This window comes from Rhea pennata, chromosome 8, assembly GCF_028389875.1.
Source record: "Rhea pennata isolate bPtePen1 chromosome 8, bPtePen1.pri, whole genome shotgun sequence".
Lineage (NCBI taxonomy): Eukaryota > Metazoa > Chordata > Aves > Rheiformes > Rheidae > Rhea > Rhea pennata.
Window position 1 is genome coordinate 6,185,602 of NC_084670.1, and position 528,809 is coordinate 6,714,410.

Here is a 528,809-nt window from a genome sequence, read left to right on the forward strand (position 1 = left end):
CGTCTGCGTCTCCAGCCGCCCCGGCTCCGGGCCGTCCGGTGGGGTTCGGCGTCTGCAGACGCTGTCTGGAGCGGTTCCTTGCAGCGAGTTCATTGAAATGCTGTCCATGCAGAGCGTTCTCCAGTGCCACTGAGGTGTGGAAATCTCGCAGAACCAAGAGTGTGTTTTCTTCCTGGTAGCTGGTCTTGGGGAGAAAAAAAATCCTTATTAGGAGTAATGGAAATTTTAAGACGCCCAGTGTTAGATCCTAGGTAACAATGCAAAATGCATCCCCTCCCTGCAACACCAGCAGCGAAAGCATCTGTATATTTTGCAGTCTAGCAGTACTGCAAAATGAAGTTGTTTCCCAGAGGTCGAGGAGGGATGAGGACGGATGAAGCCAAGCAGCACTTTGCAAGAGGGAAACTGCTGCTGTTCAAGCATGCCCCTGACACCGTGGGGAAGGGAGGTTTGGGAGCTGCTGGAGGAATGGGAAGTGTCTGAAGTCCGTGGGCCCGTGAGCAGAGCCCTCTCCTTCCTCCACACCAGCTTCCTCAGCATCACCAGGTCCTCAGGTTTAAGCGAGTGCCCCCAAAGTCCCAACGCGCTGCACAGCACTTCGTAACGCTGCCTGATCTGGGCAAGGTCGTCCACCCGGTTGTCCGTCCCACCGTGTGTGTTGATTTCCGCAAGTGCAGTTCAATTACTTTTGTTCATCCTTCCAACGCAGGGGGAAGCTGACGATGAACCAGAACTGAGCACGAGAGGAAGCAATCGGCAGAAAGTGATCTGAGGACACGTTGTCCTGTATAAAGTCAAGTCTGCAGAGTAAAGAAGCTGCAAAGTTTTGGTACAACAAGGGAAAGCATGAGGGAAAAAGGTTTCAAATGCTCATTACACTGTGGGGTTTGGTGTGGTGAAGCAACAGCTTTTGGAAAAGGAACAAAAGAGTTGCGACAATCTGGGGAGGAAAAAACTTAAAAATATCTGTAGTGTGCTCAAAATTAACTAGAGCTTGTAGCAAAGCAAGATCCTCCTACAGGAGAGCTGCCAGCAGCAATAGCAGGTGTTTGGCAGGAGGAAGATCCCCAAGAAGAGGTGAGTGATTCAAGCTGCCTTACAGAAATTAAGGCTACATGATTTTCTGTCTCGTTTACCTGGCTGTAAAGTCAGCAGTACAGACCCGCTGCAACACGAAGCCCCACAGGCACCCAGCTACACCTGAGGACCGTGTCACTGCAGGAGCTTTCAGGGGTTTGTTTGTACCCAGGTGGTTTCCATCTTCCCGCCAAGCCACTTTTCGGACAGGCAGCTCGGACCCCAGCGGCTGCCCCATGGCTGCTGAGCCCTCTGGTGATGCTGCCCCACGCTCCCCTCCATGAGCTGGCTCTCCTACAGCTGCTTCCAACAGCGTTAAGCCTGAAGAGGTGACCTTAAGGCAAAATGCGTACCTGGGCTGGTAAAACTTGACAGAATCGCAGAACGGGTAAGGTTGGAAGGGGCCTCTGGAGATACCTAATCCGACCTCCCTGCTCAAGCAGGGTCACCTGGACACTAGCTATTAAATAGACCCAAACATACTGGTAAAAGCAAGGCAAAGCTAAGATGCATTTTTTTAATTGTTATTCCAGCAGAATATCCCTGTCACTCGGAAGCACAGACCGATCCCCGGGGATTGGCACATTGGCCAGTTACGGCTCCCTCTTGGCTGGGTCCTGCGGAAGAGCGGAGCTGCCGGCCAGCACCCCGCAGCTGCTCAGCGTCCCCGTGTTTGGGAGCGAGGAGGGACACGCTGGAAGGAGGGTGAGAAAAGGGAAGCCTTGGTCGAAAGGGTCGAGGTGTGGGGTCCCCGAGGTGCTTTCTCGCCCTCGCTGCAGCCCGTAAAGAGCCCGGGCTCGCTCAGGCGAGCGAAGCAGCTCCTCGGCGATGCTACGCGGCCGCAAGCTCCAGCGGCAAGCGCCAAGGGGCTGGTTTCTGTTCACGCCTAACAGGGCATCCGGGCAGGAGTCTGGCATCGCCAAGGGATATCACTAGTCCGAGCTGCCGGCAATAAAATGCCTTGAATGATGCAGCAAAACAGACTGGAATCGCATGTCGAAATAAATCATCCATGGAAGCAGTGCACAGAGGGGGTGGTTTACTGCTATCTCTGCCTGCCTTTCAGATAAACCCTCATTTTCCTCCTGCCTCCCTGCATCCAACAAACCTTCAAAAATCTCAGACGGATGGTGAGAGGTAAGGAGGTCCCTCCTTTGGCCCTAGCAGCAGCTCCCTGGTATCCCCAGGAGCCCGGTGCGCTCCTCGAAGGATGCCCCAGTGTCCCTGCTCTCCTAGGAGCTCGTTTTCCCGTCTCCTCCCATCTCCCTTGGTTTCACCTTGTAGCATTTAATGCACAGAACTGCCAGGAGTGATAAAATGGCTGTCCCCCAAAATTTATGGAGTTTATCTGTGAATAACTCTTGGAGGTGAAGTGTCCGTTGAGCTGGGGAGGAAGAGCTGTTTATTTAGATACAAACTCCGTGGCGCAGGCAGGAGCGTGGCCCGGATGGCTCTTGCGGCACGGCCGGGTGCCCTGCGTGCAAGCGTGGGCATCCCAGCAGGAGCAGCGCTGGGTCGATGCTCACCCCGACCCGCTGCCCGTGTGCTGAGCGACGCTGCCTTTCTACCCAGAGCCTCATTTCACATCCACAGCGTGTTTATTAGGAGCGAAGTCGTGAGGACGCTTTGGCACATCTCAGTCACTCCTGCAGAGCGTGTTTAGCACTACGGATATTACTGCTTTATCGAAGGATGGCGCTTCTCTGTACGTGTGCATCTGGGGTTTCCGCTGCGTTGTGCCTTGCTCTTCAGCCCCCATCCCCTTGCTCCGGTAACATCCATCATAAGTTTCTGAGACTCTTCTAATTTTGGAGGCCTTTAGCAAATCAGACACGGCTGCAGCCAAACAGGACTGCCAATGTTTCCTTCCAAAGCTGGTTTCACTCTGAAGGACTTTTCTCTGTGGTTTTCTTTTAGTAGCGTGCTGCAAGGGTGTTACACCTAGCTTGTGTCCAGGGGAGTCCTTGTTGTTGCAAGGATTGCGTGATGCATCGAGGGCGGTAAGACAGGCCAGCTCCGAGTGCAATTCCCGCAGGAGCAGAGCCACGCAGCAAGGAAAGCAGCCACAGACTCCTGCTGAGTCTCCACCACCTGCCACGGCTGTGCCACGGAGCAATGCTGCAGCAAGCCCCAGGTTACACTAGGAAAAGGCACGTGTGCTTCAGATGAAGACCAGGATGACATAATTTCCAAGCATCCTGGCACAGCTGCCGTGCACACCCGGGGCTTGGTGAACGTGGGACACGGGGATCTCCTCGGAGACAGTGCTGAGGACTGGCCCTCGGAGCAGTCCCCACCGCGCCGCTCCGGCTCCCCATTATGTCGCTTTTCCCTCTGCCCTCCCTTCCCTCTTCCCCAGTCTTCTGGATATTTCATCCCCATAAATCACAAGCACTTCAGGGCAGGGACTGTCTGCAGCTCGGCACCATTCAGGAGCCAGCACAAGGGGCCCCATTCTTCATCGAGCCCTAGGCGCTACGGTAAAATATGGATGGTAATTGGCACTGATGCTGGGGGGGGAGGCAGCAGGGGGTTACTGCCAAAAGGTGTGTTTTACAGCAAGACGTGGATAAATTTAGGCAAGTTATTTCATAAAAAGATTGCAGCCAAAACAAGGCACGGAACCAAGTATTTTAGTATTTTGCTGAAGTATTACGCTTTCGTCTGCGCTAAGCTGGTGGCCTCTGACAGTCACGGGGATGCGGGGCCGCCTCGCACAGCGTGCTCTGCCCCAGCCGGCCGGCCCTCTTCGGCAGACCAGGGAGCCCCGAGACATGCTGCTGCGCACGCCGTGTGTCCATGGCTTTGCGAGGCTGATGCCCACTTCGGTGTCCCTGGGCCCCCCTTTGCTGTCACCCTTTCCTGATGAAACCCCCCAGGCGGAATCTGTGCCTGAAACAAGCAGTGAGGTCCCAGTTTCCAATAAATAAATAAATAAATAAATAAGCCCAGCACTTGGAGCAGCTGCAAAGATAGCTTTTTCTGGCCAAAATGCAGAAGGGAATCCCACGTGCAAGGCGTTAACTTCCACCACCGTGGGAAACAGAGTGTCCCCGGGGTGCACGGAAGGGTAGGCTGTGCTTGGGGCTGGGCTCTGCTGCTTTGCACCCTGCTTGCCCAGGCTAGCAGGAAGGGACAGATGGCCCCTCCGCTGTGTGCCTGTGCTGGCTGCCCGCTCCGTGGCAAATGCCCCGGCCGGGGCGCGCAGGCATGGCCGTGACCCTTCCCGGCCTGCCACCCGCGTCGGGGAGACGCCTCCAGGCTCTCTGTGCCCCCCGCCGGCGTGTTTCCCTGCTATGAAACGCTCGGACCCGTGCCCCAGGGGCTGCAGACAGCCCGGCAACTGGCTCGCATGCGTGCCCCGAGATGGACCCCGTGAGCAAACCGCATCAGCACGTGCCAGGGATGTGCCAGCGTTAGCACAGAGGGGAGCCGGTCCCAAGCTCAGAGCTTTTCCCACATCCGCCTCTGTTGTCCCATGGAGGAGTGGTTGGGGTCAGAGTGCGGGCTGATTGCATGCCAGAAGGTGGCTCATAACCTAGAGCAGAATCTGCTGTCCTCCACCCTTGGGCCTCAGAGACAGCCTCTAAGCCAGAGGCTCCTCTCAAGTGCAGCCTATCACAGACCCCAACGTGAGCTCACTCCCTCTAAGCAAGAACCCGTCGTGATGTCATCCAGCCAAGCAGTGGCCAGACATCGCAGTGGTTTCTATTCCCAGGCTTCAAAATCCACCTTATCAGCAGGGAAGCTGGCAGGAGAAAGCGCTTCACACAAGAAATGAGCTCTTCTGAAAGCTGAACCCCCATCTGCCGTAGGAGGCAGTTTGCTGCATTGGCGGTATCACGCCCCAAAGGCTGGCTGACTCTTCCAGCTCCTTCAGCCAACCTGGCTCGACCCAGGTACCGTGACAGCCCGCTGAGAGACCTTCAGTGAAACGTCCAAGCCTCTCCCTTCCCTCCCAAGCTCTCCTGGCATGCTCACAAGTCAGCACGGTGTCCATGATGCATGAGTCAACATGTTGTTCATGACTCATAAGCCAATACGTTGTCCACGACTTGCAAGTCAACATGTTGTCCCTAATCTTGGTTACAGAGACCCTATCTGAGGGATAATCTCCGCTTAACGTCAGCATGTTTCCTGTTGTTCCCAGTTCAGGCCAGAAAAGCCCCTGACTCCCCGCCAGAGGTGAAGGCAGGAGTGGTCCCATGTCCCTCTCCTTCCAGAGGGCTCGGGAGATGCTGCTCAGAGGACACCACGCCGTAGGAAAAGAGCAGACGGGGCTGCGAACAGGCTGTACGGAGGTGATTGCCGGTGTGTCGTTAGTGCCGGTGTCAGAGCCGGCCAGCGGCAGGGGCTTTCCCCGTCCCCCTGCCCTACGCTCTCGGCACCAAGGCCACCACTGCCTGGGGACCCTGCGCGAACCACCTCTCGCAGGCTGTTGGCAGCGCCTTTCGGTGCATCACTAAATCTGTATTTCCCTCCCTTCCCACGCCAGCCTCTCCCTTTCTGTTGTCAGGGAATCTTTAATGCAGCGGATCTGGCTGGATTTAGCCTGTAATTGTTATAATAGCTCTTCGGAGAAGAAAAAGACAGACGAGTCTGTGGAAAAACCAGAGCTGCCGAGGTCAGAGCACTGGTAGGTGTTAGTGCTTTGAAAAACCCAATTGCTTCTTCAGTTAACCAGATTCAGGAAAATAAAGCTGAAGTGTGAAAAATGAAAGTGAAAAGATAGGAACCAACCCACGGCTATTTATTCTAAAAATACTGACCTAAATACTTAAGCGCATATATAAAAGTAGTTGTCTTTTCTTATTTCCTTTATGAAAATCTCGTTTTGGCTATTATTTTGCTTAGAAACCAAAAGACGAGGTCTCTCAAAGACACCAAGCCCGTCTCCTAGCCTGGTACTTGCAAAGAGTTTTTAAACAGACATTGCTACAGGCCCCAAAGTCATTCGAAAGCCTGTAAAACAGCACAGCTTTAAGATTCATTCATTAACACAACCGGTCCGCGTGGTTAGCAGCAGATGTCTCGGGCGCTCAAAGACGCGAGCTGCTCCGGCTGGGCGCTCGGGCGGTGGCTTCGCTGCTTCTCGCGGGGATGGGCGCAACGTGGGCACGGCGCCCCGGTGCCGGGAAGGGGCCCGGAGCAGCGCAGGGGCCCCCCGAGCCGCCCCGTCCAGCTTGGGGGTCGGCCTCGTCCACGACACGGAGGAAACGCCCAGCCCTGGGCCCCTTTAGCCTCCCTTTGCTCTGGACTTTCCACTTTCTTGGCTGCAGATTTTCCGGGCTCGGTTTCTGTCTGAAGGTGACTTCTCTTTTTGCTCGGAGCAGCAGGGCTGGGCTGGGGGTGGGTGGAGGAGCGCAGAGCAGGGGGAGGGGGCAGCCGGGCAGGGCCTTGCAAGCAGCCCCACGGGAGGAAAAGAAAAAGGGAGGGTAGGTAGAAATCTGCCCCGCCAAGGCGCCAGCGCCCCGACGGGGCGCGCGAGGAGGTTTGCAAAGCCAGCGCCCGCCGTGGGTGGAGGAGGCCGGCGAGCCGCAGCGGCGCGGGGGCCACCCGCACCCGGCACGCGCGCTCCCCCCCCCCGGTAAAAGCGCCTCCCGCGCGGCGGCAGGACGGGTCAGCAGCTCGCGCGGGCGCCGAGCCCCGCGGCGGGGAGGGACGAAGCGTGGGGAAGCGCGGCTGCCCGCTGCGAGGGGCAGCGAAGGCGTCGCGGCGAAGGCCGGGCGCGCCGCGAGAAAACGCGGGTTTCAGCTCACTGAGCGCATCAGCCGGGACCCCCTTCCGCCAAGCACCCGCCCCGCGCGGCACGTCGGGGCTCCCGCGGCCGCTCCCCCTGCGAAACGAGCCCCTTCCTCGGCCAAAGCAGCCGGGTCGGCCCCGTCCCAGCCTCCTCCGGCACGCGGAGCGCCGAAAACGCGGCCGGCCTCGCGCCTGCCGCGTCCTCCTCGGTGGCACGGCTCGGAGGACGAGGGAAGACACGCCGGGGACCGGGAAGCACCCGCTGCTTGCGGCAACTCCTCGTCTAAAATAAAGCTCGAGGAGGACAAGGGTCGCCCGGAGCAGCAGGGCCTTGCGGAGGCGCACGCGGCCGGCCGGGGAGAGCGGGCCTTCTCCCTCAGAAGAGGCTCCTTCCCGCCGCGGGGGCCCGGGGCGGGCGGCGATCGCAGGCGGCAGGGCCCGGCGAGGCGGGCGGCGATCGCAGGCGGCAGGGCCCGGCGAGGCGGGCGGGCGGACGGGGAGCGGCGCGGCCCCGCACAGCCGCGACGGCGAGCCGGCCCGGGCGGCCCGGGCGAGCGGCGGGGGCGCCGGGGAAACGCCTACGACTGAATTTCTGCCCGGTTTCCGAGCTCCGCCGCGGCGGGAGGGCTGCGACGCCGGGCCGGGGAACCGCCGAGGCAGGCGCAGGCCGCGGGCCACCGCCCGGGCCGCGGGGCCTCGCGCCGGCACCGTCTCTGTACGGTTTCTGCTTCATTTTCACGATCGCTGAGGGAGAACCGCGGCGCTCCCGCGCAGGGAGGCCTGAGGCAGCGCGGGAAGGGCGGCGGGCTGGAGGAGACGGGCGGAGGGAAGCGGAGCCAGCCGCGGGGCGCGAGCAGGGCTGCTTCAGCTCCCGCGGCAGGATTCAACGGGCGAGCTCGAGGGGCGCCGCGGGTGCGGGCGCGAAGCGGCGGCGCGCGGCCCGGCGCCTCGCGAGGCGCGCCGGCAAGCCGCGCGGGAGTCCTGTTTTAGTCTTTTATTAAAAAAAATTAAAAAAAAAAAAAATAAAGAAACTCGGAGGTGCGAGGAAGCAGAGCCGCGCTGGGTGGGCGGCGGCCGCGAGGCCGCGCTTCGCCGGCCCCACGCGCGGAGCGGCCCCGCGCGCGGAGCGGCCCCGCGCGCGCGCACGCGCACACCGCGCGCTCCGCTCCGCTCCGCACCGCTCCGCACACCCGCATGCAGCCGCCCTGGCGGGCGGTTTCAAGGCCCCCCCCCCCCGCCTCCCCGCCCCCTTTCCCGGGCTGTGCGCGCGGCGGCGGCCAATCCGCGCGCGCGCCCGGCCCCGCCGGCTCGGCGCGCTTAAAGGGCCAGCGCCGCGCGTGGAAAGGGGAGGGGGCGCCGCGCCCCGCCCAGACCCCCGCGGCCGCGGGGCGGGGGGAGAGGGGAGAGGCAGGGGCGGGGCGAGGCGGCGGGGCGGGGCGGGGCGGGGGGCGCCCGGGGCAGCAGGGCAGCGCCCGCAGGCGGCGGCGGCGCGGGGCCCCTTTAAGGGTGGGCGTGGCCGCGCGCGGCGCCGCCCCCGCGCGGCGGCGGTTGGCCGGGGCGCGCGCCCGTCGCGGCGCGGCGCCGCCCGCCGCGCTCGGTGCCCAGTGCAGCCACGTTCGGTTGAGCGGGGAGCGGCGGCGGCGGCGGCGGAGCGCGAGCGGCGGGAGCGCGAGCGGGAGCCGGGGCGGGCGGCGGCGGCGGCCATGGGGGCGCGGCGGGGCCCGGCGCTCTGACAGCCCCCGGCGCGGCGAGCGGCGCGGCGCGGCGCGGCGGGCGGGCGGCGGCGCCCGCGGGACCCGGCGGCACCGGGCAGCGCGCGGCAGCGGCGGCGGCGGAGCAGCGGCAGCAGCGTCCTGCGAGCGGCGGCGGCGGCGGCGCCCCCCCGGCGCGGACCATGTTCGCCAAAGGCAAAGGCTCGGCCGTGCCCTCGGACGGGCAGGCGCGGGAGAAGTAAGCGCGGGCGGCGCGGCGGGGCGGGCGGCGGCGCGGCGCGGCGCGGTGGGGGCCCGGGGCCCGGCGCGGCCCGCCGCCCCCCGCCCGCAGCGCGCCCCTCGCTCTTGCAGGCTGGCGCTGTACGTCTACGAGTACCTGCTGCACGTCGGCGCCCAGAAGTCGGCGCAGACCTTCCTGTCGGAGGTGAGCCCTGCCCCGCCGCCCCCCGCGCCCTTTGTGCTCCCGCCGCCGCGCCTCCATCTTGTGCGGGCGCCGGCGGGGGTCGCGCGTGGGGCCGCCGCCCACTCGTGCCCTCTGTCGCCCGCAGATCCGGTGGGAGAAGAACATCACGCTGGGCGAGCCCCCGGGCTTCCTGCACTCCTGGTGGTGGTAAGTGGGCTCCCGCCGCGGAGCCGCCCCGCCGCCCCTCGGCCCCCGCGGGAGCGCCGTCGGGGAGCGGGGGCTTGCGGCGCGCCGGGGCGGGCGGCGCGGGCCGCTCGTGTCCCCTCCGGGAGTTCGCGGGGGAGCGGGACCGGCCCGGTTTGCGTGCCGGGCTCGACGCCCCGGTCCGGCCGCGCTCATGCCGCCGTGCGGTGCCGGTCCGGCCCGCCGCGGTGCCGCCGTCCTCGCTCGCGCCTGCCCGGCGCTGCCCGCGCGGACGCGGCGCCTGGAGGCTCGGCTGGCGGCGAGCGGCTTCATGCCGCCGTGCAACTGGTGCTCGTGCGGGAAAAAAAGCGAGGAACCCACGGGAAACAGTGAGTCAGCACCCACGCGCGCCGTGGGGCTCGGCGCCCCGCGCCGCGGCCGGGGAAGAGCGCGGGGCCGCGGGGCGGGAGCCGGCGCGGGGCGTCTCGGGCCCCCTCGCCGCGGGGGAGCGTCGGCCCCGTTGGTGCTGCTTGCAGTCCCGCTCCGGAGGAGCGTCGAGGTGAAACCTCCGCGGCGGAGTTGCCGCTGACCCTGTGGGAATACTTGAGAAGCGGGAGGGAAGTTGCGGGAGGGAAGGACCTGGTAGTCGGAGGCTAGCGCGTTCCCCGTGTGATCGGCCTTACGGACGGTTTCCAAAACTTTGAGCCTTCAGGAAGGAGAAAGATTTGAGTCTGTCCTTTGCCAGGAAGCTGGAGTAGGTGACTGAAGAAACCGACTTTGGGTTGGCTCATTTGCATGCTTGGGAACCTTAGGGAGAAGACATCATAAGATGTCAGTGTTGGTGTGTGCTTATATTAAGGTTTCAGAAGTTTCTGAATCGCTGTTCTCTGGTTCGCGTTGCCAGCTCGCTGTAATTGTTGCCCAACCATTAAATGCTAGTTTTAGCTTTTAGAATGCTCAACATCACCTGTCTCGAAATGCCTTTATTGGCGCTGCCGCCAGAAGGTCTGAGTGGAAACAAAATTGAATGCGCAGTCCTGACAGACTTTTAGATTTCCTCCTCAAACACAGGCCAAATGAGGTGGAAAGTTGCTCACCTTTAATGAACCGGTAGAGTAGTTTGAACTCTGCTATTGTATGCTGTGCTGTTAAGTATGCAAGTAATAATTAGTAACTGGATCCTGTTTTACTTTTTCTGCCATGCAGCGTATTTTGGGACCTTTACTGTGCAGCTCCTGAAAGGCGAGATACTTGTGAACATTCAAGTGAAGCGAAAGCCTTTCATGACTATGTGAGTAACAAGTTTTTAATCCTTACCATAATTATGGAGTTGGGTAGCTCAGACTTTTTCAGTGCACCAAGAACAAATGTAACCAACTGGCAAAAGTGTTTTTTTTTTTTAACCAACAGTGTTCTGATTTGGCTGAATAGTATTTCATAATGTTGCAATTATGTAAACTAGTTCAGATACTTATCTTAAGTACTTAAAGGCATTTGGACTACTGGTAGAAATAAGCAGTTTTGTATAGCAGTGGACAGCAAAGCATTTACTATGACTGCTGTAGAGGATCAATGGTGATATATTTCCTGCTGAGAACATCTCACTGACAAATGCTGTTGTTGTTGGACAGCCGTGGAGTAGAATGGGGAGGAAGGAGGAATTCCCCAAAATGTAATTTCTTTAGCCTCTGAAAACCTTGCTGTTCTTAGTAAGGCTTGGGGCTTCTTCGGTTGTCTGAGAATCTTCTCTCAAAAAACTCTACGAAGGTATTAATTAAACAAAGATGATGTTGCAGACCTCCACTGCTCCCCCCTTGGCTGACGGTGTGTCTCTCGTCCATCAGTGTTGCGGGCTTTTTGTCTGTGTGCAAAATGGAGCAAAATGCTTTGAGGTCCCATGAGATGAGAAGTCACAGCTGTGGTGTCGCTTGACCTGTTTTGCGATGACCTGAACGTCAGTGGGGACACTGCCCCCAGCCCTTGCACAAGGCTACCGGCGTGGCACGAGTGTGAGCAAACCTAGAAGTGCCGCAGCCTGCTGGGCTCTGGCACGGTTGCTCCATGGACCTTGCTCTGCCAGCAGGTCTGAGCATGCAGGTCCTCAAGTGTCTGATCAAAGCAGACTGCGGGTTTTCTTTGGTGGATGTGTTAGGGTAACCCAAAAGGTGCTCCCTCCTTGGGTAGGACAGCTGAGCCTGTGGGGCTGAGGTGCTGTCGTCCTCTTGGCAGGCAAGACTTTCTAGAAGGAGTCCTCTTCAGTAAGTACCACTTCTCTAGTGGGTATGAGACTTGATGGCACCAGATGTGGTGGGAGAGGGGGGAACTGCTCGCCCCTGTCCTGCTGAAGTCACTCAGATCTGTATCGAGAGGAATTTGAATCGAAGGATTAGTCACCTGGCTGTGGGTTTGGCCTGTAGTCAAGTAAGTTAAACTGTGTAGCAGGAGCTGTTTTTGTCTGTTCCTGGAAGCCTACGGTGTGGAAACCATTTTTCCTCTCTTCCCAAGTTACTAGTTGCCTCAACATGCCTGCATTTAGCTGCTCAGAAGATGTGTGAGTGTTTGTCTGAAAGCAACGCTGCGTGAGCGTCTTGGAGACCTCCAAGATGCTCGAGCTCGCTGCTTGCATGTTGCTGGGAGAGCAAAATGAGTGTGCACCTGGGATATCAACAGTGAAGAGCTGTTTGAAAGTCTTTGCTGTGGACATGTAAACACAGGTGTCTCTGCTGAGCCAACCTGTGTTTTCTACATGTACTGAAAAGAGGCATCGTTTTTGAGAAGGTGTTTGGGGTGTAGAGGTGTAGCTACTTCCATGTTGAGATACTGCAGTAGAAAGCTGCCTGGTTGTCCCTTATGCAAACACCCAGGGGAGAGGCTTGCTCTGGTTTGTTGGATCTGCACCTTTCCAGGTTGGATGTCCCTTCCTCATGGCTGTTCTGCGTTGTTCAGTTTCCATCTCCGTTGTAAATCTTTTGTGTAGCTTTTTGGAGTATGTCAAATTAAAATTTTGAATTCCTGAGCCAAGGGTTAGAGAGAGCTGGCAGCTGACAGTTTGCCAGCAAATCTGTTGATGCCGAGACTTGCAGTTCCAACCTCTGCTCAAGACAGACTGCCGCTCTGTCCTGGTCGCTCCTCAAGCATTACTTAAGTAATCCTGGCTTTATTTGAGGCTGATTGGGACAGAAGGCCCAGTGGGAGCAGGGAAAAGGCAGATCTTAGGGCAGCAAAGCCACAGGTAAAGATGACATTAGCAGCCAAGACATAGTAATATGCTACGTTCACAGCAGCCTTCTAATAATGTCTGAGGATTTAGTGTATTTAGAGAAATTAATCTTTTTTAGCTTGGTAATAATTCTAACAATAGGCATGAGTGCATTAGATGATTCGCATAAACTTCTTTAATATACGTTGCTTTAAGCTTACAGTAAATAGGCACAATCCTGATTGTTTTTAATTCTCAGTGTAATACAGTTTTGTAACAGCCCTAAGTGTTTTACCTTTTCAGTTTTATTACAAAGACTTGTAAGAAGATTCTCATTCCTCCCGTGCCTCCTCCCCCTGCTTCATTACTCCGGTTTTATGTCTATAGGCCTGTTGTTGGCCTTAAAATGGTTGGTTATGTTTCTTCTCCATGGCGTGGCTGATTGCAGATGCTTACAGCTCCTTTCCTCTTTGAGAATCGGTGTTTTCTCAGCAAGGAGTATGAAGTGTACTTTACAGGGCGAGGGAACTACCTGTATAAAACTTAAATATTGACCAAAGACAGGAACCAAATGATAAACTTTTTGTGTGAATAGCGCCCTGTTTCTCTTGCACGCAGGTACGCAGTTTGTGGTTCCTGCGTGTGCCTTGGAAACGCAAGCACGTGCGGTGCGCTTGGGTGGGTGGCTGCGGGGGACTGCTGAGGACGTCGGGCTCTTCCCAGATCGCAGGGCTGAAGCAGCCTCATGTTGACGCGCGTGTGTTTTCCGTTGGCGCCGTGCTCTGGCATGATGCAAGCTCCAGTCTTCGTGCCGAGACTGGGGAGAGAAGCTGGCGAGCTGGTATCGGCGTGCGCGGCGGTGAGCACGGCGCTCGGCTGTCAGCGTTACCGACAGGCACTGAAGCCTAAATGCAGGTTTTTATCGCCTTTCTGATCTTTTAAATAATGATTCCAAGGCAGAGCGTCTGGCCCTGAAGTGGGAGAGGGAGGTGGAAGTGCAGAGAAGCGTCTATAAATCTTGCTGCTCGGTGGCCTGAGGCGGGAGCTCTGTTCTTTGTCTCTCGGGTGGGAAGAGGCCGGGAGGTACCATCGTGGCCCTGCTGGAAGAGGAGCCCTCTTCGGTCCTCGAGCAGAAGACGGGAATTCATTTGAGCATGGGCTTCCCGAGCAGGAAAGAGGCTCCTTGGGTTACAATTGGGAATTGCATAGGGTGGGGCTTAAAGGGGGATTTGGGGAAGAATGTGCCAGATGGGGGTGGGGGAAGAAGCATATTAACAACTGCTGTTCCTGTGCTGCACAAGCCAAACCCCAAAACACAGCAACAAAAACATGCAACAGCTAAAACTAATGTGAGGCCTCCTGCAAACCCTGAACTGGGTGGACCAGTGAGTAATTTCATATGTTGGTTGTGGTTAAAAACATCCCGATATAGGCCTTGCCCCAGATTGTAGAGCATCATATTTAAACTTCACCAATTATAGAACAGGCTGTGCAGAGGTTGCCTGTGTTTGCCTAAAATACGGTGTTTATTTACCATTAGACTGTGTATTTACTGTGCCACTCTGAGCACAAAATAGCGGCATACTGTAATTCTCTAGCTGCATATAACAGAGTCTTGTAAAATGGGCAGCCCGGGATGCGCCTGGGAGCGAGCGCGGGGATCGCGGGTGAGTCGGGAGAGGCTTGGCGAGCCGCCTCTCCGCGCCGCTCTCCCATCGCCGACGCTGGAGGTGCGCTCGCTCGGGTGTGCGAGGAGATGCATCTCTGAGATCAGCCGGCTTAAGGAACACATGCTTTGGAGTAAGAGCGGTGTGCTTCATTAGCAGAGTGTTAACTGTGGGATTTGCATGCTGTGTAATTTCCATTTCATTTCCCAGTATAACTATATGAAAACTATTAGGAGCAGCAGGACAAATTACCAATTTCCCTCTCCAGTTTTTAATTTTTAACTCTTTGCCAAAAAAAAAAAAATCACACTTTTTGGGGGACTACTTAACTGGCACGGACCCTTGCATGGTAGAGGCATATAGCTTTTTCTTCTCTCATCTGAGGTTTTTCTCTGAAGCTGGGACAAAAGCTGCTGGGATTCTGTATAAACGAACATTTGGGGAGAGTCATATAGAAAGCAGGGACTTTATTTTGTACGACCTGGAGAAAGGCTCTGCTTTTTTCTCTTTTGCCAGTGTGTATGCAAATCTGGCTCTTACTGCAACTGAACAAATCATGTGCTGGTTTGTAGTTTCATTAGTCAGCCTTTTCCACCACCTGTGCGAGAAGAGTTTATCCAGAAGTTAAAAGCACTGTTACATGCATTTAAAGACAAACATATTGATCTCCAGTTGACTTCTTAAACTTGACCCACCTGACAAACTTTGTGCTTGAGCCATAGCGATTGATTTGGGTTTTTCTGCTTTATTTGGAACCTCATCCAGCTGGATGGGTTTCTGTTTTGGTCTTCAGTCATTTGAGATCGTGAAAATACCCAGGCTGTTGGGGAGAGGAGAAAGGGAACACCCCCGGGTCTGCCTCTTTCCGCTCGCCCTGTCTCTGCTAGAGAGCGTTGCCTCTCCGGAGCCGGCGGCCGTTGGCACGGCCGCCTGCGCCTCTCGAAGCCCCTCGGCGAGCGCGCTCGTGGTGCGGTGCGGTGCGGTGCCAGACGCTCCTGTCGCGGGTTTCGTTGCGTCTCCTCTGAGCCGGTGAGCTACAAAGGGATTGTACGGCATGACAGGGAATTTCAACCGCCGCGTTATCTCAGAATTGGCCGATTGATGGTTGCAGTTCAGCATTTCAACATTGTGAAAGCCAATACAATTTGAGTTAGCGGTGATGACTGCCAGTTTAAATACCGCAGTGAATTTCTGTCAAATAGCTAATACACAGAAAGGGGAATTGCAGAAAACTTGATCACCAGAACCACTTCGGTCGATTTTGGCCTCGAGCTACAGAAAATGAACTTAAATCTAGTTGACTGTTGCTACATACTTTTTGTGGTATTGCTCTGCCTGCATGGCCAACTTAGAGCGTAACTTGAAGGAGAGAAAAATCAGAATGGTGTTTGGCTGCCTGAGACTTTTACTTCCTCCTTTCCCTCCTCTGCTCCACCCAACCCCCCAAGAAAAACTCAGACTTACAAGCATTTGAAGCAGTGTTTTCCGTGCAGTGGAGTATACAGAGTAGCAGCTTAAACTCACTGTTAAGCGTACTCTGTTTGTTAGAGAGAAAATCAGTGCATCACTCTAACTTCAGAAAAATGATCTAGTTCGTCCTGTTTAACTTCTCCTGTCTGGAAGGATGCTCAGCTGAAACAGGTGGTTGCTGCTAGAAAGATTGCGATTAGCTGCAGGAAGATGGTGCGGTTGGTGCTTGTGCCTGCTACTCGTGTTTGGTTGGGGGAGAACCGGAGTTCCTTTTTTCCTCAACACCTAAAACTTTTCCTTGGATTCAGCTCTGAACAAGTGGATTTCTAAATCCACTAAATTTCTAAAGTCACTGAAGCTAGATGAAAATAGCAGCTGTGGTCTGTTTCTCTGAACGCAGGGATTGCTGGCATTTGTGCTCATGACTCTGCTCCGTGGGGAACGAGGTGTAAGCCACAGTGGGAAGACGACCAACAAGGCTGGAAGGATTTTGCTCTGTTGGTTGTACAGACTGGAGATATCGTCTAGACACCGGGTTATGAACCCTAAAACCTGCTATTTCCCCAGTTGTAAACTCTCTGCTGTGTCAGATTTTGCCTTTCTGTGCAGACTGTGGAGGCAGAATGTAGGAAATTGTCTTTTTCTCACAAGAAAGCAGTTGTTCGCAAACCCATCCCTGCCCTTCGCACCCTCGTGTCATTAGTTTCCCACCAAGGAGGAGAGCCCAGCCAGCCGAGGAACAAGCGCCTGTCGTTCCCGTGGCCGTGCATTAGCATCCTCGACCTGTAGGAAAAGATCTTACTGTTGTAGAAGGCTCTTGTGTTTCATGTACTGGACAACTCAATTATCGCAGGCGTGAACTCGTGGTGGTGAGCAGCGCAAAGCTGCGATCCGTGCAGCTTCGATGCGACGCGGCACACCGCTGGCGGGTGAGGCGGCCGGCTGCAAGCGTTGGGCAGGACTCCTCGCGGGGGCTGATGCCCCTCATAAACGAGGGGTGAGTGGTTCAGTGTGACTGCTGCCTCTCCCAGGGCAGGGTGCCTCGTCGTTCCAGGACCGCCGCAGGCTGCAAGGCCGTCGCTCCAAGCGCCTGTGGGTTCTTGGTTGTGCGGGGTCGGGCGTTGGACCAGCACGTGTGATGCTGGTCCCTGAGTATTTCTGCTCCGCTGGGAAGCGGTCAACCGCGAGCTTTTTGGAGCCGCTTTACTATAAATGGGGTGACTTTGAGAGCTGGCTCTGGGCTCCTGATTTGGGGCAACGTGGGAACATCTGCTGGGAGCCGCTTTGTGCAGAAGCACGATCCCCGGGGGCCGTGGCTGTGCCCGTGGGTGCTGCTGGCACTGCACTGCCTGAGCACCTCCGTGCTGGGAGCTGGCCCTGGCCTGCTTCCGCGGCGTCCGTGGGGCTTGGCTAGTGCCACGCGTGCTCACGTGCCTGCTGTTTTCTGCCTTGAGACCGAGGTCTGTCTGAGCCGTGTCCAGATCTGCTGCGTGGGGACAGAGTTCCCCGACAGGTACGCGGGGAGAGGAAATTCCCTTCGCGAGTGGCAGGTTGCCAGGAACAACTGCAGAACTCCCTGTTAAAGAAGAGGAAAAGTAATAATAATTAAAAACCCCAACCCCCCAGAAATTCCATTGCCTGGCAGCACAGTGGCTTCCGCCTTTGCTCGTTGTCGAGGGTCGGTTACACGGTGGATGGAAGAAGGATCTTTCCTAGCAGGAGACAGCTCTGCGTGCCGCGGAGGTCACCAACATACCCTGTCCTTCCGAAACTTTCTTGGGTTTCCTGCCAAGCCCGACTATAACCACCGAGGTTCACTTTCAGTAAGCTGCAGTTGGTAGGTGACCGGTGTTGGGGCTGGTTTGTCCGTGCTGCGTGGAAGCAAAAGTGTCCCTTTAAAACGCCACTTCTACTCGAGCTCTGTGCAAAGTTGGCTTTTTTTTTTAGTAGTGTTGGCTGTTGTTGTGGAGAAACCTCCACTTTTGCAATTTCACTGTTTCCAAGTACTAATGCGTTCGAATAGAGGGCTGTTCAGCAGCAAAGGAGCCGCAAAATTCTGCGGTTTTAGTGATACCTTTCTGTAGTTGATATTGATGGAAAAGCCAACTGTGCTAAACTTGAGGTCAGAGCACGGAGCTTATGTCTTAGTCTTTGACTGGGGAGCCTAAATATTTATCCTGTTCTGTCCCTAATGAAAACAAATTGTCAACAGTTGTTCAGTAACTGACTAAATTAAAATCTGTAATTAGTCAATTAGATTAAAGAGTTGGCACAACCTGATTGTATCATGCTGGTTAGGTTATTAAGAGAAAGGGTGTGATTTTTAATTACTGAATGCTAATTTTGACAGTTTCAAATGGAAACAGACGTTTCCCCCCCTCTATTCTGAGTGCCTCTGTAAAAGTAAGGCACTGGAATGTATTTTATGTCAACAAATGGTGTGAAGATGCAAAGTTTCTCTGGTTTGAATCCACAAGGGGTTTCTACTGAAAAGTGGGGGTGGAATGGGAGGAGAGGAAGTTGCCTTAAAGAGCGTATTTTCTTATAATTCTGTCTGACAATGGGAGGATAAATGGATTTTGTAGTGCGACTGGCAGACGAGGGAGGCTCTGGAAGCGGCCCCTGCGACGCGCAGGGGATCCTGCCGCTCGCCACTCTCCCCCGCGCGCGCACGCACGCCTTCGGGAGCCAGCTGCTCCGCGGCGTCTGCCTCGGGTTAGCACCGCGCGTCCTCTCCGCGGAGCGGGACGAGCCCGCCCCGTCGGGGGGCCGCGGCGGGAGGGGAGCGGGAAGCGGCTGCGCTCGCCGCCCTGCGCGTCGCCGCGGCCGGGGTGCTTCGGCGCGGCGCGTCCCGCGCCGGCGGCGCCCGGCCGGAGGGCTCGGGCTCTCCCGTGCCGTCGCTCGCCGAGGCGGTGCGTCATCCGTGTCGGCTTTGCACGGGGCGGTCGTACCGTTCTTTATCTCCGGCTCCGCTTAAGGGCTGCCGGAGCCGGCCTGGAGCTAGCGACGAGCAGGGACGGAGAAGCGGCCGGCTCGCGGCTCGGGGAGGAGGAGGAGGAGGCAGGGCAGGGGGAGGCAGGCCGGCGGCTCCCGCCGCGCTTGTGCCGAGGAATCCCATTGTTTGCCCCGGAGACACGGCCACGTGCGGCTGCTCCGCTCTGGAGGCCTCCTCTCGCGCGCCCCCGGCCCCGCGAAGCCCTCCCCGCCGGTCGGGGCCGGGGGGGGCGGGCGCAGGCGAGGAGAAGCCGGAGACCCTGACAGATTTGTAGCTCTGGGTAAACACAGAGCTTGTAAACCTTCATTCATTTCCTTTCTGGGGTCCTTTCAGAGGAACAAAGAAAATGAAGGCGAGGGTGCGTGTGCGATTCGCGGGTGAAGCCGAGGGACCTGGCCGATGCTGAGGAGCTCGAGCGGCTTGGACGGCTCTTCAAAGCGTGTTGCGGGCCAGCGAGCGTGCGGGGAGGGGGCCCTGCCGCTCCTGGGGAGCGGGGCTGGGAGAAAAGCCTCCCCATCTCTGTTCTGGTTGGCAATTGGAAGATTTGTTAGGTCAGTACAACATGTATTGGGTATGAGTGAGGCTTTCCTGTTCTCCTGATCATTTCCTTCCTTACCTTGGAAACTTGGATTTTCTCCTACCTTTTGTTCCATATTTTCTCTTTTAAAGCAGTCTCTGAATCTATTGAAAACAGCTGCAAAAGCCAGTCCTCGGAAACTAAAGGAATACTCTGACTTCTTTTTTTTTTTTCCTTTTTAATACTGCACATGCATGTGTTCACTGACTCTAGAAATGGCCCGTAAGGCAGAATCAAAAGTAACCTTGCAACAGAGGCCAAATTAAATGGCAACTGACTGCATGAAATTCTTGCTTATGTGGGGGGATGGTTTAGAAGAGAACTGGGAGAGTTTCTGTAGCAATGTTTTGTAATTTTTTTTATTATTTTTAAGACCATTATAACTAGAGGAGATTACAGATGGAGGAAAGACTCCTGCCCGAACGAGCTCACCTAACCCAGCTTTTTGGGGACAGACAACCTACCTCCATGTCTCACCGCCTTGTGCAACTAGCCAGCGTTGATGGCCGCTCCTGGCGTGCCGGCTGGCAAGCGGCGTCTGCCGTGCCGTGCCGCACCGCCGGCTGCCTCGCCGGGCTGCATCCCCGGAGAGCAGCAGCACCAGGTTCATTTTGCTCTAACGTTTCCTGCTGCTTGCAGGGACGTGGCAGCAGCGTGTGGTTTTTTTGTTTTTTGTTTTTTTTTTCCCCCCTTTGAGCTTCAGCTGTGGACACCTCTCCGGTGTGTGTTATTTTATTGACCATTTACGGTAGATTTGAGTGTGACTCAAATGCCAAACAGAGGGAGGGGAATTAGCAGTTTGTTAGCGGTTTGTCAGGAAAGCACATTACTGACTCTCTTCCTCTTCTGTGCTCCAAACTACTGGTGCGAGAGCGCAGGAAGATGAACGCTGCTGAGGCCGGGCGTCCGCCCGTCCAGGTTGCGCGCTCCCCAGGGCACGCGCGATCCGGTTATGAGTGGCAGCCCGGCCCCGTGGCTGAAACTCCAGCCCGAGGCTGAGACCTGTTCTCAGCTCTGACCTTGAGCCAGTCCCCGTATTTCTCAGCCTGTTCTCCCTCTGACTCGTTCTCACGTGTTACTTTGCAGATCCCCGGCTTGGAAACCCTTCAGCTCGAGCTGGGCCTGGCGGTCCAGCTGGAGGGCCGCCGGGTGCCACCGAGACAATAAAAAAACCCCGTCTGTAACAAAGGAGGGAGGGAAGGGGTTGTCTCGGCGCTCGCGCCGAGCGTATGCGAGATGCACATGGTGCACAGTCTCCTTGGAACAAAAACGCTCGGTGGGGAGAAGAGACTGCGCCGTCGGTGGGAGACACGGTGCCCTCGGAGAGTCTGGCTTCTAAAAAAAAAAACCCAATCAGCAAACCCTGAAGAGACGGTGCTAATTGGATTTCGTGTTTCCAGGACATGCGGAAGGGAGAGGAGTTGGTGAATTGTCTCCTGCTATTTATCTGGAGCCCAGGCTTTGACCCGTGCCTGCCGGGCGGCGTGCCCCGCCGCGGAGGGTTTTCCCTGGCCGTGCAGGTGGGCTCCTGGGCATCACCGCTGGCCTCCCACGCGTGGCTGCCGCGCCGTCCCGGCTCAGGCAGGGTTCGGATCGACCCTCCCGCCAGCTTTCCCGCAGCCTTTTGGCAGAGCCGGCACGGAAACCTGCTAGCCAGGATCTGCACCGACAGGCACGGCGTGGGGCCGCGGGGCTTTGTGCAGGGCGGCCGCCTCGGCTGCAGAAATAGCCCGTCCCAGCCCCAAAATGATTTTGGAGCTCGTCTGCTCGCTCCCCCCCACCCCAGCAGCGCGCACGTCTGCTCCCTCCCCCCCCCAGGGCCGCTTTTGCCAGCGTCTCATAACGAAAGGCTTGCGAGAGGCAGGGTTGGGGGCGGAAGGGGAGATAAGGAAATAGCAGCGCGAGCTGGCGGAGCAGAGCCCCGTGGCCCCAGCCCAAGGGGAGCAGGCGCTCTTCTGTCTTTAAACTGCAAATGCTGTCGGTTTGGCTGCTCGCCGTGGGGGAAGGGAGCCGTGTCTGTACCCTGGTGACTTGACGAGAGGGAGGTTAGCAGCAGCTTCCAGTTTGAGCCCTGACACAGCGGGATGGGAGGAGCGAGGAGTAGCCGCGGCTCGGCGGAGCCGGCGCGCTCGCTCGCTCGGCGGCTCGCGGGTGCTTCCTGGGCTTTGTTGGACGCCTGCCCGGGGCTTGCCCCCCGCGCCGGGCCTGCCGTGGGGAGGAGGTGTGGGGCTGGCGGCCCGGCTGCCCGGCCTCGGGGGCTCCTGGGAGGCCGAAACGGCTCTTTCCTCTGCCCCATCTGCAGAGAGCAGCCCCTTCTCTCCCTCTCTGGCTTGGAGAGAAAATGTCTCTCCTGCAAGTAAACAAATACCCTGTGTTTGGTGGGGATTTTTTTCTTCCTTATTTTTTTCTCTCTAAATGCCTGCTTACGGCCCCAAGTGTTGGTAATCGATCCGTCCGCGAAGGAATCGGTGCCAGGAGCTGGTTTTGGAGATGCAGCTGCATTGTCAGGGGTGCCAAAGCGCAGGGGGGGTTTGCATGTGGGTTCAGAGGCAGTGCCCCGTTGCGGGGTCACATCCAGCAGCAGGGACCGAGCTGGGCAGGCCGAGCGGGACGAGTGCCCGCCGCAGCCATGCCGACCACGGGAAGCAGGTGCTGCCCGGTCCTGCCGCCTCGTTGCAGAGGCCGGCTGTGGGACATCCCACTTAGCTGTGCAGGTGCCCTTTGGGGCATGGTGATGGCCAGGGCGATGCCAGCTGGAGCAGATCCGGCACCCTGCAGCCCACGGAGGGGAGTAAGGGCGTCTGGGGGTGTTTATGCCACAATTTGGCCATAAAAGGGTACAGCTCCCCCAAGGGAACGCCAGGTTTTCTCCGAGGCTCTTTTGTCTTTGGGTCTACGCGCGTAAAGATGACTTTTTGGAAGAAAGAAGACGATACATATGTGCTCTCCTGCCCAAGTTAGATGCTGCGTGCACGGAGGCTGCCGACGTCAGGATTGAGCAGTGTTTCCCCCCCCCCCATCTCAGGGCAGAAGTTGGCTCGCTGCGTGGGGGCGGTGGGGATGGAGCGAGGTGGGCGGCGTGACAGAGTAATGCTTTGCACGGAGACATCAAACGCTCTCCCGACCCGCAGGACTGCCTGCCTTCGTTACTCTTCCTAATTCATGGAAATTGCCATGAAAAGACAGATGGTTTTTAAAAGTTGATTTCTGTCTCCACTTTTATCTGCCTGGGATTCGCTTCTCTTTAGAGAGCAGAGACTGCCTTGGCTGGGAGAGGCAGGGCTGGAAGCTGTAGTACAAATTGAGGTTATTGACACTATAAGTCTTTGGTTTTTATATCTGTAGATTTCTCTTTGGCATATTGATGATTCGGGCTGCACACGGGTTAAGGCATCTCCATCTGTATACTGTTTGCTTAAGGAGAAATACTCAAGCGAGCAGCGGTCTGTCATGGGCTCCTTGGCTCTTGCCAGTGTGGGTCTGAGCCTTTGTATTTGCATGTCCGTTTGTGAGTAGTACTTGTGTGGTTTTAAAAGCACAACACCTCCTCTCCTGGGAGAAGGAATCTTAAGTGCCCAATGTAGATCCCCCCCCCCCCAGCCCCATACATTTTCTGTGTGTTACGTTTCTGACAAGCTCAGTCACAACACCAGTCTGGATGTTTTGACTTAATTTTTTGAAATCAGAACACTAAAAATGACAACACTTTGTGCACCCTGGGAAAATGCAAAAGTTGGGAGGTGAGCGGCTGGGTTTGAACCGTGCTTATTTAAAGATCCCTTTGCCCAGGATCCTCAATTGTTCCAGCCTTCTCTGAGCCTGAAGGCTGCAATTAAAAAAAGCTGGTTGAGCAGCCTTTTTACAACTGCTGTCCTTCTGCATGCCAAGCACCGTAAACAAGGGGCCGCAGTGGCTAGTGCTCCTCGTGCCTGGGGAGTCACTTGGCCCCAGGCGGTGGCCCAGCGGCTCCGACTTTGGAAAGCAGAGGAGGTTATAAAAGTGGGAGCATTTTTGCTGCAATCCTCGTAGGCGACCCCCTTGCACGGTGCTTGGTCCTCTGTTCGAACCAAGGATCCCTCCTTCGTTGGACTTCCCTCTTGGCTTCCTCGTGCGTGCTCCACGGTTGCTTGCGTTTGCACGTGCATTCGTCCCCACTACTTTGTCAGAACCCCAACTTCAATCATCGGGGGCATTTTTCCCCCCCCTTTTTTTTTTACTTTCCCTGCTGCAAATCGCGCGCAGGCCCCTGCGCGGGGGCCGAACAAAGGGCGGGCGGCGCGGCGGGCCGCGCGCCCCCGGACCCCGGCAGATGCGGAGCAGCCAGCCGCCGTGGGGGAGGGCTGCGGATTTGCATAACTGATTGTTGCCCTAGGGATTAAGGGGGGAGGAAGGGAAAGGAGGCCCTGGGAGCACAAAGACGACCGCGGAGGATGCACGGTTTGTCCGGCCCTGCCGCCGTTCCTGCGGGCCGGGCCTGGCCGGTGGCACGCGTCCTGCCCGATGCCGCGCCGGCGTCCGGGTTGGTGTCACGAAGCGGGTCGGAGAGGGCTGCCGGCAACCCGTCTGGCTGCCGAGGGAGTGGGGTTTTAACAGCCCTGATGTCTCATGTGAAAGGCAGTGACTCTGCAGCCTGTCATGTCAAGATAAAGTCCAAAGGAAGACCTCTGGCTGTGTCTTAAGCTAACATTTTTTTGAATTTTTTTTAATGTTTCTGTGTAAACCCTTAAATATTTGATCTTGAATGTCTCTCCTCCCAGGGTGCAGCAGCTTTCTGTAGTGAAAATGAGCTTTTGCTGCCCATCCTGGCTGCCTGTAACAGGTTCTGGGTTTTTCCTCTCCTTTTCCCCGAGTCAGAGTTGACTTCATACAACTTCACAGGGCTGAGCTTGCACCTCTGATTATTATTTTTTTAGATACAAATAAGCTTTCAAAGCAGAGGATGTATTACAGCCCCAGCTCTGTCTTACTGGAGAGCTTGCAAGCGAAATGTGCCTTGCAGCAGGACGTGTGAGCAGCACCATCCTGCCCCTGTGCAAAGCCAGGCGGAGGTAACGTCTTGCGTATGCACAGCGTGCAAGGGTGGGCTGCTGGTTTCCCGTCGCTCCTACGGCCGTGCACGGCGTTCTCAGCGGACACACGAGCTGAGAGCAGGTCCCTGTTACGTGAGGTTTTTTTTTTTTTTCCATTTCATACCAAAAATGAAACAAAGAAAAAAAACTCTGGATTGAAATTCCTGTTTAGCTGTGCTGTGGGTTCAGCAGGGAGAGCAGGCGCAGGCTGAACTCAGCGTGGCCTGGAAGCAGGGAGCAGGAGTCGTGCGCCCTGGGCTGCCGAGGCCGAGCGCGCTGCACGGGGAGCCAGGCGTTTACCAGCTCTCGCCCCGCTCCTGCATGTGCCGTGGCAGCCGCTGAGCCCCTCTCCTGCCCCAGAGCAAGGGCTTCCCTTCTCCCAAGGCACCAGGGTTTGTGCAGCTGCCACTGCGCCCTCGAGGCACCGAGCCCAGCAGAGACAGCCCATTACCAAGTGAGATGGCCATTTGGCCATACAGATGCCTTTCTCTCCAAGCTGGCTTGCTATGAGGGTGTCTGAAGGGCTAGGCTTTATTTTTATTTTTTTTTTCTTTTCTATGAACTAGAAGGTGAAAAAGCCTCTATGATCTGAGTACGTGGAGACGCGGTCACGAGAGATTGAGCCGCCGCAGCGTAGCAGGTTGGTGCTGGTCGGCTGGGCTGAGGCGACTCTGTGTGTACTTTGAGAATACAAACCAAAGACCTCCTGGCTTAAACAGGCAGAGGAGGAGGTGAGGAACATGGATGCAGTCGGTTAGCACAGCCCAACTTGCAAGAAATAAGAGAGTTGTTTGCATTGCCTCCACGCTCTGCTATCAGCTAGCAGTGCTCTGAGCTCTCTTACCCTACGGGAGAGGGGGAGTTGCTGTTTAGTTTCTATCATTAGCTTTATTTTGCAACTCAGTTTCTGGGCAGTCGATCAGTCTGAAGAAGAGTTGGGAGGTCATTTTAGTGAAGAAAAAAAATGTCAATGTGTGCAGGGGAAGGGGGGAGGGTGCTTCCTTGCAGAAAACTCTCCAGCCAATCTCTCTTGGGGTTAGCAGATAAGCCTGCAGCTTTCTGCCTCTGCTCCCTGTGTGAGACAGGGCACATCTAAAGCGTAGGCGGCTGCAGAGCCTCGCTTGATCCCAAGGCAAAGCTGCTGTCTCTCCTGAAGGCCAGGAGTACAGCTGTGCATCTCCGAGCGCTTCTGCGAGCCCCTTTCCTCGGGCTGACGAAGGAATGATACCGAGAGCGCGGGGGGGGGGGGGGGGAGCCGCTCGAAACCTCCTGGCGCCTTTCGTGGAGGAGAGCGGCTGGACTTTGCTCACCCCTCGGTCTACGGGAGAGAACATCCTCCTTCCCCAGCCCAAGTCAGTTCCTGTTTGACTCCAAGTGGGCCATCCACCCCTTGTTGTTTGGTTACCTCCTGTTAACGTAACCCTGGAGCTGGTGGTCTGTGTCATGTGAGGGCAGCGCCAGCCACTTCTCATGGCAGAGAAGCTGACCAGATCTTTCAGACAGCAGCACGTTGGGCCTCCAGCCTTTGACCAGCACCATGTGGGGTCTCCAACACGGGCGGCCGGTGACTCTGCTCCGGTTGCGTTATCAGCGTTCGCGTTATCAGCATTTGCCAGCAAGGCCCCATGCCGCTGATGGGACTCGGCGGAGCAGCAGTGTGAGTCTCGTCCCCCCCACACACACACTCCAAGCCATACTGGTGGTGTTGGCTGCTGCGGGCACGATTAGCGTGACTCCCTTTGCAGGACTGGTGTGTCCCGTGCTCGTCACTGGAGGGCAGGGGAGGGGGTGTGGAAGTGATTCATATGTTCCCGGTGCGTGTCTTCATGCCTGAAAGTAAAACTTGTCATTGTGGCTCCCCTCCTCCCAGCGAGGAGGAGGGAGCGATGCTCGCTCTCCCTCCCCCTCGGCTCCTTTCTCTGGAAGAGCTGTGCAGCTGGTGTCGGTGTGTAAATCACACCCTGCCTCCCTCTCCTGGAATTGCTGCCCATCTGGCTGCGGGATCAGGAGGTGAAGCCAGGATGTCTTCATCGCCCAGGCTGAGCGGTGACGGAGGGCTAACCCCGGTGTGGTTTTTACACACCCGCGTGCACGCACGATAAAGCATGTTGAAAGGCCAGCTTTGTTCCAGCGGGTACGTCCCGCAGTCGCCAGCCCCGCTGACCTGCTCTCCGGTTTAGCAGTTTGATGTGGCCGTAGCCAGTTGGGGGTCACCTGCAGGAGGGGAGCCCCTGTTGTGGAAGCCTCCTCTGACCCTGGATATGTAATGTGTAGGCTTACCCTTGTCGCAGCCTGCCGGGGCTGAGCTAGGTTAATGGCTCGCCTCCAAGGAGCAGTGTAAGCTCTTCGTGGTTTAGGCAGAGCTGATCTCCAGCCACCCCCAGGGTGGGAAGGTTGGGGTAAAGGTGGAAGTACAGCCTGTGTCTCCATGCGGGAGCCTGGAGTCCTCCAGCATAGGCAGACTTGCCATCAGATGGCTCATGGCTTCAAAGCTTTACGTTTTTATGTTTTTTCTTTTTTCTTTTGCCCAGTGATGTTCTTGGGTGTTTCAGGGCTGCTGAAGTTTGCCAGCTATGCGTCGGCCAGAGGTGCATCCTTGTGCTCTCAGGGCTGTTAGCAGCAACTTTAGTCAAACTTTCTATAACAACTTGCAGCGTGTTCTGCCCTCTTTGCTCACAGCTGCCCTGGGAGAGTGGGGAGAGCTATGGCTCGTTGGCATCCAGGGGTCCCCCTCTGTCAGGTGCCGGGCCCGTGTCCCTCTTGGCCACGTAGGTGAATTTCTAACTGGCTTTAGGATAGCTCCACTGTTTTTGTTGTCTCACTACTGCAAAGTATATTTAAGAGAGGAAAGTGGCAGCTTTGAGCACGTGAACTTGATCCTGAGGGAGCCAAACCTAGGCTTCCTGCTCTGTCTGTTGCTTGTGTCACTTGTCTATGTCTCAGGGCCATCAAGACTCTGCCTGTTGGAGACTTTCTGCCACCTCTGGATGTAGTAGGCTCAAAGGCATTAACTGGAAGGCATATTTGGTTTTGTAAGATCTTGTTGAGTTGGGACTAGTAGTGCAGTTTGAAAGGAGGGCCTTGCTTCAGTGTATTTGATCATCTTTCACATCAGGGTGGTTTTCAGAAGATCTGTGTTTGGGTAGGACACAGCTGGGTCAAGAGTCAGGCTTGGAAGGAAACAAATGATGGTCCATATTGCACATGGGCACCTTCACCTGAATTCAAAGCCAATTTTCCACAAAGAAATATTTGCTCTCTGATCTGTTTGGTTTATCCCAGGCATTACATTGCTAATACTGCTCAGGTGCTTCAGGCCTTCACTGGTCTTTGAGAGGAAGTTCAGGCTGGAGCTTCTAGGGCTCTTTTCATTATTAAAAACATATTTACTTGGATGTCTTGGAGCCTTTCTGGGTGTCATGGCATGTCCTGACAACTTGTCTGTCCTTACCTGTAGTCATCAAGGAGTTTTCAACATGACTTATATAAAGCCGTTGTACTTGGATTGCTCCACCATGCTGCACAATGGATTCTTTGTCATCATGCCAGCTAATTAATTTTAACTTTTGCTGTTGCTTCATTTTGGTGCACTGTCCGCCTGGTTCATTTGAAGCTTTTTTTCCCCCCTCCTTGAATATTTTCTAGCTCTCATAGCAGTTTGACTTGTTGCTGAAAATGAACAAAACAAGCTGGCACTGCTCTTGCTCGTCTTCTGGAGAAGGAACTTCCCTTGCACGCTGCTGTCGTTGAGTTACAAATGCATTGATTGGGGGTCGGAGGGTTGGGGGTGAGGAAAGCTATTAGAAGGCTGTACTGAAAGTAAGGTTTCTCCAGTGACTGATTTCTCCTGTTTGGCAGCTGAAGGTCCCTATGCATAACATCCTCTGATGAAAATAATAGGGTTTCGTTGCTTGGCCAGTGATTGGCATTGTGTGCATCTTGCAGCAAAGGCCTGGAGAGGTGAAAGTGTTGGTTGGATCTTGAAGACAAAAGCCCCTGTTCATCACTCCGTCAAGGAACTCGTGCTTGGGAATGTAAATGCAATTGCATTTAATGTTGATTATTTCTTGAGGCCTGGGATCTGTTTGTTTGCTCTCTGAAAAACAGGTGTTTTTCCATTGCCTCTTGCGTCCTGTGAGCAAACATCTGCTCCCCCTTTGCTGACACAGAGCGGGCTCTGGGTAATGCTCTGGTGGCTAGGGGGACTTCACATTCCTCCCATGGCCCTCTTTTCAGCTGGCCTGGCGCTCCATCGGGCTCTTGGGCGTACTGTGCAGGCACTTCCCAAATCCCAGGCAGTGGGGCCGGCTGAACCTGTGCCCAGCACTGGGGACAGCCACGAGCAGGATGGGGCTCTTGAGGGGGAACCCTCAGGGCTTCACTAGCAGATCTGGTGGGATCATCTCCTGCTGCAGCTGGTGAGCAGAGAATGCCAACAGCAGCCCAGGCCTGGCATGGCTCTGCCGGGGGAGAGCCGGCTCCTGGAAAGAAAGGTCAGGGTGAGAGGATCCTGGGGTGTGAGGATGCTCTTGCATCTGGACAGGGGTGCACGTAGTGTCCTGGGAGGGGTGGAGCGGCACTGATGGAGGAGGCCTGCACCCCTGAGTTGGTGATGGTGTGGGGAGAGGGAAGATGTAGTGGCTGCAGCGTGGGTCACCAGACTGGAGTGATGCAGTGATGGCACTGGGACCGTGGCAGCGGTGGATTGCAAGGCTCTCATGGCCTACAGAAAGGGGCAAGCAGGCAACCCCCATACCTGTCTCGCAGGAATTCTGCACCCTTCTGTCCCCACATTGAGACCTTCCTGTGCTAGCATGCAAGGCTTGGCAGGCTTGGGTTGCAGGAGGGCTTGTGCAGAGCAGCGAGCTGCAGCTTTGCATGTGGCTTGTTTCCGTAGCCGTGGATGGACTGTGGGCACCTGCAGGTCCCTCGCTCGCTTTCCCTTCTGCAGCTCCAGTGTGTAAAGGACTGAGCCACTGGCAGCCATCTGATCCGTAGGTCCTCCTCCTTCCTTCTCTTTGCACCTGGCTGTAGCACACCTCTTGGTGCTGTCTTTCTGTGCACGGAGGAGGCTCAGGAGTGAGGAACGCAGCAGTCGGGGTGCCTGGACTCATCCTGTCGTGCGTGAGTGGCGTCACACGACGAGAGGTGCTGGGAGGCAGGCGCACAGCCCGCGCGCGTGTCCGTCAGGAGCTCCGCCGCCAGCGAGTGGCGAGTGACCCCGGGGAGAGCTGGGTATTGTCTGCACTGCTGCGCGGGGTGGGGAAGGGAGGAGGGTCGAAATCTTCGCATGCATAAACATGAACTTAATTTGAACTGATGGGTTTTGTCTGAATGTCGCCTGGCTTGCCTGGGAGTAAAGGCTGTGACAGAAGGGAGCTCCCCACCAGTTCAGGATGGAAACGGTAGCAGGTCAAGGAATATGAAATTGATGCCTTTGTGTTTAATCTGGTTATAAGGACAGCTATTAGAGATAATGAATTTTGCCTGTCCCCATCATTGTAATACAAGAACCTAAATGTCTTTCAACATAGAGAAGGTCACTCCTCTTTATTTCTGGTTGTAAATTTTGCTGGTTACAGATGTTTAGTGTTGATATACATAGCTAATTAAGTTCTTCCTTAAGCCAGTTGGCAAAGGTGGAGGGGTGCCTGTGTGTGAGGGGAAAGTTGGAAGGAGGGATGTGTAGCTAACCCTTGCAGTGCGCAGCCTTGCGATGCGCTGGCAGCAAGGAGACCTTTGCGAGGGTTGTCGGGCTGTCAAGCCATCTCGGCACAGCACTGGAACAAAACTGGTTGTTCTTGCTTGGCCCCTAGCAGCTCTTCTTTCTGTTGAGCAGGCTGGTAGGAAGAAGGTGACTATGGAAGCAAATTTTCATCTTGTCGTCCCAGTGTGGGGAATGTGGAGTTGCTGTAAGCAAAGCAGGTGCCTCCAGGCGGGAGCTGGAGGAGGGTACGTGGGAGCTGGAGCCTTCTCCAGTGCGTGTCCTGGGAGCTGTGCACCAGCATGCGAGGGAGGAGGTGCTGGCTCAGGGCATAAGGCACTGAACCAGCTGCTCTTGTGATCCCATGTGGAAGAAGTGATTTGGCAGCTGCTGCTGTGGTCCCTGCTCTTTGGATTTGCAAGTTAAGCTGTGCCACAAAAACTTCCTTTGCTACCAGGCAGTTGCGAAACTCCATTCCCGTTTGCTCCCCGATGGGCGCTTGCAGGGCTCCAGGCTGGTGAACACTGCTCTTGCAGCAGCAGGACAGGGCTCCACACAGTCACGCTGGGCTTTACAGCCTGGCGAGGTGTGGACTTGGATACCTAGGAGCCCATGGGCTTAAAACACAGTGTCTGGCCTCACACTGTCAGGCGAAGAGAGCTGGGCCTGGTTCGCATGTTCGCTCGGAGGTGGAGGGGACTGGGCTCAAAGGGGCTCAGCGCGCAAGCGTATGCACCCTCCGGGTTGTGGTGGTGCGACGTTCAAAGCAGCCCTCTGCAACCACAGAGCAGCCTGTAGCAGCAGAATAGAAACTGTGGGAGGGTTTAGCTCAGCCATTTCCAAAGACATCTTCTAGCTCACCTTTAGCAAAGGTATGGGCAAGATGCCCAGTTCCAGCCTCGCTCCCGAACTTTACTGTGCTGCCTGGCTCCTGTCTGATTTGGGACAGGAAGCGCAGCCAGCTTCACGCTGGTGTATGTCCTTCTGCTTCTTGCCCTGAATCCAGGTGTTTTCCTCCCAGCTAAGCCTCTGGGTGGGCCAAATGCTGCGGGAGCCCGGCAGAAGCTTGCCGGGTGGTTTTCTGCTGTGGTTGGGTGCCCAAAGCCTGTGCAGCCCTGCTCATTCCAAGCTGTAATTTGAAGGGAATTCAGCAGGAATTGTAGCATTCGATTTGTCCCTGCTTTGACCTGAGGGCGGTAAAGGGTGATGAAAAAGGATGGATGCTGTAATGTTATACTGTGTTGCTGCACTGGTCAGTGTAAAGAGTTAGTTACAGTCTCATGTTCTCATCTTATGCAGGACACCCTACTGAGAGCCAGAAAAATATGTGACATTGGCTGTTAAAACAGCTCTCCCAGTGCCCTGTGGTATGCGCTGGGTATGTAGCCTGGCAATTACACGGTTAATTCTTCCGCTGACCATCTTTCTGTACTGTTGCCAGTTGAGGCTTTTTCTTTTCTAAAGAGATTTTGACTCTGGGAATGACAGAGTATTAAATTGCTTTGACTGCAGACCAAATACTCCACAACACCAGTGTCGAATTAGCACTCAGAGTAGGTGGGTATCTGCCTTCTAGCCAGGGCATCACGTGAAGCTGTTTTGTGTTGTTTGTGTGTGTCTGCAGCCCTTAAACGTGTGTGGAGCCCAACTCTGGGGTTGGATCGGGACGAGGCCGTGCTGCTACCAGAGCTGACGTGCCGGGAGCTGGTCCCTTTTAGAGTCCGTTGGGCAACGTCTCAAGCGCTCCATATCTGTATCCCTTACATAATACGTGCTGGCAGATGCCCAGATTCAGGTTAAGTGTGCAGCCTAGTGATAAACTCTCCAAACAGTGGCTGCAATGGCAAGTCTGAACCCTCCTGCCATTATATCTTTATCCCGGCATCTCCCGCCGCCCCAGACAGGCTGGTCTTTTATTTCGCTCCGTGCAAACACCCTAACAATGTCGCTCTCCCTCAGCAATGCTTAAATGCTGGTAATTGCTGACCAAAGGCAATCCCTGACGTTTCCCTCAGACATTTTGTGCCAGCCGCTGGAAGGTGGCTGAGCTGGGAGGTGTGGAGCGGGGAAGGCACCGTCCTTCGTGCCCGGGGCAGGGAAGGACGGGGAGAGGGAACTGAGCTGCATTCAACCGTCCTTGTCTTGTATTTAAAACTCGGCATGTGCTTTTCTTGCTTTCTGTCTGGCCCTGCTTTCTTCCCTCTCTGGATTCCAGGCACTTCTCTCTCCCTTCACTCCTGATTTATGCCACTCTACATTTTCTCCTCGTTTCCATGCATTTTTCTCCCCTCCCTTTTTTTTTTTTTTTTTTTTGTGCTGCTCATGCATTGCCTTGCTCCTTTTTGTTTACAAGCTTTTCTGCTTTCCCAGAAAGGTGTAAACACTTCCTGTTTTTGCACATTTTTAAACAGATTTTTATTATCCCCCTTCTCTTCCACTCCTTCCTCCAAAACAAAGCTGATTATTCATCACCCCTTTCCCAGCCCCCGAGGCCCTGACAGGTAGTCATCACCTTGCCAGCTTTGGCTGCTGCCTCCCAGCTTGCTGTTTTTTTGGTTGTTTAGGAGGGGTCCCTGGAGGGTGAAGCTGCCTCTTGGGGTGCGCTCGGCCGGGGCCATCCCAGTCCTCGATAGGTGACGGCATCCTGCTGTGCATCGCTGGTGCTGGGGCGCGGGCAGCGCCTTCCAGCGCGGCCCTCCGCGTTGCCGTGCCCTGCAGCGCTTTCCTGCGCGCGCTTGCTCCGCTCCTCTCCCTGGTTCCTGCCGTTTGGCTTCCTCCCCGGTTATGCCGCACGGATGAGGCTGCGCTCCCGTCGCCCTGCCAGGATGTGGTCCCCGCTTGGCCGGAGGGAGCGTGGAAGCAGCCGCTCGAGGGTGGGGGACCCATGTCGGTTGTTCGGTCCTGCAGCTCCCACCGAAATGTGAAATACTCTGGGACGTCTCAACTTGGTTCCTCTTGCACAGCAAGAAGATGACTTGAAAGCCCCCCCCATGACCCTTCATACCATTAATGTGCAGATAAATAGCTCTTTCCTGGAGCCGCGACGCATTCCTAGAAAGCCTCCCCTGTTCTGTGGCTGCTGCTAAAATTACAGAGTTGACAAAAGCACATGGCAGGATTGGCCCTCTTGCCTGACTGTGGCTTCTTTTTTTTTTTTTTTTTTTTGTATCGTCGTGAACTGCAAATTGTACGTTCACGTGGAAAACGTGTGCGCGGTCCTCGGAGGCTGCAGACTCGCCCTGCGAGACAGGGGCGTGCGAGGAGCCGGGTGGCTTAATTATAATGCTTTGGGGCATTTCTGCCGGGAGCTAGCGTGTGCGCGCAGGGGAAGGGGGCCGCTGTTGTTTGGCAGCGCGAGTGCAGCATTGACCATCTGTCCTCTTTAGTACGGCGTCGGGCTGCTGTCTGTTTACCGCAGAAGGACTTGCCCATATTCTGTAATACAAGACCACTAATTCCGACCACGAGGGGTAGTAAAAGTTCCATTTTGCTTTGTTTGTTCCCATTTCATATGCGCAACTTGACTTTTTCATTGCCTTGCCAGGCACATAGAAAGTTTGCTAGGTTTTTGTGTGCGTGTGCATATATTGAATAATTTTATTAGCTGCCGGGAGAAAAAAGCCCAAGCAACGGGCGTCGAGTAGGGAGGTTTCTTGGGTGCATTTTATTATTTCTTTCTCAACGAAACCCCCGTCTCCAGCGAGCCTCGTGCGGGTTCTGCAGCCGGCATTACCCTTCTGTGCTACTTAAAGGGTTAAAAATTATGGGGAAGTTCAGCTAGCACTTGCAAGATATGGTTGCCTTAGCAACAGGCCTTCTAATCTGGTAGGTGACCTGAGAGACTGTGGAAGATGCAGGGGTTGGTTTGGCATTTCATTATTTCATGAGGCTGCGGCTCTCCAGCTGGTTCGTTTCTCAGCGCGGAGCTGCTGCTCCTGCCGCCGCAGCCGCTGGCATTCCTAAACAAAGCCCCGGCGCGGGGGCCCGCCGGCGGCCCCGGGGGCGCGGGGGGCAGAGCGAGCCCGCCGGAGGCACGGCCGAGCGCTCGCCCTCGCCGCCGCGGCGGGGTTCCCCTCCAAACGAGAGCGGTGCGGGAGGCCGCCAGCCAGGCGAGCGTTGGGCGAGTTGCGCCTCGCCAAGGCGGTCTCCTGGCCTGCCCGCCTCCCTTCCCTCCAAAGGGTTCACCTTAGCTTAGCAAAGTGATGCCCCCTCGCTCCCCTTCCTGAGCTGAAAGTGTTTCCGTAGGTACTTTTGAAACCCTGAAAAAACAAATTCCGTTTTTTATGTGTTGATCTGTAAGGGGTAAATCCCAAAAATAGACTTTCTGCACGAGAAGCTGGGGCTTGAGCAAGAAAAAAAAAAAACAGTAGGGTACAAAGAGGTTAATGCAAGTCCGCAGCGGGTAAGGACAAGGAGAGGAAAGACGATATAAAAGGTTATGAAGATAAGATGTACCGGTCCAGCAATGACTTGCAAATGTTTTTGTGAAGACCGCTGGGTTTTGGAGGAGCACGGAGCGGGGTGGTGGTGTTGCGGCTGCTTTGGGCTACCCAGGACGAGGCGGTCGTCGTCTTGGTTTTGCTTGAGCCTTTGGCGGCTCAGCCCCCTTTGTGCTGGGTTCTCGATAAACTGGTTGGGCTTAAAAAGCAGAGGAAAGCAGGGCTGGTATTTGTGTACAGCGGCTGGAGCGCTACGGCGGTAGCCCCAGCCGAGGCAGGGACGGTTATTTCTCTCCTGCACTGGTTTCCAAGGGGGTTTATGAACTTTTCACGCCTACCTCAAATTGGGCTTTGCGGCTGTCCCGCTTCATAAAATGCCAGATCTCTCCTGGGCCATGCGAGCGTGCACGACACGAGCGTGCGTGAACCGCGGCTGAGACCTGGGTGTTCAACGCCGGAGCGGAGCTTTTCTTGCTTTCGCCTTGGAGATGTGTTGGAAGCTGGCTTTGCTCCGCTTCCCTGCGCTGTTGTGACCCCTCCGTGTAAAGCAGAGGCTATTGCGAGGGCTTGTCGTTGGTTCCTAGCGGTGGGACTGTCTAAATTAAGGAGCCACATCAGAAATTTCCTTGCCAAATGTTTGACCTCACTGAGTCTTTGGGGTTGGCAAATGGTGAAGTAGGACGTGTGATCTAACTTTTCGGTACGTGCAGTGGTCGGTGCTGCGTGGGATTTGGATGAGCGTTTGTATCAAACCTGACAGCGCCCTGGCAAAACTTTGCACCTATTTGCTACAGTTCTGTCAAAAACATCTTTTGTTGCTTGCTCTTTCCCAGGATGGCCAAGTAGCTCTCTATGCCTGAAACGAGTAAACTTTCATACTTGCTGTGCAATGCTAAGTAGTTACCTCGTTAGCTAATACTGTTAAGGTCCAGCCTCTTTGCATGCCACAAAAGCTGTTGCAAGCTGGATCCCACCGAACACGGGAACAGAACCTGCCATGGGGAAGGAGCCTTCCCAAGGTGGCAGTGCAGAGCTTTCTGTATGGCGCTGGGTAAGAGGGGCAGGTATTAAACGTAAAAGGCAACTGGTTTATAGGGGGGCAGATTCTGGCTCCGTCCTCCCGTGTGCACGCATGTGCATGCCTTGTGTACCTGTGCACATGCACACACACACCTCCTTTCCGCGTGCCTTTAAAGCGCAAGTGTCATCAGTTCTTAGTCATGACACAACAGCACTTTGGGCCTTTTTACTGTTTTGTACTGTCTACCTGTCTGATTTTTCTGGCCTCTGAGGTGTGACTTGCAGGAGCTTTCAGTATGAACAGCATTAAGTGACGTTTGAGCTTTCTTGAAGGCTCAGGAGCCAAAGTTGCTTCTGAAGTAGGGCTTAGGTATTTCTGGAAGTTAAGCTTGTGGATCCTATCCTTTAGGGCACAGCTGTTGTGCTGTTGTGATCAGTGCACGTGGATAACAGGCGGGAGCTGAGCACGGGGAGCTTCTGATTCCCGTTGATCCCATTGACTGAGGCCATGCAGATCTCTCTTGTTTTTCATGTCCTAATATTGCACAGTTGCTCTGGCGGCTGCTTGTGAACACCAGGAGAGAGCTGCCTGTTTATCTGTGTCTTGAGCAGAAAGAGTACAGGGTTGGTCGTGGATCGAGGTGCTGATCTGTCATCTTCCAGGTTTTATTCATCCCCAGACAAGAAGCCAGCAGCACAAAGCACGTACTTTCGTTACTTAAAACTGAGCTCTGTACAGAATGCAACTGCTGAAAGCAATCTGGTGTCTGAGATGCCCAGATTTATGGTTTCTGAGCGTAATTCTAGGTGTTGGCTTCCACTGGAAAGTAAAAACCTGGGCTGAGCTGTAGCTGTAGGAAATCGTATCTCTGCAAGCAGGCTGTAACACCACAGGAACTGCTGGCGGTGCATGACCTGGTGGTACATGGTCAGAAGGGCGATGCTGCAAGTCACAGCCTTGGGGCCCGGGCCCTCGGCTGTGAAACGTGCTTTCCTCTCCCTTCCCTTCTGTTTTCTAGAGCCTGAACTTGCTGATCTAGAGAGTGCCCTGCTTCGGGGCTCTGCTACTGCGTGCGTAGGCGATGTGGGGAGTGAGTCAGTAAGGGCAGTGGAGCTTCTGGCATTGCATAAGACAGTTAAGGGTGGTATTACTAATGGTTTACTGGGAAGAGACGCTAGGTGATAGAACAGTATGTTCTATTAATGTGGTGTTTCTGGAGGATAGCTAGAGACAGTTAGGTCACCTGGGTAAATAAACTCGAAATTTAGAGGGCAGGAGTGGAAAGGGCTGGACTTTTTCCTGTTCCTTTGATGTCACCTTTGTTGGAGGCGCTGGGAAGTGGGCGAGTTATGAATTGGCTTGTGAAGGAGAGGAATTGAGGACAAAAGCTGATGGGGAGACCTGAAGATGAGACTCCTTTGCTGCAGAGCCAGGCTCAGGGCAGAGTGGCGGAGACCTGCAGTAGACAGGACGCTGGGTGGGCCCCACGTCCTCTGGAAGGCAGCAGTGCTTCCAGTTTCCATCCGGGTTAGCTGGAAGCTGGTTTGAGTGGCAAGGCTGAGGGGCCATGCCCCGTTACAGATGACAGCCCTGGTGGGTTGGGGCTGGGCACTTCGTCAGTGTGTAGTCCCCGTTATGCACCCGCATCAGCACCCGAGGTGCCCAGGGTGGGACCTGTCTGGTGCCTCCTTCCTGTTAGTTGAGAGGTGTTTTAATCCCAGGGCACTGACTTCGTCCTTCAGGTTGGATGTTGTGGGGAATTACCGCTTCCAGATCTTCAGCCGCAAGCGGAGCTGGGCAGCCCTGCGATCTGCTTAAAGAGCTCCTGTAGTTCCACCTCGAGATAAGAAAGCAAAAGCATTTAACAGTGACCCCAGAGAGAGCATTTCCTGCAAACGTTATCATTCAGATCAACGGAGGCCCATTACTGCTCTGTTGCTGCTGTGCCTGGTCTGAGAGGCATGGCGTGGTATCCATGACCGCTTGCTGTGTGGGGCCGGACACAAGCAGGTTTCGTCCCCTGATTTCCCCCAAACACGCTGGTTGACTACAGCGCTGATGAATCAATTAGAAAAATAACTTGCATCAGGGACCCCTCGCCAAAATGCTGGGAAAAGTCTCCCTGGAGAACAAGTGGGAGACTGTGTGCTCAATAAATCTGCTGTGCCTTGGCTCTCCCTCTCCAGTAAATCTTGCTGCTGAAGATCTCGTTATGTTTGGCAGGCGGGAGGGACGCAAAGGTCCTCTCGGAGACCGCGGACAAAAGCCACCCCGTCTCTTAGCGAAGTCGTGCCCTGATACCCGTGGGATGGGGAAAGCGGGGATTTCTATAGGGGACGAAGACGGTCGCATCTGGGGAGGGCGGGTGTCGTCCTCCCTGCTCCTGAGGTCGCGGTGTGGAGCGGCTCGCTGGGCTAGAGCAGAGCTGCGGTGTCTCGGGGGCTCTGGCGACCGCGCCTCTCGAGGGTCCCTTGGGCTGACGCCCCTGCGAGGGGCCGGAGGCGTGCGTGCGTGCGTGGCGCTGTTCGCTGTCGCGCGCGTTAAAACGCGGCGAGCAAAACCTCAGCGCGGTCGCCTTTGGCGGTTGTGCTTTGGCTCCCTCGCGCAGGCTCAGCCGGTGAACGGCTACGCCGTGCCTGCTCCCAAAGGCGCGTCCCTACCGCGGCGCCGGAGCGCCTCCCGCTACAGGAGCGCTGTAGCCTACAGCGGGTTAACTCGCTCTGGTTTGACTTGCTCGGTGCTTTTCATCTTCCCCGGCAGCGATGTTTTAGCCCGGTGGAGAAAGGAGGACTGGTTCCGCTGGCAGGAGTTAGGCAGCCGCGGGAAGCGGCCATCGGCGTCCGTGGCTCGGCGCTGAACGCCCTGAGAGGGGCCAGTCCTGTGCGGCACCGGCCGCGCACCCTGGCACTGCCCCGTCCATGGGCTCCCCTCTTTTCTGTGGGGTGAGCAGCTCCCTGAGGGCTGTAATAGACGAAACATGCCCTGAGCGGTTTGGTACAGCGGATGTCAACGTGCTGGAGGAATCCGTTACTGGAAGGGCTTGACCTCAGCCCGGCCAGGTGGGGCTCAGGAAGGTGATACCCCACGGAAGAGGACAGGACTTGCTGCACCAGAAGGTCCCCTCTTTCCCTCGGCTTTCGGGGATTTATCCCTCCTGATAGGGAGTTTGCAGAGGTCGACTAGCTCTCCAGACGTTTAATTGTAGGCCACTGAGTGTGAAGAAGCAGACTGTGGATCAGTTGGCGAAACACGCTTCGTTTGCAGAGCAGTTGCATTCTTCCTCTTAGGGACTCTCAAGTTTTAAAAACAGAATAATATGTTTTTTAAATTAAAATTCTCAGGGAAACAAAATGTTGGTCGTCTTCCCCTCCCCACTCCTTTTCAGAAATTGCTCTGTGATGGCAGCTGGAAAGTGAAATTCTAAGTGTTGTGCATGCCATCTGCTTTGCTTGGATCTAGGAAATGGCTGGAGTCTGTACAGCCTCTCAAGTGTTTTAAACACTTGCTGGGGGAAAAATTGTGCCCTTTTCTGTCTTTCCCAGTAAGACCCACGGAGGCTTGATTGTCCTGTAGGTGAATGTGAAGTTGAGGCCAGAACGCTTGTTCCATAATCACACCTTGATGCTGTGGTTCAAAGCAATCTGCTTGCGTCGGCTGATGGCTACTTGTGAGCGTGTCCTGCCCAGGAGGCAGTGGGCTTTGCACTGAGCTGCCTTCTCGTGAAAATGTGCGGGTGAAAGCGGGCAGGGAGGAAGCAGAGGACGCGACTCCTGGTGAGGATCTACTCAGCGGTAGCAGCCTGGCTTTTTGCGTCCTGGAGGAACAGGTAGCAGAGTCTGCTCCAAGGCAGGAATTGGATCTGGACAATTCTGGGGTGGAGCTTGTCCACGTGGAAGGGCACAAACAACTTTTAGATACTGAAAGCTTGTTTTCTTGAAGTGTTTCCAACTTTATTGACTGTCTAACTTTGAGTTGAGAGGAAGCGTTAGTTCACAGATCGATGTGCTGCAGCATGGGGGTATACTTCACAGGCACCCACTGTCCTGCCCAGGCTGCAGTGAGAGCAGGGACAGCTGGGCATGATGTCTCTAGTCTTCCCAAAGTAAATAAGGAAGGAAAACTCTCTCTCCAGCAAAGGAGAAAACATACTGTCTCTAAAATAAATATATCTATTTGTGGACTTGCTATGGGTTCTCTCTGAGTTTCCATGCAGCTTCTTTGATAGCTGAGCTCCTGTTAGCTCCTTGATTGGAGGACACCAGAACAGTTAGGTTTCCCTTTAGTTTATTAAATTTTCACAAAGCTGTGTAAGGGCTTGATACTTTTTGAGACCTCTGCGTGCCAATGAGCCTAGTTAAATTTAGCCATCTGTTTCAGAAGCTAGGTGAAGAGGAAGCGAGCAGCATAGGAGGGCTGGGACGTGGAGGTGACATGTTACATTGGCACCCTCCTTCTGGAAGGCTTGTGGGGACTCTGGTCCCATTCCCACAAACCATTTCCAAATCCCAAGGGAGCCTTCTTGTAGCTGCTCACCCAGGCAGATTTGTGCTGCCACCTCTGGACCTCAGGCTGATCATTCTTCTCCTTGCTTTTGCCTTTCTGAAGAACATAGTGGCCATTTTTAGAAAGATCGCTTGGTGTCCTCGGCAGCTGGGGTTGCCAGCCATCCTGCAGCCCCATGCACCCTGCCTTGGAGATCTAGGAGGGCATTTCACTGGCCTCCCCAGGGAGGTTGGACTTGGCTGTCCAACCGTCAAGGTTGTCACAAGGGAAACACCCCCAAAATGTGTGTTTTGGGGGAAAGAGACAGATACTCCAAACCAAGAGGTCAATTTTAACACTAAATGTGATTATTCTGTAGTGTGCAGCCCTGAAATGGCACTTGGCTTGACTCCACTGTGAAAGTTTATGGGCATATATGTGTACATAATCTGTTTTTTAAGTTGTGAAAGAGATTTAAAGTTACGGGATTCAGAGTACGCTCTTGGAGTTTTTTCTCTCTTAGCTTGTACCTGCTGCCGGTTTTAGAAACTCCCAGCTTTTGGGAGCTGTGTCTCTGCTATCTGGCTAAATGAACAACTTTACTAAGGATGTGCTTTATTTTAAATTGGTTTCTTGAGATTCCTTATGTCAAACAGAGTTACCTTTCTTTACTTGGCTTCATTAGTGATATAAAAGGCAGCGGAGACATGGGTGGATTGTGCAGAGGGAAAAGGAAGCAATTTCCAAACAAATCCAAAGGGCTCTTAAGGAGAAATGAGAAACTGAAGTTTGACTTAGTCTGCTCAAGAACCTTTGCAAGCAAATGGCCAACTCTCCCATGCTCTATTTCAAAATATCTGGTTCTGCATTGGGCTGAAGAAGGCTTTTGGTATCCTTGCTATACTTCAGGACAGGGCTGAAGGGACCCAAGTCAGCATTTCCTGATGTGTTTTCAGCCTGAAAGATATTTTATATTTTGAAGAAGTTTATGATCTGAAGTTTATGAAATTTCTGGCATGTTACAGGCTACAATGAAACCTAGTTAACCAAGTGTTTTATTTGGGAATAAGTTTGTGGGGGCCTCTGCAAAGTCCCAGTTTAACTCCATGGATCTGTCTTTAGGTTAGCTTTGTAAGACAAGTTCATTTCATTTAAACTTAGCATCTGGGAGCCACCTCTGTATTCAGACAGTGTACTTGGCACGCTTTCCTGCGTGGAGCCAGTTCTCCAAGATACCATCTCCAAGGGCAGCCCACAACCATTAGATATCCAGAGTCCCGTGTGGCCGTGTAGTGGGGTCGTCCTGCTGCAGGGTGCTAATTGGGTGCAGCTCAAGGTGCAGAGAGGTCTGGTGGGTACTCCTGAGCAGAGAGTTCAGAAATTCAGTAATTGGGCTGGAACAATTATTTTTGGCTTTTGCTGAGGGAAACGCTATAAATATCAGCCTGCAAGCTTGTGCAGTGACTTTGCAGTGTGCGTCGGATTTTTTGCTCTTGTCCAGCTTGCTTTTTATTGGCAACTGAGAGTGTGACACTTATCTCCAGAAAATGCAATTTGAATTGATTAAAGAAACTCTTGCCATTGGTCAGAGTAACCAAAGCCAAACTTTCAGCAGAAATGATTACGTTTTCTTAGAAACTGCCAAGGCAGTGAGGATCTGCAGCACTGTAGCCAGTATCTGGAGGAGGGAATATTTCTCCCCAGGCTTGAAACTCTGGTTGTCCCTTGCAGCACTGGTTTCTTGCAAGATATTTTGTGGCTCAGGGAAGCCAAGGCAGAAGCTAGAGGTCCCTCAGGGAGACACCCCACACTGCAGCCTGCTGGGTACCTTGACTTTGACCTGCCGGATACCTTTGGCACTTTCTGGGCGCCTCCAACCAGCACTGTTTGTGGGCGGGCTCCATAATCCCAGCACAGGCTTGTTGCGGAGACACAGACTTTGGTAGGTGGTAACATCTCAGTGCTGCTGTTGCAGATAAGTGACCTGTGACGTTTTGGCCTGTCTGTGGGTCCCGTGAGTGTCCGTCTTTTGCACAGGCTGTGCCTGAAAGCGAGCAGAAATTGCAAGTGCACTGAATGTTTTGGTGAGATTAATAAGATCTAAATAAAACTCTTGTCAGGCAATTTCTACGATATACTTCATACCTCCTTGTAATCAAAGCCATTGCAAATGAAAGGTTTTATGCTCATTACCAGCACCACTTGTTTATGAAATACTTAGAACTGTGGAGGGTTTTCAGCTGAGTCCTGTAGTAAAGTGTAGCTCCTCTTTAAGTAGCACCTTTCATTCAGAGAGATTTTGGAGCATTTCATCTCTCCAGAAGCCCACCCCAGGCTGGAAGGGGAGGTGATCTGAGAGTTGCTGCATAGTCAGAGAGACTGGGGAGAAGAACTAAGATTTGCCAAGCCTGGTGAAGGCAACTGAAGGAAAACAAAGCAGAACAACAAAAGATGCTGATCTAAGCAGCACCGAGGAGGACTCTGTGCCAAAGAAGTGCCAATTGATAAAAAGTGCTGGTCTAGTCGTGTGCTTTTAGATTTTACTCATCTGATGATCTCCTTCCTCCGATAGACACTGGATTGGTGCTTTCTTGGACACGGCTCTCTCTGAGGCAGTTATAAATAACCTTGGTGTAGCAGCACCTGGAAAGAAGGAATTTTTTGATTACCCTTGGAACTGTGAAATCACCTTTTTTTCTTGTGTCTAGCTCCGAGCCTCACCAAAACCAGAATGAGGAGCTCTACCCCAGGGCGGGAGGTGGAGGCAGCGGGCTTGGGTTGCCTGGCAGATGGGCGCATGCAAGAGGAGGTGATTGTGGAGAGATGGAGGGCGCAGAGCAGAGCTTCTAGGAAGAAAAGTGGTAGGTTTTGTTCTTCACGCAAACCTCAATTAGGGAGGAACCTGTTACGCCAGAGAAGGATGCAAATGCTACAGAACTAGATGAAACTCATCCGTCTGTCCTCTGCAGCTTTAGTTATGTGGCATGTGCGTTGGTAAATAAGTAGTCCCCCTATCTCTGCATAGGGTCCAGCATTTGGTAAACACTCTCTGCTCTGGAGAAGGCCCATGGATGATGCTTTAAGTGTCTGTTACCAAAATAGCATGTCCGTAAGTCTTGTTGGCTGTTCCCCAGCTGTTTGGTGGGTGCAAAGCTTGGGAAAACGCTCGGTGTAGCGGGTCTCAGCCCTTTGCTTCCCAGCCGCCGCAAACAACTCGGGGCTTGGGGGGGCGGTCTGCCCCATCGCCGTCGGGGCGGCGCGGAGGTGGCGGTCCCTGCGTGCTCCCCGTGGCGGCCCGGTGCAGACCCGGAGGCGAGGGCCGCTGTCGCGGCAGCGTGGTTCCGGATGCACTTCCGTGGTTGCCCTTCTGAGAGACGCCTGACAACTTGAGCAGCCTTCAGCCTGTAAAGACTCAGTCATTATTGAGCCGGGCTGGATTTCAACCAGAGGCTGACCCAGAGGTGAAAGTCTCTGTATCCCATTACCAATCCCATGAGCTACCCAGTCACCCATCCTAATACGGTCTAATACACTTGGGAGCCAAATCACAATAGTGTTAGCAGAAAAAAAACAGCATATAGTGCACCTTCTTTTGTAAGCCCTCTGTCGCATCTAAAATAAATTTGCATCTAAATTGACAGGCTGTTTTTAATGTCTTCTGGCTATATAATGCTTAAAGGCCCAGGCTGCCTTTGTAGGTGAGTGTGGAGCATAATCCCTGTTTATTTAAAGGGAGTGGAAGTTGCCCAGCGCTCAGACGTAACCTGCTATTTTCAGATCACAGCTTCGTGGACCAGTCCCAGAGGTGGAAACGGGAGAGGGGGGTGGAACAGCGTCGTCCAGCTGCTAAGGTGAAATTAAAGCCTAGTTTTCCTTTGTTTGTAAAAAGTACCTGTTTTTAAGCTGATTGAAACTTCCTGACAGGCTCGTGGCTGGTGGCTGAACGTGTCAGTCTGACACGGGAATTGCCTGCGCTGGGCCCCTGCGTGCGGCTGTGCTCGGATCTGTGCCGCAGAGCTGGTCTCTTTGCGACCTGTTTGGGTTGCTCCGACCAAGGTCGGAGGAATGTGCGTCGCCCCAGCACTCTTGCAGCACACTGCTTTTGTTGCATTAGCCTGTCTCAGATCTCTCCCCTTGCCCGCCAACGATTAAAACAAGTTCCTGCAGTACGTAAGCGATGCTAAAGACAGTGGAAAACGTTGGGTAGACCAGCTCCAGATATGGAGGCCGTATGTAAGGTGAACTTTATTTCCTTCAGTAACTTCTTCCAGAAAACCATATCTAGATGCTTTCCACGAATCTAATCAGACCTGGAGACCCTTAATTGACTAGTGATTTATCTGCTGGTGCCCAGATGCTTTTTGCTGGAGCTTTGCTCCATGCGAGTTAGCATGCAATTTGCTGTCGACTTTGTTTTAAAGGCGTCTCTGGCAGTGGGAGACGGGTGCGAACGCGTGTCTGTAGCGTCGTCTCCGTGGTGGTGGTGTGCTTGTCTGCCTTAATCTCGCACTTGAAAAATGCTTAACCAGAAAGAACTTCCCTTTAAATTGAATTAATCCTTCAAGTGCTCTAGGATATTCAACATAGCTCCTGTTAAAAGGCACTTGCACAGCCCTCAGGACACTCTATATTTTCCCTATTTCCAGCTGAAGAAATAGGAATTAAGATGTCTTTAAGAGGTGTGGCGCGCAGGCTTTGCCTGAGGTTGGAGGGAGCAGCATGGGAGGAGCGGTGAGCGGGGATGTCAGAGCAATTACCCTGCACGAGTAATGGGGGAGGCTGTGGGGAAGATGCTGCTGGATATTGTAGAGACAGTAAATCTCGTGCTGCAAAGAGACTGCTTCAAGTTCTGCTGCCTGCAAAGGAGACTGGTTTAGAAAAATATTACAGCAGTGATATGAAATGCTGTTATATGAGTCTATGCATGAAGGAATCCAAGTTGAATATTTAGAAAACTTCCACTGCTTAGCAAACTGAATTTAATTTTGCTGCCCTTTAATAAATGCTGGTTATGAAATTACGGCATCGCTGAAGCTCCTGCAGTGCCTTGCTTCCTAAAGTACTAATCATGGCAGCCCGTCAAAATGGTGGCAGTGAGAGAAACGCCTCTCCAAAACCTTTAAAACACGACCTGCCTATTTACGTAGCGAGCGCAGCGAGAGAGGTCCTTCCGCGTGGCGGCGTGCAGCGCCCAGGCCGTGGGCACCCGGCCCCGACCCGGGCGCCTGCCGCGGCCCTGCCGCCTCCGTGTGCGCGCGTCCCTGTCCAGAGACGCCGTTCTGCAGCGTTTGTGAGCGGCCGACGCCGGAAAAACAGCACAGGCCGGAGCTGGGGGAGAAGGGGAACGGGCTGAAAAATATTTCCGTGGGATTTATTGAGGTCAGCAGGTTCTGCTTGGAGCTACTCTAGCGGCCGCCGCCGCCGCCAGCCCGAGCAATCTCTGAGCCATTAGAGAGCCTCTTTAAGACCCTTTGGAGGACAGGGAATATCCCTGGGGACTGGGCACAGGCGAGCAGGCTATATATAAAAAGGAAGGATCCAGGGAACTGTACACCTGCCAGCTCCCTTCTGATACCCGGAAAGAAGAAATCTGTAGTCATTTTGTTCCGATCAGTTTGTAAGCACCTCCAGGATAACAGAAAATAAAAATAAACGATAGCCAGGAAATTCAGAATTGCCAGGAAACAGTCAGCTTGAACTAGTCCGTCTGCGTGGGGAGAGGGGAGCTCTGGGTGGGGGAGATATCGGCGTGAATTTGGGTTTGCTCCTTCGCGGGCCGTTCTGATCGGAGAATTACAGATATCTCCCCAAAAGGCTGCCAGCCTGCAAGGCTCGGAGGGGAGGGAGGGCTTGTCACCGGCCCGGTGCCGCTCGGTGGGATTTTATTTTTCATTGCTCGAACGCAGAAAGCAGGCGTGCTTGCGGATCGGGGTGATGCTGGCCGGGGGGGAGGGCTGCGCCGGGCTGCGCGGCCCTCGCCGCGGGGCCGACCGCTCCAGCCTCGCCGCCGTGCCGAGTGCCGCCTGCGCTCGCCGGCGCCCGCCTTCTCCGAGACGAGAGAGATCGGGTGTGCAAACCAAAAGCAGGATTAGGGATTGCTGCCAGCGCTGGGTTACTACAGGATCTTTGGGTTACAGCAGGCCACAAAACGAGTGAGTCAGCAGCACGTCGGTGCTGGAGGCGAGCGTCGGTGCGTGATGTGTTAGCAGGAGTGCTGCCTGCAGAGCGCAGGAGGCAGGGCTGTTCTCGCTGGAGCTGGGCGAGGCGGTGGCTGGAGTAGCGTGTCCGGTCCCCGGCTGGGCCAGGGCTGCAGCCAGAGCCCGAGGGCTGAGCTAGCGCGGCAGAAAGCTCCGGAGGAGCTGCGGGGTCTGTTCCGAGTCCAAAGTGCAGTGACAGCTGGACAAACCTCTTTTGGGGATGTGGGGAGGGTTCACAGGCTAGGTGCGTCCGTGCAAAAGCTGGTGGAGGGTGGTGCTTGGTGCTCCTTCAGGCTGGTCTTCCCCGGTCCCTTCTAGGCCCAGAGTGCGAAGGCAGTTGAGCCGGTGTTTGGGTTTGCAGCCCAGTGCTGCACCCACAGGGACGTCATTTATGGCGGAGGTGGCTCTGCCTGCGCGGCGGTGCCCCGAGCCGAGCCGGGCTTCCCCGGCCTTCGCCCGTCTCGGCGCGGTTTGGGCCGCCGGCGCGCGGAGGGGCCGTGGCGCAGGCGACCTGGCACGGCCGGGGGAGGTTTCAGCGGGGGCTTGGGTGCAGGCGGCGCGCGCGGACCTTGCGGAGGAGCTGAGGCAGCACGGAAATGAGTTTCTGATAAATGAGCCGCGAGGTTGGGAGCCCGGGCAGGGAGGAGGAGGAGGAGGAGGAAGGGCCGGGAGGCTGGACGCGGGGGGTCCGTGAAGCGTTTTAAGGTGGTACCAAGCAGTGTAAATTTGCTGCAGTGTCAGAGAGGAACCTGAGGAAGGGCTCGGAGAGGGCTGGCAGCTTGTGCCCCGTGAGGGGTGGAGGGGACACCCTGGGGCACCTGGGGGAGAGCGGGAGTGCCCCAGGCCCTATGGGGCCAGACCCTCTGCGTGTGTCCCCAGCCCCGATGTCCCGGACTGTGGCCTGGCTGCCCTGTGAAAGGATAGGGCTTTCAGGGGAGGGAGAGCGCGATGGCTTGGCCGTGGTCTCTTAAGGCTGACGGAGAGAGGCAGGGTTGGCCAGAAAACGGTGGGTTTTTTTTGGAGAGAGATTTGAGAGTTCAGACAGCTGATTCCTCTCCAGCTACTGCCTCATTTCTCCTTCTCTGAACTCAGAATGAGCTGAAACCATCCAGAGACGGTGCACAAACCGAGAAGAGTAAAGGGGACATGAGGACAAAGTCCGGAGGAAAACTCCTCTGAGGCCAGGAGTGAAAAGAGGACACGGAGCCGGTGGCGTGCCGGCGCCTGCGGTGGGAGGGGAGCACGGTGCAGCGGGGACATTGCAGGTCAGGAGCAGCAGAGATGAACAAGGTGAAGGCAGGAGGTTTGCCCAGGAAAAGCTTGCTGAGACCTTCCCCCTGTGGCTGAAGTCAAATGAGAGACACTCGGGTTAGAGATGTTGGCAAGCTGGTCATGAGCTGTCCATCGGGTGGCTGGGCTGGCAGGTGGGCTCAAGGATTTGGGGGGATTAGGGTGAGGGAGACGGAAACACTAAAGACGTCACGAGCAGGAGGGATGTTCAAGTCGGCTGAACAAGGAGGTAGGAAAAGTCATTAGTGGGTGGGGTGCGAGAACACCAGCTAGCGAGAAGGCGTTCAGGAAGAAGGGCGAAGGCAGGAGAAGAAAGCAGCAGGAGGGGAAGGAGTCTTGTGAGCTGCTCGCTTTCTTCCCCTGGAAACTCTGGAGAAGTTTGTGCCGGGCGGAGGGGGCGAGCAGGACCGGAGCGCCTGCGCGAGCGAAGGGGGCTGCGGATGCGGGGCTCCGCGGGGTTCGCCGCCGCTCGCTTCGGCAGGCTTCGCGCAGACACGAATAGACGCGCGCGCGCTGTGCCAACCCATCACTGCACGTCGGACGGGCCCCGTCATACTCTTTCCTGCGCTGTCTGTCTGGAAGGAGTGGGCGGGGGAACTTGCAAAGACGTCTCTGATAGACAGTTCACATCTTTCTTATTTTCTTGGCAGCCGTAATGTGTCAGAGCTAGCTGAGCAGATAGGGCTATCTCTGATCCCCGGTGATGGAGTCCTTTGTGTTTGTTGGAGGGTTGCGCGTTCTGCAAAAGAGCCTCTATTTCCTTCCATCTCAAAGTGTTCAACCCCACTACGATTTAGGAGGCACTGCTGGAGGTACTGCCTTCAGCTGCTGGGCAGGCGGTGGAAGTCCCTCGGGTACGCTGGGTCGCTGCCTTCTGCTCTACAGGAATATTTACTGCCTGTGTGATGTGCTGCTGAGGGCAGGCAGTACCTTATCTCGCCGTGCAGTTAGTGCATGTTGTGGTCAGGCGGTGAAGTGTCGCGGATGGTGACGTCCAGGACTTCAGACCGATAAGTCACTCTCCTGATGTCCTCAAATATGTCATTTTGGCTCATATGCTTCTTATTGGTCAGGATTTAGGGAATGTCTTTAAGGCTGCAGTCGGTCCCCGTTTGAGGTGCTGTGAAAATGAAGCTATTGGGAAAGGCTGCAGAGAGCAGAGCGTCTCCTGAGGGCTGAGCAGTCTCACCGTGGCAGCTTTCCTTCATCATCCATTATTTATTTGATTCTCTACAAACCAAATTCATTCGTGTGCACTAATTCTGATGACGATGCTCATTTTACAAAAGAGGTAAAATGAGCTATTTTTATTCCTGATCTAGGATCCTTTAATGAAAAGGAGCATTTTTCTGTTCCTCTTTTGCAACCTGTTTCGATGTCAATGAGATAAATCTGCAGGTTTTTAAGGTGGCTGACTGAGTATTTAAACAGCCTCAAACACTATAAAATGTTGAACACTGCTCTTCCTAGTTTTTGATGCTGTTGATCTCAATCTTCCTGGAAGCACACGAGAACAGTTGCTATACATCTGAGTGACCAAAATATTTGACTTGACTCATAATTTAGAGCTGAAGCTTTTTCAAGGGAATAGTTATATGTATTTGTGCAAATAAAAAGGCTTTTGTAAGATGCATTTTTCTTCCAGCGCATGCTGTTGATTTGGGAGGGCAGCACCACTTTACAGGTATACAAATAAATGCATATTTTGGCTTTGAGTTCATGTGGGTGGACAGTTCTGCTTTTGTTGCGTTATCAGAGCTATCCTCATTGAAGCAAGTGGTCGTGGCCTGTTAAACTTCATTCCAAAGGCGTGTGCGCACCTTAAAACTTCTCACTTGCCAGGCAGATGAGAAACATCAGTGCCTATAAACAAGGGCAGTTCAAAAGCTTTGTGTTGGTAACAGAAACCCTCGAAGTGGGCTGGCTGGAGCATCGGGTACGCGGTGTTGGAACAGGCCTGGACGCAGGGTTCGTGCCAAAGTCAGAGCCGTGCGGCAGAGGTGGGTCGTGTGCCCAGCCCCGCGCGGGGAACCAAGGACGCCTGCGACTCCTGATCCTGAGGGCAAGTGGAGCCGAGGATGGGCCTGAAAGGGAAGCAAGGCCAAAGTGTCGGTAAGGCTGGATTAGCAAAGGCGACTAGTCTGTGGAGATACGTGTGCTTGATACATGCTATGTTTTTTTGAGCATCAGTGAATGGAGAGGGAGGAAGCTGGAAAGGGCTGCCCAGGGCTGCCTTCCCCCAGCGCAGCAATGCTGCAAAGGAGCTGCTCTTTTCTTCAAATACTTAGGCGGGGGGGTTGCGTCTTGCTTTTCTGTGGAGTATTCCGCAGAAAAGACGACGAACGCTCGTTGAGAACAAAATTACGCAGGCACTTATCCTCGGCGTTTAAAAATAAACAGCGCCGTACGGAGCCGGAGCGGTGTGAAGAGCGCTCGCGTTCGTGCGTGGCTGAGCGGCGTGCCTCTGCGTTCGAGGGGCCGGGGAAGTTTGGAAGCCAAGTCGCGTGTCGGGAGCAGGGCGGGCGAGGTAGGAGACGGGCGAGTCGGAGCCGTGTTTGTCAGAATGGAAATAACTGTCGATCCCATTCAATCTGTCGCCTTGTTCCCGGGGGACAATTGCAAAACAGGATTACTGGTACTTAAAAATTCATAGAAAACGTTTCTTATCACAACGTCATAATTGTTATGACTCAGAAGAGTAGAATTGCCATTTTCCTGTGCCTTTTTTCCCCTTCACTTTTGTTGCGTACAGAGTCCCTTGCTGCAGCTGCAGAATCATAAAAACAGGGCAATGCTTTATTTTATGCTAACTGCTGCATTTGACTTGAAAATTATGTCCCAGTGGGTCTTGTGGTCAGCATATTATTGCTTGATTGATGGCTGTCAGAATGGCAGTCTCTGGCAGATTGCGATGGGTGGAGGAGAACAGATGCCCGTTGACTTTAGGGGCTTAGCAGAGCCCAGGATTGAAGAACACATTTGAAAACAAAAGCAGATGGGAGGGCTCTGGTTAAGCTAACTATTCTTCTTTGACCGAGTGTCAGGGAGGAAAACTCCTGAGGTGGCTGTGTCACTTCTGTGCTGTTCTTATATGGTGAACTTTCCTGCCTGAAGAAAACAGGGGTGAACCCCACCTGACGTGAGAACTGCGCTTGAACGTATGTGTGCTCAGCCATCCAGAAGGCAGCCAGTTTATGAAAACCATTAATGCAGATATCTAAAGGGCAGCCTTTTTCCCTGGCCCCCCAAAAGAACGGCTTGTCTTTATTGAGTTCGTGCTCCTTTTGATGATTCCCGTTAACCCTTAGCCTAGTGATGCATCCAAGACAAGATCTCAGCAGGCTCCTGTGGCCACCTCCTCGGTGTGCGGCCAGTCTATTTTGCAGCAAATGCTGCACAGCTGCTGCAAGGACAGAAGGGCTGAAGGCCACAGGAGGCTCAAAATCTAAAGGCAACTCAGTCATGTTGGTCATGGTTTTGTTCTTGTCCCTGTCCTTTCTCTAGTGGATGGATTGCAGGTGGAGGGAGCTAGCATGGAGCATTGCTCCATGGAGCTGGGGAGCGTCGGCGGTCTGCGGAGGGAGGCAGGCAGCTGCAGGGAGTAGTGCAAGGTACATACAATATTTTGTGCTCTGTAACGTATTTTTTTTTTTGAGTTGTACAGGGTCGCATCAATTTGAGCTATGTCAGTGCAAAGGAGATGGAACAAGGAAAGTCTGAGTTCATTCTATTCCACAAAAATGTTTTGAATGAAAGTTTGTGGATACTATTCTGTAATTCCGTAGTCTGGTATCTATCATATTTTTCCCTCTAACTTTCCTACACTTATGTTCCTGCAAAGGGATTAGAAAAAAACTAGTGCAGTCTCATGTTTCCGTTCCTTCCTGTTCCTCAGATCACATCTGTATCTCCTTGTCTTTCCTTCCTTTGCTATTCTTTCTTCCCATCCTTCAGCACCAACCAAACTTATACAGGTTGCTGCTGTCTTCTCAGCTTGTTGTTGTTGGGGATTGCAGGGTTAATAGAGAAATTAAATTTCACTGCTGTTTTTAAATTAATTGAATCATCAGTGTGGGTAACGGGAAACAGTGGTATCATAATGTATTTGATATGGGTCTTTAAGTCAGCATTTGCTACAAAATCTAGAGTGCTAGATCTTGGGGTAAGTGATCACTAACTGATATATTGCAGTTATGTCCGCAATACAAAGGCTTCTGCTACCTCTTAAAATGTTCAGGTCATAAAGTTGAGTTGTTTTATGGTACGGTCATTTTCTGTGTATACTTCCCACAGTGCTCCTAGATCATACACTGAAAAAAAAATTGCAGGCGGAGCTAGCAGTAGCCCATGATCTCTCCAGCCCGTGTCTCTAAAGAAGTACACAAACACGTGCTCTTCCTGGTGGAGAGGAATGTTTTTTATGATTCTGGGAGCAGAGACCTGTTGAAGGTTTCAGGCTCAGAAGTTCCTGAGACGTTCCTTAAATGCTCTTGTGTTGTTTGGGGGTTTTTGTTTGTGGGTTTCTCTCTCTCTCTCTCTCTCTCTCTCTCTCTCTCTTTTTTTTTTAATCTCTTCTGAGACTCTGATAGTGCAAAACCGTCTTCTTTTTTTTCCTTTTTTTTTTCTCCCCCCTTTTAACCATTCTCCCAATACTCTGTTAGGCTGCTGAAGGAATTGTCTCCTGTTCTCTTTAAATGGCCCTTAATTTGGTGTCAGAAGCTCAGCTGGTATAAGCAAGCCTTACCTTCCCTTTCCCTAAACTTAGTGGAAGAGAAGCTACTGCCGTGCTTTGCAGCGGCATGCTTGCGCTCCTGCCAGCGAAATCCTTGCTCTCCTTGCGCTTGCAGAGTGGCGTTGGGACCTCTCTCTGCTTGCTGCAGACGGAGAAAGCCAGTCTGCTGCTCTGCTGGAGGGAAGTCTGTCTCGTGCGTAAGCACCACTCCAGTATACTTGCTGATAAGTTTGAGAATCGGCAAACTTCTCCCCGTGCCAGGCTCTTCTGCATTGGACTAAACTGGTGATAAAACTTGGCATGGTTTCAGGTAATCCATCTTAAAAATAGCCCTCAAGAAACCTCGTTGTTTAGCAGATTTACTGACATATTGAAGACATAAGTTCTGAGGTGCTGAAGGTGCTAAATCACTGCAAATCCACTGGACTTCATCTTTTCAGTGCAGAACTTTTCAAACTATGAAGCAGGATATATTGATACTATGTTAATTTCTTATCATTAATCTGTCCCTAAAACTGGAGTTTTCCCAAAGGAGTGGAGACAACTAAAGCCAACTCAGTCCATAAATCTTGTGTGACCAACAGCTGTGGTCTCCGCCTGTCCTCCTTTACTGCACGTGACTTGTGAAACATGGAGTTTGCCATCAGATCTCCGTGCACTGATGGTACAATTCATCTGAGGATGATGAACGATCGGGTTTGGAGCTGCTACTGCTGTTGGTGGCAGCAGCAGACCAAGTGCTGCTGGGTTTTGATAGAAGAGTAGCGGGCAAGATTTTCCCTTTCCTCAAAAGAAAACTGCAGAAAGACTTTTATTGATTTGTGGCAACATCTGGGCTTTTCATACTCGATAGCTCTGAAATGGCTTCAGGACCTGCCTTAGAGAGAACAAACTATTCAGAATAAGCCTGAACATCTTTACACAGTGTTCCAGCCGTATGGGGGAACAGAGCTCCATTGTCAGACCTCTGCTGCGTTTGGTACGCAGAAATGGGCTCTCCTCGGAGGACAGCCTGAGCTGCGATGCTTTATGTGCTTAGGACAGCTGTGTTCTTGCAGACAGCTTCTTCTCGCTCGTTTTAGAAATGGCTTTAACTTGTTCGCTGCTGCAGGACTGTTCCTTATTGTATTCCCTCTTGACTCGCTGGTGAATTCTTGTTCCTCCGTTTTCTGTGTAGCTTCACGGGCAAATCCCGTTCCTGATGATGGGTGCTCTACTTCATGGGATTAGTTCAATGCTTGCAAAGTGCTCTGAAATCTTTGGCTGAAGAGGCTATGCAATCCGATCTCTCTAATCTGAAATTAAGGCACATCTTCGTGGATCTGGGGCGCATCAGAGCTGTAGGTTTCTTAGGATGCGAACATCTGCGTGAGATAGGTAGTGGATTTGCCTTGTTTTTGCTGTGAAGCTGGCATAAAACGAGTCTTGAATCACAGCCCTAAAGCTAATTTTCTGTTCTCCTGGACAGTAGCACACTTACGAGTTCCCTCTTCTACAACATAGGGTTAACAGAGGTCTGGTTTTAATTGAAAAGGAAAAAAAAAAACTTTTAGTTTTATTCTGTGTAGAGCTGCTTCCAGGTTTTCACCCAAGCTCAATTTCTTTATGCTACCCTACTAACCTGATATTCTCTCTCAATGGCTCTTTACTCCAGAGAGCACAATTCTATAAATTACTTTTAGAGTGCATCTGGACAGTGTACTACCATATCTGCATTACTGCATTTCAAGGCAAAAAATCTCAAGGCTACTTAACCAACTAAAACCTATTAGAAGCTGTCTCAATATGAATATTGATCTTAACATTTAACTCTGTTTTGCCCAGTTTTCCTAAGATGCAAAATTTATGAGCCAGTACAAGAAAGGCATTTTGGAAGTCAGGTTTCACTTCCCTGTTCTGGAATGAGCACAGTCCAGGACTAGTGCCAGTAGCTTCTGATTTGGGCATAGTGTTTTGGGGGACAGGAGGTGGAAAAAGCTTAGTAGTTGCGGAGACTCACAGATCAGTGCTGAAGAGGTGGTTCCTAGTGCATTATTTCAGATTTTCTGTTTTGAAGATCAAGGATTGTTTTTAAAAGTGGCTCATGGTGGAAGAGAAACCAAACTTGCTTATAATTTCTGCTAGTTATCTCTCTAATTACATGAGATTTGCCGTATGCCTTCCATAGGGAGAGGGTGCTGTGGGTGGAGAGGGAATTGGGGGAGAGTTCTGTGGGTAGATGCTATGGGGAAGAGGATGAAATACTCGTTAGACACTTTGAGCCAACATGCCAGTTGGTCTGAGAATCATTTTGGTTTTCATTCAACCTAGTCCCTTTTCCACTTTGCTCCCTCTGTCCTCCTCACCGTTTTCATCTTATTAAGAAATCAGATCTCCTCCGTTCCGTTCTGAGCATCTCTGCTCTGCGTGCGTGTTGGTCAGCATCGACGAGGACACGTGCCAGAGGAACACCTCCTTTCTCAAGGCACAGCTAGTACGTGTCTGCAGCCTTGGCTGGATTGCGCTCGGGTTTAGTCGCATATCCTACGTGGTGCGTGCTTCGCTGCCTTGCCACCGTAGCAGTCAAAGCCTTTAATCGCCGCGAAGCGCGCTCAGACCGTGTGAGCGCTGGCTACCACGCGCGTTGCGTGCGTGTCGTGCACGTGGGCTGGGCTGCTCCGCTCCCAGTGGGATTTCCGTCGCCGAGGCGGGTTGGCAGGTACCGTTCCCATGCAACACCAGAAAGCCATCGCGCCGCAGCGACAGCTACTGCTTTTCGTGCAACTGCTTGCTCTGCGATGGTTAGTGTGTTACTGCATACTCCAGCTTCTGGCAATGTTTCGCTACCATTTTCTTCCTTACCTTCTCCTGTCCCCAGTAAGCTTTTGCTGAAAAACTATGTTTTTTTGGCTTGGTCCAGCCTCACAGCTCATGTGTTTGTGGTGGCTCTGCACTTCTTAGCAGGAAAAACAGCTTTAGTCCCTTTCTGGCTGGCTAGCTGGCTGCTTGGAGCAGAAGTTTGAAACTGAACTGTATCACAGTAAAGAAATACTTATTGGCAAGTCCTGAACTTAATTTGAACAGGGCTCTGCTGTTTAAACAATTGTTTGAGCCATAAACCAGAAGCCCTTAATTATGGTTAATTATTTTCCGTGGTGAATCTGTATACAAGCTCATCAGCATGAGATCTCCTCTGAAACGCACTAGTTGCGTGTTCAGGCATCATCCAGCCCGAATGTCCCTAATAAAATCAAATGCAGACATGTTCCCAGTGGCCTGGCCGGCTGATCAGGCGGGAGCCTGCTCGCCCAGGACAGTCTCGTCTTCGCTTTCCCTCGGCTACATCAGGCTGTGCCCTATCCATGCGTCTTCTCCAGCTGTTTCAAACTCTTCCGTCTCCTCTGCTATCAGCAGCGTTTGCAAAAGAAGGACACATCTCCTGTGCTTCCCTCTGAGGAGCACGATACCCAGGGAGTGCTGGGTACGGTGACGGGCCCCGGGGAGGCAGTCGCTCTCCTGCAGAACCTGAGAGCGTGAGGCTGCAGGCGGCACGCGAGGTTTAAATGTCTGATTGCTCGGCTCGTTTCTTTTGAGACTACAAGTGCTGATTTAGTCGGTTGCCAGGAATTTCTTTACAATCTCGGGATTCAAATGGAGAGGCAGGAGTCTGTCGGTAGCTTCTTGGAGAGACTGGCTTGGCTGCAAAGAGCTGAGCACCAACCACCTTGTGCCTCCTCCTGGCTGGCCCCAGCTCTGCCTGCATTTTGGGGTCACCAGGCAGGTTTGGGGGGACATGGGGATTTGAAGTAAATGGGAGCTGAGAGTAACATCAGAGCTATTTGAGACATGGACTCTAAGGTCCCTGTTTTGTTTAAAGAATAAATAGTAAATAATAGTAATAATAATAATAAATAGCAAGTATTTGTGAAGAGGTTATAATCAAAGTGAATCTTGCAGTAAGCGGTGAGACGTGAGCGACCCAACAAGGGGCAGTTCTCCGTTGCTTTCTGCACTCGCTGCCTGGATCCCCTGTGCTAATCTCTGGCCTCTCGTAAACCTCGCGCTCTCTGGCGTCCCTCCCTTTGTGAAATGTGGTGCTGGCACAAATGGACTGCTGAAGCACTGAAGCTGCCCGCAGCCTGCTGTCGAGCGTGTGGGATAAAACCACAGAACACAAATCTGTCTTGTGAACTTAAGTCCAGGCATCTGAGGTGGTGCACGTAGTGATGGGAGAGGCGATGAGAGCTCCCCAAGCAGCATGCAGGTAGTCAGCATCCTCAAACAGCCCTTGTTTCCCTAAGAACTGGAGCAGAAACATCTCAAGGGACAGACATCTGAGGCACACATCCCCATATAAAAGATACGAAGAGCAAGTTTGGAGGTGGCCTTGTTAGCCAGACCTGGAGCTTCTGCCCCATAAGTGGAGGAGGTCACTTTGGGAGGATGACTTACCAAAATTTCTCTTCACCCTCTAGAAAGAGTAGCACGGTGCCTGCGTGGTAAGCATGCTAGGAGGCAATGTCTGGGTCCCAGCAGTTTGAAAGCAGACCCCCTTCCTCCTCTGTCAGCCTTGTCGCGCCGGGTACGATGCTGTCAGCTGCAGGGCACGTTGTAGCCGCAAACTGACCTCCACGTGCCTTACTGAGCTCAGGTACCTGCACCAACGGCAGCGTGCTGCAGCGCAGCTCGTACACTCCCACTGGGCACCCCAGTACGTGCTCGGGTTGGTAGGACCTGTTGGCATGGTGCTGGGGCCTGATACTTCAGCTGGCTCGGGTGAGAGCGGCGTTGAAAAGCTAGTGCAGATAAAAGGATCCGTAGTGCTTCTGCAATTCCCAGTGGCACCCACGCCTACCATCTCCTGGATTATTGCACCTTGCTTGGGAAGAACAGTCCAAGCTAGAGCCCTGCATGGTATATAACAGCTGTCATCGCTGCTGCCTGGAATCAGGCGGCCGTATCATTTTCCTTGTGGCACAGATGGTTTTAACACTTTCCTGTTCCTTTTTTCTATAATTAACTCGTGTTTGCAAGTGGGAAGACACTTTTTTTCTTTCTGGCAGAACCATCAAAATCTCCTCGACTCTATACTTTTTTTAAAACCGTCATGTGTCTATCCCCAGCCGCACTCTGTTGTTTTAACCAGTCTCTTTTATGGCCCCAGTGAAGCGCTGTGAGCCGTCCCCCCCCCACCCCCCCCCGCCTCCTTTTGCTGTTGCCTCGAGGTGAAATCCGCAGTAATTCCACGCGAAGGAGGCCCAGCTTAGAGATGAGAGTTAACGAATCCGGTCAGGGCTGTTGCGGTAAAGGCAGTACAAAAGCCGAGGCCTGGGGGAAGATGGAAGAGGCCCTTCCCTGCCATAAGAGCCTTTCGAATCCACCTCCCGCTTTGTGCGGCTTAGCGGGGTGCTGCGCTCGTAAAAAGCGCTCGGCCTCTGATGTCACTTCCTTGCAGTATCTGGAAAAAGTTTTCCCAGGATGGGAATTGCCTGGCTCCTAGCTCGAGTAATCTCACCCGGTCGCACGTTGAAGTATTGAAGGGGTCGTTTTTCTTCCCGCGGCTGCTCTGGTTCGTGCCCCGAACCCTCCGCCGCGCCGGACGGAGCGGCAGGCGGCGGGTTTGGGTCAGCGAAAGGTGCCTTGGTGCCGCGTGGTTTGCTGGGCTGGAGCTCGGGGCTTGGGCTCGGGGCGCCGTGCGCCTGCGGGGTCCTGCCCGCCTCAGGCGGGGTTACCCCCGCCCCGCCGAGCTAGGCAGCCCGGCAAATGAAACCAGGTCTCGTGCAAGGAGCCGCGCCGAAGGCTCGCGGCCCTCGGCCGGAGGAGCCCGGCTCCGTTCCTGACCTCCTTAAGGGCCTTTCGGGATGTAGAGGCTTGAACGTAACGAATTTAAGGCTTTTTATTTTATTTTGTTTTATTTTCCTCGAGTGTGTTGTATGTAGTGCTGAGACAGACAGCGTTCGGGAGTCGCCGTGGATGTGTCCGTGTGGACGCGTGCCTTCTCTGTGTCCTTCCAGCAACGGGCTCCCGTCGCGCCGGGACGCGGAGCAGAGAAAAATCCAGGAGACTTGAGACTCACCGTTGCAGAAGCTGAAAGCTAGTTGTAGGAGCCAAGCGTTACACAAGCCTCCTGGATGATACCTCTCCTCCTAGCAGTCTGCCAGCTTTTCTCCCTGGCCCTGTTCTGCGCTCCAGTCCCCAAACTGCAGAATTGCAGACTCAAAGGTCTTCGGCTGCGCAAGGTCAGACGCAGGCCCGAGCTGGTCCGGGACACGGTGCTGGCGGCGGGTTTTGAAGGCCGCGGGGCTCTCCGGCCGCAGCAGACAGGCCGGCTGACCGGAGGAGCCTCCCTGCGACGCGCGCGTCGGGGTGACTTGAGCGCGAGCGTGGCTTTGCAGATGGTGACCTAAAAAGCCCCGGTGCCTGCAGCGCCGCGCCGGCGGGGCGCGCGCGGTGCCCGTCTCCGGGACGCGGCCCCTTGCCGGGGTCCCCCCGCGGGAGGTGAGCCCCCTCGGCAGAGCAGGCCCCGGCTCCAAACGCCGAGAGCTGAGCGGCGCCTTCTATTTATGGATGTCGGGCGGCGGGTTGAAAAAACAGAAAAACAGAAAAGCAACCCCCAAGCAGGAAGTTTCCATCAGCAGTTCATGGCCGCAAGGGCTCCCGCTGCTTGCTCATGGGTGTAGTTCAGAATTGAGCCAGCACGGTTTGAACATCCTTGCTGCTCGGTGCACCGCAGCCCGGGCAGCTCGTACGGTCGTGCTTATCCCCTCCCTCGTCTAATCATTTTCTATTAATCTGTTGGACTCTTTGCCCCCCGTTCTGTAACCAGGTTTTCTTTAATGCTGTCAGTCTAAACAAGACCTTGCAGTGATTCTTGGTGCTTTCACATCCCCCCCCCCACCTTCTCCTACTGTCTGAAAGCTTACGCTAATTTTTTTCCCCTTTCAAGACTAGTTTTCCTGCCTCACGTAACAGTTTATCGTTGGGTCAAGGGGCAGGGGTTTGCATGCTGGTTTTATAGGGTACCTTGAGAGTGTGCTTCAAAAAGCTGCCAGTTCATAAACGTGACGTTTGTATTAACATTCTTCTGATAGGGAGAATTTCTCTTAGAAGTGCAATAATTGCATTTTGTAGACCTTAAGCAAAGCATAGCTTGAACTTTACTCTAACTGGACTGACTGTGCTTTAGGAGCAGCAGGCAGAAAAGTGATTAATACGATGCTGAGCTGCTTGTATCAGAAATCTTCCCGTAGCGTTGCGTGCGGAGCCACAAGGCCCCGTGCACACAGACAAGGCCCTTTGCTAGCCAGGTTGTGACCGCGCTTAAGTTACCAAATACGCCAGGGACTTTTCGCCAGGAAAGCCCCGCAACCTGGCTGCGTCTGGAACGGGCGGCGTAAAACGTCTCCCAGCAGGGCTGGAGCAATTTAGAAAACACGTGTTAAGGTAAATAAAACTTTGGGCCTCTTTAGAGCGGCGTTTCCTATTTCATGGAAAGGTTAGGCGAAAAAAAAAAGGCATTGCCTTTAGCCTTTCTGAAGCTGTCTGTTTGCTGCTGTTTGCTCGGAGCGTGAAGGGCACCTCGGCCGAAAAGCCGAGTGACGAGTTAGCGCCGTGTCTAGTGCTGCAGATGGCTTGTTGGGGTGGGAACTTGGCTGGTGCTGGCAAAGTCTTGAAGACTGCAAGATCTTTCTTTTTTTTCTTCTTCTTCTTCTTCTTCTTTTTTTTTTTCTCCCTTCCCTCTAAAGGGAAAACAAGACGTCCTTGGCTAACAGTAGCTAGGAAAAAAATGTAATTATTTGTCCTCGGTATCCTTGGCATTGCGCGTTTTCAGTACATAGATGGGGTTGTGCCGACTCTTTCCTTTCACAGGGTTGTACGATGAATTCCCTCTCCCTTCCACAGAGACGCACCTTTTATTCTCCTTTGGAACATACTTTAATAGTTAAAATGCTCTGGAAATTAAACTATTTTGATGCCCCCCCCTCCTCCTCCTCCTCCTGAAAAATCCCGTCCTACCAGTAGCTGAAAAACTGAGCAGCCTCCAAGCTAGATTAGCCCCTGGCTTTTCCCGACTGTGAAGAAAGCCACCAGTTATTGCGAATACTGCTGAATTACACGGTAGCTTACGTCAGATTTACTCCTCCTGTCCTTCGCTCTAGCTGCTCTATTAATTTTCCAATGCCTCAAGCAATTATTGGACCTGGTAAACAGTATTTTCGGGGCAGCACCCACAAATAACTGTGATAAACAAAATGGTCTATTTTGGGGAGGGGAAGGGGGAAGAATGAGCAGCTACACTTGTCTTGGTTTAAAGAGTATTTTTAGTCCCAACTTCCAGCAGGCTGGTGACCAAGGGAGGTCCTCTCCCAGGCCGCTGAGGCCTCGGCCGCAGCCAGGCGCCGGGCTGGAGGAGCACTTCCCGGGGAGCTGCGGGCGGCATCTCCCAGCGTGGGCGCCTGCGAGGTGCCGCCGCTGGCCGCGCTCTGTTTTCGGGAGGCCGGTTTGGGATGCGCGTGGTTCAAGCTCCATATGGCTCCGAGGGATTTAGCCGGTGCTGGTTCGGAGGATTAGACGCGTGTGGGGAGAAAGGAGGAGGAGAAAGTTGCTGAGCTGGCGGGGGAAACCGAGGGGAGACGAGGAGCCTTGGTGCAGGGGCAGGATTAAAACGCTGCGTGAAGGCGTAAGGCGAAGGGTCTCCCAGGGAATTTGCTGGCTGGAGCAGCTCACCGCCTTACTCCTGGTTTTGATGCCCTCACCATTCTCCACTCTCAAAGGTGGTTGCAAGTGGGGTGCAAAGTCTGTTCTTTGCTCCCTGAAAGATAGGAGCTTCAGCTGCCTTTAATTGCAGATAGATCAGGCTGATTTAAACTCCCCGTGACCTTCTTGTAAAGCAGAGAGCATGCGGTGTGCCAAGGAGCTGGATTGACGCCCCGGCCCATGGGAGCTGGCTTGCCCAGCCCTGCGGGAAAGCCACGGGGCTCCTGCAGACTGTTAGAGTCTGATTTTATTTTACTTTTTTTATTATTTTTTTTTCACCCTGTGAAAAATGCTTGTCATCAGACCCCTTGTAGCTGGGCAGATGCGCAGGAATGATTTATGGGAACGATTAATACTGGCTTGTTTCTGGGCAGCCCCCACTGAGCTGCCACCCAACTTGAAGCAGAGAGGGGAGGGCTGCGACCTTGCAAGCCTCTGACTCCACATCCTGCCCGGAGCATGGGTTTGAGTTTCGGAGGAGCCGGCTGCCAGCAGTGCCACGTGAGCAACGCCCACCCAGCAGGATGTGCTGCGCGGGGCGGGGGGTCCAAACCGGCACATGATGAGCCCAGAGCCGGACTAGCCCCCGAGGGTGACGCTTGTGGGGAAAACCACAAAGAGCATGAAAGGTCCCTTGCTGGGGTGCAGAGGGTTCCTGCCCACCTCTGCCTTCCCCCTGCGGTTTTGTCTTCGGTTCTCTAAGCAGCCTGGAAAGCATTAGCTCAGGTAGCGGCAGCGGGGCTGGGAGGAGGGAGCTGGGTGCAAGTCAGATAGGCCAGGAGATATGTTTCCACAGGGCTTTGACAGATGCACTCTGGCAGGTTTCGCCGCAGCAGTTTAAGATCTTACTGCTCCCAGCCATCTGCTTTGCCCCTCTGCAACAGGTTATAGTCCCCGTGGCAGAGGGGAGCATGTGCCTGCTCTCGGCTCCCCGTCCGCAAAACCCGGTGCCTCACCTTGAGCTTGCTTTGATGGCTCGTTTCAGCTGAGCTGCCAGGTTGCAAAGCAAAGCAGCTGTGGAAGAGGGTACACGTTGCCTGCCGCCGGCTGGTGCAAGGGCAGTAGCCCTGCACGCCGAGGGTGGGCGAACGGGCCGGCGGGGGAGGAGACGCGCTGCTGCATCTCTTTGCAGCAGTTGTTGGAGGCTGTTAGCTGGGCTTGCAGGCGAGGACTGGGAACCCATGGATTTTCTTGCTGATACTGGATCTCTGCAGCCTCATATGCGCGTGTTCACGTGTTGCATCTTTGCTTGAGTTTGACGCGTTTCAGAACTGATCTGTTTGCTTGCGTTTAAGCACTGTCGGCACTGAGAGCTTTGCTAGTGAAGAAGCCCTGGTTTGCTGTCCCGGTAAAGCTCTGCTGCGTACTGTTCAAATAAAACCCCTCTCCCCGAGGGATGAAACAAGCTACAGCGTTACAGGTGTGAGATACGGCACTTAGGAGGTCACGCGTCTCGCATTAGAGCGTGACCGAAGCGACGTGCCTGCCAGTTCTCGTGTAACTGGCAGACGCGGGGAGTTTTAGGAGAGCCGGTGTTGCTTTTGCAGGAGACAGATGCAGGATGGTTGGCACCTTCAAACTTGTGCAGCGTTCAAGTGTGGTGAAATGCTGTGTGCAGGACAAAACTTTTATTTTATTTATTTATTTATTTTTGCCAGTTTTAAAACTGCACCTTGGAACTTGTAGAAATAAATATCCCAAAGGTTGGTTTGAAACAAGGCAGTCCCCTCTTGCTGGCCTTTTGAGGCATATTCTTGTAAGTCCTGAGCTAATGTGGTCTATCTTGAATAGCTCTGGCTTCATCCTGAGGCAGGATGACTTTTTGCTGTGCACATTAGTGAGTGCATGGCTGGATTGAAAAGTCCTGCCAGTTCTTCACTTGGACACGCCAGCATTTCTAATCAGCCTGTCTGAGGCTGCTCTCAACCAGTCACTGAGAGACCACGAACAAGACACGGGCTCTCCTGCCCGGAAGAGAGGTCCCCACGGAGCCGGGGGTCGCAGAAACCTTCAGGCACCGTGCGGGGGATTGTTTGGGTTTCCGTTGTGGTTGATGTGCCCAGTGATTCACAGCTGAGTAAGAAAACAAGATTCCCTGCCTGGAAGCGCCGGTCAGATCGGGATCTTGCGTGTGATGGTAGATGTCTGCTGTGTGGACTGGCCCTGCCTTAGAAGAGGGACTCTGCGACCCTCTCTGCCTCCATTGCACGTGTTGCGATGCTTCCCTGCTCCCCGTCTTGTAGCAATAAAAAGTATTTTTATTTTCTCAGTGGCAGCACTGAAAACCTCCTAAGAGGATGCTGAGGTACAGGTGTGCCGTTTGATCTCAGCCTGTTGTCCTGAGCAGGTACTGCTAAATCCTTTTGTAACATGGTTTCAAAATTGGAAAAGAAGGTTTCAGGAATCCTTTAAGCTCACCTTTCATAGAAAGCTTGGGATTTCGTGAGCCTCCTCAAGCTCCTTCAACGAAGGCTTTCCTCCTACGGCCCCGCGGTCAATGTTGCGTCTCTCCTGAAGGCTTGCCGAGGGCCAGCCACGGCCGGCCAGCTCTTGGAGGACAACCGTGGTGTTGCAAAGGATTTTCAAGCCAACCTTTGAGACACTGAGGACTCACCACTGGATCTCTTGCAGAAGCCTTCAGCACGTTCATGTTGCATTTGTAACGCAGGAGACCTCCGACGGGTCTGGACGCGGTGCGGAACAGGGCCCCCGTCAGACTCGCGCCCCGTTTTGCGGCTCCCCTTTGCTGGCCCTCGTCCCCGAGGCCGCACCGCTGCCTGGCCGCCTGCACCGAGCCTCGCCGCCGGCTCGGCGGAGCCGAGCGCCCGGCGGCTCTGGGGCCCGCGCGGGGGCAAGCGTGGCGGCCGGCGCGACCGCGCTCCGCGGCCTCGGGCTTCGCCTCGCGGGCGAGAGCTAGCCCCGGAGCGTCGCGTCCCTGCCCGCCCGCCCGGCGGGCTGCGTCCCGGCGTGAGACGCCAGCGTGAGCTCGGCCGGCGCGTCCTGGCGGGCCCGTTCCGTCGGCACGTGCCGGCGTTCGGGCGCCGGGGAGGCAAAGAGCGCGCGGCGGGAGTTCGCTGCCGATTTCGGCCGGCTTCAGCAACGCGCAGCGAGCCGGTCGCTCGCGGGTGATTGCGGGGCCGCGGCAGACGCCGGTTTTTTGTCGTCTTTAGGCAAGGCAAAGCCTTTTCTGTTGTGTTTTGTTTTAGGTCAGCTGCCATCTCTGCCTCGATTTAAGGCATGTCTTTCCCTCCGTTGGCATATTTAATACTTATCAGTAACACTGCATAGAACACGCTACAAAGCCGCTTGCTGAAAATGGTAATTTTTTGTTAACCTGCCGCTTTGTTACGAGAGGAGAGGGATTTGGGTTTTTTTTCCTTTTTTTCCCTTTTTTTTTTTTTTTAATTTAAAGGGCCCTTTTGTGCAAAACGTACTCTTCACAGACCAGTAGGCAAGTCGCTTACGGGCACGGTGGCACGGCGGCGCGGCGGCCCGCGCGAGGAGGCGGCCGGCGGCGCGGCGCGGCACGGCACGGCACGGCGCGGCGGAGAAGCGCTGCCCCTTCCGCAGGCGCACAAAGGCCGTTCGAATATCCGCGGGAGGCTGCGGCGGCGCTCGAAGAGGCTCGCGTCCCGCCGAGCCGGCGGCGTTTTCGTCCGAGCGAAACGGGCGCCGGGCAGATGGCGTTCACCTGCTCCGGACGAACTCGCTCGCCGTCGCCTCCGCGGCGGCCGAGTAACGACAGGCAGCTGCCGGCAGGAAAATAGGCTTAAGCAAATGCGGTATTTTGGCGTTCAGACGCTTGGAAGCGTGCGACGAGGGTGGGGGAGACGAGTCCCGGCACGGGGCGGGCGCCCGGGCGCCGTGCCGGCCTGCCGGGCTGCTCCGGCCCGCGGCTCCCGCGCGGAGCGGTGGCCCGTTCTGCGCGGTCCGTCGATGTTTGCTTGAGATACCGTTGCAAACAGTGACTGCGATTTTATTGATAAGGGCAGCTAGCTGAAATGGGAAATTGTAAAAAAAAAAAAAAAAAAAAAAAATTAAAAAAAAAAAGTATAACAAAGCATTTCTCATACGCGCCCGTTCTTAACGTGGAATCACGCCTGTGTTTCGGACGCCTTGGAGGCACGGTGGGGTGTGCTGTCTGGCCCACGTGATTGGCACTATCCTCATTAGTAGTTGGTAAATCCTTTGAACAAGCAAAAACTATGTTTTTTAAAAGCATGTAGTGCGATGGTGTAGTGTTTTTAAAAAGCCGTGGATTTTTTTTTTTTCCTTTTAAATTAGATTACCAATTTAAATCTAGCTTTTCTTATAACCCCTTCCAAAATTTACTTGGCAATTTCAAACTATAACAAGGCAGAAAAAAAAAACAGAAGCAGTGACTTGTATAGGCGCTGCGAAACAGGAGTCTGCCTGCCAAAGCCAACAGCTTCCTGATTAAAAAAAAAAAAAAAAAGAAAAAGAAAAAGAAAAAAGGAAAAGGGGAAAAAAAGGGAATTAAAGCTGTATTGCATGCTTTCAGTTTGTTAATGTTTACATTGCATCAGAGCTGCACGGCACTTAACAAACAAGATACGGTCCCTGTCTTGAAGGGCTTACAGTCAAAAACGTGCGTTTGAAGTAACCTGTCCCAAAGTCTTATTCTTTGCCCCAAATAATTCTGCAAATTGTGACTGATTGCAGAGGGAGCATTTCTCTGCTTTCACGTTTTTTTCACTTTTTTTTTGTTGTTTGTTTGTTTTAATAAAACAGAAGCCTTTAGCGGAGGAGCCGTTTCGTGTGGCTGGCTTGGAGGACTGGGTGAGCTTGGCCGGGGGCTGGTGGCGGGCGGAGGCGGCCGCCGTTCGGGGTGCGCTGGGGCTCGCCGGCGCGCCCGCAGCCGGGGGTCCGGCCTCGACTGCCCCCCCTTGAGGCACCTCCCGCTGGCTCCCCTTCTGCCCCTGCTCCCCGTAACCCTCCTCCCGCCGCCGCTCCCCCACGTGCCGCCTCCCCGCACCGCCCCAGCAAAGCTTTAATTCATTTATTGTATTTTTTTGGAGAGGTGGTGTTTTTCCTTAATTTGGGCTTTTCAAAGGTAGGTAAATGAGAGAACTTGGTTTGGAGAGCTCCTCGCTCAACTGCGGCTTTCAAGGGGAACATGAAAGGAGATGAAATGCGAGTACATGTGTGTGTCCAGACGGGAAGTGCGCTGACGAGCATGTGGCTCAGTGACCCCTCGTAATTATAACACGACGGTAGCGGCGCATGAAGTGAGAAGCGTTGCGGGGAGTAAACGCCCATCTGCTTCAACTCGCACAACTTTGCAGAAAACTCTGGCAAATTACCTCTCCTGGTGGCTTCGCTCGGTGGATTTTTTTTTTTCTTTTTGTTTTTTGGGTTTTTTTTTTTTTAATAATCTGAAACCGATCCGTGAGCTCTCTGTACAGCTTGTGTACGTACATGAGAAACAAATCCAGAGGGAACCGCTAAGTGTCTGGTATAAGGGAAGGAAAACAAATTGCTTCCTCCTTTTCGCACCGCGCGCGCGGGCAGGGTGCGGAAGGACAAGCGGGGCTGTCTTGGTGGTCGTGCGACGGGGAAGCCGGTAACACCGAGCGTCACGTGGTGATAGATGAACGGTAGATTAATAGTTCTAAGCAATTGCATTATCTAATGAAAATTTTATATAATTATTTTATATAACTTTTTTGGCAGGTGGACCCTTAAATGGAGAGTATTGATTGCTGGAAAAGAGCCTGGCATGTCTGCTGCTGGGATTATTAGAGGAGAATTTATAGTAATTAATACCTATGTATTTACATCATTTTCCGGGCTGCTAATTGCGTGAAATCCATTTGAGCTGTTTTGGCAGTGCTGGAGAGTTCATAAACTTTTTTTCATGTTTAGATTGGAAGTTGATTTTGTGCTGAGGCGTTGGGACTTTCTGCAAAGGCCGCTGTAACTCCCGAGCGGGCGGCAGCGCTGCCGCGCAGCCCCGGCGAGGCTGGCCGGCGGCTCCCGAAGCGGCTTCGGGCGAGCGTCCCCCGGTTTCTCTGCGGTTCAGCTCGCGGGTGACTTCTGGCGCTCTCCGGCTGCGCCTCGGTCCTGCGCGGCCCCGATGAGCAGCCGGGCCGGAGCGGCCTCAGGACCGCCGGGATGCTCCGCCAAACCCGCGGGCTCCGTAAATAGCTTCCCTGCTTGCAGCATAGGATGAGAGACCTGGAGGGCTTGCAGGTCTTTCGGTCCGTGGGACGGGGCAGCTTCAAGTTGCAAGCGTGTTTGCAAGCAGCCTGTCGTGCCGGCTTTCTGCCTTAGCCCCAGACTGCCGTGGGGAACGCTAATGTTTACTCCCAGAGTTTTGGAGGAAAAGCCTGCGCGCAGGGATTGAAACAAGGAGTTGCTGTGAAGCCTCTCAATAAGGACATTGAAAATGCCTTCTTTCACCACCTTTCTGGCACGTACCAAATCCAGAATTGCAGGAGACCAAAGCAGCTTAACCCTTGCGCTGGATTTTCCGGTTGACCAGCCGTCGCACCAGCGGGGTCGGCGCCCGCGTGTGCGTGCGTGAACGCGCGGTGTGGCTTTCTCCAGTTTAACATCCCGTCCTCTGCCGGATAGCTCTCGTCTCTAAGCAGCTCTCGGAGTTGGAGGAAATGCTAGCTTTTCAAGCACTTAGTTGTCAATAATTACTAGTAAGCCTTACTTAACTTCCAAGAAGCTCTCCTGTGCAACCCTTCGGTATACACACTTGTATGCAAAAGCAAGCCTGTTCTTGTTTAGTCTGTCTTACACCTTTCATTTTTATCCTGCCCCCCTACACACACTTTTTTTTTTCCCTTTAATTTGGTTGCTGTGAAATTTTGCAGCACTGCCAAGTTATTTCCTTGGGATATATTTAGATAAAGCAAGATCAGCAGAGAGTGATGTGTGTTTGCGTAAGGATGTTTGTAAATGTTAGCAGTAACACTGTCAGGATTGTGGAGCAGATGTCCGTGAGATGCTACCAAGATCCTTATTTACAAACTTGTAAATGACTGAAGGGGTTTCCTTCCCGGGGATAAGGGGGCTGCCTACTTAAGAGATTAAAATCCTATTGTTTTGTGACTGAAGCTGCTCTGGTCGAGCTGCTGTCTCAGATTATCCTTTACAAGGGGAAAAAGCTCTGTATTAGCTTGAAACACCGTTGAATTGTTTTGCCTTTTTTAAAAAAAAAAAAGAGAAATGTTCAGACTTCAAATGTGAAAATAATGGCATTGGGTTTTGTTTCCATCTTTTTTTGAGGGAGTCGGAGAGAAGTCACCCGATGTGCTCGTTCCTGGCTGAGCCATAAACTGCTGTTTTTGTTTCCCAAAAGGGGGTTTCCTTGCTGTGTGGCTCTCAGTGCATTTTAAGCAATGACAAAGTCTTGTATATATTACAAGTATAATTAAGTTAAACTTGTATTCACCAAAAAGCATCCCTCACAGCAAAAATTCAGTGTCCCAAGAGAGTGATATTAATGGCATTTGTATAGAGTGTATGATTATACTGCAACAATCTCTTCTGAATCTGTTTTTTCTTCTTCTACCAATGCACAAAGCTTTATCCCAGGCTATTTTTTACCTTCTATCATCGTAAAATAAAGGAAAACCAATCTGTCCCTGGAACCTCAAGCCCGGTGGCTTGCAGTGTAGAAAACTTCAGTTCTGTGCTGAGGTTGTTCTGCAGATTATCCCAGCTCCCTCTTCTTCTGGAGTTTGGTGGCTGTAGGTATGATGCACTCTGAAAATAACATTACTGCCCTGCTCTTAGCAAATGGTTATGATTTGTTTGGAGTTAAGGCAGCAAGCCTGTTTTGGGAAGAAGTTCTTCTACTATTTTTTCTCCCATCTTTGCTCTTTGTTGAGTTGAAGACTTGGTCTTGAAGGCATTCAGATCAATGCAATGCCAAATAGGAAGGGAGGTTTGTTTTCAAATTGTCAGAAATTAGCTGAAGCTGTATAGGACAGGCAGTAGTGACCTACATGCACTGTTGGAGTTGCAAATCTCGTACACATTCTTTTAATCTGAGAACGTAACTGCAATCTGCATAGGCTGATAGGGTGAGAGTCAAACTAGCTGTATTTAAAGCTTGCATGGAAATTGGCTGCAGTTATGTGACAGAAGGCATGTGCTGGTGCGCACACGCAAACGGCCCCTGGGCTGGAAGATCCTTTCGTAACTGAGAAGTTTCCTTCTGAAGGTAAAGATGGCTTCAGCCTGGAGGGTTATTGATGTGGAAATAGAAAGTTGCGAGCAAATTGTGTAATGTTTGTTTTTACTGTCGTTTGCAGCTGAATTTTTAAGTGTTCTTTCAAGGAGGCGGCAACCGATCGTGAGTCGTTACAGTCACAAGGTGTTAGCGCTACTTAAGGAACAGCAGAACAGCTTTACGGTCTCATACGGAGACTCTGCCCGGGGAGACTGGTGCTTCGTTCACAACGGGCTCTTCGTCGTTCTCCTGTTGCTTCTCACACCTCCTCCCTGTAGCGACTTTTGAAGGTGTCGGCACGATGTGGCTATGAAAAACAGCAGAGAAAGCTTTCAAATAACGTGATTTTCAAACATCAGGCAGGCTGCAAGGTGCTGCAGCGGGTGATCAGCACCTGCTGGGAGTAGCGCTCCTGCCCCGTGCACGTGTGGACGTGGGGCAGAGCTGCTGTGAGCGAGCTACAGTGCTTAACATAACTAGCCGTGGCACCTTCAGACTGGCGAGTATATGCTGTCATGTGTGGTGGCCTTAAATATTTTTCTTTTTTAATTTTTCTTTTTTTTTTTCCCCTTGCTTTGATGCAACACAGATGCTACCACCAACCCAAAGACGGGACTAATGCAGAAAATCATCTGATGTTTAGATCTGTATGAAATGGTCAACATACTGTCATCCTCTGACATTAATCAGATTACTGTGAGGTGTGGGAGTGTTCTATTATTAAATTTAAAACCTCGCTGTATAAGATGAAGGCAGCTTTAATGAGATGAAAAGGCTTAACTGGAGTCCAATTAAATTCAGTATTACCTGTTTATGCAGGCTGCTTAAGTCCTGACCCGTGCGCTGATTTCTTTCTCGTGCTCCAAAGTCTGTGCTGTAGGCAAAGAGAATAAAATAGATGATCACCAGTGTGTCCTGAGCATCTCTGAACTGGATGCTGGAGACGTGAACTTGTGCTGGGTGGCCCAAGGCCAGGTTTTAAAAAAGGCACGTCAAAACTCTGTTTGTAAAGTGACTACAAACTTGTCAGATGCTGGTTTCTCATTTGGAGTAACTGTTGGGTAGTGGGAGCTGAGGCAGCGGCCGTCCTCCAGCGCCCCGTGCTGCTCCCGCGCCCCTCTGGGGCTGCGCGGTGGGAGACGCGGATGAAGTCCTCTGCTCTGCGCTCCCAGCCCTCGTGTGAAAGTGTTGCAGAGCGTGAATTTTAGGGCAGATGACTGCTGGGTGTCTCCAGTGTGAATTAGGCAGGCAAGCCTGGCTCCCCCCATTTCGCAGAGCGTGCCGGCAGCGGGGGTCCCCAGGGGAAGCAGGAGCAGCCGGGAGGGGAGTCCAGCAGCCCTCCTCTAATAGCCAGGCTGGTTTCCGTGATGAAATGCATTAACTTCGTTAAACTCCCTTCACGGTCCGTGGGACACGGAGACGCTAGGTCGGGAAGGAAAGGAGAGGAAGGGAAACTGCCGCGGTTTGAGAGAGCCTTTCCCGTTGCAAGAAGAGGAGAAGGAATCGGAGTGAGAGGAAGGTGAGTTTGCACCCTTTGGGGCCCCAGCAGGCACCGGTGGGCTAAGATCCTTGCTCCTCCCTGTCTCGTTCCCCCAGCCCATCTGCCAGGTTGTGCAGTGAGGCCGGGGCCGCCTGTTCCCAGGATGCTTCCTACAATGGGGAAGCGGTCTGGCAAGGGGCGAGGACCAGTTGGCTACTGGGCTTCGCATCCTGTCGCTGGGATCAACTACCCCGAGGGAATTTGGGTCCAGTTTCTGCAGAAACGGGCCGGAGAGGCAAGGACTCTGCTCCCAAGAGCCTCCCATGGTGGTGGGACTCATCCATAGAGGAGTAGCCAGGGCTCTGGGGGTTTTGTGCTCCTCTGCTGGCTGCCAACATCTTGTCACCAGTGTTTTGAGATTTTTTAAGAAAAATGTGTGTGTTTTCAGTGAAAACAGCCCCTGGGTGTCAGGGTAAGTTCTGCACGCACCAAAGTGAGTCGGCTGTTTGCACAACCCAAAACTGCAGCACCCGGAGTGCACGGTGGTGGCATTGGCTCGAATATAACATAGAATAAATATTGCTGATACAAACCGGGGCCTGTTGGACCTGTCTCCTGCTGGGAGGGGGGAGCATGCGGGATATCGGCAAGGCAGCCTGGCCTGGCGGGAGCCTTGCGGGTCTGTGCGGGGATTGAGAGTAGATGGTGAGGAGCTGATTGCTCTTGCTCAAAGGAGATGTATCCTCCAGGGAGCTCTTGGGTCTGCAGCACTCAGGCCACCTTTGCACTAGTCTTCGGTAAGCTGGCTCTGCAGGATGACCCTAAATTCGTCCAGGTGAGAGCTGGAGGTGATGAAAATGGGGAATCAGCGTGTTATCCAGAGGGTGAGCAGTGGCTTGCATTGAAACTGTGCTTCAGGAGAGTCTTTGCTCACCAGCTTTCCAGCTTTGGCTGTTGAGTGCCTTCTCAGGGATGGCTTCTTTTTGGCAGCTATTTATTTTCTCTATGAAATAACCAATTACCGAAGTGACACGACACTGATGTGGGCTGGGCTGAGACTTGCTGGGGCTATCTTAAGCTACCTAAACACCGGGAGGCTCATCTCCGGGGCTGTCAGAAAGCACAATAGACCCTTCGGCAGATACAAGTCGAGGTGTGCGGAGGCTGAACTACTTAACCGAAGGTTACGAGACGAGTGGTGAGCGGGGACCCGCGCGGCTCGGCTGAGCCAGCGTCCTTGCCCCTGGGCTGGCCGTCCCGTCCGCGGTGTGTCCAGGTGTGGCCGTGCGGCCCTGGCTGCCGCGCACCGAGCTGTTCCCGGGGGCCGCCAGGCACGGCTGGACAAATTCCTGCCGTGCTCCGTGTAGCTGGGTCCCTGGGTGTGTTTCGGGGGCGATTGGCTCGGGAGGGAGCCCTGGCGCTCTGAAGTCGAGAGCTTTGGCAACTTGTGCGTCCTGCTTGGGGGTGGTACTGTGGCAAAGTAACAAAACAAACAAAACCCCCCAAACCACCAAAAAAAGCCAGTTTTTCAACAGCTGCTACCTGTGTGCATCTGCGTCGCTGCTGGCTCCAGAGACGTAGCTGCACCTTTCCTCCTGGGGACTGCGCAGGCAGCAGCCGCCGCTTGGGCCGGAGACGCGGGCCGGGCGAAGAGCCTGCCTGGCCGCGGCTCGCCGCGGGTCCTGCTCCCAGCCCGGCGGACGGCGTCGCGGGCAGGTGGGATCACTGGTTTTTGGCAGCGGTGATGACTTGAATGGCTTCCTCGCGCGCGGGAAGGCTGGTGCTTAGTACCGAAGCTTTCCCTGCTGATATGCTGTTCCAGTTAGCAGGGTTTCTGGCAGCACAGCCAAACGGCACATCTTTTTCCTGACTTTTTTTTTTCTTTTTTTTTTCTCCCTTTAACCTAATGTCAGTGGGCCTGCAGGAGTGGACTCCTACAGATAATTTAAGTATCCGGCTCCTAGCTGTGTTGTTTTGTCCAATTTCTATTGCATTCTGACCTACATCATTCTTTATTTGCAAAGCTATACTTGCAGACAGCAGTAATAAATCAATTAATGACTCTGATGAATCGTTTAATGGCTGACAAAATAACACTACAGTCAACAGCTTGGATCTCTACAGCAGTACCAGAAGATGCTGGTTGACTCAGGGTAGGGAGACGAAACAGAGACTGTTAGCTCAATTAGTGCAATTAGTGTGCGATTTAAAGGCTTAGACGGCATCTGCTGGCATACGAAGTTGGTGTGTTAACTGAGTGTCTACGTTTGGAAGCGAAATGCAGCGATCCAGATTGTCATAATTCTACTTGCTTTCTTCCACTAAAAAAAGAAAAAAAAATCCAACGTATGTGGGAAAGCTATATATATTTCCCACATATATACATATATATATATATATATGTCCCAAGAATTGCATTTTGTTTCCAACACAGAACAAATTTACCGTCTAATAAAATGCAAATGAACATGCATACTGGCTGTGCAATAGCTGTCTCAAACCTAGCCCCCCTGTAAGGAGGTGAATTATCTAATTCCCACTCAAGTTGAATGCCAGTAATAAACCCAGCCCGGGAGCACGGAGGGATTTGAACAATCCCAGGAATCGCTGAACGATTTTAGGAACCGGATCCGTGACCTTTTCTCTTATTCATCAAGGTACCGTTTCTGGAAACCGCTCGATGTGCTGTCATCTGGCATGGGTTCCGTGTTGTCACTGGAGCAGAAATGAATTTTGCATGGCAGTCAGGAGCCTCGTTTCGCTAAACAAGCAGGTGACTCCCTCCCTCCCCGTTCTTGCCCCGCCGCCGTGGCGGGTAGCGGTGGGAGCGCTGCGCGCCCGGCCTGGAGGCTCCCGAGCCCGTGCCCTCGGCACGCGCCGGCTCCGCTCTCGCCTCCCGGGGGTTTCGGCACCGGCAGCCGATGCGAGTGGGTTACTGCGGCCAGCGAGGTTTTACCACCCAGAAGTGACTGTCAACAACGTGCGTGTAACAAGATGTGATTTGCCTAATACTGCATGTTTATTGGGGTTGGCAAAGAGCTTTTAACATAACTAGACAAATAAAAACAGCATGTGATTATAATGCGATAATGAACACGGTGGCACAAAAGACTTTCCGGTCTTGTACTGTGCAAACACTGCTGGGTTACCTGCTGTCCCCCTGGCACCACCTCCGCCTGGCTCGTCTGTCCTGCGTCCTGCTGCAGCTGATATTTTCCTGTATTGCAAGAGGGTAAGGAAGCGCCTTCCGGGGGGCTGCTTTTTCAGACCGAGCAAAGCCTAAAACGCCGCTGAGCTGTCGGGCGTTAATTCCCGTCGTCTTTGGCTCTGCCCGCCCGTGCCAAGCGCGTCCCCTGAAAGCAGGACAGGCGCCGCTTCCCGCGGTGCGTCCCTGCTTGGCGGAGCAGGGGTGGGCCCGGGAGGGCTCTGCGTTCTCTCGCGCTACCAAAAACTAAAATAAATCTGTGTAAATAGCCGGGGGAGGGGGTGCCAGGCGAGCGAGGGGCACCGTCAATGCTGCAGCGGGGGCCTGAGGTCTGCCAGGCCCCGCGGCCGGCACCGTCTCTGCCGAGGGCTGGTGGGACTGCGGAGAAACGCCACTGCCGCCGGCTGCCCGGCGTTTATTTTTAGGCTCTTAAATATTTGCCCTGCCTTTTAGCATGTTGGCAGCCGTTAAAGCTGCTTGACAAATCGCCTCTGGTGGCAGAATATACCCCTTGATCCTGAAAAATCCCGTTCCAGTGGTTTCTGCCCCGGGAGCCCGGCCCGTGTCCCACCGTCGCGTGGGGCTGCGCCGCGTGCACCCGCGCTTCGCATCTCCTCCGTGGGGGTCCTCCCCCGAGCGCCCAGCACCAACAGCTTTCCCGGCACGTTTTTTTCCAAGTCATAGCTTCTCTCCTCCCAAGCAGCTCTTCAGTCTGCTCTCTGCTTTCCCCACCGCTCCTGGAAGCCTCCCTCGAGCTCGGAGAAGTTCGTGGCAAGAAGTTCCTCCTCGAAAGAGCCGGCAGTCAAAGTAAACCCAGGGGGTGCAGCTGGCAGAGGGAACGTGCCCTATTTTTCTGGGAATTTGCTGGAAGGCTCTCCGGGTTGGGCACCATCCTCGTCCTCATCCCGCAGGCCTCCCAGACAGGAGCCTCGGGGGAAGGCAGCACCTGGACGGAGGAGCCTGACCCTGGCCGAGCGGCCCTTGGCCGTCGCGCGGGGCCCAGTGCGCGGAAGGGCCCGGCGGTCCGAGTTTGCTGCCGATACGCACCCGGCGTCGCTTCGGCGCCTCCTTCACTGAGCGTCTGCCCGTACGAAGCGGTTTTGTCGAACCGCAGCGGCGCATCTGCCTTTTCTCCAAGGTAAAAGGTACCTTGGCGTTTACCTTAGCAGTGGCGATGGGGAGGAGAGTAAAATGAAATAAAATGTCGTTTTGCAGCCTTGTAAATCATTCATCGAGGACTGACCAATTTGGCTGCCGTCCTACAGTATGCTCAGGGCACTCGTGGGTTTTTAATTATTGAATTCTGCCAAGTGCCACATGTGCAAGGAGCTTTAAATATGCGTTTACACTGCAAGAGCATAGATGAGATTGGGGGTATTTATCGTGGAAAAAATATTCTGTGGTTTTGTGGAAAAATGTGCATTTGCTTAAAGATTTTCTTTGGCTGCCTTGCTCTCCTTCCCCTCCTTCCTGCTGCCGAGGGAAGGTGGTGTGCAACGTACTTTGGTTCAATACGAAGGCTTAAAAGCTGTATCTGTACATCAGACTTAGGCTCTTTTTGCACCCAAAGTGGGGTGAGCTAGTGCGTGCTTTTAGGCTGCTGTACGGGGCAGTTTTGTTGCTGTGTGTGCTGAACACACCATGCCAATGCTGGTCTGAATTTTGAGTTACCTTCCTTGCGCAGCGTCAAACCCATGTTTATAACACCTTTGCTAATCGCAGTGCAGTTCTCCCACAGCGTATTTGGGCCCTGGAATACCTAGATATGCGAATGGCATTATTCCAAGCTGGTTTGGGATCTGTTTCGCTTTGGGAGATTCCCCAGCAAGGAATTATGGTGTGCTGGAAATCTCTTGAAACCATAAAATATCACCTTGGCAGCTTTATTGCAATGCTTGCCTTCTTTGGAGGGAAGCATTTTGCGTGATAGAGGGTTTAATAAAGGAAATTCTAAATGGACTTGCTGCAGTTTGGGGCTTGGTCTTATATATTTTTGCATTAAGAACATTCATCTGCTTTGCAGAGAAACTGCAATATGTTCATGGCCTTGGATTAAGATTTGGTTTTACTTTTATAGCTGACCCACTTGGGGGTATGGAGGGAGGGGGAGAACTGGGTTCACTCCCTCTTCTTTCTATTTTTGCTGCTGTCTGATGTATAAAAAGAGCCTGGAATGGGTAGGCTTATTTTTGCTGCCAGGACTTTTTTTATTAACTGTAAAAACACTCAGATCTGGTCTTGGCTGTTTATCTGGAGAACTCTGCTTCTGCTGCCTCGCTCTCGCAGCCCCTCGGTGGGCCGCGGCGGGCGCAGGAAAGCCGCCGCAAGCCGAGCTCCTCGCTGGCGGGGCGGGCGCGGGAGGGCAGGCTCCTTGCCCCCAGGAGGGGGGTGCACGGGCGGCTGGAGAGCTCGGGGACGGAGCGGGAGCAGTGCAGGAGCCCTTGACGCCTGCTCCACACCCGGCTGGAGCTTAGGCTGCCCTGAGCGAGAAATACCCTTCTTTGAGCGTATTGCATCAACGGGCTCATCTTCCAGCCCTTTTTGGAGAGCTTGCGTCCTGAACCCCCCACGCCGGTGCCCTCCCTGCCGAAAAGCACAGCGGAGGGAAAACCGCACTGCGTAACCCCGAGGGAGGCGTGCGGCAGCACTTAGCATAGCCCAGACCTCGGCTCGTAGCGCTTCTTGGTCTAGAAGAGCAAGATTCCCAACCAAATCTTGGGATCCCTTCTTGGCAAAGCTTAGGAAAATAATCCTTCGTTTTCCGGGCTGGACAAGACTTGACGTACGGGTTCGTCGTGCCTGCTCGCACCTCGCTCCCTTTCGGTGCCGCCCTGTAAGTTAGGGCGGATGGCTGGGCTCGGGGTGAACGGCCCAGCCGCCCTCCCCAGCGGGCATCGCCCAGGCGCAGCTTTTCCGGGCGCTCGGGATACCCCAGGCTTCGGGGCTAAAACCACGTCCGAAGCCGAACCGCGCCAAGCCAGCACGCTGGCGGGATTGCTTTGGTGGAGGTCGTAGGATACGAGTCGAGGAAGAGGGCGCCGCGTCCGCGCCGCGGCTTCGGGTGCCCGGGTCCGCCGCAGCGCGCCCGGCCGAGGCCGGGAGCCGTCGCTCGGCGGTGGGTCTGGCTCCAGCCCAGCTGACGTTACTAAGGCTCTCGCTCTACTGCCCTGGAAACGCCGGCTCGGCTGTCTATAGGTAAACACAAGTGCCACTCTTTGGAGCTTTTGGGTGTTTTTGTTGTATTGCTTCAAGAGCAGAAATGTCGTTCCCAGCCCCGCAGGGACGTTTCGTCAGCAGTAGTGTTAGGGAAGAATTCCCCCCGCCCCACGCCGGGTCGGAGACTTGCGTAACGCTGCTCCTTTCCCAGGGCGGCAACTGCGAGTTTACGCGCGGGAGCGAGCTGGAGGCGCGCGCGCCGCTCTCCCGTGGACGCTAGCACAATCTGCCAGGTTTAAATCAAGCTCCGAAGTTCCCTCGCGCGGGCGAAGGGCCGGAGCGGAACGGCTCGGCGGCCGGGAGCGCGCGCCCCTGGGCCCGCCGGCGCGGCTGCTGGCGTTCGCCGCCCGTAGCCGTCGAGCCGGTCGGCTCGCCCCGCGCGGCCGAGAGGGTGCCCTGCGTCCGCGGCCGGCTCGCGCTGCCAGCAAAATCGCCTTTGCCCGCCGGCGCGTGCTGCGCGGGGGAAGTAAATATTAATACAGGTGCTAAGCGGGCGCGAGCGCGCCGTCCCGGTAGCCGGCGTCCGCTGCTGCCTCCGTTTCGCGGACGGACCGACGGAGGCCGCGGGCTTTCCGCGGGAATGGGAGGCTGCTAAACAACGCGCGGCGCGCCGAGGCCGGCGAGGGGCCCGGAGCGCCGCGGCGCTGCGCGGAGCTGATACTTGGCGGCCGTCGCAGGACGCTGTTTGGAAAATAGTAATAAAAGCTTGGCGTGCTTGTAAAGCAGGGGAAGCGTCTTTTCAGAGGGCAGAACCAAGCCGCGTTGAAACGGCAAGTGCAGGGGGGCAGGGAACCGAGAGAAGCGTTTAAAAAGCCTTAAAATAGCTCATGCCTCAAATGACATGTTAGATGAGAGACTCGCATGCGTTAACAAGACCGAACGTCTGTTGAAATAAATAAATACACCCCAGAACGATCCCCAGTTTTTGCACGGCCATCTTCTCCCGGGGCGAGCTGCAATTCGAGCTCGGCCTGTTAATGGCTAACGCGAGCTGCGTTCCCGGGAGCGCTGCTGGGTGAGCAAGCGAGCATGTGCGCTAGGTCACTCGGAAACCCGGGAGCGAGCGTCAAACGAGCTCTGGCGAGCAAGAAAAATGGGAAAAGAGGCGCGCGAGCTTCGGCTGCAGCCCGGGCCGGGCGAACGAGAGGGGAGGCTGGTGCCCCGGCAGCGCCGAGCATCCTTCGCCCGCTGCCGCGCTCACGCTTTGGGCCAGCTGCTAATCGACTCAGCGTGGTGCGACGAGGAGAGACGGCGTTTTTCTTCACTCCGCCTCAAAGCCAACATGTTTGTCCTGGTTTTGTTCCCCGCAGAGCGCAGCTGCCGCCCCGAGTCCCGTGCTTGGAAACATTCCCCCGAACGACGGGATGCCCGGGGGCCCCATCCCGCCGGGTTTCTTCCAGGTAGGCTGCCGCTTTTCCTGATGCCGCCGGTGCCGGGGCACACGTGTTCGCTCGCGCGCTCTGTGTCAGCACTGCAATTTTCCAAGGGGATCCTAGCATAGTACTGTGCCAGCATAGATGACCTGTGTATAAATAACCAATGCTCTGCTGTTTTTCCACATTTATTTTCTATTTTTTGTGGTCTTAAAGCAAGTTTATTTGTTGTTTGAAGAGGTTATTTTGTATTTACAATTGATATTTTTCCAGAGCTGCTTGTTTTTTGTTTGGGTTGAGATTGTATTTGTTCTTTGGTCATAACAGACATGCATAATTGAAAACATTCTGGATTTTGATTCCTGAAACTTTTTCCCCCTCTGGTTAACCACTTGATTTTTTCCAAATGCGATCACTGAAAGCATTAACAAATGCTGGCTTAAGCTACAGCTACAGGCAGAAGCGGATTCAATGCAAACCCAAATCGCTGAACGCCATCGAGGCACCTTGTAAGAAAATACCTAGCAAAATTCCTGAAGTTGCTTTTTATTCATTCGTTCTCCCACTTTAAGCTCTGATTAAAGATGAGGTAAAGTATGTTTTGAATGATGCTCATGAATGATGCTCATTTTAGCAAGCACTTGGAAAAGAAGTTTTCCTTTTTTTTTTATTTCTTTTTGTACGTCAGGATGTCATTAGTTTGTAGCAACGTAAACTGTTGGTGCATTAAAATCTCATTTCTTGAGGACTTGTTCACATAACAAATGAACGTTCAATGTAACAGTTGAAAGAAATATTTGCTCTGGCAAGCTGCTTTTTTTATCTGGACTTGTGATTTGTATATGGGAGAAATTCTTGGGCTGTAGACAGGCGAAGTTGATAAACTGCTTGTGATTTATTATGGCGATATCTTAGTGCGGTATCACAATTTGTGTGTGTATGGGAGTTAGGGAAGAGGGGAGGAGGGTTTTTTTTCCCCTTTTTTTAAGAGATCCCATTTCCTGAACATGCTTATGACAAAATAAGAATATCCAATATTGATTGGTAACCCTAAAAGGGGCTAATCTTGTAGCAGTGCTCTGCGACATGGGATGAAGTCAACAGTAGAGATGCTATCTCGCAGGTCATAGCTGCTGCCAGCAATTCAAGTGCCAAGTTGTTACTTCCAGCGAGCTTGTTTCCAAAGTCCTGATCTCATCCTGTTGCAGATGGGACTGTCCTTCCAGGCATCCCCGCAGGTCTATGAGAATCAAGAACTAGAAAAAAGTTAGGGGTAGATTTCAAAATTACAGGTTGGATTTAATGAAAGGGTAAAGATGAGGGAGAGGAATGGCATTTGTGAGCACGGCCAGCCGTGCCCCACACACGCGATGGGTGCTTGATGCTTCCCATTGGCAGGCTGCAAGGTTGCCCCTTCTCCTTTCTGGCTTTTCTTAGTGTTTTTGTTATGCTGGGGCTCTGATTTGGGAACAGAGAGCCCATCCCAGCTTTCCACCTTGTGTGCAGCCGGGCTGCAAGCTGGGTTTGCCCGGCCATGACTTGGGCTGCAGGAAGGCGGGCTCAAAAGCAGCCCCTGTTTCTTATGAGCTTTGGTGTGGGCTGCCTGAAACCTCAGCAGAAACAAGGGACCGTGCACGCGTCGTGCACCCAGTCCTTGCGGCTCTGATAGTGCTGAGTGGAGGTGCTGCCTCTTCGGAGCTGGAGAAGGGTGCTCGCCCGGCCGCAGCTTGGCCAAGAAAGAGGGAAGGGTGCCCATGCATGTGGGCAGGGGGCATGTGGCTTGCACGTGTCGTCTCAAGAGATTGCCTTTCCTGAAAGCCCTCCAACATCTGGTTTTCCCTTCCCTGCTTGGGGATAGAGGGGAGGAGGGGAGAAGCAAAGTCCCACCTTTTACACAGTCTGAACATCACCGCCAGATTTATTGTGGATACTCAGCTCATTCCAGCTTCAGGACAAGCTCGAGATGAGCTCTGGCTGAGGTGTGCTGGACGCTCTGCGCTGAGCCGTTTGCAGCTCGGGGTTAATTTCTTATCTCTGTAGGAAATTAAAGCGCTGAACTTAAGAGGGCAAAACCAAAAAGGTCACAGGAAATGCAAAGGATTGAAACAGTTATGGTTCTTCTCCCTGAAGACCCTTTATGTGCCAGCCGTGGGATGAGGTTTCCAGCCGTAACAGGAATGCGGCATGACCCAGTTCAGTTGGCCTCCCGCGCCGGGAGACCAGAGGGTGGAGAGAGGATTGGGAGTTTGTGTCTCACTCTGGCAATGCCATGCTGACAGGTCAGATCTAAAACAGACCCAGGCATTGAGGCATGAGCACATCATTTTAGAGAAGGCTTTGGAATTGGAAAAGGGCTGATACCTGGGGGCAGAGCCTGTCCTGCATTGTGCTAGCAGTGTAGGGGAGCATCAGACCAGGACCTGTGAAGGGAGTAGGCCAGGACAGCTGGTGCCGCCCCCCCTCCCCAAAAAAAAAAAAAAAAAAAGGCAAGAAATTGGTTGGAAGAGAAGTGGCTTACTGGGAAGGGAAGGGAATAGAAGAGGGAGAGCGGAGTCCGTAGTGCCCCGTCTGCAGGCTGTTGGCTTGCGTGGAGAAACTGTTCCTTCTCTTGGAGTTCAGTAGCAACCTTCAGGCTCAGGGCCAGAGGGAAATGCAGGCCTCAGAGGCTCTCCGAAAACCTTGTGCCTGATAGGAAAGGACAGGCCCTGGGCACCCTTCAGTTGTTTGGCACTACATGGTGCCATCAAACTGCCACGGCTGGCATGAGACCGTTCTCCAGATAAAAGGTTGCCCTGTTCACAGCTAGCCTGAGTAGATGCTTTTATTTAAATCTTTCTTTGTTCCTTTAAAATGAGCAAACAAACCCGTTGCTCATCCTCCTAAAGGTCATCAAAGTCGTTTCTGCTTTTGTTTCGAGAGCCAGATTGATGCCCGTTTGCAGACACCTCAAATGGATCTCTTCTGCTCCAGCAGTGGGGATGGGGGGTTACCAGGGAAATGTAGGTTATTTTACAGAAGGTAAAATAAAAGCTATTAATAGAAGCATAAGACCTTCCTAATACCAAATAAATGGGGCGTAGGAGGTGGAGGAATGAGTGTGCGCACACCCAGTAATCAGCCCCCCTCCGTGGCTGTGCCTCTTCTCCCAAATGTGAACTCGCTGCGTAGCTCTGTAACACTCTCTCTGATGAAATGGAAAGTTGAACATAAATCAATGTCTGTGGCTGTGTTAGCTATGCATCAGCAGTTAGTGCGCGAGATGCACCAAAACAAAGCGCCGGCTGGTCGGCGTTCCTACACTGCCCCCTAATGCAGAGAGGCCTCGGGAGCTGGGGAGGACGGTGGGATTTGGGGGGGGGGGGGTTCCCGTTTGCCTCTGTGCCGTTCAGAAGAAACACGTCCGTTTACTAGGTCACAGTTGCCCTCTGGGCGAGAGGGAAGCGGAGCCAGCGGAGGGAGGCCACCGCGCGGCTTTGCTCTCCCACCGTGGTTTCCAGGCTCCCGTTTTAGCGTCTGTTGGTCACGCCATGGATGTCTTGTAGTGCTCCTTGAGCCGTTGAAGTGACTTCTTTCTTCGTTGTGCAGTGCATTTTCCAACGAGGAACGCTAGTAAACAGAGCCGGTGCAGGTGTTTTACCCCTGGTTTTATCTCACGTGAGGATTAGACGTCTGTCCTGAGTCCGTAATGAGCTGAGCGCTGCCCTCCGTTGCTCATGGGCTCCCCGGCGGGGATAGCCAGGCTGCCGTCGCCCCTCGGTGCCGCCGCCGCCAAGGTCTCGTCCAAGGGTGCTGCGCTCGCCGGCCGCAGCGCTCCGGCGGCCTGCCTCGCGGGGAGGAGCGGCCCTGGCGGACCGGCGCGCTTGCCCTCACGCGCCGCGCTGGCTTCTCAGCGTTGGCCGGCCCTTCACCCAGCCTGCCGCCGTCTCCCGTCCTGTCTGCCAGCCTCGTCCAGTCCCTTCTGCTGCTTCTGCGAGCCGGTTTCTGGGAGACGGCACAAGAACGGCAAGACAAACTTCCCTTTCTCTGAGCCAAAGGGAACTTCACGAAAAATCCCGGGAAGCAAATGTAAATGCCAAGATGTATCCCGTTCGCTGCCCGTGTCGCAAATACAATGGATGGCTTCCCAGGGCCCGCTGGAACAGGCAGGATGCGTTCGAGCTGCGGAGACTGCCGAAGCAAGGCACACAGTTCAGATCTCTAATGGTTCCTCTTGGGGATACCTTGATTTGAAATTCTCTCAAGTAATCTCTTCAGCCGTCGTTCAGCCAGCTTCCTGAGGAGTGTCCCCCATCATGAGATGTGCTCTTTCCTCCAGCCGTTTCCACGTTTCCCCTCCCTGGGAAGGGTAATGTAACTCTTCTCTAGGGAGCGCTGGACTAAAAGATCAGAGTCTGCATTACTTCCCAGCTGTTCACGACGAAAGCTGGCTTTGCGAGGAAAGGAGCGCGTTGTCCATCTCCGTTTCATCTGGGAATAGTGCTCTCGACATAGCTTCCAGGGAAGGGATTTGCTACTAGAGAAAAGATTTATGAAACGGAAAGGTACGGTTTAGAGCTTTTCGTAGCTGCTTCTCTTCCTCTGGAGACAGAGGTTCGAGGTTTACAGGGTCCTCTTCTGGCTGTGAGTAGTCCCATTTTTAAAGTTGGACCCTTCAGCTCCTGAAAACGAGGTCCCTTCTCTGGCCACGAAGGCATTTGAACAGCGTCGCTGTTGACAGCTCTCTGTTGACAGCTCTTTGTCTGTTCTAGGAAATGAAAAGCAACAGAAGCATGCAGAGAGCTCAGTGCTGCAGGCCAGCACATTTCCCTTCTCTCGTGACACCTGAAGCTGTTTTTTTTTTTTCCAGCTGTGGCACATCCAACAGTACGCAGGAGATGGCCAAAGGCAAAGCGCACTCACCAAGTAAAAGTGCTGGCAAGGAAAGCAGCCAGGAGAGCTGCAAACCACTGTGTGCACAGCGTTAGGCAGTGTCAGTGAATCCAGCAGCTCTTCAGTGTTTACACCAAACCAGCCAACCCTGGGGAATGATAGTCTAGCTGCTTTGGAGAGAGATGAGTCACCTTCTACTGAACGGGGCAGAAAATCATTACTTTGACCCGAGCGAGTGATGTAGCGGAAGAGCATGATTTGCTCTAGGACAGGCTGCTGGCTTTTCCTGGGGGAGTGAGCGTTGTGCGCATTTGGAAGTGGACTGCAGATTAATAGTGTGGATGAACCTGCGGTGCCTGCTCTCAGGGATCAGGCAGGACCAACCAGCTTTGTCCCTCAATGCGCTTGTATTGGAGCAGGTCTGTGAGCTTTGTATTTCTCCTGTAGCACAAATGCTGTAAGAGTTGGTGGAAGCTAGAGCCAGACTGGTCTTAAAGGGCTGGCTGCACCACTACTAATGCTATAAGCTTTTCTAGTCCTGCTGGGTTTTTGTTGTAGTGCGAGTCATGTGCTCTACAGTTTTTGAAGGAACATGGCTTATAAAAGAGATGAAGGCTGAAGGAAAGAAAAAGCAAGCGTCAGAGGAAGTTTCTCTGGAAGTTTAGTAGGGTGCCCATAGCTTTTGTAACGAGTGTCTAGAGCATATGGTGGGATTTGCAGTCAACTTTTTCTCGGGCGCTCCATCCAGATGGAGGTGACTGTTTTTGGCTTCAGCTGACATGGGTTTGTTTCCTGAAGAGCTGTGTTTAACATATTCCTTAAAATCAGAATTCTGCACTTGGAAGCCCCAGATGCAAGAGAGGCAGATCTCCTGCCCACGTCTCCCTTAGTAGGTCTTCTGGGGAATTTGGCCAGCGTTAACATTTCATTGCTCTCTCTGAGCAAAATGCAGTTGGGTCTTCACCCGGCACCTTCTGCCTTCCTGGCATTGCTGGCCTCCCTCGCAGTCAGCGTGCCCACCAGCCACTTGATTCGCTGCGGAGAGTCACAGCACGCGGCACGGCCTGGGAAGGCTGGGACAGGGTGGGCTTTCCTGCTGTCATCCCTTCCAAAGGCCAAGTCTGTTATAATCAGAAGATGACCCTTCCTCTGTGCTCTTCTGCCAGCCCTGTTCTGGTGGGGTTCTAGGCAGTGCCTGTTGCATAATGAAACTGAAACCTTATCTGGTACAGAAACAAATTTTTGGCTTTGGTGGTAGGCATGGATGCATTGCAGCAGCTCAAAGAGGCTCTGGGGGTTGGACTTTAGGAAAGGCTGCTCTGTGGGGCAGCGAATTTCTTCTAGGAAAGTGAAACTCATAGTCTGTGAACCAAAACCTGGCAGAAGTCTGCAAGTGGTGTCCTCCAGCAAGCTCAGAGCCATCTGGGTTCAGGTTATTAACCTGGGCTCACGGCAGTTGGTTATAGAGCTCTTCAGGCTCTAAGTGCCCGTTAAGTTTCTTACAGGATCCTCAAACTGTTGTGGGCTGGTGATTTCTAGCAGGCGTTGTTGCGAGGCTACCAGAAAGCAAGGGCATTAGCTGGCGGCTACCGGGTTGCTTGTGCCATGCGAGGTGTGAGCAGCCGTGCCAGGATCTCCCCACGCGTCCCCGCTTTGAGCAGCGTGGAGGCTGCGTGTGACACGTGGAGCCGATGCTGCGTTGTTGTTCTCTAAGCTCACGGAGCGTACAAGCCGCAGCTCCGAGACCGGTACCGACGGCTGGAGGTGGAGGAGCCAGGCAGGGCTCCGCTTAAGCTGGGAGGGGGATCGCACGGGGAGATGCAGCCCGGCCGCCGGCCGCGGCCACCTGAGCACGCGAGGCGGACGGCCTCGTCTGTACTGCCGACCTCGCGGTGCGCAGGGAGCGTTTTTTAAAAGACCTGATGCAGTCCCGTTAAGGAGAGTTTTGTCACAGTGATGCTGTGAAGGGTTCTTTAAAATGGGTTTTCTTGTGTCCGTTAGTGACCACGGGTAGAATTTTCCAAAGAGATGTTGAGGACCCAAGTCACATTTTCAGAAGTGACTTAGAGGATGATTTAGTAGTAGGTGAGAAGCATGTTAAACGCACCAGCCCTGCCGCCTTTTTAGAGGATTAGTGCCTTGCTTTTGCTCTTAAATCAGCCGAGGTGCCCCAGCCAGGCACCCCGCAGAGGACACGTGCCCCCTTTACTCTCTGAGGGCCATTAAATTAAAAATTAATTAATCTCTAATTAATGTTCACTTAATTTATCTTGGTGTGTTCTAATGTTGAAACCGGTAGGCAGAGAGAAACAGATTTTAAAATGCAAGACACTTCCCTGCTGCAAACTCTGAATAGTTGGTGTCTTGTTGCACTGATGCTTTGCCTCCATATACCATTCTTCTTCGTTCTGCCACCCCCAGAGGTACCTGAAAATGTTTTTAAATATCAAAACTCTATCATTAGCTGGAAGTATGTAGCCCATAAAACATGATCCATTTGTGGTGAATTACTCTTGAAACATAAATTGACACATGCAGAACTATGATCGCTAGTGCAATTTTCCATGTTCAGTATTTTACAAGAACTTTGAGAAGCTGAGCTCATGAAAGACAGAGTGGAAATAATCTGATCACATGGAAAGTCTGGTTGTAAAGCAGCAGCAGCAAACTTCTGTCATCTAATAGTCCAGATTTGTCTTTTAAAGTCCGTGTAGTAAAGAGGGGGAAAAAATTGAATAGAGATGAGGTTGACAGGTGGGCTGGAAAACCTACAGCTAGCTGAAGTGATTTTCTTCTAATGCTGTTTTAGATGCTTTTGTTTTGAGTTTTTTTTTTTTTTTTTTTTTTTTTTTTTGAGGTAGCTAAAAAAAGGTAAAGAATAACCTTCGGTGTAACACATTAAACCAAAGCTTGCCAAGGTGCAGGAAAAGCTGATGCGAACAGACATCTCCAACGTTTCCTTAGCACCGCATCTCCGCTGAAGGCGTTTGGTTGACGTGGTCCGAGGAACCGAGGAGTTAGCGTCAACGCATACTGGGCTGTCTGCTCGAGTCTGCAAAGAGCCTGAAACCACAGCTCCAGCCCGTAAATTTGCCTCTTACGATAAACGCTGAAGCATTCAAGCGGGCAGGCGGTCTCGGCCGAAAGGCAGCTCTCGATGGTGCAACATCTGCAAGCATTTGCAGAGGCCGCAGCATCCAGAGGTCCTGCCCGGCTGACCGAGGAGCGCGTCGCGCGTCTGAAGCGGGGCCGCGACGGCAGATTGCATCCCCGCACCGTGGCTTTAGCGGCCCCGGGGTAGCGGGCAGGAAGTCGTGAACGTTTCAGCTGCTGGTTGTTGCTGCTATTTGGAGAGAGAAAGAGAAGAGCAGCACCACTGCAGCTCCTCCCCTGCTGCGTTCCGACCGGAGGGAGCGCGCGGCGTTCGCCCGGGCGTTTGCACAAGCTGTACATCCGCAGTTACGTTAGCCAGAAGTAGCTGTCGGGAGCATTACTACGGCGGGGTAACGCGACCGTGAGGAGCCTGTTTACTGCCCTGTGCTGCTTGCCAACGAAATGCTTCACAAAGTCTTGAATTTCCTGGGAGCGCGTTGCGATTTCTCGCGTGCTCGCAGCTTGCACAAGGCCGTTACTGCCTGCGCTGTCGGGGAAGTCGAGAGGATGGGGGCGGCCTGGAGTTTTCTTGGCCGGGAATCAATCAGCCACTGCTGCTCTTTGCACCCCGCTGTATTTTGGCAAACTGCGAACAGCCGGGGGATTAAGCGCGTCGCACGAGGGGAGCGAGCGAGGGTGTGCTTGGAAGCGCGCGGGGAGGGTGCGATCCAAGACCGCTTTCCCTCCTCCACTCCCCTCCCCGTGAAGGAACTGGGAGACCTGAAGTCCCCCGCAAGCCATGCGGGACGAGCAAGCCGCAGCGAGCCATGAAGCACTTGCTGATCAGTTTTAGATGCTCAAATTGATCTCCTCCTGCCTTTAATTGATGCTGGCAGCTTAGGGAAGGAAGTTCTGCGTGCTCCCGGCGAGGACGGGGATCTGCCCCGCTCGGCGTGCAGGAGGCGAGAGGGCAGGAACGTGTCCCCCCGTAATGCGTTTCGGGAGCACAAAGGTCTGACGCTCTCAAGATCTGACGGCTGTCTGCTAGGGTATTTTCTCCTCTGGTGAGAATGCTGGTGTTTCCTTTATGGACACTTATATTCCAATTTCTCTAAAATAAGCAAATGCTGCTTGCTTTGAAGGCTTTACCTGCAGCTCCAATATCCCACCTCCCTGTCCGACCAAGGGGCACGCGGCTGGGGACATCTCAGCGCCTGCAACGCGTGCTCACCCACGGGCACGTGGAGCCCAGCTCTCCTCCAAAACCCAAGCCGTGGCTCCGGCGCAGAGGGAGGACGTCGGCGATCCCGCGTGACTCATGCTTCAACACGCGTGCTACGAACCGCAGCAACACGTGCGCTAACCAGAGAGGGGCTTCTTGAAATTTAAATTTAAAGTTGCCGCCCGCCTGGGTTTATTTGTTTAACTCCCCCAAGGACGTGCTCAGTTTGAGAGGGAGGCTGCTGGGTTTCCTGCGGGGAATTACCTAACGGCGTATTTGGAAAAAGTTGCCTTTGCTCCCTGTTATCCCTGCCGCTGTTGCAAGCAGCACCGCGCTGCGCTTCGGCGGCGCAGTCGGGACCTCTCTAAGTGAGGGGCAGCGACTGTAGCAAGGACCCGCTGCCTTGCCCTCGACCAGCGGGTGCACCGAGTTTGGCCGTTCACGGGGGCACGTGTCTGTGTCCAGGCGCAGGGAAGAATGACCTCGTGCAGAGAAAATTTCGGGGCTCAAAGCGTCTGTTTTGTGGGATCCTTTGCGCTGCGGGTCGGTGGCACTGGAGGACCCTCGGAGAGCCCTGGCTTGTCCGTCCCGCCTTGTTGTGCTGCTCGTTCGTCCTTGCTCATCCTTCCCCACGTCCCGAGGCTGCAGCGCGCAGAGAGGACCTTGCTCGTGGTCAGAGCCTCGTTCGCCCCTTCGGGGCTCAGCGCTTCCCTCGCCTATAAAGGCGGCAGGACGTGGGCTCTGATTTTCTCTCTCGGCACGAGCAGCGGGCGACGGTTGCCGCTGGCTGACGAGGCAGAGGCGTCAGAAGCCAAACGGGTCGGGTGTCCGGCACGAGGTCTGGGGCGCCCCGCCGGCCCCCCATCCCGCGGATCCGCTCTGGCACGTGCCGGGAGGGAGGAGAGGGGTCGGACTGGCAAAGACGCCAGCAGGAGAGTGCTCCCGAGACTTAAATAGAGGCGTTTGCAGCCCCTTCCCCGGGCTGCGCGGGGGCCGCGGAGACGCCGCGGTCTCACTGCGGAGGGGCGCGGGCTGCTCCCGTCCGCCTCTTCGGAAAAGGGGCGGCAGAGCAAGTTGCGTAAGTGGCGTGACTTCCTTCCCGTGACCGCTTACACCGTATCTGGAAGGCTGGCAGGAGGCTGTTTGTTTAAATCTGTTTGGCTACATCACTCTGCGTAACAGTTCAGGAGGAGAAAAAAAAAATCCTCTTACTTTATTTACATTGCACTCAAGTTTCTGTAGTACAAAAGATTTGCAGGTGCAAATATGTCCTGCCTTCATTAACTTCCCCTCCCTTTTTAATTTATGTGATTTCAATTTTCCTTCCCTGTACTGTTAATTAGGGGACCCTCTAATCAGTACCATTATCACAGTGGTATTCATGTTTAGGAAAGCTGCTAAACAAATGCTTGCAAAATTGCTAAATGGCTAATTAATGTCTGTTAATTAAGAAAATTGCTCATGGTAACAAACCATGCCATTGCTGGCAGCAGCTAGAAGGCGAACACTTGTTGAAATTAGTAACGAGGCAGGTATAGAACATCTGCTCCCGAGCCTTTTCCTGGAGCGTGCCATTGCTTCGCATAACGTACTTACAAAGCTTATTTGCTTTCTGTACCAATTACACATTCTTTGACTCAAAAACACTTTTTTTTCCTTATGTTAACATGCACCAGTATATTCTTGCACCAAGCTCGTGTTTTTTCCAAGCAAACTTTCATTTTATGCTTTAAAGGGGTGGGGGGTGGGGGGGAGTGGGCGTTCAACCCCAAAATGTCAGAAACTACTGCATTGCAGTGTTCAAAACCTACATGCACTAATCTTTCTTTTTTCCCCCAGACATCTTTAGTATCGCTTTACTCAAAAGAAATTTTACTTGCATCATTAGGTAATTCATCTTGAGGAAGGCTATTGCATCCTTAAAGGGTAACGGTACAGCCCTGCATGTACAAGTGGTTGGGTTGTGCCGTCCGTGTCTCGGAGCCAGCCTAGGCTTCAGGTTCAAAACGCCCGGCACGAACGTGGGACCTGCTTCTAATCGCATTTGCAGCCTCTGCCCTAGCTTTGCGGTCTTGAATAAGCCGGAGACCCTCAGGTCAAAAAGGAAGCCCTGGAAGGTGTTTGCTACCTTCAGGAAAACGTGGGCGAAGAGAGGAAAAAATATATATATTTTTGGTTTGGGGATTTTTCTGTTTTCCCCAGCCTGTGTGATCCTCTCCTGCGAATTTTTCTTCCTCGCTGCACGCCCTTGCAAAGTGTATCCCGGTGTGTTTATCATTGCAGACTTGGTTGAATTACTGAACCGTTTACTGTAATGTGGCTGCTGTACTTTGACAGATGTTCTGATTTTTTTATATATTTTTTGCATATATCATTATTCACTGTTCAGTTACAAAACGAGCAAAAACTCAACAAAAAAGAAGGGGGAAAACAAAACAAAACTAAACGAAACCTTGAGAACTGGCCTCCCAACAAAACAGGCCCACCACCAGCGAATCCTTTATTTTTATTTATTTATTTATTTATTTTAAAGCTCTTTCTGCGCTTTCATGTGCTGATCTATAACCTCCTTCTGCTGTCTGACCTCACAGGGACCGCCTGGCTCACAGCCCTCGCCACACGCACAGCCTCCACCTCACAACCCTAACAGCATGATGGGACCCCACAGTCAGGTAACGACCCGAGCGGTGCGCAGGGCTGTGCAGCGCTCGGTTCCGCTCTCCTCTCTCTATATATATACTCACATTTTTTTTTTTTTTTTTCTCGCATTGTCACCCCAGCTCTGATATGAAATGTTGGTTTCTTCCCAGTTTTTATATGTGCAGTTGACAGTGGACTCAATCGTGGGTTTCAGACAATTTTACCTTCCCAAGGTAGCCTGCAAAGTTTACCTTGATTTGGGTTTTTTAAGCTTCTGTTAGGAGCAGCAATTGTAAAAAGCAACTTAAGTGTTTCTTTTTTGGTACTTAGCACTAGGGATTTTTTTTTTTTTTGTGCGTGTCTGTATGTGCTTATTTGCCACATTTTTTAATTTATTAAAACTTGGAGAGTATCTAACATTCAGGGTTTCATGTACACTAATTTTAACAGCCTTGTGCAGTATTGTCAAAGTATGTCACACGGTCTCTCAAACAGTAACAAATCTTCAGAAAACGTTAAAAAAAAAAAGGGGGGACTCCAAACACTTTTTTTTTTTCCTTTCCTTTAAACTTACTCTTTTAAAAAGGAATTTCTCCAGACGAATGTGCAAAGCCTAACCGGCCTTTGCTGAAGCGCGCTGTCTCCTTGCAGCCTGTTGCTGAACTTAACTTTGTGTAATTGCAGCCTTTCATGTCGCCGCGCTACGCAGGAGGTCCCCGGCCCCCCATCAGAATGGGAAACCAGGTATTGCGCTCCCTTGCCCTCTTACCGGCGGTCTGACGCGGGGCCTGTTTGGAGTTTCCTCCCACTCGGAGGGGGAGAAGCGGGCAGAGAACGAGGCAGCCGAGGGAGCCCTGGGAACGCTTCCCGCGTTTGCTCGAGAGGCGTCACTCGCTTCCCCGAGACGCCGTCCTTTCTGGTCGGGGGAGGTGGGGGGAGCGTTAAGGGTCACGTACCCGTTTTTGGGGGATCCAACCGCGCGCGGGGAGGAAACGTCGGTCCGGCACGTGCCACGTTGTCTTCTCGCTGCCGGCGGTTTCTCGCGCGTTGAGCCTGCGGCGCGGGCGGCGTGGGATCGCCTCCGCGCGCGGTCTCCTGCAGCGCCGCGCTGCCCGGGCTCGGTCCCGGTCCCGGTCCCGCGCGCGTCCCGGGGCTCCAGCTGCGGCAGGGCACGGTGGCTGCGTGGCCGCTCGCCGCGTGCGTTTTCCCCGGGACCGTAGGAAATGAAGGAGATGGAGATAATCCTGCTGCTGGGCTCACCCAGCGCTTGGATCAGCCGCAGGGTCAAGTGTGGCAGGTCGCTTCTGAATTTTGGGGGTTAGGTTTATCCTCTTATCCCAGCTCAGACAATAACAGTTTGTTGGTGCCGCTCTGAACCCGGAGCGCCACCCCGTACGCTGAGACCGTCGTGTTGAGTTCAGTCGTTTATCAGGTTCAAAACCGCGCTGTGCAGATCTGGGTGGTAACAACTTAATCGCAGGTTTCCTCTAATTTCTTTTGAACGAAAAGTAACATCGAATGCATTTTAGAGTCTCGGGAAGGATTACCTTGAGAGCTTGTTTTCGGCTGATGCTTCTTGCGAGTAAAGCTGTTATTCCTACGTAACTCTTGTCACCGAGGCAGCGCCGGTAAGGCAGCGGCACGCTCAGCGGACGTGATCGAGCAGCTTTCTCGACGTCACCGCGCGCCGGGTTTGAGACAGAAGTCACTGGGGTTTGCAGGACGTGCAGCCGGGGGTGACGTGTAGGCAGCTGAGGCGTAACTGCCTCACCGTAAGGAGAGCTCGGGGAAATCTCCCGTACGTCCGAGCGGCCGCCCCGAGTCGGTCGGGGCGGGAGGGCTCCCTGCCCGGGGCGCGGGGTTGCTGGAAACGCGAGCGTGGTGGGGGGCCGGCCGTGCCCCCGCGGGCATCCCCGGCGGCTCCGCGGCTTGCAGAGCTCTGCCGGAGGCGCGGGGGCCGGCGCTGAGCGAGGTCGGCTTCGGGCAGCCGCGGGGGACGGGCGGCCGGGGCTGCTGCTCGCAGCTCCGCCGTGCCGCCGGCCGCGCGTGCCCCGGGGAGTCGGGCAGACGCCTTTGCGCTTCTCCTTAGAAAGCTGCCTTAGATGCAAGCTGCTTGACCGGACCGAGCAGCTTAAGAGAGTGGGCACCAAACAAGGTGTGAAAAGCCGGTGCTTTTAGATCACTGCTTGTCCTGCTCTGTTCGGGTTGCCTTTGCCGTTAGTACGGCTGTTTGTAGCTGTAAAGAGACGTCGAGTCACGTTCAAGCCAGAAACATTATTTAAAATAGGGAGTTTTTAAAACTTGGTCCTGCAGCACTTGCAACCAGCTCCAGCCCGGTCCTGGGGCAGCGGGTCGGGAAGCGAACCTAGGGTCAGCGTGGGCTTTCCCAGCGCTGCTGCCCGAGCTGCCTTCACGCCGGGCCCCTGCGATGCCACAGCCCTCTGCGGAGACGCGGGAGGCGAGAGGACCTGCCGGCGTGCCGAGGGCTTGTTTAGTTTAGGTCCTCCCTAAACTTTTGCCCGATGGGATTGAAAGGTAGCTGGTGGTTTCAGCCCGCCCCGCGTTGCAAAGACGTGTGCAACCTCCTTATGGGCAGCGGTGCGGGAAGGAGTCGTTCAGCAGGGTAGTTGGGGAACTCCCAGCCTGCTAAGTTTTACTTTTCTCTGTTAAGTTAATTAGAAGGATTTTTTTTTTTTGCCTGAAACACCGCATACAAAGGCGCAGATTTGTGCGTATGCAGAACTTGGTGAAATTATGTTCACATCCGGAGGGACAAAAACAATAATTAGGAAGGCAGTAAAGTGAGGAAGCAGAAATATAAATATCCATCAGTTCAACAACTGTGTTTTATCCTCCTCTTGCTTCGCATCTTCCAAACTGCAAAAAACCCAGGATTAAAGTCTGTCCTCTGTTTGTGAATTGGGCAAATTTGGGCCAATATGCACCCAGTCTGTAGCTGTAGGTTGTTCAAACAGTGGGAGATGTTTTGTGTTGGTATTCGAGTAAAAGGCAAGGCTGTTTCAAAATTGTTTACAGTTTGCTTCCCCAGGGCAGATGGTATCTGTGTTTTCTCCCCATTTATCTGTGCGGAGCAGCACAGGGAAGGCAGCCTTTGAACTTTAAATACCCACATTGCCCAGGCAGAGCGTAGATTTGGGGAGCGGGGAGCAGCCGGAGCTAAAAAGCGCAGGAGTAAACGTCCGCTCTCACCACTTCCGAGTGCGCCGGGAAGACTTTGAGAGCAAATTCCTGCAAATGAGGCGTCTCCCCTTCGTTAGCAAATAAATCGCTTTAACGCATATGGTTTGGCCCTGGTGCTGTGTAAATATCTCGAAACGGTGCTGCCGGTCGCCTTTCGCTGCCGGCTGCGATGCTTGTGCCCCGCTCAGCCCGGGTTTTCCCCCGCGCTGCAGGAGTAAGGAGGAGGTTGCAGCCTGGCCGCTTGCAGGCTGAAGGGGAGGGAGGAAACGGTAGGACCCGCTTTGGGTTTTTCAAACGGCGTTTGTAAAAGAAAGCGGGAGGGCTGTCAAAGCAAAGGTAGGCAGATTCCAGAGTCTGCAGCAACACGTCCGGGGCGGTAGCGATCCTGAGGGAGGCAGGTAGACGCTCTTCTAGGCGGCGGCAAGTCCTGTTGCGACACGAAGGGTGTTGTATCGCGGGGAGCACACCAAATAACTGAGTACCCCGGAAGGTGTGAAACCTTGAGCTGGATCCGTATGCTGTATATTGGCCAGGATTTGCAGGGCAGGGGGTGGAAGGGGTCTTGTTTTTCTTTTATTTTGTTCTGGGTTTGTTTGGTTTGGTTTGGTTTGGTTTTTATCTTCCTCCCCTTGTTTTAATACGTAGCCTCCGGGGGCCGTTCCTGGTACACAGCCATTGCTGCCCAATTCAATGGATCCCACGCGACAGCAAGGTAAATCCCATGGAGGAAGTCTGAATGTTCCCCCTTTTTCCTGCTAGCTGTTATTTTGGGGGCCAAAGTCACTGCTCTCCCATATAACATGCCTGCTTTCCTCCCAACAGGGCACCCTAATATGGGCGGACCCATGCAAAGGATGAATCCTCCACGAGGGATGGGCCCCATGGGTCCTGGTCCACAGGTAAACTTCAGCAGAGCATTTCTTCTTCCTTCCAGAGCCAAATAGCATCTTATGGCTCTGAGAATGCCAAACACCATCTGAACAACCTCTGGGGGCTAAAAGGGCTGGGAGTTTTCCCCTTGTCCCCCATTAGTGTTAATGCATTTTACATTAGTCTTGCCTCTGGAAATCCCTCCTTTTAACATTAGTGAGGTCTTCAAAACTGCACGTCCTCATTAAGGATGTTGCAAACCCCCTCTTGCTCTTCAGTCAAAGGGGATGCCACTTAGCACCAAGCCTGCAGTAGAATTTGAGTGCATTATGCAATGTGCCTGGGAAATACTTATGACCCTAACAGCAGGAAAGGGAAAGGATGCTTACATTAAAAATAAATAAATAAAAAGGGAAGATACCTTTAGCAGGGGAATAATTCTTTCCTCTGCTCATTTCTCCTCCTGCTGCCTGGTTCTGCAGACTTCTGGAGCTCTGTTCTATTTTAATCCATTTCACATTTAGATTTTTTTGGAAGGGTAGGAGGAGAAGGAGAGAGGTTGGTGCAATGGAACTGTTCAGTATAGGAGGAAAGATGGTTTCCTGTAGGGAAAACTTCGCTTGCAAGTTGATGAGGTCCCTCAGCACTTCCACCCCAGGATGAGGATACGCAGAGCAGCACCTTGCTCGCTGCCCTGTGAGCTGCAGAAAAGTGTGTTTCAGGAGCTCTTGCCCTTCCTGGGCATGCAGCACACCCTAACGCTCGCTTGCGCTAGTAGTTAAGATGCCTGCACTGGTTTTGGTTGTCTGTAGGGTTTTTTTTTTTTTTTATGTGTGCTCTTGGCTTTGGAAAAACAGCATAGCTCCCTCCACTTAATTTCACAGATCTGTAGCCCAGACTAAAACAAAGTTGTCTCTTATGCTGCAGTAATACCAAATCCTGCCTCAGTTACTCAAGGAAGGGAAGGTAGGGAGGGGAGAGCCAGCCCAAAGAGGAGTAAACTCTAAATTAAGCAGATCTAGGTTAATATATTCTGTCTTTCTGTTGATTCATTTTAAGAACTGAATTTGCATGCTACTCTGTTGACTCACTTGTGTTTGTGCCTTCTAAGAGACTCAAAAAACAGATTACCATATTTTGGTTGTAGGTTTATCCTCTCTGCATTGTCGCCTACGTTGAGTTTGCAGTGCTAGGATCAGAGTCTGTCAGAGCCGAATGTGCGTGTTTGAGCTTTGTTTTGTTTTCCCCCTTGAGACTGTTGAGCTAAAAACGAGCATTGCGTAAAAAAGAGTTGTGTCGTTTCTTTCTAATGTGAGCCTGAGAAGGGAGGAGAGCCCAGATTATAGATGCATGTCCATCGCTGCGGGCATCGAACGGAGCCAGCGTGGGGGGGGGAAATCACAGGCAGCATTTCACGGACAAGGCCACCATCCAACAGTGCTGGGATGGCCGGGGACTCGCGACCTGGTGCTGCACTTGCAGCGCTCCCTCAAGCCGGATTAGAAAGAAAAATGGCATTTGTTACAGCAGCCCCAGCCAAGAAAAGCGTGCCGGGAAGGTTCTGGAGGCTCTCTGTGGTTTGGCTGAAGGCGCTTGCTCGCTTCCAACTTGAAAAGATTGCCGTGAAACTTGGAAGCAGCAGCGCTGCGCCGAGTGCTGTGTGGGATGATGGCAGGTCTGGGAGATGAGAAGAGTTGTGAAATTTTCAGAGCTTTATTTTTTACTCTGCTATTCCCTGTGTACGTACATTAGAGAGAGCTTTTTAAAAATGTAGTCTTCCCTTTGAGAAGTGCAACTGCGTAAACGGATGTATTGGCTTCCCAATCTGGTGCTGGCGGGGTGCTGCCTTTCTAAAGCGATCCAGAAACGAGCGCTCAGAGCGTTAGTGTGTGCAAGAAATGATCAAAAATATTGAACCAAAATCATCGGCCTGTAGCACCCTGCGTGCCCAGTGCCTCCCAGCTACCTTTAAAAAAACAAAAAAAAACCCAGCAAAACGCTTTGCATCAGCTTTCCCCAGTGTTACCAAATGACAGCAAAGTATCCAGCCAGGACATCCCGGTATCCTGACAACGACCATCTCTTACCTGCTGAGTATTAATCATCTCTTACAGCCTAACCTAACGCTGCCGCTTTTGCCTTCTGGTAGTTGTAGTTTTGCCTCTGCGTGCAGAGGGGCCTTGGGTAGCGATGCCAGGACTGGATTCATCAGTGCCTCTCTTCAAAGGTTTCATAACTTCCTGGGTTTCGTTTGCGTCTTGCCGCGGCCCGGCACCGGCTCGCTCGGCCCCGCACTGGCTCTCTCCCTCCCCACCCTTCCCGGACGTCTCTCAGATGGCTTCGTTTGGTTCCCTTCAGCTCCACTGAAAAAGGCTGAGGTTCTTTTTAACGTGGGATTTGCTGCTGCTATTCAGTGCAAATGGCTGGAGCTTGGATCAGTTAAGGACGTGCTAGTTTAATTTGTTTGGGGAAAGCCTTTCCTGCCTCCTCAAAACAAGCTTGTAGGTGCCCTCAACAGAGCAGCACACATCAGTGCACACGTAAATCCAGGAGAGAGTCAGCAGCACTCAGGGACGTGCTTAAAGTTCGGGTTGGAGCCCTCTGGGAAGCTGGGAACTATGAAGTGCCCAGCGATGCCCCTCTCCTGCCCTAGCTGTTTTTCCCTGAATGACTGAAATCCTGCTGGGAAAGGTGCAGCACCGGGGGCAAGGCCGGCCGGCCGCCCTGGGGAGCGGGGTGTTGGGAGCACTTGGCGTCGGTGGAGGACGCTCGGAAACCATCAGGCCAGGCAGTCAGCGAGTCCTGTGCCTTCTCCCCATCCCGACACCCTCCTCCTCCTCCTCGTGCCCTTTCCAGAGGCGAGAGGAGGAGCAGCCTGCACGGGGTCCGGAGCGTCTCAGCCGGCCTGCGCCGCGCCGGGGCCGCCCGCCTCTGCAGGCAGGATTTAAGCAGAGAGCTCTGCAGCAACGTGAAAACAAACCTTGCTTTTTTTGCACTGCTCCAGACGTAATCCTAGGAGAACAGGATGCTCTTCTGACTTGGGGAAGCTCCTATGAGTGTTTGTGCTGTTGGCATCCTTTTCCTTCCTCATTTCGCTGCAGCAAGAATCATCCAAGCAGCAGCTTCTTTTCTCTTTCCGTCCCTGTTTTCTCCTGAAAAAAACAAGCGCATCCCCCTGGCGCCCTGGGGCCCTGAGCAGATCTGAGCTCTGCGGTGGAGGGGCAGCTGTCCCCCCGTCACGCCGGGGCGGTTGCGGTGCGCAGCAGTCACTGATTGCTTGTATGTTCATCATCATCTATTTTTTTTAATTAGAGTTCGTTTTTGCAAACTAACCCTCTTGTTTTTGTTTGTTTGTTTGTTTTTCCTTCTCTTTTCTTCTCTGGTTTCCCTTCTCGTTATGGTAGACTGATCCTTGGTTATCATTGCAGAACTATGGCAGCGGAATGAGACCTCCACCCAACTCTTTAGGCCCCGGCATGCCTGGAATTAACATGTAAGGCCATCGTGGTACTTGCGCCTGGGGGTATTTGCCCGCGGCCTCTTGCTTTACGTGACTCTGGGATCTGCTGTTGGCGGCCTCTGCGTGCCGGGCAGGGGGGTGAGCGGGTGCGAGGGCTGCGAGCAGAACGTTTTCTCTTTGATTTTACCTCCAGGGGTCCGGGAGCTGGCAGACCATGGCCTAACCCCAGCAGTGCTAACTCAGTAAGTGTCCGTCTGTCCTTGCGCTGAGGCAAGAGCAGGGGCGGTGGGTGACCGTCCCGGAGCGTGGGGCATCCGGCGTGGAGCCTCCTTGCCTGGGCACGTCCTTCGGCCGGTCCAGCTGGCGAGAGGATTTTTTCTTTCCCCTTCCGTTCAGTCGTTAGCTCTGTGTCCAGAGCGTCTCTGCTCCGCTCCTCCGCCGCCCTCCCGGCTTTGGGACGCGGCCGAGGGCGGGGAGGGCCCGTAATTCGCAGCGCTTGCCCAAAACCAGCGGCTGAGCTTTGGGGAGGGAAGGCAGGAGACGGCGTCTTGGCTGCAGCCTCCCGCTCACGGAGCGGCTGTAGGCGTCCGAGGGGCTCAAACGCGGTTGCTCTTCCTCCGGTTCTCCTGCCTGCGTGTCCTCTCGCTGGCGGGGGCCTGGGGGAGCGGGCGAGGCGGGCGGCCGCGCGGGAGGCCTCCGCCGGGCCCGGTCGCGGCTCGGCCCGGGCTGGGCCGCGGGCAGTGGGCGACCTGCCCAGCCGGTGCTGCTTTCTGCCTAAACCCGCCTGTCTCTCCTCTGCCTCTAGATCCCATACTCGTCTTCATCGCCTGGTACATACGTGGTAAGTCCGTCAGCCCAGCCTGTCGGTCTCGCCGTCGGGTTGGAGAGGGGCGGCGCGGCGACTCTTCCCGCGCGCGCGGGGCTGCGGCACGGGTCAAGCCCGGCCTGGAGGAGACGCTTTAAAACGCGGGAGAACGAACAAGTTCCCCGAACCGCCGCGTATTTGCTCGGCGTCGTCCCTCCCGGCTCGGCACGAGCGCGCCCCGCGTGCCATCCCCCTTCCCCACGCTCGCATCCCCGCGGCCGCAGGGAGGGAGGCAGGGAGGGAAGGGGGGAAATCCCGCATCGCTGGCCGCCGAGGGACCTCGCCGACCGCGCCGCGGGCGTCTCGTCTCTCCGCAGGGTCCTCCTGGCGGCGGCGGCCCCCCGGGAACGCCCATCATGCCCAGCCCCGCAGGTACGGACCCCCGCTCGCCCGGCCCCCGCCGGAACGTCCCCTTCCGCGCGAACACGTTCCCAGAGCTTGCTCTATTCTATTCTATTCTATTCTATTCTATTCTATTCTATTCTATTTTATTAAAAAATATATAAATACATTTATTTTTTGCCTTTGTGCTGGGGAGCAAATCCGGGAGCGGGGCTCCTGAACGGGAACGTCGCTCGGGAAGGTCTCGAGGTGTCGGACGACGTCGTCTTTCCCGCCGTTGCCCCCTAGAAGCTGAATTATTTTTCGCAGTTGAATTTCTGTGATTAAAAACTTTGTGAATCTTCATTAAATACAAATTAGCCAGAAAATGGTGGTACTTAAAGGGAATTTTAGGTGATAAAATACAAAAGAATGAGTTCAAGTGGCCTGAGTTTGTTTTAATTAAGAAATGAATTAATCACCCGACTTACTGGGCTTCACTGTTCCACAGATTCAACAAATTCAAGTGACAACATCTACACAATGATTAATCCAGTACCGCCTGCAGGCAGTCGATCGAATGTAAGTCTGCTTTCTAATAATTTACATATCAGATACCATAACAAATCATAATTAACTTCATCAGTTGAGAGTAAAGCAGTTTAATTGATTTCAGCCATTTGTTACAAAATAGAAATAAAACAAACCATCAAAAAGTGATTAACTCTTCAGCGACTTTGTTAATTTTTTATGCTTATTAGGAGAGCGGCATTCCTGCTGCTCGGGTCAAGATCAAGTCGGCTGCGCCTCCGGCGGGCAGCAGCCTTTGCAGGGATACGGGCGACTCCGGTCCCTTCAGCTGCCAGGCCCGGAGCGCCCGGAGCTTTTTGCGAGGCACCGGGGCTTTTTGCAAATCGAGGAAGAGGGGTGCAAGCCGCTGGCGGCGGTGGCAGCCGAGACGCTTCACCGTTCCTGGGCGCAGGCGAGGCTGCGCTGGGCCGGGTGCTCCCGGGAGCTCGCCCCGTCCTCACCGGCTTCGGGAGCCGCCGGGGGGACGTCCCTCGTCTCGCTGTTGGGCCGCAGGGTGCGGAGAGGACGGGCAGAGCGCGGCCGAGGCGCGAGGAGCCGCCGCGGCAGGGCTCCGGGGCGCTGCTTTTTTGGATCGCTCCTGGACTGTCGCTTTTCCCTCCCGCAGTTCCCGATGGGACCCGGCTCCGACGGCCCGATGGGCGGCATGGGCGGAATGGAGCCTCATCACATGAACGGATCGTTAGGTGAGGGCGGCGGTCCCGCGAGCCGAACCGCGGCGCGGCTCAGGCCCGCCGGTGCCCGGGGGGCCGGGAGCGCCGGGGCGAGGCTCCGCTCGGCCTAGCGACGACCAAAACGCGGGCAGCTTCCCCAAAAGCAGCGCGGCGGAGGTCCGGCTCGGGGGCAGCCCCCAGCTCGGGTTCGTGCCCAAAGCAGCACTGAGGGAGGAGCAGGAGCGGGGCGAGCGAGGCCGTTGCTGCGCGCTCAGTAAGGTTTCTTTCCTTTTGTTTCCCCCCCAACCCCGCAGGGTCAGGAGACATAGACGGACTTCCAAAAGTAAGTGTGCTCGTGGGCAGCCGGAGGGCGCGGGCGTAATTCCCCGCTTCCGCGTGGCGCCTCGGCCGCGGGATCGCTGCGTGCGTTCGCGGCCCCGCGGCGCGGCAGCGGGTCCCGCGGCGGGGACGTCACGGCGGGAGCCCGGAGGGCGGCCGGCGGCGTCCCGCCGCGCTCACGGCCTCCCCCTCTCGTCTCCCCCAGAATTCTCCAAACAACATAAGTGGCATTAGCAATCCCCCGGGCACTCCAAGAGACGACGGGGAGCTGGGAGGCAACTTTCTCCATTCCTTCCAAAACGACAACGTGAGTGTCCTGCCCCTGCGGGCGTCCCTGCGCCGGGGCCAACGCGACTGGCACTGGCTGTTGGCTGCGAGCTGGGAATCCTGGGTCCTTAAACCTCGGGTTTTGACCTTGGCTCTGCTATTTGTAAGCTGCTTCAGGACAAAACCTGGGGGAGGAAGAAATATGCTGGGCGTCTCGAGAAGCGGGTGCGGGTAGGTGCAAGCTTAGGTTCTCACCAGGATGACAACACGTGGGTGTAACGAACCAGCAGAGAGAAGGAGGCAGGAGAAGATCCCACGGGATGGAGACTAGCTGGGACAAGTACCTTAGATCTGCACCTCCTTCCCTCTCCCCCTGCCTCAGGAGCCGCTTCAGCTCCTCCAAAATGATTTGATTTTGAGCTGGTGGCCACCCCCTCCCGCTTTACAGCGGCCAGTGCAGGTGTGGCTGGCTGTGCTTGCCGCCAGTCTAGATGCCGCGTCTGAGATACGCAGTCTAGTAGTCACGCTGATTTAAGGCACTATGTATGGATGCAGAAGTCTTTCCTGTTTTCACTCTGTTAGCGTTATATACATGCATGCATTTTAATTATTTTTTTTAAATTGCTTCTTACCCCATACTGTTTTGCTTATTTTCTCCCTGGAAGGACAAGTTATAGAGCAGATTATGTTCTGATAAATTAGAGTCTCTAGCATATTCTCTCTTTCTGATTTATTAGATCCAATTACCTTGCTTTATAGTTTTCATAAGCCCAAGTCTTACTTTTATATCCCCTTTTCCCTCGCTGGAGTAGCGCTTAGTATTTTGGTCTGGTCGGCCTGATTTCTCACCCTGGCTTTGTCTCTCTTGCAGTATTCCCCCAGCATGACGATGAGTGTGTGATTTCCCTCCCCCTCCTCCTCTCCAGGATAAAGAGAGTCAGCTGCCGTTTGGAGGATCTCAAAGAATTATGCAAGAAGAAGCTAGGTGTATTGGCAGGGAGACGTGTGGCGGGGGCCAAAACCCTATGGTTTAGTTTCATGCAATAAAAAGGCTGAACTTTTTATTCCATAAAACATGAAGGACAAAACTTAAAATATTTCAAGACATGACAAGATCCTTCTTTGTGCAGAAGGGTTTATATATGTACATGACACTTCTTTTTGGAAACAAATGGAAGCCTCTAGCACCCAACTCCAATCTCTTTGCTTTGTTCTTTTAAATAAAAACAAAAACAGAACCCTGTTGTATGTTTGTGCCGTGCGACACCAGGAAGCTAGTCTAGATATGAAATCTCATGTTGTCTCTGTTGTAGTCATTTTTTAAATAAACTGGACAGTTTACAATGGTGGTTTTCGTTCAGAAGGCCTGTTTTTTTGTTTTTTGGTTTTTTTTTTTTTTTGGTTTTGTTTTTTTTTTCTTCTATTTTTTGTTCATTTGCAGCACAACGCTTCCTCCTCCAGTAACAAGATCTGCTTGTGGAAGAGACTCCACCACCTCGTTACAAACTTGTTAATGCAGGTGACCCCTTATAGGATCACATCCTCGAATTAATTGTGATCTTACTATCTGTGACTGTGGCATGCACTGTGTTAGTCTTTCCCCCCCCCTCTCAGAATACAAGAAGAATTTGCTATTCCTCCCTTCCTGAGAGACCTTGAGCTGGTTCACTACCAAAAAAAAAAAAAAAAAAAAAAAAATTAAACCTACCGAAAGAAAGGAGAAAGAAAGGGTTAATCTGACCTGGGACTTTGAAACTGTGATCTCCAGCTAACTTTGGTTTGTTTGGGGTTGCTTTTTTGGTTTTGTTCTGTTTTTTTTCTCTTTTTTTTTCTTTTTTTTTTCTTTTTTAAGATGTGCTCTTGTCAGGGTTTCACTTACACATGATTTGGAACTGGATGGAGATATTTTTTAAGTAATTATTGTTGTTAAAATGTATCCTTGCTATTCTGTAGGCTCGCTCTGTAACACAAAATAAAGCGAATCAAAAGTAAAAAAAAAAAAATGCCCTTCCTTCTCGTGGGAGAGGTGACTACGGAGAAGTAACAGGCAAGCCGCGAGCAGCGACGCTCGCCGGAGCTCTGGGATCTTGGTGCGTTGCACTTCCCCTGTAGTTGGTCTTTGTTTTTCTAAATCTCCATTTCTGCTCCATGTATATCATATTATGTAAAATATTATCTCCCTGGATTGACCCTTGTGCGGATTATTGAAAGCATTGTATCTTGTTTCAGTGTTTTTTCTTACCTTGTAGTCTGGTTCTAAAATAAGAGAGGGGGAAAAAAAGTAATTATTATACATTGTAGTTTGTGTACGATATTTGTTGATAATGTTTTATTAAAGGGATGTCTTTTTTCCGCACCCCTTCATTGAAATGTTTTGGGGAACATTTGGCTTGTTTTTATTATTCTGACTGCAAGACATGAGATGACAAACTTTTTTTAGTGTGTAATATGAATTTTTTTAAATGTTTGCCTTCTTTTTCCTAGGCATTTTAATTGTGCTTTACCTGTAGAAAGTTGCTGGGTGGGGAGGGCGGGTGGGAGGGAAGGGGGGCTAAGGGTGTCAGTCTCATAGTTACAGTCAGGTTAATATTTTAAAAGTAATGATAAATAACTGAACGAAGATTTGTTGCATCGCAGATATGCCCGTGGGCTCCAGAAGGGGTCAACTTTTTCTTTTTCTGCCTTCCATCTTGTTCAGTTCTTTTTTCTTTTCTTTTTTTTTTTCCTTTTTTTGTTCTGATGTGAGGAAATGAAAGGACCGGTTTTAATGTATTTTAAAATGAATAGCTAAATTATTGTCTTCGTTGGTATGGGATGGTTTTTTTGAGCGGAACGGTTCTCCTCCTCCCCCCCCCATGCTGTAATAAATATCGACATAAACGTTTTGATTCCCGCTCTCCGCAGTTTGTTCCCGGCGGTCGACGCGAGAGGCGGGCGCGCGCTGCGCTCGCCGGGAGCGGGGGCGAGCGGGAGGCGGCCGGCGTCCCGGCCCGGCCCGGCCCGTCCCATCGCCCCGGGAACGGGCGAGCCGCGGAATTCGGGTGTCGCGGGAGGCGGTTTGCGGCCCGAATCCGCGGGCTTCGCGCCGGGGGGGGGGGGGGGGGGGTGGCTCCCGCCGGGAACTGGTTTGCAAGGCTCCCTGCTAAGGGCGCGGAAGGAAGAAAAGGCCGCGCTAGCGGATTCGGCCGGCTCGGAAATGCTTCTGACGTGGGAAAATCTCCGCGCTTTCCCGCGCCGCGCGCCGGCCCCGCGGCAGAGCAGAGCTCCGGGCTGCGCGTGGCCGGCTCCACGCACCCATCGCCGCGGCCGGGGCGCCCGGCGCCGACGAGCCCTTCCCGGGCAAGCGGCGCGGGGAAGCCGACGGAGAGGAGCCGGGCGCCGCGGCTGAGTTCGGTAAGCAAGGCGGGGCGCGCGGAGGTGCAAGGGGTCCCCTTAGAGGGGTGCCTGTATCTACAGCGTCGGCTGAACCGTGGTCTCCCGAGGTGCTCGGTGGGGAAGGCTGGCTGCAGCTCGGAGCTGATGCGCGTGTCCGCGGACGCGCAAGCTCCAGAGCGGCCGTGCTGCGGATGCACCAGAAAGACACCAGAGTACCCGCCCTGCCCTCGTGGGACCAGCACGAGCTGCTCGCTCTCGCTAAAGCAGCCTCCCAAAAGAAATGGCTTTTTTTTTTTTTTTTTAGCACGGCTCTTTCCTTCCACGGGGAAACAATCTGCTCCCAGGTTTCTGTTTGCTAAGCTGACGCCTAGGTTGGGCAGTTTCAGAGAACGTGGCAGCAGTTTGGAAAATATTTGGACTTTTCAGGTCTTTAGATGCTGGTTTCAGTTACTGGTACCTGGAAAAACGCCTGTCTGAGACTCATTCTTTGCACTAGTTCAGGCGCAGTAAGTTTGGCTTGGCTTTTACACCTTCCTTCTCTGCCTGTAGAGCAGTGCGAATCCGGGCTGCACGCTTGCCGTGCTGTTAGATGTCTGGGGAAGGTGCATCGGGGAGAGGCGATGTGCCCGCTGCACAGTGGGCAGGGCTGCACCGGGGCAGAGCGTGTCTGGAGGGTTTAGGAACTACCCAGAAAAATCAACCTGCCTGCAGAGCCCGCGAGCACGCAGTCAAGCAGCAGCGCACGTTTTAGCAGAGCTCGTGTCTGTTTGCAACCTTTGCGAGGGGAGCCGGACGGGCCCCGTGGCGCGGGCCTCCTGCCCCGAGCGCGCCGGCTGCCCCGCCGCCGCCAGCTCTCACCCCGCCGGGCCCCTGCCCCGCCGCTGCGCTCAGGCAGAACAAGTGCCGGCAGGCCCGTCTGTCGCGTGCCCATCATACAGCGTAGAGAGACCTTTCCTGGTGCTTCTTACTGGGTTACAGGCTAATTTTATTAAACACAGAGATGAGAAACTGCCAAGCTCCCGCCTCTAAAAGTCTCCAGAGCCCAACCTAGGGATAATTGTCTCCCACATTAGTTTTCATTAAATTAAATGCGGGAGGAGGATATGAACAACCGGGGTTCCGGTCCGAGGACGGCATGTACTTGCTAACGCTATTAACGCAGCCTGTAGAGTTTGCTTTCGTACCAGGAGCGATTCAAGGCAACATAGCGTTTAAGAAACAATTCTCCCCTTGAACAGCAGAAGGGATTCGTCGTGCAAAATGTTTAATCTGAGCCCTCTGTACCTGTTGAAACAGTTCACACAGGAGATCAGTGAGTGGGAGCAGCCTGAACAGCCTGTCACGAACGCTCTCGAAGGTCCCCGTGGGACAGCCTCAGAGCTGTCACGGTAGTGTGGCAACTGTAGGAGGAGGTATTTGTTCATAGAGGGAAACGAGGGAAAGCAGGAGCACGTTGCGAATACTGATTACTCGTCATCCTGGGCACGAACCTTTTCTTCCACATCTCAGCTTTGAGGCAAACTTGCCACCTGCCTCAGGGCAGCGTGTGCCCGCTGCAGCTGCAGACCCGCAGTGGCAGAAGGGAGCTCCCTTCTGCTGGGGTGGCTTTCGGTACCGCTTCCTTTTGCTACCTTTCTCCATGAGTCCCCAAGACCCCATCCTGGCAGAGATGGTGGCTGCACATCCAGGGACACAGCAATTAGGGGCTTTGGCAGAGAGTAGATGACCAACTGTGCACCCCCAATGCAGGCTGCCCATCTCCTGCCCACTTGCAGCAGCAGAACTCTCCTTGCAGCCAGGCACCTCCAGGTCTCCATCGCAGACTCGAGTCGTCCTGTTCAGGCATGTTCTGCTTCACTTGACTGCCATTCATTAAAAGTTAATGTCTGGCTCCTGGTCTGTGCTGAGGTAATGCCATTCATCTGCTGACAAGTCTTTATAACTTATTGATGTCAACCCAGCTGTGCCTCTGTGACCCACTGTCCTTCTCTCATTCCCATCTCCCTGAGGTAGCCTCATTCTAGTAGGTCACACTAGAGGACTGCGCAGAGGAACTTTATCATGTGTAATGTGTTTGGAAAGACTAGCGTAACCCCCACGTGCACAGCTGTCTGGGCGAGTGGGGCTGCCCTGCACCACGATGGACCAACCTTCATGTCCATCCCAGGTGCCAGCTGGGAGCCCTACTATGCCCATCTTGAGCTCCCCTCTTGGACTTCAGAGGTGCTCAACCAGGACAAAGATTCGTAGCTCGTTCCAGCAACATGTGAGAACTGCTTCTCCCACCACTGCAGTCAAAACCAGCCTCAAGTGACCACTTGAGGTTTCTTGTAACTGAAGCCAGTAACTGAGGCGAGCTTGTCCCTCTGCTGACTGTCCAACGCTTCGCTCCTGCTGCTGTCCTTGAAAGCTGCCTGTTTGCTCTCCCCTCATCCAGCTCTCTTTGTGCCTGGCTTTGTGTCTTGGAGAAGCAAGACTCCAACTTCATTTACTTTCTCCCATTCTACTGCCTTTCCTAACAGCACTTTCTTTGCAGAGAGGGAAAAATGTCCAAAGGGATTTTGGCTCTTGTCCATGTAGACTATCCCCACAGATTCCTGCATCTACTGGAAGCATGAGAGGTGTTTCACTTCTGGCAGCACAGGCTCTGAAGCAGTGAATCTTTTAGCACTCCTTCTTAGTGAGGTAAGGCCCTGAGCACGTGAAACCGGGCTGCTCAGGAATGTGAACATGGCTGTGATTGCAGCGCTCGCTGTTCTGCAGGGTTGCCTCCCTAACAGGGGTAATGACCCAGAGCAGGAAGGGCGACAGCAGAGTCTGTGCAACATAGTTCTGCTGTTGGCTCTCTGCTGAGGAAAGAATACCTATTGGAACAGCCTCAACAAACCATGAGCAACTTACCATACCTGTTAGGAATATATTCCTAAGTAACTAGGTGCAGATTACAGATTTAAAAAACATTTAAATAGGTGAGGCAAAATTAACTAACTGTTTTATCTATCCAGATTATGTTATTTCTTTCTCCTCAAGGACCTTCTCCTGACTATTGAGTGATTTGTTTGTTTTTTAATTTAGAGAAGCTACATCCCAATTTATGGGGTGCAGTTGTTGACTACTGAAAACCTGGTTTCAGAAATCAGCAAGACAGAGCTGTTCCTGAGATTGGAACACATAGCCGGGGTATTTAATTGGACTGGCAAACAAGATCACACATCACAGGCCAGTCTCCAACACAAGACACTAAAGTGACACAAATTTCTTGGAAATACTCTCTTCCACATCTTAAAATAGCTCAGGCTGTCCCATTCCTTCCCACATGCTGAAGGGCAGCAGTGCAGAACTGCAAAACACTTCACATTTGGCTGGAGCTAATTTACCCTCTGTTTACAAAAAAAAAAAAAAACTAATCTCCCATCTTAAAAGGAATATGCCACCAGCTCAGTTAACTCCGTAGAGCAGGAAGAAATTCTTCCTTTGTTTTGTTAGTGGCAAACACCAGCTACCAGGGACCAAAGTTTCATGCCACATGGTGTATCACTTTGTCAAAATGTACAGGTCTCTTCTCCAGTACTGAGGCACAGAAGAGCTGCAGTTCTACAGATCCAAAAAAGCACTCTCACTGATTAAGTACTTTGGGACCTAAAAGCGCAGGCCAGCATGCCTTCCCAAAGCAGCTAGAAAAGTAAAACCCGGGCAGAATGACAAAGGTATGTGTCTTAAACTCCTCTCTTTAAGCTTTATAGGCATCTTCTATATACCATAGAGGAACTGAAAGCAAACTCACAAAATTAAGCTTGAGTCTAACTCTGCACAGAGCCCATGGTGAGCAGAACCCGAGGAAAGGAGTAACGAATGTTCTGTGTTCCTTCTAGGTAACAGTGGAAAAGTCCAGAGGGAAGCATTTGATGACTTTCTAACCACATAGAAGAGGTGAGCCCCTAAAATAGAAAAGTTTCTTCATGCACTATTTGATTCAAAAAACATTTACTTCAAGTAACAATATAATTTATTTTAGAAAGTAAACTAATCCACCTTTCTTTACTTATGTGATGTTCTGGCAAAGAGAAGCAGCAGGTACAGTTGGAGGATTTTCATTTGAGTGGAATTTCACACAGTTCCATGCAAATACAGTGCCAGAAACTTCTTGAATGTGTCTGGCTGAAAGCCATATATTCCAGCGGGCTTCTGCAGAGAAAAGACGGAGATGCTCAGATTGCAGAAAAGCGATTAATGTAGACAAACAATGACTAAATATGCTGGAATTATACTTCTAACATGGTAGCCTCCAAATCGTGCTTACCTTCCCCAGATAGAAGGGTCTGTGGGAAGGTATTTCCACTATATGAATCTGCATAAACCTCTTGCCCATCAAACCGAGAAGCCTCCCACTGTAACCAGGGCTGACAGTACTATGCTCTATTTACTTTACAGTGAAGCTGACAGTTGCATGTAAGCACTTCCTCCATCAGAGCCCAAGCTGATTTTAAACAAGCATATTATGAGATGGTAGATTACAGATGGGGATATTTTTATGTAGGAGTTTATATTAAGCTTGGCACGTAGCTTGTATGTTAAGCAGTACATCAGAAGTACAAATACTCCCTGTCAGTAACACATGCTTAAGACTCTCCAGTAAGAACCGCTGCCTGTGTCAGCTCCCTCTGGTCAGCTGAGAACCTGCACTGCAGCTCTATCCCAGCTCCCAAACCTCCAGCATAGCTGAAAGGGTAACATCTCCAGGAGCAGTTACCTCCACCACCACCAAATTGGTCTTTTTGTTCCTGTTTGCTTACCGTAACAACTTTCTTCTTGATCTCTGGAATACACTGGGCTTTCTCATACAGCTGCTGATCAGAGTCAATCCAGACGAGGTTTTTAATGCCATCACTAGAGACCAAGTCTGTTGTATTTAACTGGAACACCATGAACTGGAAAAGCTGGCCATCTGTGCCAACACTTTGCACCACTATTGGCTGGTCCAAAACCTTGGGCTCATTCTAGAAAAGAAGGCGGGGGGGGGGAGGGGGATGGAGAGTCTCTGAAAACCCAGTTACCACAGAAACTGTACAAGCAGCTGCTGATTCTGCATCTTCTATTTGGTTCAAAGCCAGGATTTTAATAAGTTTATTGTTACCTTGCCCAGAAAATTACTCTAGTCAAACAAGTTCTGAATGCAGATTTTGGATTTTAATTGAAATTCTTCCTTCAACCACCAATGAGGTATCAATTTAAGTACTGAGACGCAGGTTGGGTTAGAGTTTTGCATTAAACCTACTCCCTGGTTCCTACCTATTAGTACTCTAACACATGTCGTATCATGAACATGCTCGTTGCTGAGAGTTTGTTTTCTGACTCGGGATACGTCACTAACCATATGTACTGAAGGTTAGTGTTAGAGCTCTGGACTGAGAAGTCTCTATCTAGTAATGCCAGCAGTGCAGATATGAAAACTACTGAAAACTGCCACAGCAAGGGAATTTCACAGCTTCACCCAGGAGCTGCAACACTACAGGACGAACAAGGGCCTAGCAAGTCAGCAGCAGCCTTGGATACGTACCCCGTACAGCATCTTAGCCTTTGCCAGTGCGTTGCCAAAAGCAAACATCATCATTTTAGCCCGAAGCTGTTCTGGTCTGAATCTCTTAGGACGAGTGTTGGCCGATTCCAGGAAGTACAGGGTGTGAGGATGAGGGTATGGATAACCAGCTCTAAAACCTAAATAGCAAATAACTATGTCAGAAACAGCTCAGTAAGAGACTATACAGCCACCTTTTCTCCTGTATCTTCAGGAATAGTTAAAGCAATTTGCCTGAATCTTTTTCTCCGCAACACTACCTGTGCCACAATATCCTCACCACCAGCTACGCAAGCTGAGCACTCGCGCTGTACAACCTATGTCCAGCTCCTCCTACCTCATCCCCATCCACCCCCTGCCCACAGCCATCAGGCAAAAAGGCAAGGACTGTACTTTAACCTGAATGCTTCGTCTAACAAAAAATCGTTGTCCAACTGCTAGATTTACCTGTGTCATCTAGCTCTCTGTACACATTCACTTCTTGAAGATCAATTGTAGGAGAGATGGGATAGAAGGTCTCTAGAGCGTGTTCTTCGGTGGCTGCTACCTCCTCCTTGGAGGCTACTGGTGGTATTGGGGCCTCAGAGTTGAGAAGTATTCCGTTCAGCCCGCGGATCTGAAGGAGAAATGATTCTGGGGAAGGAACACGAGGCTGTATTCAGACCACTGAAGTAAAATTAGCAAAAGATGTACTCATCCTTTGGGCAACAGCACTCTAGCAACTCCTTGTTCTGTAAGGCTCACTTGTGCTCTTCCCCACTACCCCCCACCAATACCCCAATAATCCAAAGTGGTAACTCAGCAGTAGGTTCTTCCACCTAAAATACCAATTCTAATTGCTAGTGCTACTTCCCTAACTAAGGGCACTTAGGAAGGACAACAGTACAGGTTTTGGACACAGCCTAATTAAACTATCAGGTCCAAGACACTGGTTCTCTTCCCCAACCATGCTGGTTCTGGTACTCTCTAACACTGTGATGCAATCACCTCAGGGCAAGGATCTTGTCATCCACGGCTGCCTATACTTACAGCACAATTTAAAACTGAAATAACCAGTTCCAGAAATGGATTTGTTTTCTCCCAAGTCTTCAACTTTCATACCAGTGACTTTGTTACCCCTCTCATACTAACGAAAAGAGCTAAAAGCTCTCCACCACAGCAGCTACTAACCTCTTTCCCATGTAGCTGCTATCCTGTAGTTTCTAGACAGCATTCTTTTAGCCAGAGAAGGATACTTCATAGTCATTGATCGACATAAATGTAGCAAGTCTTCAAAGAGCACAGGGCTTTAGAATGAAGGAAAAAAATAGTTACATAAAATGTTATCATAATGGGGGAGAGATTCTTCTGGGTCATGAACGCTATAAAACATTACTGTGTGTAAAATATATATGAGCGTAACATTTCCAAACAGTTAACGCAGATTTGAGATTAATATCCAACACACCAGCCCTCTTCCAAGTTGGCAGAGATAACGCCTGCTGTTATTAAAAAGAAGATATTCGGCATCAGCTGGAATTAGATTTCAAGCAGAAGCACCGACCCGTGGGCCAGGAGAAGCCTTCCCACGCGGTACGCGTTCGTACTACCGTCAACGTTCAGAACCGCGTGGGGATTTGGGGGCTGTCTGGGGCTTGCGTCAGGCTCGCGCCCCGACACAGACGGTCGCGCACAGCGAGCGAACGCGGCGGCGCGGGGCCCTTCCCCGCAGCGCCGCCGCTTCAGCCCCGCCGCGGCCGGGCCGCCCCGCGCGAGGACTCACCAGTAGCTCTCCCTGCCGGGCGCGGCGGCCGCCGTGCCCCAGAGGCGGGCGCGCCACACGGCCCGCTCGGCCCGGCCCTCCAGCTCGCTGCCGGGCTGCCCGGCGACGCTCAGCACGCGCGGCGGCAGCCCGCGCACCAGGCGCGCCTTGGTGAGCCACAGCGCCTGCCGCACGCCTGCAAGGGAAAGCGCGGAGAGGTGAGCGCGGCGGCGGCCGGGCCGGGCCGGGCCGGGCCGGGCCGGGGCGGGCCGGGGGGGCGCGGTACCCTCGAGCAGCCGGACGCGCTGGTGGCAGAGGCGGCAGGGCCGCTGGCGGCGCAGCGGCATGTGCTCGAGGCGCGGCCCCGGCGAGCGCCACGGGTGCCGCCAGCCGCGCTCCCAGGGCGGGAAGCGCGGCGCCGCCAGCCCGGGCACGCGGTGCTGCCGGCCCGCGTACGTGACCGCGTCCAGCTCCACCTGCTCCCGCACGGGCCGCCGCTCCGCCGCGCGCCCCGGCGCCTCGGGCGGCGGCCCGCGCGTCGTCCAGGGCGTGCGCGGCAGCGGCCCGCGCGGCCGCGGCGCGTCCGAGCGGGTGACGATGCCGCGGGCCCGGCCCGCCCGCAGCGCCGCCGCCGCCGCCCGCCGCAGCAGCGCCGCCATGGCCTCGCCGCCCGCCTCAACGGCTGCGCGCCGCCATCTTGCCGCCGCGGGCGCGCGCGCGGCACGCCGGGAGCGCGGCTCGGCGCTGGCGGCGGCGCCCGCCAATGGCGCCGCGCCGTCCCCGCTGCCCGCGGTAAGGGAGCGTCTGCAAATTCCGGGGCGCCTGAGCGGCGGATGGCGCGTTGGTAAGTGGTGAAGGGCGGGAGAGTGGCCGTCGCCCGTTGGAGGAGGGGAGCTGGCAGACGGTCCCTCTTGGGGCGCCACGTGCTCCCCAGAGACCCCCTGAGTGGGGCGGGGCCCGTGTGCGCCCCCGTCTGCCCCCCCCGGGCCCTGCCCCCCCCAGGCGCCCCCGCCTGCCCCCCCGGGCCCTGCCCGCCCCCCAAGTGCCCTCGTCTGCCCCCCCCCAGGGCCCTGCCCGCCCCCCAAGTGCCCTCGTCCGCCCACCACTGCCCCTGTCCCCTCCTCAGGGCCCTGCCCCCCCCCCAGGCGCCCCCGTCTGCCCCCCCCCAGGGCCCTGCCCGCCCCCCAAGTGCCCTCGTCTGCCCACCACTGCCCCTGTCCCCTCCTCAGGGCCCTGCCTGCCCCCCAAGCACCCCTGTTTGCGTCCCTGGGCCCTGTCCACCCCCCAAGTGGCCCTGCCTGCCCCCACCGGGCCCCTGCCTGCCCCCCATAGCACCCCTCTTCCCCCATGGCACCCCCAGCCCCTGCCTGCCCCCCAAGTGCCCCTGTTCCCCCCAGGCACCCCCCAGGCCTCTGCTCCCCAGGTGCCCCATCTGCCCCCCTCGCCCCCGGGCTGTGGGGCACGTAGCCTCTCCAGAAGTCGGAGGCTTAACTGGGTGAAAGCAGAAAAAACGTGGCCAAGCGGCCTGATTTCCCCCTCTTGGCTAAGGACGGGCTCGATCTTTGGCCTCGGTCAAGTCCCGAAAAAAACGTCGCTTAAAGCGGTTGCCTGAGCAGAAGGCAGCCGAAGGGGCCGTGGTCTCGAACGCGCCGAGCTCCGCCAGCTCGCGCGAGCCTCCGGGGCCGCGAAGGAGTCGCGCAGCGCCTCCCGAGCCCACGCTGCGCGCCTGAAACCAGGATCCGCTCTTGGAAAGCGTTAACGCTAATCTTTCCGGCTTCCTTTCTCTCCCCTGCAAAATTTGAATAATTTCTGTCGCAGAGGTGAAGATTAATTAGTGCTTGCACGGAGCTTTGAAAATGAAGCTGCTCCAAGTGCTAAGTGTTCTTTTCTTCAGCCTCGTCACCTGCAGTTTTGTAATTTCCTCTAGACTTCCTTTTGTTTAAATGATACATATATAAACGTGTTGGAGTAATACTAAGCTAACTATTGCGTGAAAATAACATAGTACCTGAGAGGCTAGTATTTTGCTTTTCATTGAAGAGCATTCACAAGGTATAGCTCTGTCTGAACCAAAGGTAGCATTAGGAAATAAAAATCACTCACCATGTGCTTCTTGTCCTTTCCTATTTGTTTTGAGTTTTAAGCCAGACTTAAATGTACTGATAAACATTAATTGCCTGCAAATTTACTAATTTTTTTTTTCCCTAGTTTCTCGGCTCTGAAATCCACCTCCAGCTCCCTTGGCCTCTGAAGCAGCGCTCCGGCAGGACACAGCTTGGAGGTTAGCTTGAAGGGTTGGCAGCTGCGCTGATGAACTGGGCAGCAGGTTTTTAAGATGTTTCTGTTCTAGGTGGCCGAGCCGCTCTCTGCCCGGAGAATACCACCTCGGCAGCTGGTTTTGATGCCAGGCTTATGTTTTGCAGGGCATGAGTGGAAGTGAGGACGACTGGCTGGCTCTCAAGCCCCAGGAACCGTCCCCGTCCCAGTGTTGTGGCAGTGGCTGCAAGCCCTGCATCTACGATGTGTACGAGAAAGCGCTTGCACAGTGGGAACGGGCCAAAGCAGCGCAGGACAAAAGCCTCCTGGTGGAAAAGGAGGAGCAGGTCGGTTTATCTTCGTCAGACCGTGACGCTGGTGCTCTGATCGGGCTCATCAGCGTTTGCGGTTATGAGGATCAGCGAGGGATGGGGCGATGGATTAAAGTGGTGTCTTAAGAGTTGAAGTGTAATTCCACGAAGTGCACTTAGAGAAACCCTCTCCCATGCCGCTCCCTACCTGCCATAAAGGGATTTTTCAAACGCTGACGTCTTCCTGGTGTCCCAAACACTGGGACTGTAGCTGATCCTGCCAGACTACGTGCCATGGACAGGTACCCCAGTCAGACAGAGCAAACCTCAGGGAAAAGTGGGAGTAGGCCAGAGAGAAAGACAGCGATAATTTTCTCTGCAGCTGATTCCCTTAGAGAGATTCCATTTTCTTGAACTTATTTTTCCTGGTTTTTAGATTCATGTTCTGAGGATGAAAAAAGTTAATATTACATGCATTCAAGTAGTTGTCTCTGCAGTGTAATTTTGACAGTGCCCTTTTATGTAAGATTAACTGTGCTGGATAAAGAAAAAATGATTGGTGGTGGAACAGCTAATGTTATTTCCTATCCAAAATGGTCATCAGTAGGTTTCAAAGTTACCCCCAAAGCAGTGCTCAGTTCTTTTAGTTCTTTTATTTGTGTTTGAGGCACGAAAAAAATGATTGCAATGAGGCATAAGAGGATGACCATGCAGCAAGGTGTAAAAATGTAATTTAACAAAGGAGAAAAAAAAAGTCTGAGTTCCCAAAGTACATATTGAAGAACCCTATAATGAATCTGCGGAGAGCTGAAATTTGTGCTGGGCCCTAGCATTTAATACATGTTCTTCTGGAGTTCTGAGTATCTCCAGCACTAAATTAACACACGCATTTGCTTCAAAAGAAAAATGAAATAATAAAAGACATTGTCTAACCAAGTAATTATTTATTGTTGTTCTTGCAGAGCCGTAATTCAGAACTAAATCCAGATACATTTACTGCATTCAGCATAAGCTCAGTGGAGCAGCTAACAGAGGACACCTACCAGTACAAATTTGAATTACCAGGAAATAGCAGTCTGCGATTGAGTTTAGGACAACATATCGTGTTAAGGTATTGTTCTCCAGGCTAGTTAAACAGGCTGCATTATGTAACCTAATATGTAGGTTTTTGCCAATAGACAAAGGCTTCATGCCAAGGAAATCATAATTTCTATACCTCCACAATGATGCAGATGAAAGAACTTGTGAGCTCATTAGCTTTACTAATTTTATGGTAAAAGCCATTCCAAACCTGTATTTTTCTTTAGTATTATCCTTGTGTTGGTGGGTCAGAAAGAACAAGGTACGATTAAAAAAATCCATTTGCAGGAGGAAAGAGTCAAAGAACAGATGTTTAAAAGAGGTGATTGACTCCATCGTGTTGGGATGAAGGCAATGAACAGTGCTAAGCCCAGAGCTCGGTATTTGGGCCTCATATTTCAGGGTAACTCTGCACTCGTGGTGTCGCATCTGATGTCCAGGCGTTTCATGACTGATTTCTTAGCAAAACAACTCTCTTGTGTAGTTTATTGCTTGCCAGAAAGGAGCCGCTTGGGAGAAGTTTGTCTCTCTCGACCATCTGTGGTAGTCGCTGTCAGATAGAAAAAGCCATGTTATGATGCCGTTGATCTGTATCTGTTGACGTTATTTGTACGTTAACAGCTGATGCACGCAGCTGGCTGGCTGTTGAAAGTACTCGCTTCTCTGCCCAGCCGTTTCTCGTAACACAGCAGTGGAAAAGGTTGGGTCACTTCAATCAATTACCATTGCCAGCAGCAAAGAGCAGGATGGATATATCCTGTGGAAAGAGAAGACTTACAGTGAAGTACAGTGTGTATTGACACAACTTCAAGGCTGTGCCCTAACTTTCATTATTTAATTACCAGATGCTGTTCAGACAGAGAAAGGAAGGCAGTCCCCAGCCCAAAAGGGATAGCAAACCAGTAAAGCATCTTCTCTTTCCTTCGCTCATTCAGCTGCTCCGTACAAAGCAGCTCGGATTTCCTTCTGCTGATGTGTCCAAGAGCAGAGAGTGTGCTATAGCCAGGGCCACCACCAGGAGAACAGAAGGTGCCTTTACCAGTTATGTTCCCCCCTTGATTTTTACTGCCCTCAGGGAAATGTTTTGCATCTGTGCACAGCCGGTGCCGCTGGGGAGACTGTCTGCTGCCTCCCACAGCCGCTAGACATGGCTGAGCTCCCCGGAGAGGAGCGGAAGTGTTGGTAATAATGTTACAGAGGCTGCCTGTGTTTTTCTCCTCAGAGGAGTGGTGGATGGTTTGGAAGTCCAGAGAGCCTATACGCCAATTAGCTCAGGGAATGCGGAAGGTTACTTCGACGTTTTAATAAAAGTAAGTAAGCCCGTACAACATAGATAGAGTATAAGGTGCTGGGAACTGTGTTTTCTTTCAGGAACTGAGCCTGCTCTCAACACATGAAGTAAGACTATCAAATCAGATGTTTCTGAAGCAGTTGTGCTTTGCTGATAAAAATTGTGGTTTTTTTCTCTCCCCCCTCCCCCAAAACGGAAAGCAGAGGAAGGTGACACACAAACAAGTGCTTTGCAGCAGGAGACCCGTTAAGCACTTGAGTGAGCCTCTTGGGAGCCTTGCTATTGCCACTGTGGAAAGAGGTGCCCATTCCACTTCCCTAGTTTCATTTTACCTTCTCAATCTGTCACTGAAATCGCACCCAGTTGTCAGCTCAGCTGAACCACTCATTTGGGGAAATCTTTGCACAGCCTTTACCCTCTCTACTCTGCTTAAAGCAAAAGAGACTCCTCAAAGCAAAGGAAAAGTTTTGATTTGGGTGAAAAACATAGATAGGCAGTAGGTACTACCTCTGGTTCGCAAGCAGGGGTCGGGAGCCACCTGCAGTCAGGGTGGCCCACAGAGCAAAGACATAGCCCATGGGCGCAGACACAGAGGTGCATGGGGTGGCAGAGCCCCATGCTGGGCAAGTGTCCTGGCCCTGCTGAGCACAGCCACAACAGGTGAGCTTGGCCAGAAAAGTTGTCAGAATTCAGCCCACAGGGCACTTTTTGTTTTGCATACAGAATATTAAATTCAGGAAGGTTTTTCTGTTATTGTATTTGTATGTCTTTGCTGATTCCTTGGGAGCAGACACGTGCATCAGTATAGGTGTGAAATTCGGAGTGCTGCGTGTCCCAGGTGGCTTGCAGAGCCTGACCGTTTGTCCTCTGCCTGTTTTCCAGGATTTCACGTTTGAGGGGTTTATTATGCATTGCACAATCGGATACAAACCCTGTCTTTAGAAATGTGTACAGCGCCTCTAAGTCACCTGTAGGAGGGTCATTTCACCATTCTTGTGGCAACTGATGTGTGGTAGGGGAGAGAAGTGCTGCATTTGAGTTGCATTAATAGGATACATTTGCAGGATGACTGTGAAATTTCATGTATACTTGCTTATTACTCACAAGTTTTGCATTTCAATAATAATAGTAATGATTGTAATGATACCTTTCCTTTATATAGAACCTTTCATCCCAAAGGGAGCTGTAGTTATTCTCTGGCAGTGACAAAAGAGGTTGGTAACACCCAGTATAGAGCAGCCATTTTAATAACTCACTCTGTAGGTTGTGGTTTATTTCATACTATTCAGGCAATTTTGGAAAGTACTATATTATTATTATTACTATACAATCCAAGCACTGTTCAAACCCTTCTGTATCCTGTTATTATAGCATTGCATTTGTGATACTACAGTTAAGAGTGAGGGAGTTGCCATTTACAGAGTATAACCCTCTTTTTGAGTGATTTTATAATGTTAGGGTTTTTCTCTGTGTAAAACTGGGTATAGAAGTTTCCCCCAGTAATTAATTATTTTTTCTTTTTGTTTGGAAAAAAAAAGTCATTTAAAACCCACTCCATCACTTCTCTCTTCAAATTTTGGAAATAATTTTGGTGAAAGAAAGATTGTATTAATTCCTATTACCCTGGTCCATTGGGAATAGGCAATAAGTGGGGCTTAATTTTCTGTTCTTGTCTTGGGTTTCTATATGTATTTGAAAAAGGTAGGTATAGAATACTGTTGCTCTGTGATGTCCTGCACACTGCACGGGACTGAGTACCTGCCCAAAGCCCTCTGAATGCAAAATATTGCTGACAGTAACTCTGAGCATCTTATTTAAGTGAGGTTGTTACGAGGTGCGGAGCAGCTATGGCTTTGTTAGCTAGTACTGCTTGAAGCACAAAATCATGCTTTCGCTCACACTTTCTCATTGCCTCTCTGTAGTTTACCGGTTGCATTTGCCCACAGTGCTATTTGGTGGCCAGCTAAAGCACAGTGGAGGGAGCTGGGCTTCTGTCCAACGCGTGTGCGGAAAATACCCCCAAATACTCTCTTCTTTTGGATTATACAGTCAGGAGTCTTTGAAGGCTTTTATCCCATCCCACCTTCCCACCTCCAGTTGGGTTGCTCTTTCTCGGGTTTATCGGTGGCGTCACTTCTGCCGGCGTGACTGTTCTGCTCGTGGGCTCATGAGGGTCAGGCTGGCGCTGCGTTCTCGCCTCATCCCGCAGGCTGCGGCTCGTCTTTGACGCACGTTCGTTCTCGCTAACCGTAAGCGGTCCTAACAATTATATATAGCAGCACGGCTGCTGGGATGGTTCCTTCATTTTCAGGCCTCTCCTTGCTCCTGTGTTTCTGGCAAGCACTGACCCTTTCTCATCAGTCATGAGTGAGGTTAGCATTCCTGCAGGCAAAAGCCTGGATAATGTTTTTTATGCCTGACAGAAAGTAAGGCAGATTTTTGCTAATGTCTTTCTTCTGTGAGGCCCAGAATAACTACTTAAAAAAAATTTTTTTTTTGGAGGAATACTCCAACATCCAGATGCTCTGTTCTAAAAACAGCTTATTATAAATGAGAAACCTGACTTTGGGTCACTAATTGTATCAACACAGCATCCGAGAGACTGAAATAAAGCAAAAACTATGCAATGTTTATATAACTATCCAGAGGGCATTTGTAGACCCCATACTCAGAGATTTGGAGAACGTTTGAAGGTTTGGACTGTGCTTTACATTCAAGACACTCTTCTCTGCGTGCTTTGTAAGCAAGAGCTCTGCTGTGGTTTTTCCAGTTTTGGAAAATTCAGACTGCATGAGAGTGGATTATGTTTACACTATAGTCAAGCTGGAATGGATCCAATATGGTTTAATTTAAATGTCTTTGTTTGGGGTATAACTTTGAATTATTTTCCAAATAGAATGATCTTTCTTTTCAAACGCATGAAATGCTTTTTGCCCCCTTCTTGTTTAAATGTAGATAACTTTATAATTGACTTTAAGCTGGGAAACTTTCCAACAGAGTATAATTATTCTTTTCTTTTGTGCAATGTTTTTTTTATTAGTGCTATGAGGCTGGGCTAATGTCACAATACATAAAAACCTGGAAAAAAGGAGACGTGGTCTTTTGGCGTGGGCCGTTTGGAGGGTTCCCATATCGACCTAATAAGGTTAGTTCCCTAAGAGACATGTCACAAGTTCCACTTGTGACAGCTAGCTTATTCCATAGAAAGGACGTCTTTTCTTTGGAGTAAGCTAGCTGTCACAATGTGATTACTGTTTTCGTGATTATTTTAGGAACTTCTCAGGTTACTGTACAGTAGTACAGCAGTCAGTTGGAGAAAGTACATCTTGTTGGACTGCAGAATATTTAAGAAATAAGAGGAGAGGGAGGTGGGCAGGAAAGACCGGAAAATATTAGTAAGGGTCTTTGGGCATCACTTGCATTAGAAGTTCTTGCTATGTTAAACTACGGGAGCTTATTTTGCACCAGCAATGAATGAGATTGGTTTTTCCCTTGTTTGGATCATGTTGCTGTTTTGTGACTGAGCAGGAGCTGAGAAGAGGTGTTTATCTTCTCTCCTGGGTATTCCCTGAGCTGTAGCAGCTCTAGGGAGGTGTCTCGCCACCCAACCGCTCTGCAAATGTTGGTCCCACCTACTGATACGAGGCTTGCTGCAAAGAAAGGCAGATCCAGTTTCAGGGGAAGGTTTCTTGCACACTCTGTTTACTTAATTCTGACCTTTCAAATGGGAAGCAGAATTAAAATACTGGCCATTTAAGATCCCAGTGCCCTTTTTTCTCCTTCTTTTTTATTTTCTCTTTTCTTTTTAATTACAAATAGGGCTGTAGAATCACAATGGCCAAACTCCATGCAAGGCAATTATGTTCTGATTCTTGAAATACTCTCCCTGCTGGTTTTGGCTATTGTTCACTTCTGTTCTTTAAGCTTTAAGATACCATTTGGGACAGAACAAAACTGCCATACCCAGAAGTAGCTGCATTCAGGGGCTGGCTGAGTGATCCCTGTACATGCAGTTTGCAGGTCACCTTGCAATAACTTGTAGAAGACCTGTTTAATGTTTATAAATTGTAACAGAGGTCCTGGATGTGAGTTTCATAGTCAAATTTCTTTTTACCTCCATTTGCTGCTAAACAGAATAGGATTCAGTCAGGCAGATCAGATCCATTCACAATAAATTTCCTACTCAAAAGACAGTACAAGGAGCCGCTGCCTTCCCACTACCAGCCTCCTCCAACAGGCTCATCAGGGTACGTGGGGTGGAAACTGCAGAGCCCATTTTCTAGCAAGGCACTTAGGGCTTGAACACGTGAGATTTTATAGACTGCTGGTTCCCACTAACTCTGATTAATTGAACCTTCGGGCAGTATAAAGGAAATCATTTCAAGTTCAAATGGGTATGTACATAAAGATGTGCTCTAGCTTTCAGTGATGGTAGTAGGAGTTGGACTAGGCCACATACATAGCAAATCCATTTGGATGTTATTCATGCCAATAGCTTTTCTGTTGCATGTGGTGGCATCCTGCTTCTGGTAGTCCTTTGGCCTCCAGCATCGCAACAGTTTGTATCTGACTGCATAGGGTTGGGGCTACCAAATCCCTGGTGGTGATGAATAGGCAAAAAACGGTTTAGGCAGTGAGGACCCAGAAAAGGGGCTTAATTTCCAGTTCTTGTCCTGGTATATTAGCTGAGCTGGAGAAAGTGCTGGGAACCTTCTCTCCTCCTGGGCACAGCACCTGCCTACCCAAAAGTCCCCACTCTGTGCCTCTGCTGGTGCAGGTAAATGAGCAGAGTGAGTATCCCCCCTGCAGGCGTGAAGTGCGGGGTATTGCTAGTAGTTCTTTGAGAAAAGTCACATAATGCACCAGGAAGATGAACGGATTAGGATGGGAAAGAAACCGTTCCCTCAGGGAATATTCAGGATTGCTCTTTACAGCTTCCAAGATTAACCCAGGATCATTTCCAGTGGGAAAACAACGCACAGTGGGTCAGCAAAGGATACTGCTAAATTGGAACTGAAACACAGATGAGTTGAAATCGAGGATAAAATTTGGATAAATGTTTATATTTGGATAAAATCAATTTTCATTAGATTTGCTATAGAAATCCTGACAGTGCTCTCTCTAACTATGGATGAGTTTTTCAGAAAAATACATTTTGAGATCTAAATGTACTGGTTCATGTCCTTCAGATATCTGATATGTTCACTCACAAGGGACCCTATACCAGCGTGGCAGCAGGGAGGAACTGAGAACGAGGGCATTTGTTTACAAACGCGATGGTTCGTTGAAATTTTTTGCTTCGTTTTTAGTATGGAGAACTGCTCATGCTGGCTTCTGGTACCGGCCTTGCACCAATGCTTCCTATTATGCAGTCCATAACGGAAAATGAAGAGGATGAAACCTTCGTAACTCTTGTTGTCTGCTTCCGTTCATTTGGAAACATTTATCTGAAACCTCTTCTCCGAGAGCTAGCTCGATACTGGAACATCAGAATATTTTACATCCTAAGCCAGGTAAATGAACAGAAGATATATTTATACAGGGGTTCTGTGTACTGAATGAATCCCTGTCGCTTCTGCTTTTATGTCAGCATAATCTTAATTCTTTCCCAGTTGACAAGGCTATTTTGTGATCCAGTTGCTCCGGTTCTTAAATCTATACATTCTCACACTGCTACCAGTCTGGAGAACTTCAGGGAAGTGACCATCATTGCCTTTCCCTCTTGGCCTGCCTTGGTCGCTGTCCTCTTGGGAAGGACCCATTGATTCATGCTCACCATTGATCATTATCCCACACCGTTTCAGGTGACTGTTGCTGCACCTAAACATTTACGCAAAGAAAACTTGACTCTGAGAGACCCGCAGCAAACAAACTACTTCTCCTTTCTTAATGCTGGTGCCTTAATCTGTCCTCATCTTTCATTCATTGCTCATGGCTACAGCTCTCTGCTTCTATGTATGTTAGCACCAACTTCCCAGCAATTATTTTTCCCAGCTGACCCATTTTCAAACTTCTTAAAGTTGTGTCCCCCTCTCTAAAATTGTTTTCTATGCCAAATCCATGGGATGAGGGCATACCTCTCAGTGGTCTTATACTTTGAGCAGTCTTTTTCTTTTTCATTTGGTCCCAAAGTTGCCTGTGTTCTGCACAGACTTGGTAGTTGAAAATTATTTCCTTCAGAAATGAGTGTTCATTGCAGGGAGGTTATAGAAAGAATTATTCATGCTGAGGGAATGAATCCCATTGCATTTTTAGTTTCTCAGATGAATCATTTGTTTGCATCTCTTGTGGTGGATCTGCCTCATACGTTATGTTCCATATATGGCTTTGGCAAGTTGTGGAGACTGGGTATAGAGAAAAGTACTTGTGCACTGGGTACCCTCTTGGCTGATCTATAGGAACATAATCGTTAACTGTCTCTGGCGAAACAGCGTAGGTACCCTTTTCAGGACTGTGCTGTCTCAAGAGCATTAGGAGGTCCTGAACTTCTACCTAGTGAAGGGCTAGAAACTCATTTCACTCCATCCTCACTGTCTGCCCCACGTGTACTTCTCTACCTTTCCTTACCATTTCTTCTCTTAACAGGCTTGTTGTAGACTAACACTGCGTCACAGATCTTCCCTTTTAGAATAACATACCTGTCTGAGTATTTCACTCTGCTGCCTGTCACCATCACATCTCACCACTTTCTGCTTCTCATTAACAGCAATAGGGGAGTCCCCACTGGATCTAGCAGCAACTAGCAGCAAGGGATCTAACATTTCTCACGTCACAGGATCAGAACTGTGTTTCGAGCAGGGTTGGCTTCTTTTAGTTGTTTCATTTGAGCAAGATAGAACTGAAAGAGACTTGGGAATGGAAGAGACAAGAGAGAGAAATAGACTTGGGACTTAGAGCTTCGGATAGAAGAGGCATGGTGGGGATTCTCAAAGGAGAAAGTTTTGCAGTTTCTTAGCAATAGTTACATTCTGGTTTTGTTCAGTCCCCTCTGAGTAAGCGGCCGCCTCCCTTGGCAGAGAAGAGTTTGATCTATTTGGGCCAGGTCTATCCAGAAGGGGAGTCATGGGGGTGAAAAATCTCCTCTGAAGTACTGTGGGGGGACGTTAGAGATGTGGTTGTAAGCAATCATTTGTCCTTTTTACTGTGGCACACAGCAAACCTTTTACCTTTTCAGGAAAGTTCACTGGAAAAACTTCCTTGGAGCTATCAGGAAAACACATACATTGGTCGTCTGAATGAAGACCTGGTGAAGATGATAACAAATTCCTGTCGAAGAAAGCCATTTGTATTAATATGTGGCTCCTCTGCATTCAGTGAAGATATGAGTAGATATCTGAAATCAGCAGGACTTGAAGAAGATTCCTATTTTGTTTTTTAGCAGGATATTCCTCACTTAAGGAACCTAAAGCTGAGCCTTGGATATCCTTGTTTCTCTGCAGGCACTGCTTCAGATCAGCCATCTCAATAGTTGGAATTTCTTGTGCATGTACTTTTAGGCCTTTGGATCAAATATTGTTGCCAGGATCATTCCTACTCTTGTGAGTATTTTAAAGATCAGATGTCGCTCCAGATTGGCTGCTATAATCACCCATGCCTCAGGGAACGACATGGTAATTCTAACGAAAGTCTTCACGTGCAATTTAAAGAGAGGGTGCTAAAAAGCACCCAAATAAACACCTTTGCTTTGATATGAAGACCAGCAACTTGCGTTGAATTCCATGTTAATGTGCAGTGGTAATGTGCCCTATTAGATAAGAGATTTAATCTGTGGGGAGAAGACATTGTTGCTTGAAGAACCAGCAAAACACTGGCCTGGCACACTGGCATCGTGGGGTTCATTTTGGCTGTGCCATTACCTTCCTGGATGCTGTCAGGCCAGTCGCTTCAGTCACTCTGTGACTCGGTTTCCCCTAATACATCATTATACAAGGAGGCAGGTACTGATCTCCTTTGGAAAGAGCCTTTCCAATCACTTACGGACAAGGCTGTGCATGTGCCCAGCACAGCCTGTGTCGCCTCCCCTGGTTTCCAGCCCCTTGCTGCCTGGGGGGCCCGGAGCATCTCCAAACTGCGTCAGTGCAGGAGCTACTTTCTGTCAGGGAAGATGGGTGTCTGCTTTTCGTGTCCCTGAAGTGCTGTATAAAAGCCCTGCTGCACTAAATCGAAGCTCTTTTCAAAGAAACAGCGGTTTCTTTCTGCCACAGGACTTTGGCAGAGGAGGAAGGCTGCCAGGATGGGTGCGCGTCTCGCCGGAGGAGCGCCTGGCAGGTGGGAGCTCACCAGGGCTTTATCAGGGCGATCCCCTGCATGGCACGGGCAGAGCCCAAATACGGCTCCACTCTTTTGCCCTCTTAGGCAGTGTGTTTACTAGTGGCACCTGGAAATACAGTCTGTCCGCACACCTCTGCACTCTTGCGTTCATTCCCAGTTGTGTCCTGTGTTGGAAGTGCCCAGAGTTTGCAGAATGATGACAAATGATGATGCCCCCCTAAAAACCTCATCATCCTTATCTCATTTTTACCTGTATCAAATAGTTACACCTTGCATGCAAGAGATGGGGTTTGAGGGCTGCTTGGAAAAGCAGTATGCACTGAAACGATGGCTCTGATTCACACGCTGGGAGGCAGTGAAGGTGCCTGGATGAAGGTCCCGCCAGCCCTGGCTGGTCCTGTTGCATCTGCTGTCTTGGCCTTGTCTTTGCTTCACCTCAACTGAGTTTCTGATTTCTCCACTCACTGTCGTAGTGAGGCTGGCACTTTTACTGGCTTAAATGTAATATATGCAAGCTTGGTCAGTAAATACTCTGTTACCAGCTGTGCTTCTCTGGTAGCATTTCTCCTTTGGTTTTGCAGGTGAGACTGGGGTGACTGGAGTCCAAGTGGCTGGAATTAATCCACTGTGGATGCAGCTTTTGTCATAACTTCATCAGAGTGAAGGCTTACGAGAAAGCCCTTCTCCTGGCACAAAATACATTCCTGGCTTTTTAAACGCAGAAAGATCCAGGAACGTTGCCCACGTTGGATCCAAGGCTCAATCTCAGCTCTGATCCAAGCTGTTTTTCAGCACCCATAAGCCACAGTGTCATGGAGGAGTTTTCCGTAGCATGAGGCTGATAAATAAGGAGCTGCTTTCTTTGGTAGCTCTCCCTAACTTTGGCCCTAGCTAGGAACATGTAGAAAATATTCTCCTGGGAAATTACATATTCTGAAAATCTTGCTTGGGCACCTCTTGCTTGGAAAAAAAAATCCTCCTATCTGAGATGTTGCTGAAAATCCCCAAAGCTTTTTTTGAGAAGGTAAAACTCCCTGCTCACTTTGGGAGAGGGAGGAATCCCACAGGGCCTGATACCCCAATATGCCGGGGTGTTTTGGCACATTCGGGCCGGGCTGGCTGCTCCCTGCCTGGCTGGTGCAGCCCTGCTGCTGCGGAGCCTCCTGCGTCGCACGGGCTCCTAGGTTGGACGGGGAGAGACGGATGGAGCAAACCGCCCCTGGGTCTCCTCGCCTTTGGAGAGACTCTTGGAGAGGTCAGAGAAACTACCGCAGGGTGACGGTTTTACAGGGAAACGGCGATGCTGTCAGTTATCCCGGGGCTTTGTGGAGCTGGAAGCAGCCGGGCCCCCGCCGGTGCCAGTGGCTCCTTTCCAGCCAGGACGTGGGATCCCCTTGCATCTCCTGCTGGGGCCGGATGATGCTGGCGGGATGCGGGACGGGCGCTAACATCCCCAAGAGCTGCCCCATGTCTCCAGCAGCTTTGCTTCCTTTTTTTCTTCCCCCCACCATGTGGAGCCTAAATACTTTCTTAATTTCATCTCATTATTTCCTGCCTAAATAATTCCCGCTTCTCCTGGGGACCATATTTAAACCTTTGATCTTCTCCGAAGTCTCACAGTCCTGCTCGCATCCTTTCTGTTAAATGAATCAAATGCCTTTTGGGCTCATGATTTATGGATTTGCTGCCGGAGGAACAGGGGGAAGCCCCCATGCAGCACGCCTCTAATGAAACCGCAGCCGTGCCTGCGTCTCCGTCGTAATTATTGCTCTTTTTCTCCATTCCCTGCTCCTCCCCTCTGCCCTGCAGCCGGGTCCGTGGCCGAGGGGCAGCGGCGCCGCAGCAGAGGGAACGCCGGCGGAGCGTCGCTGCCGAGCTGGAAGTTGTCCCGGGTGCTGTGGTTAACGCCTCCAGCCCTTCTCCGAGGGCTCCTCAGGGCTTCGGATCTGCGCCCGGTTTGTTCAGCCCACGACTGCGGCTCCCGCGAAGCCGGGCTTGGGGGAAGACCCTCTGCGTAAATATTGTGGTTATTATTCCCTGTAAATATATGCAGACACTTAATGACCTTGGCATGGAGCGTTTCCTGGGGATTAATGACCATTTGGTATTAATGGGCCTTAGCTGCACCTCAGGCCATCGGCTCCTCCCAGGCCATCATTAATCCACACGAAACGTCTCAGGCATTGATCCTCGTTGCTTAATTAATAAATGCAACTTGTCTCACCGGCTGAGATTTAGAGATACTTGCTGCTTCTTTCCCCACTGCTTTGAAGGTGACTTTCTTAGCTCAGGTCTCTCGGGCAGCGTTTCCCTCTTGAGGCCTTCGTGGGTTTCTGCTGGTTCCTAGCGTTCATCTCGGTGTCGGACGTGGCCGCAAAGAAAAGTGCTTCGCCCGTGGATGGGAGGGGAGGAGGTGAAACGCTGCTGCGTTTGGCGTTTCTCCGGCTAATGTGGCATAGCGCAGGAAACAGGTCTTTTGGAGCGAAGTCTCGATTTTCTTCAGCCGATTCCATCCACTTCCCGAGCACCTGCGCGGGCAGCCGGAAAGCGGCGTGAGCTCTCACGGAAGAACGTTGCAACTCGCCGAGGTCTTAACAGGTTCTGTAATAATCGATGTTTTTGCCTGCGAGTCGCAATTCATTTTACATCTTCTCGTAGGGAGGTGAGATTCGCTCTCGGCAGCGCTCACGAGGCCTCGGCCAACTATCGCTCGTGGGCCTGCGGAAGCCGGCTGGGAAAAGCCTGTTGTTGGTCGGTTTTCCTCCCACCCTTAAGGATTTGCGAGGGGCGGAAACCCTCCGGGCGGGCTCAAGGAGCGCTTGCCCTGGGCCGGACGCCGTGTCCCCCGCGACACCCTCCGCTCGGCCCCCGAGGTTTCCGTGGGGGCTCGCCGCTGAGCATCCCGGGCAATTCCCGAGCCTCCGCTTCGCTCGGTGGCACGGCTTTGGGCAAAAGCATGGACGGAGATGCGTTCCCTGTTTCTCCAGCTTTTATCAACAGTTGGCTTTGTGCGGCGAGTGCTGCAGTATAAATCACGTTAATTCCTGAGGTGCTTTTCCCTGCTAAGTCTGAAATTCCCATTCTGCTCCGCTGTCTTGCCTGGTGAACTAAATTATTTTCATAGCCCCTTAAGGGCGTATTGTCAGCCCAGACTTACTGCCGTTATACACCATATCTGAAACATTAATATCTCTTCTAAATATAGTGTATTGACAAGGTATCTGGTATAGTGTAAATCCTTGGGACATTTGATCCAGATCATTAAAACTGAGCGAAGGAAGGGAGGAATAGATCAAGTTACCTTGCCGCTCTTAATTCAAACAAGCCATGAATTATTCATCCCACTATTAATTCTGCAGTCCTCCTTTTTTATTTATTCCTCTCTTTCTTTCTTTATTTATTTTTCTCCCCCGGACGGGCAGCTCGGGAAGGCCCCCGGGGCGCCGGAGGGAGGATGGGGCGCCGCGGGGTGGGCTGGCTGGCCACGCTGGCCCTCCTCTCCGCCGCCCGGCTGCCGGCCGCCGGCCGCGGTAAGAGCCCGTCGCGGGACGGGGCGCAGCGGGGCTCCCGCCGGCCTCCGGCTGCCGATGGCAATCGGGGAGCGGCACCGCGCCGGGGGTGGGCTCGGGCTGCGTGCCGGCCGCCTTCCCGAGGGGCGCGGGAAGTCGGTCGGAGCGCTGCCGGCCGGCTCCCGGAGAAGGGTCCTCGGGGAGCCCGGGGTCCCCGGGGTCCCGGCGTGCTGCCCGCGGGCTCTTTTTTCGCGCAGGCATCAAATGCGGCGGGGTGCTCTCGGCGCTGTCCGGCAACTTCTCCAGCCCGAACTTCCCGGGGCTCTACCCCTACGACACTGAGTGCACGTGGCTCATCGTGGTGGCCGAGGGCTCCTCCGTGCTGCTCACCTTCAGCCACTTCGACCTGGAGTACCACGACACCTGCGGCTACGACTACCTGCAGGTCTACAACGGCGTCGCCAGGGACCGCGGCAACCTCCTGGGCACCTTCTGCGGCAACCGCCCGCCGCCCTCCTTCACCTCTTCCTGGCACGTTCTGGCCGTCATCTTCCACTCGGACAAGCACGTGGCCAGCCACGGCTTCGCCGCGGCTTACCGCAGAGGTAGCCCGGGGGGAGGCGGCGCGCGGGGAGCCGGGGCGTGATGAGCACCGCCACCACCGCATCCCTCCCCGCAGACGCCTGCGGCGGGGAGCTCACGGCACTGTCCGGCGAGATCACCAGCCCCGACTACCCGGAGAACTACCCCAACAACGCCGAGTGCCGCTGGAGCATCCGGGCGGCAGCGGGCGCCAGCGTCAGGCTGGTCTTCGCCGACTTCCAGGTGGAGAACGACGACGAGTGCAGCTTCGACTACGTGGCCCTCTTCGACGGGCCCACGGCGGCGGCCGCGCGCCTGGGGCGCTACTGCGGCAGCGGCAGCCCTCCCCACACCGTCTCCTCCGGCCACGAGCTCCTCGTCGTCTTCAAGTCCGACTTCAACATCGGCGGCAGAGGCTTCAAAGCCTATTTCTACTCCGGTACGGGCACGCCGCGGCAGCGTGGGAAGCGTGCCCCTGCGGCGGTCGCTGCCCACGTCCCGCCTCCCGCGGTGCTGGGGCGGGGTGGCGTTTAGGGGGTGCTCTTCGGAGAGAGCTCCTGAGTTGGTGGCTAGGAGCTGGCGCCGGGTATTTCCCGCGGCACAGGAAGGGCTGTTGCCCTGTTGGCATACGGCAAATGCAGCCGCGAGGATTTGAGGATGCAAATCCCAGAGCGGGGCTGCGGGGCACCGGAGGGGGCTGCGTCCAGGCTGCTTGAGATCTGCCTTTTTTGTTGTTTTCTTTCTAAGCAGGCGAGTGCCAGGAAGTATATACAGCCGTCAAAGGAAATTTCTCCAGTCCTCAATATCCCAACTTCTACCCCAATAACCTCAAGTGTCAGTGGACCATCCAGCTGCCCCCAGGGTACCGAATCAAAGTCTTCTTCTTGGACTTGGATCTGGAGGGACGCAGCAGCCTGACAGATGGCTGCGACTACGACCATCTGGCCGCGTTCGACGGAGGCGCCGAAAACGCCTCCCTGCTGGGGAGGTGGTGCGGGCGAGAGCAGTTGTCTCCCATCGTCTCCAGCGGAAACAAGCTGCTGCTGGTCCTCCACACGGATCGCAACACGGCCAAGCGGGGCTTCGCCGTAGCCTACGTCGGCGGTAAGGCGGCACGCGCAGCGCGTGCTGCAGTGCTTCTGCAGAAACTGCCCTGTTTGCAATAGCAAATCAAGTGATTCTTTAAAAACGGGAGTGGGAGGAAGCGGCAGGCGAGGCCCTGCTCTTGCAGGAACTGCTGCCGTTCCTCCTCCTGCACCCAGAGCTCGCAAAGCTTTTGAGCGTGGTCGCTCGATGCTGGTGAGCGCCAGCAGGTTGCAGAGCGGGGTTAAGCGCGGCCCCACGAAGGCTGCTCTTGACTTCTGTTCCCTCCTCCTTCCTCGGTGCTCTTTGGGGTTTGCTCAGCGCCACGTTGAACGTTCGGGATCAGCTTTCCCGGAGTCCGTCTGTCAGTCTCCGTGACTGCCGTGCTCCCCAGGTTGCTCATGATAGGAAACCCAGGGGGTTTTCCAGGACACCTGAATCTCAGGAGCTCCCTGGCGGTAGGTCGGGCTGGGGGGACGCATGGTAGACCCCACGGGCAAGGCGGGGCCGGCGAGGCTTTCCGAGGAGGCAGCGCTGGCAGAGGCAGCGGGGGCCGCCTGGGGCAGCAGGCGCTCTTGGCTTCGCCAGGAGGAAGGCAGCAAAGGTTTTCATTTCAGCTGGACCTGTGTGATTTACAGCCCTCTGAATGAAAACCTTCGCACCAAGAGAGAGGACAGGACCCGTTTGCTCCTCTCCTCCATCTAAAGCACTTGAGTTATTTGGTAAATCTTCCAATGGTTTTACGCTGCGCCGAGCGCAGCAAAGCGACACTGTTTTCCATATTGATTTTATTGCATCTTTTTGGTTTCCTGAGGCCAGGATTCGGAGGGAGCTGGGATAATTCAGTAATTCATATCGCTCAAGTGTTTGGCTGGAGCTCAGTGAGGGTTAGCTTTAATGAGCGGGGCACCAGTCTCCCCGCTCCTTGTCCTGAAGTTGCTTTCTGCACCCAATGCTCCAGGCTGCCAGGCCCCTGTGAAAAATAACCTTTCCAGGGGGCAGTTTTCCCCCAAAAGGCCTGGCTTGGGGACAACCCCCTCCCACTGGCGCTGCCTGGGTCGGTCAGACGGTCTCTTCCCCCCGACAGTGGTGCCGGTGAACGTCAGCTGCACGCGGACGGACTTCCACATCCAGGTCCCCGTGCAGTCCCTCGCCCCGCTGGAGAGGCACCGGATTTATTTGGGCAGCCCGTCCTGCGCTGCCCAGGTGGCCGGCTCGAACTTTAAAATACACGCCAGGTTCGACACGTGCGGCAGCGAGTCCCAGGTAAGCGCGCGGGGGCCGCGGCGGCGGGCGAGCCGGTCGGCCGGCCGCGCTGCCCCGCGCTCGCATCCTCCGCCTTGCAGAGGAGGAACAACACCTCCGTGATCGTCAGCGTCCTCTACATCGACTTTTCGGCGGGTGGCCAGGAGGACGTCCACCGGTACGAAGTGCAGTGCGAGCCCAAGAGGAAGGAGGCCTGGGTGAGCCTCCTGGCGGGCCCCGCGCCGCAGCGGCCGAGCCCCCAGGCGGAAAACCGCGCGGACGGCCAGCGGCGGGAGGCGGAGGCCGCCGGCGCCCACGACGGCAGGAGCCAAGACACCAGCGACGTCGTCTTCATCAGCATCTGCATCCTCGCGGGGCTCCTCATGGTCATCGCCGTGGTGGGGCTGGTGCTGCTCTGACGGGGCTTCGTCCCGGTCCGGCCGCGGGAAGCTTCCGCGGCGGACGCTTCCTTCTCCGGTTTGTTTTCCTCTGTCTCTCAATCTGTCCGTCTGGCAACTCCGGTGCTTCGCAGCTATTCCCGCACCTTCTTCCATTTGTTTTCCCTCTGGTGCTGCTTCTTTCGGGAAAGTCGCGTTGTTTGCCCATGGCTGCAAATAACCCTGTCGACTATTTCGAGCTGTCTTCTTGAACGTACAAGCTGCAACCAAATACAGCGGTATTTTCAGCAAATGTTTTCCACGCTCCTGCCTGTGTTTGTGTGGGCGCCCTAGATCTGTGCTGGAGGCAGCTACCGGCACCGACGTCTCCATTTGGCGAATGTGGGTCTGTAGCGGTTATATGGGTGTTTCCGGGCAGTGTTTTGGGATGTCCACGTGCAACATTTGCATAGTACCTGTGTGATGAGTGGTGCTCGTCACATGCCTTTGAGCACCTCGTGTTTTTTTGCATGTGATCTACCCACCTCTCTCTCTCCCAGCTTACCTAAACACTTTAACCGCCCCAAAACTGGGGTGGTTAAAGCACTGCCTTTCTTGCCATCTGTATTTTCCTCCTTCCCACCCAAGACTTTTCCCCTTCACATTTCCAGCACGTCCTGGTGACCAGTGTTAACTCTGCAACGATGTCATCCTGGTAGTCCAAAACCAGGAGCAAATATTGCTGCTGCTTTGGGCTCGGCTGTCCCGCGGTGCCCAGCGCCCTCCCGTCGGCTCCCCGCACCGCTTCTGCCACCGTTTCACACGGTCCCTCGGTCAGACGAGGATGAGGCTCTTTAGGGCTGGGGCTTTTCAGAAAGCACAAAGCTTTGTAGTTTAGTTCTGTCCTCAGGTCTCTCTGAAGAGCAACCTCCGGGTTTCCTGCAGCATCTCACGTGTCTCTAGAAAGAAACCATTTATTTAAAAGAGCCACAGTGTGCAAAAATACGCTGTGGTGCAGAGAGCGATCTTAAAATAACTGATGTCCAAACATGGTCGTTCAAGGGACAAAAAAACCTGAGCCTGAGGGTAGCAAGCAGTGCAAGTGGTTAAGCCAGGAGTCTTCTTTTCCAGCAGCGCGATCCCAAAATGTGAATCCGTCCTAACGAGGGCACCAACTATTTCGTGGCACCGTGTCGCAAACCCCTCTTGCTGCCGAATCCACCTGCAGTATTTTTGATGGCAGACGGCAAGACAGCCCCGCGGGGCAAAGGCTTTTGAGACTGATTCGGGGCTGCTCGGAGGCACCTGCGTCCGCACGGCCGGATCTGCTCCCCTGCCGCCGAGCTGCGCCGGGATGGGAAAACACAGGTAACGCAGAGAGCTCAGCCCAGAAAAGGGGGGCGCACGGGGCCACCTCGCCCCGTTCTGCCCCGAGCGGGGGAAGGAGGCACGGGAGAAGGAAGGGCTTCGGGTTTTTTTTGCCCCAAGCGCGTGGGGCAAAAAAGCAGCAGCTTACGGTGGCGGTTTTTATTCCGGCGGCTGTGTGAGGGGCTGAGCTCGCGCGGGGAAGGCTGGTGTCGCCGAGGCCGGGCGCTGACTCGTGCTCTCGTTCCAGGAATGGCTCGTAATTTCCAGGTTTCTGCGCCAACCCGGTCATAAAAGCAAATGCTATCCCGGCGTTTCCTTAAGCAGGAGCGTCGCGCGTGCTGCTCGCCTGAGATTTATGTGGCCTGAGTGGCGTATTTAGATTCTGCTGATTCTCAGCTTTTCTTTTGATATAAAATGGCCCAGCAGCCCCCGTCGCTCCGGAGGTCTTTCCTGTCCACACTCTTGTAACAGGCCCTCAGGACATACGTGGTATTTGGCTTCACGCCGTAGATGGGGGGGAACAGATTTGGCTACCATCTCGGGCTCTTGCTAGGAAAGCGGAAAAAATATATATATATATTTAAATGACTTCCATGCCTCTCCTTGAGGGAATCCTTCCTCCCCTGCCTCGCTGCTCTGCTCAGAGAAAAATCTGGGTTTCACGTTTCCTGCCCGCAGCCCGGGACCGTGCGGTTTCTGGCTCCTGCAGCCCGGTGCGTCTGGAGGCCAGGTTTGCCGGTGCCTCCCCTCCCGGCCGGCTCTGCCCCCCTCAGCCCAGCACGAGCCCGCGGGTTTGGACTGTGAACGTCTCCATTTAGGCGAAGCCCGGGCCGCAGGAGAAATGGGTTTTGCCATTTGAGTTGGCAGTGCTAGGGGAAAAACATTTGCCCACTACAGGGGCACCCTTTATAGGGAGATAACCGCTTTGTGTATAATAATATATAATTAGCAAGGATTAGCCGTGCTCTAGCCTAATTGACGGAGGCCATAAACGTTGTTCAGCGCACTGCCAGTGCAGGAATTAGAGCATCATTAATTGCAGCCTAATCCTGCCGTGGGCTTCCCTTTACTGCATCCTTGGGCATGTCAAATCACCTTTGCGCCTCAGTTTCCCCTCCTGTAAAATGCAGCTGAGGGCATTTTATCCACCTGAACAGGGAGCTTTGCCCTGCAATACCTGCAGCTATGCAGCAGTTAGGTGTTTAAGCAGGTAGGGCTAATACATGAGCCCACCAGCCGCTGCTTTACTCTGCAGCGTGGTCACCAGCATGAGCAGGTTCATCCATGCTCAGGCACTATTAAGTCACTAACCGGTGCTGCAGTCACTTAAAGCAGCAAGCCGAATTCAATACTTACTCTGTGCTGCATGGAGGAGCAAGCATTTGTGTGGCTGCAGTCAGCCGGGTTGGAGAACTCCCAAGCCTCTTTCCCTCCCTTTGTCCCTTCTTGGCTTCCTTCCTCAGTTCCTCCTCTGCTCCATCCCTCAGTTCCTGCTGCACGCTCCGCTCCGGCGCTCCTCTGAGCCGTCGTGTGCGAACGTACCTTCGGAGGAAAGGTGTCCTCCCACTCTGCAGCGGGCACGGTTGTGCCCTGGGCACGTCCGGAAACCTTGTTCGAACAACCAGGGCTCCCGGGGAGCGTGCAAGGTATCTGCGATAGCTCCTTGTTCTAACATCGCTCGTTCCAGGGCCGATCCAAGGAGACCTTTCATGTTACAGGGCTGCCAGGAAAGCAAATGAGATCTAGGAGGTTGGGTTCTTTGTGGAGAAAGCTTTGAAGGGTGTCTTAAAAAGAAGATAAATGCTGAGATGCTGTGCGCTCTTTTACGAAGGGTGAGGAAAGGGTCTTGTCTACTCCCTTACTCTTTCGCCCAATTAATTTGCAGTAAGATAAAGCTCCTCTTAGCCATGCTTGCTGATGGGGAAGGGAAAAAAGCTGGTATCTTCCAAACAAGTGGATTTACCTTTCAGAAGCTAGAGTCAAAAGCTTTGATAGGGATGATTTCGCACTGTCTCTCCCAGTGCTCCTCAGGTCCCCGCCACGACCCCGTCCCAGCAGGGCTCACAGTGCAGGCAGCAGAAGAGACCAGCAGGCTGCCACTTACCTGTGGAAGATGCCCCCGGTCTCTTTTTTTGCTTGGTGCAGGTCCAGCCTCAGGTCCAAATGAATTTGTTACTCCTCAAACAGAAGCCAAGCATGGGCAAGCATTTGTCATTGTTTCTCTTACCAAGTGCAGCCAGGTAGGGAGGCCAGAGCCTTGTGGCTTGTGGTTAAAGCAATGGCCGGCTCATAGGTCTGCAATTCTGCTTGGCGCTAGCTGGCATGCCGAGCGGGCTAGCTGACTTCAAACCCCTTGAAATACAGTCTCCGTTCAGGTGTCTCTGGGGCCTTAGGTCAGTTATGGCTCAAGCGTTCACAAACGCAGCCTCTCCGGAGGGAGCTTTGTGCTGGGCCAGGGTGGGCTGGGAAGGGTAACATCAGCACAGGTACCTGAGCTGTTGTCTTCACACTGAGGAAACCCTTTCAGACTAAAAGGAAAGATGAGGATCTGAGTGGTGGCTCCCATTGTGCTGCACTTCTCCAGCCTGATGCCTTTGAGATAGCTGGTTCCTTTTTTACAGAGGAAACATTAAATCAAGGAGGCACCCAATCTGGAGGAAAGGGTCTTCCTTTTTCCTTTTCTTTTCATATTGGCCCCAGCCCATAAATTTCTTTCAGCAAAAGAGTACACAAAGCAAATGTTCTTAGGAGAACCTGCAAATATCTAATGCAATTTAGAGTTCAATACTTCAGACAAATTTTGGGTGCTTCTTTGGCTTTTAGTGTCCAGAAAAAAGGTATTTAGCAGATCCACATAACCACATACCACCACTGTTTTAGGATGAAGATCTGAATAAACACAAAATCCTAGGTGTCCCACTGCATTATCTGTCTTCAAGTGACTCTGGAGGCAAGAGTGCTGACCACAATTTATCAAAAGACACTTCCTATGGTATAACAGACTTCAATTCCCACAACCGCTAATAAGTGTTTCACTCATCCCCCTATTTGGCTCTCTATTCTGAGAGGTTGAGATCAGAAAATGGTTTGTGAACAGACAGTACTTTTATTGCCTACCAGTAGAGAAAGACTGTGCCTGTCACAGCCTTAATAATGGGGAGTATGTGGAGAACAAGATAACTTGTGGCACTAAAGAAATCAGAGTAGAAAATGAAAGGTCAGATTTCCAGTGTTTAATAACTAGTTTATTTCTGGTTCTGTCTTTTTGTCATTTAAATTTGTTTACACATTCATTCTGAAGTATTTGTTCCTTTTGGAGGAAAACAGCTGTTAAAAGGAGTATTTTACTTACCAGCTCATTGTATTTAGAAATTTCATTTCAAGGTTTTTTTTTTTCATGTTACAGTACCAACAAGCACCATATTTAAATCATGAATGAGGTATACAGATGTTTGAATGAGCTATTCATTAAATAGCAAAGAGGCATTAGATAGCACCTACATTCCAGGGCCTTTTGATTTTCATCACAGAGCTTCAGAAAATGCCCACAATTGTTAGGTCACTGAGGCTACGGAATGATGGCTGGCAAGTTACTGAAACCCATTTTGTGTTTAACTTTGGAAAGGGTAGCAAAGGAAAGGATACAGCAAAGGGAAATTAGAGGGCTTGGCTAAACAGCCACCTCTTGCCCCCATTCAGAACCCAGCTGCAGCAAATACAGCTAATTTAGGGCTAAGAAGAGTATGCAGTTATCCACTGGCAATCTCCTCACTTGGAATAATCACCCTGAATTCCCAGTATTTCTACTACCACAGCACAGAGCTGCTCCTTTATGCTTACGCCTGAAGATCCAGATCAGGAACGGAGCCAAACTGAGGTATGACAAACTGTGGTAGAAGTCAGAAACGTGTGAGTCAGCAAAGGTAGCTTTGTAGCAGGAAAATATACAGCATAGTATAAGAAACTTCTCTTGCAAGAAGCGCACATAGATTTCTACCAAGTCAGATTTACAGCACCACTTTCAGCATCACTGGCTCCTGCCTTCTGTGGCCCTGTTCATATGGCGGTGCCAAGTGAGCTGCACTGTCAGCACTTCTGCTCTCCTAAGACAGAAAGGGTTCCCAGTTCTGCAGAGATGTAGGCACATGAAGTTCTCACTCGGCATCACGCACGCTGCCTCACTTTTTATGGCTCTGTACAAATGCAGGGACAGTGAGTGTGCCACTCTTGACTTCTGCTCGGATTTCAGGTTTGTGCTTTAATGAGAAGACAAGAGCTCGCATCATTCGGCGATATGGTCCGTTAATGAGACGGGAAGAGAGATGAAAAGCTTCCCGCTCAATATTTTCAGCCAGTGGGTGATCAATCTGAAAATACCAGAGTATAATATTAGATCTTTACATTTAATAAGGAGACCAACCAATTGAAATCAGAGTTTGGTGCTTTTCAGACTTTCTTCATCAATCAGCTTAGATTCAAGGAAATCTACTTCCCATCACAAGTGAAACAGGAAGAGCAATTTAATTCCACCCTAGCAATTAAGGAACAAGGCAGTGTGGTCAGTAGCAGGGAACACATTCTTGTCTCCAGCTGGGTGGCAGTACTTTGCCATCACAACAGGAAACTAATCTGCAACTAGCTTTGGGGATCAAGTTCAACTGCAGTTATAAGCTGCAATGCACTGTCTCCATAAAGCTTACTTTTGATCTTGCTGATATAAAGCACCTTGGATACTATTTTAAACTCAATTCTAACAGCAACCCTAAGACATGCCAAACACTTGGCAACTCTGCCTGGTGCTATAAAGGGAAATGTGGGCTCTGTGTTTGTGAAAGGAGGTGTAATTAAGAATGCAGAAAAGGGATTTGCTAAATGTTAATTATGTAGTTATTGCTTCAACATGCGCCAAACCTGTAATTTAGCACAGCTCAGAAAAAAAATCCCCTGCCCATCAAGAGAGGGTTTTAATTTCAGTTCTGCCTTTTTGGATTGGGAATCTCCCAAGCTTTTGCATAAAGGAAATTCCAGCATGACAACTAGTATTCTTACAAGTCGTTTGCCCTCTTTTACTCTCTTTTGCTACCCCTCACTTAATTTGCCCCGCTGCTGGGCTGTACTAGAAGCTCTTTTGTATTCATTCAACCCTGTTCTTCCTTCCTCTTTCTATCAGCCTTTCCCAGGTGTCCCCACCTTCCATTCACTGGGCCTCTGTGCCTTTCTTGCTTATATATGCTGTTCATCCTGCTAATGTAAACTATTTGCACATATGATGGTAGCTGCAAGCCAGGGGAGCAGTTCCTCACCACACCTTCAGATGCTTCCCCCTGTTCAGAGGGGATTCTGCCTGGTCTTGCCTTACCCAATACCACTGCTTTAGGGTGATACCATATCCCTCATGTTCCATAGCTTCAGACTTCATCACTACGCATAGATACACTTCCCAAAAACTGGACTTGACCAGCCTGGGAAAGGTCAGCTCTCCATAAAATCATTCTGAGACCTTCCCACAGCAACCCATCCTTTTGCTCTGCCTCAGTCTAGAAGGACTAGAAGTTAAAGAGGTTGTTTTCATGGCTAACACATAGCTTTTTAACTTTGCTCTGAAACTCCTGAGTGCCTACCACTTGACTTGCCATTTAAAGAATAATTAATGAATAAACTAAATGATAATTATTACAGTGTTTCATAGAGCAAGCAAACTGATCATTAAGCCTTACAGCAAATCCTGTTTGTTTATGTAAAGATACCAGAGGGATCTGGTATTTAGCACCACTTTATATACTGTCAACTCTGCCTCTATGTTTTTGCAATAGATTTCAATTTTCAAATGCTTAATTATTTAAATACAAAACATCTTAAATGTCCCAGTGTTGCTTCTGCAGCTGATAAGTAGCAAAGAAAACTGTATTTCTACCAAATTCTTTCTTCTCTTATACAGCCTAGCTACAGTAGATATGCAACTGTCTCATTTGCTTGTTATGTAAATGAGAGCAATATACACCTCACTTAAAATAAACATGTTCACTTGGTCAAGAAAAAAAAATCTACTTTGAAAACAAAGCTCCTTATAAACAGACATGCAGAGAATCACAGAAAACAGAAAGAGGTCCTGTATCTTTGTCCCTACCCTGCAGGCAGGATCAGCTTTATCATAACTACGTCTGAAAAAGGTTTGTCTAACTTGTTCTCACAGGAAGTTAACTCTTTTAGCTAAGGACAAATGGCCCTGAACACTACCTCTAGATCCAGAGCTTTGCAAAGCAGCTTCCGTGCATTCTTTCTGAAAACCTCAGTCTTGGGATCACTCCTGACTTCTATTGAGGGTTTGTTTGAATGGTCTTTGATGAAAGTACGCCACTCCGTGTAAACATCCTTTGCAAGGCTGGCCACATCGTGATCTGAATGTTTGCGCATCTTATTTACTGTGTGACCTGGAAAACAGCAACAGCTCATTCAGCCTTGGGAGGTAGACAAAAATAAGAGACACAAGTGAAGTTACAGTGGAGCTAAAGTAGCCATACACATTTGTAATTCAGGCACTGTCAGCAAAATAACCAAAGCACAGGCACAAATATAAGTATGAAACCACTAGGAGCAAACCCTGCTTATTCATTGACTTCTGCAGTGATTCCTGAAGAGCACTGATGAGGCCATGTCTGGAGTACTGCATCCAGTTCTGGGCTCTCCAGCACAGGAGAGAGATGGAGCTACTAGAGCAAGTCCTGCAAAGGGCAACTAAGACAATTATGGCACTGGAGCATGTGTCGTGAGGAGAGGCTGAGGGTGCCTGGAGTAGGCTCAAGGGGGAACCTTATCAATGTGTATAAATACCTGAAGGGAGGGTGTAAAGACGATTGAGCCAGACTCTTTTCAGTGGTGCCCAGTGACAGGACAAAAGGCAACGGGCACAAACTGAAACACAAGAAGTTCCATCTGAATATAAAAAAGAAAAAAAAAACTTTTTTACTTTGAGGAAGACTGAGCACTGTAGCAGTGTACCCAAAGAGGTTGTGGAGCCTCCATCCTTGAAGATATTCATAGCCCAGTGGGACACAGTCCTGGATAACCTGCTCTAGCTGGCCGTGCTTGAGCAGGGGAGTTGGACTAGACGATCTCCAGAGGTCCTTTCCAACCTCAACCTTTCTGTGATTTTTGCCTGAGCAGTTACCAAGCAATCGAGTTATTCATGTGAAAGTTACTAAGATGTGGAGAGACACTTAAATAACACAGGGCTACATACATTTCTAGACAGATACTACATCTGATGCAAATGTTGTAAGACTGGTCTACAAGGAACACTTTTTTTTTTTCCTTTAACTAAAAAACCCTTAAGGAAGCGGATGTGGCTAATGATGTTTATAAAATGAATGTGAGAACATCATGGTGCTTCCAAGCAGAATCTTTCCAACTGATGTAATTTGTTCAGCACACCAACACCCCAGGTACTACACCTGGGCCTGCCAGTGTGAAGTACCTTTCCTTTGAGAGGAGATAGAAAGGATCATTTTCCAACTGGGTATTTTTTCCAACTGGGTATTTTTCTGACCTACTGGGTGGTTCCACTAGCGGTGGTGTCTGACCAGCGGTAACACTACTGGCCAGAAGATGTCACTGTTGGTCTTCTGTGGCTTTCTTACAGCCCAGCCGTGTTCATAGTAGAATCAGTGAGGTTGGAAGGGACCTCTGGAGATCATCTAGTCCAACCCCCCTGCTCAGCAGGGTCTCCTAGAGCATGTTAGACAGGGTTGCAGCCAGGCGGGCCTTGAAGATCTCCAGAGAAGGAGACTCCACAACCTCTCTGGGCAACCTGTTCCAGTGCTCTGTCACTCTCACAGGGAAGAAATTCCCCCTCACGGTCAGGCAGAACTTCCTGTGCTTCAATTTCTGCCCACTGCCTCTTGTCCTGTCACATGGGACAACTGAAGAGTTTGGCCCTGTCCCCTTGACACCCTCCCTTCAGGTACTTACACACATTGATAAGATCCCCCCTGAGTCTTCTCTTCCCCAGGCTGAACAGGCCCAGCTCTCGCAGCCGTTCCTTGTAGGTCAGATGCTCCAGCCCTCTAATCATCTTCATAGCCCTACACTGGACCCTCTCCTACTGGAGAGAGTCTCTCTTGTACTGGGGAGCCCAGAACTGGGTGTTCAGGCAAGGACCAAGAAAAAAATCTCAGGAAAGGGCTAAACGAGCTAAAGATGGCAAACTAAATGATAATTTGGAAGTAAAAAGAAAGGGACAGACCCTATCTCACTTTCCAAGGCAAGGAGGGCTATTTGACTAGAGATCTAGCTGCTCTAATGGCAAACAAAGGCCAGAATGACCTTCTCTTGCTTCAAGGTACTTTGGATGCTCTGTGCCAGGTACAATCTTCATAGACAGGACCCATAGGCAGGGTCCATGTGGTCTCACATTATTCCTCTCCCCAAGTCCTGTGGAAAGTGGTCAGACAAAGGGCTGTGTTATGTGCCTGGAGCTGCCTGTCTGCTGGGGATTTTTCTGTGTTGGGATGCACTAAGCACTTCTGGACCATTACAAGGAGAGATCTTGCACATTTGGAGGACAGTCTAATACTCACACTCTAGATCAGACAACAAGATGTACCTATTTTTGTTGAAAGTAACACTTCCTTGGAAGGTATTTTCTTTTTCAGCTCCTCCAAAGCTTCAATCAGATTCTCTTTCGGTTGCCCTGGAAGCTCAAGCATAGATTTCCATCGTTTTATGTCTTCCACAACCACAACTCTCTGAAAAAGAAGAAAAAAGCCATTAGGAAAGTGAAATATTCTTGTTACAAATAAAGACATTGGCTTCTCCTCAGCTAATGGAACTGCTATAGATGCACGAATTATTGATTACAACACGAACCAGAGCACAGAATACATGACAGTCTGGAACGACGGGTATTTGCTTGAGATTAGCACCCTACTGCAATAAAGACAGAAGTAAGTAGAAGGCAAAGTAAGATACTTAATCTTGTTCTGCCAAACTCAGGCCACTTAACAGCAAATGTTTGTTAGAAGAGAAATGTTCTGGATTTAAGGAGTCTGTTGTATAAATGCCTCATAATAGAGAGGGGGATAAGATAGGGAAGCACCTAATTATATTGTCCTTAGCATCCTAGCAGAATGTGAACTTATTCAGATGGGTTTTAAAATTAAAGTAACGTCAGCAGAGAGAGAAATGAAGCGTTAGGAGCAGGAGCACAATCTCTAGCACACCTGCAATTTGCACATTTTTGTTTGAACTGTTTACAGCAGAATTGACCAGGAGAGGCTGCAAAACACGCAAGCATCGTTACATTTCACACGCGAGGCCCGGCACAGAGACTCAGCAACGGCCGGGCAGCCGGCGTGCTCAGCGCTCCCCCCTCTCCCTTTGGCCTCGCGTTAGCAGGCTCTCGGGTGCGGGCAGTTCGGTTTTGCGTGCTCGTGTTTCTATACGGAGGTAGCAAAGAGGGGCCCGGGTCACATGCAACCGGCCGCGCTCAAGCTGTAGGTAGCTCCAAGCAGACGCCGCCCCGCAGGGCGAGGCGGGAGGGCACCAGCCCGCCCCCCGCAGCCTCCGGCCGGGAAAAACCCCGCTCAGCCCAGCAGGCCGCTGCCCGCGAGGGCGCCGCGGCACCGCCGCGAGGCCCGAACCCCCGGCCGAGCGCGGCCAGGAGAGCGGCGCCAGCTCCGCCCGCCCGGTCACCTGCCTTGAGGGACTCGAGGGTGGCCTGCCGGCAGGCGCCGCGGCCGGGCGCGGCCCCGCGGGGGCGGGCGGCGGCGCAGGCGCCGCGCACCACGAAGCGCTCCATGGCCGCCCGGCTCCCCGCCGGAAGTCCCCGCCGCCGCCGCCCCGCCCTTTCCGCCGGGTGGGTCCAGCCCATCCCCCCGAGAACTACATCTCCCAGGAGGCGCCGCGCGAACTACATCTCCCAGGAGGCGCCGCGCCGCGGGGAGGCGGGCGAAGTCTCGCGAGACGCCAGGCCGCCCCGCCCCGCTCGGCCGGGGCGCTGCGGGAGGAGGAGGAGGAGGAGGAAGATGGCGGCGTGGCGGGGCGCTCTGCTCTGCCTGCCTCTCGCCGCGGTGCTCCTGGCCGGCGGCCGGGCCCGGGCGGCCGGGCCACCACCACCTCCGCCGCCGTCTCCGGGCTCCTCCGAGGCCTTCGACTCCGTGCTGGGCAACACGGCGTCGTGTCACCGCGCCTGCCAGCTGACCTACTCCCTGCACACCTACCCCAAGGTAGGGCCGGGCCGGGCCCGCGGGGCTCGGGTGTGCGGCGCTCGCCGGCCCGCAGCCCCCGTGCCCGGCTCGCCCGCAGGCCGCCGGGCTCCCCTCGGCGCGGGGAGGGGAGGGAGGCTCCTGGCGGCGGGCAGGCGCGGTGCCGGGGCGCTGCTGGGATAGACGGCGCCTCGAGGCAGGGGGCGATGCCGCCGTGCTGCGGCCCGGCCGGCGCGGGGCTTTGCTTCGGGGCCCTCTGGCTCGGCTGCTCCACCCCTCCGAGCTGGGAGCGCTGGGGCTTCCCGGGGGAGGCGCATTTCTCTTCGGAAATGTGCGCTGCTGCTAGCCAAAGAGACGCCACGTCGTCTTAAAAAATAAAAATAAATCCTCTTTGAAAGTATAGTTGTTTGGTTACTTGTGGGTTTGGGGTTCTTGTTTCTTTCTTTCTTTCTTTTTTTTTTTTTTTTCCTCCTGTTCCTGAATAGGCAACTGTAATTTGGCTTGGGCTGCTCTATATTTTAGAGCACTAAAACAGGATAGTGTCCAACACAGACTAAAGAGCCTGAGCTGGGACACCAGTGTGATGCTTAAGTTTTAGAGGATGAAGCATAAAAGATGGCAGATGAGTAGCTTGACAGAACCTTCAACCTATATTTTGATACACTTGCACAGAGAAATTTTTCCCTTGTGGTGAAGAGCATAGAGAAATAGCCTCTAATGGCAGGTTAACTTCCTGCTCTACAGTTCGTTGTCAGTTCAAAGCTTTGTACAGTTCTGAGCTATTGGTTTGAATTTGGAAAGATCCATTGACTGTTTCAAAAATCTCACCTTCCATGGTTCAGTTCTTGGCAAAATATCTTATTCTCTGTTGCAGCTATTTAACAGCTTGAATTATAGATGATGAGAACTTTTATACCACCTTTGAGATTTCATATGAGGGTCACAGGCAGTAATAGGGGAAAAAATGATAGCAACAGTAGTATTAGGTAATAGGGCTTTGTTTTCGTATAAAACTCTAAACTGGATTTTGTGACTCAGTAGCTGATACTGGTATTTCCACAGAGGGGAGTAACAGGGAGTTGTGTGCAATTAAATTAAACTTGGATCTGCTCATAGTATACATTTTCATGCTTACGTACAGCAGTAGGAGAAAGAACAAAATTTGAAAATTAAATTAGGAATAAACATTATCCTAAAATGTTTCCTTGCTATTTTGGAGAAATTTTCTCATTTTTGTTATAAAATCCTTTCAAGTTTTTTTTTTTTTTTTTTTTTTTTTTTTAACAGTACCCTTCAAACTCTATGTTGTGTTTTTGGAGCTGTCAAATGATACAGCCATCTCTTCCATTTAATTTAGTCTTTTGTTCCACAAAATTACCAGTTAAATTGGAGGAAATTGTTTTAATTGCCATTGAAAAGCAAGACAAACATTGAGACCTGGGTGCAAGAGTACAATAGAAGAATATCTGCTAAAGTTAAACCATTATGGGTATTAATATATGTAATGTGTTTTCTGCAACATAGCTGTCTTAGCTCTAGCAACACTGACAAGATGGCTAAGTTTTAATCTATGTTCACAGTTTGCTACTTTTCTATCTTAAGAAGCATGTGAGAGAGCATTCAGAGAAACATAATGGCCAGTTTGTTTACTGTGGATCGCACAGTTAAGGTGTGGTATGTTTATCTTATAATATATGAATTCAGAGCCTTTTTTGCATGTGTAAAGGAACTGACTGCAATCATCTGAGTCATTACGTAGGTAATAGGTTTGATGGATTTGATTTTGCTGAGTGATTGCTAATAGGAGCACTCGCATAAAGCGGGCAGTCATTAGTCCTGCAAGGTGAGGAGCACCGTATGTGGGAAGTGCGTCTCCCTCCCTTTGGTACGGTGGATAGAAGAAGTACTAGGTATAGATTTTCTGTACTGGCAAAACCTCAATGTTTTTTGTAGTTACTCTGAGGAATTACTTCCCCTTTCAGTTCAATATAATAAATAAAAATGCATGTTTGTGGAACTAGTTTGGCAAGTAACCAGTTAACAGAATACTGGTAGAGTAGTGCATCAGAAGATAATTATTTTAACAACTCTGTTGTAGTTCTAGTTAGAGTGTAGTAGATACATGACAGCATGTTGATAAATTTGTCTTTGGTTTGCTCCTCACCTGTTGGATTCTGATATTAAACTTTTGAGAGGAGGACTTTCGACTTCTTGTATGATTAAATGAAGATTGTTGGAGAATATCAGTAAGTCTTTTGCAGCCAGTATCTCTTATTTTTAAAAACATCAGCTTTTCAGAAGCGCAGTTTAACTTTGAGTTGTAGGAGGCCTGAATGTACAAAATATTTTGCTGTTCAGGGTCTCCCCACTGCAGAATAATGAGCTGTCTTCAAAATAAAGAAGTCCATAGTTATCTTGCAGTGCTAAAGAGCTGTAATTTGGTTTTGTTTCATGTCATCCAGAGTGTCATGTTTAGCTGGCTGTTGGGAAGGATGGTGATAGGGTGATGCTCTAGTGGATAACTTCCTATAATTCTTCCCCACAGCCACTCCCACCCCCACCACAAAAGAAAGAAGGATTATTTGTTTCTTGACATTTTATTCTTGAGTGGAGGAATGTGAGTCTTTTCTTGTCCCTTCCCAGGAAGAGGAACTGTATGCGTGCCAGCGAGGCTGCAGACTCTTTTCTATTTGTCAGTTTGTGGATGATGGCATCGATTTGAATCGGACCAAACTGGAATGTGACTCTGGTAAGACTTCAGTACTTCTTCAACATCGTATAGCATATAAACATATGAAGGGAAGAATAAAACGTTAGGATGTTGTCAGGTTGGTGGGATTATTTCTGTGGTTTTCTTGTTTTTGTTTTTTGGCAAGTTCTCAGACATCGTGTACAGGATATAAAAATCTTTATGGAAATTTTCTGCTTTGTGGGAGTTTCTCCTTACCTGATAACTTAGTGTTGTGATCTTACTGTGTTTTTTAAATACCATCAGTTGATGTAAGTAAATTAGAAATATTTAATTTTACTATTTAAAAAAAGTCATAGAAGGCAAAAAGTCTGAACAAAATAACTTACCAAGTTAACATTTTTCTTTCTATTATTCCATGCAACATCAGTCCCATTTCCTTTCCTAGCAAACTTGTTATAAAAGTCTAAAGGTAAATAAATCAGCTGGTGTAAAAACACAGTTCTTGAAGTACTATGTCTCATAACTTGTAGACTAGGCTACATCCTGTTTATTTACAACTATATAGTTGAGAATGAGGTGCATGTTTTGTTTGAAATCATTGTGAAATACTTGTGACTAATTCTCTCAGATTATCTATCTTGGAGCGAAAATCCCTTAAGAAAGATGAAGTTTGTTGTAGACTAGCTATTTTGCAGTCATACAGAACTTTGATCCAGTAATACTGAGACAGTTAGTTAACACTTATTCAGAACGTAAGTGGTACCTAACAGCCCAAAGCAGGAAAGCTGGTATCTTTCTCCTCTCTATTTCAAATACAATTAAGCACCAAGTCAGCATGAAAGAGAGGCTTTTGCTCTCAGTAATTCATGAAAGCAGGAAGACAGGTGGCTAGCTCAGAGAGCTGATGGAAAGTTTGTAGGTAGAAAGCCTGACGTGCAAAGATGCTGATGTGATACAAAGCTGCATTAAATACTTTAGAAATGGGCTAATGCTCCAATTTGTCATACACTGTGTGGAGCTGTGATACAGCATGTCAATCTAGTTGTCAAACCACACATGAGGGAGTGCCATAAAAAGGGTAATACAGCAATAGACCAAATGTAGGGGTAATTGAACAGTTGCTTACGCTCTGGTTTAACTCTTCTTTCTGAGGCTGTTGTCTTTTGCGGGCTTATGTTCTGTAATCTGTTACATTGGTTGGTGCCCTGACTAATTATTCCGTGCTTGGCAAGATACTTTCTGGCTGATCTGCTCAGCGCTGTCTTCTGATGTTTCTTTATGAATACTAGCTCTAGTTTGGTGGCAGTTTTACCACAGAATTGCTGTTCAGGTGCTATGAACTGAATACTCGGATGTTTAACTGCTGATGCCATGCTTCTCGCCAGGATTTTCCATGTCTGTAGCCTTCCTGATGGTACAGTTACTCATTTTCCTCTCCTGTGGGAAGACTGGAAGAACTACTGTCCTCTGTATTTCCACTTAATTTGAGTTGTCAGTTCTGGTAATGCTGTAACATCATCCATCCGCTAGCTTTAGCGTTCTGGAGAAGACCTATTGCCATGTATTGTCTGCCCAATTTCTCCGTGTGTAAACTGTAAATAACTCAGGTTTCTTGGTCTTTGTGGTCTCTAATGAACAAGTGTTAGATGATATTTGTAAAACAAATAAAAATTGGCTTCATTTTTGATTAAAAATTGCTCAGTTAGGCTTTCAGTGCAGTTTTTGTACTCATCACACTAGTAGGAGAGCCCTCTCTTGTTTTGCTATGATATCATAAGTTCTGCTGTTATTTCAAAGGGATTTGATGGACTGATGGTGCATCTGTTAAGTTCTTCTTAGGATCTCAGCTCTGTTATCTGAGGTAAAATTCATATTTCATGTGATATGTGCAGCAAAAACTATAGTAGTAATGGGAGGATGAAACAACACTTGTATCCCTGAATTCATCCAGAGTAATACTTCTAAACAGTTGCTGTGATTCCATTTAGATTTCAAATACATTGTCTGTCTGAGCTCTGATCACTTCGCCTTCCCTAGTCCAAAGTGCAAGTGCTACGCTTGGAGTGATAGCTGCATCTTTCTCTACAAATGGGATTGTCAGTCTTCAACCTGCTGCTTTGTTCCTGATCCAAGTTATACTAAAAATGTTTTTCTTAACTAAGATACAGAAATTAGCTTCTCATTTGAGGAATCTTCTTCCTTGCAGCCTGTACTGAAGCATACTCCCAATCTGATGAACAATATGCTTGCCATCTTGGATGCCAGAACCAATTGCCATTTGCTGAGTTAAGGCAAGAGCAAGTAAGTAGATGACATGTTTTTCAAACACCACCTACTTGTTTTCTGCTCAGTGTGTCTTCTCTATTTTAAATTTGATCTAATGGAAGTCTTCCTAAGGAGTGAAATTTAGGTATGAGGTGAAGAAGAAAATGACTTCTGTTTTTGTCTTGTAAAAACAAATGGAAAAACCTTAATGTTGTGTTTGCAGTTAATGTCCCTGATGCCAAGAATTCATCTCCTCTTTCCTCTGACACTGGTGAGATCATTCTGGAGTGACATGATGGATTCAGCTCAGAGCTTCATAACATCCTCATGGACATTCTACCTTCAAGCAGATGATGGCAAAATTGTCATATTCCAGGTGCTTGCCTTTTTCATTGAGATTAAAGTGTCTTGGATGCCAAATGTTTAATTCTGCTCCTTCCAGTCCCATAACAGACTGTGGAGCACTTTCAGGAGTGTTTATTTTTTCTATTAGTATTTCACTGCCTTTTACGGCCAGTGCAGGAAAAACAAACAAACAAACAAAACCTTACATGAATGGTGCAGGCTGTCTTCCCTATTAATTCTGAAAATGTGAACGATCGAGATTGATTGAAGCTTGTAAGCAGAATCTCCTAACTCCTTATTTTGTTTTAGTCAAAGCCAGAAGTACAGTATGTTCCACAGCTTGATCAGGAAACTGGAGATACAAGAGAATCCTTGTCACTGAGTAAAACAGCCTGTAAGTTGTTTTTTGTGCTTTGGAAGAACAAATGCAAATGTTTCATGCCATGCGAAGAAAAAAAATGAAGCTGCATGTGGCACATGAAGGCAAATGTTTTGGAAAGCTAAAATGTAAATATGTTTGTCATATATAAGCTGCCCTGTGCACACTTCCACAAAGTCTGTGACAGAATCCAAACTGTACTGGAGATAGAAACATGCAAGCTAGAGCCATTTTAAAATCTTCCTTTTATGCTTCCTGTATAGACAAGCTACATAAAGCTGGAATCTTCTCTTTCTTTAATTGCTTTCCTGACAACTGTTTCTGCTGTTGTATTTCAGTAGACCTACATCCAGGAAGTTCACAGACACACCGAGGACTTTTTGAAGAGCGAGAAAATGATAGCTTTTTCAAGTGTCTTTCCACGTATGTGTATTCTAGTGTGTAAAAGCCTAATATGGAGGATAATAGTTCTTTGTACATGTGTACGATGGCACAGTTGCAAGAACTCCAAGTGCTAGAAAGTCTTCTAGCTTCAAGAAACCTAGCACTTTGTAGTGGATGTTAAAATGGTGTATCTGACTACTTGTTATTGCTGCTTTTCCATACTAGCCTCATGTTATTTGTAGACTGTGCTGCCAACTTTCATTCTCTTTTCCATTCTGTTGAACATAATATTGATAATTTCCTATACTGGTGTTTTTGAGTGTTCTGTGAACTATTTGATTAGTTCTGTGTTTTGCCTGTTCTTTAGCTCTTGGCTATGTTTCAGAGCAAAACATTTGTGTTTTGTGTTATATTCTGAGACTGTCTGATATGAAAGACATTGGTTTGTCTCATTTCTAGACTAAAAATACCCAGTATTTTATACATATGTGTGTGTGTGTATGTATGTATATATACATATATATATATATATAAAAAAATATATTAAAAGTATATATAGATAGGTATAGTATATGTAATACCAAAATTTTAAGCCTTGCAGAGATGGGTATCTTGGTTCCTCTTCCCCTTCCTCACTGATGACTTTCTGCATTAAGGATTAGTGAATCACACCCTAAGTATATAGCAGAAAAATCTGGTTTTGAAATTTTGAGTGGGAAGAAACTTAAGGCCCAATAAACATAATTCAAATGGTTTTTTTAGTGTCTTTCATGTGCCAGATAATAAGTAGGCATTAGGAGTTAGGCTGATTACTCAGGAATCTGAAGTGGGTTATGTAGCTGGAAGAGCTAGAGAGTAGTGAATCAGCAGGAAATGCAGTCAGAATTGAGCAGAACTTTGTAGAGAGTCCATTCTGATGTATTCAGTATATTAAATTTAGTAACATTCTTTCCATTTCAGAAATTCCAGTTGGATTTTAACCACTACACTTGTCCTCTCAGTGTTGGTGCTGCTCTGGATTTGTTGTGCAACTGTTGCTACAGCTGTAGAGCAGTATGTTCCATCTGAGGTAGCTGTATTTTATGACTTACAGTGTTTTGTGTTTATCCATTATATTACTTATATGTTACAACTGTCTAGAGAGCAAGAAATGGTGGTGGGGGCCTCAACTGGAAAGGGTTTTTTATTCTGCAGCTGCTGCTAGCAAGCTAAGTTTGTTTAAATGATGGCTTTTATACCATTAAGAACAATTCTTGTTTGCATAATTAACTCAAATTATGATTTTATAGCTGAACAAATATTACTCATTTGGTTGCTGATAGGAGATCTGAGTCTTACTCAGGCAGCTGAGATGCAGTGTCTTTTTGGTTTTGTAGTGCTGCCCGTCTCTTGACAACCTTCAGATTATGCTTAACAGATGGAGTGTTTCTAGTGCCTCTGGGAGTAAAGCTATGGCAAGGGTTGCATGGTGCAGGTGGATGCCAGTGTGGTTTTAATCCAGGAGGATGACTAGTGGAAGTAGAAGTGACAAGATGGACGGGTGAACACAGAGAGCCTGATCAGAGGGGAGCTGGTTAAACTAGTGTCCTCAGTGCTCAGAGAGATTCCTGCACTTCTCAAATAAGCGAGATTTAGTGTGTTCAAACTAAAGGAGCTGGTACATAAGCATTGTATTTATTGTTCTGGCAGATCTGATGCCTTCTTGGACTCGAGTCAAGTTTCAAACATGAATTTCAGATGTTATGAAAAGTTTGGATTAGCTTATGTTGTGTTCCAGCTTTCAAAACTAAGTGTAGAGTTACATAATGAAAGCATTTTAGCCTTGATACCAAACATCTTTATCTTAAAGTAACTTGTTTAAATATTTCAGAAGCTGAGCATCTATGGAGACTTGGAATACATGAATGAACAAAAAATGAACAGATATCCATCCTCTGCACTTGTTGTGGTTAGATGCAAGACTGAGGAACACGAAGAAGCAGGACCTCTTCCTACAAAAGTTAATTTGGCTCAGTCAGCAATCTAAAGTCTTCGTTGGATTAAATAGACTAATTCTAACAGTGGTAGCAACTCCTGATTGTGGTGGTTCTTCAGATAAGAAGCTTAGCAACCAGTCTTTAAATGCAAATAAAGCTACAGAATCAACGAACATCATGGGATTTTGTTTTCAACTAGCAGTGAAGATTCAGACATCTTGAATTTGTTTTCAGACATAATCACTTTTCACTGGTGTTTGCTATGTGTCTTTTTGCTTACAAAATCTGTAAGCATGCTTCCCATACTTTTGCCATGACACTTTCAAACTTGTGTGTTTTAGGATGTAATGTGTACGTTCAGAGTTAACTTTGTAAAGGTATAAAAAATTCTAAGTAGGCAGGAGATACTCTTTTTTTTTTAGTATTGCACTTTCCGTTGTAGTTAAAAGAAAATATTATAAAACTATCTGCTGGGGGTTTTATTTGTACCTGTTAATGCCCATGCACAAACAACCCTTTCTCCAGAAATAGAAATATATTTTTTCTATGGTGTGGCAATATCCAAGATGCAAAGCATTTGTGAGGTGAGGTACTATAGGTTAGCACTCGGTTTGTCAAAAGTGGGAACTTTTAATAAAACTTGTGGACATATCTTTTCACATATGTAGAACATAACATGGTTATGGTTAATTATTCTGTCAGACTTTAGCCTTCAAGTCTTTAATTGCTTGTAAAGTTAGAGCTTGTGTTTTCTGAAGAGGTTCTTCCTTCTGTTTTTGATTAACTATTCTAGTCTTGTAACTTCATTTGCAGAAACGGGTTGATTTCTGAGAAATGAGAACAGACAAATAAAATTGACTGTATGTAAAATGTTGACTGTATAGCTTTTTGCTATGGTTAGTTATTGACCACAGAATGTTTGATGGGAAAGCCTGTCTAGCATTCCTCTCATAGGCAATGTGACCTCATTTTGCTATGCAAGTCAGTCGTATGACAACAGCTAACAGCATCCCCCATATACTTGATACATTTTTTGCAGTTCTTTAATAAGATTAGTGTGTGCTAGCTCCCATAGCATTCACAGTTTGGGGACTTGTGTTTTGCTGTAATGTCTCTGTAAGTGTTTGAAAGCTGGCTCAAATTTGTGATCCCCAACTCACTGTCATGGCAATACTTTGTTGATTATAGAAAATTCCTTTGTAGGTTTGGGTGGGAACTGGTGAGAATTGTACTTCAGAGATTCTGGAGTATACAGTATATTGTTCTGTTACTGTTAAAACTATTTCAATAATCATGCTTAATTTGGCTATAATGCTCATGGTTGTGTAACTACAGATGATGGACCCTTGCAGGGTCCATTGAGCTGGAATGTACATTAAGTGACCTATATAGTGCTGCTAAAAACTGCAGCCTAGATACACTTGAGCAGTTTTCTGTCAATAATGTTTAAGAGCATTGCAAGATCTTTTTAACCAGTATTGTGTCCAAATGCAGAAATTACAACTTGAAGTCTTTAATGATTGTTGAATTCTGGATGTTAAATTGTTTTCCAGTGTGACAGCATCGTGTCCCAGAAATGTGGGTGTCAGCAGCCATTGACAGGTATCTGTGTGTAGCTAGCGTTATTGCAAAGGCCTCAAACATGCATGTTGTAGTGGAAATTGACTGTACGATGTTTTCAGGGCACTGTTCACTTGCATGATAGTGATGTGTCTGCAGTAGTAATTCAGTCGAGACGTTCATTTCTGCTCACATACTAAAAATGTCACTGTACAATTCCACTGCAGTACAGAATGCCAATGTTCTGCTTCAAGCAGTATCAAGTGCAACTTATGCAATGGATGTTCAAAAATTACTTTGTAAGTATGGGCTATCCTTTAGTGATTATTACTGGTATTTGTTGCACTAATTTATTGCCCTTCCAGAAGAGACTTTAGCAATCCTCCCTTTTTTTTTCCCCCCCTTAACTGTATTACTAATATTGTAAATGTTTTTGGAGTCTGCTGAATTTTTTTTATTGTTAAAATGAAGTTGCAGGAGGAGCATTTTATCGCTTCATTAAAACCTTGCTATTTGCCTGTTTTAAAAGTGTACAATAGAGCTTTTGTTACGTTGATGACTTGACTTTCGTGAATAAGAAGCTTTCCTTTTTTTTTCCAAAATGGTTGATTTAAAGTACTACTTGAATTCCTAGGTTTGGATTAAACAACTTCTGCTTTTATATGGAGTTGTTTCTGCCTACACCTTTACACCAAAGGGAGAAAGCTCAACAAATGGATCTAAAAGTTTTATGTCTTTTGTTCACAGTATAATGACATTTCAGCTAAGTAGTAAGTACAGGGAAGGCAGTGATTCAGTAATGTGCTGTTAGGTCACAGGGAACTGTTCAGATGCCTGTAGCAGTCTGTCACTTGGTGCTACTGTTTCCCGAATGAGCCAGAAGCTGAAGAATTTTGGAGGTTTTGTAGTTGTTAGCTCTTGTAAAACTACTTACCTTTAGTAAGATCAGGTACTGCTTATGCTGCAATAATAGAACCGTTTCTAATGATTTCTAATCTAAACAGAATATTTAAACTGTCTTGACACTTCACAACATAAATTGATCTGTTCATTTTTTAAAAAATGTTCAACTTCCTGAAATCTTCATTTTCTAAGGCTGCAATTTGTGTTTGATCTCTGCCCACAGGCCACTGTTTAAATGAAGGGCGTGAAAGTGTTGGAGTTGCAACAGGAAAGCGTTTTATGTTCTCCTCTGGCATGTGGTCACTCGAACTTGTGTCAGATTTGAGGTGGAGGCATCTGGACACAAGTGAGGCGTCTGTCACAGCGGATGTTCCTGGCAGAAGCAGCCGTGGTTTGTCTGTTACTTTTTGAGGCACAGGAACTAACAATTCAGTCTTGTATCACGCTGCCTGTTGTAGTCTCTGTTCCCTCTTCCACTTCTCTGATCTTGGGCGGAGATTCTGTGCTCAGACTTGCTTGGCTTTGTTACCTCGTTCCGGGTGCGTGAAGGGCTCCTCTTTTTGCTAAACTAGCAATCTTTGGATCTGTGGGGTAACTCACCTCTAAAACCCAACTGTTTCATAGGCTGCAGCTGAACTTGATAGATCTTGATAGAGGAAACAGACTGGTAGATGTCAGGACTTACGGATACTTGTCTCAGTTGTTTTACTCCCTGTGTTGTAATTTTTATCAAGGATTGTTCCATGTGTTCGTTGCGAGATATGGGAGAGGCAGCCTGCCTGACCTGGCTGTTGCGTGGGACTCTCCCAAACTCGCTACCACCTAATAAACTCATTGAAGGCTCAAAATACTCCTGCTCTATAAAGACTGATTAGAAACTTAAAATTCCCCTTTAAAGAGAAACGGAACCAAGATTTAAGGTACATATGTTTTAGTCCTTAGTCTGTCGTTTTTCCATCTTCTAGTGAGCACACAGAGTCACAGGTTGTTTGCTACTCAAGTTTCGATGTTTTCACCCAATATTCTCTGAACAGACAAACTTGCAGGCACAGAAGTTTGATAGTGGTAAATTTCTAAGAGAAGCCTCTGCTTTGGGTGGATTGGTCTTGCTGTGCCAAAGTAGGAACTCCTGAAGATTTGTATTTAATTCTAGATGATTAGTGAAACAGGTTAAGTCCAGGGTTGGCAGATGCAATTATCAAGCAGCACATATTACTTGGAGGTTATTTCTGAATCATCAGTTGTATGGATTGCGTGTTTGGGAGTAGAGGGGGATATGGAGGAAAAAGTCCTGCCACTTTGGGCATTATTTGGTACTTTAATTCACTTAATTTGAGGCGTGTGTCTGTTTCTTTCATGGCAGAGGATGCGGTTCGGGAGATCAGAAGCAGGCACGAGGTACCTGGAGCGCTTGGAGAGGCTGCTTCCCACGAGCTGGTGCTTTATGACGTGGAGTGTGCTTCTTTAAACAATTCTGCTGGGTATTTTTGACATCTGGGGCCTTGGTATGCTTGTGTAGCTGGTATTCTTTCCTCTGACCATATTCTGCAAGCTATAATTTAGTGTCAGTCTTCTGGGAACCAGGTTTTAAGCTTTTAGCATTGGACAATAATTACTGTGCTGTTAAGAGACTGGATTGGGGCAGGGGTCCTCAGAGCCAAACTGCAGGCAGTCTGGCTGCCAACTTCTCTGCTACCCCCAGAGCTGTGGTCGGCTCGCTTAGCCGGTGCTCAGGAAGGAATTGTGATCTGTCAGAGGAGGCCCTTGAGTCCTGTCGACCTTCCTGAAAGCAAGAGGAGTGCGAGCTCCTTGCATTTTTATTCCAATCCTTTTTCTTTCCCTAGCGCCCTCCTGCTGTAGTAAAGCAGACTGTAGGAAGTGTTTTATTCTTGAAGCTGTAAAATTTCACTCTGCATGTGCTGTGGTAAAGCCTTCCAGACTGGCTGAAGGCTTCAGTCTATTTGTAAGTTCGTATTAGCTACAGGCTGACCTCAGATCCACTGCAGCCCTGGAAATTCAACTATGTGAGCAAAAGAGACCCTGGCAAACCTATGCCTGTGCTTGTGCCCCAGCTGGGGAAGCTATTGCAGTTGGTCGTATGCTGCACAGCTTCGCTGAGATCTGATCGTCTGGCAGGAGTCTGAGCTTATGTTGCTATGAAGGTGGTATGCTGGTGCAGTTTTGAGGATGAGGAGGAAAAAAAAAAAAGAAGACTTGTTTGTGAAGATGATCTGATCTTTCTTCAGCTTTCATTGCATTTCCTTTTGAAGGAGGGCTTTCCTGACTTGTGCCACAGTAAATACAAACAAAATCAGCGGGACGTGAGCCTGGGCTCAGGAACATCTAGCATTCATCTTTCTAATCAGTGCCAGGAGTGGCGAAGGTGTTCTTTGCATCTGAAACTTCAGAGTCCTTTATTATTTGCCTAATACCCTGTAGGGAAAGAGAGTCAGAGCGGGAGAAATGAACAGCTGCCTGCAACCCTCTCTGCATCTTGCATAGTTTTGGCTGGCCAAGGAGAAATTGTCCTTCAAAGTGATTTTGCTGGAAGGAGAATTTGTCGCTTTTTGTTCTGCTCCTTACCTCCCCTTCAGTGATGGTTCTGGCAGAACAGCCCCTCGGATGTGGAAACCGGCGGCCTTTGCCTTGCCCTCACCTGGGAAGCTCGGGTCTGTCTCCAGGCAGCCCCTGCCGCGGCGGGGCGGCGGAGCCTGCGTCCTCGGGGATGCTCTGCCCGGTCAGGAGCGAGCCCTTCGCCCGCCTGCTCAGTGCCGCCGCCAGCCCCGGCTGCTGCGGGGCTCTGGGTGCCGCGGGGCAGGCAAAGCCAGCGCTGGGAAGGAGAGTCCAGGGCCTCGCGGCGCTTTCGCGGGGTGTCGCACCGGAGGCATCGTGACCGCTGTCAGCGAGGGCTGGGGAGAGCGCTTGGTGCGGCTTTTCCGATCGCCTCCCGCGGCCTTGCTGGCGTGCCTGGGCGGTAGCCCACTGCTTGCTTTCCTGCCTCTGTTTCTTTCCGTAACCAGGTAACTCTGGAGTCCGCAGGCCAGCGCTGGCTCGCGCCAGAGCCAGGGTCTGCTGGCAGCGTGGCTGGATTTGGGGGTGCAGAAAACTCCCCGTGGTCCTTCTCACTGCCGCGAGGATTGTAGCTCTAGGAAGCATGAACAAAACTCACCCCCAGGTATAATCTGTCTCTTTGGAAAAATCATACATGCAACTATTTCCTGAAGTGTATATATTCCTGGCAGTGTTGTTTGTGCAGTGTCTTTAGTGCTTGTTTCTGGGAGATTGCTAGTTGTTTCTACTTAACCTAATTTGATATAAAAGCAAAATATTGGTAATAAGTGATGGAGTTGAATTAGTGCTTGCTTTATGAATGAGTGACTGAGATTTAAAAGGTAATTTAATTGCTTTATGAATCAAATCTGTGCCAAGTTTTCAGTGAAGCATTTTTTTGTTTGTATATAAAGAATAACAAAAGGTATCATATATTCCTGTGTAAGATGACAAACACTTAAAAGACATAAATTGCATGATTACCATGTGCTGCTTCTGTAAACAGTGTGTTTTATTCCTTTACTTCTAGAGAAGTGTTCATGTAGCTACTTTTGATTCAATGAAGTCTTTCTCTGAAGAAAGAGGTAATGAATAAAATGTGTGACTTAATATTTTTACTGTTGAAGTGTAAATCAATAGAAACAATCTCTCTGCCTATAAATAGATTAAATCTGTATAGGTAAAATATAAGTTCTGTTTATGATCTATTGAGATTTTTTTTTTTTTTTTTTGCTGTTTGTAGTGAAATATCCAAAGTATAAAATTTAATAGATTTAAGGTACTTGTTGCTGGCCTGGAGTTGGCAGTCTTACAGGATTGTATAGTAGCATGATATGTAATCTTTGGGTACTGAAAAGGCTCTAAATGAACATCCACGCTTTCTGGATGTTTACTACATATTTTTAAGAGCCAAGCTTCCTCAGCTCCTGTCCATTTTAAGAGTAAGAAGATGAGATCAAATGCAGTCAGTAGCAAACCTGTATATCAGGTTGCAACAGCATTTCATCACTCCAATTTCATCACTCCATTATTTTTCTTCTCATGTCTGTTTGCAGCTGTTCTGCTTTGTGGTCAAAGGTATTGCCTTGTAGGTGCAGATACCCATAGTTCACCCCGATCTTTTAAGCCGAAATGTTCTGTGTTGATTCCTGTTTGGACATGAAGGAGGGTATGGCTGTGCAGCCGAATCCCTGTGCAGTGGAGCCGGAGGCTGTGTCTTTACTTACGTTTGCGAACCGCAGAGCGGACGGTTAAGGTCCATTGCAACCTTTTGGTCAAAGCTCTTTATGTTCAAAATACAAAGAATCGGTTTGTGCATATGAGGCCGTCATAAGTGATGGGTTACACAGTTGCAGGTATTTTTTAGATGATCAAACTCATTTCTTTTTCCTGTTATTCTAGAAACACCTAGGAATCCCAGAAAACACTGTGCTGGGTTTCACGCGAAGCACTGCTGGCGCAGGGGGCTGAGATCAGGCTAGCTGATCAGCTTTGCCCTTATTTGTGCTGCTTTTGTGTTGCAATAACTGTGGTTTTGGCCTTTCACTTCCGGATTTTGCTTGATTTACGTACGTGACTTTCTTAAGGTTAGGCTCCCTGGAAGTTGTTGCCCTTTTTAACCCGGAGACGTCTGCAGTCGTTGGGGAGGAGAAGAGCTGCTCTGCAACCAGTTCTCACTGTTCTGAACTGCTGGTTGGGACCGACAGTCCTGGTCGGAGCAGAAAACCTTGGGGCTGCGCAATGAAATCGGCCTCCTGGAGTGTTTTGCCTTGGGCTCTAGGACCCTCCCAAGCCACCGCCAGCCGGCTCTGTTACCTGCTTTGTGTTTCATCTGCTCTCCCCTGTAGGAACAGCGTTACCGGCTCGCGGCGCGCAGCTGGGGAGCGGCGCTCCTCGCCCTGCTCTCCTCGAGTGCTTTGGCGCAGGAGGTGCTGCAGTCAGTCCGAACGGCGCTCCGTCGCCCCGAATCGTTTCCCCGGTTCGGCCGGGCTGTGGGGGGCAGCCCCCGCGCAGCGGCGCCTCCGTGGCGCCCACCTCCTCGCGGTGCCGAGCAGGGGCTCCCGCGGCGTTTCGCTCCCGTGGTGCCGCAGCAGAGCCGCGAGCTCTGCGGCCGAGGCGCCGCGTCCTCGCTTTCCGTCCCGGTGCGCGCGCTGGCGCAGCGGCGCAGGCCTTCCCCGCAGCGCGAGCGCTGCGCCCTCCTCGGCGGAGGCGTTTGACGCCGCCAGTCCCGCGCGCGGAGGCCCCCGAAACGTCACCCTCGTGGTTTCCCATGCCGTTCCCTCCACGAAACGCCCCGGCCCTGCTCAGCCCTCCCGGCCGGCCGGGAGCCTTTCCCAGCTCTTGCTCGCTTGCCTCCCGACAGCCCGCCGCCGGCCCCGCGCGGGCTGCACCCGGAGGCGCGTCTGCCTCGCCGCCGCCGCGCTGCTCGTCCTCGCCGCCGTCGCGGCGGTCGTCGGCTCGGCGGTCGTGCTGGGGCTCCTGCCACGCGCGCCAGGTTGGTCTCCCGAGGTTGGTGGTTTTTTCTGACGAGTGAGAGGTGGGCGGGAAATGGCCGGGGCTGATCGGGGCTGCGTCGGCTCTGGGCAGCCCGAGTCGGCGCGGTGCGTTGCTCTGCTCCAGGTCTCCGCTCCGTGGGACTGCAGTAAGCCTGGGTGGTGCAGTCATGTTTTAGACCGCTGTAAAGCGATTGGAGATAAGTTCTGGCCCCTGGTTATCTCCAGAATGACAAATTTCTGAGATCTCCCTCCTTGTTGATCTGTTCTTCATACTGCGCGTGAACGTGAAAATGTCTGAAAATAAACTATTTCTTGGTTTGCCTTCAGTGAACCGTTTCTGTGCAGCCTCTAATAACCGGACAGGCTTCTTGTGCGACGACAGAGTGACTTGTGTCCCAGCCAGCCAGGTCTGCAACAGAATCCCGAACTGCAGGAGTGGAGAGGATGAGCAGGAGAAGCTCTGCGGTGAGCAGTTCTGTTGTGATCCTCCTCTCAGTGATGCTCTTTTTGAAGCGAGCCAGCTCCTCGGAGCACCTGCGTGTCCCCGTAGTCCTGCTCCTTGTTTCGGGCTTCGTGCGTGAGCAAGATAAACCTGGGACGTTTTGTCTAGGCTCTAGGGTCGCTGTTTCAGCAGATACATCTGCGCCCTGCGGAGTTCAGCGTGTTTCTCGTGTGTCTGGTTTTGTAGATGACTTGCCCAGTAGCCTACCAGGATACCTGGTTTTCCGCTGCGGTAACGCTGCGTACTGGATTTACGCTGATCAGAGGTGTAATGGGATGAATGACTGTGGGGACTGCTCTGACGAGATGGAGAGCTGTAAGTCTGTGTTCTCGCTACCACTAGGCAAAAGATCTTCTCTACTGATTGTCTGAAAGAGCATTTTAAGGGCATGGAGCTCACTGATAGTGTTGGAAAATGCCACCTTTGAGACTGGTGTCATCCTCTAATACATGAAATAGCTAGGACATTAGTACGAAGCATGCGGGCTCCTTCATGTTAACTGTCAATGACTGCCAAAGACTAGAGCTGAGATCCTATGGCTTCCTCTCCACCAAGCCCACTGCTTGTGAGATTATGTTGTTTAGCAGCCATCTGCCCAGCATGTGTAATTATGACCATCAAATTAACCTCTACTGCCAGCAGCTGAGAGGGGCAAAGCTCCAAACTTTGTTCCCAGCCCCCCCTAAGCTGCTCCTTCTCTGTGACTTGCTGACTACAGAACAATTTTTTCCTGATGCATAACTGTTGCCAGCAACAAGAATTCAGAAGTAGCTATTGAGCCTTGGTCAGGAGATGGATAATGTCTAAGGGCCAAGGAGAACTGAGTGCACCTGTGTGAGTAAAGTGAACAGTTTCAAAGCTGTCTGCAGCACTGGGATGCACCTTTCACTGAAATGGGCAGCAGACTTGTGCCTAAACCACTCACGTGGTTTTGAACCTTAGTCGAGACCTGTGTGCATCAGCGGCTTTCTTGAGAATAGTAGTGAGTGGAGGGAGTTGTTGGGTTGTTTTTAAATACAGCTAATCATTCTTCCTAACATGGCATGTCTGCCACAGAAGTCATGAAAATGTCACGCTCCCTGATTGTCTTCTAGAAGTAGCATCTAAGTGAGCATCCTCTGTGGCAGGTTCACAGATGCAGGGTTATCAGCAGTGGCTATTCAGTACTTGTCAAGGGGTAAAACGATGTATTTATGTACACTACTGTAAGAAAGAAGATAAGTGGTCAGTGCAACAGAAACATCTCTGATCCCAATTTTTCCTCCCTCTCAGTGGCTGCCTGCCCCGCTTGTGGGCCTGAGTGGTGGAGCTGCACTCCTGTGCTCTATGAGTATTGCACCTGCATCCCAAAGAGACTATGCCGGGACAGCATCCAGCACTGTGCAAGTTGGTCTGATGAGTATATCTGCAAACCATGAAGTCTTGGTGCCAAGAAATGTTGGATACCGCAGGGCACATTCTGCATTGTCACCTTTAAAACTTGTTGTTCTCCTGCTTTGCCACTGACTCTTGAAGCTCTAACCTGAGCACAACGTGATCAGTTCTCTGATCAGCATGCAGCAACACTGAAGGGACAGAAATGCTGTGCTTTCAATACCTAGTAGCCAATGCTGCAGACTAGACATGAATTTTGGGACACCTTCACAGGTCATGTGAAAGTGAATCTTTCCTACATGCCTTGCAGCTAATGTCTTGCAGGCAGGAGGTCATACAGTGGATGCCTCTGGCTTTCTGTTATTTCCAGCCTTGCTTTCTGCTCCATTCTTCTCGTACATCTGGGCTTTTGGGGGCCTGGAGGATCTTGGTCTGCTCCTGAGGAGCATCTTTGTACCTACTAGGAGACTGAGGGACCAGGCAGAACCATCCCAATGCCTAGATCCAGCTACTGGGCCTCTGACAATTAGCTGCAAACTGATAAGAGAACAAGATCTCAAGAGCTGAGACTCTCTCTGTGGCCAGAGTGAGTTGCAGCTCTTGTTCACTCTACTTCCCTTTTGGAAGAGGTAGTAACGTTCCACCTTTTAGCGTGTGCTGTGGTCACTTCATCACGGATCATGAAGGATGCTGGAGAGACAAAGCACTCAGTACAGTTTTGGCCCTCTTGCAGACCTTCAAGGAGAGGAAAGAAATGAGGAAACAGGAGTGATGACGGTTGTTTACTCTCTTTACAAATCCTCTTCCTTTATGGCATAGACAAGGAAGACCGTCACCATGAAAGACGAGGTTTCCTTAGCATCTTCAAAGCTCCCAGCTCTGTGAAACTGGGTTGCGCAGACCCTGTGCTCTTCATGAAGTTTAAAAACGTGCCAGTTCTGCAGTGTTTGATAAGCTTCAGTTGCTGCAGAACTATTTCTAAATGGAAATGAGGGGGGATTTTAAAATATAACTTTAAAATAGGCAACACTGATTCAGTACATCAGCTAGTTGCTTGCAGGCTGGAGACTGTTCATGAGCTGCTGCCAGTGCAGGGGCTGTGTCTAGCTAACCTGAGCTGAGGTGTTTCTCCTGCGTTGAAATGCTGGTGCCTTTGAAGGGAATTAGATGAAGGGACTGTAAGGTGCATTGAGGCTTATCCTGAACAGCAAATCAGGTGGAGTTGAGTGGCACGAGCCTTTCTAGCCCTGAGTTGCTCAATTACTGTGCGAGTAGAGCAGGATCAGTCGGGCAAACCTTCCAAGCAGTCCGCAGGATTAAGATACGGACATGCCACTGAAATTTAAGAAAGATGTGGTCTTTTTCTGTTCCTTCAAAAAACTGGTGCGTCTAAAACATCATATCTGAGAACCAGATTTACTGTGAGTGTGCTTATTTTCCTAGGTCCAAAATAAACTTCAGGCAGTGTTCTTCCTACCACCAAACCAGGTCATACATCTTTAAACATAAAATCAGTTCACCGATTTCTTCTCTGTCCTGTGATCTGAAACTTGACATGTCACCATGACTTGTATAAACTGTGAATGTTTGTTCTAATTTGTAACTGGGATACAGCTGTAAATCTGAAAGCTCTTTTAAAAATATTTTACTGTATTCTGACTCATACTTCATCTAAAATGAGATGGTAAATCTCTGCATAATGGAACAGTTACTATGGGAGGCTTTTAAATCTATATTTAATTACCTGCTTTCTTTCATACCTGGCTAGGATGGATGTCTCGCTTTCTCTGGGTCTGTTAGACAGTACTGCAGTGTATTTAGCGCTGGAGCTCAGAAGAGAGGTTGAGTTTTGTAAGTAAACACTTCTCACTTTCAAGCTTCTAGTCTCAATCAAATGAAAGAGATGCATATATTTTTACTAGAAAATCCCAGTCACTCAACATTTCAACAAAGCTGATTTTGGGTTGTTAAATAAAGCCTGGTTTGTTGTAATCACTGTGTTGCTCTTGTTACCCCCAAAGTATGTTTTGTGGCAATCAATGAGGGAGTTTTGCAGCATTTCTTAGGATGAGCTCATGAAGGGAAGATTCAGAGGCAGCACTATTGAGTCAGCCTCTCTTCCCTCCCCCCCCCCCCCCCCCCCCCCCCCCCCCCCCCCAAGAACAAGAGCTGTTTCAGGCTGGTTCAGCTATGGACTCTTTGCCTGTTAGGTTTGAAGTGCAAAGTTGTGTAATGAGCTTTCCCCCCAGGGAAGGTGCAAGCGAGCGAGACTGCTGCACACTTCTATGGGGCAGCAGTCAAAGACGGATGGGAGAGGAGGAGAGGAATCTTCCCCCTCGAGAGGGGCAATTTATGGGCAAACTCATTGCAAGAACACACCGGAGCCTGTGTGACCTACTGAAAAAAGGTTGGCCGTGTATGTAGGTAACAGCAAGGACTGAGCTAAGCTGTTAAAGGGTACAGAAATCCTCGTGCTTAGCATAGAGACCAGCCAGCATGGTTAGAAAGGAATTTGCCCTGCATCAGGGATGTTGTGCTGGCCACGTCTTTCCAGAGCCTCTGTTTGTTGTGGTTGGGAAAAGGACGTTGTGCTATGGCTGGGCTGACCCCTGTGGCAATTGCTGTATTCCTTCCACCAGTCGGCTAGTAGTGTCATTGCAGTAGCTCCCTTCCACCAAGTTTCAAGATGCTTCTGAAGATCAACGAGAAAAGGACAAGGAGTGCAACGTGTGAGAATGCACCTAGAACTTAGCAGTTACCTGCAGGGTAATGCTCCACAGTTGCTCTCCAGCTGATGTCCACAAGTCAGGACCCAGTGAGTGCTCCTGAGGACTAGTGGGTGCAGCCAGACTGTGACCTCCAGGACCAGTAGGAGGATCCAGGGAGGTATCCTGCTCTGGATGTACATCTGTGGTGAGGCTAGCCAAGAGAGAGAAGGGAGGCAACAGTCTGTGGGAGCAAGTTCACAGCACCACCCCATGCTGGGAAGTCAGCCTGGCAACAGCAAGAGATGCAGCAGGCAGTTCAACCAGGCTCTTGGTTAAGTGTATGTATTTCAGACTAAGTCATCTTTGGTCCTTTTTTTTTTACTGCCTTGTTTCCTTGTCAGCAGAATGAGGTTGTGTGTCTTAACAAGGGTTTTCTTCAATGAGATGAGTGGGTTGATGGATCCAGTACAGCTGTGTTTTGTCTTCCTGGTCAGATTAGCAGGTCGTCACAGTCACAGAAAGGTTAGAAAAAGAAATCCACGGTGGCTGCTGAGCCAAAAGTCAGTTCTAGGGAGAGGGTTATACTTGAATGTCATGGTGGATGTCTTCCCTGTTGAGAAGCTGCTTTGCTAAGCCCAGTTGTTTTCTTGGAACAGGGCTGATGCAGTCTTCAGTGGAAGGTATTAATTGCCTGAGTTTCTGGGAGGAAAAATAGGGCTTGAAGAGAGTGTGCCTGTTTTGTAGTCCTTCTGAGGAAACTTCAGCAATAAAAAAAAATAAGAGAGACCTTTCAAGGTGAAGCTCCTTTGCTTGGCATCTGTATGAATTCCAAGGATGTGCTGCTTTTCTTGCTGCTTAAGTATGACAAACAACTGTGTAAAAGGAAGATACCACAGGTTTCTTGTACCAGTGCTTATCTAGAGGGTAAACTCTTGTGCCTTAACAGGCACAGTGAAATGAGTGGTTCTTCCCAGTGCTTGTGGGTACAATGTACCTCAGTTTTGAATTAATTATTGCCCTGCATGTTTTCAAGGGCAAATAAATCTAGTGTTACAGCTGTATTCTTGGCTTTAGATAGACTGACACAGAATGATGCTGAGTACCTAGGTCTGTTGTAGGGGTATATATGTATCAGTGAACATTCATCTGAATGCTTTTAGATGGTGAAATATAGTTAGGATACTGCAGACATGCATGGGCACTGAAAACCGGTTGTAAACCACAGAAGACTCTAAAATCAGGTGAACTTGCTTTTAAGTGAGAGTATATTACCACTGCATGCTTTAATCTCTACAGTAACCCAGTTTCAGCTCTCATTTCCCAGGTTAAAAGGAAGGTGATAAGGGGCTTTTGTTCTACTTTGTACTTCTGCAATAACTACGTTACCTAGGGGTTATTGTCGCTCTGCCTCCCTCTCACCGGGGCCTGTGCTTTTCCTGTTTGCTGCCTTCCTCTGAGAGCCCAGCCCTGCTCTTCCAGGGCGAGGTTTATATACTCCCAGGGCTATTACAGTCCTGCTGCACTTCACAAACACAGCGTAGCTGTGCTTGCTGTCCCAATGACAGCTTTAGGCTGAGTACCATGGCACCTAGAACCTTTTCATCATCAACAAAAACAAACCCCTCTGCCCTGCTTCTCTGACTTAAAATGATTAGTCTCCCCTCCTTGAGGAAGCAAGAGAATCGCATGGAATCACAGAATGGTTGAGGTCGGAAGGGACCTCTGGAGATCATATAGTCCAATTTCCCACCTCAAGCAGGGTCACCTTGAGCACACTGGACAGGATCACGTCCAGGCAGGTTTTGAGTATCTCCAGAGAAGGAGTGATAAGACCAACTATTTTTCTGAACTATATCTTTGTCAGAAGAATTACTTAAGGATGACAACAAAAAACTTTATTTTAAAAATCATTATGTATTCAAAATATACAGTAGTATCATTATCCTTCTTGACTTTACCCCCCCTCCCCCCAAGCATAAGCAACTCACTAGTATACACAGCAAAGAGACTTAACAATGCTGGTCTCCTTTATGTCACTCCCTCTCGATATGTTTAAATTCTGTCATCAGCAAGAAAACAAACAAAGACTCACTTCTTTCTGAGTCAGTAGGTATTTAACAAATCCCAGTCTTCCACAGTGAGGCACAGATGCTTCTGTTTGGAAGTCCTTTCTCTCTCTTGTTCTACCAAAGCTCTTTTTTTACTGTTCTTCAATTCATGGCTGCCTGCAACCTCCCTTTTCAAAGGTAAATAGCAATTTTGATTTTGTTCCTTATAAAACTGCAAGTTTACAGAAGTTTTTGTTTCTGCCTCCACCAACTTGCATTTGACCACTTCCTCTATTCTGTGTGTTTTGCCATCTACAGGAGAAAAAAAAAAGATCAAGTTTAGATTTGGACAAAACAAAATTGTCCTGAAAAATGCATATTTGTGTTGCAAATTGCTTTGACCATGCCAGCCTGGAATGCAAACTCTTTTGCTGAACTATAAATAGGGAAAAGAACATTTCTACTTTGTACTCAGAAATTTAAGGAGATTTTTTTTATTGCTTAAATAACAAAATTCTGTTACTAAATGTGGCCTTAGGACTCTTCTCATGTTGTCTAAGGGTTATCCACATATCTAACAAATGAAGAAAACCCAACACATTGTAATAAATCTCCACAGATGTCTTAAGTTGCACATCTGAGATGCTATTTATGCTAAAAAAATGCATGAAAAGATTTCCTGTAGAAAATGAGTAAGCTACTTGGTCCCTATGCAGTACGTACAGAAGCGCAAAGCTGCTGTTCTGGATTGCAGATTTTCCTGCGGCTTGATGGACTCCATAACTGCTTGCTCCCACTGCAGAACTGTCTGAAATGAAATTGAAAGAGTTAAAAAGGCTTTAAAAAGCTTGTAGCAATACCTTTGGAAACAACCCTATCCCTTATTCCTTACTCTTCAGTGACTTCATACTACACAAGAACAATTTCTAGAGAATAAAATAGATGTAAAAATCACGTACCTGCTCTGCCCATCCCTCTGTTTTGCAGTTACTATGATCAAATTCTTTCAGAGGCACTTTTGAATGAACAAGACCTATCTGTGTCTGGATCCGCTTAATGACTGCATTAACATCCTAGTGAAAAGAGAAAACAAAGCAGTAAGTGGGGAAGGACATCTGGACATTTGCTTGTCCAATAAACTTGCACAGAAGCTGCACTTTACCTTGAGACCTGTTCCAGAAATATCCAAACAATTCAACTTCTTGAAAGAAAGGAGGTATCCAATTCCCACATCTGTAATTTTAGGGTTACCTATAAAATCAAGTAAAGTTAGCTAAGTTGCAGGATATGGAGAAAGATGGTCGAAACTATTTCTTTCGAAAGCTAATGTTTAAACAAGGGTTTTTTGGGGGCCATTCTGTAATATGCTTCATGTTTTGAAGGTGAATCAAATTTTTTCCCTCTATCACAATACGAGTTTTATAACAGCTCTGCTGTTATAAAATATATATATTCCAAATATTTATATAAGTAGTAGTAGACATTTGTTGAATGCATGCTATGGTAAACTTTCCAGAATGAAAAGGATGTATCAGTTTTGAGGCATGACTTTTAAAATCATTTTGACCAATACATAAACAGACACATAAGCAGAGTTTCCAAAAGCACTCTAGAAAAAGTTACTTTTCAAGAAACTGCAGGGGTTGCAAATTCAAGCACCTAATGAAGGTTACTTAAATAACTTTAACTGGGATGCCTTTGTGCAGTTATCACAGTACAGTTGCTAGTTATATACTAATTTTTCTGCCCCCAAAATATCCTGTTGCTTTCCAGGAAAAGAATGAATGGTATAGTAGAAAATGTAATAAAAGTTTATATGTCTAACAGTCAAACAAAAGATTAACTATCACAGAAGATGGTATCTCCATGCATTAAAAGTGACAGTTGTCAAACACTAAAAATTCAGTGTTTAGTCGCTTAATTGAAACAGAAATGGCTAATTTAACCTCTGTTTTGGATTGCACAGATAATCCTTTAAGCATTTTATTTATGCCAGCTAGGAGCTTGGCTCTGTCTCCCCTGCTTCACTGGTAAGAGACATTTCAATGGCAAGTGGCTGAGACTACAGGTACAACCTGTGGCTTCTGGAAGACTGGGTCCTGGGGTTGGTTATTTAGCTCATGGGAACTGCTAAATTGATCGTGTTCCTTCACTACTAAGGAGTTAGTCATTTAAAAGGACACAGCTTGCTTCTAATATTAAACTACGATGCACTTACAAGACAAATCTAATATCGAAAGATTCTCAAGTCCCTTTTTCAATACTCGTACTGGGGCTGTCATTCTGCGAAGGCCTGCATCTGATAAACAGTTGTCTTTCAGGAGAAGCCTTTTTACACTGAGAAGAGAAATACAAATCCATAGTTAATAGTCAATTTTTTAAGACAGTTTTGTAGAATGTCTTAATTCTGTGTCGAAAGCCTGGGCTCTTCCTGTGCCAAACCTTCAGTCTGGTAGTTAGTATTAATAAAAAATATCAAACAAGAAGCCTGTTTGGGTAGGGCCAACATTTTTATATTCCCTTTGCTAGCTCAACAGAGGCAGTTACTCAACTAGCTATTCCCAGAGCTTCAATGACAAACCAATCTTAGAGCACAAGCAGTAGCTAACAGACTTTTTTTAATAAATGAAGCTATTAACTCAACATTGCCAATCTCAGCGTGACTCAAACTAAAAAGAGAAAAATACTTGGCAAAATGAGATAGGACATATTTGGTAAGAGTTATGGCAATGATATTTAAGCATGCAGTGAGCTGTTATTTTGAAACAGATGAACAATCTCACAAAAAAATACGATTAAAACATTTTTTCAGAGCACTTCCAAGACAAAATGTTGACTCATAATGCAGCAAAGTCTTATGGTAACATAGTATCTGTTAATTAGCAAGCAATTATCCTGCCTATTGATTTCCACAGTTTTCTACCTGTCAATCTTTAATATCAGTCCAAATTACATAATTATTTTATAAATGTCATTTAACACAACATTTAACTGAGTGCCTGCAGCAATCATCATGTGGCATGTTGGTTTGGTTAAAAATCTGGCTGATAAACTTCACCAAAAACAGTAAATAAAAGTCTAAAGCTGTTAGAAATGCTTAAGATGCATTTTTTAACACAGACAATGGAAATTATAAAAATCTGATTCAAAAGCATGAGACGGTACATTTGTATTTCTGTATTTGCATATCTGTAGGATCTTTTGAGATTTAGATTTTGTTGTTTGTGTACAGTAAATTCTTTACTCAAGAACAGATTTTATGAAAGAACCAAAATATTCAAACTTGTATGTTGTTGCCTGTGAAACTTTCCTCTAGAATTGCAGCCTGCTTCTTTGAATTGCTTAGTGATGGGGAAAGAAAATATCATTATCAATTATATCAGTACCTAGACAGAGCTTCTTTAGTGAGATGTTCTAGCAGTTCATGCTCATCTCCAAGTTTACAACAGGAAAGATCCAAACAAGTCAGCTCCCGGAAAGACTTAATTTCTTCTAGCTTTTCAGAGATAACCAGGTATCTGTGAAGTGCAAAAAGCCATTCACGTTCAGACACGTGTACGAAGGGTCCTAGATCCTCAACTGTCACTAGTATAATGTAGTCATTTCACATTAATACATATGCGAAAATTGCCAGAAATTAGCTAGCTGTCCTAACTGCATTTCCATGCTGCAGGCTGCACACAACACATCTGAGTACCCAGCCTTCTACTTGAATCAGCACCGTGGTTCTGCTTTGACTCAAACTACTGGACTAAGAATAATATATCAACTTGCAAACACTGCTGTTCAGGATTTCTTTACAGATTATTTCAAAATAAAGTAGGCTGTACATTCTAGTTTATCTTAAAACAACTTCTCAAACTGTTGTTCTTCAGTATCTCAGTGTGTGAACAAGACTACATTTATCCAGTGTTAGAATCTACTCCAAATGCAGCAGCATTCCTTGCCAAAGGATAAAATTTATTTTTTACACCGGCAAGTAAAATACTTCACTAGAGACAAGTATCTTACAGAACACCTGCAGGACTCTAACTAGAGCTGTGACTACACTGCTGGTAACAGTTACTCAGCAGATTATTTTTTTCGCTGGTTTGGTTCCCTGGTCTGATTCACTCTGCAGCCACATCTGTGCTGGAACTATTCAGTAGGTGGTTCAGAGATGGGAACAGACTATTGAAGAATGGCATGCATAAATATGCACTAACACTGCTTGCACTTATTAATCACTAACTTACTGATCTCCTGTATTTACATCCTATAGGCCTCATGGCAAGGTAGTCCCTGAGGACAACAGCTTCAGTGCTGAAATGAGATGCTCACAGACTCGCGCCCCCCCAAAGCAGCACCTCTGCCCATCCAGTGAGGAGACCTGACTATCCTCTTATTGCAAGTATAGCATATCAAACTACTCACCACATCCCTTCGTCATGTAATTCAGTTATGTGGAAGGCAGTATGTACAGCTGGAGTGCAAGAACATAGTTCCTTATGGATAATACTAAATCAGAAGGTGTGTGAAGAGAAGATCAGACTGTTCTAGACTTAAGATTAATCAGAAAATGCCTTAATATCTCTTTTCCTGGGTTTCAAAGATTTTATACTTAACACAGCTTCCTGTAATGGCACAAGAAGCCAGAGGTAACTTCATTCCTGAATTAGGCCCATAAAAAGTATTTGTACTAGAGAAAAAGGGACTAGGTTTAAGGGGAGTAGGTATAAAGGATAAAACAAAGGATAACTGACCTTTGATCAAACATTTCTACTCTGCTCAAAACACCTCTGGCAATTCAGATGAATATGTCTGTGCTTTGATTTTAAACAGGATAAACCGTCCCTTTTTTAAAGTGTACAGACGGAAGACAGCCTGCTTATATTACTGAGAAAGACTTCAGTAGGAGCAAGACTTTAAAAACATTTTTAAATTTGGCAAGTCTCTCTCATACTGAGAGAAAACATAGACAAGGATAAGACAGAAAAACTGGTGCTGGATTCTAATCGGAACAATCCCATTAAAGAGTGTTAAATATGGGGACAGATATCAAAATAAACTAAACTAAAACATATCTGTTTTCAAAGCCTATAATAAGACTATTTCTGCTGAGCTCCCCCCCTCCAAAAAAAATGAAATGGGACAGTAAGCTCAGAGTAAACAAACCTGGACTGTTTGTCAAGGTGTATTTTAAATGTATGGTCAGCTAAATACACTGAAATGCTTGTAAACAGCAATTACAAAAACATCCCATGAAGTATGAATGAGTCAAGGCTCAGGACACAATTAAAATTAGGCAGGGTCATACAGCACATGATTTTTTAAATTATTTTTGAGAGAAAACCATTTAATGGAAACCTTAAACATGTCTGCAAAAAGCACTAGCGGATGTTGGTGTTCGTTACTGGATGCACTTACCTATTCCGCAAACACAATGAGCATAGCACCAAACTGCCATATGCTTCCGTAAACTTTTGTAGCGCTCTCAGTCCTGTAACTGGTTCTGTGAACTTTTGTCTTGCTTCTGCAGCTGAAAATAGTTTTTCAGCAATCTGCTCTGGGAAACCAATCAATGAGTCAATGTGATCAACGTTGTCAGAAATATAACCCAGCACCAGGCTGAAGAGAGACTTGGCAGAGTATCGGAGGTTCCCCTCCTTAGTGTACGTGAAGATGAAGTGATCAGTCCTCTGCCTCCTTGCCCTATCATCCTCCCTGTTCATACAAAGTTCCACAGAGAATCCTCTGGAAAACAGTCTAAAAGATGTTGGTTTGGGGGAGACATTCTGTGTGTTGCCTGTACCCTGATTTACCATGTGCAGCTTCCCATTTTCACGCACATATATTGGCCCAGTATCCAAGTGGCGTTCTGAGTGGAGGCAGTAAGACATTCCCCTCGTCCAGGTCTGCAAAAACAAACCGGGAGACAGGTAAAGAATAGCCCCAAAGGAAAACGCTCCTTGGGAAAGCCCCAGACCCTGGCAGTCCTCCTCAACGCACTGCGCACACGCAGTCGTGCAACCCTGCAGGGCAAGGGTGTGTGTGGCGGGGAGGGCAGGCTGCGGGTGGCAGCAGCGGGTGCCACAGCCATCCACCAGCCATGCAGTGCCTGGCGAGCGGGAGCGCAGGCTGGCAGGGACAGGAAGGGCCTTGGCACTGGCAGGGCCCCACCGCTCTGTGCTGGGCACCCTGCTGCCCAGGCTGCAAGGCGACCTGGGGGCTGTGGGGGAAGTGGGCCCCAGAGTGTGGCCCTGGCTATGCCGCCTGCTGCGAGGAGGAGGAAGAGGAGGAGGGCTAATGGCGGCTGCAGCAGGCAATGGGGCCTGCTGGGGGGTTCCCTCCCAGGCCTGGCTCCTGGGGGGCTGCAGGTGGGCAGGCTCCTGATGCCCCTTCCCCACCTAGCCCAGGTGGGGCTGGGCCTCCTGCCCCCCACCTGCAGCCCTGGCCTGGGGGCAGCGATGGGGACTTGTCTGGGGTGGGGGGAGGCTCAGATCCCGCATGTAGGGGGCAGAAGGGATAGAGTCCTGCCGGGGAGGGGGGATCGGGCCCTGCCTGGGGGACAGGGGGGACCTGAAGAAATCAGGTCCTGCCGGGAGGGCAGAAGGGATCTGGCCCTGCCCAGGGCAGGGGTAGAAGGGATGAGGTGCTGCCCAGGGTGGGGACAGAAGAGATCGGGCCCTTCCCCGGGGTGGGGGGGCAGAGGGGATCGGGCCCGGCCCGGGGTGTGTGTGGGGGGGGGGGGGCAGAGGGGATCGGGCCCGGCCCGGGGGGTGTGTGTGTGGGGGGGGGGGCAGAGGGGATCGGGCCCGGCCCGGGGCTCGGGGGCACCGTCTCGTGTCGGGGGGCGACTCGGGCCCTGCCCGCCGTGCGCGGAGGGCCGCGGTGCCGCCCGAGGGGCGCCAGGGCATCGGCCCGGCCCGGCCCGGCCCGGCCCCGCTCGGCCCCGCTCGGCCGCCGGCACCTACCTGCCCCGGGAGGGGCCGCCGCACCGCGCCCCGCTCCACGCGCCGCTCCGCTCAGCCGCTGCCGGGCGCCGCCGCCTGCCCGCAGCGCCGGGCGCGGGGCGGGGCCGAGCGGGGGCTGCCGGGAGCGGCGGGCGGGGCGCGGGCGGGGGGGGGGGAGCAGAGGGGGGGGGGGGATCCCGGGGCGGGGAGGGGAGCGGGGCGGCCCCGCGCTTGGCCGCCGCTGCGGCGCGCCGCGGGCTGCCGCGCGGGCGCGGACATCCGCCCGGCGAGCGCCGCGGAGCCCTTCGCGCCCCGCCGGAACGACGGTCGGCGCGCGGCGGAACGGGGCGCGCGGGCGCGCGGCGCGGGGGGACCCGTGCGCGGGTTGCTCCGGCGGCGCGGTTGCTAGGCAACGCCGCCGCCGCCGCCTCCTCCTCCTCCTCCTCGCCGCAGCGATGAAGGCCGCCGACTGGTGTCTGAGCTCCGCCGGGGCTGCCGTCGTGCTGGCCACCTCCAGCGACGAGCAGTACCCCGCCGAGAACATGGCGGACGGGTGAGCGCGGGCCGCGGGGGCGCCGCCGGCGGGGCGGGGGCGGCTGAGCCAGGCCGGGGGCGGGGGGGGGGGGGGGAGGGAAATTGTTTAAAATATCCTCAATAGATTTGGGTTTTTTAAATCTTTTAATGTATCTGTCAAGGAAGTTACGAAGGAAAGACGGCAGGTTGTGCTTTTGTCTCCCCCGCAGGAGGTCAGAAACCTTTTGGACAACGACAGGAATGTTCCCCCAAGAATTCATTATTGGTTTTCCTACACGTGTAAAAATCAGCAAAGTCGCGATTCAGTGTTATTTAGGTAAGAATTCACGTGCTGCAGTGTATAACGCTAAAGCCTGTGCACATGTGTGTGTGTCTCCATATATTTGATTTTCACAGTTGCATCACGTTCCATAAGTAATCATTTTGAACAAACTTATAAAGATCCAGCTTAACAAAACAGTAGACTCCTCAAGTGCCAAGTTCTTCATAAATATTTTAGGAAAAAGATGGCAAATTCCCCTGCCCATGCTTGTTTATTGTGTTATTACAATACTTCTCTCTTGAGTTTATCACTGAACGTTCTGTCACAAAGTGGTGGTTAAGCTAATGTAATGAACGGTACTACAATACTTACTGTTTATTTGTTTTTTTGAATGTTTTGATTTTATAATGCTGCAGAACAGAACTCTGTTAATTTTAGATTTTTAAATAGGAAAAACGTAAGCTGCAAGACAGAAAAGAGTATTGTGAGATCAGAGCAAGGAGTCAGGAGTTTGATTGTTAGTAGATGCTAAGCGAAAGAAACTAAAACTTCTCATTGTTTGCCCAACCTGGAAAATGCAGATGATGGTTATGTTAGTCTTAAACCCCTACATAAGCAAGAGAATGAATTAGTTAATGTTGATAAAATGCTTTGAAGATGAAAATTGATGTGATAAAGATCACTGTCAAGAAAAATCCTAATCCATACTGATACTTGAAATGTATGTATGTTTTAGTGCGGACTTTAAGGATTGAAAGAAGTGTATCTAAAGAGCCAGTAGATTTTGAACAGTGTATTGAAAAAGGTAAGATTCTGAATCTGAAGCAGCTGTGATTTTGTGGGAATTTTGTTGATCTCTATATTTGCTTATTTGCTTATTATTTCTAGATTTTTAGAATAATAAAGCTAGTGTTAGGTAAACGAGAAAGGATTCCAGTTGACTGTTCTCATTATTAAGAGTAAGATAATTCATCAAAAATAAAACTTCCTAATTAAGCCTGAAATTTTAGTTTATAGAAAAACAAGCGAAGATAAGACAGGAGTGTATACACCAGCAGGTATCTGAGAACAAGATCAGTCAAATTGTCACCCTCTGATGACATGGTCACCTCATGACCTAGACTTCTCTTGATAAGTTTAGGTAGTATTAGTTAGTGTTTTGATTCTGTGTTTAATGGGAATCCCCGTTTGCCTGCAGAAATTGCTTATGGTGTTATGCCATGAAGTAGTTTTTACAGTAACTTATTTACCTTTTTGCTTGAGTTGCCTGAATAATTTCAGTGGTGTGCTCTCTGAGGGAGAAACCACCATTTTTTGCATAACTGATGTTGGTTCCTTTGAACATCAAGTGAAAATACTAACATACTGGAAAAAAAAAGCTGTATTTCCTGTTATTTACTTGATGCTATACAGTACCATTTTCCTGACTTAGATGGCAAATGATAAACTGAGGAACAATACACTTTCTTTTAATGTTTTAGTCTTTGACTAAATATACATACTGTGTGGAAAAAAAAATCACGCGTAGAAAATTGAGTTTGGATTTTAGTTAGGTTCCACTGAGCTATACAAATAAAACTAGCTTTTTATTTGTTATTGGTATACTCCGTGATTTTTAGGTCAGTCATTTTTACTCCAGTCTGTTTGCTCTGTTACCAAGTGGGGCTTGATGATTATTTTATTAGATATTAATTGAACAGTCACTTTTAAATTAAGTTTATGAGGACTCATCATCTGGTATTTCTTTGGAGCTGTAAAATGTTGTATTAGGGCTAAGAGTATTACTTACACACTTGCTTTTATGTTCCAAAAATTAAAAGCAGACTTATATGATATAGCACAATGCCATTTCCTGCCTTTTTTTAAATGTCCCTTGGGTGACATTTTATGAAGTAGAATACTGAGTTATATTTTTACATTGGAATATTGTAAAAAGTATTTGTCCTCTTTAATTACCTTGTAAAGGAAATTTTCTGTATGTAGTGTAAGTTCATGGCCCTTAAACTCTCATGAACGCTGAAGTCCAATAAAAATATTTTACAGCAGTGCTCATTATTTGTTGAAAAATGTATTTTCTAGATTTGCAATACACAGAAGGAGAGCTTCAAACAGAAGAATTTCTAGTGAGTATTTCCAGTATACAGTAATAGTGTTTCATGGAATGGGATGTCTAGTCTAACTGGGGAGAAAGTATGAAGAGGAAAAAAAAAACAAAAAACAAAGAAATGTTTTTTATTATTATTGCTAGATTGATGTTAGACATAGGAATCTGTAGATCATCATATGAGTTTGCATATGCCTATTGCTTCTAACTAGGTTGTAGCTCTTTCTAGAGGTGTGACAGTCTTTCCTTCCTCAGTTGTTGTCCTCAAGGCTGCATCATTTTGGTGGAGAGGGAAAGCCATTTTGAATCTAAAGAAGAATTTGGGTCAATGTATTTAGAGTTTGATTTGTTATGTGTAATTTGGAAATGGACACAGAAATATTTAGATCATGCTACCTAACAAATTTCTGCAAAAAGTGCTTGGTAGCTATGGTATTACAGTGCAGTAAAAAGAATGCAATAAAACTATTTTCTTTCTGTTTTACAGTTTCCTGATTTCCAAGCCACTTACTTGCGTTTCATCATCAAATCTGCTTTTGATCATTTTGTATCAGTGCACAGGGTGATGGCAGAGGGCACAGCAGAGAACATTTAAGTCCAGGTTAAATTTGTACTTTAAAATATTTTGTAATGAATTTATATTTTGATATCTGTAGCACAGAAAATATTTATTATTAAAATCTTGTATTACGGTGTTTTTGGAAGATAGAGTATGTGTTCCCCACTGCTTTAATATATGTAATGCAGTACTCTTGTTAATTGTAGTGCCCGCTGTCCAGTTTTACAATTTAGAGTGTAAACACTACTTTTTGCTTACCTCATAACACTTGAGCATAACTGAGTCCATTTAAATTATTGTATTTAGGTCAGGCTTTCTTAATACATGAATTAAAACTTGATTTTCTGTAAAGTGTTTCCCTTGCACTCTGAGTGAAACAGAGTGCCTAGTACATAAAGGTGAGGTATTATTTCCTATTGTAAAACAAGTCCTTCAGAAATTCTTTAATTGGTAATTTTTCTGATCAGTTAAAAATCAACTGTTAGAAATTAATAGGATCGATATATACTTTTGTTAATGCTTATAAATAACAAGGGGAGAAAAACTGAAACCATATGAAAATTTTTAATAGTTTTTAATAATTGCAGATTAATGACTTGTTTCTATAAATATTTTCTAAAATCAGGTCACAGCCGTCTATACTTTATGCTATGACTGTCATAACAAATATTAATAGAAACAAACTTTAACAGAAATAGTCCTATTCAGAAGCCTTCTGAAGTCCATAAAAGCAAACATTTAGGAAAATTGTGTGTATACAAAATTAGTTAGTGTGGAAAAAAAAGTTATTCATTGAGTTTCTTCATCCAGACAGCCTTTACTCTGAAGTCCTCTTATTTTCTTCTTTTACTTCATTTTTTCCAGGATGGCACGTATTTCCTGGGGGTGATAATTCCAAGGCCCTACTCCTCCCTGCAAAGGGAATAAAGTTACACAGTAATGTTAAAATGCACAGAAGTCATTTAGAGCAGGTGTGCTTGGGCTTCCTTTGCACGGCAGCTATTGCGTGAGAGATGGTGTATGCACAGGTCACACCCTGCTGTAACTGGGACTGGGCCAATGTCATGATCCTGGAGCTGAGATGTGTTTCTGGATCTCGCAATTTAGACAAACCTATTTTTTTCTAAAGTGCCGGAGAACAAATATTTGAGCAGGACTGAGGCGTACATCAAATATGTACATTAAAAAGGCCCAGGCTGGTTTGGTTGCTAATGCTTTTCTCTGCAAAGTTAGTGAATTGTGAAATTATTAGCCATGAAACAGAATGAAATACTGACTGTTAAATAAAATGTAAGACACTCTGTACTTATTTTAAAATTCAAAAATCTGAATATATTGTGCTTGTTATTATCTTTTACCTTATAGATGACCTTCCCTCCTTGAAGTAGATATAATCTTTCTGGTAATGCAGCGTATTTTGAACTGCTCAGATTTTCCATTGTGTCTAAAACCACTGGACATAAAGGATTCTTTTCCTGAAGAAATTGAGCAGCAGTTCTTCGATCTTCAAGGCTTCTGTGATTTTTAATAACAACATTGTTTTTAAAAGCCCATCCATCTAAAACAAATGAAAAGGATTTAGCAAGGAATATTTCCATTCTTAAACTCCATTTTTGAGTAGGTGTTTATATATATATATATATATATATATATATATATCACATCCGAAAATAGTGTTTAAAGAATACTAGAGTGTATTCCTATCACCAAAACTTGCCATGAAATCAAAGTTCTCCCTCAGAGTATGAGAGCAAAACAGCTTTTCAAAGAAAAGATTTCATTTTTTTCCTAATTTGGGCAAACTGTATTTTCCCACTTGTCCTGAATTGAGAAATAGATGATATGTTTTAGCTGGTGTTTCCCCACATAAATCGAGCTTAAAGAGATACCAGATGTGGGAAATGCACCACATCTGGATGAAGTTTATCAAAATTATTGGCATAGAGAAGTGGATTTTAAAATGCTAAGTAGTACTATTAGCTGATACCCATTCAGTTAGCACAGTTTCAACAATAGAACTGTTTGTTCTGCTTGATTCTACTCCTTAAGCCTATAAAAACAAATCTCAGATCTGTGAGAACCAAAACATTTGGGAAATGGTCCATCTCCGGTTTTCAAAAATCTAGAAGTACGTGTTTGCATACAACTATTCCTAATAAAAGAGAAACTAGTGGAAGTTTTTGATAAATGACTTAGTTTCTAGCTATTGCTGAACTACCAAAGCAGCCCTAATTGTAAGAGTACTTGAAAACTGTAAATGGCACATTTTACAAAAGTGCCTTAATTTTCAGATAAAAATATGTGCCAATGCATTTTCTAAAATCCAATATAGTTAAAAGACTGTATACAGTTTGTTGCACCGAATCTTTCAAACTCAAGTCTGCATCTGTCCTTGAGCCATACTAAAATTATTTTTACTAATTATACAGTTTTTTGAACACTTAATATATGCTGTTATCATAAACTTAAGTTCTATGAAATATTTACGCTTTATTTTTTTCCCCCAACAGCAGTTGCTAAGACTGGGAGGCAATTTTGTAAAGATTTAACTATGTGCGTTGCTTTACTTCACACAGATGAGTGTCTTCAGCAGGAGTCCCTTATTGTAAAATCGGATGTGTAAGTAAAAAATCTTTGCAGAATGAGGGACTTGCATTGTTTCCTAAATTTGTCATTGCCACTTTTGATTTTGGCAAGACTCCTTTTGTCTGCAGTTCCTTCCCTCGCTGATTCTTTTATTATTATTATTATTATTATTATTATTGAAGGGAATGATGTACATATAAAACTGATAGGCATTAAAATTGATATTTATACTGTACCTACTGCATGAGCTTCTTCAATGTAGATGATAAGGAAATCTGCTATAGAGCTGAAATCTTTGATGAGGTTGTTGAACTCATCAAATTTTAACATAAATGAAGGTCAAGTGCAGCTTCCAAAATTCAAGATTAGTGGTCGATTATCTGGAGGAAAAAAAAAAGGGATACTGAATGTATAGTTAAATCTGTGGTGGTAGGAAGGACTGCATTAAAACACAGAACTGAGCCTCTGCCACAGATTTCTTAGGGGAGAATGGGTAAATCACTTATCTCAACTTTCTAGGAAGAAAGTTAGGGATATTCTAATTCTCAAGATAGCAAAACAGGTGTATCACCACATTTCTATGCAAAAGAAGTGTAAAGATGCTTTCTTTTCCCTAGTTTGGTTCTGACCTGTTCAGGATCCAGTCCTGTAGCGAGTTTAACAAAGGAGAACTCTTTCCTGTGTAAAGAGAATTAAAGGCAGAAGGCTCCATACAGGCATACAACTTCTCAATTCCTTATTGCAAGATTCAATTCTGAAGTTAGCAAAATTTAGGGATAGGAAACTGTTCTAATGTGGATATACACATTAGATATACAGCATGTAGCACATCACAACCTTCCTCCTCCCTGAGATCCTTAAGACAAAGGAGCTTTAAAAATGATTTTTTTTAAGGGTAGTGTTTGGAAGAGCTGGGCATCTAAGCACAGGTTCTCAATTCCGCTTAATCTATTGGATGTATCTTGATTTTCAGAAGTGTCAGGTTTAGCTGATGTTCTAGCTGTATTGAGTGGAAGCTGCAAACCTTTCAGTCATGCGTCACAGGCTTCCACATTTTCGATGTATCTTTGCAATTTCCTTCCCAAACAGAACTTCTGTTAAATATTTATTAAGCTAATGTTTCACAAGCCACTGACAAAAATATTTATGCATTTGCTTACAGATTAACACAACAAATGCCCACATGTGTTAGCTACAAGCTTCTGTTTGAAGTATTGCAAGGCCTTCTTAAGTGATTCTGAAGAAGTTCTCTTAAGAAATTCTTAAGAGAATTTCTAAGCACCTCTTTTAGTCTACGATCATGTAAAATTACCTGAAGTTTATTCAAGATCTTCCTTCTGTCTGGGCTTAGCTTCAAAAACCAGTGCTACAGTTCCACATCGTTAGAATCTAATACAGGTAGTACCTTCTTGTGAAATATTTTTTTCCAAATATGCAACTTGATTTTATAGATATAAATAGATATATATGCATAAATATATTTTAAATAAAGTATTTTAAATTGGAAGAGTAGAGCTAGAGAAGGCTTTAATCACTCGCATGGGGATGAGAGACTGTCGTTTAATGATTAATTCTGCATTCTACAGAGATCTCAGTGGGGAGAATGGGCAAAGTGCAGTGCAGCTTCTGCTCTGTTTCTTATTCTACATTTAATCTGTAAATACATTGGGTGTTTTCTGGGCATTGGGTGTTTCTAGTTTAGCGTAAGGAGGCAGTGTGGGGACTTACTATATGTACACAGAATGATAGCCAGTGTTCGTGAAACACTGTGGGTGGGTCTGATTCTATGTGTCTTCTTTCCCCATAAGAGATTATTATTTTGGCTTTCAGGAAAGAGGTATTTCCTGGCAGAGCCAATTTTTACAGGAGATTGATAAGCTTACTGGTTTTTAGTCACATTGTAGCCAGGAAGATAAACACGGGTTATTTTGGAAAACCAAGACACAGACACAAACGTGCTTTATCTTGTCCATCAAATGAATGCTGTTAATCTGGTCGGACAGGCAGTCTCCAGTCCTGAATCTTTATGCCAGGCACTTGTCCCTGTTCCCTTAGCAGTGTGTTGTCCTCATTTGCCATTTTAGCAAACCAGACCCATCTACATGGCAGATTTACTGACCTTGCATGAAATTGAAGAGGTGACGAACTTCCCCGTTGACTGTCACCACCGGTGTGTTCGGAGCAGGATGCCCCTCATATGCTTCATCCTCCAGCCTTTTCCATTTCACTTTCAGTACAAAGAGTAAATAATTGAAGCTGAAAAAAGTTGGACCCCAGTTTTCATAGCTGAACTTTGGATTCTCATTCATCCTACTTTTTTCGCCCTGTTTTAGGATGTATCTCTTCATAGCTTTTGGGAACAATATAAGCAGCGTTTTACCAACAGCTACACATAAAGTAACATGCAAAAGAATCAAGATTTTATGTAGAAATACCCTGATACTGAACATTGCAGGGGAGATCTGACTGCTTTGAAAGAGAATGCAGCAAGACAGCTTGGGCGAAGGTAAAGGGCAAGGGGAATGAGGTTACAGGACGGGGAGGGAGGAGGACCCTGTTCACGTGTTTGACCAAATTTGTGCCCTGAGACTCCTCCTCTCCAGGGGCCTCAGTGTCCAGAGTCACTGTGCAGGGGGTATTGAGCTGCAGTGAGTATCATGGTGTACACCAGGGGCAGTAAATACAGTAAAGGATATCTTTGTGATCTTAACTGCACAATTTAAGTCTTATTTGCAAATGTGTTGTGTATGTTACTACTGAGAGAAGTTGAATTATGAGGATTTTCTGGAACCACAGATTAACTATAAAGGTTATATTACCAGTAGGTGTGGATTTGATCCCGTGAGAAGTTTTGTGTTCAAGCTTTATGTGTTCCCGTCTCAGAAACCACGTTTAAGTACACGGCCAGCCGTTTTCACGATTGGGGTGGCAGTATTTTGCTAACACTGTGCAAACGGCATCCAGTTAACAAAGCTCCATCTCTCCCCATTCCCCGCCGAAACATGCTGGAGGAAGGGGGTGGAAGGACACCCCCGCCCCCCAAGTCCCCTGAGCCGCTCTGCAGACCTTGAGCTGGCCCTTTAAGGGGATGGCTTAGCGGGCTCTTTAAGGGGGCGGGCGGAGGCGGAGGGGGGAGCGCTGATTGGCCGGCGCCACACACGTTGCTGATAGGTTTCTTCGCAGCCGGAGGGGGGGAGGGGGAGGAGGAGGAGGGTAGGAAGCGCGAGCAGCGCAGCTCCTGATTGGCTGGCGCCGCGCGGGGCCCCGCTGCCCCTTTAAGGGCGCGGGGCGGGGCTGCCGGGAGCGGCCCCGCCCCCCCGCGGCCTCTCGCCCCCCCCGCGGCCTGTCGCCCCGACGCGCGGGCCCGTTTCCCAGGCGCGCGGCGGCCGCTGCGGAGCCAAGCGCGTGGATGGCGGCCGCGGACGAGCTCCAGTTCCAGGGTGAGCGCCGCCAGCCGGGCCGCGCGCGTGGGGCCCGGCGGCCGCAGCCCCCGCGCTCGGGGCGCCCTCAGGTCTCGCAGGCGGCCCCGGGAGCGGCCGCGGCCCCGCCGCTCTGGCAGCGGAACGCGCCGTCGGGGAGGAGGAGGTGTCACCTCCTAAATTTTGATTTCTGACGGCTTCATCATCACCTTTTTTGCGACTTGCTTATTTGCAGAATTTGACGACGCAGCTAATTTGCTTGCAGCAAATCCCGATGCTACCACAATAAGCATCGATGAGCCATCCGAAATCCCTAAGAACAAGCACGGTCGTCTGCAACAGTCAGGGAGGGAGGAGGATGATGAGTTATTGGGGACCGATGACTCTGATAAAACAGAGGTAATGTACTTACACCAGGAATTCACACTGAGCGGTTTAAACTCTAATTTGTCTCTGTCTTAGGCTATTTTCTCAATAGTAGAGGGAGAGTGAACAATGTGCACTGGCCCATCAGCTGCTGTAGTTTGCAGTCTAGTAAACTACACTGAAATCGGTGGTGATTTAAGTTAAGCAAATATGCCAAGATATGAACGCCTGAAAATCTAGCGTGTATTTGTGTCAGTTGTGTCGTGGGGTTGGTGACTGACAGCAGAGCAGGAAACTTTGAAATGGCCGGGGTTTGTTGAAGGGCTCAGCTAATGCAGCCAATTGGTGATGGAAAGAGAACTTCCGATCCTGACGAAGGCATGCCTTACAAACAGGGTGGTAGAAAGTGGCAGGCTATCCCGGGTGCTCCTTACAACACCAGGCCAGTATTCTACCTGCAGGGCAGAGAAGCTAGCTTTTGCTAACAAATACTGGAGGGAGAAGGGGAAACTATTAAATGTTCTTAATAAGCACAAACTGGTATTTTCCTGTTAAGGAAAGTCTGTTTTCTCTGTAAGTACAAAAATTGCATGCTTGTGATATTTTTCTTTTCCCACCACATAGCTGCTTGCTGGACAGAAGAAAAGTGCCCCTTTTTGGACATTTGAGTACTACCAAACGTTCTTCGATGTGGACACCTATCAGGTTAATAATTTGCTCTAATAGAAGAGAACTGTTGTCTGAACTATGCCTTACAGATATTGACAGTTTTGTTGTTGTCTTTTTGCATGGTCAGTCAGACAAATCTGTATGTTTTCGTAGGTCCTGGACAGAATCAAAGGTTCGGTTTTCCCAGTGCCAGGGAAGAACTTTGTAAGGCTATATATCCGCAGCAATCCCGACCTTTATGGTGGGTACGAGCTGTGAGATTCTCTGTTCATCTGTGCTAAACGTTTTGAGTTTGTAGTCTCTTGCTGACTTTAAGAAACAGGAAGGTGCTGAGTTTGTTTTGTTTTGTTTTCCTTTTTAAGGTCCCTTTTGGATATGTGCCACTCTGGTCTTTGCCATTGTTGTTAGTGGCAATCTTTCAAATTTCTTCATTCATCTGGGCAAGCCAACATACCACTATGTGCCCGAGTTCAGAAAAGGTTTGTAAGTACCTGGTACAGTTCTGAGGGTTTTTAGTGCGCTAATGAAGATAATATAAAAACAGGTCATAGCTTTGATCTAGCAGAGTCTTTGGATTGCTTTCTTTAATAAATTATTTGTAGAGATACAAAACGATTCCTTGAAGGAGGATCTAACTGACAGAGCCCTAATCCTCAGGAACATGAAGAATTTATGAAATAGAGTTCTAGCAGAGCAGAAAGTAATTATGAGAATAACGCACAGAAACTGATAGCATTTTGTATAATAGTTGTAAAAAAAGTTGAAAATAGCAAGAGAATACTTTCTGGACTCTTTTAAATCAACTTGAAGTGCTGATAAAATAGTGGGTGTAAATTGGATGTATGTGCAGAATTCTCAATTTATTAATAATTCATACTTCATATTTGAAAATATTTACAAAGATAGCTTTCTAGTTTTAGACTAACTGCTTCAGCACATCTGATTCTGGCTGGTATTCTAAGTTGAATGGTAAACTTCTTTCATATTTCCAGTGTCCATAGCAGCGACAACGATTTATGCTTATGCTTGGCTTGTTCCCCTTGCTCTCTGGGGATTCCTGATGTGGAGGAACAGTAAAGTTATGAACATTGTCTCCTACTCATTCCTGGAGATAGTATGTGTTTATGGCTACTCCCTCTTCGTTTATATTCCCACAGCGGTATGTATGACCTGAAGAGTGTCTGTATTGCATGCCCTGCGAAAAGGTCATGGATTAAAAGATACGCTGTTTCTTATAGGATTGCTCATACTAGCCAAAATCTTGGGGACTGGACAAACCTTTTGCTCCTTTTGCTTGGCTAGAATAAAGGTTGTTATTCAAGCTTGTCTAGCGTAGAAAGGTCTTGTGGGCCCTGGAAAAGCCCAGGGCAAGTCATTTCTGCAGCAGAAGCAGCAAATCCAAACAGGGGTGCTCCTGGCGAGCCTTGTGGGCAGCCCAAGGCAGCTTTGGGAATGGGGATATGCATCGCCCGGGCTGCGGACGTTGGTGCGCGAAATGATGCCCAGGCAGAGACCACCTGGGACACTCTGGCAAGGGGCAGGCCGTGGAGGGAGGGAGTGCCCATAACTCGGGAGGTGCGCTCTCCTCATGCCCAGCAGTGGAGGTCATGCCTGCTAGAGCTGTTACTCTTACAGAAGTTGCTCTATCTCAAATAATAGATACGTACCAGATAAGGCATGAGTTAATTTGCTTGCCGGTTGGCTGGAAGTGATGAAATGTCACAGAACAATGCATTAAATAAGGAAATACCTGTTTCACAAGAGTCTATTTAACAAGAATTTTCTTCTCTTTTAATAGATTTTATGGATTATTCCACAAAAAGTGGTGCGCTGGGTCCTGGTGATATTCTCTCTGTGCCTTTCGGGGTCTGTTCTGGTGATGACATTTTGGCCCGCCGTCAGAGATGATAACCGAAGGATTGCACTGGCAACTGTTGGGACCATCGTTCTGCTTCATGCCCTGCTGGCTGTTGGCTGTTTGGTATGACACTGCCTTTCCTTTTCTTTAATGCATCATTACATGGGACATGCTACAATCTGGGGAAGGAGGGACTGGCTGCTTGTTGGAAAATCTTTTTTAAAAAGTAACAAAAAGACAGTACTTCTGACAAATCTCCAAAGTAAAACCTCTGATAGTTTCAAATATAGAAAAAAATGTTGCTGATCTGATTTTGATGGTACCAATTAAAAATTTAATAACAAATGCATCTAGCATAGGGTTACTTGCAGAACAGTCTTAAATTTGTCTGGAATTTATGGTAGTAGCAGCAAAGCATTAATTTTATTGTATGCAGTAACAATTCGTTCCAATAAGTACTATGCTTAGTTAGTCCTTTGAAATGATTAAATTTCACTATATCTAGTGTGTGCTTATCAGTGTTACGTATGAAAACATAAACTTGCTAAAGCTTAGTAAAATAGCATTGTAAAACCAGAAAACCTTAATGCTTCTGAAACACATAATGATGAGAATGTGGTGTTGTCATCTTTGCACTGAATAGAATGATACCATCCAGGCTTCAGTTCTGACCCCTTCCAGCTTCCACAGCAGATAATTTGGGTTCCCTGCAGCTCAGCATGCAGGGAGGCAAAGGCAGAACAAAACTAGTGTCAGCTGGAGACTTGTAGCTGACTTCAATGTGGCTGCTGTTACTGTAGACCGCCTGGAACTTCAGTGGTTAAACAGCAAGCAATCACATAGATCTCTGCAATTTACTCCTTTCAGAACAGGTCTTTTCAAAGGTCGTAGCTGATAATTGTCATTAAAAAAAACCAGCTTAAAGCACCATTTTAATTGATAATTTCTAATCTGCTAAAAATGCTTAAAAAAAATGCATTTTTACCCCCATGAACAGTGGGTGTGGAAAGGAAGAGCTGGGGGCTGATGAGGTAGAACTGTTTGTTTCTTTTTAAAACATCTTTTTCTTTTTTGTAATGACTTAGGCATACTTTTTTGATGCCCCTGAACTGGATTTTCCTGCACCTAATATCCCTGCTCACAATGGAACAACAGTAATAACAAAGATTCAGTAAATAAGGTAAGAATCAAATCTAAACTTTAACATGATTGCAGAAGAAAGTGTAGGTGTTAGACAGATATCTTGAAACTTTCCTCTTGAATATGTTACTATAGTAGAGTAGAAAAGGATTTAATAGAACAATTTTGCCAAGTGGGGCACTAAGGATATACAACATTTATTAAATTCTCTTCCAGTTGTAAGTTTTAAATAAGATGCTAAAAGACTTTCGGGAACAAAGACACATCAGTTTTTCTTTCTTTTTTTCTTTTTTCCCCCCTTCTCTTGAGGTCTACTCTTAGCAAAGCATTATTCAAATACCATACATTTAAATAATTTGCTTTGTCCTATAGATCACTTGAAGGAATTTAGGGAAAATATATTAGAAAAGTCTCAAAGTTTTATTAGAATATATACTGCACAAATCACACTTAAAGCAATAATCAAGTATACTCTTCTTTTGTTTTTAATGCTAAAAGTAAATTGGATTTTTTTTTTCTCCTTGATGTTTGTGACAATATATTTCAAAGCAGCAGCTCTCCGTGTACAGGGGAATCCGTGTACTTGCTGATTATGGTTGACTCAGTATCTGAGCCATCCATACGGGCTGCATTCCCTGTGTGGGATGGTTTGAGGTTTTGCTTCCTGGTAGCTGGGAGTGCTGCCAGAGGCAGATGACATTCGAATTCCGTTGAAGATACGACACGTGGAGCAGGTCCAAGAAAAGGCCAGGCCACTGCAAGCATATCAACCACAAGCATATATATGAAAATTAGAGTGATGGTCTCAGAATATTTACTAACTAGAAGCTATATTGGTTTTTAAAAAGAAAATATAGCCAAATGTGCCTAGCACAAATGGTCACAAAAATTTACCAGCTGTGACACAATACCTTTAAGAGCCTTTCCTCTTGCAAAATCAGCTTCTCATCCCAGATGGCTATTAGGATTCAAAATGATAGTGATAACTTTTAGATATAAATGTGCACTTTATCGTGTTCTGTGGCTCCTGTGAGGAGCTGTAATATTCATAGGAGCTATCTGTCCCTTTCAGATTACAATGCCTGATTCTCCATCTGTACAGTAATGTTATTTTAGATAATTTTTCACTGGAGGACTTGGAAATTGAAGAACAGGGGCATTTTTTGTACAAGAAGGGACAGTGACATCTGTGTACTCACTGGAGACTAACCAGTTACACAAGCAGCATGTTTTGAACTGTTTATCTGAATTCTGTACAGCTTCATTTTTTTCAGTAATTGTTTGTCTGCACTCACTGTGACTTTGTCTCTGAATAAAGTGTTCTAAAAGTGCTTTGAAATTATTCCCTACATGGAACACATACGTGTTTCCCTACAGCACTAATGCAGCCCTGCTCACGCTGCAGAGATGGAGAGCTGTTCCGGTGAGACACGTGAAAGGGGGGCAGAAATACACCTTTGCCAAGGTACTTCGGAGCCGCGCACAGCGGCTCTAAAGCGCTTTGCGCTCTCTAGCGCTTTCCCCAGCCCCGCTGCCACTCTTCTCTCTCCTGAAGCAACCTCTTCCCTCCCGTGGCGGGTTGTGCAGTGGAGTTTGATGTTCCCCTTCGCGCCTGAGGGCGGTGTTTAACAGCCCCGGAGGTCTGCGCCTGAGCGCGGGCAGCGGCTGGCAGTAACGGTCGCTAACGGTCGCTAACGGCCGCTCCCTCAGCCCCGCGGCGCCACGTGCTGGCGCGGGGGCCGGTCTCGCTGGCGCTGTGCTCCGGGGGAGGTGCGGGCCGGGCCGGGCCGGGCCGGGCCGGGCCGGGCCGGGCCGGGGAGCGGCCCCCTCCCCCCCGTCAGCCGTCCGTGCCGCGGCGCCGCCGCCGCCAGCGCCAGCGGTGGGGCGCGCCGCTCCCTCGCGGCTCCGCCCGGCTCCCGCGCCGCGGGGCACGCCGGGGCTTGTAGTCCCCGCCGCGCCGCCTGCCCGCGCGCGCGCGCCCTCGCTTCCGCCCGGGGGCGGGGAAAGCGGCTCCTATTGGCTGCCGGCCGCGAGGTCCGGCGGCGGGCAGCGGAAGTGGCGTGCGGCCGGCGAGGGGCGGCCGTTGCTCGGCGGAGACTTTGAACGGCGGCGCGGGCCGCTCGGCCGGGCCGCGGCCATGAGCGCGGCGCCGGGCCAGCAGCAGGCGCTGCTCCGCCAGGTGAGCGCGGCCCGCCCGGGCCCGGGCCCCGCTGCGGCCCCCCGCGCCCGGTGCGGGCCCTCCTCACGCTCTGCTCCCGCAGGTGCTGGGCTGGAGAGTGGCCGCCGCTGTCGCCTGGTCCGTGCTGCTGCTGCCCCTCTGCACCGCGGCCTTCGTCGCCCTCAGCGGCATCGACCCCTTCCACCCGCTGCGCTGGGTCTCCAGTAAGTGCCCCGGGCTGCGCGGGGCCTTCCCGCCTCGCTCTCCCTTCGCCGGCCGTTCTGGAGCGTGGGGGACTCGCCTACAACCTGGCGATTCGTTACGCGCCGTGTGCGCGGGATATTTCTACGTTAAGTCTGAACTGACTGCTGCAAGGGCGCAGTAGAAACGGGAGCCTTTAATTGCTTAAGGCTGAAGCATATCTTCGTTGACAGCTCAGGGACTCTTCAAAGAGAAGAAAGCATGTGTATACAAGCACTGCAATAGTTAACCAGATTCCCATTAGCCTTTTCGTAGTTTTATAGCCTTATATTTACGTTTGCATTTCTCCCACTTCACTGTTGTTTTGGACCCAGAGAAAGGGGACAAACTGGCTATGACATGATATTTCAATTTTACTTTGTGCATTTCTAACTGACCTTTAATACGTAAGTTTCCTTGTTGCTTATAATCATAGTTTTCCCTAAGTAGAAATAACTGTTGCAAGCTGATGTAAATATATCCTTCAGAGGAAAATCAGGTTGTACGACTTAGTTCTCTATTCTGACTGCTTGGATGCCCTTCCCCTTTCCACCCTAGGCACTTGGCTCTTTACGCAAACAGCTAAGACTCCTCCAGCTTTGGTGCAGCGGATCATGAATGAAACCGCTGAAGTAGACCAAACTTCCCTCCTGTGTACGCACACGCAGCACAGAAAATGGAGAAGTGTTGTAATGGAAACTCGAAAGCTGCGATCGTTTAGCTACTCAGGGCAGAGAGACTTAATTTCTTCTTCCCACTGAAAGTATGAAGCCCTGGAAGACAACCAAACAAAAATTATTTACTCTGTAAAAAAAAAAAATCCTTATCTTTTGTGTGAATGTATGGCTGCAGGTTTTATTAAATGTCAGGAAGCTGTGCTAGTTCAGCCATTAAAAAAAAAAAAAGATCCTTTCAGATTGAGCTACAAAATTGTTAATGTTCGTTTACTATAAACTTAGTTAATAGAATATTTTCTGTGAAATTTAAATATACTTTCAACCAGTAGCATTTTGCAACTGGGCTGACGTGGGATGAAATTAGTTAAGAGTCCACTGAACATGACTCTCCATCACATACCTAGTGGATTATTGCTAATTGTCTAAATGTTGTTCTTGTTTATTTAGTGTATATGTTGTATTTTTATAATCTTTTTTTTATTATTATTATTTTAGATTCTTTCAATGATATATATACTTCCTATGTCATCTTTTGTATCCTTCTTATGTCTCTGGTGATACTAGTAATAAGCATCTTCAACGCTGAATTTTATGCAGGTGGGTTATATAAATTGCTGAAGTGACTACGATACTGCTGAATTAAACAGAATGACCATTTTAAAAGATTTGTATTTGATGCACAACATTGTACATTGTCTATATTAATTTAAAAAGAAACTTATCAAAGCTTATCTTTAAGTAAAGATGAGTGCTTTGTATTTACTCATTGCCTCAGGGACAGAGGGAGGCCCATGACTGCAGCAGATTTGTTTGTGTCAGAAGATAGTGGTTTTCAAAGCAGAGAACATTCCAGATTCCTCAAGAGTGTCTCCTGGCTGAGAGATTTTTGCTGAGATGCTTTATTGGTTTCTTTATCATCTAGTGACTGGTTTTAACCGTAAAAGCTTCTTTGGTACCAATGGCATCTCTTTAAAATGAAGTATTTTATATGTAGCAAGTGAAAACTCACTTTGAACTTCTATTTGCAGTTGTGCCGTCAATACCATGCTCTCGATTAGCACTGATAGGAAAAATTATTCACCCTCAGCAAGTTATTCATTCAGTTGTTCATGCTGTAATGGGAATGTTGGTTGCTTGGTGTGCTGCGGTTATGACAAAAGGGAAGTTCCAGTTTCTTGCTGTGCCCTGCACATCTTCAGAAAGGTAATTACTTGTGTGCGTTAAAAGTGAATTATGCAAAGGTCTTTTATTGTAAAATGCTTTTACTTATGTCCTCTTTTAAATGGAAGAATAATATTTGAGTACTAAGAAAAATGAGCAATTATGTGTTGATAGCCTTTGCTAAAGGATATATAGATGTTACAGCTGCATTAAAGAAATAACTGGGCCAGAAACTCAAACCAAAATTCCCATGATTGTTGATGGAAGCTGAATGATGAAAGATTACTTGTTCCTTGAATTGAACCAGATCTTGGTCTTTTGGTCTACATGACAGATTTAAAAAATACCAGAGGCATCCTCATGCAGGAATTACAAAAATGGGTGGACTGATTTGCACTTTAAGGGGGGGGGGGAGGGGGAAACAGCATGTATCATGATCAGTACTGTAAAAACAAGCTTCTGATTACCTAAGGCTAGAATAACTATTTTTTTTTTCTTTTTTGACTCAGAGTTAATACCAAGTTCTTTATTTTAGCCTAGACAATGCTGTTCCTCAGATGTGTCTGAATGAATATCACCTCTTTTTTCTACTGTCTGGAGCTTTCATGGGGTACAGTTACAGTCTCTTGTATCTTGTTAACAACATGAATTATTTGCCATTTCCAATCATACAGGTAAGAAATTGAAAAACTTGACTGAGTGAAATGTCTAAGCAAAACAGTGATCAAAAAAACTTTGATTATTTATACTTTTCAATATGCGATAGCAGCTCCCTGACATGCTTTCACTGCTTGATGAAACATACACAAGTTAGCTTCAAATGCCAGTAGTTTTCATCTTCCTCCTTCCTATCATGTCCTTTCGAATAAGCACAGAAATTGAGGATGACACGATTATAAAATTTACACCCCTCTATTAAATGCTGGCTGAGGTGGACCACTGCAGGAGAGAGGGGGAAAAACAAGACAATGTGCAAGTATTGAATGTTAACTTCAGGAACTAACAGCAAGGGTCACCTAAAAGCTGAAAGTCTCTGAGAATAACAAAAGTGTATTATCAATTGTAACTGAGTACTAAATCATTTAAAGTTTAAATAGCTTATTAAATCTTGCTTAAAGGTCAACATTCAGCACTTGTTCATATATAGTGCTGTAGAAACTGAAATTCCACTAAGGCTTTCAGAGAGGGCTCTAGCAGCCCCCTCTGTGGAAGTTTATACCAATGAGAAATGCTGAGGGGTGGCTTGTGAACCAGCATCTTAAAAATATTTCTGCTGTTGCTGTAGCCTCGCAGTAGCCATTAACTTTGCATGACTCTCAGATTTGTAAAGTCCAACTGATTTGGCAAAATGTCCTTAAACAAGGTTTTCTGAATTAGATGTTTTGCAGTAAAATAGTTCATGACCATTCTGTTTATCAGCAAGCAAGCAAACTAAGCATCAAGGCGTATTTATAGTATCTTTTTTAAATACTATTTAACTTTTTCTAAAATTCAACCTAGCCATGTAAAATTTTGTTTTATTTGCATATACTTTCAGACAGGGTTCTTTGGTCTTTTGGAAAGATCTTATTTGTTTTTTACGGAGAAATGATTCAGCAGTGCACTACTTTTGCTGTTAGAAGGATTAGTGTCAACTCACGCTTCTCTGAATTTTCTGTATGTTTTAATCAAACTATCTGAATCTAAATGAAATCTAGTGGATGAAATGTTGCCCTTATTGGTTTTCATTTATTTTGCATTAGATAGCATTTTTACAGTTTATAAAGTCAGTTTCGCAACCCTCCATGCTCATACAAGGAGGAACAAGGATGAAAACTAGAGATGATTATAAAATGACAGAAAAAAAATGGGAGGATAAGTAGTAGTTGTAACACCTGGAATTGCCTTAAATTAATCTTTTAAATTAATCTAAACTTCAAGTATACTGCATTTCAACTGCCGTATCCCTTTTTTTTTAATCACTTAAAATGATATGTTCTGAATGCGGAATGTTAAACTAGTTTGTTTTTTTGTTTTTAGCAATACAAGTACTTACGTTTCAGACGATCTTTGCCTCTTCTTGTTAAACACAGTTGTGTGGAATCACTGTATTTGATTAGAAACTTCTGTATTGCATATTACTTTTTTGGTAAGAATTCCTGAAATTACTATTTCTGTATTCTGAAAACTTTCTTTAATCTATTAGGCATACTATACTATCTTTTTCAATCTTCCAAATAACCTGCTCAAGACATACAGGCTTGTTTAAAAAGTAGACAGAGCTAACACTTCTCTAAAACAGTAGGAAAAAGCACAGAGCTTGAACCTTAGCAGTGTATGTGTGATGGCAAGTCTTAATAGCCCCACAGAAGCTTGTGTGGTGTATGAGAAATGCCTCTTCTCCAAAGACTTTAATACCTTCTATAAGAAGGGTTATTTTTTTAAATGTATATGTGTGTATACACTGTTTTCTCTATTTTTTACTGTAAAAATGATTACTTTGTCTTTATTCTCAGATGTACTTTGTAGTATTTGGAGAAAATTGGGGAGAAAAAGGTAACACAGCTTCCTCCCAAGCAAGACCAAAGTTTGCTCTTTAGGACTGGACTTTCTAGAAATCATTATTTTTAAAGTTTCAGTTGTAGTTATACATTTAAATTATGTCAAAACATGCTAAAATGATTTCTATTTTATTTACATTAGAGGATAAGCTAAAAATTTAGTGTGTTCTGTATTGCTTTCCATTAAAGATTTAAAAACATTCTACTGGTGCTTGAGCTGTGCTGAAAACAAATATTAAATTACTATTAACCCTCTTTTGTTAACGAAGAACTACAAATAACTCCAATGAGACATTCTGAGAAGCTGGAAATAAAATTTGAGATAAGATCTACATCTTTTACTCTATAGTTGCTGGCCTGAAGCCTTTTTTCATTCTCTTCAGTTTCTAAAGAAAACAAAAGATGAATTGTTCTATAGTACGTGTATGTAAAAAGGCCAGTCCTTGCCTGTGTACATCTATTCTACTTTTGGTTTGTTTTTGGCCTAATGTGTACATGTTTGGCAGTGTCATATTTGTTTCACAGTGTTTCTTTTGGGGCCGATAGGTTATATCCCAAGGGTATGGATAAGTACCACCATGGATCTTCATATAGACAGGTAAGTAGTATACTGTGCTGAAAACTTGCAGGACGATATTGCCAGCAGCTCCCTCTGCTAAAGAAGCCTGGCTTAGCAACTGATTCTTGGTGTGTAGCAGGATCTAGTTTCTTGCCTCCCAGTACAGCGCACAGGGACTGTTACATAATTCCCAAATGTCTCCTACCAGATTGTGTTGGTTCCTTTTGGATCCATCTGACAGATAGACATTAAGAAATCCTCACTAGTCTCCTTCATCTCTGTAATTATCTTAAATATTAGAAAGGCTTAACCATCCAAGTGTCACACATGTTTTTTTTTATCTACTTTTCTGGGTGGGTTTGTGTGTTTTTTTTTTAAGAGTGTATATTCATTTTTGTATGGCTACTATTTGTTTTACGATAGGGAATTTGGAATTGTTAATATTCTAATTGATTGAAACTTATCATAGTTACTTATTTTGTATTTCTTTAATTTCATTACTTTTATATTTCAGGATCATAGTTACTGAAAAATTGAAAGGAATAAATAGGATTTTTGAGAGAGTTTTCAAAAAGGGGGGAAAAAAAGAAAAATACAACTCTATTCTTGAAATTGTTTCTGCTTACTTACTATCAGCATCCTCCATAATAAAAAATACTTATGTCTTCTTGTTTTATCTGCAGTAAATTGCATCCTCTTGACACTCTGTCTGGCTTATTGGATCTCTCCTTGCTCTACCATGCCTGGCTGGGTGGAGTATTTCTTCTGATTACCTGGTACATTGCATGGTTACTCTTCAAAATCTATGCTACAGAGGTTAGTACTTAATGACGAAATGAAATGTCTAACAGCAGTGTTGCATGGATAATACTTTCTTTTCAAGAGTAGTAGTAGTTTTACTGGGAAATAATTTAATTATGAATTCCCCGATTTTATTTATTTATTTATTTTTTCAAGCCCACGTTTTCCTCTCTCTGCAGCAAGACAAGCTTGTACTGCTCACAAAATTAACATGTTTGCAGCAGTGCTTTATTTCCACCTTTTTTCCTGCTCCTCTACTTCTGTTTCCATGTCCTTGTTTTCCTGGTCTTATGATTAATGCCAAGTCCATATGAGTGCTCTTGGGGCCACCCTAACAGAGAACTTAGTGCTGAATCCAGGCAGCACTAAGTTTCTTACAACTTTTATGTCTCTGATAAGAGACAGCTGAAGCAGTACAGAGCCTGTATGTGTCTGGCACAGGTTGTTAGTTCAGTCTCTACCTGTGTTTCCATGCAGTAATTTTGTATTTGAGCTTGAAACTAGCTGAAAGACTTGTGACAGACAGCAGAAGGTTGCATAAGAAGAGAATATCTGGAAACTGCGTAGCTCTCGGTGAAGTTTTACAATATGAACGAAACTAAAGCACTGTCAGTATTCTGCAAGCTAAACTCTAGAAATCTTAAACAAGCCATCAAAGTACATAGCAAAGACATGCTCCAAAGCAGAGACATGTTAATAGAAATCAGGCTATGGTATTAAAGTAGATTTAAAGCAATTCTGAGAATTAATACTTTCTGCTTTTTTATTTAACCATAAAGCTACAAAGTAACATGGCTAAAAAAGCCATTTAAATATATAATAAATTGCATTAGAATAAAGCTGAGACCATGACTTAAGAAAATAAAGTCTTGCAGACAAAGAATTAGAGAAGACTCTCTCTTTGGCTAATCCAGGTATTCTGTTAAAAAAAATAGAGCACAAAAAGCTGTTCATCTAACTTTTTTTAGTTGTTCATCTAACTTTTTTTTTTTTTTTTTTTTTAAAAAAAAAAACAAAACTTCTATTAGACTGCAGGTTAATAGGAAAATGAGTGGGATTCAAAGCCTGGGCTAATACATTCTAGAAATGCAAAGGACCCTTATGGGGTAAAAGAGCATATTCATTGCTTTTTAGAGTGTTAGCTATAATTAAATGGTCTCTAGTTACTATGATTGCTTGGAAAAAAAATTAATGACTCAAGCATAACTGATGTAATAATGTGTGAGAATCTGCAGACAGGCTGGAACAAGAGCTCTGAGGTGTGAATGTCGAATTTTAAAGGATAATAGTTGAAGTGTTGTTGAGCACTGTCTCAATGCCACTAATTATTGTATTGCTTACAAAGCTGTGCAAGACAAAAGAAGCATCCAGTTGTGAAGGTGTAAAATGGATGTTGCCTTTTTAGCTGTTAAAGATTTGCTTATTTGTGTGAATTCTCTTTTGATGAGCTGAACAACTTCCAGAGCTGTTAGTAAATAGTTGCATAGTATAAACTTAAACGTACAATTTCTCTAGTGACTTTTCAATCAGTTCCGCATCAAATCACTTTATTGACCCTTTATAAGTGATTGCTATTATAAATTTCAATTTAGCCGTTGGAGAGGGAGGAGAAAAAAGCTGAAAGAAATAGTTTCAAAGAAAGACTGTTGTAAACATGAGACTGATAATCTGTACACAAACAAGTTCATATTAAATAATATTAAAAAGATGCAGTGTTTGATGCAATTTAAGCACTGTTGTTTGCATTTCGAACACTGTAATCATGAGAATAGGAAAACAAATTCTGTTAACAGACAGAATATGAATGTTGTATTGTTTCACTAATAAATTATAGAATTCTTTTATCATTACAAGTGAAGGATTTTAGAATCTTTTATTTGATTATGGAACCCTCAGTTCTTCACCAAGTTGGTCAAGATATGGTTTTAGAGATGGACATTACGGTTTAGAGTTCAATCTTATTTCTTGCTAATGTGGTGTTTCTAGTTTACCTCAATCTAACTACAGATACGTAGTTAGGTGGATTTCTTTTTCATGAGATATGATGCCCCTAACTACTAACCATATAGATAACAGAAGATATTAGAAGATAAATACAATGAAAGATGGTTGCTGGATTTGGTAGGATTTCTCAACTTCACAAGTAACTGCTAAACTCTTTTTCTATGTTAGGAATTACAGGCTAGTTTATAGTAAATTGAAGCATCTGAGTATGTGTTTTTTGTAGTTGTTCATCATTCATCTGGCAAATACCGTCTCAATGTGGTCTTTCATTACTTTTTCTCATGTTTTGCTCTGTGTAACGCAGCTTCTGATGTTTATATTTAGACGCATCATTTTCCTGTCCAGCCAACTTTTGCTGAGGAGACGGATCAGTGCCTACCTAAAATTTTAAACAGCAACCCTCCCCTCATTATAAAGGTAACAAAATCACCAGCATGTTCCCAGCTGGGTGTGTGGTGAGAAGGTGTTTCCCAAAGCTTGTAATCAAATCTTCTATGTAGCAGTTATTTTAATTAAGGTGTTTGTTCTTCTAGAAAACTGCCTCAGAACACTCAACAAGGGAGAGTAACTTTTAGTGATGAAAACTTGTTTCCTAGTGACATCTGCTGGTGCTTACCATCCTATGTTACACTTAAGCTGAAGAGATTCGTTTAGTTAGAAGTGAGGTGTGTTTAATTTGTCTGCTACAAAATTTATTTCCCCTTAGAGACAATACTATAAAAGCTACTTAAAATCTATGAATAAAGGAGAATAATTTTGGTCTTGATTGTGGTAGTCTTTAATAGGATTTATTGATATAATAATTAAAAATTTGAGAACTCATACAAGAAGTATTCTATAAAGAAAGATGAGAATATTCCCTTGCACATGCAACTTCCATGTTTAGTGATTAGAAATGCAATATACTGCAATTCATTTGAATACTTTTTTTAAAGTTTGTTGCATTATCAAAGGATGGTTGGGGAAGACGGGGCCTTCTCTAGGACAGCTAAAGATACGGGAAATCTTTCTTCAGTAAATACTGAGATTATATCTAATTTGTAATTGAGTCTTCTCGTAGTTGCAAGGTGTGGGAAATTCAGTTTTGGGATTGCCATATTCACTCCTTAAATAAGAAAAGCTGTTCTGTTTAAGGAAAAAAAAAAAAAAAAGCAGGTTTGATACTGAATGACAAACTATGCAGTTGAACTCTGGCTTACAGAAAGAGTTCTTACCTAAGGTGTTTTTTTTTTCTTTTGGAGCTCTTTGTCTGAGTTCTTAGCTGTTAAGACTAGAAACAGTATGCTAGATCTTTACTGAGATTTCATTTGTTTTGATGTAAAGTTCTCTGTGAAGCTCTTACTGAGCAGCCCCATCGAAAGTGATTCTAGAGATGCATGCAGTTCCCTGCCTCCTTTCTTTTCTCTGACATGGGGCTGTGATTTCTGCATGAACTCATTCTTTGGGGATTGCATTTGTAAAGGTAACTCATTTTTATGGAAACCCACTGGATTTTTGAATACACCAAAACATTTTCTTCTTTGCAGTTTTTAGCCTTGCAAGACTTGATGTTACTTTCCCAGTATTCTCCTGTTCGTCGACAGGAAGTCTTTAGTCTTAGTCAGCCAGGTAATTCCAAAACTACTGCATGTTTATTCCTTTTTTAAGAAGTGTTAATCAAGTGCTTTTAGAAGTAATGTGATGCATGCTACATGAGCCAGAAGGCCTTATAAGTAAAAGTACCCCATGATGCTTTTTCCAAAAGGATGCTTAATTATCTATATTTGTGTTGTTTCATCTACTAAAGTCAACAAATAGTGGTGCCTGTTGTTTGATTTACACGACAGCCATGAAACACAGGTCTTGGGGTGCTGAAAGCAGGGTACTCTTGACATCACAAGGGAAACAGTCCAAACTGAAAATCTCGCAGATGTATACGAAAGCCTAATGCTCAGATGTGACTGAGATATGAAATAAAGCATAAATAGTAAGTCACCACTAGAACTGTGAAAGGAAACAATGACTATGATTTCAATTAGTATACAAGCCTCTTGCTATATACAAAGGTGTGGCAGAGAAGGTCAATTAAAACCCTAGAAGCCTAGAAGCCTTCAGGAACTTCTTGTTGCACTTCATCAGGCATTCCAGTGTTTGTGCTACTTCAAAGCTGTTCAACATCGTAGTTGATACTACATTTGTTTATTTTAGTTGTTTAGTAGACTTCAAATCTGATGGGCTGAACTGCCTATGTTTCCTGCTTGTATAGTGGGTTTCACTGGAGTCTTTGAGAGTTATCTATTCACTGGAAGATAGACTTTGTCCATATTTTCATCTTCCTCTGAGTATTTAAACTGTTACAGTGGAAATGCACTGTGGCTTTTTAGAAATGGAAAGGTACTATAGCTTTTCAAGTGTATGCTGGAAGCAGGTGAGCACTGTCAGAATAGCTGGAGTGATGCACATCTTGATGAAACATGCCTACTGCATTTCACGTTGTTTGTGTGCATGCTGCTAGGTGGGCACCCGCACAACTGGACCGCAGTATCAAAGGAGTGTTTACGTCTTCTGAGTGATCTAACCCAGAGGCTGATCACACAGCAGGAAGCTGCAGCAGCCAATGGGAGAGCAAAGCTGCCAGCAGGAGAACTGAAAATATCTCCCCAGACTCCAGGTATCTGAGGAAACATTCACAACAGTTTGTAAAGCCTGAAAATACTGGCAGGTTATATAGGCATACTAGAATCTGAGTTGTGTGGAGAAATGAATTGCAAGTTTTCCTTCAACTAAATGTGATTTAAAAGTGCTGCTCCCTCCTCCCCCCCCGCTCTATTTCATTTTAAATATTCTTGTTGTAATACCACCGAGATAACTGACAGAAAACTTGGAAAGAGCATACTTCAGTTTGTTCACAGTGCATGATGTTTGTTCAGTACAGTAGTTTTCTTCACATTTGCATGAATTAGGAAGTCTAGTAATTATATTTTTAGTAAGTGGTAGAACCTGATGCAGGGAGAACTGAAATCTTGCTAGGAGATGTTTTGTAATTTGCATAACTGCTCTTATGATTAGTTTAAACTGGTAAAAATTCTTCTTTTGTTTTGTTGTTGTAGGGACGCTGAATACATTTATATGATTCACTCAGTATCACTGTAGAATAAGGAAAGCCAACCTGGCTCTTGAGCCATGTGCAGCCTGCAAAGCAGTTCAGGTGTTTCACATGCCAAACTTGTGCTTCATGATTGGCAGTGGAGCTGTGCTGGCACAAGAGCTGCCAAGTAATTGAATCTCTTAGCAGCCAGTGCCTAGGATACAAGTGTACTCCTGCCTCAGGATGGGGGACTGCTGATGAGCTAGAGGTGAATTGCTCCTCACGCTCTGTTCTCTTGGATTTTGTGACTGACATGAAGCCCCTGCTAACAGAGTAGAAGAATTGTCACTCCTGCGGAGGGTCTCTCTTTAAGTAGGCTGCTTTCTAGTGCTTAATCTTAGAAGTACGTTTCAGATAAACACATATGAGAGCGTAGTAGTGCTAGTTATCAAAGAAAAATAATCCAGATACCCTTCTCATTTTTTGCTGTTTTAAAAGACTACACATCAGAATTGGTGTTGAGTGTTTTAAAGACCACAGTGGAAATGCTGTCTTTTAATAAAAGCTCTGAGAATACAGAATTTGCTGAAGTAGCAACCAAATAACAAATTTGTCTCCTATTTCATGTGCTGCAGCCTGTTTGTCTTCAAGCACTGTGTTCTTTGTTGTTAGGAGCCATTGCGACAGAAGACTTGTCCTTCCAGTTGCAGAGGTCTAATGTCATTCCCAGAGCCCCCATGCCTTCCCTGGTTAAATCATCCCTGTTACCTTTAAAGACATCACCTGGGTCTGATGTTGGTTCACCTTTCAGTTCACCTGTTTTAAATTGCAAAGCGGGAATTCTGGATTTAAAGTCTCCTTGGCATGGATCAGTCCAAAGTCCTCACGTTATGAGAAGAGGACCAAAGCTGTGGACATCAAATTCAGGTAGAGGTTTTCCACTGTGCTTGTTTTTAGCCATGTAGTCATTAGTGTAGTAGACATGTCAGTAGACATCTGTATCTTTAGGATGAAAGTGACAGTAACCAGTTTTTCTGAAGGGGCTTTGTTTCTCTTGTAGATCTGCAAATGAATGGTTCTCACCAAGAATCCTTTCCAGTGGTCTCTGTGGTGAGAGCTGGCAGTGAGGCAGTACAGCCCAGCTTTATTTACACATGGCTTCAGAACAAGCAAGAACAGGTAGAGTAAAAGTTGCAGTACAGATAAGTTATAGACAGTGCAGCTTAGGTGTTGTTCTTGAAAGAACCTTCCTTTCATTGAATGAATGCTTCCTTCTGCAATTAGCTTGCATAACTTTTTTTTTTTTTTTTTTTTTTTTAAAAAAAGGCCTTCCTCCACCCTCCCTCCAGTGCCTTTTATACTGCTTCTTATGAGAAGATGTTAGAGTTGAGGGCCAGCTATGCATCCCCTGAGTTAAAGGCAACATTTTTAATCTTTTGTTTTTTTCTTTTCAGATAAAAAACTTCTTGTCAAAACGAGTACTGATAATGTATTTCTTCAGCAAGGTAATCATGATCTAATGCCTTGTGACTATGCTGCATGGCCTAGGAATGCACGAGCGTATGGGTTCTACTGTGGCACTACATACCTTTTTATATATAGTACTAACAGATCTGAAACCTCTGTCTTACTCTAAAGTTTTACAACATTCTTCAGATTTCAAAACATTGTACTTGCTGTGAGTTTCATAGTGGTAGTATCCTATACCTGCATTAAAAAGAGTGATACTTATTTAAGCTGAACTATTTATAAAATGTATTTTGGTTAAAGCAGCATGCCCTAGAAAAACATAACTGAGAACTTAAAAGATCCAATTGTCACTTATGCTATTTACTAGATGAAATGGCCTTTACTTAAAATCAGAATTCAATTAGTTAATTTTTTCAATGTAAAGATACTGAAGGAATTCTTTATAGTTTTCCTCTAAGAGAGGAGTAGTAGCCAGGATGTTGGGAATTTCTCCTTATGAAATAATAGTACTAATATTACTACTACATTTTGGGTGAACTTGAACACTTAAACTTAGTATTTACACAGAGAAACAATTGAGCATTTCTCTTATAATAGACCACTAACTCAGTTAAGCTTTACAGAAACTTTCCCCTCTACCTTAGATCTTTTGTTTTTTGTAGATTTAGATGTTTTCTGCAAGTGAGGATCATGTTTTTACATGCAAATCTTTCCTGGGCATCTGAGAATGGTTTGTACTTACATGTACAGCAGTGTTTTCTGATCAGTTGCAAACTGGAGTGGAGACTAATCAAGATTATGAAACAAGCATGGGGAAATTGCCTAGTCTATTTGGCCTTTGGAAACTAATATAGCTTCGTGGGCAGCTTCTGTTCAAAAAGAATTTTTGTTTCTTGAAAGGTCAAAAATTTTCTGTGTGCCCTTGAGATCTGTCAGCCTTACTGGTCTTTTCTGAGGGGAGAGATGTGATCTTGTCATATGTGTAATTCCTTGATTGAAACCTGCAATTCTGGTTATATTTAACTTAAGTGCATTCAAAGTTCTTTGGTTTCTTCTCAGCATCCAGAAGCCTCCATCCAAGCTGTATTTTCTGACGCCCAAATGCACATCTGGGCATTAGAAGGTAAGCAGTTCCTATTCCTGTGTGTTCTACTCCTTTGCCTCTTGCACTACAACTAAATCCAATTCCAAACTTTGTGCCCTGTGCTTTGTAAATAGAAGATCCTTGAATCCACTTAGACACAAAGATGTGGCTGCATTTCAGATACCAACATGAATAAAGATCAAAGTTATTTGTTAGTTTTGAGATCCTATGCAAAAATCTTTTAGTTTGTGTTCAGCAGAGGTTTGGGTGTTAGATCTGAAGAGTCCTAAATTTTATTCCGTTTGCTTATCTCCCTCATGAGCCCATGTATTACTTCTATAGTATTTTCAGTAACAAATTAATGATGTTCTTTTACAAAACATCTTTTATGAATAAAGGCTCTGAATCTTTCCCTGTTAATCATGGACAGTTGAGAGAGAAAATGAGAGATGTTGCTTGAGATCTCAAAATTATGAGATCCAGCTACGATATGATGTGACAGTGTCAAAGATTGTGGATATCAACATAACAGTTGATAACTATAGAAGTATATATAGTATATAGTAGATAACTGTAACAGGCCTTGCTTAGGAAAAAAAAAAAAAAAAAGGCAACCCAAAGCACTTGGGTAGTAAGTTAATAAACAGAGATGGAGGCAATTAAAATAGCGATGAGAATGTGTGGTTGTACTACAGGTTTTCTTGTTTGTTTCAAGGTCACAGCTGTATACCAGTACTGATGCAAGCTTTTGGACCCTGCAAATGCCTCTTCTTCCTGGTTAGATATTTTACAGGCAGATATCACAGGCTGTGTCAGATTGGTGAAGGTGATGGGTGAGAAAGTGTAGATTTAAGAAGCGGAAATCAAACTTCTGCAAAACTCTATTTATCATTTGCCTTTTAACTAAGGCCAGAGGGCCCTACTCTAACTTGTTTTAATCTGATAAACAAGTAAACTGATGAAGCATTTAAAGCTAGATCCGTTAAATTATTAAAGACTTCTGCCTGGTGAAGAGAACAAAAAGTTAAATGGTCTGGAAATGTTTTGTTTATGGCTAGAACTGTACAATGAGTCCCATCTTTTGGTTGATGTCAGGTGCAGTGCTGATCAGAGGAGTAGAAAGAAGCAGCTTTTTAATTTCTATTTTGCATATTATTTCCCTTCTCCTACCACCAACCTTAAACTATTGTACACATTTCAAACCAGGGACTAATTTAGTCCTGACACAAGCCAAAAGGTGAGGCAGTAAATCCTGAAAAATTCCACCACACTAGTGAAATCTTCAAGTAATAATAGGATCTCTCCAATCTGTTAATGCTTCAGAAGTTGAGAAATCAAGTAGAAGTTGTTAAGAATTCAGTGATTATAGCATTTTTTTTATTTTTTTTTAATTTTTTTTTTTTTAGGTCTGTCTCATTTGGTAGCTGCCTCATTTACTGAAGACCAATTTGGAGTTGTTCAAACTACACTGCCAGCTATTCTGAATACTTTACTGACTCTTCAGGAGGTAAATAAATAAATAAATAAATAAAATAATAATAAAAAAATTAACTTTAATGCAGAACAAGTTTAGGGATTTTATATTTTGATATTGCTGACCAATCATAAGATGGAAGTTTTCACCACTGTAAATTGCTTCTGATCTGCAGTTAACCTAAACAAAACAGCTACTTACCACGATTTTCATTACAAAACAGTTGAATAGAATCCTTGTAATTTTTTTTCTACTTAGGAGAAAGAAAGTTCTTAATGGCATGTTTCATTTCAAAAATAAATAGTACTAAGTGCTTAAAAACCTTATTTAGGGGAATATCGCTTAAAATATGGTATTATAATTACTTCGGACTTTAGTTCGCTATGGGCATGCAACATGGAGACATTGCAAATCGCAACCGATAAGGTCTGTGTGGTGTTTCTCTACTGCTACTATGGCATTACTCAAATTACTGATGTTTGAAAATGTATATTAAAAAAAAATGTTTCCAAGGCTATTCATGTCCTATTGATATAATCATTTTGTATTGCCTTAATGGAGATTCTTGGAAAGAATTTTGAGGTTATTAAAATTCTTCAGTGCAAGTCATCTATTCCCAGAACAGGCACTGGGGGGAAAGAAAAAAGAAACTTGTTTCTAAAAGGTTAGATTTGCTCTTCTACTGCAGTGTGTGTTCTGGTTAGCATTTAAAACTCATTAACATTGAATCTTGTTTCACAGAACTTGGTTCTTTGCTCATGTTGATGGCCAGAAAATGCAAGGTCAAGCTGTCTCCAATACACTTGTGTGTGTCTTGGTGGAATTTCTGAACTTGTGATTTCTTTTGCTTTATTTGACACAAACATGTTCTATGTGTCTGTCTGTTCTATGAAATAATTGAAAAGAACAGATGAAACAAGCTCATTAATGTTTTTCTCAATTAGGTTGTGGACAAACATTTCAAACTGCCTCATGTTTCCAGCAAACCTCCCAGGATTTCAGGAAATTTGGTGGACACGTCCTACAAAACACTACGATTTGCACTCAGAGCTTCTCTAAAAACAGCACTATACCGGATAACTACTGTCTTTGGAGAACACTTGAAGTAAGATCTTTTTCATGATTGTTTTCTTCCTAAATTTAGTTTAAATATTATTATAGGACCTATCAAAGGGGGAGTTTGTACAAAAATCCCTTCAGGACATTATAAGAGCAGTCCATTTAAAAAAATAAATTTTAGCTGTTGAAAAGAAAGTAAATCAACTAGAGAATTATTCTGCTGTAGAGAGAGACTCCTAGGATGAATTCAGATAATCAGATATCCCAGCTTCTTGGTTGTCTGGTGGTGATTTTTTTTTTTTTTTTTTTTGTCTGCTGCTGTCAGAGTAGGCAGACTTTCACATTTGGCTTCTGAATATGTGGGACTGAAAGACACTTTTTCAGCATCTATCTATCTTTTTCAGGATGAAATGTCATTCAATTTGGAGTACTAGATATATAGTGGATTATTTTTTCATATTTTTAACTTCAAAAAATCGTTCTTGCAAGGTGAACAATTGCTTGCTTGTGTTAAACAGTAAAGAAATAGGCTATGTTTCTAGAGACAAGTGTCTTGTAGTAGTAGGTGTTGAACAATCTCTTAGAGGCTGAAAATTGATGGTTTTGAGGATTAATTTTTTTTGTCTTGGAACATAGAATTTCCATACAGCTAAGTTTTCTAAATTTCAACTTCATTATAACTGTTGGTTTCTATGTATGCTTGGTATGACATGACGCTTTTTGTAGTGTATGTATTATGTTTAATGTAAAATCTTATGCCCTGCATTTGTTTTTAGTGCAGTGCAAGTGTCCACAGAACATAAGAAAAGACTGCAGCAATTCTTGGAATACAAAGAATAAATAACTTGGATTTTGATACAGCTACGGCTTGTGTTCAGCACTCTTGGTGAGAAGAAAATGGGACTAATGAGCCTTTCCATCTTGGCTGTTGGAAAAGCATGTGGAAATACAAGTCATAGAACAAAGCTTATAAAATTGTGCAGAAACTTCTGGGTTTGGATCAGTTTCTTTGTATAATAAAAATTTTAAATTCATTTTGCCTTTTTAATACCACATGCAAATAAGAAAACATCAGTCCTTCTTGTAAGAAAGACTGCTATCAACGTTTGAGATGATGAGAGTTACTTTGCCATTTAACCTTCACTTTTTTCGTGGTGTTCTTTCCCTACTCTTTTCTGTTAAAGGGGTGAGTAGAGATTTGCATAGATATTTCATCTGCACTAGAAGTGTTATCAACTAGATTTATGAAACACTTAGGCACATTAAGTATGTACTTTAAAAGTAGGAAGCAGATGTGCCCAGGAATAAAATATACTAATCTTCTGTAAGATGGAAATACTCCTTCAGAGTAAAATGGGTGTGCAGAAAGGCATTGTTAAGACACAAATACTGTCAATGTGTTGTACAACTGCTCTTGAAAAGCTAGCAGCTTGGGTTTTATCTTTAAGGTGACCTTTGAAACTTAAGTTCTGATCTACACTGAAACGTGCAGGCAGCATTATAGTATTTAGTAAATCTCTTCTGAGTAAGGATCTTGTGAGTGAACTCCAAGAAGTTTGGATTAACAGCCTTCTGTTAAGGTAGATGAGAAGAATACTGGTTTGTAACATATTTTCAGAACTTTTTCAGAAGCTACCAATAACGTACATTATTTTGGTGAAAAATGCGACCTTTTAAAAACTTCTAAACTTCATTTGGAAGCAAACCTGTCCAAATTGTTTGAAGATGCAACCTACCTCATTTTTTAACTTGCTCTAGTTATTGTTACAGCTACATTAGAAAACACGTGTAATATGAAATGTGAAGATGCAAGTGCAGTACCTTGCATGTCACTTTTTCAAGATAAAAGTAAGTTAAACAGTCTTAGAAATTAATTTAGTGTAATGAGGGGAAAGCAAACCTGGATCTCTTTCCTTCCATTCTGGAGTACCTAAGAGGTGAAGATGGCTATGAGGTCAGTTATGCTCATGGGATGACTTGATCAGCTGATAGAGTGGTTGGGTAGTAATTCCTTAATGGCCCTTTATGCTTTAGGAAAAGGGGAGGTGGGTGGAACCACAACTGCATATTATTTTCTTGCCTCAGAACTGAGACACATAATTTTCTTGAAATGCAGGTACTGCATGTGTTTTGATGTCCAGATTGAGCCATACTGTTCCCTTTAGATTAACATAGAAAAAACACTGTAAGGTAATGGACAGCCTTTTTATGATATTTAAAGGTTAAACCCAAAGTCTTTTAAAGTTTCCCTAGGCTTAACTTTTACCACAGATTTGACTATTACATCCAAACCTCTTGCCTGTTGGGCTTATTAAATAAGTTAATTTGCTCATGCACACATTTGCAGTGTGCACCTGGAGTTAAAATGGTGCTTTGGCTTGCATCTCAGGTGTAACTGTTAACCCAAATACTTTAGTTGAAAGTTATAAATACTTTTTTTCATGCATTTAAACAGGTGCAGAATGCTTTTTTTTACTGCTGTGGCATTTTATGCAATACTCCCACAACTATAAGCTGTAAGTTGTAATTAACAATATTATAGCTGTCAGCAGGAGGCTTAAAGTGCAGACTTCTTTTTGACACCGAAATGCTTGAGGTCTGTCCTTGTGTTGCAGTGGCGATTTGCACACATCTGCTAATGTGCATGTGATTCATGGCATTCTCAGTGCATGACAGAAGAGCTTTCAAAAGCTGATTGCTGTGTGGTTTCTTAAAAAGCTACAGTTCTTAAAAGCTGCAGAGCCTTTCCCTGCCCCTCAGCTTTTACTTTAAAAGTGCATCTTTTACAACATCTCATGCTCATGAATATAAGGGAACAAAAATTTAAAGTGTATATTGGGTGCTCTCTGAAGATGAGGTAACTGACTTACATGATTCAAGTAGAAATAGGGATAACATTGTAGTTTTGGTTTTCAGCATAATTATATTCCCCTGTGGCAAACACAGGTAGTGTATTGGTATTTTAAGTCCTCTTGTATACTTCTCCCTTAACATGAAAATAATTTCTGTGAAACTCCTGTGAGGTATGAGAGGAGTCTCTCTATTCGGAATGCAGAGATGAACTAATGAGGAAAAAAAACATAGCGTTTTTACAGTTAGTTTCTGTATGACTTCATTTAAATAGAGTCCCTCAAACCTGATAGTATTTCTAATCTGTTTAATCAGCTTCTCTAAACAAAGCTGCACCTTCTTACTGGATTGCACAAGTGAAACCAATAGCATTTGATTGCTACTCTGGTAACCTTGTGAACTACCTGTCTCTCCCTACAGGTTAACTGTAATCAAGAATATCTGAAACTATTTCCACTGCAGCTACAGAAAGGTAGGCAGTTGAGTGCTCAAATCTGTTTTCCCCGTACAATCTAATAATGAAATAGTGTTTTTTTTTCTTTAAGCTCTTAACCATTATTTCTTATAAAGATGAATAAACTCCTATCCTGCTTCATTTTCTGAGACATAGCCTGAATTTTCAGTTATGGGTAGATAAACATGGTAGCCTGCCCCAGTCCTTGTAACTATTGCACACTGTGTCCAAGGGAGCTGGGCAGTATTTGCTCCCTCGGTATGAGCACTCAGCTCCTTTGGAGAATTGTGTTGATGATAAGTGTTGCGTGGGGCTTGAATGATCCTGAGATGAGGCAATCCCAATTCTGTCTTTGCTGTCTTTGAAAATCGGCTGTATTGTGTGTATTTTGCTCGGTGTCTTTGAGGCCTCTAACTTCCCAACAGTTTTCATGAGGCAGCTGTCTTCCCACCTTCTGAGAAACATGTATGGCTCCTAGGTTGATCCATCAGGTACATCCAGCTGCAGCTAGGGGAATCTCAGTCTCTTGATGATGAATTTGCTGAGACTTCTTTGGTCTTTTGGTTTTTTTGAAGAGCCTGATGCTTTTGATGGGGGGGAGATTGTGCTACAAGGTTCCCCTGGGAGTACCTGCTGCTGTGGAGGTGCTGCTTGCCAGGGGCATTGCTGTCTTGACAGCAAATCCCCCTTACCCAGGGGAGGAATGGTGGCAGCTTGCAGAGCTTTGCATGTTCAGGTGTTTCTTGGTTGTGGGGCTTTTTTGTGCTGGTGGTAGCCATGCTCCCACTGCTCCCCTCACAAGCTTTCTACAAAGCTGCAATAAAAAGGTGGTCTGGGTAGAAACCTCTCAGAAGCTGAGTTGAGCACAGGTAGGCTCCTCTCCCTGTAGTCAGATACTTTGTCATCAGTGCTGTGCCAATATATTTGCTATGTGGGTCAAATGCACTTGGGTGCCATGGGCATACCTGGAGTCTGCGTTGGTAAGCGTGTATGTTCTAGGGGTACATTCCCACATCAGAATATTTGCTTCCCATCACTGCAGCCGCAAACCTGTGGTAGAGATTTGCATCTGGCACATTGGTTTTGGATAGACTTGTAGTATAAACAAACTATGCAGCGTGCTTGTGTCTGAGAAAACCAGCTGTGAGAGAAAGAGCAAAACCTACACTGTACTCTGATTTCAGAAGACAAAAAAGGAATTAAAGATGACCTTACCTTTCTGCCCTTGCAAAAACCTCAAGGCTACAGTAGAACTAGTGAGGCAGGAGCTAGATGAACATGGTGTATCTGAAGCCTACCATGAAATCAAAAACACAGATTCAAGGGGCATTAGTTCCCTGGGTGGCCTGCTGGATACACTAGTTGATTCTTCTAATGGATGGTGATGGAATAGATCTCTTTTTCCCCCTTTTTTCCCCTAAAATGTAAGCCTGAGTTTTAGAATGAGGGCATATTTCCAAAAAAGCTGTGGGCTACACAGCATGCATGTGCTATGTAGTCATCAAAGGAAACAAGCGCTGAGTGGATAGTGAGGTCCTCTTCTCTAAGGAGGAGCTGGCTTTGCCTTTGGCTTTTTGAATAACTGAATTTGTAAATCTCACTGTTAAGGCTACAGTGCTAGGGCTAGCAGTTGTATTTAACTGCATCTTCCCTGAAAAGAGATAGCCCTGAGGTGAATTTTGAAGGAATGGGGAGCAGGGTTTACAGCCTTCTGCAAGTTCAAAGATTGTTATATGTTATGTGTAAGGATCATTCTGCACTCTCTCTCACTAAGCTCCAGTTCTGGGCTTGTCTTGCTTAAAGGTAGAGTGTTCCAGAGCAAGAGACAGGGTGGGAGATTAGCATCCCTGCAAGCTTTGAGGACCGAGCAGATGGGACACCAGCTCTGTAAACTGTTGGGTTCCCTTTTTGTTTGCCAGCAGAGGTCACTGCTTGAAGTGTATTTAGGGAAGCGCGAGGCTGCAGACCTTGCTGATGGCGATGGTGCAAAGTTCTAATTTAAGGACAGGGTTGCAGCTCAAAGTTAGATATGAAGGGGGCTGTTGTCTCCCAGACCCTGGCAGGCGGGTCTGGGAGAGGCTTTATCAGTCCGTCAAAGATTGTCGCAGGACCTGTCCTACAGCTAGTGCGAGCCGAACACTGCCAGGGAGAAATGGTGCGTCCTTGCCTTCATCACAGGGTTCCTGTGTGGTGCTTCAGCTCTTCACGGGTGGTCACTATTTGCAAAACTCTTTTCTCATGCTGCATTTGGGATGTGAAGGACTGAGTTTGACTGAGGGAACTGGAACTGTGCTCTACCATGTACAATGATGGGAAATACTAAATAACCTGGAGCAAGGGGAAGGAAAAAAAAGAAGGCCAAGACCTTCTTTGTCACAAGTTTAGCTCCCAAACTGAAGGGATGCTTATGGCTTCTGGGCTTCTGCTGTAAAATGGGGCTTAACCTACCCCCACCCTCTCCCATCTCAGAGGGACGTATGTATGATGGTAACTGGCTCTTGCCTGCAAATCACTAGGCTGCTGTAGTGATAGATACCATAGAAATGCCCTGGAGAAAATGAATAATTCAATATTTGGTGCTGGGGTGAAGTAAATACCTTCAGTGTGTGGTCCAGATACTATGCCAATAATGAGAAAACAGAAGAGTGACTCGCTGCTCATTCAGCAATCACCATCTTCAGTGCGTTGAGTATATGGATCCCCAGGCAAAATGAACATGGGGTCATGTAATAAAGTCAGTGTTACAATTCATTTGTAGTACGCGTGAAGTGAGGTGGTACCAGCAGTTCTAGTTTTGGCACATCCCAAGTGCTGAGGATTGGATTTTAAACACAGAATGTTCCTCTCAGCTTGTGCTGGCCTGTTCTTTTTTTGTTTGTTTGTTTAGGACTTATGTTTATTTTACTGCCTGTGTCCTCTATGCAGAGTGTGAGAGATTAATCTATTTATGGATTGATACAGATAAACAATACAGAGGAATGTTTGAGGAAACAGACTGCATGTGTAAAATACAATCTCCTCAGTGGAGGCTGGTTGAGCCCTTTAGAGCTTTTTCTGGAAATCCTCTAGAATAATCTGCTAAATAACTGAGGAGCCAGAAGGGAGAAAAATGTGTGTAGCATTATAGCTTTTGGAGATTATGGTAATTTCTTGCAGTCTCTGCACAAAGGTGGATTAAAGATTACTGTCAGATTTTCCCCAAATATGCTAGCTATTGAAGAGAGTCTTGCTTTTAAGAGATAAGTCACACCGATCTGAGGAACTTCTAACTACAAGCAATATAAACAAATCTGTAAGTTATGAGGGAACAGTTGAGTACATCCCTAGATAATGTGTGGTCAGTTTGACCCTGCTGTCTTAATTTAGGAGGTCATTTTAAAACCACTATAAAGAAGGGCTTTGTGCTGCCTTAAAGGGATACAGGCAATCTCTAAGAAACAGCCATACTTACAGAGACAATCCCTTTGGCTCAGTTTTTGTTTTGTTGTTTCTTTTTTACTATCTGTGTTGCAGTAAATTAAAACAAAAACAAGTCTGGACTTGGCTTGCTGTTGTAAATAAACTGCTGTGTGTGATTCGACAGCTTGTTTGCAGGCAGGTTATTTATGGTGAAGTTTTTTATTTTTCCCACCAGAGAAGTTGTTTTGCTCTATATAACAGAGTGCTTATGGTAACACCTCCCACACTGGTCTATACCGAAGCAGTTACACAAAGGTCTCACAATTTTAATTGTGTCCCTTTAAAGAAAAACAAAACAAGCAAAAATTTAATTTTGTTCCCTGCTGGAGTAGGAGAGGTTTCAGTACCTGAGCTAGAGATGAATACTTCACCTCTGCTTGTTGCTCTGCATAACTCACCTTACGTGTATCCGTTCTGCTTCATTCCTCTCCTTCTGCAGAGCTACTCAGGGAAGGGGAGTTTACAGCTTCTTAGGGAGTTTCTCAAAGATCCGGTTTGTGACAAACCATATTGAGGCCAGTTGCAACTGTCTGTTCCTGTGGAGATGAGAAGCACACTTCGAAGCCTGGATTTGGTTAATTGATGTCCTTTTCACTCGATAGCCTTCCCTCCTTGTTTTCACTGCGTTTTACAGATGATCTCTCGTTGTCATCACGTGTATGCAGGTCCCAGACAGCAGCACCTCAATCCAAGATAGCTATTGCTCTGTTTTTGCAACAGTGATCACAGGGGTTCATGCTGTGCAGTGCAAAGATGATGGGTGTCTGCAAAAGCACCTGCACACACTGAGGAAAACAACATCATGGTAATGACCTGATCTTGGCTGATGTCAGCTGAGTACAACTGATGTACCCAAATTATTTAAACTTTTTTTTTCCCTCACTGCCTTGTGCAAGTTTTGAATTAGGCCTTGTGCACTATGGCCTTGCATGTGCTGAGGGCATGGATATGCTAAGTGTGCAGTGGTAGTGTAGCACTGCCCGCTGTCTGTGGCTACTGTACTCCAGGAGCTGCTTTGGTCTGAGAGCCTTGTCCCACCACCACTATTTGCCCAGAGCCAGGAGGTGAGGAAACTCTGTCATGCAAACTCATTTCAGCACTGTCTGGCTACAAGGACAGAGACCAACCAGCACAGCTAACACCATTACACCAGCAGTCTGTATGTCCTGTCTCTCTCTCTGTTCCTGTAACGTAGGATTTCACCTCAGCCTGGGTTAACATTAGACTACTCTCCTTTTATTCCTTCTTTAGGCACTTAATAGTAATGAATGGGTAGGTGGGCAAGTCTCTAGTCATTTATCATCTATGTCCTGTCCACTTGACCTAGAGAAAGACTATTCAGGCAAGCAGTTGTACTCTCTTGGACAATTCTTATCCCAAATTGCAACTTCATCTTCCACAGCTGACTTGGTATAAAGTGATTCCCAGCTGACTTGGTATAAAGTGATTTCCATGGACTAGCTTTAGGAGGACTATCTGCCTCAACCAGAGGATCTGCTCCCAGTTATGGTGTCTTTATTAAGAGGGAGATGAGCCACTCCTGTGACCAGAGCCATAAGCATCTAGGAATGTGAAACAAGAAGGCAAATATGGAGAATTCTCCTAACGGCCCCCCAAAACCCTACTAAAATAAGAATATTGCTGGGGGGGAGGAAGGCGAATGACTGACTTTAATGTGGGGCACAAGGAGGGAGGACATCCATCTAGCTCATGGATGCAGTGACAACATTGGGCAAAACAGTATTTGCCGCACAAATCGTGTGCTCAGCGAAGTCATGGTGACCCAGTGTATAAAACAGTCTTAGCAGTGATGATTGCACTTGCTTGGCCTTTGTTCCAGAACCAAAACATATGATGCATCTTCTAATTCACCAGGGAGGGAAAGGGAACTGCTTAACTCTTTCATGAGACAGTTGTCCCTCCCAGCCAGGCCTGTGGTGTTGCCGGAGAAGCCAAATTGCTGCTTTAGAGTTCTGGGTGTCAAGTCTCTGTCAGGCACAGGCAGGTCAGGAAGAGGATGTCCTGGCCTGCCAAATGCCTTGCTCGAAAGCTGAGGACATCACTGTGAGAGAAGATTTGAGTCCATGGGGCCTAGTTTCCTAGTGCAGCCAGAGGAATGTGTGTACCTGCAGCTTGAGGTATTTTGTCTGTATCTCTGTGTAGTGATCTCTCATGGAAAACTTTACCTTGCTGTGAAGTTCTTATCCAAACCCTGTGTGCTGCTGAAGTGCCTTCTGGCAGATCTTCCAGGGCTGACCTGGCACTCGGAGAGCAGGATAGTGCAGATAGACAAAAGCCTTATCTAATTGTAGGTGCTTCAGAATGGAAGGAAGAATGGGAGAAATGCTCTTCAGGAGTGATTTAGGGCAGGAACTGAATTATGTGCTCTGAATTGCAACTTGGAGAGTCTTCTGCCTCTGTTGACTGCAGGGAGAAATTGTAGGGATTGGCCTTTGTCCTCTCATTCAGACACCTGACGTAAAGTAGCATGAATATCTTAACCCTCTGCCTTGCACCCGCTCCTCATAGTCTGCTTTTGCATTGCACAAAACCAAAGTAGATAGCGCTGGGAGCTGTGCTGTCTTCAGCAGGTTTGCAAGAGAGACCCTGACTGGCGTAGGCTGCTCTGCCCTTGGGGATCAGTGCGAGCTGCATGCTGGCCCCCAGGTGCGAGGCAGCGCAGAGCAGGCAACCACAAGCCCTTTGGGCTGGGCGGGGGGGCAGGGTGTGAAGGTCAGGCCATGCAGGCCTCTCTCCTGGCTGCCGCGGGGAGCAGCGGCCAAGCAGTGATGCGCTTTGGTGCACAGCCTGTTTTGGTTCAGACGGTGCCCAGAGCACGGGGGCTGCTCCACGCTGCCCGCCGCAGAGCCCCACACAGCCCGGCCCAGCTACTGCTGAGCGAGCGGCGGCACCTGCCGGTGCTCCGCAGTATGATCTGGGCGATGGTGCCGATGAGAACAAGAAACGGAGTTAAACCGTGTGCAGAACAGCATGCACATGGTCTGGGGTCAGAAATTCAGAATGATGTGGGTTAATAAGGCCATAGCAGTCGGTATGTTAAATTTTATCCTTTTTTTCTTGCTTGCTGCAGTAAGATACCTAACCATGAAAGAAAACCCCCAGGAGGATCTAAAATGTATCGTTTTCTAGGAAAAATCCTCCAGTTCAGGTATTCAGTGTGAGTTGGTATCATGCCACAGAAGCCAATGCAGCTGTAAAATGTGCCCAGGCTGCGGCCACAGGTTTGAGATCCACTGAAACACTAGGTTTGTCCTTTGCTGGAGCCAACAGGATTACCCCTAGTTACACTGCTTTCTCCAGTAGTATTTTCCCGAGCAAGTTTTACTGCCTCTTCATGCGTCACTGAGGGTTAGACCATTACTGCAGCATATTTGTGTCTTAAATGATTGTTGCCTCTGGCACTGCCAGGTGCCATTAGCATTTCCAAATATAAGAGAAAGACCTGCCCTCTCCTGAGGGCCACGCAGTCTGTTGACTGATGGGACTAGGGGATGGATACAGGTTAGCAGGGTGCTGAGAGAGGGTCTGGAGCTGTACAGAACAGCTACACAGAGGGAGAACATAGGCTGAAAGTGTTTACTTTGTTTCTATAAATCTGCAGGATATCACTATTAAAGTTCAATGTTCATGCCAGGTAGTTGAGCTTTAGCTTTGTTTCCTACAGAGTTAAGGTCTGTGTAGCTGTGTGTCTCCCTCCTTGTTTTATCTTTCACGTGCTGACAACTTCTGAGGCCACTGACCAATTTTCAACCAAGTTTGACAGAGAGCTATTAACTTCTGAGAATTTAATATGTGATCGTACAGAAGAAAGAGACCCTATTACTGCTTTCATTGAGTGCAAAGGCTGTCAAGCTCCTTCTCTAGGAGACCTCAGAGAAGAGCATTTTAAATGAGACCTCGTCTCGTTAGCTCACAGCATGATGTTTGATGTTCCACCTCAGGGTTTCCTTGCCTGTCTGGTCTGGGGAGTGGCCTCCCACCAAACCCCCAACTTTCACAGCATTTGCCAAAAGAAGTTGAAAGAGGTAAGAAGTCGTGCTCTCCTGCTTTACATCCCCCGCAGGGCGGCACAAGCTGTTGCTAGCATGCGGATGGATGAAAGACTGAGAGCGAGCCACCCTCTGCAGCATCGGTGCTGCTGGAAGATGGGGGTCTCCTCTTCCCCCCAGCTGTGGGACGCTCCTCAGGAGATGCACAGCGAGACTCTAGTTCAGTAGCTGTCCCTCCCCCTTGTGCTAAATCTCTCAGGCCTATCCTTTAGGTCTGATGTGAACAGAAACATTTTCCAGCCCGATGCTTTTCTCATTTATACTCATGTAAACCAGGGGTGAATCCGCTCCACTGCTGTCCGCGGGCAGTGCTGGCGGGTTGCTGCACCTGTGCCTCCAGGCAGGTCTCCAGCACAGTGGGCAGTGGGGCGCGGGGACGCCCGAGGCAGCGCCAGGCGGGCGGCTAACCCGTGCTGGTGCAGAGCTGCGCCTCGCAGCTTGCCCCGCGTTTGCCTGGAACCAGGCCCAGGCTAATAAACCCATCTCGATTGCTTCCAGACCCAAGCCGGCCCTGCAAGGAGCCAGCGCAAATGTCACCGCTGTGTGCCGAGAGGTGGCTTATGCGTCCCTGCGGTGCGGGCCAGCTCCAGGCACCTGTGGGACTGGAAGGGAAGGGAAGGGAGCGCTGCAATGGGGTGCCGGGGGGGCGGCTGCTGGGCCCCGGGCAGCAGCGGGCGCGGGGGAGGGCGCTGCTCTCCTCGCCAGGCCCAGGGCGCGGGCGAGGCCCCTTCGCGGGCCTGAGGCGGCGCGGGGGTGCCCGGCCTGGCGGCGGCGGCGGCCGGCCCGGGGGCGGCCGCGCCGCTGTCAAAGCCCCGAGGGGCGGCCCCGGCGGCGCAGCCCTCCCCCTGCCCGCCCCGACTGGCCCGGGCCGCCTTCACTCAGGCCGCCGGCCCCGCGGCGGGGGAGCGCGGCTGAGCCCATGAGCGCGGCGGCGGCGGCAGGACGGGGCGCGGGGGCGGCGGGCGGCGCGTCCCCCCCGGCGGCCCCTCCCAGGTAGGAGCGCGGGGGCGCGGCTGTCAGCGCCGCGCCGCGCCGAGGCGCTGCCCGCAGCCGGCGGGCTCGGCCGGCCGCCGGCTCTCCGCCGCCGCGGTGTCACGCCGGCCGCGGATTAGCGCGTCGGGAAGCTGGTAAACAGGCGCCGGCGGCGCGCTCGCCGTTGCCGGGGCGGTCGCCGCAGAAGCCGGCTGTGCGCGCTGCCCCTGCCCCGCGGCGTTGCCTGGAGAGGGCGGCGAGGCGCCGCCCCGCGCCTCAGAGGCGGGCAGCCGCCGCGGTTTAAACCCCCGTGTGTCCCTCCGCCCCACCGCGGTGCGCCTTGGGGGGGGGTGATTTACGCCCCGGGCCGCCGGGCGACCGTTTAACGGCCGTTGGCGGCGCGCGCGGGGCGGCCGTTAAGGGCCGTTGGCGGCGCGCGGGGCGGCGAGCCCCCCCCATCCGCGCTGCCCGCGGCGCGGACATGCACTGTGAGGCGGCCGAGTGGCGGAGGGGCAGCGCCGGGCCGCCTCGCCTCCAGGTGCCCGAGAGGCGCCGCGGAGCCCCGCCGAAGGAGCCGCTGCCGCCGCCGCGAGCGACCTGCCCCGGCAGCACCGCCAGAGCGCTCCTCGACCCGCTGACGTCCTTCGCCGTAGCTGTCAGCCGTGGCGGCGACCCCGCGGAGCCGCAGCAGAGCCCCCCTGAGATGTCGGTGCCGCTGCTTGATTTCGTGCCCAAAAGACCGAGCATATTTGAGAGGATCCCGATTCTCCCCAGGGCGCCCGAGCTGCGATGCGGTAAAGGCTCCAAAGAGTATTTCCAGCAGCAGAAACATCAAAGCGTGAAGGGTGAGTTTAAAAACGCACGACCCCAACACCAGCACCACTGCCAAAAAGAAAAAAAAATCCACCAACTGAATAAAAATGTGTATCAATCTCCTTTCCGTTTTTACCCTCTCTCTCTCTCTCTCTCTCCAGGATATTCTCTACTTTCCTTATTTAATACTGCAAGCTTTTTCTTTCTTTCTTTTTATTTTTTTCTGTGCACCTTCCACATGCAGGATAAAACAGACTGTTTTTTGCAGATGAGCAGCAGAGCCATTCCCGGTATTTTGTAAGAAATCCTACGACCAGCATCATCTTTAATTCCCCAAAGTGATTGCCTCTTGGTTTGGTCGCCTCTCGAGACTGTTGTTTTAAGGGTGGCTCTGCACACAGGGTTGGTCTTCGCCGTGTGCGTACAGGGTGTGTGTTTGTGCATATGCCTGACCGACAATAAATGCCTGGTTCTTATTCAACAGTTTCACCATGGTTGCTTGGATTTATAGTTTGTATTTCAAGGAAGTGTTTCAAATGCTGGATTCAGGCGGTGAATCCTCAGACTCAGGATTCCTCGTGCCCAAAAAGCATGGTGTAAGGTTAAATTTGGCTAGTTAACAAATGCCAGATTTTTGTCTGTCTGCTGTAGAAGCAGTGGCATTGAATTTAGGCTAGGAGTTGCCCACCAAGATCTGTCACTCTTTTGGGCTGAGTTAGAACTTGTTAATCAAAATTTAGTTTTAAAGTAATCCCTCCAAGCAATCAATGGATGGATTCAGAGGGGATTCAAGCATTCCGTTATGCTACAAAGCCACTTGCACATAGTTGCACATAGGTTATTAATATTAAAGCAATGTTTTCTGTAAGGTTTAATAGCTGATTCCCTTTCTTTCTCAGTCCTTTCCCATTTCCCATTTTAAAAATGTATGTGCTGTTATCTTGCTGGGGTAAGACGGTTCCCACAAGGAGTTTTTCAGTGTATTTCCTTCTTACCATTCTTTTGAAAAATCAAGTAGACTGTGTGCCCTTAGACTAGTACCGTTCTCTGTTGCAAGCTTGTTACCTGGGGTGATGGGACCCCTCATTGCCATAAAGTTATGTTAATGAACACCTCAATCTGTGCCAGGTCTGACCTGCAAACTGTAGGATGTATTTATTCATCACCACTCAATACAGAGTGGAGCAGCAGGTTATAAATTAGCTTTCTATTTTTTTCTTTGTTACTGCAGCAGTTCTCTGCTCCTGATTTTTTTTTTTTTTTTTCAAGTGTTCCTATTTTGACAAAGCTCTGTTACACAGAATCAGATTGTTCTGGGGAGGGAGGAGGAATCCTCATGAAGGGGAACATGAGGGAACAGCTAAAAGCTCTAGTACTGCCGTGCTACTGCTGGCACTCTTGGGATGTTAGAGTGCTTCGTGGCCCTGGGAGCTACGCTGTGCCACTTAACTCGAGTTTGAACTAGCTTAAAAACATACCTGTATGTTGCCCTACTGCAGCAGGTTGGTGAAACACTTTTTTTTTTCCCCATTGAGCTACTTATTCCTCCTTCATTTATATTCCTCTTACTGCTGATGCAGAGGGCCAGGAAGGGAAAAAAGAAATACAAGTTCTACTCAGATTGGGCTTCTTATGGCAGATGTAGGTGGGCACTGGGAGAAGGATGCAAATTCATCTCACCTGACTGACTGGTTTCCCATTTTTGCTGCTGGTGAAAAAGCTTGTGTTTTAAGGTTCGTTGCTGTTTTTTGTTTAATGAATTTTCTGTCAAAGATCTTAACTTGCGGTTGCTTCAACATTTGGGTAACTTGACTCATGAGAGTAAGTAGGAGATATCCATGGGCAGGATTAGCTTCAAATACTGAGCCTGTTGATATGATGGATAATGTCAGATTTTCCAAAGATGGCAGCACTGTTTTTTTTTTTTTTTTTCCCCAAAGATATTTGCAGGAGAAGTTAGGGAAAATAAAATTTCAGGCTAGAATCTGATTTCAAATATCTGGGCTGTGCTGCTTCTTCCAAACCGTACTGTGTCAGAAGGTGCCTGAATATCCACTCGGGCATTTTGGAGTAGTCCCACTGATTGCTGACAGCTGCCAGGTCCCTGCTCAGCACTCTATGCTTTTGATTCAAATGTGCTGCAGTCCGTTCCACAGAAACAACAGAAGTCACTCAATTCTTTGCTTTGTGACCTAACTGTAAAATTGGAGCACAGTGTAGGTGGAGAGGAGTTGTGCTGTGGATGGAAGAGCTGGTGATCTGCCTTCAAGGAGTGGCTAACCCATCTCCCAAAAGCACTGGCCCTGTCAGGGAGATAAAGGAAAGGGCCAAGGACGGCCAGCTGGATGTGGATGTGATATAACAAGAAATGGCTAAAAAGTGGGAATGAAGGAAATACTCAGACTTACTCAGTAAAAGGTTTCAAGAAGGAAACAGATAACAGGTTGACTTCAGATCATCACACAGTGTGTCTCCTGGTCTCCTGCTGCAAAGTGCCATGTACCCAGTGATTCCCTCTGCAATCTGGGTTAGATTACAGAATGTGCCTCCTGGTTTTGGTTTATCCATGGTTGAAAGCTGCAAGTAGGGAGGGGAAACCCTCTTCAACAAAAACAAAACCAATTTTTATAATTGCATGTAAAAAGAAAATTCTTAAATTATTCTAAATGTGTCTCCAAAACTTTTTTGATTTTTTTTCCAAAGAAGAATGAATCAAAACGATACACTACCCTATTAGTAATAAGGGTGGCTTTGAAGTAATCACAATGAGGGGAAAAGCATCCCGCTGCTGCAGTGTTACTCTGCTGCTTCACGGTGTTTAAGTCATGATCCTGCAAAATGCTTCCATGCCTGAGCAAGTCTTTTTACAAGAACAGTCAAAAACTAGAGGGGTAGAGGTGAAGATTACTTTTGGGAATCAGATCATTTGGATATAAAGTTTGCTGGATGGGGCTGTATGTTTGTTTACCAAAAATGCCAGTATTTTGGAATAGTGCTTCATATCTTGTTCTGTTTGGGAGTTGTTTATTTTAAACACCTTGTTTTTACCCAGCCTCCCCCTTCTGGCATGATTGGCTGTGCTACTCACCACGCTCTTGTTGATCATTGATTTCCCTGTGTGTCACAAGGCAGAATATTTGCACCCAAACAATGCTTCTTAGAGGCATTAGTGGTCCAGCGGACACAGAATAATTGTACCAAAAGGTATGAGGTGTATTTTACAATGTTTTCCTGGGATTCTGTGTGTGTGTTTTTATTTTTTATTTTTTTTATTTTTTTTTTGGTCTTGTTTCATAGAACTTTATGCTAGGTTATATCATTTTGAAAGCAACACAGGACAAAATAAATATCGTCAGCAATAAAGAAACTTGTGTGTCTTGGGAAAGAACAGACTAGTTGTGACAAAAGAGTAATCTACAAACATGTCAAATCTCTCTTGCTCCCTCCCCCCTTTTTTTAAAATTACATTGATTATGGTTGTTACCAGGAAACACTTCTAATTTTCATTCTTTTCCAGATTCGTTCAGTGTATCTAATTCATGACTCAGTAGAAATGACGAGATTTATCCTGTTAGTTGTGCCACTGGGAAATCATCCAAATGGCTGAGACCTAGCAGTAACCACTTCAGTTATTAACCTACAGTGGGCAAAACAATAAGCTCTTTGGGTTGCAGTTTCCTTGTTTAGGGTATTTATTATTCAGACAAGGAGAAAGTATATTCAGACAAGGAGAAAGTATTTTTTTCTTTAATTAGAGCAGCCTTTGGCAAACATAGAGCTATTAAGTGGTAGAAATTTATTCGTTTTCTTTTGCTATTGAGAAGGAGGGCTAAATCTTTAGTTTCAACCCTGGGTGACTGTTTTCTTTGTCAGAATGACGGTGCTTGCATAAATAGCAGCTTACAGTATTGGGATCTAAAGCAAAAGTATGTGTTCTTGTTGTATGACTTATTAGATATATTCATTGGTCTAGGGCCTGATCCTGCCATTTTCTTTCATACACCTTGTCCAAATTTACCAGAGTTATCCCACTAAAGCAAATGGGACTGCTTAGTGCTTGAGTGCATCTGTGCTGATAAGGTGACAGGGAACGAGGTTGGTTGTTTGGTTATCTCTAAACTTCCTCAGTTTTTATACAGAACTGTAGCAATGCATTTTTTTATTTTCACTGTACTTTTACAAATTCACTTGTTGCTTAATAGCATTATGCCTTTGAAGTCTTCTCTACAAACAGGAATTTGAAGGTTTAGTTAAATTGATAGTTATGTAACTCCTTTTTGTTTCATGAACTATGGGTTTTTTAATGATCTATGGGATTTTTTCCCCCTTTTTTCTTTTTCTTTGTAGGGGGAAGGAGAAAGAGGTGGAAACTGCAGATCAGAGAATATGTGCATGAAGTCTTTTGGGGTAAACTGTGACTGTCCCTTCCTCCCTTCTCCCTTTTATTAACTATAATGCTTACTCATTTTGAATGGGAAAATAACTTTCAATTGCTTTCTGTTGAAGGAAATTCTTCCAGTGACTTGTGTTGCAAAGTCAGAGTCACTGAACTGAACATGCCTTGATCATGCCTTTCCTTAAAAAAGAGGTTTAATTGTATCTGTTTTTTTTTTTTTTAATGGATTGCTAGTAGAGAATATTTGGTAAACGCAAACCAGAAGAACTGACAGTCAGTTTGTTATGTAAAGGCATTCAGTATTTGCAATGTAAAAGCACAAAAGATTCTGCTTCAGGAAAAAAAATAGGTTGTTGGAAAGAGGAAGATAATAGGTATATCTGCCTTATTATTATGTAGAATTATATAGAATAGGAAATAATGTCAGATTACAGGAAATGATTTTGTATCTTCCTGAGTTTTGCTTAAAGGAATAGAAGTAAATAAGAAATTACTTACTCTGGCCTTAAAATGTTACACTAATGTGCAATGAAAACAGGTATTATTATGTATTGTCTTAAATAGTAATGAGAAGAAAATTAAATTTGTTTCTTTTATAGCAAGAAGATGACAAATTAAAAACCTAAACCTTACAGGTTACTGTGTTTCTGTGAATAGTTTTACTTACTACAAATACTTAACAGTTAACGTTTTCTAATTTTTCTTCTCAAATAGCTCTAAATGCTTGTTCCTGTGTTAGAGTTTACCCTGTAAACACACACACTATTAAAGTATATGCTAACGGATTTTCAGTAGCTGTGAGATTATATTCTGGAAGTGCTGGGCAATTCAGTTAAGTAACATGGTTAAATGCAAGTGATTGTGTTCAGGGAGATTAGTGCTCCATTATTACAGCAAAGATTTTTGTTTTACTATCAGTGAGCAGAGATGCTTGGTATATTGAATAGTAGGGACAAATTTTTACTCTAAATGATTAAAATCAATGGGAGTCTTGCAACTGATTTACCTGGCTTAGTATTTCAACTCCAGTATTACAGAACTTCTTTATGCTTTGTGCGGTGAAAAGCATGTAGAACAGATAAACTTGTATTAAATCCATCTGTAAGCTAGGAAGTGGAATAACATACAGACTATGCATGAAGGGAAATTTGGAGTACTGTGAATATAATTTATGCATTCAGTACAGTGATTACCATTATTCTAGAAATATGGACCTCTGCTGTTTAGTGATTTTTAGAACTGTTGAAGATGTTGATGGCAGGATAATTGCAGAAAGAATATGGATGCGAACTGCTGCATTTTCTATTCCAGGTTTCTATCATTAAATGTAAACAGTCTTGAACAAGGCGTGCAATCTAGTAATCATTTCACAGTGCATGAGAACAGCTTTTAATAGACTGCTGTTTTTGTTTGCTTTTTTCCCAGCCACCAAACATCGTTTCCCAGCACACTGATGCAACTCGAAGAATACTAGGTTCCAAAGCAAGGGCAGTGCTTGCTAACTGCAGAACAGTGTAATCTTGCCCCACAAATGTGCAAACAATAGCAAAAGTATGTGTTTCTGAATATGGCACAGCTGTTATCTTCTCCTGAAAGCAGGGAGCGTTACAGTGACATAGACAGAACGACCAGTTAAAACCACTCTTGCCATTTTATTGCATTTAAATGGGGCATGTTAAAAAGCAAGGGCCATTTTTTTTTCTTTTTAGATGGGTATCAGTTCAGACTATTGCAATACTACACTTCCACATAGGCTTTGAAAAATAGAGGCATAGATTTCCCCCTTTCCCTTCCCCTCCTGTTACTTTTTTGACATTCAGTATGTGAAATCTCAGATGGAAAGATGGAACCTAAAGCTTTCTGTTCTCAGGATCCATGCTTCACCATGGATCAAAAAACCTGGAACAAGGTTTTTTTGTCCTTTTTCTCTTCCCTTTTTTTTTTTTTTTTTAAATAATGTGATTTGTTTGGGTGCCTTAAATGATTGTTAATTATTAAGATTATTTGTAGGAAGGAGATTATCTGAAAGACAGAAAAGCTGTTGCCAGAGCTGCAATAGGAAATAGATCCAAGTTCTGTGTTTTATATTATTTTACAGTTTTGTGGGTATAGGAGTTACAAGGTTGAACTCAGTCAAATTATCAAGAAATATTTGGGTTATATCTTTTAGCAATTGCAGTGATTTAAAAGTGGTAATCATGTTTGACTTTTCGATCGTTATGTCTGCATGTATATGTGATTATTTTGCATAGTGAATTAGTAAGGAATACTGTAATTGAATATACCTGTTCAAGTTTATTCTAAGCGTTAAACAAACGAAAAACATTTTAAACTGCACTTAACTCTTGCATTTACGTGCATAAGAAGAAGGCTTTGTGAATGCTATACAGTTGTCGATCTTTTTAGAATGAGGGGAAAGCAAATATATGTGTGTGGGGGTTTTTTTTTGCATCTTTAGCCAGAGGGAAAAATGACACTAAGGCGACATCATCAAATTCTGTAAAACTAACTTTTAAATACAGATCTCCATTGTTGTTTTAAGCGCTTAAGGGGTTGGCGATTTGGTTTATTTTGGAACATTGCTGAACTATATGAAATGTGTCTCTAGGGCCCTAGTATTTTAATACCTAGTAGAAGTTTGTGTAACAGTAGATGATGTATTTTACCTGCCTTCCAATGCTGTAAATAAATTACACGTGCTGGCTTGGGAGAGACTATCTGATGTGTAAATTAAAGTCTAATATAAGAGGAAAAAACAAGTGATGTTTTATAGTTGCATAGCTATTATAATAGGATATAAGAGAAAGATTATGTATGATAATGTGAGAAACTTCCCCAAAAGATAGAGAGTCTAGGATTATTTAAAGTAAGTGCTGTGATTCATTGCTTTTTCACAAGTGGCTGTGGTTAAGTAGCTTAAATGCTGAAGCTAACGATCCCCCAGGCAGAGAAAGATAATATAATTCTGAGGATATTATAAAAATGAAATTTGATAGCTTCCACTTTATAATCCTGTCTAAGTCTTGGATGTAATAAAAGGAAAATACAGATGTATTTGTCAATTTTGGAACATAATATTACATATATATATGTAATAGTTTATTAATATGAATGTTTTGCTAAATACCACATGCTTAATGCAATTTCCATTCCTTTATAATAAGTTTAAATATTAATTCTTTGGAATGTCAGATGCCTAAAGCTAGATCGAAATGCTGTGCAGTTTCAGATATCTAGGAGTGAGCTTGTGAAACAGGATATTTAACAGGGAGAGATGAGTAGCACATTTCAGAGTTATTAGGGCAGAACAGCAATGCAAGAGGATGACTTTTTTAAAAAGTTATAAGATTGCTTTATATGCATGACGTTTAAATACCTTAGAGTTAATTATTTGAAAGAACAGAGTAGATTTCCTAAGTATGTAGGTTTGCATTTTTTATTATTTTGTTAACTTCTTTTTACCAGTCTGCCTTTCTGTAAAGCAGCTGGCTTTGATTTAACCTGAATCCTTCATGGAGGGCAAGTGATCAGTCCCTTACTTATGATGACTGTATGTTGTGCTCTTTACTGGAACATCTCTATAGTGGTGGACACACAAGAGAAAAAAAACAAATAGAACAGGAAGGGTGCTTGAACAAAACAATAACTTGAGTTCACAAGGCCTCATTTCACCCCAACACAGATCACTTACTCTTCTTTAGCAAATCCTGTTTGTCTCCCTCCCAGCACTCAATTTTGTTGGGCAGAGAAGGGAGAGTTAAAGTGAGACAGATAGAAGAGGAAACTTCTGTTTTATTTTCCAGTATTTTTTCATGAGGATTATAGTATGAGGTTTCATAGTCTCCGCTTTGCCCTACTGCTTCTGCTGAAATTGCAGGGAATTCCAGTATTAACTTCAGGAGGCCAGTGCTGAATGCTTGTGAAAATAGCATCCATGCTCTTTTGAGGCACGGAAGAGAAGACACGAATCTCAGACCTGCTCCCAGAGAGAAAAGTATGCAAGCAAAAACAGCCCCATGTCTCACATGTCAAGGTCAGACAGTCAGCACCTTTGTGCTGGATTTTTCTTCCTATGCAACACCCTGCAAGCATCTAAAGCCAGTGTAATCTGCCATTGTCCATGAGGCAGGCAAAGTACTGGTGAAGGTAGAGAGGAAACCATAAAGCAGTGGTTGTGCCAGCAGCTGATAAGGCCAAATATATAGGTGATTTGGGTAAAGAGGGCTAAAGAGCTTTGACTCTCTTCTGGTTGTGCCACTGACTTGTATTGTTTTTAGGGAAGTCTATGTATTCTTTAGGACATTTGTACTCCAACAGTGTAGCAGGGTATGGTGGGGAGAAAAACAAGCTGGTTTTGGAGCCAGAAACATTGCAGTTGTTTCAGCACACCATCAGGCCTAACTTAATTTTCTGTGCCAAGAGTCAGCTCTTTTTTAGAGAGATATTTTAGAAATGGCCAGCAATGATTTTCTCTTGGGAGAAAAATCTTCCCCTTGGTCTGCTGGAGGAAGCGATGTTAAGGGTGCTGCTGCCTCCCAGCAGACAGAAGTCTCTTATAGCTGCTGTTCTTTAGGCAGGCATTACACAGTGGATTGTATGCCTGTTGGGCTTGAGGAGCAGAAAGCTCCTACAAGGTTCCTGAAAGTCTCATTGCTCTTGTAGAGCAGATTTTGTGTGCAGCTGAGACTGTCTCCCAGCACTTCAAGAAGAAAAGGCAACGCTAAATTCCCCTTTCTGGGTATCTGATTGCTGTAACGTTCAGATTCCTTGAAGTCATCAGAGCTGGTTTATGTTCAACTAAAACTGAGCTGGCCTGATTCCATTGTCCCTAACTGGTACAAATGTGAAGCAAAGCCATTTTAAAATGAAGAGTGGATAAAAAGAAGGCAGCCCAATGCATAGAATTTTGTCTTCTAAGTGTGGACTCAGTTCACTTGGCAAAAGAAAAAGATGTCACAAGTTTTTAATCCGAACAATTTTGCTTCTTATTTTTCCTCTTGCCAGCTGACCGCAAATTGGCTTATATTCTTTTTCTTTGAATTCTCGAGCAATTTGATAAAGTTTGCTGACTTGTCATATTTTCGTGGGGATAAGCTACATAGTGCGTGTGCAAATGGTTCTCTTTTCAAAACATAGACCCCACTACATTTCGGCAGCTCTCTGAGTTGAATGAGTATGCAGGCAATCTAAGGGGATTTTTACCCTTAGAGCCTACTTGCTCTTTCTCTGCCCCTGAGTCTCAATAATTTATTCTTGATACCATCTTAGCCTCCTGGCCCCTCTTTGACTTTGTGCACATTTTCTGATGGCTTATTTTTAAATAATTATAAAGGGATCTAACTTACTTGAATTTTGGGCTGAATATGTGGAAATATGGCAACTCCTGTAAAAAGCTTTTGGACTGTCAAATGTGTAAATATTCAGAATCTGTGAGGGTGATATTGGCTAGCTTTTATTGGAAACATTTGTATAAGATCTCCTCTCTCTTACTGCTTGCTGTCAGAAAGCTCTTAGGCAAAGATTACTGGCATGAATACTCAGATTGCTTTGTCAAAATTGAGTTTCTTTGCTTAGAAGTTTGCCACTCCCACAGATGTTTTTACATGTGCCTATATTTTGCTGATTAGTCATAGAAAACAAGTATAAAGGGAAACTGGAGTTGAAAACCAAAACCTGGAAAGTAAGAGCAAACCATTGGAATGACTAAAGAACAATGATTTTGGACTCTCATATAAGCTTAAAGATAGATGATGGCAGTAGGTTACAAGTATAGTTTATTTAGGAAGTTTGGATTAAAACACAGGGGTTTTACAGAGGCTTGCTGCTTCAGTGGGATCCAGTTAAGTTTCTCAAAATACGTTTAACCTTCTTTGGGGAACTTTCCTTGCCAGGAGTTAGTGTTAGTGCCAACACTGGTGTTTTTATCAGCTGCTGAGAAGTTGCTGGGAGACATGAAAATTAAGAACAATAAACTTTAAAGGTGATAAAGATGTTTTATGCATGGGATAGATGTTTGAGCAGCCAGCAGGCACTCTGATATGGCGGAGAGACAGTTTCAGAGATTTGAGAGGAAACTTTGTGAAAAATAACCTAATTTTATAACCAACTGGAATCTAGATAAAAGTGAATTATGATGCTAACTGCCACTAAAGGATACAATGTAAAAGGTTGGATACAGCATCCAGTGTGAAGACTACTGACTGCAGCATTTGCTAGTTGATGAGCAGCCTGGATTTTAAAATATAAACTAGACATCAGAAAGACAATTTAAGCATGGAATCCACCAGTTTGTCAGCAGCATCACCAGTTCAGAGTTATGGATCATATGCATGACATCCACATGTCCTTCAGAGGCACCAGCCAGTTTTGTTCTGGTATGGAAGAAAACCTCTTATAACATGCTTTCTCAATATGAATGTGGCTGTAGGTTTTGCCCTTTAGTATTAATCACTTTGTAAAGTGCACCCAATATTCACTTAATTGTATCTCTTTCGCATTGGTTTATTCCTCCACGGGGCTTATTTGGGCTGGACATTAGGAAAAGCTTTTACTACTAGGATACTTAGCTTTTGGCATATGTTGCCCAAGCAGGCTGTGAGGTGTTTGTCACTGGAGCTTTTAAATACAGGCTGGATGAAAACTTTACTTCGGGATGAAATTCTTGAGGCCCTGCTGTCTTTTCAGTCATATCTTTCATTCTCACACTCAACTGTTTAGGCACTATAGAGAGTTACAAGAGGTCCTATAAATTCTGTAATACTCCAGTTGTCTATTCTCCCTGACTTACTGAACAAAGTTCAAATCCCCCCATGTCTAATGTTGGCGTTTCTGGCCACTCGTTTGTTTGTCAAGAAAACACTGAGAAGGCATACAATGAAAACCAGACTGAGTGAAGGGCTCTAAGAGTGGCAGTTGGGAGAGGCAGTGGTGGGACAACTGGGCATGGAAAATGATTGATTTTTATGTGCAAAGCAGTTGTGAAATGTTCTGTGGCATTTTGGGGACATGCCATTGCTAACACACGATTGCCTGTTGGGGATAGAAAATGCCAACCATTGTTCTGAAGAAGGAAATAGCCTTATTGATACTGAATTAGGCTCAGATTGAATTGTTATTATTCATTCTTGGTGCATCTTTTTTTTCAAATATAAAATTTAACTGGCCATTCTGAAGTCCTCTAGCCTCTGGCTTTTGGTGGTTGGTCATATCTAACATCCCTGTGGTCCAGGTGGAATTTAGACTATTTTGAACAGAGGTGAATTGGAGCAGAATTTTGCATTAACAAAGCCACTGAAGGAAGCTGTTCTGTTTCTTAAGAGTCAGTCTCCTCAAGCTTGCTCTTGTTTTATAACAAGCCTGGAAGTGTGGCTGGCAGAGGTAAATGTGTCAGTAGATTAGATTTAAGCTTCTGTGAGACACTTTTAATCAGTATATGTAATGCTGATGAAGGAAAAATAGTGGTATAGAAAACAATATGGTGTCCTTTGAATGGATTAAAAACTGGTTTATCTATAGAAGTTGAGAAACACACCAAACAGTCATCTATCAGTGATAGTATTTTGTACACAACTCTGAAAGGTTGAGTTTTGTTCCCAGTGTTACCTAATATTTCTACTGAAATCCTGACAGAAAATAGAAAATCACTGCCAGTACAGTTTGTTGCTTCAGATCAATGGAATAATAAATAACAATTAGGAAGTAACTGCCATGTGACATGGATTTCTCAAGCACAGATCAGCAGTTGGATAAAAAATGTTTTTATACAATCAAAAATATAAGACTATACCTTGTAGTGGAAAATATAAACTGTTTTCATAGATGGGAGGCTGTGTGTCCTGAAAAGGCCTGGCATCTTGTATTCAATTGGTAAGAGAAACTGTATTTCTAAAGGGCAAATGTTAGTAATGTAATTACTAACATTATTAACAAGAATAGGGAAGTGGTGATGTCTGTTTTTGTAGCATCATTCTGGTTGCTGGAAGATAGGTTTAATGTTCAAATTTTCCTAAATGGTTATGAAAAAAATCACAGGATTCAGAGAACTGGAAGTTACTAATCCAGACGTGGTACTGATGGTTCTAATATTTATGGAAGGTAAGAGGCAATCTGATCTGTTCAGGAGATGCACTAGAGCCAAAAAAAAAAAAAAAAAAAAAAAAGAGAGAGAGAGAGAGAGAGAGAGTACTTGAGGGCTCTTCTGATTGCAGCTAAGTGCAGAATACATTCTAATAGCTCAGAACTGAAGTCAGCAAAGATCAAACAAGAAGGAAGACCCATGGTTTTGACTGCAAGGATGATTAACCCTAGCACAATTTAACAAAGATTGTTGTAAAACTTCTGGTACTGAGAGTTGCTGAATCTCGATTGAATGTTTTTCTTTTTCTTTTTTCTTTTTTTTTTTTTTTAAATCTACTTCAACCATGGACAGTTATGTTCCAGACAGAATCTCTGGGCAAACAAGCTGGATCATCCTGATAGCTTCCATTTGCAGTGTGTAAAAGATCTGGTCCCAGGCCACCCCCTGCTGCCAAACTGCTCTTCCTTTGTGTGCCCTCTCCATTGCAGTCTCAGCATCCATACTGAGGCCAAATTCAAGGCCAAATCTTAGGTTTCATGACAAAGAGTAGGGGACAGGCTGAGGAAGATGAGCATTACAGCCCCAGAATCATGTAATTTTGACAGAAATTATGATGAGGCAATAACTAGCAACTGATACTTCCTGCAAACCTGCCTTTTTTTCTTCTTGTTACAGCTCTCTCTTCAGCAAACACCATTGCTCCTCTTTGACTAGACTAGCCTCTGTTCAGAAATGTTATGATGGAACATACTGTCTACCACAGCCTGGGCAGAGACCAAGTAAAACCAATTGCTGGGTTTAAAACCTAGACACCTAGGGAAATGGTAACAGCTGTGTTCTCCTCTCTCTTACCAAGTGTTGATGATTTTCAGCATTAATGTCTTCCCTTTCTTTGCTTTGTGGAATAAAAACAAAGGCCCTTAGCCTCCTTTCTAGCACAGCAATGGTGACATACTAACACAGTTACTACAGCAAACACTGTGGCCCTCTCTGGTCATGATGTTTTCTTTCTGTGGGGAGACTGAAATACTAACTCACAAATAATGTCTTTAGAAGTCATATTAGTCACACATTTTTAAGACATTCCAAAATCATACCAACCTCCTCCTGAGCTTGTCTGTTGCTACCAATGATTCAAAGTTTTGAAAACTCTCCTTTAGTTTTGATTTACATTTTGGTCTTGGGCACTTGTTATTTCTGGCAAATGCCAGTTCAGTTTCATTAAAGAAAAATCTGTTTTACAGCCATGCAGCTCAGATCTGCTGCGCTTCTAATAATTGATGGCTGGTTTCCTTATTTCCTGCATTGTAGAAAAATAAGGACCTTGTTAGACCCAAACAAGCCTGCATAAAGTCACAGTGTGAAACATCAGGTTGGGGGTGAGCAGTGCAGCTGTGGGCAGGTTTTACAACTCTGGGCCACGGTTGATCAAGGCAGCCAAGGGAAACTGTCAGATACACATGTGACCAAAATTTGGTTGAGCTCTTTGGCTCACTAGTCTGAGATTTATATTTGTGACACCTTCCCACTCTGTCATTCCCTGGGCCAGACACAAGTCTGTTTCTGTATGTGTTCTGAGGGCTCCATGTGCCTGTGGTGTGGCCACTGTGCCCGTCGCTTGCTGTTCCACTGCGGGACATGTCTCTCCAATGTTGGCTGTCTTGCTCCGACAACCTGCAACAGTGTGAGTGTGTGCTTTGGAAGAAAGCAGTTGCCATGTGGTGGGGGTGAGAAATCAAGAGCAAACACTTCCAGAATTTCTGCAAGTGGGCAAATTAATTTCAATCCAAACTGTCATCACAAGGACTTTTTTTTTTTCTTCCCCCTTCCTTTGGGTGGTATCTTTGATTTATATTTCTGGATGGGGCAAGTGATTGCCCTTTGCCCAAAAGGAGGGTGTTCAGTTTGATTATAGTTTCTTTATAGATTATCAGTTACAGAATCTTACCAGGTTTTCTGCTTGTATCATTGTCAGATTTCTTTTTTTTAATTATTATTTTAAAAGCCAATAAAATTCAGTGATGCGTGTGTTAGTTGAGAACAATCACTGAGATTAAGAGAGCAGCTAATGCCTGTGATGTGCTCTTCCACAACAAAACAGCTCTCAGATGCTTCCCACCATATTTGCAGTCAATAAGCCTTGAGGAAGAGACAGAATTCTGCCTTAGAGACTCAAGCAGATTAAGGACTCCTAGGAAGTGAAGCAGTAACAGCTCAACAGTGTCATAAAAAATTGTTTTCGTATACTCATGTGGCCTCGTCCATCTACTTTGACAACTGGGTCATTATTTTTAGGCAAGACAATTGTGTGATGATTTTCCTAAGCGTACCTTGAAGGGCTTGCTCCTCAGAGGTGCTAAAGAGTTTGCAGGAACTGCAGAACCACTAGAAAATGAAGCCTTGAAGTTTGCTCTTCTAAAGGTCTTATCCAGAGGAGTGTTTAGGCACCTAACTCTCATTGACGTCAGTGGAAATTCAGTGCCTAGATACGTCTGTGGATCTGGCGCTTAGTCTCTGGCATTGAATGTTACATAGTTCATGCTTTCTGTGGGTCTCCTTTTAAGGCATCTTCTGTGAGTGGTGAAATAGTATTAATTTTGAATTCTTCCCATAGTGAGTTCCAGCACATGATGCAGATGGCTGCCTACAAAATTATACCATATGATAATCTACTACTCCACCAAGGAGTTGAGACTTCCTAGACAAGCTGTGGAGTGGGAGAGCTACTCAGAAAAAATACACTGCCCTTTTATTAATTTAGGGAGAGGATGGGGCTGAATTCAGATACTGGGACTTTGGTGAAGGAGAATAAAAATGACATGTTTGGCTGAAAATACAGGGAAAAGTGGGAGATTTCTGTTGCATTTCCCACCCGCAGTGCTGATCTTATCATGCTGGTGTAGTAGTAGAGCTCTTTTGGCTTGTTGCCAGGTGATGCCATTGGAGTCAATGTGAGATGTGCAAGATAAAGGATCTCAGGAAATTAGGAATATTATGACTTTCCTATCATACAGTTCCGATGAGGGGAGTCTTCTGATCCAGAAAACTTTCTTTTTAAAATTTTATTATCAAAAGAAAAGACAATGCAAGAGCTGGAAGGTGGAGCAGGATGTTTACAAGGGACCTGAGAGCAGCTGTAATCAGTGCAAGTTTTTGAAAGCGATTTATTCCTCTGCCAGCAAAAGGTCCTGATGTTTAGCCAGGTAAAGTGTAGCTTGGGAGTAAGCACCCTGGTACTGCAGACCATACACTACACTCCATGTCAGACAAAGAAGCAGTGTCCCCTCATTTAACATATAAAAGAACATATTTTATGTACTCCCATTGTGTCCTGTGAGATGCCCTAGAGGTCTGAGTCACTTCCCAGCCATTTAGCCAGTTCTCTAAACTCAGACTTGTACAGGGCAGCATCAGAGTGCAGTGACGGTCACCACACTGAGTACTCTGATGATGGTCATCTTGCCTGGTGCTGTCTTAGTCTTGTGGTACTGTGCAGTATCCAGTTTTAATGTGGGCCCATAGGTCTGGCTATACTGCCTTCTGACTGATGCAAGAGTGAGGACATTGCTGCCCTAACAGGAACTCCCCTTATCAGCCCTTTCCATGCAATGGTACTCTAAGTTTGTTGTGATTATTTTCAGGTAGATTCAGTAGTGATTCTCAGGAATATTGCTCAAATTTTGTGGTGCTGGAATGCTTTTAAGGCTCTGCATGAGACAGCAGCTGTATCAGCACCACTGGCTGAGTGTGAGTCTTGTTTGACTTCTACTCCTTTGCTTATATCTGCTGTGATCTTCCTCCTCCTGTTTTCATCCCATGGACTCTTCTTCCCACCCTCACAACCTACAGTCACAGTTTTGGCTGACCTGCACGGGGATTGACCAGACTGATATCATGAAGATGTGGCCTGGAAGAACTCCGTAAGAAGGTACATGTACAGTCACTGGTGCTGTGAGGACAGCAGAAGCCAAGAAGTCTGCTTGCTTTCCTGTGCAGGTAAGAACAAGGAGATGTCAGAAGGCATTCTGGCATCATTTGGGTAACTTCAGTGCTGGCAGAAATTCCAGGGCAGTGAATATTCCTACAGCATTATCATGTATTCTGATAGACTATTTAACAAGATAAAATTGATAGAGACCTGGGTAAGTGAATGTAGGAGTCTAAGTATACCAGGAGTGCTGTAGCTTACCAGTTCCTGATGGATAGTATTATCCTATAATCCCAGATCCAAAGGCAGAGGAACCAGTGAGTTATTCTGATTATAGAGCAAAAGTATCTTGCAAAGGTGAGCATTTGAGAAAGGAGTGAAATCTAAAATGCTCTGTATGGAGACTTGGAGACTCGCACAAAGTAGTTCAGTGTTAACTTGAGCTGTTCCTTGTAGCAGTAACTGCTAACTGCAGAGCTGGGCAGGGAGAGGCAATGTGCTCGACCCCTTCCTTCTGAGAGATGAGTGATGAGCAGGTCAGGACACATGAAGCATCTGTGTCTTTCTGCTTACCCCAGGCAGATGAGAGTTGGTGGTTGGGAGAAGATGGAGATGAGGTGAGGCATGGAAAGGACAAAACACTGGGAAAAGGCAGGAACAGGAGAAACTAAAAACCAATGGGGGCTGAATACTTTATGCGAGTACAGACCTGTCTGCAGAAAGAGATGAAGTAGGACCTGCAGGAAGAAAATGGGTGTGTGTGATAGCGTTGGTAGTAATGAGAGTGACCTGTAAGGGAAGAAGCAGTTCTTTATTTTCTTCAGTGGGGAACTTCTTGTTTTGCAGAGTTCATAGCACATGAGAGGAAAACATGCCTTCCTTTCTTAAGAACTCTAGAGCCACTATCAGCCTGATTTCCCTTCATTCTTAGACAGCCATCAGAGCTGTTCATCATTTTCCACTTCCTGCCAAAGTCAGAGGGACCACAGAGCGTTTAAAAAAACCATTACTTCCGTCAGAACTAAATCAAAGGAGCAGGCTCACAAGTGGTCCAGGTCCAGGACACAGTGGGCAGCCTGCTGTGCGGTAAAGATGTGAGGGGATGGACAGGAACCCCAGCTGAAGTCTGGCCCTTCGCTTCCCTGTTCCTGCCAAGCCTTCTGCTTGGCAGGGACACCCACTGAGTTGGTAGAAGTAGGGAATGTTGAGGGAGCAGTATGGAACATCGAATCCAGTTTGTTGCTATCACAAGCACCCATGCAGTCGACACTCAATCCAGGGAGTGCCTGTTGCACACCACTCACGCACCACAAGCCACAAAACATTCCCCAACAGCCTGTAACAAACTGAGATTGTTAGTGGAAAATACCAAAAGCCACAAACTGCCATGTGCAATAGAGAGCAGGAGGAGTTGAAGCACTGGCAACTCTGGAAAGGCAGGGAATTTCCTTAAAAAATTCCCAGATGACCCAAGAAAGACAAATCAGAGAGAGAAACTCTTTTAGAACATCAAATTTGATCCTTTTTATTTTTTTAATACCTAACGTGTCAGGAAGGCTGCACTACAAAGCACTTTGTATTGCTTGTTTACCTGGATAATCAGAGAAGGAGGCAAGGGTAATCCAAATGGTTGTTAGAGCTTCCTGGGCCAAACTGATGCCCACCAACCCAGAAATACAGGGGCCAAAAGGAGCGTGCACGGATCCTGTGTGTGCTGTTTGGATTTGATGGTGTTCACAGCAACCATGCTGCAAGGTGCCTTTTTTTTTTTAATCTCTCCATCTTTTAATAACTGAACCTAACGGCTCCTCTGAGTTATGAAGAATTTTTACAGCAGAGTTGCATGGTGAAGGGACCTGGTTTTCATTGTGTGGTTTGGGATATCAGTTTTAACCCAGAGGCAGTGATGTTATTTAACAGGTGCCTTAAAGGCATAGTGCTTATTTAATCACCATCTCCATATCAACATTATGTAAATTGAAATTGCTTAGGTACGCAATTAATTGTGAATGGTTTAGGCATTTTTAAAGGCATAAGACAATACCTGAAGTTCCATTTTAAGAATATCCAGGTCAAAGGACACACATGTTTTTATTTTCTTATTTGAGGTATAATGTGTTCAAGGCAGATTTATGGCACAACCTTTGTTTATTGACTTGTACTTTTCCACATGAAACTAATGGGACATGACAGATGATATTTATGAGGCATGTGTTCCTGATTAAATCATGTTAGACATTAAACCTGATAAAAGAACGTATTTTAAAAGGTGGATTAATAGAAAAGGAGGCAACATTGATTGGGGATTTTACAAGGAATGAGACACATTGGTCTTAGACTGAGTATTTATAGGTGAGATATGTGGTTCTAAAACTTTAGAAGCTATATAGAAAAAGGTTAATAAACTTCTACTCTTTGGAAAGTTTGAGGTTTTTTTTTCCCCTTTGTGAGCCACTGGCCACCTCATATTTCTGGTCTTTCAAGCAAATTTATTCAGTTCTGCTTAAGAACTTGTGACCTTTTATGGCCTAGTGCTTTCAGCTTTACACGCATTCTGTGTGGTTCAGGATTCTCAGTCAGCAGAGCTGTGCAAGCAGACTGTGATGCTGCTAGCAACTGCTCTGTAAACATGTGCTGAATAAAAGCATAAACTGGGTGAATGTGCGTGACTCGGATGCAGCTGCCTGCGCCTGCCTTGATGTTTGGGGCTTTGCACGGAGTCGTTAGTCATTCTATGTAGTATTTCACGTGTCAGGATTAGAGTATGCCTCTAAATATTTCCTGTGAAGGGCAATTAGAGGATTTTGTTAAATGTAAGAAGCGGGAACAGCTTGGATTTATTTTCTTGTCTTATTGGATATTAAATATAAAGGGAAAGCAGATACTTGCACTTTGCTTTCAGGTACACAAGTGCAAATCTGGAATGGTTCCATTGATTTCAGCTATACTGATGTATCTGAGGACACATTCTGGCTTGGCTCAGCATTTTCACTCCTGACCATTAGCCTTGTGGCTGAATTTATGGAAAACTGGGACCATCTCAAATCTGCATCCTCACCAGAGCTGGAGAATTAATACTTGAAGATGACCTTTAGTTCACAGCTTGCTTTTTATTGTATTTTTATCTCTTATCAGCTTAAATTCTTAGTAGCAGCATTCATTGCAAATATAAGAAAATGTTAGTTATAGTTTTCTAAGACAACAAAGTAAGATTTCAAACTGATGCATAATATTCCATTACTTCCAGTAACCTCTTTATCATAAGCAAAAGACTTGTCCCCAATTAAGAGCTATTTTCTTTCCTGTAAAGCAATATCTGTTCTGGATGAGATATGGTTAAAATATGTTAAAATTTTAGGGCTCAAATAGTTAAATGGGTAAAGTATCTTCTATATACAGAAGGAATGTAAATTGCAGGAACATTTATGAGCCACTATGATTTGAGTGTTGTGTGATACGATTTAATTAAGTTGAGTTAAAGCAAGACCTTGCACTAAATGTCATCAGAGCAAACTGTATCTGAAAATCTGTTAGCTGAAGTACACAATAGCTTTCCACCAAATCCATTGGAATTTCTCCTTTGTGTTGAGTTACTGTGCAAGCAGATTGTCCTGCAGATTTTGGTTTGCTAAAATGTTACCAAGAAGAGCATGTCCTAGCAGATGAAGATCTGTCTGCTGGAATTCACTCTGATTGTGTGAAAGAAAAGCCCTGAGTCTCCTCCCACTGAAACACTGAAATGAGGAAAAATACTGAAATTATCACTCAGTTTTGTAATACAAGAATTTTGAAGTATGATACAGGTAACATGTTCTGCTCTGGGTATCACAACAGCTCTACACATCTAAATCAACCCTGAGCTTGATCCAAGACCTGTTGAAATTAAATTGAATATGCAATTTCCTACTAATATCAGTGGCCTTGAATTGGATCCAGTATGACAGAAATACATCCTTGGATAACCAAATATTTTTGCAACGCTCAAGGATTACATTAGCGTTGGGAATATGAAGCACTGATATTTTTTTCCGATTCACTCATTAAAAAAACTCCTATCTACCTGAGATTCCAGAATGAGCTTTCGTAATGCATGTGTTTTCCCCGTAGAGAGTTCAGCCTTCCTCTCCCAGCTGTGTGGCCAATGTGCAGCACAAACCAAAACAACAGATGTTAGAGTATAAAGAAGAGAACAGAAAATAACACTGGAAATAATATAATGCTCTTATATTAATATTATGCCTGTACTTGGGATTTGTGTTTATTTCTCATCTCCTAAAGGATTTAACAGAATTTAAAAAGGCTTCAAAGATGGGTTGAATAATAGATCAGAGAAATAATAATAAAAAAAAAGGGGGGAGAAGGGGAATATGGAGACAGAAAAAGATGATTTTTTTAATGATACAGATCAGGAGCATAGTATCCATGCAAGAAAAAATACCAATTTAGATTAGAAAGGTGCTATTTTCAATTATGAAACTGGATGAAGAACAGGTGGAAGACGCGTGTAGTTTGTGTTAATAATAGCCCCCCTAAGCCTCATGAGGGACTCACAACTCTGTCCTCATAGTTGGAGTGTCAAATTCTCCTGGAAAAATAGCACATTTTCTCACTCATGCTCATGAGGTGTTGGACATCCTCTTTTTCTGGAGCCAGAATCAACAATCCTCAGATCATTTCTTTGCCAGATCTGTTCTTACATGCCACCAAGGGTAGAGATTCCATGTCCCTTCTACTCTAGCACTTAAGTGTCTTCACAGCTATAGTCTCTCCTCTCCTTGATGTTCAAACGAAATTTTTTTTACTAAGCTTGACTTTTTCTGACAACAAAATGCATTTGTTGTTTTATGTTGTGTAAGTGGTAAGTCAGAAACTGGATTCAGAAATCCCCTTTGTCCTCTTGATTAGACTTTTCTAAGACTGTGTAAGTTGAGGGAAACCAGAGGTTCTTCAGCCCCAGAAGGTATTACTTCACTTGAAAAATGAGCCATAGTGTTAACGATATCCCATCTCATAAACGAATTGTCTTTGGAGTCAAAGTGTTGGTACCAGGCTGGAAGGGAAGAAGGTTTGTTGTGTTTGCTTTCTGCTCAAGGTGTCTTTCTGCTGAAAAGGTTCTTGCTAGCTTGTGCAGCTTCTGTACTTCCTTTACTCTGTTCTGCCATGCTTTGCCAGCACGCTCATTCTAGAACAGTTGTTTCTTCTTGACCTGCTGCTTTTTTCTTTGCAGATTTCTTCTTGCTTAGTGCTGATCTGAGTTTTTGCATGTCCTTGCTGTGGAGACTGATGTTACTGGGGTATTGCTGAAGGAAGCTAGATAAGCAGGTAGGAGGCTTTTAGGAGATACACAGTGCTTGGGGAGTGAGTGTAGTGGGCAGGAAGGACAAATGCGAAAGAAGCCCAGCTGGTATGCAGAGACAGGGAGTTGCAAGGAGTGTTGTCACTGCAGGATAACTGAGTACCAGGTATCACTGAGGTAAAGTTGATGTCTAACATACACCACTATCTTTTGTATTGCTTTCTAGGTGGTACCAAACAGCCATATTTGAGTCCGTATTATTCAGCATGTTTGAAGCACAGTGCTGTGAACTGCTCGCTGTACTGCTGGGAGGCAATAATACCTTGTTTCCCACCCTTAGAGCTTCCTGGATTAAAGAGAAGGGAAGCACATCAAATCCAAAGGTTCTAAGAAGCTTTTGTTTCATCTCCACTTCCTTCATAAACAGAAACATATATCAGCTCATGATGATCAATTATATACCTGTGGTGATGGCCAAGAATGAAAAGAATACCATGCCATTTAGAGTATATAAAATATGGTCTTTTTATGAATCAGACAGGAGAGGCGTTCAGACTCTTCAAGCCGGTTGGTGAAGTTTGACTAATTTTCAGATTTTGAAGCCATCTGGAAAAAAATAAGATAATTTTATCTGCCTTACAGTTCCAAGATAAATCAGTTTCATACTTACATGAATATTGTTCTTAAAACTAGTCAGGCTAGGGCCAATTAAGCTGTGAGGTTATAACACAGATTTTCATAGAGCATCTTTCAGATATAGTTTTGATGGTGAGAGGAACACCAGTATGAACTTCAACTAAAGAGAACGACAGGAAAATATGGCTTCTTGAGAAGAGATACTAACCACAAAGCATTAAACAGAAACGACCTCTGTTTATCTCTAAAAATTTTTAAGACATTTTCCTTTCTGACAAATACTTTCTTCAGTCAGATTAGTGGGTGCTGTACTATCTATGTCTATATTAATATGTACTAAATGTACATGAAGTACAATACAATAACCTCTTTCGTGAAGCAAAAAAAACCTCTGAAGTGTCCTGCATCTTACGGCAACAGTAGAAGTTTTGAAAAGCATCAGCAAATAATTCCATTTTAAGAAACAGCTTCATTAAATTCTTCATCTCCTCTCTGCATTCATTAGCAAACTGTTGTAACTGAGAAGGGGAGAGAGAAGGAAGACAAAAAGTAAATGTTGATCTATTTCTATTTTTAAGTGGAAAGAAATTGATGAACCTGATGCTGTATAAATGGTGACATGATTCAGTGGATATGAAAAGTCCTTACATTTTAAGTACTTGAAAAAATACTTCCAGTGCTACTCTTATTTACAGAAACTTTTTGGGGAAGGAGTGATTTTAGCTCTGGAGACGACAATCCCATACTCAAGTACGTTGGGTATGGCGACTGAGGGGAGAATATCTGGTCCAAGAGCACAGCGTATAAGTAAATATTGTAACCCATAAATCCTCAGAACTCCACTTTTGAGAAGAATGGTCAGAAGTAGGATTTCACTTAATGTGAAACTGATGAAGCTATTGAATGCAACAGCGTTTGAGTGCTACCAAAGATATGTGCAGGGATAAAGAATCTTCTGGTGCCCAGTTCTGTTCATGGCAACCTATACCCATCTTTCTTTATTTTTGTTTTTTTGTCATTTGTTTTTTTTTAAGAATTCTATTCTCCTTTGGAGTGAGGATTTTGAGTGCTAAGAATTAGTCAAAGCTCATAAAATACAGGGCTTGGAGCTACTGTAACAAGTATTTCCAGGACACACATCCATCACTGAAGATGGTGCTGATGTGTGAGGGCACATGTGTGATTGTAAAGCACTAGGGAGTCCTACCAGATGGAAGAGCTCTCTGAAGCAAAACTAAGCTGGGAAACGTACGCACATTTCAGGCACATACTTTAAAGGTCTGCCAACACTGAATCTTCATACTTTCATTAAGTTACTGCCCTAGGGTCTGTATCCTAATGCAATTCCTCTGAAATGGGAAGACAGAAGACAGAACTTTTTTTTTTTTTTTGGTTAGTGCTGTTTATACTTTCATAACTGAGTGGTTTTCACATACTCTAGAAAGGGTAGCAGGTTTAAAAAAAAAGAATCAAGACCTTGGGCTTTTTTTCCCTATCCCATTTTGAACTGGGATGGTCTTTTTACAGTGTTGAGGAATTAATACTTATTTTCTTATGGTTAATTTGTCATTTTTTTAAAACTAAGATAGTGTATTGAGTAGCTTCTGTGAATCTTGATGATGCTGGTTCTGTAACAATCTTAAGGTTAGGTTATGTAGTGGTGAAAGAGGCACTTCTCCTGAGCACAGCCTTGGTGGGGGTAGTAAACAAGGTCAAATATACCTTCTGGAAAGATTGAAGAGTTGCGGGTCTGACATTCAGGATGGGTAGGGCATAGTGGCAGACAGAAGAGGCCTGAAGTGTGGTGAAGGCCTAGAGCTGGTGTCCTGGGGTTCAACCAGAGACTGTTTTCTGAGCTACGTCTTACAGTTCTTTAAGAAATGCTTGATTAAATTCGAGGGCTTCTCATCTACCATTTATTCCAACAGGCACTTTAAAGCCTTCCTCTGCCTTATCCTCTTACTCTGATTTTGAAATTACCTCAAGGCACAAGCTCCTTGTCTTGTCTCAAATCCGTGAGGAAGATGACTTGATGTGATGGTTATATTTCCATTACACATTTTGGGGTCTCCTTTTTGTTCTCTGTATGATATCCAGCTCTTTTATTTAAGTGCAATCCTGCGCATGCTTGTAAGTGACTTCAGAGACTTGAAAAGTTGCTGTTTTGCGCTTAGAGGCTTCTGATACATATATATAACCACAAGCCAGATTGTATAACACATTTAGGAATAGGCTGTATCTGTTTATACAGGATCCAGGATCAGATGAAAGGCTGATCTTGACCAGGCCCTCTAGTAACTTCTCTAGTAACAGGCAAAAGGGAATCCTAGATTATGTCGAAGTTGCTGTTTTGAGGTTGTTTCTTGCTTTCCACATAGTTATACAGGATCTGATTTAGAAATCAAACTCTGATATTTTAATACTCATGTCTAAATGCTTACTGAACCTTCCCTTACTTCTAACATAATCCCTTTCTTGTCTGCTGCTAGCACTTCTTTGATGAAGTGAGCTGGGAAGTTATTTGGGTTTGGAAGGGAATAAAAAAAACCCAAACTAACGTTAAAGTGCGTTACAAAATATTGCAGCACCTTTGAATGTTGGGTACTTACTTATTTTGGAGTATTTTCTGGGTTGAACGTAACATGAATTTGTCTGTGATGTGCGATAGACTTATCAAAGCCAAATTACTCATTAAAACAGTGCTGAATTGGAACCATAATGCAGCTAACCAGCATATAAATAGAAGGTTAGCAAAAAGGTAACTTGATATATGAAACCATAAAAGAGATTTCAGAATTAATGAGGGAGACAATATTTCTCCTGTAGAGACTTTAAGATTTTGTTGAAACAGTGCAACAGCAACACATTATTTATTTCTCATGTTGCCTTATTCTTAGGCCCATGGGACCAGACAGGAAGGAATTAGAGAGCCCTATATTACAATTTAATTGCTTGAAGGAAAAATATTATTTTTTATTGTTAACCATTAGCTGCTTCTAGTTTTATTAAAGTCATGTATGTCCCTGCTGTAGCACCAATATTTGCAGCATGCAGTCTGGGCAAAGAAAATAGTTCAAACTCAATAAACTCAGCTTAGTGAAGAAGAAGAAAAAAAAAAGCAGAGAGCTGGGGCTAACCCAGTGGCTTTTCAGGTGTTACATGTTTAAGAGCTGCATTTTCTTTCATTTAGGAGAGTTGTACAAAACTAGTTCTCATCTTTCATTGGAGAGGTGTTCACATACGAAAAACACTGTTTTCATTGAGTTGAGCCATTGGGAGCAGCTCATGCTCTTTTGTTTTATTTTCTTTGTGTTGGCTTGGGATTTTTGTTTAGTTTAATATTTTTTGGTCGCTTTTAATGTTAAATTTTTACCACTGTTTAAAATTCTGATTTTATTTGGCCAGAGACATCCCCATTTAACAGAGGAATGTTGCCAAGCTTAATGGAGAAACAGGTTTATTTTTTGTGGCAAGGATAGAGGACAATGAAAGTCTGCTGCTGTTATAATTGTTGTTCATTTCTGCAAAACAAAAATTGTCCTGTGTCAGCTACGCAGCGATGTCTGTCCCCCACTGTGCTCTTGGCCTGTGGCAAACAGGAGACAGTGTTTGTCTCACCATGGAAGAAATATTTGAGGCAAATCTCACACCTGCTTGAGGCTAAAAATGCTTACCCATGAACAGACAGAGTGGTTCAGCTGTTAAGCTGTGGTGATCTGACCACATGGACAGATAAGCAAAGCTGAGACATGACTGTAATGCACAAAGCAGTGTGGTAATGGCAGCATTGTGGTTCAGTCTTCCATATAACTACTCTGTGGTCTGACAGGTCAACACAATCACCCCCTACCTTTCTGTGTAGACTTTCAGCATTTGCTTACAGCCATGGAAGCAGGAGGGCAGGTTTCTTTCCATGAATTTCCCATTCTTTGAGCCTTTGCTGAGGCTCACAACAGCAACGTTGGCTTTGTATGATGCAGGGAACTAGTCTGCCTGGTTCCTTTCACAGAGGTCACCATGTAGGAAGAGACCATCATATTTCATCAGCTGATTCCTCTTGAGTTCAGGCTTGTCCCTGAGATAGGCTTTATAGTTTATAGCAAACAACTTTCCAGCTTCCAGGTAACACCCCTGGAGGAGTAGCCACAGAAGTGTTTTGCCTTCTTGTAGAACCATTCACTACTGAGTTCACCCTCACTGAGAGTATCTTTAGCATCTGTGGTTAAACCACAATGTGAAAGGAGTTAGCTAGATTAGAGATGAATGAGCTATTATAGCTCAAAGCTGGTGGCTGCTGATTTACCTGCAGCTGGCTTAGATTCTGCTTTAAGCCAAGAGAATCTTCCCATCCAAGGTTATCTTATATGTACTCAGATATGTACCATTTCATTGTTACTACCCAGTGAAAGACATCAACAACATAGAAGACCGTCTCAAGAGATTTTGGTGACCTGTAGATCCTCTGGTCAGTAGGTAAATTGTGAACAGCAGCTATCTACTATTCCAGCAGTGAAGTAATTCTCTGATATTTACTTTGTATATACGTGGGTATATGTATACCTCTTATGGGTTCATCTCTCCTTAAAGAGCTTTTTTTGAAGCCCCATGAGCTAACACTTAAGTTGTTTAGGAAACATGATCTTACTGATCTTATGAAACATGGTTGAATTTTGGAATATATTGTGGGCATAGCGACTGATTCTAGACTATATTTTTTCTATGTTAGAGCTAACCTATCAATACCAGGGTCAGTTTTGCTTTTCTGTGCTCTTGCAAATATTCAGCAGAGAAGGTGCACTATTCCTGATGAATACTTCCATTGTTTGCCATGGACTCTGGGCAGTAACTTTGGCCTTACTGGGAAAGATTCCCATTCTTTGATGCTCCAGTTCTTCAGCCAACTCCACTCTGTTGAATGTAATTTTTAATCAAGCTTTCCTTTTAACTTGTAATGTAACAAGTCCCTAAATGTGTTACTTACTATCCACCAAAGAGGGTTTCTTGGCAGGATTTCCAAACAAAAACAAAACAAAAACCTCTATTCTGCCAAAATACTCTTTAACGGATAAAGCAACAATTACTTGTGGCTTTGTGAAAATAGACTATATGCTGTATATATTGTGGAACAAGAGACCATGATGTGTGTAGTGATGATTTGAGGTATCGGGAAATTAAGCAATCCATCAGTATTGATGCTTTGTGCCAAGTATTTGGGTCAATGCTCCAATTTTCTGTGCAATTGAAAGTGGGAATAGGCTTTTCAGGAAGGAGGGGCTACGGTTAGTGCACTGAACTAGGCCTTGTGAGGTCTGGCTTTAATTCCCAGCTCTCTACAGGCTTGCTGTACAACTGTGAACATGTTACTCGAACTCTCCATGCCTCAGTTCTCTTTTTTCCTTTCCTTCCCCTTGCCCATTTCTTTTTTAAAGTCCTTGGAGAGGAACTGTCTGAGCCTTGTATGTGCTATCTAGACAAAGGGTATTGCTTCTCAGTATGGGCCTGGAGATACTTGGTGATAGAGATATTCGTAAGTGTTCTGGCAAATACAAAACTGTCATGTACATACGTGTGTCAGGCAGGCTGAGTTACGTGTGCAGTAACAGGAAAAATTAGCAGGCAGGAATGGCAACCACTACAACTGCATGTTTGCATTTGGACATCTTGATTATGTGAATATTCGGGGCAGTTGTTCTCATCCCTACCTTGGTCTCTAGCAGTACCATTCCAGTTTTGTGTAAGTTGGAATGAAGATGGTCTTCTGCAAGAACAAAATTATCTCATTGTTTCTTCTAAAAAAATAGAAATAAAATAAAATAAACCCACCTTCTGGATAGTTCATAAAACATTCTGAGGCGTGAGACAAGGAGAGGCAGCTGGAAAGGACTGTAAACCTGAGAGAAAGCATTATTCTGGATGTCCTGCTGGACTTTGTCCTTAACAACAGAGAGGGACTGGTTAGTGATGTGAAAGTTGGGGGCAGCCTTGGCTGCAGTGACCACGAGATGGTGGAGTTCGGGATCCTGCAGGAAAGAAGTAAGGCAACAAGCAGGATTGCAACCCTGGACTTCAGGAGAGTGGACTTTGGGCTCTTCAGAGACCTACTTGGTGGAATCTCATGGGTTAAGGCCCTAGAAAGAAGGCAGGTCCAGGAGAGCTGGCTAGTGTTCAAACATCACTTCCTCCAAGCTCAAGAGGGGTGCATCCCTATGAGTAAGAAGTGCAGCAAAAGGGGCAGGAGACCTGCATGGGTGAGTAAGGAGCTCTTGGCCACATTCAAACAGAAGAAGAAAATACACGGAATGTGGAAGAGGGGACAGACTACTTGGGAGGGTTACAGGAATGCAGTCAGAGTATGTAGAGATGCGTCAAGGAAGGCGAAGGCCCAGCTGGAATTGAGTCTGGTGAGGGATGTTAAGGACAAGAGGAAGGGCTTCTTCAAATACATCAGCAGCAAGAGGAGGAGTAGGGAAAACATGGGCCCGCTACTGAATGGGGCGGGGGCCCTGGTGACAAGGGATACAGAGAAGGCAGAATTCCTGAATGCCTTCTTTGCTTCAGTCTTCACTGCTGAGGGCAGCCCTCATGAACCCCGTAGCCTGGACATGAGGGAGAAAGTCTGGAAAGGGGAGGACTTTCCTTTGGTTGAGGAGGATAGTATTAGAGACCTTCTGGGCAGGCTGGACATCAACCAATCCATGAGCCTGCATGGGATGCACCCACCGGTACTGAGGGGGCTGGCGGATGTTGTTGCCAGGCCGCTCTCCATCATCTTTGAAAGGTCCCGGAGAACTGGAGAGGTGCCTGAGGACTGGAAGAAAGCCAGTGTCCCTGCAGTCTTCAAGAAGGGCAAGAAGGAGGACGCAGGCAACTATAGGCCGGTCAGCGCCACCTCCGTCCCTGGAAAGGTGATGGAACAGCTCCTTCTGGATGCCATCTCCAGACATATGGAGGAAAAGAAGGTGATCAGGAGTAGCCAGCATGGATTCACCAAGGGGAAATCCTGCTTAACCAATGTGATAGCCTTCTCTGATGGAATGACTGGCTGGGTAGATGAGGGGAGAGCAGTGAACGTTGTGTACCTTGACTTCAGCAAGGCTTTTGACACTGTCTCCCATAACATCCTCCCAGATAAGCTCAGGAAGTGTGGGTTAGAGGAGTGGACAGTGAGGTGGCTTGAGAACTGGCTGAAAGGCAGAGCTCAGAGGGTCGTCATCGGTGGCGTGGAGTCCAGTTGGAGGCTGTGGCTAGTGGCGTCCCCCCGGGCTCAGTCCTGGGTCCCATCCTGTTCAACTTTTTCATCAACGACCTGGATGAGGGAGCAGAGTGCCTCCTCAGCAAGTTTGCTGATGGTACCAAGCTGGGAGGAGTGGCTGACACACCTGAGGGCTGTGCTGCCATTCAGAGAGACCTGGACAGGCTGGAGAGGTGGGCGGAGAGGAACCTCCTGAGGTTCAACAAGGGCAAGTGCAGAGTCCTGCATCTCGGGAGAAATAACCCTAGGCAGCAGTACAAGCTGGGGGCTGACCTTGTGGAGAGCAGCTCTGCCGAGAAGGACCTGGGAGTGCTGGTGGATGACAAGTTGACCATGAGCCAGCAATGTGCCCTTGTGGCCAAGAAGGCCAATGGTCTCCTGGGGTGCATTAGGAAGAGTGTTGGCAGCAGGTCGAGGGAGGTGATCCTGCCCTTCTACTCAGCCATGGTGAGGCCTCATCTCGAGTACTGTGTCCAGTTGTGGGCTCCCCAGTACAAGAGAGACATGGAGCTACTGGAGAGAGTGCAGCGTAGGGCTACAAAGATGATCAGAGGGCTGGAGCACCTGCCCTGTGAGGAACGGCTGCGAGAGCTGGGCCTCTTCAGCCTGGGGAAGAGAAGCCTGAGGGGGGATCTCATCAATGTGTACAAGTACCTGAAGGGAGGGTGTCAAGGGGACAGGGACAAACTCTTTTCAGTTGTCCCATGTGACAGGACAAGAGGCAACAGGCAGAAATGGAAGCACAGGAAGTTCCGCCTGACCGTGAGGGGGAATTTCTTCCCTGTGAGAGTGACAGAGCACTGGAACAGGTTGCCCAGAGAGGTTGTGGAGTCTCCTTCTCTGGAGATCTTCAAGGCCCGCCTGGATGCAGCCCTGTCTACCATGCTCTAGGTGACCCTGCAGAGTGGGGAGGTTGGACTAGATGATCTCCAGAGGTCCCTTCCAACCTTACTGATTCTATGGACATAGCCCTGCAGACTGTCCTGTACTGATTTTCTTATTCTCCTTGCTTCCAGTCCCTCACCTGTGAAGGGCAGGAAATCATAGTTACCCTGATATGTTGCTGGATGTTTGTGCAGATGCACTGATGTCTCTAGAGTACATTAAAGATGGCATGTCCTTTGAAATCTGATGTAATATGAACTGTTTTCTTCAGCGGGAGTGAGGATGGGAATAACCAAGGCCTCTCTGGCTGGTTCAGTGCTGAAGTGTGCTGGCAGAAGTTTTACTTTGGCTGTGTTGTGCTAAGGTAATTTTGACTTTTAGGATAGGAAACTGTTTCCTGTAAGTATCTGATTCAACATTACAGCCTGATAAGGACAAACCTCTTCTCTGAACACAGGTGACATGACAGACATTAGCTAAGTTCATTCAGGTCAGGGATTAGCTTGTGGGTTCAAGGATAGTTTTGTCATCATTAAAATGGTGGCAATATCTACTTTTTTGCAAGAGAATGTTTCACTCTCAGCCAGGGGAAAGCAGGATCAAATGTCATGTTTTTTAGCGGGATGTTTTGTCACTAGACCTAGGCCTAAATGGAGCAGTCATATGAGAACCGCTTATCTGTGAGTAGGTTAGACCTGTGTTGCTGGACATATCCATAATGTACTACCCACAAAATTGCTGAAGAGTGTGGCAGTTGCTATAGGTTCTGTTTTCACACAAAGATTTGGGCTACTGAGCCTAAATTACATATGCTTGGAAAGTAGCCGTTTAAGATCACACCAGCAGATACCTGTGGAGCTAAGGAGATTAAGCAGCCTACAGTTACTTCCACTACAGAAGAGGGTGTTTGGCTTTGTTTTGAACAATGAGTAATAAGATCTCTTGTTGGGACTCCCATTTCTGGAGAGCTGAGCGAGTAGCACAACAGTGACCATTCATGAAGGCTGTATGAAAGTATTTGGAGAAAAAAAAGGGGTGAGGGTGGGGGGGGGAAGAAAGGACAATCTTAAACCAGAGCTGCTCTGTAAACAGAAATTATACTAGAGTGAGCTTCACTGACCTACCACAAGGAGGACCTTTCTGATCCACTGATGGAGTTTTGTTATTGATTAACAGCTTAGTCCTTGTTCCCAGAATGTAAAGAAACCTCCTGGTCTGACCCACTGAATGATTGTTCCTCCCCTACTATCGCTGTATAGTACAGTTATGTGAAGATTTGGTCCATAGAAAACATGGTAATACCACAAAGAGAGAAAATACACAAACCAGTATTTTTTTGGACTTGTATTTCCTGGTGATTCCACTTTGTGCTTATCTTTCTATTTTACACAGGTGTATAAGAAAGTAGATACACAAATCAAATTAAGGAGAAACAAGACTTTAAGTTGTCCTAGGACTTCTTTCTAAAGGTAGAGTCTATGTGGATCGCAGAAACTTTCCTTTTCTATCAGGCCATCATATCAGTGTCCACAGTGATGTGTATGACCTGCTGTAAGTATTTTAAAACAATAACTTGCAAATAAATATTTTAAATTACTGTTGATCTATAGGAGATGCAAGGGAGGATTAGCCTAAATAGATGTTTTGAAAAGTAAACATTTGCAAGATCCTTTTTTCAGATGCAGACTTCAAATCTGCTTTTTGTGTATGTATACTTTTTTGCCAAAAAACGTCTGTAAGATTTTAGAATACAGTCAATTTACTTTCTTTAAATCTCTATAGAGGTTATCTTGGTTTCCAGCCAGTAGGATCTTTCTGGCCCACAGACTCTTTGTGATGGATAAGAGTGTTACTGTTTGCTGGTAGTTGCTGAACTAATTGCAGAATTGGGAAAAATATTTAGTGGTACAACTTTTCATCTTCTCTGATTTGAAACTTCAGTTAATGAGTGCGTCATGCCTAGCTGTTCAAACGACTGATATGTGAAAAATCTAGCTCAAACACTACATAAAGTTTTTCACAGTTAAGGCAGAAGTATTGCCTCTTTGAGGACTGAGTCCTCACACCTTGAAGCCCAAGTGTGAGTGCTAGATTGTATCAAATTTGTGCATGTAGGTACCCTAGCTAGCCTTGTGCATCCACAGGCTGTTTGTTTTTTATCTACACCTAACAAACAGACAGGTGTGTAAGTATATTGACAGGTTTTGTGTGTGGCCCACAGATTCCTGTCTTTTGAAAGCCCAGCTTTGAATCTGATTGTATATGAGGGAGAGAGAGAGACAAACCAAAGCTTTCTAAATGGAAAGTATTTTCCAGCAGAGGAGTGGTCCATTTCTCAGAGAGGCTCTGTGGAGTGTTGGGTATTATAAATATGGGTGTATATGTCAGGTTTCACAAACAAGATGATGCAAAATCTTTCCATTGTATTTTAGTTCTATAAAGCTAGTAACATCAGTATGTTTACCCTCAGCGCAGATGTTTCTTGGGTGGTTGAAAGCACCTGATGTGTACCTTGGGTAATGCCCGATTTAAACACATTCCAAACTGCAGGTTATGGCACCAACTAAGTCTGTAACCAGGGATGTATAGACTGGGTTTTTGGCAGGAACTGTCTAACTTTTGTCTGCAGTATATAATAAGTCTTTGTAGAGTTTAAGACATATAAATCTTACCTCCCTCCAAACTTTCTGTAGTTCATTTCCTGGTGGGGAGGAAGTGGGGGGAGTGGGTAGGGGGAAGAGGAATTGAGGTAGATGGAAAGACAATTTGAAGGAGAGAGATACTGTTTAAGCATGAAGCATTGGACTTGAAGAAGTTTCCTTTCGTATTCTATCACTTTAATTGCTTAAAATATATTTTTTAGAAATAGTCAAAATACAGACTCAGACTTATTTATATTTTATGGATCCCTGCTGTTACGTTTTTTTGGATGTAAAATGGATCAGCAAAACCCATCGAGATGTTTATATAGAAAACATAATATAATGAAAGTCTTGCTGTGAATTCTGTGTTGATAGCATTTGTAATAAATCAAGAGAGTCAATTACTTTGCTCTGCTGTGTGCACAGTAACTACTGTCACTTTACATGAAAACATTGCTTATCTACTCACTGTAAAGATGCCAACTATCTCTAGATCAAACTCTGCTGAACTATGAAGTCAGATTGCTTCTAAGGAAGGAAGACTTGTAAATCACAGGAATATATGTGCTAGTGATAAAGTCAAAGGTTTCGGACAAACTACAAGGATTTTTTTTTAGCTTTCTTTCTGTACTGAAATGAAGGAGGGAATGCACTTAATTTGTTAATGCTGAATTGGTTCCTAGGGGACACAGAGGGATCAGACATTGTAGATCTTAAATATTTACTATTTGGCAAACAGAGTCAAGGCATCAGAGGCAAGGCAAGGGTGTCCTACAGAGAAGAGACAAATACTGGGTAGGTAACAGACGATCTTATTTCTAAAAGTCTAGCCTTTTCCCAAGATTTCAGCTGGTATCAGACTAAGCTGAGCAGGAAATGAGGGGCTCAAGACCAGTATTTTCAAACAAAAATATGTTGAATAGACTTTCTGATCTCAGCTTTGAGTATTGATTGTGGATCTAAAAATCGAAATACATGCATCTTTCCAATTTGACCAATGCGAGCATCTGAATGCAAAATTCAGACTGTCTATTAGTAACTGCAGTTATTACAAGAATTGAGGAAATCTCCCTTTCTTACTGTATGTGAACTTTAAATGCTTTAGCTGTAGATCCACAGATATTTTGAGGTTCTGGGGAACTCTAATGTTTTCAAAAAAAATAATAACAACCTAAGGAAATGCTGAATTTGGAAGGGAAAACTGTCTCTGTAAAGGGGAGACTAGTCTGTTATGGCTGAAGATAGTGATTTGAGAGCCTGTTAATTAAGTTAGGATGTTTTTCACATCCCACATATCCAGGGAAGGTGTGGAAGGGCGAAGGAAATACTTGAAGCCATTGTTGAAAGATAGAAAAGTGAAGAAACCCAAGCCCTTCTTTCTTCAAGGTCCTGAGACTAGGCACTAGGAGAATTATCATCCCTCATGCCCCCGACAGGTGTTTAGAGATTTTTTTTTTTTTTTTCCTGTAAGCAAGGGGCTGTTTGGGCCAAGTGCTTTTTCTGAATATTTGAGACCTCTGGAAGAGGAATGTCTTACAGATGCACGCGTGGAATAGGTTATTTCTGAAAGCTGGAGGGAAAGCTGAAGCAACGGCTCACAGGGCCACCCTAGTCCATGAGGAGGCATGTGTCCACAGCAGTGCTTTGTTAAAAGAGGATAAAAGGTTGATTTTTTTTGAAGAAACTGTATGCAAGACCAAAAAAAGTTCCAGTCAACAATATTTACCCTCAATTTCTTGATATGAGTTCTTCTGAAACATCTGTAAGCTTGTTGCTTCTGAAACATCTGTAAGGTCATCTATTCTGCTCTCAGTTTTAAAATTATGCACCATTGGAACAATAATTTTCGTATCTTGGATCAAAGTTCTATTTTTACAATGATAAAAAGCAATGAAACTGCACTTGCTTATAGCACTGGTGGCTGGTACCATCAACATTATCTTTATCAGCTGCACTGTTCTGGAAGCCAGCTATGGCTGAGCCAGCTAAGATATTTCTGAACTGACTACAAGGACCTTTCTGTGAGCTGACAGTTGGCTTGCAACAGAAGAGGTTGAGTAATCATGCAATTATGGCTGAAATCAGAATAACCACTTGAAGCCCATCTTGTTTTTGCATTTCTGTTATGTTTGGAGTTGTTACACGAGTTTAAAATTTTGAATCATTTTCTAAGCCTGTGCATTCAAATTGATTGAATACTGAAGGCTGTAAAAACAATTACTTCAGCGCAGATACACTTACACAAATCCTGTCTCATTTTTGGTAACTGGGTTCAGGCACTCCAGTAATCTTTGTTGAAAAGCCACTAGTGGATATGCTTGCAAAAAATGTTGTAGCTTTTATCTAATTTGGTGACTGAAGGGAATTAATGTCTCTGTGAGAAAGTTGACTTCCCTTGCAGGTATACCTTGGCCTTGCAGAGCTGTGAACAAATTGGTTGCTTTAAGTGTCTAGGACTCTCTAATCTAGCTCAGTAGCAAGAAGGACATTAATTTTTCCCATCTGAGCTGCTGTGCTATAAATTCAGAGATCTTTCGTTGCATTCTTTACATCCTCCCAAGTTTCACATGTGCTAAGCAGTTCTCAGAATATGAAGCCATTCTTCTTGCTGGACAGAGGACACAGATTCTAGGTGATGTATATGACATGTTCTTGTTAATATCCTTCATCCCCTTTGGGTATTTTTTTTTAAAAAGTATTTTCAAAAGTGTCTGTATAGATGGAAGAATATCCTATGTGGTGAGTACTATTGGCTCATAGTTCTTCCTGTTGCAGTCAGGCTGACGCAATGCTTGCTGTATTAGCAGCACTGTTGTAGCATTATCCACAGTATTGGATGTCATTTAGATCTGCACATAATATTCTAATTATTGATGTAATTTCACCACAAGTATTGAATGGATTGCAGAATCCAGTGAACCCTGTATGAATATTCATGTTGTCATCCACATACTGCAGACAAAAAACCACTAGCTCTTTTTTGGAGAAATCCATTGTTTCATCATTCATAATTGTACAGCACTTTCCAGAAATTTCCTCAGAAGCATCCCTCATGAATTTTAGAGCCATAATTTCCATTATCTCATGTTGAGTAACTGGATTTTTGAATTTGTCTTGAGTCATTTTCAGCTACTTTGAAATACGAAGCTCAGATTCTGTTTGCAAACAAGACGGTTGAGGCTCAATTCAACTTTATTCTCTACTTAAGGGTATGTTTTCAGTTTCTTTAGTTTAATGGTCTTGCAGTGCAAGTCTTTGTCAGGCAAGATAATATCTTTTTAATATTTTCATAAGGATCTTCCTGTTTTCTTTTTTCTTTAGAGAGCATTAAAAACTTAGCATTTCACCCACATTCTTGTGGTCTTTTGAATGATATCAGCTGCTTTGCAGTGATCTCAAATGTTTTAAGATTATTTTTCCCCCAACTGGAAAATCTGGATGGTATAACTTCATTTGTGCAGTTAGTCAAAAGTTCAGTTTTTAGGTGCAAGCTACAATGATAAAAACCATGTATGCTCTTGCCACCTTCTGAATCAGCGAACTGTTCAAAATCCTCAAATCAGGGAGCTGAATAGTGTCATTTGTCAAATAAAGCGCTTAAGTTTTTTCCTGATTACGTGCCTCAGAAATGCTAACAGTATTAAGTGTTTATAATTTAATTCTGTTGGAGGCAGTGTCAAATAAAGATGAAAACCTTAGCCAGCAGAAGTTGAATCACTAGTTGCTGAAAGATTTTTTTTTCTCTTCTGTAATCAAAAAGCTTTAAGTAATTTTCATTTTTGCACCTTGAAGTTATGCTGCTTTTTGTCCTTTGTTCAGTCACTGCTAACACAATGATATAGCACAATATTTGATTGTGTTTATCAATTCTATAATCTTGTCTGGAGAAATGACAGTTGAATATAGCTTCTAATAGGTTTGTAGAAAGAGAAGAATGGTCCGCATTTGATGCATCATTTACAGCAGAAAAGCAGAACATAATGGGGATTGGCTCTGTAGCTCTTTGGATTTTCCTTTGATGTGGAAAGACAACATACAAGATAGGAGCAAAAGTCCCCTCAACTTTATGAAAGTGGCATTTTAAGCTTTAAAAAGTGTGTGAAGAATCATGGACTCACTGTTGGCTAGCTGTCTACTCTCCATCTGCTGATAATTCTTGAAATTTGGAGGCAGGAGAAGAGAAGAAGTGGTCAGAGCAGAGGCAGTTGGCTGGACCTGTACCATGCCTCCTTAGACAGTAGGGATCTTCTTGCACAGAGAAGGACAAGAGCTGATTTTGAGAGAAGCAGGACAACAGTCCAGAAGAAATGGGAGGAGTTCAGACAAGTAAGCTTCAGCCAGACACCCAGAATTTCGTGTCTGAGCGAAGACCGTCTTGGATTATTCTTCCAGACAGGAAAGAGAAATCTAGAAATTGGTACTGGAAAGATCATCCATTCTGTACTGTCTTCCAAGAACCACTTGACTCTGTGGGAGGAGAAACAGCTCTGAGACCACTGAAGGCCTGTGCATCTGTATGGCAGAAAACAGAAAACTAAGTAACCAGTGGACTGCTCCTGCTAGCTGTAGCTAAACATTGCTCATTAGCCTTTCCATTCCAGCTGTCCATTTCCCCTCAACCACACTATCTCACATAAAAAAAAAAAAAAAAAAAAAAAAAAAAAAAATTGTCCACACCCATGGCAAATGGTATGTCTTAAAAGAAACATGTCAGGACCTCTTGTAGCAATGCGTATTTAAAGCAGGGATTCTGAGGCCCAGCTGTAGGGAAAATACTTAGGCACCTAACATGCCTTTTTGGTAGAATTTAGGAGCTGATGTTAGAAGGCTTTGCTGGCTGACTGCTCAAGTGTTCAGTGCTTGGAATTAGAGAAAAGCTAGGAAGAAATGTGCTTTTGGAGTGCTTTCAGTGCACTTTGACTTTCTTGAAGTACATAGTATCAATAGCAGAAGTTGCAGAGATCTTACTCAGGGCTGACTGTTCCATTGCAGGAGATTTTTCATGCCTTTAAATGGCACATGCTGATCCCAGATGTTAGGAGTAATGAAAGCAATGTGAAGGCTAATAAACATAATACCAAAAGGCACAATATAATCTGCATGATAAATACCTTTTGAGAATACAAGTTCAAACAAAATTCAGAAAAAAAAGATTAAAAAGTACTGAGATGCCATTTCAAAGCTATAATTAAAAACAAGAAGAAGTATAAGATCAAGAATTAAAAAAAGCAAGCAATGAGATGGATTTGTTTTGTATATCCCATGAGGAAAAAAAAAAAGGTTAGATCAGATTAACTGTGTCTTGGTTAAAGCTGTTATCTTGAGATGGCTATGTCTGTAACAGCTACATGAAAAAATGAAGTACATGGTCACTGAAGGGAAAATGAGGTAGATAGGAGGTGATCTCAAGGAATACATGAGAAGGAAGTGGAGGACATGAATTTGTGTGTAGATTTTTAGTTAGACAATAATGATGTGCTTGATACTACATAGGCCTCACTGAGTTACCTCCACTATTATGAATGGATGCAAGGTAGTGAGAGGAGAGTTAGCTGGGCATAGTCCTCCTTTTATTACGCAGACTATGAGAGGAAGAGAAGGTAGTTGGTAACGTGGTCATCCTTGTCTAGGGGAGATCTCAAGCAGAAAAAAGGGAATAGTTTCCAAAGAGGGAAAAATTCTTCTCACTGCTGTCAATGGCCACTGGCTTTGCCAGAGCTGAGTTTTGGCTCAGTATGTTTAGGTAGGCCCAGGATCCAGCAGAGAGAGCATAATTTTGGACAGGTGCAACACATTCGAAACACCGCGTGGTAATAGACAACTGAAAGTTATCGTGGATAAATATCGTGCAATGTGTCTGAGAACCACAGGGAAGTGAACGTGTGCTTTGTGCTGAAGCTATCTCTGCTGATTGTAACTTGCTGAAGTTGAGACTTGCAACATGAAAGAACCTGGCCTATACACTGAGAATCTCCTCTAGGGGCAAAGCTCTGACACTATCTTTGATATAAATAGTTCCTTTTAAATAAATATTTAAGGGAGGTCTAGAGTAGAGGTCTGGGAGTTCTTGGGAAGCTTGTATCAAATGACCTTTTACCAAAGCAGAATTGCATGTGTCTTTGCTAACTGTAGTTTAATATCAACATGTGGGATGATTATGCTTATGGTGCAGGAGGAATGATAATATCAAGCTACTTTATGGATATTATTATTATATTTCTCAGTTTCCTGGCTTTTCCCTCCCTGTGCCCATGCCTAGTTTACTCTTCCTGTGATCCATCTGTATGATGAGAGAAAAGGGTTCCTTAGGAAATTCCATTGCTGTAATGATTCTAAAGTGACCAAACTCATCTGAGCAGTCTCACCACCAGAGGAGAAAAGCACTATGGCACAACTTAACCACAGTTCCTGCGAATGAGAATATTTTGGGTTCCTAGCTGCAAGCTATTGGTTTTTCCTTTTTTTTTCTTTTTTTTTCAGCTGTTGTTGAGGCACAAAATTTTATGTCAAAAGACATTTGAATAAATTCATTTAATTAAAGAATAAAATTTGCGAGGAAATTTTTGACTAGTCCTATTGACAGGATTGAATCTCTAACAATTGATTTCCAGATAGAGGTAAAATGAAAGGTTCTTTAAAAATGTATGCCATTATCTTCTTTAATAATACCCTCCCTATCAACATGTTTCGCTCAAATGATGAACAAGATGAAAAACAAATTAAAGTAGTATAATCTAGGCTCAGCAGCAGGAGGAACAAGAGCCTAGCTTTAGGGACACTTCTTGTGTGGGCTGGATTTCTAATTCCCTTTCTAGTAATCTAGATTAAAAAGTAATGGAATTTTTTCTTCAGAAACCTGGTTGATGGTAGAAGTAATATTTTCAATACTGTTTTCTTCCCCATCCAGTAGTGTCAGATTTAACTGGAAAATTTCATTTTGTCATTTTGTTTTCTCTCTTAGATGTATGTCTTGAGAATACATTGCTGAGAAGAACGCTCGAGTTAGGTTCTAAGTTCTGTTTTTCTTGCCATGCTGAAGGCAAAACTAGGCGTTACTCAAAATTATTCAGATGTTCTCAGGCTTCAGGGGAGTTGCGGTTTAGATCCCAGATTGATTTGAGGTTGGTGCAGACCAAATCCTCCTGTTAGTCTTCCACAGGGCTGAGTGGTTAATAATGCTTTACTTCAATATGAGGGCTTGAGATCATGTTAGTGTGGTTTAGAGATTTACTGCTTCCTCAGCATGAGAGTTGGTACATGACTGTGCGCCTGGTCTGAGCATATTACAGTGCAAATGAGGTAGGGTTGCAGACACCAGTGTCCTTGATTTACAACTGAGATAACTATTTAGTGCTGTGGTGCTGCAGTATTCCCCCTAGATTTAAAAGGTAAATTTGAGGGTGTTTCTGTCAGTAAACATGCCTGTTGTCCATAATTATTGCTAATAATAATAATTTTAAAACAACTTGGTGGGAAGGGTTCTTCTTGATTTTATATGACAAAGCACAAAAGATTGGACTGTAGCTTTACTTGTTAGGCATAGGAAGCAATGCTTCGCTATTTAGAGCAAGACTATAGATAGGCACTGATTTACCTGTGGAGGGAAGGCAGTTGAAAATCTAGCTCTTTCCTCTATGACATGCCATAGTTGTGTCTGTCTTATCTGTCCAGCTAGATCCAGTCCTTATAGACTGTACTGGGATCTAGACTCAGGAGGCTTGTTTAAAGAAAGGGAGCTTATCAAGTTGTCATCTTTTAGAGTCTTTGGGAATGTATTAGAGACACATCTGTTAGGGAAGATGCAGGTATAAGTTGTTCTAATTTCAAGCAGAGAGTTGGATAGGTCGCCTCCCAGGGAACCTGATCAGTGGTCCATGAGACTGATCATTTTTCTGAGTCCTCTGTGACACATGAACAGCCATTTTGGATTAAAGATCCAATACTCTTTACCTTATTGGAGCTGGGAACAAATGCTGAGGGAAGAACAAAAGGAGACAAGCAAATAGTGAAACTTCTTTGATATATTCTCCCAGTCTCCTGTTGTGTGCAATTTTAGGGAATTCTTTAGCTAGTGCTGATACCGTTCTGTTTTATAGACCTTCTAGTTTTGACCAATTTTACTACCAGAAGCTTTTCTAATAACTTTTTGGGTGCATACGAACTTCTGTTACTCATAATATTCTCTGTTGGTCAACTTAACTCTATGGTGTGTGGAGAAAGCCTTCTCCGTCAAAAGTAGTAACCTGTTGGGATTGTGTAGAAACCACCAGATGATGAGTTCACTCTCTGCTTTGTACCTTATGAGAGAATGAGTGGTATGGTCCATTATCCTTGTGATACGTGGTGTTATTTTACTGGTTGGATTGCACAATAATATGAAGACATGTCAGGGAAGAAAATTTGTCATGAGTACAGGGTAAAACTCAGTTTGTTAGAAGCAGACGCATGCTTGAGTTTTATAGCATGACCTTTAGGGTGGAATGAGATAATTTTAAAAGGATATCTTGCTTCAAGGGAGCCAAAATGTGGTGGGAAGTGGGGGAATCATTAAAAACATGAGTACTGAATTGTTTTTGCTCTGTGTTAGGTTCAGTTATTTGTGCTAACATCTGGTTTCTCTACCACTTTCATCTTAAATCTGAGCTGGATTTTCTTAGTAAACAAGCAGTGAATTCATCACTATGAGCTTTTAAAAACATATTATAAGGTTTTTTTAAGATCTTTTTGGATTTTTATTTTAATTGCACAATAAGCTTCCATTCATGACTAAAGATATCTGCTTGGGGCGTCAACAACCATTTTTCTTTCCTACATTTCAGCCATCTTCTGTGAAATTGGCCAGAAAAATTCTCTTAAATTAGATACACCAATAGGAATTGATTTTGAAAAGGAGAAAAAATAAATTATTATTCCTTCAGATTTTCATACAGCTGTGAATACATATTGATTCAATTTGTACCAAGTGGTGGGAAAACACTTTCTGAATCGTTTGGAAGCATTTAATAGTCCTGTAATGCACAGTTGATTTACTGCTGAGCTGTACTTTATTTCAGTGTCATGTGTCTGAATGTTTGAAAATACAATATGGAAAATTATTGCCTTCCATGTTATTCTGAAGAGCTGGAAAGGCCATTCCTTATAGGAAGGATAACTTACAGTAGGAGGAACAAAAAGATTGCCGAAAGAATTTAGACCATTTCCACATCTAATTGAGAGTCCTGTCTTAGGCAGCAGCCAGTCCTAAGTGCTTCAGAGGAAGAAATCCTAGAGCAGGGTAGTCAGGGGGTAATTTCCTTCTAAGAGAAGTTTTGTTAAACATCAGCATCTTATGATATGATGAGGAGGTGAGAAGTAGCTGTTCCTTGTTTCTGTTCATTATGTAGCTTGGTCATCATCTGCTCTCTGTTGTTGAGATAAACGTATCTTGAATACAGGATCTCTTTATCTGAGATACACTTTCTTCTATTTCTGTCTTTAGCTTTTTTAGTTTGTCCACTGCTCTCGAGTGCCCTTCCATTGAGTTTGTGGCATTGTTGGATGATAACAGAGGCAATTTCTCGTATTACCAATACGACTGATTTTAAGCTACTTGACAGATTAATGGTTTGAGGGATCCCAATTTTCTCCTGACTGCAAGTGGAGCCTGCTCACCAGTTACAGGTGTCAGGAAGTCCTCAGTGTAGCTTGTGGCACTGATGGAGTACATATAAAAATTATGCCTAGGGTGAACAGCAATGCATGAAGTACCTGCTCATCTAAGCATGCTTTGTTGCATGTATTCTATTCATTCCTTATGCACCCTGGTATTTTCTGTTAGTCGGAGTGAAGAACCACATTGTTTCAGGCTGAAACTGCATGGAAAGAGAGAGGAAATGTTTTAAATAATTGAGAAATAAGGTAGCTAAGCTAAGCTATGAATTACTGGATATGGTCTCAAGTGCTGAAAGAAAATAGAATAAACTGAGGTTTTTAAAATCACACAGAAACATCTGGAAGAAGAGCTTCATTTCTTTGTAAGGTGCTGAGCAGCTGTGGAGGGCAGACAGTAGTGGAAATTTGTGAACATTGGCGGCAAGATGCGCTCTGAAAACATTGGCTCTTTCTGTATCTGTCTTGGAATTTAGATGGTTTTATGCCTGGGCAAAAAGGAATTTAAAGTGACTTACCAATCACTTCTCAAAAAACTTGTGCATACTGACTTCTCCCCAGAGGAGTTATCAGGATCTCTGCTCTGCAATACCTAGCAGTTTGCCTCAAGTTGATGGAGAGGTTTCCAGAGGCTTGATGTGCATCATAGTCTTTCCCCATGCGCAACCTCTCTTTATCAAGCCGCTCTGGCTGCTGTTTATTGTTTGGATATCACTGGCCTTTTCGTCAGGAGAGAAGTTAGCTTGCAGTAGCTTGTGACAAGGTTGGTTCAAAGGAAAGAGATGGTCTCCTGGTAATACTGGGCTGTAAGCCTGAGTTGCTTCTGAGATCACTTCTCTCCAAAAGCCTTTGCTCATTAATTTGAAAACAGATGAAATTGTTATCTATCAGTCTAAACTTGTTACCGCCTTCTTATTTGTCTTTTCTGTTTAGGATTTCCCAGTATGAAAGCGGTTTTGAGCAAAACTCCATGTGCAGAGAATACTGTGCAGAGTCGCACTAAGACTGTGGGTTTCGTGTCTTGTTTAGGTAGTGTTGTTGCTATTAGTAAGGCGGAGCTAGGGGTGGTAATACTGGCATCTCTGGTTTCAAGAGCGGGGGAAAATTTAAGACTGATGGGCTGGTCTGTCTTAAACAGTAGTTGTGGACCTGTAAGCCTCCTCTCACTACTGAGCCTGGGGCTACAAATGAAGGGCCAAGCAGTCAGTTCAGCGTGTGCTGTGATGACGTGGTAGTTTGCTGTGCAAATTAAATGGATTGAGATGTAAGGATCTGACATACAGCAATGGCCAGCCATCGGTGTGTTTCCCATTATGAGTCCTGAGAAGGGAAGGAAAGTGGGCAGCCCTTTCCTTACTGCTTCAGAGAAAGTCCCTCTGCCTTTGGGAGTATCGGTGGTTGTACATCTTTCTTGCATTCCTGCAGCAATACAGGTACTACTGTACCTACACTGCCAGGCTTTTCCAGGTTGGGCTCTCATCCCTGCTTTTTTACCCATGTGTTTTCAGGATATTTTTCCAGATAGAATGCAAAGACACTTATCTGAGGCTTTCTAGACTGCTGTTGGCTTGGAGAATATTACCATGCATATGACATGTGGCCTATCCACCACACTCTGGACAGATCAGACTCACTATGTGTGAGAGTTTATGTACACGTGCTCTATAGCACGCGCATACACAACTTCTTGCCTGGCAACACAGTGGGAATCAGAGGGCCTTTCTTCTGAATAAATGAAAGATGAACTGATAATTCTTCTATAGCGATGCATAAACTCCCAGGGGCCTTTGTTCTGGCTTATTCCGGTCCAGTAGCATAAGATTTGGTCCCGCAGCTAGCTGTACTTACCTCAGCAGGATTCAGTGGCCTTCCTGAAGGGAGATGTAGGTGGAGTGCAGGTTCGTAGGTGAAGAAGTTAGACTGCAAGGAGAAAGCTGCCTTGTGCTAAGGGACAGAAAGAGAGAAAATAATGATGTTTTGAAACACAGAGTGAGATTCGTATATAGAGTGATACAGAGAAGAGAGGGGCATATAAGGGAAGGACAGGGACTGTCACTAAATGACCCAAGCCATAGGAGACCTATCTAGTCAACAGCGCAGCAAATCTGAGCTTTCTCGTTTATATTTATTTTCACATCACAATCTGTTTAAACAAGAAAAGCACGTTTTAATTACACTCTAAAGAAGAATTTCTCTTTCAGCATTTTACAGCTGTTTCTTGTATGTTGTGCCAAGCTGATCTTGGTGAGATGTTCTAGCACAGCATGGACATGAGCCCAGTGGGTGGGTGTTTTTTGCTGCTTTTCCATTCACTATTTCAAGGGGCAGTTGAGAAACAGAGACTGTTTTGCTCTTTTATAATCCTTTATAATTCATGAAGCCCATTACAGTGTATGGAGTAGCACATCTGGCTTAGAAGCACTCAGATGACCCAAAGAATGCATTCATAAGGAAACAAGATGCTTTGGAGTAAACGCTGCAGTCTAACTGAAGTTAACTTAATGTAAAACTAAAGAGCAAAGATAATAGATAAGATAGTGACTGGAAAGGTGATATGAGGAGCTGAGCTGGGTTACAATACCTGTGGCATCTCAGAGCAACATGAAGTGCTTTGGGCTGTAAAACTCTTGCATTCAGTGATAAGATTCTTGTACAGTTATAACGTAATGATTTGATCCTGCTCTTGATCAAACTGATGCAAGTTTGGCTAAGCTCAGTGAAAGTCTGGATAATTGGAGAAGGGCGATTACTATGGCAGAGCATTGTTAGAAAGTTTGCCTTTCTGTACCAATTCTATAGTTATATTTAGTTCTAGGGGCCAGTCTTCATTGATTTTTTGAATCCAGAAGCCTTTCAAGACAGAAATCCAGTTTGTTTAAGAGTTGACATTGTGATTTGTTGTACAACAGAAACTTTTCCATCAGGCAGTGTGGAGTTTTTGAAATGAGAAGAGGCAAGAACTGAATGTGACCTGGGTCCTGCAGTCGTGTTACGTGAGCAAAGAGCAGCACTGTTGCTTAGGATGCTGCAGAATGGGACAGTGTGTTCCTGGGAAGCAGCTGTGCTGTGCCCTCTGCAGAGATGCAGCCTGAGCAAGTCGAGTCTTGTGTTCAGTTTATGTTGCGCTGTAACCCCGCTAGAGGGATTTTTTGCTCACTGAGCTGAGTCTGGACTGCTGTGCATTTGTACACAGGCTGCTGATAGCTGTGACTGAGACACAGGAGGCTTGTTTCCTTGCATAGAGCAGCTCTCCTGTTTATAACAGAGAAATGACACTGGGGCTGGCAATTTCAAAGGGAAATGCAGCAAAGTTACACTCTTTGTCCTCATTCATGCACACGCTTATACTAAAGGCCCATCTTTTAGAAAACAAAATTCATTACATTTAGGTGCTGAAATATGAATGTAATTATCTGATGGCAAAACATGCATTTGAAAACTGTAACCTGTATTTATTAATAAATACTAATGACACTGGAGATAAAAGTATGGAATCTATTCAAGCAGAAGAAACAAATACACAATAAGTTCCCTTTGGTCTAAGGCATCTTAGTAGTGGCATCCAGCTAATTTTAAACTCTCAAATTAGAACCATCTCTGCTGGGAGGCCAGTTCTGTAGGCTTGTTCTGGAGTTAATGAAAAGAGAGACATACTTCCCAAAGGTCGATTCAGCCACCTAAGATCTGGAGTTGCCTGTATCTCTTTGCTTACTCTCATGCTGCTCCTAGATTAGACAGAATGAATTCAGTCCTGAATTCAAAGTGTGAAGTTTTGGGTAAACTATGCTAAACTGAGTCATGGATTTGGATTCCCTTTTTAAAAGAGGGTGGAGCCAGCCTGGTATTTTTTGGCACAAAAGACCAGATGCAGAGTTGTCATGGAGACTGAATCTCAGAAAAGGCTGGGTGAAATCAATATTAACCAAAACTGACTTTAAAACTATTTTCCTAAAATGGAAGAGTATCAGTCCCATTGACTTTCAGTGAGCCTTGTGTTCTGTTTCCTTCTGTGACCCACTGCTATTGGTAAGCAGCAGTTTCTGTAGTATTTTTGAGCTATCCTCTTGATCAATACGCTACTGCAGACAATGTCTTGGTAAGGCTTGCTGACTTAATGAGGCTGAAAAGCGAGTAAATGGCAACTTGGGGAGAAGGATGATAACAGGGAAGAGGAGGCATAATTTGTGTTGGGAAGTGGTTTCATTTGGAAGGTTCACAGCTGCAGTGCTGAGCATATTTTAGTTCCCAGGTCACTTCCTTGTTGAAGGAAGTACGACATACAATATTATGAAGAATAGGGGTAGAACCAGTCTGACAAGAGCTGCCCAGTGGAAGCTTGCTAGTATTCATTAATAGATAAATGAAGGCAAAAATGAAATAATTATTTTAAGAAATTTTCATCAAAATCTTGTCAGCAACACTATCCTCTGCCAGGTCAGTTGATGATTCTTAAAGATCAGGCCCAGAGAAGACGAGAGGGGAAGGAAAATCCGTGTCAGTAGAGTTAAACTTAATTCCAGTTTATGGATGCAAAAAATGACTGTTTACTAAGCAAGAGATTTTCCTGCATTGTTTGTTTTCAGGTTCCCAAGTTATCGTCATCTGCTTATCTATTACCTATATAACTTTTTTGTGTTAAGTCTCCTTCCATTTGCTGTCATGGTATACACTGTATTTTTCCTGATTTCTGTTAGAGCAAAAGTAGAATTTGGCCAATTTATTGTAAAATAAAGTAGTGTTCTCTACCTCAGGCTAGTAAGTACTCATTTCACTTTATCTAAATATTTTTTTCCTCTCCTCTGAAAAAATGGAGAAGAAAGAAGTAGTTCTTTGAAGTTGTGACTCAAACCCGAACCCTTTCCAAAAATGGAATGTGCAGTAAACGTAAATCCAGTTCTTCTTATCAGAAATTGTGGAGGAAAAGACAGTATTCATTCTGGATGCCTCTCTTGTGCAACCCAGCATTCCCTCCGAGTAGCAAGATTCCGGTATTAGTGGAAAGCTTTTCTGTAAGACATCCCAGCCCATGCCAGCACAGCGTGTAATGCACACCAAACAGGCTAGCTCATGAAGAAAAACATGTTTACAGAAACTGAAATGACTTCTTTGTTGTTTACTCATGAAAAGGAGAATGGCGTCAGGCAAGCTTCAAAAGAGATTCTAGTTTTTAAATTGTGACTGAAGTAGCACTGCAGTGTGACTAGACAGAATTTTCACGATCCTGAGACTATTCTAGGCGATGCTAAGCATATGCCCCATCAACCAGTTGATCTGCTAAGCACAGAGAGAGGCACTGTCACCTAAACACATGGCTGTACATACCACCCAGTAACCCCAGAAAAAGTGACTCACTGCTTAGCAAAACCAAACCCTGCTCCGTAACTTCACCTACCTTGCCTGCGCTTCCAGAGTCTGCTGTCTTCTTTTGCTGATTGATGTAGCTATCTTTGCTATTCCAGTGCTTCAGCATCTCTAAATAGCCTGAGGTTGTGTGTAGTCTGTGAGAGGCCACGTGCAAAGATGCTGGTTGTGTTGATACACCCTGTCCCATTACAGCACTTTGCAGAAATCTTTCTCCCAGTTTCTGGTTTTCGAGATTCCTCTGGCTATTGCCTGCTTGCTTTTTTCTGTTCCTCTCTAAAGATCTGTCACTGTCCCTATTTTTTTTTTTTTTTAATGTCTGATAGTTATGCATCATTAGTAAGTATTATAGATTTTCAGCCTTTCTAGTTCATGGTCTTCCCCCCCGTCCCTCTTTTGAACCTAAGATTGGAATGCTTCCCGAAGTTTTATTAAAACTTCTCAGTCTCTCTGTTGTGCTCTGCGTGCAGGGCTGGTACTTGTGCTTCCAAACAAGAAATCTTCCCCTTCCCCCCCTGAGCAATTCATACTTCATGCAGAGGAAGTCTCTTTTGGCTCCAGGCTTGAGATAAATTACAAACTTACCCTACCTGCTGTGGGTACAGGCACTGTTTTATCTCTGTTCACCTGGGTATGGAAGGTGGTTGAGTATTGCCTATGTAGAAAGTTCAATTGCATATTCATAGCTTGCTCATCCCAGGACTAGCTAAGTATTTACCAGAATTACCTAGAGCCGTGGATGTACTGACAGTGATCTAGCTGAATATCAGCAGCTCAAGACAAGAGAAGGAAAAAAAAATAACAAAATGAAAAAACAAAAAAAGCCTGACTGTAGAAGAGGCCAAGCAGACTTTACCTTCTCTTTTCTTCGTAGAATAGCTACCCAACAGAGTATCCAGCTAGATACTGGAGGAGAAATTGCCACGACAAGCAACATTAATGGAAAGTATTTGTGTTGTGGATGTCTAGCCAGGAGTGAGTTATTTGTGCTAGGAGCAGTACAGAAGTTATGTACCTTTTGTTTTTGCAAAGAGGAGGGAATGGGGAGAGGGAGTGATTCACACACAAGTTAGACATCATTTACTGTAAGTTTATTTCATTCAAAGAGCTTACTCAGGGAATTGTGCAAACACAGTAGTGTTCTTGTAGGACTTCATTTGATTTTTAGGTCTTCATCCTTTCATTCTCTTTCTGCTCCTATGTGGTACTCCTCATCTTAGTTCCTAAAGGTTGTCTTCCCTTTTTTGCCAAGATTTGGCACTTTCTGCAACATAGAATCGGTAAGGTTGGCAGGGACCTCTGGAGATCATCTAGTCCACACCTCCTGCTCAAGGGGGGGTCACCTAGAGCATGTTAGACAGGGTTGCATCCAGGCGGGCCTTGAAGATCTCCAGAGAAGGAGCAACAAGGACCCCCCTTGCTGAAGCTAGGACTTGAACCAGGGACCTTTATCTCTTCAGACTAACACTCTCCCAGCTGAGCTATTTTGGCCCCTATAAAAGCCAGGGTGCCGAGCACCACAGTCCCCCAGGCACCCCACCACAGGGGCGCCGTCTCTGGGTGGGCTCAAACCGTTCAGTTAACAGCCAAACGTGCTGCCTGTTGTACCACAGAGATCCCCATCTTCTAGTACAGGCGCTCCTGGTTCTTTTTAAGGTTTCACACCACCACTGTGGTGTGAAGTTATTGCCATTTGCAAGTGGGGAAACAGAGGCACTGAGAATCAGTAAACAGACAATGGTAGAGTCCAGACCTCTTGACTCTTCTTGATATGGCTTGTATACGAGGTTATACAGTGTGCCATAGCTTACCTTCAAAGAAAGAAGCAATCCATGGCTGATGACTCAGGTTCAGAGTTGTAACTCACACATTGGTGGACTGGGTCAATCAGGAGACCTGTAATCTGAACTGGATCCTGTTTGCAGTACAGTCACAGACCTGCCATGTGCTTTTTGGGGAAGAACCTGGGAGACATTTACAGCACATAATGCAATGTTACACAGGGACCTGAGCCAATGCCAACCACAAAGTTGTGTGTCTGATGTGGAGCAGCTCTACATTGTAGATGTACATGTTGTACATGTTGTACATGTTAGCTCACATTGTAGGAGTGATGTAGTCCGTGAATATTTTAGATGTACTGTGGGGAAGTTTATCTCTAAAATTATGTTTTATTTAACATTTTGAAAACTATTTCTTATATAAAAGGTGCTAATGCAGGTACTGTTTTGCAGAAAACTTTTGGTGTTTAGGTCTCCAGGTATGTGAGCGTGCTGTACAGTGAAAATCCTAGGGCTGGGCTGTCAGCTGGTGTCAGCTCAAAGAGTTACATGGAGACTGATAGAACTGCCCTAATTTGATCCTATTGTAGATTTAGCAGTGATGTAGAGGAAGGAAAAATAAATGATCTCATCATTGCTGGTAGTAATAGGTGAGGAGAGTTAATGCAAATAGGTAGTTCTTAAGAGAACTGTAATGCTGGTGGGAGGATGCAAGCAGGAAGGTGCCAGCTTCACTGCGGTAGCAGAAGAAGGGACTCTGATCTTGCCAGGATCAGGCCCTTCCCTTTCGTTTACCTGCCTGTTTCAGGCAGGGAGCTGTCTTCTCAATCCTGCTACTACTGGATTGAGGGAGGAAAAAACATGTAACGGAGAAATGTAGTTTCTTCTCACAAAGCTAATTGATACTAATACACTCTTCCTCTAACTTTTGAGTGCATATATCTCTACTATGGCATTCCCTAGAACTCTGTAGAGACATACTACACAGTGAAATAAAGGAGAATGGCAGCATGAGGGAGAAACCAGCTCAGTTGTCAGTCTAGGGACTGAAAAATCATTTGGCCACCCACTCTTCCCCTTGCTAGTGAATGATTTATCCCTACTGCAGATTTATTAGTGATTTATGCACATGGTCACAGAGTGCTTCTTCTGGAGAAACTTGTGTGAGGCTAAATAGATCTCCATAATCAGGCTGTGTTTTCCTGCTTTCTGTCCTTCCTTAGTTTCTTCTCATGCACCTTCCTATGCTTCTCTGATTAACCAACAAATAACAACATGTTTTTTAAGCTTCATTGGTGTTCAGTTGATTTCCTCCTATAGGGTAGTTGTCTCCCATTTTTTCTTCCTATCTTGATGGAATCCTGCTTTTCCAATCAAAATCTTTCAGTTTCTAACCAATTTCTCTATTTTATTCTTATTTCTCTGCTTTGCTGGAGTGATCTTTTCCTTTTCCCTGTTTTTGTTCTGAAGACAAGAACAGAGCTATCCTGGTGCTTCCACTGCTTCCACAGTGGGAGGTGACTGACTGAATAACCATTGCCACAGGTCTGTCTCCTTGTGCTGCCCTCAGCATGGCCAGGAGACAGAGACTGGGAAAAGGCAACTGCAGAGACAGATAGTCAGGTCCATGGGGGAAGGTGGAGTGAGTCACACAGCATCAGAGGTGCAGCAAACCTCTGTATTACAGCAGTGCCAACTGCTTCATCCTCAAAGACTGATGGCTCTGTAGGAAGCAGATTGCATATGACTCACTGGCTTTGCTGACTCCTGCACAAGTCTGAATGAAGCCTGGGCTGACCCCAGAAGTCTGCAGTGAGTTCATCCTATCGATGCACACAGCTGTGAGATGTCTGAGCTCTGTCCCAGGCTCTGATGCTGGCAGGAATTCAGATTGCTACAGACTCTGTGCTCAGAGAAGAGGAGAGCATGGAAGAAAGAAGCAAGGCTCACCATGAAGCAGTGCTTCCAAGTTAAAAATAAAAGGCTAATGGGACAGTTGAGGGCTCTTCTTACCTTCTAATAAGTGTAATAATAGTAACCTGAGGAGAGCATTCCTGAGATGTTTAATAACCATGACAGGTCCTGAGCAGCCCAGCTGCTGCTGCAATACCTTCCCTGGATAGTGAGCCACACCTCACAAGGTGAAGGTGCTGGATCAGACCTTGCCTTGGCAGTTGACCATCAGTTTGACTGTGGGCAAGACACATACTTCACCCTTTTCCCTCTTTCATTCAATCATCTTTCTGTTTTATCAGTTGCACAAAAGCAGCAGGTATCTGTCCAGTTTCTAGCACAAAGGAGCCTTGATTTCTGTGATCACTGTTGGGCATTGCTGTAATGTATCACATAAGTGGACTTGGGCATTTGCTGAGTGGTGCCACAGTGAAAAGAGCAGACAGCACAGTAGCACGGTTATCTTCCCTATACCTCAACCTTTTAGTGCCAGTATCACCATGCAGAGGCAACATGAGATGGATGTTGGACCAATATAAAAATGAACAAATAGTGTGGTCGTGGGCCAGTTAGTAGGGCTCATTCTTGGCAATATCGTGGTTTGATGAAGTATTGAAGAATGGGCATACAGTTCAGTTTAGCATGGTTGTAAGGGAAATGTGTCTTGTCCAAAAAGTCTGATGTCAGATTTCATTGAGGTTATGAGGTTAATGGATTGAAGTTTCTTTTTTTAAAAAAAAGAATTATGTGATATTGCTGAAACATGTATTAAACAGATTAAGTGCTGGCTTAAAGTAACTGACAGTAGCAAATGGAGGTAGATCCTGCAGATGTCCATATGAAGTGGTTCTAGTCTATTTTAATATTTCAGATTACAACTATAAGACCATTATTGATGAAATTTCTGTATGATTTGAAGGTTGGCTCTATGCCTCATAAGGACAAGACAGGTTAATATGACAGGTAGATCATCAGTCACTGATAAGCTGGAACCTACTGAGAGAAAATGGTATTTAAGATAGCTTGATATTAGGCCTTGCAATTACTAGGGAAGAAAGGAAGGCTGTATCTGCAGAAAGGGAGACCCACTGTCCTGGGAAGTCTGAACCCTTTAGGTGATTCTGCCTTTGAACAGAGCAGTGGCAATACTCATAGTGGGGTATTGCATAATGTTATGCTACTCACAGTAGAATTGATGTCAACTGGAGAAAGTGCATGAAAGAAAAATCCTCTTGGACTGGAGGGGCTTTGACCTTTAGCTTAACAAAAAGGTTAACTGACTTGATGACAAGGAAACACTGTATATTAAAGGATTTTTAATGCAGAAGAGAAAAGCGTAGCAAAAACTGGGAGCTGGAAATGGAGATCAAACAAATAAAATGAGAAAAAAAGACTCACATTCTTAATAGAGGAAATGAAGAACCACTGGAACAAAACGAAGGCTTTTGGCATCCTGAAATTAAGACTGGATGCTTTTTTTGACAGATGGGTTCAGCTAGAGCACAAGTATATAGGATCAATACAGAGGTAACTGAGCGAAGTTCAGGGTCAGGCAATGAGGTCTAAAGGGTCCAGCAGCCTTAAAAGTCTTTAAAATGATTTCACCTAAAGCATAATATCAAGCTGAGAGCCAGATTTCTCTAGTGCATGGTTAAGGCAGATGTTAATAATATCACATTCCTACTAACCTTCACCAGATTTTCTCTGTCACCCTTGAAAGAGTTTGATTTAGCTCAGTGGGAGGATTTCCACTGGCTTCACTGAAAACAGGAGTGAGTGAAAATAGTAATACTTTTACTCTCAAATCAGCACTCTGATTTGGTAATACTCACTTTAAGGTGTCAACTGGAAGTGATTCACTAACCTGATCATACACAGGCAACCCTTTTGAGTGCAGTTTTAAAGCAGGAAAACACCAGTATTTGACTGTCTTTCTAAAAGCCAAAATAGAGATCAGAATTAGGATGCTGCATTTTCCAGTGTCTCTTGGTGGCAGTTCCAGTAAATTTGATGGATTTTTACCTATATAAATCCATTGAAAGATCGAGAATCAGACTTGATTATATTTGCTTTATTCAGTTGTATTGCTGTAGTGTCTTCACTCTCCTTTCCATGGAGATCTCCTTGGACTTTTGAGCTTGAAGAATTATATTGAAAAAGGAGGTGCAAGGAGAAGGGGGAGGATAAGAGGCAGAAAGCAAGAGAGAGAAAAAGCTTGTCTGGAAGACAGACTTTTTTCCCAAACTCTTACAGCTTTATTAAAAAGAACCTAGAGACAAATAAAAAAGAGGTATTCCAAGCCCCAGCACAGAGGTTACTGTTACTCATAAAAGTCCATAGACTCTGGTGTCTAACAGCATATCTGGGCAGCCCGTGTTTGAGTATTGCACCAGGTGATTGTGTAACAGATCATCTGCACTGCGTATCTCTCTCTGCCGAAAACAAGGCCTGCCAGCTCCCAGTTGTGGTCCAAACTGCTGCTTTTGCTACCTGTTTCCCAGTGGCTGTGAGGAGATGGAAATCTGAAATATCTGAAAATAGATTTTGTTTGTTTTTTTAATACTATTAGGCAAATATTCTTTGCAGGCCTCAGCCAGGATCTTTGTTTTTCTGTTTGATGTGCATGCAAAATTCCCATGAAAGCTAGTGGATATGGAGTGGAAGAGGCTGGGGAGAGCTTTCTGGGTCGATGCAGTGACCCAAAGGGCTGCCAAATTTCTGTCCGTTGCTGTGTACACAGCACCCACTGCAGCCAGAACGGAGACAACATGCCCTAAAGGCCAACATGAATCTCTGCTCTCTTGTCTTGTCTTAGAGGGGGGTGTAGAGGGAGTTGAGGGGGTGGAGCTGTATTCATGTAGGTGGTGAGGGAAAAGCTGAGCTGGGGTGGGGTGAGAGGAGAAGTACCTTACTGGGACAATACACCTGAGCCTTGCTGCCCGGCAAAAGGAACCAAAGTATGAGATGAGAGTACCAAGAAGGCTGCTTGGGACTCTGTGGCTTTAGGGAAGCACAATAAGGCTGGACAGATTGTTTCACATAAATGATTTTATGTTTTTTAATTTTTTATTTTATTTTATGTTTTTATGTTTTTTAATTACCTGGGACCAGAATTTATTCACACACACATCCTGTACAACTATATTTTAACATATAGTTAGTTTAGTCCCATCATCTCTTCAGTAGGATCTCACCATATTTCCTTGTGTTGGTAGGCTGCTTGATGCCATTTCTGTTTCTTGACTGGCTAATCAGAGTTCCTGTAACTGGAGGGCAAGCAATTCCAGCCGAGGAGCAAGTATCTACCACTGGCTTATTCATGTGACTGTTGACGCAAAGAATATTAATCCTCAAAATCTGCTCAAACAAAATGGTAACAGCAGTGATGGCAGATGTAAGTCCAAGGGCTGTGTGAACACCACATTTCAGATTTCCCTGGTCACATGGATCTGAGGCAGAGCAAAAAGGAAATTACCTGTTTCATCCTCCGTGATGGAGTTTACTGAGATTTCTCTGATGCCAGACTGTGCTCGAGTTGCCACTATTTTTATTGCAGCAGATGTGATGTAGAACTTCCTCCTGTGAATCAGGATCTGACTTCTGCCGTCAACACATTGTTGCTAGAAATTAAAGCAGCACAAATAAAATCTCTCAGGTCTAGTTTTCTGGTGCAATGGCAAGCATTCTTAGTAGTATTAACTACACCAAAGAAATTAAAGCATAGTGAGTTTGAGTGCAAAATCAAACTAGCTACAGTCTTATGGACAACCTAGAAGTGCATTCCTCAGTGTCAGAGCCATCCACTGGTTCCTTCAACCTATTTTTCAACCACATAAGGTTTAATTGTTGCAAATGGAATACTTGTTCTACAGAAGTCCAATAAATCTGCAGTCTGTCTTCCCAGTAATCAATTACAGATTGTGAATTGCACGAGGAAAAATCTGTAAGATATGTTCTTCATGTCTAGTACGTTGGGTTATTTTCATGTCTTGTGGTTTGAATTTGGCCACTGTCATTTTAGAGGAATTTCCTGCCATCTGCATTCAATTGAATTTTCTCACAGATTTGGGCTTGCTTGTAAATACTGGGATCTGGCAAAAGGAGTATCTTTGTTCTTCAGGGGCATTTTCAAAAACCGTTAACATGGTGTTGGCAATGTGCTGGGTTAGGGAAGATCCAGGAGATGAAGAAGGTATAAACCTCCCCCTTCCTCCTAATGGCTGATGATTTGTCTGGGAAGGGAGAAGAACGACGAGTGTGTGAGTTTGTGGTAGAGTTTATACTGAGCTATCATTGTGTTCTGTATTTTGCTCATTAGCAGGGTGTTGGTCTTAGTGTCTGCGTGTGACCACGTATTCAGGCAACGGACTGAGCAGCCAAAGCATTACAGCAAATTCCTGGGGGAATCTCATTGTACAGTCCCAAACAGATCAGGAGTCAGTTTACCACCAGTTCTAATTTGTGTTTTGGCTGCTGATTTTGCATTGTGAGTTACTATGCAAACAGTGAACATTAGCATATGTAAATTCTTAGAAATTACAAGGTCCTTCTGCGATGGTGGTATAAAGGGGCTACTCCAGCCTCACTTTAAGGCCTTGCTGCAAAGTGTTATGAAGTTCAAGGTAATCTCATTATCCAAATTGAAAGCTGGAGAGAGTGCTCTGCATTCCTTTGAGAAGAGTGTGTATAATCAAATTAAAACAAACAAACAAACATTGAGGATCAAGTTAAACCAACAAATTAAAACAATTCAGAATTTAGTTTATTTCTGTCTTGAGCTTAACCTCACAAGGAGAAATAATAGATAAGATGAATTTAAATGTGTAGTCTGCTGTGCTACCTGCTAGAGATGGGAGAGGTGTCTCTACTAGACACTTCTACTAGAGATGTCTAGTAGAATCCTTTTAGATTCTACTAAAAGCAATCTGCTTTAATTTGTCTCATTTTGCAGATTTTAATCTGTCGGATTTTTACATTGTTTGGCCATAAGTCAGTATCAGCTCTAGTATTGCTGTGAAAAGTAGGCCTGTGAAAATAATGGTAAGAGCTTCTAGATTCGTTATGTTTCTGCTTGCTTAACAATTTATTCAGTTTGTAGATAGATGCGTTTTCTGACTGCCAGTATCTCAAGCTAACCTTGATCTCTAAGAATGATACTGGATTATTTCCGTCTTGTATGTCACTGGACCGTGTTGGGTCTTCCCCAGCGCCTTTAAACATGCACTGTCCATTTAACTATGTACAATTACCTGGAATACAACGCAGTAGTCTGTTGATAATGCAACAGAAGGAATCCTGCTTCTGCTCTCTTACTTCCGGGGAAAGGAGAAAAACAGGTGTTATGGCAGCTGAAGTCCTTAGAGTGTCTTGGTATTGTGTAGCTTTTGCTTCAGTTGCAAGCATTTTCCCAATTTGATTAGTACCCAAAAGCAGTCTTGCCTAAGATGTTAAACACCGGGTCTGCTTGGGGAGCTAGAGAATGACATTTTTGCATAATTTATCTTTTCAAAGAACTGCAGCATGAGAACCATTGCATGGTTTCCAATATCGCAATTTCCACAGAAAATGCATCTGCTCTGGAAATGGTCAGTGTCTCTTCTGCATCCTATGAGAAGGCTCCTTGTAGCAGCCATGGACACACTTAAAACCAGAGCAGCCTCTGCTCTGCCTGGGGATGCTGAGCTCTGGTGAGAATGTAGCAGCTGCACTTGCATTTACATCCCTGTGCGCTTTTAGGACAAGCTGGCAGGTGGAAATTTAAGGTGGCACAGTTTTTACATGAGGAATGGTGTAAGCTTTGGTTGCATGGGAAGCTTACTCTTTCAAATGAATCCTGGAGGGTATTTGCACTGCTGCAACAAGCACACTGTCAGCATGAGTAAATGGGCATAATTCAACTGAAGCAGGTTGACCTTGTGTGGCTCTGCCCTGTGCCTTTTGGGATGCCAGTGCATAGCCCTGCTTGGCACAGACCTATTCATTGCCTGGGAGTAACCTCTCAGGTGGAATATTACCCCAAGATTCAGCGTGTGTTTTAGCTCATCTTTCCTCAGATTTTAAAAAAACTTAGATTTTGGAGGGGTTATCCAGTTTTTACCTCTGTACTTATTTTTCTTTCCTCTTGCTCTGTTTTCTTTATTTATTTTTAATATTTTGTCTTCCTATCATGACAGTGGTATAGTTATGTGCCTTTTTTTGAGGCAATTTCCAGTGAGGTTGTAACTCTATTTTAACTCATTTATAATACACTGGGCAGCACTGTTCTGGGTTGACCAAGAAGCTGGGGCCACAGTTGCTTAATGAATAAACAAATGTTTATTCATTACTTCTATTTTTAATATGGCGTGACTGTCTTAGCAAAGATTGCCTGTTTGATCTTGACAGCACATCTCATGATAAAACATCTGGAAACACACCTTGCAACGGATTTTTAGCCACGACTCTGAAAGAGAGGCTCTTTTATTTAAGTAAAGTTTCCAAGATTCTCTGGTCACCAGTCTAATTTGCTTGTTTACCAAACAAAGGGTTGCATTTTACATAAGCCAAATGAGCCTGGCACTGCAAATAAAAAACAGATTACATTCATCGCCATTAGTCATTCAAACTTAAAGGGCAGCTCCTCCCTGAAAAGCGACTCTAAAAACAGCATTGAAGATTTCCATGTTTTTTTGTCCCTTAATATTGCCAAATCATATGTGCTGAAGCAATGCTTTTATTTTCTTCTGTCAGTCCTGTGTAATTCCAGGGTGTGATAGTTGTGATGATACTTGACTTCGTTTGCTCATTTGTCCTTTTACTAATAACGTATTTTCAAATCAGGTCAGCCTGGTTGATGTTCGTTTGTGCAGTCCACTTTGTCCAGATGTTGTTCCTGTTTATACTGAAGCAAGTCTGGGTTTTGTTGTAGTTAGGAAGAAGGGGAACCCCTGGTCTTCAGTGATGTTGTTTGTAGATGATTGATGGGATAAACCTGTAGCATTTCCCCACAATGATTAGATCACATCTTCTCCAGAATAAATCCTACTGTTTGCTTCCAAGATTCCTCTGAATTTGGGTATAATACTTTTTGCTCTGTCTTCAGGAAAAGCTGATCATTTGCTTTGTCCCTGATCAAATGAAGTATTTATGTATGTATTATGTATTTATCGCTAAGCCTGTTATCCCCTTGTTCTCTCTGGTGTCTTAGCGCACTGTATTATTTTCCTGCTTCACCAACAACTACCTCTTCTCTTTCTGCCAAGTTTCCCAAACACATGCCAAGTCCTCACTGTGCTCGTCTGCATGATGCTCTTCATCTAAGTCTCTTCTGGAGACCAGTAAAGCCAAAAGGGAATTAGCTGACAAAGACAATTCTTATTGTTATTTCCTAAGAAAATATGCTTGCATTTTTTTTTCTTTCTCTGAACAACTAAATGATCTTAACAATAGTTCTTGTGTTCTTTCTTCTTTATTTGCCTCCCCCTGCCATTTTATTTCATGGAGTTAAACTGCTGATAGATCTTGTGGGCATCTATCAGGCTTGCTGCAGTAAGAGATACTTGATGATGAGACTCTATGTCATTCTCTATAAGCTTAACTCTGAGCCATGGTAAATGTTGTTCTTTCAGAGAAAAGAGCATCACACTGAGGTTCTGTGTGATGTTAGATTTGATAAGAATAGCATGCTTCCCCTATGAATAGTGCAAGATTCCTAATATTCCTAAGGATCTGATCTTGCCTCTAGGTGCTTGGTCAGCTTCCTTGGATATGCTAATTCAGTTTCATTTGGATACTGAGCTATATCTCAATAAGAATACAGACAATCTCTATCGAGGTATAGTATTTGAATATGTACGTATAGCTGACATCTATGGGGAGTCTCTCGGCAGAAGTTTCTGGTGTCAAAGGGAAGGTGCCCTAGCACCACAGAGCAAAGTAACTTGGAGCCTTGCCTTAATCCCCCACTGTAAATCTTAAAATTGCAAATATTGATGTTCCCATGAAATAATCAAGAGCTGCCTGATGTGGTCAGATGAGCTGAATGCAGTTTTCTACTGTTATCCAAATGTTGGATTTGCTCAAGCCAATCTGATGCATACCATGATTCTTTCAATGTAACTTTGTAGGGAGGCTGTTGCTTTGTCATTAAAGATAGTAATGTATCTCAGTAGACTGAACTTTAAAATACGTCACTTGATATTGCTATGCTAAAATCTTCTGTAGATAAAGCCGAGGGTGAAAGCTAACATTCCTATTATAGACTTTCACAGATCCTCATCAGAGGATCCTCGTTAGAGCTGGCATAAATCTATATGCTTGCACAGAGAATATCCAGCTGAGATTTTGACCTGGGTAGCACTGACTGTTTGGAAGTACATTCACACTGCACTTACCTATCATGTCTTCTGTAGGGGCCAAATGCTTAAGTGCAAGCAGATGAGTAATTTAAACCATCATGAAAGATACACAATCCAGAGAATAAACAGATCATTAGATAGTGTAAATCAGCAGTGAAGTTGTAGGGAAAAAAAAACAGCTAAAAGATCTGATCTATAATCCTTATTTTCAAAGACATGCACATTTCATTCTGATACCACCACCTTAATTTAAGCCAGAATTTGTCTCTAAAGTTAGTACATAGCTCTGAGAGATAGAAGAGACTTGGAAACACCATTCAGAAGAGTGAGACGCTCCATAGTAGAGTATTTGTGAGTGATGCAGGGATCTCTGACTTTGGCCATGTTATCTTGGCCTTTTATGAGGTGTGACTTGTGCTGTGATAGATTACAAATATGTTTGGAAACTAACAGAGCACAGACACATACAAATTCTATGAAAGAGTGCTTAAAAGCGTGAGTGACATTGCCTAATTATATACATTTCTTCTGATTTTTGGCTATTGCTTTGCACTGTGGTTCTTGATAAACAATTGGTTTTATTTAAACGGAAGGTTTCTTCTCCCCAAACCCTGAATCTCCTTGTGAGTTGGATACACAACCCATCATCTGTGGCCTCACACTGTCACTAAGAGGATGTTCAGGAATAATGTTATGGCACATGCTGCTTGATGATAAGTAGAAAGACTAAAGAAACAGTTGCAGATGGAAAGAGAAGGATTGCATTCATAGAAGAAAATTGTAGCTTTGTAGCCAGCACCCGTGCTCTTAGAAAGCTGAGAACCTGCCAGAAAAAGCAGTTAAAATACTTAGTTAGGTTTGTATCATGAGCTTGCAATAGGCTGCAAAAAGCATGTGGCCGTTATGTCTTTCTCAGCTTGAGACAAAAGCTCAGTTCCCTTGAAACCGGCAAGCGGGAGCTGAAATCAAGGCCAACACCCAGCACAGACAAGTTCTCAGTCTCATGCTTTGGCCCAAGCCTGCTCTGGGCTGATTCCCCAAGTGATGCTGATACTGCCAAGATACGAGAGGACTGTGACTGTTCTTCCTCAGCTCTTAGTATTAAACCAGCATGACTGCAGGAGAGATCAAGTTGCATCTGTTGGGAGAAAGCTCTCTGGCTTATACTCCCTGTGTGCCTGCAGAAGGGTATGGTGCCAGACTGCAGTATTTGGGTAGTGAATGCTACTATGCTGTCGTGACTTGCAAGCTCTTCGGATGCAAAACTCCTTGGGAATGATGTGGTTAATGGTGTGTTTGTTTAAGAGGAGAGGGGGCGGAGGAAAATTAGTATCAGGTAAAAATATATATGTGTGTGTATGTATATAAATTCCCAAAGCATTCACAGCCAGCTACTTAATAGTTTTCATTGAATTAATTTTAAAATGAGAACCTTGTTTCCTTTATTTAATAGAACAAAACGACTTCCATATTCTTGCCTGTAACAAGCACAGTTTATATAGCATTCTGCAAACAAAGTAAGCATTAAAGTCCCCTCTGCCCATCTGTGGAATGAATAATTTTGTGCAAAGTATTTATTATAAGCACACTATACACTTAAACTTTTTACTGTAGTGGTGACAGATCCAGCACAGAACTGGATTGTTAAGTAGCAAGCACACCACACTTCTATACTGTGTAAAAATTTACCAACCTTTTGAAAGGCTCTTGGGTTCAAAGGAAAATGTTTGCTCACTTGGCTAACTTTTGGATGCTACTTAAAATGACTTTGGTTTTTAATGTTGGAAGTAGTGCATAAGAGGTTATGTTGGGCTTCTGTTTGTACTGCAGAACTTAAGCTGAATGAAAAGGTTTGGGTCTGGTATGTATGGAGATTGGCTACGTGCCTGCTCCCTAGGAAAGTGCACTGTGCAGCAGCTGGGTACCACTGGGTTAGGTACTGTCCTTGGGAATCACTTCTGGAAAACTTTGATTTCCCTGTTAGTTGGCAGAAGTTGCGCCTTACTGAGAGATGACAAGTATACCTTGCTCTAAGTTAGGTGATTTTAGGATGATTTACAATAGATTGCTGTAATTTGTGCACACATCAGTCTTAAGATGCTGGAAATTAAAGTAGTCCATTCACCTTTGAATTGCCCTTTCTTTAAACTTATATTTAATTGCTCCTAGGATGACACTTTTTCCCTTCTCTGAGATTCAGTTCTGCAATAAATGGAGCACCCAGTCAGTCTGACCCCTGACTAACAGAGCATTTAAACTGTGCAGTGTTTTAACATCTAGCTTTCTTGTAAGATCCTCTAGCTTAGATTTCCCAAAACATCATCTTTCACATACATACAAATGCAGAGGGCCAAACTCAGAGGCAGTGCTTGAAGAGCGAGAGGATGTGCAACTTACTCGCAGAAGAGCATCCGCCAGGCTGAAGGGCATCTAGGTGGCTATGGCTATCCCCTGTCGAGAGGATTTCCCTGCCCTCCTTTCTGGAGGAGAAGGCATTCCTGAATGCAGGTGTCTATTAGGTTTCTGTTGCTCCCAGTTCTCTGAGCCTGGACAGATGCTAGTTGGATTAATGTGACAGAGGATCACTAATCCTCATCAAGCCTGGGCTTTCAGATCCTTGAAATCTCTTACTCAGTCTGGGAGAAAGATTAGAAATGCCAGCTCTTCTTCTCTGCCACTGAGGAATTGCGGGCCGACTTCCCAAGTGTCCTCAGAATGATACCCAGCAAGGTTAGAGGCAGGGACGTACGGGGCAGGAAGAGCAGTGGGAATGTGGTGTATTAGTGTGATTTGGGGAAATGTCTTTGGTGGTGTGTAGAGGCTTTTTTTGTAACCAACAATAATAAACATAATAATTGATAATACATAGAACTACTTTGGTATATTCTAAAGTGGCAAAAAAAGGGGGAGGAGGAGGAAGATTAATCCTGTAAAAACCTGCCATTTTTCTACTGACCTAAACCCTGTTTATCTCCAGGCAGCCAATGTGCATGTCTGTTCTGATGTTACTGTCGAGGTTTGTTTAATATAATTCTTTGATAGGAACACCTAAATTATTTACAGTTCACAGCAAGAGCTATTTATTTGGGAGAGTGGATTTCTTCATGCATGTAAGACATTCAAGGGTTCATTTGATAAGCAGATGGGAGGAGTCTGACAAAACAGGATACAAGTGGTGACTGTGATTTCTGCTTCTGTTGAGTTTTGCACCTGATTCAGTGCTAGCTAGAGTTTTAAATTTATAAAGTTTGTGTCAAAGAGAAACCTGAAAATAAATCAAGGTTTATAGCCTCGATAATGTGGTGTCTGTTCCAGCTGATACTTCAATCCTTTGATTCTTTCCATATGAAGGCAAAAAAAAAAAAAAATCCATCAAGTTGATTGATAGGTTATTTTTTTTCATAGAAGCTGGATACATTCAGAATGGTTTGAGTAACTGCATCTCTAAAATTTGCATAAGTAAATCAACCTTGTACTGTGCCTTTTGTGATGTTCAGTGTCTTTTTATTATTTGATGATTAAAAGTATTGCAATTTACTAATGAAGAGATGTATATTGAAGAGCAAAGGTCAGGGCCAGATTTGAAGACTTCCATTGCCTGAAATGTCTAAAGTAATTTTAATCAGGGAATTTCACTTGCCATCATCAAAGCACTTTTCCTTTCATGATTTGAAAAAGTCTTACTCCTGATGTTTATAATTATGGTACACCACCATCAAACCCTTTGCTCATCAAACTTCATTATAATGATTTATTTGACATGTAGTAATACTTGTAATGCAGACCAGAAACAGAGCTATTGATTTACCAGCAAATTCATTAAAATTGTGTAAGTATTATTGCCGATAGATACACAAGGAACATAAATTATTTTATTCTGTTTTTTGACTTACAGAGTGTCTGTCTAGGACAGACATTCCATATAAAGCAGTGCAGAAAGCTAGCATTTCTGCACATAAGCAAATATTTCTGGAACAGCTTTTTATATTTCAAGAGCTTGTAGAGCTTGTACCGTTACATTCTGCTTAAAGAGGTATTTTGGTTGATACAATCATGTCTTGCAAAGAGACATATTTTCTGGCCTGTAATGAAGTCAAGAATTTGATGAGTTTTATGTCAAGACTGTACTGTAGGTACTAAATAGATAACACCTAATCAGAGGGAAAAATATTCTGCTTTTTTTTTTTTTTTTTTTTTTTTTTTTGCATCCCAAGGTTTTGGTTAGCCAGATGCTGCCCTTGTTTGGAACATTTTGCTGGCCCAAAAAACTTAAACTTGTTTTCCTTTCTATTAGGATTATTCCCACAGAGCAGGGAATTCAGGGAATAACACAGCTTACATGTTATTTCTCCAAATTACTCATTGTTTTGTATCTCTCAGATTGCCTGCGATGTTACATAACAGCTAGTCCAGTGGAGCTCCAATACTGATTGATGCTTAACTGCTGCCATCCGCCAGAAATTACTGTAACTTTCATGTTGTCTTTCGTAAGTGCTGTGAGTCCCCAGTACCATGCAGGGCGCAAAGCGCCATTCTGTTGTGCTGAGTATGGAACTTCCGGGAGAAGTGCAAAGACTGAGTTGGGCGCCAGAGCGAGTTGTTAGTATTTGTGGGACTTCCCCAGTTAAGGTCAAATGTTTGAAGGGACTCCAGGTGCACTTAAACTACACTGAGTTTAAGGGCAGGTTTTGTTCTTTGTGTATTTTACTGCTTTGGATTTTTTTTTTTTTTTTTTTTTTTTTTTTTGCTTTGCCATTTTCTGTAGGCAGCTCCATTTTGTGCTTATCATGGCTTTGCCAGATGCTGTACTAAATAATATGCTCCTTTTGCCAGTGCAGAGCATCTACTCCACTGTTGTTTGGTTTCCTTGCCTAGCCTCAGGCAGGATTTGTTTTTTTAATTACAAACTTAATTTTTTTTTCTTTGGACACAATTCAAGCAGCTAACAGTAATGCTCATATATCCCCTAATGCCTATGACAGGTTTTCCATGTAAACAAAAATTGCATTTGTCCTCAGAGACCAACTTCTATGAGTATATATCATGAAAAGTTGGCTATTTTTATAAGGTAAATGAAAATGGAAAATACTGAGAGGCTGTCCTGGAACTTGAAGAGCTTGTATTTCTGTCTGAACTTGGGTAAGCAAACCTGCCCTTTCCTTTAAAAAACAGTTGATTCCATTGATTTAGAGCTTCATTTCTGGGCAGTTGATAGTATATGACCTCTCACCTCAGTCTGTACCTAACGAAGACTCGTAAATTCGCAGACTTTGAGCAGCCAGGAATCATTTGAGACTATGCTACAAGCAGATAGAAAGTGTGAGCTGAATTACTTGTTAGTCCTAAAACAAAATGTTCTTGCAAAGGAAACTAGAGTCAATTAGTGGGAAAGGAATTAGGAATTCCAAAAGCAGTTTTGTTTGTATTTTCAGATTTCAAATCTGTTTTTTGTTAGGAATTTGAAAACAAAAATGCAAAAGGATCTTTTCCCATTTTCTTCTCCTCCACCTGTGCTGATATGGAATCCAAGATACCAAGGTCTGTTCAGTGTCTTGTGGGGAAAGGAAGTCCATTTCACACTGTATGGCTAAGTAAAGACAGAAAGACTGCAGGAGCTGAGGATCAGGCAGAACTCATTCTAACTGTATGGCTGTGGCATTCATTTGTCAGCACTGGAAATGGAATTGAGTGCTTACCTGATGTGAATCCTGGGAAGGATATGAAAGCTTCTGGTTCTGCATGTAACCTGAAAATGTAGGAGCTGGGAAGAAGCTTTGGGTGAGAAGCATTTCCTGGCTCACCAGAAGCCAAATAAATGAGTCTTTCTCCAAACAGCCACTGTAGCTATTTCCAGTCATTGTCCAGGCTTCATTTGAATGGCTAGATTCCATAATATGTTATGCAGCAGCAGAGCAAGTGAGCATAACTGTTTATTTCCCTTTCCTCAATTGTTTGAAGGAGCTGCATGAATTTTTCACCTGACAGTTGTTAAGCGTTTAAGCGCAGCATTTTAAGAGATGCATCTTTGCCAAACATCCTGTCTCCTCTTCTCTGGTTATCCACTTATTTAAAGAAAAAAAAGAGGATCTTCTCCCATTGGTCTCTAATTGCTTCTGAAGAGCAATGTATCTCAGGAGACATGTTTCCTGCAATCTCCTTCCTCACTCATGCTTAGAAACTGAAAAGTTGTTGGAAACTTTTCCAAAAAGCAGAAGAACGTGATGGATCCGTTTACCCCAAGGTAAATGGGGAACCATTTAGATTAGCTGAGATGTTGTCTGCTCTTAAGTTGAATGCACTCCTTAGTCTCTACCAGGTATTATAATAGATCGAATCCTGTCCCCTTCAGCTACCCAGTGTATTCCCAAACATATCTTGTTAGATCCTAGTGAGTGTAAATCAACGTAGTCCATTTGCTAAAGATACAAACTGAAGTAATGGGAGTTTTGATGATTTACATGAGCTGAGAACCTGCCCTGTGGTCTCTTTGAAGTAGAATTTGACTCTGTTGTGCATTTGGGACTGTACTGGAGGCCAGATTAGACCCTAGCAGCTATCACTGGCGATCTATATCTGAATGATTCAGCAGGACTGGTAGGAACATCTTGGACAGTTCAGGCAGTCATTCACACAGCACAGCTTGAAGATGACTGAACAGTCTTTTCTTCCGAGGACTTTTTTTCTGAACTTTACAGATTTTCCAAAAATAACCCTTCCATGTATACAGTTATTGCTCCTGAGGTGCATAAATGTCACTGATTATGCTAGGAGAGAGATGACTATTGTGTTGATGGTTCAGCTATTTTAAAAAGTCCATGGATAGGAAGAAGAGGTGTTCAGGCAGAGAGTCTCAGGGCTTTGGTATTAGGATAAATTATTAGAGTAGCAAATCACTGAGTGAGTTGCTCAGCTGCTGGTAGCCATATGTTACCTTACATCTTTCGTAGGTTACACCAAGCATCTCTTGTCAAAGAGAGGTACTTTATCTCTCTTTTCCTGAAGGAAAGTTGCCTTAAGATATGTTACTCTTACTCAAGGAAGGTGCATACACAACACAGTTAACATGAAATGGTTGAGAACTTGCCACCTGGCAGAAATTTATCCGTTTGGCAGAACCTTAAATCTCCAAGTTTCACACTTTTTGTTTGCTTGAAATGTTTCTTTTTATTTTCACAGTTCACAAACAAATCAGACACCATCTTCTTTGTCTGCTTCTGACTCAGAACATGTTGGTGTCTCCCTTAGTTTCCTCTGAAGTTCAAAAACACTGCTGCTGCTCCATTATTTATTGTATTGAAGAAAGATCATTCCTTGGAGGATCTCTGCTAGAATGGAGATCTGGAAACTTTATTTTTGCTCTCTTCCAAAACCGCGGGATTCCTCTCAGAGAAGTCCTCCTTTTTTTCCTTCCTGAGTGCTCAAAAAGGAGGAGAAAAAAATCGACATATCCCGCTTAGATTTGGAGTTTATTGACTTGGTTGAGTAATTTCCTTATGGTATCCTGAAGAAGGTAGGAGCTGAAACTACTTTACACATTATTCACACAGGATCGCACAAATCCTCTAAGCTGGATGAAGTGGAAGGAAAGGAATCGAGACAGGATGACGGTCTCCTCCTTTAAAGCAAGTATTTTCTCTGGGCTGTCTCTAAAAGCTAGCACTCAAGGCAAAGTCAGAAGAGACCTCTAGAGAAGGCTGTTTTCCCGTCAACCTACACGTCACCAGTTCTAAACATCGCTGTGTTTGAGTGGAACTGAGATGCTTGGCATTCTTCTTAGCTAGTCTAGAAAAATAAATGGTTGATGAGAGGTCTGTAATTAGGAGACCTGAGTATTTTCATAGTCTCTGGACAGGCAAGGAGCAGAGCATGCTCTGCAGCCATTCCTGCTTCCTGTGTGGGTCTGCTAGCAGCAATCATGTTGATGGACAGGGAGACTACAAACATATTGTACTCCCAAGCCAGGCAGGATGGAGGGATGTGCTCGTTTGCATCCCTGGTGACGACAGGCCTCAAGGCCTTGCAAGCAAAAGTATAAGAACTGAGATGAGAGAGCTGGAATGACCCAGTAGGGAATAAACTGGGAAAGGCCCTCCCCTCTACTTTAAAATCTATTGTCAACCTTACTTTCTCCTGTCTGACAGTGTCTGGCAGAGGCTCAGGAGGCTTAGAGTTCAGGCTTAGTTCCAGTGAGTATCCCCAAATATGTGTGTGTATAGTTCTGGAGCCTGTTTGAATTATCCAGATTTTTTCCTGACAAAGATCATGCAATCCCCTGTGTATTCTATGGCTATATTTTAAGATGCTCTTAGTGGAAGCTTTACATTAGGTCTTGCAACAAATATCTGCTGCATTGAGTTGGGAGCAGCCAGACAGTGATGCTCTGTCACTAACTTCTCTATATAAGGTGATTATATGGCGCTGTCGAACTTGAGTGTTTCTCAGCCCTTAATATATTTATTTTAATAGCATCGCTGTGATATACAGAAGTCATGTTTTAGCAGAAAGACATAAAGCACAGAGTGAATTAAATGACTTGACTGAGGGCCACCCAAAATGTGAACACTCGCCTCTAACATTTCAGTCATTGATCTAATCCAAGGACTGTCCTTCTTTGAAGGCCTTAAAGTGGATAGAAGCTGCACGATCCTTCAAGATAAAACTCCTGTACTCTCAGAGGAAAACCCCAAAATGTCCTGCAGGTCCCTAACCTTACCCTAATTAAGGTGTCCTAATAAGCAACAACAAAAGACATCAGCTGTGTTGGAAATGTTGAGCTTGACAGGAAGACCTGAAAAATGCACTTAGTAGAGGGCCATGTTTGTAAGAATAGTAGAATATATGTAAGATTATTCCAATTAAACACTGTAAACATATTCATTCTATCAGTTACTTTTTGTTAGCGGGCCGTACTAGTGGTTTCTGCACCAAGGTGATCCTGTAAAACATCAAAAGAATTTGTAATGTTTGTTTCTTGTTGCTTGAATCTATCTGAGCTTGAGTTTAGACCATTACATTTACAGAATCTGCAGTTTGGAATATCTTTATGTTGCTTCTTTGTTTAACCTGTCACCTGAAATGCACCAAAATAGAGGTAAAAATGATGGGAAAATTTTTTGTTTTGTTGTTTTTTTACTAAAGGAGTGCAGTCTTTTGGCATTGTAGTTAGTAACTGTTGTTAAAAAGCTAATTTTCAAAAACAGTATTTAACTCTCTTGTGTGTGCATGTATACATAGTTTTGATATCCAGGGCCCCTGTTTGCTAGTTAGATTGAGAATCAGTATCCTAGCAGCATAACAACACTATTAGCATCCTTGAGTGGATGGCAGTGATTTCAGGGAAATGTACAGTTGCTAGGTGTCAGGAACACTTTCTTCAGTGCCTAAGGTTTTCCTGGACATCTCCCACCAAAAATTGACCATGGCCAGTGTTGATCCACTTGCAGGAGTTGTCAAGTTCAAAGTGTGAAGTAGTATGGCTTCAGGACTAGTGTGTTCATGGAAATTCTGGCTCTAAGCTCTGGCTTTGGCTGAGAGCTATGGCTATTTTTAATGGTTTAAAAAGTGTTTGGGGAATTAGCAGTCACTTTTATCCACACAAAGTATCTTTCCGAAAAATAGTGACAATGTTAAGAAATCTTGGTTTCTGCTGAGCATTAGCTATGTTACTAAAAAGTAAATGTATCTTCAAACCTATTCAAGCTACTAAAAAGTTGGCAAGATGAAAGCCTGAGGAAAAAGGTGTTATTTTCTGGCAGGAGGCACTGTGTTTTGTTTTGCTTTTTGTTACATTTATCTATGAGTCCTTTATTGCCACTCATTTTTAATAACAGGCAGTTTTCATACGAACTCTGATTACTGAGTTAATCAGAAAACTTAATGAAAAGATTAGATTCAGGTAAATGAATTAACCTTACTCTTAGGAATAGTCTGATAGTGTTTAAGGGTTGCCTTGACTGAGTGTAAACTTTTCTTCTAACCCATGTCACACTGCTCATGCTCATGGGAAGGAAGAGCCCCCCCCCCCCCCCCCCGCTGCTAAACCCTATAAACTGTATGTAAAAGTGTATTGCTTTGTTTGAACTGAGGCCCCAGCTGTAATTTCAGTGTAGGTCACATTGCAGTAAAACTGTGGCCTTCAGTATCTTTTGAAAGCATCACTGATACAGAATTACACAATAGATATAAAACTTGATGGTAGCAGAACAAAATGTAACGTGCCATGGAGCGCTCAGGGTCATAACAAGTGTCAGCTTTTGGACGTCATGTTTTCCTGGCAAGACAACAAGGCTTGCCATCCTTTTGGACTACTGGGAGAAGGGACATTTATAGGTAGGACTCAGCTTATTCTTGCAAGAACAAGGCATCCTTTAGGGCTAGGAGTGGCATATTTCTGCATGGGCACAGCCTTGCTGGCCAGCTGAACAGAGATTGCAGGGAGGTGAAGTAATGCTTTTGGGAGATGACCAAAATTCTGTGATGGGTGGAAATGCCAAAGGGAAAATAATGGCAATTTGAATAGGCACAATCAAGATATAGTTCATGAGTGAAATCCCAACACCTTACTTCTTTCTCATTCAGTTGTTTCTTAGCTAAAAAGTTCATAGACTTCATGTAAAATTTTGGCTGAGGAGTCAGGATTTGGACCACTAATATTTTAAATTATTGTTCATAATTAATTTCTAATAAAACTCTGGATGATTCAGTCTGGGAGATCTCTGAATTTAAGACTTGATTCTGCATTCTTATCTTTCAAAGGAAACTTTGTCCAGTGTTCCTGTTTTTAAATACATTACCAATATAAATCTTGTCCCTAAATGTCTCTATAGCTCTGGAAAAATACACATCTCTGAGAATATTTGGTTTTATAAAAATCACTTTTCTCTTTGTACAAATCTATTTGAGCAAAAACTGTTCTAGGGTCCTCTAATTAAGGGAAGGAAGCAATGCAGCAGGATAGAGGTGTTGTAACAGAATGAGGATACTAAAAGTAGGTGTGGCTGTGCTTCAGTGGGAACCGCTACACTCTCAGGTACCACGCAGCAGCGGGAGAGTAGCCACATCTGTGTGATTTTTTTTTTTTCTTTTTTGAACAAAGAATGTATTTCAAGGAAGATACTTATTCTAGCAAAAACAAAAAACTGCACTTTATTTTCTCTTTTGGTAATACCTTTTTGTGAAGTATCTTATTGCTCTGAATTTAAGTTGTCTAGAGACAAGACTTGTCTATCTTCTTTTGTATTTGCACATCACTAGCAAAAGGAAGTTTACCTTAGGATTGGAGCTTGCAAGCAGTGTCACAATGTGAAGAATGAACAAGTACTCAGCTTCCTGTGTCTTTATCCCAATTGAACATGTCACTCTACTGCTATGAAGAACAACTCTGTGTATGGTACAGTGCAAAGTGGGAAAGCGGCCTCAAAATACTTCAGTGTCTTGTGCAGAAATCCCATACTGACAGGGTATGCTGAATTTAGAGTGCGAGATTATTAAAAATACGGAGTTACTAAGCAACAGTGTTTATAGAAGGAGCTTTTCTTGTTCCCCGTTTTGCCTTTGACTGTTGTATCTATAAAATAGCTTAAACCAACAGTATTGAGAAGGTTTCGGTGTTACAAAACAATTAATTTTGGTACTAATGAAATGGGGCCCCACTGCCTTCCTTTTATTCCAGTGTACTTGCATCATTTATATGCAAGGTACGGGAACATGCAGTAGGCTGATTGCTTTGAGCTCTCCCTTTATTTTACAAACCATATTGTTTAAGATTTTTTTTTCTTTCTTGTGAATAGCAGTTAACTTCAGTGATCCATAAAATAACATAAATTGTCCTGAAAGATAAGAACACACAAAAGAAAAACTTACCTTGACTAAAGTCCTAGTTTTACTTCAACTATAATGTTCTGAATAACAGAAGAATGTGGCACTTCAAACTATGGAAAATGCTATTTTACAAAGAAAGCAAGTTTTACTTGTCTCTGTGGCCTGTATTTTTCTTTCTTTCAGCTGTTTTATACAGTGACTTTCACAAGCCTTAAGGCATTTTGTTGAAATCCAATGGAACTTTACTTATATAGAGATGTGTGTGATAGGATTAAAACTCTGTCATTTAAATGCTAATATCTCTGGATTAGGAGGAGCTGGCAGTCACTGCAAGAGCCAGCGATGTTGCATACTGATGCAAGGTAATGGGTGATGCTGAGTATGTTGTGCTGGGAGGAAAACAAACACTGTGTCATGCTAGGATCAAAGCAAAGAGTGTTAAATTTAATAGAAATTGCCTATGTAGTAGTTGGCAATGGATAAAAATTTTACAGATCCGATGTCAGTGAAAAGCACTTCCCTGGGGTGGCTGAGCCCAGTGGAAGGTGACAAGCAGGGTGACACTCTGCAGTCCTGTGAGAGCTGCCCAACTTGCTGCATTCTGGTCGCTCTTCCAGCTGTGTGGTAGGGAAGTCAGAGTACAGCATACATATGCTTTTAGAAAACCAGTCTGTGGTCACATTTATAAAAATCAAATACAGGTAAATAATGTGTGAGATCACATTTGAGGGACCATATGTTTCTAAGCAGCTGAAGGGAAACGTTCCTTACCTGTTTTAACTCAGAACTGTAATTTCAAGAGAAAGCCTAATGAGATATAGTGATTATTCCTCATTTTGCTTCACATATGAACTGAAATTCAGAATGGTAGTATGAAAGAAATGAGCACAATCATTTTTCTTTAACAGCATCAAACTTACTGGAGAAGAATTTTATATTCCTGTATGTCTAGATTATTGTAGTGGTATTAACATCTATAGAGTAGGAATCCATGCAGTATTTCCAAGTGCCAATGTTTGTATTGGCCTTTAGATGTTTACGGATGTGCAGCCTTCTCCCTTCTCATGTAAGAATTGTGGCAGTTACTTCTCCTGTGAGTTGGAGTAAATTCTTCATTTCATCTTTGCTGAGGCCACTGTCAGGTGCCGCATTCGGGCTAAACCTTCCTCTCCGTAGGGAATTTGTCAACCTCCAACTAGAATATATGCTAGCTGATTGTGGAATATAATTTGTAATACAGAAAGAGGCAGGAGATGAAAGTTATGTTTGCGTGCACAAATTTCTTAGGCCTCTATTTACAATGTACTCTGTAGTAACTAATTCCACCAGGACAGCTTATGTCTAGATTGGTCCAGTTTCGGTGAGAGCAGGTTAAGTGAGCATGGAACGGAGCTCACAACATACGAGATCTAATCTAGTGATGGCATGCAGACAAGCAAAACTCCACATTCACGCCTCGCCCAGGGGATTTCGTGGGGATTCGGCCTGGGCACCCACTTCTGCCCATGTGGAATCAGTGGCAAATGGGAGTCCTGGGTCTGAAAGCAGCGCAGAGCTTTCGGGTGCTTGTTTTATTTATTTGTGTAAACACTGCAAGCACTGTGTTGCAAAGCTTGGAAAACATTTTGCTCTGCCTTCTTTGTTTTGTTTTGGTTGTATTTGCATCCATCATTTTATATGTGAAGAAATTAACCCAATATAACCGACCAGATTGCATGGAAGGTAGAATATGGTTTTACAAGCATAATACATTTCCTTATGTCCTTTCTTTTCTGGAACATTATTTTACCAAAAAGTCAATTTGAAACAGACACTGATTTGCGCATAACAAAAAAAATCACATATCCTCTGGTTTGTGAATGCAGAGTCACACATTATTGAAAATCTGCTAGGCTCAAATGTTTGCTTTAGACAATGATTCTGAACACTGGGAAGTTGTGTGTCTTACATACAAATATTAGTCTTTTATCTGTCTTCAGGACAAGCAAATATTGGGAGATGAAGTTGCTCATACTTTCAGTGCTGCTTGGGTGAAGTATTTTAGACACTGAGGTACAGCTTTGCTTTTGCAGCAAATCATGTTGGCTTGTTTTGCTGTAAATCTTTGAGATAGTAAATATGGAGAAAAAATACATTCATGATAAACTTCCTAGAGAATGGCCATCCAATTTATGGCTTCAAAGTGTCTCCAGTTAATCTGTCAAAACTGATTTTGAACTTAATTTTTCTTCCGATTTTGGCAGCACTCTCTACCTTGAATTTGACTGTTTGACATGCATTGTACCAGAGTCATATTTTAAAAACATTTACAGTATGTTGCAAAAAAAAAAAGAAAAAAAAACCCTTCAATTTGGCACATCTGCTTCCAATATCATGCATCTCTAAAAGTGAAAACAGTTTGAGAATTGGCATTGTGAATGTTCGTGTTGTAGCTGTGAGCACAGTTTTTAGGTAACTTTATAAGAACAGAGGAATAATTACAGAAGATGAATTGTCACTGAATAAAAATGTCCCGTGATTATCACCAATTACAGTTAACAGTGCTGGTGGCCTGCTGATTAGATGCAGAACATGATTTCCCAAACTGAAAGATAGGCCACTTCTCAAAAGTTTTTTTTGTTGTTGTTTTTAATTAATTTCAGAGGGAGATTGCATTCCTGACCTTGAGACATTACCAGCCCCATCAGGCTTTGCACAGACACTCTGGAGTGTGGGTTGCCATGTCCAGGAGCATCTCTAGAGCTGAAAAAACTCTTTCTCTACCTTTGCCACAGAGAGGTAGAGCCTTGAGTTTGTCCTACTCTCCAGTGTCTGTCTGACACTGACCCTCACCCTTCCCTGAGGCTGATCTACTGAGTGGGCTCAGCGGGAAATAGTGCATGTCAGGCACGGGGTTGGCACAGCGGGAAGGACCTAAATACCAGGCTGTGAACCCTACAATAACCAACATTGTAGTTCTGATAGAGTTGTAAGAAAAAGATCTCCAAGCACATGCAGAGCTCGGTGATGCCTCTGTAGTCCCTGTGTTTCTTAGTTGTGTTTCTTAGTCACCTGGTTCTATGGGATGAACAGCCTTATACCATCTTGCATTTTTTCATCCCCACTGTGGGTGTGTGATAGGTTTCTGCTGCTGTCATCTGGGTGATTATCAGAAGGGGAAGGTGGCATGAGTTACGATCACATAAGAGGATGTATTAATAACAGATACACAGGATACTGGGGAGCTGGATGAAAGTGTTGGCGTGCAGATAGATGACAAAGGCATTGCCATAGAATATTATGCAGAAAAGAATTTACAAGACCTGGAAGTAAAGTGAGGACTGAGAGACCTGAGTCAGAGATGAAGCGCATGTTATACAAAGAAAGACATCATGGAAGGGCTGTGCAAAATACACACGCAAGGAAGTAGCAGACTGAAGATGCAACAGTCTAATTGTTAGCTGCTTGGGGCTATATTTGGTGACTTACTATCCAGAGACTGAATTTTTAGTTCAGATAGGAGGACAGTAGTCAGCAGAGGCACAATGGTTGCATTTGGTTTTGCAGTTGAGATTGCTAGTGTGAAAAGGAAAGAAACAGAGAAAGGACTATGTTCTTTGAAATAAAGAAGAAATGAGCAGGATCCTTCCTCTGTAGAGTTCAGTGAAGTGGCTGCCTGCCCGTGTGCACCGCATGGACTGGTGATAGCTCCCACAAGGTAGGACAGAGTAACTGGGTGTCCAGGTATGCAAGCGCCGATTCAGGCGCGATGGCTGTGGTTGGTACTCCCAGGCCCTGAGAGCAGCCATCTGTTGCATCCTCCCCAAAGCCGCCTGGAGTGGCATTGGGGGATTATTGCCTGCACTCTCTTCAATGTAAGGAAGAATTTAAGTGGTTTTATTTTTTTTCTGTACGTGCCTGATGCTGAGCTTGGGGTTTTTATTCTTTCAATTATACTCTGTAGCACTTGGAACGTTTAACAGAGCCAGGCCCAGGCAATGCACAGGGATGAGAGCACTGCAATAGAAAAATAAACAGCAGAAACCCACAGCTGAACTACCAGATGCTGGGGTTTGTCAAAGGTTTTCTATAAGAACACACAGACTCTGTCTGGGGGTCATTATCCCCACAACACTTACACACTTGTCAGTGTAAGTCCCTCTTTCTTTTTACTTCTATCTCCACCTCTCCCGATAAAATGTCCTTATCCAACCTTAGTTGAAGCAATTGATTTATTACTGCTTCCCTGGAGGAGAGGGCCCAAAATACCACACACACACAGAGGGGTCTGCAGGCCACCGTGTCATCTCTGGAGACATTGCTCTGGGCTGGCCTTGGATTGTAAAATGGCAGAGGGAAACACAGGTCACCAGATGATAGGATGTTTAGAAGGATGTAGTTTTCTTTCTTTTCTCAAGGTGCTGATGTGGAAATGTCGGGATTCCCTAAGCTCTGGACACAGATTGCTGCAGCAGAACCTGCTAGTTGATATATATTGGTCAGCTCTCTCCTTGTCTCTTTTATAGCTTCCTCCCAATTTCCTCCCTTCTTTTTCTCCTACCACCTTGTCTTCAGTCCCCCAACCCACATTCAGCACTACAGTTACCTGTACTGCATGTCAAGAGGTTGACATGTTTGGCCCATGATGCGGACCAAAGACACAATAAATCTGTAGCTACAACTGTGCTGCAGTCACTGGTGGTGTGCTGATGCATCCCGTCACTCCTGTGCACTCTGCTGCCTGTATCCATCTGTCTCTTAGGCTGTGAACTTCCTGAGGCAGGATTTGTATTTGTGGCCATTCCTGAGGAGAATGAAGTGCAATGGGATTATAATCCCTTGTACTGTGGCAATATAAATGATAAATAGCGAGGCCTGCTGTGGAACTGAGTGGCTCTCGCTGTGCATACTGAGAACGGTCCCTTCTCAAATGCGGAGGGGAAAGAGAGCATAAGGTTCACTATCAGCTTTGGCATGTCTCCGTTTTTTAGGCAAACAGTGGTTGTGTCTCAGAAATAAAAGCTAGATATAGCTTCCTTGCCACCAGTGAGTGTGAGGAAAGAGGCCATGGTGGGTACAGAGCAGACCATAGTAATTAATTCTGGTGCTCTAGCCTCTGCTGGATGGATGTTTTGCAGCAATGAGAGTTAAATATCAGTGGATATTAAAAAGAAAGCAAAACTAGAGCAAAGCAGTGCATGCACCTAACAGTGACTATATGTCATGGCAGGCTGAGCATCAAGAGTCCAAAAGGAAGGTCAAGAGGGATTTCTACTAAAGTCAGTAATTGTTTTCTTTTTTAGTTTGTTTATTTTATATGCAGTTAGCAAAATGTGACTCTTCATTATGTGTGGTGTAACCAGTCATTAGCTGTATATACATGGCTGGGATTCAATTACACAGAAACAAGATACCTCGCTTGCGAACGCTGGCTGAGGAGAGGAAAATGCAGTGTCATACAGGAGATGTAGACATGAGCTTTGGGAAGCCACTTGTACCAGTGCTGGGCTATGAGTCGCTGCAGCATGCACACTGCTCTTTCTGCAGCACTAGTGCTTTTTAGGCGTAGCTACCAAAGCCAGTGGCACGACAGCTGTCAACTGGGCCTTTGAACCAGGCTGGGCAGTTTTGCCAGCCCAACACTAGACCCAGGCTAGGAAGCCCTCCAGAGACAGACCTTCTTGGCCTTACCCTGCAGCACGAGGGCTTGTCAGCTTGAGCCGTACCGGTTCAGAGATCTCTGCATCATGTTTTGAGGTGGCCCAGATTTGCTAAAGCTAGTCTCATCTTTTCTTGCTTTTCTTTTTGGAAAACTACCACTAACAATTTCTGATGCAAGTAATGCATGATACTTGCTTCCATCGTATTACAAGTACTGATTTTAGAGCCGTGCTGCTCTGATCTTTTCCCTTTTGCTGGCTGCCAGCATCCATGCAGATGAAGGGCAGTCATAAGGAGAAGGAGAAGAAATCATTTTTTTTTAACTTAATTTCCTAATTTTTCTGGTTTTGGGAATTCCAGGGGTGACTTTCCTCCCCCCTCATCTTCCCATCTATTCAAAAGCTAATTTCTCAGTCAGCATGCTCAGGACCACATGGATTTCTGCCTGGTAGATACAGATTTTCGTGAGCCATACTCTGCTGTGTCAGCAGTCACTTCAGCTCTGAAGGGCTATAGCTTAACGGGAGGCTCAAACAATACACTTACACATTCAGCTTCCTGCTCATTTGTTTTTTAAATGGCTTCAGTGATTCCCACTCTTCTGTCTTTTCCAAACCAGCCATAGGGTTTAGATGTACTCTGCAGAACTTGTGCTAAACCAAACAAGGCAAACCTAAGAAAGGCTTAATTAAAAGAACAGAAATCTTGCATTTTCTGTCTCTGTTGCTGGAGCCATTTTTGCCTGTAAACAAAAATGTTAAATAGGCTGATTTCCCCCCTCCCCCTCAGTTTTATAAGTGGTTATTGAGCTTCTGCAGTTGCTACATTCCTTAAAAAGTTGTTATTTCTTTTTTGGTCACACACTGGGGGACTCCATTGTTTTCAGTGGTGCCTATTGAGTTAGGCGCATCAGCAGCAGAACTCATTCTGGATCATTAAGTTTGGAGGCACGGAAGTATAATTTGGTGAGTTATTCTAGTTCTGAGCAGAGGTTTGCATTAAAGTCACACACAAAACAAGAATAATGGTCCTTCTCCCCTGCCCCAGATTCTGAGAGTATTTAAGGACCAGGCCAGGCAGCCTCAGATAAAGCATTAAGAGTTTGCTGGCTGAACAAGAGCTCGTATTTTGATGTTACAGTAAAAGAATAAAAAGCATATTTACAGAGCTGTGTTTATGCATATATTAATCAGAAATAGGTAAATAACATCGCTGTCTTACAAATTTTTAGTGATTCTAGTATTGTGCTGTTCTGGTGTTGACAATTTAATGCAAAGAGGTTTGCATTAAAGTCACACACAAAACAAGAATAATGGTCCTTCTCCCCTGCCCCAGATTCTGAGAGTATTTAAGGACCAGGCCAGGCAGCCTCAGATAAAGCATTAAGAGTTTGCTGGCTGAACAAGAGCTCGTATTTTGATGTTACAGTAAAAGAATAAAAAGCATATTTACAGAGCTGTGTTTATGCATATATTAATCAGAAATAGGTAAATAACATCGCTGTCTTACAAATTTTTAGTGATTCTAGTATTGTGCTGTTCTGGTGTTGACAATTTAAGAAGGTTCTTTGGAAAAACTAACTGGCATTAAGAGAATATTCACAAGAATGATTCCTGATCTGGAGAATATACTGTAGCATGAGAAACTGGAGAAGGCCAGTTAGTCATTGAAGAAAAGGTAGTAGCAAAGTCTGAAGTTATCTACAGAGAGAGAAAGTACCACGTATTTTTGTGTTTTAATCTAGTGCACAAAGGCATAGAGAGAACCTGTGCCTAGAAACTGAAGTCAAAAAAGTTCAAGCTATACAAAATTCTTGCTCTTGCTGAGACCTGTGGAACAAACTGTCACAGAAGGAATTCTCCATAATATAAAGATTCCACTCTGAAATTTGATGTCTTTCTAAAAGATACCCTCTAGATCCAACAGCGAGTGGTTAAACTAGATGCAGAAAATACAGTTCAGTAGCCCCATTGATAGTCTTTCCGGGTTCAGTCTGTAAATATGTGGACTAGAGAAGCTGCTCGGTATTCCTGTAGTATACCTTCTACTCACAGACAAAGTGTCACTCCTGTAGAGTTTCCATTTCCCACTTAAAAGCAGTTCTTACAGGACACATTTCTAGTCCCTTGGTCCTGACATTTAGGGAACCTTGCTATGGGAACATTTCAGTCTCCACAGCTTCTAACCTGGCATTTTTCTCCACCACTAAATTCACATAAAAATGGACATTCTAGATATAAATCTTCCTCTCTTATTGTCAAGGCTAGCAGTGTGCCAAGGTGATGGGAAGGAGGAAGGGAATGGGATGTCTGCCCAGGGTCATAACAAGCCAGTTGTTCTCAGTCTGAGGCTCTTAAATCTAGTTTGCCTGGAAGAAGATCATTCTGTCTGCCGCTCTCCACGGATTCAGAGAGTTGCCGCAGTTTTTTGAATTGCTGGGTGCAGTGTTTCTATCTCTGTTTGAGTACTGTAATCTTTTAATAAAATAGAGATATTAAAGACTGGTCCCTCCAGTGTGTAGATACTTAGCTCTAGAAGTCTTCATAGGTTCAATCTTACTCTTTCTAGTTTTATAGTACTGTTATTTCACTGGCTATGGCAATGACTCCTGGTTTGCAACCAGGCAAGAACAGAACTAGACTCTGAGAGAATAAGATTAATGACTTTCCCAGTTTCACTGGATCAATTAGATCAGCATGTTAGAATGATTTTATAACTTTCATGTATTCTTGATAGTTGGGATGGTCAGGAGAAAAAGTGCTGTAAATCTGCAAAGTCTAGTTTTAATTAGAGTTTTCAGAATGCCTTAGCTCTGGAATCTGGACGATGTGCAAGTATATGAACTTTTATATGAGTCCTTATTTGCTGTTTTATCCTACTAAGTTGAGTTATGAAGTGATAGGACCATGATGGAGGCAACCTTTGCCTCTGAGAGAATGTGTTTGATTAACTCTTCTATATTGAGTTTTCTGGGCGTCTTTCAGAGAACAATTTAGTATGACAATAAGAACCCAAGAATAGATACACTGGGTTAGACCAAAGGCTCATTAATCTTATTACTCTGTCTTATGCAAGAAGTATGATAAAATGAGAGAAGGATATATATGAACATAAATGTATGCATCAGCTGGGTTAACTGTCTTTGTGCTAGGCACTATGGAAGGAGTTAACCAAACAGGGAGAGTGTCAGCTGAGGATTTTGGTACAGACTAGCTTTTCTTGCAGGTTGCATGTGAGAAAACTGTAGCTCTTCTATTTTATGTGGGTAAGAAATGGGTATTGCTTTATTCAGTGTGTGGCACATAGGCTTGGAAGTCTCTGGCATGTAGGGTGACACACAAAGGGTGACAGGGCTTATGGCTAGCAGTTACTGTGTAAGCTAGAGGATGATGGGTGGGAAGCATGCGATGAGATGCTGCTTAGCTGCATGTATGTTAAGTCCAAGCCAGTCTGTCACTGGAGTGAACATAGCTGGTTACTAGCCCATAGCTTGTAAGAAACTAAGTGGGTGTTTGTGCTAAGGCTTTTCAAGGGCGTATAAGCTGTCCATAACTTAGTTTCTTAACTTAATTACTAACTGGGTTTTCTGGGCTGACAGGTTGCCTGAGAGTTGGCCTGAACTCCAGCTGCTCTGCTGCCCTAGCCCTTGAACTGGTGCATATTGACTTTCCAGCCCTGGTACTACCTCTAACCACAGTGCGCTTTCATAGAATCATAGAATGGTTGAGGTTGGAAGGGACCTCTGGAGATCATCTCTTCCAACCCCCATATTCAAATAGGGTCACCTAGAGCATGGTAGACAGGGTTGCATCCAGGCAGGTTTTGAATATCTCCAGAGAAGGAGACTACTCAACCTCTCTGGACAACCTGTTCCAGCGCTCTGTCACCCTCACAGTAAAGACATTTTTCCTCATACTCAGATGGAACTTCCTGTGTTTCAGTTTGTGCCCGTTGCCTCTTGTCCTTTCTCCTGGCCTGCTTGCCACTGTCTCCAGCTCCCTCTGCAGCACCTGGCTCTGCTTTGGCCATGAATCCAGCTGAGGTTTAACTGCTGGAGCAGTTTGCTGTTTTGCTACTTTCCTGCTGGCTCAGATTGGAGGAAGTACATATCTGCCACTGTTTGCAAAGGACAGGATCTGATAGTGGAAAAATAGAAAAAATACAGCATAAAGTGCAGAAAAAGGATCCGTTGGAGAGAAAAAGTTCCACAACAGAGAGTTTAGAGATGAAGCAGAGTTGCAGAGCTCTAGAAAACGTAATTTATGAGACTGGAAAAATCAGGGCTAGGTGGGATAGGCAGGAGAAAACTGAGTGAAGACATAACAGCCTTCGAAGACATAAAAGGTTGCTATAGGAGAGCAAGGGAACAGACTGTTTTCCATGTGCAGTTGAGACAGGACAAAATGTAATGGTTTAAGTTGCACAAAGGGTGGTTTAAGTTAGACATTGAGAAAAAATGTCTAAGTCAGATCAACAATTGAACAGCTTGCTAGGAGAGCTAGGGAATCACTGGAGGCTGGAAAGCACAGATGGGGCAAACACCCCTAGGTTTGGGAGGGTGGATCCTCTGTGGGAGAGAGGATAGAATAAATCACCTTCTGAAGACTAGTTCAGTCCTGTTTTCTGTGACTGCATAATTCTGTGTATGAGATAAAAGGGTTTCTCGTGATTGTGATAACACTTACGTATCTATTTGCTTCTTCACTGGAATATCCAGTTTTATGTAATCATTGAGGTATTTTATTCTCATGACTTATGTAAATATTGCAGACCCATTTTACAGAAGGATATATTAGGCAGCATAGTTCTTGATAGCAAAGTTCTTGTTCTAAGTACATAGTACATGTATAGTATTAGATAGTACATATATACATATATAGTAGATAATATATACATACATATATACTCTATGTATCTCCTAGGCCATAGCAATTGCCCACTGATATCTGTGGAAGACTCACAGAACACTTTTAGTAGAAGCTAAGCATTTGTTCTTCGTTCAGTGCTTGTTTCAGCCAGTACTGCTCAGTAAGAAAATCTACACTCTAGTCTTTCTCCATCATCCTGTCTCTGTCTTCCCTCTTCCCTGTATCTTCATCTTCACAGCAGCTTCCACAACAGCCTAATTCCCGCACTATTTATTTCCATCCTCCTATAAGCAAGTGAAGTGGAGTGAAGAGGTCATTGGAGAAGGGAGACTCATGAAGCTTCTTGCAGGATAGGAGCTCATTTCACACTTTTTGGAGGACTATCAAATGGAGTGGAATAAAACCCTTAGCTGCAAGCTGGCATGCAGGTTTTCCAGCTTCACATAGTCCTTTCACAGAGCTTTAGCAGCCAACATGGGAAGTCATTCCTCCTAGACTCCCACTGCACTTTGATTCCTACTGTGAGTCACTTCTCTCTCCTTTGACTAGCCTCCAAATACGTGCATCAGAATTAGGTCCCCAAAATTAGATGTTATGTACCCCCTTCTTACCAGTCCTTTCTTTCCATCTAGCTTGCATTAAAAAGAACAAAATGCTTTCAGTTAACAATGTACTCCTTTGTTTAAAATTTACCATTTATGCAATACCCTGTGCGATCTATGGCAATTCTGTCTTTGGAGAAGTTAGCTTCTATGGCTTTTACTGACTTGGAGGCACTCCCAGGCTTCTAAATCCTTGAGCCCAGCAATTGAACATCTTGAAGGAAATAATTTTTGTTGTGCACTGCTGGAAGGATAGGTGGTGGGTATTTTTGTTACATATAGCTCACTGCCAAGCCAGGCAGTCATAAAGTTACTTCTTGGGATGTAGAGACGTATATATTTACATGAGGCACATGCAAGGTGCCATATGGCAAGGCCCCAGCTTTCCTTTCCTGCACATCCGTGTGTTTCTAATGTTTGGGAGAGCATATACCCCGGTGGAGTCTTTACATGGTCTGCTGGCTATAACTTCCATGGAAAGAGAGACTAAATGAACTAAGTAAAATATAGGGGAGTGGAAATCTGGGAGTTTAAAAGTTCAGAGTTTAATAAGTAAATGGGAAAGCAATAACCCACATACAATTCACAGGAGGCATCCACTGGATATTAGTGATTTAAATGACTTAGAGGAAAAAACAGAAAGAAATAAATTTTCTCTAACCGTGGCTGTATGGAAAGATCCTGTCTTCTCAAAGGAGTTGTATTCAATTTTGATGAAAGCATGTTTACAATAGGAACAATTCAAGTGCCCTGACCACAAAATGTGTGAACTTCTGTCTTGAAAGAGTCACTCTGGAGTTCTTTTAACCTACAGGCCCCATCCAGCTACAGGCTGCTGTGAAAACCCTGGTGGTGTCCATTTAGACCAACAAAAAAGCCAAACCAAAGGGGACAAGGGCAGGTGAGTGTGTACCTAACCCTACGTGGTGCAAAGTTGTCTTATACCTTTCACAAATATGCAAGGAAAAGCATAATGATCTCTAGCCTGCCTATCATAAATATTGAGAACTAAGCCTATTCCATTCATAGTCTTCTTAAAAAAAGGAAAAAGAAATACATCATATTTCATTACATTGAGCTTATATCCTCCAAGTGCCTATTAGAAAGGTTTTAGGATTTCCTTTTTAATTAAAATAACGTTTATTGAGCTTAATATTTTCCTAAAACATTTATTTTAATGTCTTTTCCCACTGTTTCCAAAAGCCAAGCTGCAAGAAAGGATAACTGACCACAAAAAAGGCCAGATGTGCTGAACAACAATATTTTTCAGATTGCCTGGCAACAGGCAATAGGTGATTCCAAGCTGAGGCGTCCCTGTAACAGAGGGTGTAATGGCAAGACCTGTGTTGCATCAGGCAGGAGAAGACTTTCTCCTGACAGTCACAAAGGGGTACAATGGCCATTTTCAGTCTGCTCTCAGCTCTGGGGGCATGATTTAGAGATGTGAGATCAAAATAAGAAGCCAAGAATGCCGAGTTCCAAAACTAAGCGTAGTGAAACTCTCCTTGTGGTAGTAGAGAGTTGTTTAACTTCTCTGAGGATCACTTTGCTGTTGCCTAAAATGGTTATATTCTTGCACTCTAGAGGCTAACTCAGAACATCAACTAAGACCGTGAAGTCAGTGGAACCTAAGCACATAGCATGAGTTTTCCTGAGTCTGGGCCATGCTCACTGACTTCAAGTGTTGTGAGGGTCTTTGCTGGAAATCTAAATTATATAACATGGCAAAACATTTTAGCAATAAAAGATTAATGTATCATTATTGCATTCTTTGCTTACCTGCATGGACTCCAAGGTTATCTTTAAAATATCAGAACAAAATGAAATATGGCTATATCTGTGTCCACATGCATAAAAAAGAAAAGGCTGCAGATCTCTAAACTATTGAAACGTTTTCAAGTTGTTTTAAGTTTGATTGATATAAAATTAACCACACTTTCTTTGTTCAGTAATGCCAATCCTACTTGTTGACACTTCTAAAATATTTTGTGGAGACTGCAAAAAGAAATTCCACAGAATGGAAAGAAAATGCAATCCATGTAACTGTTTTTAAAAATAAATTGAACATGAAATAACAAATACAGATGTTGCCAACATATAGGGTCCAGCATTTGCTAAAAAGATACACTTGAGTTATATTTATCTTTCACAAGTTTTTAACAGGTTGATTCTCTACAATGTATTTCACTAACTGGATTGTTTTGGTTTACAAGAATTTTCTTAGTCCTTTTGTCTTCACTCATGCATCAATGTGAAAGAAAAGAAGTATTTCTGTTATGGGATTCTACAGGATAGTTCAAAAAGCAAGGAGAAAAGATATCCTTCTTTCTTACTCTAATCTTATTGAATCTTCTTGGTTTTAACCCTACCACATTCCACTGAAATCTTTTATGAATTTGTATTACCCATATGTGTTTTCAAATAGGCAGAGAATATCACCTCTGTTCTGATATTGAGATGTAGGACAGTTTGGGTCTTCCTCTGACTCTCACCATACGGTATGATCTGTTCCACAGTAAATGAAAGAATGTTGGCTCTCACTTACTGTGCTTTTATTAAGGTATTGTACAAGCATTATCATAAAAAAGTGAAGCTAAGTTTCTACCAATTGTATTAAATAAACCTTTAAAATGGGAACAGAGTGTAACTGATACAGAGTGAACTTGGAATGTGGTGTGAGCTGCTCCATTCATCACTGTGAGATATGAACTTTTGTATGCAGCAATGATAATTCAATGCTGTCATTGTTAATCGCTTCAGTCCTCAGGTAAGGAACAACAGCAACCAAAGAGACTCAGAGATCTCTTATCTTGATGGCTTTGGAAAAAAGAATCGTTGTCTTCATTTGCCAATCTGAAAGAATAAAAGGAGCTGTGCATAAAAAATGGTCACATTGAAAGCTCCTGTTTTTCACCCCGTGGGCTGCCCAGTGGACCCAAAGACCTGCACAGTTGTATTTGAATTGTTTTAGTGGGTTTTCTGTGTGGAGCTGATTTTGTTTAATTGTCACTATCTATTTAACTGCTTTCTCAGCACCATGTTCAGATCCTGCAGTTGCTACCTGTCCATCATGGCAGACCTGGGTAATTTGTAGGTAATTCACAGAACTAGGGGGGAATTCTGCCACTTAACACACTTCACTGGGACTGTTCACCTCTAAGGGGTTCTTGCCTCCTTCTGCCCTAGGAGAAACCTAGTGGTGCACATAATTGATATCAGCACAGAGACAAAGTCAAAACACAGAGAGTTTCCAAAATATGCAGAGTAGGAATACAGCTTGTGATAAAAAGATATGGTTTTCAAACCTTTGTGAGAGAGACTGTAACTGTATGTATTTTCCTACATAAGGAATCATGGTCAGGCAAGTTGGGACCACATCATGTGATTACTGTGATACAAAATGTAATTTAAAATAAGTCTTTCAAAATCAAGTGTTAATGGAAGTCTTGTACTGAATTAGAGGTCATTGCAAAGGTCTCTTAAAGTGCAGAACTTTCCCCTCCAAAGGACTGAGAAGACCAAATGCCTAAAGGTCTGGTGTAGCAGGTGGTGCAAATGAGTGCAAAGAGGTCAGTCAAAGATCAGAATATCCTCTCTTCTGGCTCTCTAGACCAAGACCTGAAAGTCTGTTATTTGGGTAGGGTCTTCTTAAGGCTGTGATACAATATGTGACTGATCATACCAGCTTACTTGTAAAGTGATTTTTCTTCTCTTAAGCTGTGTCCACGGTTTAATTTAGTCCCAAATTCACACCCATTCTAAGAGCAATTTACTGAAACTGAAGGAAGAATCATGATTTTCTCAAGGCATAAAAAAATCTGTACTGTTTCCACAATCATATGGTTTGACTTGCCTCTAGCAGTTTTAAGAAGAGCTATTGTTTCTGTCTGCCAGTCTTGACATGGCTCCCCCTTGACTCCGTGTTGTTGTAGGATTTAGGCACTCCCATTCACAACACAGGCTGGCGGAATATGCATAAAAGACTTGGGGAGAATGACAGAAACAGTCCTTTTATGTAGGAAGTTTTGAAAAAGCTGTATTTTCCTGAGTCGTTTTGAAGATTCTGATCTTTGAAATTTTCAGTTCATGAGTTAGAACCTTCAAGCAGGCAGCAAAGTGCTCTACGTGCCTATTTACGCTCTTAATTTACTAAGCATATAGGAGCTGTAGCAGGAGCTCCTGCCATGCAGTAATGAAGATTATTTAGCACTGGATATGCTGTATGGGATGTTGAGTATCTGTGCAGTACCTTCTCTGTGAGTCCACATTTTGCTGTGTTGGCACCTTCTGAGTTAATAGTTTTCTCTCGGCAGAGGGCTTTGGTGGCCTCTTCCAGAGTGGATGATTTTCACTTGTCAGAGAAAATCTAGTAGTGTTTGGTCTTTCACTAGTTTCACGTGATTCATCTGGCTGCCAATAATAATGTTCCATTTCTCAATGTTGTCGTGGTAAAGTTTGGATGTTGCATCCAAACAAAACCGAGAATGGCAAAATATTTTTTAAAAAGAAGTAATTAAAGAGAATGAAGCAGTAAAAAAAAAAAAAAAAAAAAAAAAGGCAAATGACCTAGTTTGGTTGTTGCCACAAAACCCACAATGCTCGGGGGATATCTAAGTGTGTTAGGCAAATATTTCAAATCTGTCTCTATTTTGAATGTGAGTCATTTCAATTATACATTATTTCAGTTATTTGTTCATTGTCCTTAATTAAGTAAACTCCACAGCACTGTAACACATATGCTTGTTGTTGAGTAATTACCCGTTCAGTTAGCCCTTGCTCTTATCTATCTGTAGCCTTAATAGTCAATTTTATCAGTAGGAATGAAATCTTCCTGAGCAGTAAACAAGATGTTCCCTGGGGAAGAAAAAAAGCTATTGCTCTTTAGAAGGGTTGCTTTTCATATGGATTTCATTGTTACTCGAACAGGTTTCCCTTTGTGCAAGTAGGTGCCCTGTTTTCTACTGGGTGACATTTACCCCTAGCAAGAAATGCAGGGCTGGCTCTGCAGATCCTGCCTGGTTGTGAGCAGTCCTTCCTGAGGTGCATAACGCCGTGGCAGTCAGTGGGCCTGATTCTCACGTGACTTCTGGCATAAATCACAAAAAATCTCCCTCCAAGTCACTTACCCCAGAATGAAAGCAGCAAGATATCCAAAGCTGAACTAACTTGATTACTCATATGGAAGGAATTGCCTGATTGCAGCCTTCGCACACTACTGTATCAGCCTCTTCTGTTCCCTTCGTAAGCATTTAAAGTTAAAGATATAAATCAAAACTGCAGGACAGAAAAGAGAAAGACAAAAGTTACACTGATGGATTCCACTTCCATGAGATCCTTCTGGAAACCATTCTGCCTTTATTAGATTTACTCTGTAAATTAGGATTAGTTTTTTTTATAGGGATTTATGAAATAGCGAGGGTTCTCCTGAAGGCAAGGCGAACGCTTTGGTGTAGGGGAGGGAGCAGGAGCTCCTTTCATCTGGTATTGGTAAGCTACAGTATGTAGGTTAAAGGCCCCTAGATACCAGTGAAGAAGAGATCTAGTTCCAGACACAGAAAATGCTTAAATCTCCTGTATGCCCGCCAGTGATATCAATATTGCACAAAAAAGCCAGTTGTCAAAGGGCCAGATTCTGATCTCAGTTACACTGGTGTAAACCTTTTTATCCTTTCTTTGAAGTCAATGGATTTGCTTAAACAGCTGAACGTAGGCTCTGGTTGTCTGTCTTTGGAGGTAGCCTCTTGCTCCTTGCTTTAGTTTGCTGTGGGGAAGTGAGACATGGGTGTTGCTACTGATCCATCGTTCCAGCTCCCATGAGGTGGGCATGTTTCAGAAGGCACTTTGATGCCAGAGTGGCTTCAGATGAGGTGCTCTTGGGTAAGTCATTTTTAGCCCTTGTTAACAAATCTGTAGGGTATTTTGTATAGGAAAATGTACAGCAGACTGGCTCAAATGCACACCTCATTTCATGGTTTTAGCATGAGTGTTTGGTTCCTTTGCGGGGAGAAAATACATTTTCTGATTTGACAGCTACAAGAAAAGATAATCATTCTTGACAGCACAGGGATAATGTTCATGTTATTCTAGGAAATCTCTGCCTTCAAACAAATAGGCATCACTGTATGCTACAGTTGATATTGCTGAACTTTGAGTGCAAGCTTCAGGTTTCTGTGTTTTGATAATGTGATAAAATTGATAAAATGCATATTTAGAAAGACCTTAATGAATTTCATACTTATATCGTTTTGGAAACGAAAAAAGAAAGAGAAAGTGTTTTTACTCCGGTCCAGGATAAACGTAAAACATTTTTAAAGAATTAACAGTGTTCTGGAGAAAAGATACCTCCTGAATATTGTCCAGATAACATTGCTGATGGAAAAAGTGAGGAACCATGGTATTAGGTATTGTAGATATGACTGATTTACCAACTTTTCTCAGTGTTGTGGCCTTTAAAAGTGTATAGAACTATTTTTCATCAAAAAGTTGAACAGTGTATTTTCAACAGTCGCCTTTACATGTGGCTCATGTATCTAAATTAACAGCTGGGGGTTTTATTGTAGTGTTTTGCTAAGGTAGATATTACCACTGAAGTGGGTTAAATTATGAGGGGTTAAAGCCAGAATAGGAACAAAGTAAAGCCCTATGGAGTCGGGGACTCTGTAGGATATAATGATTATTTATGTTGTAATTACAACCAGGAAAGACCTGATCATCACAAACACCCACTGTGAGCTTAAAAGCATCCAACATGATATTCTTAAATGCTTAGGTCCAAAACCACCAAATACGATTGACTGCCTTGTGCTGGCCAGAAGATGCTATACTTTTATTTTATATATTTTTTTATCTTCAGAGCCATTCAGACCAATCACAGAATATCAGTGGATTTGAGTCTCAGAATATTAATCTGAAACAACTAAAACATACATTAATTGCCATTAAAAAGACTAATGACTTATTTTGTGTAGTTTAAATGAAAATTTGTATTTCTCATTAAAATCTCATATATCATTCCTAAAAACCTTACAAGGTCTTTTTATATAAATAAAATAATACTGGCCTGCACTTCTTAAGACTTACCGCATGTCTTAGTATTTTGATTGGAGCTTTGGTAGAAAAAAACCTGTATTGTTTTTTCAGTTTTTAAGATTCTGACTTCTTGATCATATTTTTGTTTGATTTTTGTTTAAGAAATGTAATGCATGAACCCAACACAGAAGACTTTTCACTGGAAATGGGGAATTCTATTCTGGAAATGTCACAGTGATGCCTCTTGAGACTAGTAATTTGGGTGTCACATGTGCTCACTCTTTTCTGTGGGTCTGGATCCTTGCCAGGACTGTGTCTTCATCGCCGTGCTCTTCCCTGTTAGAGTGGTGCTGGGGAGCGTGCTGGGGAAGCTGTGGAGGCCAGCCAGTGGAGGAGAATGAACTGTTGTGCAGTGAGCCCTTTCACAATTTATCCAGTTACCAGAGACTTTTTCTGCCTTCCACAGTCACCTGTTTCTTCTTATGTATACTCACCAAAAACCTGAATGTGGTTCTCATCGCTTTCAAAGCATTCATTGACTGTAATAGTAGAGGAGCACAGCAGCTCAGGGTTTCCCCACTTGCCTTTTGACAGCTATGGGGATAGCAGCTATACATGAGAGGAAAGGGGGGTTCAAGTGCGTTAAAGGCATCTTTGATCTGAGAAACCATGCTACAGCGGTGACTGTCTAAAACGAGCACAAGCCTCTGACTTAAACTTTATGAACCATACAGCAAAACTGTAGCCACTGCAAAAGTAGAGTGTGGTGTTGCTTAGTCTTACGTCGTGAAAGTATCGTAAAGTGAACTGAGGCAGCGGTTGTGCCCAGCCTGGGTTTCAGTAAGAAGACCAGACCCGAGAGCAGTGTGACGGGGGTTGTTTGTGATGAAGATGGTTGTAAGTTATATGGCTGTTCAATGGGATTAATTTCACTGAACTACAGCTGGCTAGAGGTGAAGTACCCAGTTTAATCGTCTCGGTGCTTTCGGTAGTCAAGGGGGAGAGGAAAGCCTGTCCCAGAGCTTCATAAGCCTGACTTAGATACCCATTTTCAGATATTTGAATGGCATAGACTTTGTCTGTGTCAAATACAGACAGAAAAACTATGATGAAATGAATGCTGCCTTTTAACACCTTAGTAAAGGAGAAATCTTGGTGCTATTGAGAGTTGGTGATTTGCATAAAACTGGGCATAGGTTTTATCTTCTGTCACTTTGTTGGCAGAATTTGTTTTCTTCCTCAGTGTGCAACAGTCAGTGCCTCCATAGTAAACAGAATAACTGCAATGCTGCCCAGCTCTGTAATATCCCACCAGCAGCTCTGGATACAAGGGTGAAAGTGTTGCTTTCCTGGGCTCTGTATGCGTATAAAGAAAATACGCTTGCCATTAGTTTCTGGCATCATTACATTTTGTCACTACGAAAAAAAAAACAGATTGGGGGAGAGCTATTATTTTAAAAGCATTGCTCAGATACAGTAATGAAGATGTTGTTAAATAACTGTTGTAACTTTTTAAGCTAACCTCTTAAGTCTGAATGCCTTACAAATACTTCTAGACATGCTTATCTCTTGAGTATGTGAGTAGTTTCCTAACAACAAAGCAACTAACTAAATTAAATGGAATTGCTCGTGTTTGACCAATATAGATATGAATTCACAACTCCCACTTTGTCCTCTCTTTTTGGGTAGATTGTCCTTTGTTGGATGTGTATGTATTTCTTAAGAATATTGCTATAGCTCTAGTCTGTTTTTCCAAGTCTAGTAAAATTTAATGTTCACCAGAGTAATACAGTGCAGAATCTGTTATTATTAGCATCATCATCACTATCATCATTTATAATAACAGCTTATTTGGAAAATACAATGAAATGTATACATTGAAACAAAATTAGTTTTTTTCTCACTGTTGACCTGAGAATAAAGTAGAAACATGCCCATCTAAAGTCATAATCACATAAATAATTGTCTGCAAAAAAGAACTTGACTTACGTCACTGTTTTCAGAGCTCCTCCCACTGAAAATAAAGACTTCTAAAAAGTAACTCTAAAATGTCCTCCCCCAAAATCTGACATAAGCAAGACTCTACCAGAAAAATACACAGAAGGAAAGGAAGCGGTCACACTAAGGTTATTTTAAGTTAGAATGTAAGTGTTAAAACAGCCCCATAACTTAAAAAGAGAAATAAACAGCCATAATTCACAGACTCAGATTCCCTTGGAATTAATTTTTACTTCATTGTGAAACTTTTCATTTCTACTGCCACATCATTTACAAGAGTTTTACAAGGAGATCTGAAAGAAGGAGCATACGAAGTAGTAATGAATACAGATGGTTCTTGGTTAGAGGTTTATGATTATTTCTTCTTTTTTTGACAGTGAATGGTGGCTACAGTCATTGTAATTTGATCTCTGAGAAGAAGAACATGATGGACATGGAGATGACAAATAGCTCTGTACCTGTCTGCAGACAAGGTCTGTTCATCCATGCAGGGAGCCCACTTATGCGAGACCACCCACTGTCCTGTGAGAGGCTGCTTCATGTTGGGCAGCTGAACTTGGCACACTCGGATATAAGGTATCATTGCAAGTTTTATTGGCTGATACACTTTGCTCTTTTGGAGTGCTTCATTGTTGTAACCATTTCCCAGTAGCATGGCTCTGGATTTGAACCTGAGTTTACTCTTTTCCTGGGTTTTATCTTGTGACTAGATGTGGGCACTACATTTGGAAGAGTATTTACTTTACTTTGAATGTCCTTCTAAGAGCTTCTAAGGCTCATTTGCAGGTTCTCACTGCAGGGACTGAAGTGCAGCTGTTCAGCATGTGTGCCCAGACAGTTGTCAACAGCAGTGGCAGTGGGAGGCACTCTAAATGTGGCTGCAGCCTTCCTGACCTGGACTTATGATAAGGATTTTCTTTGGGACTGTTCCAGCATGCTCAAAGGCACTGAGAGTTTTGCCAGCGGCTTAAGTAGGGTCAGGTTTGCCTCCTCTATACCTCCACTGGTCATCCTGATGATGTGTTGTTTCCGAATAGTAGCCTGGAAGGCAGGGATGATACTTACTCCCAAACCAATGTCTCCCATATGGCAATTTGGCATGCCACCATCAAACTTACAGGAAGTCAATGCCACTTTTATTTCTACAGCATTTCCTTTAATGAAATATTCTCAGTGTTCCCATACAGCCACATCCTTGGTATTTGCTTTTAAGGCTGTAATGTGAAAATTTGGTCTCTGGTTTTGATATATACACTGTAGTTGAATCTGCTATGAACAGAATCTCTATTTAAACATTTGCTATAAATTAATTATATGAAAACACAGAACTCCATTATTTTTTTTTGTTGTTACAAATTTAACATTACCAGATTTTAAACAAGTACCCTAAACAGACATCCATTGTGAATAGAAGCCTGCTCCAAATTAAAACCTGTCCATCTATTTTAATTATACTGCTTTTTGGCAGGGGATACAATATGGAATGATCTTGACCTTTTTGAAGAGCTGCAGAAAAGAAAAACCTCAATGAAGTTACAGCCTTTATCTTAGATACTTAGAATAACTGGCATGCTTTGCCCGGAACTATCAAGCCCAAATTTCCATAGTCAAAGCGAGAGGAAATGTGAACTATGGCTTGGTCTTGGAAATCTGGCTGTTTCTGATTCTATGTATTTATATCTTCTTTCCCCCTTTCCATTTGCTTGTGGGGTAAGAACGTCTGTGTTTTCAGGAAGAAAATGCACAATAATATAGCAAGCAAGTAGAAGGAGCTGTTTGTTTGTTTGTTTGTTTGAATAGGACAAATAATATCGATACCACATTACAAAATACTCTGTTGTCACCATGAAGATAGGTAGGTGCCGTTACTACTGCATTTAAGTCTGCTCCCTCCCAGGCCCTGTATGGCTTAACGTGGAACTGGCAGTTACCAACCTTTTTTTTATTCTGTCAGAGAAGATAATTACGAGACAAAGATAATTAGGGCAGGAGCAAACAAAAGGAGTAAGAGAGTATCCTGCTTAGATCTTTTTGAACCTTTTTGTAAAATCTGTAATGAGGAAATGACAGATACCTGCCTCCTGGGGATCACAATACTCATCCTCAGAAATATGAACCCCTTCCAGCCCCCATCTGAGAGAGGATTCTGAGAACAACATAAAGGATTGTCTGCTGCAGAGCATGAGAGGCCACTGTTACGAAAAAGGAGCAGGTGATAGGCCTAACTCCCTCCTCTTTGCTTGATAACACAGTCTAAATCCTTGAGGCTCTACTGCTTCTTAAGTAACTGGAAACATTTGAGAAATATCTTGGAAGGTATATACAGGTCCCTTCTATTCCCTTGTGGGTTGTTTGTGTGTCCCACCAGTCATGCTCTGCTTGTGTGTCCATCTGGCTAATACTGTTTTCATCCCATTGTCATGGGATTTACAGGGTAATGTCAATGCCCAGCTCTACTTTATGGACCTCCCAGTCATAGCATCTAATTTTAGCACTGTGTTGTTCACCAGACACATGATACAGAGCCAAAACAATACTTTGGCATGTGAGAGAATGTGGTCAGCAGTTGGGATAATTTCTGTTCGTGGTGTTTGTGATGCCAAAAGTTCTTGACAAGCAAGTAACAGAAAACATGGTCTTTACCTGAAGATTTAGGAATACAAGAACATAACTGAGGGAGGCTGAGTGCTCCTCAGAATCTGGTGAAATAAGTTGCAGCCAAGGAGTAGCCACATGCATAAGAACATGATAGAAGGTACAGACTCTACTTGACACTGGTTGTTCTATCCAGCCCTAGTGACCAGACAGAAATAAAGGGAGATATCAATGCAAACAAGCTCTCTGGGTTGAGCTTTGAACCACTTTGCGTTTCTAGGATGTGCAACATTCACCTCAGCAATTCATAATCTCCCTCAGGATTTGGGGTTACGGTTGGCTTTGTGCTTTTATCCCTCAGTGGACTAAAACTTGTTATCCCCTTCAGCGTCTCTCTGAATCACCTTCTCTCAGAAATTGTATTTTAGGGATGACTGCCTTAATCCAAGATTCATGATTCCTCTCCTTCCTGTCCCCCTTTCCCCTCTCAGTTAATAGCTTTAGAGTTTTGCAACAGAACTGCCGCTGCATGCTATCTGTGAATGAGTTGCGTGTGGAACTGGGAAAGTCCTAATACCTCCTTTACCACAACTGGAGTCAGCACACAGCTAATGTTGGCCTTTAGTCAAATAATCCATTATCAGACGGAGCACACCCGCCCACACTGTGCTCAGCGCTCAGCGTATAAAACCCGGGGAAGACGGCGGAGCAGTCAGAGAGTGTTGCAAAGGGTCCCTAGATGTGCAGCTGAATGATCTCCTCCAGCTTCTTAAAACTGTCAGTTATCGCAAATTGCTCATTTACAGTGGCAATGGAAGGCGTGTACATTTGTTTTGTAAATAATGTGGAGATTTCAGATACAGTACTCTTTTCCTCTGAGAGCTGTTGGGAACTGCAGCACTTCTGGCATGGTGCTACTGGCCTCGTGCTCTGGCTCCAATTACCACGTAAGGGAGCCTCTTTGGAAACACTGTTTTAGTATCCTCTGAAAGGCTGCCATTTCTGTGCGAAGGCCTTATGCTCAGCTTTTATCCGCTGTGTGGCAGTGCTGCTGCCTCAGACAGTCTGTCCTTTGTACATGGATGCTCCCCGTGAAGAGAGGGTGGTGGGTATGATGTCCTTCCAGACCCCACTCTCCAATAGGGTCACTCATTGGGAAGCCCAGCAGAGCTGCTGTGCAGATGAGCACGTCTACTCAGTGCTTGCTGCACCATGGTGCCTTCCTCTGTCCTTCTTGCACTCCTCTGGCTTGCTTGTTCCATATGTATTTGGCTGTTGTCCAGAGCCTGTGAAATCCTTAGGGCAAGGACAGCCTGTGTGCACCAGATCTGGAAGATGATCCCTGGCTGTAGCAGCAAGGCCCTGTTACAGGAGAAACAACCAGTGGATATGAGAGGAGCCACCTGCAACTGGCCTCTGAGCACTTGCTCTCTCTTGCATCAGTTTGGCTTCTGTGTTGCCCCTTCTGCCCCTCTCCCCGAGGATCTGGGAGGAACCAGCAGGGTTTTCCCTAGAACAGTGAAGACAAGGTTGTGCTAGGAATTCAGAAAGCTTGAGGTTCAGTACTTCAACACAAAAAAATCAGGAAATTAAAAGAAAGCCAGATTCCCCCAGCAGAGCTAATCATCACTGGAAATACAAGCTGTTCAAATATATAGTGCCACCGAGAAAGCGGTATCTCTCAGAAGGGACTTGCTTGTGCAGATCTGTACAAGCAACCTGCACTTAAAATTACATAGGCACAGCTGGGATAAGACTTGGCTGTGTGGATAGGAAGCATGAATTCAGTGCTTCATCTCCTTTATTTCTGAAATAAGGTATTCCAGCTTGCCTTTTGGTTCAGAATTCCACTCTTTTATGTATTGTATAATCTACACTGTACCAGCCTCTCAGCAATGCAGCCCTCGTTCTTAAAAAAGATCTTGTGCTGGAAATATAGACCGATGTTCCTGGGAGTTTTGGGAGCCCAGGATTTCTAAGGATTGGGATGTTTGTACCCTCTTGCAGATACTCTGCACTGACTCCAACTTGAACTCCACGTTTGGATGGGAGCAGAATAGGAGCTTTACGTAAGGCTTAATAATGTGACTCCAATTATCACAGGCTGAAATGTAAGAATTTGGTTAGCTTTATATGATGTAAGAAATGTGTTGTATTTACTTTAGTCCAAGGTTTTATGACCACTAAACTGTGATACAACCTGAATTATTTAGAAGAGTTCTCATATAGAAGAAATTAAATAATAGGAAATACTGTTCCTGGTATGGTATGCTATAAAACCTTTTTCAGAATGAGTTTGAAACAACATACTTTTCTACTGAGCAGTGAAGCTCACTAGAGCTTCAGGAAAGCAAGGCAGAGTTTTCCAAACATGTGCAATAAAAGATTTTTACTTTGTATTTTGCTTATGCCACATATTTTACAGACATATGGTTCTGGAAATACTAAAAAATAATGTATGAATACTGCTGTATATTTTTTTAAATGCACCATCTGCAAATCCAGGTGCTTTAAGTTTACCCTGAGACCAACTTTGCAGACCTAAAGGGAGAAATTATAGCTAATGCATTATTGAAACCTCTAAAATTATTAAATATAGCCTTTTTAAAATTTCAGTGGCAAAATGCAAGCTCTTATTGTTCTATGTCAATGAGAAAATGGGAATTTCAATTTTCTTGTGACACTGAAGTTCTTTATGTCAAGTCCTTCTGACCTTGAAAAGTTGGAGCTTAGAAATCTGTTACTTGAAAGCTGCAGTGTTGCCAGTTGTGTGCCTCAGATAGGTGTCATTTTTGACAGTCTTCGTTTCATGGGAAGAAAGTCTTTAAGAGTTTTTGATGTTGTTTTGGTTTGGCTTTTTTTCTGATCAGTAGTTCTTTGAGAATTGTTGCCAGGGAAGTCTTAGAATTGGTCCCAATTTCTGATGTTAGTGGTGGATTAATGCAGATTATGGAGGTGAAATCATCCAAGCCATAGAATAAATGCAGTTTATTCAGCAGCTCTGCAGTTTGTTGCCTGGGTACATCCACATTATCTTATATAGACATATTTCATGCTTTGAAAGCTGCCAGGTTTGTCTTAGCTGCACTGTCATGCAAAAATTGCCAAATGGCCAGACTTTCTTTAGCTTTTGTGGTGGTAGCATCAAAAAAAGCAAAAATTCATTTATGTCAGTGTAAGACTCGTGGAGGACCTCTCTAGAGGGTTTGTTGGTTCAGGTATAGCTTCCTTGCACACAGCTGTACTGTTTCTTGTTCCCAGACTGGCAAATCACTGTGTGGGGAAGCCATAGGTCAAGCCCCACCATGCTTCGGGAATCCATAAGGAACACCCAGTGGTCCTGAGGAACAGAACGCAGTTGGGTCATCCACAATAAATGTGTGCAGCTGAGATAAAATGTTTCATTTTAAGGCATAAACTAGACACTAACTGCTTGGATGAAAACATTAGGAAGTAAAGGTCCTGCACGCAGTGTTTTTCTGAAATGGCTGCGGGAATGCGTTGAAGTTCTGCTTCTGAGAGACTGGATTCAGCACACGTTTAGAGGTAGGACAGCCTGCACTGGGTCATTCCCCTTCACTGTTTCAGTGTCCCTAACTCTGTTTTATCTGTGCTGTGGTCATGAGAAGATAGATGTCAAGATGTCCAGGTTGAGAGTATCACATCTAAAGGCTACTTTGGCACTTGTTTGTTTGGTCTTGATGATTTGCTGCATTTTGCAGTTGCCAGGAGATCTGCGTAAGTGATTTTTAACCTTTTTTGATTTGCAGATGCATGTAGGTTTTCATTGTGAGAAATATAAGTGGGGAGGAATGGACTCCCAGTTTAAATGTACTGATTGTGAGTTAGTTATCTTGCGTAGAACTGTAAGGATGAAGTCAGCTGACCTCTCTTTGACTCTGCACCGCTGGCTGAAAATGCCATGTTCTTTCTCTGTTTTCTTTTTTTTTTCCTCACTGATCATTCTCCTTTAACCGAGTGAAGGAAAGCATCTCTCCAAAGTGTAAGCAAAATTCAGCTGACTTTTTCTGATTCGTGTGAACAAGAACACCAAGGCATTTTCCCAGTGTGCTCTGAGGAAAATGCTGATATTTGAATAATTCAAAAATGCCCAAAGCTCTCCAACTTCATTCTCAGCTATTGTTTTGCCCAATCTATTATGCATTGAAAACCTAGATTGTGATTGATGAATTGCTCGTAGCAGTGGAAGGGAGATTGTCTCTTCTGTGTGTAACCCACTGTGTAAAATTAATCCTGTGTAAAACGATGCTGCCTTTACAAGGGTTGTAGAGGAAGCATTGCAGAATTTTTTGATATAATTGCTGCATTAGGCAAGCAACATTCAGCACAGAGCTTCCATTCTCCAAGGCTTAACAAACGTTGTGTCTTGTACAAAAATCATAAATCCTGTGGCAGTTAGTGATGCTTAATGAAAACTGTATTGCAGGTCGCCCAGGTTTCCCGACTCAGTAGATGCTGCCGCTCCATGCCTGAATGGAAGTCACACAGCTCAGCATATCAAACAAGAGTGCCTGAGTGATTATAAGGTTGCGTCTGAGGCGTCTCCGCACAGGAGAATTACGGAGGGGATGGAGCTGCGAGCCTCTGGTAGTCTGCATCCTGAAACAGACCTAATGAATAATAGCTTTACAAATTCGCTGTCATCTTACTTGTTTAATAATGAACATAGCTCCTCCCTGGGTCCCTTGTCACTTGGCACCCCTCAGCACTCGGCCAGGCTACAGTCGAGCAACCTGAAGAAGAGATGCATCTCTGTTGTGCCATCTTCAGCTGAAGGAATCGATATTACAGCTATCATCCACACATCGCAGACGTCACTGGTCACCTGTGTGAATGGACTGCGGACTAATTCAGCTGGTATTTCCTCTCATCCTGTGGAGAGCAGTCATCACAGTGCTCAAAAATCCTCTCGGCCCCAGTCTTGCTCTCAACCTGGAAACCCTTGCAGTATTCCCTCCCCTCCAGCATGTCTTGTACCTATTGCCGCTGAATGTGGCAGAGGTGACTGTGAGCAGATACAAATGCAGTCAGTGGGGGAGAATGGAAACCTCAGCCTTATGATGAATGGTACGAGCATTCCTCATCAAAACGCCTCACACAGCACCCAGAAGGTGAGTTTCTTAAAACAAGAACCAGCTGATGATTATTCTTCCACTTCTGATCTTTTCCGGCATCACCAGGGGTTGCCTCCCCCTTACCATTTACATCAGCAGCTAAGCCAGACTCAAGGGACGCTGCCTCACTTACATGCCTCCATGTCTCCTAAGTCCCTGCAGCCCAGTGAGGGGGATGAACAGGACCTCAGCAGTGGCAAGCAGGTCTGTCGGTGGATTGACTGCAGTGCCACATATGACCAACAAGATGAACTGGTCAGGCACATAGAAAAGACACACATTGACCAGCGGAAAGGAGAGGACTTCACTTGCTTTTGGGCAGGCTGTGTCCGCCGGTATAAACCCTTCAATGCTCGTTACAAACTGCTGATTCATATGAGGGTTCATTCCGGAGAAAAACCAAACAAGTGCATGGTAAGTCTGGAATTTATTTGTTTGAACAGAAACATACTACTATGCTCTCTTGTTCTCTCTTCAATATTATTCCTATATAATTATTGTGCTTTCCTGTAATTTGGTCTGCAGCAGGATAAAGGAGAACTGGAGAAAGACCTTAATCTAGAAGGAAATGTTTGAGTAAGAAATACTGTAGTTCTTGGAAAAGAGATTCACTTTCCTTATATGAGAGCTTAGTGCTTTATTTTTTTTTTAATATTCATTAAAGCATTAATAAAGTGATGATCAAAGCATGCAGCAGTCACTTAACGTAAAACAAGTCATTGAGCCTCGGGTGACATTTTTAATCAAGAAACACAAAACGCATCTAATGAAATTCTTTTCATTCCTTCAGTTGAACAATAACCCATAGAATTGTGAGTGCAAAAGTTTCAAATGGTAGTTTAAAAATGAAAAAGAATCTTGCTAAAGATTTTAACTAGTTAAAAGACTAAAAAGAGTATCTTTAATTAGATTTTCAAGGTTTCTAGGGGCTTTTTTAATTTGCTAAACAGAGCTTTAAAAATAAGTGAAAACTATTGTTCTCTTCTGATCAAGAAGATGTAAACAACATCAGTGTTCCAAAAAGAGGATCTTGGGAATAGCACCATCTCTTCATCTGCCCACCATGATGACAATATGGCCAAACTAAAATAAAAGTTAATGACTTCCATTAAGCTTTCCACATGTTCAAAACAGCGATGATTTAAGACCCTAACTGAAACAGATGAAGCAAAACAAGTTTGACATAAGCTTCCAAATTGGGCCATGAAATTTAAAAAGACGTTTTTGTAATATACACATACGCCTGTGTGTGTGCATATACACACACACACATACACGCACGCGCAAACGAAACAAATGATTATGGCAGCAGGTTGTGTTTCTAGATAGGCAGCATTTTCAACTATATATCTATTTTGTTGTTTCGATCAGAGAATGATACAATGGAAAATCTTTGTGAAAAAGGTTAGATCAAGACAAACTTTTCCATGGCAAACTGTGGCTTTCTGTGGAGGAATAGCAAAATATGTTTATATAAAAAGCTTATTCTTTTTCGTTTGTTCAAGGAAATGCTTGCTGGCCTGCTACAGTTATGGGAGAAAGGAAGAAAAAAAAAGCAGTGTTAGTAATATTTTACTTGTACAGAGAAAAATATTCTCTGTTAGAGGTCATCCTGATTATCTTCTTACTTCTCCTGGATAAATGAATAATGTTATCTTAATATCTGCCCTGTTCAGTGAGTAGTCCCTAAAATAATACTGGAAACAATACAGTTATTTAGAGATCATCATTTAATTGTCCAAGATAAAATGGAAAGTCTTTAAGATTTACCTGATTCTCTTCTCTTTGAGCAAGAGAACTGACTTGCTCATTTCCAGAAATAGCTCAATCCCGCTTCGTAAATATGTAAACAAGCTTGAACTTCCTAGGAATACTTTTTGTTCTAAATCATCAAAGGATAATGAAAGCTGGTTGCTTCTTTCTAAACAAAAGTATAAATAAGCTGTGAAAGTGTAACGATTTTATTTTAGCCTACTTTTTGTTTTTGATGTTTTTAATCACCTACAAAGATACTAGTCTTCTCCCTGCTTTCTTCTCCCAGTTTTTAAAGGAAATGTTTAAAATGGTTTAGATGGTTAGCTTTGCTATGGTGATGAGAGGTTCAGTAGGCTCCACAGATGGGCAGAACTCTTGTCTTTTCTGTAATATACATATTTGACAGGTATTGTAGCAGATTTATAATGTTACATTTCCATTCTTTCAAGAAACTGCAAAATTTAGGCAAGTTAAACCATGTAACTCTTAGCAAATGCTAAAAATTCCCTCATTTCCGTTACTATGTTCATAAGAGAAGATTGATAACTTCTCAAGGTCTGGTGTTGCGAACAGGTTGCAAAAGCCTTTGTGTCTGCTGTCGTAGGCAGCTTCCATAGCACTGCGTATAGCCTGGGTGTGTGAGAACATAAAGGTCTGTACGCGGGACACCGCGGTCAGAATTAGGAGCTTAACATCGCGGAACTGGCAGTTAACTCCTTTATTGCCAGAATAACACCGTACCGCTGTCGTCAGAGGTGTCCGTGTTACCTGGTGACACACAAAGGTTACAAACTGCAGTCCTGGGCTGGAGTAAAACTGGATCCAAGTGAGCACATGAAAAATTGTCTTTGCAGCTTTAGTTTTCCACCCTGGAAAAAGCTTGATCTAGCAGGGACAAGATCTGAAGCTTCAGCACGGCTCCTTAAAGTTATTAATATCAAGTGGGATTATTTGCCCAGCGAATTCCATTCCACTTTGAACAGAGGTTGCTGTGCAGTGCTTCATTGTGCTCTGATGTCATGTCATTTTAAATGATGGCTTTTCTTTTGATGTGGTAATAATTGTGCTGTTACCGCTGCAAATTAAGAAGGCAATTCATTGTGTGTCTATTGAGGGCTGAGATTTTGTTTCATTTTTGCTGTAGCTCTGCTAAAATAACTTTACATCTCTTGGTATTTGTAGTGGAGATTTTCTTTCGCTGTTCACAATTACCCATTGTACTTCCTTTTAAAGCCGTTGATTTTGTTCCCCTCTGTAAGATTACTAGCTGACTAGGTATTGAACTGCTCAGGAGAGGCTAACAGCAAGCATTACCTCGCCCTCATACATAAAAGCGCTTTTCCATGTAAAATTATTAATTTCTTATGACAGGCTTTGCTACTATGTACTGTAATAGACAAAGGAATTTTGGAATTCAGGCTACTTGAGAACAGGAAATACATGAGACATTTTGATTGAAAAGTAAATGGTTCACTAAAACTGCAGTTAATCCTTTTATTATCTTTCCAACAGCAGTTGCCACAATACTTTCATGAGGTAAGCTTCCTCCAGTCCAACTGTAACACTCTCATCATTACAGCTGGTTTAAATTTAGCTAGCCTGCTTCTTTCTTTACTACAGACAGTCGACAGGCAAAACAGTATCTGGTGTAGAGAACTCCCGACGTTTTGAGTACATATTCTGCTCTCTCTGTTTCATTGCCAAAACCTGCACTCTGTGTATTCTGTTTTCATATTCTGTTAAATATTCTAATTAAGTGGTGCCTTCTCTTCATTGTATCCCTGAGTTTGGTTTTTCCTTGGGCTCTGCAAGTAGTCTAAAGGAAACTACCTAATCTCTTTGCAATATCCTGTTATGTTTCATACTTAACTCATGTTATTTTAGTTTTATTAAATTTGGGGTTCATCTGCATTATAATCAAAAATATATCCAAAAAAAATAATGATGCAATGCCTTTAAGACTTTAACTTCTGAAGATTAATTTCATGCTTTTTTAGATTTGATGTCCCAGACAATTGGAATTTTGATTGTCTGAGACAGCAAAAATTAGCAAGCTTAAATAGTTTTTATTCAAAAAAGAAAAGTTTCTCATAGCTACATCTTTTGCTATCTTCCAGTACTTTGGTGGGTAGAACCATGCTGCTCTCCAAATACTGTATCCTCAGTTTAAGCCTCTGTTTGCAAATGTAAATACAGAGCTGCTCATTTAGTTGTCTAGAATTATTTGATTTGGACAAGTCCATACTTGGCTTACCAATGTGTCCTCTTACACTCTTGTGGCTCCATAAAGAGTAGAAAATGAAGTTTCCATCACTATATGCATGTGTGCTCAGGGAAGCTCTGTTGCAAGCCTTCACAGACATGAGCAAAGGTAAGTATGTGTATCTTTGTGTAATTTCTACATGTGCGTTTTGTTTTAACAGAAATTGGGTTTCATAACTTGTATGAAATCCATGAAGGGAGATGGCCAGTGGTAATAGCTGTTGTAAATGTCTCTTATTTCACACATTTTAAAGAAACAAGTGCCTCCTGAATATGTTCTAGACCTGTTTGTCATGTCATGCTCCTACCCAGTTAAGATTGGAGCACAATCCTTTTTCTTGCATGTGTGCAAAATAGTCAGTTTGGGACCAGTTTTGATGCAATGATTTGGGTGCCAGTGTTGTACACAGTGAAATTCATAAAAGTACTGTGAGTAATCAGTTCTTTTGAATCCCTAAGGGGGTCATACTATAGGTACCCTATTGGACATGGGGAAATTGAGACATAGAGAAGATAAGTAATTTGCCTAAAGGCATCACTAGGCAATTTCAGCATTCCAAACCCAGATCTTATGTTCAAATCACTACATCACGTGTGCTAACCATTGGCCGTTCTACCTATGAAACAGATTTTTGTACAGATCACATAAAAGGTAGTAGTCCTGTAGAACTTTTTGTTGCTTTTATTGTAAATCTATGATGTAGGTGGTTTGACATGTCATAAACCTGTGAAAACTCCTCTGAGGACCAGAAGGCCTTACTACATTTGTAATATGTCACCCCACTATTACACTTACAAACAGAAAAGGGTCTACTGGGCAGATTAGTATTATTGCTACTGCTACTAAGGAAACCAGTGTGGAATCTCTGTTCTCAATAGATAGCAAGTAATATGCTGACTTCAGTCAGTGGGGAGCGTGTATTTAGCAATGCATGGTGAATATTGAGCTCTACAGATGAGGCTAAGGGACAATCCTGCATCTGTGGGAAAAATAGGTATAGATGCTTTACTTCACCTAAACAGTAAGCTTCCTCACCTGACTCAAGGTTGTGAGGGCCTGCAAAGTGTTTTCAGCTTTCCAAGTGAAGAGTGTAATGCACTGATGCCAGTGGAGTACTTAAAAAAAAAAAAAAAACATTCATATTAGTCTATTTTCCTTTGAAGTCAATAGTAGGAAGCATTCATTCTATCAAAGCTGCCTTTCCAGGGATCTCTCTTTATGTTCGGTCTTTCTGATGGCATTTGCCGATACTGTCAAGGAATTGAGCATTTAAAATGCTTGGTGATTAGAGGAGGAGTAGACAGCAATTCAGTGGTTTGCTGAAGATGCAATGTTTATTTGTTTATGAAAACCACTACAGATAATGTGACTGGTCAGATGGGTTTCAGCATGCCCCAGCACTGGCAGACAGTGGCTCTTGGCTTGGCTCCACATCAGCTATTGCTCGATGGCAGCTGGTGAGTTTTCGAACTCCTCCGCCTGAGTCCACAGGAGATCTCCAGACCAGCAGATCCTGCAGAGCAGAAGCTGTAGAAGCTAGAGGACCTCATTGCTTCTGCGTATGGGGCTGTGCCCTGTTTCGTCGTGGTCGAACAGCAGTGCCAGTTTGTAGTTCCTAGTGCCGGCAGGAGGTACAGCACAATAGTACAGCAGAACAGTCTGGTGTCTTAAGGGCTTTGAGTGTTGCCTTGTGGAGCTGAGCTGCAGAGGAAGGAGCTGCCCGTGTTTTCCCTGGGGCGTTATCAGCCTCCAGCGTGGCCCCACGCTTGCTGGCCTTGCCGGCGTTCATTGAAGTGCACCTGCTTTCGCGGGCCTCTAGAGAAAGGCAGAGGATGCTGGGCCACGTGGACTTTTGCTCTGATCGAACAGGGCCATTTTTCTGTGCTTTTGCAGCAGTTTGATGTGGGTTAGGTCTGGCAGGAGCACTCTCGGGTTTTTGATTGCCTGAAACTGAATGAATGCAAGTGGGGTAAATTCTGACTGCTGCTGAAGAAGGGTATTCCAGTTCACTTGCATACCTTAAAAGCTTTACGTAGGACACTGAAGAGGTCCTGATAAATAGGATATGCATAGTTAAAGGTATAGCATGTGGCTTCCACAGAGGGCTTTGTAATACGTTCTGTTTTTAGCCTACGAGGGACTTTGATTGCACGGGTTTTATTCCATTTGACTTGACAAATTATTCAGTAATTGAGAACCTGGTTAAAACATAATCATTCTGTTTGTCTGCAGTTTTTCTGGCAGATCCGTACAGAGCTAGTCACCAAGGCGTGTAGATGCGGTGCTCTCTCAGCCTTCTAAGAAATGAAATGAGGTAATAATCGTAATATCACCACAACGCTCCCTCACCCTGTGAAATGCACTGCCATAGGGTATAAGCAGATTAGTTAATATTACTGTGTTTTTCAGTGCTGAGTCATTTCCTCTAATAATGCTTAGGATCTGCTCAAGCTAAGATGAGAGGAATAAGCAGACACAGTGGTTTAGGGAACAGATAGCTTTGTGGCGCAAGGGTGAGTATTCTACATTCCATATTAGAAATTTTACAAGGTATTCTAGACTATTTTTTTCAAATCAGTAGTAATATCATTACAGAACAGAGTTGTGTGAAAAAACATTTGTGAGTCAGGGTCACATTCAATTGATGAGTGAATTTGGCAAATAGAATGGTGGGAAGATGGGGGATTGGACTGGAGGGTTTTGTTACTGTTGACATTTTCTAAACAGTGTAGCATTTTGAGAATAATGAAATACTTCTATACTTTAATCCAGCCTTTTTAACTTTCCATTTCAAAATGAAAAGAACTAAATAAGAGGAGTTTTGGGGGGTTGTGTGAAATCTCTTCCAATTTAGTTTATTCGGTGTTTTTATTTTGCTAGAGCAATCCCCAAACAATCCTGTTTCAGCTCATCCTGGAGTGATTTATCCCTTCTACAATGTTTTGATTTGACTACTGAAAAATATATTATTTACATAACTCCAACTGTGACATGATGATCTGAGTAGAGGAGAAATAATCCGTTTTCCTCTAAAGCAGCAAATGTTTGTCAGAATCCTAAATACTTTGAGCTATTGAGAAATATCCAGCAATGATCTGATCTGCAGAGAGTATCTTTAAGACAAAAAGTTTTCTTCCTTTAAAATTGTTCCCCATGGTGACTGTGCTGTTTGCCACCTTTATGCCACATAGATGAGGCAATTGCAGCTGAACTCCTTCATACTCAAAGTCATTCATGTTTTTTGTCAAAATAATGTAGCCTAAAGTATGCCCAAATTTAAAACTTGAAATTTATTAGTTGTGACCTGCAATGTGTGGCTGCCAGAAACCAAAATTCTAGGTATTGCTCCCAGGTCTTTTGGAAGATTTCTCATGGGCTCCTTTCCCCTTCCCTTTGCCCAGCTTGCACAAAAATGACATCTTGTTACCACCTTATCCCCTTGTCACCGAGAACTCAATAAGTAGTGATTCTTTCCCCTTTTAAGACACTGAGAATTATTTCCAGCTCTATTGTGGCCTGGCTCTGGATGATAATGCACATGCAGGTTTAGTCAAACCCCAGTCTCAGCACAAACCCATAAACCTCTCATGAGGCATCACCTTTTGAAGATATCTTGCACTAACTCACAATTCATTCCAGCTGCACAAGATCACTTTTTTTGCGGTGCAGATCAATGAATTGTATCAAATAATCACATCTGAGGATGCAGAAAGGGAAAGGCTTTCCAGCCTCCAAGCACTGGCTTTGCAATAACTCTTCAGGATTTCTTTTGCTCATCATTCCCTGTGTAGCCAAAGTGTGACAAGATTTCTCTCTCACTATGCATCCTGTCTGAGACTGAGCCATCCATCACTTTCACTATATGAATCTGTGCAGGAGTAAAGCTGAAGCAATATACCCTTAGCTAGGCAGACGCATTCCCCATCTAGTCATGTGTTTTGCAGGGCAGTAAATGCGACCGTGAACTACCTGCTACCTGCAGGAATATCTTAAAACATCTCAAAGATGTGTCCAGCTTTTTAGTCCTAAAACTGCAATTCTTCAGGGTCCCGAATGATTTCAGTAGGGTGAGCTGTCTCCAGGAGAGGTGGGTAAGAAGACTACTGTAGGCAATGTGCAGTAACCTAATATCTAGGAGCAATGACAGAGGACTTTGTTTTTTCATTACAATTTCATTTTTTTAAATTGTGCATCTGAATATTATTAATCTTATCATTTAAAAGATGGAGAGCTTTAAAGTTCCAAAATGTTAAACAAAGTCCTTGTGTCTATGTTTTTGAGGTTAAGTGCTTGGCTTTATTTTATTTCTGTGTATGTGTTCTGTGGGGATTTTTATAAATAGCATGGAATTGTTCTGAACTCTCTGTGATTTAGCCTTTCTGAACACCAGTTAACCTCAAGAAAGAAAAATAGCTTGAATCACCTGGCGGAGAGTTTGGTGAAATTAAAAAGCAGTAATATTAAATATTGTTTAAAAACTGTGCCAACGATATACTCATTAATGTCTCTTATTAGGCCAATACATTTTAATGCTCTATATTAGTGAAACATATGTCATTTAATAAAAATTTAATCTGTACTTGCAGGCAGCACAAAGGCTGTATAGTATAGTCTCAGGGGAGAAAGAGGAATTTAGTGCACATTAAAAACTTTATGCAGTCCTTTACGCAGTTGGATCTCAGTTCTAAATGTGATGCATTTGCTTGTTACTTGTTACCAGCAACAGTTAGCCTTTAACAATCGGATGAGAAATAAAAAGCCATAGTTCCCCAAAGCAGGGTGTTTATGTCAGCTTGGGCTTCATAGTGGGCTAAAGCCTGAAACCTTCGCTTGCTTGTTTAGCAAGTAGTCCAATGGGCCTAGTAATAAAATCATGTGTTATTTAAACTTAGTATACCAAAATTTACCTTCTGGCCTCTGACAAGTCACATTCAGCATGATTTTCCAAAGCAGACCCTGATTTTGGATAGCTCTATTTTGGAGGTCCCCAATGCAGATAGGGCACCTCTGAAGTTGAGGTCCTATTTCTTCAAACGACAGTATAAGTGAGTTACTGAAATTTCATGAGTACTTCTGGAAATTCTGACCTTAGATATTTCCTTCCTCAGATTCCTCACTAGTACAATGAAATAAAACTCTCTGAAGCGTAGTGAGGTTGAGTAATCCTGGTGAGTTAGTGAGGCCAGTAATGCATCTACAATGCCATTTTGCATCTGTAATGGCTCCTTCTGCTGAGAATATCAGAGATTTTCCGAGCTGCAGCCTGTGCAGCATTCCCTTTGCAATGAAAGCTACTGTGCCCAAATTCCAGATACAGAGAAATTCATGCAAACTACTCTGCTACTTTCTGTCCCTGTTTACATTGGTGTAATTGTGAAGAATCCCTGAATATACACCAGGGTGCATGAGCCCAGAATGGCTCAGCCACAAGGTGCCAAAAGCCACACATTGAGTCTCTGGCAGAAAAGGCAAGAAAAAGAACTACTGCTTCCTGAAGTGTTTTCTGCCTATTTCTTAAAGTTGGTGTGAGGCCTGAGACTGTGCACCTCTGTTGACAAATAGTGAATCTCATGGGTTAAGGCCCTAGAAGGAAGGGGGGTCCAGGAGAGCTGGCTAGTGTTCAAACATCACTTCCTCCAAGCTCAAGAGGGGTGCATCCCTATGAGTAAGAAGTGCAGCAAAAGGAGCAGGAGACTTGCATGGGTGAGCAAGGAGCTCTTGGCCACATTCAAACAGAAGAAGAAAATACACGGAATGTGGAAGAGGGGACAGACTACTTGGGAGGGTTACAGGAATGCAGTCAGAGTATGTAGAGATGCGTCAAGGAAGGCGAAGGCCCAGCTGGAATTGAGTCTGGTGAGGGATGTTAAAGACAAGAGGAAGGGCTTCTTCAAATACATCAGCAGCAAGAGGAGGAGTAGGGAGAACATGGGCCCGCTACTGAATGGGGCGGGGGCCCTGGTGACAAGGGATACAGAGAAGGCAGAATTCCTGAATGCCTTCTTTGCTTCAGTCTTCACTGCTGAGGGCAGCCCCCAGGAATCCTGCAGCCTGGACGTGAAGGAGAAAGTCTGGAGAAGGGAAGACTTTCTTTTGGTTGAGGAGGATAGTATTAGAGACCTTCTGGGCAGGCTAGACATCAACCAATCCATGGGCCCGGATGGGATGCACCCACGGATTCTGAGGGGGCTGGCGGATGTTGTTGCCAGGCCGCTCTCCATCATCTTTGAAAGGTCCTGGAGAACTGGAGAGGTGCCTGAGGACTTGAAGAAAGCCAGTGTCACTGCAGTCTTCAAGAAGGGCAAGAAGGAGGACGCAGGCAACTATAGGCCGGTCAGCCCCACCTCCGTCCCTGGAAAGGTGATGGAACAGCTCCTTCTGGATGCCATCTCCAGACATATGGAGGAAAAGAAGGTGATCAGGAGTAGCCAGCATGGATTCACCAAGGGGAAATCCTGCTTAACCAATCTGATAGCCTTCTCTGATGGAGTGACTGGCTGGGTAGATGAGGGGAGAGCAGTGGACGTTGTGTACCTTGACTTCAGCAAGGCTTTTGACACTCTCTCCCATAACACCTTCCAGATAAGCTCAGGAAGTGTGGGTTAGAGGAGTGGACAGTGAGGTGGCTTGAGAACTGGCTGAAAGGCAGAGCTCAGAGGGTCGTCATCGGTGGCGGGGAGTCCAGTTGGAGGCTGTGGCTAGTGGCATCCCCCCGGGCTCAGTCCTGGGTCCCATCCTGTTCAACTTTTTCATCAACGACCTGGATGAGGGAGCAGAGTGCCTCCTCAGCAAGTTTGCTGATGCCACCAAGCTGGGAGGAGTGGCTGACACACCTGAGGGCTGTGCTGCCGTTCAGAGAGACCTGGACAGGCTGGAGAGGTGGGCGGAGAGGAACCTCCTGAGGTTCAACAAGGGCAAGTGCAGAGTCCTGCATCTCAGGAGAAATAACCCTAGGCAGCAGTACAAGCTGGGGGCTGACCTTGTGGAGAGCAGCTCTGCCGAGAAGGACCTGGGAGTGCTGGTGGATGACAAGTTGACCATGAGCCAGCAATGTGCCCTTGTGGCCAAGAAGGCCAATGGTCTCCTGGGGTGCATTAGGAAGAGTGTTGGCAGCAGGTCGAGGGAGGTGGTCCTGTCCCTCTGCTCAGCCGTGGTGAGGCCTCATCTCGAGTACTGTGTCCAGTTGTGGGCTCCCCAGTACAAGAGAGACATGGAGCTACTGGAGAGAGTGCAGCGTAGGGCTACGAAGATGATCAGAGGGCTGGAGCACCTGCCCTATGAGGAACGGCTGCGAGAGCTGGGCCTCTTCAGCCTGGGGAAGAGAAGCCTGAGGGGGGAATCTCATCAATGTGTACAAGTACCTGAAGGGAGGGTGTCAAGGGGACGGGGCCAAACTCTTTTCAGTTGTCCCGTGTGACAGGCCAAGAGGCAGTGGGCAGAAATTGAAGCACAGGAAGTTCCGCCTGACCATGAGGGGGAATTTCTTCCCTGTGAGCGTGATGGAGCCCTGGAACAGGTTGTCCAGAGAGGTTGTGGAGTCTCCTTCTCTGGAGATATTCAAGGCCTGCCTGGATACAACCCTGTCTACCATGCTCTAGGTGACCCTGCAGAGTGGGGAGGTTGGACTAGATGATCTCCAGAGGTCCCTTCCAACCTTACTGATTCTGTGATTCTATGATTACTCATGTGAGTAAAGGTTTGCAAGACTGGGATTTTATTCGGCTGTACAGTGGCTTTCAAAGAAAATGTGGCAACTGCAGAGCGCTCAGCAGTCTGTATTTAATCTTCAGGACATTTGTATTTTCTGTTTTTGGATAACTGAAAGGGGGCTTCAATTCTAATAGCTGTACATTTACATCACTGACATCTGTCATTGCCTGACTTTTCTGTTCATATCCTTGGGTTGATTGTGGAATCAAGGAACTATATGAGTTTTATTCTTGAGTCTACTTTTGTTGTCTATAGGCAATGTCTTCCCTCCATCTCCTTTTTTATTGTTGTGTACAGATAACATATGTGTGAAGAGATCCTACACTCAGGTACAGTGTAACTGCAATGTTAAATAATTGATTTTGATCTTTCTTTTGAAACTGCATCCAAGCCATTTAAAAGTGGGAAATGGAAAAAGCATGTTCTCATAATCCAGCTCAGTAAAGTTTGCACAACTGCTCTTTGTTTCGTCATCCCTACAATAAATCTTTCATTTTTGCCAGTTAAGAATGCCTACTAAATCTGCAAATGATTACTTCCCTGAATTGTGTTGGGATTCTTGCAATACATTTTTCTTACATGGGTAATGATAAAATAAGAGTCCATCAAAAATATTTTATTGCCTGGCAGAGAGCCTTTTATGAAATAGTTTTGATTCAAGGAGATTCTTCCAAATGTTTTAGAACCATTGCTTACAACTTTCCTTTAACCCTTGCATGGAGGGCTGCCAGGCCCTGGGAACGTCAGAAACAAAGTCAAGTCAATCAGCAACTGGTAGAACGTGGGACTTGGGTATCAGTTTAACCTGCAGCCTTGGACTCGGAGTGAGAGCATGCTGCTTCAACATGTACTTGTAAAGGGTATTATGTTACTATTAGATTAGAAAGCTGATGAATGTCAGACTGGTGGGAACCTTGTAAAACTAATCTGCTGTGTCCATGTTGATATGATTTCACTCTCTGTTTTAGTGTGAGAGAGAGAGAGATAGATTGAATATTAAAAAAGGAAAAAAAAAAATAAAGAAAAGAAAAACATCAGGCAAAAGTGATAGAGCCTTCAGGGTCACTGAGTCCAGCCTCTGTGATCCCGGGTATCATGTCACATTACATAATGCCGTCAGTACTCCCCGAGGGACAGAATACCTGTATGTCTGTGCTACTGAGAAAGTATAGTGTCAACACCTTGCCTGGCAACTCAGGGTATTTCAAAGTCATGTAAAGCAAATCCTGCCTTATTTATCCCACTTTCAAAATGGGTACAGCTACATTTATCTGCCGCTGGGCAGTAACTGACTGGCTGCCATGATTGCTTTACTTTTCCTTATAAAGAGACACAGTCTCAACCTGGCTCCCTGTAGATCTCAAGCACACTGTCTCCACGTAAAACAAGGCCCATGTGGCTACTCTGGGCATGGCACAGTCATAGCGCATGAAGACACACACTAGTGTTGCAGGGACACGGGGTCTGGCAAGAGATCTACCTTGTGATCTTTGCTTGCACTCACAGCACACCAGCAGTAGACCTGACTCAGTGTGGGATGTTCTCAGCAAAACCACATCTAATGTTTGACGAGTTGCCCACTTGCCTCCTTGCAATAAATTCTCTCCCCAGACAAGACATGGAGTCTTAGTAATGTAGCGCTGAAAAAGCAGAATATGTGAAAAGATGTAAAACTATAACAGTTATTCACAGACTTTCATCTTTCTGCACATCCTCAAACATTATGACATTTTTAATTGCATGGTCGTGGTGGTCTCAGAGTTCACTGTTTACAATGCTTTGGTCTGACTAAACATTTCTAGCATGTGTTTTGTCTTCAAGAAGTGAAAAGCTGACAACAAACACACAGAAACCTCACATGCATCAGATGCACAGAGCACATCAACTTAGTCAGTGCAGGTCTTCCAGCTAGGTGGATGCCAAATAGCATCCCTTCCATTTCAAAATGACAAATCCTCCTCTTTCTTACTGTGTCTTTCTTACTTTGGGGCTGAAATGGTATCTCGTATTATTATTGATCATTTTTTGTTCAAATTTTGAAAGGAGAAAAGAGGAAGAGCTTCCAGGTGAGAAGAGAGTGTGCAGAATTGAGAGGCAGAGGTATTGGAGGGACACAGGGAACATCTGACCAGGGACCAGAGAGCATGAAAGGTCAGATGAGGGATTCTATATCATCTCTTGTCACAGATGGATATTGAAAAGCAGCAAATTTAGTAGTTCTTAAAAGAAAGAGCACAGAGCAAAGTGGAGTGATCGGGGTGGAAGGAAGCCTTGTGATTCAAGGGTGTTCTGTAACTGGACTGTGATATCCCATACGGTCTGTCATCTGCTTTTAGACAATTTGTAGCTGGGCTGCTGGGATGACAACATATTTAAAACATGAGTATTTGTAGTAGCATTACTTCATTTCCAGTGCTGTAAAAATACCAATCATATAATGGGTAGCTGCCTGCAAGTTCTCATAATTTCAGCTGTTTTGGAATTACAGGAGTTCTGTTCCTTCATGGCAAGTGTCCATCTCTCATTTTAGCATCTTTGGCACCCGCCTAAAGGATGGGAAATTAAAAAATGATAAAGGAGACAGAGAGAGTCTTTTAAGGAAAGATTAAAGGAATTAAGTAAGGGCTGGGGGGAGAGACAAGAGGAAAGGGAGGGATTGTTTAGATGAGGGTAGAGAATATAAGTAGGGATAATCAGACGAAATCAAGCAAAGGAAAATTTCAAGCTAGTCTTTCAGTAAAGGTTTCCTAATAGTAAGGTGTATTTTAGAATGGAACAATTTCACAGTGGAAATAGTGGATGCCCAATTGTATGAATAATTTAAGCTAGACTATGAAGAGCTGGAAAATGTATTGTAGAGAATCATCTTGAATGTAAACTTGGTTATTCCTGATTTCTGACATTCTGTGAAAAAAACATTGATTGAGTCATTAGGCATAAGATAAGGGCCTATATTAACAGGCACAGGAGAACAGTTTTGAGCCTTCAGATGTCTGCACTCTCACAATATTGCTTGCTTACTTTGTCCTCCTGATGTTGCTGAGATAGCTGGGAATAGCCACAAGGCAGGGGCTGCTCAGCATTCCCTAGGATTTGGGCTGCACTGTCCTTCCATGCATCCCATGGCCAGAGCATCTCACAGATGCTTCCCTGGCACACTGGAAAACATGACTGGCTAGAGCAGCCGGTTTACCAAGAAGGATACCTTCTGTGCTGTCTTGCCCTTACCAGACTTGACCTTTATAGAACAAAATGTTTCTTCTCACCATTCTTCGCTTTGCTTTTCTTCCCAGTGAATGCTATTGTGGCGCCAAGACCATTGTGCCACAAATGACCGTGCCATGACATAAGGATATTTTATTTCTGCTGTGAAACTGGGCAGATAAAGACTGTAGGTTGAGCACAGCAGCTTGACCTGCAAAGTCCTGGTCCAACTTCCTGAAATGTCAGGCAGTAAAATCCAAGTTTTGGTCGAAGCGTAACATTTCCGTGTGTGTTGATCAGTGTCCCAGAGCCTGGGGTTTGCTCTGTGTTTTGGCTGGGGAAGGGCAGTGGGCACAACTGCACTGTGGACATGGGAGCTGCACAGCTGGCGCATCACCATCAAGCATGAAAACAAAACCTCAAGGGACAGAGTGAGGATCAGCTGCTTCCTAAACACCTCCTTTGATAAAACTGTACCCTATGTTTGTCAGTTCATCAGCATCTCTGAGCAAGATAGACATGGCAGGAAAGAAAGATAAAGAAAAGCGGGAGAATGGTACCTTCCTGTTTACATTTGGCATGGACTGGGGTTCCTTGCAAAGCTATTTGCTGAGCAGGAAGTGCAGAGCACACCAGCTCTGTTTGCTTTCAGTTTTTGCACCAGCCATTTTGAACAAGTTGTTTGTCTTTAGGAGGTGAAAGCACTCTCTTTAAGAATTTGTCTAATGGATATACTTAGGCAACAGAGGACTATTTTTGCAAAACACCAGAGGTGCAAACTTAGAAGGTAGCTTAAGCTTGTTTTAAATATTTCAGATTGTTAGATATAGTCTCTGTATATGGAAGTTGTTTTAGGAAAGTCTGTATTGAAACACGTCTCTGAATGGCGAGAGAAAAAAATGGGTATTGCAGTCATCCCAAATACTTTCAATTTTGATTGTTTATAGCAACGCTGACAGAAATCAACACTATACACAAAACTGGTTTTGAAACTACTCTTTTTTTTTCAGAGTTAATGACCCACAGGCTAATGGAAATTCGCCAGTTTTTACCAGCTGGGATCTGGCCTGATTTTTGCTGGGAATGAAAAGTGCAAGGCAAAGAAACGGTTAGGTTTTTTGAAAGTCTGTAATGGTTGTCTTCTTTCATTATTATATAGCCTTTGCTTTTTAGTATATTGTGTTTGTGATTGACCTGTACTTAGCGGAAATACCTGCTCTGTCCATGGAAAATATAATGCACTCGGCCAGGAATTCCCTTTGATAACTGCATTTAGATCACTTTGGGTGAAAACCCAAACCCATCTGAGTCAATTCGAGGGGTCTTCTACTAGAGCATGGCTTTAAGGATCCCCTGACAGCTCAGCTCTAACTCCATCCAGAAAAGGGTACTCATATATATTTTATAATATGCTACTGGTTTATCATGCTTGGGTCTTTCAGAGCCATGCCTTGGGACTTCCCACGTTACAAGCACGGCCGATTTGGCTCACATGCTTCACCTGGAAAAGGCAGACTCTGTACCTGAGTGCTTTTGTTCCTAAAATCAACAAAAGAGAGTGAGCAAGCCATTTATACCAATTATATGAAACAAAAAAATCCCCTAAAGGCAAGACTATATACCATTCATTATATTCAGGCAAGTGTGGGATCATTAGTGTCATTCATAGTAATTCAATTTACCCCCGTGGCTTCAAACAATACGTGGCTCATAGCCTTGTGAATTGGTGTGCTTTAAGAATTACATGACAGCCCTACATTTTTAGAAGGAAAACTCTTATGTTTTTTAGTATCATGAAGGTTTTATTGTTGCAGAAGTTTCTTTATGAAGATAGATGTTACTTCAGTTCACACTAAACAGATTGACTCTGGAGTTTTCAGACTCGGTATTCCAGAGACAAATTGTGAAAGCATCTAATTGTAGCCTAAACAAAACCATATTTTTCATAAAAGCATGGCAATATATCATTCTAAATCTATGGTGCTGTGCTCAGGAACCATTTCAAGTACAAAAATCCAGTGTACAAAATAGCCACCTTAGACAAAACAAACTATCAAACCAGTATATCAATTTGAGTGCTTTTGATTGCAATGTTACACTGAAAATGTTATTGTTTAACTCTCTGTCCCTTCATAAAGTCAAAGACACCAAAGTATACTTAGGAAAACAGTAAATACTGAATACTGGCACATTTAGCTTAAATGCAGTTACTAGTAAAAATCTGTAATAAGACTGTCTAATCCAGGACTGATTGCAGCCAGTTTTAATTTAGATTATGAAAGATGAAGAACAGAGAGTTTTTAAATCCCACTTTCCAGTTCTTTCCTATATTTGTAAGTGTACAGTGGCTTTATTCATGGCCTAAACGTGGTTCTGATAAATTTTGATAAATGTTTCATAATGTTACTATAGAAATCATCATTTCTATTTCTTCATATTTCAGACACATCGTTTAGCTATCAAATTGTTGGATTTGTTTGAGGGGAAAAGAGTTTGGTGAGAAGGGCTGAGAGTGAAGGCACTGGTTATTCTGGTAATTATGGAGAAATGTATGCTACTGAGAGGGCAGCTCTGCTGTTGGACATGCTGGAGCAGTTGCAAAGGGGCCATTGCAAGTCTCAGATGGGACTGTAGCTGTGGCAGCGTGGGCTGGTGAGGTGCTGTTCCCCACTTACCCATCTGTGAGGGTGACTGAGCACCACAGTGTGCTGCCCTGAGGTTGTGGAGTCTCCATTTTTGGAGGTACTCAAAAGCCATCTGAACAGGGTCCTGGGCAACCTGCTTCAGGTGACCCTGCTTGAGCGGAAGGGTTGGACCTGATGATCTCTGAAGATCTCACCCAACCTCGGTTGTTCAGTGTTCCCATGCATTTGCATGCTGCTCCGGCCCATCTGCTCTGGGCGGCCAGTGACTGTGGGGCACTGGGCGGGAGAGACACCTTTGGGTCCCAAAGTGTCTCCCAGCTGCTGTCTCTTAGGGCAAGGCCGTGTCTCCATCCTTTGTGCACCTGTGTGAATCCTCCCCAGTGGCAAACTTGAATCCTCTGCCATTTTCTGAAGGTAAATTTCAGCTGTAGTGAAAGCAGAGGTAAAAATCCTGTTGGCCACAAAGGAGCGGGAACACAGCCAGGTTCTGTGTGACAGAAGCTTGATTAATCAAGCTCCCGTTCGCTGGGAGCTGGAGGCGTGAGTGGCTGTCCCGGGGCTTCGCTGTACTGCAGGCAGCTCTGTAGCGTGGTGCCTCTGAGGGCTCCTCTCTGTAAGAGCCCCTACACGTTCGAAAACAGGGTGATTCAATCTGAGAGGCTTAGAAGTTTGCAGCTCAGCTTTAGGGAAGACATGTGACGTGAATCATCCAGGAACTCTGTTTTTTCAGTGAATTTGATGGTGATTGCACACTGCAGTAATGTTTGGTACTAAACAGGATGAGACATTTATTACAGCGAGTCATGTCGCACTGAAGGGCAAGTGTTCCTCAGATACAAGCAGACAGCTCATGGCTGGCTGGCTTTGGGGTGACAGGGGGAATATATGATATTTATCAGCAAGGAGTCATAGGAGAAGAAAGGGACACAGCTCCTTTATTCCCTCTTCCTCTGTAAATTTGGCCCTCTCTGGTTATTGCGAATGCAGAATTTTAACTTTGCAGCATAGCGACTGTTTTAATTTTTGGTTTGGGGTCATCCAGAAAACAAAACTTGTGATAGGAATCAGAGCAAAAAGGACAATTCATGGTTGCAGTGTATGAGTCAGTTCAGGAATAAATAAAATTGATGGCTAGTATGGGTGCCGAGGGCAATGTATTAAGCATTTTCCCCCCTTCAGTGGGCTCCTGAGGGTACTGACGTCAGGGCCGCGACGTGCTCACAGCCTGGCGAGCCAGTGGGCACCCGTGAGGGGGTAAGAGCAGACTTGGAAATACCAGAGATGGGGCAGACGGGGCTGGTGCTCGGCACAGCAGCGTGGCTGATGGTGATCAGGTTCATGGACAGGGTATTTCTGATCTCATTACCTCTTTGGTTGCCACTTTGGGCTTTAGCAGCAGAGTGTCCTATGCAGTAGCAATGTTAGAAATGGGCTTCCTATGTTTGTTCCTACTCTCTTCATTAGTAGTAATGGAGTGCAAAAGTCTAGCTCTTTTATTTATTTATTTATTTATTTTTGTTATCCAAATAAATACAGTTGTCAGGTCCAATTGTGGTCGTATGTGGATTATAGGAACTGTACTATTGAAATATTTGCTCATAGCACTACCCCACTGCCTTATTAAGCCTTCTAGAGCACTGGGTCCAATAAGGAATTAAGTTCACTTGGAGGGGAGAGGATTTCTTCTTCAGTTCAAAAGCTACCCATCACATTTGGAAAGACAAACAGGAAGAGAACACAGACAAAATGTGAAGAATATGTATACAAGCTTAGAACAGGGAAAATAGGAAAGTCAGAGGTTACATCATGTTATTGTAAGAATATATTATTTTGTTTTCAAAACTGTTATTCAACAGCAGGACGAATCCTTGAGTCATTTAGTGTTTGAACTTCCAAAACAGTTTGCGGTTGTTCCATCATTATTCTCACATGATCCCAAAAGACACAAAAGTTAGAGGCAGTGATTAATCTTTCTGCATTAATGGCCTCATCCAGCATTTACTGATGTCAAGAGAAAGCTCCTTGTGTCCTTCAACAGACTTTGGAGCCAGCCTGCGATTTTTCATAATTACATACAAGCAGCAGATGAGAAGAAAGTTAGGAGAGTCTTTCCAAGTCCCAAGGAGCCAATTTAAGAAACTGCTATATTTTGTTGTATCTGTATCTAACAACCTTAAGATGTACTTAGGAATACACAGACACATGGCTTATAAGTCACTGTGATCATTTCCTACCTTTGATGCTTTGCTTGGTTTAAGATGGGTTGTGTGTGTATGTGTATACATGAGAGTAAATGCCCTAATCCTAATTGAAGATACATAGACATATAACAAAATGAAGTGCTTATATAATACCATAAAATAGCATAGCGTTTTTGTGTAAATCATATTTCTGCATAAATTTCCTACAGCATATATGTCCAATGTGAATAAATTCTTATCACAGTAGTGGATTTTATCTATATATTTGCCTTTATAAACTAGCAGGTAATAATTTAATTCAAAAGGTCCTTCCAAAAATGCAATTAATGTCTTTTGTTATAGTTTCCCTGGGTTTAATAATCCCCTCTTCCAGATTTACATTGGTTTCTGGAAAGTAATGCTTATTAGAATGTTTTTCCAAATTGGCCACAATAATCCACTGCAGTCTGCCAGCTGAATCATTGCTATGCTTGTGAAATTGCCAGCGTTGCCTGACAGTTATTATTGGGGTAGGAGGGGAGGGGAAAAGGGAACGAAAGTTTCATAATATGTCACTGTTACTGATACCTTGGCTATGGGTCTTATATTTGGATTGAAGTGTTTACCAAATTCTTTATGAAAGATTGAATGCCTGGTGATAGATTGGCAGTGGGGCTATAACGGAGACAAAAATTTAGTAATTTCATTAAGCAATTGTATTTCATTCTGGCCGTATTTTAAAGCATATAAATACGTGTGTGTGTGTGTGTGTGTGTACATACATGTAAATATATGTATATGTATGCATTCTCCACTCTACACACGCTCCTCAGCCTGATTCTTGGAGAAAAGGGGTTGCAGGGCTGATGTTGCCCTGCTGAGGTATTGCAGCTCCAAAGTCTTCCTGATGCAAGGCATAAAAAATATTCTGTCTTGGACTTTTTTTTTTTTTAATATATATTCTTGCAGCCTCAGCCCTTTTATCATGGAATTTTTTGCCTTTTGTTGTATACCATGGGCTGAAATAGTGGACACTCGCTTCAGTACTGCCAGAAAAAGAACAGATTCTGAATCACTCTTTCATTCCATAACACGTGGTTAAATTTTCCTTGTGACAGTGGTAGTTTTCCCTTAGGTATTAGCTAGTGCAAAAGGCACATCGCTTTGGCAGTATCCTTCTAACCTTTTCTCTCCCCAGGCATTGCTTATGGGGGTCACCTTGGGGGTGCTTTGCAGTTTGAGGGAGCAGGCACAGAGTCGTGCTTTGCCTCTTCTGCATTCAGGTTTGTCCGTGGCTTGCTTTGACAGGCAACACGTGGAGAATCAGCGGTGCTGTTTACATTTGAACACCAGATACTGCAGTTAGAATAAGCTCGCTGGCCTGCAGGAACAGTCGTCTTCACTTTTTATAGCCTTATAATTTGTAAGACAGTTTTTATTACTCTGATTGGAACAGAGATGATATTTGCAGTGCCTGTTTATGCCGTTTCAAATTTGAACATAAATCTCATTTTTTAAGGGGATTCTGTGGTTTTCTTGGCTTTATGGATTTTTTTATCCTTCTTTTATGCATTCTGCTAAATTAAACCAAAATAAACCCGCGGAAAAAAAGTGATTCTTTACAGCAAATTCATTTCTTGAATCCCTTCTTTGGACAAGAATTTTCATTGGGAGACAAGGATAGAACATGCTATTTGGGCTTTGCCTGCTGAGTTACACCACCCTTGTTAGAAAAGCTGTAATGATGTCCAATAACTAGGAGCAGAAAGCGTAAGGAAAAGCTTTGTAATACAGCACCGCTCCCCTTCCTCATTAATGGCTTTGTTGGTGGTCCAGAAAATGTGATAGTCCAAAATGTGTTAGATGATTCTTGGAGGGAAGGATGCAGCTTCTGTTGTTCTAACACAAGTCCAGGCCTATGAGGGTATCGAGTAATCTTCTGCCATGACTCCTAGGTGCACTGAGCTTGCTATAGAAAGAATCGGATTAAGAAATGGTAGCTGCTACTTTTCCTGTGAAGGAGACCTTGGATTCTGGTGGGGTAATTTGTAGCGGATGCTTCAAGCTACAAATACTAACAAAATGCTGTAGGATTTTGTCGTATTAGGGATACCTTTTAAGATTAGAGATTGTACGCACAACAGTGAGTACGTGCAAATCTGGTTAGACATTAAAAGAAACTAGAGATGTATGATAAACCCATCAGTGGTTTGCTCTGAGTATGTGTTGATGCTGGCAGCATTGTTCTACATGTATAAGAAGATTAAAAAGGTAGCAAGTGCTGTCCATCTGCATATCTGATCCTAAATGACGAGCATATTGTTGCAAAGCAGTAAGAATCAGTTGTCACTTGAAATTTGAGCTTCGCACTGTCATCACGGGGTCACATTCTGAGTTTTCCATTGATAGCAGAGCACTGTGTAGGCTTTAAAGAGTAAGCCTTTGCCAGCAGTTACCAGTGAGCAGGCAGTGAAATGTGACTTCTTTTTCCTACATTTACATATAGAAAGTGACTGTGGTAATACTGTGGTATCTGCTAGCACATACCAACTTGTTAATGTTTCCCAGTATAAGTGGTTGATGTTTTATCAGCATTACCAAAGGTTTGGTATTTTTTTAATCCCATTATTTTTAACTGTTCATTATTACAGCACTGTGTAGTTTAGGGAGGTTATTTACTTATGGTTACCTGGAGTTGTGTGTGGTGTGAGGGAAAGCTAGTTTTTTTGCCAGTATAAGAGTATATGTGCTGCAGTTACGGCTTTTTTCAGGTTAAGATTTTTCCCATTGCAAAAAGGGGATGTTGACATAGAGACTTGACTGTAAGTGGATTGCACTTGTTAAATGTTTAGATGAAAAAAATAACATTTGCAATAAAAAAAATCTTACATGGAAATTTTAGGCAAAAGAAATGTTTATGCAAAAAGGCTTTCATCTCTGTGTCCCTATTCGAAGTGCGTCTAGTAAAGTCTGCAATGTTTTGATGCAAGTGAGATCTGAATTTAGCCCCTCCATGATTGATACCCATCCTTGGATTGACTAGACAGTGCAAACGGCACATGCAGCATCAAGTTGTTTTAGCAACTATTATTTGACAATTTTAAAAGGTTTTCTTTTAGGCTGAGTTTTATGTAAAGCTGTTTACATTAAAGTGACATCCAATTAAAGTGTATCATGTAACCCACATCACAGTTCAGCACACATTTTATGTTTTAGCTGACATATGGGCCCATTTATGAAAATAAAAATCATCATGTTTTGATGATATGTTCACATAATTTATGTGGAAAAGCAGGGGGAGAGAGGCAGGGAGAGGGAATGCTTTTACTGTGTAAGCTATTATTTTCTGTGATTCATTAAAAGTCTTTTAACCCATGTGCACACCAGCAAATCTTCCTCCTCCCTTCACTCTGCCACCTCACCCCCATTCTCCATGCTGGACAGAAGGAGTTAATATCATTTATGGGCCAAGACAGTAGATAAAAGGAACATTTTGTATGGTATCATCTCATACTATAAGCATTCTTACAGTAAGGGGTTCTGTGGAAATCAGAAGAGGAGACAAATTAGTTAAAAATGAATCACTGTGAGCAGCAGAGCTAGGGAAGCCCAGTTCCTTTGGTTGTCTCAAGGCTGAGAGCCTGTGAGGCTTCTCTGATGTCTATAAAAAAGGTAAGCTCTTGCCGAGGTGTCGTCTTCAGTCTCTTCGCCACCCAGCTGTCAATTTTCATAAAGCTAGTAAGACCTTAGTATCTTTATATCCAGCAATCCTCTGTCAAATTTGCCTGAAATTATCTATGTAGGAAGAGCTTTCTCTCCTGCACGCTTGAGGGTTTCTAGAGAATTTGCAGTGGAAAAGCAGGTTGCTTTCATTAGGGTTAATGTATTGGTAAGAAAAGAGTTTGCTTTATTAAGTGCCTGTGAATCAGACACATGTAATGTGTCAGCATGAACTCAAGCTACCTACAGCAGAGGCTGGAGCTTTGGTATTTGTGTGCACACTCTGACCCTTGCTGACGCTGACTGTACTGACTCACCATGAAACAGAGTCGGATTTTACTTCAGACTGGAAGCAGCATAACTATAGTGAATCATTTGTTTACCTACTGTTTAGGGACCTTATATCGCTGCTAAAATTGTAACGGTTGTTGCACATTGGAGTGCAAGCCTTGTAAGTGGAGCATATAAATCAATTTGCCCTCTTCTTCTTGCCAGGGGAAACTTGAGTGTACACCTGGAAATTAGTTATTTATAGCCTGAGACTGACAAGTGAAATAACCTGTACGATTTTGGTCAGTAGGTGATTGGCCACAGTCATAGATAGGAGTTGAGTCATGTCCTCTATGACTGGGCTCTTTAACAGATCCTACAAAAAGCTCTGAAGAGAAACATCACCCCAAAATAAAATGAGATGTTACATTTGGACTGTCCTGTTTCTTACTATGTGTGACTGTGAAGCCCCACCAACATTTCCTCCTTGGAGGAGGAATCGAGACTGGCCAGTTGTAAGGTATTATACTGTAATCACCCTCATTTTCTGTGTTCTAATGACTTCTTGGAATCATCATTCTTGACATAAGCTAATGCAAAAAGAATAAAAAAACTTCCTCACTTGCCTCTAACATTTGAAAAACCTAATAAACTTACCAGTTACCATCTAAAGTCCAAAGGGATCTAAACTGCTGCAGATAATATTAATTTCTGAGAAACGGAAAAGTTCTAATCAAATGTGGCAATCTCTGGCAGAACCTCCTTTTTCTAATGAAAAATGCTGTATTATGTATAGTTGGATGGTGATCCTAATCAGGGTATCTGAGATCTGTGCACTCTGGTTTTGATCATTATTACTGAGATTAAATAGGCATAGAGCCAAGATGTTGCAGTGTAATAACCTAGGAGCTGAGGAGGAGGGAGTGGAGTGGGAAGGAATTATTTATTGTTTGGATAAATGAGGGTTAGCAGTTATTGAATGTTACAGAGACTCATTTTCCTGAGGTCAATGACCATTTCAACAATGGAGCCTGTGAATGAAGAGTGGCCATCATTTAGAAACTAGAAAACGTATGATGAATGAAGGGCAAGGCTGAAATCAGGTTCTCTTACTCCAAAGACTTTTTCAGTTTGCAGAATCCTAAAAAGATGGTTGAGTAGAAATACAGACTCTTGGATAGCAAATCTGTGTCCATTAATAATAGAGTTTTAGCAATTACCTATATTTTATGGCAGTGTTAGAAACAGTTCAAGTTAACCCGTTCAGCACTGTTTTTTTGTTGCTTAGGTGGCTGTAGGTTTGTGCAGAAGAATTATTCAGCAGTAGGCAAAAGACTTATTTTCCAGATTTTCTGAACACAGAAATACATTGCATATCCTCATAAGCTTCACCAAAGTCATTAAATACAAATAGAAATTCCCTGTTCAGTGCAGAATTGTGCTGTTTCTCATCAATTCATCACCTTGGTGAAGCATTCAGGTTCCCCAAGTAGGTACAGTAAAGCTGGAATTGTGACGTTTGCTTCTGTTCTGTAACTTGATTCCTAGAGTTTTGGCAGTTTCTTTAAGGAAAATAATTTTACAGGGTTGGGAGGGGGATGTTGGCTTTTTGTTTTGGTTTGGTTTTAATTAAAAAAGTCTGAAGCTTTCATCAGAGAAGTTTCTGTATCCATCCAAAAGAGGGGGGAAAAAACCCAAAGTGTCTTAAAAATTGTTCTAATAAAAATTAAGGAACAGTTGGAAGGAACAGAGGTTAATCTTCTTAAGATTCTGGCTTACTCTGATGTAGAAGTTAACAAAAGTTATTGGGAATGTCGTGTTACTTGGGGATAGTCTAAAACATGCACATACAGCATGCACATGGGAAATCTAATAGTTAGCTTTAAAGTGTTCTTAGCGAACCATCTCACTCTGTTTTGAAAGCAGAGTTAGTGGTCGGCATTCCCAGAGCACCCTGCACAAAAGAGACACTCTTCTGAGTTCTCCTCAAAAGAAGTTCCTGTAATTTCTGTGCTCCTGGGCTTGCTGGGTTGCTCACCAATTTCACCTGGCCCTGTCTTGAAGCATCTTTTTCAAGTTCAGCTGGAACCAAATCTCAGTGAAGTGCTTATATGGTCACTAAGAAAACAAACATATTTATACAGACAACGAAGACACTGTAATTCCTTTGCCCCCAAAAGCTGTTAAGTATCAGCCAGTGAGTCGTGTCAGAGCTAAGGATGGAAAAGAGGGATTTTGACTTGAAAACAAAGCACTTCAGGTTGTTTGAAACATACCAGCAGCTTGAATCAAGAGAAAAACAGCATCTAAAGAAGAACATTTGATTTTCCAGGGGTGCTAAGTGCTCACACCTCTAAAAACAGACTAATACATGTATTTAGGTAAGGATTTAGGTTGGTCTGGTTTCAATTCAAGTTAAAGATTTGCGTACTGTATAAGCAGTGTTAAACAGAAACATCAGGCATTACAGCATGGCTGAACGGAAATAAAAATACAAAATACAGTTACCTGAAAGCTTTTAAAAAATATATTTCAGGTGAAGCAGAGACAGTGCAGTCTGTGGTTGTCTAAGCATGTTTTTATGAGCAGCATTTATTCCCAAATCTTGCTCTCTGTGGAAAGGTTGTTGGGTATGGTAAATGTCTCTCTGGCTGCAGAGAGGAGAGCTTCTCAGGGAGCCTTTCCTGCTGCCCTTTTGAGGTAAGGTGGTTACAGTTTACCCTCTGTGAGATCTGACTGGCGTATGCTTGCTTCCCATTTTATACGTAAGAGGCATCTTCTGGGGGTTACGAAGCACCCATGCTGTACCTGGCTTCGTAAGAAAGTGGTCTTGCTTGAAGTTGGCAAACTCTGTTCTGGGAGCTCTGAGTAAGGACTACAACTACCCCTAGGAGGGTGAGGCATGTCCTTCTGTGTAGTCTCCATGTACACACGTGTCTTTGTCCCCTTTTTCTCTTCATGTACAATTGCACCCTTCCAAAGGTGCAATCCAATGTTTCTGTCATACCAGCCCTGTTGAAAGCTTCCCATTTGCGTTTTATTCCAGGTCTCAATGAACCTGTTTACTGTTTGAGAACCCTTCCCAGTTCTTCTGGTCAAGGGGAAACACTTGCCAGCCTGAAAGAGCAATCTTCACCAGAGAGCTTTTCCCATACTGTGGCACTTTAGCCACTCATTCAGGGAGAAACAAGGTATTATCATGGTATCATCCATTAGCAGGAGGATCCTAAAAGGTCAACTTCGAAAATTAAAGGCTTGAGCCTGCACAAGGTGGTCAAATCAAGACAAAGAAACTCCTCCTTGGTCTCTGCCTGGCAGAGCAGTTTGATTTTTGTCTGCCATTCAGCTTTTGCCATCCTAGGTGCACAAATTTTGGATGTGACACAGCTACTATTTGGTGGTAGCAAGAAGACCCCAAGCTAGCTTCTATGACCAAGATGCCTGCAACACTGTGTCCATAAACATACTGCAAGGCTGAACTGGTTTTAATCCTCTAGTGGATGGAGAAGATTGTGGTTGAACTGTAACAGAAAGCATTTTCAGGCCATGAGTGAATAAATAGATACAAGCCAAGCTGGAGCTTGCAGTCTTACGCTCCCAAGCAGACCAATCTTGTTGGTCAGAAGCATTCACACTTGTGTCTTGAGGTTATTGACTTTATGGGAAAGGAATTAAGGTGGTCATAAAACAGGACTTACCTGTACTTACCCATCTGCAACAGTCTAAGCACACTGTTTCTGTTTTTTCTTTGGAGTTGAGTTCACTGAACTCGCCTTAATACCCTGGCCAGGATGAAAGGTTAAATACATATAGCCTGCAGAGTGCTGAACTCCAACACTTTGGGGACTTGTTCAGCCTAGATGGGATCCATAGACTACACGAGACTGTTAAAGACCTCTCATGCTCTGACTGGCTGGTAAGATACCAAATATACTAGGTAGCTTGGTGAAATGTAGCACACTCATTCCCTGAAGAAGAAGAGGTGGAAACATGCTGAACAGATTAGAAGGCTTGTCTGACAGCAAGTCCTTGCTGAATGGTATATCGAGAAGTGAATACAGCTTCTAAATCTGGAACACATGGCTTCTGCCTTGATGCTGTACAGACTGACATTTGAACAGCATCACGATGGCTGAGTCTATATTACATACTGTTTTAAATGTATATAATATAGTTAAAAAATCAAAAGGATTTCCAGAGATTTGTAGTATATTTTGTCTTTACAACAGACAAAAAAAGGGAGGGGGAGTTGAATTTCCTTTTAACAGGAAGAGAATGAAAGAAAGACTTCAGGCATGGCATTCTTAATCTACCTGGGCCACATTCTGTGCTCCAAGAAGCCTAGTTCTTTAAGTTGCCTTGTTTTCATACCTTTTAACATGAGGATTTTTCACTCTGTCCATCATTCACATAAGCAGCATATCTTAAAGCCATGGTGAATAATCAGTGCGTAACATCCTTGTCCAAATAACGAACCTCCTTCCCTGCGCTTTGCCTGCTGGACTGGGATATGTGGCCTGGCCGCTGTGTATTCAGCAGGCAGATCCTGCCAAGATCACAGCTTCTGTTGGACATTTGCCGCTCCCACAGACTCCGATATGAAGTTGAGACTTTGGCACTTTTCATCGGCCCATCAGCATTCAGGAGCATGTTGGTTTCTGTTGGTGTTTGTCACTCGGTTCCCGGCTCAGAGCTCATCTCTCCTCGCACAGGTGCAGTAAGAGTGGATCAAGGCATGTGGAGGAAAAGCAAAATGGAAAAAATAACTTCAAAAATAGCCTTGCATAACAGCTCTGGATTCAGGATCTTAACAACTTCATAAAAGCTTGTTGCTTGTGTTGTAAAACTCTAATACACAAGTTCATTCCACATAAGAACACGACTGTAAGTTTTTAGCTCCAGATGCCAAAGAGTGAGCCCAGCCTGTTTAAAATGTGTTAAGCTGCAATATGTTACATAAGTTAATACCAGCCTTCTGCTTTTTACCTGTTCTGCTTGGGGCTGTGCCAGTGCCAGTCGCTTACATACCCCTCCGTCCAGATTCTCTGTTGGAGATGCGGCTGCCAAGCCAGATATTTACCTTGGGAACACACATTCTTATCCTGTACAATTTCATCAGCCACAGCTAAAGAAAAGATTTATGGACTTTGCAACACTAAGATTATTTAAGTCACTTGTTAGCCAAAAATAATGTAAAGACATACAGTGCTTGTTTCAAAAACTTTGTAATTAGGAGCCCCTACTTTGCTCTGATTTACAATGTAAGCTTGGTATCCAATTAGCAATAATAGTGTTCTTTTAACTAAAACACATATCCTTCCAGGATTATGCAGACTTTCCAATTACTGTGCTATGATGAAATTATAGCTAGAGACTCATAAAGCTGTGCATAGTTTATAAATGCAATATATTCTTAACTACCTTGCTGTACACTATATACTAGCAGGGCTCATATGTTCTCTGTGTTATGGAGACTTGTTAAAAAACACGTATAAGGTTATTGCAAAAGTATGTCAAATAATATTTATGTACTTTCTACCTTTGTGATAGGCTATTGCTGTTCATTCTGAAGAACATTTCTGGTCATGTATAGCATGATCAGAATAATCTCCCAAATTTAGGAATCAGTTTGGAAATTTGTCTTCAAATCACTGGGAAATTTAAACCCTTGAGGGTTTTCTTTTTCCTCAACTTATATTATCCCTCTTACTTTGCATCAAACAGGAACTTTTTCCCTCTCTTTTCTAAAAGCAAATTTGTATGCAAATGAATTTCAGTGCGTCAGCAGCTTGTATCCTGTATCCTCCTGCTTTTCTTGTGGCCAAAGGCAAAGCTTCCGTCATTGTCACTGGCGTGGGAGGAGACTGATAATCGGAAATGATTGAATGATGCCTTATAGTTGCAGTCGACACCAGGAGAAGAAGCTTGCGAAGCGCAGAACAGGCTGTGCTTGCTGTCCAGCTGGTGTGAGAGGACAGAGCAGTGCTCCTTACTCCACTCAGAGTAATTCCCTTCTAGCCATACCATTCTGGCAGTTTTGCAGAGGGTTATTGATGAGAAAATCATGCCTTTTACAGGACCACGTGAATGACTAAGGCTTGCTCAACACTATGAAAGTGTTAGTAACACTTAATAAGATGACTAAGCAAACTGCTGCAGGGCTTTTGCAATTTATTTATTATTATTTATTGCTCAGTGTTTGCTGAGGAGTATTAGTTGCAGAATGAAATGGCATTCAGCTTGCAGACAGTGTGCCGAGGGAACACAGCACAGACAAAGAGGCTGACGAGAACATCTGCACTGCATGGTCTGTAAGAAGTATGATCTGAGTTTCTGTTAGCTTGCATTGGTTGACTAACTTGGGTTTGCTCTCCATCACTGTTTGTTAAAAATGATTTTGACTTTGCCAAAACCTTGTCAGCTCTTTAAGGTAACAGTGGACAAGGAGAAGTTACAGTGGAGGTGACTCAGTCTGTTGTCATCCTTGGTTATCCCGTGACTTGTCCTGTCTCACTCTCCTCTTCCCAGCCTCCTCGCCAGTCCTAGCGTGGAATGTGCTCTGTGTCAGATGTTGGGAAGGAGACACTCAACCTTGGGTAGGGAAAAAAATACCTTGCTTGTTCAATGGTGACAATGACTAGCCCATTATAATACCTTCCCACCCCCAAAAGCAGAAACAGGCTATCCTGTCACCACCTGGTGAAAGCCCGTTGGCTTGGGGTGGCTACATGCCTTTTCAATGCAATAAGTAATAAGATATTTGAACCAGAAGAAAAACTGAATTACCTATCTATCTCCTGACAGCTTGCCTTTTCTTCATGTCTGTCTTTCCCCTCTAATAAATGAGACTTCTTCACTGCGAGTCATTTGGGGGACTGTTTGGGTTCTGCAGGTTTTAAGACTATTTTAATTATTCAGACTATTCATTGCCTGTATTCATTTAGTTTGGTTTTTCTTCACACTCTCAGTTCTGTATAAAAGTACTCAAAGCTGTATAAATTACAGCCCAAGATGCCTCAGGGGACTTGGTAGGCAGTTACAGCCTGCCCACAGTTGCTCAGCTGCTCTGACTGACTGCTCCAAGTGGAAGGAGGCTGAGAATCGTTAGAGCTCGAGGAGACCTTGATGGCTGATAGCAATCAGTGCATTCAGTCAGTAAATCTGACCTCTGTGGACAGAGAATCGTGCTTCCAAGCTGCTCTGACACTCCCACTTGAGGCATTGGATTGGTGGACGTGGAAAACTTGATTGCAGTATTTCCAGGTAACCTGAAGAATCTTCCCTTTCCTTGACCCTGTTCCAACATCTTGCCTTGGCCCTCCTAGTGGCTGCTCCCAGCATCCATCCAGTGAAATTTCTAGAACTGGCAGCCAAAGTCCCAGTTGTTACCGGTGCTGCCCACTGCTCAGCCCCCTCCCCAACCACCCTGCTACTTGTCTCTAACTCTGTGCAGGTTTAGCTCTACTAAGAAAAGGTACTAAACCAAAACCAGTGTGCTTTGGTCATGTCTGCTGTACTGTCAGCTGGCCTCTAACCTCACCTGTTTTCAATTCTCCAGTGTGCTAGAATTGGTGCAGTGTAAGCAGGATGGAGGAGAGGCAGGACAGTATGTATGAGGGGAACAGTCAGAACAGGGCGAAGGCAGCTGTGGAGTAGGTGGGGTGCAGGCTGCACAACGACAGACATGGCCAATAGCTGTGGAAAACAGTAACAGCTACACCAGAATTTATGGGAGGATGGTATGTGCGAATTGGGGTATCAGAACTGGATTGGTTCCTAGTCAACTATCTGTTGAAAACCTGAACAAAACAAGACAGCTCCAACTTCAAAGGGCTCCCATGAGCTTGAGGAGCTATGCTCCACAGTCAGGATCTGGAAGAGCTGCAAAGGCTTAGAAACCATGCTCGCAGCTGGTAACGTATCTGCAGCTAACAGTGTGGAAGCACTTTTAGTTCGTGTCTTGCAAATGTTTACACATTAAGTCATGGCAATTAGGAATGATTAGAGTGGAATGTACCTTGTATTCATAGACTCATGTCAAACACCGGGTTTATTTCTGTACAGACCCGACAGTGTAGGACACAGCGTCTTTAGTGCCTTCCCCTGGCTGTGCCCAGCTCTGGCGCACAGCACTGTGGTGCAGGCAGTGGTGGGAATCTATATTAGGGACTTTGAACTACAGCTGCGGGTTTGGGCTCGTGCTGTGCTGCGTGCAATGCGACTCCTCTTCAAAGCAAGGCAGTCCCGTCAGTTTGTGTTTTAGGCATAACTGATGAGGACTACCTCCACCTGCTGCCTCTTTTCAGCTTTGCACATGGGGCTGAAAGGCGTCTTGGTCTGGCTTGAAAGGCTTGGTAGTCTGGCCATGGGGCATCCTGCTCCAGAGGAGCCTTCAAGACCATGCTGACTATTGATAGGCAGCAATTCTGCACATACAGCCCCAGGCACAGTCAGAGAGTGCCCTCTGGAGCCTTGGCACCTTGGGGTCCTGGTGCTCCTGGCAACTTGGTCCACTGGGCCACACAGCTGTGTGGTGGTGAGTGATAAAGTCTCTGATATAGTCTAAGATCTCGTGGTGATGGGCACAGCATAAATTCAGGTTAGGCAAAATGGTCTTTTGTAATAACTTGTATCGCTACCAGCAGAAACAGTGGCTTGTAAGCCCTTCCCACGATCATCAGTACAATTTATGGTGTATTGCTGGGCCTGTTTATATGTATGTGGTACCTTGTGAGAGACTGAATACATATGTTACTGGCAGTCGTAGTGCTGGGAATCCAGGGTCTTTTGCTCTGACAAAAAAGAATGGCTTCCGGGACGGCTTCTGTGACATTCCCCATAGTTCTGCACCTTCCTCCTGCTTGTGAAATCGGTGAGAATTCTCCCTGGGGAAGCAGACTGCTCGTATGGCGCTGCTCACCATGGCATCTAGGGCTTGAAGGTTAGGTGGAGAAGCCAGTGTTTTTCTCGTAGTCCTAAAAACTGCCTCAAAGGTTTGTGAACTTCTTCAATCATAACTACTTTTATAACGCTATCATTAAGAAAGCAGTATCCCAAGAAAGGAGGAAAAATCCATGTCCATCCACTAATCAGCATGCACTAACTAGGTTGTTACCCCAAATCAGAGAGCCTCAGGTTGATGGATGGCACTATACTATGTGATAAAACTCTGGTGAAACAAGAAATAAACTGGCTCGGTCTATGATTTCTTTTGTTGAATTTTCCCTTGATATTTGTGGGCTAATATCTGAAGTTTATATTTAACTAAATTCATATTATAATCAAATGCTATTTAATTTTTCTGTCTTATTAAAAAATAATCTGTGGAGTAATGTCACGTATTGCCTACCACCTACTGGGGAGCATGATTTGCCTTCTCACAGAAACACATAGCAAGCTGCTTCCCTGCCCACTGGTCCCCAAAGCCTTCCTAGAAAAAGGACTGTTGAAAAAGAATGTCAGTCTTTGTTAAGAAAAACTGTGTTTTGTTGGGAAATGGAGGGGATCTGCATAATGGTTAGCAAAGGGTCCAGGGAAAGAGAGAGACTAGTTCTTCACTAGCTTTGCTGCAGAGGTGATATGTGTCCACATTTAAATGGCATTTAAACCATTCTGTTGTGGAAAACGTATCCCCAGTTCCTGTTGGACGTGTTTGGAAGTTGGACGGCCATGTGAGTAGAGACGTCACTTTAAAGCAAGTCCTAAAGCAAGTCCAGTCTGTAGAGACTGTTGACATCTCTAGCAGCCAGGAAAAATGCTGGGCTGCTTTTGTTCTGCCTGTGCGATGCCAGTATTTCTGAGTGTTGCGAGGCATCATTATTTGACGTTCATAAATGTGGTGATTAAAAACAACAGCGCACATGAACTGCTTCATAATACCTCTGTATTTATCCCAAACTGTTTGTTAATCATGTAACTTTGCAACGTATTATTGCTTTACCTTAAAAGCAGCCCTCTGCCCCACTGCCTCGGGGCTCTCGTCTTCCTCTGCCATCGCCTTTCTCTCGTGTTTGCTACTGGTATGTGCATGGCGAGTGGTCTCTCTGCTCTCGGGCCCCGTGGGGACAGGACGATGCCGGGGAGGGAGGCGCAGAATGTATTGCCTTCCCGGGCAAGGGACGGTCTCTGCGTCCGTGGGAATCTCTGTCCTGGTGCAGTGACTGTGGAAATCACCCAAACCAGTGTAAAGTCAATGCTGTGAAATCATATTCTGGCTTGAGGAACGTATTGTGAACTCTTCTTAATATTAGGTGTCTTTTGAAATTGGGCAGTGGTGGGAATAGGCTGCATATTTTTAAACTGCATGTAGTCTTCAGAGATGGCTGAAATCTCCAGCTACCATGAAATACGTTGTCACTTCAATTACAATTGCAAGTACCTCTCTTTTATTTGTTTCCTGTAATATCAGACAGACTAGGTAAATATATATCTTTTTTAATGAAGCACAATATAGTTTTTAAATGGTTTATATCAAGTTGTTTCCAGTTCCTTATAAACTCCTGATTTCTAAATACCCCATTATTTGTTCCATATGTTTCACTGAAGTCATTGTTACCAGTACAACAGAAAATACATAAATAATCTGGTAATTTAACATAAGTTTGTGATTTTTCTTAAGTTACTGTCAATCAAATATAATTAGTGTAAACTGAAATCAAAGCAGAGCCAAAATCTGTAATTAAATCATGGACTGAGATGATGAGAAAAGAGGGAGTGCTCATGCACGCTGTACCGTGTACGACTGTCATTGTGTTTGTTAGCAGAGAGACCACAGAAGTCTTGAAAGAAGTATTTTTTCGCAACAACAACTATGCTTTTGTCAAACAGGTTACAGAGTACAATCATGACAGTTGGTATTAATCCATTAACTGTGTTTGGTTTTCCCTTAAGTTAAATATTCCGTGTTATATGAGGGACTAAAACCAGCTCGTTGTGATGGCAAAACAGGAAAAGTAAAAAGCGTTTGTGAAAGATGCTTCCCACTTGCTCTTGAACTTGATGAGGAGAACAGGGTGATGTGCTAGAAAATCTCTATTCTGTGAAAACGAAGGTGCTGGCAAAAGGTTCAAGTTACCCTTCATGAGAAACTTCAGCATTTCCTAACCAAAAAATTTCCTGATTGCCCAATGCGAAATAAAACTTTTTTTTCATTTTGTTTCCTTTGAGTCTCTTTCCAGTAACAAAAAGAAAAAGAAAAGGAGAAAGAACAAATAGAAAGAAAAAAAAACAGCAGAGGAAAAGAGGATAGGAAAGCAAAACAGAAGCACTTTGAAAGTTTGTGGGAATCCCTTTTAAAAAACTTAGAAAAAAATTTAAAAATATGAAAATCTTCAGATTAGGGAAAAAGTCTTTTTAAAATCAGAGATGAGAAAAGAAAAAGCAAACCACTCTAGGTCCTAAAAACTCAGTGCAAGAACGGGGAGAATTATTTGAGACCAGTATTGCTTTATTGCTTTTTTTCATTAGATAGGTCTTCCCTCCCCCACCCCCAGACTGCTACCTTTTCCTTGAAAGTGTATCTTGGTTAATACCACATGGCTTTGTGTAGTGTATTTTCCACCCAGAATAGCATGATATTTCTGAATCAGATCTGCAATTCCAGCTGCCTTCAAACCTGCACAATTTCTTACCAGTCCGTGATGTTGCCCTTGCGACTCTCTGATTTAGGCTGTTTTAGAATTGTGTCTGCTGTGCAAGCAGAGCTGATCCTGATGAAGTCAACTGCATTACCTTTAGCTTGTGGCCAAGAACCCAAGTTTGTATTTCCCATATTTTAAGGGGTAGTTTGTGATGATGGAAGTTTTCCATTCAGCTCAGATGAAGATCCTGTTGGGCGAAGGCAGTGTATTCCATCTTAGCTTTTATATGGACAAGTTCAGGAAGTAGCCGGTTTAGCATCATCATGAGCTTTCATCTGCTATTTGGTTATTCTCTGTCATGCTTTTCTAATTTTTGGAATTCCTTTTCTGTACTGAATCTCCACTTCTAGTCAGAGACCCCTGATCTGAAAATGCTAGGCCAAAATTAGCCCTATAGGCAGTCACTGTTGCATGAAATGGCCTGATTTCCTTCCAGTAAGAACTACATTTCCTCTGCCAAGGGAGGAAGTGAGAGGCCAACAGTAGGTGTTATCTTCACAATGCAAAACCACAAATCCACGAGGAACATGTTCCCTAAGGACAAGCCGCAGAAATCAGAGAGCAGGGTGCGTGATGTGGCAGAGCCCACGTCACGCTTCAGTGCCCAGACGAGCGCTGAGCATCAGTATAGGAAGACAGAGCTGCTTCAGGAGTGCTGGGAGCAAGCGCTGTAGCTCAGGAGGGCTGGCCCGAGGCACGAGAGGACTGCTGAATATCCCAGTCCCTCTGGAAGGCCACGTCAGTGCTGAAGAGGAGGAAAGATGGGGCTTCACCAGGCAAGAGCGAGCAGCGCGTGTTAGCGCTGCTGCAGTGACGGCTCTTCCAGGGTTTCTGTTCTAAGCTCCATTTTTCAGGGGTTTATAACTTGCTCATAAAAATTTACTGCAAGCTGTAATTTGGCTCGCAGGGTTCCAGCCTGAGCACATACTGCTTTTCTTATTTAAACTACATTCAGTTTATTGATATGCCTGTTTTCAGATTGCAAGAGATTGACGAGTGAAATAGAAATCTAATTGTTTCAGAAACCTTTTTTTTTTTTTTTTTTTTTTTTTGCCTTTTTTAATACTCTGTAACCCCCAAACAGCTTTAAACATCTACTGGTGCCTTTGAGTATTACAAAGAATTAAAGCTGGTTAAGATATTTGTGTTAAATGGTGGCTACTGTGCATACTGAGTAATTACATTTATAGCATATAGTGCCCTTCAGCCTGAACGATTCCCATGCAGCTTTCCAGGTTTACAGATACAGAAATGTATTTCCTGAGAGCTGAAACAGAGACATCAAGTGGGATAAAAAGAAGCAGTTATGGGCGTATGGCCCTATACAGTAGGACTGAATGGGATTTGGGCCAGGCTATTCAACTTAATGCATCTGGTCTGGCCAGCAGAGATGCTGTGGATCACATTTTCAGGCACTACCTTTCTCTCCTGGAGAATACAGGTAAGAACGGGAGCAATTTTGCAGTGACAGTTGAAGTCACTGCTGTTTCAAAGCTTCTGATTTGAAAGCTCTGGCACAGATACATGATTTATTGGCTGTTCAGAGCCAGTGCTATAGGCAAGAAATTCAGGCCTGGTGGATCACAGCATGGGAGAGTCTGGGAGTCTGGGAGGCTGTCAGCTCGGGGACGGACACCCGGCCGAGCTCACAAAACAGCTCCCCAGCACCTGTCCCCCGGCACTGCCCTGTCCCTGTCACCTTTGGCTCGCAGGGCAATGTCCGTCCCTGGCACAGGCTTTCGGAGGGGTGAGAAGAAATATTTAAACTGCAAAATGCTCAGAACTTGAAAAAGACCTCGCTGAAAGCTCTGGCCCACTCTTGCATACGTGTGTCATTCTGCAGGCTGGAATTGCATGATCTCATACTGTTTTTAATAAATAACAGTAGATTGATTTACATTTTCATCAAATCTTTTTTTTTTTCTTGCTATGAAGAATGGGTTTCTAGCCAAAGTTAAAATTTTCTTTTAAAGTTGGTCAATTCTTTTGGGCTGCTTTTATTTTATTTCTTTTACTTTTGTGATTTTTTTTTTTGTATGAAACAGTCTACTTTTTACTAAGTGTTCTGCTGAAAAACTTGTGTTGAAACCAAACTTTTCAATTCTAATCTTTTAGTGAAAGTATCACAAAAAAATACCAATATTTACTTTGTGCAGAACAGTTTGCATTTTTAACTAGCTTTACTTAATCCTATTAAATAAAAATATGCTAAGTATGTGTCCAGGTTTGCAGATGATCCTTGCAAATGTGTGAGAACATGGAACATATGGAAGAGCAGAATTTCCTCCATGTTTGAGCACGCATTTTGGATCTAAGCAACAGAAAATGTTTGGGGTTTGTTTGCTTGGTTTTTTTCAATATCTAAGCTAATGTACGTCAGTATCAGTCTTAACAGAACGCACTTTGAAAACGTGTATGGACTGCTTTCTCACTGTCTGGCATCCATACTGTGGTAATGTGAAATAGCAGGGAAGATTGGCATTTTATGAGTTCAGCTTCTGGGACCTTCTGGGCGTTTTTCTGGACTCATCAAATTCTTTCTATACTTGTATCTTTACCGTTTGTAATGTAGATACGGGGCGCAGGCTCTTCAGGCATGAATTCTGTGTGTGGACTGTCACAGAACAGAAGTACTTCAGCAAGGTGTCAGGTCGAACTTTGAGAGGCCATTTCGACCAGTTCTCAAACCTCTCTACCTTGGTGTTGGCCATATGGCCTGAAACACTGTCATTTTTGTGGTCTAACTTTGGAGCTGTTCAAAGAAGAGTTTTCTCTTTTTCTTCCTCTCACCCAGAAAAATGGATTTTACAGACTCAAAAGGTGTTTATACTGCGGCAGGGTATCTGTACATGCATGAAGCTTAAAGCCACAGTTCTTATACCTCCCACTCTGACTGATCTCACTCTTTCAAGATTTATCTTGGCTAATTCAAGGTCCTGTGGCACCTTTGGGGAAACAACTTTGAATACATTATTAAAGAAAGAGTTGGCTATGTAGGTACATACCAAAAAGGCCAAGCAGAGGCATTTTCAGACTGTGTGTGGTCACAGCACTTCAGCAAATCAAGGGAATGGGTTAAGCTCCAGTTACTCTACTGTCTTATCTGTTTCTTATGGTAAAAAGCTATCTTTTGGGGTCATGTTGGAGCTGCTCTCCACTGTTTGAGATCAGACTTTGTTTGGCAGGTTCTGTATGTGTGTGGAAGGATTTGCTGTGCTAATTTGCATGGCTAGCAGTAGAAGGGCTCTTGAAAGATGCTGTAGTCTCTATAGATGCATTTGGGAATGTTGTACAGCATGTTGTTACTTCTTCCACTTGGGAACAATTTCTGCAGGAAGATTATATTGACTGAACCCTTAGCCTTGATCAGCTGTAGGGCCCTGTGGAAGTTACTCAGCACTGTGAGCCTTTCTCTAGCCTCCTCTAGGGGAGGCTGGACTGCAGATTTACCTGCTAGCCCTAGCTGTGTTACTCCCCCCCCCCCCCCCAACTAAATTGTTTTATTAACAAACAGAACAGAACTAGAAACTTGCCAGCCCAAAGCTCAGCTAACCTAGAGCTTAAGTTACCTGCTGACAAACTATCTATGGTCTTCTGTAATATGCGGTTCGGGTGAACCAGGCATCTGGAAATGATGGCAAAAGGAGTTAATGTGGGTCAGAATGAGCAATACCTGGTTTGCACAGCCTGCACGGCGCAGGGGCTGGCAGTGTCCGCCGCGTTCCCACCGCCTTCGCCATGGTGGGAACAGCTGGCAAGCCGCGGAGGCTTGTTCCCACATGCGGGGGAGTGAGTCCGAGGTTACTTTTGCCTCCCTCTCACCTCCTCCCCATCCACCACGGAAAGAAGGCGGCTGCAAGTGTCCTCGGAGGTCGCCCCGTTTCGGTGTGGGATGGTGTGAGCGGGGATACCCTGGCCGCCTCTTGCCTGGACTGGGCAGCAGGGAAGCAGCGTGTGAGTGTTACCCTGTGTCTGTGGAGCAGCTGCTGAAAAGAGAGTCTCTGGGGCACAAGTAAAACAACTGAAAAATCGTGGTAAGGGGATGGGAAGTCTCGTGGGAAGACCTCAGGCTTTGTCCGGGTGTCGGTGACTCTTGCTCCGTGCAGCCCATCTAAGCTGTGTTTTCTCTAACAAGAGGAACTCACTTTCTGCAGAAGGGTAAGTCTGACTTCCAGGGCTGCTGCTGGGACGTTGTGCAAAGACAGCGTGGCTCTGGTGTGCACCGTTTTCTGGTTTCAGAATCTGATTTTTCACCCTCCTTATTTTCTTTTTTCTTGTTTGTCAGAAATTTGGGTTTGCTCTTTGGATCACCTAAAATTGCTGAGGAGAGAGCATTAACGGAGATCTTGTTGTTAAATATTAGGGGTACATGGCATGCACTTCACCTGCACAGATTTTTGTCTGGGTAATGAAATGCTTTCTCACCTTCTGTGTTACTGTATGGAATAATAAACATCATCAGGACATATTTTTTTTTAATTCAGCAGAAATTTTTCATTTGCAGCTAGCAGAGATTGTGATGTCTGTATGTTACTTATTCTAAAATATATACAATTTTAAAAGCAAATGAATTGCTCATTTCTATAAAAATGCCATTTGCTTCATGAATGCTTAGGGGTTTTTTTATGGTTTCCTTTTTTCTTTCTGTGCAATTGCAGAGGATTTAAGACAGAAAATTCATTCAACTGTGTTACCTGTAGCAGAAAAGCCCACATGCAGACTATTGTAGGTATAGATAAACAGTGCGCATTGTGATTTAAAGGTTGAATTAAAGATTTATTGTCATTATTTCTTAAAAAGCCAATTTTAAAATGCATGTTAAAGGTTGCTCGTGAATGCCTTATGAAAATGTCATCTCTTGAAAATGAATGGAAATTGTAGTAGTCACTTAAATTGTGCAGCAGCTAGTCTGAGGTTGTTTCCCCGAGCCGTCGGTCAGGCTGCCTCTCTTGCATGGCATGGCAGCTTACTGCAGTTCAGGACAGGAGGAGAGCGATACCACCCAGAGCCAAGCAAGGATGAGAGAGTTTCGTGCGGCTGCAGTTCCGCTGCATACCTAGGATTTACTGGACAGATTTGGACGAGCATTTCTGTTCTTCTGGAAGGTGTCCTGTAATGTCGGCTGGGCTAATCCGCCAGTGCTGCAGGCACAGTTTCTGCACCTCTGCTTCAGCAGTAACCTGCGTTTTTAAAAGTTCCTGCTTGCTTGTTTGTTCATGCATCATGGTCTGAAGGATACTGTCCCTTCTTTCCATTCCTTGTGTTTGTTCTAGCTACAGTTGGAACTGAATAGATGCTGATAAAAATTAATGTCCTGCTATTTTTGACTGGTCAAATCCCTGGTCTGGTTCACAGCATGGCTTAGCAAGCACGTGTGCTGGCTGAGCTGAGGGCATGTGAAACCAGGCAGGAATGCCGGAGCAGAAGCTGTAGCAGACGGCGGCAAGGCTGGCTAGGTCGGTGTGGCTGCCAGAGCACCGGCTTTGGTGAAACTGGGCCTGAGAAAATGTTCCTGCTGAGTTAAATGAGAAGTGAGCATGTCTATAGTGGATTTTCATCTTGCTTTCCCTTAAAATAAGAGCTGCATTATTTGGGGGAAAAAAAGAAATATTACATAGTTTATGCTCTAAAGTTTCTCCATCATGTAGAAGGGAAATGGAAAGAGATCTGTATTTAGTATGTCTTCTTGTTCCTTAAATTGTGATGTTTACATTAAGTTATTGCATGCCACTAAATCTAACAATCACAGAACAACGTTGGGGTATAGCTAGATATTTTGATGATAAGTAACCAATCTGATGTTGCATATTTAATTAAAAGCAGAAAACTTGATACAATTAAAAGACAAGAATTTAAAGCCTTAGGAATGGTGGCCAGCCTGGAACTTCTAATGTACCAGTTGACAAATCTTGCTTTACAGCTGCATCTGGGACCAGTCTTTGTATGTCCTTTATCTCTTTAATTCCTTTTGCACGGAACAAAACAAATTGGAAATGAAAAACACTGGTTTATTGTATTCATCTAAGGACATGCTAATTGAAAATGATTGCTTCATACTGGGCTGGATTCAAAAATATGTACATCTCTCTTTTCCTCTTTTGCACATAAATCCATGAAATATTTGTGTTGAAATAGGAATTACTAGGCCAGAGGGAAGTGAGATAAGTAAAACAGAGACAGGCATTTAAGAGTAATCCAGACGATGGGCCAAATTCCTATGCCAGCTCCCAGATCATTTGGCACAGAATTGATTGCCAGAATCTACGTTTTCATTAAAAGCAAAATAAAACAATTTTTTGAGCTTTTAGGTCCACAAAGATAACCTGGAAAATATGAACAAGAAAAGAAAATGAATAAAAAAACTTAGATTTTCTTGAGCATATTTAAAGCAACTCAAATGGAAGTATAGAGTGGTTTTAGGTTGATATGGAAGATGATTTGATGCAAGAATTACAGGCACTCTCTTGAACCAGTTCAGTTTCTTTGTCAAATGAATTTGCTGTGGTAGACAGAAGGCGAACACATTAAAAACCTTGCAAGAAGGAGGTTAAAAAAAAAAAAGATGATTTTTAATAATTCCAAAATCATTATCCAAACCTTGGACTAAAGTCTAAAGGGATTTTATTTAAGTTTTTTTGATTCCATCACCTGAAAAGCTTAGTAGAAAGACCTTCAAACTGCTTGGGTGTTTGTGGGGATTGCTTGTTTGTTTGTTTGTTTTTCTGATACCTGGTGAAATGTGTGTAACGTCTGTGTTGCATGCTGGTGGTGTCCATTTGAAGGATTTAAGAAAAATAAGAGACCAGTTAATATTATAAACGATCCAGTGTACTGCAATGCAGAGACTGTATGGTCCTTGTGTGGTGAGAGCACACACTTTTCCAGTTAGGAGTGCTGTGCGCACAAGCCGAGTATAAAGTCCCATACACAACAGTAGATCAAAGAATAGCAGTAAATGTGTGTTTCAATTGAGAACTGTTTCTGACAGATCACAGATGCACAGCTATAAGCTCCTTCGTAGCTAAATTACCAGTTATTGAACAGTGGCCAACAGCAAACTGTGGGCCATAATGACATTTCTTTATTACACAAAATTACATATTTTTGTTATCTTGTTTATCATTGCCATTATTGTATTGCCATTTTCCTCCCAGGTCACTTACACAGCATTGGAAGGGCATGAATTTTGGCCAGCGTCATATTGTGCACAAGGCTTAAAATTTACCAAGTTTTCATAACTCTTCAGCTGACATTAAAAGCAACAAAAAAAGGTTTTGACTTACTGTGGTCCCTGACTCTAGATCCTCTCCCCTCCTTCAAATGTTAGCATATATTTGGAGCTGGATTTTTGTGTTTGGTATAAAAACCTTTTATTTGTTTGTTTGTTGTCACTTTAAGATAGGAGGTGCAGTACCAGTGGGTTTGTGTCTGGGTCAGCTGTGTCAAATTTGCACTTAGAGCCCAGCCCCACCAGCTAAGGGGTGAAAGGCAGACTGTCCCAGGAGAAGCGGTGTGAGCCTGGCTTTGTTGAAATAGCATGCAGCACCAATGGACTTTGTGTATTTTTGCAGCTACTCCTGTGCTGGGCTGTTTGGCAGGGGGTTTACACCCACAGAAGAGAAGAGAAGAGAGCAGTCCCGTGCGTGAGCATCCACTCGACCCTTGTCCCTCTGAGGTGAGGGAACGGGGTAACTTGACTGTTTGCACAAAAAAGAATTCACAGAAATTTTTCTGCCTTAAAAAGTGACTTTTCAAAACAACCTGCGTATGGATTTAGCAATCATGTGCTCTTGGTAAAAGCAAAACCTGCAGGGTGAGCTGGTTTGTCTTGTGCTGAATTTTCAGTCCGTTCTGAAACCAGTAACCGAGGTGGTGGAAAGATGAACGTGGTTGTTGTGCACAAAGAGCAGAGCTTTAGAGCATGATGCTGCAATGTCCATGCTGTCATTTTTCAGAGAAGACCTGTTGCTCATGGCTCTCCAGAAGAAGGTCAGTGTTACGTGTAGCTGCCTTGTCTGAGATGGCTCTGCTGAGGGTTTCTCAGAAGAGCTCTACGATAGTCCTGAAGGGAATAGCTTTCTCTTCTCGTTTGCCCCCACAGTGGGTTTTTTCAAATATCTGAAGAAGTGAACCTCCTTAGTCAGCTTCCCACAGCTGAAGTTGTGACTGGCCCATCAGGTTGGCACAGTGTCTCCAGGGCAACTGAAGTAATACAAAATATTCCTTGCAAATGCTGCTGTGGGAAAGTAATTTTTCATCCATCGTTATGTGAATATGCTTTCCTTTCTCCCTTTTTTGCCCTATACCAAAAATGGTTTATAAAATGAGAAAACTGAATTTAATGCAGGGAAAAGGACTCTAAGAGACAGTTGCAAAGCCCTTTATTCCTTAGGGCTTGAACCCACTAATTTGATTCCTTTGCCTTGCAATGTGATGTTGCAGCTGATTGCAGAGAAGACCAGCCCGTGGGAGAAGATGATTTTACCCAGTACTCTTGGAGGTTCTCCTCAGTTGGCCAAATCTTTCCTGTGCCCCGATGAAAGGTCGTTTCCTATTGTTGTTGGTGTTGTTTGCCAAAGTTAGGTGCGTGTAGCTTTTAAGGGTGAATGCACAAAGTGTCTGTGGTAATCTGCTGGCGTAATCCTTTGTGGTTGAGTATATCCTCCATGCTGCTGTTGTGCCAGGATTTGCTTTAACTCAGAGAGCCTGCGGGCTGTACTCTTAAATATAAGAACTGTGATTTTGTCATGGTATGTTTTGAAGGAAAATTGTTTGTTAGTCATGGTAAAAAATGTCAATGGAGAACCAAAGAAAATAATGAAAAGTTAGGGTATGTTTTGTGCTGTTTGAAAGGGGTATTTAGGTAAGTAAACTTGGTTGATCCTAAGCAGAACTGGGTTCGTGTGTCAAAATTAGTAACATACTCTTCATTCTAAATAAGACTTAGAGATGGAGCAAGCATCCTGAACCCTTTATATCTTTTCTTTGCCCCTCACCTGGGGCTCTAATTTTAAAATGTTTTCTGCTAAGTGAGCACAATCTATCTGTTGGATGCTTGACGTTTGTTCTACTTCCCCTGCATTGCTTTTCTGTGCTGTTCTGTGTTTTTTCTTTTTCTTCTTCTTCTTCTTCTTTTTTTTTTTTTTTTTTTTTTTTTTTATGGTGACTCCAGAAAGAAAGCAAGATAGTGATTACATTTGGCTGTTGAGACCTGACTGCACTATCTGCTTGCCTGAAATCATTGAATTTTATTTCTCCACACTTTGTCTTTCCCTGCCCTGCAACTTAATCAGGCTTCGGTCTTGCCCTCCGAGAAGCTGTCATTCTCTTCTTTGTCCTTCTAGATCTTTTCTCCACCAGTCTGAGTTCAAAATCTGTACTGCCACTAGTTCCTCAACTGGGAGGTGCCATAGTGTTGAGGGTATCATCTCATTAGCCTGATTACTCATTAGGCCATATGTTGCCTCCTCAGAAGCTCTCCTAATTTTAGTGCTCTAAATTTAAGCTGCTTCTCTAGGATTCCTGAATGGTTAGTAAGGAAGAGTGTGGTGACAATGGGCCCCAGATGACTCACTTTCTTCTGGAAGGCCAATTTTTTTTGCATTATCTATAGAAAAGGTCTCAATGACTATTTGATGTCTAGACATGGGTAAGAGGCATCTCCTCCAGAATATCTGACTACTGTGACACAGCATATTGAGGAGACTGTGATCTTTAAAACATTAAAGCTGTCTCCCACCACTGGTGAGTAAGTACAGCGCATACGTAGTGGCACAGCAGGTGACAATGGCCAGCATCAGATGCTTCAGGAACAGGTATGAAAACTGGAACAGTCATATGTGGAATGACTTTCCCATCATGTAGGATTTACCGTGATTTCTAAAGGTTAGAGAATTGTTTTCTACAGGCTAGAGAGTGGTGTAAAGCACAGAAGCACAGGGTTTAGTATCCTTCCCAAACAGCTGTAATGCTGCTCAAACTCTGTATGACAGCCCTGAGTAGCCTTGCTCTGCACAAGGTTTCTAAATCTTACTAACTTGCTCTCCACAGCAGCTCCCATGTAAGTGTGTGTTTTTCTTTTACCTTGCTGCCTTTGGCAAAAGAAACCTTATAGAAGTTACATAAAAATGCTGCTTAGCAGAGGAAATGTCTGAAGCAAATGCTGCACCTCACATGTATAGAAAACCTTTGGTTGTCTTTTGATGAGTTCTGGGGAGATCTTTTACTTGATTGGTAAATGGCAAGAGATTTCGGAGGTTGAATATTTGGCTGTGTAGCGGTACTGGCTCCATGAAGAGTAGGAAGAACCATTGCTAATCTTGTTCAGAGTCATCCTGAACTTATGTTTAGGAGTCCATCACTTTGGCTATATTTTTATGGCAGATAAGCGGTAGGTCACACAGCTAAAGAAGTCCTTTTGGACACCCCTATGAAGCCTGTCCAAGGAAGGGGTAGTGTTTGTTCTATCTTGAACCCATGTCCCCAGTGTTACTGTAATGGGCTGCAGGCCAGAAGCTAAGACACTCAGCTTTTGTGGCCATCTTCTATAAAGATTTTCTACTGAAGAGAGGCAATTTCCCAGCAACTCAGGAGGTTTTATTTATTTATGTATTAGTAGAGCTCAGAGTATTTTTGATGTATGTACAAGGGCTCTGTAACCTGTTATACATTATTTGGAAGAATTTGGTTTCATAGCATGAGTATACGTGAAGTCCCTGAAGATGCCTTGCACTGTCCTGTCTCATAGGTTAGACTAAAGGTAGATACTAGATAGCCACTTCAGAGGGAAATTTGTCAGGCCAGGAATGTTTTGAAGATGCCTAGTGCAGAGAGAACAGCACTGTGTCATATAATTGGTGAGATCATGTATACGTAGAAAATCATGAGAACAGGAAAGACTACTAGGCTCACCACTAATACCGCTTTTATTTTCCTCGTGTATATTTTCCAAACACACACTCTTCCTGTTAGCTCTTTGGCTTCTCCATAATTAGGGGCTAATTAAAAAGGCACAAGCCTCTAAGATAAAGTTTAAAGAGCTATTATTTCATATGCTCACTTTTAGCAGGGAGAAAAGAATACAGAAAGCTCACAAGGAGGTTTTTTCCCTGCGTAAAACATCTATCCAGGATCATTTGGACAGAAGGAAGGGCTGCATCTCTCCATTCCCATGGGCCCTGGCATCCGCAGGATTGCTGCCAGTGGGAGAGGCACTGGTATTAGGCAATTAAAGAGAGTTAAACGGGGTAGAGGAATCCACAAAATCTCCTCCCTGTTCCCAGGGGGATAAAGTAGAGAAGAAAATGGAGTGGTGCTGGCCAGAGGCTATCTTAAGTGACCGCCTCTGTTTGAGGCAAGGCATACCGTTTCTACCCAAGAGGATGGCCCTGTTGACAGCTGTCTCCATGGGTTCACGTTGTGCCTGTGTGCTATGGAGTGCCTATTCAGGGAGCTTGGCACTACCCTTGCTCTAGCCTGCCCCACAGCTGGGAGCTCACTAGCCCAGCACAGCGGCCCTGACTCTGAACTTATGAACCACTCTGAAAGGCAGAAGTGGGCTTAAGCCAGTCTTCGTCCGGGCTAGTGAAGATATGCCACTAAGACCCCCTTGCCCATTAGACCCCTTGTCTTCATAGAGCAGCATGGAGATTCGATGAACATGTATTTTCTTTAGTCCCTGGCTACAATTCTTTGTCTTCAATCTGGAGAGGGTTTTATACCCAAAGAAGGGCTTCTGTGCTAAAAGCCTGTCTCTGTCTATTTTTTCCCCAATTTTATATGTTGGTCTGATAAGAGAGGATATTTCTCCCTGCAGAACCTGCTTCACTGTTGTAAAATGTGTATTTATTTGCATATGGAAAGTTGAAGCTTTTGGGCTTTCTCCTCAGGAAGAAGGACAAAGCATTTAAAAAAAATTATAGTAGCCATTGGGAGAGTTCAAATCATACATTAAATGCAAAAGCTTATTTCTCTTTTCAGAGAATGCACTGTGGTCACATAGATCACCATTAAATTAAAGCAAGTTCACTCCAGAACACATCTCTTAAACAGAATAAGTTGCCCATCTTGTGTTTTTGTTTAATATTAAGATGACTGGACAATAAATGGAAGAGTGAAGGTAGGATTAAAAAAAAACGCTCTATAGTTTAGTCCAATGTAAGCGACTAGCCTGTATTCACATGGAGTTATAATTTGCAAAAGTATAATTATAAGTGATTATCAGAATTCTACATGAATAAGTGATACAGAAAGGGGGCAAAAACTTGGAGTAAGCGAACAGCTATGAGGATCTGATGTGAAGGTGCTGGTAGAACTGGAATAAAAACAAAAGAAACTTCTCAGTGTTAAAATAAAGGCATGGAAAACGAATTCCTCTTGAGGGACCACAAAATGCTGTAGCCCAAGACTAATGAAAATTAGTCTGTCCTAATTACTGTATGAGGAGCAAGGTTCAGTGTATATTCTTGCTTGTGGAGAGCACACGCAATACAAAGATCTCAAGATGTTTTACAGAATTAAAACACAAAGAATTACAATTCAGAACAACCCAGAAAGATACAACTGTATTTATATCCCCATTTAGTAGATGACTGAGTCACAGACTGGACAAGTGTTTAAAACCTTTTACTTTACATTCGGAAATGTGTTATTGTATGCGTGCAGATTGGAGGCTGCACTTACCTATGCCCTTGAAATAACCTTATTCAGCTGCACCTGGAAGTTGTTCTCCATCCACAAACCCACTGGGGCTATTTAAAGGCAGTTCACAGGTGTCTGAAATTTTACATATAGAGGTATGAGACTATTTATAACGTGTGCAGGTGTTTACATGCAAAGTGCAGGAGCAAGTCTGAGCATGTCCAGTTTAGGTTTCATGTTGAAAGATGGGGCTACCTTAAGGGAAGTCCAGGAACAGGTGGGAAGGCATGTGCCCAAGTACATCACAAAGGAGATAAACCATACAATGAAGAGAATATTTTCGTGCTGTATGAAGTAATTGGTTTTTGCTTTCGTGACACTATTTTGTTTCAAATACCTAGGAGAATCTTTGAAAGCACAAGTGGGCATTAGCAAACTACTGGAAGATGGGTTTGTGTCTGACATTCTCTCCTGGTTGTAATTGGTTTTCTACAGATAGGAAGGCCTTATTTTTCCAGAGCCCTGCTCTTGGCTCAGTCCTTTACACCAATGACTGCTGAACTTGATATGCTCCTAAAGCAGAAGGCAACCAGGAGTGCAACCAAGCAGGATTTACCGTCTGCTTTGTTACCTCCAGGTGAAAATGACTATCTGAAATGCAGCAGGGGATGGAGCTCTGAGTGTGACAGCAAGTGAAACCAGGGTTAGCTGTTTCACAAGAACCAGTGGAATTGCCTGAACTGAGGGAGAGTCTCTGATAGGATGACGTGAGGCTTGCCCAGAGCAGGTCCACACTAGAAGCATGGCATTGCCAGAATAAAGTATTATAAAATGACCTAGAAACCCTAAGTGAAAATGAGGGATTTGGTGTCGCACCCTGTCCCTGTTCAGTAGGGATTTCAGTTTACAGAGGCAGGAATTGCGAAGAATGAAACCACACACCCGAGATGAAGTGATTTGCTTGGGGTGGCTCAGTGGCAGAGCTGAGTAAAATCCCAGGTCTCCCCCAACCCAGTCTTATGCCCTGTCCGTTGCACTGCACTGCCTTTCCAGTTCAGCACTTCCTAGACAGCCAGTCGTCCCAGTGCACACTGGAGTCTTCTTTTCTCTCCCTCACCTCGGCGGGAGCTGAGAGGGCTGTTCTGTTGCCAGTATCAGACCACATATGAACTGAGTACCTTCAGCAGCAGCATCTGGGAGGAGCTCAGCACATTGTAAGAGGGGCCCTGCACGGGCTTGAAGTCATCCAGCACCTTCAACACATCAACCCTGGATGCTCTCCAGAGCTAGAAAGTGCAGAGTCAGCATGCACACGTAAAACTGAAACACATTCAGGCCCTGGGAGGTTTGGCTTGGGTGTTGTCCGAGTTCTGCCTGCAGTTTGGGGTCTCTTCCTCTGGTTTTACCCAAGCTGCTTAGATTCAGACTTAGCTTTGGCCTCCTCGATCTGAACATCTAACGCAGGACTCGACATTGCATTTCAAGACAAGATGTTCTGTCTGGTGCTGTTTGCGTAGATAGTATGTGTTGGGGAGTGTTAGGCTTCCACTTACGATGATGGGAGGCATAAACAGCTTTAAAAACAAAACTCTTGCTATCAGAGTCACAAGGTGAGCTGTCCAACACAACACTGGTCTCTGATTTTATATTTAATTTTAGAAGCCGAAACTAAATGTTTTAATTTTATATTATTCTCAACATAATACTAATTTGCTCCAGATGTCCACTCAGAGCTGAACACTGCCATTTTGCATAGAAAGCATGTGCGTCAGTGATTTATTCCAAATAGCTTCTATTTTACTGCATTTCATTTTATTCTCAATGAAGTACTTAACAACATGTTTCTCTTTAAGCATCTTACTTAATCATATGGATATAATTTTTTCAATTTACGTTTTCAGTTCTTTAGTGTGGTAGCCACAGGGTGTTTCTTAACCTAGCAAGATTAAATGCACATGTTGGAAGCTGCTCATATTTGATTTTGAAGCACTTTAATTTCAAAGTCCTTCACGTAAGGTACAGAAGTGATTGTGGTTTCCTGCTAGGTTAGGGGATGGAGGTATAAGTCTCAGGAAAACCTTGCAGATACCTTCCAAACATTGGATAATCACGCATGACAATAACATAATTTCATTTCTTTCAGAACTGTGGTCTACAGAGAGTGTTTAAGACTTTTTTTTATTGGGGTTCAGGAAAAAAATCAGATTTAATTTTCTTGTCATTTCTGGGCTACAGTTCAACATTTCAATTTAAAACCTATTTCCGTTGAGTTCCATTTCCAGTTTTCCCTCAAAATATTATCTTGGAAAACATCTTTTATTCTCTTATTCATTTATTTATTTAGCAGCATATTAAAAATTATGCGAGACAGCTCAATGTGAAAGCTTTGTTATTTGAGCTGGGCTCATTGAACTGTTCCTGTACGCAGGCTGCTATTGGTCAAGTATGTCAGGAATGTCCCTTGGCAGCGTTCTGGAGAGCTACGTCATGTGGGTAAGGCAGCTCGTACGAAGGAGTCGGCATGGATGCAGGAGACCGATCTGACCCTAGGAAGCAAAGGCCAGAAAAAATTTCTTGCTCTCCTTTCATTTTGAAGTTGGGTCTGTTCATGAGCGCCGTTGTGAGTTAGGCTGTTTCTGCAATGGTTGTACCTTCAAAGTGTAACACGCCAGTTTCCTTGGATATCAGACCTGCTCTTCTTCCTTTTTTTAAAAACCATTTCATCTATCTAATCCCTCTTCCTCTTAGGCTTTTAGATGGCAACCTCTAACCATGGTCGCTGAGATCACTTCATTGGTAAGGCTGGTATTCCCACCTGGAATGGTGTTTATCTGTATTCATTTACATCTTCTGTTGCCCACTCGTTCTTTTTTATCTCAGCTTTTCATTTTTTTTCAGAACTAACCTTGCTGTTATTTTACAATTCTATTAGTTCATTACACTGAAACATTGACACAGCTGGTAGGGAGCTAAGTGCTGTGGTTTCACACAATAAAATTTCAGACAATATATGTAGCACTTTTTTCATACGTATCATTTGAAAGCCATATGATTCACCAGTATGTGTTATTGTTATCCATCCATGTGGGATTACAATCTATTTTAAATTAGTGAAGTGACTTGCTAAACTCCCTATAAACAATAAGACTGTGGGAAAGCATTAAGTACTATTCAGAAAAGAACATTGCTATACTGCCTTTTATCCGAAAGGATCCCACAGTGCTATGGAGAATGGAGGGACCTGGCACTGCTGCCGTGCGTCTGCTCTTCAGCAGAAAGCAGCTCTTCACAATAGACCTTAGAAGGAAACTTTACCACTTAAAATTAGAGCGGGGTTTCGGGGAAAATCGTAACTAGCCATGCTAGAACATGTTCCGTGTACTAGGATGTAGTAGGTCACAGTGTGTGAAAAGTAGCAGTGGAACTTGGGGGCGTGCATTAGCACAATCTTGATTTAACATCTCCTCTGAGGGCTTTGGCACAGAATCCACTCCCATGGCTTCACAGGTTACTGTGCCTCAGTAACTGTTGAAGCACATCACTTAGCCCATGCAATTGTTAGCGACCTGAGCAAGCTTGGCCTCTGATGGGAGGCATCACAGTATCTCGGTGCTGCCAGGGACACTGAGTGTACGCATGGACTGTTGTTGCAGCTCTGCTGAAGCATGATAGTCCACCAAATGCAATAATGCAATTGTTTCTGAGCTCTAAAACACGGTTCTTCCAACAACACAGTGCCTAAGCAAGCCTAGGAACTGAGCTGACTTTGGCAAAAATAGAAAGCTGACTTGCACTGAAACGTCTGCAGGTTTACAGCTGTTTTCCTGGGAGTACATCTTGCAGATTTTCCTTTCTGCAGTGAATGTGGCCAAAAAGATGAAACAAAAGCAGTGCAAGACGAAAATTAGTGACTTGAATGAAGTAAAGCCCATTCCCTAGGGAAGAGAGCATGTATTCACTGAAAGAGAACATGATTCTTCTTTTGTGTTGTTGTTCCAGTTTAGCTCTCCCAGTGTAAAATCACCCTGTGGGATTCTAGCGTAGGGTAGCTGGAGATGATCAGTGGGTGAAGGAGGGAGCTATGGCTCATGATACTCTACTCCACAACCAGGATTAGGGGAAAAAAGAATAAAGTAACTGAGCCTGTGATGATAACAAGCTCCCACTGTGCTGCAGAACCTCTTTCCTGGTGGTTTTCTGGCAGTTGTGGAAGGGCACTTTGCCAGACTCTGCTCAACACACACAAGGAAGAGTTGGTCAGTCAGGGACATCTTAACAGATTTTTTGACATCCTTGGGTTACCGGCTGAACCCCTTCCTATTTTGCAGCTAATCAAATTGGCCCAGCATGGAAAATCCCTCTTGAGTTGTCTTCTTCCTTGTAGAGAAGAACTTTGGAGAGATTTTTATCCTGCGAGTTATCCACACAACTCCTCTTACCATGTTGGGCAAAGAGTCACCCAGCAATTTCCAACCGTAGATCAGTTCTTACCTGCAGGATCTTCCTCTGTTGGGTCTGTCCTGGACAGCAGTCACTTTGTTAGATGTGAGGTCATGTAACAGAGGAGCTTTGACTGTCAGTCGTATGTGTTTGTTTATTGGCCTTGACAAAGATATGAGCTGGACAAAAAAAAAAAAAAAAAGGTACTCTTGGGGAGATGAGTGGGAAGTTAGGATAGGTCTCGCTGTCGTTGGATTATGCCATATTTATTATAGAGAAGGTTTGGTGCATGCTTGTCTCACGTTTGGCTGTGACTGGGGGCCAAACAGACCTGATCTGTTAATTCCTGTGGTCTTCTGGAAACCCTTCCTGTTTATGGACGTTGTTGGCCTGTCACGAAGGCAGACTGGACTATGTGCAGATCTGCCTCTCTCTGTATTGGTGCATTAACAAAAGGGAAAAGTATGAAAAAGAGAGGGAAGTTTTTAATTTCATTCTTCTATATAAATGTTTGCTGGAGAATACATTTAAATTAAAGTTGATTTTAGAATCTGATGCCAATATAACAACTTAAAATTGTTTGTTTAATTCCTGAATGCATGCATTGTTTTTAGCAAACATTTCTAATTTACATGTTTGTCCTGCCTCTCTTCAAATCTCCTATTGGTTTCGTGATGTAAACCAGGAGAGGCGGTTTCCCTGCCGTTCTCTTTGCAGATCTCTCTCAAAGAATCAGAAGTGAAAAGTGCCCCTACCTCAGGCACAAAAGAGCTGATGAATTCCTGAGCATGCATGAATATCCTATGCTGAAAGAGAGCATTCAACACATTACAGCAACAGCTTACAGAAGCAGGGTGTGTAATTGTTAATAACTGAGATAAAAACCTTCAGTGACATCTTTAAAGTATAAATGCCTTTTCTTGTTTCTTTTATTTCTTCCCCCCTTATTTTGCCTTTTCATCTCTTCTTCTTTCAATTCCATTAAGTTTCATTGTACAATAATATATCACTGTAGACTTTTTTCAATTATGTTTTTGATTTTTTTTTTCCTGCTTGTTACTATAAAACTCCAGATGTTTTTAGACTTCATGGTTCTCTGGATATTTTTTCCTTTATTTTAATCTTCTTTTGTAACATGCCACACATGTGGTATTTTGGCCTTTTAAGATGCTACGCTATGCTAATCAGCCATAAGTTTTGGGGTGTTTTTTTGTTTGGTTTTGTAATGCCTTTTTTTCTTTCTTACTATTGTCCTCTCCTTAGAAATTTTTTTTATTGCAACTAGTTAGTCCACATACACAATGACTGATTCTCCTCCTGTCCTGGGGCCATGCTCATTTTCTTAGATGAGTAGCTCTTCAGTCCAGTCTTGCAAACTTTTATACCTGTAAGTGAATTCTGAGAGCCTGCTCCATCTGCCACGTACACAACTGCTTGCAGTGTGTAGTGTCCTCCTCTACAGAAAGCACAGTCTCTTATTTAAAGATGTGACTAAATGCGGGTCGGAAGATGGGGGGGGGGAAAGAAAAAAAGGCAAGAGGACAGATGTCAGTAAAGTTTCAACCAAGATGGATGTAAATAGGTGACACATTTAGATGCAAACTTGAGTTGAAATGCTTTCATGTGAAGTTGGGTAAGACAAGGACTTGTTGACACAGAGGATCATGTTTTTAAAGTACATATAGTAAACTGTATTTTTTTGTTTAAATATCTAAAGCAACTGGAGAGAATCATTTTAATTTTATTTGTGTTTTTTTTTGCTGGCACAGCAGGAGAGGTTTTTTAATTGATTTTGTTCAGTCTTAATTTTGTCTCTAAAACAAGCAGATCTGGCTTCAGATACTGGAGCAGAAAACCTTGGATTGTGTGGTGTCCTTTAATTTCAAATAGCTTGCAAGCTATTCAAAAAATCCCAAACATATAATAGTTTTCCAATTACACGTGAGGATATAAAGAGACTGACGTGTAGATTTCAAGAGCGCTTGTCGTCTTTGCTTATTACATGACCATATAAATTTTACATTCCATTTTTTTAAATGTTGCTCCATGCAATGTTATTTTTGCCTGCAAGCCATAATACTGCATTCAGTCCAACTGTAATGAGGTTTCAGAAAATTGTTTGGTTTCCAAATGACATATTTAACAAAACCGTATGGCAAAATTTGTGGCTGTCATGCGGCTGATAGTAAGATATCCCTAGATTCCCCCTTTCATTTCCATACTTTGCAGCAAATTAATGCAAGTAACCCTTCTTCTGACAAATTTTTATCACTCCACCTGACTAAAGAAGGATTGCTAAAAGGAATTTCAAAGACTGGCAACGGGGTCTTGTGAAAATGCCGGGAGGCTTTTTATTTTCCCAGATACTTGGGATTTTGCTGGAAAGTGTGTGGAAAGCTCCATCGGCTTGCTGACATGCCTGATGTATGACCTAGTGGTACTAAAAGAAACAAATCTCGGAATAGTTCAGGGTTTGGAACAACGTTCCCCCCGTTTCCTGACAGACGAAAATTTACAATTACATGAGCAAGGCTTTTGAGAGCCCAAACTTGCTGGTGCTCCATGGAGACAGGCTGCGATTCAGTGCCCTGCGGAGCTGATCTCCCACATGCGGCGGCAGCCGGCCGCGGCGAGGGCATGGGCACACGATGCCCGAGTTACTCGAGAGCACAAGCAGACCTGCTGTTAGCAGGCAAAAACGCAGAAACGGAGTCCGTTTTCCCTCTGTGATCGGCAGAGAGGGCTGGGCCCCGTCAGCCAGCAGGTTTCATTTGGTGACGCATGCCAATCAAATGCCTTTTCCAGGATTTTCCGTATATTAATCTTTTCCAGTTTTGTATAAATTAGGAAATGTGCAACCCAGCAGCCTAAGGAAAGTGAACTGCTAGTCTGCAGTGTGTTGATGTCGAATGACTGGCTGTAATTGCCTGGAAGCCTAACAAAGTGAAAGATCCATCATTGCATTTGTACTGCATCATGTTTCTCCAGATTTTTCTTTTTCCTGTCCCCCACCCCTTCACCTTTTCTTCTCCTACGCACCAAGACTTGTACAGTAATTTGGCTAAAGCCCCACATGCTTTTTTACAATACAAATAGTAAATACAAGCAATACTCTCAGGACTCAAGTGAAATATATAGAGGTGCCACTGTGCAAATGTAAATTGCTCAAAGCTTCACGAAAAAGCACGGAGATTGGCAGGCCCTCTGTGTGTCGCAGGTATCTGCCATCGTTATAGGGCTACTAAGGGAAGAAAACAGCCTCTGCCAGTTCAAATCTGTAAATTGGCTATATGAACTGGGGTCTGTGGGGAGATTGAGAGCTCACTCCTGCAGGCTACTTTTTACACTCACAAAGAGTCCTGTTGAGTTCAGTAAAATTCCTTGCACGAGTCATGTTACTCACGCGCGCTTATTTGCAGGATCAGGGCTTTCTATCGCAGCTACCGCAGAGAATTTAAAATTAATCCAATCAGGAGGTCGCTAGAAAAAAACAAAGCACCAAATCAAATATTTTGTTTCTTATGTTCAGTGGAGCAACTCATGTGCTTGGAATGACCTTTGTAACGGCCTGGAGCCTTGTGTGCTCCTGCCGTGTCACCAACGTTGGGCGCTGTGTGCTCTCAAGCACATGCCTGTTCCCTCCCCTCCAGAAGGGACACACGTCCTCACAGGGTCTTTTTTCTTTTCTCCTAATGTGTTTTTCAATAAAATTCTCCCAATTTTGTAATCAGTGAGGAAGAAAGAACATTTCACAATGTTCAGAAGGCTTGTAGATGTTTTGACCAGACATCAGGTTTCCTATTGATAGTACTAAATGCTTTGGAATGAAATGTTTGGGGTTTTCCATCTGTAGGCTGTCTGAGATGTCAGCAGCCACTATGACCTGCTCTTTCCCTTTTAGGCCTATAAATAAAAGGCAGCTTGTTTAACTGATCTCGCAGCCGAGAGCAGAGGTGTATATTAATGAGCTTTCTCTAATGGCACACTGGACCTATTTAGCGCTACAACTGTGAAGGCTTCTCTTTTTCAGTCATAACTCATTTCCTAAGAAAATGTCAGTTATTGCTTCACCTTATGGTCTGAGCTGTTTAGTTTATAGTTGATTTCTTCTGATCTGTACCACTGACAGATATTCTAGACATGACTGTGATTGAATGAGCTTACGAAAATGGTAAAAATTTGATAATATAAACCCTCTTGGGAATATGCTGTTATTTCTGCATGGCAACATTCTCAGGTGCATTTGAAGTATAAAATGGAAGCAAAGAAAAACATTTTAAGCAATTCCAGTTATTAGATTAAATTGTTTTGTTAAGAAAATTATGATGTGTTTAGATCACTGTGAGATAATTTAGTGTTTTCATAAATATGCCTTTTAAATGCACGATATTCCTGCAGTTATACTCCAGTGAGACTGCGGTGTGAAATAAAGATAATATACGTATTTCAATATGGTAATGGGCTAATTTAGTCCCATAAAGTTCTAAAGCATGTTTTTCCTGGTAGGAGCTTTATTATAAAAGCAGCATTAGTTGTAAAGTCAAATAACTATATCATGCTATTTACTGTAATCCTCTGACATTGTTTTGTGTCTGCTCAGGTGTGTATGGGATAGCAGTGTTGGAAGCACACATTACCGATCTCACAAAAAAGACAAAAATAGTACTTGCAGTATAGTTACTGTTTTTATTGATAAACTTTTTTAAAAGCTATGATGACTTCTACAGAATTTGAGGATTATACAGCAACTGTTACAGTTATCCCAGGCATCAAAAAACGTCAACAAAATATCTAAGGTTGTAGGATCAAGCAGTGGCAGATTGAGGCCAGATGTCTGGGAGATTCTGTAAGCAGCCTTCTTAGCTGATCACATAGCTACTACCATCCTTTGAAAACTGAGCATTTGTTCTTTGTAGCTGAAGCCTAGGCACTGCTTGGATTGATGGATCTTCCTAACAGTTATCTGAAAGGAGAAAGAGGACCCCGCTTCTCCGGAGTGGTTTCATTTAGTGTGTGTATCTCCAGTAGCAGGGTGCGTGGCAGAGTTGCAAATGTTGAGCAGTAGCTGACGATTACCTCATCTTAGAGCAGTATCCGCAGAAACCCAGTTGAAATTACCTTGCCCTTGTGCAACTGTAAAAGGAAGACAACTCCATTCTGAGGAACATATGTCCTAGTGGTGTCTTCTGCATATGGGGAGTTGTAGGCAAAACCTGTAAAGGATGCAGTCAGCAGCTTCAGCAAAAATAGCTGTAGTCCTTCAAAGTGGAGACCTCTGCAGCTCTGACTGCAGCTCACAGGCTCACACTTACCAGCTCTTTGCTCCAGCTCTCTTACTCCGTCCTCTCATGCCTATCACCTTCAACTTGGTACACCTTCCCCTCTCCTCCTCCATTTCCAGCCAGGTTCTCGCCCCTACTCCTTTTCCATTCTTTTTTTTCCTATTTAGTCATAGCCAACCCTACCTTTAGCAATTCCACCTCCTCCAAAATATGGGAATTGCAGCCATATCCTTCTCTTTGCTGGTGTATTCTCCCACCTTACTTATTTAGACTGAGTTTATCACAGGTTTGGAACTGTCTTACTATATATTATCCACTGTAATGGAGCTCTAGCCTTGACTGACATTTACGCTGTACCATAGAGAACATCATAAATACGAAAAGCCCTTAGAGTCCAGGTGTTGAAGGAGGAGTGTTACTGCTGATGCTATTAAGCTTTTGGATTATGCATTAGCACAAAAAAGAAGGCTCTTGACCACAGTAGAAGTATAATAAACCCATATTTGTTTGAGTGTTGCTGCTTACATTGTATTTCTGAGCATTTATGTTAAGGCCTATTCCTTCTCTTCCTTAAGCCCTTATCCAGCAAAAGTCTTAAACATACTTGTTTGCTTGTGTTTAGATGTTTTAGGACATTTATCATTGGAATTTCTGCTACTGACATCAGTGGGAATGGAGCTGTACCTTCAATTAATTTGGATTATTCTGCATACTTTTCTACTTTGTATTAGGTCATAGATACTGGAGCTAAAGGCTAATAATCCATTAGAAAAACATTCTGAGGGTCAAGATCCTGCATCCATGACTGAAAAGCTGTGAAAAGACTTGTGATCTAAAAGATCTTCCCAGCCCTGAGCCAGTGGGGAGACAACAAAGAGCAGGCTGTGGTGTGCCACTGTAGTGATTCTGGTGCCAACAGAATATGGATATCCCAAGGACCCATTGATAGGGAACTTTGTTCTGTAATGTCCTTCTGGGTTAGGTCTTTTGATGTCCACATGTCAGACCCTGAGGGTCCCTTAGAGAGGGAAGTGTGGTCTGTAGAAAGAACTGCTGATATGGCACACAAATGGAATAGCATGAGTAACAGTAGAGAAAAGCTTGATCTTATCACTCACCTAGGATTCAAATGGATGAAGTTACGGAGCTGAGCTGCAAAATAGCTTTGTAGACATGGGATCTGATTCTTATGCTACCACATGGTCCTGTATCAGTGAGTAAAACTGAGAAGAGCAGCCTCTTGAACGGAAAATAAAAGGGTAATGGTTTGAAGGGCGATGTTAACAAAAAAGAGGAGCTAGGGAACAAACATAAAACAATTGATCTTTAGGACCTCAAAACATTAGCTGTGTTTGCCAGATACTGGCTTTATGGAATGTGTGGTGAGAACTATGGGTTTTCTAAACACTACTTTATCTGTCACGGACTTGTCATATCTGCACGTTTCAAACTGCTTCATTCTGAACACTTTCCAAATTTTTAGTGATGATTAAAGAGAAAATTTGTTTTTTTGTAAGCCTTGGTGACTTGGCCACTTCCAAAACTCCCCTACCTTCTTTAACAGCTCACATGTTTTGAAGGGACTCAAGACTAAGTGAACTTCTGAAGCCAAAGGTAGCATATCCACAGGTGACTTTGCAGAGCTTTCCTGACTGTTGCAATGGAGAGAGATGGAAATGTCGCTATATACCAGGTAGTTGTCTGTGTGTATAGACCCAAATATACCATGCAGACAAATGAAATAGCTGCCCAGGGCAGTAAAATATTTAGAGCAGTAAAAGCTACAGTGATCTTTTAACATATGAGTGGCTGGGAAGGGTGAAAATGTACAGTCTGCCTAGAAGCTGTGTGTGGGGGTGCCCATGTGTGTCTTGTCTATGGTGTGCAGAGCTCATCTGCATCTAAAGACAAAATAGTCTGCAAAACAGAGAGCTAATTCGAGAATCCAGATCACTTTGTCACTGTATTGAGATGCTTAGAGCACGCTAATCTGACCAGGACGTGATGGACCTGTCTCTATCAGTGGCCAAAATTTACCTTGGTCAGGCATTGGCAAGCCAGGTGTCTCCAGTTCGCAGCATCTTTTAAGATGCATCTGATCTCCTTTCCCAGCCTTCTCTCTGCAATGCTGGATGCAGCAGTCAAGTCAGAAATTTGGCACTCACCAATGTATATAAGAAAAGCGTGTAATGTGACAGGGGTTGGCTAGATTTTAATTTCTGTGATGCCAACCAAAGAACCACAGGTAGTGAATATAAATTTGCTGAACAAAGTCCTGACTCAGCAGAAACAAATGATAAAACACTGATTTTATGCATGTCAAGATTTTACTCTCTTTTCTTTGCTCTTTTTTATCAGCAAAAATAGTATAAAAAGATCTGATTTTTCAAAAATAGTAGTTTTAAGATACATCTACCTGTTGGCTTTGAAAACTGTTATGGATGCTGACATGGTGGTAAACTGGGTTGTGCTTCTCAAATACATACCCTGACATCCCAAATCACAGAGGAGCCAGGTTCTCATCTATATAGAGGCACTGGAAAATCTGCAATGCCACGAAACTACAATGGAGAGTGGGTGAAGTATATACATGTTGCATTTGAGTACACGTGCACAGAAGTATTTGAGCACATACTGCATATCTGGTTTATTTTTGATGCACATCTGTTCATGTGTATGCATGTGTTTGTGCTCATCTGAGTTAGTTCCCAAAGTCTCTCTTGGAGCAGTAGTGCCACTGTGGTCAACTGTTGTCTGTAACACTAAGACTTGGTGAGCAATGCAAAACATCCTTCTCTTAGATTGGTACCTGCGACTTTTCATTATTTATTTATTCTAATTTAATTTCAAGCAGCTACTTTTGTTATGAGTGCTTTGCAGCATTTTATTCTTCCAAGTTTCTTAATGAAACAAGTGCTTAAAAAGTCAGCATTGCTCAGGTTCCTGGTTGTAAAAATACTGAAAACAGATCTGCATGATCTGACCAGTAAAGAAAAGGGTGCAGAATAACAGCAGAGTTTGGACTGAGCCTGAGATGGATCAGGTCTTCCTGTAATAGTCTGTATTCATCTGCCCCAGTGTATAGTGTTTCAGCCATCCGAAACCAGGTTCTTCCCTGCCACAAATAGCTTCTCTTGGTCTCTGTAGCATCATATTGTTCCAGCCCACAGCAGTTCTTGCCAATTAGAATCTAAGAGGACTCATCAGAACACTTGTTCTTTCTTTAAATTTTCTTTACTGACACCATGCCTTTAAATGCTCAGTACTTCAGACAGGAACGTGTGAGATATTTATAACTCATGTGTTATTATTGAGCTGCACACCATGTCTTCAGTGACAGATTAAATGAACACCACAAAATGTTGTGTTTCGTCCATAAATTTCAACAGATGTTTGAATGTTGGTTGATTTATTACATGTCTGATTTGGATCTTACACTGTTCTCATTGTGGCTGCACATGGTTTATTTAGCAGTGCTTTACAACAATTTTTTTATGGCTTTTTTCAGTTTGAAGGATGCAACAAGGCATTTTCTAGGCTTGAGAACCTTAAGATTCACCTCCGGAGTCACACCGGGGAGAAGCCGTACCTGTGTCAGCATCCTGGTTGCCAGAAAGCTTTCAGCAACTCCAGTGACCGGGCAAAGCATCAGCGAACACACCTGGATACTGTAAGCACGATTCCATACTGGGAGTTGCACTGAGTTTTCCAATGGTCCTTGTGCATGATCTGTTCTCACACTGGAGTAGGACTTTTTTTTTCATTTTCATGAGGAGGTTTCAGAAAACTCAGCTGTAAGCAATGGTTCTTTATTTTCAGTTTTATGTGCTTTGAGAAATGAAAAAAAAGGCTTGATCACGGAAAAGCCCGTTCTGCCGTCTTACTCATGCTGAGGAATAACTTACTCAGGAGTTAGTTACTCACAAACTCTCTCATCGTAACCAGGCCAGTGAGAGGAGGTACCTGGAGAATAAGGTATAGTGTGAGTGAAAGTGGAGTCATTGCTGCTGTACTAAATATGTCACTGTCTTGCTTCCTACCATGTGTTGCTTCAGTAAAATCTGATCTGAATGAATGCAACAACAGTTCAGACATCTAAAGGAAGGGAAAAGCCTCTCAGTTTTGGACACAATTCTGTAAAGATAAAAATACATCCATATTATAATTCTATATAATTTAAGTAGACCCCCTTCAGAATTACCTGTAAGAACCAAATCCATTTCTTACATACAGTTGGCAGATTTTCTGGCTCAACTTCACAAGTCTTTTCACTTCCCATACAGAGAAGATAGGAGCCTCTCTAGTGTGTCAGGCTCTGATAAAATTAAGTCACCATGTTATGGGGAAAGAAAGTAAGTAGACAACTGTGTAGACCAGTTAAGTCCTCAGCATAAAGCTTGTAAAGAATAACAGTCAGACTTGTTCCTTTGTCTTTTCCAAAGAGGTGAATATATATGGCTTAACATTTGGCCAAGTGTTTATGGGGCAGAACTTTTGAGTTTAATTGATATTTACTTTTTAAGCAGTTACACATTTCAGACAGTGCAGCATTAAGGAATGTCTAATGTACATTATGCCTTGCAAAAACAAACAAGTAAGAGAAGCGAGTCAGTCACATTTTCCAAACCAAAGCACACTTACAATAACAATGTTTTATTTATTTGAAAGTCAACCTGAGATATTTGAATTTGTAATTAGTTCTAAAATGCGTCTCTTTTGAAACTGAATATGCTAAATTGTGTGCACAGTTTTGAAATTTAACTGCTTGAATTTAATAGATTCATTTTTATAAGTGAGATTCACAGATGGAATGCCATTTATTAAACTTTTTGAAAGATAATTCAGTATGTTTAACAAACTAAGCAAAAACTCTTATATCTGTTGATCTGTGCATTATTGAAAACAAATCTCTTAACTTTCTTCTTTTCTTCTCCTTTTCTCTCTGTCTTTAATATCTGAAATGCTCATAAATCAGCAAAAAGGTACAGTAATCATTTTCTACTAACTTCCTTAAATATCTAAAAGTATCATCCACGCTGTTCTGTTGCAGGTTATTTAAAACTGTTTCTGTAGCCCCACACCATAGTAACTGGCTTCCACTTACCTGTTTAATTAAAAGACCTATGATGTATTGTGTGCTTTAAAATGTGAATACAAAAAATAACAGGGAACTACAGGATGGTGTTGCTGTAGAGACTGCACGTTGCATTAGCTCAGCGAACGAGATCACTGCCTGGAATGTCAAAGCAAATAGCCATGAACCCTTTCAAAGGTAGTTTCCCTATTGCTAATTAAAGGTACCAATGATGAGAAAAATACTTTGCCACTTTTTCTGCTAAGGGACTTCTTAAAGATTTCCATGGTCTTTTCTCAGGTGTCAGTTCTCTGTGAGTTCCAGATACTCTCCATAAATCTGCTTTGCCCTGTAACTTGCTGGGTAGGTGCTGTGCTAGCCTGCAAGGCCGTGAATTGGTGAATGATTCTATTATTCCTTAGAAATTTCCTGCTGGCTGGACAGAGCAGCAATACTTACCCTCTGGAGGTGCTTACAAAGAACAGGGGTTTATATAGATTGCTTCTTTCTTAGTGAGTGCATTTGGAATTGGTTTTAAAGATTCTTTATGTAGGTCAGTCCATCGTTTATCTTCTCTGAAAAGAGAATCTGTAAATAATTTCAGAAACCTACTGGTGTATGGTAGTTTAATTGAATCTCTACTAAATCATCTGGAAATAGGCCTTTCTCCTAGGTAAAAGCAGAACAAGGGGAAGGTATCTGTCCTTGCGGTATAAAGGGCATGTCATCGCTCCTCCAGGCATAGAGCAACTAGTGTAAAGGGCCTCACAGTCACTTGTCACAACACTGGTGATTTTTTTGCTTTTGTGTTCCCTGTTTCTGAAACCAAGGGAGTTAAGGAAAGTGACACTGAGGTCTTGACGTACCAGTTTTCTAGCTACGGGAAGGCACTAAAGAGACTTACCAGTCCAAGTGAGAAGACTAAGATAGTGTTGACAGATGAGAGGAAAGAAAAAAAGAGAAAAAGAAATGTTCAGCTCAGCTTTAAGGCTTAGTGAGATTTGACATGCAGCACTATTTTGTTACCATTTGAATCAATGGTTATTTAATAACTAGTGCCAGGGTCCCTTTGTTCAACTTGGTAATTACACATTCACGTGGGGGTTGTACCGTAGCACAGAGATGGCGTTTCATTTTTTGGCAATGGGCATAATTAAGAGAAGAACAAGGCTTTCAATTATTTGGGCTCCAGAACCAGCAGTTAAATTGGACTGTCCTATTTATTTACTTTCATATGGGAGAAATGCAGTGGAATGACTCACCCAGACAAGGATGGTTTTCCCCAGGAGCAAGTGCTCGTATTGCGCCACGTAGAAGCGGCAAGCTCTGATGGATGCCAAAAGCAGCTGGAAAGGTCTCCCCAACAAGACTAACAATACCACATTTTTTTTCTTTGTATTGATTTGCTTGGATGTTAATGTTTGATGCATTTTTTTTGGTTAGGAGTTGTAAAAAGAAAGGCATTGTTCCTATTATTTAAAACAGGAACAAGATATGAAGGAAACCAAATGTGTTCAGTGCTTCATTTTGCTCTGCTGCATATGGAACATAGTTTTTGTAAAACAAGTGGTAAATCAGAATTAGAAACCAGGCCTTTTCTATTTATAATTATCCTGAGTGATATCAGAATCATTTTGTATATTGTAAATGCTAGAAAAAACTTTATGTTCTCAAAATTCATTTAATTGCATCTCATTAGCATTTGATTCAGCTCTGTAATCAGTAGCCTAAAGCACCAGAGCACAGAGATGTCAGGTGCTTTTAGCGCTTTCATGGAGTGCAAAATTGGAGCTGTCAGTACTGTTCTTCTGTTTGCACCATATCTGGCTTGTGTACATAGAGAGAGGGGCTTGCAAGTCTGGAAGCGGCAGGGAGAACAAACAGCTCGGGCTTAGCACTGTGTTTCACAGAAATGGCTTCAGCGCTCTGTGTGCTGGTGGCTCAGTGCAGCCTTCATATGTGGAAAGTAGATGCAGATGAAGATGAAATCTTTTCCCTGTCCACACGTTTACAGAAACCATACGCCTGTCAGATTCCTGGCTGCTCCAAACGCTACACTGACCCCAGCTCTCTACGCAAACATGTGAAAGCTCATTCAGCCAAAGAACAGCAGGTGCGTAAGAAGGTAAGACCCACAAGGCAAGGAGTGACACATCTCCACATCTCCTTGATATGGTTATTTTAAATTTACCATCAGTTTACATATTTTGAAATCACTTTCTCGGCAGGGTTGCTAGAAGAAAACTCAAGATGAACCAGTTTTCCTGCTGAGTTTTAATCACTTTTGTTAACCAACTCACGTTGTATTTCTGTGCTTTTAATGCCACAGGCGTGTAATTTCACTATGCCTCAGACTTTTACTCCAAGCATTTCTTTCTTGTTCATCTTTATACACAAGCTCACACTCTGCTCTCATTCACATACAATGTCTGTATGTTTAGCCTCTGCATAGTCACATAGTAAATACATGCTAGCAGATCATTTAAAACAGAAGCAAAACTAAGAATAGTATGGAAATTTTGGGTTTTAGTAGGCAAGAATGAAAATCTCCCACTTCTCTCTGGATTACTACAACTGTATTTTAAATGCATTTCTAAATAATTTCAAACCCAAACAAACAATTATTTGTTCACTAGTATTAGATCCAAAGAAGTAGTTTTAAATGGCTCCTATGGGCTAATTCTTTATTAAATGGGGGTGCTTAAAGGCACCAACCCAGGATCAGAGCCTTGTTTATTACTCATTTTTACACACAGTGTGTAAAAAGATGACTGAGATCCCACAAAACTGGTCAATGGTGGCCAGACCATGTACATACCTGAGGCCCAAGAAGGGAAGAGAATACTACCCATAGCAAGCAGTTACAATTAGTTCAATAAGCAGCAATGGTGTCTTCCCTCAGCCACCTTGCCCCTGCCAAGAGCATCATGGATGAGACAGCAAGGCATGTTTAAAGGATGGAGGACAGCAGAAATGACAGCATGGCAAGATAGAGCTAGGGAGCAGCTAGTTTGGAAAAATGTCAAAGGTAAGCACTAGAAGCACTGCAGAGTGAAGAGAAGAACGTATGGAGAGAGGAGACAGTAGCAGAACAAAGACGGTCTTAGCTGCAGAATCCAAGATGAGCCATAGAGGAGTGAGATGAGTGTCAAAAAGGCCTGTATTTCCTGTCTGAGTATATCTGTGATGAATTCATGCTGATTTGTCCCTGTGTCAGCCAGGCCCTCTGTCTTACACTCCTCTCCTGCTGCTGCTGATCAGCATGAGATGTATCCCCTGTCAGTCTCCACTTGGTTAAATTCATCACTCTGAAGTGTTGGTCTCCTTTCCCAGGACAGGTTATCTAACTCCCAGTCTGCCTGTAACTCTTCTCTGCACCAGCTGCAGGCTGGGTAACTGTTTCTAGAACTTCAGTGTCCAGAGTTGTGCACCCTATTGGAGAGGAAGTCAAGAAACACTCACTATATGCTTATCTTCATGCCTGCCCATGCCTAGTACATATCCAAGTGTTCACAGGATCGAGTACATTATTTATGCAGATGCCAGATCCTGGCAGAGCTTCTATTTAGCAATAAGGAACTGGAAGGGATCACCCAGTTTGCCAGCCTAGTTTTGTATTATCAAGTAATGTGATTACAGCATAGGTCTCTACTTCAGAAGATTCCACCAAATGTCTTCTGCACGTCCTTCCTACACCATGTGTTGCAAAACACTTCCCAAGAGCTGAGAGCAACCTTTAGGTTTCAGTGAGAGTGAGACCAAAAGCTAAAACTGTACTAGGCCACAGGAAGAGGTTAACTGTATCACCCAGTGTCTTTTGCTATACCCTTATATTTGGGACAAGCAGGATTTTATTATATGAAATTCTCAGCTGATCCTGGAGAGCAACCATGCCCCATTCCAAAGGAGGGAACTTTTGTCTTTCTTTCCTATGCTTACTGACATACCTCTTGGAGGAAGGAATGAGAGATTTATTTCATAACACCAAATATGAGTATCATTTGTTCAGCTCTGCGCACTGATGAATGCTTTAGCATGTTAACATCCTCTGGGTCTGGACAAAGAAGCAGTCTCCACTGTTATACCCCATCTCCATCTGAGGCCAATTTCCAGTTTTACAGAGGAAGGTGGGAAAAAACCCTAAATCCAAACTTGTATTAGGAGGCAAAAAGTACTTCCTGGATAACCAGTGGGAGGCCTGAAGGTAGAATCAATACAGGGTGAATGCAATATACACAAGTCAGAAGCCTGAGCTGCTTGGATATACCAGGACATCAAATATCCAGGCTTTCATATCTCTTAATCTCCTAGGTTCAGGAATTTTCCTACTAACATATACAAACCCTCACATAGACTTATCAAGTCCATCTTAAAATAACATTGGTTCATAGTCTCCCACACTTACTTGGTACATCATTCTAAATCTGTGCTCCTCCAGTGGTCAGAAATCATCTTTAAATTTCCTGTCTCATTTGTGCATGATAAGTTGATGAATATTTGATCCTGTGTCTTTTTTCCTTTAACTTAATAGGCCTCTGAAAAGAGTAGCAGATTTAAAGTGCATTTTGATCAGACTCTATTAAAAGCAACCAAAATGAATCTGATTCATAAAGAAATAATAAAACAAATATTTCACTTAATATTACAGGAAAAGAAAACCCCTTTCACAACTAAGTAAAACTCAGTGTTATTGAAACAGTGACAGTCTACTTTGGCTTTCAGGTTTAGGAAAAAAGGGGAAAAGACTGTTTACATTCACTTGGTCATTTTTGGTTATGACTCTGCGCAAGCAGCCGTCTGTTGGTATCGGCTTCCCTGGAGTTCTGAGTGGAAGTGGCTTAGCCAAGGAAAAAAATGAATAGGCGGCTCTGCCCACATGTCTCAGCTGAGACATGCTACCAAGATGTGCCATCTTTGATATAAAATAAAAAGCTCTGAACTGAGACTTGCATCAAAAGAGCCCTGAATAGTCTATACCTTAGAAAAAGCCTGCAGTGGTAATGTTTGGTTGTTCTCAAAGGCTTTAAAAAAAACAAAATAAGAGAAAGTTAGCTGTTAATTTAGTAGTAGTTTAAGTTTAATTGGCTGCAGATGCACTTTGAGATCCAAATGTTAGATGTTTATCTTGAACAAACAAATGGCTGTATAGCAGAATTCTAAATAGGTTTGCCTGGACCTTTTATTTAGAATAACCAAACCCAGGGGAGATTGGTATGTAAAACTGTAAACTTTAAGACAATAACTATTTATTAATGGCTATAGAATATGATGGCTGTTTGTGTAATGTGAGCACCGTATTATGACAAAAGCTTGGCAACATCAGCATGTTTGAAAGAGAATTAGAAATGCTTTTCTTTCTTAATTCTCGTCTCCTGCTGTTTTTAATATGATCGACATTGTGGTTTTCAAGAGTCTGCTTCAGACACTTTTGCCAGAGCTTTAATTTACATGGAGAACAGCTGACATATCAGTGATAGCTCTTACACATTACTGACAGCACATTATTCCACCAGTTCTAATCTGATAAGCACAAACGCTTTTCTTCCCCTATCAAATGTCTTTCCAAGTGTCACAGTTAGAACATGATGCAATCTTTTTGCCACAGAACCCAAGAAACTACTGAAAGCCTAAAAATATGCAGATAAATTACTCAGTAAGGTTTGAAGAAACACAGGGTACATTATATTCTGAAGCAAACTGTTGTTGATTTAAGATTAGCACACTTAAATTGTGTGCTTAAGAAAACCAAAATTATCTCTAATTAGAAATACTAAGTAATAGATACATTCTTAATTACATTAAGTTCCTAAGAATGACATTTCCTTCCTTCCTTCTATACATAATCTTTAGTCAAATAAGACATATTAATTTAATTAGAAGTTGTTTGGTTTACTTTGAAATAAAATGTTTGTTTTATCCTCTTCTTATAGCTAAATTCATGTACTGATATCGAACAAGATGTACTAAGTGAATGCTTAGCTATACAACAGCTCCACACATCTTCACAGCACATTTTGGATGGGAAATGTGGTAGATCTGTAGGTCATCATGATTTAATTACAGGTAAGAATATTTCTAATAAGTATCGTGCTAAATGTGTTATGTAATACATTTTGTCTGAAGAGAAAAAGCTGCATGTGTTGCTTTCTGCTGAAACTAAGACCTAGATTGAGCACTCCTAAAACTCAGCTGAGCTCCCAAGTCAGGGATGTAGCAATCTTAGGCTCTTTGGTTGGCCAACAGAGAGAGACAGGAGCTTCCACAGGCTGTCAGCCCAGCTATCATCATCTGCCTCGCTCTGTGAAGGCACCTACATCCCTCCAATGTTTCTAGAGATTGGAGTGGAGAACCTTTCACTTAGCTGTTTTAGCTCTGGATAGTCTTTTTTCATGTAGCTATTCAGTCCTTTTTGGAATTTTTAAACCTTCTTGGCTGCAGTAACATCATGTATCAGTGAGTTCCACACATTTTCTGAAAAAATATTTTCCTGTACTAATTTTGCATGTGCAACTTTCTTCTCACTGAACATCATCTGAATATGCATATAGACTCTTACTTGATTTGCTTTGGTGGAATGTCCATACCTTTGGAGAGCCATTCCTGTTACTGCCTTGAAACCCCTCTATCTCTGTAACATCGATTTTGAGACGAGATAACCAGCGCTATGCACAGAATTCCAGATGAGGCCATTCACCTGACTTATAAGCTGTCATTGTAGTATTTTCTTGTGTCATTCTCTTTCATGTTCCAGATGCATCCCAATATGCTGCTTGCTTTTTGATGGCAGCTGCGTATTAGAAATGGGATAGATTTACTGCAACATTATACACCTAACACTTTGTATGGTCTGGAGAGTCTCCAGACAAAAGATGTCATGAACATTAATTGAATGTTTTCATTCCGTAATTGCTTAGACAGTGAGGCATACTAAGCTCAGTTATGGGCAGACTATTCCTGGTCTTGGGAGAGGAATGGGGAGTCTGCTATACTCTTGATTTGCCTGGGAGCTGAGGACAGTTTGCAGTCTTTGGATTGCAGAGCAGAGCCAAGGTGAGGCACCAAAAGGCGGGGATGCCATTTTTGAAAACATTACTTTTGAACTTGGTCTTTATTTAGAAAACTTTCAGTGATAATTAAAATCCAAAATCATTCTTAAAATGATTTCGCTTAGAGCCAAGTTGGTCTGTCTTGATTTGAAATGCACTTTGTACTGTTTCAATTCCACTGTGGAAGACCTTCACCTTGCTATTACTAAATGTGTTTTTAAATTGATTTAGTAACTTGACACAAGCTTTCCAGACAAACCCTAGCTTGTTTCTGTTGAGGCTTAGAGAAAACCAATGGTGAACTGGGATTAGAAAACAAGAATGTTGAGGGCTAGTTCCACTGTTACTGATATATTTTGCTTTGTAAGAGCAAATTACTAAATTACTAAAGCAGGAATCTCCTGCTTTTTTCCTCAATCCAAATCTTAAAAGAAACAAACAGAAAGTTCATCCAGATTGACATTTCCTATTCCCCTTTCTAGTTTAAATTATACTAAAATGTAGGACCTTAAGCAGTGAACAGAATGTAGTAGGAAAGGGAAATTACTCATCAGTCTAACATCATGGTGCTGAGAGTCTGTGCTCACTTTAGATGTGGTTTCTCAGAAAGCCAGAGAGGCTTGAAGGGGTTATTTCAGCCCTGTGGCTCTGTCATCTGCACGCTTCAGGTCTGGGAGGACAACGATGTGGCCTCTGCTCTCAGCCTGTGGCCGTCTGGCATGGCTGAAGCACGGCTTGGCCTCCTGCATCCATGCAGGACTGCAAAGACCAATGACATTTCCCTCACAACAGGCTGCAGTTAATAACCTTAGGAATAGCCTCAAATTTCAAGTGGTCACAGTAAAACAGGCAAAAAGTTACTATCTCACAGATAAACAGACCACCCCTGACCTCTCAGTGTCAGTTCTGAGAACCTCCTGTGGAGTTACAGATCCTATCTATCAATAATACCAGCTTGTCTCCAATATTATTTCTTTGCTGATTGTATCAATCCATCACCAGGATATTGTAAAAAAAAAAATCTAGTAAATCTTCCCCCAAACTTCCATCAGGTCACCCCATATGAGACCCCGTCACATGTACAGTATGAGAGGGAGCCAGGGGAAATAAATCGAGATTTGATTGTTTTACAGTGGAACAGGAGTTGCTTTGTATTATGCATAGTGCAATTCCACAGGCAAAACTGTTCCTCTGTCGTTATTTAGAGCATCGAAGTTAAAGTGCTGCTTCTTACACAGTTAAAATATAAGGACATTCCTGCTGCCATCTATAGTTTGCAGTGATCATGTTTGCACTTCCAGATAAGCAAGGGTGGAGAAGAAATATCTATTACACTCTCTATATAGACTACCACATGGATAAATACAGTATATTATGCCTTTTTGATTCCATTCGAGCATATGAAAATTTTCATAGTTTGTTTTTTTTTTCCCCCTTTCCCCCTTTTCTTCTCCCCCCCCCCCCAAAAAAAAAAAAAAAAAAAAACCACATTAAAACCACATTATTAATGTGTAGAGCTCTGGGCTTTAGGGATCACTTGGATTCCTGGAGAGTTTCAGTTTTGTCTTTCTCCCAGTTAAAGCACATTTTAAACATGTCAGGGATAAAAGCCAATCATAGAAAAATGAAATATTTAAAAAAACTCCCATCCCTTGTGTCCAACTTCAAAGCAGGCTTGTGCTTAGGAATGAGTAAGACAGTGAGCAAAAGGAATGTTCTGCCATCAGAGAGGAACCCATTGGAGGTTGCTTAGATCTTCATCCTTTTTCCCTTCTCCGAACTAAATTGCTTCATGGCTGCACACTCGACTCTGTCTGTATCTGTGCCTGAGAACTCACGTCACTCTCCCGGCAACAGAGGTATCTCCATTTAGGTATCTCCACTCAGGCATTTTCTCTGTTTCATTATTGTTTTTCTGGTCTCTCTTGGCATAAAGCTTAAAAAAAAAAAAAAAAAAAGAAAGAAAAAGAAAAGCCCCTGCTAGTCCCAGATGCTCAGAGCGCTGTTTTGGCAACAGATGTTAAGGTTAAAGGCCAAGCCATTTAAAATATTGATTGATGATCTGTATTTACAAGCTGAGATGGTCAATGTGTAAAGAGGCCCAAGGTGCACAATCCTGAGCTGAGTTGCACTTGCAGGAGCAGTCATTTATAACAGCTCCAGAGGCTTGTGTGTTACTTCAGGCACCAATAATATTATAGCTCACTACTGGGGGAAAAAAAAGGACAAGAAAATGAAAAAGAAGAGAAATTTTAAATGTATTGAAAAAACGAAATCTTGGTCCGTTCTGGGAGACAAGGTGGATGGGATAGCAATGAGAGCAGCACTGGGGTGTCACGTATTGTCGTGGCGGAAACAGCCTGCAGGTTCGTCCGCTCTCTCGGTCACATACTAAGACAATCCCTACCCCAAAACCGCTTTCCCTGGATTATTTTCCAATAGCAGAAGGATACAACTTGTACCTCAAGCTGTGTTTTTCCAAGTGAGGCTGGAACAGCAACTGCAGAGGTTGTCGGAGGTTACTGGGTTCCCTCTTCAGGGCACTGCGCTGATGAAGCCGCCTCTCCCTCCAGCAAAGGGAACGCAGCATTTAACTCCCTCTGAGCAGCTCTCGCCGCTGTTGCGGCTTGGCGGCAGGGAGCACGTCGCGCGCCCTGCACAGCGCCAGGCGTTCCTTTCGGCGAGGGAAAGCGGGTACCTCTTGGACGAGGCAGTTCTCTCCTCCTTTCCTGATAAACTGCTGCTGGAAAGATTTTCTTTGGAAAGCACACTGTCAGATAGTCACAGGATCAGATGACAGCAAGTCCAAACTTTTAGTTTCTTGATTTTAGCATGATAATACGTGTAATGCTTATGTGCAGAGAAAGGTCTGTCCCCTAGAAGGAAGTAATGTTCTCTTGGAGTGACCTTGTTTTGCACCATGTAAAAGAAAAAATAACTTTTAACTTTAAATAAGTACCAATTAGGTTTTCAGTGACTCAACAGAAATGACTAATGTCTCACTGCAGACCCGCATGACATCTAGTAAATCCGCCTGCTGTTGTGCACCACATGGCCCTCGCAGTGCTCCTAATTGCCGGCAGGCGCCCGTGCGAGCAGCGTCAGCGAGCAGCGGGGTTGGCGCGGTGTCTGCCTTGGCTCGTGTTTCGGCTTTCTTGCCATCCAGAAGCTTTGGGGCGGGTGCGGCCCGGCTCCGCGGGGAGGGCCGTGCGGGCTCCCCGCCTCGCGCCGGGGCCCGGGAGCGCGCATCGCTACGGCTGCTGGGAAAGCCGCCGCGCGGCTCCTCTCGCCAGCCCGTGTCGGAGGGCCGCGCGCTTTGCACGTCAGGCCTCGGGCCGTGGTCTCGTCCCCTTCAGGAGCCGACTTGCGTAACCCCTTTGCTTGCCTCTCTGTCCACATGTGCCCCCTTCCCCCCCTGCATTTCTTCTTTAAATCTGTTAGCCAAGTTCAACCGCAGTTGACAAACGCCTCGGAGATAATTGCCTCCTGACGAGCTGCGCGAGTGCTGGCAGCCGGCGAGCAGCGAGCAGCCCCAGGCCGAGCGCTGCCGCCGAGGCAGAGGCAGGCAGGGCTCAGCTGCTGCGCAGGCCGCTTGGCAGCAGAGAGCACGCGCGGAGCGCCGCGTTTGTCACAGGGTCACGGAGGATTCGGGGACAGCTGGCTTGATTCCGACGTGCTTCAGCCCCTGTTGCCTTGCCCACGCGTGTGCTCTGCGCAGGGGCCGTTTCCAGGGAAGGTGTGTTCAGGGAAGGTGTGATCAGTAAAAAGATGGATAAACACTGAAGTGGACAGAAGAAGCCCTGCCTTAACTGGGAGGTGAGGACCGCAGCTAGCTGTCGTTGAATCCCAAGAGTGGGTGATGGGTGACCACTCTAGTGGTTCCACATCTTGGTAAACTTCAGTGTGTAGTGATCCTGGTTGGGATGATAGATGCTGGTGGTGTTGACTCCGGGTTAATTTTATTTTATAACGGGTCAGTACTGACTGCATGGAACCAGGCAGGACAAGGCTGCAGAATAAATGGATGCATGAGGGCATTTTTCTGCATTTTCCTACTTCTCTTGAGGGCATGCAGATTGTGATTTTTATCCTCACTGGCTTTCATTTAATGAAATAAAAGCAATAATCTGAATGGGAACTGGGAATCAGATACTGTGCTGCTGCAGTCAGTGACAGAGAGCACTGTCTTCTTCATCCACCCCAAGCAAAGACTCAAAACTATGCTCAACAACTGATACAGTAAGGGAGTCTCTGGGGTGGCCCCTTAAACATTCATGAACTGTCTTAGAGTGGGATTGTAAGATACAATATTTGAGTGTATTTACCGGCCACTGCACTTCTCAAACTGTATCTTTTGAGGGGTTTTTTGAGCTTTTTGAGTCAGTTATCAGCAAGGGCCAGTAATAGTCTGATAACCCGAGGAAGCACAAATATCTTTCTTTAGATTCAGTGGTTTCCTCCAGGCTGTGTCGCCAATGTACCTGGGCAGTGTGTGGTAGGAGATACAGATAAAAGTGTGAACTGATGCTGTACAGTCAAGGTCCGGTTGGCATTTGACTCACCTTCCAAGCCTGCCAATGTATGTATGAATAGCAAGGATTTTGGGGAAGTGGAAATTATTGCATTATTAAACAGGCTGAAACCACCAGAAGAATAACAACATTCTCACAAAATGCCTCCTAGCTACTACCTTACCATTATCAGAAGAGGCTTTGACGAATAAATCCTAGTGTCACCTGGGCACATCTGACTTCTTCAAGTCCCTTCTGTCTGGCTTTCAGAGCAGAAAGCAAGTTGGTGTGCCTGGCTGGCTGACAAACGTTCGGTTTAGCAGGAGACAAGAACGATGAGTTTTTGTTCTTTTAGACCTGTCAGCAGCTGAGGACTCAGTGTTTATAAGAGGTTTTTGACTCATCTGAAGCCCCTGACAAAGGTGGCTGGACTCTTGCCTTAGTGGTTCCGTTCTTCAAACGGAAACATGCTGACGCTCAGCAGCGGCTCATCCTCCCTGAGGGCTGCTGCACATTCTCTGTGGCTCCACATGCTCATGCGGCATTCTGCTTGTCGCGTGTCACTGAGGCATTTGGGAGGACCGTCATCCTGAGCCCTCGCAGTGACGTTAGACAAGGCAAAGCGTAGCTCTCCCTCTGCTCTCTGTTCTCCTGAGAGCATGGCTCTGCACTCGGTGCGGGAGGAAAGGTGAATCCTACAGCAGGAGTGGAGGCAAAGAAACTAGGCCTCAGAGGGCATGTGATCTAGTCTGCTGTAGCTGGACACTGTGGGAGCTGACAAACTTCATTTCCCTCCTCACCTCTGAGAGTATAATGTCAGTGGGTGCCCTGGTCCTCCGCAGCATACAAATTCCCTGGGAGGAATCTGCTGATCCATAACTCTGGGACGTGAGTTGCAGGTAAGCTTGCTACAAGAGGAGGAGGTTGGCAGAGAAGCTGAGAAAAGAAGATCCAGACTCTTCCAAGAATTGCACTTTGTAGGAGCCAGTCCTACTTTTTGTAAGAGGATTATAAGAAAAAAGCTTAATCCCCGTATCTTAATCCAACAGTCCTGGATTTACCTAACTCAACGGAGTACGTGTTTGAGGACATGACAGACACTTGACTGCTGGTGTCTGGCTGCCGTGAGCAGAGGAGAGTAACCAGAGTCCTTCAGTACCTCTATGCACTAGTAAACTTTTCGGTTTCTTGGTCACATTGACAATACCGCCTCAGTCCTCTTCACATGTAATTTGTTGGGATTTTATTTGCATCAAGATGTGAGTTTTAATTCGTCCAGGATGTCCAGGACCACACTAGTTGACTGTCACTCCCAAATTAAAAAGCTTGAAGTGAATAACAACAACAACAAAAAAGCACTGCAAGTTCTCACAGAGAAGCCTGATGAGGCAGGGTGAGAGTCCTGCTAAGTGCTGCCAGCTCTCAGGAGGAGAGCTTGCAGCTCTGCAGTCACAGCGGGAAGGAGGCAGAACGCCTAACGGGGTTGTAGGGGAGACAACTGTCAAAATACCATGACAGTTCTGAGTGCCATCACAAGCACAGACACATTCTCTAACCTACCAGTCCTCTGAGGAGGTGTTTGCAGGCTCCTGGATCTGGAAATAATATAGAGCAGCTTGTCCTACATCCACCTCTCACCTTCCGCCTGTGGATGGAAGGATTTCAGGTCTCCACAGCACCAAGGAAGCTGAAACACTCCAGACCAGAGCGCTGAGCATCTGTTTTCTCCCTCCCTGTGTCTCAGTGGCAGCTCCATGTAGCTTTCACCTATGTAAAAATGTGAAAAAGTCTTAATGATCTTCATGGGCTACTCCAGGGATGTCACAAGAAGAGGATGAAGATCCCTCCTTGGTAGTATGACTCCCCTGGCAAAAGTGCTACTGTGGGGGGCTGGGTAGGGAAGAGACTGTCGGGATTGGATGCTCCTTTCTTTGCTTATTTTAGTTTGCAAAATGATGCTTGTTTGTTCACAGGCGTGTACAGTGGTCCCAGCACTAACCACAACGGTCCCTCACCAGGTGTACTGCCGCCTCCTCATGACGTCCCTTCAAGGCACCATCCGCTTGACTCCACCCTCGCCAGCCCACATCACCATCAGTCACCACTGGAGAGTGCCAGGGAAGGGTAGGTTTGTGAAACATGCTTGGCCTGTCTGGTATGATGATGAACGATTGTTTATTTTACTTTGCATGGATGCTGTGTGATTAAAAAGCACTGACCCAAACTGAGCAATTTTTGTTGTTTTATAATCATTGAATAAGTTAGGTTGGAAAGAACCTCAGAAGGTCGCCTCATCCAACCACCGCTGAAAGCAGGGCAAACTTAGTCATTATTGTCAGGTTGCTCACAGCCTTGACCTTGTCTTAAAAAAAGTACATTGAGTTATTTTCTCATAGAGTGCAATTGCATTTGGGTTTTATAATTTCTTTATTAATTCTTCACTGATGACTTCTCATAGGTTTGGTATGTGGAGAGGACTTTCTCAGCTAAAATGAGAAATCCACCAAGGAGTCAGAAGTCAGACTCACTGAAAAAGGGTGGCGTTTGCCACCTTTGTATGTAAGACTTACGTTGTGGGAGAGTGGCAGACTCTCTGTCTTGCTTTATTAGGATTTTCTGTAATATACCTCTGCAGCAAGTATTCACCAGTAAGAGTCTAATCCGTGACTCATATATTATCACATTAATTGTATAAACTACATTAAGAAATTTGTACAGTGTTTGACATTTATATAGCACCATTTGTTCAAGGATCTCAAAACATTTTCTGAACAGTAAAGAATCTTCATAAGCCACAAAATTCTGCTCTGGTAAGTTTTTGTGGTGCCTACACTCAAGCAAATTAAACATCAAATTTATATTAAACATTTTACTTTCCCAGCACTGTGGACAGGCAGGGAACTGTGGTTTTACTTTACTGATGGGAACCTGGGACAGAGAAAGATCAAGGGATATATTTTTCCTGAAAATTATTTTTCCTGGAAATCTCTAGCAAAGCCAGGGACTGAATACAGATTTCTCCCATCCTAGTCCAGTGACAGCCCCACCCCTTCTTATATAGGGGGAAAGAACAGCCCAGAAAGATTGTTTTCATCTGTACTCTTTAAGCAATGGCAGAAGGTGAGGTGTTTGTTTGTAGCATGGAAAGGGAACTGTAAGGGAGATTACTCTCAGAGTGACTGAAGAACAGTCCAGTTGAGGAAATCCAGTGAGGAAAAATTAATTTGACATTAATTGGGGAATGAATGCTGCAGCAAGCTCTGCTTCTCTACACTGTTCCTCCCTGAGCCATGTCTTGGCCAGCAGCAGGTACCAGCGCACTGCCAACGTGCATATCTGCCCAGCACAGGAGCAGATCTAGTCTGTCCCTAAATGGTATTGAAAAGGCCTCATAAGATGTCTGTGGCAGAGCCCAACCTTTCTCCCTCCCTGCCTGGCCCTACCAAGGGGATTTACACGCAAGTTACAGCAGGTAAGTGGGAGGCTTTCTGTAGCAGAGAAGGAAATGAGTGCAAAGGGGAGGAAGGAAAGACTGAAAGTCCAAAGTGCAGGTAACCGCAAGCTTTTTATCCCTGCAGAGCAAGACTGTGTGAGCTGGGGCCATAGCGTGCCTTGCTCTCATGGCGCCCCAGCGCACGGCTCAGCTGACCCTCTGCGAGCAGATTCTCAGAGCAGCTTTGCAGGGGAGTTATGGTGAAAAATCTCAACCAAGAAAGGAATAATCAAGCTAAAGATAACTCTATAAGAAGGATTTAACAGGCTGCCGGGAGAGGTGGATTTGTTTCCAAGGCACTTCACTTTTTGGAACTACTAATAAAAAACGAAAACAAAGGGCAGTGATGGAAATAGGCAGCTTTGCACTTTGAGAGCTTTGAAGCTCCTGGATTAATTCTCCTCTCTGTCCCTTGTGTCTCTGTTCAGAGCGTGGCACTTCTCTTTCAGCAGGAAAGCTGTTCTGAGTGAACCAAGTTTTGTATTGAGGTTCTCCTACAGACGTGTTGGTAGTTTGCCTAGGTAAAAGTTTTGCATCAGAATAATCTCTGCTGTCTTTGGTTTTAGCAGTATTTAAGTATTCTTTCTCAGACAGACAACTGTGCTGAATAATCATCGCAATGCTTATATACTTAAGTAATGCAAAGCCTTTTCAGAAACACCATAGTTGATTTTTTTATGACAAAAGTGTAAGGCTCAGATGGTAACAGGATTCTAACTATGAACCAAACATCAGGAAACTGGGAGTAGAATGTATTTTTGAAAGGTTATTTTAAAACAGGGTATCCAGTTTCATGACATAATGACTTGGAATTTTTCAGCATCTCAAATATCATTTTCTAAACTCAAAATAACCTGCATTCAGAATTACTCTACCCAGACCAAAATCTTTTTACTGTATTTTAATTGTTTATGGTTACATTAGTAATGACTGCTGAAATAAAGCCCATACCTGACATTTTAATTGCAAATACAGAAAGTTTAGTGTGAACTAATAGTCTTCGAATTTCATTTAGCACAGTTTTGTGGAAAGCATTCATCCATTTAACAGGGCAAAATCACTTAATAACCTAATGCTTGGAACCACTGAATTATAGAACTGTTACACCTTTGCCAGTTCATAGCAGTATGCCATTACTCATACAAAATATATATGGTTTACAATAGGAAAGAAACACCTAACACTACCTTTCTTCATATTAACTGCTCCAGCTTTCTGGCTACCATACAATGTTTTGCCTCATTTGTCAGCTGTCACAGCATTCATGTTTAAATAAATGCTAAGAATTTCTATACTGTGAATCAGTATGATGACAAGACTGGGTTGCATAGTTTAAGTCTATGGAATGAACCAAATGATTACTATCAAGAAATCTAATTACTGAGTCATCAAATACGCAAGATGCCAAAAACTACATGAGGCAGAGTACAAATAGTCTACTCAAGTTTGACAGAAGATTTAGAATTTGATTTAAAAGCTTTTTATTTTTTATTTTTTTTTTATAAAAAACTATGCTATACATTCTTTTGCCAAAGTCAATACCAAGTGCAGCAGTCAATTTTCCCAAATGGTTTGCTAAGACATTTAAATAGTTTGACAAAATTATCTAATTCACTTGAAAATGTTCTAACAAAATCTGACTTCATTACCAAATGTATTTACACTGGCTTTATACAATGTGGAGAGTATTTTTTCAAATTCTGGTATGGAGTGCATGGTAGACTAAATAATTTTACTTTAACTTATATTGATATTAATTAACCTAAAAGTGTGTGACTGAGAAATATTTTGGCATCCAGAAAGTGGGCTTGTCATGATCCCAGTTTAAATATATATTTATTTTTTATTTCAGATAGTGAAGTGTTATTTTAGCATTTCTGGTAGCATTCGCCATGCCTAATGTCTAGCTCAGTTTTATTTTGCCCAGTGCAAAAGTAGTACCTTTTGATTTGTAGCAGTATGAAGATGGAAACACAAATTTTAGTGATGCATTTTAGGTGTATGTTGCATTTGGCTTTATCTGCTCTTCTTTTTTAGAAAGGTTTTATCTAAGTCATTTAAAAAATATACCTAGTTTCATTTGTTAACTAGTTGTGTAGTCCACTTACCCCAGTTTAACATATTTAGTGTGATAAATCATCAGCTTAAATGAAACTGATAGGACCAAAGTTAAATGAGTTTGAGTGGTGGCACCAAGCTAGGGATTTGCACCAATTAAGCCTGATGAGTTAACAAGGTCACTTTGTAGGATCTGAACACAGTTGAACACAGTCCCCTTCTGTATGTGACTGTGAGGCCCTCAGTCACACGGGTCAACTGTAACACACAGCACTTATGTTCTTCAGAAAAAGCTCAGGCGTACTGACAAATGATAACTTTACCTGGAAGATGATGTGTCTCCAAGGAGAAGGAAAGGAAAGCTATTTTTTATGTTCCTGTGGTAAGTTAGGTCATTTCTGCTCTGTAAACACATGGGTAAATGAAGAGCTAGTGAGATTAAGACATCGACAATGCTCATAGGTGATGATTGATGGGAACTCTGAATCCAGTCATAATTATGGTGAGTCTTTAATGTAACGGATTAAGAAATCAAGGTTAGAGGAAAGAGTTCACACAGCTGTCTTTTGCCCAGGCTTCTCACCAGCTAACCGCAGCCAGTTCAATCTGTTTTCCAGCCCCCCTGAAGAGCCACTTACCCCTATACAATCAAAAGCAACAGGAGTTAAAAACAATCAAATGAAAAGAGACATTTTAATCAGGCTACTTAGACATCAAGATTTTTGTTTGCTTGCTTGTTAGCACCTGTTAATTCAAATACCACAGAAGTACCTCACTGCAAAGAGATCTCTGTTTAGCCCTTCATTCCCCTTTACTGGAAGTAACACAAAGCCTCCCTTCTAGTTCAACCAGGGAACACCAGATTTGAAACTCCTCATATTTTAAAGGTGGAAACCAATACGCAGGATAAAATCTTGTGTGCTGATTCTTGCTTGTCCTACTACAACATCATACTTTAGTAAGAGAGAGTGGAAGCCTGATGCTGCTAGGAGTGGTAGCGTAGCAAAGGGTTCGGTTGGTCCTTTTACATGAGATGGGATCAGACTCATATTGTAGCTTTAAAAGTTTCACTGTTGTTTGCAGGTGGGTAGGCTTCTGGAGCATGACTATTTTATGGGGTAAGATTTAAGAAATGGGCCCCAAACCAGTGAAAGAATTGTGAGACTTTATTTACAATAGATTATACTATCTCCTTGAAGAGCCAGAGTTCATGGCCAGATCTAGAAGTATATTGTTGTACCCAATTCTCATTACTGTCACACTCTCTTAGGTGTTTAACTACTTACGTCCAGATTTTGTTCATCTTGAGATTTGTAACCTCACAAAAGTAAATTGAATAGGAACTGGCCTATTGCTAGAGTCTTTGTAGGAAACAAATTTTTTACTCTCTAGAAGTACTCTGGAGAAATCAATACCTACATAATTTTTATAACAGTTCTTGGAACCAAGATGATACATCATTCATTCATTGTGGCTTCCACAGGAGACTACTCTTCATTTATAATAGAATACACAAGTCAGTGTTTTTAGTCTTTCTTTCAAAAGCACTAAAACCAATAACAAGAAACAGATATCTTTGACAGCTGAAAACATTTTCAGTGGAGGAAGCCAAGAACCCATCATAATTTATCTCAGTGTTACGGATCTGAGCACGCAAAAGAGGCATCAGTACATCTGTCCAAAACAAAAGAACAAGGTACAGGTGCGGCACTGAGGTTCATGTAACAAAGAAAATCGGTAATTAAAAGCATCTGGTTTCATATCCCAAGTCATTTATCTCATTGTAGAAAATGTGATCAGAATCCATTTATAATCGTGTTCAGATAAGCCTATACATTTTTTTCCTTAAAGAAAAATCAGCATTAGCATAGGCTTACTTCAACAATACATGGTTAAGAATAACTTAATGCTTTATTATGGGTAGAATATTTTTTACTTGCCCATTAGCAGAAATAGGTGGACATGCGTTTCACTTACGTTTCCGAAAGACCTAGACTGACATTCTTGAGAGCCTTCAGCAGCACATCTCAGAGTGAGCCCTACCTACCATGCCTGCCCAGAAGAGACAGCGTAAGCAACACTAGCTTGGGGGAGGAAAATAAGAGAGTTACGGGAGAAAGTGGGAGGTTAAATGAGTTGCTCAGAGTAACTGAGGAAGCATTTCAGAGGAATTCAGTCACAGCTCTTTTGCATCCTACTAATGATTTTAGCCATTACTGCTTTTGTCTGTAGTTAAACTGTACACTTTTAACATCTGCAGCTCTGATACATTTCTGTGATTTTTTTTTCTTTTGGTTTCGTTTTCAGGAAAACTTCTGAGGTGAGGTTACACACAATAATTTGTCATGGTATAACAAAAGATTAAGATGATATTTTGACATCTGCCACTATTTGGTAGAGTGCTTTTTATATTATAAACTTGAAGAAAGCATATATTAGCTACCTGAAAAGAATCCACCTACGCCTGGAAGCGTCTGTGCTACATCCTTGCTAGACAACAGTGACCTTAAATGACTAAAGTTAGCGGGAACATTCAAGCAGTGCCTAAATGTCAGATAATACCAGGTAGAAAATCTCTGTGTTTGACTACATGTCTTTAACTTGACTTTCCGGCAGTCACTTGACCCTAAGGCAGTAACCTTTATTTAAATATGTTTTGGTACTTCTTTGAGCATTCTGATAAGGATTTTTTTTTACTTTTGTAATATATTTTCCCACTAGATTGTTAGAATTAATATTTTATTTTGAAATTTCTGTTGCATATAGCAGCTTTTGCTGTAGTGACTCATCAACTTCTTTTCAAAGAAAATTATTGAATGAGCCCTTATGAATAAATATGTCTTGTAGGCTGGCAGAGTTCCAGTAATAGTCTTAAGATTTTAACTGCTCTGTAGAAATTGCACATATCAGTTTGGAAAGGTTACAGAGATACTCACTTAATATAGGAAAAAAAAATCTGTTTTTGTGTGTGTGTTTGTGTGTGTGTGTGTGTGCGTGTGTATGTGTGCATCTGTATGCAGGTAATGAAATGAGTTATGAAATACTGAGGTATGTTTTACCCCTAGCTGTGAGAAGTGCAGTGTATTTGTTAGAAAAGTTCATGAGCATTTCAGTGAGTCGCTCCATACCTGAAAACAAGGCCACTACCAAAGGGCTTTGAGTGTACCGGGAAGAGCGCGACTCCTTTGGCTCCAGCATGGTTTTCAACCTGAAACTGTTTTCATGTAGCTGTTAATCAGTATTATTAAAAATATTCTATTAAATGACCTAAGAGTCAAAGACACAGTAAAAACACCTTTGGATTATTTCTGCACAATGATGAAACCCATCTCACTGCTCACAGGTACCTAGGTCCAGTTGTGCACCGCCTGTTGACACCACCTGTTGACACTGCTCCAAGCGCTGGGTGTGCAAAGGTGCAGAACTGGATTAAAATAATCCAAGACAATATTCTGAATGAAAAGCGGTATTTTGCACTTATCTAGAGCCTAGGAAAAGGCTATTTCCTTAGTCCTACAGACTAGACCTAGTCCTTAGACCTACACGGTCACACAGACCGTGCGCAGCAGGGTCAGGAAGAGAGCCCGCGTCTCCTACAAGCAGGCGTCTCCTCCAACTAGCCACAACAGTGGCTAGAGCGAGAAAGCAGAAAACCCCAAACAGTGTCACGTCTCGCGGTCACGGAGTGGAGACGGAGGCCTTGTCCGAAGGGCGCCGTGTTACAGCCAGTGGCTTGTTTGCTCCATGTTTATAGAAAAGTGTAATAAAATGCAGTGGTGCTCAGCAAGGTGATCTGCAGTGAAGGATTTATTATATCGGGGGGGGGGGGGGGGGGAAGAGGAGAAAGAAAGAAAGAGGGAGAGAAAGAAAAGATTCCTTGCATTCCAGAAAGCTAGCCAGAGGCACCTGGCAGTGATTAGTGCGAAGGTTCACCCACTTCAGATAGAGTCTGTCTAAAAAAAAAAGAAAGAAAAAGAAAAAGTGAACGGTATAACTGTTTCCTGAGCATGTGCTGACAGAAATTCCCGTAGGGCAAGACCCAGAACAGAAACACGTGGCAAGAGATTGGGCGCTATCCAGAGACCAGATTAGCAGAGCTTTACACATCATTTTTAATATTATGGGAAGAGATGAAAATCAGTGTTAACTTTTTTCTTTTTCACATTAAAAAAAATAATCTCCTGGTCCTGGAACTGAACTGGACTTTCTCACAATATAAGTAACTGTAATGCTGGGGGGAGAAATTTTATGAATGAAATGGTTTGCTTGATGGATTTTTATAGGAGAACCTGGTTTCATGGAAACATCTTAGTTTTTGTAACTTGTTGCAATCCTATACTAATCACTTAAGATAAAACATGGAGCTTCTTTGCTTTGTGCTCCTCACCCTAGTGCTCTATTATTTACACTTGTCTTCATATTAATATGGGCTGACTGTAATTCTCGAAGTCGAGATTGAGTGATGCAGCAATATGCTATACATTGAGACCTAAGTATGGTACAGTCTTGTAGCCCAAAATGTACAAAAACATATTTGAGATAAAGGACAGATGTTTTTCACTCTGGATTTGGTCCTATTTCCACTGAACTCCATGGGATATGGATTGAGGTTCTTAGTCTAGCTGAGGAATCTGCCAATCAAGCCATCACATCATAAAAAGAGAGAGGGGGAAAAAAAGCAGACAAAAAAAGACAGTTTTCATATTGGAAACATCCCTATCTTAGATATTTCTGTCTTGTGTTTACACTGCTTTCACAATTATTATTCGAGAATCTTAGTTTGAATTTCTTCTCATTATTTTTCAATTTCCCATTGCCTTCAAATAGTTACTGATTTAAGTATACTGTGTATGTTTTTTTTGGCAGTCGAGATGATGAAGTAGATCATGAAAAAGCTCATCCTAAAACAGCTAAAAATGTGACTTTATCATTTGTTACTCCATGTAAATTGCTCAGGAATTGAACAGTGTGTGGCTAAAGCAAAGTAGAATACTTCTTATTCAGGCAAAGCACTGTGAGTGAATATAGAAAACATAAATTACCATCTTGACTAAAAGCTTTGAAAAGTCAGTGTTGCTATCTATTTTTGGTTCTTTATGTTGCAGTAATATTAGAACAAGGCAGTTGGTGTGTGTTGGGAAAATACATGGATTTAAATATCACTGCCCACCTGGGGAGACTGACACTGGCGGCAGGACAAATAATTCTGAAACTACATACTGGCACTCGCAGCCTATTAGTTGTCTTTTACATAGGTCAGCATTAACGCACGGGATACCTAGCTAGTTCATTCGCATAAGCTGTGCTTACAATTTAATCTGAATTGTCATAATCAAACGTATGTTATGTGTAAGCATGGTTATGAGAAAGTGTTGTGAAAGTCTTAGAGGGATTTCCTTTTGGGATTCTTAAAGGTATATAACTTCATAAAATGAGGGAGAAGACATTCATATCTTCAATGTTTTGGCTTTAATTTTCTTTAAAAAAGCCCTTCTGGTAGGATCCAGATTTCCACAAGCTCCCATTGATGTGAGTGACAGATGTTCTGCAGCAGAAGTAAGGAAGAGTCTCACTGTCCTTGTCCAGCACTCGCTTTAGGGACCAGTTCAAACACTTGGTTTAAGGACTGGTTCACGGTGGTTCTTGGGTAGTATCCCATCTGACTGCAAATGAGAGTTTGACTGAGGAAGAGCCCTGAAGCTGGGTGTTTTGAGAGAGCATCTAGCGTGATGCAGACATATACAGTGTCATGCACAGGCATGTGACTCACTTAGGATCAGTTCTTCCAGTAGTTTTTTTGTCTGTTGTGCGGATGCAGTTTTTGCATAAACAAGACTTTTCTCATTAGTTCCTTCACTTTTTAATTGTCTACTGATGCATCCTCCAGGAAGGAATGCTTTAGTTTTGCAATTCCACCTGAAATCATAGGTCCCTCAAGACTAGTATTACGTCTTGAGCACCATCCTACACGTGGTGCTTCAAAGGAAAACTGAAAAAACTTAAATACCTGGTCCACTGTGTGATGAGTGAAGGGTGAGGAGAATTCCTCTTGGACTTCTGTGGGTGATTGGTTTACATCCTAAAGCACAAGATTTGATTACCCCTCCTTGCTTAGCATGGAAACGTTGCTTTTGGCCATTAATTGTTTGGTCTGTTTTTAAAAATCTAGCTGGAGAGTCTGATTCTGCGACTTCCCGTGGCTGTGAACTCCACAGGCCCTGCTGTGCCAGGAGAAGGGTCCTTTTGTTCAGACCTGACCTGCTGCTCACTGTGCTGAATGCCCTGCTGCTCCTGCATCTGGGACAGGGTGGAGAGAGGAAGCTGACTCCTCTGTTGCACCACTGTAATGTAAAATACTACTGAGTTCTCTTCTTTCAGTGGCACACTTCTAGTTTAGGCATTTTTAGCTCTTAAGAGAACTCTGTCTTACTACTGTAGCATATCTTCACAAGATTTTAGTCTCCACTATTATTTAACACATCAAAACTAGAATACAGCTCTTGCAGTTCTACCACTATTTAATGTATAGTCATTACTAAGTAGATTCTTATGGCATACAACTGTATAATCTCCTGTTATTATCACTGTTCAACAAAACTACACATTATTCCTATGAGACTGCTGTTCCCAAAAGATACTACTACTCTGGAACCAGCAACATGTATAAAGAATGAAGACTTTTTGCTATGTAGCTCTCATTCCTCCAAATTCAGTTTCATTTGGTGTCCTGCAGTCCAAATTCCCAGTATACTCAGCTCTGTTCTGAGTTTCCTGCAAGCACCTGAGGAGACTTAAGTATTGTCAGCAAATGGTGACCAGTTCCTCCCATCTCCAAATCACCAATAAACGTTCTCATTAGCATGTTATCACCAGCCAGACCCAGCAGGGTCAGAGCCAGGGCTGGCCGCTCTGCCCACGCAGGTTACCAGTTGTTTGTACTTGTTAAGCAGCGACGCTTTAGGCTGTGATGTTCAAAGCACTGAGGACCGTTTTGGTACCATGAAATATGGAGATGGGAAACAACAGAGACTCCAAAGAGTTACCTTGGGATTGGAGGTCAGCTCTTTCAGGGAGTACCAGGCTCCCCCCAGGTAGGGTGCTTACCACCTAAAACAAGGGCTAAGGTGTGTATTAGTCACAGATGTTGCTTCCATCAAGCCTCCCCTTATAAGGCAGAGACAGACTGTATCGTGAGTCAGACTGTATCAACAGTGCAAGCAAGCTACAGTTGTCAGTAAGGTTTAAGGAGACAGGAAAAAGGTTTATCGTGCTGGAAAGAAATGTTTAGTATAGTTGGGACGCCTCAAATTTAATGAATTAGGGAAGGATATAAATCTTTTTATGTGTATTGCTGTATACAGGTACAAATACATTCAGAGGCTCCAAAAGGCCTTCCAAATTTGCTGAATTATGTAAGTTAAAGTAAAATATGTGGTATATATTTATTATCAATATCCAAAGCAAAGCAAACTGTGGTTGTAGTATAGTGTTAACAGGAAATGTCCAGGCTATTAGTTAGTGAAACATATATGCCTGAGCTACTGCCTGGGCATTTTTAATGTATCCAGCTGCCCCCTGCCCATGAATTCCTCTTTTCAATAATTTAAGGTTTCTTCTCCTATACAGAAGACATCTCCTTTTAAGCTCTGTTCTGTTGCTAATGCATAATCTATTTAATCTGTATCAGGAATGATTCCCTCTCTCCTTTAACAGTCTGGGTACCACAGCAACCTGATTATTAGGCATATACTTGGGTGAGATTAAAAACAGAGCACTGGGGACTGGACAGTCAGTTCATGGAGGAAAAAAAAAAAAAAGGACAAAACCCAAAGCATGCCAGAACATGTGCACAGGCACACACACAAAATAATAGTTTAGGGACCAGCTTGAGCTGTAGGCACTGTGATGAATATCTTTAAGGAGACAAATCCCCAAGTTGGCCACTTGTTCTCATGCAGCCTGATTTTCTGCTGAGCAAAGCTCATTCCTCGCTGAAAAAATGTGCCTTAGCTTATGGGAGTCATGCTAAGTTCCCTGCTTGGGAGCGACTGAGCCAAACCCAGCGGATTTAATGGTTACCTGCTCGGGCTGCGACGCTCTGCGCATGCAGAGGCAGCGGTGCAGGCTCAGTGCTTGGCTTGGCGCGCGTGTTCCTGTGCTCACTGTAGCTGGGATACCGGCGGCCTGCGGGCACCTACGTGCTGGGCTCCGGCGCTTGCCAGCCGTCCCACGTGCTCGTAGCGTTTGAGGCTGGTTCAGGGCGACGTCTCCCTCCATGTTTGTGCCACTCGAACGGGCCGCTCACCGTGTGGTTGTGCCTTCCCTGCCCTCCACCTCAGAAGAGGCAGCAGCAAAGGCTTCTGCATGGGTCCTGGGTGGTAGGACCAGTCCCGTCTTAATGCAGCGCGCACTAAACACCTGAGAGAGGATGCAGCTTTGCAGAAGATGGGACTTGCAGCTGGGCTGAGTGACAGATGGTACATTTGGGTAAAGCGTAAGAGTTTCTCTACTGAGACCTTTGAGAACAAGTCCAGCCACGAGGGGGCTGACCTTAGCGATTAGGTGCTTTTTAGTTATTTTTCCTCCAGCATCAGCTCTTCAGCACTTTCAGCCCTTGACAGCATTTGCTCCCGGTGACCTGAAGAGGGACCGGGCGTCCCTGCATGCTCCTTCCCCTTGGCACTGAGGCTGCCGCCTGGGACCCTTCACTCACAGCTGGAATCAGGGCTGTCCCTGCTCAGTGCTGGCTTCTTTTTCATCCTCACTTAAAACCAAAAGCAAACACGATCCTCTCTTTGCATCTTGGTTCTTCAATTTATTTATTTTACACATTGCTGGCCGTCATTTATAGAGGGGCGGTTACTGTTCTTGAAAAAAAGTTTGTTTTCCGTTTCTTAAATATTTGGCTTGCGTGCATCCTTGGCGTGCCCCATTTAACGTTACTGGTTTATTTCTTCCGTTTAGTTTTGGGATGTTGAGAGTCTCGGTGGCTGCGCTGTACGCCTGACTTCCCTGGTGTGGGTTAACCTGGATGGTTATCGCGTCGTAGGATGAGCTTTGACTGGTTGATTTATTTGAGCTCCTCTTAGCAGAGTGTCACTGTGACCCTCTGTCATCGTGGCAGCTTTTGGCAGTGTTCCCCTGCCTGTCATGTTAAATTTGATTTCACTGGTGTCACCATTTTTTCACAATTTACCTGTTGATCCAGCTGCCGTGCAGTGCGCAGATCAGTGTTGAGAACGGCCTCGCTGGGGCCGCGCTGGGCGCCGCACCGCCAGCACAGCCGCTGCCCGTCTGCCACCCAGCAGCGCCACCCCGAGCACACCTCCTTCGGCCTCTCCTGTGAAATGATAGGAAAACCATTTCAGGGGTTAAACCTGAATTTCCATGTCTGAAAAACCTTAACACTTTTCTCTGACTTGGCTGAAACTCGAGTATAAAGCTTCACCATTTTACAGCTACAAAGGCGTTTACACAATTTACTTGCAGTTACTCGCTCTATGTTCTGTATTTTTTGGACACATAGCTCATAAAATTTTAAATTAAAACTGAGCTATGTCTAAAGTTGCTTGCTGAGGCATGGTGTCATTTCAGTCCTGTCATTAGGGTTAATGCAGGAAGTCAGCTTACAGGAATATAGAGCCATTTGCAACCCACGTTCCTGCTAATGATGACTTGAAAGCACTACTGTATTATTGTCTTTTCGATAATATAATTTATACCTGTAAAATAAATGTGTCCATAGTTGGGAAGCATGGAAATAGGAGCCTTTCTAGTGTTTCATTTTCCCATTTTTGTGACATGATAAAGCTCTTCTATCTTTTCTTTTTCTAGGCTTGCTCCCAACATAATCTCTCCGCTTGTCAGCCCGCTGAAAGCCTTAGTGCCCCCGTCCCTGCTGCAGAAGCACAGCTCTCCGCCGTCGCACAGCCAGTCACCAAATGGGCAGCAATTTTCTACCGTACCGAATAAACCCTATGCTCCGTTTCAAAACCAGTCTGTACAGCAGGGATCACAAGGTAACTCTTTTTTTTTTTTCCTTCTTCTTTTCTTTTTTTTTTTTTTTTTTTCCCCTAAGCTTTCCCAACTCCTGGCTGCTGTTGCTGCACTTTCTGCCAATACCGTCTTATTAAGAGACTGACAGCATTTCAATGGGACCTCCTAGTTTTAGAGTGTTTTGATTTATACTGGGCTAAAATTTACAGACCACTTCATACCGTCATATCTTACTAGAATGCGGGAAGCTATCACAAGAACAGATTTATTGCTTTTATTCAGTGCTTTTTTTAGGACATGACTTCAAAGGTCCTTACGAGAATAAATTATGATGTCCCCCAAATAACTCTGTGATTTAATGATGCAGTGAAATATTTAACCCTGCTTCACTCTTTGAGCGTCAGGAAAAGATTCCTCTCACCATGGAGGAGCTGTCTGCTCGCTGTGCGCCTTGTCTAACTGTTCACCCAGCCTCGGTTAGTCTGGAGAGGCGCCGCAGCCAAAGCAACGTCACCTACTCCTAAAACAGATGGGGTGCAGCACACCCTGGCGCTCTCTGCTCCATCTACTGCTGCTGAGGCACTGAGCCTAGACAGACACAAGTTATTTTGCTGTTTAGTATTTGCTCCATATAATAATATTTGTAAAGGTACTTTGTAGAACTGTAGAGGGTCGGTGTGATTTGAGGACAGGAACAGGAGTAGCTTAATTTAACCACTGCTTAATTTAAGACATTTTTCTAAATTCTGAATTGCCCGGCCTTTTTACTGGGGATCTTATTTTCCTATCCCAGAGTTCTGTTGCAGGAACTAATTTATGTTGCTACAATTTTTGAGGTGTAAATTAGCAAGTGATATTATTATCACAGATTCCTCCAGTAACGGGAGCTTGCATATTTAAGAAATGTGTTGCATATTTAAGAAATGTGGTACATGATCCAGAAGGTACGCTGCTTAAGTGTGGTAAATAAAATAAAGAAGTGTGCAGGACATCTGTCTAGTTGCAAGTACAACCAAGCATGTAAGTTTGTACAGGCAGATAACCATTTTTTTTGAGACACATTTCACAGCTGTAGTATTTGTATAAGGTCATTTTTGGCTGGGCAAAATATCACATGTGATCAATTTACCAGTGAGCAAAACAGGAGGTTTGCTTTCTCTGAATATGCTCTAAGGCTTGGTTTGAAATGCAGGATTTCGGCACAAGCCCAATGGTAGTGCACGGCCGTAATGGGGTTCAGCATCCCAACAGTTCCCTTTGCCCTTTGGTCTCCAAGGGGTATTTTACCTCCAGTTTGGGTCAAATAACTTAAATACTCTAAGGCTGCTTGCCTAATTTTGCTCTCTGGTTGGACTGACTTTGTCTGAAAAGCTAAAGCATATTATATTAAATGATCTGTGCTGAAGGAAAAACTAACTCAACCTGATGCTCAGCAGATTATTCAATTTAAAAAGATTAACTCTGTGAGGGAAAAGTGGCAGATTTATGATAGCATATAATGATATATGATTATGTTACTATAATGAGCTAAATAACTACAAACCACAAGAGGAAAGTTTAGCAGCTCATTATTATGGCAGAAACAAATGCATAGACAGAACAAGTTTTGAACTACTTAAATTATTTGACTTTATTCCTTAAGAAAACCACATTTCCTTTTGCATGAATTGTTGCTTTCTAAGTGTTACGTTGTGCGGTTTTGAAAAAGCAATAATTTTCCACATTGGCCAAACGTAGAAGTATTATAAATTCATTATGGAAATGGTCATTCCAAAATCAAATTTGATTAGCAGCCTTTCAAATGAATTGATCTGTAACCTGTAGCTAGCTATACTTCGTCTAAGCTTTTTTTGCATCTTGATTCATTAATAACATACTTTTCTAATGGAATCTGTAGTAACTTGGGTTGAATTTTTGCCGAAAAGGGGAATACTGTATAACTCTATCTCTAGAACTAGGCATCTCTATAGAAGCATATAAATATTGTCATTCTTAATTTTTTAAAAAACAGCAAGCATCAGCAAGCTGGTAGCAGAAATATTGATAATAAAACAATAATAAACTGACATTATTTATAAGTTTAAAGCTAGTCATAGTAAGATCACATGGAAATTATTTTATGTTGAAGGAATTTGGCAGGCAGAAGAATCCTGCAGTTATTTATACCTGACAAGATTTCATGTCCGAAATTTTACGGAATTTGAAGAGCTTGGGATTTATTTGCACATACATTTAAATGACATGACATAACAAGCTGATATTTAATAGACATATTCCAATTATTTGTTCATTACATCATTCATTTTAAAACTGCTTGAAGTTTTCTAGGTTGTGCCTTAGAGAAATAGAGGCAGCCAGTGCACTGTGTGAAGTGGCTAACTGCAGCTTTTCTGTCACAAATTATTTCAAAGCAAAATTGTAGCTAAATGTTATGTTTGGAACCCAGTTTATTCCTTTATTAACTGTTATATTTCTACATCTACTGCACATAAACCATTTAGTAGTGATCTTTTAAACTGACAGGACATTTAGTCAATTCCTCATTTGAAAATTAACCTCAGAAAAAATGATTTAAACAAACTGAAGGAAAACCTGAAATCCATTTGGAAAAAAAAAAAAGCAGTGAAGCACTAGCTGCCAAATTGGTACTACTACACTTGTGCTCTCCTAGAAGGAGCAGCAATGTTTGCACGAGACAAGCCTCTTGCTTACTTCGTATTTTAACTCCTAAAGTTAGAAGTGTTCCATGTTTAGCTTTCTCTAATCAACCATATGCGGTTGTTAATTGAACCACTAGTTATGGTATTTTAATCACATCTTAGCATCTAATTCCTTCTGTGCTATGCATGGAGGGGGCAATCCGTGCAGGAGGACAGCATTTCAGAAAACCTGAAGGAACCACAACTAGGCGGAATGACTCAAAAGCACCTTCCTTTCATACTGCACCTTTCGGAAATGTAGGCTGCAGGAAAGCTCTGGCTTGTATTGCATATGCAAATCAAACATTATGTTGCCTGCAAGCAGCAGGTTTCATCTCCTGTGGTTGTATGAAGCAAGTGAAATCCTGTCTAGCACGAACAACCATTGCTGCAAAGGTCCTCGTGGCTGCTTTGCCTCACATGGTCCTGGGCCTTTGCGTCTCTTGTCTAGCGACTTTGGTTTTCAGTACTCGGCATTTAAACAAGTTGGCAACCTGCCCTTTTTATTAGTGCAGGCGATCTGCAAGGCCCTGATCCTCCGGAGCTGTGCCAGGCCAGAGGCCTGAGCCATCTGCTGCGAAGCAGCTGCCTTACCCCATGCTTTCAGGCCATTCCTCCCCCAGCCATCACTGTCCTTCTTCCACATGCATGGAGCATCTTCTGCGCTGTTCCCCAAACCTCTGTCCCTGTCCTGACAGGGTCTCACTGGCTCAGCCTTTCTAGAAATCTAATGAAAAGAAGCAAACTTTCAATATGTTATTCGGGTCAAAAGGATTAAAAGTTGCATTTTTAATCATGGTTTGCTTTACCTGACCAATATTCTTGCTATAACCTTTCCCTTCCTCCCTCCATCCTTTTCCTTTAATTTGCTACTGGCCTTTCTCACATCTGCAAGCACTTATGTTTTCTTCAAGAAGCGCTTTGCAGAAATCTGGGCCTGGTGAATGCAATAGTGCAATACTGCAGGTATTTTCTTACATGGTCTCTCCTCTACGGACAGTTCCTGTGACACTTGCTGTGCTCCGCCTTTTCCGATGATCACTCAGTGGCGCTGATTAGTAGACACTGCAACTTGGAGAATTTGGTTGCTCATGGCAACTCTTTTCCAGATTTTGAGGCAGTTCCTTCTCTGTCTCAGCTGTTTTTTCCTGAGCAGCTAGAGAGTGTAACCTAAAGCACTTAAAAGAAGCCTTACCATAGGTCTTGAGAAACCCCTGGATCCAGCTAGTTTTAATCCAGTTCTGTCAGGCTTGGCTATTCTCCACTTTTCTGAGCCACTGTGCCAGCCCTGTAGATCATATTTAATTGATTTAGCAAAGGCAGGCTTGGGAGCATGACGAAAGGGCAGCAGTTATAGAGACAGAGAAAATACACGTCATGCCTTCCCTAAAAGTGATATGTATAGCAGACGTTCTGGAAAAAGTTCAGCTTTCTCTCTAGCAAGGCATGTAAAGTGCTCTCTGCAACCAGTTATACCTCATTTGAAGCCAAGTGTCTCATTTTTTTCACTGCTCATCTTAGAAGGATATAATATTTTTAGAAGGCTTACAGCAAGGAGTTCATGTTTTGTAAACAGAGAAGTCAGGATAATTAACAAAAGCCAATCAGTAACGCCCTGTACCTAAAACCACATCAAAAGATGGCTTTGCTACCTCGCGTAAGAGCGCTGGGCTTTTTTTGAGCCAGACTGTCTGGGCATTAATAGAGGCGCTGTCTGTTTATTCCAAGGGTGGACAAGCATCATTTAATGTTCAGTGTTCCAACTTTCTAGGCCTCCTTCTACACAGCAGAGAGTATGGACAGCTCTGGTACAGTATGCGTACTGTCTTTATCTAATACAGTCACCATTAGTACTTCACCAATCACGGGTATCAACGGTTCCGTTTTTTGTGGCGGAGGGTCATAGGTTCTCAAGAAATGAATCAACTAATCCTTGTACTTTCAGCCAAAACACATACAAAATTGTGAAACTTCAGAGCAAATCTTTCACCACTAGATGAGTTCATTGCATTTCTGTTTAAGAATTGCCTCACTTAGCCTGGTTTACTGCCACCTTAGAAAACACGACTAGAATTGACAGTCAGACCCTGAGCTTTACCTGATATTATCTACTTGATCAGACTTTGGTACTAAAGAGAGAAGGCAGAAAAAAACAAGAGATTTTTTTTTCTTGACAGGAAAATGCTTATACATTCAGTGATTTGCAAAGGGACTAATTCCGCCCTTTACTCTGGTGATAGGCACAAATATCACATTACTAAATAAACAGACTAAATAGCTGCACAACTGGCCCAGCAAACCAGCCGAGGAGCCGGGTTTGCCCCCGTCTGGCTGAACTACCTGGAGCCTTTGTGGCAGTTCCTCGGGAAGTGTCAGTCTAACTGAATGGCACTGGGGATGAAAGGAACAGCCCCATCCTTTTCCTGCCAATTAGAGAAAAATCCTGATGGCATTTTCTACTAAAGCTTGACTTTGTTTACTTAAGTCACCTGTAAGTAAAGAGCATCATTTCAGAAAGGACCTTGAGGGAAGCTAAGAGGGACAGTTAATCTGAATGTGCAATTAATGTGAGATGCACCTGGAATCCTAATCAGGAAGAGGTTACCGGGGCAAGAGGAAGGAGGAGAATTAAATTAGGCCATGTTTGGCATTAAATCTTGTGGAGTGCTTTGAGATCAGCCTTGTGGGAGCAAAAAAATGTCTTCTTTTAGGATGTTGGCACAAGCTTGTAAGTTGTAAAATTCGTTCCTTGGCATCTGATTTGTCCTTTACTGCTAAATATCTTTTGCTGTGTCCAGTTCATCCACAGCGTCTGCTGGCAATATCCAAACTGCTGGTCTGCTGGTAATAAGATATATCTATATATATATTTATATACACATATATAAAGTAGGAGATGGGAAATGCAGGGAATGTGGAGCAGAAAAGTCAAATATAACCCAAAAGCAGCATGACTTAGGCAGCCAGAGACCATATAGATTTCTCTTGGCACCTTACAGAAACAAGGAGAGCCTCTAACTGAATCCACACTCTTCACTTGACATCCATCTGGCATCAGGCCTGCACCTCTGCTTCAGTTCTCCTTGAAGACTCTGGCTCCCTGTGTTCAGTGAAGGGTTTTTATTTGGAGTAAGAGCACACTGAGAAAGGGGAGGTTTAAGGTACTCTTAAAGGTATTTGGAATAAACAGTGCTGTCTCCAGCAGTGAATAATGCATGCCGGATGGGAAAAAGCCTTTACTCTACTGCAAACGCAGCAGTGTTTTTCATTAAAATACTGCATTATTGTATTAAAATTAGCAGTAATTCATTATAGCTGCATTCCCTTAGGAGCTGAGCATCCTGGACCTGATCCAGTGAAGTACTTACTACTTAGCTTTGAACACAAGTGGGCTGTTGATTTCATTCAGGCAACATCTTCAACTGCTTGAAATTAGGCACATCCTTGAGATTTTTGCTTGATGGGGATCACAGTCCACAGCACCTTGTGGACTGAGCCTGATGTAGGTATTGTATTATTGCACCTTACAGAATTGTCATGATCATTTTTCTGTAGCTGGAACTAAACAATTAAAAAACTCCCCAGTAGTACTGAAACACTGTGACAGAAATGGAGCTAATACCATGGCAGTAGTGCTAAAATGTGTGTGCAATCCCTGTTTGCAGGTTACCAAGGCAGCTTTCATTCAATACAAAACTGTTTCCACTACGGCGACTGCTACAGACCAATGGAGCAGCCCGTCGCCAGTGACGTGCTCCCGGGGGACTCCCACTGCTTCGCTCCCCTGAGGCAGAACGGCTACCACTTACTCAATGCACCTTTAGCGTCCACAGGTAATTTATTCTGCCTATAAAGATTTAACCTTATGATATTTTTAGCAAGAGAGGAAAAAAAAAAAACCCCACATCTTAACGTCAGCATTACTACAAAAATACGTTTGCGTTAAAAACTCAGTCACTGAAACTCATTTGCATCTATAAAAATCCCACAAGGAAAGCAAATTCATTTTCTCAAATCCTTCTATTTGCCTGATGGACAAATTTCCCTTTCCCTTTTATTCTAATGCTGAATGTCACAGGAATGCTCACCTACAGCACAGCTGTACATACATACCTATGCACACATACAGGCAGACCCTTCTCACCTCTGCTGCGTGGGCTATGCGTTGTACATCCCTTCAGGTATGCTCAGGCAGGCTCTTACAGTAAGATCCAAGTCAAGATGATAGTTAATAAAATTCTTCTGGCGAAAACAGTGGCAGCAGGAAATTCCTACCCACCTAAGGAAAAAAAAAAAAAAAAAAGGATAGCTTTATTTTGCAATGCTGATGTTGACAAAACAGGAAGCTGCTGCTTTGAGAAATATAGCTAAAAATATTAATTCACTCTTTTCTCTTTGGAAGAGTGCTGCTGCACATTTGTGGCAACTGTATTTTCTCATTTAGCTACATAATGTAAATTTTGCAACGAGTTATAGCTAGATGACTAAAACACTTAAATATGTAAGTACTCATTTTTTATGGAGGATTTTTTTTTCCTGTTTTTAAAACCACAATTAAGCATTGGTAGAATTACCAAATCAAGCGCAATGTTCTCCATGGCTTGTCGGAGCCATGAAACACTATCATTTGCTGCAGTCTTTACTTAAGTATCTCAGAGAGATTTTTCTTCATGTCTGGATTCAGGAGGGCACCTTGGTTAAGGATGATACTGAAAACATATGTATAAATGCTTTTTGAAATGGGGCCTGAGTCTGACCACAAAATTAGAGTTGACTTTCCTGTTTGTTTTGTATTAAAGGCGACTGTGTTGAGCGAGCTGTGCATGCATTTGTCTGGTGTTCCACACTAGAAATTGTACGCATCAGTGACCAACACAAGGGAAGAGTTTAAGCTGGAGTTTCAACTTCAACTTTGAATTCTTTTGTGTTAGTCATAAGTAAGTTTGATGTTAGTAAAACATAGTTTTTTTTTTTTTTTTTTTTTTTTTTTTTTTCATGTTAACATCAAATTTCAAGTTTGGATTGACAGATTGCAATATTTAAAGAACAGACTAAATAAACGTTCCGAAAGAAATTGTAGGCACAAAGAATAATGCTATGGCAAGACACCAACTTCAACAACAGTTCATTTTTTCTGTCTGGAGCTAAACTATTATGAAATGTTTCTGTGTAATATTTTTGTTTTTAGAGTAGTTATTGAGGTAGGCAAATACTTAGAGGCTGAAACATAAATATATATGAAATACATAAATCTTATCTCATCTTTTTGTGTGTAAAATAGAGCCATTCAAGTTTGTGAGATTCATCAAGGCTATGCATTAATTTTTTTTTTTCAGGATTTTATAGCCCCATTAATATTAAATGAGATCTCATCTCACAGGAATGCCAAATGTGACTGGCAAACAGCTGTTCCATGAATCACATTAACAGTCAATAAATTTTTATTTTCTGTTCAGGGCTTTGGATAGTTTATTCTATCTGGAATCTAATAATGATTTCTGAGGTGAATGCTTGTCTTGGGTTTTGTCCATCCTTGACCATGTATTCCCCCCCCTCCCCCCCAATATACAGGCTCATCAAACGGAAATTAGCATAACATAAACACTTTTAGCAAAACCCTGGTCACTCCACTTGGAGCGACACACAGTGCCAGGCAGCCGCACCGGCCACATTCGCCTGTGCGAGCCGCTGGCCCTATGCTGTGTGCCCAGCAGTGGAGTTTGGGCCATAAGCTAAAACGGTAAATTAGTATGTCATAGGAAAATACAGAAATAGCAGTAAATACAGAGTTTGGACTCTAATACTGCAAGTCTGCCTAAGGCCTCTTTGATTAACTTCTGAGGACTGAGCCTACGGCTCTTTGAGAAATCGTGAGAAACGGTGCAAGGCCACTGGGTCGCTCTGCCGCTGCTGTGGCACCGCGCAGCCGCAGGGGGCTCAGTTTGGCCTGGGGCAGCCCCATGTCGGCCATATGCAAACCCCTCTTGCCTTCAGGATTAGACAGAAACACTGACAAGAAGAACCATTATCCTCATTTCGCAGAGGGGGAACTGAGGCACCAGAGGACAGAGCTGTTCCCCGGAGGCTCTGCAGAGCTCCGCTGCGGCGTGGAGCCCACTGCTCCAATCCCAGCGCTTGCAGTGCGAGCTGTGGCTGGCCAACAGCAAAGGCAGGTTAGGGGAGAGAGGGGCACAGTGGGAAACGGCCGTGTGCTTTGGGCCAAGCAGTAAAGCTTGTGCTTCAAGGGACGCCACGGCGGTGCAGCTGCCCTCGTGTCGGCCATTGGTGGGCACCCACCAGCCACAGGCCCCAGGCTCCTCCTCAACCTCAAGAGCAGCTGGGAGACGTGGGATATTTCCCTAAGGGCTGTTAAAAGGAAAAGCACATGACACGAGCGGACGACATGCCTCGTGGTGCGCCGGGACTAGGCTCCTTGCCTGGCTGTTGTTCTGACATCCCAGTCACGTAATAGCTGTCTCGTCCCAAGAGAGCCGGGCTCTGATACTAGCACATCACTTGCAAGCGGGTAGCTTGCTGCAGAAACGCATGGGGGGGGACTCATACACCATGATACAAGCGCCCACAGAGCTCGGTTTGTGCATCTCCTGGGTGAGGCTTTGATGGTGAAGTCTTCCCATTAACGCTGGGCTGTGTGCGTAACCCGGCCGCAAAGGCTGCTCCCCTCCTTGTACGTACTGCGGCACTAAATCGTGTCCATGCGACTTGTCATGTTCGCAGGCTACGACGCGATTTCTGAAGCACAGTGTGTGTCTGAAGACCTGGTCTCCAACGGAACAGATGAAAACGGATTCTTCCAAAACGGCGCCTTTGATCACTGCTTGAATCACATTCCCTCCATCTACACAGACACCTAAGAACAGTGCCGCCCTTGTTTCCTTTATTATACCTATAACTGTATATGTAATAACAAAGATGTTGTTCAAGTACTTTTATTTAGTCTGTATCCCTATATGTGCTCATTTAAATAAACACCTCACATTTACTAAACCATTTTATACATGAATAGTCTGTGTAAGGTACTATTGGAACCTGTTCCTTTGCTGTGGCACTTTGAAATTCATGCTTTAAGGGAAGGAGGAGCAGCTGAAGCAGGTTGTTTTGTACGTTCTCTCAGTAAAGTGTAAATGTAAGTTATATAATAAGCTTGTAAAGAAGAGTTTTTTTTTTTTCCTAAAAAGTATGTTTTCAATTTGAGAATGTTGGTCCCTTTAATCAGTTTTCATTTAATTCTTTTTTTTTTTTTTTTTTTCTGGAACTGAAAGGATTTTTTAATCACAGACCTCATGTATATAAAGATCTCCATTTGCTCGGCTGGTTTTATATTTTCAGTTTTACAAGAAAGCATTAAAAACTGGAAACAAGTGTCCTGTCATTTCTGAACATCATCACTCTGCCTGATAAACTGTAGTATTACATTCTTAAGATGCCTGACAATGATTTAAACCAAGTGGTTTAACTTGGTAACTGTGAAACTAAAGCAGCCCGGGTGTACGTGGGGCAACCAAGGAGCCTGTGGCTTTACAGCGACAAGGGCCGAGGGCTGGCAGCACGGCGGCTCACAGCCTCCCCGGTGCCCACGTGGCAGTGGCGGGGGGCCGTGCGCGGCGTCCCCACATGCCTCACTAGGGAAAGCTGAAGGCAGCAGAGCCTGGCTTTTGGCCGCTGCAAGAAGCTGTGCAGCCTGAGGCCGGTGCACACTTGCACGTGGCGCCAGCCACGCCGACGCTCAGCACCGCTCGGCTCACCGGGCTGTCACCTTCCGAAAACCAGGTGGCCCAGCTCGTGCCGAGCACATGTTATAATGAGCTCCTGGAAAAGTCTCCGGGAGAACAGTAAGGAAAACAATAACCAAGAAAACAATAATTCTTATCATTTGTAATTCATTGCTAGCTGTGCTTAGTAAGGCACAAGCAACCTAGGAGAGCTGGAACGGTTATTTGAAAGGCTTTGTCCCATCTAACATGCAAAAAGCACAACCCCTGGAATCGCTGCTGCATATTGAACTTGCTGTCCCACAGCTGTGGGTGCAGTTTGGATTAAATGAAGCTGTGACACATCTTTGGGAAGAAATTCAGATTTAGCATCAACTTTGCTCTTGTACTATAAAGCAGCATCCTCAGTGAAGCGGCAGCCACAGCACCTGAGGACGGCACAGGCTTCTTTTGCCCTTCTGCCTGTTGCCAGGTCCTGCCGCGCAGCACCGCGCTGCTGCAGCGTCAGCGAGGCCCTGCCCTGGTGCCTGGGCCCGCATCACCGTTCGCACGTTGCAGTCCCCTTACCTGTTCCCCAGGGTACCAGCCCAAAACAAGAGGCAGCAGCTGGAGGATTTCATGGCTCCTCTACGCCATCCACCAAACCACTGGGTCAGAAAAATGTCCAGCACCTGGCTTCCACAGGAAAACTTTTTCCATGGGAAAAAAGAAAAATGCTACAGTCAGTTGCATGTTAGGAAAAAACAGTACATTTTGCAGCTGCCTAGTCAGAATTCACGGAACAGCCATGGAATTGAATGGGGCATAGATACATACGCGTATATACATACATACATATATATATATATATATAAATATATAAATATATAAAGGACAATTTGGTGGCAAGGTGTGAACACAACAGCTGAAGTCCCAGGGAAATCCCAGTAGCTGCATAAACACCGGTGCCCTTTGCAGCCCTACCAGTGCACGCAGGCTTCCTGGCAGTCCCAAATCAGCATCCACTCCCTAGGAATAAGTTTATAAAGGCCCCAAATCATGCTGTAAGTGTACGCATGTAACTTTGCTTCTGATCACTGCCACACTTGGCTTTCTGTCCTGCTGCTTATCTACCTGGATGCATCAGACTTTTGGCCTCAAGCATAAGCCATTCAGTTTAGGCAGCCAAAACTCTTTCCTATAATGTTAAAAAATGAGGCAGGTATACATATATATGTACATTAATGGCCCAGCAGAAAGAGCTCCAGAGCTTTCAAAGGAAGGACGACTTAGTAAAAACATATCCAGAGCCTAACAAAGCTGCATTGGCTGAAAAAAAAAAAAATCAAAATAATTACTGTGCTCCAATTACTTGGAGACATTAAAAGGAAATGGTGCCTTAAAAACATGATTAATCTAATTTCCTAAAAATTAAAGAAATCCTTCAAAAATGTCATTTTTTAGTTAAAAATACAAACCATCCAAATCTAAACATATTTGATCAATTATAAAAATATTTATGTCACAACAACCAGGCTGTTCGAAACCACACAATGATTCACAAAGGTCTGGGAAACTTAAAGCAGAGCAGCTGGAGCAATGATTTTAATTCCAGAATCTGTGTGAATCAGGTTTTCTGTAAATTAAAAGGCTAGATTCAGAGAAATGCAAAGGCCCTACTTTGAGACAGTATGGTTTGGAAAGTTATCCATAATAAAACCATTAAAATACACAATAGCACAAGTTAATCATTACTTCTGTGCCTATGTACTTCATTATTTCCTTTTATTACATTTAATAGGGAAGTATCTCATGTAAGCTTTTCCTATAGATACAAAGAAGCATTTCAATGGCCTTCACTGCTTGGCAAGTTTCTTGTTGTGGAGCTTTAAAAAACCCACCAACTAATACCTACAATAACTGGAGTAAGGCTTTATAACAGTAGAAAATTATTACTCTGCAGAATTAAAATGGAGCTGCTGGTTCCCATTGACTATTAGATACTTTTTCAATCTAGGCAACAGAATTTGACTAATAAATGGCAACAATGATTTTTAAATAACTATAAATCATGTCTCCAGTGAATAAACCCCCCATTTACATGGGCATGTACTGTCTGTGCAGCACACTTTGGGAACGACTGAAAAAAGATGACTTGCACAGGCCGATCGAGCTGCCCTTGAAGCAGCTGGAGACCTTCTTGGGGCTTTCCCCCAGCCAGGATGCCCGCCAAACCGGAGGCATTCAGCAGCACCCCTACTACTTTTAATATAATGAAGCTTTTAATTGTACAGGAAACCAAAACTGCTTCTTCTCTCCCCGTTAACTGCAGTACGTCATGAGCTGTAGATGCAAACCTCCTTCTAATGCTACAGAGGTGCCTTTGTAAGCAAGCGTGCGAGATGCACCCGTGTGGCATAGCGTGACAAGATCACAGCTATTCACAGCATAATTCAGTCACGGCACCATGACACAGGACTTCGTGAGAGCACAGTCAGGTAGGGCACGAGGCCGGTATCAGATCTGCTCCGGTGAAAAGAATACACATTTGGTAGAAGCCCTTCTGAACACAGCAGAGTCGCACCAAAAGCTCCTCTGTGCTTAAATTACAAAGCAAACTGAAAACTCTCCCCTTCTGAAGCGATTTTGAAGTCAGTGGCCTAAAGTCAGTAGAAAAAGAGCTGCAGACTTTGACGTTGTCACAGCCTGGTAAGGTTGCGTATCTTGGCTCCATGGTCTGTCAGCTATTCACAGCTGCAAAACGAGTTAAACCATGGAAGACTTTTTTCTTTAAAGTGTCTAAGCCATAGAAAGTCCCAATATAGCTGAAGGTTTGGTAAGTCTGAGCTTTCTACCTGATTTCTACTGAAATGAAAAGTCTGTCTGCCAAAGATTCTTTGGCAAAAAGATTTTTGTAGTGGTGGTGAAGTAAAAAAAAAAAAAAAAAAAAAAAAAAAAAAAAAAAAAGGAAGTCAAATAATTCTTCTATATTAACACAGATTTTCTGGCTGGAGCCAGTAGCGCTCCTTCAAAACCAAGTGACTCAACTTTAGGAGAGTGTTTCTGGCCCTGTGTAAGTTAGAAGGTCTCTTCTACTAATCAGGGACACCAAGAAAGGCATGATATTAATTTTCAAAACTTTTACAAGTTTTGGCCTTTTGCATTTGGAGGGTTCAGCCCTCGCTCCTGGGAATGGCAGGGTCCCCTTTGCACTGCGCCCAAACAGTGGGTGGCCAGTGTGGACGCGCTATGGACACAGGCATCATCTCTGGGATTTGGGAGACACAGGAAAACACTGGCCAGAGGCCGGGCTAGGAAGTGAGTGGATTAAAAGCTGATTTATTGGAGAACTAGACTCACTGGTCCAAATTTCCAGATTTCTTAATTTTGAAGGAGCAGCAAAAAATCCCAAGAGGAAGTAGCACCCAAAGGAGCGAGGGGCAGCCCCACAGCAACTCATCTCTCCTTGTGCCCAAGTTAGGTATCCAGCTCAAGTGTGAGAGTCAGGATTTTCCTCTTAAATAACCATGAGCTGGATGCATTTCACTCAGCTCTAGACAGCCACCAGTTGTCCAGCCCCATGTCCGCCTCGATCAGCAGAAGAGAAAGCTCCTCCGAAGATTGAGTCAACCCATCCCAGGTGAGGTGCGGGGAGCCACGAGGGGCTGCCAAGCCACACACCGCCTGTGCTGGAGGCACATACCTCAGACCTGGATACATGGCAAAACTCGGGCAGCTGGAACCCCTCGCAGCGTGTCCCTGAATCTCCATTCACCAAGGGCTAAGAGGCTGTAACGAGGAGGCTCAGCCTGCGCAGCACCATCTGCACCACCTCTCTGAGCAAAACTGGAGTCCAGGCTGATGCCAGGAGGAATCTGCAAAAAACAGCTTATGTGAAATATAACCCAGAGGAACAGCATCAAATCCTAATGGGCCGAGGGACAGATTTCTGAAAGGGTCTGAACACCCCAAAATGAAAGAAGGGCATTGAGTGGGATTTTCAGAACTGCCTTAATTGCTTTAATTCCATCTCCAAGATTTTATTTCCTTCTGCAAATCCTCTTAGCTGCCTATTTGCATCTTTAGGCACATTTTGGAAAGCTGGTCTTTATTGCATAATGAGTTTTCTTTCCTATCTTTTTGGACTGGGAACCACACATTTACCTAGGAATTCTCCGTGGAGCACAAATCTGTTAGAATTATAAATACAGCCCAAGCTGGGAACAGGCATTGGAAACTGCCATGAAGTGCATGTACAGAAAACAGTGATTCTAGTCACACAAGATACCTGATATAGTTGGCAGGAAGGCAAAGCTAAACAAATGCAGGTTTACATTTTACTATTTAAAGAATAAAATATTCAACTTGAGTTCCATTAACACCTGTCAGGATTTTGGTGCATACTCAAATCCACATTTCTAATTTTACTGCTAAATAATCCCAAACTTGGCAGCTACTAGGTAAAGTAAAATACTCCAGCTAAACATCTGAAGCAAATTGTAGCTCTCGGGAAGAGCCCTTCTGCTGTACAAATGAAGGTCATATGTATAAATGATTAGAAGCTTAAGGAAATACGTCTTCTGCTTTTTCTAAATTGATAACACACACATATTGCATTAATACTCCCACATCAATTATTGGGCTTGTTCCCTGCTGTAAAAAAAGAAAAAAAAAGATGTATTTTTTCTAATAAGCCCTTGGAATAATATTCTTACACAAGCACAATTAACTCTTGTTGTGCAGAGGGAGAAGATTTTGATTCAATAGCCTGCATCATGGCTCGCAGCACAGCAGTGGTACGCCGGGAAGCGGGCGTCCGGTGTTTCAGGGGACCACGTCTCTGCCGCCCGCTCCCGTGGGTGCTTCGTGTGAATGTGCGCTGGGTCCCCGGCCTGAAGGCACTCCTGTTCAGCACCAGGCTCAAAGCTGTTGTGACCAACCCCCTAGTACTTTCAGGACAGCGAGCTGCCACCATGTCACGCTCCCCAGAATGAACTTATTCCTCAGGCTCATAAAAATACTTCTGAAACACATTTTTCCCCTTAGAAGTGTACCAGATCTCACTAAGTACCAAGTATCTTCCATGAATGTTCTCAGGCTAAAACACACCTGGCGCCATCTATAGGGTCTTCATACATACAGATCCTGCATATACATGTCTCATCGTCACCCCGCTAGCTGGGTCCATGGCCGAGTACTTTGTTTCGGCAGGGGATGGTCCTGGCCAGGACACAGGAGCCCAGCCCTGGCACATCATAAGGGAGGGTGACCAAGGGCACCCTGTTCATCCCTGCTGCCCGGAGCTCAGAGATGTTGATCACCTCCGACCAAGTGCCCCTTGCATTGGCTAGCACCAGGTTGGGCTCAGAGAGCCAAAAGTCAAAAAAAAAAAAAAAAAAAAAAAAAAAAAAAAAAAAAAAAAAAAAGGAAAAGAAAAAAAGAAAAGCTATTTCCCTTGACAAACACCTCATATTCTTCCCCGTTTGCATCTTTATCAAGAGACAGGCGAATCTGGCAGGCTGGCACTGCACACAAGTCGAAGTACCACACTGCAATTTCGCAAGGACATAGCTGCAAACATCTCATTTTGTTTTCGCCCTGCGTCTCGGGAGGTGCACATCAGGCAATCCGGCAGCAATGCTCCCGTAACCCCCTGCCTGTCTACAAGCCCCTCTCCCACGCATTTTCCACTGCCACTCCTGGACTGTGCAGATGCTTCCCTTTTCTCAGCAGAGGGAGCTCTGGCTCCGGCGCATCGGGACAGAAACATCCAGCCCAGGCTCCCACTGCTGCTGCGGGGTTGTGCTTGGCCCGGCCTCCCCTTGCAGGCAAAGGTCCATCACCGGGGCTTCGACCCTGGTGGGAATCTCCGTTAGCAAAAAGCTGCTGTTGTCACAAAGCTGTTGGGAAATTTAACAAGTAGATGTGTGGTTTTATCGGTGCTAGGGAGAGCAAGGATTGCTGAGTAATTGTTTTTCCCACAAGAATCAGATGGCTTTAGGGACCAGCAATAAACAGTAATCCCTATTCAGTTAATTACTGGTATTTTTCCAGTTTGAAGGCCCCCCAGCAAATTCCAGATAAAGTAATGCTACAGGCAGTGCCAGGGCCACGTCTGCCCCTTGCCCAGGTCCCTGGGGCCAGCTGTGCCCGGTGAGCACTGACGTCCGGAGTGTCGTCACTTGGACAGTTTGGGAATGCCATCCTCCCCCCCCCCCAGCAGCTCCCGTCGTCCCCCTGGAAATTCAGGGAATGAGGGGTCCTGCGAGTCCCACTGGGGGCACGTCTGGAGGCTCCTGTGTGCAAGACCAGGCTGCTCCTGCCCCATCTTAGGCGGCACTTCTACATCCCTGCATTAAAGGGCTAAAATGATCGCCTGCCTTCCCACGCTGCCCGACTCTATTTAATTAAGGTGATGACTGATGGTGAGCAGGAATTTGGTGTTGGATACAGGCATCTTCCACACAACAGTAAAACACTGTCTTTAAAAATATCTGTTTTGCTCACAGTCCGTTGCAAATGCCGCATTTAACAAAATATGGTTTCGGAAGTACGATTAGCAACACATAAAACCTTTATCCAGGCAGCAGATTCCCTCTAATCCTATTTTACTGTTTTTACGTACTCTATCTCTATGAAACACTTATTGCACAATAAATGCAGAATATTTACAATACAAAACATCAGAAACTGCAAGTAAATATAAATATGTTCTTCTATATTATGTCAGAGACATATTGGCTTTAATATGTCAAAATAATTTTTCTTTTTCTCTCCCCCAGAAAACTACTTCGCTATTTCCTTTCTTAGATCCATATTAAACATCCAGCAGATTCCAACAGTTACAACTTTAAGTGTTTGAAAAAAATCCAAAAAAGAGAATTCGTCATCTCTCTAAACCTCATTAAGAATATAAAAACCACATGTCGAAATCTAAATAAAAGCTTTTTACCAAAGTGGTTATTTTGGTTATAGAAAATCAAAGTATATAAAAAAGGTAATGATCACTTTGCAAAAAATAAAGTTAAAATAAAATTTCTGAGTCCTTCCCCTCCCCGCTTTTAATTTAAATTTTAATGGAAAATTTAAACTGGGTGATTTTACGTGATGATTCAGCTACCTGAATTGAAGTCAGCTCTGACTGTTGGACATTCCAGGGTATTTTAGCAGAAAGCTAAATCCTCAATCCAGAGACCTTTCTATTCATATTTTCAACCTATCAGCAAAAACACCTAGAAAAGATGCTGCAACTGTCCTCGTGAGTGTCCCCACTGTCTCTCGTGCCACCTCCCCACAAGCCACCCTCGCAGCCGGGTGCCCTGCACTGAGCGCCGCAACGACTGCGCTAACCACCTCTGCGCTTGCTCAACAACACAATGAAAAGCAGAGAAAAACTGGCAAATTGAGGCTTGTCTGCTGGAAAAAATCATGATTTTAGCTAGTGCAGTTAAGAGGCTGAAGCTGCCTGGTGAGCCGTGGGCACTGCCCCTCCGTGGCTGTGTTTTCCCATGGTGCAGCCCCACACTACCACTGTGCCCACAGGAGATATTGGTAGAAACACAAGTGCTCTCCGCATGAAACCTGCTGCCCTTTGTGTTTCTAGCAAAAAGAGAAAACCGGCTCAAGCATGCGTGCAGGTAATGGCTTTGCCTCAGCCAGGCACTTGCCTACATGACTAAATTCCTCTAAAATCTTATAAATCTGAACGCTAACATGCAGTTTCCTGTCTTGTAAGCTAGCTGGGACCTGATGGCTCAGCGAGTACCTGGAGGCAGCGCTGAACGCTTCCCTCCTAACTGCGATTCTGTGACACCAGCAGGCTGCATCAGCGCTGGAGACTAGGAGACTGGAAAAAACACTGTCAAGAAACAAATCAGCTTAACTGACGAAATGTCCCCAATCGGGTCACTGCTCCAAACCAAAGCAACTTTGTCTCTGCTGCTCTGCACGTCCTTTCATCCCGTGAAGCCACGATTTAAGATCAGCGGGACATAGACAAAGGAGTTTAGGTGATGTTGGCTTTCCCTTGAAATGTGTATGAAATTAGTTTACTTTTCAGATTCATGGAGTAGTGATGAGTGCACATGTGCACTTCTGTATGTACGTTCCTTTTTGCAGCATCTAAAGGCTATGTCTGACACTTATCTTAAATCATAAAATCATAGAATTGATAAGGTTGGAAGGGACCTCTGGAGATCATCTAGTCCAACCCTCAAACGAGTGGCCCATACAGGGATCAAACCCATGACCTTGGCATTTTTAGCACCATGCTCTAACCAGCTGAGCTAAACCTAACCCCCAAATGCTGCATTACTCGCCAAAAGAAACCATAATTGTCTTCTGTAAATAACTTTATCTACTGTTCAGCATTTTACTAGTCTTGCTGTGTTATGCTATCGCACTTACTGTTTTACAAGTACTAACGTTCCCTGGCAGGAAATGCTGTAAAAACATAGAAACTTAAATATTTTTTCCATCTCTTGAATTTATAATGACCAGTGGATTCAACCAACAGTCGCTCAAGCTGTAAGTTGCTTGGCTTGTGTAGAGGGAAAGGCTGGTTAATTGGGACAGTCTGCTACTCTACACAGCCTAAATCGAGGAAATAACGGCAAAGCTCAGCCTCTTCACTCTCTACACAGCCAGCCAACCTCCTGGCCGACAAGGCCAAAAAGCTGGGACAAAAGTTCCAACAATTTGCCCCAAAAGTGCTGGCTGCCAGCAGGAACGGGGCTCCCCAGCCCTGCCTTGGCTGGGGCTCGTAGCTGGCTGGACGCAGCTGTGGCACACGTCCCTGATGCAAAATGCCAGCTGTGTCTAACAGAGGCAGCTCACATAGCTCAAAGCCAACAAAATAACATTTTGCTTTTCTGTGTGCTTTGGACTACTAAGTTCATGGATTTTTTTTCTTCTCTGAAAAAGTAATGGATGCTTATAATTTGTGAACTATAGCCATTTTTATATGTTGTCCACTTAAGATGACTTAAGATCATTATTTCTCCTTTTGCTTCTCCTCTAGTTTTGTCTTCTTTTTTGAGGTGGGGGGGGGCTTTTTCCTTTTGCCTGCACTGTGGAGCCAGCTGTATGCTCCTGATCCTGCTACAGCCTGTCAGGCATTTTCTGACCACCAAAGCATTGGTGCTTTAAGCCCTAGATTAGCCAAGGATGCCACTTTCTGAAGAGCGACAGACCTTGGGGAACATGGGGTTTCTTACTGCTGCTGCTTTTGAACCATGCCGGAGGGGCAGCATCACACAAAACAGGAACCGAGAAGTGCACCAGCCTGTCTCTGGCCAGAGCAGAGGAAACCAGATATTGCGCCAAACAGTGCAATACAACAGTGCAGTTGTACAAAACTCTAGAGTTGTGCAAAAAAACCCAGTACCAGCAACCTGGGCACTCAAACCTGGGGAGCCTCATTGACAACCAGCACTGTGAGCTGGTGCTTTTGGAAGTTCTTCCCCTTTTGGGAGACTTGTGGGTCTATGGCTGTATAGATGATGGGTTGTCCCCAAGGTGCGCAGCTGTGGGTGAGCACAGCCTGTGCAGGCAGCAGGGCTGGGATCCAGCACCCAAAGCACAGCCCTTGCCAGGATGCATTTTCGCTCCACTTCTCTGCGAAGTTTCATTTCTAGCTGCCATGGCGGGATCCCCCAGCACCATGCATCTGCCAGCATCTCATCAACTTCCTTTCTGAAATAGAAACTGTCATTTTTATATGCTCTCTCCCAGTATTGTTAATGAATTACAAACCCTGATGCGGTATCTGACTGGTTATGGTGCTCGTTACTGAAGATCTCAGAACTGATTTTCAGCTGCCTGCTTAAGTTTATTTAATTAAAATTAGGGTTGATTTCTGGGTAATGTGTGTTGAATATTAATTTTCCAGTTTGCTTTTAGATTTTTTGCTAATGAAAAACACTTGACGTTCATGATGTGAGCTACAGTCTGCACTTACCCTGTACAATGCACTGTCTTCACACTTCCTGTGTTCAATATTCCCTTCAACAACAGCAAGGCTCCCACATGAAGCATGAGAAGCATTCTGGAAGGCATAGACTCCTTGTATGAACAAATCCCATCTACAACAGTAGATTTGTGTGGCTTTGAGTGAAAAATGGGTAACACTTGCAGAGATTGCTTTTCCACCACTTCAATTATATTGTTAATAAAAGCATTAATAATTGTTATCATTATTAATACTTCAAGAGTAACAAAGCAACTCTGCAGCACTTTCCCAGCGGCCCTGAGAGGGTTTTGGCACGTCCAGGAGCCAAGACAGCTCATGCATGCGGGAACACTGGGCAATGCCCACATTGCCCAGCACAGGGAACTGCAGGCGAAGCTGCTCTGCAAGACAGGCTCCAGCACTGCACGCTTGCATGCACTCCTCATGGCCCATTTTTCTCACTTAACTGAATGATCGATAAAGGAAAGACATGGTAGTGCACTAAAACACTGCAGGAGATGTTTATCCCTTTCAGAGTCTACCTCCCCCTTGGAAACAAATTTTGCACAGATCATCTCCCATACCTCACTGCAGCACTGCCTGCCCTCCATGACATTAATCCTTGCATCTTTCAGAGCTTGGTGCTAATGAGAAGCATGGACTAATTACTCTGTGCTCCTAAATCATCGGCAGCTGTCAGCAACAAAAAGCAGTATTAGTGCTGTTCTTGTTCAGCCTGACTTATCTGCAAACATACTCCAAAACCTCACCAAAAGCACATTTTGAATAGCCCCTTTCTGAGAAGGGACAACATTGGCCTCTATTGGATCCTCTAGAGAACCCCATGGAAAGAATTATTTCCATTTTAAAGATAACACCAGTGAGATGGAGAAGAGGAATACAGAGGCCATAGGAACACTACCAGGAACTGAAACCTGGGAGCTTATGATGTCTAGCTAATAACTTTCCTTAAATATGCTATCAGACAACCTTTAAACACGACTTAATAGTAGCTGTATGTCAGAAATTGTCCTAGAAGCAATTGCTTCAGATCTAGCAAGTAGATTCTAAAATAAGGCTAAAAAAATCATGTATAAAGATTTCCAGAGGTATTTTCAGAAGGTTAAAAAATTGCTTCTTTAAGATGATGATACTCTTCTAACTTTCTCTTCACTGTAGTCTTTGAAATAGCTAGGAACATAATACAGCAACTTAGAAATGCTGATGACAGACTACTCCTTCAAACAGAGGTAAAACTTGAAAAAGGGGGGAGATGCATTTGCTTGATAAAACTGTAGTTACCTTTGTTGGTTGTCATACTGCCATCCCAAACTAGCTCAGCAATAACCGCTACATTAAGAGAAACTAGAAGTGCTAAAACTGGACAGCGTGGAAAGAAGGGACGACTGTATATCCTCCAGGCAGAGCTATGTTCTGGCAGGATGGAGTGAAAACATCTTGTCAATCAATTAGGGCCATTTTTTGTTTTAACCGATGTTATGTTGCCCAGTGACCTTTTATTGAACAACGCATACTGAATAAAGCTTATGTACCTCTAGAAGTTTTACTTAAGAAGATTAAAGCTGAATAACACAATGTATGAATGACAGCTGGGACTGAGCACCCCAAACTCTGGCTTGCTTTTTCCTGTTACAGACATCAGCGCTGTTGCAGAACAGACAGCAAATGACAGTATCAGCAACACCGAGTATTATCATGGTCCTTCCACCTACCTGCAAGTTTTTGCATCTACCAGCAGTGACACAAGTGTGGATGCAGCTCCCTGTGGCGCAGACTGCATCAATGAGGTGGGAGCTCGCCCTGAAACTGGTCACAAGTGCTCTGTTTCCTGCGAAGAAGTTTAAAACAAAAATAATTTGCCTGTGAAGTTGCAGTGAACCTGCTGCTATGAGACTGCAGAGGGAGGCCCTGATGGCCAATAATTTTTACAGAGAAAAAACACAGAAGCGAAGTCCTTGCCTGAGAAGCTGGTAGCCAGGCTCAGAGGAGATGCCTGCTGTGCTTGCAGAAAAGCTGCGGAGATGGGCCAGTACCTGGGGCAGCCACGGAAAGGATGGGGCCACAGAGGGGCTACGAGTGCGGGACAGCCAAGTGGGACTGTCCCAGCCATCGGCTGCTCTTGGCAGGTCGTGTCAGAGCTGCCAGGGGAGTGCAAGGGGGCTCATCCTGACTCCTGCAGCAGAAAGGAAATGCACGCACAGGGAGCTGGACTCATGGAGCCATGAGGTCTGAATAGGATGAGTGTGTCCAAAATCTGAAGGCAACTGAGACACTGAGCTATGTTGTGCATTACTACAAGAAGCAGAGATTTGCATCAACATAGTCCTACAAAGCAGTCATCAGAAGAGACATCCTGAATTATGTGTCCCTGCTTCACAACAGAAGTCTGCCTGGAACAGGGGGCTGTGGTCTAAGGGTTTTTTGTTGTTGTTAAGTTTCAGTAACAAGCCAAGTTTTCTTAATTTTTGTCAGTACCTGCACAAAATCCAGGCGATACCTCAGCCCGCACAGAAAGAAAAGTTGCTTCTGCAGGAGATTTTTCAGCACATGACGTTCTTCCTCTGTGTTAGTGCTGAACTGATTCCCAGTTTGGAGCTGGGGAAACGGAGCTGCTGGAAAGACAATCGTTCATATAAGAAATACAACTAAAATCTTGACCATTTACTATTCAGAGATTACCTCATGACACTTTTTTATTTTTAAAAAAGAGAGACAGACAGACAAAAAGAAGAATCTTAGTCCTATGAGCTTGGCCAATTTGCATTCTTTATTACCAAAAGTTTCAGCAAAATCATTTCTCATCGGTCCATGGGGCATATGATCGCAAGAAAGCTGCTGGTCTCCAGCACTGGCAGCAGCGGGACTCTCCCTCAAGGATGGCAGGACAACTCAGAAAATTTCTGACTTAAAAAAAAAAAAATCCACTTTATAAATTAGCCCCTCTTCCCTCATTCATCACATAAACACAAGGAGGCAACTTTTCCTTCTTGAACTTTAATTTCCTTTGCTATGTTTTACCAGCACGAATACAGGAGCTATGTACACCCCTGGCCTTGGGCAGCAGCAGGGCTGCAGGCTTACAAGACTCCACGAGTTAACCATACATATAACATTAGGCCACTGGATATTCCCAGGGAATTTCAACTGTCTATGTGAGCTAACAGCAATACCCCGGCTGGGCCTGGTTTCTCAAAGGGTGCCCTGACCAGATTTGTTCTAGCCCTTAAAACAGGTGGTTACAGATGATTTTTCCAAGTTAGTCTTCTGCTGACAGCAGAAAGAAGGGATGGAGAGTGTGGTACCTTGCTGGTCTTTCTGGGTGAATCTTACTTGAATCTTTGGCAGGCGCTTGTAAAAAGGGCCAGTAAAACTCCTTCTTCCTTGTATTTTCTTGTCAATTCATTGTACTTGAAACTCAGCATTAGTCCTCTTGAGTTCAGTCTGACCACATTTCTTTGGATATATACAATATTCTTTTAAACAGTATTTATCTCTACAAGCTTTGATTCCTATTTGTTTCTGATTCCAGTTCCTCTTTTCAGTCCTATGCTTGTTTTGTTCACTTTGCCTGTTTGTCTATTTTTCAGACCAGAAGGATGGTGTATTTGCAGCTTTAGTTTATCTGGGCTGTGCGCTCTCTGTACACTACTATAACACAACTACTAATCTATGCAAATATTATGAGCATCTTATGAATGATATACTCCCGGACAAGGATAGGGAGCAAACCTTCATTTCACTGTCATAGTATTTGATAGTCATAGTATATAACACCATTACCTTAATTATCCCAGAGGAATAATCTCTAAAAAAACCCACCTAACACCATGTTTGACCTGCTGGCACTTTATTTTTTTATTTTTTTTAACTGTACCCAATTCAGAGCTTAGCACATGAGAAGCACATTCTCAGTGGCGGTGCATGCAGGCAGGACTGCATATCTGTATAAATGAAGTCAGAAACTCAAGGAAAACTTCAGTAGCTGCAGTAAATCCAGGATCTGAGCCCAAGCGCCTCAGTGTCTGGGTACATTCATTACAAAAGCAGATACCCAAGCACAAGTGTTAAGCAGTGCAGTGTCTCGCTACTGGCCAAGTCTTCCCACTCTGTAAGAGTATGTGTTAGAGAACATTTAATTACAGTGTTTTGACTACAACCAGCTTTTTCCTTTCAGCCAAGCAAAAAAATAACAGAGTAATTAAAAAAGTAATGAAAACTCAGTAAAAATTCCTTAAACCAAAGGCTCACATTGAGTCTTGATTTCAAGGAGCATATGTAAGGGAAGACTCCTGCTCACTGTCATTTGACAGGTTGTTAAGAAGTTTCAAAAATGAAATAAAAGTTAATGAGAATTATGTTTTTTTTTCTTTTGTCTGAAATTTCCCTTAGCTTTTCTATTTGGAGCACATACATAAACACAAAGCATATTCAGAATAGTAACTTACGGCATTTCATCCTGTGACTTACAAAATTATTTTATGCAAAGAGATATGCGGGCTTCAGTGGAATAATCTGCACACTGAGGTCATGCAGGCGGCAGAATTCAGCTCCAAGGCTTCCTAATATTGATTACACTTACAGGTAGTTGCTAGGCAGAAAAATCTTCCTAAAAAAATATAGCTGGTATTTCAGTATGCAGACTGGTTGCACTAAAAAGCACCGAAGAAAGATTGCTTTCATGCATTGAGAGGTGCTGAAAAGATGATGTTAATTTAAACCATCATCACAAAACATATTCAGCATTATGCAGATAATTATGTGAATTTACTTTTGCTGTCAAAATCTTGTTCTTCAAATAAGCCTTGACTTAGGATAGCATGTAAGATAATATTTTAGAACACTTTTCACAAAATGTGGTAATCAAAGTCCTATTCCTCATTTGCAACCAAAGTACTTGAGAACATTAATTTACTCTAGTGTTTCTTTCTTTTACAGGAATTTATAGAATATTATATAGGAGAAACACAGCAATCAAGCTTAGCTCAGAATATAATGGGCTTTTAGATCCTCTAATGAGTTGTATAAGAACAGTGTAGTAAGAAAAAAGTCATGCATGTCATACATCTCTCCCTCATTGTAAAATATTGTTTTTAGATTTTACTGAAGCCAGAACTACTTTATCTTCTTAATTAAAAAAAAAAAAAAAAAAAAAAAAAAAAAAAAAAAGTCCGATTACACTAAGTTCAGCCAGGGAGAACATGGACTGTGTTCTTCAGGCTGTGCTGCTGCACCAGGGAGCTGAAAGGAGGAGGAACGCAGGTAGAGGAGTGGGACAAGCCTGAATGAAGCTGGAGCTGATCTGGAGCATGCCGATGCCTGCAACACTTCCTTGTGGACATGGCAGATCCAGAACACCCAGGAGTGGGGAAGTATAGGTGACACAGAGAAGGTTCAAGGGGTTAAGGGATGAATGGGAGCACAAACTAAGGAGCTTGGCTGAGCTTGGTGAAGTTGCTTTGCCTTCGCCAGGGGCTATTAGCAGTGCCATAGGGTGTAGGTCAGCCACCAAAAAACCTAGCCAGAGCAGTCTGGAGCACCACACAAATTATTCTCATTGTTCAGAGTGGTGTTGAGGAGGAGCAGCAAAGTGCCCTGGGGCCAGTTCTGAATCCCAGGGCACACTGAGGTGCCAGTGCTCCCCTAGCTGTGCTTCCCCCAACCTGGTGGTTTTGTTGCGGTGGGCTCGTACTTCATGAAGTCTCAAAATATTGTTAATCAAAAAGTGTCAAATATAACCTTTTTCCAGGAAAGCAAGCTTCGGGAGGAGCAGCACTGAAGCTGAAACAGCTACTTTGCTACCAGAAGCACAAAAAGCCGGCATGGCAGAGTGGTCCAAGCTGCAGTCAGCGCCACAGCCTTGGATTAGCTGCCTTGTCAAACTTCACATGCAGTCTTTAACTATTTGCAACGTGGGGCAGAGAAGTGGTATAAAATAAATAGGATGCATTTAGACACCAATTCTAGTTGCCCTTAACAAATAAGGATTTTTAGTATACAGTTTGGGGGCTGCTCTTAGAAACTGAATTTCTGTCCAAATTTTTTTTTTTTCCTGTTTTGTTTTAATTAACAGGTCAGAAAGCATCTGAAGACATCCATGTACTGTTTCAAGTAAATGCTACTTCCATCAGTCTGACAACTGTGGTGAACAGTTTTTTTCTAGCAGAGATGGTTTCAGACATAATTTGCTTGTAACAAGCTAAATCCCAGTATTAAGATGGCTTAGCCCAGCTATGAATGTCAAAACGTGTCTATCACAATGTCCATTTCTCCCATATTCAGAGAATTAACAATGAAAGTACTTTTTGACATGTAAAATGAGATTTTGGGACATTTTAGGTGAGTTGGCTCAAGACTGCTACCTCTTGAAATATAAAATGCCAGCAATGTTGACACTGTATGACAAATCATGTTCCTTAATACACTGTGTCACTCCATTCAGTTTTATACTTGGCACTGACTACAGCTGAAATCTTATCCAAAGTACACAGAATTAACTGGCACCTGTTTTTCCCTTTTAGCATTTTCTAGGCTACAGTTCTCAAATACTTATTTAACAGGGTAGCATGCTAATTTTCCCCACAAAATGTATAGGGACAGATCTATAATGAAATAATTGTCTTCTGTCAGCTGCCTGGCTAGCTGCATACAGCTAGCAAGTGAAGGGAAATTAACTGTCTTCAGAAGCAAAATGTGTAAAAAAGTAAGCATATTTATACAAAATATAAATGTACAATATAAATACATAAATAGCATATATATGAACAACATGTAAAGATTATTTTACAATTCAGCTTCCGCCAACCCCACTAAAACTACTGCAATTACTAGCCAGTCCATATTTGCTCAGCAGAAAGATTTTTAAGGAACCATTGTCGTGGAAGAAGCACCATCAGCATTAACTGTGGGGATGCAGCCATTTATTACCCCTATCCTCTTTAATACTCTGTCCTCCTACCCTGGAGAGGGGTATATAATAGCCCCCATGGGCCTCTCCCCAACAAGAATTTTTCTAACTCCTACTGAAGTAACTTAGCTTCTTTGATCTTGATACCATGCTGCCACCCAACACTATACACCCTGGGGTCTCCTTGCTTTGCACTGTGCGTTTAATTTCCTTTCATTGTCTCCCTGTTTATTAGGATTTTGTAAAACTCTGTTATGTCCATTCTTCTTACTTTTGAGGCCTGAGGGGTCTGAATTAGCTCACTCACCCCTGGCTACTCCTCCCACCCTCGCAGCAGCTCACCTACGGCCTCCGGTGAGGAGGCTGTGAATGGCACACAACAGCAGCTGCTGCCTGTACCACAGGAAAAGTTGCTAGGACTGACAATCAAGTGCCAGGATAGCTAAATTCAGTTAGATATAGCAGGGATCAGATGCCAGGATCCCTCTGGTCTCTTCCCCGAAGCAAATGTACATCTAGACACGAATGACTCACTAACCTTATTAGCAAATAGCACTTCAGACCATGCCGCAGTCCAAACTCCATTTGCATTCCCAACAATATATATCAGGAGTGACTCAGATCTACAACAGATAAGCAGGGATATGATGTCAGCAGCAGAGAAGAATTAGGCCCTCACATATATTATAGAGGGTTTAGTATATATGTAAAATACATACATGCACACATACCCACATAAAACATTCTTACTTTGTTACAGAACATTGTGAACTCATCAAGCAGTCTCTCAGAAGCAACATAAAAGCACATTGCTTGCACTTTTCTGGAACATGGAAATGCTCTTTCCTTCTAAACACGCAAAACTGAGATTATGGTTGGCTTTATTTTCTCCAGGGCTGGGCAGAGTCATGGTAAAGACTCACAGAAGTCCCAGAAGTGCAGAGCGTTCCCTGGCATACCCATGCAGATCTCTGCTCTCCGGTTTTGGCTCAGACTTTCATTTCAGAACCATCTCCAAGGATTTTTAACAGGATATGAGCACATATGCCAAACAAGTGAAACTTGCTATAGACTCAAACTCCTAGCATGGTAACTATTTGAAAGGGGGGAAAAATCTACACTGTTGTTAATTTATAAAGGACAGAAACAGTGTTTTGGTTTCATTTGGTTTCAGGTATTTTTGTGAATTCAAATTGTTGATACATATCTGACCTCTGAATGACACTTATCTTGCAAATGACAGCTTTAATATTTGCTAAACATCATTTTCTAAGAGAATGTACACTTATTTCTCCAAGTCTTTCTCATGCAATTATTTGGCAGTTAACACTTTCTAGTAGCCCTGGAGCTGGACACACTTTGGAGTGCACTGTGCACTGATCACCAGGCAGCTGCTGGTGGCACCTGCAATGGCTGGGTTACGAGACACACAGCAGGTGCCTCATGCCACATCCAGCACATCTTGCCTGATGCAGAAGGCCACGTGGCAGGTTCCTGGGTGTGCTGAAGGCTCCTCTCAGTCCTGCACTCTAGCAGCCACCCACATCACTGCTTTGTTATTGTTATTATTATTTTTTAATCATAATCACTTGGGCTTCTGGGTAATTAGGGTGATTAATTGCATGTTTGTAGTAAAAACAGAAGACATGGGAGGGTTGCATTACAGGCTAAATATTTTCAGAAAGTTCTATCAGCTGGTAGACATAACAAATGCCATCAGTCCAATGCAATATGAAGCTGTGCACGTTGTGCAAACTGGTTTGCTCTGGAACTCAAATATCCTCAAAAGAAGCCAAAGTGTTTAAAAAAATAAACTAAGTCAGAGTGCATAGGGGGAAAAGAAATATTGACATGTGAGGCCACTGTACTTCTAACATAAAGAAATATTGTTTTCCCTTTGGTCCTTTTATTGTCTAAATAGAAAGCACAAAGCATAGGACAAAGCACACAATGAAACAAAAGTGCACAAGTGAAGGCTCTTAGCTTTTGCTTGGAAGTTATGAGTTACACTGAAAGGAAAATTAGCAAAGCACACAGCAGGATACCTACAATACTTACACACTCCTTCATGACAGCAAGAAGGCAAACTGACCTGCCTGTCTCTACAACCCAAACACCCAGGATTTGGGAAAGGCAGGGTTAAATTCAATAGCAGAAGCAGCTCACCTAGAAAGCTTCATTTCTTGCTTGCAAAGCTGGGCTTCATCTGTTCCTCATCCCTGAAATGCTGCATACAAGCACAGCCTCTGCCTCTTTCTGGATTCTCTGCAACCATGCAGTCTCCAAAGATCCACTTCAACTGAACTAAGCACAAGTGCTTCCTCAGATACACATTCAAAAGAAATGAGTCAAGACCATGCAACGGCCACCTCTCCCCCTTAAAGCCATGCCAGAATATGTCAAAGAGCACAAGACACCCCAAAAGGGAGGGAATCCCCTTTATCTTGCCTGGTCAAATCAGATGTGGCTCATCTAGCATACCATCATCACCACCACCGCTGTGGCCACCATCCTCACAGCCACCTTTACAGACCACTGACTAAGCATGGCCCCGCACCAACATAAGAGGCTGCTTTCAGCTCCAGAGGTGCAGCTGTTGCTGGTGCCAGCAGAGATATCTATACCATGCCCCACATGGACATGCCCTTGTGCAGCTCATTTCCATCTGTTAGTTAGCACCAGCACCTCTACAGGATGCAGTCCATTGCAAGTCCTGTCTTCTGCTAAATCTTTACCAGGTCATTCAGCAAGGTGCGTGATAGGATTTCTACATAAATAAAGGAAAAAGCCAACTTCTTGTATTGCCCACACATCACATACTTGCCTGGTTACATGGGGAAAGAGGTAAACAGTGAAAGGGTTTGTTCCATTTGTATGATTGGGGACTTTGTGTTTTAACATAAGCACCAGGGTGACAGGGCAGGAATACCATGTTTTCTTTCCAGTCAGCATGGAACTGACATTTATTAGACGAGTGTTTTGTTCTATTTGTTTTAAGTTGATTGCACTTTAAGTCAATTCAACAAGGTTGGAAAATATGACAAAATATTCAAGAGCCTTCAAGCAACATGAATATAACAGATGTATGAATTTAAAAAAAACCATAAAAATAGAGTCTATCTCAACTAGAGTATATTCTTTTTAACAGTAGATCTCAGACTGCCTTTTTTATTCCAGTCATTGGCAACTGTTTGCACTCTGCACCTAAGAATCCTCATCTAAACATTTTTATGTTTAGTTGAGAAAAACTCTAATGCCAGTGAAGTTTGTGATGAATTACTGAAATTTATCTTTTATTTCTAATTTAACTGTAGAGTTTTGGTCAGGCAGGTTAAATGGATTTGGAACATACCAGTTTAAAAAGAGCACGAGAGTGCACGTGCAACATGAATGTGTAATAAAAACCAGGAGGGAAAAAAATATGCTAAGACAGTATCTCTGTATTCTTTCTGTACATCCCCCACCAAACGAGCCCATTTGATTTTGGTAGATCTTCAAATTTCATCAGATCTGAGGCACAAACAAAAGCAATACAACAAATTGGATCTTGTGAAAATAAACTCTTACCTACTGCCAATCTCAAATGGGTTAAATGCCCTACCTAAATCATTGAATGAGTTTCCCATGTCCTCCCTGGAGCCTCAATTACTATGAGAGTTGTCTTGTTTCAGCTGTGTTAGCCCTGGCTCATGGAACACAGCTGCACAGCTACCACCTCCTCTGCAGCAGGAACATGGATAAGCTGCAGTGGCAGCCGGACCACCGAATGCCACAGGTCTCTAGCAGTGCCTGAGCACAGCCAGACTGAGGACAAGGCTCAGCAGGAACAGATGAGGCCACCACACCACAGCTCAGTGGTGAGAGAAGACTCCAGCTGATCTGACAGTTGCTCTATCCTACCAGTTATCTAACCAGATTCCTGTTTGTGTTTAGACATCTATCATCCCTTTTGCTCGCTCTCCCACAGAAGCACAGTAATTATTTATAAACTACCTATTAAGAGCTTTGAATTTGCTTCCTTTAGCAGCTGTTATTTCTTAAAAATACCAACTAACCAACCAACGACCCCCCCAAACCCACACAAACAGATTGCTACCACAGCGAGGAGAAGCAGAAGCCCTGACTCTGTTTTTGGTTTTGTAAGTTCAGAAGCTCTTTTGTCCAGAAGTGACATATCCCTGCTACAGAAACACAGAGCAGAATTTGAAGTCAGGCAGGAGTGTGCATACCCTTTGCACTAGCGGGTAACAGTGATTCTGTTATTGCTGTGATTCGCTTCTCTAAGACAAGTGTTTAAGCAGACAATGAGGAAGAGCTTTTTAATCCTAGCAGGTAAAAACATATGAAGGTTGGGGGGAAGGGAGAAGAGAGAAGAAGGGGACAGGACCTTACTCCAGAAACCCCCTATCTACACTAGGAAAGCACTATTCTTCTATGTTAAACTCTATTCAGGGGAATAGAGCCAAACACAGGCTTACTATTCTCTTCCCCAAAACCTGAGCTGGTAAGCTGGTACCAAAGGAAAAAAAAAAAAAAGAGCTGGTATAAAAGCAACATTCTTGTTTAAATCAGAACTCCACATACTTCCCAGACACAGTCATACTCTGAAACTGACCACTTAAATCACAGTTCATAGCAAAATCTGTAACCAGACACCTTCAAGGTAGGAGGACTATTCTTCCTCCCCATCTTAAAGATAGTTCTGTAGTATCTTTCTCCAACTTAGACCAGATCTTGCTGTCAAATACCCACCAGTTGCTGTTTTGCTATTAACTGCAGTTTAAACACCACCGAAAAGGTCCACAGAGTGGCCCTGAGAGCCAAGTTCAATCAAAGAACTGGAAAATCTAATAACCAAATAACCACTGGGACAGCTTGCCCTATATCAAAAAAAAAAAAAAAAAAAAAAGGGCAAAATCCAACAGAAAGGTGAGTTTCTTCACCGACTCGGCTCTTCTTCGCACGACTGAGGCGGTGGACGAGACACCTACAGCACGACGCAGACCGGACCGGCCCCGAAGTGACCACACGCGCCACCGTCCGCAGCCACCTACCCGCCCGCCTCAGCGCCGCGCCGCGCCGCACCCCCGCACGAGGCGGCAGCCTGCGCAGGCGCCGTCCCGCCCGTAGCGCAGCCGCTCGGCGCCCCGCGCGCACGAGGCGCAACGGCCGAGAGCCGCGCGCGCGCTTGGGCACGCGACTCTCCCCCAACGGCCGGCGGCAGCGCGCGCACCTGGGCACGTGCCACCCCCCCCCCCCCAACGGCCGTTGGTGGCCACGCAGCGGCTCGTGACCGCGCTGCCCTGTCGCTGTCGCCGCCCGTCGCGCTTCCGCCGCGCCGCGTCGCCGTCAAGGAAAGGCCAGTCCCGCCCCGCTTCCCTCAGCCGATCCCGTCCGCCTCGTTTAACCCTCGAGGGGGTGAGCGCAGCCCGCTGCGACAGCGCCGGGGCAGCCGGCGGCTGCCCTCCCTGGCAGCGCGGCGCCCTGCCGAGGTGAGCCCGAGGTGGTAAATGAACTGATAGTAGCACAGGGAAAGAAGTAGGCTGACTATGCCAATAGAGAAGTTCCTGATGGAACATTTGCCATGAGAACAATAGTTTCTTAACAGGATGCTGAAAACCTCATATCTTGAGTTGTTAGAACAAGTCACAGAAAAACTTTTCTGTAGCAAAAAATGCTTGCATTAGAATGCAGGCTGGGGGCAAAAGGAGGATGAATTAGGTAACCTAATCGATCTCTGACTTTGATGAAACCATGCTTCCAGTTGGCTGTTTAGCAGTAAATAGTATTTATCTGCTGTTACATTTTTGAAATGTATAGATTCATGTGCTGTTGATAAACAACAGATCAGGAAAACTTTTCTGTGGGGCATGTTGGAGTTCAGGATCTGCCAGAGATACCTGCTCAGGGGTAAAGCCATGGGCCAGTTCAGTCCAAACACCACAGACTTCTGGTTTTTTTGAGGCAAGGGTGTCCTTCTGCTAGCGTTCTCTTCCTTTTCACAGCCCCTGAGACATGCATTAGCTAGAGTAAGATGCAATCAACACACTTTATAAAAACAACTGTTTCTAAGTTGCAGTGATGCTTCAGGAGAAAGTCAGTTCCTTCCCTCCTGCTACTGAGGGGAATGAGTGTTACATGTGCTGGTATCCTGCCGGAAAATCCAAACTTGAGATGAAATATGTCAATATATTGAAACAGGATCTTGCTAAAAGATGTCAATGAGGAGCTTTGAAAGCCTTCAGATGCTGAGTGAACATTATGGGTAACTGGTCTTTGGCAGAAATCTCTCTGCAAGCAAGAACTGAAACAGGCAAGGTCACACATAGTATTTAGTTAAACAGAGTAGTGGGCTTACTGGTTGCTTGGGTGAGGCATAGGTGAAAGATCAAGGAAAGGCAAAAAGCAGCTTAGCCATGGATTTCGTATTTACAAATGCTAGCGTAAGATTTGAGCTAGAAAGGCGGTATTATGATCTTATTTAATGTAATTTTAAGAGAGAAAGTGAAAGAGTTTCTATATTGACTCTGCTATCCAAAGTGGTAGAAACTTCATTAAATCATGAGCTAAACTCAAATATGTAATAAATCCCATGTAAGAATCATTTGGCAATGTGAGACAGTAAATGAGGAAGGGAATGTCAAAGAAACAATTATCTGCAGGTAAATGAGACTTTTGAATTATTTGAATGTAGGTGTATATTTACTATGGAAGAACATAAAAAACAGGCTATTTGCACCATGATCAAAAGAACACATTTCTTAATGGGAAACAGAAAAAAATAGGAAAGGTTCTTCCAGGGAACTCTGCATGTGGTTGTTATTTAAACCACATTTTGTAAAAATAAATGTGTTGGATTTGTCCTAACTTATGTGGCTTGGACACCTTTGAGTGGATTGTACAATTAGGACTATAAAACCCTGAAAGTAATTAGCAAGTGAAACCAGAAATGCCTCCACTAAAGACAGTTGCATGAAAGAAAGCATGTGAGATCAGAACTGATGTATAATTAGAGCCTGATCTCTACAAAGTCAGTAGCAAGTTCACCATTAATGTTGCACAGCTGAGGAGGCCAGTATCTGAAGAGCCAGTGGGAAGGGACAGCAGGGGAAAACAAGAGGAGTATTTAACACACTGCAAATGAAAATAAAATAGTACAGTAGGCCTGCTGCAAGCCTAGTTTCTGGAAGCCTTGCTTATGTCTAACAACATAGGCCCTAGGATGCTAATACAAGTAAAATGCATGGCAGGGGGAGGGGAGGGTGAACAGGCACATCACTGCCTGGTCACCTGTGAGGGATCTGGTGCTCTCACAATAGCCTGGGCTGCAACAAAGTATGCAGTGACACTCTGGTTTCAGGAATAGATTCCACAACATCTTTCTTTAAATTTGGATTTCTCTCTTACATTTTGGCAAGAATGGAGATTCTGTGACTAATGCTGGTATTGCAGTAGTAAAATATTGGGCAAAAATAGGAAAACCAGACCTATTTGCCCATAAGAATGATTTAATTAAAGTTTCCACTGTTCCAAAGTAGGTATGTTTCACATCATAATTTTTCTGTCATGAAAATTATTTTTTTAAGAGAAGGGAGAATTCTGTTTGCAGCAAACTGACTTTATTGGTAGGCAGTTAAATATTTCTTTGGATCGCTGTTCAAAATTAATTACTCATTAATGTGGAAAAAACAGCTATAGTCTTGCTGTGGATTCAGAGGTTTCCAATTGGGTGCATCTAATTCCAAGAAGAAAAGAAAAAAACATAGTGAGAGTTAGTATTATAATTACTGTCATACAAAAACCTGCTTCAGTCCAGATGTAGAAGCCGATACCACAGAATGTTAACATCTTGCAGTTTGCTCTAGGGCAATGACAAATGAGTCTCACATATGCTTGCAGAATGGACATATTACGTGATCCTTTTAGTATCCCTTGGGTTTGTTTTCCTTTTTCCAAAGCTCCTGCAGAAAATGCAAATCTGCAATAATCTGAAGTTTTGGACAGTGTCACAGACACCTCTGTATAAGTTGGAGCCTACACTTGCATACCTAACTAACATGTCAACTCTGTACCCTTACAAATAATTCCATTGAAAGTAATGAAATTAGTAGTGTGAGTAAGCTTTAAAGAACTGGCTACTAATTTTAGGTTTTTCCCTTCAGTGAACAAACAATGCTTGCTCTTTGATGACCCAGCTGCTTGCAGTGAGGACAGAGGACTGAAAGAAGTGTCAGGGGTTAGGAACCACATCTTTAGAAAATCAGATCTATTCAACAAAGAATTCAATCCTAAGAAATCAAATAATAATGATAATATAAATGCTATATGCAGAGTTCCTACTGCAGCGAGCAGTAGCTTGCATGCTGAAAGATTTCAGGAGCAGATGTTATAGCTAACTTTCCTTTTTGTCCCCAAGTTTTATGAATTTGACCAAAGTATATGTGGCTTCAGCCTTGATTAAAAAAATTCTGGGATGATTTAGGTTGGAAGAACCCCCAAGTGACTTGTCTAATCCAAATCATTCCATTTCAATCCAAATTGATTTCATTATCCCTAAGTAATTTATTTAAATAAATGGAGTCAGAAGAGATCACAGCATTTAATCACTGGAAACACTGGTTGGCACTAAGTCTGGAATCAAAATCATTTGCTTGGAAGTCTTTAAGCACACAGTATGAAAATACCACTTATAAAGGAACATTTTTTTCTTGGTTAAAAAGCACAAGCTGAGCATAACATGGAAGAATGAAAACTTGTCATATCAACGTAAGATAGTCCTCCCTGTCAGCTGGGGAGGATTACTCACTTTAACTATCTTCCAATTAATTCATCTTTCCATATAGAGATAGATGCAAAGCAACTTTGGGACAAATTTCCCAAAACATAAAAATCTGAACTGTTTAGTCAGATGACACTAAACAACAATTACACATATTAAGCAGTGTTGGCCCCAATATTGACCCCATAGGAAAGTCAAATGTAACTGCCCACCGGTTACTAAGCTTTAGACTGTTGACATCAACCCTTCTTTGAGCCCTACAGTCCAGCCAGTTTTTCACCTACCTTGTATCCAGCCATCCAGTCCATACCTCCCCAGTCTGGCTCAATGGTAACATGGATGACCATCTCAACAGCCTTGCTAAAGTCAAAGTAGATGACAACTACTGCTCTCACCTCATCCACAAAGCCAGTCGTTTCATCATGGAAGGCAATCAGGTTGATCAGGCATGTTTTGCATTTATTTGGACACAGCCTTCATGATACTGTAAAACATTTCCTCCCTTCCAAGACTCTCCTCTTAAAGCAGCTGCTCCATTTCCTTGTTCATAAGTGCTTTTTTCTCTCCCTTTTAATACACTACATCCCTCTTGAGATGAACACTAGTCTGCAGCAATGCAGAGAGAGAAACCCTACTGAAGTGCCTGATCATAATTCAAACAGCCAAAGCAAAGGCTTTAGTTCATTAATAGATAGCTCCAAAACATGGAGGAAGAGGAAGGCCAGGACTCTGGCTTGACAATCTCGAACAGTGGCACAGCAAAAAGGAAGAAAAAGTACAGTACATGTAGTATAGCTGCAATGACTGTGCTTTACAATCAGTGAAATGGGCTAGAGTCCATCTTTTTTTGGAGATTTAAAGAGTGTAATGCAACACTGAATATGCATTTGGAAAAATATCTGGAAAAGAGACTATTCAACTGTTCAATCTTGTACATTACTGTTTCTTTAAATCATTGTATTATATATGAAAAAACTCCATCCACAGAGGAACCTGCTTTGTGGGTGCTGCTGGTATTTCTGTTCATAGATCATTTTATTTTGAAAAGAGCTTTGCCCCCCTACAGACACCTTCAAGAAGTATTCAGATTTTGCCAAGCACACAGCAATTTTTGAGAGGAGGTCTGGACACTCCTGGGAGTTGCAGTCTGTTGTATATCTAGTACATAACAAGTTGTACCTCAGATTATTTGCTGCAGGTATGTATGTTTTTCAGTTTCTTCTTCTGGCAATTATAAGTGTGCCACTTCCACTCACTGCCCTGCAAAACCCTGGCTGTGTGCTACAAGCCATGGCAGAAGAAAACATTCTAGGAGATCATCTACTACCTTAAAAACCTGTTTTTTTCAGGTTTTATATTTATATTTTTCAGGTTTTTATTTTTTTTTTTACATATTGCATTGAGCAAGGGATTATTAGTGCAAGTAGCAGAAAAGAAGAATATTTTTGTTATTTCTCACCTCTACAGCAGCAGTAATGTAGCAGAAAAACACTGAAGCCTCAGTCTCTTTTCAGGCAGGCTTGTTACACAGAGCTGTTCAGGGGAGCACCTGAAATTTGCTTAGAATCCTTACATGTAGATATGCAAGCTTCAAATCATCACAACCGTATCAACAATTTAATGTATCTTTTTTTATTATACAAAAGTCCTCCTAAAATTATTCAAACATTAACAACTGATCCACTTAACACAAAACCAATTCCTTGTGGCAGAACAGTAGAGAAATGCATCTTTCATTTTTATCTAAACATTATCGTTGAAAATCACAACTTGCATGGGTTTAGCTAATTACTGTTGTAAATGGTGTTTTTGCCCTAGCTTCTTAGCCAATCTCTCTACACCTCTGATAGGCCACAGTGCAGTTCCAGTCCATATGTATTTAGCTGCCTACCTGAGGCCTTTAGAATCAAATGGTAGTGTTTTGTTCAGCTGTACTGAGTTAAACAACACAGAAATAATGTATAAACCCTCACAGGCACTCAAAATCCTGAAGCCTGTGTGACAAGAGGTGATTCCAAATCAGTCCGTCCCCTACCTGAAGAGAAGATGCCCTAAAGACAGTTCACCTGGAAAACAATGAGGTGGTACTGGATTTCAGCACAGATCAGACCTTTCCGCAAATTCTTCTCAAGTCTTCCTGGACACATGTACCACATGTCTGCTACTGCCTCAGCCTTATGAATGCCAGGGAATCATGTTCCTCATCAGTCATGTAAATCAGCAACACAGACTGTCTTCCCATCCTCTCTCACTCAATCTTCAGGCTCTTCATCACTTAACTCAGAACATATTCAGAACCAGGATTCCTTTAGAGCAAACTGATACACAAACAACACATTCTTGACCACTGCTGTGAGCACGAGCAGGCTACAGAGTGTATGTGGCAGAGAGGGTGCCATCTAGCCTCAGGAGAGGAACCAGCACTTGAAGTCATAATCCTCTGCTGCTTACTGCTGCTTAAGGAGGAAGGGATTTATAGTGGCTCTGGCAAACCTCTTTTAGGAACAAGGGCTTTACACTACTGGGAGGGTAGAGCTGTGATGCTGATAGCTCTAACATGATCATAAAGTGAAGCAGGGAACTGATCCCCTTCCAGCTGTTGTGGCTGCTCAACAACTAAGTACTACTCTACACCCATATTAACCACTACTCTCCTCAGTAGTGAAAACAGTGCTTTCTGCTACTCAGGTCTTCTCCAGGCCATTTAATGTTTAGAGTATACAGTTTGGTCTCTGTTCGTTTCTTCAGGGGAAGATGGTTGGCCAGGTTCACAAACCACCCCTGAATCCTGGCTGTCAGCTGCTGTAGCTGGAAAAAACAAACAAACAAACAAACAAACAAAAAAAACACAGAAAATGGTCAGAGTTAAAAACAAACAAACAGGGTTCCCCCAACCTTTATTTCAGTTTGCCTTGCACATGGTATCAATCACAACATTTCCAGAGATAAACAATCAATGCAAAATGACTTTTGTAAATCTAGTTTGTTTTTCAACTCAGTTAATTCAAAGGTGCTTGACATAAAGAGCTACAGTTCTCCAGAGATGCTGCACTTCAGATAGCAATTAATTTTTTCAGCCATGCTTAAAGAAATCTACCAAGAGTGCTTCAAGATGGCAGGTGTTTGACATGGAAAGCTGCGCTGGAATAGAAACAGGAGGCAAACTGTTTTGCCTACTTAACTGTAGTGAAGCTATGCAATGTCTCTTGAATGTTATTGCGAATTCACAAAGATCTTAACTGACTGAAAATCACCTCTTCAAATCCAGCTGGAGAATTTTACTTTATAAAGATTTTACTTGCCAGTTTGCAGTCTTCCTCACATGGAGACTGGGATTTTTTATTTGTTTTTTTTCTGTGCTTTATTCTTTTAGAAAGCCAGCAATCTGTAATCAGATGCTATACTGGTGGCTGTACTAGACATACCTTGCATTTATTTTGTAAAATCTCCGTATCATTACTAGTCAATATGGCATGAAATTGTATAACCACATAGCCTGCACTTCAGTTCACCATTGTAAACCTAACTGACCTCAATCATCCAGTTGCAAGTCAACTATTGACTCAGACCTTTCTGGCAGCTGCTTCTAGCCTTGGGAAAACTTTTTCAGACAGGATTTTTTTTTTTTTTTTAATCTGTCTTCATCCCAGATCCCCTTCAGAGGCAGAGATCACAGGCAATTCTTCCCAGCAGTTCTCCCCTACTAGTTTTCTATAACCATTTTCCCATAACTGTTTTGCCAGAGAGCCCATTTCACCTCAATGTGAGGCCTCTCTGGAGAAAAGATGTTCCCATGTCTTTGTTTGAATCAGTTCCCTTCTGGGAAAAGAAAGACATGACATGATGGCACTACGCACTAAATGTTACACCTTTTCTCTTTTTTCAAGATGCATCTTGAAAACCAGGATCAGAGATTTATTGGTTTCACTGTAGCTTCTGTCTACATCTGTATCTTCTGCTTTGAATGCTATTTTGTATAAGATCTCATGCAGAAAATATCCTACCCTCACTGGGTCACAATTAGCTGTAATTCCTATATATCCTGACATAAAAACACAATGTTGTGGAATTAATTTGTACTTCTCCCTCGTACCAAGAGAATGGGATTGTTCTCTGAGCAGTGGGACCCATGACACGTTTCCTATGACATTGTGCCTGGGTGGCGATTTTCCCTGAGTGTAATAAGGGCTGAGGCCACTAGATGGCATTTTGCTTTGTGAGATGTGCTCTGATGACCTCTCTCCTCTATCCAGTTGCCTATTTGCATGATTATTTGGCTAGTAATACTTCACTCTTACCAATAGAGGGCAGGATCTTCTGTTTTCCTCATGGCATACCTCCACGTCCCTCCATGTGCCCTGCTTGTCCACTACCCCCCAGTTCTTTCCATGTTCCACACCCCCAGGAACATACATGCAGCTCTGTGTATGTCCTCTACTGCTGCAGTATCCCCAGACTTCCTGTTCTCACTAAACCACAAAACCCATTAATCCTCACATAGACTTTGTTTTGCCTGCCAGCCCTCACCTTCCTCTCTGCCCTTCATATTGAGCAAATACTGTAACACCTTCAGCAGTCTAGTATCTCCTAAACACTGCACTAAAGTTCTGATACGTTTATCAGTATCTTTCAATAAGTTTACATTTCCACAATGTCTGTACACTCTCCAAGTTGCCATATTCTTCATAGTCCCCTTATCCTCCTCATGTCCTGCTTGGTTTTCCTTGGCTTTCCAGCCGGAACAAAGCAGATAGGCTCTGACTGCTCTGGAGTTGTGTGCATGATGCTGGGTGACTGGCATGCACTTGGTTGTTGGTCAAGGCATACACGCATCAGCGAGTAACTGAGTGCAAGCTGCCTGCTAGCTAAACACCATGTTGTGGCTGCAAACAAATACTTCTGTGGGAGATGTCTGCTTCTCTTGCAGATCAATGCTATTGGGGCCTGTAATCATGGCTGATATGTTCAGCTGAAATAACTAATGGGTCGAAAAGTTATGAGGGACTGACATTAACAAAAAATGAGACTGCATCAGCCTTATTTTCTTGAGAAGCCAGGCCAAAATAATCCCAACTTATATCTTGTCCCACATATCTAACCACAATGGCTACTTTTAAAATTCAAATCATACAATTACATTCCTCCTTCTTACACAGAAGATTTGATTTTTCACTGGGTGATGGCTGTAATTTGGTAAACAGATTTAAAATTTCTGATTTTCATATCTAAGAAGAGAAATAAAATCCTATTTATATATCTCTGTTTTCCAAAAGAATCTAAAATAAAACTGATTATTCACTCATCCAGTGCTACTGGTTAATTCTCTGAGCAGTTCTACCCTCTTGTGGTCACAACTAGCTGCATCAAAATGAAAAACTTGTAATCTGATTACAAATACAGCCTTATGTGGACCCAATATATGAGACACAAAGAGAGGGGCACAAAGACTTACCTATGCCAAAAATTTAAAATATTGTGAGATATAACAATTTGAGATTTTGAAGATTCAATTTCTCATTTGCAGCACTTAAAGTGTGGGATTTTTAGGTGAGTAAGAAATTTTACATTGCTGATGGTAAGTATTTGCATTTTTTTAACATTTAGTTTAACCTACAAGGGAGGCAAATTTTTTTTAATGTCCCGCAAACTGGATATCTAGAAAAATGTTTTCATTTTGAGAACATCAGATCCTATTCTGGAATGACTGAATCCTGTGGCCACCCACCTCTGAGTGAGATGGCGGTGCTTGTCAGCTGGAGACCCCAAGGATGCCAGGCTGCTTTCCCTAGGTCAGCCATACCCAGAGCTTGTACAAGCTCAGAAGCCATCCCGGAACTTTCAGGGTCTCAGTCCTGGCTCCATCACAGGGCTATGGGAAACTCCAAGAATTGTAGCTAGAATCGGTTAGGCACTGAACCCAGGTTAAAAATGGCACTCCTGGGGCTCATCTCACTCATCTCACACTGCCTTACCATGTGTTTCCTTGGTTGTTTCAGCCAACACATTGAGTGGAAGGGGAGGTGGAATGTAATGAATCCCTGGCAGGAAACTTGGCGGAATAAACTGAGGTAGAGGAGTGTAATATCCTTGATGGAAATCTCCACCTCCATCTGCAATCTGCAGAAACACATTAAACAAAGTATCAGAGACTGTCTGCACAATATATTTGCAGTATCAATTTCAAACTTGATTTTGGCCTGTAAACATCCCATTTTTTGTCCATTTTGTGATCATATGCTGCCAAATCCAAGCATGCATTAGCAAGTGCCCAGCCTGTCCACAATGCAATAAACAGAAACGGAGAGATGGTAGCTTCTCAGACAATGTCTCAGCTGAAACGGACCTTGTGAGTCCTTGTCATCTGTTCTGGTGTCTCTTCAGACCATTTAGTTTAAGCCACCAGCAGCTCACCTTCACCACTTACCTGGAGCACTTGCCACTGAGCAGATTTGGAAGCCTTCATGCAGCAGAGAGGCAAGCTAGGAAAATGCTCCTGGCCACCACCTGCCTGTTACTCATGACTTCTTTCCTGAGCCCAGTGAAGTGAATTGCTCTCCTGCCACTGAGGGGCTCGTGTGCACCATAGACTTCCCCCCAGACATAGGATTCTGTGATCAGAGAACCGACCAGAGCATGCCAAACCTCATGCAGAGAAATAGCAGCACTTCTCTTTTTGATCTGGGCACGCACCCAGTGTCTCAGGTCACACAGGGAGCTGGCATGAGAGCTTCCCATCTGTTCCTGGGCCATTAAAAAGTTACGTTCAAAACCACAGACAGTGATGTTCTAAACAAGGAATGTCCAACCTATGCGTACAGCCATATCCAACTGACCAGGGTAATTTATCTGGGCCTCAGGCTGCTGCTATCCACTTCTACTCTCAAAAATCCCTAAAATGCAGACAGAAGTTTACTGTGCAAGCATAATAAATCTGCTACTCTTGAGGCAGATCACTCTGTTTTAACATGAATTGATCAACAGTACTCAGTGCAAACAAAATGGCCTATGGCAGCTGGAATCTGATAATGTGCCCAACCATGGTGCAAAGACTGGACACCAGCAGTTTAAAGCAACAGCAGTGACAGCACTGAAGGGAACTGTAGGTGTCCACACACACTGTTACAGTTGATAGGCCATGTAGGATCTTGCTCCTTACCATTTCTCTGTGGTTTGAAGGTGTGGGTCAAGCCTTGTCCTGGTCTGTCCCTCAGCTCGGTAGTCTGCATGCCACCTTCAGCTTTCACAGGTACTTAAAGTGCTGAACCCAGCCAAGGAGTCCAGCTTAGTGATACTGATTTGTTCTGTTCTCCTTCAAGAGATCTCCTCTTTCCAAAATACACCTGTCCATTCCCCCTCAATACAATCTCAACTTTCTGCTCAACATTTTTCTCAATAGAAAATAGGTGTTTCAGTTAGTCATCGTTTTTCATTTGAAACTTCTGTTAACCACCACAATTTCCCACTTATTTTTGAGAAACCAGGTATCTCAAAACAGAAATACTTGACCATGCTGATTCACTGTCTTGTGGAAGCTGAAAGAGATTTTTCACTGTCCTTCTCTGAGGCTATGGCATTGGCCAACCCAAGCTACCTTCTCATTCAGTGACTTCTGTCTTACATGGAAAAAGAGGATCTTCCCAGTACACATTCTGTGGTGTCTGTGCTGGCACAATATGACCATGTTAGTTACCAGCTGCCATCATCCCAAAAGGCTGCTGTCAACATCAGCAGGAGGTGTAAGTCCCCTAATACAAAATCTGACCCGTCACAATAGCAATTTTGATGTTCTGGGTTCAGGTCAGATTGAGTATTACTATTCGCGTGTGGTTTTTTCAGTGCATCAAGATGCTGTGAAGTAACTGATAAGCAGGTAACTTTTCATAGTTACTCTAACAACAAGAAGGCAGCTGAAAAGAAAGACAACAGTATTTCCAGAAGTAATTAAAAAGACCATACTTACTGACAGAGAAGCTGCACTCCCTGGCCCATAGGTGCTAGGAATGTGTCGGAAACCTCTTTGAAGTGATATCCCTGGAGGTGATGGTGCTCGCCTACAGCCTGATTGATTGATGGCAAATCCCATGGGAAATGGGTGGTAAGGATACACCCCAGAACGCCCAGGGTACACCTTCAGAGGTTCTCTCTCCAAGTATTCTGAGTTAACCATGTATTCTGGAGGAAAAGCACGGTGAGCTAGGAAGCAATTAGAAAGGAACAAATAAAAGCATCGCTGTAATGCTGTGCACTTCAGTAGAAATAGTTGCTGGGACAAATTCCACTCTCAGCTAGGAGCATCTGGCCCTGGTTTAAGCTGCCAGCAGCTCACCTTCACCACTTAAATCAGGACTTTTACCCCTGATGAATTTCTTTTGTGATCTTTTTAAGGAACGAAGGAAAGTTGCAACAGGCAAACCTAACACTGCAGAATGAGTTGCAGTCTCTTCTGCCTTATGCATTGTGAAGCTAATCCTTAGTAAAGCACTGACTGCAGTGTCTTATTCTTTCAGTGTATGTGCAACAGCAGGAGAAAATAACCTTCCTTAAGACTTTTAAATCTATCAAAATTTAAAGAATTTCTGTGGAAATACTAAAGAGCTCTAAATTCAGTACTATCTGTACTTCAAAAGTTATTTTGCAGAGAAAACCTCATTTTTAGTTTCCTTGAAATAGGCAGTTTCAGGTACAGGACTCAGTTACTTTGGGTTTTTATCTTGTGTCTTAACTCTTAAATGGCTTAAAAAAAGGGGCTGTATGAACAGGAATAGTCTTTCTTGTCTGCACATCCTCCTGTTGATATAGAGTGGAAGGGTTTGCTTCTAGAATAAACCTACTGGAGTACTGTAATTCTGCTGCTTACCCCTAACCCTGCTTGAAATTGGTCAACAGGTTTAAAGTGTTATTAAGAGAAAGACTGACAAGCATATGTACAGCCAGCATGATCCATAAGCCTCATTTCCTTAGGAAACCAAGCTGAAAAAATGGAACAGCTATTGACAGATTAGGTGGAAACTAGAGATGTCTGAAACGACTCTTTTCTCTGGGCTTCTCAGACCAGCAGTTTCTTTGTCTTCTAGACTGCCAACTCTCCAGACACCCAGACTAATGCCTACTGCAGTCTGTAGGGATTTCCGTAAAATTACTATGGTAAATAGAGTAATAGGATGAAATTACTATAATAAATAGTAATAGACTAGACAAGTCACATGAAAGACTCTATTAAAGGAAGCAATTTAAGAGGTGACAGACCATACACCTTTTCCATCTGCTAAAACTATGCTCTACTCTTAAATACAAATGCACTTTTACACCAAGTGATCTGTGCCAATTTAAGCCTTTGCTACAAGAATTAAGGCCAAAAGGTCTCTTTCTTTTATGGTGCTATCATAAAATACTTGCTCTAGGCAACTGCAGCAGTAACTTTGCAATTTACTTGCCACTGCTCAGTTTTTAGGTGTTTTTCTTGCTGAAGGGGTATGTCTGTGAAATTACGAACGACGAGGATGCAGAGGATAGCAGGGCAGGGTGAGGGAGGCCGTCGGGGACAGGCGCCAGCGCAGCCCTTACCGTAGTCCCAGAGGGGAGTGCTGCCAGGAGGCGGTGGCGGTCCCCGGCGCGCCATGCCCTTGCCGCTGCCACTGGCCGCCGGGATGCCCTTGGTCGCCTCGCGGCCGGCTGCCGGGCCGCCCTGCTCGGGGGCGGCGGGGGCCGCAGCGGGACCGTCACCCGGCGGCGTGGGGCCGGCAGGCTCCCCAGCCGGGGAGTCGGGCGCCTGCTGCCGCAGCGCCTTCTGGGCCGCCATGATCTTCTGGCGCTCGGTGATGAGGGCGCACTTGTCGCAGAGGCACAGCTTCCAGCGGCAGTGCCCGGCGTGGCCCTTCACCGGCACCACGAAGCCGTGGTTGCGGCACCGGGAGCACTTGGGGGTCCGCAGCACCGCCTTCGCTGCTGCTTCCTCGGCCTCCATGGCACTGCCAGCCCAGCTGCCGCAGCGTGCCCGGCCCAGTTGCTGGGTGCTCTCTTATATACCAAATCCCCACCACCCTGGCATGTAGCGAGCGGGGCAGGCGGGGCAGGAGCCGGGCCACCGCTCCCCAGACCTTGCCTGCCAGCCTTCCCTGGCTGGAGCAAGGCACGAGGGAGCCGTGGGCCCCGGGAGCGTGCTTCACCAGCAGCACGCCTTCACACGCTTCCCTGCTGCCTGCATGTGAAGGCAGGGAGTTTTGGACAGGCTTAAGGGGATTATTTTGAGAGGTGTGTGTGCATAGGTGTGAAATCCAGAGCCTGTTAGGCTAGACATTTAAATGATCCTCATCCCTTTTTGGCACTCCAGCAGCTATGCTCACTTTCATACCTTGCATTTGCTGTTAGTACACACAGCACTTTAGTTTCATTTTGTTTCCAATTTGCAGTATCCTTTCCCTGATCAGGAGAGAGCAACTGCTTCAGCAGGGGAAAAAAAAAGTTTCATCATTCTGGTTTTCCAAGCAAGGCTGTACTGTAAGGGGGGAAAGCATATTCCAAACACCAGTCTTTTCAGGAGAACTCAAAGCTCAGAACTCCTTATTCTCTGGTAACAGACACAGGTTTACAATTAGCAACACAAGTATGCTCCAGGTTCAGTATTGCTTATCAAACACTTGTGTTATTTGTTACTGCTTGTAGCTACAAAACCATGCTTGTATACACTAGCCCAGTCCTGGGGCAAAACTCCACATGGGGCAATATACGGAATGACACTGCTGATTTGCCTCACACATGCAATAGCTAATTATGTTTTAAAATCCTGAGATGCTAATAGCTTCTGTAGCATTAAAAGGAATGCTATGAAAATAAACTACCACCAAGCAGTTGTGATAAGCTTGTTTTCTGATCCGTTTCAAGAGCAGTAGGTCACACAGGTCACATCTCTCTGCTTCCTGACACAATTCTAACAGGCAACAGAATCAACAGCCTTGCAGAAACACTTCCTGCGGAGCAGCCTGTCCTGCAAGACTTGGGTGCACAACACTGCCTCTCTGGACAGGGCCTGGCTCTTTAAGAGATTTGGCAACAGTCTGGTTTGCACCAGCACTGAGCAGCCAGACCCTGTGCCATTCAAGCCCCAGGAGTCAGCATGCAGCCAGGGTTCTGACTTTGAAAAGCCCCTTTAGGAGTTTAGCTGTCTTCAGTAGGATTTGGGCTCTCGGGGAGGTGTTTGGAAGACCCACTATCCAAAGCAATTTAGACCCAAATTCTCAGATGCTCCCAGGTTTCAGTCCCTAGACCACTCAGCACAGCAGCAACCTCAGGCTGCAGATCTTGGGATCACACATATCCCAGGCCTTGGGATTAGTGCATATGGAAATGTAATCAATATTCTGTCCTTGTAACCACAATCCTCCTTCCTAGGAAGTCTGTCAGAGGGCTGTCTAGAAAGTCAACTTCATGTGCATGGGCCTGTGTGCATTGTGGCCAAATGGCTTTGAAAATGCGGCCAGAAAATGTTGCCATTGATTCCTGATTCAGAAAACTACTTGGTTAACACATCTTCAATACAAGCCACTTTTAAATGCAGTGTTGAGATGCTGCTTGCTTGTGCTAGGACCTTAAACAGTAGATGATGTTCCCATAATCATTCTGAACATTGACTTTGTGTTAAATATAGAATGATATCATGTGCCTAATCTTCTGGCCCATAGTTTTGGTGTATATCGAGGACACGCATATTCAGCTATAGAATGAAAGAGGATAGATGACACATTTTAAACAACTGTAATTATATCTTTTTATAGATACACAATCATATCCATTTGGATATTTAAATAGTGGAGGAGAAGAGTAGATTATCTACATTTTACATAGTAATTTTAACTCTGAGTTATATAATGTTAATATTCAAGGCATTTACTCAAACATACTTAATTTCTCTCCTCAAGAAAGGTGTACCAGCAATGGGCAGTTAACATTTTTTCCATAAATATATCATATCTTTGAAAGCCATGTGGGTTTTTCTTTTGAATAATTTTCACCTAAGCATTCAGGATTTATTACAATCTCTGTATAGCTTGTTTGAAACATGACTAGATGTGCTTTTTATAGAAAAGTAAGCATTTTACTTGTGAGATGAATATGTATTTCTGCAGACAGTCTGAAGAATTCTGCTATTCCAGTCTTGTTATGTTTTTATATATACATTTGAGTTAGCGTATCACACATCATTAGCAAGACTGCCATACAGGGAAGACAGAACAGTTTCCCAAAATATCTTTTTGAAATGTGATGTAGAATTGCATGTGGATGTAGCTTCAAGTATATTATCATTTTCTTGTTTACTCATATATGAAAGAAAATGAAGCATAATAAAGACTTTATTTTCACCATTACTTAGCTTATTCCAGTATTTTAGGTGACATATAACGGGGCTATATGTACACATAAAGTGTGTACAGACAGAGTTCTGTAGTAAAATAGAATTCATAAGAATTATTTTCTTGCCAAAGTGAAGGAAAAGCAACCTGCTGGTTTCATGGTATTGAAATCAGTACCAATAATGTCTCTACTTTTTTCCAGCTTCTGTATTGTCTTATGTACATGTTTTTTGTATCCAGGTTGCTTTGTATGTGAAACACAGTAAAGAAAAACAACGATTTAGCTGAAAGTAGGGAACAATATAAAACACTGGCTGTCTTTAAGATGAAATTCATCCTTCTCAGACCTTTCAGCTTACATTTTATACAGTAAATATTTTTGGCAAGGCAGTTGTTCTGCTTAGATGTGATATTTCTCAGAGCATTAGCAAGATAATCAAGAAATTTGTTCCAGGAATGGGCATTTGTAGAAGATTGCTTATGCTTTTTGAAACTGCTTCGGTTATGTGACTAATGTTCAAAAACCACACACACAAACTTCTGCTTCTTGATTCTTGCAATTTAACATCTCTATTAAGAAACATTTGCAATCTTGGTTCAAAATAAATGCTTTCATACACATAACGATCAGGAATATCTTTTGAATTTTTAAGACATCACATATGAAGATAAAATCCCCTCTTCAAAAACTCTCTTCATAGTTTGGAAGCTTATAAAAACTAATGCTCTTCTACATTATAACTGATTAGTCCTTCATTTATGGCTATCAAATATGATATAATTAACTTAAGGACATTTACCTGCACAAAGAGAACTTTTTAATGAGGACTAGCCAGTCTTTAGTTGCTCCCCACTACAAACCCATCCAATGCTCTTCTGTTATCTATCCTTAACAAATAACTTGACTTTTCTTGCAGAAGGTAACTTACCTCCTGGCATCACTGACTTTTGGGTTTAAGGAGAGTTCACTGCCCCCCTTGTGGGTGTCTGTATTGGTTGATGAGCTTGCAGATTAATCTCCTGATCCTTTTCCCTTCCTGAACATCTCAACTCAAGTCTAGCCCATGGGGTGACCAGAAAGGTTCTCTAAATGTCTAGGGAACATCAGAACTCCTTTCCCTATCTTGTTGCTGGGAAGGAAGTGTTTCTACATCAATTTCACACATCCCCCGGGTATTAGTTTATTTAAATGTAGGTTTGTTATCTCCACATCGTACTGCAGTTATATATTTCTCTTCTATCCATCTACATGGCTAGAAAACCTGCCAAGACTACTGCAGTATCTAGACTATTACTCACCCCTCTATTATTCACTCAGAAGCCTTTTGCAAAGATTTTCCTCCTCAGTTACGTCATCCTTCCCTTTGCATTCCTCCCACTTCTCTTTTGCATCAGTTTTATCCTATTTTTCTTCCCTGAAGAGAAATCCCTTTCACAGTCTATCCCCATCATTCCTCTCAGCTCACGTTTCCTGTCAAGATGTGGACTTTCACCTTCATCTGGCCCAGATACCATCTTTTTAAGTAGCCCTGAAAACATATCCATCAATGATACCTGTCAAAGAATTGCTAGGAATAGCTACTGGTTAATATTCTTATGAGGTTGTCTAATCCTGTGCAAAGCAAACCTACATGACCAGGAATATAATTCTAGAAGTTCCTTCCTTAGACCGTATTTTCCACTTTTCTAATCACCATGAAATTGCATTGTAGGAAACAAATTTTAGAAAAATGCTAGGATAATTAGATCATATCTACCTTAAGATTTGAAATGGGTGAAATGCTTCTGAGTTGAACCAGTTTTAAATCTGGTTCCAGTTAACTTGTTTAAACCCATACAGACAGATTCACCTTTAAAATTCTCTTTTAGCATCATTTCCTTTACTTTAAAATGTTGTCTTCAGTAATGCAAACAGGAATTCCATTGGGGTGGATTTTTTTATTGTTACGAAGTTTTTAGATGGTGCAGGATTAGGTGTTGATTTTTGTCTCCAAAAGATGAAAGTCTATGTTTTGAACAAAGAAAACTGGATGGCATTCAAACATAAGTTTAAAATCCTCAAAAACTAGAAAAGTTATGTAAAGCATGCTTTTTTTTTGGTAACAAATACAACTAAAATAAAAGTTGAATATTTATATCTGTGGATCTTTCTAATATAGAAGAAGAAAACTTATTCCTTAAATGCTAATTAGAGAAATTTTATTAACATGATTGCTGTTTGTTTGTTGTAGCAAGATCTTCATCAGAGAGAAAAGAAAAGCAATAATGATTAAACTGGAACAGATAGATCTATGCTAAAAACTTTCTGTGGAAGAGGGTCAGTCAGTCTGCAGTAAATAAGGATCTTAGTATCATCATACTCATTTCTTTTTATTCCTCTGCCTAAGATTCTTAATAATTGTCCCTTGAGAAGAAATCTTCTGTTTCTTTAGAAGGTCACATTTACAAACACAAACAAGAAATTGAAAACCCAAATAACGGTCCACTCTATTAGTGCTGTGACAGCTACAGGGATGTCTTAGTTCAATACCATTTTAGTTTAGCAAGCTCCCAAATTTAGTGGGTTTTAGCCTGGAAGCCACTAGCCCTGTCAGTCGGTCTTCTGCCTGGAGAAATAAACACATTTCTAAGCCAGAGTTTTCATTCTCCTTCCCCTCAGCTATAGTTCTTGTCATATTCTCTTAGACAGGAAAACACAAAATCACATTTGAATGCTCTCGAACAGCAAAAAAAAAAAAAAGACTTTCTGCAGAAACAGCCATGCTCAGTATATTAAGTAGGTGGCCCATTTAGAGTCATCTCTGCCTAGCACCTATTTTGCACTGAAACTGTCACGTTACCGTAGCAGCAGGCCTAAAGCAATGCTGATAGATGGATCAGTTGGGAGACAGCTGAAAGATGACTACAAATATTGAGTGTGCTTGCTGTGGGCAGGACTGCTTTGCGATTGTCAGCACTGGTATACCTCCCATGTTTTCTAACTACGTTTTTCCATCTCACATCTGAATTAGATTTCAGAGTATCTGTAGTACCTTAAATAGTGCAAAATAAATAAAAACAGCTGTTTGCCATGATTTCTTCTTCTGTGGTCTAGACTCATCAATAAACCAACTAAAAATCAAACTCCCAAATAATAGTTACCTATCAGCGTAATATGAAGCCCACGATCAAAGTGTTTATTATATAGAGAATAGACAAGAACGATGAAGATTAATCTGTGCATGCTTGCTAGAATTGATTTCTGGTATTCATATCAATACCACATCATCTACCCTTGGTTATAATGTTGGCAGTTCATAGTTTCCCAGTGAAATGTTAAAGCTTCTTGCTGTCTCCTTAATCGCACATGTCTGAGAGAAACTGTATTGGGAACAGAACACAAGTGCTAGCATCAGTTCACTTGTATTAGCTGATTCATCAGGTGTACTGAAGGAATGCTGTTCAGAAGCATCCCTTCTCTTTTGTGTTATTGCTGCAATATCCTGTTATAGGGAAAAACAACAGAATTGTTTCAATGTAGTTGAACTTTCTAGATGAGAGATAGGTAGATAGATAAATAGATAAAAATATTTAATGTATTTTCACTGGAGAGGACTTCTGCAAGTATAAATGTAAAAACACAACTCAGAAGAATGCCTGCCTGTCTCCAAATTGAGTAAGTTTGTCTTTGCTCTGCTGGCAGACTCATTTCCCTGCTACATTGAGACAAGTTGCATTTTTGTGTCTTTACAACATGAAATGGATTGATGAGCTACCTCAGCTGGGTTCTGGAGCTTCTAAGCCCACAAACACAGTATGGAAAGTATAAAAATGGCATTGAATGTAAAATGGACACAGTGGCAAGGCATCTCCCTCTTCTATCTCCTCAATGCAGGAAAGGAAAGGGGGACAGACCCACCCAGCAATGGATAGAAAATCACTTGCAGTGGCAGAGATGATGGACACAGGAGATATGAAAATAGTAGAAGGCTTTGACAACTGCAACAAGAGGAGGTCGCTCATGTGGAGCCATAGTAAAGTAATAACATCAAGGAAGCAAGAGGGAAGGCAGAAGAGGCCATAAAATTAGATTATCTTTCATCATTGTCAATGGGACTACTTGCAAGGTAAGTTATTATGAAGCATAAAAATTACAGAATCAGACCATATATTGGTAGTATTTTCCTAGAATCTAAAACAAAACTGATTTTTGAGTCAGGGCAGTTTAGTTTAATAAACTCCAGAAAACAAATAGAAAAAGACACTGAAGCATTCCTGGAGCTGTGGGACCTGGCTGTCACAAAAGGTTGCCTACTGCTGCAGGGTTGCGCTGCTGGAGAGCTTGACCTACACAGCAGCGGCTCCCTGGGGCGGGCGCCTCTGCAGAGCTTCCCCCTCACCCCCCCCCCCCAGCCCCGGCAAGGGCTGTTCCTTGGGTGATCGCTCCTCTTTGCGAAGCACGGGCTGTGGGCACCCGTGCTGCCGTCAGCTCTGCCAGCGGAGCACGGAGGAACCAACGGGCAGCTGAGGGCCCAGCAGCAGGCCGGCAACCTTCAATGTCTACTATACAGACCGAACGGAGATGCTTGAAACCCTCCAGAGTTGGGCTTGTTTTCTTCCATGGCTGTTTATATACACATTAAATGCAGGGCAATACAAGGGCAGTAGCGGTTGGAGAGATTGGATGAGGCGAGGTGCGCCTGCCCTGACTTGAGTACTGCTGTGCCCAGCACGATAACCCGGATAACCCCAGCACAACCGTGTATTTCACAGCTGGTATCCCGTTTGGGTGTGAGAGTAAATTAGATCATTAAGTCCTGATCAGCACCATAATGCTTAAAAGAGTAATTACAGGGGGTGGGTGTGGGCCACCAGCAGCCTCCTGGCCCTCACTGGCTACCCCAGGGCTTGATGGCCGGGCAAGGGGGCCCACCTAGCGTCACAGCCCTCTGTGGCACCCACTGTGCCAGTGCGTGCTGGATTTTATCCATGCTGCCATGTCGCTGTGGCCCCCACCTTGCTCTGTCCCCCTCCATGCATCCCTGGGTGCCATTGTGGCATGCCCCCAAAACCATAGAGGTGTGGCTAGAGCAGCGAGTTCTGGGCATCACCCTGGGCACTCTGTCCCACAACTGTGGACACAGTGAGGGCTACACTCTAGGCAGAGCCTTTGTGGTTTGGGAGGTGCCTGTCCCCTGGCATGGCAGCCCCCTCTCAGCCCTGCTCCGGGCCCCAGGCAGCTGTCTGCCCTGCATGCTGCCACCTGGGGAGCTGCGAGGGTGGCTCTCTCCCCACTCAGGGCCAGGACCAGAGGGAAGCAGAGGCAGACAGTGCGGTCCCTGGCCCTGGGCAGCGCTGGCTGCGGTGGGCAGCTGCCATGGCCGCCAAGGGCCCTGAGGAGGAGGAGGGCAGCTGTGAATACGGCTCTGCCAAATACCTGGCTCTGTGCGGCCTGGGTGGCATCGTGAGCTGCGGCCTCACCCACACGGCCGTGGTGCCGCTGGACCTTGTGAAGTGCCGCATGCAGGCGGAGCCTGGGCGCTACCAGAGCATCATTCAGGGTTTCTCCCTCACCATGAAGGAGGAGGGCCTGCGCGGCCTGGCCAAGGGCTGGGCCCCGACCTGCCTGGGCTACTCCATGCAAGGGCTTTGCAAGTTTGGCCTCTATGAAGTCTTTAAACTGCATTACGCTGAGATCTTGGGACCAGAGCGAGCCTATCTGTGGCGGACCAGCCTCTACCTAGCTGCTTCGGCCTCTGCTGAGTTCTTTGCTGACATTGCTCTCTCACCAATGGAAGCAGCCAAGGTGCGGATCCAGACCCAGATGGGTTATGCCAACACCCTACGTGCAGCTATCCCCAAAATGTATCAGGAGGAAGGACTGTGGTCCTTCTACAAGGGAGTGGCCCCGCTTTGGATGCGCCAAATCCCCTATACCATGATGAAGTTTGCCTGCTTTGAGCGTACGTTGGAGGCCCTTTATGTGTATGTGGTGCCCAAGCCACGCAGCGAGTGCACCAAATTAGAGCAGCTGGGCATCACCTTTGTAGCAGGCTATATTGCTGGTGTTTTCTGTGCTATAGTCTCCCACCCAGCTGACTCTGTGGTATCTGTACTCAATAAGGAGAAGGGCAGCAGCGCGATAGATATTCTCAAGAGGCTTGGCTTCAGCGGCCTGTGGAAAGGCCTCTTTGCTCGCATCCTCATGATTGGGACCCTCACAGCCCTGCAGTGGTTCATCTATGACTCCATCAAGGTCTATTTTAGGCTCCCTCGGCCACCACCACCAGAGATGCCTTTATCCCTGAAAGAGCGTTTGCTTTCCAAGTAGATCCATCCCATAGATTTGGCACTCTGCTGCATTCGTGCTACAGTGTTTCATCTGTGGGTGAGACACCTCTACAGGTTCATTATGGATTCAGCTTCACCTAAATGACTTTTTCCAGAACAGACTGATCACAATAGTCTGCTTTTTCTGCAGTTACTGTGTATAGACATGATCTTATACTTAACTGTTCTGTTAAAGTTTATTAAGACTCCAGTCTCTTAACCTATGACTGCTGTTATCTGTTGACAATGAATACGAAAATTTTGAAACAGAACATGTTATATTCCACTACTATACTTAAAATTCTTATGGGTATTTAATGTACATATTTTACAAAACATAGTGGAACCAAAGCATTAATATGTCTATCTGTAATAAAGTGAATTAATAAATTCACATAAGTGTTCGTGACTAAGTGTTTATTCATGTAGTGTATTGAAATTGCATATTTACAATAGTTTGCATTTTGTTTTAGAATTCTTTGCATCAGAACTGTACACTACCAAACAAGTTTGATATTTTTAAGCATGCTGTATTCTTAAAGTATTGACAATAGTTACTGTTTTTACAGTTGGTTTAAGATGGCTGAAATGTTTGGCAGAATATTTACTAGAAGAAATCCAGAGATGTCTTAGCTCTCCAACAGAATATCTATACATAAAGTAAATCGACAACTGACACATTGTTTTTTAAATGATTAACCAGAGATAGAAGACTAGATACTATATGCATTAATTAGATGCAATTTTTATCTCTTATTTTACCAAAACACAGCTTTTTGTAAGTACAAATTAAAAAACATTTAGTTAGTTTTCTTTTGTAAAGGGATAAGAGAACATCCTAACTTGATAAAATATTTGCATATATTATTCATTCAATTGAATTCCTATCATTAAATATGTCTTAATATATCTTTTCTCCAGCGTTATTTGTATAATGCTTACTGTTTAAAAAATTAATAGTTAAAAAGCAAATAAAAACATTGTTTTCTATGGGAAATCTTATTTATAAGTGTTTTCATGATTGTAAAAATTGGAGACCATTGTGAATGTTCTGTGTGATATACTGAGGTAGTAAATAAATCATAATCTGGGTATTTATGGGTGATAATGTAGGCAGTCATGCTCCCAGAATTATGGATTTTAGACTTGATTTATTGGCTACAGTATCATGAGACTGAGCTGTGGAAAAATCTTACGATGCACAATGATCAACCAACAAGTACCACAAACTGCTAATTATTTGCTAATAACAATGATCAACCAACAAGTATTACAAACTGCTAATTACTTGCTAATAAGTCTGGAGAAAGATAGTTTTAAGAAGCTGAAGACAAATGCTCTTTAGCATCTCAATAAGACAGGCTCTCCTATTTTCTAGCAATCTTTCTGTCCCAGTATTCAAACACAGAGAGTAGAAATGAATATTTGCAGTGAGATTTCATTAATGCCTTGAATATCTTCATCTATCTACTAGTAACACCAAATCTAATACATTTTAGGACTGTTTACCTTTTCCACAGCTGTTTTCCCAGCAGTGACTCATAGGTAACCTGTGTTCCACTAACATCTTCTTTCTTCTCTTGCCTGATTTCTAAGTACTGAACTCGTGCTGCTGGTATCTCACACATATATTGCGTGCTGTTCAATACCATTCTATTTCAGTTATTCCAGTCATCACAATATCTCTTTCTTTCTTGTATGAGCCTTTAATCCTCTTCTGTATTGGTGATATCTCTCTGTGTTTTCTTTCAGAAAAATTTCATTAGCATGCTCTTTTTCTGAGTCACAGTCACAACCAAAAATATCAAATAGTTTGTATTAAAAATAGATATTAAATATTATAAATATTATACATATTCTAGAAATAAATATTAATTATTGTATATTTAAGCAGTAGTTTTAATCAACAGAAATATATGAATCCAGCCTGCAATACCTTTGGAAAACTTAGGTTGCATTTTGTCTCATTTTATGTGTATTCACATGGTTGTTTTTCTTAAAAATATTTCCTAGAGCTTTGAATATTGTTGAGGGTTTTCTGATTATCCCTTTTTCTCCTTTCTGAAATATAGGTACGAAGCTTGCTTTTCTGTAGTCATATGCTACCGGTTGGCAGATTTATTAAAAATCCTTGCTGTTGGACATGCAATTTCATGTGCTACTTCTTTCAGAACTCAGGGACAGAGATTATCCTGTCCCTCCAATTTCAGTGCTTTAAGCTCTTTGAGTTTTTTTTCTACTTCACATATGATAATTGCCATTTTTATATCCTTATTCCATTTACATATTACATTTTTCTGGATAGTTTTATCTTTATTTGCAAAGTGTCTGGCAAAGAAATTCTTACTAGGATTCATTTTCATAATAAAGGCCCTTTGAAAGTCATAATCCTATGGTAATTTTGCCACAATAAATAAAGAAAAGACATAGTTTGGGGGTTGGTGGAAATTTTTACAGCCAATTCTCTATGTAATCTTCCCTGTGAAAGGAAAGAAATAGCTACACATCCATGCATGTAATAGTTCTATGGCAATGTTGCTATTATCAAACCATGCACTGTTTAGAACACAAATATATCTGAAAATAACTGGACTCAGTGCAGTTGCCAGAACAGAATAGGAAACACTGCAATTAAAGGACCTGAAGGATTAGGGATTTTAGTCTATTGTCTCACTACCTAATTTGGGAACCTCCACAGCATCCCTTTGATCTCACCACAAAGTTAGCAAAGTTAGGTTTGGGAATTACAAAATTTCACAGACTGAAGTTTAGGATTGAGGGTGGTTATAACAAGGAAATAAAATTTGCAAGACTGTTGCCTAGTAGGAAATTATGCATCGGTCTCAAAGTACTAGCTAAGGAAGTTACATTAAATATATATATTTTTTTTATCTTCTCAGTTTGAACTCTTGTGTATGAAAAAAAGACAAAAAGAAGCAAAGCATCTCCCTTCCACACTCATTCCCAAGGTGCAAGTGGGGTTCACCGGAAGAAGAGCAGGAGAACAAAAAAGTGAAGAACCAAGTATGCGGTGGAGAAAGAAAGACCAGAGATGGAAGGAATGAGGAACAATTTAGGAAGAAAAAATATACATGAGAAAGAATGAAGGAGAGATGGAATAGGAACAGAAAAGAAGAAGAGAGGTTATATTTACAGAATGGCATGGAAATGAAGGACCTCATGCTCAAGGTTTTCACCAAGATTTTGACCCATCATGGATGATTGATAGAAAAGCAGATGATTGGTGTGGGACACTGAAGCATCTCAGACACTGAAGGACGAGGGAGTTTATATTTTAAAATTTTTATACTGATAAGAAGACTTCCAGAATCTTTTCTTGTTAATAAAAGATACCACAGATGATCCAAATTCACTGGACAGAAAGCCCTGTATCTGTGTGTATGGAACTGTGCAATAACACAAGCATTTTCCAATTAAACCAGCACAACACCACGCTTGCTGCTCAGAAAGCACTGCCTTCTAGTCGTGTTCCCTGGTGTCGGACACAAACAACTATCAACGCAGCGGCACAGAGCAGTCCTGCTGCCGTTAATACTCACACCTGCTACTCAGGCAGCCCTAAGCCAAGCAGAAAACATGGAAAAACTTCTTCAGTGAAAATCTGAAATGGTTGATGCACATCTCTTTCAGCAAGGCTACTAAAGGAAAAAAAATATAAGGCCAAAATCTGGCCGTGACGTGCAGCCAGGGAGGCGTTACTCACCCCTGCCGGGAGCCTCCGAAGAGCCGCCCGGGCAGGAGCCCGCACAGCTCCCCGAGGATCTCAGGCCTTAGGGGAACAGAACGGGCGTGGTGGAAAAGGTGAGGCTTTATTTTACAAGGGAGGGGTTGTTCTGTGGCTCTCCTGTGCCTCTGCCACAGGAACCCGAGAAGGAGGCACTGTCATGGTGCCTGAGGGGGAGGCGCTGTCATGGCACCCGAGGGTGAGGCACTGTCATGGCACCCGAGGGGGAGGCGCTGTCATGGCGCCTGAGGGGGAGGCGCTGTTATGGCGCCTGAGGGGGAGGCGCTGTCATGGCGCCCGAGGGTGAGGCACTGTCATGGCACCTGAGGGGGAGGCGCTGTCATGGCGCCTGAGGGGGAGGCGCTGTTATGGCGCCTGAGGGGGAGGCGCTGTCATGGCGCCTGAGGGGGAGGCACTGTCATGGCACCCGAGGGGGAGGCGCTGTCATGGCACCCGAGAGGGAGGCGCTGTCATGGCGCCTGAGGGGGAGGCGCTGTTATGGCGCCTGAGGGGGAGGCGCTGTCATGGCGCCCGAGGGTGAGGCACTGTCATGGCACCCGAGAGGGAGGCGCTGTCATGGCGCCTGAGGGGGAGGTGCTGTCATGGTGCCTGAGGGGGAGGTGCTGTCATGGCGTCCGAGGGTGAGGCACTGTCATGGCACCCGAGGGGGAGGCGCTGTCATGGCGCCTGAGGGGGAGGCGCTGTTATGGCGCCTGAGGGGGAGGCGCTGTCATGGCGTCCGAGGGTGAGGCACTGTCATGGCACCCGAGGGGGAGGCGCTGTCATGGCGCCTGAGGGGGAGGCGCTGTCATGGCACCCGAGGGGGAGGCGCTGTCATGGCACCCGAGAGGGAGGCGCTGTCATGGCACCTGAGGGGGAGGCGCTGTCATGGCACCCGAGGGGGAGGCGCTGTCATGGCACCTGAGGGGGAGGCGCTGTCATGGCACCCGAGGGGGAGGCGCTGTCATGGCACCTGAGGGGGAGGCGCTGTCATGGCACCCGAGAGGGAGGCGCTGTCATGGCACCTGAGGGGGAGGCGCTGTCATGGTGCCTGAGGGGGAGGAGCTGTCATGGCACCCGAGAGGGAGGTGCTGTCATGGCACCCGAGAGGGAGGTGCTGTCATGGTGCCTGTGGGGGAGGTGCTGTCATGGCACCCGAGAGGGAGGTGCTGTCATGGTGCCTGTGGGGGAGGTGCTGTCATGGCACCCGAGGAGGAGGCGCTGTCATGGCGCCTGAGGGGGAGGCACTGTCATGGCACCGAGAGGGAGGCGCTGTCATGGCACCTGAGAAGGAGGTGCTGTCATGGCACCCGAGGGTGAGGCACTGTCATGGCGCCTGAGGGTGAGGCACTGTCATGGCACCCGAGAAGGAGGCGCTGTCATGGCACCTGAGGGGGAGGCGCTGTCATGGCACCCGAGGAGGAGGCGCTGTCATGGCACCCGAGGGGGAGGTGCTGTCATGGCACCCGAGGAGGAGGCGCTGTCATGGCACCTGAGGGGGAGGCACTGTCATGGCACCCGAGGAGGAGGCGCTGTCATGGCACCTGAGGGGGAGGCGCTGTCATGGCACCCGAGGAGGAGGCGCTGTCATGGCACCTGAGGGGGAGGCGCTGTCATGGCACCCGAGGGGGAGGCGCTGTCATGGTGCCCAAGGTGGAGGCAGTTGCTTTCCCTGCGATGGCACAACAAAAGCCAGACTAAAGTGGGGGACAGCCAGCAGGCAGCAGTGATGGGTCTACCCTGCTGCCTGGCCTGCTCTGCAACCACAAGGCGTCAGCTGTATCCTGGAGAAAAATGTAAACGTGTGGTATGTTTGGGGAGAATTGAGCCAAAAACAGCGTTTCAGGGAATGCCGCCAAGTTAGAGAGACACTCCTGTGCTCTACACGCCAGCCCACAGACATCCCTGAGGGCCCCCTCATTCCCTGAGTCCTTGTTACACTTTAATATCATTTGGTCAATGTCATTATTGATAACAGAGGAAACAGACATTTATATTCCTTTTTGGAAAGGATAAAACACATAGTGTTTTTCTCACTCCTTTTAAATTACATAGCATCCACTGATTATCTCATACTTGAACCCCTGTATATTTTTATCTGTGTAAACATACAATGTGATTTTAAGTGATAGCCAGTAAATACCTCAGGATAGAACTAGTATCCTGCTAAAAGGTTTCTGCTGTGCTTTCTTATAGGAATAAACCTCCAAGGGAGAGTTTTAATGTCCTAATATTTCTCTTTGACTATCCTTATTCCTTGTGGGCAGAATTGAGTTTGGACAGAGGCTGGTGCACGTGATGTTTGGCTGAGTCAGCTTGCTGACTGGTGTAACTATACTTGCCTGTAGCACGATCTTCTTACTCTTAGTAAAATGCTACATTTCTGATCCTGCATGTGCCTTTTCCCCTTTGTTGCCAACATCCTGGATGCAGCTCTAGCACAGCCAGAGTAGTTCCAGGGATTTTTTGCAAGTTGTGAGCAGAATTCACAAGCCTGCAGTGTCGTCCTGGCTGGCAGAATCCAGCAGGGTACCCCAAGTTATGGAGTGAAGTGTTGCTGCTGATTTCTCAGGATGTGCTGAAATGATGCGTATCCTTTCCTGCGGACCCCTCGTACTCTGAGCTGTGTTCAGAATGGCAAAAGGCTAAGACATTTGTGCACTTTGCTGAGTGCAATGCTCCAGGGGCTCAAGAAACTGCATCACAAACTGAAGAAGCTCTCAGAACTCAATGCTGGTCGGGGAAGCAAAAGCCACATCTCGTCAATCCTTACGCAAGAATGGGGAGACAATGGGACAAATTTAGCCTCAAATCTCAATATACGCTCACTGCTTTGTCTATTTGTAGCCAGTTTTATAGAAAATGTTTGTTCTGCCTGTGTTCCCAGGTCAAACTTCCAGGTTGCAGTCTATTTCCAAGTGCCCTGTCATGCTTTATACAGGTTTAGTTTTCTTTGGTGTCTCCATAAGCAAGCCTGTATAAATTATTTGAAAAACAATTCAGTTCCCTTTAAAGAGAGCTGGCAGTAAAACTCTTCTGAGTGTTTTTCATGCTGAATATCCAAGATGATGGCTTGAGTGACTTTTATTTCCTAGTAATGATGAATCTCTTTCATAGAAGTGATAATGGACCAAAAGTATTGATTTTATCCTGAGCAATATCTCATCTAGTCCTACTGAAGTGAAGGTGAAGCTTGAAATGTTTGACTAAACTCTTATGCAAGGATATTTGGCTCTTTGTGGAAGGAGGATCTATTTTCATTTGTTTTCTAAAGATGCATAAAGATGCCGTGTGCAATATGTGCCTTATTTCTGTTCTAATGCACTGAATCTGTGCAGTGCTTGTCTCAAGCTGGGGAATGATTGCCTTCATCCCAGAGCTTGGGACAAAAAAGTCTCTATTATCTGGATTATACAGTTTGTGCCTATTCACTGTATAGGCTGACAAATGGATTTATAGCTGTGACTAACAGGATGTCATTGAGGGGGTGAGCAACTGGGATGTAAAATTATGGGGCAGAGGGCCCTTGTGCTGACACTACTTCAGGGAGAAATATTTGTCAACCTACAGCATATGTTAGCAACAGCAGTGAAACAGGGTATAGACATAGCCCTGATGTGCACCATCTGAAACTTGTTTATTTGGCCCTCTGTCTTCTAGTGGGATTTACCTGGGTTTGAACCAGAGCTAAGCCACCATGTGAAGGCTGAGAGGACAGAGGTCTCAAACTTTGTTTCTAACAAGTTGTGCCACCTTTGAATCAGTAGATGGAGCTCCAAGATAAATCGTCCTAGCCTGAAGCATTGCAATCAATTAAACATACAGCTGTTTGGAAAAGATAGTCATTACAAGACTAAATGACATCTGTAAATAATCATTAGGAAAGTATGCATCTTATTCTAAAAATCGTATCATACATAGAGGTCTATTAGAGAAAAAAACCCGCCTTTAATGTCTCCCTACTTTCCAAGTGTTTGGGAGAGCCCGAATGATATTCTAAATCATACATGTACTCTTAGTTCAGTGTTTTGTTTTAAGCACCTATTACAGTCCAATTAATAGAAACCCACTTCCGATACTGGGCTTTCATTTTTGTTTTCTTAAATTATCACATTATCTCCATATCCCAACATGTGTGGTTAGTATTGACTTTCATGTGTTTGTACACTTCAGCATTTTGGCCCTTGATCTCCCAGATTATGGTGAATACTTAGCTCTATAATCAGCATTCACATATCAGATCTTCCATTTTTGTGGTACTTTTCATTATTCTTCAAATTATCTTTGACCTCTACTGGTCACATATTTGCTAATTGTTCCCACTATTTAAATGGATCACTGAGCACTTTGGAGATGGAGACTGCTGAGTGCATAATAAAACAAATGCTTGGAGTGGAACAGAAGAAGCCCCACCATCAACTATGCACCAGCAGCAATTACCCCCCCCCCCCCGGCCTCAGGTTCTGTAAGAGATGCAATTTTCCAACAGGTTTTTTACTGTGGCAGACAGCAGTAAAAGATAAACTTTCAGACTACAGATAAATGGCTTTAAAATTGTTAATAAATGACTGTGACTATGACAGGAATGACAGTTTGTTTTAGGAGAAGTTTAACTTTGGAAATAATTGTTGAAGAGATACAAACTAATTAGAATATGGTAAGAAGATTGCCATGCAGCTTCCTTCCAGATAAGTGAATTCACATCTTTGCGGGAAGGGTTAGGAAGTTATGGGACTAGGCCAATGATAAGGATTGACTTTTGTAGGAGAGCTGGGAAACTGGTAAGGTCTGAATTAATGTCAGAGTGTTCACAGCGTGGGGTAGCAAATGCTTCTGGTTTTGTCTTGTATCTGGCTGTCTGATAGCTTCATGCAGTTCCAGTGAAGTCAGGACAGTATGTTAATTTCTCAAGGCTCTGGCTATATGGTAGTTAAATAAATATGTATTTGCTTCCTCTGATATGTGATAAATCCACAGAGAAGCATTAGTAATACTATGTATTAATGTAAAATGAAATGAATAGTGATGTAAGTTAATCGTTTGGGCTCTGAACTTTGGCTGCAACAGAGGAGACTCCCTGCTTGTTCTTCCAAACTCTGGCAGAGGGATAGTAACCTTCAAACAAGTGATGGGCAGATGCTGAGACCTTTAAAGTATTAAATCTAGCAACATGAATTGCTGGAGATGATGAGTCACAGTCCTGGAGGGCCTGGTTCCATCTTCTTCTTTTCTACTGATTCCTTCCAGTGATTTCCACAAGGCTGCCCCTCATGCTGCATCCCGGTTTACCTTCCTGTTCCTCAGAATAATGAAAGCCAGCTTTTGGAAAGGACACTCTTTAGGGCTAGGGGCACACCTGACAGAGAAAGCTGAGATGAGATTTCCTGCTGTGGGAACTGAGCTGAGAGGCAGAGAACTGAAGTCCCCTCTGCTGGCTCCCTGCTCCATGCTGGGGAGCTGGATGGTGGGATGCTGCAGACCTGTAGCCCTCACTGCAGACTCTGCTGCAAAATGGCTTTTGTAGGGGATCCCTCTCCTCACACTGACTTCCAAGGATGCTGGAAAGTCTGTGTATAGAGGGGTTGGGCATAAGCTATGTTTCTCTAGAGTTCTCTAGAGCAGAAATCTTCTCTGAGGTTCTGCAGAGTTCCCCTGCTGTGACCTGCTTGCAATATTTATGAAAATGTTTGGCTAAGCTTATGAGGCCCAAGGGATCTGCCTGCCGGATTTCCACTGATGCTGCTGGCAGTTAACTTCGAGCAAGATCCATGAGTAACCAAAATAAAGACCTCAAAAGGGAAAAGGAACAGACCTTTAAAAAACAAGATTAATTAGCTAGAAAAAGCAAAACACCTTCTATTGTTTGTAAATTCAATTATATATAACTGTAACCTTTGATACATAAAACAGCAACTTTAATCGGAACTATGGGTGATTTTTTAAATATGTCTTGTACTGCAATCCAGCTTTGCTATTGAAAACCATTATTCTATTATGTCTGAAAGGAGAGATGGCTCTGTTGGGAATAATACAAAACATGTATATTAGATTTATTTTTTTAAAAGAAGAGGTTAAAATAGCAGTAGCAGTGTTGTCACAAAAGCATTTGCTGGGGAGCAGCTTGCAGAAGCTAACAACTTTTGGCCTTGCCTTCAGTGATAGTCTCTCCCAGGTGGTTGTCAGTCCCCTGGAAATATTCTTTAATCTTGATTGTTATTGTTAATTTTAAAGCTAAACAGTGTAATTTAGATGAAAGCTAAGTAGTATAACTTTTCAACTAAACTAATTATCAGAAATACTTTAATGTTGGGATTTCCCCTTTAGGATTTTATGAAAGAAAGGGAAGGACAGATGCATATATCTGATGAAGTTTAAGCAGAGAAATGATGGGTTTTTGGTAGGAAAGTGCCAAAGAACACAACCTTTATTCTTAGGCCAGTACAAAAGGAAATGAGTTTGACCCTGCACACCAAGATCAGAGCCAGCTTACTCTCCATGTAGCTACTGAACAGCACCTGCAGGGAGAAAAGTAGGGAGTGAAATACTTTCTATGTAAAACATTTCTTTTCATTCCTTAAGGCTAACTCTGGTTGCATAAAGTGGAGGCATAAGCTGGATGAGGATGATATCAAGACATTTCACAGGAAAAAAAGGAAATACTGGATAAACCAGGAGTCTTTGACATTTCCCTTTGCACCTGGCAAAACCAGCAGAGTAGCAAGCACTCATTATAAGCAGTGCTCTGAGAGAAGTTCTCCTGGATACATACTGAATGTTCATTTTCTTCCAGTGCAACAGTAGCCCTAAGGCCAAACTTGTCTGGAATTTTAAACAAGCAGGTCCAGGCAAAAGTGTCAAAAGCAGCTACAGCATTTTTGGATATGGCCATGGTTTCTCTGGAGTAGATAAGGTTTGCTCTCAGAGAGCGTTTGAAGTTTCTGGAAGGCAGTTCCCATGAGTGCTTGTTAATGTGAGTAAAAATTCTCATAGTGAGTCTAAATATAACAGCAACAGAAGAGAAAGGCTAATGGGATGGGACCCATGTGCTACTTGAAAAAAAAAAAAGAAAAATTACTCTATGTAGTTACCATTTCTTTTACATCCTGTAAACAGAACCCACAGACCTGAATGCTCTCTGGTCAGAAAGCAGGAGAGGGAAATAACACAAAATATGTATATTGGATTTAGCACAAAGCTACAGAACAGAATTGCCTCTCCCTCTTCATGCTCTGTTTTTCTGCAGCCTCTGCCTGGGAACCCTGGAGCCCTGTGGTCACTTCCCCATTTATCATCCTTCAGTATTGCAATCTCTTCCTGGAAAGGATCCAAAGGAATTAGGGAAGAGCAAAGAATTAAGGGACGAAATCTAGCAACAAACTTCCAACTCTTCTCATAAATTGCTTGCTGGCCTAAGCTTTAGCTGGAATTTCAAGGCAGATGTTAATAGTCTGATAAGATTTACAGTCCTGGGAGTATTTTTAATAGAAATAGCACTCATAATACAGTGAATGATTCAGGAAATGATCCACTTTAGAATAAAACATCAAAGATAGGCTGGGCTCATTTACTGGAGAAGCTGCCCATTTAAAATAATATTCCTGAAATCTCTTTGGTCAAGGAGACAGCTTATTTCAGATATAGTGATCCAAGACCTCAGCTTGTTTAAATCTGCATAGCCTGACTGATTGAACCTTGTGAAAACCTAATTGGGTAGTGCATCCCTTCCACTCAACTTGTCAGAGAGAGGTAAGGACAGGCCCATTCTTGTGGCTAAGAGGAGAGGAGCTGTCACAAGCAGAAGTCTACAGTAGTGACATAATGAAAGAAATAAATTTCTCTGAGAAAAGATGCAAAACAGTTTTCAACCATAAAAATACAATATAACTGCTCATTTCCAAGAAAGTGTCATAAAAAGGCTGATCAAAAACTCCATTCCACTTTGCAGTACAAAAGATTAAATAAAATGATACCATTTTCAGAGGAAAATTATAAGGAGAAAAAAGCAAAAGACCGCAGCTCTCACTCTGCAGAGTAATTACTAAGAGATACCTAGTCAATAGCTTTGTTCTGTCGGAGATCACTATAACGTATATAAAGCCAGACAGGCTCTTTGGCTAGATATCATTAATATAAAACTCATAATTTAGAAAATGCCTTTCCAGATTCAATCCCTAGAGAGAAGTCTGCTTATGAAGCATGATTCAGTTATACTCCTAATCGGGAAAATTTCTTTCAAGCTGTATTCTAACTGGGCAATATTTTGGTTCATACAACTCTTAAGACCAATTAAGCATTTTGTATGCAGCTAAGCTATAGATAATGAATGCACCATAAAAAATGCTTAATTCCATATTCAAGGCAAAAATAGCTCATGTACTGCTTGCTTCCATAAGGAGCTAAACCAGATGATTTACAGGACTTCTCAAAAAATGGCATTCTGCAAGGATGAGAGCAGGGTGATTGCAAATCTAGGTGGCAGTGAGTGAGATCAGCTGTTTAAGAAATTGATGCCTAATCTGATTTTGCAACATGTTAGTCACAGTAACCTAATACTGTGGTCTTTAGTGGGCCTCCACCAGAGGTGGATTTAGCCCACTTAACTTACTATAAGGTCTGGAAAGGGTAAAGCCCTATCAGTAAAACCTGGAAATGGCTAGGAAGCATAAACTCATTCACTAATAGGAGGAGGCAGAGAGAACTCTCTTCTCCATAGCCTCATTGATCTGCTCTAAGCAGCTTCATTGCCTTGTCTGAACTTTGCTGTAAACTCCATATTGCCTGTATTTAAATTAATTCTACCCATCCTTGCAAAGAGAAAATACAGAGGAAATCTTAAAGCAAAAAAAAATCCTTATGGTTCAGAATCAGAATAGAATCCAACCTCTGCACCAGACTTCAAACAGTGAAATACTTCTTTAATAAATAGCGTTTTTCAGGAAGATTAGTGAAAATCTTTCATAAAGGTTCTCTCTCCCTCCTGGCATAAGCAGGCAAACCATTTCATTTCACTCATGAAGAATCATCCTATCAGCGTCTCAATATTAGGGCTTCATTGACATCAGATCGGTTATCAGTCCAAGTTTCTGCCAAATGACAACTGAGTTTATGTCTTTGTCCATAAAAGATTTAGAAAGTGTGAGAGAGGGGGGGAAAAAAGTGCCTTGTGTATGTCTGTGGAGACCCTTTATTGCCAGATACTTTGGAGCATCTTACTTTTTAGAGTGTTTCCTGTTGGCTTGAATTCTGATACTTATCCTCAGGAAGTCAGTATGATACTAGTTCCACTGATCTTGTTGACTTTGCTTTCATGTACAGCGGGTAACGCTGGGGAAAAGCAGAAAAGATGGAATCATTATGGATTCTGAAAGAAGTGAAAACAAACATCCACCACAGAGCACTTGGAAGAGCAGAGGAGACCCTGCAGCACAGTTCTGCCATAACAACCCACTCATCCCCACAAGCTTTATCTTTCTGAGTGGTAAATTTGCATGGCAATACAGACAAGCCTGCATGAGAGGTGCGAACTAAGCCTCCGGGTAGATGCAAGTTAGTGCTTTCCAGCAAAAGGATAGACAACTAGGAAACTCGTAGTGATGGACAGAATATCCTGAGGATTTTAGTTCCCTAGTCTACCCAGTCTTCAGGAAAATCCATGTATTTCACTCTAGGTAAGCATTAGTCCCTCTCCCCATCTAATCATTGGCTCATATTTGAGTTATATGAATCAGCTATCTAATGGGGCAAAACATGCAGCAGTATGTAGATGCTGGAAGCTGCTACTAGATGCACAGTCTGATTTTGCAAGATGCCCTGGGAGAGGAAATATTAGCTCCCATGGAAATTAGACAGGTCTTTCCTGGATGATGCTGGATTTAGATCTTGGTATGTTGAAATGACTTGGAAAATCTGATGATTGTTTTTTTTACCTCAAGCAGCCCTTGGTCTAAACACTGCAGCTCCCAGGTTGGACTAAGTAAAATCAGTTAATCAAAATAAAATGAGGAAGTACAAAGTAGACACATTCTTATACCCTTTGTATCGGAGCAACACAGAGAGCTCAGCTGCTTTGTGGTTTTCTGGAGATACCAAGATTCCAGTAATTTAAAGTGCAAATCACGGGTTTCAGAGTGTTTTGTTTTCCCTGCATTCTTTCTGTCATCTGCCTGGCTTTTGCCACTCCATAGTCACTCACTATACCAACAACTGCACCAAAACCCCTATCTTCTTTAATTTAACAGATCCACTTGACTTAGAGAAGGCCAAGAATTTTTTGTCATGCACTTAAATATTGCTTAAGGGAAATGCTTATTTGCTTGTCTTCCTATCCCTAAGTTTAAGACACAAGGAAATACCTTGGCTCTAGATGTCTAGGCTTTTGCTTCCTTATTATGCCCTACTGGCTATAGTAAATTTAATCTTTTTCAACTGTGAGCTCAGCATTGCAGCTCCTTATTAAAGAACTACTTATCTTTTCTGAGGCATCCAAAGCTTTCTTGGCACAAGAAGGTTCCTTGCTGTGATAAGGTCTTTTACAAACTAAGGCTGTTGTTTTATACTGCAAAGGAAACTCTATCTTGTCTGTTTTCTTCTGCTGCATGTTTGTTATATGGTGGAACGCTTGGGCAGAGTGCAAGGGAGAGAACAGGAACACTGGGGCTTGGCAAGAGCATGAAGATGACCTTAATGTTGCAGATCCCTGAGGAATCAGTCACATGAGGAATAGAATTTTTGCAGCAAAAAGCCCCCACAGCATGCAAGACTAACATTCAATGCAACCAAAGGTGAACGGTCCAACAGCTTTTAGATAGTTTTACCTATGCAGTGCTAAAAAGCTAAGACACTGTCACTGAGAATACAACAAGGGAAGTAGGAAAGGGAAAACATTCACACACATCTGTACATAATATTTCAGGCTATGGAACTTGGATAACTTGTCCACAGCACATGTTAGTAATTGCTATTTTACAGCACTCTGAACAGAGTTAGGGTTTGCACTGATGCATTTCCATGGATAGTTTTGGGCTGATGTCCTTTAAAAGCAGCATTTTTGCCCAGACTTAATACTGCAAAGACACTTGCTGAGCTGTGCTGGTACATAACTCTGCAAGCTCAGATGCTGACATTCGTGTGACCTAGTGATGATTTTGTTGGCTAAGTGCCATGTTAAGAGATTGAGTGCCAATTTCATAGAACCAGGTGCCCAGGCTTTGATACTTATATTTGACAGCTGGATTCATATCCCATCACAACATCTCTCCATTAAAAGACATTGACATCTCCCAACGAGGACAAAACACCAAAGGACAAGAGCAGAATTTCTTAAGAGAGGAGAAAGAGGAAATAAAGATGATAAAATGCTTTGCTTGGCTAAGACACAGATGCAGTATAATTGGATTTGAATTCAGAATGGTACCTCTGAATCCAGAACTGAATAATCAGGTATTTGGGGGCTCACTCTTTCTAGCTCAGTCTGTCAGAAAGGCTGAAGCAGGCGGGTTTGTGACTGTCCACACCACTGCAGGTGCAGCTGCCATGAGGGGATAACTGAATTTGTGCTGACCTGGATTTACTAACCCTCCCTTACCTGGCAGGCTTCGTCTGCTGAATGCAACAGGAATATTTTTGTTTCCTCTGAGACATGATTTAAGGCTTCTGCAGAATTCAAAAAAGAGAATGGACTGTACAGAATCAAAGGACAAGGCAGAGTAAATGAAAATAAAGTTGACTGGGATGATGGTGGGGAGTATAAAGAAATAGGCTACACTATGAACAGCTTGCATCCCTCCTTCCTCCACCATATCCCCTAGATCTAGATCTAGAAACTTTACCAAGAAAGGATGCATTAACTTATGTGCAAAGGATTTGCAATTTGTTAACGATCTTTAACAAAAACAGCACACATTTTCCTGCCGTGGCCAGGACAGTGTCCATGGAAGGAACTATTGCAGTCATAGCTAATGTCTAATTATCTTCAAATGGAGAAGTGCTTTTTATTAAAGGGGCTGTATAGGTCACAGGCAATATTGTTACTCACTTTTTAGCTTTCATAAAACTCATAAGTAGTGCTTTTTAGCAGCAAGTTTGCAAGTAAAAAGAAAGCGCACTGGGACAATCCATTGCAAAAATAAAGCAACTGAACCAAAAATGTTGCTGTTTTGCTCATAAAAGGTTCTGTCAGTGTCAGCCAGGGGTGACCTTGACTTGGACATTTAGCATTGCCCTTACTCCTGGCATGACAGAAATCTGGGGACATATCCATCTCGGGACAGATGTGGCACTGGCTATGAGAAGAGGATTTGGAGTGACAGGGAGGCCGTTGCTGCAGAAATCCCCAGTGTGGTTTTGCTAGCCAGTCACCATTGGGAACTATGAAAGCTACCATAAGAATGAGTTTGTTGGATTGTAGTTCTTCATACTAGCCCACAAAAATGGCTGGCAGCCAGCATGATTCTGTATTAGAAGTTAGTATGGCTGAGAAAATAATATTTTCTAGAATTAAAGAGAAGAATAACTAGAAAAGCTAGTCACCAGTCTTGACTATAGTTTTGCCACCAAAATCATTTTGATGCTACTTAGTTCACTTCTTTATGTAGTGAGATACAGTTGCTATAGAGAGGGAGAGGAGAGAACTGGAAATTCATTCCAGCTGGGATACAAGGATGAGTTGATTAATCAGTCCATAAGAAGCAGAACCACAGATGTAAAGTGCAAAGCTGTGCATGCTACAGTGCATCTGAAATTACATTATTAGAGACTAGATTTGGCTATGTTCTGCACAGCAGAGCCTGAAACAGTCAAAAATCTGTTGTAATTATTCTTTATTTTAGGAGTAGCCATTAAGCATTCTGATGTGAGTTTTAACAAGCATCATTCTGCGAAGGAAAGGGATCCTTCAGTGCTGTGGGGTCTGGGGAAGAAAGATTTAACAGACTAGTCATAAGTCATGTGGCTAAAGCACAGGCTTGGCAATCATATAGGAATGGACTGACCTTGTTCCATCCCAAGGCAGGAGTGGTATTCATTACTTTTCTAAAACACATTATTCAAATAGGAGGCAAGTGCTAACACACATTTGCTTTACTTTATGGAGAAGCCTCAATATTTTATCTCTCATGAGGAGCACGTTTAACAAAATACAAACTCCTCAACTGTGCATTTAACAATCCTCTGCAAAAAATTACTGGTTTTGAGCTGCTAGAACTTCAGTTTCAAGGAAAAAGAGAAGAAGCTTCTCTCTCTGAAACATACACAGCAATCTCCAGGAGCTCTGGCCCCCTTCCTGCATTTGGCAGTCCCTTTTCTCTCCTTTTTCCTCAAGTTTTATTGCCAGTACCTCAGGAATTGGTTGGGGGCTATGTGCAGACTGTTTACCTGAAGGAGCATCATGTCAGTACTTCATTTGCAAACCTGAGTGCAACAGGAATAGCTTAAAAACTGCTCATTGGTATGCATAGAGTAGCTGATGCACACAAATAGGTATGAAATTTTGATCATTGGCATTGAAAAGGTGGTCCTGAATATAAAGTAGGAGGCTCCTGAATATATCGAATTTTTGTTAAATGGGAGCCAAATATATACTGCTTTTTAAAATTATAGTTGTAGTCCATTTTAAAAAGGAAAATGTGGTGCTAGTTAGTTCTTCATGATAACTAATGCCCTTTAGGGAATATAAAAAACGTTATTAAAATAACAGGCATTTGAATACGAAAAATAATTGCCTAGGCAAAAACAAGCCTTTTTGTAATGCATATGAAGCTTTTAAATCTTTAGATGTTGTTGAGATATGGCAGATAGGACATAAAAATACTTACCTGTGCAATACCTTTGTGTTATCTACTCAGGGAATAAATTCTCAAATAATTGATTGTCCTAAAAAAATGGGGGGGGAGGGACCCAAAAGCGAAACAGAGAGACAGACAACATACTGTACCTGGTTCCAGCTACCACTTGTGAATAATTTGCCTTTACAGCTTACTTGCTATGACAGTTCTCTGGAAAACTTTTTCTGGACAGTCGCTTGGATCTCAAGATCCAGGACGTCAGTTCAATAGGTGACAGATGCTCATCTTAGTTTTCAGTCATAAAGGATTTGATTTTTCAGAGATGGAGGTCTTGTAAAGTCAAGGGCAGTTCATTAATGTTCAACAAATTAGGAATTGATCTGAAATTTATATTTTGCAATCAACTACACTGCAAAACGTTATTAAAGTAAATTACCTTAGAGTTAATAAAACTCATCAAAATGGCAGTGAAACCTTTTCTTATTAACTAATGGGGAAAAATTCTTTTATACATTATAGAAATGGCCTGCTAAACTGTTGGATATCTTAATTTTTCCCCTCTGCATCAGAGTGGAAGAGAATATTCCCATCATCAGAGAGATGTAGAAAAACCAATATCAAATCTTCCTCAATTCCCTTTCACAGGCCCTGAAATGCATTTCTTCCTCTTGCATTGTCAGCTATAATCTTGAGAGACATCAGCTGTTCCTGCAGCCAATACAGAACTGCACACAGGGAAGTTGCCAGATTTTTTTTGTTTTTTGCTTTATCTGTCCTTAGTCTAGCAAACCCTTTTTAATGAACCATCTGTCTCTTTCAGAAGTTTTTATTCATCCAGTGAAAAGTACTTGAATCAACGTTACAATCTTTCAGGTTTATAAACTGTAAACTTATATGATGGTTTTGAGACAGAGTTTTCTGATATGAAAATACCAACAGTTAGCTAGCAAGATCCCAGTACTGCTCCCTATTTTAGAGCTGTTATTGCCTTCATTCTGAATAGCAGTTGGACAGCAAATCTGCTCTGTGATGTGACTTGCTGTGTGCTCAGCTGAGTTCAGTAGCTGCTGTGCATTTGTCTTGTACAAGAAAACATGCAACATGGTAGTGGTGCACTTGGTTAAAATCACTTTGATATAAATGTTTGATAAGGATTTTTATCTGTTCATCTTGAGCCAGTCTATGTTTAGCACATGAAATAACAGTGATTCCATAGTGGAAAAAGAAAATGCAATGAGTAGTACAAGAAATAATAGATAAGCCTGTCAAAAATTCAAGATGTGTTAGGAATGCCAGTTTAGAAAGCTGTACATTACTGGTAGAGTATTATCTCAGTCTCCAAAATGACATTGCTGCAATTTACATCTGGGAAATAGAGGCACTATCTCTGGTGAAATTATAAGTGTAACTATTTTGAATATTTATAGTGTAGTAACATCTGAAGTGTATTCAGCATGCTGTACAGCATTCTGTCCTGCTGTTGTAGGTTTTGGATTGTTTTCAAGCTGAGAGTCTCAAAACCAACTAGTGACTTCTAGTGTTCCTGATACTGGAAGCTAAAGAAGAGTTGAGCACCTATGGAAGCGCAGGTTGGGAACCTAAATACTAATAAATCCAACAGCTGTAGTTATCCTGACAGTCTCAGATACAGCCCATGAATCTGCTGAAGATGCTTATCTTTGCTTTCAACCACATGCCATATTCCACCCTGGGGGAAAGGGAGAGCGAGTGCGTTTTTGTACTCTGCTTCGTCCCCACTCTCCTTTTACCCTGCATGCTATTGTTGTCACCTACTTGTGTTTTCTCTGACATCCTGCAAACTCATGGGTCCTGAACATGTTGTTTGGTGTTCACCTGTCCTGCCATATGTGCTGCCACATGCCTTTACTGCACACCAAGCAAGGTGCATTTTGTATTCTGACACCTCCAGCATGTCCCATTTTAGCATTTAACTGTGAAGTTATAGCAAAAGCAAGTTTCTGTTTCGTTGGTTGCCTCAGAAATCTAGTCATATAAATATATTGAGTTAAACCAATCAATCAATGACTGACAGTTGTCTATCTATAATTTCAACATGACAAATAGTTTTGAATCACATAGAGAAGAGAGAAATTAATACTATCTTATTTATCTTCCAGTGTCCTCCCAAATCTTCATCAGATTTCTAAATAGCTGTCATACCAGCTATATTGAAGGCTGTCTTTTTGACATGACATCATCTTCCTTCTACCCACACAATCACCACAACAAGTCAAAACCGATGATTTTGACAAACATCATTCCCTGGGTGTGTGCCCTGAATCTTGTCTTGGTTGCATGACTTCGGTTTCATCAGAGTTGGTCCACTTAATGAAATGATGTGAGTGCAAAAGTTGTCTAATATGAGCACTGGGCTGTTGGCACTCCAAGGAAATAAATAGAAGGTCTTTCCTAGCCTGGTATGCCTGCTTAACCTCATGCACTACTATACATTAATATGTAGCTGTGCCTTTCAATCAGGATAGTTACGCACAGCTTCCTTCCCAAATCAGTCCCTTTTTAATGACCTGTAAATGAATTTGCAAAGGAATTAACCCTGTTTCATCATAGGAACTCTTTCTTCTGTCATGAACCAGACTTTAAATAAGACTTTACCTGTGGCTCTGAAGATGTAACAGGCAGCAATTAAAAACATTTTTCAGTAAGACTTCTGTAAGATCTGAGAAGCAGAGTTTCAGTGCTGCCTGTCTGGTCTTTGTGATGTTTAATTTCCCAGTATTTTATGACGTATGTATTTCCTTTCCCTATTTCCACTGTGTGGTTAACAGACAAATGAGGAGACTTCAAAAACATGAATTATTTCAAGTGGATGAAAATGATCTTTCTAAGAGAAAGGTACTGTATGAGTCCTACTCATGTCCTAACTGAAATTTAAGAAGCACTGCAGATGCTTTGTGCTAGCCCTAGGAGGATACATGATATATATTTCTACATAGTTGTTATCTTTAATAGTGATAATATCTATACAACCAGGAAGCATGTATAAGAAAAGAATGCTTGTGGGAAAAAAGGAAAAACACTTCAGCAGAGCAGCATTTCTAGTTGCAGCTGACATAGTTAATGTTTTATTGATAGGATGCAGGTCTTACTGACTACTATACAGGATATACATTCCTTCATTTCATTTGCATGCAGGAAGAAATCTATCAATCATAATTTTCTTTGAGTCTGCACCTGTCTTAGGCAGTATTTTCAGTACTATGTACTATAACAGCATCATCTCTGATATTAATAAAATGACAGCTAAGAGCCTGATCTTGCTGTTCAAGTCCTCTTGGGAGCAGAGAGGTTCCACTGAATTTTGGAGGTGAATGAATGTCTGAGACCCTTGAGTTAGCAAGAAAAGCTGCTGAGCAGCAGCAAATCAGCAGCAATGAATTAATTCTGTTCCCTTTCCCCCTTCTTTATCACAGTGCAAGAATGAACGTGCCAGCTGAATAATGATGTGGGTGACAGAAAGGTTTGTGTTCAAAGCAAAGTCATGCTTCTTTCCAGAGAACTGTGTTAACAGGATGTGAATCTAAACACCAATGAACCTGTAGGTTCACCACCTCCAGTGAATTAGCATCGATTTGTTGAGAGTAAACTTCATCCTGTGTAAAGATTATTTCGGCATCCCTTGAGTCAACCCTTTGGATTGAAATAAATGTGTTATCTAGTATACTTATATTCTAATTTTTAATTCACTGACTCAGCTCACTGGGCATAGTCATTTTTTGTTTCTATCTGGGCATCAGACCTATTCCTTGCTCATACAAAGATCCTATTAACTGAACCCTGTTTGCAATAATTGTAAAAAGCAACTGTTGTACTTTCATCGCAGACATAAAGAGAATCCAGACTTGAGTCATAATATAGGAAGTTGGAAGTGGAGGCAGACTTCTAACATTGAAGGGTAACTTTATGAAACTGCTCAGTGGATTTTTATATTTGTATGCATCCCTGTCACTCTAAATGAAAACTGATGAAGGAAAAACAATTAGTACAGAAATACATGGACTCATATTGTGGTTCTTGCTTCTTTTTGCTTTTTTAATTCACAGGTGGTTTAAGGTTAGCTACTGCTGTTTTATACTTTAATACCACACCTTGTATCTCACACCTGTTTTTGAGGATGTTAAAACCAGAATCATTTTGGTGATACATAAAATTATAAGTAGGAGCAGTTTAATGTAGTAAAGAAATAATTGCTCCAATATACAAACATGGAAGCTTCCCTCAAGAGGATCCTTAAACACATTGTTATAGTAAATGATTACAAATAGAGTTTTCCATGTCACTGAAGTCTACTGCTACAAAATATGCTGTCGCTCAAAACAAGAAGATGCCTTCTGGCAGAGTGGAATTGCTTGTGCGTATGGGGATACATTGTGCCAGTAAGTGAAAGATAACAAGGAGACACTGCTGTGTCCATTCTGGATTACTACTGTTTTCTCATCAGCCAGCAGCTGCAAAACTTGTATTTATTTTCATTAGATCTACTTTTATAGTAACTTCTATCTTCAGTCTTATGTATAATTTTCATTCCATATTTGAGAAGTAGATCTGGATTTGCTTATTGTTTTAAGAGGACTTTTGCTGAGGTCTTACATGGTTAGTGCTCTTTTTTTCTCCAGTGTTGTCTCCATAAATATGTGTTGGAGTGTGTATTTTTGAGAAAGAGAACAAGGGAGCACATAGGGAAAAACAAGAGAATGAATGAGTCAGCGTTAGTCCTTACGTTCAATAACATCCTCAAAGATGCACAGATATCATACCAAGAATATTTTTTTGCACAGGATAGCCTCTTTTGTCCAGAGTTTTCACATGGCTCTACAGGTTAGGGAATTTTGTATTTCTTTTTACACAGAGGAAAACAATGGAGACATACACAGTTAATGGCCAGAGTTATTCAGCCATTTCTATGTTTTTATTGCCTTTTTCTCATTCACCAAACAATTTCCCTTGTCTCATTCATATCTCCTAAAATTTGCAACTATGAAAGTATCTATTTTTGCCTGGGTTAAACTGTATATTGGCATTAAAGTATAACTCCTTTGGTGCGGGGACTGAGTCTTTTGCAAAAAAGCACCCAGGTGAATTGCAAAGTCAAGACTCAATATAACAAAGCCAGAGAGAGACTTTGAAAACAAATGTTTACTTGTCTTGTCCCTAAAACTTTTCAAATCCCTGCACACTTATCTTTGAAAGTGATGGGAATGTTTAGTTATTAGTTTTACTTTTCTTTTGCTTTTCTATCAGAAACTGTCATTTTAAAACAGGTCAGTAAAGCTTTGATCTCAAATTTTCAAAATGTACCTATCTTTTGCCTGACATGCAATTATTTAAAGGGATATGATTTACAGCATGTACATGCTCAGCACTTTCTGAAGGCATAGTCCTTCTCTCTCTCCTTTTTTTTTTTTTTTTTTTTTTTTTTTTTTTTTGCGATTAAGTGTTCAAAAAGAGAGGCATCCCAGAATATCAGACACTTTTTGGAAGTCCAAGTGGATCTTTGCTATAGCATATTTGATGCCACTGACTTTTACCTTTTCCCCCCTCTACTTAGTTTCAGACATTAGATACAGGTTACTAAGTGTCTCTTGTACCCCTTATATGTGGAGTAGAATAGGTCATCTTATAAGAACTGCTGTTGTGTTTACATTTATTATTTTCAAGAGCTCAAGCTATTTAGATGTCTGAAAATACCCATTCAGCAACATCAGAAGCTCTTGAGTAGCAAGTCTGCTCCATTACCCTGAAGCACCTGGCTGGAAGGAAGGTGCATTGTCAAACTGACATGTTCATCTTTCAGATTTCACACCTGCTTGAAATCAGGCCAGTTTTCCATTTGTAGACATTCCCCATCATCATCGTGCTGGCCAAAGCAATTCTTAACAGTAGTACTGAGCTGCAACAGCATGTAATTTATCCTTATAAATAAAGGATCAACTCCTATTGCTGCAGAGGTGCACAAACCAACATAGTTCTTACACTGAAACTTTTTCATTGCTGATACAGCCTCGAAGACAGAGTTTTACTTCCTGCTATAATGTGCATTTACTCATCCCTTTATCACCACAGAGCAAAAGCAGTTTTCACCTGTCACAGAATGACTAGAAGTCATCTTCATGTGCCATTAGCATAAGGGTTTCAATGAGAATTTCATGGGAGAGCCATTTGTATGCAGCACACTGCAAATATGCTCCTAGTGCTGCGACACCAGAGGCATACAAATGGAGAGGTCTTATAAAATAGTTTTTCATCTATGGTTAATCTTTGAGAGATTACATACTGGAAAGAGAAGAATAAGTGTGTTAACTGAGACTGTGGCCGTGCTTTCTCTTATGAGAAGCCTGTCATCTGCTCTCCTTTGGTAGGGTTGGTGAATGCTAACTTCCCAGAGACCTTCACATGAAGAAACTGGAGAGACAAATGGAAGCATACACTTAAGGACTAATCTGGAACTATTGTACCGTTTGAAAATACAGTTTGTAAGACCTTTATTCAAGGGATGCAGATGTCCGTATGATTTAGTTTACTTCCCTACAAAATGTCAGTAATAGGCAGAAATAGGCAGAAAAGGAAGGGTCTTTTGGGACACAGAACTTATGAGCATAATTATGTTACAGGACCCACAAAAATACAGAGACTAATGGACAGAAAAACAGAAGGTTGAAGGACATACTATATACTTTCAGCATCTTGCTTTTTTGCTGTCACAAATCTCATGGCTAGCAGAAATAACTAGCAGTATGATTTGTCATTCTGCTATAATCTGTGCCTTTTGCTTTTATCTTCTTTCACTGATATATAAAACTTAATGATTTCTGAATATTTTATTTTCTATTCAATAAAATAGGTTCACTGTAGTCTCAAGGTACATACAAATTATAAACAACCATTAGAGCATAACACATTGACTCATCAGTTCAAAAATTTGACTTCCAGGCAGCAGGGAAGACAAATGTTTTTTTGTTCTATCACTAATCTAACTAGCAAAAAGTATTTTGAATCTTTCATCGTATGTTACTTATTTATTTAAACCCAAATTTGCTATGGAAATGCATTAGTTGTTCTGTTAAATGTGAGTCAATAGGAACTAAGATTATCAGTCTGAAAAGGAGAGACCATTACCTCTTAATCAGAGGAGAAAGGACACTCTTATGGGCTGAGAACAGAGCTCTGAGTCAGGAATCCTGCATTATTTCCTGTGGAAATATGCTACAATTTGAAGAAAGGCTGTACCCAATCTTGTATGCTAATGGAAAAAATTACTATTAAGAGATCAGCAAAAGGCAGTTAAGAAAAACCTATTGTCTGGAGGCCTAAATTTGCCATACAAGAAGCCGCCTCCCTATTACAAATAAGGATACTCAGGCTGAAAATGTAGTTAAATAACTTCATTAATGATTTCAATGAGGGATTTGAGAATGTGCTGATTAAATTCGCAGATAACAAGAAGGGCTGCAAGCGTTCTGGAGGAAAGGGTTAGTATTCAAAATGATCTTTACAAATTAGAGAGGACTGAAAAAATGTGAATGCAATTTGATAAGGGCAAATGCAGCACAGGTAGGAATAATCAGCTACATCAGAAAATCAGGATGATGGTCTGGAGTGTAGGCTGCCTGGCCCCTTGCCCTACCAGCCTGGCTGAGGGAAGACTGAGGGCAGATAAGTACTGGTCTTCTGATTAAAAAAAAAAATACTGTTAAGAAGGTAGAAATAAACTTATCTATAGCTAGATTAGCAAGGTATCAGATAATGGGCTTAAACTATAGTGCAGGCTACTTAGACTAGGTGGTGGGAAAAGCTTTCTGCATTGGTAGCAAAGTACTGCAACACTCTCCCTGAGAATATGAAGTCTGGATCATTGGAAATGTCTAAGAATAAAACCCAGACAATCTCAGAAATGATTTTGCTTGAGGTGTGCTGGTCTGGAACAAATATTTGGAGTAGGTGATTTTATTGAGGCTGCTTCCAGGTCTATTCTTTGTGATTTTAACATGTTATGTGATCAGTAATCTCATGGCAGGGGGATGCAGAATTGCCATGTTATAATAAGAGTTCTCTCTCCTGTGTCTGTGTTTTGTCAGTGATGCTTCGTTATCCTTGGACTTCTAAGGAAATATCTCTAGACAAGAGTATTTAGCTTTTTTGACTTACCTACATTATAAAAATATCTGTGTCAGTTTTGTTGGCTAAATAGATGAAGTAGTGTCAAATAACTCCCCTTTAACTAGGCCAGCTTGAGAGGGGGAAAAAAATCATATATTGCTGTTTATTCTCATCTAATATATCTTTAAAGTTGAAATTCAAAAATGGCTGACTTCACTGGGGGAGTATCAAAGTTGGAGTTAGACTGTGTATTTAGCTGTGTATTTAGGTTTCCAATACTTAATTTCAAGTACCTAGCACAACAGGAACAGGGAAATTATTAATGCTGTTAGTACCTAGCCTGTGAGCATTTCACATTTATTTTCACATTTATGATATTACTCAGATCATTCTGGGATCCACACCAACTAGAGCATTAATGATTTTTATTTCTCTGATCCTTTCCAGGAAAGGACAGAATATGGTGTCTTTTTACAGAGATCAGAGTGGTAGGTGAGCAAAACATACTTTGGACAGTAACATTTGATCTTTAATTTAGCATTTAATTTAACCTCTTTGACCAACAAAGTATTAATTTGCCTTGGTTTATGTCTCAAAGCTAAATATAGAATGCAAAGCCTAGGTGAATGTTTGGCCAAAGCATCATAGTTGTGCACTCCTTGACTGTTGTATCAGCATGTGTCAAATGGAAGCATCCATTGTTGTGCAGCTATGGAGATTTCTTAATTTTTTTTTAACCGAGTGAAATGTCAAACATTATAACCATTTTTCAAGCATCAGCTGTTTTAGCAACAAATCTCTGACACTTGCTTAGCTTTTCAAATATCAACCTGAGCAATGTACAAGGGCTGCAGAGTCAGCTTGTGTCTGTGGATGATTCTCAAACTCTTTTATATTCAGTCATGTTGCAGGTATTTTTCCAGCAATTCATTTGTCTTATTGTCTCTCCCAATCTGATGGGCACTGGGTTTGTGTCCAGGGTGACTTGTCTACACAGAGATACACCATGCCATTCTTTGATAAACTAGTCATTTATTTTCAAGGTTAGTTATTAAGGGCATAGCAACACCTAGTTAGGATATTTTATTAATAGCTGGATGAGTCAAAGACTTAAGATTCAGACAGCTAGGGATGAATAATACTTTGCAGGGCATTTCCAGTAATTACAGCAATTTTCTCAGAATAACAGCTTCTTCTATGAAATGCATCTATAATTATTTATCTCATTAATTGGATAATCAGCATGACCATGTGAAAATGCATTTCAACATACAGATACAATTGTTAATGCCTTGTGTGTATTTTCATTAATTTTTCAGCCTTTGAAGTATTAATGTCTTAAGAATGTATCTATGTGGCAAAGATACTAGAATATTTTTCTGTCGCTGGCCCAGGACTGGTACAAATATCATTACAGATGCATCTAACTTCATGGTACTATTGATATCTTTCCTGCTATGTTTACATGATGAATTTCTTTTTCTCAATGCATCTTTTAAGGAAACTATTCTTTTGTGTGTGTGTGTGTGTATATATGTATGTATATATATATATATATATATAGATATATGTATATGTTCTGGCTTGTGCGGTTTTTCCCCTCCTTCAGTCTTTCTTCACCATACTAGCTTAATAATCAAGAACAAAATGAATCTGTATCTTGAAACAGGGTCTTGCTTTCCAGTAGATGAATGAGGTTTGGAAATTTTACATTAGTAACTGTCACTTGTTCAGTTCTTCCATGCGAACATGGTCCGTGATATTTTCAGTGACATGAGTGAGTCTTTCCTTTTTTTTTTTCCCTCTTTTTTTTTTTGATCTTTCTTGTAGATAGGTTTTGCCTTTTTCAAGCCTTTTCTTGGATCACAGGACTAGTCCAGCTCTTCTCCTAGGGCCTGACAAAAGGGATCCTAGGAATCGGATTGACAATGACTGGCTATTTCTGCCCTGTGCCAACTGAAGACCCTTCCTGGGATGATCTGGGATTACCCTGAATTTCCACAATGGGACATAGAAAGATTGCAAAAGAGAATCTGATTCTTTATTTTAAATTATAAATGAATTACCCCCTTTGAATATAAACAAGGAACCCATGAAGCTCGCTTTTGCTGTACTTTAGCTGAGGACCCAGCCATGGCTTGCGTACCAGGACAAACCGTTTTATTTATCCAGCACAGTAAAAAGGAGGTCAATATATATGGGGCTCTGCCATCATGAACATGGAGGGACATAGCTGCCCCAATGGAAGGGCACATGTATGCTACCAAAAAAGTAAAAGGCAGCGATATGTGAACTAATTTCTAATTAGACAAGTATAATATTATGAAGGCAAGTTACTGAGCAGAATAGTAATATAGAGAAATGGAGTTACTGAGCAGAATAGTAATATAGAGAAATGGCTTGTTTGGCCAGTTACTGCAGGTAAATCGGGAAGGAATGTGTGTAAACGCCTATGGTGAACAACTTCAAGCAGCTGTATTTCTCAAGCAAGATATGATAATCTATTGCAAGGATTTTACAAATAGCTGTATACACAAAATAATTTGCTGTGAACAGCAGTATAAGTGGAAAACCATGGCTACATAACACTAATCTGAGAAAAAACTTCTGCTAAAATTGCTGGAATCATTCTGCCTCAAGGTACAGAGAAAATGAGACTTCAGCATATGTGTATAATATACTGTTCCTTTAAGAGTGAACTGTCCTTTGCTTAAGGCTTCCTCTCTCAGAGGAGATGCACATGAAACAGACTATGTAAACTTCTAAAATAAATTACGAGAAATTAAGTTTGGGGAAGAGCCCTCTAATGATGTGGTCAGCTCTGTTTACCAGGTGGGTCCCTGAATGTGTTCCCTGTAGCCTCAAGAATCTGTATGCAAGAGGTCAGAATCATATTTTGTTCTAGTAACTTAACTAGAGCAAGCAATTTCAGCTCTTAGAATCAACAATGATTAGTTCTTAATTATAATCAATAATAAAGCCACAGAAACAGGAGTCTTTACTCAGCTTAATAAGCTGTTAGTTGGACAGCTGTGAACCAGCAGGCTAAGACCTTGTGCTTTATGCAATACCACATTCTGATCTGTTATTCATATAAGCAGCTCTAAGCCCATCTCACATCATCCGCATATCAGAACGGGTCTGTGGTTCTGCGTCCAGCTCCGCATTGCAAAGTTGTGCAGGCAGAGCTATGACAATGTGGTGGTGTTTAAAAAAAAAAAAAAAAAAAAAATATATATATATATATATATATATATATATATATATAAATTTGTTTGGTATATTCAGGATAGCAAAATTCCTGGTGAAAACACAGATATTCCACAAGAAGAATGATTTTAGCAGATTGCTTCATGTTGTTTAGAAAATTGTGTAATTTATATTAAAAAAAAAATCAAAAACCAAAACCCAGACCCTTCTTTGTGCGATGATATGCTGTGTTTATTGCAGCTGTACTTGCATAGTCTCTGCAGTAAAGATAAGGCTTGAGGCCGTAGATGTTAAAGTAAAATGATCCTAGTTTGCAGTACTCTTTTTCTGTGTAGCAGCTTTTTGTATGTATTTTCTGCATACTACCTGCCACAAGGGAAAATATTTTAGAAGAATGGTTTGCTGGGCCAAGGTGGAAGGTAATGCTGTAAGACACCGAGAGAAGCTTAAGTAATTATGGATTTCATACATCTTGAGTTATTCAGAAGTTCTTCTTAATGGACCTTCTTTTAACTCTGGATTTTCTCTGCTTCATAAGAAATAAGGTATATGCAGACTCCCTCCTAAGCAATCTGCACTGGATTTAAATAATTACTCTGGGTTATAAAACTATTCGTATAGCTTCTTCAGTACTTCTGATCTCATCCTGCCCTGTCACGTAGCAATGAATGGCCAGGACTCCATGGTCAGATTGGACAGTATCTAATAGCCACTTAATTCAGAGCAAAATTCAGATTACTGCGCTATTTAAAGAGTCCTCAAACTTACAATGTGCTGTGCAAACAATTACAGCACCAGCAACATTTCTGTGCAGAAATTTAGTCTAGATTAAAATCATAATTCTTGTACCATTTTTATTTTTTCCTACACTTTCAGAGAAGCTCCTACTTGCTTTCAGAGAACCTAAAATTCCAGTGGCTTGATTAACTCTGCTACAAGTGTGAAATGGTTACAATAAACACAAGAGTCACCAATCCTATTGCAAGAGCTATAACGTGGTACTTTGCTTACAGAAACATTCTTCCAGATGTGGAAGAAGATAGCCCACCTATACAAAAATGCTAGTGCATAAATAGAAACAGGCTGTTTAGCAGCACGTGACAGCAACACCAGTAACGGCCAGAAGGCACCTTCACAAATGACTACCGGGTTGATGATTTTTGACCAGAACGACCTGTAAGCCAAAGGGCTGGGTTGCAAAGAAGTGGCAGTAGACAGGGGCTTATGGATAGCCCTCTGAAGACAAGGAGAAGAGCAAATAACTTATTCAGGGTTATCTTTAGTTCTGGATTAAATGTGTGCATTAGTAATTAGCATCTGATGTATCGTGGCCTGTGTGAAGACAGAAGCGCAATCAAGATATTGCTTATTAGCAAACCCGATGAACTTCCAGTGTATGTTGTTCAGTTATTATGAAGACTATGGCTTGAAATGGCAGCTGTTGGAATATTCCAAAGAACTTGCTGGGAAGGAAAAAGACAACAAGGAATGAAAGGAAAAGAAGCAAGAGCATTTCATAGTACTCTGCACATTGCTATGTGCTAGGTGAACATAGTGACATAGAACTTGTATCTCGGTTAACATTTTACAGTCTAAAATTTGTGTTCAGAGCTTTCAGGTTGGGATTGTATTTGTGACATCTGTCAGATCGCTGAGTCAGCAGTACTATGTTTCTTGTCACAACTGTGAGCAAAAATAATTTGCCGGAAAAAATTTAAGGTAGAAAGTAGAAGTTGCCTTGACTAAGAAAAAGCCCATGGCCTGATTCATGCTTAGTTAGGCCAAGTGTGAGTCTCACCCTAGATGTTCTGAATCATAATTTTGTATGATACCAGTCTGGCAGGAGTTACCTCCCTGGGAGGTAAAGGTTAGCAGCTGGCTTTGTGAAAAAAATTTAAGTCAGATATTGGTGCCTTATTGTGAATAAAGCATAAACCAGGGCTGGGGTAAGTTTTGATGAACCATTTCTTTTGAGCAGGGAGTTGCCCAGGTACTTCCAGAGGTCTCCTCCCACCTCGGTAATTCTGTCTTCATAACAGTATTTTCTTCACCTTATTTTTGTAAGAGAAGCTTTGCTTAAAGAAATATAGATCATCATCTTTATCTGGCATCATGGAAAGAGTATTATTTTCTAATCTCATGGATGTTTTGAATTTATCATTGAAGCTCATCAGTCTCTTTCTGTCCTCTCTCTAATTGTGTAACAAATGGTAACTGAGAATGTTAGAGGGATTTTCGATCCCTATATTAATATCAATTAGATTATTTTCTAGGAAGTAGAAAGAACAATTAACACATTGGAGGGGGATCCGATGATGAAGGTGCTTGACTAACTCTGTGGAAACCCAAGTTTGTCTCTGATCTCCAGTGGAGCTTGTTTGAACGCAGAGGGGTTCGCAGCCAGGTGCCAAAGCACTCGGACGGCTGTGGCTCCGAGCACGCCCCTGCCATGGCGGGATGCTGGGCTCCCATGGTGTATCCCCAAGGGTTCAAGGCGAATGCGAGGGTGTCGTGCACTGTGGGCAAAGCCTATGTGTTCCCGTTTTCTGTCTTCAAAATCCTTGTCTTAAAAGTGATATTAACAATAAATGCTTGAAAGACTATGACATTAGGGTCATATAAATATGTAAAAGCCTATTGCAAAGACTCATGACTCTGACTTTAATGAGGCTCTGAGCCAATGTTGGGTTTAATGGAAGTACCTTTGTGGGACCATCCTTCTCTCCATCTCACTGCACGGGTGCGTGGCTGGAATTCTTTCATTCTTAATTGAGGTGAAATTTAGTTTTAACAGATTAATTTGCAATGTTGATATTTATCAGAATAAAGGTATACACATATATGGGCACTGAATTAGAAAAAGAGCTCCAAGCCTATGAGAATAGCAATAATTAATATGTACAGTTTTGTAAAGCCCACAATGGCCAATAAGTTTCCAAAAATAGACAAGATTGAGGAGAAAATAAAAAACACTGAGCATTGTAATCAGAGAGATGAAAGTAAGTGTCTTGACTTCAACTGATCTCTTGACTCTTGGCTCTTAAGATGCTAATTAGAGCTTGGTGATTATTGCATGCTGAATAATACATTTGCTGATTTATTATTTTTAGGCAATTTATTTGTTGAATAACTATCTTGTGTTATTCAGTCAACACTAATGTTAGTTATACTCCTCCTTTTCAGGGGAAGTCTGTATGTCTGTACTAATGCTTGTCCTTTTTATAGTCCGTGGAGGCAGAGGTAGATCAGTTAGTCAGGACAGGTGAACATGATCCCATTTGGGAGCTAATTTCACTTAATGCAGTTGTAGTAAAGAATTTATGCTTGAATCTAGGTTAAAGCACCCTAAAATCCCTAGCCTGTGCAGTTCATTTGGGCTACTTTCTCCAATTAGACAGTAGTCAGGAATATATTCTTGCATTTACCCTCCAGGCTATAATCTTTCCCTGTAACCTCAGTACATGCAATAGCCTAAATAGAAGGGCTGCAGGCAGTTTTTCCTAGACTCATTAATGCCTTTCCTAAGCACTAGAAAATGGCTGTGACCAATCTTAATGACTAACTCACTGCTTTACTGATATGGCGTATAGTATAAGGAAGGACTCGGCAGAAAGCTTCTTGGAAATGCCTCTGAAGATGCCGAAATAATTTAGTTGCAGCAGCTTCTGGATGGTCACGAGTCCCTGGATATTTGCAATCACACAGACAAAAGTAAGAAAAGGTACATAGTCACCAGGGCTGTTGTGCCCAACAGAAACTGCGGATTAGAGCTTCCATTTTTTATAAAATGTTCTTTGCCATCCTCCCACAGGAAACTAGAACAAAAAAGAGGAAATTTGTGAAATGGCTCCTTTCTTTCTCATGTTCAGGAATATGACAAATGGGAAGATAACAACAGGATTTGTACTAAAAATTAAAGTTAGAGTGGACCTACACATGGATTCACTATGTATCCATTACGAGAATCCGCCCTGAACTGCGGCCGGACCAGCCACGTGGGTCGCAGCCCTTCTGCCTCATAGACGCCCGGGCCAGACGAGCTCCCAGTGAGGTCCAGGTGGGAATCGGCCACCCCACATCGATGCGGACAACAACTGGAGAGCCAGTTAAATGGGGAATGGAGGACTGACTGGTTGGGAGGGGAATAGGTAGGAGTAGATATAGTCGTTACATTTGAATTTTTAGAACTTTTCATTTTTAAAGAATTTAACTTTTAAGCACTGTTTTTAGTTTTGGAAGTTTTTTTGAAATTTGGAAAACATTAATCAAAATAGTACTTTATAAGAATGAGCTATAGTAAATTATTTAATGGAATGAGACTTAGTAATTTCTTGCAGTGTTACAGGTCAAGTTTCTTTTAAGATACTGCCTTTCCTTTTCGTGTTATGTTGGCAGACAAGGTTCAGCTGCAGTTCAGAAGATTTGTAAGTAAGTTTGCAGCACTCACGGAAGAGGTAAAATTCAATTTTATTAACAAGTCCATCATCCAGCCATACTCATGCGTGTACAAGGGGCAGCAGAGCTATTTGGGGTATAATGGAAGCACCTTTTATACGGCTAAGTTTAAACTAAGTAAAATGTCCTTCGACTAATAATTACGCCAACTGACGGCAAAGGAGTAATACTTACCAAGAGCGTTAGAGCTGTTACTTGTCTCCAAGAGCTGCTTCTTAGGAAAGCTCTGAGTTCATATGTTGGATGCATCTCCGTTCTGGCACCTTTTCATATTTGCCTCTTTCCTCCTATACAATTTAACCCTACTGCAACTCTGTTCCTGTAAGGGGTATGCAGACCTGTCCCCCATAACACAGGATTGGTGTGTGAGACAGGGAAGCAGTGAGGGTGAACTGAATGGATGTGACATCTCTATTTCTACTTCTGCATTATGCCTCTTATTTTCCTCGAGGAATGAGACAAATGGGGCTTTGTTTCCGAGCTAGTGAGTATAAAGTTGAAGTAATTGCATCTGCAAATATGTGGTCATGGTTTATATGGTTGAAACAAATGACATTGCGTCTCAGTGTTCAGTGATGTAGAAAACACAGAGAGAGGAACATCCTTTTTTCTTTTCCCTGATTAACCAACATGTTGCATCTTCCTTTTTTGAGCACTGCCTTATGTGATGATAGGCAGCTGCATGTTCATCGGGGGTAGAATCAGCAACTAAACACCTGTGACAGACATTTCCGAGGGGTTTTAATGGTACTGTGCCAACATTAAGCGTAGTCTGATTTCTTCTTCGCTTTGTGAAACCCAGAGTACTCAGCACAAGGAGAAGCATTTAAATTTGTTATGCTTTAACAAACAAACAACGTTTGTAAAAGGCCCAAAACAAGTCTGCTGCTAAAGATGTTTTACATATAGGTTACTGTGTGAAAAACTAGTTGTTGATCTAGTAGGATCAACCTGCCAGAGGGCAAGAGCTGCCTGCCGTAATAACGGGCTGGACTGATCACATCTGTGCTCTATGATGGGATAGCATCTTCCTACTGCCACAATTCTCAAATTAGCTTATTTATCTTAGTCCCTAGAGTCTCCACTGGAGGTACTTCAGGACTTCAGAACAAAGTGAAAGCTCTGGCCTGTCCCAAAGAGTGCACTGCCTGATATTATTGAATTGCCAAGCTTTTCCTGTAGACAGGTCTGCTTGAGGAGGGGGAGGAGGCTTTTGAGGGAGAACTGCTGAATTTCTGTCCTGAGGCAGAAAAGAGTGAGGGAAAAAAAAAAAAAAAAAGGACAAACTGTAAGATAGGTGAGATAGGTGAGAGGGTGAGGGACCAGAGGGAGGAACAGAGAAGTCTGCACAGCTATGTAACAGTTACTTAAATGACTGAATAGCAAGTCTGCCTGGGGGGAATGGGTTTAACAGCTCATAGGAAGAGAGGAAAGGAAATAGGTGTGTTTCTCTTTCTCAGCCCAGTTCTGAAAATCCAGTTGTTTTTCCTCCTGCTTTCCATCAGTCTGCTTTGCAGACCAGGCAATGCATGTAAGTGTGTTGGGGAGAATCTTGTGTTTGCCTCTGATTTTTTCCATGCAGCAGTTCCTCCCACCTGGCCATCTGAGTCAATACAGTTTTTCTTATGCTAAACTACATTGATTTAGTTTCAGCTGAAGCAATGTCTCTGTTTTTCCTCAATCTTGGATTTTGGCAGAGGAAATAGAGCTACTGTAAGTTTATTCAGCCGCTTAATATGCGTGCTCAGTTGCTGAGACGATGAGGAGGAGAATCATGCACAGATACTCCCTTCCTTTTTCAGACTGTTATCATTTGGCATGCCATACAGCACATACATTTTTTATTAGATCTTACTAATGAAGCTCATCTTAGTCTTGCACGTGGTCTATAAAGAACTATAATCTCAAGAAATCATGCTGTTTTTCCCATCACTGTTGTAGCATCATCTAGTGTATTATAGATGCTGCCATTAACCATGATCTGTTAGCTTAAGAACTACATAACTGTTGAACTCGGTGTGATTCAATGAAAGTTGGGCTGAATTGTGTTTATTTTTTTGGACACAAATTCACCAATAATTCTTGAATCTTATATAGTATGTGGTGTGTTCATTTTAATGACTATTCCCGCTAGAGTCCAGTACTCAACAGAGAGGATTTCTGAATCTTAGGAAACGTTGAGGTACAGTCTTAAGTTTATCTTCTTAGAAGGCAGCTCTTCTCTTCCATGCTTTCAGGAAAATACTTACTGATTGCTAATAATTATTTACTATTGTAAATTAAAGACTGTGTCCTAGTTTCAGAATATAAGCAGAATTTTTCTGGAGAATAATAGGGAAAAGCATCTCAGTGTGGGCACACAGTCTGCTTCTATGGCTGCATGGTTAAAAAGGATGCATTGAGTTATCCCTTCACATTCTGTAGCAGGTACACGGTCATGATGTACTGGAAAACAGATAAATGCACAGACAGGAATCGTTGCAGTGGATTTTCATTCCTCCTGTCTTTTGTCAGTCCTTTTCCTAGTCTTTTTTCTGGAGACAGTTGGAGAGAGTGCAGCTTGGGAACGCTGAGCACTTTGTGGTAATTTTGCACTCAATAATGATTAAAAATTTTTTCATTTACTGATTTCTAAGAAGTCCGTTCCAGTTCAGCTGACGGCAAGTTATTTTTCCAGCTGCATCTAAATGATTGTTTTCACATATAGCACCATGATTAATGATTTCAGAACAACAAGAAAAAAATACAGTTTTCATAGGCATGTTTATAAACTTTATGAATTTGGCAACTTCCTGAAAATAAGCTAGTCTCATCTATTTTTGTGCTGGTTTCTTTCTTCTCTTTCTTGCTTTACCTGAACTCTGTAAAAGGCTTCTGGATGAGCACATGTGTTTTAGTAGCCAGTGTCCTCATTTATTCTGCTCATTTTATGTAGTTGAAAGCAAGTAGTCCAGAATTATACCTATTCGAATGAAAAGAGAATTTAGCTCTATGATACAAATACAAAGTAATCCCATTGAACTCAAGCTGTATAGTAATCATTACTCCAGCATTATGGCCACAGAAAATCTGAGTATATCACCACTTCTCAGTTGTTAAAATTAGATGTGTTTATTTTACCCCCAGCAAACTTGAAGTGCCATCAAATTGTAAATTGAACAAAATTCGAAAAATGTGAGATCATGAACTATTCAGCCTTGGCAGTCTGTGTTCAGACATTTATCCCAGATTTTTTTAATGCTTCTTGCACTTGTATGAAACAAACAGCACCTTTTAAAGCAGGTGAAAACAGTGTCATGAATTGAGATACCAGAGTTTAGTCCTTTTGCATACTTGGCTTTCTCCTACCAGTGTTGTGTGCTGTGCTTGAGCTTGTATTTTCGCCTGGGGAGGAGTGCTACAGTAAGCACATGTGAGCACACACACATATATCCCTAGGACTACTGGATTAGTAGGAGATATGCATGTGCCTAACAACAAAAGCTACTAAGAGCATTCTATTAATGAATTGCTGTTGTTTATGCTTCAAGTTTGTGGAAGTAAGTGTGTCTCATAAAAGACTGTGCCTAAAACGGGGAGCCATCTTGCCGTGGACTCTTTTGCTGAAGGCAATCTGGTATAAATGGATGCAAGTCCAGAGCCAGCGTAAGCATTTTCAGCTCTACTGAGTTTAATCTTCCAAAGGAGAGGACACTGTGTGGCCTTCTGTGGAGCATGTTTCTTTGTGATGTCCCAAAAGCTGATTTCAAATGTGCTTTAGCAGGTTCCTACCAGAGCTGCTAACTTCTGTCATGGCATCTTGTCCACTGGCCTCTCTGAGTTTCGTTTCCAGGACTATTTTATCCTTTTCTGAAGCTAATCTGTGCTCCCAACAGCATAATTATTAACCGTAGTATTTTGAGAGTAGTGTGATATTTAACTTATCAGATGGTTACTATTAACATACTTGCCTAACTTGCTTTTGTGTTGAAGTGTGTGTGTTAGCAGGTGCACTAACATCTAAAGCGTTCTGGCAGGCTGCAGGGTCGGTCTCGCTTCTCAGACACCACCCTTCCGTTTGAAGGTTGTCCTCCCCTGCAGACAGACTGACTCAGTTGGCAGAACCACTTCCTTAGACACCACATGTAAAGGAGTTGTGGCTGACAATTTGTCTTCAAAGTGCCCTGTTTTCTTTAGGAAGGTTTGTTATTAATAGATCCATTTAGCAGATAGTGAATCTTTTTATTTCCAGTTACCAGCCTGTAAAAATGACTCATACTTCACCATAGCAATAGGCATCATTACCTTGTAAAGACCTTTCACTTGCTTCTTTCTGTAATGTGCTCATTGTCATTGCAGCCATTAATCGGCATAAACTGCATGTTGTTTATCTCCATCACTTTTGCAAGCGGGTGATGAACACTGTCAGTCCCACAAAGCTTGAGATGAATGGCTTTCCTTGGAAAACCAAAGTCAGGGCAGGCAACAACAATGACAATTAGAGGAAAAAGAGGTTTGAGAGGACGACTAAAAATGAGTGTAAATTTGAATCTTATGGATTCAAAAATAAGATTAAAATCTCTCATTAAACTACTGGTAGCAGCACTTTGATTTCTCTGAAGTTGGTGGGAAATTTTCCTGTCTTCTATGGGAGAAGATTTTAAACTCCATATGAGCATGAGCGCAGATTTCTTAGCAGGTCATGTCTCAGCAGATACAGAGAGAGTCTGTTGAGTTGGATAAGCCCATTAAGCTGAATACAATATGAGCCTGCGGAGCACTCAGTTGATGAGATACATGTGACAGTTGACTTCGTGCGTTAGCACCCAAACCTCTAACCCAGATCTGTGATATCGTGCAAACAAAAACAATGTGACCAATCTTGTGGACCTCTTCCATTTCCCCAGAGCCGTACTGAGGCTGTTTCTTTGAAACCTGCAGCTACAAGAGGATATAAAATCCAATGAGAAGAGTGCTCTATGTCCACGTATGCAGCTATGTTCAGTGTGTGTTTGGAAAGAAATTGGAAATGATCAAATTGCAACGACAGACTGTGCAAATTATTTCAGTGGGTCACTTTAGGAGGAATGGCCTTATTTTTATTGTAATACTAGCAGCTCAAAGTGTTTAATGCTGGTGTGGAGTGGCTGGGAAGAGACACCAGAACCTACATGCTCTGCTGGGGCTCATTGTGCTGAAGCAGCTTTTCAGACTGAAGCCCCTCAGAGCTGCTAAGGAAGAGCTGCCTGTCTTGCGGCTTCCAGCGTGAAGTGCGGTGCAGGAAAGAGGGGAAGTGCAGAACAGAAATCCTTCACTGTGGTTACTGTGAATGCTCAGAGATCCTTCTCTAGCCCCAGAGGGGGGGAAAGCTGCTTTCGTGTTTATTTGCAGGACTGAATCATGTGAACAACTCGCTAAAACTGGAAATCCTAGGATTCAGATAAGCTTTTTCCATAAGTTTCTTATCTCCCAGAGCCTCTAGCAGCCATTTCACCCGTTGCACTGCTGAAGCGCATGTGAGTGCCAAGCGCTGAATGAAAGCAGGTAGCACATTTTCCTGACTGCAACTGCTAACTTATGTCACAAGTTCATTGGATGTGACGGGAATCATGCAGACTGGGCTACTGGCAGCAGCAAAAGAAGTTTTGGGGGCATACTGTGTTACAAAAGAAAGCACTGGTGTCCACACACATTAAAATTAATTCGCTTTTAAGGTGATATTATGTTATTGTATTATTGTGAAGAACAGGTCTTCTTGCAGACATTCTGCGAAAAACAGAACTAGGATGATAACATAACAATTTACAGAGGGTTTTCATAGCAAAGAAAATGCAGTTCTGAGGGTGAGTGTGCACAAGTGCTGTCACTTGAATGACTGCAATCATAAGTCCAACACCACAAGTTGGCTATTATATGTCTAGTAATGTGTCTAATGATAATTAAATACAGAGCATTCAGCTTTTTCTGACCTGTTTTGCTCTACTTCTAAAACTGCTATTGGCTTAAAAAGAAAACCCAAAACTAGTTGTCAGGCAAATTCAGAACTTTTTTTTTCCCCTAAAAAGTTTATGTAAATTTAAATGGAAAATGCCACTGTTGTCCTATTTCTAGTTTTATTTCTTCAAGGCATGTTCTTTGGGTTGTGGGATCTCTGACTTTACGTTATATATATGACAAAGCAGAGGAGTGAAATCTCTACAAAACTTTGTGCAAAAAGCTGGCAGGAATACTGAGGGAAAGAAACGTTATGGATAGACTGCCTTTCTTACTGCCTCCTTTCCCGCTGTGTTTGCTTAGGCTCTTCCCTTGCTCCTTAAGGCACATCTTCATCTTGCGTGTTATTGCTCATGTTACAAAGCTCCACGCTGTGTACTGTATTTGGGCGGCTCTTACGGCATGAATCCAGTGACCTGGAGAGAAAGGGATTTTGTTTCTTGGTGCAGGAGCTCTTCTGTCTTCCTTTGGCACTGATCAAAAACATGTGATTGATCATGTTAATGTTTTCGATCTTCTCTGCATAGGTCAGAGGCGGGCACGTGCAGTCAGCGCCTAGGTGGTGGCTTTCCTGCTTAGCGCCGATGCTATTAACACAGCTTTGGTGAGAGGTTCAGCCCTCTGTCCTGTTGTTTGAGGTTTTTAATTTCCAACTAAATGCCCCTTTCAAGTAAATTTCGTGTCTCAGTAGAATAGCACTGTGATTTCAGATGTGGCTTCTGGAGCGGGGCTCGGCATGACTGAACTGTTTCCTGATCTCGGACTGTCTATACCCTGATCCACTCCCCAAAATAAACAGTGTGGTAATTCCAGATTCAGATGTCCTCGGTTGGCCGTAGGTTCCTCAGTCTACCTCCAGCAGCTGATAGCCCAAAGGGACCTTTGTGGGGCTGAAACGAGGCAATGGTCATACTGAGGGAGAAGGAAGGAGGAAAGAAGGGGGGGGGGGGGAGAAAATCTTCTATGGGCAAGTACAGTTCCAAGATGACAGAGTGAAAAAAAAAATCCCCCTTATTCCTGGCTTACTGGCCTGAAGTTAAAGGCAGAATGGCCAGTGTGCAAACCACCCGCTCGAGCATCTGGCAAGCAGAGGCGTCAGCTTCCCTCACTGACCGCTCCAGGCAGGTATGCCACGCGGCAGGGCTTACTCAACCCCACCTGGGTCAGGTGGCTGCAGCAGATGAAGCAATTTCCACCTTAGAAAGACGGACTCTCATCAGAGCACCCTGAAGCAGGAAAAAGAAACAAAGGTTGGAAACACTTTTCTTTCTTATTCTGGTTGTTCTGAGGGCTCGATTCATGCCCGCTGCTTTCCCCTCCTCCCTGGCAACTTGAAGCTCTGTACCTTTTTGAAGTGCCCCACAATCTTCCTGCATCTCAGATATCTTTTTCTTCCCCCCTCCCCTTACTCCTTAAGTATTTTTCTTGCAATTTTGTTTTCCCCTCTCTTACTCTTTAAGTAGTGTTTTTGCAATGTTGTTAAACAAAGTGTTTTATAACTAAAATGTCTCACTCACAATAAAGAAAAAGCAAGTAAACATTTTGCAAGAAGCTTGTCATAGTCTGGCCACCTCTGCTCCATCCAGGACTTCAGGACTTGCGTTTTCTTTGTGTTCTTATCCCCTGAGCTCATTTGCACTTACAAATGGTTTCTTGCTGTCAGCATCCTTCTCTTTCTCCTCTCTTTCCTGTGGTTATTTCTGCCAGCATTCTTGCCTGCCACCTATCGTAAGATTCGGGATGTCATCACTTTTCCCTAAGCCATGTTTGTGTTGAGCACACACATTTAAATATGGATGAGGCTGGATAGATTCCACTTTGTCTTTTGCCTGGCACAGTTATAAGCTTGTCATAAACACTTCCTAAATTGAAATATTTACAAAGTTGTTTAATCTAGTCACACCAATTAAAATTTAGTTTCTTAATGCACCTCTCTTGCTTATATCTGTTATATTTACTGTGCTAGTTTGCAAATTTGCTGAGAGAAAAAAATCAACAAATAATGATACTAATCTTAGCAACTTGTATGCTTTTGTCATTAAAGGTTTCTTTTTTGCCACTTTCAGCAAAGAAGGAGTTGGCAGGGGAGAAATATGCAGAAATATAAATATAAAGTCTTTATAAAATATTTATAAAATATAAAAGAAATATACTGGTGCAGGGGTTCGATAATTGCTTAGGTAGGAAAAAACCTCTGACTGAAAAGCATATGATTCCAGAACTTCAAGCCTGAATTACGGTATCAGTGGCAGTCATGGCACATCTGTCTTTAGGGAAAACTTTTTGCTGTCCTTCAATGTCTGGTAAAAACCAAGAGTCATCGCAGAAGTGTCAGATTATTTGTGACTTTGGTTCAGACTGCAGTAAGCTCCTGTTTTATGTGTCATTAGTTCAAAGCCAGTAGGGATGATCAGGTTCTGCCTCTTCTGTATCTTTTATTCCTCTGGATAGCTTGCCATATCTAATTAATATTTTGTCATCCATCACTATATAATTCCCCAGTGCTGTCTTCCGTATGAGATGTTTTCATCTATTTTGCTCTTTGTACCAGGCGTTGTGTAGCTGGGTCTAGCCAGCAGACAAAGGAAGCAGCTGCCAGTGGTGCTGAAGTGTGTGGCAGGCATGTCCTGCCCCTGGCTGTGCTGCTTTGAAGCTCAAACCTCACGGTAGGGCTCGAAACTCCGACACATGAAATTAAAATTAGCCTACAGAGACGCAAATCTCCTCTCAACACCTGCAGGTAGCAACAGTCCGTCTTACCTTGTTCATTGTTCTGTGCAAGTCAAGTGGACTGTGTACGTTGTTGGTGCAGAAGAGATAAATAATTCAAGAAGTATTATGAGTGTAAAGTACTTTCATGATGTGTATTTGTAAAAAGTAACAGTTTTGTGTTTGTGGAAGCCTTTAAGAGTCTGGAGGTAACCATTCAGAGTTCACTCTTTGGGCCTTGAAGAACTGGAAGAGGAAGGATCAAGGAAGATCCTGCTTGGGAAAATTTTAAAGTTGTTTTTTCCTGATTTTTTTCAGAGATTGATCTGCTGCTGCATATTGGCACTTATGTTTCTGGTATAATATGACTGGGGGAGGCATGAAGTACTACCTTGAATTATGAGAAGAACGAAAGAGCTAATCTTGAATAAGGGCTCTTCTACTCTTTTTTTTTTTTTTTTTTGTTATTTTCCATTCTGGTTAAATGTGGCAGCTCCTTGCTCATTCAGAATGACTCTGAAAATCTCTCCAAAAGATTTTCAAATACTCAGTGGAGTTATACTGGAACTATCAAATGACAAAGTCTATAAAAGTTGTATGATTTGGCACAGCACTGAGTAACCACCCATTGAAAAATGGTGACAGTTGTAAAGATGTCATAAATCAGTCTTCTAAAATTATTTTAGTCTTATTCTAAAACTATGGCTAAAATTATTCTAAAATTTTTGATAGAATCTTGGCAAGCATTATTTTGACAATAAATTCCTAACTCTTTAATTCAGTTATAGTTTTTATATGAATATTCTTCATCTGCTTCACAGAATTGACTATACTGAGTTTATTACCTTGGATTTATCTCAGCACTTCCATGGACTTGAAATTTTTGGAGCTAAATCCTCTATTTTGGAGGAGTGAATGGAAACAGCTTAGGGAGTATTTCTGCACTGCTGGGAAACCCCAGTATGTTGTAAAGTGTCTTGAAAGTGTTTGTGTGCAGCAGTCTGTCTCTGCCTCTACCACTGCGTGGATGAGGGTGCCCTCACAGGCTGCACTAACTTTGCAGAGTAAAATCACTTATCTATTTATCTTGTCTACTTTGTGCCCTCTCTTGTGACACTTTACAGGTGGACACGTGGAAACTTAACTGACAGTCCTGTGCCTGTTGCTTCGGAGGGTTTCCACAAAATGTTTGGGATTGAGCAGGAACCTGAATCTAGCTGACATGGTGCTGATCTGAGGGCAGTAGGACAAGCCAAACTTTGATTTAACTTGTGGTGTGGGCCTGATCTGACCAACACTGTGTGCGACTCTGCAATGGTTTCATCTCCAGCTCCTTTCTCCCATATTTGGACTGCAGAAAACTTTTTTTTTGTTGTTTTTTTTTTTTGTTTGTTTTTAGGGAGTAAACATGCTCAGAAGTGAAATCTTGGAATATACTGCACTCCTCTGGAGCCTTGGGCTTGAGAGGCCTAGACACTGCTGCAGTATTGACTAGCTACTGACTCTAATATACTACTGACTAAGGTTTGAACTGCTGCTGCTCTTTTCTTGGAAAGAACCTAAGTAATGCTATACTCCAGCATGTCCTATGTGAGCAGGAGGCCTTCACTCCTGTTGCTCAAAGACGTGGTGTGTTGGAGCATGCAAAAGCAGGGAGACAGGAATTTTGCTCTGCTGATTCACATGTCAACATTTTTCCTTGACTTTCTAGCCCCATCTCAGCCTGATGTAGATCACCAATAAACAGTGAAATTGGTGAAAATAACCGATTTGCTATGGTAGAAAAGCCTTTCCTTTTTCAGCTGGAAACGCAGTCTTAGCTGCAGCTCAAGAACTGCAGCCCTTCAGTCCAAGGGGCTGGAAGGCAAACCTGCTGTGAAAGGTGGCCACAAGGCCAGCTTCTCTGATGTCCTCGGCCGGCTTCTGACTGAGGGACAAAAGCTGAAAAGAGTTAGGATTTTTTTGTATTGTTTTTGTTTGCTCTTTGAGGTTCAGATAATAGTTTCCCATGCTTTATTGGGCTAGAAGTCTATTGGAAGCTATTTATTTTTTAGGAATCTGGATAGCAAACAGTGACCTGTATTACTCTTGTATCCAAAAAACTATGTCTTGACAACAAGGCTGCAACATGGGTCCTATCATATTTACTAATAGCTGGGGGGTAGGTTAGGCATCAATGGCACTTTAAAATAATCTTTAGGACTCAAAAGTCTTAGGTGTCCATGGGACTGAAGAAGGATTTAAACTTTTAATGAAGGTAGAAAGAAGTGGCAGAACCATTTAAACATAAAGGTGACATGAGCAGAGTAAAGATGAAACAGTAGCATTAAAACCCTTTCTGTATGTATACTGAAAAATATAATTGATATCTTGGTTGATTATGTTAGAAGCTTGAGTTCTGCTGGTACTGCTATATTAATTTTCTTGAATTAATATAGGGTTTTTTCTGATTGTAAAGACGCTTCTTTTGAAGCCCTTCCTTGCTTGGGGGAGAAGGGCATTTGTTAATGCTTGTTAAGCCAGGTTTTACCATGTGTGCTACACAAGCAGTCCCACTGAAATCAATTAGATTTAATATGTCATGATCATTCAATATGAGCAAAGATAGCAAAATCTGTTTTTTAGATAAACCACGGGGAGGAGGAAAGTCTGTCTTTAAACTTTTTTTCATTTTTAATAAATCCTGAAGAAAACACAAGACAGATTGGTACAAACATGTTGCAGAAAAATTGAGGTAAGCAGGATTTCTTCTAAATAGCCTGAAAGCTGGATTGCACTCTGCAAGACTGATCTGGTGATGAATACAGAAATGAATTAATTAGCAACAATTTTCTGTGAGAGACTAATATCCTGCTGTATTTGTCCAAAGTACTGGGAACCAAAGAAAAAAGAGACAGATGAAATGATGGAAAATAAAGGCCTTTAAAACAAAAGACAAAAGGGAGAGGGAAAAAAAAAGAGAAAAGCCCATCTCTGCCTATGAACAGATTCCAAACGGATGATTGAAGGGAAGGCTCCTGGTATTATCTCCCACCTTCTGTTAGGCCTGTTTTATGGCTTTAGCTGAGCAGATCTTAATTTCCTAGACTAGTGTAAAAGGAAAAGCATCTTGAATTCCCTGGCTGGATGCCCTATTGAAACATCAGTTCATTTGCTGTTTCCGAGTGGGCTTGGCTAACAAGTGCTTCTGTTTGAATCCTGAGAAGCTTTCAAGGATACGCAGTGGCTGTTGCTTGGCAAACAGAAATGATCTGTCTGTTGAAACCCATAGCTGGGGGACATCTGAAGAGCTGGACCAATTCAATCAACATCCATCCCTTTACGCTTTGAAAATCATACCTGCTCTACTTATATGTACGAAGAAAGCAGTGGAGTAGTGAGGATGTGGTACTAAGACAGAACTAATGTGTAGTGCATGTAATTATGGTTGGCCACTCCAAAAGACTGTCAAAGGGACAGGTTCAGTCTTCAGGTAACTACTAAAGCTGAAAAATTGCAACTAATTCATTTCTCATTTGAGCTCCTTAAAAAAAATGGCTCGTGATTTTTGAATATTTGGTTGACTTTTTTTAAAAAAATACATAACTGTAAGTAGAATTATTATATTACATTTAAAAGAACAGTCATACTTCTAAGAGCAGGCAAATAAAGCTAGAGTGTGCATACCACACTAGGAAAGGGGAGGGATCGTGGGGGGAGAGTTGAATCAAGGTCCTGAAGACAACCAGAAAGGAAACTTTGTGATCTCTGGGGCATATGCAGCCCTCATCTGACTCGGGGTGGCAATGATGGGCAAGTGCAGCTCTGGTAGGTGATGATGGGCACTGACCAGTGCTAATTTGGGACAAACACCTAAGTCCCCAGGAAATCCCAGACAACCTCAGCCTTGCTGTTTCTTAAAGCTGGACAGCAGAGGGGGTGTGAGACCCTGGTGTGCGCCACGCGGAGGTTAGCCGCGACGGCTCTGTCAGGAGCGGTAGCGGGATGGGGAACTGCTGTGTGCGGCCAGTTAGAAGTTTTAGCTGGAGAATGAGCTGCTTTGCTCTGCTGTGTATGTGTGCCCAAGGAATATTTCTGGCATTTTCAGAAGTGTGCACATACCTGCACCTGGGACACTGTCTATACAGCCAGAAGGGCGTACTGGGCTGCAAAAATACCATTTTGTTAAAAATACAGATGGCTAAATGTAGTGATGAACTGCTAGTAATGCTCTGTTCTAACAATAATACTTTCATGCTCAAAGCATCTTTTTTTCCAAGATTTCAAAGTATATGAAGCTAATCAAGGGCAACCTGGAATCTGCTCAGTTTTGTAGGACGCTACTTAGGTCTACCATGTTCCAGCCATTTCTGGTTCCTCACTGATGACTCCCACAGATTTTCTTAATTGAGGCATTACAAAATTGAGCAATTCTCTAGCTGCTTTCCTGTATGCACTGCTTAAATTTCAGGCTGCTCTTGACTTCTCTGGCCCCACAGGCAGATGATAAGAGCAAGGAGGCTAATGGTTTCTAAAGAGAACTGTCTGCATCCTGGAAAAGAAAGGGGGAAGCAATGGAAGAGGGAGGATATATTTCCAATTTACTGGGCTTGCAGACAGTCATTTCTCTGTAGTTTGTCAGCCTTTCTGAGATATCATTCTATAAATTCATAGGAAATAGACTGCAGCAATTTTTTGCATGATTGATAATGGCGCATACTTCATCCCTAATCACAGTTTAAAACTCTACAACCTGAGCAGTTTTTCTGTATCACTTTTCATGGGATAGATAAAAAATTATCTTGACATCTCCTCTGTGAGTTTTATGAGCATTCTTAATATATTTTGTTACTGGTTGAGTCCCATAAAAATCATAACTTCAAGCACGTTCACTGTCGAGTATCTTGTCAGGGAGAGTCGTGTATGTGTAATCTTGGTTAAGTGCTTGTCAGTCATACAGTTTTGTGTTTGCCTTCCTTTAGAAACATTTTCATTTTCTCAGTTTATCAATAGCTCTGGAGGTAGAAGTAATGGGCACTCTGTTCTGGATTATTTGCTTTTACATTGCTGCTCCTTAATGTGTTATGTGGTAGTTTCAATCTCCTCCATTCCTTTGCTTATAACATCACTGTAAATACATGTGTAATGGCCTACTGTTCTGTACAATTCTGGTAAAAACATGGGCAATAAAAGCTACATTCTCACCTCTTTAGGGGGTCATGCAGGCAAACTGTTGTGGTTATTAGTACAGAGGAAAAAAATAGATTTAAGTAGCTACGTGGAAAGAATGGATACTTTATTATTCCATTAGGTAATTCTTGTGATAGTCACATCTCTTTATCATTCCATTCCTTTATCGCTCCTATTAATAATCATGTTTATTTTTTATTAACTTGTTCCTGGAAATAACATCCCTGGAGCCATAAATTGTGCTCAAATATGTTGAGATTGTGTACTTGTTTATGCAATTTGGCTAAAGCCAAATTGGGTAACAATGGCTGAAACTGATGCTCGGGGTTTAATTCCATTGAATACTTTATCAAAAGCATAAAATAATAGATAGTAATTAAATGGCACAAACAGCTGATGAATACTTTGTTATCCTGCATACGTAGTCTGCCTTTTTGCTGCGGTGTTCATACAAAGGGTTCTGACAGCCACTCTGCTTCACTGACTTGTGTTTAAAAAAAAAAAAAAAAAAAAAAAAAAAGTTACACAGCAAGGCCACCTGCATGGTCATGGTCATTCCACTGCTGACATCTTGATACAAACCCCTTAGGAGTCCAATGGAGATCACTTTATCAGTAGAGTAAGAACCTCTTGTTAAGTGCTAGGCAATCATAAAGCATTAGTGATAGAACATCGTTGAGATGTTGGTCATTATTATAAACTTTTTTTATATGTTAATACTTTGTGCTTTTCTATAGGTTCTTATTTAGCAATTTGAAATACTACATAGTAGGTGGGGTAGTCATGTTCTCTTTAGTGAAATGAGCTTTTGGAGGACTCTTAACTTCTGCACTCCTCTTACTGCAGAGCTCCTGCGCAGCCCGGGAAGTCAGCTGAGCCCTTCATCCCGTGGCACTGAAAGTGCCTTGCCTTGCAAACCTCTTCACACACACACGCACACATGTCTAAAATTCCCATCTGCCTAAAACAGTTGTAAGAAGTTCAGCTTTATGCCTCTAAACATACCTGCTTGGCACATCCATGACTGAACATTCCTGTCTCATGATTCACGCCTAGCTAAACTGGGCGGTAGAAAAGGTGACACATCCAAGTTTTCATAGATAGAGAGTTCCTCCATTTCCACAACTGTTTTAATCAACACAAAAGCACCACGACAGGTGAGCTAAGTCTAATGCCAGGTATCTTAGCTGCTGGTGTGAGGGGCAGCTGTGTGCTAGCGTCCCCTCAGGAGCTGTTACAGCTGGTGCTGCTATCTCTGGCTTTAGTTAACATCTGATGCCAGCTGGCACCTAGGGAAATGCTGATCAGTATCAGTTTCTTTGACTTTTCAAGCAAATAGCCTATTATTTTATCAGCAGTGTCTCTTTTTCCCAGTCTTCCTGGGTGATGGTAATTTTTCCTTAAAAGACCCTGGAATTTGCTGCTGATTCTGTGGAAGCTCCTGTCTGGAGATTAACAATGTCTGTCATTTAAAACTCCAAGGCACCACAAAGGCATTTCTGATTCTCCTCCATAACATGGAACTGCCAAATTTGTCTTGTATTTGCCCTGATAACAGAAAGGAAAGGAAGAGCCAGACATAGCTTGCTACAGTCAAATTTAGGGGTAACTCCAGCTATATCTCCAGCAGTCAGCAGGCAAGGCAATGCTTCCACTGGTGAGCACTGGCTCCCACGAGGCTACTTTACCAAAACCAGTGCTTTGCCATGGAGCGTGGGGTGTGCAGTGCGGAGGGAGAAGCTGCGTGTTAACTGTCTTCTCTTTTTCAGCAAAGAAAAAAAAAAAACAGTATTTTGCTCAATTGACCAAATGTCTAATAGGGATTTCTACAGATATACCATTAGCAAATGTCAGAACTGTGTGTATTGATGTACTAAACTTTACCTGGATACATTTACCTGGATACAAGCTATGCATTTGAAGTACACAAATGCATATGATACTTAGAGGTTTATAACCAGACACCCAGGTGCCAGGAACTAATCACATTGCCACAGATGCATTTTAATACAGAATACAGAATCTACTTTATCTGCATTTGGGTTCTTTTTGATTTTTTTTTTAAATAATGTGTCTTATTTCCTCAGAGATTAAAAATCCAATGCAGATTATGTAATGTTGTGAAAACAAGGCAGTATTAAATATAGCTGTGGGAACAGAGGACAGAAGACTGACTCTCCAAAAGGTATTGCAAAAAGAATTTCCACAATTATCATCACAGCTGATATTTATTAGCTCCTGGAGAGACTGAAGAGCTCCCTATCACCTCTGAGAGGAAGGCCAGGATGTGAGCTAATACTCAGCTCAGTGCTTAATTAACCAAGGAAAAAATATCAATGGAGGTGCATCTGAATGTCACAGATAATATGGAAATACAGTTTCTAATTTAATACAATGAAATCTCTAGACATGGCCACCCCATATAAATGAGATCTAGGCCAATATTAAATAGAAAGGAAAGAAAGCAGCTCACTGCAACTTTATCAGTATTGTAGTGATAGGGAATCATCTGTTTTCAGAATAACCACACTTTCAGGTTCATAAATAATTGTTTCAAAGGGGTTAATCTGTCACTTCAGACTTCTGGTCACAAGTCAGCACACCACTATGGTTCAAACAAACAGACCTACCATAGTTTTTTAACCTGAGGCTCTTGGAGTGAAAATGTAGTGCAGCTCACAGTGTAAGTGCATCCCTTTCAGAGCCACAGCAAAGCTTGGAGCAGCTGCACGAGACAAGCTGTGGTGCTGGGAAACTCAGTGTGGCAGCGAGCTGGCGACTTGTCATTGCATCGGGCTGTATCTGCCACTAATGCCTGCTGGCTGCTGCATCATTCAAACTCAGATAAACCTGGCTGCGTTACATGCGACACGTAGCTGGGCTGCCTTGAACCGAGCTTGCTGCAGTAAACTGTGTTCGGTTGTTTCTTAGTGGGTCTGTAGAGGCAGGTTGTTTTAATGTTGGATGTTCTTTGGTGACATGGACTGAATTTCAGGGATGTTGAGGTTGCATTCTGAAAGAAGATAGTTTTAAACTAATATCCAAAATGTGATCTTTTTCCTTTCTACTGATGCCTAAATAATCCCTTCTACTTAAACTGTCCCCTTATTTTCTTGCACTTCAGCTCTAAGGTTTGTGAAACAGCCACAGTGCTTTGTGTACGGCAGATCAAATATGCGGTGCATAGTCCATAGCAACTTCAGCAGTTTCAGGTTGTTACTTGCTCTAAGTCTCCTGCATTCACCCAAGTTCATCCCTCTCTGGGACTTTTTGGGGACACTTATAGCAGCAAAAAGTCATCTTCTTAAGCATGTGTTTGTTCATGAGTAGTACTGGGTAGTCCTGGAAACTGTATATCTGTTCTTTATCAAACAAATGCATGGGTATTCTGCTCTACCTCATGCATACTGCTCCAGAGCCGTCCAATGGTACTACTAGGGGCTCAAGGGTTTCTATGGTTTGAGTGCTTTTCTGATATCGGTGGAACATCAAATGCTGCCATAGAACACCTTGCTCTTATCTAAGATAACATAAATTAGTAGTTCTACTTAGAAATAAGCCACTGGTGGCTATTAATTGTAGTGGTCTAGAGACCATTAGATCAGGAATTTCCAGAAGTACTGACTGGTGGCAAAGGGTTGCGCGGGATATACTCTTTCCCTAAACATCTGCTGCTGACCACTGCTGGGGAATAAGGTGCTGTGCTATGTGGGTGCTTGTCTGGCCCAGCAGAGAAGCTGTCTTCTCAGATCAGCTGTCTGCTGATCATAACTTCTTGTTTCAAGTGGACTAAGTTAACCTGAGCCAGCAACTTAACTTTTAAATGCTCCCTGTTCCATGACTGTAACATGTAGATCTCTGGTCCTGTTAGCAATGACTCTGTTCAGTCAGAGCAACACTGTAAAAAGAGTGTGTACAGCAGAACAAAATATGCAGGCAGAGTGGAGGAAGAATGGAAAAAATGGAAGAAGTCAGTATTCATCAGCAAGAAAACACCAACATTACAGGAAAAGAAATGTGATTTTCAGACCCCTGATAAGAAATACAATAACACAGAGCAGGTTTTGTTCTCTTTTTTGAAAAGAGATGAAAAATATACAAGGCTGAATCCATTCAGTTATGAGAATAAGTGAGCACCATTTCACAGCATGTAATTGATTTTTAACTAATTCTAAACCCAGAGACGCTAATTTATGTGTGAAAAATTCATTGAATCTACATCAGTTCTTATCTGAACAAGCAGGTCAACATCTGTGCAGCCAAATATTGTCCATGGAAGTGTGTACTGTAATAGCTCTCTGGACGAGCTCCAGGTCCCTTAGTCTCTGCTGAGGTTCGAATAAGGAGCCTGCGCAGCTACACCGAAGTTGTCACGAGCGTGGTGTGGGCTCAGGAGGGGCAGAATTGCAACTGCGTTGCACTCATCGGTGTCGCACAGGCACAAGCAGCAGCCTGTGTTTTCTGATGATGAGACATGTCCCCTCTCGGCTGAAGCCCTGCGCTCTCATCTTTCCGGTGCTGTTTAACCTCGCTGTCTGGGCAGAGCACCCTGAGCAGGCTTCGTGGCTCTCGCCTCCCTTTTTGAGCACCCCCCTCCTCTGACCTTCAGCAATAACGCCAGCCGGCTTAACAAGGTGCCCTGCTGCGTGTTTCCTTTTCGTGCCTTGCATCAGCTACTGGCCAGGCATATCGCATTACCAGGCAGTGGTGTTTCCATTAATATGTGTGATTTCCTGGTGCTCCTCATCCCTTTACCCTGTGTGCATGTGCACAACAGTCTGTATCTGCATAGTGCAGAAGGATGCGTCCAAATTCATTTTCTTTCTCATGTAATAGAAATGGAAAAGGTCGATGGCATACACTTGCAGGAACACGTGCAAGCTGTCTATGCACCCGACTGGACCTGTCCTCTAGCAATTTTTCAGTGCCTTGGTCAGTCTCCCGCAGTCAGGATCTGTCTTGGTGTTTGCTGCTGCAATTGCATCTCATTTTTAATTGCAGAAGTGAAAAACCACATAAACGCGTTATGCTCTCATTCCCAGCCCCATGTTATTTTGCTTGGTGGTGTATATTAAAGTGAGCTCTCAGCCAACAGGACCATGACACGTGGTTATGTGGACCAGAACCCCCTGTGGGTGCAGGTTACGACTACAGGATGGGAAACTCACTTGTGCTGACGACTCACTTGATCGTTTTGACGACTCAACACGCAAAACAATCAGTCCTGGAGCTCATCAAAAAAAAAATGCTTTAGTTTCTTGGACACTCCAATTACTTGATTACTTTGTTTCTGCTTTCAGCCAAGGAACAGAGAGGGTAACAGGATGTGGAGATGGCTCTAAGCTGCAGAGCCATTCAGGGACCTGCATATTCCTGTTATCCCTTAAAGTCTTCGCAGGAGCTAGAGCCCACTGGAGCAAAAGACAGCACACATGAGCCAGAGCTCTGCCTCTCCCTGACAACAAATACCAAAGGAGAAGGTGGTAGAACTGGGGCTGTCTGTGTCCACTCTGAATCCTATTAGCACTAGAAAAACACTGACCCCCATGAAGGTGTTGAATTTTAGGGGATGTCACCTGGAGACAGACGTTCAGTACCTAGAGACCTACCTCAGCCGGCAAAAGAAGGAGCCTTCTCCGGTGATGTGATGCCTTTGGGCTAGGATGGCAGCTAGGGCGGAACGCTGCCAGCCTTGTGGAAGTGTGCATTACAGGAGCACATGCCTGCAAGATTGCCTTGCCAGCATCGCACAAGATGCTGATCCACTGTTCTCAAGGCCGAAACACCCACAAACAAACAGTCCTACTCCATTTTCTTCCCAAATAGATGTGTGCTTTATTTTTTTCTCATGTTGCGTGCTTTGATCATGTGTATCTTTTGCAAATCTGGTGATCTGGAACTTTTCCAGGTTACAGGAAGCTGCTCAGAGAACATAAACTTCTCTACATAAACTTCTGAGTGTTCATACATATGGAGGGTCTTATCTGCCTCATGGAGAATCAGAGATAATGGTATTGCAGTTGTAATTAAGCACTTTTGGCATACTACAGTCACTCCAAAAATAATAATGCAAAAGCAAGATACATAAAAATGTAAAACAAAGACACCCACTGTATTAAATATTCAAGGCAGGGGGTGTTTGTTTGTTTGTTTTCCTCTGGAAAATACTAGCTAGAATTGTTCAGCTGTTTGGGAAGAAGGACAGGGTAAGCATAGGAGTTTGCCCATCTTCAGCAACACTCTTGCTCCCTTTTGAGAAATTCTAGTGACCCCCAAGCCTTGGAAAGGGAGTCAGTTTGACTGGAGAGTTGCTTTTATATATTTGAATCTTCCTGTCGTTATTCATCCACATGCTGACAGCCCAAAACTCCAAGTGACTGGGGTCCACAAAGGCTTGCCAGAGCATCCCTGCTAAAATCACCTGTAACTCTGTGTGTGGTGAGCAGTGCTGGTCTACTCTTACTGTGCAGGATTTTCTCTGCAATTGCAATTGTGGGATACTTTAGGGCAGGTTGGGCGCTCCTCCTCCCCTTCCTCTTACGGCCCACTTAACTGCTAAAGCCAACTGTCTTAATGAAAGCCAACGGAGATAACGACTGGGCCTGAGTGTCTGTGGATGATTATGCTGAGTAGTGGAGTCAGGGATAGGAGCGGAAACTGGGACTGAGAAGGTGAACTCTAGGCAAAGGGAAGGGCCAGGGGACAGTGCTGGTCCTGGGTGTCTGGAAAGGTGGGACTAGAAACAGGTTAAGTAGCCCATGATGGGGAAAGCACGGGACTGGGAAAAACTGAAAGCAAAGGGGAAAGAAAAGGTAAACTTAGGAAAAGTGAGGACAAGAGTGTGTGCCCACTGAAATGTACTTCTTCCAGAGTTTGCAGTGAAAGCCAAGACTTTGGATTCATGCAGTGGAAATGAATTGCAAAGAAACAAAGGAGAGTTTGGTGTAACCGTATTTGGTACATGCTGAAAAGAAAACAGGCTTTACATATACATGTATTCAAACACCTCTAACAAAGGAGTGTTAAAATTTCAAAGCCAGGTTCACAGAGATTTGTTTCCTATGTAGATTTAATTCAGCTCTCTTACACACCTGAATTCTGTTAGTCTATAATTACAGGATTGCACACTGCTTTCTGCTTAGGGCCTTTGCTTCACTGAAAAAAATAACAGAAGAAAGTGTGCTCTGAAGGGAAATCAATAATCTGCAGTGGATGGAGACCAAGGCCTTTCCTGCTGCAGAAGGTGAAGAGTGTATAGCAATGATGCAAGGATCTGCAGAATAAAAAATGATGTTTTTGTGAGGGTTTTCTCTTGTGACAAGTGAATATCAGAGAAGTGGATTTTATCTCAACATATACTGGAGAAATCTTATTTGGTTCTGAGCATCCCATTTGCATCAAGCCAAACTTTGCAAGGCTAATTTCTAATTGATTTCATCTTTTTTGTGGCACACAGCTAAGATCCATGGTTGTAAACTGGGCAATTATTGAGTGTTCACAGTTCCAGCTGAAGCCATTGGGATCTCAGTTTTGAATATGGGAAGTACTGTATAACAGTCTGAAACCTCAGGTTTTGAACACCTTGTGTCAGGTACCCAAGATCGGCTGGTAGCTTTTTCATACTCGGTCCATGATCTGTAAAAAGGGCAAGTATTGTAACCTTGACATCCCAGAAAGTTTACAAAAATGAACACATGAATGTTTGAAGCGTTCATACTAGTCTGATGAGCGCCACAGAAAAGCCTATGAGGAAATGAATAATTCCGTTTCCAAAGTGGAATTTGAATAGCGTGCAATAAATAATGCCTGGTGAGAGTGAATAATGAAGAGAAAATAGACTATTGAAAGCTACACATTAGCTGAACATTGTTCACTCTGGGCACTGAATGAGGTAGGAGTCTTATGGAAAAGAGTGTATGTGACAGTGTCATTTACAGGGATATCGTGGAGCCTGTGCACAAAGCACATGAATTACTGTTTCACAGGCAACCACACCATTTTATGTGCTTGATTAGCAGCCTTTATAGTGTAAGCATAACATAGTTTTTTGTGTATAATAAATAAGTTACACGATTTTTAACTCATTTGAAGTCCCTGCTTCAAGATCTGAAGGCTCTGAAGCCTTTCAGTTAGCTGGTTCTAAGGTTGTTTTATTCTTTCATGTGGGGGAACAGTATATTCCCCCTACCTTTGTTCTCTGAAATATGCAAGCTGTTTTGTCTGAAACTAAGAAAGAAAATGAAAAGTCAGCCTCATGCAGGTATCTCACATTTTGTTAACACTGTAAGTGAAAATAGCATTTGATCCTGCAAAGTCCTGGCTGACTTTGCCTTTTCCTGTTGTAGCACTGTTGTTTGGGAACATGCTGATGGCTCATGCACCACACAACAGTAGTGCCTGGAGACCTCAGACTGGTCTTTCACCTGCGGGAGTCACCAGCCCTGTATATCTTTATATCATATGCTGCTATTTCTCACAAAAGGAAAAAGAAGTCTGTCTGGGTTTGTCTATAGTTAGCTACTGCTAAGATAAATGTTATTGCTGAGGGGACAGGAAGGTGTCAGATGGTGGTGGTCACACTGATGTCCCATATGGCAAAAGATGGAGAATTGGGGATTTGCTGTAAGCCACAAAGGAGTAAGTTAAGCACAAGTATTTCTTTGTTCTTGTCTTATGCTTAGACCAATAGGACAAACTTACAGCCTCAGGGCCCTTAATTAATAAGCACCTCTTCCCACAGCAATAACTACAGGGAAGCTATCATTTAACTTAAATTGTACTTCTCAGCCTTTTTTAGAAATTACTTTTCAGCTTTTATCTACAGCATATTTCCACAATGCTGTGCAAGGCTAAGGCACTGGTTTCTTTCAAGGCAATTTCTCTTAAGTACTGATATCTTTTACACCTGAATCTCTGTGCACTTGAAAAAAAAAAAAAGAAAAAACACATTGTACCCTGTTCATTGTTTACTCTTGCATTTAATCACGGGAACACAGTCTTGCCTTTGAGTTCCCTTTGAAGATGAATTGAAGATGAATTCCCAGAGATGCCTAAAGCAAATGAGGGGGCTTTAAGTTAACATGACAATGATGACAATTTAAAAATTTTATAAGGGTGCCAATCATGCTGTTTTAATTTTTGATAAGGGATGAAGCTACACTTCTACATTTTTTATAAAGAGAGTGAAAAAAGTGTCATTTAGACTACCTAGAGAGACAAACTTCTGTAGCAGGACTGTTACCAATTCAGCTGTTAATCATGAAGATACCAGGACAGGTCTGTTTTAAAGACTATCATGAAATACTCACTAATGTTCCTGCGTAAAGGTCAAAGGACAACTTTTGATTTGCAGGCATGCTATACAATGCTTTCAGATTCTTAAAATGGATTTGGAAATCATTTGGGTATTGTGAAAAATTGATGTAATCCAATCCATGAAAATACAATCCCACACTACAGGTAAAAGCAGATAGGCCTTCACTCTCTGCTGGATTTCTGTTTTTGAAGGAAAGATGTTGCTTTTCTATTCCTAGTATTTTTGATGTGTTACAGAAAGATAAGTACTTTCAGGTTACTAAACTCTTAAAAACATAATATACAAGCAAAGTGATACAAATGCTATTGGTACAAGTGCCAGGTTCATTGGTACAGTGCCAGGTGCATGATCTGTGTTGTGATTAATGGATTTCTCAGGCCTATAAGGCTTGGTAATATTTAAATGATTCCTAGGTTTGCCCAGTCTGGCCTTACAGATTACCCTTCCTTAAGAAGAGGGACGTTTATTCCTGAGCAACAGTTATGATGTGAGCATCAATGCGAGGAACAAGATGCTCAAGGTCAGATCTGTGCACTTTGGCTATTTCTGGGAGAGTTTGATCCATGAGTTGTGACCTACCGTCATCCATGCATCAGGTGTGAGAGGTGGGGCACAGTCTCTTGGAGGCAGAGCGGCTCTGCTGGTGGGGATGTGCCTTTTAACAAGGCTTCAGAGCGTGCAGAGCCCTGCTCGCTGCTACACTCCCTGGTTGCAAGGCAATGCCACGGCCTATATCCCAACTGCGTTTTCCCCGCAGCAGTTCCCTCAGACCATCTGCATCCTGCATATGTGACCGCAGATGGGGAGAGAGGTCAGAGTGCTGGGCTGCACATGGATTGGGTCGGAGCCTCATCGCGGGCAGTGCGCAACAGGAGCCAACAACATTGCTCTCAGCAGCGTGGGTGAGACCTGCGAAGCTGTTAGTTGCCTTTCATGGGCCTGTTCAGTTCTGTCTCATTTTTCTTCCCTCCTCAAAATAGGTCCTGCCTAGATTTTCCTGGACAGGCAAATTTTTGAGAGGCCTGTAGTCCTTTTAGACCTTAGATGAGCATGAACAATAGCCTGTTTGCACAGCTGATAACTGAGCTGTAAAAATGAATTTGCTCCCAGATGAAATTTGACATGCAAAATTTAAGCTTGAGGAGCAATTCTTTGTACATATTTTGAAAAAAAATAAATGGCTCAGTCTGCGTAATTTTGTTTGTGCTTAGAATAAAAAGCCCTACAGGAGGGTCCAGCAGAGAAAGCTTCTGTGCTTTGACACAGCACTTGAAATTGGCCTTAAGCATAACATGCAGCAAATGTTTAATCTGTAATAAAGTTGAATCTGCTCATATTGGAGAAGAACAATGGCTGAGGGTCGAGGCTTTAGGTTTTGCTCTTGCCAGATGGGATCTTTTCCAAAAGAGAATTTGGATGGTAATCGCTGTCCACTGGGATCGGTGCCCACCGTTCTGAGTCCTTGTGCCACAAAGGAGAGATTAGGGGCAGACTGAGAATGTGCTGGGCTGGCATGAATCAAAGGGACTCCCTGTAAAACCTATTACATCTGCGTTGGAAAAAAATGCATAGAGAAACTGACAGTCAGGAAAATGCAATTTTGATTTTGCTTTGATGGCTGGGAAGCTAAAATTGTGTGGGTGGGTGGCTCAGTGTAACTGCACATCCGTGCCAGCTTTATTTGACTGAGACAGTCAGAGTCAGGCCAGTTTTCATTGTTCTTTCAGGACTTTTAGAGCAGCAGGATAAATAAAGAAATGAAATGGGGAAATGAATGTATAGACTTTGGTTGTCAAATGATTAACAAAAGGCCCAAATCTTGATGTGTTGTTCTATTGATTTTTTTTTTTTTTTTTGGCAAGGCAGAGATAATATTGCGAACCTGTACAAAGAGAGGTGGCCTTTCGCCCTGTGCATTTGTGATGGCTGGGTGATTTGCTGAATTGAAGTTTCACTTTGGGACTGAAAGCAGGTGTTACCCTCCACTGATTCAGGAGATACAAATACTGTGCCATGTTTTGGGGACCCACAGTGTTGGCTAGTCAGAAAACAAAACAGATCCCAAAGGCTTAAGTGGGAATATCTGAATTTCCCCAGTGTCTGCTTTCTGCTGCTGAGAGATACAATCCACAAATTAAGTTTCGGGTGAACTAGGCGAATCTGTCATGAACTTGGGGAGCTCAAAGTAGTCCCTGAGGCCTGCCCCGGGAGGTAAAAGCAGGATTCGTTGCACCCATGGTTTGGTACCCAACCGTCTCAACCAGCTGAAGAACATGAGCTGCTTTAACCTGATCTGGCCAGAGAGTGAATTATTTATCAGAGGAATGGGACATCAGCTGCAGCCCTTGAGTGCTCTCCTGCAGCCCTGCATGCTGGTCTGGGGTTGCCTTTCCGTGCTCCTGGAGATCGTGGGCCTCCTTCACAAGTACAACCAGCCTTTGGTGACTGAAGCGGACAACCGCTACCTGGTAGCCTTACTGAGTTGAGTGGCACAGATTCTTCCAGTTGCATTGAAATAGAAAAAAAAAGATTAAAAAAATAACTCTGAGATTAATCTGGACATGTTTAAGCTTTCTAAAGAGAGGATGGAGGGGGGACAACATCTTTCTGAGGCACTGTAGTGTGAGTATTGATGTAGTGTGAGCGTCAATGGATAAGAATTGGAAAGCTTTGGCCAAGCTATGGAAAGTGCTAAAGTTCAAACTGTAGGAGCCTGACAGACCTGTGCAGACATAAAAATATATATAGTGCTTTATCGCAGCCATAGGAGAATCCAAGGCTGAAGCACAAGAGCTGTAGCAAATTAAGGACCAGTGAATTAGCAGGAGTGTTTTGGGATGGTTTACAGTACAGGTATCTGTCTGCTTGTATTGTGTCAGGCTCAATGAATTTTGGTTAGAATTTAGCATTTTGGGAACTGAGAAACACTTTTTAAAGAAAAATAGGGATAGGAGAGTATTTTGAAGCATGTAGAGGGTGCGAAGAAGGGCTGTTTTATGCTTCTAGAAACTACGTATTTAGGACATGTTATCCTGAAGTGCATCTATCACTTGATGCTTTATGTGATATGACAAGATGCCACAGGGACTGATCCATCAGTTGCTGTGGTTGCAACCTAATATAACGGGCAGGAAATTTGAAAAGACATGTTTTTCTAAAACTTAGTTTAAAAGAGCTGTAGCTCTTGGAGGGCATATGAATACATGTGTGTCACACACAAAAACCTGTGAATTCTACATATGGGGTCAAGTCTGTCCTAATATTTGTGAAAAGATTTTCTCAAATTCAAAGAAAAGGGGTTTGTGACAACTCAGAGATGTAGGTAATCTGAACTCTATGGACAAATGTAAACAAGGCTGCATTTGCGTCCATTGACGCAATCTTATCCATTGATGCTCACACTACATCAATACTCACACTACAGTGCCTCAGAAAGATGTTGTCCCCCCTCCATCCTCTCTAATGTATCTCAAACAAAGATGTACATAGAGACATCCAGAAAAATCAATTTTATCATTGACTAAGCAAAACACCATGCAAAGAGAGGAGACATTCAAACATCAGACCTATATCTGCAAGATGATAACTGGATTCCTTTTCTTCTCCTGGAAAAAATCTCCCAGATTTTTCCTTCTCCTCCTCCTCTCCTCCCTCCTCCTCCCCACCCCAGTTCTCTTTTGGGCAGTTTTTAAGAACTAGTTTGATTTATCCACATTAAAAGACAACTAATTCTATTCTGACTGAGCTCAAACCTTTTGGCTACACAGAGGACTTCATCTGTTACATTATGTTATGTTAGACTCTTGTTATCTAGGAATTGATAGTGATGAATTGGCAATATTTAATGGGATACCTCTGAAAAATATTATTAAAGACAAGCTGGAAGCCAAATGAGAAAGCAAGAAAAACAGCATTCAGAATCAGATCTTGAAACTTTTTGCCTTTAATAAGCTTTCACTTTAAAAGGGAGAGTTGAGTTTATATTGAGTTTATATTCCCTCCTAAAGAAAGACAGCCTTCTCAAGCAGCTCTAAGAACCTGCAAATTAAACTACTCGGACTTTCGTTGCCGCTTAGTGTGAAGGCATGGATTCAGTACTATCTTGAAAGCAAGATTGGTTTTAAATTGCTGTACTGTCATATGAAATCCATACAAATATAATGAGAAACATTCCATGCAAACATTATCCTAAATTCCCATTTGGGCATTGTTTTCTCATTGATGTCATAATTGATGCTAAAATAATTTATCTGTGAGCCTTCAGGATGCTCAGAGCTTTCTGGAGGGCTGCTAGGAGCAGAGGGATCCTGCACCTCCCAGGGCCAGGCCTTGTCTCTGCTCCTGCTGTCCGCATTCAATACGCAGCTTCCTTGCAGCATCGGGGTCTTAACAAATAAAGTGGGGGAGGAAAATGGAGTGAGCATCTAGCTTACAGAATTTATAAAAAGGAAAAAAAAAAAAACAAGCTTGATGCTGCTACCAGGTTTCATTATTCGTGTCTAAGCCCTTTGGGAGCTGCAGAGCAAACAGCAGTCTGTGGTACTAATCTGCAGCTTTACAGCCTTGGTATATGGTCACTGTCGAGCTACACGAGACACTGTCAGCTTCAGTTTTGCTGCAATTCATGATTCCTTTGTTACTAGTAACAGGATAAATAGTTTGAAGTGAAACATCTTGAAAAAATCCCACTGTACTTGTAACTAACTATGGCCTCAAGTCTGCATTTCTGTTAGCTTTCACGGTGATTAGTCACTGTATGACACCAAATAGCAGATCAGTCTATAGCAGTGCTCCTGTAGCATGCAAAAGATCTTGCCAGACACCTAATCCACATCTTTTTTTTTTCTTCTCTGTCCCTTCATTCTTATGCTCATTAAAATTAATGGGAAAGATCCCCATTGTGATTGTGGAGTCAGTGGGACTCAAAGCCCAACTGTCTAGGGATCCTGCTACAGTAGCGTGTCCAGCCCTGGGACGGGGATAAAGGGCAGCTGCCTTCTCTGTTAACTCCTCTCTAGCTGAATTAAAACTTCACCACTGGGCCACAAAGCAGCTCTCATCTTCCCCCTCCATCCTCAAAAGAGCTTCTATAGGGACTCGAGAGCGAGATGGGTGAAGTGGAGGAGGATGAATGGATTTCAAGCCGTCTTGGAAAAATATTGTGTGTAAGGCGGCGTTCTCCAGGCAGCCAGGTTCCTGGGAGCTGCTCCTGTCGGCAGCTTTGGGAAGCGCACTCTGGACTGATGCTGCTGAATGCTGCTGGGTGATGCTTCAGCTGACTTGCTGAGGAAAACGAGGAGGCGGTTGTCAAAGTGGACCAGCTGGGGTTGCAGTTAGACAAACATACATGTATCAAGCTTAAGAGTGGTTGTAAGTCAGAATTGCACTGAACACACTAAGAATGCATGAGCCGTATGCACTGTCAAGATACACACTGATATATTTACCTGTGTATATACGGTTAGTGAATGTGTGCTGCAGTATATTTTACATTTATATGGAAGCCTTGGTCTGTAAATGTTGCAGTCTAGTACCTGGGCTGAGTTTTTGATGGCCAGCAGCATGCCAGCATTGTATCACCCTGCTGCTTCTGCTTGAATAAAGCAAAACTGAGTGACAGTTTTAGGACAAAGATGAATTATGGCTAAAGAAGTGAGACATCCTAGCTTGTGGAGAGACAGTTCTTGGATAATAAGCTGATGGATTTTGGAGTTTGATTTAAATCTGGTTGTATGATGTCCTTCTTTCTTTACTAGGCTATGAGTTGGCTAAAAATAAGGATGTCATTAGAAGACTTTAAGTATAGTAAGGGGGTTAATTTGGTCTTTTCGGCATCAATCAAGCAAAAGAAAGGCCCTAACAGTTGGGAAATATCCCTAGGGTGTGAAAGGGGAAAGATGGATCCAATAAACAAAATAGTATAGGGTATAGATTTAAATAAGAAATAGAAAAAATAACAAAACTGCTGATTTAAGAGATTGGAATCCTTAGAAGGAAACTGAAGTGGAAAGAGAATAAAATTAAGAAACAAGAGATCAAATAAAGCATTCTAAAGGGGAATAAGAGTGGCAAAAATCAGATAAGAGCATAGAAAGGGGTTATCAATGTGTGGATATCATTCAGCAGATACAAATAAAAGGATGACTTGGAAGAAAAAGCTGAAGAGTTGGGACATTCACTTGCTTTCACATTCAAGCAAAAGAGAGGATTTGTGCAAAGGAGGCACTACCCCTACCCTGATTATGTCAGCTGTCACTGGAAGTGCCCTTAAAAAGGGACAGCTGGGGGTGGCCACAGCAATGTACTGGGGGAGGAAGGTAAAATGTTGATGGGTATTGATAATATGATAACAGCCATCAAATGCATAAATTAGAGAAATTTCATAAGGCCCCATGGACAAGAATGGAAGTATTTATTGAAGTTAGGGGGAAAAAAAATCAAATTGAGAGCCCTTATGGATCAGTCCAGGGAGCCTTTGAAAAGAGAGGATCTAAAAGAAACTTCTCTGTGTGCTTTGAAAGGGACAGTGTTTGCAGCAATTCATTAAAAGACCAAAGTGTCTCAGCAGTAAGTATAACTTCTAAAAATGGTATTAAAGAGGGTGGTATGTAAAATAGTGGAAGTAATACATGAAAATTCAGCATCACTTACAGGATCTGCAAATTGTTGTTTTCTCTAAGGCTATTTGAATGAAAAGTGTGCTTTCCCAAGAAATCTAAATATACGTGCTTTCTGCTTACAGCTTAGACAAGGGAATTTTAAATGAAAATTTCTGGAAAATGAATACAGAATGAAAACTTGGTATAACTAGAGTGATTTCAAGTTGTTCAATTAAGGAGAAATTTAAGATGAAATCTTATATATACATATATTCTTATCATTATTATTTTATAAAAGAATAATGATTAGTTTTCTAGGGAGTTTGGAATGAACATGAACTGCTAGTAGGAATTTTAAACAGACTAGAACGTGTAGCAATTTAAAAACACTTTTTTTTTTCTTGAAGTATTAAAAATGAAAAGAAATGGGTAATTATCCTGCAGTTTTTTTTAGTAATTAACCTCCAGCTTTCAAAATTCAAGTATGAGAGGAAAGCAAGTAGGATGTTCTTAAGCAGTATGTAACTTGAAGGGATATTGTAGTAAATATAAGAGATGGAGTGAGCTTCTAAGAATATGTGCTTTTTGCTCAAGGAGGGGGAAAATAACAAAAATACCTGTAAAAAGCCCACGTATGTTATTTATTTAAATTATGTTTTCGTTCTCAAGAGAGTAGGAGATCAGCTTTCCCTAAACACTTTAATTTTTATTAAAGAAATGGGTGTGCCAACTTATGGTTGCCCTTCCTTATTTTGTTTTTAGCTAGTAGCAGAGCAACATTAAGGCAGAACAGAGGTAAAAGAGAATTGTTCTGCAGCAGTCCTCTATGGTGGCATGAAAAGGTCTGTGTCTCAGAAAAACCCTCAAAGAAGCTGTTCAGGTACAGCAGCATGTTCTTCTGCAGATGAGTCCTGCTACTAGGATCTGAGCACCTGCAAACAAAAGTAGTCTTGGTAATCCCCAAAACTGTAATGCTGGTTGTGAAAAGTCTTCCTCATGTTTAGCCCAGTGGGTGAAAACAAGGAGCCCTGTAAGAGCCTTAGGGACAAGAGCAGATCAGAAATGAACCTGTATTTATACTCCACTGGGCTTATGACTTGTTTTGTGCCTCAGTTAGAAGCAGCAGAAAATAAGTATTAGTTACAACAATGGTACGTATTGATTAAAAATTGCAGCAGGGCTAGTTTAGGAAAGTGGGATTTTATTTAAAAATATAAATAATAATGCAGATACTGACTTGCGCCATTTGGCAGCTTAAATTAAGGGATGTGGCTGCTAGTGCATTGGTTCAACTAACTTTTAATTAACGGTTTAAGTATCTGTTTGCAAAACAGGTATTATATTAGCATATCTAAAAGACATGAGGAGATTGAGAGAATTAGATTTGTCTTCTTGAAGGACAAGACTGAAAAGCAAACCTAACGGACTTGAGATATTTTGGAAGGTTTTCACAGGAATAAATGGAGAACTCCATTCTTTCCACCAGTCCTGTCTTTCTTTTCCCTAAGAGACTGCTAATGGCTGCTGTATTACTTTTTTTCTTTAATGCAGCAAAGGTTATACTGATGGATGGTGAGACTGTTTTTCCATATTTGAGAGTGCTGTGGCTGGTGGTCTGTCTCTCTCTGACAGTGGTCATGGGGCAGGGAGGTCCATGACTTCTTGATGCTCTTCACTGTGAGCCACGCTAAATAAGCCTGGATACATCTGATGCTGCTCAAAATTGGCACCATCCCATGCTGGTTGTCAGTGTTAAAGTAGATAAAGACTGTGGTCTTGCCCACCTCTAAGTCAGTTTGGTTAGTGTTGCTCGTGTTAATGAGGGGTCTTGGTACTGGGCAGTGCAGGCACCGTGGGCCTCAGATGAGGGATTCCTGTAGTACCTGCCCTCCCTGTCCCGTGCAGCTAGTCCTTGGCCTCTTCAGCTCTGCTGTGCTGAACGTTAAAACGATCCCGCGTGCTGTACACCCAAGGGAGGCGCTCATAGGATATTGCTCAAGACAGACCTGTGGGTTGAACCTGCACAGTTCTTCCTGCAAAACAGGGAAAGTGTACGGTGGAAAGAAGCTGGAAATGCTGGATGATCTTGCATTAAAAAGCAAGTGCATTAAGGAGATGAGAAAATACTCTTTTTCCATGCTTCTGAGTGACTTTTCCAGTTCAAATAAAATCAGTGGTTGGGAGAGTGTTTGTATGTATGCACACTTGTGTGAATAAACACGAAAAGAGCTTGATAGGCCAATACAAGCATTCAGAAAATCCGGTGTGCAGAATATCAATTCCTCATCGGGGCGTTGAGGAGACTTCTCTGATCTATAAACTGTAGTGAGTAGAAGATACATCTGGATCTAGGTGACCAAATGTTGAAAACTGTGAAGTATGAAAAGCATCTGGGTAAAATATTAGAAAAGAAAAATAATTAAGTTACAAGAAGTCATCTTGTGAAACAGATCAAATAAACTGCGTGAATGATGAAAGACGTAGGGTTAACTGATAGATGATCCGGATGGAGCTTCATGGGAATAGTATTTCGCTGTTAGGACGCATCCTGCTCTGTGAGTGCCATGCTGCTTTGTGTTAGTTTGAGTGTTGTTTAATGCACAGAGGTATGTGACCAGAAGTAGTAGAAGAACAAAGTAGAAATACAGCATGTTACTGAACTGTTCCTTCTGTCACAGTCCTAGATATGGTGCCCTAATCTGCCCTGTGCGCAGGGGCCGAGCCTGCCCTGCTGGCTGGTCTGTCTGAACCTTTAGGGATGTCTCTGACTGTTTAGTGAGTAGAGAGGTAGAACATGCCACTCGCCCAGATGGAGAGAAAGAGGAGCTGATATGTCGTCCTGAACCTAATTCCTAATAAAAGTAATATAAACTGGCTAGCAGAGAAATGGTCAACTATTGCATAAACCCCATACTAGGCTGAGAAGTGGGGAATAAGGCTGGATGATCCTTATGCTAGAGAGACCCTTGGTTTCACCTGCCTGTAACCCACCTTGTGGCTGGTCTATGTGTGGCTGCTCTAAGTGCATGTCAAATATATGAGCAAACTCAGTCACCAGCTGGCAAATGTGGTATATTAGAGAGCATTTTGTACGTGATGGTTACTAAATGTTGCATGCTAGGTGTTGGACTTAGCGTTTGGCCAAATGTGTCTGTGCTGTTGCTTTGCAGATTGCCATGGCACCTCCATAAAAGAAGCGTGAGCTCCAGTTTGGGCAGTGCGACTCGGGAGGAGAGCTCCTAGAGGAGACAGACCCTGGAGGTAAATTAACAATCTTGATTAACGACTTGAACATAATGGATAAAGCAAAGTTAAGTTTGTCTTGCATTCCAGACTGTTTCTGTTGCCTGGGTTTGCTCTCTGTAGGTCCTGGAGTTTCCTCTTGCCTCTGCAGTTCCTCTGAGACACGCGTGTCCACCAGATGGTACTAGGCTACAAGTAGCCTCTACAGTGGGTGGCCAGTGAAGGCTGGTGAAATTGCTGTTGGTCGGGTGTTACCACAGCAAATTATTCAGCAAAGCATATTAATATTGTTTGCTGTGAAAGACATACAGGCCAAATCAGCTGCGTTTTTTTCTTAAACAAAATTCCAATATAAGTCATACCAAACCATTGCTGTGACTGATGCTCTGGGCACTTGTACTGGTTTCATTACTGCCTTTGAAACTACTTTCAATTTAAACTAATTTAGGAAAGAGGAGAATGAGGCCAGGAATTATAGTAGTTTTATGAATCTGTGTTTTGGCACTTTAAAAAAAAAAAAATCTATTATAAGTACATTTTCTTTGAGCAATCTATTTGTAATCTATCACACTGATCAAGCCAACACAAACAAGCACTAAATTTTGCATATTAAAAATTGTTCAAAAAGATGTGAATAAATTGTTGTTAATGCTCTGTTAACCGATGAAATAGCTCAATGATTAGCTGTTTTCCTCTTCCCACGATTCAAAGGCATTAGTGACATTAAAGGCTAATGACTTGCAAAATTTTAGTTAAAGGCACAAGTGCATTTTCAAATCATGGACCAGATCTGAAGTCAGTGGAATTTCAGGATGAAAAGGTCCAAGATTTATTACATCACTTTACGTAAAATGGTAATTTTTTTTAAAAAAAGGGGGGGGCAAGACCCCACACGTCACCATCCTGTTAAGCCCTCTGAGATGTCAGGATTTGAGATGCTCCTGGAGAATAATAATCGAATCGCTGAAATAACTGCGCGTGCGGCCTGTGTGCGCAGCGCTGCTGCCTTCGTTAAGGGCAGCGGGCGGTAGCGGGGCCGGGCCTGGGCCGGCTCCCGCAGCACCGCCGCCGGGTAGCGACGGGGCGTGCGGCAGG

At 44.5% G+C, this 528,809-nt stretch overlaps 15 protein-coding genes and 1 long non-coding RNA gene across 33 annotated transcripts; 11 read left to right on the forward strand and 5 right to left on the reverse strand.

The window, feature by feature from the left end:
• Nucleotides 1-297: 297 nt before the first annotated feature.
• LOC134143535 (uncharacterized) lies at nucleotides 298-2,909 on the forward strand. Of its 2 annotated transcripts, XR_009959132.1 has the most exons (4): nucleotides 298-1,465; nucleotides 1,611-1,782; nucleotides 2,144-2,214; nucleotides 2,671-2,909. It is a non-coding gene; the product is annotated as an uncharacterized LOC134143535 (long non-coding RNA). The 2 variants fall into 2 exon arrangements; XR_009959131.1 differs by having other exon boundaries at nucleotides 298-1,782.
• Nucleotides 2,910-8,654: 5,745 nt separating this feature from the next.
• SSBP3 (single stranded DNA binding protein 3) lies at nucleotides 8,655-102,936 on the forward strand. 7 transcript variants are annotated; one of them, XM_062580863.1, is made up of 18 exons: nucleotides 8,655-8,769; nucleotides 8,883-8,955; nucleotides 9,080-9,141; nucleotides 10,324-10,408; nucleotides 78,116-78,205; nucleotides 89,954-90,034; nucleotides 90,687-90,746; nucleotides 93,849-93,915; nucleotides 94,026-94,102; nucleotides 97,502-97,566; nucleotides 97,727-97,775; nucleotides 98,339-98,374; nucleotides 98,716-98,770; nucleotides 99,231-99,301; nucleotides 99,915-99,993; nucleotides 100,275-100,303; nucleotides 100,505-100,606; nucleotides 101,438-102,936. In XM_062580863.1, the coding sequence occupies exons 1-18, from the start codon at nucleotides 8,714-8,716 to the stop codon at nucleotides 101,465-101,467; spliced, it is 1,167 nt and encodes a 388-aa protein (XP_062436847.1). In that variant the 5' UTR covers nucleotides 8,655-8,713; the 3' UTR covers nucleotides 101,468-102,936. The 7 variants fall into 7 exon arrangements, with proteins under 7 accessions (XP_062436847.1, XP_062436848.1, XP_062436849.1 ...); XM_062580864.1 differs by lacking the exon at nucleotides 89,954-90,034; XM_062580865.1 differs by lacking the exons at nucleotides 89,954-90,034; nucleotides 90,687-90,746.
• A 4,988-nt stretch (nucleotides 102,937-107,924) lies between these two features.
• Nucleotides 107,925-111,916, reverse strand: MRPL37 (mitochondrial ribosomal protein L37). The gene is made up of 7 exons (XM_062581586.1): nucleotides 111,544-111,916; nucleotides 111,279-111,453; nucleotides 110,687-110,802; nucleotides 109,964-110,149; nucleotides 109,499-109,656; nucleotides 108,735-108,938; nucleotides 107,925-108,126 (listed from the first exon to the last, which is right to left on the reverse strand). Exons 1-7 carry the CDS (start codon nucleotides 111,914-111,916, stop codon nucleotides 108,049-108,051), a joined length of 1,290 nt encoding a protein of 429 aa, XP_062437570.1. The 3' UTR covers nucleotides 107,925-108,048.
• A 95-nt stretch (nucleotides 111,917-112,011) lies between these two features.
• LOC134143425 (NADH-cytochrome b5 reductase-like) lies at nucleotides 112,012-123,889 on the forward strand. 2 transcript variants are annotated; one of them, XM_062581498.1, is made up of 8 exons: nucleotides 112,012-112,101; nucleotides 113,466-113,583; nucleotides 113,681-113,860; nucleotides 114,787-114,935; nucleotides 116,127-116,214; nucleotides 119,236-119,340; nucleotides 121,505-121,708; nucleotides 123,370-123,889. In XM_062581498.1, exons 3-8 carry the CDS (start codon nucleotides 113,684-113,686, stop codon nucleotides 123,571-123,573), a joined length of 927 nt encoding a protein of 308 aa, XP_062437482.1. In that variant the 5' UTR covers nucleotides 112,012-112,101; nucleotides 113,466-113,583; nucleotides 113,681-113,683; the 3' UTR covers nucleotides 123,574-123,889. The 2 variants fall into 2 exon arrangements, with proteins under 2 accessions (XP_062437482.1, XP_062437483.1); XM_062581499.1 differs by lacking the exon at nucleotides 112,012-112,101 and having other exon boundaries at nucleotides 113,263-113,538.
• Nucleotides 123,754-131,443, forward strand: CDCP2 (CUB domain containing protein 2). The gene is made up of 7 exons (XM_062581587.1): nucleotides 123,754-123,805; nucleotides 124,329-124,463; nucleotides 128,233-128,580; nucleotides 128,655-128,996; nucleotides 129,308-129,661; nucleotides 130,728-130,906; nucleotides 130,987-131,443. Exons 1-7 carry the CDS (start codon nucleotides 123,754-123,756, stop codon nucleotides 131,302-131,304), a joined length of 1,728 nt encoding a protein of 575 aa, XP_062437571.1. The 3' UTR covers nucleotides 131,305-131,443.
• A 4,422-nt stretch (nucleotides 131,444-135,865) lies between these two features.
• On the reverse strand, nucleotides 135,866-142,426 carry TCEANC2 (transcription elongation factor A N-terminal and central domain containing 2). The gene is made up of 4 exons (XM_062581588.1): nucleotides 142,412-142,426; nucleotides 141,233-141,374; nucleotides 138,868-139,061; nucleotides 135,866-136,997 (listed from the first exon to the last, which is right to left on the reverse strand). The coding sequence occupies exons 1-4, from the start codon at nucleotides 142,424-142,426 to the stop codon at nucleotides 136,809-136,811; spliced, it is 540 nt and encodes a 179-aa protein (XP_062437572.1). The 3' UTR covers nucleotides 135,866-136,808.
• Nucleotides 142,427-142,605: 179 nt separating this feature from the next.
• TMEM59 (transmembrane protein 59) lies at nucleotides 142,606-151,743 on the forward strand. 2 transcript variants are annotated; one of them, XM_062581039.1, is made up of 8 exons: nucleotides 142,606-142,853; nucleotides 145,476-145,581; nucleotides 147,731-147,825; nucleotides 148,013-148,165; nucleotides 148,444-148,528; nucleotides 148,855-148,936; nucleotides 149,858-149,966; nucleotides 150,768-151,743. In XM_062581039.1, the coding sequence occupies exons 1-8, from the start codon at nucleotides 142,653-142,655 to the stop codon at nucleotides 150,921-150,923; spliced, it is 987 nt and encodes a 328-aa protein (XP_062437023.1). In that variant the 5' UTR covers nucleotides 142,606-142,652; the 3' UTR covers nucleotides 150,924-151,743. The 2 variants fall into 2 exon arrangements, with proteins under 2 accessions (XP_062437023.1, XP_062437022.1); XM_062581038.1 differs by having other exon boundaries at nucleotides 142,608-142,853; nucleotides 148,852-148,936.
• Nucleotides 151,744-156,490: 4,747 nt separating this feature from the next.
• On the forward strand, nucleotides 156,491-160,913 carry LDLRAD1 (low density lipoprotein receptor class A domain containing 1). Its single transcript, XM_062581589.1, has 6 exons — nucleotides 156,491-156,511; nucleotides 156,917-156,971; nucleotides 158,750-158,881; nucleotides 159,210-159,347; nucleotides 159,571-159,699; nucleotides 160,657-160,913. Exons 1-6 carry the CDS (start codon nucleotides 156,491-156,493, stop codon nucleotides 160,800-160,802), a joined length of 621 nt encoding a protein of 206 aa, XP_062437573.1. The 3' UTR covers nucleotides 160,803-160,913.
• A 4,433-nt stretch (nucleotides 160,914-165,346) lies between these two features.
• Nucleotides 165,347-172,544, reverse strand: LRRC42 (leucine rich repeat containing 42). Of its 2 annotated transcripts, XM_062581440.1 has the most exons (8): nucleotides 172,468-172,544; nucleotides 170,921-171,408; nucleotides 168,901-169,032; nucleotides 167,733-167,851; nucleotides 166,677-166,765; nucleotides 166,474-166,587; nucleotides 166,238-166,322; nucleotides 165,347-165,826 (listed from the first exon to the last, which is right to left on the reverse strand). In XM_062581440.1, the coding sequence occupies exons 2-8, from the start codon at nucleotides 171,391-171,393 to the stop codon at nucleotides 165,570-165,572; spliced, it is 1,269 nt and encodes a 422-aa protein (XP_062437424.1). In that variant the 5' UTR covers nucleotides 171,394-171,408; nucleotides 172,468-172,544; the 3' UTR covers nucleotides 165,347-165,569. The 2 variants fall into 2 exon arrangements, with proteins under 2 accessions (XP_062437424.1, XP_062437425.1); XM_062581441.1 differs by lacking the exon at nucleotides 168,901-169,032.
• Nucleotides 172,545-172,738: 194 nt separating this feature from the next.
• Nucleotides 172,739-180,275, forward strand: IFT25 (intraflagellar transport 25). 3 transcript variants are annotated; one of them, XM_062580850.1, is made up of 6 exons: nucleotides 172,745-172,999; nucleotides 173,190-173,296; nucleotides 173,979-174,047; nucleotides 175,322-175,365; nucleotides 175,834-175,947; nucleotides 177,271-180,275. In XM_062580850.1, exons 1-5 carry the CDS (start codon nucleotides 172,902-172,904, stop codon nucleotides 175,939-175,941), a joined length of 426 nt encoding a protein of 141 aa, XP_062436834.1. In that variant the 5' UTR covers nucleotides 172,745-172,901; the 3' UTR covers nucleotides 175,942-175,947; nucleotides 177,271-180,275. The 3 variants fall into 3 exon arrangements, with proteins under 3 accessions (XP_062436835.1, XP_062436834.1, XP_062436833.1); XM_062580849.1 differs by lacking the exon at nucleotides 177,271-180,275 and adding an exon at nucleotides 176,770-177,236 and having other exon boundaries at nucleotides 172,748-172,999; XM_062580851.1 differs by lacking the exons at nucleotides 175,834-175,947; nucleotides 177,271-180,275 and adding an exon at nucleotides 175,602-175,793 and having other exon boundaries at nucleotides 172,739-172,999.
• On the reverse strand, nucleotides 176,495-181,350 carry DIO1 (iodothyronine deiodinase 1). 3 transcript variants are annotated; one of them, XM_062580847.1, is made up of 5 exons: nucleotides 181,311-181,350; nucleotides 180,611-180,841; nucleotides 178,728-178,871; nucleotides 177,264-177,463; nucleotides 176,495-176,817 (listed from the first exon to the last, which is right to left on the reverse strand). In XM_062580847.1, exons 2-5 carry the CDS (start codon nucleotides 180,837-180,839, stop codon nucleotides 176,752-176,754), a joined length of 639 nt encoding a protein of 212 aa, XP_062436831.1. In that variant the 5' UTR covers nucleotides 180,840-180,841; nucleotides 181,311-181,350; the 3' UTR covers nucleotides 176,495-176,751. The 3 variants fall into 3 exon arrangements, with proteins under 3 accessions (XP_062436831.1, XP_062436832.1, XP_062436830.1); XM_062580848.1 differs by lacking the exon at nucleotides 181,311-181,350 and adding an exon at nucleotides 180,927-180,997; XM_062580846.1 differs by lacking the exon at nucleotides 181,311-181,350 and having other exon boundaries at nucleotides 180,611-180,997.
• A 470-nt stretch (nucleotides 181,351-181,820) lies between these two features.
• On the forward strand, nucleotides 181,821-187,274 carry YIPF1 (Yip1 domain family member 1). Of its 2 annotated transcripts, none has more exons than XM_062580844.1 (9): nucleotides 181,821-181,931; nucleotides 182,146-182,309; nucleotides 182,901-182,981; nucleotides 183,099-183,186; nucleotides 183,308-183,424; nucleotides 183,938-184,104; nucleotides 184,744-184,926; nucleotides 185,889-185,983; nucleotides 187,016-187,274. In XM_062580844.1, the coding sequence occupies exons 1-8, from the start codon at nucleotides 181,901-181,903 to the stop codon at nucleotides 185,976-185,978; spliced, it is 921 nt and encodes a 306-aa protein (XP_062436828.1). In that variant the 5' UTR covers nucleotides 181,821-181,900; the 3' UTR covers nucleotides 185,979-185,983; nucleotides 187,016-187,274. The 2 variants fall into 2 exon arrangements, with proteins under 2 accessions (XP_062436828.1, XP_062436829.1); XM_062580845.1 differs by lacking the exon at nucleotides 187,016-187,274 and adding an exon at nucleotides 186,496-187,008.
• Nucleotides 187,275-188,046: 772 nt separating this feature from the next.
• Nucleotides 188,047-205,271, forward strand: NDC1 (NDC1 transmembrane nucleoporin). 3 transcript variants are annotated; one of them, XM_062580855.1, is made up of 19 exons: nucleotides 188,047-188,122; nucleotides 188,205-188,325; nucleotides 189,514-189,615; nucleotides 190,047-190,221; nucleotides 190,715-190,853; nucleotides 192,199-192,307; nucleotides 193,245-193,317; nucleotides 193,962-194,094; nucleotides 196,408-196,500; nucleotides 197,610-197,691; nucleotides 198,578-198,733; nucleotides 199,823-199,862; nucleotides 199,962-200,077; nucleotides 200,211-200,329; nucleotides 200,605-200,655; nucleotides 201,680-201,743; nucleotides 203,111-203,211; nucleotides 204,123-204,283; nucleotides 205,014-205,271. In XM_062580855.1, exons 1-19 carry the CDS (start codon nucleotides 188,081-188,083, stop codon nucleotides 205,075-205,077), a joined length of 1,941 nt encoding a protein of 646 aa, XP_062436839.1. In that variant the 5' UTR covers nucleotides 188,047-188,080; the 3' UTR covers nucleotides 205,078-205,271. The 3 variants fall into 3 exon arrangements, with proteins under 3 accessions (XP_062436839.1, XP_062436836.1, XP_062436837.1); XM_062580852.1 differs by having other exon boundaries at nucleotides 199,823-200,077; XM_062580853.1 differs by having other exon boundaries at nucleotides 193,266-193,317; nucleotides 199,823-200,077.
• Nucleotides 205,272-216,523: 11,252 nt separating this feature from the next.
• On the forward strand, nucleotides 216,524-416,365 carry GLIS1 (GLIS family zinc finger 1). The gene is made up of 10 exons (XM_062581279.1): nucleotides 216,524-216,887; nucleotides 309,381-309,579; nucleotides 316,046-317,147; nucleotides 377,989-378,150; nucleotides 381,569-381,679; nucleotides 385,485-385,617; nucleotides 393,085-393,235; nucleotides 406,497-406,681; nucleotides 413,023-413,190; nucleotides 416,096-416,365. The coding sequence occupies exons 1-10, from the start codon at nucleotides 216,524-216,526 to the stop codon at nucleotides 416,230-416,232; spliced, it is 2,712 nt and encodes a 903-aa protein (XP_062437263.1). The 3' UTR covers nucleotides 416,233-416,365.
• A 29,061-nt stretch (nucleotides 416,366-445,426) lies between these two features.
• DMRTB1 (DMRT like family B with proline rich C-terminal 1) lies at nucleotides 445,427-452,686 on the reverse strand. The gene is made up of 4 exons (XM_062581590.1): nucleotides 452,287-452,686; nucleotides 450,683-450,915; nucleotides 448,695-448,839; nucleotides 445,427-445,530 (listed from the first exon to the last, which is right to left on the reverse strand). Exons 1-4 carry the CDS (start codon nucleotides 452,684-452,686, stop codon nucleotides 445,427-445,429), a joined length of 882 nt encoding a protein of 293 aa, XP_062437574.1.
• Nucleotides 452,687-460,425: 7,739 nt separating this feature from the next.
• Nucleotides 460,426-461,379, forward strand: LOC134143489 (solute carrier family 25 member 3-like). The gene has a single exon (XM_062581593.1). It carries the CDS (start codon nucleotides 460,426-460,428, stop codon nucleotides 461,377-461,379), a length of 954 nt encoding a protein of 317 aa, XP_062437577.1.
• The last annotated feature ends 67,430 nt before the right edge of the window (nucleotides 461,380-528,809 follow it).

What these genes read in the sequence shown, in the direction of transcription:
- SSBP3 (XM_062580863.1), top strand. Translation starts at nt 8,714, where the DNA reads ATGTTCGCCAAAGGCAAAGGCTCGGCCGTGCCCTCGGACGGGCAGGCG. An exon ending in GGATCCCACGCGACAGCAAG is followed by an intron (nt 93,916 to 94,025) that starts GTAAATCCCATG and finishes TCCTCCCAACAG; the next exon opens with GGCACCCTAATATGGGCGGA. An exon ending in CATCGCCTGGTACATACGTG is followed by an intron (nt 98,375 to 98,715) that starts GTAAGTCCGTCA and finishes GTCTCTCCGCAG; the next exon opens with GGTCCTCCTGGCGGCGGCGG.
- MRPL37 (XM_062581586.1), bottom strand. Translation starts at nt 111,916, where the DNA reads ATGGCGGCGCTGCTGCGGCGGGCGGCGGCGGCGGCGCTGCGGGCGGGC. An exon ending in AGCAGCTACATGGGAAAGAG is followed by an intron (nt 110,150 to 110,686) that starts GTTAGTAGCTGC and finishes TTCCTTCCCCAG; the next exon opens with AATCATTTCTCCTTCAGATC. An exon ending in CAGAGAGCTAGATGACACAG is followed by an intron (nt 109,657 to 109,963) that starts GTAAATCTAGCA and finishes TTTGCTATTTAG; the next exon opens with GTTTTAGAGCTGGTTATCCA.
- LOC134143425 (XM_062581498.1), top strand. Translation starts at nt 113,684, where the DNA reads ATGAGTGGAAGTGAGGACGACTGGCTGGCTCTCAAGCCCCAGGAACCG. An exon ending in TGGTGGAAAAGGAGGAGCAG is followed by an intron (nt 113,861 to 114,786) that starts GTCGGTTTATCT and finishes TTGTTCTTGCAG; the next exon opens with AGCCGTAATTCAGAACTAAA. An exon ending in ACTTCGACGTTTTAATAAAA is followed by an intron (nt 116,215 to 119,235) that starts GTAAGTAAGCCC and finishes TTTTTTTATTAG; the next exon opens with TGCTATGAGGCTGGGCTAAT.
- CDCP2 (XM_062581587.1), top strand. Translation starts at nt 123,754, where the DNA reads ATGTCGCTCCAGATTGGCTGCTATAATCACCCATGCCTCAGGGAACGA. An exon ending in ATGCCTCAGGGAACGACATG is followed by an intron (nt 123,806 to 124,328) that starts GTAATTCTAACG and finishes GTGTCCCTGAAG; the next exon opens with TGCTGTATAAAAGCCCTGCT. An exon ending in CGCCGTAGCCTACGTCGGCG is followed by an intron (nt 129,662 to 130,727) that starts GTAAGGCGGCAC and finishes TCCCCCCGACAG; the next exon opens with TGGTGCCGGTGAACGTCAGC.
- TCEANC2 (XM_062581588.1), bottom strand. An exon ending in GTTACTTTCAACAAAAATAG is followed by an intron (nt 139,062 to 141,232) that starts GTACATCTTGTT and finishes GCTGTTTTCCAG; the next exon opens with GTCACACAGTAAATAAGATG. An exon ending in GCAAAGCTCTGGATCTAGAG is followed by an intron (nt 136,998 to 138,867) that starts GTAGTGTTCAGG and finishes TGGTATTTTCAG; the next exon opens with ATTGATCACCCACTGGCTGA.
- TMEM59 (XM_062581038.1), top strand. Translation starts at nt 142,653, where the DNA reads ATGGCGGCGTGGCGGGGCGCTCTGCTCTGCCTGCCTCTCGCCGCGGTG. An exon ending in GCAAAATTGTCATATTCCAG is followed by an intron (nt 148,166 to 148,443) that starts GTGCTTGCCTTT and finishes ATTTTGTTTTAG; the next exon opens with TCAAAGCCAGAAGTACAGTA. An exon ending in GTCACTGAGTAAAACAGCCT is followed by an intron (nt 148,529 to 148,851) that starts GTAAGTTGTTTT and finishes GTTGTATTTCAG; the next exon opens with TAGACCTACATCCAGGAAGT.
- LDLRAD1 (XM_062581589.1), top strand. Translation starts at nt 156,491, where the DNA reads ATGAACAAAACTCACCCCCAG. An exon ending in TGAACAAAACTCACCCCCAG is followed by an intron (nt 156,512 to 156,916) that starts GTATAATCTGTC and finishes CTTTACTTCTAG; the next exon opens with AGAAGTGTTCATGTAGCTAC. An exon ending in GTCTTTCTCTGAAGAAAGAG is followed by an intron (nt 156,972 to 158,749) that starts GTAATGAATAAA and finishes GCCTCCCGACAG; the next exon opens with CCCGCCGCCGGCCCCGCGCG.
- LRRC42 (XM_062581440.1), bottom strand. Translation starts at nt 171,393, where the DNA reads ATGTCTTACTGCCTCCACTCAGAACGCCACTTGGATACTGGGCCAATA. An exon ending in TCATTGTGTTTGCGGAATAG is followed by an intron (nt 169,033 to 170,920) that starts GTAAGTGCATCC and finishes TGCACTTCACAG; the next exon opens with ATACCTGGTTATCTCTGAAA. An exon ending in CAGAGGGATGGGCAGAGCAG is followed by an intron (nt 166,323 to 166,473) that starts GTACGTGATTTT and finishes ATTTCATTTCAG; the next exon opens with ACAGTTCTGCAGTGGGAGCA.
- IFT25 (XM_062580850.1), top strand. Translation starts at nt 172,902, where the DNA reads ATGAAGGCCGCCGACTGGTGTCTGAGCTCCGCCGGGGCTGCCGTCGTG. An exon ending in GCCGAGAACATGGCGGACGG is followed by an intron (nt 173,000 to 173,189) that starts GTGAGCGCGGGC and finishes TCTCCCCCGCAG; the next exon opens with GAGGTCAGAAACCTTTTGGA. An exon ending in TTCAAACAGAAGAATTTCTA is followed by an intron (nt 175,366 to 175,833) that starts GTGAGTATTTCC and finishes TCTGTTTTACAG; the next exon opens with TTTCCTGATTTCCAAGCCAC.
- YIPF1 (XM_062580844.1), top strand. Translation starts at nt 181,901, where the DNA reads ATGGCGGCCGCGGACGAGCTCCAGTTCCAGG. An exon ending in TCGATGTGGACACCTATCAG is followed by an intron (nt 182,982 to 183,098) that starts GTTAATAATTTG and finishes ATGTTTTCGTAG; the next exon opens with GTCCTGGACAGAATCAAAGG. An exon ending in TGCTGGCTGTTGGCTGTTTG is followed by an intron (nt 184,927 to 185,888) that starts GTATGACACTGC and finishes GTAATGACTTAG; the next exon opens with GCATACTTTTTTGATGCCCC.
- NDC1 (XM_062580852.1), top strand. Translation starts at nt 188,081, where the DNA reads ATGAGCGCGGCGCCGGGCCAGCAGCAGGCGCTGCTCCGCCAG. An exon ending in CCCGCTGCGCTGGGTCTCCA is followed by an intron (nt 188,326 to 189,513) that starts GTAAGTGCCCCG and finishes TTATTATTTTAG; the next exon opens with ATTCTTTCAATGATATATAT. An exon ending in CAACGCTGAATTTTATGCAG is followed by an intron (nt 189,616 to 190,046) that starts GTGGGTTATATA and finishes TTCTATTTGCAG; the next exon opens with TTGTGCCGTCAATACCATGC.
- GLIS1 (XM_062581279.1), top strand. Translation starts at nt 216,524, where the DNA reads ATGCACTGTGAGGCGGCCGAGTGGCGGAGGGGCAGCGCCGGGCCGCCT. An exon ending in AACAGCAGGTGCGTAAGAAG is followed by an intron (nt 381,680 to 385,484) that starts GTAAGACCCACA and finishes CTCTTCTTATAG; the next exon opens with CTAAATTCATGTACTGATAT. An exon ending in TGTACAGCAGGGATCACAAG is followed by an intron (nt 406,682 to 413,022) that starts GTAACTCTTTTT and finishes CCCTGTTTGCAG; the next exon opens with GTTACCAAGGCAGCTTTCAT.
- DMRTB1 (XM_062581590.1), bottom strand. Translation starts at nt 452,686, where the DNA reads ATGGAGGCCGAGGAAGCAGCAGCGAAGGCGGTGCTGCGGACCCCCAAG. An exon ending in CACTCCCCTCTGGGACTACG is followed by an intron (nt 450,916 to 452,286) that starts GTAAGGGCTGCG and finishes ATTGCTTCCTAG; the next exon opens with CTCACCGTGCTTTTCCTCCA. An exon ending in AACAACCAAGGAAACACATG is followed by an intron (nt 445,531 to 448,694) that starts GTAAGGCAGTGT and finishes TGTTTTTTCCAG; the next exon opens with CTACAGCAGCTGACAGCCAG.
- LOC134143489 (XM_062581593.1), top strand. Translation starts at nt 460,426, where the DNA reads ATGGCCGCCAAGGGCCCTGAGGAGGAGGAGGGCAGCTGTGAATACGGC.